General features: G+C 39.0%; 8 protein-coding genes across 15 annotated transcripts in view; 5 read left to right on the plus strand and 3 right to left on the minus strand.

Annotated features, from left to right (window-relative positions):
• Positions 1–39397: 39397 nt before the first annotated feature.
• FIG4 (FIG4 phosphoinositide 5-phosphatase) lies at positions 39398–183678 on the minus strand. 2 transcript variants are annotated; one of them, XM_036769036.1, is made up of 23 exons: positions 183470–183678; positions 161511–161609; positions 160998–161121; positions 155539–155695; positions 152756–152806; positions 149436–149584; positions 144828–144956; positions 140761–140861; positions 138961–139123; positions 136605–136702; positions 132426–132559; positions 131121–131237; positions 128317–128362; positions 126048–126196; positions 124648–124814; positions 116960–117098; positions 115055–115113; positions 114379–114526; positions 107878–107961; positions 100330–100525; positions 97152–97234; positions 94478–94564; positions 39398–39907 (listed from the first exon to the last, which is right to left on the minus strand). In XM_036769036.1, exons 1-23 carry the CDS (start codon positions 183530–183532, stop codon positions 39730–39732), a joined length of 2721 nt encoding a protein of 906 aa, XP_036624931.1. In that variant the 5' UTR covers positions 183533–183678; the 3' UTR covers positions 39398–39729. The 2 variants fall into 2 exon arrangements, with proteins under 2 accessions (XP_036624931.1, XP_036624932.1); XM_036769037.1 differs by lacking the exons at positions 160998–161121; positions 161511–161609 and having other exon boundaries at positions 183470–183547.
• Positions 183679–191939: 8261 nt separating this feature from the next.
• AK9 (adenylate kinase 9) lies at positions 191940–341024 on the plus strand. 6 transcript variants are annotated; one of them, XM_036769282.1, is made up of 40 exons: positions 191940–192048; positions 203311–203432; positions 204729–204792; positions 206633–206685; positions 206790–206886; positions 216004–216116; positions 218326–218517; positions 224120–224248; positions 229413–229487; positions 235657–235755; positions 241793–241932; positions 242011–242191; positions 244970–245114; positions 247233–247424; positions 251867–251968; positions 253991–254136; positions 256567–256723; positions 259942–260056; positions 263514–263581; positions 267912–268067; positions 280512–280589; positions 283345–283548; positions 284536–284663; positions 286386–286598; positions 290329–290586; positions 291481–291605; positions 292778–292997; positions 300863–300928; positions 302425–302631; positions 305662–305880; positions 310956–311169; positions 316817–317018; positions 318453–318599; positions 321608–321828; positions 328254–328450; positions 329657–329826; positions 331602–331700; positions 332523–332625; positions 336179–336293; positions 340288–341024. In XM_036769282.1, the coding sequence occupies exons 2-40, from the start codon at positions 203313–203315 to the stop codon at positions 340488–340490; spliced, it is 5733 nt and encodes a 1910-aa protein (XP_036625177.1). In that variant the 5' UTR covers positions 191940–192048; positions 203311–203312; the 3' UTR covers positions 340491–341024. The 6 variants fall into 6 exon arrangements, with proteins under 6 accessions (XP_036625177.1, XP_036625173.1, XP_036625172.1 ...); XM_036769278.1 differs by lacking the exons at positions 191940–192048; positions 203311–203432; positions 204729–204792; positions 218326–218517; positions 247233–247424 and adding an exon at positions 206378–206526; XM_036769277.1 differs by lacking the exons at positions 191940–192048; positions 203311–203432; positions 204729–204792; positions 218326–218517; positions 247233–247424 and having other exon boundaries at positions 206378–206685.
• A 9934-nt stretch (positions 341025–350958) lies between these two features.
• On the plus strand, positions 350959–367126 carry ZBTB24 (zinc finger and BTB domain containing 24). The gene is made up of 7 exons (XM_036769185.1): positions 350959–351235; positions 353416–354401; positions 355776–355943; positions 356327–356410; positions 357099–357182; positions 364152–364233; positions 364845–367126. The coding sequence occupies exons 2-7, from the start codon at positions 353444–353446 to the stop codon at positions 365428–365430; spliced, it is 1962 nt and encodes a 653-aa protein (XP_036625080.1). The 5' UTR covers positions 350959–351235; positions 353416–353443; the 3' UTR covers positions 365431–367126.
• Positions 367127–372619: 5493 nt separating this feature from the next.
• MICAL1 (microtubule associated monooxygenase, calponin and LIM domain containing 1) lies at positions 372620–388782 on the plus strand. Its single transcript, XM_036769173.1, has 25 exons — positions 372620–372963; positions 374916–375193; positions 375360–375567; positions 375781–375885; positions 376048–376152; positions 376463–376618; positions 377546–377646; positions 380097–380354; positions 380693–380808; positions 381054–381180; positions 381348–381432; positions 382629–382776; positions 383142–383332; positions 384258–384346; positions 384647–384688; positions 384822–384905; positions 385404–385566; positions 385850–385923; positions 386451–386745; positions 386854–386969; positions 387531–387644; positions 387792–387885; positions 388084–388180; positions 388282–388355; positions 388481–388782. The coding sequence occupies exons 2-25, from the start codon at positions 374936–374938 to the stop codon at positions 388627–388629; spliced, it is 3249 nt and encodes a 1082-aa protein (XP_036625068.1). The 5' UTR covers positions 372620–372963; positions 374916–374935; the 3' UTR covers positions 388630–388782.
• Positions 388783–388895: 113 nt separating this feature from the next.
• On the minus strand, positions 388896–395104 carry SMPD2 (sphingomyelin phosphodiesterase 2). Of its 2 annotated transcripts, none has more exons than XM_036769306.1 (11): positions 394815–395104; positions 394154–394308; positions 392463–392559; positions 392272–392348; positions 391872–391965; positions 390977–391066; positions 390621–390703; positions 390211–390343; positions 389769–389873; positions 389426–389591; positions 388896–389306 (listed from the first exon to the last, which is right to left on the minus strand). In XM_036769306.1, exons 2-11 carry the CDS (start codon positions 394207–394209, stop codon positions 388918–388920), a joined length of 1290 nt encoding a protein of 429 aa, XP_036625201.1. In that variant the 5' UTR covers positions 394210–394308; positions 394815–395104; the 3' UTR covers positions 388896–388917. The 2 variants fall into 2 exon arrangements, with proteins under 2 accessions (XP_036625201.1, XP_036625200.1); XM_036769305.1 differs by lacking the exon at positions 394815–395104 and adding an exon at positions 394453–394757.
• A 137-nt stretch (positions 395105–395241) lies between these two features.
• PPIL6 (peptidylprolyl isomerase like 6) lies at positions 395242–454973 on the plus strand. Its single transcript, XM_036769307.1, has 8 exons — positions 395242–395382; positions 412660–412755; positions 418230–418418; positions 429740–429802; positions 429893–430040; positions 435072–435128; positions 446865–447000; positions 454833–454973. The coding sequence occupies exons 1-8, from the start codon at positions 395242–395244 to the stop codon at positions 454939–454941; spliced, it is 939 nt and encodes a 312-aa protein (XP_036625202.1). The 3' UTR covers positions 454942–454973.
• Positions 454974–491630: 36657 nt separating this feature from the next.
• CD164 (CD164 molecule) lies at positions 491631–507839 on the plus strand. The gene is made up of 6 exons (XM_036765910.1): positions 491631–491998; positions 496063–496140; positions 497472–497543; positions 498566–498604; positions 503250–503306; positions 505155–507839. Exons 1-6 carry the CDS (start codon positions 491761–491763, stop codon positions 505316–505318), a joined length of 648 nt encoding a protein of 215 aa, XP_036621805.1. The 5' UTR covers positions 491631–491760; the 3' UTR covers positions 505319–507839.
• Positions 507840–509414: 1575 nt separating this feature from the next.
• Positions 509415–545000, minus strand: part of LOC118857688 — a 202180-nt gene continuing 166594 nt past the window's right edge. Inside the window, 12 exon segments of the mRNA XM_036768262.1 lie at positions 509415–509626; positions 512373–512497; positions 517144–517264; positions 520426–520635; positions 523555–523707; positions 524438–524569; positions 524825–524977; positions 525805–525972; positions 526546–526599; positions 528496–528645; positions 530601–530710; positions 544130–544250. Of these exon segments, the coding sequence (XP_036624157.1) occupies positions 509498–509626; positions 512373–512497; positions 517144–517264; positions 520426–520635; positions 523555–523707; positions 524438–524569; positions 524825–524977; positions 525805–525972; positions 526546–526599; positions 528496–528645; positions 530601–530710; positions 544130–544250 (1626 nt within the window). The 3' untranslated portion in view covers positions 509415–509497.

The following is a 545000-nucleotide window of genomic DNA, read 5'->3' on the forward strand; positions in this document are numbered from 1 at the left end:
CGCCTTGGCATGAATGAAAGTCCCTTGGAGTAAGATGGGAGCAGAGAAGAAGAGGCTAGAGAGGTCTATTCTGCCTCCCTACAACAGCCCCCTCTCCTTACACATGAACTCACTACACTTGTGAGGTGGTCCACTCTCACAATTCATCACTACACTTTCTTTTTATAACTCCATATGCATTGTATATCCCCAAGTAGAATGTAAACTCCTTGAAGGAGGGACTGTTTTGCTTTTCTTTTTGGTATCCTTTGTGCCTAGCATAGGGTTGTTGAATGAATGAATATAGACACTTAAACACCATGCCCTAAGTGCTGGAGATACAAATACAAATGTAAGATGGGACCCAATGAGCTCCAATTCTAATGGGGGAGCAACATATACAGAATGTTTCAACTGCAGTCAGATGGAAAAGCCCCATGGTCTTTAGTGTACAGTGGCAAAGCCTCTTTTTTATGTCATTATTTAATGTCCCTATTCCCAAGGCTCCTGGGCTATCACCATCAAAGTTTGAGGGGAGATGGTAGTCAAGGTGATGGTGGTGATTTGACTTGCCTGGCACATGCTTGTGATGGTAAGCAAGGTGGGACATTTTGCCTGTGTTTTCTCTTTAAGAGTGCTTCTCAGCACTAAGGCAGTCAAGTACCTTTGATGAGTCTTGCCTTTCGAATGTAATGGCAAGCAAAGTGGGACTTTTGTTGTCTTTTGTTTGAGTGCTTCTCAGCACTAAGGCAATCAAGTGCCTTTGATTGAGTCTTGCCTTTGTTTCAATCAAGAGTCTTTGAGTGATTTGGGAGTCTTTGATGACCTGCTTAATTCACAAGAAGCCTAGTCATATGGGTTTGAGTTGCATGGTTGTGTTGCCCTCGGACCTTGAAGAAGCGCATATACTCAAGAGGTTAGTTTTTGTTTTGGGGGCACAGTCATTGGAAGAGTGTTGGGGTGGAGACTCTGGGTAGCCTTCAAGGAGCCCCCCACCCCAGCTTTGAAAAACCCAGATGTTGCCTCCCTCTGGTAATTATGCATGTATTGCTATGGTCATACAAAAGCCTGTCTGTTGAACTGTTTATTTTCTCTGTTTGTAATTTCTGTTTGTATTTGCTCTGAACTTCAAGGTGCTGACTTTTCCCCCTGAACTAAGTGAATGATATATGTATGTTTAATTAAAGTGAGATTATAAACCCCTTAAAGTTGCTTTCCTTAGAAAAGCAGATCAAAGAACTTGTGCTCCTGGCCCTCCTGCATGCTGGTGTTATTGTCTTACACCCCCACAGCAGCTAGTAACATTGTTGTTACAATCCTGCAGCCCCATTTTCCCCTCAGGATGTCCTTCTGCCTCAGCAGGCTGGCTTGCCTGCCTTGAGCATGGCAGTTAGTTGACAATTAAATTTTTCTTAACCTTTTTTGTGTCATGGACCCCTTTGCTAGTCTGATAAAGCCTATGGATCCCTTCACAGAGTAAGGTTTTTAAGACTATAAAATAAAACACATATGCAAAGGAAACCAATTATATTGAAGTAAATATATAATTTTTTCCTCATCTAAGTTCATAGACCCCTCCCCAAAAAAATCTATCCATGTACCCTTGAGGTTCCGTAGATCCCAGCTCAAGAACTCCTGGTGTAGCAGGAAGCCTTACTTTTTCACGGTAAGTTCTTAATAAATGTTTATTGAGCCAAACATTTATTGGGTATCTCTCAGTGCCGGACATTGTACAAGAAGTTTTAAATTCTTTTTGATCTAGACTTCGTGAATGTTCACTCGAAGACAGTGAATTGGACTTAGGGTAGATTTGATATAAGTTACTTCTTTAAGAGCATCTGGAGAGAGAAAGGCTGTTGTGTAAGACTCTTTATGGCCCTAAACTGTTTCTCTCCTTTCACAAAGAGCCCATCATAATTATATGCTCCCTCTGGAATTGCTCTCCAAACTACTCATTTCAGACTAGACTGTGCGTGTGTCTGAATGTGTCGAGGGAAACTGGGATTAGCAGCAGGATGAAATTCTGTTATCGAACCATGTTTCTGTGTTGCACAAGTTTAGTTCAAAGGTATCCTCACCCAACAAGGTTTAACTAACTAAACAGTAGACTTTAGAAAGATAGAGATGCCAAGAAATTATCCCCATCTTTTAAAGACAACAATCATTTCTGCCAAGCCAAGATAGAGCAGTTCAGAAGGCAGCTTTGCTTTTAGTCTGGTTCATGAGAGAATCCTTGTAGAAGTTCACTCAGTAAATGCCTTATGGCTACATTGTAACCTGTTCTTCAGTCTCCTTAATTACAGTCGTTGTGCTATTTGCTTCAGATTGTCGAACTAATCTCAAACCATAATTCAGTTTCCAGTAAACTTTAAAGTGGTACTTATCTCACATTCAGCAGAGAGAGAGAGTAAGTCTCCGGGAAATTTTCTGCCCTATGAACTTTCATATGTTCTCACCAGAAAGAATTATTTTAGGTAACTACGGTGGCTTCTTGTTTGTGTGCTGGTCTGCTCCTGCCTTAAATTTTGTCCTTTAGAAGTTTACTAGACTAGCCAGTTAAAGTTGTTCTAGTTTCAGTAGATTATAAGTGCCTTTAGGGCAGAAACTGTATTTTTCTTTGTACCCTCAGTGCCCAGTACAAATTCGTTACAACTTTTATGTGGGTGGGGGGGCGGGGAGGGGGGGTCAGAAGAGAAGCACAGTGGTTGTCTGAATTTGTGATTTCATTGATATAGGGAACCACTGTGGAAAAATTCTCTCCATTAATTCAGCTATTGCTGTGGTCGCAAAAATGTAAGCATCTAGGAAATTCCTAGGAAAAAACATATTAAATGTGCAGAAATCTACACCAGTCCCTTGCTTTCCTTTCTATTCTCATTATTCAATAAATATTTACTAGGGCCTACTTTGTGCAAGGCACTGTGCTAAGCACTGGGGATACAAATACAAAAAAAGGTGACTGTCCTGCCCTCAAGGAGCTTATAATCTAATGAGGAAAAATAAAACAAAATGGAAAACTGAAATATGTGAGTTATCTGTTAGATAAACTACAGACAAGTCCCCTTTTGTATTACCTATACAACCCTTCAATATCCTTGAGAACTTATCCAAACTACACGAAATATAATCTTTGAAAATACAGAGACCTAGTAGAAGGAATCAAAACCACATGGAAAACAAGATGAAATGTCTATCATCCCCTTGTCTTGTCTGCCACTGGAGTTGTCCTGAAGATACTTTGGAATAGAACAGGTTGTATTCCAATACTACTATTCAGTTGCAAAAAAAGCAATAACTTTATTCAAATATTCAATAATTCACAATATAGCCCAATAGCTCACCAAACATTAAACAAAGGAATGAAATCAAGATAGAAATGATCCTAGAATTATTTCTATCTGAATTTCATCAAACAAAGTTGAGAAGAACAAAATGATAATAAAAACAATACCCCCCCACCCAAGACCAATCCTAATCCTTTCTGTGAAGAGGCGCAATGGCAAAGTGGAGTAATGCCAGTCAGAGTGATGTCCAGTGAGGACTTTGTATATCCTGAGATCATTATGGTATGGGCCCCTGAAGTGCTGGTGAATGGGGCTCTGGCAATAACATCGGTTGGTCACTGTGATACAACTTCTCCTGAGAGTCAAACAAGTAGACAGGGCAGGACAGAGTTGCAGGCTAACCTCTACTCAAAACCAATGTGATGATTAGTTTGACATGGTCTAATTGAGTGGTGTTTCTTCATGTTCTGGATTTGTGGTACCACAAGATGCACAAGATAGTTCTTGTACCACAAGATACATCAGAACAAACCAGAAACATTAATGCCAACTTTGCTGCTTCAGTGGAGGTGGTACTGACAATTAAAGTGGGGAAACTACACATACTCATGAAATGGACTGAAGACATTTAATATTTTCTTATGTGCCAATACTATATTGTAACAAAATCAGAAATTGATCTCATCAATTATATGCAAAGACTTCATAGTGTTTTTATTTTCAATGGTACCCTTGGTTTTCAAATTATGCTGTCACATATTAATAATGAGTCAAGGGGTTCATTTAAAAAAAACCTTCACCCTAATCCCAATTAGTCAAGTGAGATGAAAATAGTATCTATTAAAATCTGAAAAGGTAAAACATTTTAAAAACTTGAAGTCATTTAACATCTTTACTTAATGTAAATGTCAGAAATTCTACCTAATAATAAAAAAGATAGCAAAAACAACACCAATATCAATGATTTTGAAAAGGAGATAGTTTTTCTCAGATTGGAATTTTGAAAAATACTTTTAAATTTTAATGGCATTATTCCAACTATTAAACCAAAACAAGGCAGTTCACAAAAGCTGTTTTCTGCAATAATCACCATGTAAAAATTATATTCACTAATGATATCTGGCATTTTTAAAAACATTTTAAAACCATCTCACAACAGAATATGCAGCAGCCATCACCCTGGTAAGTAAGGACCACTGGAGAAAAAAAGTGGAGCTACTTAAAAATACCCTAAGGACAGGGGTAAAAATACCCTAAGGACCATTGCTATAACAGAATGACTTAAGAGAGCTATCAAAGATTGATGGAAAGATATTGGAATAGTACATCAATATGTAGCTGGTGTGCACAATAGAAAACATGAATGCCATGGTGCCCATTTAAAAGCAAACAAAAAGGAAAACGTAGAATGGAATCTGGAAAATAAACCATATAAAAAATTCTAGATTCCTTTAATCAGCTATAAAAAAAGTCAAAAGGTTAAAGTCATGTAAAGAACAAAATAAGCAATTTAATATCAACCAAAAGCTTTACTACAGAGACTTGAAAAGCAAAGAAATCAGGAAATAAAGAAAGATCCCAAAGAAGGATGTAGAAAATTTCAAGTTTTCTATGTGGTTGAAAAAAATATCCAACACAATAAAATCCAGATAAACATTAATATAAGCAATAATAAGAGAACAAGGGTGGCCACTGAAACTCTAGCTTTGGCCAACATGGTGGCTGGAAAGCAGGGACTTGCATGAGCTCTCCGCCAGGTCCCTCCAAAAACCTATAAAAATGACTCTGAACAAATTCTAGAACTGCAGAACCCACAAAATAGCAGAGCAAAACAGGGCTCCAGCCCAGGACAGCCTCCATGGTCACGTGTAAGGTCTATAGCACGGAACTGGGAGCCGAGTGGAGCACAGCCCAGCATGGGCTGCAGTCCAGACCAACCAGACCAGGAGCCAGGTGAAACAGGCCCTAGCACCCTGAATCAGTGAGTTGTGGCAGTTACCAGACTTCTCAACCCACAAACACCAAAGACAACAGAGGTTAGTGGGAAAAGCTGCGGGGACAGAGTAAAAGGAGTTCTGTGTTTGGCCACTGCCCTGGAGGCAGCAGGGGTGGTGCAGCTACAGAACTACAGCTGCAGTTACTTCTGACTGCAGGCCCACCTGGTGTGAGGAATTAAGTGTCGGATCAGAGCTGGAGTGCAGAGCCTGCTTAAGATCTGAGTCCAGTCAGGGTTGGCAGTTCTTGGGGGAGGAGGAGTGCTGGGTGTGGCAGAGTTGGTGTATAGGAAATAGCTCTGAAAACAACAGCCATCCCTTCAAGCTTGGAACAAAGTACTCTCTACTCTACAAGCAGTCATACCCCAACAAAAAACCCAAGGGTCATGTAGTTGGCTGGGAACATGGCCAGGCAGCGAAAATCATCTCATATTCAGACTGAGACTTTGGAATCTTTCTTTGGTGACAAAGAAGACCAAAACATACAGCCAGAAGAAGTCAACAAGTAAAAGAGCCTACATTAAAGCCTCGAGAAAAAACATGAACTGGTCTCAGGCCATGGAAGAGCTCAAAAAGGATTGGAAAAAGCAAGTTAGAGAAGGAGAGAAAAATTGGAAGAGAAAAGAGAATGATGTGAGAAAACCGTGAAAAACAAGTCAATGACTTGCCAAAGGAGACCCAAAAAATACTGAAGAAAACAAAACCTTAAAAATAGATTAATGGCAAAAGAGCTCCAAAAAGCCAATGAGGAGAAGAATGCCTTGAAAGACAGAATTAGCCAAATGGAAAAGGAGATCCAAAAGACCACTGAAGAAATACTACCTTAAAATTAGATTGGAGCAAGTGGAAGCTAGTTGAACTTCATGAGAAATCAAGATACTATAAAACAGAACCAAAGGAATGGAAAAAGTGGAAGACAATGTGAAGTATCTCCTTGGAAAAACCACTGACCTGGAAAATAGATCCAGGAGAGATAATTTAAAAATTATTGGACCACCTGAAAGCCATGATCAAAAAAAGAGCCTAGATATCATCTTTCAAGAAATTATCAAAGAATACTTCCCTGATATTCTAGAGCCAGAGGGTAAAATAGAAATTGAAAGAATCCAGTGATCGCTTCCTGAAAAAGATCCCCAAAAAGAAAACTCCTAGGAATATTGTCACCAAATTCCAGAGCTCCCAGATCAAGGAGGAAAATACTGCAAGCTGTCAGAAAAGAAACAATTTGAGTATGGTGGGAAACACAATCAGAATAACACCAAGATCTAGCAGCTTCTATATTCAGGGATCAAAGGGCTTGGAATACAATATTCCAGAGTCAATGGAGATTAAAACCAAGAATCACCTACCCAGCAAACTGAGCATCATGCTCCAAGGCAAAAATAGGGATTTCAATAAAATAGAGGACTTTCAAGCTTTCTCAGTGAAAGACTGGAGCTGAATAGAACATTTGCTTTCAACACAAGAATCAAGAGAAGCACGGAAAGGTAACAAGAAAGAAAAATCATAAGGACTTTACAAAAGTTGAGCTGTTTTCTTTACATCCTACCTGGAAGATGATGTGCATGATTCATGAGACCTCAGTATTAGGGTAGCTAAAGGGAATATACATAGGTGTGTGTATATATATATTTATATATATATATATATATATATGTATGTATGTATGTATGTATATGTATATATGTGTGTATGTGTATAATATATGTAAATATATATACATACACAGAGGGCACAGGGTGAGTTGAATATGAAGGGATGATATCTAAAAAAATAAAATCAAATTAAGGGATGGGAGAGGGATATATTGAGAGGGAGAAAGGGAGAGAGAGAATGGGGTAAATTATCTCATATAAAAGCAGTTCTGTAGGAAGGAAGAGGGGGTAGGTGAGGGGGAATGAGTGCATCTTGCTGTCATCAGATTTAACCTGAGGAGGGATAACATACACACTCCATTGGGTTCTCTACCCCACAGGAAAGAAGGAGGAAGGAAGATAAAAAAGGGGCGACGATAGAAGGGAGGACAGATGGGGGAGGAAGGGTAATCAAAAACAAACCCTTTTGAAAAGGGACAGGGTCAAGGGAGAAAACTGGATAAAGGGGATAGGTTAGGAAGGAGCAAATATAGTTAGTCTTTCACAAAATGAGTATTGTGGAAGGGTTTTACATAATGATAGCCTGTGGCCTATGTTGATTGCTTGCCTTCTTAGGGAGGGTGGGTGGGGAGGGAAGAGGGAGAGAATTTGGAACTCAAAGTTTTAAAAACAGATGTTCAAAAAAAAATTTTTTTGCATGCAACTAGGAAATAAGATACACAGGCAATGGGGCATAGAAATTTATCTTGCCCTACAAGAAAGTAAGGGAAAAGGGGATGGGAGGGGAATGGGGTGACAGAAGGGAGGGCTGACTGGGGAATGGGGCAACCAGAATATATGCCACCTTGGAGTGGGCGAGAGGGTAGAAATGGGGAGAAAATTTGTAATTCAAACTCTTGTGAAAATCAATGCTGAAAACTAAATATATTAAATAAATTAAATAAATAAATTTTAAAAAAAAAGAAACTCTAGATTCTCTACAACATCAAGAAAAGTTTAGGCTGGATAATATCCATAATGATTGGCTCAAATGCTTCACAAATAATAGCCCATGAATTACTAGCAAGGCACTTTTTGTCAGTTTTCTTTCAAACATTAACCTGATCCCATCTTTCTTAATGGAAGGCATCACAATCTATTGCCAAAAGATGAAAACACCAGTGACCCCTCCAAATATAAGTCAATCATTTGTTTATATATGTACCCTATACAAAGTGTTTGTATCACTAAAAACCATCTATAAACATAAGAAAACAAAATATTTTCTGAATTGCAAAAAAAAAAAAAATGGGCCAAAAAGTCCCAGGGCTTTAAAGGGCAACTTATTTGACAAATATTGCATAAGCTTCCTGAAAGCACCATAACATTTATATTCCCTTTGTTGGTTATTGTAAAACCTTTGACTCAGTTCCGCATTGATGGCTTATTGTTGTGCTACAAATATGTAAAACAGATCCAAAATTAAAAAGACTATCTAATGTCCACAAGTCAAACTATTCTCCACATAAAATATACCACCAATAAAATCATACCAGGAATAATTGATGGAAAATCTGGCATTTTTCAGTGACAGAGTTTAAGCCCATTATGGTTCTGCTTAACCTTAAATACATTATCATTTCAATTAAGTAGTACTAAATGTGGCTTCAAAATTAAAGAGGGAATCATACTAGAAGATTTATTAATCATTTAATACCCATTAGATTGTGAGTTCTCTGAGGGTAGGGACTGTCTTTTGCCTCTTTTTGTATACCCAATACTTACCACAGCACCTGGCACATAGTAGGTCCTTAATAAATTTTTATTGACTGATTTAATGTACATGGATAATAATAATGATAGAGAATATGATAATAGTAGCTAACATTTATGTAGTGCCTGCTATGTGCCAGGCACCGTACTAAGCACTTCATAATTATTATCTCATTTGATCCCTGGGAGGTGGTACAATTATCAACCTCATCTTGAGGAAACAGAGGTTAAGTAACTTGTCTAGGATCACACAGCTACAAAGTATCTGAGGCTGGATATGAACTCAGGTCTTCCTGATTCCAGCCCTGGCATTCTATCTGTTGTACCACCTAGCCTCTCTAGCTTGATGATATCAAGAGCTACTGATCCCCTGAAAAACCCATCAAACAGCTCCTTCATCTCATGGAATCTTTCTCAAATGACATCACAATGTAATTTGGACTCTATAACTATATAATTCTTAATATACACCAAAGAAAGATAGAGACTGGAGGCTTCGAGCTTGAATTTGGAAGTAGTTATTTGACACTGTGTATAGAATGCAGGACTTTGAATCAGGAAGACCTGAGATTGATTCCTGCACCAGACACTTACTGGTTATGTGACAATAGTCAAGCCACTTAACCTCCATGTGCCTCAATTTCCTCATCTGTAAAATGGACTTTTGTGAGGACATGAGATAGTGCACGTAGAGTTCTTGGCAAACACATATATGTATGTGTATTGTGTATATGTATGTGTAAATATGTGTGCATATGTATGTGTGTATGTAAGTGTATATATAATATATATTAGCTGTATGTGTATATATGTATGTATATGTGTGTATATTGATACATATGTACATATAGATAAATGCTAGCTCTTACTATTATTAATTTGGAGTTGACATCAAACCAATGAATGATGCCTATGAATTCCTTGGTCTCCCCCAGGCAAGACATATAAAGTGCAAAGATATCAAAGAGAAGGCTACAATAAAAATATCAAGAGACTTGTTGGCACCTGAAATCAAAGCTGAGTGAGAGTACGCCTTCAGGACTTTAAAATGGACTATAACAGATTTGGAAAGTATCCTCACAAAGCCTCTACAATACATCCAGCAGCTATAAGAAGATAAATAATTCTTCACTGAAAAGGAGGGAAAAGATTGATTGATAAGCATTTTTAGAATGCATAATAAACAGGTCAAAAAATCTATAGAAATTCTTCTGTAATAAGTAGTCATCACTTCATCAAGTGATGGTCAAGGCTGATAAAGGTATACATCATTGGACTGGTCAAATATAACCGAAAATGGCTTGCCTCTGGATAGATGGAGCCAATGTAATAACTAAAACCCAAGAATGGAATCCAAAGGTCCTCTATGGGCAATCTTCATGAAATAATTCAACAGTGTGTCAACAAAGAAGCATCTAACAAATACTTGAATCATAAGGATTTGTTTGTGGAAAAGCAGTGGCTTATTCTGCCAATTCGGGACTGCATCATTGCCACCAGAAACTACAGAAAGATTATCCTTAAGGAGCCCAGATTTACTGATTAATGTAGATTCTTCAAAGATAAGGTAGAAACTATGCAATATGTTATTGCAGACTGTAAAAATTTAGTACCTTCCAAATACCTAGTATGACATGACCTGGTAGCTAGAATTATACATCAATGGCTTGTTGTTTTTCACGGACTGACAAGCAACAAATTCTCATGCTACAAAAACCGATGCCAAAATACCCCTGGAAATTCAACCAATAAACTACATTGGAAATGGACTGTTATCACAGACCAAATTATTTCCGCAATTATCTGAACATACTTGGATTAAAATGTGAGAACAGTATTTTTAAAAATAATTTTACTTACATCTGTTTTATATCACCTAAATTTCCCCCTATATCCCTCTCCTTCTCTCCTTCCAGACAGTCAACCCATATAACAAAGAATCTTTCAAAAGAAGAAAGAATAAGATGGAAAAAAAGAAAAAAATCAGTAAAAACCATCAGTACATTGTAAAAAAAAAATCTGATAACATATGGAACATTACACACCCTTGGGACCCCACGCCCACCTCTGCAAAGAAGTTGGGAAAGGAATCATATCTTTTCCTTGGGGCTATACTTGAAGAACAAGATTTTTAATAGATGTTACCATACCAAATACTCATAATCTCCAAGCTCCACAGAAGGAAAAGCTTTCAGAACATAGAGACCCAAGAGAGTAGATCAAAATTATGTGAGATCAGAATAAGGCACATATCATTCCCATGTCCTATGTACTATTAGCATTGTACTGAGGATGTTTCCAATGAAATTACAGAATATGAACTTATATCCAAATGATTTTATTTAACTCCAAAAAGTATTTGTTTTACCTGCCTATGCAATAGTCTATAGAACATTAAATATAACAGAATAACAGGATAGCAACTTGTCCCTGGGTTGTTTCTATCTGAACCTTATGTTTTTTAATGAGAATAAGAAAACAGATAACACAACAATAATAATAGGTTCCATTTTACATAGCCCTTTAGGGTTTGTGAATAACTTTATATATTTTAACACATTTCAACCACATAAAAAGCCTGTGAGGTAGGGGCTATTAGTATTTCCATTTGACTGTTGAGGAAACTGAGGTTAAGTGACTTTTCAGTGGCCATACAGTAGCAAGCATCCCAGGTAAATTATGAACCCATGCCTCTCCCAACTTCAAGTACGGTCCATTTCCAATGTAGTTTACTGGTTGAATTTCCAGGGGTATTTTGAAGTTTGTTTTTGTAGTGTGAGAATTTGATGTTTGTCAGTCCATGAAAGATAGCAAGCCCTTGATACGTAATTCTAGCTACCATTACACCATACTGCCCAAGTTATTTTTTAATTGAATTGAAAAGACAAATGAACAAATTGTTTAACTGGCAAGGTGACATACACTGTTTGTGTTCCATGACTTTATTTCAATATATGCATCATGATGAATCTAATCTGCAGAAAATATACAACAATAAGTGAAGTCTGATGGGATCGTTCTCACTGTTTTGGCTTGTACTTCTGATATACCAAGATAGGCAGCTAGGCAAGAATGACCCTTAAATCGTATGCCCATTGCTTGGACCTATCTGAACCTCCAAAAGCTTCATAGAGAGGACACTTGGGAAAGAAAAATGTGAAAGAGACAGCCATAAACAAACAGGGGATGTCTGAGAGTATGGTGGGGTAGGTCGAAGTGGAACAAGATTTGTGGAATTGTCTTCTTTAGGTTTGAGAGGAATCCCAGGCAGCATTTCCTTTGGCAAGTATACAGGAGCAAAGGCACTGAGGGAATGGGTCAGATTTGTGGTTCAGCTCTCTAGCTGAGCAGACACACAAGAGTCCTGATGTTCACCCAATTTCTAGAGCAAATTACCTTTGAATGTGCCTTCCATCAATAAGATGTCAGGGCAAGGTCTTTTGGTTATTGCAGCTTTGACTCTCTAGTTGATTTAATCGTAGGATAGAAACAAGGCATAAATTTCACTCGGAAATTTGTACTCTGGTGAGTTTGGTGAGATGACTGAGCAGTCCTATTTCTCCTTCTAACACCAAACTTTTGAAGTGGACAAAATATTTCTGTATATTACCACCATTTTAACCTCAAAGAAAGAGTTTCAAAATGACATTACCTGGACAAATTCACTGAAAATAAAATACATCTTGACAAACAGGATTTCTAGGCAGAAAATTTTCCTCCCACTCAGAAAAAGGTATATGTGTTTCTTCAATGTATGGGCAAATTTCGAAACCCCACTCCTGTGTATCATGTGTCAAAAAAAATTTATTCAATTCAAGTCAACCAAAGTTCCTATGTGCCTTCACTAAGTCTGGAGAGAGACAAAGATACTAAAACCGCACTGTTTCTACCCTCAGTCTTTTTAAACATTTTGTAGACTTGAAATAGAAATAGTAATAGAAATAAAGCACACAACACAGTTGCTTTACATAGCTGAAAAGGATGTTAGAATTCCTTTAATCCAACCCCTTAATTTTACAGATGAGGAGACAAAGGCCTAGAAAAATAAAGTGGCTTACCCAGGGTGGCATTCTAACCAAGCTCTTGGGACTCAGTATCCTGTGCTCTTCCTATTCTAGCTATTGTACTAAAGGTAATTCGAGTTATTTTTATTTCATTTACCTTAAGTAAGATCATTTTAATTTACTACCCTCATAAGTGTTTTGTAAGGTATGTGTTCCTTTAAATGGTCTGGTCTAGTTTGGGTGTTTTATTGTCTGTTCAATGAAATTTTATAAAGGCATCCACTGTTCTGAGAAATGACTGCTCTGCTTTGGACTGTACAGATAACTTTTGTGCGTTATTGAACACAGAGTGACTACCTTATGAAAAGGGAAGTCCTTTAAAGCAGGTCTCCCTGAAAAACCTCAAGGCTGCCTTCTCTCAAATGAGCCAATCAACACAGACTTGGCTGACAAGACTCTGATACATAACCTACTCCATCTCCAATTCTGAGCCTTAGAGGTGGACCCACTAACAGAATGCCACTGCAGTGCTTCCTTAATTCAGATCAGTTGGAACATCTGCCAGCATCTGCTACCAGCTATATCATGACTCCTTCATATGGAGACAGTATTTTCAAATGGGAATGCAGTGAAGTATCTCTGATCATTGCTCCTCCATTGGAGTCCTACTCTGTGCCTCATGCAGACATAGGGATGACAACATAATCTTCCTGGGTCTGGCTGCAGAAAATAAGCACTGATAGGTGAAGTCTGATGTGATTGCCCTCGCTGCTTTGACTTGTTCCTTTAATAAACAACGAAGAAAAATTACTCTTAAATCATACTGCCCATTGCTTGGGAAAGATCCTTCTATTTGACCCTCCAAAAGCTTCATACAGAGGACACTTGGGGAAAACAAGGGTGAAAAGAGACAGATACAAACAAACAGGGATGTCGGAGAATATAGTGGGGTAGGTCAAAGTGTAATCTTCCTTAGGTCTGAGAGGAATCCCAGGCAGCATTTCCTTTAGCAAGTATACAGGAGCAAAGGCATCGGAGGGAATGGATCAAAGGGCTGTATCCTGGATGTCCCATAAGTGAATCAAACAAAATGAATCCAAACAGAACTCATTGTTTCCCTGACTGCAATGACCCCCCTTCCAACTTCCTTATTTCTGTTGAATACATCACAATTCTTCCGATTTCCAGGTTGAAACTTCAGTGTTATATCTGACTCCTCACCCTCCTTGAGCCCACATTAATAAACTATATTGTCAAATCCTTTTTTCCACCATTACAGTAACACCTGCAACTATTCTCATCTCTTTCCTCCTTCCTCACTCATCTTGACACAACCTTCTACAATGTGTGTCCCAACAACTAGTGCTCTCTTTCCCAAAAGTTATCTTGCATGTATTTTATGTATATTCTCTACACACTTATCTGTGTATATTTTGTTCTCCCTGAAAGACTGTAAGATACTTAAAGGCAGGGATTGTTTCACTTCTGCTTCTATAACTGTAGCTCCCAGGAGTGTGCTGGTAAAAGTTTAACAATCGGATCCTCCAAAAAGTCATCCATAACGTGCCCCAAACTGTGGGTATCCCTGAAGGCTGCATCCTGGGCTCCCTTCTCTCTCTCTAGTGATCAAGAGTTCTTAACTTTTTCATGTATGTCATGGACCTCTCTTTGGCAGCCTGATGAAACCTGTTAACCCCTTCTTAGAAGGTTGTTGCCTAAATTCTTCATTGAAGGAAATACTGAATGTTATTTAGAGGTTAGCTACCTTCTAGATGAGGCTTTTACTAACTCTCCCAAAAATGTATGCACAATATACTTTTAAGCCTAATCTCTGTTATTAACATTTCTCTATCACTTTCTTAAATCTGGACAATCAATAAAATAATAAATAAAGCCCTGATTTGTAGCATTTGCCATTTTCTGAGATGTAAATATTCACACTGAAAATTTAACAATTGGCTCTCAAGAGCCAGCATTCCAGTTGGCTCCAGCAAATCCCTACCAGCACATGTCTGGCACATCGTAGGTTACTAATCAATGTCTGCTGATTGAATGATTGATTTCCCCTAAAAGCCACCCTCTTTTGAACTTCTCTACTTCTGTGAAGGGTACCACCGTGCTTCTAATTATCAGTTTGCAACTTCAGAATCATCCCTGGCTCCTCATTCTCACTCACCCCACACATCCCATCAGTTGCTAAGGCTTGTTATTTCAAACATTCATAGTATCTCTTGAATCCCTCCACTTCTTCCCACTTACACAAAGCCACCAATCTAATCTAGTTCAGGTTTTCATTACCTCTCACCTGGAGTATTGCAATAACCTGTCAGTTGATCTCTCTGCCTCAAGTCTCTCCTCGCTCCAATCCATCCTCCACACGGCTGTCAAGGTAGTTTTCCTAAAACTAGTTTAATCATATCACTTCCCTACGCAGTAAACTCCAGTGCCTCTCCATTACCTCTAGGGTCAAGTGCAAACTCTTCTGTTTGACACTTCCCGACCCACTCCTAACCTACGTTTTCAGTCTTATTATACATTGCTCCCCCTCATGCACTTCCTGATCTAGACAAAATTTCTTTCTGTTCTTCACACACATGGCTTTGCACAGGTTGTCTCCATGCCTGGAACACACTTCTTCTTCACCTTTGCCATACAGAATCCCCTCTCCTTCAAGTCTCACCTGAAATGTTACCTTCTACACAAGATTTTTTACTCTAATCCACAAAATTACTTTGTATTTATGTTTTTATTTTATATTGATTCTGAATCTATTTGTATATACATGATTTGCATCTCCCAACAGAAAGTAAGCTCACTTCTTTGCAGAGATGCCCATTAATTGGGGAACTGCTGAACAAGTTGTAGTATACAATTGTGGTGGAATATTACTGTGCTACAAGAAATTATGAGCTCAATGATCTTAGAAAAATAAGGATTTACACAAAATAATGAAGAGGAAAATGAGCAGAGCCAAGAGAACATTGTATACAATAACAACAATATTGTTTTAAGAATGACTTTGAGTGAATAAATTATTTTAACTATAAATTGCCTATAAAGGACATATGAAGAAAGACGCTACTTCCATCCAGAGAAAAAACTGATAAATAGAAGTTTGTATAGAATAATTTTACATATATATATATATGAAACATGTACAGATGTATATATATATATTTGTGTCTAATGATGGCCATCTCTAAGGTGAGGTGGGGGGAGGGAAGAAAAAAGATTAAAAAAAAAAAGAAGAAAGCTCACTGAGGGCAGTAATTGTTTTTTTCTTTGTATCTCCAGCACCGGCATAGAACCTGGCATAGAGTAAATGCTTAAGAAATGCTGTTTGATTTAGTAGTTGGAATTATTATCCCCATTTCATAGGTGAAGAAATTGAAATGCAAAGAGGCTAAATGACTTGTGCCATGTAAAATAGTCATTAAATGGCACACCTGGGACTCAAATCCAAGTCTTGGGATTCCAAATCTATTGATTACTCTTTCCACAATAACATCTTGAATATTACAAGGATAAGCTTACCCAAATTTTAGTCAAGCTAAGTTTTTATTGCTTTCTTTTTAAAATTCTAGAATGAACAATTTTTTTTAAATTACATAGAGATTTCCAATGAAAGTACTTTTTCCAGCCTCATATTGGTCTGCCTGGAGCTTTCCTTTTTAAATTTCTTCCTCATGAAAATAAAATGGGTGATTTCACAGTAGTGAAACTGAAGCACACGCTGGCACTGTATTCCTTTATGATTCTGCTGGTACAGGTTGCTTTCCAAATGCCTTAACTCATCTCATCCCACTTGAAATGTGCTTTTCTCTGATCCTCAGATTACTGAGTACAACGCCTTCTCAGTGATGGGAAGAAAAAAACAGAACATGGCATGGATACATTAACATCTCAGAAAATCTAAAATGTCACCCAAAGTATTATTGGTTTTTCTCATCCACCATTTGCCAGTCACACAATGACTTATAATAAGTAGCCAAATGGGCAGATTTGGGCTTCCACCACCTTCCCCTAAAGCCAAAGGATAGGCTGTGAGATGAAAGAGAGAGAAGCAACAGGATGGGAGAAGCTGCAGATGACATCATTTGCAATTAACTACGGTGGCAGAGCCACTTTGCAGATCATTCATCTGCATGTTAAGCCTTTGTCCTCATAAATCAATTGTATAAAATCTGGATATATACCCTAGGCATGTATCGTGTTCTCAACCAATCTATATCTTTGAAATTGATCTATGATACTAGTGGAAGCTTTGATTGTTACCCTATAATGCTGATGGGAATCCGGGGTGAAAAAGGAGCCCAATTTATTTGCCACTTTTCCAAGGATTTCTTTCCTGGTCTCCCTTCATACACAACTTCCTTTCTCCTTCAGTGGATACTCCCACCCCCCAATCCAGTCTATCTCTCATAGCCATCCTATATGAGAGGAAGCTTTATGGAAATCCAACTTGGCAATTGTCCCTGCAGCCATAGCTACTGAAAATTCAGAAAAGAAAATTCTCACCACCAAATGTAAAATGGTCCAACAGCAGAAATAAATACTATTTTATCATTGACAATGACATTTTAAAAGATTCATCACCATCTGCTTCGTCAGTGCACCCTAAGAACTACTGGACTCTCCCCTCTGGTTTGTAGATGAAACCTCCTCTATACACTGTATTCTTCCCCCCAGCCCCACAGAAAGTAAGCTCCTTGAATGCAAGGACTGGCTTGCTTTTCTATTAGTATACTTATCCCTGGAACTTAGCAGAGTGCTTTGCATATAGTAAGTGCTTAATGAATGATTTTTCATTCATTTATACATTTATAAAGCTCCTTTTTTTACTTCTTTTGTGCACTTATATTTTAAAATGTTGATATGTGGGTCATAGGGGTAGGTAGAGCACGGGATAGAGTAATTGGCCTGGGGACAAGACCTGCTTGAATTCAAATCTGACCTCAGACACCACTAGCTTTGTGACCCTGGGCAAGTCACTTAACCCTGCTTGCCTTAGTTTCTTCTTCTGTAAAATGAACTGGAGAAAGAAATGGCAAATCACTCCAGTATCTTTGCTAAGAAAACCCCAAATGGGGTTACGAAGAGTCAGACATGATTGAAAAGACTGAACAAATATGGGTCATATTCAATTATTACACTGTAAACTGCATGAGGGCAGAAATCAGGATCTATGTAAATGTGTATCTCCCTGAGGGATTAGCACAATGCTATGAACATAGTAGGCACTCAATGGTTGCTTCATTTGAATTTATCCATGAATGTCACTATAATACCTGGACTCTCTGAAGTTTTTCTGAAAGCAGATAATAGCAACACTTGGGAAAAGCTTATTCCAATACCAAATCATCAAGTTTTAACTACAAGGCTATTTACATAAGGGAAATAACAGGTATGCTTTAATCTAAATACTTGTAATTAGCATGAATTAAATGATGGAAAAACAGGAGAGAAGAGGGAATAGCTTTCCCAGACCTCAAAGTATATTGTAAAGCAGTAATTATCCAAATTGTTTAGGACTGGTTTAAAAAATAGAGAAATAGATCAATGGAAGTGACTATAGAAGGAAGAATCACAAGTAATTGAACTCAACAATCCACTATTCAATAAGCCCCCAACCATAAATGACCTAGGAAATAATTCCGTGTTTGAAAAGAATTTCTGGCAAATTTTGAAAGGAATATGGCAAAAATTAGATTTACTCCAGCATCTTACAGCATCTACCATAATAAACCCCAAATGCATACATGATCATGATCCTATCTCAGATACTTAGTAGTTCAGTGACCCTGAGCAAGTCATCCAACCTTCCTCAGCCTCGTTTTCACATCTATAAAATGGGGATAATAATAGCACCTATTTCCCAGGACCAAATGGGATAACACATAAAGTACTTTACAAAACTTAAAGTGCTAGCATTATTATTATTATATTATTGATTATTAATTATTTATTAGATTATCATTTTATTATCAATATTAACTCCTCGCTCTCAACCTATAAATCCACTCAGTTGCCAAATCCCATCCTTCTGTCTCCAGAACATAAGCTGCCCTCCATCCACTTACACAGCCACTACTCTAGGTCAGGCCTTCTTGAACTTTTTCCATTAGCAACCCCTCAGTGCTTCTTAAACTGTGGGTCCCAGTCCCTTTGGTCAGGCTCCCACCTGGACTATTGCAAATTTCCATCTCACTGGTTTCCCTGCCTCCAATCTCTCCCCCACTCCAAACCAGCCTTCACACAGCCTCATTCAAGGTAATTTCCCCAAAGTGCAGATACAAACATGTCATTCCCTACTCGATAAATTCCAGTGCCTCCCTATTACCTTGATGTTCAAATATAAACTACATTTTTTGACGTCTAAAGCTCTTCACCACCTGGCCCTGTCCTACCTCCCCAGTCTTCTTATATATTACACTCCTCCATAAACTCTAGGGTTCAACCATGTTAGCCTACCTGCTGTCCTTCACACACGACGCCCCGTGTCTCCTCTCCATGCCTTTGCACTGGCTGCCCCCCATGTTTGGAATGCTCTACTTCCTCAATTCTGGCATCACTTCAAGTCCCACCTTCTATAGGAGTCTTTTGCTGGTTCCCTCTAGCCACTGGTGCCTCTTGTTGTTGTTCAGTTGTTTTACAGTAGTGTCTGACTCTTCATGGTCCCGTTAGGGGTTTTCTTGGCAAAGATACCAGAGTGGTTTGCCATTTATTTTACAGGTGAAGGAACTGAGGCAAATAGGCTTAAGTGACTTGCCCAGGGTCACACAGCTAGTAAGTATCTAGGCCTTCCACTCTATCCGTTGCATCACCTAGCTATCCAACTAGTGCCTCTACGTTATCTTTTTTCACTCTTCTATCTTGGATGTACCTGGTCATTTACAAGTTGTCTTCTCCTTATAAGCACAAGCTGTTGTTTTTTTTTCCTTTGTCCTTGAATTCCCAGCATTTTGCAGAGTGTCTGTTGTTGTTCAGTTGTTTCAGTTGTGTCTGACTCTTCACGACCCCATTTTGGGGTTTTCTTGGCAAATATACTTGAATGGTTTGCCATTTCCTTCTCCAGTTCATTTTACAGATGAGGAAACTAAGGCAAACAGAGTTAAGTGACTTGCCCAGGGTCACACAGCTGGTGTGCATCTGGGGCCCTATTTGAATTCGTGAAGAAGTCTTCCTGATTCCAAGACCAGCGTTCTGTCCACTATGCCATCTAGCTGCCCCAGCACATTGCCAAGGAAATAGTAATTACTTACAGAATGATAAAAATGGATTCAAATAGGGTAGGGAGAACAAGTGTGCCCCAAATCAAATATCTCTGATAAGTGTATGATATCCAAGATTCACAGACAACTAACAGAAATATATAAGAATATAAGCCTTATCCCAATAGATAAGTGGTCAAAGGATATGAACAGTTATAAAAAGAAGAATTACAGATTATTAATGACTGTAGGAAAGAATTCTCCAAATCACTAATAATAAGAGAAATTCAAAGCAAAATAATTCTGAGTTCATCTCATACTGGAGAAATTGGCGAAGGTGACAAAAGACAGTCAATGTAAATAAGAAATTGTGGAAAGAAGAGTACCTCGTTGGTGAAATTATGAACTGGTTCAAATATTCTTATAAGCAGTTTTGAATTATGCAAAGAAAGGGACAAAAATGTCCATATCCTTTCATTCAGAGATTTCACTACTAGGCCTTATACATCAAGGAGGTCAATGACAAAACAAGTTCTCAAAATATTGGCCAAATTATTGACAGCAATGCTTTTTATAGTAGTTAAGCAGCAGAAATAAAACTGATGCCCATTGATTAGGAAACGGCTAAACCAATTATGCTACCTGAATGTAATATCACAATGAATGTGATTAACATAGAGAAGGATGTAAAGACTTATATGAACTGATGCAAAATGAAGAAAATAGAACTAGGAAAAGACTAGACATGATGACTACAATGATGTAAAGGGAAAAAGTAATAACAACAAAACAAAACAATGCAGGGAAATTATAATGACCAAGCTTGGCCCCCCACAAGAAATAAGAGCAATTATCTTCTCCCAATATCTTCATAGAGATGAAGGACTATGGATATGGAACATTGCACATAACACTAGGCTTTTTAAAATGTTAGTTTTGTTGAATTATTTTTCTTTTTTTCTTCATTTTAAGAGATTGTCCTCTGGAAAATGTAGGAAAGAGATAACATTGGGAAATGCAGGTGATGTCAATCAGTCAATAAATATCTATTAAGCACCTACTATGTGTCAGGTACTGTACTAAGTGCTGGGAATAAAAATAAGCAAAAGAAAGACATTTTCTGACCTCACGGAACTTATAGTCTAATGGAAGATTATACACAAAATGAAACTGAAAAGGAGAGGGGAGGAAAACAACCATATACATATATATATATATATATATACACATATATACATATATATATGTAAGCAAATAGATCAATAAAATCTGCTTTTAAAAAGAAAGTGACATAAATTTTAAAATAGGAAAATTTTAAATAGGAAAAGATTATTTTTTATCCAACAAAAATGACTGCCTTGGATATATCAGAGCATCAACCTACTGCTGCTTTTTTTTGCTTTAGATAAGTTGAAAAATGTAGAAAAGAACAATGAAGTTAGAATAGAGGGAGCAATATTACAATTTTCACACAGAAGGACCCCAGGGGATTTTTATAAGCAAACAAGGATTCAAAGGGGCATCAGATCTCTTTGTTTTCCTTTAAGACTTTATGAGCAAAAGATAAAATGGATTTTTATGCAAGATTAATTGACCTGCAATTGTGAAGTGAAAGGTCACATACTTCCATTTACTAACCGCTTTCTGCGAACAAGATGACCCGTGTGTTTCTCTCCCTGGAGACAGAAGACAAAATTAAATGTTTTTATTGAATGGAATGAAGATGACTCCATAATCAGGAAGACAGATGCAGAAAAGCTCATATATGACAATGGATTTTGCCTCCATTTGTTATCTTTCCTGAAATTCATTTCTCAGGTACATTAGCTGGTCCTTGGAGACAGAACCACACTTTTCCTTTATCATGTTACTTCAGTATGCCTCTCTTGGGTAAAAACAAAGTCAGGCTTTTGTGAGGTGGCCTGAAAGAGGAAAGCTGCACAGCGAAACCTTTCAATTAAATGAGCAGGAAGTCATTGAATCCACAATTGGAAAAGCACATCACTACAATCTCTGGTCGGCTGCTCCCTGCCAAAACTTCCATTAAAGGATCCAACTTACATATATATGAAGAGCCTTAATTACATTCATAGTCATTCAACATTGTCAACGCAATTTCATATCAATTATGTCACATAATGACAAAACCCTCCTTTTGGACACGGAAAATAAAATGAAATTGTATACTCCCCAATGGGCATTTTCTCGAGAAGCTCAAAGCTTATAACCCTCCCTCAAAACAATTCTGAGAGACCACAGATACTTCAATGGATCAGGCTGGGGACAGAGACGTGGAAATACAATTTTCTCTGCAAGATTTTTCAAATAAAGAATGGATTCATGGGATCATAAGATTTTGAAAAGTTGGACAGGACATTTACAAATATTATCCCATTCCATCTTCAAAACAATCCTGGGAGTGGGTGCTATTATTATCCCCACTTTATAGATACGGAAACTGAGGGAGATAGAGGTTCAATGACTTGTCCAGGGTCACACAGCCAATAAGAGTCTGAATCCAGATTTGAACTTAGGTCTTCCTGACTCCAGGACCAGGGCTCTATCCACTGTCACTTCACTGCCTTAATAATAATAACAATGAAAATAATAATAATAGCTAACATTTATATAACACTTATTTCTGTGCTAAATGCTTTATAATTATTATCACAACAACCCTGGGAGGTAGGTGCTATCATGATACCCATTTTACAGGTGAGAAAACTTAAACAGAGATTAAGTAAGTTCCTCAGGGTCATGCACCTAGTTAGTGTCTGAGGCTGGATTGGACCTTAGGTCTTCTTGACTCTAGGTCTAGCACTCTATCTACCATGTCACCTAACTCCAATAATAATAATAACAATATTTCTATAGTGCTTACTACTGTACTAAGCACTTTACAATTACTGTTTCATTGGATCCTCACAACACCCCTGGAAAGTAGGTGCTATCATTATCCCCATTTTGCAGATAGGGAAACTGAGGCAAACAGAGGTCCTTAAAGTTGCTGAATTGAACTGAAATGAATATTTAAAATACCTGCACCTCTTGAGTAACTTAGAGCAAACCCATTCTGTCTGAATTACCTAGAATGAAAATTTTAAGAAAACTACTTAAAGAAGTATAGAATTTGAGAGGTGGAAAAGACTCCTCTGGCTATCTCATCCAACCCAGACACAAAAGGAATCCTTACCATGATATACCCAACAAGTGGTCATTCACTCTCTGTCTGAAGACCTCTAAGAAGGGAGAACTCATCCCCTTCTAAGGCAACACATTCCACTTTTGGAAGACTCTGTTAGGATATTTTGTCCTGACTACTACCCTAGATTCACTCCCTTCTTGAGTCCTACCCTCTGGACCCAGACAGAACTAGTCTAGTCTTTCTACCATATGACAGCCCTTTAAAAATTTTAACACAGTTCTCATGTCCCCTTCAAATATTGGAACACAGTTATCATGTTATTTCCTTCTTCCCCAGGCTAAACATGCTCATTACTCATTGTTCAAATTATTTTAATAATGGAAAAACACTATCTAACTTAGTTACTAGCCAGTTAGAGGGAGAATAAAAATCATAGAATCATAGATTCTGAGCTGAGAAGAGAACAGAGACTTTCTAGTTCCACTCTCTCTTCTTGCAGAGAAGGAAACTAAGGACCAAAGAGATTTTGTTGTTGTTGTTGTGTTTATCCTTTGTTTTTGAAGAAGACCATGACATCAGGGAAATGATGACATGACTTGCAATTGACTTTGATTTGAGTGAGGGAGGGTTGTGCAAGGTCACCAGCCTCACTTTCTCCTCCAGAGCTATCTGGGTCCAGTGGTCTGATATTCACCAGGACGATTGGAGATGGCCCAGGATGCAGTGGGAGACCCTGGCCCTTTTAGGCTGAGGTCTTTTCAGGTTCTCACTTTGAGGATGTCACATATGAGAAGTCACATGGAATTTGAATGCATGCCTTCTGACTTCAAACCCAAAGCCTATGCCACACTGATAGAGAACATTTTTGCTGCAAGTGGATGTTAAGAAAAAAATCAGGACAACACAAATACTGTACTCTGCAGAAAGCAATTTAAAGTTGGAATCATATTTGAAAGAGGTAACCAATTTTTTTTCATACATAAGTGAAGAACAGAGCCCCTTTGAACTCAGAAGAGTCACTTTCCTATGTTGCAATTCCTTTCACACAAAGTAATTTTGATTTAGACTCCCAAAATCTCAGATTAAAGTTAAATCGAAGGACAAACTATAGCCATTCGAATTTTGCCTCGTGATTTTTAAAAAGGGAGCTATTTTTTTTTTTTGGTTTCAGAACCATCTGTATAGTACACGTTTCAGTACTCTTTACTTTGGAGAAAGGAGGCACATCCCAAGGGATGCCTTGCTGGCAAGATGCATGCACATTGAGATACTCGTGGTAAGCTGACTTTAGAAAGGCATGTAGTAGATTGGACACTCTCTGCACTAGCTATTGGGAGACCTGGTTTTGGGTTCCGATTTTTCCTTTCTTCTTTGGGTGACCTTAGCAAGTTACATTCCCTCCTTGGGCTCCCAAGTCTCCATCTGTAAAAACAGGGTGCTGTGGAAATGTATGTTGCATGACTAAACATGTATAACCTCTGTCAAATTGCTTGCCTTCTCAATGGGAGGGGAGACAGAAGGAAGAGAGAGAGAGAGAGAGAGAGAGAGAGAGAGAGAGAGAGAGAGAGAATTTAGAACTCAGAATTTGAAAAAAAGAATTTTAAATTGTTTTTACATGCAATTGGGAAAAAATTAAAATGTTAAATGTTTTAAAATAGGGTGTTGGCTTAAGTGACTGCTAAATTCCCTTCCAACTCTACTAACATGCACACTTCTAGCTATGAAATTTATCTGAGCTGCAGTCCGTGAAGAGTAGCTTCCTCCATGATGCTACCTACAACAGTGTGATTTTACAGATTGTTCTCATATATGGTGACCTGATCCATCTAAAAACCCTACAAGGAAATGTGGCATTGTAGGAATGTCCTGGATATGAAGGTGGAAGACATGGGATTCAGTCATGGCTCTAGAACTTATCAGCTGTGTGACCATAAGCAAACTGTTGACCTCTCTGAGATCGTTTCCTCAGTAAATTTTGTTACCTCACAAAGCTGTCATGTGGATATTCCTTTAGAAACCTTAAAATACTACATATATTTAAGCTATTATTACTACTAATAACAACAGCAATTTTTGGCGTTAATTTTCACATAGAGCCCTTAATCACTGAAATTCCAATTGACAATTCTTTAAATATAGAGAGCTAAGTTTCCAATGGTTTCTTAGATTATTTTATCTAACTTCCTTCTAAATAAAACTATAATACTGCTCTGCCATGGTCCATTATACAACATAAGCCAAACAAGGAGGGGCAGCTCTCTTCTCAGTGAGTTGGAAGTGGATCAGGAGGCCTTGGTCTCTGAGTCAGAAATGAATCAGTGTTCGGGCACAAGCTAAGAGTAAATATTATCCTGGTAAAGTCACCATCAGGAGAGCTGGTATATGTTAAACTTGTTTCTTCTCCCATTTCCTCAGAATGCAATTTAACACATCCTTCTATATTCCCTATCACGCAATTACTTTATTTTTGGTTCTTTCTGATGTGCAACCACAAGATAAATTGTTTATATAAATTGTCAGGTCTTTAATATTATTCAGGATTAAGTAAATTAAGTGCCTATTCTGGCTTCAATCAGAAAGAAGAGCCTTCCATTAACATTTGAGGTTGAAATAATTTCAGTTCAGCTAACATATTTTGATATTTCTTAACTCTCAACATAAAAAAATGGTGGAATTAACAGTCCATTTGCCAAATTCTAATCTCAAATATACACATTTTCATTGTTACTGATGTTACTCTTGACAAGAACAGGAGTGGCTCCCTTCTGAAATAGTGACTTAACTTTCTTCTGTTCTAATCTCAGCCCTGAACAAGCCCCCACAAGCTGCTTTCTCTACTCTCCCTGCTTAGTGTCTACAAATTTATGCATCTGACCTCAACAGGGCCCACAATGCTGCAGGGCCCTCACAGAATCACTGAATCTAAGAATTGGAAGGAACCTCAGAAGCCGTCTTGACCAATCCACACCTGAACCACTTCCCCAAAGAAGGGCCATCCAATCTCTGTTTGAAGACCTTTTATGAAGTATCCTATTCTACTTTTGGATAACTCAAATTATTAGGAATGTTTTCCCAACCTAGTGCTAAATTAGACCCTCTGCAATTTCTATCTAGTCCTATTAGTTCCTTTTATTCACCTAGAATTAACCCCCTATCACATCCTCACAGTGATTATTCCAAACTTCCCTCTCTCTCCTCAAATCCCCAACTACATTCCTACTCCACAAAGCAGATGCGTTTGCTTCCTCCTTTAATGAAAAGATTTGAGCCATCTGTGATCTACCCCAGCTCCTGTACCTGATACCTCAAAAACCCTCCCTACCTATTTATCCTGTCCTTCTTCCTCTTATCTCAATCGATTGAGCATTTAAGCATTTACTCTGTACCAGGTGCCTAGTATCTATTAAATAAGTGCCAAGGATACAAAGAAGTAAAACATTCTCTGCCCCCAAAGAGCTTATGGTCTTAACACAGGGCTGTCCAAAATGCAGCTGCGAGCCATGCAGCCCGCAGTGTGATTTATGCACCCACCTACAAGCATAGAAATTTACATAAATGTTTTAGTAAAGGAAGCTGAGCTATGGCAGAGCTCTCACTAAAATGGCAAATCAAAATATATTGTCTATTGTTTCAATAAAAACCTAAGGTTGGACAGCCCTGGTCTAACATGTACATAGGCAGTTATATACAAAACACATAAATAGGTGTAAAGTAGTGCCCCTTTTTTATTTGAACATTATATTTGCTGAAAGGGGCATAAAAGGGACAATTTGTGTGAAACTCAAAGAAACGCAATGTTTTGAGGACCTGGGAAAAAAGCAGCCCCTCAAAATTGTCTGAGGAGAGATACATAAAGTTCTGAGAGTACCAGAGTGAAAAGTACATTCCTTATGGGAAAAGGTACTAACTAATGATGACTATGGTGGATTGCTTCCCAGTAGCTAATTTGAATATGACTGTTTTCAGGACTTTGAAATGTACTGCTGGGGAGTTTTAATCAAGATATATTTTATCTACTGGTTTTGTATCTGACAAAAATGTAGATTCGGAGATTTTGAACTTAAGATAGAGATGTGTCACCACACATGAGGAGACCCTAATCCCAGGCAGGAGAGCTATTGAGAAAACAGATTAACAAACTGGATGAAGACTCAGAGCTGACAGAAGACAAGACACAGAAGCATCTGGAACTGAGAAGCTAACAAGTGCTAAACACAGCTGAGACCAGCTGATTAAAGACATGAAGGCTCTGCAGTTGACACAGGGAGCTGATACGATTAGAGGAAAGCTTTGATGCTGAGAGCTGATTGGACAAAGTAGTGTCCTCTTCTATGTGAAGAACTAGATGAGAAAGTCTGCCTTGCTCTCTAGTGCCCCCTATAGTTTCAGGGAGAGAAACCTCTCAAAGACTTGGCAACATTGCTCTTTAGAGCCTAAGATTAAAGTTTTTCACTGAAAGAGCATCACATTGCTTCAGCACCTAACCAAGGGAGAATACATGTGAAGTTCTACAGATCCCAGGCTTAAGGCTGTTGGAATCTTTTTTAAAAAAAATAGCAGAGCTGCGCTTTATCCATCAGGGCTATGGAGAGGCTATGAGGAATTGGTGAACTATGGTCCAAACTACCGCTTAAAGAAATTGCAGACATCCAGGCTTGAAGCCCAGAGCCATGAGCTGCTCAAGACATTTCCCTACTCATGTGCCTTACTCCTAGGTTTTTGTAAGTTTGTATCCACTCCCAATCCTAAACCTTACCCCGAGACACTGTGCATTGGTGGGAAGATACAACTGAATGCTTTCTATCAAATAAATGTTATGTTGTGATTATTCTTGTTTTTACCTCTTAGTTAATGAATGTTTCATGATTTAGAGTTAATGGTGTCATTATGACTGATTTTTGGAAGTGGGAAGCATATTAGTGTGGGCTCAGGAGCTAGAGTTATGTAGCTACTAATCTGTAGCTTCATGCATGCACACACACACATCAATGTTACCCCTACTACCTTGAGGGTGACTTACAGAAACACTTTTGGCTAAGCACCTTGATCTGAGGCACAATAAGTGAGCCAGTCCCAGTCCAGGAAAATAGAGCCCGGCTAGAGCTTAATTAGAGGCCACACCAATTGTATAAAGTAGGTTTAGACAGTTCTTGTTTTAAGTACATTTACATCATGCAAATTCGACATGGAGGGGGAAGGTCTGCAGAAAGGTCCGCTTACATTAAGCAAGACCTGGCTATATATACAAAACACAAATAACACAAATTAACCTTGACAGAGAAGGCAATAGCAGCTAGAAGGACCAAGGAAAGCCAAAAGATGACTTTGAACTTAGTCATGAAGGAATTTTAAGTTCTAAGAGAGAGAGACGAGAAGGGAAAGCATTTCATACAAAAGACAATGCCAGGGCACTGAGAAAGGAAATGGATCCTCATGTTTGAGGACTTTTAAGTAGACCCATGTGGTAGACTGTGGAGCATGCAAAGGGGAGTAATGCAGAAAATAAGGTGGCCCTCTTCCTTGTCAAAATTGAACTGTGCCCGTCTGTCTCCTTTAAGATATTGCTTACTTTTTTTTAATGGATGCTTTTTTTTACATTGTCACTTTGCAATGATTCTGCCTCACTGCCATCACTCCTCCCAAGCAGAATAGTTCCTTGTAACAAAGTTAAGTTTACAATTTACAAAAGAAATATACTTAGATTTTCAATTTAAGTCAAAAATTTTACAAAATAAAAATACAGTTAAGTAAAATAAACACATTATCCATGTCTAATGATGTATTCCTTATTCTGCACCTAATTCACAATTTCTCTGCCAAGAAAGAGGGAGGCCTGCTTCGCCATCAGTCCTTCAAAGTCATAATTGCTCATTACAAGGATAAATAAATCAACAAGCAATTACTATGTGCCACACACTAAACTAAGTGATGGCGATAAAAAGACAAAAGTGAAAAATTCCCTGCCTTCAAGAAGCTTACATTCTATCAGATCAGAGTTCTGATGTTTTTCAGTGTCATTTTCATTTATATTATTATCATTGTTGTATAAATCGTTCTCCCTGTACTGTTTACTTTGCTTTTCATCAGTTGATATATCTCCCCATGTCTTTGTGAACTCTTCATATTTGTCATTACTTACGGTTCAAAAATATTCCATCACATTCAAATATTGCTTCTTCAGTCACTATCCTCCATGCTCCATTCTTCACCTACACCTTGTCTATTGGCCTTTCTCCCTCTAGGAATACAAACAAGCTTGCATGTCCCCTATGCTTAAAAAAACATTCAAATCAAATAAAAAATAAAAACAAAAACCTTCCTTTGGCTGTGCTATTCTTTCAACCTAGTATATTGTCTATCTCCTTCTCTCCATTGATAAACTTCTAGAAAGTTTAATCTATACTTGCTACATCCACTTCCCCACCACCCTCACATTCCTCGACCCCTTGCAATCAGGAGTCTTCTTTTGCTACTTTACTGAAACTGTTCTTTCTAAAGTAAATAATGGCCACTTTATCACTATTTCCAAGAGCCTCTTGCAGTCCTCAGCCTCCTTGATCTCAATGTAGTACTCAATAACATTGACCACATCTTCCTTTACAGAAAAGGAAAAAGGAAATTCAAGACATTTCATTAATATCTTTTGGTTTTGCAATAGATTTCCCAGTGTATCCCTTTTTTCTCCCCTTCCCAGAGCTGTCTTTTTGCAGTAACCTTGATATTCCCTTTGGATAATTTGACACTATACTAGTTCTCCTTCTACCTCCTGGAGAGGTCCTTTTCTGTCTTTACCATTTAAACAACATCTTCCTACTCTCTAAGTGTATATGTCCTTCAAAGCTTTTAACCTTCTTTTCATTTTTTGGGCATTTTTATCCACTCCTTGGCTTCAGTGCAGATAACTCTCAAATCCCTACATCCAAATGACCTCTCTCCTTTGAGTTCTAGTAGCATATTTCTCAATGCTTTCTGCATGCATGAGAATAACCTAAGTGATGAGAGCTAGAATGAATTTTAAAGATCACTGACTTTCTCATTTTATACTTCTAAGTTGCTATTTCCACACTCCACACTGAGCACTTGGGCTCTATCCTAGGGATGGTAGTGTCTGATGGGTGAGTTTTCACCTTATCTTGCCTAGAACCAAGCCTCGACTCCACTTCCCAACCACAGTTTCCAAACGATACCAACCCTCTGTTTTCCAGCTTTGTTTATCTGTTGTCTTCTTCCATTAGAATCTACATTCCTTAAGCACAATCTTGCTGGACTGCATTTATATCTCCAGTGTTAAGCACAATGCCTGGGACTAAGTAAAGGCGTAATAAGTGCTTTATCTATTTACCTGCCCAGGATCGTGGAAAGGAGGAAACACTAAGCTAGTCACATGACTAATAAAGAGAAAATTTAAGTCTTCTGACTTCCATTCCATTGTACTTTCAACTATACTAAATATCTCAGCCATGAATACAATTGAATTTTTCATCTTTCTCCTCAAACTGGCCACTCCCCTTAAATACCTTGTTTCTGTTGATGACTCCAACTTTCCCTTGGTCATCTTGTCTCACTCTCCCTCACTCTCCACATCCAATTCAATTGTCAAGACCTGTGGGTTCTGTCTCTGAAATATCACTCACATCCAACTCCTCCTAGCCATTTCCACTGTTCCCACTTTGATTCATGTTGTCCTTATGTCATCATAATTACTAAAGTAGCCTCCTAAGTGGCCTCTGCCTCCTCTCTCCTCCCTCCACACTGCTGCCAGAGTATCTTCCTAAACCATAGGTCTAGTCACTTCATTTCTTAGCTCAGAAACCTCCAGGGGTCCCCCACTGCTGCCTAAATAAAATATAAACTTCTTATCTTGTCATTCAAAGCCCTCTTTATCCCAACTCTGAACTACTTTTTTCCACTCTCATGCTAATCTCCTTAGTGGACTTTATAGACCATTCAAAATGAATTCATTTGCTTTTCCCTAATTTTATCCTGCCCTTTCATCCATCTTTTCACAGTCCCTGATATCCAGAATGGTTTCCCCTCTATTCCACCTCCAATCTTAACCAGTTGAAATCCTCCCTTTCTTTCAAGACCCTTGATTAAAGGCTTCCTCATCACCCCAGCTGTAAGCGATCTCTCTTTTCTTAAGTCTCTCAGACTTCTCTTTTCAGACTTACCCTAAGCAAGACATTACAATATGTGTCTTAGTTATGTGCATATTTGCTTTATCCTTTCTATTAGATTATAAGCCCTTGCAGAGTAGGGATCACATGGTATTGCACTTTTGTGTTCCCATTGCCTAGGACATTTTACCATATTTTTCTTTTCTTTTTTTAACCAACTATGTTATTTCAGGGTTATCGAGAGAACTCCCACTAAGGAAACTCCTTCTCACAATGCATAACCTCAACTGTTCTGCAACTTGAAGTCTTAGAAGAGAGTTGTCTGGGTGGATAGAGTACCAGCTGTGGAGTCAGAAGGATCTGAGTTCAAATCTGGCCTAAGACACTAGCTGTGTGACCCTGGGCAAGTCACCTAACCCTGAGAGAGAGAGAGAGAGAGAGAGAGAGTGTGAGAGAGAGAGAGAGAGAGAGAGAGAGAGAGAGAGAGAGAGAGAGAGAGAAAGAGAAAGAGAGAGAAGAGAGAGAGAATCTCAGGCACTAAGGTTAATGACTGACTTGGGGTCACTTAGCCAGTATGTATCACAAGTAGGACTTGAATCCAGATCTCTAGCAGCTAATCATATATCTTCTATTCATTACCCCATTTTAACACATAAAAAATTAATGAATACTTGATGAATTAAATTGATTTGAATGTGTCATTTAAAGCCCTGAAGCAGTAACTCATTACTTGGGATTGTACCAAATGAGCAGTATATTATTCCCTTCTTAGCAGAAGGAAGAGGCCTCTTCAGGAACAAAGTTAAAAATAAATTTGAAAAATGAAGACTGTTTCTGTCCTGTGTGAGTCAACATCCAAAGAGTTAGCAAGGAGGAAGTAGTTTTTTAATTTAGGGGAATTATATCAGTGAGAGCCCACACCTGGCAGCATGCTATTGTTCTGGATATCTAATATGCACCAACGCAGAATCCTCCTTTCCTGTCATCCTGTCAAATTCCCTCATCTTGATTTTTATGATGACATCAAATGCAGAAATCATTTCTGTCACTAACAAATTATTGGAGACAACTTTACACTGTGTTGCTATTGTTTCTAACACACCATTTGGTATGGAATGTCCATACCAAGCAAACATAGAAAGAGTCAGCTGTTTGTTGATCATTTTAGATACTAACTCTGTCATCTGGTGTGTAAGAGCACATTAGCATAATGTAATCCTTTATATCATACCACAGTGGGTTTCATTTAACCCCCTTTAAGTGTGGATTCCAGACTTAATTAATGGAACTCTGATCAGAGCATATAAAGAAAAGCACAGATTCAAAATCTCTGTTAGAAGGGTTCTCAGAGGCCAACTGGTCCAACTAATACCTGAACAAGAATCTTCCTTATAACATCTATGACAAGCAGTCATCCAATCTCTGTTGGAAGATTTTCTGTGAGGGCAACTTGCAACTGCTCAAGGTAGACCATTACATTTTGGAATAACTCTAATCATTAGGAATTTTTTTCCTTATGTCACACCTAAATTTGCCTATTTGAAATTTCTACTCCATGATCTGCCCTTTGGGACTGAGGAGAACAAGTTTAATATCATTTATGTTCCACAGAAAAAGCTTCTGAGAAGGCCTTAGATGGACAGATGTCGAGCTCACCTGGTCTCTAAATTCTGAAATTTGTCTTTTTCTCCAGTTAAAATGGGACATAAAATCACAAGATGAATGTAAAAAAATATGACTACAAATGCTTAGCAAGATAATGTTGCATAAGGTGGTGGATTTGGTGGGGTCGGTAGGTATCATGCAGGGGTTGCGATATTAAACATACTTTAATCAAAATGATTTATTTAAAAAAACTCTGAGGTACTAAATTGGCTAATACTACAGAAAAGGGAAATGATAAGTGTTGGGGAGGATGTGGGAAAACTGGGACACTAATGCACTGTTGGTGAAGTTGTGAACTGACCCAATCATTCTGGAGAGCAATTTGGGACTATGCCGAAAAGGCAACCAAACTGTGCATACTCTTTGATCCAGCAATACTACTATTAGGTCTGTATCCCAAAAAGATCACAAAAAGAGAAAAGGATCTACATATGCAAAAAATATTTATAGCAGCTCTTTTTGTGGTGGCAAAAAATTGGAAATTGAGGGCATGCCCATGGTGGGAAATGGGCTGAACAAACTGTGGTATATGAATGTAATGGAATACTACTGTGCTATAAGAAAAGATGAGCAGGCAAATCTCAGAAAAACCTGGAAAGACTTGTTTGAACTGATGCTAAATGAATTGAGCAGAACCAGTAGAGTATTGTACACAGGAACAGCAACATGTGCGATGATCAACTATGACTGAGTCAGCTCTTCTACAATGATCCAAGACAATTCCGAAGGATTCATGATAGAAAATGCTATCCACATCCAGAGAAAGAACTGATGGTATCTCACTTAATGTTTTTTTTTCCTTTTAGTCTGTTTCTTCTTTCACAACTATCACTAATATGAAAATGTTTTACATGATTATACATATATAACCTATATAAAGTGCTTACCACTTTAGGAAAAGGGGAGGAGATAAACATTTGTAACTCAAAATTTTATAAAGACAAAAGTTAAAATTGTCTTGACATATAATTGGAAAAATAAAATACTATTAAAATGATTATTTGGATTCATGAAGAAAATAGAATTATAAGCATGTAACAAAAGCCATTTCCATTATATTAGTATATAAAGTATGGCCACTGAATGCTCAACAAATGAAAGAAGATACTAAGTGTGGTCAGCATAGTATAATGGAAAAATAAATGGATAGGGAGTCAAGAAACTTGGGTTCTAGTTCTGGTTCTGTTCCGTGTCTTGTCTGGACAAGTCACTTCATCTTTCTGTCTCAGTTTCCTCATCTACAAAATGGAGTTGCTTTAGATGATAAAATTATGTTATTCTTCTATTAGTATCTTCTATCTAGTGAGAAGATTATTAAGTTAATGTTGTTAAGGGGTTTTAGGAACACATGCCTTCTTTTGGACTTATTAGTGCTACTCAGGTGACAAGTACAGTTGGGTAACTAAGAGTAAATTGGATCATCTAGAACAATATTCTCATAGTAAATACTGAATAAGCGTTTTTTGAATAAATTATTGAAATGAATGGGATAATAAAGCAGAGCTGTCTCATGCTATGCATCCCAGATAACCCTTGTGGGACCCTTCCTATCCTCTTCCTCACTTCTCAATCATTTGCAACCTGGAATCTGAACTCATTGCTCAAGTAAAACCACTGTCTTCAAAATTACCAATGATCTCTTAATTGCTGAATTTGATGTCCTTTCTTCAATCCTCATTCTTTGTGACTTCTCTGTACCACCTGATACTTCTCCCTCCTGGCTTTTCTCTCTTCTCTGGTTTTGTGACATGCTGTCCTTTGGCCTTTCTACTACCTCTATAGTTATTCTCAGCATCCTTTGCTAGATCACCATTCACACTGTTACTCCCATATTTGAGTATATCCCAAGGATCTAAGATCCTGGACCCTTTTCTCTCTATATGCTCTGTCACTTGCTGACATTATCATCTTCCACAGATTTAATTATAATCTCTCTGCAGATTACTCCCGTATCAATGTATCTAACCATAATCTATCTCACCAGTCATATCACCAACTGCCTATTGGACATTTCAAATTGTATATCCTGTAGGCATCTCAAACTCAGCATTTCCAAAACAGAGCTCATTATCCTTCCTCTCAAAGCCACCCCTCTTCTGAACTTCTTACTTCTGTCAAGAATATCACCATTCTTCTGGTCCACCAGGTATGAAACCTCACATCCACCCTCAGATCCTCACTTGGCTTCATCTTATACATCCAACCACTTGCCAAAGCTCGTCCATTCTACTTCTACAACATCTTGGGTACATGACCCATTCTCCCTTTTCACCACCCAAATTTGGGCCCTCAATTGTATGTTCAAATAATTTCCTAGTTGGTCTCTTTGCCTCAAGTTTCTCCCTTCTCCAAGTTATCCTCCACACAGAGGCCAAGTGCATCTTCCCACAGCACAGACCATGTCACTCCTCTAATTCAATAAACTCCTCTATTACTTCTAGCATCCCATACAATTGCCTCTGTTTGACATTTAAAACATAGCTGACATATGTTAATGGATTTGTTATATATTATTCCCATTAATGCACTCTATACTCCATCCAAAATAGCCTTCTCACACATGACATTTCATAACCCATCTCTATGTTTTGCTTTACCCCAATGCCTGGAATGTACTGCTTCATATTTGTTTTGTATACCTATTTCTTCTATGTGACTAGAAGAGTTTCTGGCACATAGTACTATGCTTAATATTTGTTGTTAATTCAGCACAAGTATGACCTACAACAAGGTCTTTCCTGATCCCCAAATTGTCAGCATAACACTTCCTCTGGGCTCACTCCCCCAACTCACACTTGCATTAGCAGGTTGGATCCCCAGAGGAGAGATCACTACAATTTTCAGCATTCTAGGGATAACTTTTGTGGGTCAATTCACTTCTAGGAAGTGCCTGAGGTAGGATTTTAAATGAGTCAACACAGTGGCATGTTAGAGCTCAAAACTCTAAGGTAATCTTATGTTTCATTAATAGTGCTGACAAGATAATGAAGGAGGTCAAAGTCTTGCTGTATTTCTGTCTTGGTCAGCCACATCTAAAATCTCGAGAGTTGAATTAGACATTCAGACTTGGGTTCAGAAAGCAGAACTAGAAACAAAGGATAGAAGGTGCACAGGGGCCAGACTTTAAATCAACTTGAGGGAAAACTTCCTGACAGAGCTGTGTCCAAAAATAAAAGGGGGAAGAATTAGGAAGTTGTGCATTCTCCATCACTGGAGGTTTTCAAGTGCAGACTGGCTGATTACTTGATCAGCATGTTGAAGGAAGGATTCGTGTTTAGCTATGGGTTGGGTCAAATGATCTCTAGGGTTCCTTCACACCCTGAGGTAGACAGTTCTGTGATAAAGATATAAATGTGGGCCTGTGTCGGTCAGTAAACATTTATTAAGTGTCTACTATGTGCCAGGAACTGTGACAAGTGTTGGTGATACAAAGAAAGGCAAGTTCTCATAGTCTTTTCTATTTCTATAACACCATGGTAGCATCAGTTGAAGAAGTAATCTAGGTGATGCCTAAGAGGACCCCATGCAACTCTAAATCTATGATCCTATGAGGATCCCATATGTCTCTAGTACAGTATTTTTCATGAAATAGGCACTCTTGGGATGGCTATCCAATAGTTAAATATATGTTAGAGAGATATTGCTTTTCGTCAATAATGAGAGAAGTTTGGAAAGCAACTCTCCCACCCACCACCCATGCTCCTGTCTGGGTTGGAGCTAGCTGTACTGGCTCTCTACAACCCGTTGCTAAATTTTCTGGGTGATCAACAAACACTGCAAATCAGGACTTAAGTTGTTATTTTGTAGCTCTTCTACTTAAGAAAGTGATGGAGAAAATGTGAATAATGCAGATTGAACTTAAAAGTGTGTCCAGCAAGTTGTTTTTTTCAGAGAACCATAGTTAAACACGGAGGCAGCCAGGTGGTACAGTGGATATACTATACCTGAAGCCAGGAGGACCTGAGTTCACATCTAGCCTCACTTACTAGCTGTATGACCCTGGGCATAGTAAATCAGTAAAATGAGATGGAGCAATTTTACCAAGAAAATCTCAAATAGGGTCATGAAGAGGCAGATGTGACTAAAAGTGACTGAACAACAACAGCAGTGAAGCATTTACCTCCCACCCCCAAACATACTTTAAGCAGACAAGCTGTCAGTCTAGGTGAATCTAAAACAATTTTTACCTACACCTTTCCATAACACCTTTATCTTTCCTAGCCCAGGAAATTCTTTACAATTCTAGTTCCTACCAGATGAGCAGCGAGGCACTATGATGCTGATACACACACATGCATACACACACATGCATAGATGTATACGTATAGATAGGTATGTGTGTGTGTGTGTGTGTGTGTGTGTGTGTGTGTGTGTGTGTATATATATATATAATGTGCATTTTTGAGTTGTAACAATTCTCATATCTATTCTCTAAGTTTAATTCTAAATGCTTAACTATAATATGCAAAACATTTTTGAAAATTGGTCAACACTTTTATTTCTATGTGAAATGATTTTACTGACTACCCTCCCCTCAAAAAAAAGGAGTACTATAGGAAAACTTCAGGGAACCAATGGAAGTTTCATTCTTTGAAGTATTTCTTTCAAATTTAAAGCAAAAATAAAACTTTCAGAAGTTATATAGCTATTTGGGTATTCAGAAAATTATGCCAAAGTATAATAAATATACAGTTACAATCAAGGAATGTTTGTCTTGGGATAAGATGAGTGTTCTCAGAACGTATTCATATAGAAAGGTTTCTCAGTTAGGAACAAAATATAGCACTGTTGGCTATGATGTACAATGAAAACTGATTTACTTAATTCATGCCACTTGGCAGTTGCTGACTGATGTTAGGTAAAAACAAATGATCTTAACTACAACAAGAGAGACAGATAAACCAGTCCGGGTAAAAGTAAGCAACAAAGCAGGCGTAGCAGTTACCACACAACCAAGCATAGTGACTAAATTTTTATCTGGTACTTGACAGACAAGGCTCGATATGAGATTTACTGCTAAAGTTTTTCTTAGGTTTTTCTTAAGGTTATTAAAATGATTGGAACAATGGGTTTTTTTTAATAGCTGCTATTCTATGGCTGAACCAGTTGTGGTGTATAATTGTAACGGAATATTACTGTGTTACACGAATTGATGAGCAGGTGGATTTCAGAAAAAAAAAACAAAACCTGGACTTATATGAACTGATTGATGCAAAGTGAAGTGAGCAAGACCCAGAGAATATTGTGTGCAGTACGGCAATTCTGCACAGTGATCAACTGGCTATTCTCAGCGATACAACAATCCAAGACAATTCTAAAGAATTATGAAAAATGCTAGCCACCTCCAGGGTTAGAACTGATGGCGTCTGAATGCAGATCGAGGCATACTATTTTTTTACTTTCTGTATTTTTTCATTTTTTTTCCTTTCAGTCTGTGTCTTCTTTCACAACATGACCAATACAGTAATATGTTTTGCATGACTGAATACATATAATCTATATCAAGTTGCTTACTGTGTTAGGGAGGGGGAAGGTGAGGGTAGGAGAGAGAAAATTTGGGAACTCAAAAATTTTTAAAAGAATATTTAAAATTGTCTTTACATGTAACTGGAGAAAAATAAAATGTTATTTTTAAAATAGTTGCTATTCTAGACCATGTTCTAAAACTTAGACAAAACTTCCTTACAATTAGAGCTATCCAAAAGTGAAATGGGCAAATTAGCTACCCCTTCCACCTCTGCAATTCCATAATATAACAAGTCCAATAACTTTTCTAGAAAAAAATAGTATATCCAAAACATGTCAAAAGTAAACTCAAAATTTCAATAAAAATGTACAGCTAAAAAAGAATCCAGCACAGAAGAACTATATTAATGATCTAATAAAGCTCTCATTGGGAATCCTGGAGGACAGACATATAAATGCACTGTTGGTAGAGCTGTGGATTGGTGTAGCTATTCTGAAAAGCAATTTAGAACTATATTTTAAAAGACACCAAACTATGCTTAATGTTTAACCCAGTGATGTAACTTCTAGACCTATACCCTCAAAAAGATCAAGGAAAGAGAGAATGAAAGTACACTTTTTGTTGTAGCAAAGAACCAGAAATTAATGGGGTTCCCATCAACTGGGAATAGGTAAAAAAAATTGATATTTAAATATGGCGGAATATTATTGTGCCATAAGAAATGTCAAAAGGGACAAATTCAGAAAGTCTTGTATGAACTGATGCAGAGTGAAATAAGTAGAACCAGAAGAACAATTTATATAGTGACTATAACATTGTAAAGAAAAATAACTTTAAATGCCTTAAGAGCTCTGGTCAATATAATTACCCACCATGAGACCAGAAGAACAATGATGAACCATGCTTCCCATCTCTTAACCAAGAAGTAATAGACTAGAAGGGCAAAACAAACCATACATTTTCAGACATGGCCAACGTGTGGATTTGTTTTGCTTAACTAGACTTATTTGTTGTTACAAGGGGATTTTTGGAGACATAAGTTAGTGATAGTGATTCTCTCCCTGAAAAAGAAGAAAACAGCCTCAATGAAACATTTTTAAAACATACAGAGCACAGGAGATTCAGAAGGAGACATGGATAAGTAGGACAATGGCTTTAGAACTAACATTGAATTTGTTATACAATTTTTAACAAGAAAAGTTTTATTCATGGTTTCATATACAATCTTTTTTCTGTTTCTTATATGTAAAAATGTTCATGCTGGTTAAGTTCATAACAAAAACAAAGAAAAAACAAATTCAAATGACACCTTAATATTATGTTGAGCTCACCTCTAAACTCACATTCTTGCATAAATCAGAGGAGATAACAGAATATACTTTTAGTTGCTTCTTTATTTTTTCTGCTTGACAACAGATAGCTAAGAAATTTTACCTTTGTGAGAGGAAACAAAACAAGGATCATCAAAGATAGATAATTACTTTTGGAGTCCAGTATGTCATTCTTAGCCTCTTTTTCACATGTATCGATTTCGGATATATTCTCTGTACACAGAGATATCCTCTTTTCCCAGAGCCTGCATGATGCCTCTACCGGCCTGGATGTGTGCCTGAAAGATTTCTGTAGATTTTCGGTCTACTCGTGGAGGCTGAACTTCATAAATGTTGTCTTGAGAGAAAGAGGAGATGTGTGTTCTGTAAAAGTGAAAACACAAATGGTAAGTGCATTCAATAAAATATCTGGATAACACTACACGGACATTTATAAGAGATCATGGCTGTGAAACAGTCTAAGAACCAAAGGTCTTCCCAGGTTTTTCCAAAATCGTCCTGTGCATCATTTCTTGTGCTCATTTCTTGTAGGACAATAGTAATCCATTATGATCACATACCAAAGCTTGTTCATCAGGCCCCAAACTCTACCAACTGGGCCACCCAGCTGCCTCAAGCACAGATTTTAGAGCTGGAAGGGATCCTAGTGATCACCTAGTACAATCCAATCCTTTTATGGTTGAGGAAATGAAAGCTCAGAGAAATCAAGTCATTAATCTAAGGATACACAGATAATATGTAGTAGGGCCAGGATTAAAGCCAGGTCCTCTGATGCCAAATCCCATGCTCTCTCTACCATACCATGTTGTCTCTCTCCCAGGAAATACTGAATCACTGTATTAAAGTACCTGCCCTTTCTCTAGGCAGTACCTTTCTTTCATTGATTATGAGAGCTCTTAGGATTCTAGGACCTCTACATTTAATCTAATTAGGAAAAAAATTCACATCTCTCACCTAAGAATACAAAATTTGGACTGAAATATTCATCACTTAGCAGAAATATGACACAAAGTATGTAGTGACACAATTTTCCAAGCAAAGCATTTCATATAATCTTCACATCATCATTTTCATTTTAAATGAAGAGAAATAAAAACTGTTAGGTATTTCATACAAAGTTAAAGAATGCATGAAATAAAAGAAATGCTAACAAAATCTTAAGGCATCAGATTCCTGTTCCATATCTTAACTCCCTCTTTTAATATATTATAATTATTATTCTAAAGTCTCTTGCTAACACATTAAAATATTTAACATGTATATAATCTAACAAGTGACTTTAAATCTTCTTGTTATGCATTGATCTGCATATGCCTACATTACAGTAATTTTCAAAATTCAAAGTGAAACTTGGTAGGTAGCGTACAGGATCTATTTCAAGCTTTATCCCTAAATTTGGTCCTACTCTGAATATTTTAGAAAGAATCAGTAATCTAAGCACCATCCGCTGCCCACTGATCCGAACTCTCCAGGTCACAGTATATTTTACAAGTTGCATTATCCAATCATTTACAATAATAATATCTTCTATTGGTATAGTACTTTACAGTTTTCAGAAAAAGCACTTCCTTGTACATTATCTTACCTAATCCTCACAACAGCCATGTGAGGGATGCATGGTAGGTATTATTATCCCCATTTCACAAATGAGAAAACTACTTTATTCTACTACAGATGAGGGAGCTCATCTATAAAATGGGAAATCTTTATGGCCCTGGCTGTGTGCTTTCTGCAAAAATAGGCTTATTGGGTACCCCGTGAATTGAGAAATACATTTTCTATGGTCCAAACTTTAACATTCAGTTGTTGAAGGGAATGGAGCAAACCATCAAGTAATCACTTCATTCCCTTCTGGCTCTTTTTCCAGACATTCCGGGTGACTGAGCACCAGGGCAGGCCTGGGAAGCAGCAGGATCTGTGGCCAAGTGACACATCAATAACTTACTCAGGGCTGAGGTGGCTGACCGAGCTTGGCTACAGGACCAGGCTCAGCATCTAAGGGTTTTCAGGACAGCCCTTAACCTACTTTTCAGTAACCTCTTTTAACTGCTGTGAAGAGTAATGGCCAAAAACGAATAGAAATCACTCTGCAAATAAGAAATGCTAGCCAAGTAATTTAAAATGGCATCACTCTGTAGCAGTGACCATGTTCCTTATCTGGACCCTGACCACACCCACGATGGCTACAAAGCCATGCTTGAATGGGTACTAAAAAATAAAAATGTAACTATCCCCCTATTTCTTCCTTCCAGTTTTCTAGAAGTGCTGTTTTTTATAATGAAGATATAATGACACATATTATTTTATATACTAGTAAATAATACAGTATGTATACTAGAATAGGGCATATATGTGTAGTGTATATAACAGTATGCATGTAGTATATATACTGTATATATATAGTATATACCAGTATAAATAGTAGTATTTAATATATACTATACACTAGCCTATATTGTATACATGTATGTATCCTATATATATACACTATACACGTATATATTTATAATACATGTATAGGATGTGTGTAGTATATATGTGGTATATATACATTATACATATATAAGATTGTGTAGTATATGCATAGTGTGTATATAGTACATACTATAGACAGTATAGTTTATGTGCTTTTTATACAAGTATATATAGTAGCATACACTGCTACATACTAGTATATACTATATCTATGTGTGCAGAATATGTGTAGTGTATACATTCTATACTAGCACACATGCTACTACTATACACTACATAGAGTATATGGTACACACTAGTATATGCCATATATGGTATATGTATATACTATATAGCATGTACTCTATAAGGTATATATACTAGTATATAATGTATGTGTGGTATATGTGCAGTGTATATGTACTATATGGAGTATATACTAGTATATACTGTATGCAGTATAAATATATATACTGTGTATATGTGTGTGTATACATGTGTGTATATGTGTGTGTGTGTGTATAGTGTATATATAATGTAGTGCAGGGCTTCTTAAACTTTTTCTATCCATGACCCTTTTTCACATTTTGGCAATGTTCCTTGGCGTTGTGTGGTATTCTGACATGCACGGAGCAAAGTGCACATGCTGTATGTTCAGAACCAAGGCTGCAGTGAAGTTGGATGATGCAACATGGCAAGTGCTGCCAGAAACACTGCAGATTCATTATGCATTTGATTTTTAATTAATTTTTGCTCCTTGTGCATGCAGAGACCTTTTACTGCTGCCAAATTTTTCTGGGGTCGTGACCCACAATTTAAGAAGGGCAGGTATAGTGTATATATACTATAAACTCTATATACTCTATGCTATACACTCCATATATTCTCTATAGTGTATACTCCATATAGTATATACACGCTGAACATATACTACACATATACTATATACCAGTACATAGAGAACATACTATATATACTACGTACATAGTATACATATAATGTATATATGCTAGTATACTGGTATATGCTATATATAGTCCTATATATACTCATATGCTAGTACATATAGTATGCATATATAGTATATAGCATATATATACTACACATATTCTATTATTGATAATCTTACTATCCCTTGTATCGTAATAATAACAATCCCTTTAGGGCTCCTTACAGTATTTTCACAGTGTTACCCACATCTGAACAGAGGTGGCAGACTCAGAGAACAGAAAGAATCACCAATTTTTGGACATGGCCAAGTTGGCAAATTGCTTTGCTTGATTGTGAATGCTTGTTACAATAGTTTTCTTTTTTCATTTTTTTTCGGAAAGGGCTGTGTTTCAACAATTCGGCTAGCAGCTGCGGTGTGGGTGAAAAACCAACACAAGTCCAACAACAGGAATGCTGCAAGCCCTGGTTCTTTGGATCTGCTTTACTAAGGAAAGCAACGTTAAGGGGTTAACAATCTCAATTTAATCCAGCATACAAATATCATTCACTTAGTTCAGGGGAAAAAGGCAGCACCCTGAACTTCAGAGCAAATACAAACAAATTACAAACATCAACAGACAGACCTTGTCTGATTCAAATCTCAATGCATAGTTACTAGGGTTTAACAAAGTCCGAACACCTGGGTTTACAAGCTGGAGGGCTCTTAACTATAGCTGCCCGGAGTCTCCACATCAGGGAACCACCCAGAGTGAGAGCCCTAAGCAAATAGCTCTGTCTTCTCTTTTTTATGCACTCTTTTTAGCCATCATCAAAGTCATCTGAGCAACCAGTTGAAAGTCCATATTTTGCCTTGGAACATGATACTTAGTTTTGCTGGGTAGGTGATTCTAGGTTTTAATCCTAGCTCCATTGACCTCCGGAATATCGCATTCCAAGCCCTTCGATCTCTTAATGTAGAAGCTGCCAGATCTTGGGTTATTCTGATTGGGTTTCCACAATATTCAAATTGTTTCTTTCTGGCTGCTTGCAGTATTTTCTCCTTGATCTGGGAGCTCTGGAATTTGGCAACAATATTCCTAGGAGATTTCTTTTTGGGATCTATTTGCGGAGGCGATCGATGGATTCTTTCAATTTCTATTTTGCCCTGTGGCTCTAGAATATCAGGGCAGTTCTCCTTGATAATTTCCTGAAAGATGGTATCTAGGCTCTTTTTTTGATCATGGCTTTCAGGTAGTCCAATAATTTTTAAATTATCTCTCCTGGATCTATTTTCCAGGTCAGTGGTTTTTCCAAGGAGATATTTCACATTGTCTTCCATTTTTTCATTCCTTTGGTTCTGTTTTAAAATATCCTGATTTCTCATAAAGTCACTAGCTTCCACTTGCTCCAATCTAATTTTTAAAGTAGTATTTTCTTCAGTGGTCTTTTGGACCTCCTTTTCCATTTGGCTAATTCTGCCTTTCAAGGAATTCTTCTCCTCATTGGCTTTTTGGAGCTCTTTTGCCATTTGAGTTAGTCTATTTTGTAAGGTGTTGTTTTCTTCAGTGTATTTTTCAGTATTTTTTTGGGTCTCCTTTAGCAAGTCATTGACTTGTTTTTCATGGTTTTCTCGCATCCTTCTTATTTCTCTTCCCAATTTTTCCTCTACTTCTCTAATTTGCTTTTCCAAATCCTTTTTGAGTTCTTCTATGGTCTGGGGCCAGTTCATGTTTTTCTTGGAGGCTTTGGTTGTAGGCTCTATGACTTTGCTGTCTTCTTTAGGCTGTATGTTTTGGTCTTCTTTGTCACCAAAGAAAGAATCCAAAGTCTGAGACTGAATCTGGGCGCGTTTTCGCGTCCTGGCCATATTCCCAACCAACTAACTGGACCCTTGAGTTTTTCAGTGGGGTATGACTGCTTGTAGATTACAGAGTTCTATGTTCTACGTTTGGGGGGGAGGTGCCAGCTCTGTCAGAGCCGCACTCCTCCTTCCCCAAGGACCCCCAGTCCAGACTGGGCTCAGATCTTCGGCAGGCTGTGCACCCCTGCTGTGATCCGCCACTTAATTCCCCCCACCAGGTGGGCCTGGAGCCGGAAGTAACAACAGCTGTAGCTGCCCCACCTCCGCTGCCCCCGGGGCTGGAAGCCGAACCGCGAACTCCTTCCACTCCCGCAGCTTTTCCCACTAACCTTCTCCGCAGTCTTTGGTGTTTGTGGGTCGAGGGGTCTGGTAACTGCTCACGTATTCAGGGCGCTAGGGCCCCCTCCGCCCGGCTTCTGGACTGGATCGTCCACGCCGCTCAGGCTGGGCTCTGCTCCACTCCGTTCCCAGCTCCCAGCTCCCAGCTCCCAGCTCCGTGTGGAATAGAGCTCACCCAGAGACTATCCGGGCTGTCCTGGGCTGGAGCCCTGCTTCCCTCTGCTGTTCTGTGGGTTCTGCCGTTCTAGAATTGGTTCAGAGCCATTTTTATAGGTTTTTGGAGGGACTCGGGTACGGAGCTCACTCTAGTCCGTGCTTACCAGCCGCCATCTTGGCTCCGCCCCCCCATCTGAGCAACCAGAACTTAAGCTCTTACTATTGGCTCTCGTCTTAGCACCTCCCCCTAGGACCCTGGGGGCTTCATGCCCACATGGCTTTAGCACCTAGAAGCTAGGGGTTTGGGTCTACTTGGGAGGGAAGATACAATCAGACCTCCCTTCATTGGCCCCACCTGGAGCCCCACCTTAGTTACCAACGCAGGGTGGAGGTGATGCTTGGCTCTGAGAGACTGAGGAACTTGTCCAAGATCTCGCAGCTAGTATAACTATCAGAGCCAAATGTTAAGTTCAGGTCTTGTGACTTTTAAGTTCAGTGCTCATTCCCCTATACTCTGGTTACTGGATGCCCAGTACATGAAATGGAGATAATGATACCTGCCCTGCCTCGCTCACATGGTTATCATGGGGATCTGGCAAGATAATATATAGGGGAGTTCTGAAAGCTGTCAAGTGCTCAATCACAAATTGGAAGCATTAGCATTTAAATAACCGGATCATGTCACTTGCACAATACGCTCTCTGGGGAGCTCAGATCAGTGGGCAGCAGCCGGTGCTTAGATTTCTGAGTCTTTGATGACCATTTTCTAAAACCTACAGAGAAAGCTTAATTTGAGGACTAAGCCTAAAATAGTTAGATTTTGTACACTACCTACTAGGTTTCACTTTGAATTTGGAGAGAGAGGGAGAAAAAAAAATAAGTGCTTGTTAATTGAAAAAAAAATTTTAAAGAAAAAGTGACTTCATATCCTTGATTTCACAGGGTACTCGCAACCACATGAGATACCTCACAAGGCAGGAAGATACTGTAATTCCCAATGTGTAAGATAGAAAAACTGAGGCTCACCAAGGCTTCAAGGAACATGATTCAAGTTCAGCGCTCTTTCTACTCCAATCCAGTAGCACACTACATTATCAGACACACGATGCATTACACTGTCAAATGACAAGCTTACAACATGTATATTCCTTGATGTTAGCTAGCATTAAGTATATTATGTTAACAACGATGCCACCATTATCATCCTCTCTGGGATCATCACATCAAGAAAATGATTTTATATAGAAGGAAGCAAGCCTGTATTTCACTTGGCTACTTTTACTACACTAAAGCAGCTAGAGTGAGACAGCTAGATTGTGTAGTAGATAGTGTTGGACTTCAAGTCAAGAAGGACTGAGTGCAAATCCTGCCTCTGATATTTACTTTGGGCAGGTAGTTGGCACAATGTTTCGTACACAGTAGGTACTTAATAAATGTTTGTTGAATGATCTATGTTGTAGTCCCAAATCTTTTGCTAATGAGCTACTTTTGATACTCCCAAGTTGTATAACTACATAGCTAGGGGTAAGAAAGGAGTAGCTGAGAGCACTAAAGGGGGCTATTGATCTTGCCCCGCTGAAAGCTTCAGAATGAAGGCTTAACAAGGCAATGACTTCTGCAACCATGTTCTTCTTTTTACATGCTTAGAAGATAAGAGTCAACAACGTATAGTAGAAAGAGCAGATGCCCATCAGTTAGGGAATGGCTGAACAAGTTATGGTATATGAATGCAATGGAATACTATTGTGCTATAAGAAATGATGAGCAGGCAGATTTCAGAAAAACCTGGAAAGACTTGAATGAACTGATGCTGAGTGAAGTGAGCAGAAGTAGAACATTGAACATAGTAACAGCCACAATGTATGATGACCAAGTTTGACAGATTTATCTCTTCTTAGCAATGCAAGGATCCAAGACAACTCCAAGACTCATGATGGAAAATGTTGTCCACATCCAGAAAAATAACTGTGGAGTCTGAATGCAGATTGCAGCATTATTTGCTCTCTCTTTTTTTCGGTTGTTTCTTCTTTCTTGTGGTTTCTCCCATTGGTTCTAATTCTTCTTTACAACAGGACTAATGCAAAAATAGGCTCAATATGAATGTATATGTAGAGCCTATATCAAATTACACACCATTTTGGAGCGGCGGGAGGGGAGAGATGGGGAGAAAATTTAGAACTCAAAATCTTATGGAAGTGAGTGTTGAAAACTAAAAATAAATTATTTTTTTAAAAAAGAAAGAGCAATGGATTTTGGAGTCAAATCCCACTTTTGCCACTTGTGTGACCTTGGGCAAATTAGTTCACCTCTCTAAGCCTCAGCTCCTCCATCTGTAAAATGAGGGATGTTGAAATAAATGACCTCTAAGGTCGCTATAACCCTATGAACTTCTGGGTTTTTTTATTCCCGCCAACAAAGATACAAAATCTCTAGAACAGCTCCTTCCTTTTACAGATGAGAAGATGGAGGCTGAGTGACTTTCCAAGGATCATGTGCCTAGTAGGTATCAGAGGAAGGATATGAACACAGATCTTCCTGACTTCAAGTCCAGTAATTCTATTCACTAGGCCATACTGCCTCTCTTCGTATCTGGCATGGCAATGCTTTCACTGCAGAGCAAAAAAAGTACTAGATTGTTCTTCTGAAGATAAAGGGAAGGTATATTTTCTCAGCTTCTTTTCACCCATCCATCAAAGGCATGCAATCTAAGAAAACCCACATGAAATCCTAGTAATACTAGCAGACATTTGAAAAAAAATTAGCCATAACATTTTAGGCTCATTTCTTTTTCTTTACATATAAACTCTAGTTCCAATGACAAGGAGATCTCTGTATTTCCTGCATGTCCCTTAATAACATTTTAAATTTTTTTTATTGCACAAGTAACATGCACTGTTCAGAGGAGCACTTATACTGAAAAATGAGTATACTTAGACCCACTTGCAGTTCTAGTTCACAGAAGAGAAACACGTCAAGCAAAACTTATTTAGACATATTTTTTAAAATTTAAAGCAAATCATTGATGATACCTCATTGTATTCTTTCTTAATACAATGTTCCTTGTCTGATTGGCTGATGAATAACAACTTTGTTTTTCACTGAGATATAGTACCATTTGATTTGATTTTCAGAATAAGATTCCTATGAAATCTTTTAAGTTTATTATTTTTGCCTTGCACATAGTAGCTCTAAATAGTTTTGCTTTAAGAAGCTTTTTTAAAAAATCACACAAGATGGATTACTTTGAAGGTTTAATATCACTGTTTCGTTGTTGGTGATAAATGTACAAGAATTTTTTTGCCATACATTTGAATAACTTAATGAGTATATGAAAAACTGAAAAATTTACACTTTTCTTAATATTCTAGTATGCTTCAAATCCAACCCAACAGTTTTCAGAAACAAAAATTATTTTACTCATAGTATCTAAATGAACTCACATATCTTCCTTAAAGAAATTATTAAAGATGCTTTAAAATATACATTTTAAACTCCCTCTACTAAAGTCCTACTTCAACATCTCATCATGATGTGGAGTTCTTAAAAGGATCTGCCTGGAGAATGCAAATTCTGGAAGGATATGACCAAGTTGGAAAGTCTTTGAATTACAGTCCTAGTTAAAGGTTCTATCTGTCATCTGAGGACCAGGGTGACTAAATTCAGAGAGGCTCCTCACTAGAGGGGTGGCCACCATATGAAGAATGTATTGGGTCCCAGAAAATCATATGTCCATTTACTAACATATAGACGGTCGATTGAGTGAGTACCCATACAAATGAAATTGTTAATTCCTGAAATACTGAAGGAAGGCATTTTAAACCAACAATACAATTGGACAGGTAAACAAGCAGGCAAGGGTGTTATGCTTCAGTGGGCAATATGGAGACACCAGGCACCCAGAAAGCAGGGCATGGAGTATATATAATCAGGGAACTGAGGTTATTCTAAAGACAAATTTTACCTACTTCATAATTTTGCCTAGGGCTGGCCTGGCCTTCTGATCTGGTTAAGGTGACAAGACAAATGAGTGTTCAGTCAACATAAACATATTTAGCAGCAGGACATCAAACTGAAAAAAATTCTTGCAGACAAAGAAAGAAATGAGATTGGAAGTGTCTCCACTAAGAAAAGAGGCTAGGTCATCATCTTGTACCAATTCATAAGTGAAAGAAGTTGTAGGCTTACACATTTTTCTTCCACTGAAAGATTAGAATTTATTTGACCCAGTTCTAATAGCTTGATTTATCAAAATGATAAATTACGTGAACCTACAGAGAGATAATATTAAAACTGCGAAGCATCATATGGAATGACACTATGGAAAGCTGAAAAGCACATAATGGCCTCATCAGGCTCTTATCGACAGCATTAATAAAACTGACACAAAATTTGGCTAGATTTGTTAAATTTCAGGCAAGCTTTCTATGGGTTTTTGTTGCTACTGTTCAGTCATTTCATTCTTTTGTACAAAATTCTCCCCTAATGTCAAGATAATGAGAAAAAAAAAGAATGGCTTTTTGAGGCAATGAGAATAAAATAGGGAAACTTGTGATAGCTAACACAAATTTCTAAATGAAGGCAAAATATTTGTCCCATGCCATGCTATTTAAATCACAGAATTACTGAACCATGAAATCTTGGAAGTTGGAAGGGCCTTTATATCTCATCTAGTCCAATCTCCAACCAGTGCAAGAATCCTTTTTACAACATACCTAACAGACCCATTCATCCTGCACCAGAACATTTACAATGACAGGGAGATCACTACTTCACAGGATAACCCATTACATTTTATGGAATAAAGTTCCATGGCAAAATAAACCTTAAAGTGTTATATATAAATGTCAGCTATTATTAGTATAAGAACAAATCTAATTAATATGAATCTAACTCTGTATAACTTCCAACCACACTGGTACAGGTTTTGCCCCCTGTTGACTAAAATTTTCACATTAGCCTCGCTATCTTGCCACTGCTTAGTCTTTCCTTTTCCAGATGAACAGCTCCAACTCATTTAAACATTCTTTACAGAATGTGATTTCCATATTCTCCATCATCCTCATCACTATTCTCTGAGTCCTTCTCATTTAATCAAAATTCCTGTTAAAGAGTGGCACCTAAAAAATGGTTATTATTCCAGATGTGGTCTGACCAGATCATCTATTACTACCCTTGATGAGGAGCCCATATTTCTATTAATAAAGCCCAAGACTAGTGACTTGTAGAAGTCACATCGCATTGATGATTCATATTGAACTTATAATTAACTAACCCCCCGCCCCGGTCTTGTTTTCACAAACAGTTGTCAAGCAAGATCTCCCACATCCTATCCTTACGCAACTGACTGTAAAATGAGGGGGCCGGACAAGGTGATCTCTAAGGTCCCTTCCAGCTCTAAACATATAATCCTATGATCAGTCACAAAGTCTACTCTGACTCCGAATAGAGGTCATAAGGGAACCAACAAGGGTTACAATAGATTCCACAGTAATGGATAGAGTGTCTTAATGCAATATCACTTAATACAACCCTTCTCATAGTACTGCTCACCCGGCCCAGCACTGCCTCCCTGAAATAGTTTTCCACCTCCATCCCTCATGGTACATATGCCTCTATTTCTGAGGCCTCTACCCATTGAGCTCCTCACAGAAGCCTTCACTTATGGAAGTACCCGTGCTAGCCATGCTCACCTCTAACATGACTCAGACCTGAACCCTCTGGATTATTTTTCCACTTTGCTCCTGTGCACAGGTATATTCTCTCCACACATAGCCCTCATGCAGTTCCCTTTCATGAGTTGCCCTCCCCCATTAGAAGGTAAGCTTCTTGAGGGCAAGGGCTGTCTTTCTTTTTGCTTGTACTAGTACTCTTATTACTTGGCACAGTATCCAGATAAATGCTTTATCTGATCTTTATATAATCTACCAAAACTATACATCCAATCTGGCCACCAGTAGTGGGCAGTGGATTAATTCTTTCATCCACTTCTTCCCGAGAAGCCAACCTAAAAGGGCACTGGGATGAACTCTCATGACCTCTTTTCAGCATCATGGAGGTACTTCACTCATCTGGTAAGAGAGGATAGCCTTGGTTTGCCCCAACCTTTTGATATGGTTGTAGATACCCTTAATGCAAAAACCATCTCTTTTCCCCCTTCACAGATTCCTCTAAATCCATAATCCAATACAGTGAATCCTCCAGGGTATTCCCAATTCCTGGAAAAAAATAATTATCCAGAGTAAAAAATGGGAGTGCAGAAATATTTATCATTTGTGACAAAATTGGTGCTTGCCTTAAACAGGCCAAAACTACATGGTCTGTAAGGCCCATCTCTGCATTTCTCAAACTATTTTTAGATAATGTCACCATATCTTGTGGCCCTCTTAAGTGTGAATGACTCTATAAGTTGCAGTATAGTTTCTTCCCATCAGAGTTACTTAGGGCAATTAGTAGGCAAGGAACCATTAGTTGTATGGTTTCTGCTCTTCTTCCTTCACAAGTTTTTGTGTAAGGGCTATTTCAAAGGCTACCTCTGACCCATATTAAGCTCATCTCCATGAAAAATGCTCACTAATTCTGAGATGCCATAATAATGGAGCTACAATAAAAGCCTTTCTCAAGGCCCAAAGGGCCTATTTTTTGTTCCAGTACACAATGTGATTTAGCCCCCTTAAGTGTTAAGTAAAGGGTTCAGTTGATCATAAGTATCATAAATCACTGGTAAAAAAATCATGGTTCTATGAAAGCATTATAAGATTTTTAATTAAAGGATGCCTCCCAGTTCCATGTGCTCTCTATATACTCTAGAACCATCAGGCCCTAAAATGAATCCCAAAAGGTTATTTGAAGCTGATAGAAGGTACATTTTTTCACATGCCATAGCGCCAAAACTATATTTGAAAACAGTGAAATATTCTCAAGGGTATGGCAACGATTGATCCAGAGGGTCAGCAAGGATGTAATTATTGAAACACTGAAACATTTTCAGGGTATCAGTCACCCTAGGCAACGTAGCCCAGTTTCAATAGTGTTCAAATCTATTACAGAAGGCTCTCTGTTATTTTTCTCCAGTCCTAATTCTTAAACGATTATGAATACTCTGTAAATCTAGTTTAGCATAAATGTGAACCCTTTATATTCTTCCCAAGCTGTCAGAAATGAATAGCAGTTATTTCATTAAAAGCCCTCTATAATCAATATATGGCCATGGCTTCCCCCTTTCTCAGGGGAAAAAGGGAGAAATGTCCTTGCTGACAATCAAGGTGACAAAATAAGCTCCTTTTTCACTGTTCTGACTCTAGGTCCACAAGGTTTACTTCTCTTCATCACTCCGTACCAGGCACAGATGGAATCTCTGATACTCATCTTTGAGGGGCAGCCTTAGCATCTCAGATACCTTCTCCCCAACACTGTGCTTGTCAGCCACATTTGTTCTATTCTGTCCAGTGTGAAGATTAGCCTCCTTATTTGAGGAGATGGAAGCAAAGTAGGAGTTGATTAGTTCTACATTTTGTTAAAAGTACACCAACCATCTAATCCAAGAAGAAGATCAATCCTTCACTTGTCCTTTTTGCTCCAAACATAGCTTTAAAAGACTTTTGTTTGGTGTCCTTGGCATGTTCATAAGACACATTTCATTTTGGGTTTTTGACACTATTTTTTGATTCTACATCATTTATTTGTATTCATCCTCACATAAAAAGACTTTTAAAGACTTGGATGGGGGGGCGGAGCCAAGATGGCGGCTGGAAAGCAGGGACCAGCCTGAGCTCCCTGCCGAGCCCCTCCAAAAACCTATAAAAAATGGCTCTGAACCAATTCTAGAACGGCAGAACCCACAGAACAGCAGAGGGAAGCAGGGCTCCAGCCCAGGACAGCCTGAATGGTCTCTGGGTGAGGTCTATCCTGCACGGAGCTGGGAGCTGGGAACGGAGTAGAGCAGAGCCCAACCTGAGCGGCGTGGACCAACAAGACCAGCAACCGGGCAGAGCACGCCCTAGCGCCCTGTTTCAGTGAGCTGTGGCAGTTACGAGACTTCTCAACCCACAAACACCAAAGACTGCGAAGAAGGTTAGTGGGAAAAGCTGCGGGAGTGGAAGGAGTTCGAGGTTCGGCTTCCAGCCCCGGGGGGCAGCGGAGGTGGGGCAGCTACAGTTGCTGCTGTTTCTGGCCCCAGGCCCACCTGGTGGGAGGAATTAAGTGGCGGATCAGAGCAGGAGTGCATAGCCTGCTGAAGATCTAAGCCCAGTTCGGGCTGGGGGTTCTTGGGGAAGGAGGAGTGTTGGGGCGACAGAGCTGGCACCTCCCCCCCAAACGTGGAACATAGAACTCGTTAGTCTACAAGCAGTCATACCCCACTGAAAAACTCAAGGGTCAAATTAGTTGGTTGGGAATATGGCCAGGCAGAGAAAGCACACCCAGATTCAGTCTCAGACTTTGCATTCTTTCTTTGGTGACAAAGAAGACCAAAACATACAGCCTAAAGAAGACAACAAAGTCATAGAGCCTACAACAAAAGCCTCCAAGAAAAACATGAACTGGTCCCAGGCCATGGAAGAGCTAAAAAAGGATTTGGAAAAGCAAGTTAGAGAAGTAGAGGAAAAATTGGGACAAGAAATGAGAATGATGCAAGAAAACCATGAAAAACAAGTCAATGACTTGCTAAAGGAGACCCAAAAAAATACTGAAAAATACACTGAAGAAAACAACACCTTAAAAAATAGATTAACTCAAATGGCAAAAGAGCTCCAAAAAGCCAATGAGGAGAAGAATGCCTTGAAAGGCAGAATTAGCCAAATGGAAAAGGAGGTCCAAAAGACCACTGAAGAAAATACTACTTTAAAAATTAGATTGGAGCAAGTGGAAGCTAGTGACTTTATGAGAAATCAGGACATTATAAAACAGAACCAAAGGAATGAAAAAATGGAAGACAATGTAAAATATCTCATTGGAAAAACCACTGACCTGGAAAATAGATCCAGGAGAGATAATTTTAAAATTATTGGACTACCTGAAAGCCATGATCAAAAAAAGAGCCTAGATATCATCTTTCAAGAAATTATCAAGGAGAACTGCCCTGATATTCTAGAGCCACAGGGCAAAATAGAAATTGAAAGAATCCATCGATCGCCTCCTCAAATAGATCCAAAAAAGAAATCTCCTAGGAATATTGTCGCCAAATTCCAGAGCTCCCAGATCAAGGAGAAAATACTGCAAGCAGCCAGAAAGAAACAATTTGAGTATTGTGGAAACCCAATCAGAATAACCCAGGATCTGGCAGCTTCTACATTAAGAGATCGAAGGGCTTGGAATGCGATATTCCGGAGGTCAATGGAGCTAGGATTAAAACCTAGAATCACCTACCCAGCAAAACTGAGTATCATGCTCCAAGGCAAAATATGGATTTTCAATAAAATAGAGGACTTTCAAGCTTTCTCAGTGAAAAGACCAGAACTGAATAGAAAATTTGACTTTCAAACATAAGAATCAAGAGAAGCATGAAAAGGTAATCACGAAACAGAAATTGCAAGGGACTTACTAAAGTTGAACTGTTTTGTTTACATTCCTACATGGAAAGAGGACATGTATGATTCATGAGACCTCAGTATTAGGGTAGCTGAAGGGCATATGCATATATATATATGTTTATGTATATATATATATATATAAGTGAATGTGTATGTATGTATGTATCTATGTGTATATATATGTGTGACACAGGGTGAGTTGAAGATGAAGGGAAGATATCTAAAAGAAATAAAATGAAATTAAGGGATGAGATAGCAACATACTGAGAGAGGGAGATAGGGAGAGATAGAATGGGGTGGATTATCTCGCATAAAGATGGCAAGAGGAAGCAGTTCTGTGGGAGGAGGGGAGAGGGCATGTGACGGGGGAATGAGTAAACCTTGCACTCATCAGATTTAGCCTGAGGAGGGAATACCATACATACTCAGTTGGGTATCTTACCCCACAGGAAAGAAGAGGGAGGAAGATAAAAAAAAATAAAAGGGGGGGGATGATGGAGGGGAGGGCAGATGGGGGTGGAGGTAATCAAAAACAAACACTTTGGAAAGGGGACAGGGTCAAGGGAGAAAATTCAATAAAGCGGGATGGGTTGGGAAGGAGCAAAAAGTAGTTAGTCTTTCACAACATGAGTATTGTGGAAGGGTTATACATAATGATACACATGTGGCCTAGGTTGAATTGCTCGACTTCTTAGAGAGGGTGGGTGGGAAGGGAAGAGGGGTGAGAATTTGGAACTCAAAGGTTTAAAATCAGATGTTCAAAAACAAAAAAAAAGTTTTTGCATGCAATTAAAAAATAAGATACACAGGCAATGGGGCGTAGAAATTTATCTTGCCCTACAAGAAAGGAAGGGAAAAGGGGATGAGAGGGGAGGGGGGTAATAGAGGGGAGGGATGACTGGGGAACAGGGTAACCAGAATATATGCCATCTTGGAGTGGGGGGGAGGGTAGAAATGGGGAGAAAATTTGTAACTCAAACTATTGTGAAAATCAATGCTGAAAACTAAGTATGTCAAATAAATAAATTTAAATTAAATGAAAAAAAAAAGACTTGGATGGCTTCCTCACACATAAACTGATATTGGCTTTTGCAAACCTACATATACTTTTTGTGAAACACACTGATGCTGGCCTAGAAGGGTTGGGAGCAATTTCTTAACAACAGGTCGATGTCTACCAGAGGTCTACTACATTTGCCAATAAAGGGTTCGCCAACTGTAAGATTCATTAATATACTCATAAATTGGAGTTCTTCGAAGTGGACTGTTACTGATAAGTTCTGAGACTGCATACAGAGCTCAAATCTAAATATGCAAGTACAATAGTCCACTGATATGTTCTGACAAGCACAAAGTTGGATGTTAACAGCCAGAGATGCTTAGGAGCATTAACCTATAACTAACAATAAGCATATACTACCAACAAGGGAAGATTAAAGCTCTATGCATCCTATCCTACGTGCCCCATCTATCAGAAATCGAGCTGCTCACCATAGAAGGATTAACAGTGGTCTATAGCATAAAGGGAGCAAGGATAATAACGTAAAAGATGCAACTGAGAGTGGGGGCCTTACAAGAGAGACTGTGCCATTGGGCTATAAATACAGTCCTAGACTAAATTTCCTTGGCTTAATTGACCATGGTGGATTGACAGTCAGCATAGATGAAGAATGAATACCTGAGAAAAGTAATACAGGTCAAGGAAAAGGGGAATGACTCCCAGGGGCACAACCCCCCAGAGGGAACTCCATTGTGGAGGGAGCAGCAGAAGTTGGAATGTTGTAATGGATTACTGTACCAGTACTGAGTACCGTACTGTACTAAGTACTGGAGCAACTAGATAACATAGTGGATAGAGCACTGGGCTTAGAATCAGGAAGACATGAGCTCAAACCTGATTCAGACACTCACTATCTGTGAGACCCTGGGCGAGTCACTTAACCGCTGTTTGCCTCAGTTTCCTCAAGTGTCAAACAGAGATAATAACAGTGCCTACCTTGAAGAGTTGTTGTGAGGAGCAAACAAGATAATATTTGTTTTAAAAAAAAGGCACTTGGTCTGGGACACTGTAGGCATAAATACTTCCCTTCCCTTCCCTCCCCTTCTTGCCTTGTACCAGACCATAATCATTATTATACAAGGCATAAGAAGGCAGTTCATACTAACTAAAGCTACCTTACAAATTGCCACAAAAGCATTCTGAGAAGATTTAGGCTATTTGTGCCAAAAGAAATCTCTGGAATTCATGTAAAATAGGTATTACTTGACTAAGGAGTATATGTATATCAGAAGTATTAGAGCTATGCTCAATGTGTTCAAAGTATTATCTATTCAAGCTGTTTATCTGAACAGCATAAACACCAGCAAGCCTCTGGAGCTGTGTGTTCTTATCTTTGGAAGAGACAGGTAAAACCTAAATAACATTTCAGTAGTGATGGACTATCTCACCCAGTACATATGGGCCTGGTCAAGCAGAAACCAATCAAGAGGCTTTTTTGTGGTAAAGTGTTACGGGAAAAAAATTTCTCTGTATATGGCATCCGTACTAGAAGCCATTCTGTTGAAGGTCAAGATTTTAAAAGCAAATTACTCGAGTAAGTATGTGACAGGAGCCAAGAACTCTATAACTACATCTTATCCTCACAATTCTCACCATGTTTAGTCATAGATAAGCAAAATGTTCTAGTTGCGGGTCTCTGGAATGTCCAAGATAGTTGTCAAGCAATCGTATGATGCTTGAGTTTGCAGTTAGAAACTCCAGCCAAGAAACAGAATCTTGCCATGAAATCTTGATGGTAAAGAAAAACAGAAGATAGTAAAACAAAGCTATTCTCCTATGAAGCAGTTGGGAGGTTGGATAGTCTTCCAGCCTTTAAAATATTCCTTGAGAAAGAATGACTAAGGCCCTGCAAAGGTGATACATCAAAATGCCCTGCTCTCCTGGGGAAAATAGTTGGGGTCCCCATGTAACTCTGAACATGTTATTTCACTCTGGCCTTCACCTTCCTTAAAGGCAAAGTGAATAGTTTCAATTAGATTAAATCTATGTTTCCTTTCATCTCTAAATTTTACGACATCTTTCATTTGGCCAGACATATTATAGTATACTTTCAAAGTGATGACACTTCTTTCTCTTTGTTTCATTTATTCTCACTTAATGATTTCACCCTTGGATTTGCATATAGCCATTTAGGTACATTATCCCCTCTTTTGTGCCTCCTTTTTCGTTGGATTTATTTCCCGTATAACAATGTCATTGTGGCTGTATTATAGACATGAGTCCAATCCTGCCAAGAATTGCTGATACCAAGGGGATCACACTTCCTTCCTTATGAAATTTCAATTCTATTTTATTTCATGTACTCTGTATTGTTAACTAGATAGCTGAGACCATAAGCATTGTACCTGACTCTCTTGTCGTTTTCTTTTTTGAATTACTAGGTACCTCCATGTACTGTTATTCTTATTTTTTTACTCTATACTTTTGGCCTCCGTAGTAACTGGCTTTACAGGCTTTTCTGGGCATTTCTCTCTCTTTTCCTTGAATTTCAGTTTAAAATCTTTTTGACAAGGTCAATATATTCCCTTTCCATAGAGTCTTCCCTGTATTCATGAGATATGCTAGAAAGGTTAACAGGAATACATTGTTCTGGTATTACAAACTAAGTCTCCCAAATCCTAAATCCTTCCTGGGCACTAAGATGTTTGATGACATGCCCAGGGTCACAAAAGCAGTGTGTGGAAGAGGCAGGATCTGAAATCAGCTGTTCTTGACCCCAGGGCTAGCTCTCTAATGACTCTGCCATGTTGCCTCACCTGGTCACTCACCATGTTGCCCCAAAAGGTCTGCCTCACAGACCTTATACTTCTACCTTATCTCTGATGATTCAAAGTTATCTTTTTCTGCTCTCTTATGTTCCTCCATTTTTCAAACTTTTAGCAGTAGGTGAATTTCACCACCAACTTGTTTCAGAATCTTTTCTCTCCTTTGCTTCCTTCCTGACTTCATTCTTCCATTCTGCCTATGAATCCTTCATTCTCTCCAATAAGGCAAATGCATTCCTGAAACCATTTCTTCTCTTCTGGCAGGGAGATTAGGTTTTTTTTTTATTTGTAGCTCATGTAATTTGGGGTCACTTCAGATAGAAAGATAAACATAATACAGACCCTAAAGATTACTGGATTCCAGGGTCTCAAGATGAACTGCAGTACTTTTATGGTTCTTCTAGAAGATTCCCCTGTAGACTAACCACCATGACAAACTACCTACTTCTGTACCTATTTACCACCAGACTCTTGAGAAGGCTGTGCATCAGAGGCTATATGGTAAAAGAACTGGACTGGAGTCAGAAAATCTGGGTTCTAGTTCTAGTTGTCATTTACCAACTCAATGACCCTGATAAATGAACTTTCCTGGGCTTTTTTTAGGTTCCCTCTCCTGAGAATGGAGATAATAATACCCTTAGCACAGACTACTTCATAGGACTACTGTGAAGATAAAATGAAATAATGTACATAAAAGTTTTTTGAGATTTGTAAAGCAGGTGTGAACACAAATCACTGTATCAATGTGACATATATTCAGCCTTCTGGTCCTTTCCTCTTACTTTTAACCTTTGATAATCTATAAGATAAATCTATAATTGGCATCTGCCAGATAGCAAGCCCAGATTCCCATATACCCTTGACAACAATATGCCAAAATACTCTATTTGTGTCTTATCACCTTTTTCCACCACCCTGTTTGCCACTCTTTGATTAAGGTAAAAATAAATGCAATACTCTTAGATTATTTAATTCCCAAACCACATAAAATAAATAGGAACTGGGGACTCTCTAACATAACTTCTTTTGAACAAATGGCCAATGGGTTTTTTAACTCTCCAACTAGAGATGCAAAGTGGTAAAGACTCTAGACTTGGGAGATCTGGGTCCAAGTCCTAGTTCTAGCATTTACCAGGAAATTGTGTGACCTGAGCTCTCTCAGCCTCAGTTCCTCCATCTAAGCGGAGCAGACTTGCTGATCTCTCAGGTAATCTTAAGACTAGATGACCTTGCAGGCTCCTTTAAGCTCTGACATTCAATTTGTCTATGATCCTAATATTCCTTCAGAATAATATTAACAACTTAACAGAAAAATTCTATTTTGGCACTTTCAGCTCCACTGGGACTGAAAGCAAATTACCCTGTACAGCACACATTACCCTAAGTTAATATATCTGATTGTCACAAATATGACTGATCTCACAGATGTCATAATACATCTCTCCACATAATACATTGAAGCTTCTTAGATTCTTTTTTCCAGAACAGTCAAATGACATATAGAGTATATAAAAATTAAACCAAAAGTTTGCTTTTAAGACAAATTAACGAACTAGAAGAACATGATAATCTTTCTCCCTTAGGTTCAGGCAACTAACAAAAGATACCCAACTCGCCCAGTTATCATTGTTTAAAAATGAAGACAGATAAGATTTCCTTGTGTGTATGCGTGTGTATATGTATGTATGTACACACACACACATTATATATATATACATATATATATATGTATACATAAATAATCATATACAGTGTACCTACTTCAAAACTTGCTATTATTTCATCCATTTGGGTACTGTCTCCAACCCATGCAAATCCTGACCATTCCCTGCCTTAGTAGATGGTTTCATAAGTTGCTGTATATTACCACCACTGTCTCCTCCTTCCTCCTACCAAAACAACAACAACAAAAACCTGCCAAAACTTTCTCACCTGATCACGAATCCTCTATTGAGAGCTTTGTCCAAATTTAGCCACTCTAATTCTTGGATAAAGGCACATAATCCCATTATTGGGCCCATACTCAAAGCCTTTTCCCAATTTAGTGGATCCAATCAAAGCTGCCATTCAGTTAATAGCTAACACTTATGTAGCACTTACTACATGCTAGGCACTATGCTAAGCATTTCACAAATATTGTCTCATTTGTTCCTCATAACAACCCTAGAAGGGAGGTAGTATTATTATCATCTCCATTTTTGCAGATGAGGAAACTGAGGCAGGCACGGATTAAGGAACTTGCCTGGGGTCACACAGATAGTAAGTGTCTGAGGCTTGGATTTGAATTCAGGTCACTTAACTGCTGTTTGACTCAGTTTCCTCAACAGTCAAATGGGTATAATAAAGCACCTGCCTCCCCAGGTTGCTATGAGTATCAAATGAGATAATATCTATAAAGTGCTTAGTGTATAAAGTGCTCTGACACATAGGAAATGCTTAATAAATGTTTGTTTCCTTCCTTCCTTCCTCTACCAATCTCCCAATTCTGTAAACCTCCATTAACCTTTTATCTAAGATACCTGTTTGGTTTGGTGTTGTTGTTTGTGTGTTTGTTTACTTCAAAGATTATAACAATGTTCCACTTAACGTAAATTGTTTAGGGAGAAATTTCTCCATGTCACTTGAACTCTATGTTAAATGTCCACCTTAATAGGCCTAAGAAATAAAGTTGGTGCTAAGATGGTGGAGAAGACAAAGAGCTCAGCTGAGCTCTCTCAACATTCCCCTCCAAACAACTTTAAAATAATGCCTCAAATCAAATTCTGGAGTGGCAGAGGCAACAAACGATCAGAGTGAGACATTCTTCTAGTCCAACACAATATAGGCCAAAAAATAGAGATCTGTGATATAGGTGAGGAATATGGCTTCACATGGATGAAACACCAATGGTGGGACTAGGTGGTGGAGACAAAAGCAGCAGCAGCTTCAGGAGTTCTCAAGCTAGCCACAATCATACCACCTTAGAAGCACCAAAAACTTCCAACCTCCTAGAACTAGCTCTGAAAACAGTAGTGCAAGAAGCCTACAGCTTGAGACGATGTTCCTTGCCACAATCCCATGCCAGGAACAGAGCCCAACGTTAACATAAAGTTCCAAATCAAGAAAGAGGGTGGAAAAATGGGCAAACAACGACAACCAAAAATCCTGAAACAAACAAACAACAAAAACCAAACCTGACCATAAAAAGCTACTATGGTCACAGGGAAGATGAAAACACAAACTCAGAAGACAATGAATCAAAATGTGACAAGCAAAGCCTCGAAGGAAAAAAAGTGAACTGGACACAAGCCCAACAAAAATTCTTGGAACACCTAAAAAGTGATTTCAAAAATCAAAAAAGAGTAATAGAGGAAAAATTAAGAAATTAAAACAAAGGAAGAAAATTATAAAAAGGCCATTAACAGCTTGGTAGAAGAGGCACAAAAAAAACCTGAAGAAAATAACATCTTAAAAAACAGAACTGACCAAATGGAAAAAGAAGTACAAAAATTCACTCATGAAAATAACTCCTTAAAAAGGAGACTTGGCCAAATGGAAAAAGAGGTACAAAAGCTCACTGAACAAAATAATTCCTTAAAAATGAGAATTGGGCAAGTAGAAGCAAATAACTCCATAAGACATCAAGAAACAATAAAACAAAGTCAAAAGAATGAAAAAATATAAGAAAATGTGAGATAACAACTGACCTGGAAAATAGATCAAGGGGAAATAATTTAAGAAATATTAGATTACCTGAAAGCCATGATCAAAGAAAGAGCCTAGACATCATATTTCAAGAAATTATCAAGGGAAACTGCCCCAATATCTTAGATTTATAGGGTAAAATAGAAATTGAAAGAATCTACTAACTACCACCTGAAAGAGGTTCCAAAATGAAAACTCTCAGGAATATTATAGCCAAATTCCAGAGCTCCTGGGCTAAGGAGAAAATGTTAAAGCAGCAAGAAAGAAGCAATTCAAATATTGGAGCCATAGTAAGGATCACACAAGGTTTCCATGTTAAAGGGCTGGAGGGCTTAGAATATGATATTCTGAAAGGCAAAAGAGCTAGACTTACAACCAAGAATAACCTACCCAGCAAAACTGAATATAATCCTTCCGGGGGAAAAATGTATGTTTAATGAAATAGAATACTTTTAAGCACTCCTCATGAAAAGACCAGAGCTGAATAGAAAATCTGACTTTTAAATATAAGACTCAAGAGAAGTATAAATGGTAAACATGAATGAGAAATCATAAGGGACTCAATAAGATTAAATTGTTTACATTCCCATATGATAAGATGATACATGTAACCCCTATTATTATTAGGACAATTAGAAGGATTCTCCTTAGACAGACAGCATAGGAGGGAGTCAACTATGCTGGGATGGTGTATACAAACAAACAAAAAGAAGTATAAGTGAGAGAGATGGATGTCCTGGGAAAAGGGGGAACTAAGAGAGAGAAGGGGGGAAATTACCTCATGTAAAAGAGGTGTGCAAGAAAGAGCTTTTACAGTGGAGGGGGAACTGGTATTGGGGAGATTAGGCAATGCTTGAACCTCACTCACATCTAAATTGGTTCAGAGGGAAAATATATATACATGCTCAATTGGTAACAGGAATCTATCTTACCCAAAAGGAAGAAGGGGGCAAGAGAATGAGGTGATAAAAGGGAGGGCAGATAAAAGAAGGCAGTAGACAGAAATAAAACAGACTTTAAGGGAGAAACAGGATAAAGAGAGAGAGTGAGAAAGATAAACAGAAGAAAACAGGATGGAGGAAAATGAACAGTTAGTAATCATAGATGGGAATGGGAATGGGATGAACTCACTCATAAAATGGAAGCATATAGCAGAACGGATTAGAAACCAGAATCCAACAATATGCTATTTATAAGAAACACACTTGAAACATAGAGACACCCATAAAGTTAAAATAAGAAGCTGGAGAAGAATCTATTCTTCATCAGCTGAAGTAAAAAAAGAAAAGGCAGGAGATCTCAGACAAAGCAAAAGCAAAATAGACCTAATTAGAAGGTATAAGCAGGGAAACTCTATCTTGCTAAAAGGAGCCACAGACAATGAAATAATGTCAATACTAAATATATATGTGCCAATGACATAACATCCGAATTCTTAAAGGAAAAGTTAAATGAATTACAGGAGGAAATATGCAGTAAAACTATATCAAAACTATATCAAAGCTAGAAAAATCTAACCATAAAAATAAATAAGAAAGAAATCAAGGAAATGAATATAATCTTAGAAAAGTTAGATATGACAGACTGGAGAAAACTGAATGGGAATAGAAAGGAATATAGCTTTTTCTCAGCTGTATATGACACCTTCACAAAAACTGACCATGTTTTAGGGCATTACAAACCTCACATAAAAACAGAAATATTAAATGTACCCTGTTCAGACCATGATGCAATAAAAATACATTTAATAAAGGGCTATAGAAGAATAGATTAAAAGTTAATTGGAAATTGGACAACCTAATCCTAAAGAATGAATGGGTCAAAGAACAAATCAAAGAATCAATCAATAATTTCATTAAAGAGAACGACAACAATGAGACAACATTCCAAAATATGTAGGATGCGAGCAAAGCAGTACTTAGAGGAAAATTTATATCACCAAATGCATTTATTAATAAAAGAGAGAAGAGCAGATCAATGAATTGGCCATGCAAGTATAAAAAAACTAGGAAAAGAACAAATTAAAAAATTTCCAATTAAACACCAAATTTGATATCCTGACAATCAAAGGAGAGGTTAATAAAACTGAAAGTAAGAAAACCACTGACCTAATTTTAAAAAAACTAGGAGCAAATTTTATGAAAAAATAGATAAACTATTAGTTAATTTGATTAAAAAGAAAGCCAAATTACCAGTATCAAAAATGAAAAGGACAAATGCACCACCAATTAAGATGAAATTAAAGCAATTATTAGGAGTTATTTTGCCCAATTATATGACACTAGAATTGACAATCTAAGTGAAATGGATGAATATTTATAAAAAAATAAACTGCTCAGATTAACCAAAGAAGAAACAGAATACTTAAATAACCATATCTTAGAAAAAGAAACTGAACAAGCCACCAATGAGCTGCCTAAGAAAAAATCCCTAAGACCTGATGAATTTAAAAGTGAATTCTACCAAAACAATTAAGGAACAATTGTGTGGAGCCCTTCCCTTTCAGCAAAGATTCATACAGTGACAGAAAATGAGACAAAGAGTGCTAAGAAGCACACAATTTTCAAATCACTTATAAATATTCATCTAACTTGGCACCATAAATCTGAGATCCTTGATCAATTAACAAGTCAACAAACTAGTAGAAGAATAGAAACATGTTACTATTGACCATCCTTGCTATCAATGAAATGAGAATAAGCAAGTTGCAGCTAAATAGAAGAATGACTCAGATTCTGGAGAATACTCCTTCAAGAGGCAAAGAAAAGTTGGTTTTACAGTGCTACCAAAGACCACAGGAAACATCACTTCATGGTGTATTTGGTTATCTAACCTTGGAAGTGATCATGATGAAAATAAAAAAGGGACTACAATGAAACTAGCTACAGACGAAAATCCAAATCTAAAATCTGTTTCAGAGAATAAGGAAACACTGAAATTCTACAAAGGTCTCAGTGAGATCCTCTAAACTAAGTCAACAGAAAGCTAAATACTTGGCGATTTCAATGAATAGATGATGCAAAGGGACAGATAGCTGATTCACACATCAGTATGATACATCCATTGGTAACTAGTGGTTTATTTTTTGTTAAGATATAATTTGTTTTATTTTTGTGACGTTATTTAGTCTTCTCCATGTACAATGCCTTCCAAATATCTTCTTGAAGAATATAGTGTCCCCTATAGGAAGGCATAACTTCTGCATAGTCTAAAAGCTTTTGGTCACTTTCATTTCGTAAACTAAGTTATATTTTCCAAAATATTTTTTGCAATGCTCCCAAGTCTCAGAAAAATCAAAATTTGGGGTGACACGAAAAGCAATGGAGAGGTGATGGAATTTAAATGGGTAGAAGAACCTGGGTACAAAATTTAAAGAACCTAAAGAAGATGGATTCAGATGGTTAATTTCAATCTATTGGCTCCTCCTCCCTTTCTTCCAACACACATGACCAGATCTCCTTCATCTTAAAAAAGAAAACTTCAAACTATCATCCTACATTTCTTCTCTCACTACCAAACTCTTAGAAAAAGCTCTCTACATTCATTGATTCCATTTCCTTCACTCTTACTCATCTACAAAAGATCTGACTTTTGATCCCACAACTCAAATTTAACTGCTTTTTCAAAGATCAACAACAACCTCCCTACTTAAATCCAATACTCATTTTAGTTCTCATTTTTCTTGACCTCTCTGAAACTGGACACTGCTGACTACCCCAAACCCACTGACACTTTCTCCTCCTTAAATCTTCCTGACATTACACTTTCCTGTTTCTCTCCCACGTGGCCTACTCTTGGCCCACTTCTCAGTTTTCTTTGCTAGATCAACATCATCCTTTGCCTGCTTTGCATGAGTATACCCCAGACTCTGTCCCAGCCTCTTTTCTCTCTCTACCTTCTATTTTTCAGTGATCTGATCAGTTCCCAAGGGTTCCAACTACCATCTCAATACAGATGATAGACTGCTTTGAATTATATCATCCCATTTCTGAACTCAAAGGCATCTGAGAAAGAAGCAAGAACTTTCTGCTTAGGAACATAGCCTTTTATAATGCAATGTGATGAAGTACAGAGGTTCTGAAACATGTGCTTTTATAATGTAATGTGGTGAAATATGGAAGTTTTGAAAATGTGTTCCATGAACCTCTGGAGGGGTCAACACCCTTTCAGGTGGTCCACAAGGTCAAAACTATTTTTACAATAGTAAGAAGCTATTTGCCTATTAAGATATTCCTCCCTTTTCCAACTACATTTCTACATGAATCTGAATTTTCTTCATATACTTTAACCAAAACAATAAATCACAAAGATTGAATGCAGAAACATATATGAGAATCTAGCCTTTTTCTCTTAAGCCAGACATTAAAGAGATTTACAAAACTATGTAAAATAATGCCCCTCTTTTCACCATTATTTTTGTTCTGGAAAATATAGTCATTTTTTCATAAAAATGTTATTTATACTAACATGTAATTGCTTTATCATTATTAATTAGTGAATAAATATTTTTAAGTTTGATGAATTTTAATTTCTAATATGAGAAATGTTGAAAGATATAACCCACATAAACAAAAGCTCTTTTGGGTCCTCAATAATTTTTTAAAGTACAAAGGAATCCTAAAAGTTTGAAAACTGCTGACATAGTAGAAAAATCACTGGATCAGAAGGGATCCAAATCTTGACATTACTACATACTGCTTGTGCAGCCTTGGGCAAATCATACTTAACTTCTCTGGGCATCATGTTCCCCATTAGTAAAATAAGGGACTAAAATAATGGCCAAGGTTCCATTAAGCTCTAAATCACATTATTCTATTATAAATCCTAAAGCTGGAGTTAAAATACTTTATCTTTTTTACTTACAAGCTAGGCCAAAAGGCAATTAACCAGAGATATTATCCAGAGCCCAACATTATAATAGTGCTTAAGAAGAGCTGAGGTGACCATGGTGGATAGAGGGTAGAATGGGGCCACATATCGCTAACATACAATAAGGACAGAAAAACCATTTGCTTTAGTCATTCATGTAATATATTTTCCTGATGAAATATAAGATTTAGCTTGGCCATTTAGCTTTAAAAGGGATAAATCAGAGAATTTTAAATCACCTTATTAATTATTTTATAAAAATATGATAATGCATCATTATATTTAGGTGCCATTTACTCTTGCAAATGAACTTTTAATTGTCCAGTTTGTTCCCTTCTTTTTAAATACTCTTTGTCTGAGCTTTACAATGAACCATCATTTTAAAATTATGGAATATTTAAAGTGAAAGATCCATTAAAATAAAAAGAATCTCAATTTGTTTAATTCAAAAACAGCTGAAAAATAAACCTTTATACATGACTAATACATTGCATATGGTTAATGTTCACTGAGGTCTACCATTACTAAAAATGGCGGGGGTGGGGGGCGGTGAAAGAGGCCTCTATCAATAAAATCATGCCAAAATCTCCCTAACTTCCCACTTCCTTCCAAGAAAAAATGAGAGAGATCAGGGTGTATAGCCAATTACACATTCATTTAGATGCCAATATTATTTTAGGATCCCATCCTTCGGTACGAAATTTTGGAGCATGTTATCAAAATTTAAAATATATAATATATTACTGATTTTAAAAACAGCAAAGAAAACTAAATTTTTGCCACAGACTCAATCAGACACTGGAATATTCTATATTTAGGAACTAAAAATGACTTGAGATGGGGCATTTACATCTAATATGCACATCCTGATCCTTGGAGATGGATTCTGTAAGTACATTTTGCAGATTATCAGTAACCTTCTCCTGTCCTAAAAGTGATCTGCTTCCTGCTTTGTATACTTTTTGAACCCATCAGAGCAACAAGCAAACTCTATGCTCTTTCCACCAGATAGGAAAAAAACAACTTGACAAGTATTTATATAAGGTTATTCCTCTACAACTGCAAAACAGAAGATGGCCTGGTCGTTTTCTGACCTAGGCTGGGTGCAAAGACAAGCAAACTAAAAGAGAGATTGGGTATGTGTGTGGGGTTAAGTATGTGCAACAACAGAAGAGGAACCAAGAGAGCCATTAAAAATAAATTTAGTGACTGGGTAAGGGATGAGGAGGAGGAGGGGCCAGGAATGTCTCGGGAGGAACAGCTAAGGTTGGTTGCTATGATTCTTTTGTGTGTTAAGTGGGGGAGGTAGGGATCAGAGGTCAAGGAATGGAAGGTACCAAGAAACTCAGGAATAATGAGTAATGCATTTCTTTTTTTCTTTTTCTTTTTTTTTCTTTTTGCTTTGTGTGCCCAATATGTTATTTCTTGCCTTTATCTTGGTTTAAAAAAAATAGGATCCAGTCCTATCCTACCGACAGAACTTGTCTTCCACTGTTACTTAACAAACCCTACATATCAGACTTACTTCCAACTCCCACCTCTCAATCTCACAAATGCTATATTCATTCTCCCAGTCAACTGAAATGTCTTCTTGGCGGAGGAAGGACAAACAACAACAACTGATATGCACTTATTAAGCAATTAACATGTGCCAGGCATAGTGCAAGGTGCTAAGATACAAAGATTAAAGTGAAGCAGTCCCTATCCTCAAGGAGCTCACACTCTACTGAAACAATACAATATGTAATATAATATAATCTATTGGTATATGCAAAGCTGATACAAAGTAACTAGCATTTTGGGAGAAATGCAGGAACCAGGAAAGGCCTCCACTCAAACAACCTCTTTAACTGGATTCCTGGCTTTCACTCCTTCTTTCTACTCCATCCTCTGCAGTTACCAAAATCATCTTCCTATAGAACAAGACAATTTTAATCTCTTGCTCAAGAATTTTAAATGGCTTCTTACTGACTCCTGTATGAAATAGAAATTTCTCGGCTTAGCATTGAAAGCCCTTCTTTAAATTCAAGCCTGTCTTTCTAGATTTTTGTTATTTTTTTTTCCTTTCACACACTAAGTTCCAGACAAATAGGCCTATTTGCTATTCTCCATACATGACTCCATATTCTGCCTTCATTCCTTTGCATAGACTGTTCCCATGCTTAAAATGCTCTCCATCCTCACTTGTGGTTCTTAGATTCGTTAGCTTCCTTTAAGCCTTGGCTCACAGGCTTTTTTTTTCCGAGAAGTTTTTCCTGATGTCTATGCCCATTAGTATTCTCTACTTCCCCAAGTAATCACGTATTTATGTATTCAAGCATTCATTTGTGTAGCTCCAGTGGAATGTAAACTCCTTGAGGAAAAGGGAATGTTTTTTCATTTGGTCTTGTGCTTAAGAAAGGACTTTGCACATAGTGGACACTTAATAGGTATCTGTTGGGTTGAATTAGCCAGCCCTACTCTTCGGCCTGGCTTACTTTTTACAGAGTCCTCCCCTGCTGCCACAGACACTCAAGCAGCTTCTCTTTTCCCTTCATGGGCAGAGGACAGGGGCCCAGAAAGAAAATGAAAGGGACCACAAGATACACCTGCATAAAAGGGAAAAGAAGTAACAATCCTAGCTCTTAGTCTTTTGGTTAAACAACCTGTGAAGTTGGCTAATGTTCAATGTTTTTGTATCTGTTAATAGACTACTATGAAGTACCTAGTCAATGCGTGAAGTGTCCTCAACTCAGTAACATGTCCTTGTGAAACCAGAGTTTTCATCTCAATCCTTCTCTCAGAATAGTTCTGGCAGAGGGGTCATTGTCTAAAGTAGAGCACACGCCTGTGTGCTCCCCATAGAAATGAAAAGGGAATTATCATAGACCCATAAGTGAGTACACAAGTGTATATTTTTTAAACTTGACTGCAGACACTTAATTTTAAAAAAAATTGGTCCAGATGTATTAGCATAATACCCCTTTCACATCACTTTGAGAAAACGATGAGATGAAAAATGTCATTCACAATGTTTCTAACATTCATCTTTGTGTTTTTTAATATTACTTCTGGGCTTGGGGACTTGAAGAATGAGGATTTATAGGATGATATGTAAAAGATGAAAGGTGAATTGCATATATAGTTATGAATTCATAACAGCATTACAAAATGGATACAATTTACATTGTTTAACAAGAAAATGTAGTTTCTGTTTACTTAGAGTTATGTTTATTATTACAAACATCTGGGCCAACACATTTGCTTTTCACTGTCCTGTTCAGGGGATACACTTCAAACATTTTAAATTGCATGCTGAAGGAACACTCTGATCTGAACCATAAACTTGGAAAACTTGTTATGCTACATAGCACAGCTATCTGTTCAGTGCAGGCTTTCCTATTAAAACAGAGCAAGTCATGTGTCAAGTACATCAAAGATATTTTCATCAGCAAAGAACACAACTGCTTCCCTCAAAGTAAAGACAACCTACTGGATTAATCTGTCCATTTTGTACTTTTCCTGAGATGTGGCAGGGGGATGCAAGGGATTTCTACTGTGGAAAACCAGGTTTCTGCTCCGGCCTCATAGGCATTTGTGTTTTCTCACTATCCTAGAATCATAAGATTTAGAGGTAATCTAGATCAATCCTCTCCTTTTCCAGATGAGGAAACAGGCCCAAAGAAATTGTAACTTGTCCTTACTCATACAACTAGTAAGACACAGAGTCAACACTCAAATCCAGGCCTCCTGACCCCCCCACCCGTGGCTCTTCCTTGTACTTCTGGAGGCTGGCGGCAATAGAGACACTAGTAATAGTGGGTGTAATGTGACCTGAATGTGCTCTTCCATTCAGTCAAGCATTCATTAAGTGTAGATTACCGTACCAGGAAGCAGGCATGATGCCTAAGACTATCTTTGCCTTCAAGGGGCCTTACAATTATCAACTCTGCAGATAACTCCCAGAATCTTCATATTCAGCCCTAGTCTCTCTCATGAGCTCAATTCCCTTATCACCAACCGCCTATTGGACATTTTGAAATGGTTGTGCTCTAAGCATCTCAAACTTAACATGTCCTAAATCTATTGCCAAGAGTCATCAATTCTACTTCCACACCTCTCTTATTGTTCTTCTTCCTTCCCTTTACATGGATGCCACCAGGCCTTCATCACCTCTCACCCATTAAAGTACTGGGAAAAGAGCTGGACATCCAACTTGAGATGCAGCTTGATCAGTTCAGAATTGTATGGTCTGGTGGTATCTGCCTTTACTGAGGCACTACCATTAATGCAGCTGAAGACCTGTTTAATATGAATGGCTGTCAAGTCCCCATTCTGTACTTTCAAACTTTAAATGCAGGATTTTATATAATGTGTCCTGTTTTTTTCAGTCCATCATTTGAATCTGCTGAATTATATCCAAATGACATCCAGTTTGGAGGTCATTTGCAAATTTGCTCGGTGTGTTTTCTGTGAATTTATTCAAATTGTTGATTAAAACATAGGCAAGATAGAGCCCTGTGATATATCACTACCAATTTCCCCTCAGGTTGACTTGAATTTGAAAGAGGTACAATTTCATAAGTGTGGTCACTTCCTCCACTGATGCACATTGCTACTCTTTGATTCCATGTGGTTCTTGTTAATATTTTTTCATAAATCCCCCCAAAGAAGATCTAACTAAAGGACTAGAGCACTTCCTCTGGTCATCTGAGTGTCTCAAGCCTACCAATGCACTACTCAGGCTATCCATCTGTTGCTTCTAATTCCCAGCACTTACAACTAACTACCTCCATTGGGGTCACAAATATCTGCAATGATGTCTCTTATTCCCACCTTTAACATTCAAGTTATCATGGTATACAGAACATATATGACCACCATGCATGCATGCTTTGTCTTTAAGGTTGTTTATGATTTTAATTCTTCTAAGATAATCAAGTTACTTGATTTATAGCCACACACAGCATCACTGGAAGAATGTTGGCATTCAGGAGGCGTTTTTTTCCATTGGTCTTTTTCACTAACTCCTCATGCCTGGAATGAACTCACTCCTATGCTATGCCTTCTGACTTCCTTCAAGATTTCAGTCAAATCTCACAATTAGGTGGCACAGTGGCCAGGAGTGAGGAGGACCTGAGTTCAAATCTGTCCTCAGACATTTATTAGTTATGTGAACAAGTCAACAACCTTTGTCTGTCTGAATTTTCCCAAATGTAAAATGGAAGATAATAACAGTGTCTATATCTCAGGGTTGTTGTAAGGGTAGAATGAGATAATATTTGTAAAGCATGCTTTGCTTGGCACATGGTAGGGGTTTAATAGATGCTTGCTACCTACCTAACTTCTGCAGGAGGCTTCTCCTGTCCCTCAAAGACCCTACTAGTGCTTTGTCTCTGATATTCCCTTCCATTTATCAAATATATGTGTGTGTGTATTCACATACAGACACATATATGCACATATACATGATGTGTATATGTGTGTACACACACACATATATCATATGCATGATTTTTTGCATATTGTCTCCACTATTAAAATGTGAGCTCTTTGAGGGCAGGGACTCTGTTTTTGCCTTTTTTGTATCCCCAAAACTTATCATAGTACTTGGCACATTATATACTGAAAGCAATGTGAAATTTACCAAAAGCAATCCACCATGATCTTCTGTTCCAACCCAAGTACAAGTCCACCTTACTCATATACAGTTCTTTATCATATACTTTCTGAAAGACTATTTTTGGTTGGCCTGTCCATTTAGGTGCATAGTATAATAGATCAATCTGTGTGCTTTTATCTATTTTTTTCTCCCAAATGAGAATCGTTAGTTCAATCTCTTACATTACCGTAGATTTCCTTGAGGACTGCCTTTGTAGTGTTCTAAGGCTTGATGAAATTTGTACTATAAAATGGGGGCTATCTGTGTAGTATTTGCCTCTCAGAGTTGGTGTGAGGATCACATGAGATAATGAATGTAAAGTACTTTGTAAATCTTAAAGCATTTCATAACCAGTAGGATTAGTATTGTGTCATCTGTAAATAGGAGCATTTGGAGAACTTTGCCATCATTTCTGCTTTCTGGCTATGCATTATACATAACATCTCCCATGACACTGCTGGACACTCTTGACAAACATCACCGTGCTTGATGTGAATACTGAATTCATCACTGAATGAACTAATCTATGTAACGGCTTTTTTTCAAGGAACTTTATCTGAGTTTGATGGGTGCATGATAGATATCCTCATCATCACAGTCAACTGGCTACCAGGTGATTATGTGTTTATATTTTTTGCAACAATAGAACAAAGAAAACTTTTATAATGGCCCTCAGTTCTGCCTAGCTTTGTGATTCTGTAGTGAAAATGGAGTGGCAAAAAAAGTAGGCAGAGAGCTCTAAGACTCACAGTGTGGATTTTCTACAAACATTCACTTAATTATGGTACTAAACATGTGAGACCCTTGTCCAGTCTCCAATGAGTCAGCGTACTACTGGAGGTACTAAATCACATCAATAATATCAACACTGAAATTCTTGCTCTCAGTGAAACCAGAAGATATGAAGAAGCTGAAGCTAAATGGAAGATTCTCCTTGAAGAGGCAAATAAAGGAGCTAGAGGAGCTGGTTATATCGTGTGTCCAATGGCAATAAGAAACATCATTTCAGAGTGTACAGCCTGCCTTTGAGTGCTCACACTGAGCATAGAGAAAAGAAAATCTCCACCGTGAAGAGTATAGCAGACTATGTGCTAATATCTGTTGTAGATGATGAGGATGTAGAGAAAATCTATAAAGAAAATAATACGACCCTCCAAATTAAGTTAAGATTTACTTTAATATTTGGTGACTTCAGAGCAAAAGTGAGCACAGTAAAGAATAGTGGAAAATATGTTGGAATATATTGGAATAGTAGGTAGTGTTTGACTTAAGTTCTGAAGAAAGCTAAGGGTTCAAAGAGGTGGAAGGGAAGAAAGATTATATTCCAGGCATAAAGAACAGCCTAGGTGAAATCCTGGAGATAGGAGATAGAATGGCATGAAGAGGAAGAAGAAATGGTATTAAAGTCCCTCATTCCTGGAATACTCTACCCTACCTCTGCCCCCTGGTATACATGGCTTCAAGGCTTGGGTCAAATCTTTGGTCCCCTGGGCCATGAAAGCCCTTCCCTCCAAGGTTACCTCATGTTTGATTCATATGTGTCTTGTATATACATACAAAGGTACAAATTCTCCCTTCTATTAAAATGTAAGCTCCTTGAGCAGGGACTGTTTTGCTTTTCTCCATATATACCCTTAGGACAACATTTGGCACATAGGAGGTACTTAATAAATGTTTGTGAATTCAATGATATGTGATGAAAAAGGAGGTGGGACATTCATCTAGTAAAAATGAGGGAAAATAGGTTGCCTTCATTCTCATGTAATATGAAACTACTGTAGAAAAAGACTTCTTCCAGTACACTGGGTCAGAAGCTCCTCACAATTTTGTGGATGATTTATGCAAAGACAAAAAGAGGAATCACACAGCATAAGAAGGCATAGATAAGTCGTGAGTCGCACTGTTAGAAAAACGGATTCATGGCAACAAAATCACAAATCTAGTGAATTATTTACAAGATTAAAAAGATGTCGTTCATTTAGAAAATTGCCTATGAAAAATGTTTGTTCCCTTCTTGATTTTTCCACTGAGGATATCTTCAACAGGTACATCCATTATTTCCACAGATATTTTTATAATGATAAGAAAATAGGCATATACAATGTTGATAATCACCAATGTCTCTTGGTAACGTTACATACTTTTTTTGGTAAACATATCACTTATTACCCTTTCCATTATTATGAAACCTTCCTCTCCTTGAGATAGCTTAAGAAATGATCCCTGATCACTTTAAATTTTTAGTTCAATTCTTATGAATCTCTGCTTCTGAAAGGAACAATTATTAGGTGGCTTATGGAGAGGATGTATGTACATAGATCATAGGATAATAGATTTAGAACTGGAAGACAGCTGTCTAGTTCAGATGATATAAACTGACTTGCTTATTAGGCGCACTATTTAGACATAGATCCTAAAAATTTAAACTCTAACATAATTCCAGATAATGAAGCATGTTACCCATTTCCTAACAGAGAAGTGATGGACTTGGTATAGAATGAAACATATTTTTTGGACAAAGCTAATACAGGAATTAGTTGTAAATGGCTATTCATATTTGTTCAAGGACTTTGTTTTTTTTTCCAATGGGGAGAGAGGCAAGGGGAAGGAGAGAAAAATATATTTTACTTAATTTTTAAAAATCAAATTTAATTTTAAAAAGACATGTATCCTAGTTTCTAGATTAATAAAGAAGCCAAAGGACCAAAGAGAAGAATAATGGCCAACAGTATAAATGAGATTGGAAAACACCTGTCAAAACAACCTTTGTCAATTCTAATTTTATAACTTATAATTTCTTATAAACAAATATTTATAAATATTTACATATAATTTTGTAAATAAAGTATCGAATCCAGTTTGTTTCAACTGGAGATGAGGCCTACATTAAATAACAACTACTTTGTTATAAGTAGTTTACTCATAATGAAGACAAGAAAAACCAACAGGTCACTGGAATAATGAGCAGGAGAAGTCAGTGTTGTGTGATATAACTATTATCGTGTGGGAGTATCTGAGAAACACCTATTTATAACAGTTGTTGAAGAGCCACCTTTCTGGCAATATTTCACTCTTTCTCCTTTTGTCAAGCATTTGATATGGTTTTAGAGATTATTATATTTCTTTTTCTAGCACTAATCTATCATGAAAAGCAAATGTATCTGAACATTTACTGTGAGAATATTCAATGAAGAGAACTCTTTAGTTTTCTAACTACAAAGGAAAAGAGCTGCTATCTCTCTTATATTTTAAATAAATGTTTATTGATATAATTTGTTTTTATTACCTTCAATTCTGAATACATCCTTTCCTTCTCCCCTACCAACAAAGGCAAACCTCAGAATAGAAAAACTTGAGGAAAAAACAGTTCAGCAAAACCAAACCACAGACCGACGGAGACTGACCAAACACATGACCATCCACACTAATAGACCCTATCTTTGCAAAGAACAAAGGATAATAACTTTTTTCAACTTTTCTACAAAGGTCCTCTTTGATCACTCTAATTACACAGCACTCTGGGTCTCTCCCCCCCCATTCTTTCTACTTATATTATTTAGTCATTGTGTACATTATTTTCTTGTTCTACTCATTACACTCTGCATCAGACCAGATGTCTCTCCACACTTCTCTGAATTCTTCACATGCATTGCTTCACTCATGTCTTTAATGAAAATTTCTACTGTTTCCCATTACAAATAATGCTAACTTTGCATTTTAAATGTATGCGTTTTACCATATTAAAAATCACTATTCAAAATAAGATAAATAAAAGTATCTCATCTATGTTTATGCTTCGCAGGGTTTTTGTCATAAATTAGTGTCAGACTTTGAAAAAGGATCTTCTAAATCTAATAATATAATCACATGGTTTGGGATATTTTTTTCAGATGATTATCTTAACTATTTTCCTAATATTAAATCATTTTTGGACACCTCCTAGGACAGACAATAGATAGAGAAAAATGCATTGGGCCCAGAATTGAACAAGAAGAGGTGAGTGGGCTGGATTGCCTTGGGGAAACTGAGAAACTACTTTAATGACCCTGAACATCTAAAGAAAACAAATTCATCTTTTCAATAGCTACATTCTACCAGTGTTGCTATATGGCTGTTGTTTGTCCTTCAATCTCAAAGAGGACCATGACATCAGGAAGATGTCATGACTTACAAGGGAAGCTGGATTTAAGCAAGGCATGGCTACGCAAAGTCATTAGCCCCACTCTTTCCTCTGGAGCCAACTGGGTCGAGTGGCAAGATATGGATCATAGAATACAACATATGGCTACTGAGAGCTGGTAACTTTGAGTGTGTTACCACATATAACCAATGAAGAATTTCAAAGAACAGAAGTAAAAGGTGTTATCAATAACATAAATGATAGGAAGATAGGATGGTCACATGATAAGGATGAAGGATGATAGGTGAATATATAGAGTGGTACCCTACCAATGCCAGGAGAAATTAAGAAAAACCTAAACTATGTTGGATGAAACCACTGTGGTAAACTTAGGAGAAAATATTTATAAGACTTGCAGAGAATGGGTCAGCATAGATAGGTCACAAATATGTTATCATTGGAAGGCGCTTCCAAATCAACAAGAATACAGAACCATTTGAGTAATACTGATGCACTTCTAACTCAGATTTTATTTAAAACTTTCATATAGATATTCATTAGTGATGCTGATTTATAGTTTTCTTTTTTGCTTTATCCTTCCCTAGTTTAGACTTTAGGAATACAGTTGATTCATAAAAAGGGATTAGTATAGAGCTTTTTTAAAATTAATTTTTATAGTATAAGTATTCATTGTTCTTTCTATATCTGAGAGAGTTCTCTGGCAAATGTACTTGAACTTTGGTTTTCTCTATCCCCAACTCCCCATTCCTACCTTTGGCAGTTCTATTATGGCTACTTCAATTACATTTTCTGAGATTCAGTTGTCTAAGATTTCTATTTCATATTATGTTAATTTGGGCATTTTACATTTGTGTAAGTAATTATTTCCTGTAAATTCTCAGTTTTGTTAGCAAATAATCTATACAGTAGATTATGATAATTATTTTCATTTCTTATGTTTTACCTTGTTCATTTTTTTATTTTGGTAATTTGGTGTTCCTGCCTTTTCTTTTGATTAGGTCTAGCAAAGGTTTATGAACTTTGATAGTCTATTTTTTTATTTTGTTTTAACAATTAGATAATCTTTTTTGTTTTCTATTTTACCTAATTCTCCTCTAATTTATAAAAATGTCCTTATTTGATATTTTTTAAATTTTCATTTATATATTCATCTTGTTAATTTTTTTCTATTTATATATGTTCAGAAATAACATTTTTCTTCTGAGTAATTCTTTTGCTGCAAACCAGACATTTTAGTATGTTGTCTCATTATTAGAATGCTCTTTCATATACTTATTAATTATTTCTATGATTTGTACTTTGACCCATTAATTATTCAGGATGCCATTACTAAGTCTCCATTTAGTAAAAGCTCCAGCTTAGTACAGAGCTTATTCTCTTAAGAGAGCTAGGTGGCAGAGTAGATAGAATGTAGGATTAGTAATTAGAGAAGCCTGAATACAAATCCTGCCTCACGGTACTTAAAAGCTCTGCCAGCCTGGGCAAATCACCCAAATTCTCTGTGCCTCTGTATCCTCATACATAAAATAAAGATAATAATGCCACTTACCCCTCAGGGTTCTTTTGATGATTAAATGAGAGAACATATGTAAAGCACTTTGCAAACATTAAAACACTATTTAAAGGCTATCTATTATTTCTTGTTACTATTATCATTGCTTTATTGTTGTTGTTGTACTCTACTTGTATAGTCTTTCCAGAACCCAGAGTCACTTCCAATCCGTATTAAAGCATCAGAATAGGACTTCAGTGGAGAATTCATTTTATATTATCAAATTTTAAAAACAGGTCTAAACAAACATCAAGAGTTCTATAAAAAAGTAGGCATTTACAAAATTAAATCAAATGATAATCTAATGATAATATGGCTTGAAATTCTAAATTTTTTTTATTTATCAGTAATAATACAGGATGTTCCTAAAGTCTGGACACATAGGCAAAAATGCATATTTTCAAGAAATGAAATGAATGAAATTTTCAATAACATTTTATTTAATTGAAATATTAACAAATAACATCTTCAATATGATTTCCATCATTTGTGATGCAAAGGTTGATGCGCTTTGCAAGATTCACATGAACTCGATTCAATAACTCCACATTGCCGTCAATTTTGGCACATTCACTCTTTATGGGTTCAATCAAGTGTTTCATCTGTGATTTTCATTGAGTACACCTTCTCCTTTAGCATACCCCAGAAAGAGAAGGGGCTGAACAACACAGAGTCTTCGGTGAAATGCTTAATGAGATGTTAATGAGATTTCCTATGTGTCCAGACTTTAGGGACACCCTGTACAGAGGCATAGAAAATTCTTCACAAGGGCTCATAAATGGATGCGTGATCTATTTGGGAGAAGTAGGGAATTACAATCAGGAAGCTACAGTTCTACCAACGTAGACTCTCTTAACCTACTGCAAAACTTCAAATAGCTAATAAGAACAGCAGTAGGTGATGTTACTCAAAAAATAAGGAGTTAAAGTGATACCTGCAAAGTACTTTGACTGCTATGGATAACATGGACACATGACATTATGGGGATCATTTCCATTAAACAGTCTGTAACCACTGCCTTGTTAGTGAAAAGATTAAAATCAGCATAAACTTGGATTACAAATAAGATACAACGTGCAATTAAAATAAGTCCAACCTTTTTTTTATTGAAAGAAGCTACTGTTTATTCTCCCCAAATGGGAAATGGATGGAAGAATAAGCATTAACAGAGACTGTCTCCATTTCCTAAAGATATTTAATCAATGCAAATTAATTTTCATGATGAAGAAACAAAAGGAATCCAGAAATGGCCATGCCTAATACACACCTGGTCTCCTTGCAAGGCAGAGAGATATGATAGCTAAGAACAATAGCAATTTAGCATATAAACTCATTTGTAAGATCTTACTAAAGGAAATGGTGGAAGATAATAGAAAATAGAAAAAGGAAATTGGTGTAAGATAATAGAAAATAGAAAAATAGTATTGTCTCATAAAGCAGCAAGAAGTAAGGGGAAAACAAGGTTAGAGAAAACTTGGTCAGAAACCCACTTAACTTCCAAAGCAATCATGACAAAAAAAAAATCCTTTCTACTTCCAGATAGAGAACGGATAGATGTGGAAAGCAGATTGAAGTATATTTTTCCTCTTTATTTTTCTTGCTTTTTTCCAGAACATGACTAATGTGGAAATATGTTTTGCAGGACTTAATAATTACAATGGATATCGTACTTCTTGCCTTCTCAATGGGTAGGGGAAGAGGTGAAGGGTGGGAGATAACTTGGAACTGACAATAAAAACAAATATTTTTAAATTAAGAGAAAAAAAGAAATTAAGCCAGATCATCCTTAGAGCATTTAGGAATTGAACTGGAAGGACAAGAGACAAAAAATTAGAACAATTCATTCATGATTCCTATAACAAACTCTATTCTTATCAGTGACATTGGGGGCTGTGATCCTAGAGTACAAATGTGGCAACTCTACTGCCAGCCCTCCTTCCAAAACTACCTTGTATTTAACTATTTTGTATACGCTTATATTTATTCACTGTATATTCATATTATATATATTTGCATATATACTTGCTGTCTCCTCCATTAAAATGTAAGGTGCTTGCAATTACAGATTGTCTAATTCTTTTCACAGTTTCTGGAACACAGTAGGAGCTTAATAAAACTTTGTTGATTGATACAGACTCTTTAAAAAGAGAACTTCATTCAATAACCCTCTGATTACACATAGCAAGAAAGGAGTGAAATAGGAAGATATATGCCCACCAAAGGTATTTGCCACTGTCAGAGATGATGTCTAGTGTGGGATTCAAATGGTAGAGGGAATTCTTGTAGATGGTAAGAGCTTCTAAATACTCCTGTTTGCAAATGACACTGTAACAAGCCACAGAATACTGAAAGCTTCCTAAAGGAGATTATTGTCCTTCAAAGGAGTTTGACCTATTTAGCCATACCAGCAAAACCAAGAGGATGAGAGGGGTAGAGCCAAGATGGCAAGTTGAAAACAGAGACTCACTTAAGCTCTCCCCCAAATCTCTCCAAACATCTGTAAAAAATGACTCTAAACAAATTCTAGAGCTACAGAACCCACAAAATAACAGAGGGAAACAAGTCTCCAGCCCAAGACAACCTGGATGATGGCTGGGAAGGGTCTATTGCAATGTTCTGGGCGCAGAGCACAGCCCAACATGGGCCATGCCAGGACCAAACAGACTCAGAGTAGACCAGGCACAGCAAGCCATAGGGCCCTGAATCACTGAACTGTGGCAGCTACCATACTTCTCAAACCACAAACACCAAAGACAATGGAGCAAGTCAGTGGGAAAACTATTGGATCTGGGTGAGGGAAGTGTGTGGTCTGGCCCAAGCACTGGGGTGGCAGAGGTGGCTGTCACTGCAGCTGCAGCAGCAGCAGCAGCGGCTGCTTCTGGAGCCCCTGGCCCACAAGGTGGGAGGAATCAAGAGGCTGATCAGAGTGTGAGTGCAGAGATAGCTTTGCTGGCACTGAGTTAAGGTTCTCTTGCTTTGCCTTTCTTGGATCCGGGTTGCGATCCTGGTTGGAGGTTCTTGAGGGAGGAGGAATGCTGATGTGGCAGAGCTTTTTGGTGGCTGTAGAGTGGGAGTCCTCCTGGTGGTTACATGGCAGAAAGGAGTGCCTACACTCACAGACGAGAACACAGACCGGGAGAGGAGCATTATACTGCCTCAGAATAGTAGTAGCTCTGAAAACAGCAATGCAAAACCCCTGAAACTTGGGACACTCTGAAAGCAGTAATACCCTGACAAAAAGTTCAAAAGTGAAGTAATTGGCTGGGAAAATGAGCAAGCACCATAAAAGGACTCATACTATAGAATCTTTCTTTGGGGACAAAGAAGATCAAAACATACAGCCAGAACAAGCCAACAAAGTCAAAGAGCCTACATCAAAAGCCTCCAAGAAAAATATGAATTGGTCTCAAGCCATGGAAGAGCTCAAAAAGGATTTGGAAAAACAAGTGAGAGAAGTAGAGGAAAAATTGGGAAGAGAAATTAGAGTGATGCAAGAAAATCATGAAAAATAAGTCAATGACTTGCTAAAGGAGACTCAAAAAAAAACACAGAAGAAAATGATATCTTTAAAAATAGACTAGCCCAAATGGCAAAAGAGCTCTGAAAAGTCAATGAGGAGAAGAATGCCTTAAAAGGAAGAATTAGCCAAATGGAAAAGGAGGTCCAAAAAACCACTGAAGAAAATACTGCCTTAAAAATTAGAATGGAGAAGTGGAAGCTAGTGACATTATGAGAAATCAAGAAATTATAAAACAGAACCAAAAGAAAGAAAAAGTGGAAGACAATGAGAAATATCTCACTAGAAAAACCACTGACCTGGAGAATAGATCCAGGAGAGATAATTTTAAAATTATTGGACTACCTGAAAGCCATGATCAAAAAAAGAGTGTAGACATCATCTTTCAAGAAATTATCAAGGAAAACTTCCCTGATATTCTAGAACCAGAAGGTAAAATAGAAATTGAAAGAATCCACTGATCACCTCCTGAAAAAGATTCCAAAAAGAAAACTCCTAGGAATATTGTAGCTAAATTCCAGAGTTCTCAGGTCAAGGAGAAAATATTACAAGCAGCCATAAATAAACAATTTAAATATTGTGGAAACACATTTAGGATAACACAAGATCTAGCAGCTTCTACATTAAGGGATCAAAGGCTTGGAATATAAGGAGCTAGGATCAAAACCAAGAACCCCCTACCCAGCAAAAGTGAGTATAATGCTCCAAGGCAAAATTTTAATAAAAGAGAGAACTTTGAAGCATTCTCAATGAAAAGACCAGAGCTGAATAGAAAATTTGACTTTCAAATACAAGAATCAAGAGAAGCATGAAAAAGTAAACAGGAAAGAGAAATCATAAAGGACTTACTAAAGTTGAACTGTTTTGTTTACATTCCTTCATGGAAAGATGATATTTGTAACTTATGTGACGTTTCTCAGCACTAGCATAATTGAAGGGAATATACATACATACATACATACATATATATATATATATATATATATATATATATATATATACACACACACACACACATATATATATATATATAGACAGAGGGCACAGGATGAGTTGAATATGAAAGGATGATATCTAAAAAATGAAATTAAGGGGTGAGAGAGGACTATTTTGGGAGAAGGAGAAAGGGAGAGATAGAATGGGGTAAATTAGTTCACATAAAAAGGCAAGAAAAAACTTATAATGGAAGGTAAGAGGGGAGAGGTGAAAGGGAATGAGTGAATCTTGCTCTCATCAGATTTGGCTTAAGGAGGAAATAACATACACACTCAATTGGGTATCTTATCCTACAGGAAAGTAGGGGGGAAGGGGATAAGGTGGGGGGATGATAGAAGGGAGGGCAGATTGGGGGAGGAGATAGTCAAAAGCAAACACTTTTGAAAAGGGACAGGGTCAAGAGAGAAAAGTCAATAAATGGGAACAGGATAGGATGGAGGGAAATATAGTTAGTTTTTCACAACATGACAATTATGGAAGTGTTTTGCGTAACAATACATGTGTGGCCTATATTGAATTGATTGCCTTCTTAAGGAGGGTGGGTGCGGAGGGAGGAAGGGAGAAAATTTGGAACTCAAAGTTCTAAAAACAAACTTTTTTTAAAAAAAGTTGTTTTTACATGCAACTGGGAAATAAGATATATAGGCAATGGGGTATAGAAATCTATCTTGCCCTAGAAGAAAGTAAGGTGGGTGGGGGAGTGGGGTTATAGAAGGAAAGGCAGACTGAGAAAAGGGGCAATCAGAATTTATGCCATCTTATGGTGGGAGGAGGATAGAAATGGGGAGAAAACTTGTAACCCAAAATCTTGTGGAAATCAATGTTGAAAAAAAATGTTAAATAAAGAAATAAACCAAGAGGATGCCTATTGTCTATGATATGCAGGTATATGGGCAGTCCAGAGAACTAGGCACTTCAGGTGGATAGGAAACCAGGCCCAGAATTGACAAGAAGGAAAGTAGGTTGAACTGCGTTTCAGAAACTTCACAATGTTTTTAGTGTTTCAGGGCTTCTCCCTGAAACAAAGATCCATAATTTTTTACATCAATATTCCTCTGATGATGCTATATGAAGTACACAATTCCTTTATCCAAAGAATTAAAATTGTAGATCACAAAAAGAGACAATGAGACCTACAAGCTGAACTTCACTAAATATAGCATTTTACAAATGAAGAACTACTTAGGGCAAGTGATGTTAAACATATTACTAAAGAAATGAGTGACTGAAGAATGGAGTGGGGCCAGTCATGTAGTAAGAGCCAGGGTAACTGTGCTCCAATGGGACCCACATAATATCAAGAGATATAAATAAAGGCCAAAATAATTGATGGACTTCCTGAGAAGGATTTATGGGAGGCCATGGACAAGACCCAGATAGAATAGAAGGGTCTGGAAAGCTATCTGTACTATTGGAGGGAGTATCTACATCAGTGAAAGCACACATTAATCAAGAAATCAAAGGAAACATATAAGAAAATGAAAACTTCCTGGTCTTTATCATGTACTCCCATTTACTTCATTTTAAGAACACAGAATCACTCAGCAGTGTTCCTGAAAGAATCAGAGCCAAAGAGTTTAAAAATATCACAGTCTATTTTCATTTTCTAGTAAACACGCCTCTTTCCATCAACATTAAAATATCAAATGGAATAGAATATAATTCAAGGGCTATTCTTCAAATTTAATCACTGTGACTAAAGGAGAAAATATAAAGATAATAACAATTATTATCATTATCATTTTTTAACCAAACAAGAGAAATCATTAATTTTGGGGAATTCCCAATGAGGAAATTCCTTCTACCAATTAAGATGGGCAGCTGCTCTGCAATTTATAGTCTCCTTTGCTAGTGTCCCTGAAAGGATAAGAGAATGGCACAGGGTCATACAGCCAGTTTGTGGCAGAATCAGGACCTGAACAAGGTCTTTATGATGCCAAGGCTATCTGTTTATCCCCTATGAAACACTGTTTCTCCTTATTAAAATATTATACATGAAAAATTATTTAGTAAACACTTTTAAAACTAGCAATTCCTACTGATCTATATTCACATGCAAAATTTTAAATTTCCTCCCAAGTTCATAAATGATTAAAATAGTTTTTACTTCTTTCTTCGCCTATGTTTGAAAAATGAAAAGAAATCATCACATGAGCACCAATTTTGTCTTTCTTCAGAAACCTTTTTTTTCCAAATTTAACTGTCATTTAAATACAAAAAGCTGTTATCTCATTGGAAAAATATCATTAGAGCAATTAAGAAGCAATTTACTGAATTTATAAACATTCAAAAACGTGGGGAGTTTTCTTATAATTCACTTAATTATCTTATCACTAACATTCAGTTCTGTTACAAGAGTACAAAGCTTTGCCACGTGCCTGTCCATTTGTAAGGGGAAAAAACATACGGATCAGTTTTAATAGAAGTTGTATTTTAAAAAGTACTTGCAAAGGCCCCAGAGATATCTGAGTCACCCATAGATAGGTATAGCTATCTTTAAATCCAAAAACAATCCAGAGATCTGGTTTGTTTGTTTTTTCAGTTGGGAAAATAAACTTTGCTCAAAATAATTCTGGTATGTACTACAAAAAAAAAAAGCAAGGCAGTATGCATACTTTCAAATTGAATATACTTTCAATGTGCCAGAGACTGAGCTGCATTATAGAGTAGAAAACTCAATAAACAATTTATCTGCCAGAAAATGTAATTATATTAATGACTACTGATAATTTGGTAAACCAAGCATACAGTCATGATTATAATAACAGCTGAAATTTATAGGATGCTTTAAAGTTCACAAAATAATTTGGTCTAGTCTCTGATGAAGAGGTAGCATTTCTTCACCATGGCCAGACCTTCTACATATATGCTCGAACCTATCCCCTCCCATCTTCTCTAGATGACTACTTCTTTGGTCAACCCTTCTCTCACCTTTAGCTTCTTCTCTGATAACTTTGTAAGGGCAGAATTATATCACATCCTCAATTAATTGATCAATCAAGTAAATATGCTGGGTATTAAGGAATTTTTCTATTACAATTTCACAGGTTTTGAACAAACCCTTATTCAATTTGAAAAAACTTTTTGCTTTTGGATGAAAGGCAGATGAACTCATGAGAAACTTCTTGTGAATACTTGACATCAATTCCACCTCTTGGACAATGTATAAAAAGAATCTTTAGTCCACTGATAGACTCCAGGATTGGCACCAGTGAAAGGATGATTATAGACACAATCGTTTACAGAAATATAGCCACCTACAGCTCCACAAGGCTTGCCTTGCCTGGGTCTCCCTCATGAAGCAGCCATTCCAATATATTCCCAGGACTATAGGCACCCTCTCTGGCCACATCCAATTCCACAAAGCTAGCTTTGCCCCAGCCTGGAAACCCTTCAATACTGCACTTCGCCCTCAACCTTCCTCATACCACTCCAGCCACACACAGCCCAGTCCCTTGGATAGCTCTACTGGAGACCACAATGGCAATTTACTTAAATTCATTCCTCAATGATTAACATATTTCTTCCCCAGCATACCCATCCCATTCTAGTAATTCTGAACCCCTGATTGCCACTGTTCAAACTCCATTGTCCATCACCCACTGAGAGTTCTCTTATTCCCATTCTCTTGATCCCATCAAAAAAATCTCCCAGTATAAACTAACCAACCCTTCCACTGTGCTTTTTGTAATGTCTGCTCCATAAATAACAAATTAGCTTTTATCTTCAATTGTTTTCTTTCCCACTTCTTCTCTCATAATAAATTTGACACTTCTGCTTTGGAGCATAAGGCAGCTGGAGCTCCTAAGTGTCAGAACGCTTACTTGAATTCACCTTTTAGCTTGACAGGCTACTGCTCTTTCTACACTATAATACATTCAAAGATTTGCTTATAAGAAAGAAATTTCTAGATTTAAGATATTTATGGGTTTGCCTATTTATTCAAAGTATTAAAGGAACTTTTCAAGTCCCCCTTTATTCTTGTGACCCTGAGCAAATCATTTAACATTTCAGTGACCCAGGCAACTTCCTAATATAATAAGTTGAAAATTAGTTGCTGATTTACATAGGTAGTGGGAGTTTCCTCACCAGGAAGAAGCCAACAGATAAAATCACACATCTGAACAAAAAAAGAAAAAACAAAAAAAGCCACAAATTTAAAGTGTTACTTTAGGTAGATGTTTGGTCCAAACCAGGAATGTAGAACCTTTTCCTATTGCTAAGATTCACAAAAGTAAAAAATGAGGGCCATTGAGAGAAAACAATTTAATTTGGATAGTGTTTTTCTTGGATAAACATAAAATGGTAATTCACTTTTTAAACTGAGAACACATAAAATTTAATAAATTATAATGAAGAAAAGGAAAAAGGATGGAGAAAAAAGAGGAAAGAGAAAAGAAAAGAAACAATGGAGATGGGAGAAATACATCAAGAAGAAACACAAAGGGACAAAGGGAAGAAAGACAAAGGGAAAGAGGAAGAGAGATACACAGAGAGATACAAGAGAGAAGCTGGTAGTATAAATTTTAAGTTATTAGACCATCACATTTTGTTTTTTTATTTGGGCTGTGGGGATTAGAATATTATTACTTATTATCTGCTGCCTTTGACCTGTAAAATAACTTATTAACTATATTTCCAGCTGTTTAACTGCTCTATTCTTTATAGTTTTAAGGAATTCTCTCTAAGTTCGATAACCAGGGAGGAAATGATCCCCTGGTTTGCCCAAGGGCTCCCAGTATCCAATGACTAGATAAAATCAAACTAAGGAAAAAATCTGGCCCCTGGGAAACAGATTTTGTCTAGTAACAAAATATTGAACATAAGGCTAGCTAACTAATATTAGAGTTAATTGAGCTTTATTGCTTATGCTAGTGCTCAGGGATGTTAAATGTGCTAGAATTTCCCTACTCAATTTACAAAAATACAAAGATTGGGATTAGTACTTTCTGGAGTACAAACTAGTTACTATTTGGAGGGATAGTAATTCAGATCAAAGATAACTATTTAGTGTGCTAGAATAATAGTTCTCAATAAATAAAACCCTGATGGTGTGAGAGAATCAATGTATTTATTCACCTGATAGTAACTGGTCCAATGTTTTAGACTGAATTCAATCTATGGTATAAATACTTATCCCTAAACTATATATTATATATGAAGAACCACCTTTCTGCAGGTAATTTTTAAAGTGACCTCTTGCTAGAACTAAGTTACTCAATAAAGACATTAATTGTATAATAGCGTGGTTACTTATATTCTTTTTTCCTAGCAACTATTGAGGTAGATGCTTAAAGACTCCCTAGCAAGTCAGGAGAAGTTGTAAACTGAAACTGAGGAGTGAATTGGTGCTTCCATGAATAAAAGCATATCAGCCATTTCATGAGTTCATAGCAACACACACACACACACACACACACACACAAATACCAAAAGCAAATTTACACTACCTTTTGTCCTTCCCAGAATACTGGGTTTGGTCATATATGGATAGGACAGCTCAGAGAGAATAATAAAAGACTGAGAAAGGGAAAGATGATGATAGAATCTTTTGCCTCATTACGTTCACCTTTTTAGGAGCTGATAATATGAAAAGAAAAACAGAAGTGGCAGAGGGTTCATGGGAAGAAAACTGAATTTATAGGAAAGGGTCAAACAACAGAAAGGAGAGGAAATTGATGGCAGGAGATGTCCAGTATAAGAATCAATGGCTGGAATGGTTTTCTTTCAGAGGTACTCTGTATGTGAGAAGATAGTGAGGTAAAGGCTTCTGAAGATTAGCTATGACTGAAGGTAGACAGCAGTGGAAAGAGAGGAAAAAGGTAAATTCTGAGCAGAAGAAATGTTTTTAATGTCAGCAAAGAAAAATTTGTTCATAGAAGGAAAATAGATAAAGCAAAGCCATAGTGGAAAGAGCTCTTGATTTTACAGTTCAAAGACTTTAAAGGCTTAAGCCCCTGAGTCTCCTTGGGCAAGACACTTCATCTTTCTAGCCTCAGTTTCTTCACTGGCAAAATGAAGAATTCAAACTAAATGATGTGAATGGTATTGAGTTCTAAAGTTTATAGATAAAATCCTGTGAGAAAAGAAGCACACCAAATACCTAAAACTCTAAGAATGATCAGGAAAGTTGGGAAGGGAGTGATGAAATACCAAATACAGAGGGGTTTTTTCAGCTTTTTAATTCCCTTTGAATTGTTTTCCAATTGTTTAAGCAAGTTTTCACTATAAATCTTCCCCTTTTCCCTGGTAAGACAAAATGAAACTCATAGGTAGATATATCTTCATTATGGAGTCAAGTCCATTTAATATTTCACCTTCAGGAATCTGATTTGTTTCAATTTTTACTGAGTAATACTGACTATTAGAGAACTACCAAATAACTTCTCTATTATATAGCCTAATCAAAAAATGCATTTTGGGGTAGTTGCTAACTGAAGGGAACACCATAATAGGTACTTGACTAAGAATAAATGTTATGCCCTATATTTTTCTCTTTGCTTGTTAAAATTTATGTTGATAGCATTTTTTCTATCACCTTCATTTCTGAATATATCCTTGCCCTACGTAAGTTATGCCTTATAACAAAGAATCCTTACCCCAAAAAAGGAATTCTTTATACTTATTAAAGATAGAGAGAGTAAAAACCAAACAAAGTATCTAAGGTAATATTGTAAACTGACATTTGCCCTGCATCTAAAAATTCAGTCTCAATGGGTGAGCATTTTAGGTTACAACAATCCAGAATATTTGCTGTTACAGTTCCCGGTATAAGGTGGTTTTTCCTTATTCAACTACTGTCAGTGGACTTACTGAAAGGTCAGCTGCAGTCCAGAAAATATGAACGAGAGGCAAGGGCCTCATCTAACTGGACTGTTGCTATGCCATTTGATCCTGTGTTGAGCCGGCAGTGTATATATCACTCACTTTGGATTCCATATCCATTCTTGGTGAGATTTTGTGACCTGCCAAGTATAATAGATAATTCTGGGAAGTTCCTGCAGCATCTATTGACCAGATCTCTGTATCATCCTTCAGACTGTGTTTCAGGGCAACCCTTCTATTAACTTGTTGCCAATCATGCTCCTGGTAGCTGCTAGACCTTTATGTGACTGCTGATGACTTCTTATCCAACAAAACTATTCTCAAGCAAACATACTAAGATTTTAGAGTTATTTGTATTATTTTCCCATTTATGCCACAGGCAAGTTAATCAAAGTATTCAAATTACTGCTCTTTGCATTATTTATCCCATGAACCAAAAAATGGAAGACAGTTTAATTATCCATCTTGAAAGACTACTACTATATTGATGTGGTTATGAAATTATAAGTAATATGAGCTGAGAGTTTAGGCCCTTTGTTTTAAAAGTGTCCAAAATTTGAATAAGAAGTAGATAGAAATTTTAGCCATTCCACTTATGTCATCTCCCTTGTTTCTTTAGACTGTATATATGACTTTAACACATTTTAAAATGAATAGCCAACCATTTAAGGTCCCATTTACACAGCTTCATTTTTAAAGCATCCAGAAAGGGGGTTGTTGTCATGACAACATAATACCAATGCCTTAGAGGCCTCCTTGTTATCTATATGAAGAAACTAATAAACATACATTCTAGATTTTTTTTTACTAATTAGATAGAAAAGATTAAAAATTAATGGTTCCTTATAGTTTTTATTTATACTGAGAAACTAAAAAGTAAATGTGACAAGTCTTTAAAAAATAATTCAGTAGTAGCAGCTGTAATCCCAGCTACAAAACTAATTAGGACCTGATTCAGAAGGACTAAAGCTCCACCATTTAATCACTGTATCATTTGCTTTATTCCTTGAAATCTGTGCCATTAGTTTAAAAAAAAAGCTTTTTGAAAATTGAGACAAGCTGCCTCAGTTTTCGCAAATTTCAACATACTCTTGGTTTAGTAACATTAATCTTAATTTATTCAATAATATAATCCATATGCCTCCCTACTCAAAAAATAATTCAATATGATCCATATGCCCCTATACTAAAAAAAAAAGAAGCAGCAGTCTCTGCATGTATGGAAAATTAGATGGCAGCAAAGAAGAAATAGTCTGGGGACAGGCTAGAAATAAGTGCATTAAACAAACATCTGAGCATCAAACATGTGCATAGCACTGTTTCAGGCTTAATAAGAGGATAATAGAAAAAAGTATAAGACATAGGCTTTGCCATCTAGGAACACACAACTAGTTGTGAAATTTTTTTTAAATGGAAAAAAAGAAAAAAATGACAAGATAATTATCTCCAGCATATTCTGGGAAGTTACCCTTTCAACTGCGGTTTGAAAACAGCCCTGAAACCATGATGAAGTAGGTCATATCTTTAAATCTCTTCTGGAGGATTTCAAGCTTTCATAAGGAGAAAACCAGAATTGAACAAAAAATTTGATCTCCAATATCAAGACCCAAGAAAAGTCTAAAAAGGGAAAAGAAAACATAAAGTATTCAATGGAGCTGAACTGTTTACATCCCTACATAGGAAGATGATACTTGTTACTCTTAAAAATTGTACCACTAATAGTACAGCTAGAAGGAATATACATAGACCGAGGGTTGGGTATAAAGTAAACTTGAGGGAATGACATTAAAAAAAGAACTAATAATGAGAAAGAGTAGTACACTGGGTACAGAAGGAGGGGACAAGTAAAATGGGGTAAGTTATTTCAGATGAAGAGGAGTGAAAACCTATTACAGTGGAGGGGAAAATGGGAGGGTGGGCAATGGGCATCACTTGAACTTTCCTCTCATCGATACTGGCTCAAAGAGGGAATAATATACAGAATCAGTTGAATATAGAAATCTGTCTTCCTGATAGGGAAGTAGGAAGGGAGATTAAGGAAAAGGCGGGGATGATGATTGACATTAGGGAGGGCAGACTAGGGAAGGTGGTAGACAGAAGTGAAACACTGCTGAGGAAGGAAAGAGTGAAAAGTGAGAGAGGACAAACAGGAGGAAAAATATGATGGAGGGAAACACACAGTTAGTAATCATAACTGTGAATGTAAGTGGGATGAACTGTCTCATAAGAGAGAAACAGATAGCAGAGTAGATCAAAACCCATAATCTTACAATATGCTGATTACAAGAAACACACTTGAAGCAGAGAGACACACACAGAGTGAAGTTAAGGGGCTGGAGCAGAATCTATCATGCTTCAGCTGAAGTAGAAAAAGCAGATGTAGTAATCCTGATTTCAGACAAAGCAAAAGCAAAAACAGACTTAAGTGAAAGAGATAAGGAGAAAACTACATCTTGCTAAAAGGTACCACAGACAATGAAGTAATATCATTACTAAACATAAATGCACCAAGTGGAAGAGCATCCAAATTCTTAAAGGAGAAGTTAGGTAAGTTACAAACTCCAAACAAGAAATAGAGCGCATTATGAAATGTAAAATAGATAATTTTGGTTATATTAAATTTAAAAACTTTTGCACAAACTAAACCAGTGCAAACTAGGTTGGAAGGAAAGTAGAGAGCTAGGAAACAATCTTTACAGCAAGCTTCTCTGATAAAGGTCTCACGTCTCAAATATATAGAGAACTGAATCTATAAGAATATAAGCCATTCCCCTAAGTGATAAATGGTCAAAGGACATGAACAGGCAGTTTTCAGATGAAGAAATCAAAACTATCTATAGGCATATAAAGAAGCACCCTAAATCACTTTTGATTAGAAAAATGCGAATTAAAACAACTCTGAAGTACCACCTCACACCTATCAGATTGGCTAACATGACAAAAAAGGAAAATGATAAATGTTGGAGAGGATGTGGGAAAATTGGGACACTTATGCACTATTGGTGGAGATGAGAACTAATTCAACAGTTCTGGAGAACAATTTTGGAAATATATCCAAAGGGCAACCAAAGTCTGCATACCCTTTGATACAGCAATACCACTACTAGGTCTGTATCCCAAAGAGATCATAACAAAGGGAATAGGACCTACATATGCAAAAATATTTCTAGCAGCCCTTTTCATGGTGGCAAAATGTTGGAAACTGAGGGGATACCCATCAATTGAGGAATGGCTGAACAAGCTGTGATATGTGAATATAATGGAATACTATTGTGCAATAAGAAATAATGAAAAGGCAGATTTCAGAAAAACCTCCAAAGACTTAGATGAACTGATGCAAAGTAAAATGAGCAGAACCAGAAAAACACTGTACACAGTATCAGCAACACTGTGTGATGCTCAACTATGAATGAATCAGCTCTTCTCAGCAACACAATGATCCAAGACAAGTACACAGGAGTCACAAGGGAAAATGCTATCCATATCCAGTTAAAGAACTGATGGATTCTAAATGAAGATTAAAGCATACTTTTTCACTTGTTATTTTTTTCTTGGGGGGGGGTGTCCTTTTGATCTGTTTCTTCTTTTGCAACTGTGACTAATATGGGAATATACTCTACATGATAGCACATGTATAACCTATGTCAAATTGCCTACCATTTTAAGAAGAGGGAAGGGAGAAAAATTTGGAACTCAAAATCTTGTAAAAATAAATGCTAAAAATTGTCTTGACATGTAATTGGGGAAAAAATACTATTAAAACAAAAAAGGAAAAAATAAATCTCTTCTAAGTCTTTCATTCTCCCAATTCTCCCAGTACAAGATGTTGAAAGCTTGGAAAAAATATCTAATATGGGCATATAAAAAGATTTGCCTATCTGGGGTCCTACAAAAATACCATGTTATTCCAATAATTATGGAAAGAAAAACAAGGCCTAGCTCAAAAAAAAGGCAGCCAAGCATATACAGACAGATGTACTCTCCTGCCCCCAACACTTTACTGGGCTCGTCAAAGGTACTATACTTGAGCAGTACGAGCTTATGACAATATTAAAGGTAATGCATCCCTGTTGGATGCATTCAGCACTTATTGAGTACCTACTTGAGATCATAATGTAAGATCACAGATTTAAAGACAAGGGTAAGCTTGTGAATCTTTTGTGCAACTCTGTATTTTTCAGATATGGAAACTGAGGCCCAGAAAAATGAATTAAGTTGCCCAGGGATGCACAGCTAATAAGTAGCAGAGCTCAAATCTGATCCAGATCTTTTATTCCAAATCCAGTGTTTATCTCACTGCTATACTAGTGCTGAGGTAAATACAAAATTAATAGAAAACACAGTCTCCAAGAACTCAAAGAGTCTATCATCTAGTTGAGGACTCTATTTTTAGGGCCAAACAAGTCACCTTAATTGCCTCCAATCAATGGGAGGCAATTTCCATCAACTTCTATCACCCCTGAAGTACTCACTTGAAACACAGCCCAAACTCTGCCTCTCCTTCTCCCTATCACCACATTATCGATCCTATTTGTTTCTGTCAAGGCAGTCTTATGGCCAGATCTTTTTTAAAAAAAGAGATGTGTGCATAATGTTCAAAATCACACAATACTTACAATTTTACAACTCCATCTAAGTGCTTAGAACAATGCTGCTGGTTAATCTTGTCTTGCTTCTGTTGATGCTGTCCCAGTTGAACAAATCTACAGATTGCAATGGATAGCACAAGTAAGAGAAATAATATCAGTAAGTCAAGAGAAACGAAGTTTTCTTTAGGATGATAGTAACATAGTTGTTTCAGGAAAGCACACCAAGTCTCAGCCATTTCATACAAAATAATCATAAGCTGTTCTCCCATTTTAGAGTGGGCTGTGGAGGTTCAGGGGTGAGGGTGGGGAAGAGTGAGAGACATAAGGAAAGAGATTGTTTAAAAATGTAAGCTTTATCCACAGATTACAGCTAAGGTGGGAAAAATGGAGTAAGGCTTTCTTCATTATGTAGCATGATTTGTGCGTTTTCACATCAAATGTAGGTCTCATTGCACAATTTTATGATTATGGATCTTAGAGACGAAGGGAATTGAGAAATAATTTAGTCTAACCCTTTCATTTAAGTGACTTGTCCAAGGTCAAGATAATAAAGAACAAAGATAGAATTCAAACTCAGGACCTCAGAATTCACATCCAGTTGTCTCTTCACTATTTTGTATTCAAATGGCTTAAAAAGCAGAAAAGGTAAAGTGAAAACTTGGCTGATTAGTTGTTTTGAACTTGAGTCATTATTATTTTGAATTTCCATTCTTTAGTTAAGTTTGTTTGGGTTTTTCCCACCAGTTCCCCCAACTCCATACACATAGTACACCAGGTAATAATAATATTTAATATTCATATAGCATTTTCAAAGTATTGTAATAATTATCACATTTTTACGTCAAAAAAAACCACTAAAGAATGAATATCTATTTTAAAGTCAAGGAAGGGACTGATTTGCCTCATTCACAAAATAAACAAGTGAATAAGTGACAGAACTCAGCCTTTTGTTCTTTGTGCTAAACCATCCTGTCTTTCTTATTTATTTTTATAAAATTTGGAGTAAGAGGACTGCCCAGGACTTTTAGCTCCCCTAAGGAAGTCTGCCACCTTTGTGGATTGAGATGGTCCTCCATGAAGATGGAGGATAGAGGAGGCAATTCTGTCACCATTCCTGGGCTATATGACTCTTAGCCGTGCATACTCCTCTCAACCTTTCAGTATTTGAGAGAGCCAAGGTAATGACTTCACCATAGCAAGCCAATGCTGAGGACGCCGGATCTTGCCCCAATACCTCTAATGCCCTGGCTCACTTTGAAGAATCTTTGTTTCCAGAGCCTTTGTTAACAGAGGTATCATTATATTTATACTTTAGTATAAAGTCCAGAGTTATATACTAGAAATGTAAGTACTTTATATTTTTCTATTATTGGGGTATACAGTTCTGTGCAAGAGATTGTTTTAATGCAGAGATCTGAGCAAATGTTTTGTGGTTGGCATTGTATTTCACAAATCAGAGGTTTTTTACATGCTTTCTCCTGTGTCTTTAACTTGAACCTAAATCTTTCTAACAGAGGGCTGATCATTAATATCCTGATAATTATTGTTAGGTTGAAGTCCCTTCCAGCTCTAAACCCAACAGTATGATCTTTATTAAGAAAATTATATCAGATTCAAAGTTATGGGTGAAATGAGTTGAACATGAAGCGAATAGCACCAGGAGAACAATTTATATAGTACTAACAACATTGTAAAGACACAAAATTTTGAAAGACTTAAGAACTCTGATCAACACAATGACCAACCATGATTCTACACAGAAAGGGGTAAATTAAAGTAAAACATATTTCTGGACACGGCCAAAATGAGAATTTATTTCACTTGCCTATACATGTTTGTTACAAGGGTTTTATTTTTCTCTCTTTTTCAATGTGTTGAAGTAGGAAGAATAAGAAGAGAAAAAATATTTTTTAATTGAAAAAAATTTTCAGTTGTTAAAAAAAATAGCTATCAGAATACTGGCTTTTCAGTCTCTACTTAAGTTGCCTTCTCTCCTGTCTGTAGCAATCAAGCTAATCACTTCTGATTTCTGGAATAACTTCCTCTACATTACTGCTTATTAATATATTTCATTTCTCTCAAGACTCAAGAGTTACCTCATCCATGGAGACTTTAATTTACTTGCAAACACTCTGGCTCCAAATTTCATAGCACTTCATGCCTATTCTTTTGAACTCATTTTGGGGAAATGGACCTGTAATCCAGGATAGGCAGTATAAAATAGTGAATAGGACACTGGAGTTGGAGGCAAGAAGACTTGGGTTCAAATGCCACCTAAGAAACTTACTAGTGTATGACCCTGAGCAAATCACATAACTTCCCTGGGCCTCAGTTTCCTAAGGAGGGTTGAATTCCATGGTCTCTAAGGGTTTTTTCACCTCTAAATCCTATGAAATATGACTTCATTTGAAAGGGAATGCCTTTAATGCAGATCAACACCCACTGGGTAACCTAGAGTGGTACACTAGGTGGTTAAATGACCTGCTCAGTGTCACACAGACAATATGTGTCCAAGGTGGGACTGGGGCCCAGGTCACCCTGCCCCAGAGCCTCTCAAGTCTGCCTTATAGAATCATGATTTGTGTTCACAGCTTCCCCATTCCTCTGATTTTAAGCTTCTGGGTGGCAAAGATTACACTCTCATAACTCTAGCACCTAACACAGTGTCTAACATAGTCACTGAATTGGTGAATTACTTTACCTTGTATAAACAGAGAGATCTTCTTCTGAAGGGACATCTGAAAGGTTAATCCCATAAACATCTTTCATAGGTTGCACTAAATTCTGGAGTTGTGGAGAAGAAAAAAAAAAGATATCAATGAGTCTTTCTTTTCAGAATTTCAGGACTCTAATAATTTCTAAAGTAAAGACTAGAGCTATACATGAATCCATGGGAGAAAGTGAAAATTTTCACAAAAGCATGCGTGTATTACTACTTTTATTTGTTCGCACAACTTATCAGCTGAAGACAACAGAATGAGATTTCCCTACATTTTTACCAAGAGAAAAAAAAAGGCACTCATTAAGATAAATTATTTCTGCTAGTTGACATAGGGAAAAGTCTGTGGATCAACTCTTTTTTTTATTATTATTATTTTCTTTTTGGAGGGGGGAAGGCAGGTCAATTGGGGTTAAGTGACTTGCCCAAGGTCACACAGCTAGTAAGTGTGTCAAGTGTCTGAGGCCGGATTTGAGGGATCAACTCTTCTCATTTCTTTTGGCCTAATTCTCCACAGTTCCACTCCTGTGCCTTGCTGTGGTGTACGAATGACCTATATCCTTAAAGGCTGCATAAACAGAACATAAGCACCTCCAGGTCCTGCTTCAAGTACAGGCTTCAAGCACAGTTCTAGCAAGAGGCTGTTTGTGGGAGCACCAGCCCAACTACAATCAGAGAGGCTCATCACCAGAAATCTGGATTCCAGGGGGCTGAATTCTTCTGACCGAAGATACTGTCTAGTAAGGACTGAGAATGGTTGTGATCTGTTGGTGGAGAGAATACCTACTACAATGATGAAATCACATATATTTTGAATACTAAAGTAAGCTGGTATAAGAATTTAATGTTTAATTCTTCAATTACAAAAAATGGTCAAAAAGTATCGTAGAGCCCATTAATTAATACTTTTCTGAACTCATGCTACAAAAATGAAAAGCTGTCTTAATTTAGCAAGCAACATTTGTTCTATATCTTTTCCCTTGTGCAATAAAAATCTTGGTTTTATAATCATAGAATTTTAATATTGTAATGCTTATTTGCAAAAAACAGAAAAATTCAAGTACTCAAGAGTTACCAACCAGGCTTTTTGTTTATTTTAAAATTAGAACCACATAATTTGCCTATAAACAACACTATGCTGTAGTAGAAAGAGAACTAGTCTTTCAGTCAAAGGCCATATATTTGAGTTCCGGTTTTGACCCTTAATAGCCATGGGCAAGTAAAATCAATTTGATGAACCTCGATTTCAAAATGTGAGTAATAATACTTGCACAGCCTACCTCGTGGGGTTGTAATTAAAGTGTTTGTAAACCTTAAAGTGCTGTGACAATGCAATCTATTATTGGTAATAATACCAGCAAACTTTTGTTTTGTCAAGAACATATTCTATTAAAATCTAGAATAAAAATCAATAAAATATTTATTCTAGACTGTTGCAAGCTTGAGCAGAGAGAAGCATCAATTGGCACATAAAAAAATTATGTCTCTGTAGGCCAATCAGATTTCTGAATATAATCCATTTCCCACAAGTACATATATCACACAGAAAACACTGGCCTTGAGAACAATTTGATATGGTTCAGGAGAAGGAAGAGGGACTTTCTAATCTGCTAGGCTTGTCGTTGACTTCTGAGACAGCTAGGTAGATGCAGTTTTGGTTGGTTTTTCAGAAGAACACAGGGAGTAAATGTGACTGTCCACTTAACAGTGCAATGGATAGTTATTCTAAAATGGAATTAGATCAAGAAGGGGAAAAATACAATGTGCCTTATCACCACACTATTCAAATATAAGATTCATATAGATTAGATTCATAATTGCAGTGAATTGGGGGGCAGGCCATAATTTAGTAGAGATGGGGGTGGTATAGTCAAAAGAACATTAGGTTTGGACCTGTAAGTAGGACCTGGCCTTTCTCTGACATTTCTGAGATGTGCTTTTCACTCTGGACACAACACAACCTTACTAATCACAAGCAACTTCCCAGAGCTCACCTAATAATTCATAAGCTGGTTAGAATTACATCGGTAGAGGAAGTTTTTATACAGACAAATAACACAAAAATACAAATTTAAAGGATTTAGCAAAGGAAAAATAATGGTGGTTTTTCTTACTACCACACCTGGACCAACAGCTAAAAGGAACAGTTAATACATTAATCTGAAGAGTTGTACTTTATCACTGATACATACATAAAGTTTAAAGTGATTTCAATCTATTCTGAGGCAAAGAATACCTAAGGTACCTAATAATCTCGTTCAATAAGAATCTAAAGTAGACTATGTGCAGATGACTTACAGTGAATATTTTAAAAATCAATTACCATAATTTCATATTTAACACTATTTCCATTAATGATTCTGATCATTTTCTATTGATTAACTTTCCCTTAGCTTTAAATAGCCCTTCATATGGGTTAACATACATAGTACGACCATAAAGAAACGTGCCTGGGGCAGCTAGGCCGCGCAGGAGTCAGGAGGACCTGAGTTGAAATCCAGCCTCAGACACTTGACACATTTACTAGCTGTGTGACCTTGGGCAAGTCACTTAACCGCAATTGCCCTGCCTTCCCACTCCAAAAAAAAAAAGAAAATAAAGAAATGTGACTGATTTTTTTTAACAAACAAGCCTATCCCCCCAAAAATAAAATTTGCTACCCTTTTTAAGTTATTTTTAGGAGAGTTCCAATTGAATATAATCTTCTTGAGGACAATGACTATCTTTTTTTTCTTTTTAAGCCCCAGTATCTAGTACAGAGCCTGACACATACTAAGTGTTTAATGTATGTTGGTTGAATTGGAGATTTTTTAACATGTTGGGAAAAAGGATAGGCACTGGAATAAGTGTAGCCTCTCAAGGTGACTACTTCAAAGGTAACCACACTCACCTGAAAGTATAAGTTTAGATATGTTAAAAAACTAGTTATATCATCTTATGAAAAAAAGGGAACAATCTATTTCAAATGCCACCTACTTTCAATCATCTCTATATTAACATTCAAACTACAAAATGTCTCATAAATTGCCAATTAAAGGGGTTTGAGTCACTCAGTTCAAAGTTTTCTTGCTCTTAGTGGTATGCCAAAAGAGAGAATTTTTATTGCCATCCTCCTCCAAATTGTCAGCCTTGGATTAAATATGCTGCTCTCCTTCCTTACCTCCGTCACTTTGGTACTGTCACCTGCATCTGTCATCTTGACTGGTGTAGAGCGCTGAGAAACAGAGCCCTCGTCCTCTCTGTCTGTTCCGGAATCATCCTCAGAACTACTTGAAACAGCTTCTTCATTTGGAGGTGGAGGGGCACTAGCTGCTGTTTTTCTTTGTAGTACAGTTTCTTCCCTATTGCTTTTATTTCTTTTTTTTTTAAATAGAGAAATGGGAGAGGAAGAAAATAGATCAGTTCTAATGAATATGAATGTATACAATACCTTCCAACTGAATCATCTACACAGACTAAGGCCTGACTCTGTCCAACATAGGACTCTGTCCTACATCCTCAGACATAGGGACAGAGAATAATGATGCCATGAGAAACAAGTCAGCAGCTTAGAGGGGCTTTACAATGAAAAATGCTGTATTTCACTATTTGCACTTGCCATTCTTATATGAACCTTAATCCTTTTGGTTAAGTTTTAAAATACTCAGAGGGTAATGAAAATATTTCCCCACTTAGCTATGTTCATTTCTCATAGCAACTTAGAATTATAGAGGAGCCTGCCTGGAGAGGCTGAGGCTGGTGTATCATTAGAGCTCAGAAAGAGATGCTGAGACGCAGCAAGCTAAGCTGATGGGGTGTCCACGCTAAATCCAACACCCATACAATGATCCCCCGGGAGCAGGAAGTCACAAAACTGCTTAAGGAGGGTTGAATTGGCCCAGGTTGGGAACAGAGCAAAATAAAAAACTCCCACGCCAATCAGTACCGGGACTAGATGAGGTAGGAAAACTCAGGTCCAAAAATTAAAAAAAAAATGGGGGGGAGGGGATGAGTAAGATCCATCTATAATTTTTCATTGCTTTTCATCACATAAGCCTCTAAAAATTATCCAACTATAAGATGGGATAATAATAGCACCCCCTCACAGGGTTGTCATGAGGTTCAAATGAGATAATACATGTATTGCACTTTACAAATTTTAAAGTGCTACATAAATTTTGGCTATTATTGTTGTTATTATCATTATTATTATGATAAAAAGATTCATTCTCCACCATATAGAGGTAGATATAAAAACACATCCAAGTAATTTGATTATTTGTAACAAAATGATGAAAATGATATAACAAAATGAGTGAAAAATCAAAACGTAGATCTGGCCCTGAATATAAAACACTGGCAACATCCTCAATTGTAACTGACCTCTCTTCTAAAAGCATAAAGACCATTCAATAATCCACGGGCAGATTAATGCAGGCAATCCCATCCCAAGGGAAGGGGTTGGTCCTATAGACAGGGTGGAGTTGTAAGGGGATTAGGGTTATGTACAGAACAAATGCGCCAGAATCAATTACGCTGTCTTCCAAAATCATATATACTTGACTTTTGAATAGTCCCTAATATATGTATGTATATACATGTATGTATACATACACATACATATGTGTTTGTGTATATGTGTATATACACACATATATACTTATGTTAAAGATCATTCAAAGTCATGTATATTTTATTTTGGAATATAGAGTAGTGCATTTTGACACATTTGTTCTATGTAAAACCCTAACCCTAATGTATGTATGTATGCATACACACATATATGCATATATACACAGATGTGTGTATATATATATATATATATATCCTGCGTATATACGTATATATGTTTATGAATATACACACCCAAGACATGCCAAAAAGAGTTTTAGCGCGTTTTAAAGTTTCAATAACTACTATTTAAACCAGGGGTGGAGAACCTGCAGCCTTGAGGCCACATGTGGCCTTCTAGGTCCTTGGGTGTGGCCTTTTGACTGCATTCAAGTTTTACAGAATAAATCCTTTTATTAAGGGGGTTTGTTCTGTGAAGTTTGGATTCAGTCAAAGGGCCATGCTTGAGGACCTAGAGGACCACATGTGGCTTTGAAGCGCAGAGTCCTCACTATTACTGACTAAAATTGTCATAAGACTTTCAGAACACCCCATACGTATGTGTGTGTACATATAATTATAGCCATTAGCCATGCCTCTTTATTATTCCCATTTGCTTGGATAGCTAACATTAGCCTAAAGTTTTTTTTTCCTCTTTTAAGTATCCTGGGATAAAAAACAAAAGAAGGAAAAACGGCAATGAGAAAGGGAAGGTGAAATCCTAACCACTGCTAAGTTATAGGAGAAGGAAGCACATCCAAAACTTTTGCAATTAAGTACAAAAAACTGACCCTTTCTAGCTGTGTGATCACAAGCAAGTTATTTAAACCTTCTCTGAGTCATCATGCCTTTATCTGCAAAATGTGCTATCCCACTCATCTGACTTTTTGTCAAAAATACTTGGTATACCTTAAAGTACTATGTAAATAAAAACTATTATAATCAAATTTAATTTTAAAATTTAATTTTCTTTTCAAATTTAATTTTAAATTTTAAAAATTGTCCAACTGGTTACTTACTCTATAGGTTAGAAGATAAATGGACATCTTTAAAGAGTGGAAAGATGAAATTGTTATTCCCCCTCTGAGGTGTCCATTTGCAACTTCCCTCAGAGTCCTGAAGGACACTGTGGGCCAACATAAATGTTTCCCTTTTGCTATAATATAAGGAAATTAGATTCCTTCTCTAAGGAAGTGAAGATAAAGTCAGGCATAGCACAGCAGACACAAATTAGTTGAACCATTTTGCATTCATAATGTTAATGCTATGTAAGCTATGAATGAAGCATAGATGGAACAGAGAAGAGGATGAGGAAAAAAATTATTCTTTTTATGTTTAGTCCTAGAGAAAAACTGAGAGAAAATTTTCTTTAAAATGTCCCTCAATTCTCCATTGATATATTTTGTGTGTGTGTGTGTGTGTGTGTGTGTGTATAATGTCTGGATGAAGACACAATGACTGAAGTTTTGCCCCAAGTTGGATGTATGGGAAGGGCATGAATTTCTAATACCAAAAAAATTTAGCCAATGGCTGTTTTTTACTCATTGATTATTTTCTTAAATGTTTCATTATAAATTCAACAAGGAATATTGATAAGAACTAATAAAACTTGCTTAGTAACAATATTTAATTTCTTCAATCAGCCCAAATGACTGTAAAAATTTATTTTGTCTATCACTTTTTTTTCCTTCACATTGTTTTACAAAGGTCTTTGCCAATTTCTCTATGTTCCTCCTACCTGAAAGTCTTAATTGCAGTATGCCTTTACAATAGTATACAATCATTTATTTAACCAGTACTGTAGTGTTGGAGATTTCAGGGTATACTCCAAATAATGGGATTATTGGGTCAAAAAATATAATAATTTTAGTGACTTTTACTGTATACTGCCAGATTAATCTCCCAAAAGATTCTACAAGTTTTTTTATTTCACACAAAACAATCAGTACCATGTTTCTACAAATCCCACTATCACTGAATTCACTTTCTTCTAAATCTTTTTGCTAATGTGATGGGTACAGTATGATAACAATGCTGTTTTAATTTGCACCTCTGATATTTAGTGAAATCTAAGTTTTTTGCTTTTTTCCAAGAGAGTACCAATTTGCCAAAATCCTTTAGTTCATGTTTTTAATCACTTATCACTTGAAACCTAGGAATTACCTTTGCAAATTTTAAACAATCCTTTACATATTTTAAATATTATATTTTAGCTGTCATATTTCCAAATGTATTATTTTTAATTATATTTGTTATTCATGGATGTTTAATTTGAATACAGCTAAATATCTGTCTTGTTCCTAATAATTTTCTATTTGTTTCATAAGAAAAAGAAGGCATCTTCTCTCCAAAATGGAAGAAATATATTTCATTTTCTTCCATCTTTTTAAATAGCTCCATTCTTAATGTTTAAGTTTATCATCCAGCTGAAAATGAAGAATATATGGTAAGCTTTCTCTCTAAATCAATCTCCTGTCAAATTGCCAACCAATTTTCCCAAGTACATTTGCTAAATGATGAGCCCTTTTGCCATTTCTTATTTTCCACAGATTTATTAAACATTAATTTTTATATACATTAGATGTGATGTCTGGTATATCTAGCTAATCCATGGATCTCCCCATTTAGACTATTAGCAGTTATTTTTTTTTACATTTTTATTTAAAGTTTTGAGTACCAAATTCTATCCCTTCCTCCCTTTTTTTGTCCCTCCTTGAGACAGTAAGAAATCAGATATAGGTTACACATGTGCAATTATGTAAAACATTTCCATATTAGTCATTTTGTACAAGAAAACTTTAATAAAAGAAAAAACAAAAGAAAGAAAGTGAAAAATAGTATGCTTCAGTCTGTATTCAAACAATATCAATTCTTTCTCTGGAGGCAGATAATATACTTCATCATTAGTCTTTTGGGATTGTCTTGGATCATTGTATTGCTGAGAATAGTTATTCACAATTTTTCATCGAACAAACAGTTAACATAATATTGGGATTGTTATTTAAATGTTTGGTAGAAATCACTTGTGAATCCATTTGATCCTGGAGATTTTTTCTTAGGAAGTTCATTGATGGCTTGTTCAATTTCTTTTTCTGAGATTGGGTTATTTAGGTATTTTATTTCTTCTTCTATTAATCTGGGTAATTTATATTTTTATAGGCATTCATCCCTTTTACTTGGATTGTCAAATTTATTGGTATATATTTGGACAAAATAGCTCTTAACAACTGTCTTCTTCATTGGTGGTGAATTCACCCCTTTCACTTTTAATACCAGTAATTTGGTTTTCTTCTTTCCTTTTTTTAAATCAAGTTAACTAATGATTTATCTATTTTACTGGTTTTTTCCATAAACCAGCTTCTAATTTTATTTATTTGTTCAATGGTTTTCTTACTTTCAATTTTATTCATCTCTCCTTTGGTTTTCAGGATTTCTAATTTTTAATTTGTTCTTTTTCTAGGTTTTTTAGTTGCATGCCCAACTCATTGATCTGCTTTTTCTCTATTTCACTGACAGAAGCAATTAGAGATATAAATTTTCTGCTTCGGCTGCATAACCCATAAATTTTGATATGTTGTTTATTGTCATTTTCTTTAATGAAATTATCGATTGTTTCTATAATTTGTTCTTTGACACATTTATCTTTAGGATTATTTAGTTTCAAACTAAATTTTAATCTCTCTTTCCACTGTCCATTATTGAATATAATTTTTATTGCATTATGATCTGAAAAGGAGGAATTGACTATTTCTACTTTTCTGCATTTGGTTGTGAGGATACCCATCAATTGGGGAATAGCTGAACAAGTTGTGGTATATGAATGTGATAGAATTCTATTATTCCATTAGAAATGATGATCAGGTGGACTTCAGAAAAACCTGGAAAGACTTACATGAACTGATGCTAAGTGAAGAGAGCAGAACCAGGAGAATGAACATTGTACACAATAACAGTAACATTGTATGATAACAAACTTTGATAGACCTAGCTCTTCTCAGCAATGCAAGGATCTAAGACAACTCCAAAATACTCATGATGGAAAATGCTATTCACATTCAGAGAAAGAACTAGGGAGTGCAAATGCAGATTGCAGCATACTATTTGCTTTCTTTTTTTTGCTGTTGTTTCTTCTTTCCCGTGGTTTCTCCCATTGGTTCTAATTTTTCTTCACAAAATGACTAATGTGAAAATATGTTTAACATGAAAAAAGATAAGTATAAAAAAAGAAGGGCTATTTTTCAACATAAGAAAAATCACACAACTGAAAATAAAAGCTAGCAATATTTGCAACAAAAAAAAAGCAAAGAGGTTGGTGTCACTGGATCAAATTATCATGAACATGGTTGGATTTTATAAAAGGCTTTTCCTATATCTATTGCTATAATCGTACTTCGAGGGATTTTTAATTTTATGTTTAATTCAATTAATAGTTTTTTCAGTGTTGAACCAGTACCTGACATTTCTTATACTTGTAATTTATATCTGGTATAAACCCTGGTCTTTTTAAATATTTTGCTTTATTCTATTTAGTATTTCATAGTTGACTTAGTATAGAATTTGTGGATGACAATGTAACATCCTGCTAAAAAACTAAAGGAAAGTACAAACTGTATTCTGTGCTGGCCAAACTACTAGAATACCCATGTTCAATTTTAGGGGCCACATAGAAAGCAGAGTGCATAGAGGGCAGTAGCCAGGGTTAAAAGATCTAGAAATGATGTTTTATATAGTAAAGCTATTGGAACTGAGTATGTTTATCCTGCTGAAGACCGGACCAAGGCCAGACACAAATGCAAAACCATTTAAAGACTATGTAGAAGAACAAATATTTGACCTTGCTCCATAGGGCAAAACTAGGACCAATGCAAGGAAGTTACATGGAGAACATTTGTGGCATAATACAAAGAGTTTTCCAGTAATTGAACATCCAACATTGAAACAGTACCTCTACAAAAGGAGCATGCCCCCATTACTACTAAAAGTGTTCTCACAGAGGATGCTGTGAAAATAATTACCACATTAGTTTGGAGGTTGAACCAAGTGACTTCAAATGAGCCTTGCTAATTCTACGAACTGTTACCTTCTTTCCTTCTCTCAAAACAACTATTTGGCATATTAACACATACCTAATTAATATTGGGAAGCTTTTCAAGTTTTTGTATTAGCAAAGAGTATAATCAATTTCAGTTTTTTTTCTTACAAGATAAGGTTGTATCACTTAGTAACAAGCACAATTACACAAAATGATTCAGGAAGGTCTGAGGCTTGAAGACACAAACACAGGTTCCCTGCCCTTCCCCCTCCTCAGAACACTGCCAGAAATAGAGAAATGTGACCATGACAAAAAGGAAAAAATCTATTAAATTCTTTAAATAAATTTGCCTTTGGGCTTCATCAGGATGTAAATAAAACTTACTAGACTACATGACTGTATTCTTTAAAACTAGGTCTATTCCTTAGGAAATAAAGATAGGTTTACTTATATAGAATGTCAAAATGTCAAGGACCTATGATTTCATGGGTATGATTTTATAAGATATTCCACATAAACACCCTCTACTTCTTCTGCTGCCAATTTCATTTCTTTTCCATTTAAAATAATTAAATGCCCTGTTATAGAAAGCCTCACAAAGCACAGTTTTCTGTTACTCACTTCAATCACCCGACTGCTAGTAACTACTCAGACAGACACAGGTAAATGTGCTATGGTCATAACACATAATTAAATGATCCGAGTTTCCTATTTTCTGTATTAAAATTACACTAAAGGCCACCTGCTCCATTCCTTTTATTTTTTTCAAAGAACTTCAATACTAAATCATTCCATTGTTTTCCACTGTCTACTCAGGTGTGGAGAAGCAGCATGGCACAGCAGATAGAGAACTGGCTTCCAAAACAGAAAGAGCTAGGTTCAGGTCTTACCTTGGACACATCCTGGCTCTGTGGGCTCAGGTAAGTAATTTAATATCTCAGTGATCCCTGCAACCATAGGACTACAGTTCTGGGAGAAGTTATAGAACTGCATTGGTAGAAAGAGTGTGCTCATTAGGACTTCCCTACACCAATGAAATCATAGGTTCTTTCTAGAAACAAACAAACACAGAAACACAGCTCTTACCCCAGCACTGATTTTCCAGTCTCATCAGGTTTACGCACAGTAAATGGACTTGGATCAATGCCAACGTTCTTTGGCATAAAGTCTCTGAAGGAAGGGAACAAGCAAAAATGGGCTATTTATCAATGTCTCCCAGGAGAATATTCTATTGCACTTGAATATATGCCTGCATAACATCCTCCCCCTCCCGTGGAGCTGCATAATTATTAAACCAAAGGCACAAAACAGCTTCAAGTGTTAGAGGCCAGGGAGCTGCCCAGAAAAATGGCACCAAGCACTTCTAGTTGCTGGTTATTAAAACCATTTATGTGTATGGAGCTGAATAGGATATTGTATTAGAATTTGAATTCAAAATGGAGCGTGCTAGCATGAAGTATTTCCGAGATTTATTGCCAGTTTGGTGTAGTTTAAAAAAAAAAAAAGCTCACAAGACCAGAAGTCACAAAATCACAATGTTAAATGGAACTTCAGAATTTACCCAGACTAGGGGTGGGGAACCTGCAGCCTCGAGGCCCCATGTGGACCTCTAGGTCCTCAAGTGCAGCCCTTTGACTGAATCCAAACTTCCTAGAACAAATCCCCATAATAAAAGGATTTGTTCTATAAAATTTGGACTCAGTCAAAAGGCCACACCCAAGGATGTAGAAGGCCTCAAGGCCATAGGTTTCCCACCCCCAACCTAGTCCAACCTGTACCTGAACTGGATTCTCTTTTTTTTTTAATTTATTTTATATTTAATTTATGGAATAAAACAAGCATTTCCATAACAGATAACTGCACACAAAACTGCAAATCTACTATGTATAACTTGCTATTCCTTTTAAAAATGCAACAAAGTTATCATCTAAATTCTCTGTTTTAAGACCTCCAAAGACACAATTCTACTACATGCTGAGACAGCGAGTTCAGTCAAGTCAGTTGATCAATTAGTCAGTTGATTGGTCCGTCAGTCAGTCACTTGATCAACCAGAAAATTGGAAAGCTGTAGTTATTAGGAAAATTTTCCCTCTTTTGGCAACTTTTACCCACACTGTATTTAGTTCTTCCCTATAACATCAAGTAGTACAAGGCAGATCCTCTTTCTGTGTGACAACCAAATAGTAGGTTAATTACCATGTCCCAAATCACAGAATTATAGAATGAATCTCAGAAGTGAAAGGGACCATCCTGTTTAACTGCTTTTCCTCTATAGTATCCATGACAAGTAGTCATCTAACTTTTGCATACAAACTTCCATCAAGGGAGAACTCAGCACCTTCCAAGGAGTCCATCCCATTTTTGAATGGTTCAAATTGTTAGTAAGTATGCCCTAATCTCAAACCTAAATTTCCACCCATTTCTATTGTTTCTCTCAGGTGCCAGGTGGAACAAGTCTATTCCAAGTGAGAGTCCTTTAAATGCCTGAAGACAGTTATCATGTCCTCTTATATCTTTTCTTCTCCAGACTAAGCAAGGCCCTTCATTATCCTGGTTGCCCTCTTCTGGACACTCTACAATTTATCAATGTTTTTCCTAAAAATATGACTCTCTAGAGAACAGAATTCAAGACTCTAGATGTGGCTCACCAGGGCAGAGTACAACAGCACAATCACCTCTTGAAGTTTAGACTCTCTGCCTCTCTGAAGCTTGAAAATACCAATGAATTTTAGCAACTAAGAGCTCAATTTGGGACTGAGGGTGTGCGGGACAGTGGAAAGGTCACTGAACTTGGACTCACATAAGGCCTAGGTTTAAAACCCATTTCTGTCATTTGCTACCAATATAACCTAAATGGACAAGTCACTTAGTCATTGTTGGCTTCTGTTTCTTTATCTGTGAAAAGAAAGGTTAGATCAGATGACCTCTGTGATCCCTTCCAATTCTGGAACTATGACCTTATGATCTTTAAGAAGGATTTGAGTGAGGAGTCTTTAAATCCATTTAGTGGAGCCCCACCCTCCAAGTAACCTGACAGGCCTGGTGGAAATCTTCATCTAATTAGACAATATGTGTACTGGAAGGAGGGGTGAGCATAGATTTCAAAGGACTCAGTGGGTGGGGGATGCAGCTGGAGGCCAGGAAACAATGCCAGGCTTCCTAGGGGTAGTAGTATGGGGTATACCAGAGCCTCCTAGTTTGGCAGTGCTGGAACTGTGATGGGAGGATGTGATGTGAGTAGGCCAGAAGGCTGGAGAGCCAGTTAGGCAGAGACTTCGATTGTCCAGGGCATGGCATGCTTCCAATGTAGAGGGCTAGGGCCTGATGATGAAAGCATTTATTAAGCACTTACTACATGCCAGGCAGTATGCTGTGTGCTAGGGATATAAAGAAAGGCAAAAATAGCCCTGTTCTCATGGAGTTCACAGTTTAATGGGAAAGACAAAATAACTATGTAGGTACAAACAATATTCAAAGTAGACTGAAGGTAATTTCATAGGGAAGGAAGTGGAGAAAGATGGACTGAGAAAGGCCTCTTGCCTTTGAGTGAGATTAGAACTGAGTCTTGGAGGAATCAGAAGTTGAGAAGCTAAGATGAGTTCGTAGAGCATTCCAAGCATGGGGGACCACCAGCGTAAAGGAACAGAGTTAGAAAAGTCTTATGCATGAGGAACAAGAAGTAGGCATCACAGAGTTCATGGAACAGAGGAATAAAGTGTAAGAAAAATGAAAAGATAAGAAGGGGTCAGGTTGTAAAGGCCTCTAAATAGCAAGCAAGGGACTTTATAATTGATTTTGGATGTAATAGGTAGCCAAAAGAGTACACTGAGCAGGAGAGTAACAAAGTCAGACCTACATATTAAGAAATTTACTTTGGCAGTTGAGTCAAGGAAGGATTGGAGTGGAGAGAAATTTAAGGCAAGGAGACCAATTAGAAAGTTATTGCAATAGTCTAGACGATGGGTGAAGAGAACCTGTATTAAGGTGGTGGCTGCTTGAGTGGAGTGAAGGGGATGTGTATAAGACATGGTATGAAAGCAGAAACAGTAAGATTTGACAACAGATTAAAAATAGGGATGAGAGTGAGTGAGGAATCAAAAGGATGACATGAACTTAAGTGACTTAGAGGATGATGGTACCGTTGACAAGTAATAGAGAAGAGAGATCATTTGGAGAGTAAAGATTATGATTGTTGTGGACACGCTGAGTCTGAGATACCTACAGGACAATCCAGTTTGAGATGTTCAGAAGACAAATGATAATACAGGAACTGGAGCTCAGGAGAAAGATTAGATTGGGGATGCACTGGCATGGGAATAATTTGCATAGATATAATAATTGAACCTATCCAAGCTTATAAGGTCAACAAGTATTATGGTATAGAAGAAAAAGAGGATGCAAGAGAATGCCTTGGGTAACTCACAGTGAGTGGGCATCGTGTGGAGAAGGATCTAGTAAAGGAGAATGAGGAGGAATCAGATAGGTAGGAGGAGAACCAAGAAAGAGCGAAAACCTAGCAAAGAAAAAATATTCAGGGGATAGTGACTGACAGTTTCAAAGGCTACTGCAGAGAGGCCAAGAAGGATAAGGATTAAGAAGATGATGATTTTAGAGAGAGCAGCTTTAGTTGAATGATCTAGTCAGAAGGTAAGAGAGTTTAAAAGTGAGTTAGAGGGGAGGAAGTGGAGATACCGGATAGGCAGCTTTCTCAAAGATTTTGGAAGAGAATGGAAGGAGAGATACTGGATAATAAGGATGATAAGATAAGATCAAGTAACTCAGCCTCTCTAACCCTAATTTTATCATTTGTAAAACAGGGATAATAGTCTTGTACTATCTACTGCACGGGATGATTGTGAAGAAAAGACCCCAATTTCCTAATAGTGTTATATACCTGTGTTATTTCAGTAAATACATACAGAGTTGTGTGTCAAGAGTAGTTGCCAGTTTAAAATACACACACTCACACACACACATCATAAAACCCAGTGACACAGTCCTAAGATGTTCAGTTTTATAATATACATTTTCTAAAGTCTTAGCCTGAGTCACTCAAAGAAGTTAACTTAATTACAAAAGGCACAGTTCACAGTGCAAACCGAAAAGTCACTACTGACCTCATTACACAGAAGTTAGTTCCCTGAGATACTGTAGGAACTCATACTGTTAAAAGAGGAAAATTTTATGATTTACTTTGATAAAGGCAACACTTTCCCCTCTTACCAAGAGTTAATTTTTTTTTTCTACTGAAATGAAACCTAAAGTTTCTAGATCAGGTGCAAGAAAGTATTTCCAAGAAAATAATTCCTTGGGCTAGGCATTTTAAAACATTTAAATCAAGATAACAGAAAACAAGAAGATAATAGCAAGAAGATAATGTTACATGGGTCCAAGTGAATACTATGTTTTCGATTTGCAAAAGATAGGAATTCTGGAATCAGTTTTTGCTCATTTAAATTTTAACTATTTTATTATTTATTATTTTTATAACGATCCGCTAGTACCCCCAAATTGTGTCACTTCCAGTACAGCCAGCCAGTGTTCATTCTTGCCCTACTTTAGCTGCCCTTCCTAAATTTGTTTTCCTTAGTACTATTTCTACTACCTCTTGAAGGAGGAACTGTGATATCAGAGTCCAAATGGGATTGCTCCACCATCACTAATGAAGAAGAAAATAGTTTTTTACAGAAACCTTGACAGGTGTTTTCCACTTTGTCTTTGTGGAGTCCTTCTTAAGGCTTTATTTTAAATGCCCTTATGCTGATTTAGATTAACTTTCTATTAATTTGTTTTCCCTCCACTGTTTCTCTATGGTTTCTTGAGGTCATACTGCTCACAATCTTCCATCACCTTCCTTCCTAAGATTTTTCAGATAATTTATGCTTGAAATTGGTGTTGCTTTTGGCTGCTGTATCTCTGTGTTTGGTAATGACTCCTCTATGAAATAAATGGTTTTTGTGTGTCAAAATCAGACAGCAGAAGTAATTATGTACAATGACTCTGATTTTCTGTTCACCAAAGAGGTTTGCCACTGAGGAATGTCCAAGACAGAATTCAAGTGGAAAAAGGATTCCTTGTATCGAGATGCTCCTGTTTGCAGATGACATCATACTAATTTCATCAAATCCTAGAATAGTGCGAAGCCTCCTAAAGGATATGCATAATCACTGAAGAGTTCAATCTAACTTTCCAGATAAGAAGTGCCAAGTGGTTGAAAAAATGGCTAATTGTCTAGCTACAATATGCAGGTAGATTGATATTCATCATGTATAACTTGGACATAAACACTGGAAGGGTAATAAACATGGTGAAGAACTGAACAGAAAGGGAATGGGTTGGACTGACTCTGCGAAATTATGTAATGCTTTTAATGAACCTGAGCTTCACCCTAAAATAAAGTCACCAATATATTTTCAATAATATTGTAAGGATATGAGTCATAGAATACCATAGTTTCCAAAGAATTAAAATTTCAGGTCATCTAAACAGTAATAGAGAGGCACGGGGGCATTTGTAGGCTAAAACATATTACTAACAATGACTCATAAGAAGGAGAGGCACAAATTCACTTCAAATCAACAAATATGCATATATTAAGAACCTACTGTGCCAGGCAGTATGCTAGATATACAAAGCCAAAATAAAGTAGTCCTTGTACTCAAAGAGCTTACATTGTATTGAAAGTAAACAACATATGTAGATATAAGTAAAAAGATATGTAAAATCATTTTGGGGTGGGAAGAAGGAAGGCTAAAGGCTTAATATGAGTAACAGAGCATATTCTGCACCGGTACTATGTCACATCTAGGGTAGTTTGGTGAATCACAAATTGTGGGTACGCCCTCCCTCAGAATAGGTCTCAACCACTCTATTCCTTCTTATACTTTATGATTCTTGTTCATACATGGTGCTGCATCCAATTGTAGATGCCACTTTTAATGGAGGCATCATTAAACAGGATAACTCTAGACTGAGGATGGCAAGCAGGTGGGTGAAAGATCTAGAAACGCAGCTCAACATTTATTGAGTACATATTATATAGAGGACACAGCAACATGATATTGTTGAAGGAATTGGGTGGGAAAAGTCATCCTGTAGAAAGGACAGAATAGAGACATGATAACTGCCTTCAAATATTGGAAGAGGTGACACAATTTGGGGGTACTAGCGGATCGTTATAAAAATAATAAATAATAAAATAGTTAAAATTTAAATGAGCAAAAACCGATTGGAAGAGGTTATAACTTTGTGTTATGGATAGGGTAGAACTATGAATAATCGTCATGAGGTTCTGATTTTGCTTATTATAAAGCAAAACATTCTAACAAACTAAGCTCCCAAATAATGGAAGAAATTGCCCTGTGAGATAATGAGCTCTCTTGATCATGGAAAATATTCAAACAGAGGCTGGAAATCAACCTGTGAGAGATATTGTAGAAAGAATTTCTGTAGGGATATATGGTTGGATTAGATGACCTCTCAGGATCCTCACAACTTTAAGATTCTACAATTTTGTGACTTACGTACAGCATAGCAAGAACCTGCAATGTACAAAGTGAAGCCATAAAACTCAACTATTTCACCTACCTTGCTGAACTTGTCATGGCCAAGCAAAAGGTGTCATCGAAACTACTTAATTCATAAGGTCGAAAGAACTCACTATGGATATCAATTTCTTCTTCATACTTGTGAAATTTCTTCACTATCAACTTCTTTCTGTTTTCCACGCAGGTTACTACAAAGGATATTTTCTATTATTCTTTTATAAGTAATAAACCTTTAGAAATAAAATTACATCATTTCCTTGCATTCCTTATACCTAAGAGGCTATCTAGTGGGGGGGTGGAGCTTGGATTTGGGGTCAAAGGATGTTAGCTTTAATCCCAATTCTGCTACTTCTGACCCTGGACAAAAATGTTTCTTCAAATGTCTCACAAGACAGGCAACATACTATAGTGGATAGAGGGCCAGCCTTGCAGTTAGGAAGACCTGGATTTAAGTCCTGTTTCTGACACATACTGGCTATGTGACCATGACCAAGTCATTTAACTCCTCAGTGCCCCCAGGAAACTCTCTAAAGACTGTTAGTTTTGGATGAGTTGCTTCTCTGCATCAGTAGAACAAGTTTCCACACTGATTTAAACCAATTAAATCACAGATGTTGGTCCAAAAAAAAATCACACACATTAAAAACATAGAATGCTTCAAATGTACTACCATATTTCTAATACCTTTTAAGGGAAAAGAAAAATAAAGCACCTACCTTCATCATAAGGCAGTGGCAAATGATTTATTACCCCTGGAGTTAACCAGTCCGTATAGCTATAAAAGTGAAAAAAGAAAATTTATAGCCCAATTGTAAACACTAGCTTTGCACAATTAGTGGGTAGAAGGGATTTCCTGTAATTGCCAAGTCCATTTACCTTGCTGGCTAATTTTTAGGTCCCTTATAAGATATTATTTTGTGCTCAAGCCAAAAAGGTCCAAACAAAGTTGCCTCCAACCTGTCCCTGGAGGATGTCTCATATAACTGTGAATTATAAAGTTGTGATTTTATTGTCCCTTTGTAGGTTTGGGCCAGGGAGTCAGGATATTTGTTCTTAGTTCTAGTTCTACCACAAATTCATTGTGTGACTTGAGGCCATCTATGTTCTCTCTCTGTACCAGTTTCCTCACAGCACTACTGTAACTAATAAGAGATGAAAATACTTTTCAAAGTGCCACACAAATGAAAGATACTTTTCCCAAAGAATTTAAGGTCATGTTAATTAATTATATGCCCTCCTTTTATCCCTTTAATTTTTGAGTACACTCTTATGCATGGGAAAATCAGCTACAGGCACATACAAATGAAATCGTAATTTTAGAGGAGAAAGGTAAAGTTGCTAGTCAAGTAGCTAAATCATTAGTCAAGTTCAAAGGCAGATTATCTTAACTATATCCCATTTTTAAGCATTATTAAATGCTTAAAGTAGATTATGAAATGCCATTCTGATACAATTAACTAATTTTTGTTTATTTTTTATTTCAACAAAAATTTTGCTTATTTTATTCCAACAAAAAGATTACTCTACACTTTAAAAGATGTGAACCACACAACTTAATTTAAGCTCATATTGGGTTCTATAAATGTTCTGAGGGGAACAGGGAGAGTTTTGAAAGCAATAAAGAATGAAGACTGTGCAACTTGTGACCTCTTGAGCTGGAACTTCACGGTGATTTCACTATTTTTTAACTGCCCACATCACAAGCCCTCACATTAAAACGCAACCTCCAAAACATGTCCCAAACCTAAACAGAAGCGATTATTTACTTATTTGACATTATCATTTCCCTGCTATTGAAAATGAGTTGTCTATCATAGAAACAATCATTAAATTTCTAAACTTACACACTTGTGGTTAAGACCTCAACTTCCCAATAATAAGAAAGTTATTTTGTGAAATATTTGTACTGAACAATTCCAACAAGAGTTTATTTATTTGTCTGCATGCTGCATTGAAAAACTTAAGGACTATATTAAATTATAAACTAATGGCTCTGTAACAAGTCTTTTCAGACTGACTCCTTTCCTAGATTGGACCTTGAGGATTTAGGTACTCCATAACAAAGCATCCAATATGGAGAACTTCCTTTAGAAAAACTAAAACTTACACTCAATTGGACTTTCCAAAATCACATTTGGGTTTTAGGTAGAATGAAATATTGTTCACTTAACAAAAAGGCGGTGTGGTACAGAGGAAGGAATGACAATCAAAGGACCTAGGCTCATTCCTGGTTCTGCCGTTTACCACATGGGTTCAATTCTGGGATCTGCCATTTATAATTATATGACTTTCTGCAAATCAGTTCATTTCTCTGGCCATCACTTTCTTCTTCTGTAAAATGAAGAGGCTGTTGGAGTAGATGACCTTTCAGGTTCCTTCTGGCCCTAAATCTAAGATCCTACAAATTTTGCATAGCCTCTATTAATGCTAGGCCCAAATCACCTTAAGTTCCATTTTCATATCAACATTAATCCTAGGACTTTCTTTCGCAAGTAACTGAGGTAGGATTAAGAAACTTACTTTATGTATTTTTTTTTCAAAGAGAAAGGCATCAAGTCAATTGTTTAAAATACAATATGCATTTTGAGTTTTTGCAGTTGACTAAGAGGGGGAAAAAATACCTTCTTCTTGTCTGTGAAAGTCTCATGGTGTTCTTATGATGTAAGTAAAAATCTGTTGGGAGCTCCCAGAGATGAGGTTTGCCTTCAGTGGGATGGAATACTCCCAGAAACAAATTAATGGAATCTTGCCTATCAGCATCTAAAAAGCAAAAATATGTATTTTAAGAAATAATCACTATTGACACAACAGGGAGACGTTTTTACAGATAAAATGAATATAGAGAGAGTATGTGTGGATACAACTGCGTGTCCATGCAACTTCCAGCCCAAAAGAATAAATTTCAAAAGCTGATAAACAAACATAATAAAAACCTTCACAAAAACAGCCAGCAGGTGTTTGATCAAAACAGAAATCCTACTCAGAAATATTGCTTCCCTCCTACCTCTCTACACCTATCTCTCAGAAGATCCTAAAGAAAAAATGGAGTTTCATTTCCAAACAGGCTTAATAAGGGAACGTATTTGAGACTGTTGAATCAGGTCAGAGTTTTCTGATTTATACCCATTAGAAGAAAACATGAAAAAATTATTGATTGTGTTTTTCATGGAATTGTAAAGAGCAATTTCCCAAAAATCTCTAACTCTAGAGACTAAGTACCTCAAGGGCAAGTGAGGAAAATGTCTTGAAAATCTTAAAACACTGCATCAATGTGCACTGGCAGCACAGCATCGTAAATAGAAAGACCACCTCGGAGTCAGAAATACCTGGGTTCAAGTCCTCACAGACACATACTGACTGTGCGAACCAACCCAGATCACTTAATTCCTGAGTGCCCTCACCAACTTTCTAAGTTTGTAAGTTGCAAAGAAGGTTAGTGGTGACCCAAATTGGAAGAGAGAGTTTTCTTCACTGAAAGTTTCCTAAATGAATGAAAGCATAGATCTGTTTGGGTTTTTTTTGCGGGGTGGGGGGGGGGAAGTGTTTGTTTATTTTTAATGAAAGGCAGTGTAATAGATGTAGTAATGGATGGAGAACTTGGCCTAAAGCCAGGAAGACCAGTGGTCAAGTCCTACCCAACCTAAACAGGAGGCTTAATCCCTCAGTGTTCCAGGCAGCTCTCTAAAGATAAGTTAGAGAAAGGTGTTAACCTGCATTGGAAAAGGGAATCTCATCACCTGGGAGTTACCTGCATTAATAAAACCACAGTTCTAAGTCTTGTCACCCTCACCAGAATCATTATTGTTATTATAGGACAAAATAAAAATTGTCATAAAAATGAATTTTTACCTTGCCTCAAGTAAGCCAAGGGAAGAGTTCACCGGACTGAAAAAAAAAAGCTAAATGATCTCTCTCCTAAATCTGTCAGTTACTTGCCCTGCAAATTTAAGCTTGTCAGATTTTTTTTCTGTTTCTGTCTCACAATTCTTGAAAGGATAACAATCACTTGTTTCACCAAGGAGGTATTTATACCATATTCTGTTCTTCCTACGGGGTGGGAGACATCTATCTCCCGATTTTTTGTCATATTAGAGACAGGGCAGGTGTACAGACATGCACACTTTTTTAGGGTATGCATTCAGGGAATCTGAAAACCCAATCACAAAGGATATTGTTTTTATTCTACAAACTAAAAAAATTAACTACACTTAATTTTCAAAAAAAAATACATGACTAACCATTTTTAATACAAATTTTGCAAAGGGGCTCCTTTTAATCAAACAAATTCACCTACCTTAAAATTACAGAACAATTTAAGTCCTATCTTCTTGGCTAAAAAAAAGGATCTTTCCAACTCCAAAGTTACAACTGACCTCTTAATTACCTAATCCAATGGCCTTTTCTCAATACCTATCCTTCTTGGCCTCTCTGCAGCCTTTGACATTGTCAATCACTCCCACTTTCTGGATGTTTTCTCTGGGTTTTTGTGACAGTGCTCTCTCCTGGTTCTCTTCCTACTGGTTTCACTACTCCTCCCCAGTCTCCTTTGTTGCATTTTCATCTAAGACTCCGTCCTGGTCCTTCTGCTCTTCTCCCTCTATGTACAATCTTGCTTTGTTCCGGATCTCATCACCTCCCATGGGCTCAGTTATCATCTCAGATGCAGATGATTCCCTGATCTATATACCCAGCCCTAATTTCCTGACCTCCAATTCCAAATCACCAACTTCATTTTGGATATCTCAAACTGGAGGTCCCACAGGCATCACAAACTCAACTTCAGAACTCATTTTCTTTCTCTCCAGATTCTCCTCTCTTCCAAAGTTCTCTATAACTGTTGAGAGCACCACTATCCTCCTTGTCAAGCACACTCCCCAACTTCAGTATCATCCTCAACTCCACTCTTATACCCACTCCACATATCCAATCTGTTGTCAAATCCTATTTTTTCCACCTTCACAGCATCTCTCATAGACATCCCCTTTCTCTCCAGTCAAACAGCCACCACCCTAGTATGGGTCCTCATCACTTCTCATCTAGACTAACTGCAATAGACCTCTAATTCGTCTCCTGACTCAAGCCTCTCTCTATCTGAACCCATCCTCTACTCATCAGCCAAATGAATTTTCTAAACTGTAGGTCTAATACCTGTCACTTCCCCTGCTCACTGGGCTATTCCTTCCAGGATAAAATAAAAAGTTCAGCATTTAATGCTCTTTATACCTTGACCCCTTGTTACCTTTGCAGTATTCCTACACTATCCTCCTCCTACTCAAGCTATAATCCAGCTACTCGCATACAACATTCTGTCTCCTTTCTCCTAATTTTTCACCTGAAATGCTCCACCTCCTCACCTCCATCTTTTGGTGCCCCTCAGTTCCTGCAGGACTGCTCAAATCTTACCTTTTGCAGAAGGTCTTTCTAATTCCCCCTCCCATCACCCTTAGTGGAATTCCTCTGAAATGACCTTCCATCTACTCTGCATATAGTTTGTTTATACATCCTAGTTATTTACATATTGTCTTTCTCGTTAGACTGTAAGCTCCTTGAGGAATGCCTTTCCATGTATCCCTAGCACTAGTACACTCTGGCACATATTAAGTGCTTAATAAATGTATGCTAAGTGATTGACTGAATAGTACTGCCTTCATCATTAGGCCAGTACCTATTCCCCCACATCAAGAAACATGCCCTGGTGTACACCTAGCATTAAAGCCACAGCATGAAGTACCTTTATTATCTAAAAAAATGAATAAAATTGCCACAAAGGTTGATAATCTCCTAATAATGGGCTTCGATTCTCCATCAAAACATTTTTCCACTCAAGGGCAGTCCCTCCCAAATTCCCAAGACAGCGTGAAGTTTCTTCCAGATTTCCCTAAAAAAAATGGGCAGGAATATGGCCACTATATCTACAGGGTGAAGGGAAAGAGCATCCTAGCAACCAAGTCAAGCCACAGACTCTGACCAAGACAAACACTCTTGCATTAACCACAGGGAGAAAAGAGATCCAAGACAATCTCCAACCTCTCCCTCATTGGTCTCACACTTAAACACACAACTCACCACAACCACTAACTATACTATCATGCTCTAGCACTCTCTGCACCCAGACTGGCTCCACAACCCTCAAATTTTGCCACATACAGCAGTAATCTGCCTGGTTCCTGATGTCCTTAATTACCCTCCAGGGGTATGTTGGAGCCATCCCTAATCAACTGTTATATTTTCAGCGTGAGAATTTATACCTTGGAAATTGGAGAACTCTACAAATGAGGGCTTCATTTATTGTTTCATTCATTGTTTGGACTTAAGAAAGTGATGGAGAAAATGTTAATAATGCAAAGAAAACTTATAAGTGTGTCTTTTTTTCCCCCAAGAGCTATTTGTTAAACATCTATGAGCACACCTCTGATAGCTCCTCTCCACTCCTCCTCCTGGATTGTCCCCAACCACCACCTAGGAGCAACCAGAGTTGTGTAGGAAATCTTCCTGTGGGAAAAGCAGCATCTCTGCTTCCCTTCCCCTCCCAGCTCTCCCACTCTCCCTATTCATTTTACAAAGCAGGAAGCTGAAGCCCAAGAGGGGAGTGACTTGTCCAGCATCACAGGATTAATTAATGATAGAACCAGAATTTGCAGTGTTCCTTTCTTTTCCTTTACTCTTTTCCTTTCACTACTCCTCTCAATTCTTTTAATTGAGGGGAAAGGGAGAGGAGAAGAAGAGAGGGTGAGTATGAAAAGACAGTTTAAGAAAATAAGTACAAAAAACAATGACAGTTGAAAGGAACAAAAAAAAAAAGGTTAAGGAAAAATAAAGAGAGAGAGAGAGAGTCAGTCTTGCTTATTATAAAAGCTGACATCTCTCTTCTTCGCTGTTAACTTGGGACCTTGAAACCTTGCACAGCAGGTAGAGACATGCCAAATAGATTTTTTCAAAGATATCATATGTACGTGTGCAGCAACACATTGTTTAAGCACTGGTTGGAACACATGAGGAAATTAGGCAGTATTTTTATTGAATTAAGCTTTAGCCTAGTGTGCTCAGGCTCAGCTTCCAAGTGGGCTCTTGTAAAAAACTTGTAAATCATGACATTTGGCCCAGGAGAAATGGTAAGACCCCTGGATCTCAGAAAGCTCCATAATTAGTTTACTTTCACTCTTATTAAAAGACAGTTGAATATATACAATCCTGTTTGGCAATAAACAGATTACTTCAGACTCCCGACGATTAAACACACACACACACACACACACACACACACACACACACACACACATTATAACATAAAGACCAAATCTGTAGCTTAGCATTAGGACTTATGTATATAAAAAAAAAATCAAGACACTTAGAGTACCTACCTTTTTTCTCTAACAATTAAGGAAGTGCTGTAAAACATAAACCCTTATTGTCAATTAGGGAGAGTGTACGCTTCCCTTTTCAAGTGAAATATCCCTGACCAGATAACTGCAAGAATAAGCAGTTAGCCTATTATAAGTACATCAACTAACCACAATATTTTCTTATCTTCAGGGTTTGACCAAGCATATATTCTAGGTTGAGTATTTTTTTGTTTCAATTTATAAATGTTTCCTTATAAAACATTGGTTTTTAATAAGACCACTTAAGAACACAAAGGGCTAGCCACCCAGCTTTTATTAACATGTCACTTTACTCAAATAGTCACCTTCCCAGTTTCTTAGGAGTTGGTAAAATAAACCCAATCAATGCTGGAACATTTAACGTTGTACTCAATGCTGTCGTGTTTGTCCTTTGTTTTCGAAGAGGACCATGACATCAGGGAAATGATAACATAACTTGCAGTTGACTTTGATTTGAGTGAGGGAGAGCTGTGCAAGGTCACCAGCCTCACTTTCTCCTCCAGAGCCATCTGGATCCAGCGGCCAAATATTCATCAGGAGGACTGGAGATGGCCTAGGATACAGTGCGAGACTCTGGCCCTTTTAGACTTATGCCTGTTCAGGTTCTCACTTTGAGCAAGGTAACGTCCATTCAGTGAATAGGCCTCTTTATGAAGTGAGTCAGATGGCCCCTTTAACTCAATGCTGACGATGTATGGGAAGGATTAAAACTGTGATAGGACAAAGAGAACGCTCTTGTAGGTATTTTCCATTTCTGGTTATTACAGACACAGGATTGAGAAGAAAGGCAAGTCATCCATTATCATAAGAAATATGATCTAATAGATGAATGACTTAAACCATTGATCTTCAAATTATAAGGTAACAGAGGGAAGGGAAATAAAATAATTTTTGTTACATCTCCTAGAAAAAGAAATCAGAGCAATTCCTTCCCATAGCTATTATGACTAAGAAAAAAAGAATTATATTCATACTCTAGACCTTTTTTTGCTTTTACAGCCCTTAATATTAACTGACCCCTTCTCATCTTTCCAGTCTTCTTATCCCTTAATGTCCCCCACATAATCTATCATCCAATGCTGTTCCTCTCATACAACACTCCATTTCCTGATTCCAGGGACTTTCATTGGCTGTGCTCTATGCCTGGAATCCTCTCCCTCCTCATCTTTATCTCCATCTCCTGGCTTCCTGTAATGGCAAGCAGGGTAGGACTTTTTGCTGTTTTTTTTTTTGTTTTGAAGTGCTTCTCAGCACTCAGACAATCAAGTGCCTTTGAGTCTTGCCTTTATTTCAATCAAGAGTCTTTGAGTGAATCAGGAATCTGTGATGACCTGCTTAGGTCGCAGGAAGGCCTAGGTCACATGGGTTTGAGTCACACGGTCATGACGCTTTCTGACCCTGAAGAAGTGTATACATATTCTGAGGTTAGCATTTTGCTTGAAGCGCACTCATTGGAAGAGTGTTGGTGTGGAGACTCTGGGTAGCCGTTAAGGAGCACCCCCCAGCTTTGAAAACCCAGATGTTGGTGCTTCTGTCTCTGGTAACTATGTATGTATTGCTATGGACAGATGGTTAGAGGCCCTGTCTGCTGATCTGTGTTATTTGCTACGTTTATACAATTTCTGCTTGTAATTTCTGTTTGTGTTTTCTCTAAAGTTCAGGTGCTGACTTTTTCCCCTGAACTAAGTGAATGATATATGTATGTTTAATTAAAGAGAGATTGTAAACCCCTTAAAGTTGCCTTCCTTAGAAAAGCAGATCAAAGAACCTGTGCTAGCAGTCCTCCTGTGTGCTGGCGTTATTAGCTTTACACAGCCGCAGCAGCGGCAAGCAGTGTTGTTGTTACACTTCTCTAGCTTCCTTCAACTCCCAAGTAAAATCTCTTTTTTCTCTTTTTTTAAATTTTTTAATTTTTGGAGGGGTAAAGGCAGGGCAATTGGGGTTAAGTGACTTGCCCACGGTCACACAGCTAATACATGTGTCAAGTGTCTGAGGCCGGATTTGAACTCAGGTTCTCCTGACTCCAGGGCCAGTGATCATACTCACTGCTCCACCTCTCTGCCCCAAAATCTCTTTTCTCTCAATCCCTTTTAATGCTAGTGCTTTCTCTTTGTGATCATCTGCAATTTATCCTGTATCTATCTTGTTTGTACATGGTTGTTTCCATGTAGTCTTCCCCACTAGACTGAAAGTAGGCATTGCTTGGGTGATTTTTTTAACTTTCTTTGTATTCTCAGCACTTAGCAAAGTCCCTGGTACATTGTAGGCACTTAATAAATGTTTGTTGACTTGATTTGACTTGGGAGGACTCTGGATAAAGTTTCTAATCATATGAAGAAGGAAAGATGCAAAGGATTTTAAACAAAAATAATCATTTTTCTTGGACCATCAGTGATTACTGCAAATCGCTTATCTAATTCACAAGAAAATAGATTTTACAAACTCAGGGAATTGTCAGAACTGTCAATACTTTTTTAAATTGTTCTTTCTCTGAAAAAAAACCACCTGTGCATTATAATCAGAATGGCAGGTAAAAAGAGAAGCTAAGCATGCATAGCAATTTTGTTCAATGTACAGAAAATGTAAGCAGCCACGTACAATCACCAAATAGCCAGCTTTAGGAACAGATTAAAAACTTCAAGTGTCTTTAGGATCATCTATCGATTTTTACAGACGGGCAACATGAGAGGGAAGTGGCTTATCTAAGGTAGGTGGTACATACATATAATAGTCTTTCATTAGAAACAACTATGTTTAACACTGAAGCAGTTAAAAAACAAACAACTTAGCCCTGACTTTGTCTAGCTAAATCAGATGACTTAAAAAAAAAGAATGTATATATGAAGTGTATAGGAGAAACAATAAAAACCCCAGAGAGGCCTTTGTATCTCTCTAAGCTTTGAAATTATCTATAACTCCCCATTTACCTGAAAAAGCATTACTGTAATATCTAGACAGAGTTTGCATGATGTCTTTGGAATGCTGGGTCCATGGAGCTATCTTCCTATAAGTTTTGACTCGATGAACAAGCTGAGAACCACCATATTGAAGAGACAGTGTATCACCATGATCTTCATATAGTTCCTCAAATAACCTGTGCAAAAGACAAGGCACATTTAAAAATTCTATTAGAACTCTCACAAAATCATTTATTTGGACCCTGGACTCAAAACAGTCTCTTATTTCTGGCTTTCTTATTTTTTTCTCCTTTTTTCTTCCAAGTCAAAGTTCATTCTTACTCATCTTGAAGATAGAATTCCTCTTCTTATTATGCTTTCAGTTTATATTAGTATTTTGGTGGCCCAAAAATGTAAAGAGTCATTTAAAGTAACGTGAGCAGAAACACAATGAGCTAAGATAAATTGTCTATGTCTACTTTTGACTTTTTGCATCTTGCATTTGACATCTATTTTTTATTTCCAATATGGCTTCTAAAAAGAGTAAGTTCTTGTCATACAGAGCTATAGCAAAATTGTTTTCTAAAAAGAATATATAATTGCAATTTGTGCATATTTAAGTATCTGTTAAGATTGCTAGTTATAACAATATCTGTGGAGGTGACTGCTTAGACCTTGCTTAAATTTTTTATCAGCCTTTGGACAGGCCACAACAGATATTATTGCGTTTTTAAAGTAGCCTCTTATTTGAGATCTGCTCTGTGACTAAATTCTTACTAAGAAATAAACTGTTAGTTGTTTTTTTTTCCTAAAATGTTTCATGGTTTATTAAGTTGTCTGTAGAATTCAATTTGCATATAAATGAAAAAAGCATTTATTAAGCATTTACTACATCATGTGCAAAGCACTATGCTATGTGATGGGGATACAAATAGAAAAATAGGATAGTTCCTGCTCTCAAGGTGCTAATCTTTTAATGAAATGTGAAAACAGTTCAGCCCCTCAGGTAAGGCCAATTTATTTAGACATCAACCAAATATAGAAAAAAAATGTGGCATGATATATCCATATTAAATACTAATGTTCAAAGAATTAATTTGATTAATGTTACATAGAAAATATAATTTGAGGAACTGAATAACATAACCACAAGATTAAACAGCACACCTTTAATTATTTCATAGAACAGTAAAATGTATATGTAAATAAGTTTAATGCAAAAGTATATGTAGAACCTTTATCGAATTACATGCCATCTTGGGGGCAGGGGAGAAGAGAGGAAGGGAGAGAAAATTTGGAACTGAGTGCTGTAAACTAAAAATAAAAAAAAAATTTAAAAGAACAGTAAAATGTAATGAACACTTAAAAATACCATGAACAATTGCTTTGTGCCATTATGTTGAAGTAATGGTGTATAAAATAAATCTTACCGAACGGCATCTGTATCAAACTGTAGGTTAGGTTTGTCAATCAACCCCAAGGAATACAGCTGGTAAGCTAGCGCACACTTTCCTACCATGAATTGGGCTGTATTAGTGCGATCTAAGCAATCCACGCAATTGGTTCGAAGGACTCCAGTCTAAGAAGTGAATGTAAGAAACGAAGGTAAGATTCTTCTATGATTATATGGTGGTCACGATTGTTTGAATGGACTTTTCATAATAGTATAGTTTTCTTTTTCTTTAAGAGTAATAGAAGGTATTCATATACGGAGTTTCAGAGCTGGAAGAGATCTTAGCGATCGTATATCCCAACTTGTACCCTTCAAAGAAGCTCAGAGCTTGACAAATGGTTGTCTAGCCTTTTGTTTTGAAAAACTCCAAAAAAGAAAAACCTAATACTTCCCAAGTCTTCCCATTGCTCTTCAGAACAGACTATTTGCTAGGAAATTTTTCCTAACACCAAACCTCTTAACTTGCCTCTTTGTGCCTTCTACCTATTTCTCCTAATTATTCCCCTGTGATGCCAAAGTGAAAAAAAAATTTCTTCAAAATGACAGCTTTTCATGTATTTGAGGAGCACCCTCCCCCCACAGTTTTAATGCTTTGTTCCTTCAACTGAACCACATTTAGAATGAACTCAAGGTCCTTCACCATTCTGCTTGCTCTTCTCTGGACGTTTTCCAACTTATCCAGATCCTTCCTAAAATGTGTGCCCAGAGCTGAGCACAATACTCCAAATATGTTCTGTTGCAGAGTACAATGAGACTATCATCTTCCTACTTCCTGAAGTTATACCTCTCTTAATGCAACCTAAAATTACATTAGCTTATTTGATCACCATATCACACTGCTCTTAGACATATGTCAAATATTTGTTGCTAAACATGTAATTTTAAGTAAAATGAAAGATTAAAATATCAAAATACATTATTTGAATTATAAGAGGCTAGATTTTTAGCTCACTTAGGATTGCTACGATTATCTTTAAATTGTTTAGATTATAAATTACTTTTCTTGTTCATTTTAGTGGAAATAAATCATTACCCACATCTTAGCATCAATTCTGTGCTTCCTTACTCACGTTATACTTTTAATACATTCTTTTCATCAAAATTCACCCTTAAGCATCTATGTACCAGACACTGTGCTAAGCACTGAAAGAACTCACATTCTACTATATAAACTAAATATTCACTTGACTTTTATAGGATGACAGAAACATGGAGCAATTGTCTCATATTCCCCTGTTATCACAACTCAAATGCCAGGAAGCTCTATAATTATCAGCACCCCAACTAGGAAGCTAAGAACTGGGAATCATGCTCCACATTATGACACAACAGCACTGAACTGCTCACAGCTGGGCCACATGGAGCCACCACTGTGAATAAGAAGGGCCTCTAGAAGTAGAGAATTTAAGGAAGAAAATAATTATAGACCATTTTTATAGGGTGTAGAGCTTTGTAACTCCATTTGCCTTTGGAAGACAATTCAGATCCAGGTGAGCCTCCAGGGCTCAATAAGTTCATGGCTGGGTTGCAGAAATCCCCCAAAAGACTTGACTGACAAGAATGTATCACTGTGTGTTCCCCCAGGATGCTAACTCTTGGAAAGGGAGTCAGCAGAGCTGCGTATGTATACATGCAAGCATACATGTCCCATCCCACATGGTATTTTGTACACTGTGGCTATGTTTAGTACTTTCCCCATGCCTATCACTGTATCAATGTTTTGGTATTAATCAAGGTTGTGATAAGGCTTTCCTGAGACAGCCCAAAGTTCTGACTCTGCTAAGGCTCTGACTGAACTCCATTAATCTCAGAGGGTGATTTGGGAGCCTCAGCTGTTAACAGGACCTCTCTGATACACTTAGGCTACTGTAGCAATTTATGGAGGTATCATATCCCTCTAATAGACTATAAATTGCATGAAAGTGGAGACTGTGTGTTATCTTAGTTTGGTATCAATCCCCAGCACAGAGCTGAGTCTTAACAAATATTTGCTCAATTAAATCCCAATTCTTTTTAGTTATGATAGCTGTTATTTCTAGGACAAAGATCCCATAAAATTCATTAAATGTTCAACATTTGGCATTGGAAATATCAAAGAAAATTTCAGGAAGCCATAGGACTTTAAAAAATCAGCTGCATCTTAAATTATGCCCTAAGCAAGAATTATACCTCTCCACATTTGTTTTCAGATTGCCATTTTAAATTCAGTAGATTTGCCTACCATTAACCATTACTATTTTCTGTACCTGCAAGCGACCAGTGGGAACCACACATCCTCCTAGTTCATTCCACCTGTTTTAAAAGAGAGATTTTTTTTTAATTTCAGAAGGTAAATTGCATAATGAATTTTGTTCTAATTTAAAATTACCATAACATCAAAGTAAGAGAGCCATGGAGTCATTCAGTTATGTTTCACCCTCTGTGACCCCATGGACTGTAACACACCAATACTGTCCATAGGGTTTTCTTGGCAAAGATACTGAAGCGATTTGCTATTTCCTTCTCCAGTGCAAACAGAGGTTGAGTGACTTGCCCAGGGTCACACAGCTAGTAAGTGTCTGAGGCTGGATTTGAGCTCAGGTCTTTCTGACTCCAGGCCCAACACTCTATCCACTAAGCCACCTAGCTGCCTCCAAGAGAGCCATAAAGAATATCAAGAATTGAACTGGTACACAGTCTTTCTTTCAGGCAGATAAATGTACAAACCATCCAAAATAGATGGCTGCCATTGCTGTGCTAAACATGTTCAAGAAAGGAACTTCTATAACCTACCTTAGGTAATAAATTTGTAACATTTTCTCTCCTACTAAAGAAATTCTTGTCAGATCCAACCAAAATTCCTCTTGCCCAATTTCTTGTTTCATCTTAGAAGCATAAAGAGTAACTATTAAAAATCTTTCATAGACTAAAAGACATAATTAAATCACTTGTTAACCTTCTCTTCTCAAAGTTAAACCACAATAATTCCTTCAACCTTTCTTCCTTCGATCAGTTTTCTATCACTTTAATTGTTTTAGTTCACTTATTTCTAGAGCCTCTCCAATTCCTCCACATCTTTTTAAAATGTGGTGTTCAAAGGAGATATGAGGCTAATTCTAGTAGGATCCCTTATTTACTTCCCCATACTTTTATCTGTTCTACTTTAAATATATTCAAATAAAATGTTGACTTTTTATTATTGTTGACTTAGATCACAGGCCAACAATTCAGGGCTGGAAGGGCCATTGTAGGTCTCCTAAACCAACCCCCTAAGCTGAAGAAACTGAGGCCCAGAAAACTTAAGTGATTTGCTTAAGTGGTAGAGCCAAGGTCTTCTGACTCAAAACCCAATGCTCTTCTCTACTGTACCACAGTGCCTTCCCAAACTTAGTTAAATGGGAGAGAAAATAAACATGTGTAGTATCTGATGTTAGTTACATTAAGGCAGAAGGGGATCATATGAGCCTTTTTATGCTTATTGTGGCTATATAATATATAAAGAACTACACTGCCTAAATTAAGTGTTTCATCTTTGCCATCATCAAATCTCCCTTCCAAAGACTCAGATAGGGACCAGACCTGGGACTTCACTGGTACGGGGAACACCATACTTTTTCTGTTCTACTTCAAATATATCTTAGTAAAATGCTGACTTTTTATTTGTTGACTTAGATTATAGACCAACAATTTAGGAGTAGAAGGAACCAGCCTCCGTAGCTCCACGGATGCAGGTTGGCACCTTCCCTGCAACTCATAGTCTTAGAGTTGCCTAGAACAGTGAGAAGTTAAGTGACTTGCTCAGGCTTACACAGTCAATATATTTTGGGGAGCTGGGGAGGGAAGGGGGATGGGACCTCTTCCAGGCTTCAAGGCTAGCTCTCTATCCAGGATATCACACTTGGCCATAGATCATGACACATAATTTACTATCTTCTGAAAATACTGATGATGCCAGCACACTAATGTATAAATCACTAACAGAGCATGACCATAATTTGGTCAGCACCCTCAGTATGACTGTCTTATACATAATATTTCTACTCACAGCGGAGGAGTAGTAATTGTAGTACAGGAGTGGGAGGGGGCTGGGGAATAAAAATGCACGTACACAGTAAATGGAATGAGCAGAAAACATTCTCATATTTGACTTTTGCTATTGTTTCTGCTTCTCCCTACCCCAACCCTACAATCTTAATCTCCAACCATTGTGAAACTGAAAAAACTTGCAATAGTGACAGCCCTGCCCCTATTCATCAGTAGTCAGACATTCAAAGTCACCTAATAAAGGTCTCTTTTTTTTTCTAATACCAAACAAGAATGTGACAAGGAAGGTGCAGCTGATGCCTTTGCCGAGAGTAGCCTCTGAGATGATGCAGGAGGCTGTAAGAAGGAAGTGATTAATGATACTTTTGTTACCATTCCTCTACTTTGTTTCTGCCAGCCGTACCCATATCCCTCCAGCTCTGCCTCACTCAAATCCAGTTCACTAGCAAGTCAAGACATCAGCCTTCTAATGTCATTGGTCTTCTTTCAGAGCAGAAGAACAACAAACATTTCTCCCATGATAATATAAAATCCACAAATCTGGAGGGTGAAAGGACTATAGCAACCTGTGTTTTCTTTTTTTGGAGGCAATCAGGATTAAGTTATCACCCAGGGGTCACATGACTAGCAAATGTCTGAGGCTAGATGTGAACTCGGGTCCTCCTGACGCCATTGCTGCTGCTCTACCCACTGCACCCCTAGCTGCCCTGAAACCCAGCTTTTCAAAAAGGGTTGTCAGTAATCGGTAATTGGTTTCTTTTTTGTCCAAAGTAAAAAGACACGTTGTAGATGTGCACTAGCATAAGGAAATAGTCACCACTATGGTGTCATTCATAACACACAGAATATTCCAGAACTTGCTGCTAGAGCTTTAGGCCACTCAATCACATCAGTTAACACAGTCAAAAAGCACGAAAGTTATTCCTCTTACAAGCAACAGGTATTGCCAGTATTTTATGTAATATTTCCATCCTTGTAACCATTAAAAAATACTTGCTATTATTTAAATTTTTTAAAATGTACTTACTTTTCATCTGGTCGCAAAATGCTACAGTAGGAATCTGGACGGTTTACAAAGAAACCTGTCTTCTTCACCAAACTTTCTGCAAGCACATTCAGTCGATCAAGAACATTACATAGCTTGCTGAGAGGGGAAAATTCAAATTTAAAATTATTTTTTACCTTCAAGGAATAGGACAATACATTCAGATGGCATACACTCATGGTTTTTATACAGATTTAGGCTAGTACTTAGTAATAAAATTATAATGATCCATTTCTATAGATGCTGACCAGCAACATTTAATGCAAAAACACATACAAAAGGACTATTTAAAACAAAAAAATATGAAAAAGAATTATAACAAATCAAGGACCCCTAATTTCATTATGGGGGCAGGTAGATGGTACAGTGGATAGAGTGATGAGTTCCACAAGCAATGTCACATTCATCAAGGAACTTTACATAGAAACTTTCCTGTATAAGGCGTTATGAGGGCAGGGAGAGTGGAGGAGATATATAAAAGAATTAAGAGATACAGTCCCTACCCTAAGGAAGTTCATAATCTATTTAGGAAAGAAAAAACATACAAATATAAACAGAAACAATCTGGTATCACTGAATGGAAATTATTTTAAAGTACAAACTAAATCCATGTGCGAATGGACTGAGTCATTCAGAAAAGGAACCACTGGAATAGGTGAGCTTTGAGTCAAGTTTTAAAAGAAATAACTAGCATACATGGGCAGAGAGAAGATACTCTAGTCATGCTAAAATATCATAAGCAAAAGCACAAGGATAGGTCATATCAAGTTGAATATGGGGCAAAAAGGCTTTATATCAAAATTAACAACACTTTTTAGATTTATTAGTCAGGCCAAGTGATGAAAGGTCTTGATATTAGGAGGAGGAATTCAGATTCAACATAAGTACTAGGGAGCCACTGTTGATTCTTGAACAAATGAATGACAGTTCAAAAGTGATGTTTGAGAAAGAGGATTTGTTCAGCTTAGCACAGAATGGATTGCAAAAAGGAAAGACTGATACCCTCAAGAAGTAGCAATATCCTCTTAACTAATTTAAGTAGAGATGTAGTAATGGCAATCTCAAATAAAGTCTGGGTTTTGTATATGTTGGAACAACTTGTCTAAGTTGCTTAGGTTTACTCTTACTTTATATACCAGCAGTATAGTTACCCCCTTGTAGACATCTGAAAGAAACTATAACATTAGCATTTATTTGCCACAGAGATCAGCTTACTGTAGAAACTGTTAGTTTCTATTACAAGAGCAAGAACATAGTACAATAGCACATAAATGTCTGTCCAGTCACCTTTTGGTATACTTGGCCATGTCCCAAGGGATATAAACAATAGAGTGTTCAGGAGGCAAAAATTGATTGAGGTAAGTAACAGCAGCAACAAGTTCTTCACTCAGAATTCTTTCATGCTTTCTTTTTTCACGTTCCTTTATTAAAATTTAAAAAAATAACATTCTTAACATTGTAATTATCTTATGTCAAAAGCAGAGATTTTAAAATATCTTTCAGCTTACATAATTTAAAAGTCATAAGGCTAAGCCTACCTACTAAAATCTTAAAATTGAGTGAATAAAGTCACAGGTGAATTAAATGGATAACATTAATTGGAAAACCCCAAGGAAAGTAATACAATAAACTGAAATGACCTAGGCTTAACTTGAAGTTATGAACAAATACACTATTAAATATACCACCTTTTGTTCTGGGACAAGAATAGAGCAGAGACAATCAGGCACTCCCCTGCTATTGAAAATAATGCAGCAATCATCTACTCTATGACCCTACTTGCAATCTTCAGCCCAATGCCTCCTCAGCCCAAATCTTCCTTCCTAGGCCACCACCACTCCTTAAGATATGTGTTTCCTTCTATTAGAATATAAGCTCCTTGAGGGCAGGAACTATCTCACCTTTGAATTTGTATCCCTAGCAACTAGCACAGAGTCTGATAGATAGTAGGCACTTAATAAACACTTTTTCATTTATTCATTTCCTAGTAAATTTGTTTTTTTCTTCCTTTCTTTCCTTCTTTTCCTTTTTGCCTTCTCTCTTTTCCTTTGTTCCTATGACTCCCTGGCCCATTTCTAACAGATCTTTCCCAAACAATTTAAAAGATGATTCAAATCAAAAGACTGCTTCCAAGAACAGAGACAAGTAAGCATTTAGCCCCACCAGGCCAAAGGCAAGTCCAGTGTTCATAACTGTTTCATTTTCAAGGTGAATGAATTAAATTACATAGGTACAATGTAAAGGAAAAAATTTATGGACTTGTTTATCCAAGTTGAACAAGTTGTCACCTAAATGGGTTTGACAAGAGATGTGAAAAGAATAGCACTAACAGATATACTAAATTACCAGGCAGGATGACGCTAAACTAAAAATTAGCTTGGTTTATTATGTATCTAAGGCATAGTAGGCAGAAGAAGCAGTGTGAGATAGCAGACAGAGAGCCAACCCTGAAGCCAGGGAGATCTGGGTTCATGTCCTTCTGCTTCCTGGCTATGTGACACAAGTCAAGTCAGCACTTTCAGATATAATATGTGTGTGTGTCCAATACCTATCCCAATATATTTAAAGCACAATAAAATTTCAAATACACATATGCATATATACATATATTATGTAGATAGCCTGATTTTTTCCCTATGAAGCCCTTTAAATCAAAAAGAAAAAGTTTTAAGAATTCAAAGGATGTGGCTTCATTCAATCCTGTCACTTACTAGATCTACGACCTTAGAAAAGTATCTTCATGTCTCCGGAGACTCAGCTTCCTCATCTATAAAATAAGGTTGGACTAGACAACCTCTAAAGCAGCACTTCTCACATGTTTTGTTCTCAAGACCCTTTATACTCTTAAAAATTATTGAGGACTCCAAAGAACTTTTATGTGTGAGTTATATCTATTGATATTTATCATACTGGAAATTAAAACTGATAAATTCTAAACTATTTGCTAATTCATTTGAAAATAATACTAAACCTATCACATTTAATATAACATGCTTTTATAAAAATAACTGTTTTCCAAAACAAAAAAAAATTTAGTGAGAAGAGTCGCATATTTCTACAATGTCTTTAATGTCTGGGTTGATAGATGACAGCTGGATTCTCCTATCTGCTTCTGTATTCAATCTGTTGCAATATGTTATTTTAGTTGAAATATATGAAGAAAATCTAGCCCCACACAAATAGATAGTTGGGAAATGAAGGAATATTACAATAGGCAAATAATATGTTACTGTTATTATAAAAATAGTTTTAATATCACAGACTCACTGAAAGGGTCTTGGAGGCTTAAAGGGACCACTTTGAGAACTGCTGCTCTAAGGTACCTTCTAGCCCTAAAACTATGATCCTGATGATCCTGTTTTTAACATAATTTTGAGAGAGTCTTCATACCTTTCTTATTAAACAGCTCCTAAAATCCACATTTCAAAAAAGAAACCAAGAACATTATTTATAAATTCCTAATTTTAAGAGGTGGTAGATTTTCTGATACCACTATAATGCATATGCACACAGATATTTTGACTCTTTAATCAAAGGATTAAAAGGCCTTTCTGAAGTGAACCAAATTTATAATATTCTGTTACCCTCTGATTTACAGGAACCAATGCCACTTTAAAAAAAAACACTGTCTATATTACCACTAAAGAGCAATTTAATCTCCAAGTGAATAATCACCTCATTACTAACTACTTCTGGGTTTTGAATATAGCAAAGGAACAATGAGTAAGTACAGTTTTTTAAATGTACTGACCTTTAAAATATTCAAATAAATGTACACACAAGAATTTTAGAGAAACCACTCTAATAATTACACATCGAACATTAATTTTTAATGTATTCCAATGACAGAGAATTAAATCTAACATCCTAAATACGAGTTTCTATATTGCTATAGATTTTCAGTGACACTTATAAGAACTCTGCAAAACATAAACAATGATTCACTTATCAAGTTCTGGTAAATTTAGATATGTGTCCTAATGATAACTTTTGAAATCTGACTCTATGAGATGAGCACATTTTTTTTTTACCAAATGTAGTTAAAATTCTTAAATGTTTTACTGCATTTCTCTATTATCAAACTAAAGCTATTAGGCTAATCTTCAATTTTATGTTGAAAAAGCCTGGTAAAAAAGGGAATTCTCCAGATACTCTAACCAAAGTGCTAGAAAACACCTACCTGATGTGTAAACCATTTATTTAACAGGTTCATTTTCAGACACAACAGAATCATAGAACCAAAGGGGCAAAAATAAACATTCTTGCTTTTTTCATCAGTGTCCCTAGTTATCAGAAATTCATTAATAGCTAGAAACCAACTAAAGCTCATGTCAGACTTTCACAATGTTAAGGAACCAAAGGAGATCATTTCCTTTAGTCACTTTGCCAGGCCAAAGGCTGATAAAGGTAGTACTATTCTATGTCCTGTTTTCTTGAGCTGGGGCCTAACACAAATGCTATAACAAATCTATAGATGATGTGTTTGGATTTGACACCACCAGATATCCATGAGATCTTTTGAATGGTCAGGGCAACTTTTAATAAAAAGGCAAAAGGGCCAGAGAGATTAATGATATGAACGTATTTGGTTCTGCTTGCTGTCCCTGAACTATGCCTCTATTTTCACTTCCTAAAATCTGCCTTATAATTCTACTCTGATAGAAGTCTTAGATTCCTAAGATTTAACTCTGTTCTGAGTTAGCAACTAAACCTACTTCACCTTTTATTTCCCCATAAGAAGATCCTGTAGGCCAGAAGTGTCAAACACAAGGCCCATGTCAGTCTGAGCCAGATTAAAATGTAATTAGAAAATAAAAACAAAATAACTGAAAATAGGATAAAACATAGATAATGTTAATTTGTGATTTTCTAAGTCAATATGTGACCTGCAGGAATCTTTATGTATGGTTTAAAGGTCCCATTTCTATTGGAAGTTGACACCAATTGTTGTAAGTTGTCAGTAACAAGTTCATATTTCAAGGTATATCTATGACAGCTTCTGTCTCCTTAACACAGTTGCCCTTGGCTCATGATCAGATGGGTAAAGGTAAAACAAATTGTAAGCTAAAGAATAACTTCCTGTAGTCTTTTGTTTTTCCAGGGAGCAGGCTATGGAGATCAAAATTTAACCTGTATGTGCACCAGACAAAGAGATTAATGGAAGGAACTTGGGTCAGGAAATCAGAAAAACCTGACCACTAGCTTTTCCATAAAGAGCCTCTTCTAATCTTCTTGAGTTACAAAAGGAAAGGGGTCATCAGGGAGTCTAGGTAGGAGAACAAGTCAGGAATTAAAGGTAAAGGAGAAAGGAAGATCAAGCTGTCCCCAGGCTGGCAGGCCTTGACAAGCTGAAACATTCCATTCTGGGGAATGGTAGAAAAATATGCAGCGAGTCCTCAGAACTGAAGGAAAGGTCACCAAATTTATTTGGATAACATAATAAGACAACACATTACTGTGCCATACCTTCACCAGATTTAAGATGATAATAGGGGAGCCAAACCTCTGGAGCATCTGGTCAAAGTGAAGAGCAGCTATATGGGCAAATGGATCCGCTTGATCCACTGAGAAAAATAAAATAATGCAAACAAAATCATTTGTAAAAGTCACATAGGAGTCATTTTTTCATTATCTGTTTCTAAAAAAAAAGTTTTCAAAGAAAGAGCATTCATTTTGAAAATATTTGAATGTGGCTCCTAAATATCTATAAGAAAACATTGAAGTTCTAAACCTAAACAACTTCCAAATCCCTAAAGCAGAAATATAATTCATGGGGCAACTAGGTGGCACAGTGAGTAGAGCACCTGCCCTGGAGTCAGGAGGACCTGAGTTCAAATCTGACCTCAGACACTTTGACACATGTACTAGCTGTGTGACCTTGGGCAAGTTACTTAACCCCAATTGCCCTGCAAAAAAAAAAAAAAAAACAAAAATAGAAATATAATTCATTTCTCAATAATACTTTTAAAAGGAAATACAAAAATTCACATATGTATAAGTATTTGTATTAATATAAAAAAGTCTATAAATATGAAAAATATATAAATAAATATATGGCAGAGTTCTCTGTTCTAATTAATGTACATTTCTTTTAGAAAAATGGGGCAGCTTTAACATAGTGAAAAGTGTCAGAGACAGAGTCAGAAGACCAGGGTTCTAGGCTGAGCTCTGCTATCAATTAACTGTGTGACCCTAAACAACTTAATTCACCATCCTGGGACTTGGTTTCTTCCTCTTTAAAATGACAGGTGGTGTGGGAAAACTAGATCATTGATTCTTAATCATTTTTATGTCATGGACCTCTTTGGCAGTCTGGTGAAGCCCACAGATCCCTTCTCACGGTAATGTTTTTAATTACATAATATAAAATATAACAAAGGAAATCAATTACATTGAAATACAGCTATCAGCATACCTCTAAAAAAAACAAATTCATGCACCCCATGTTAAGAACCTCTGGTTAGATGATACTTAAAGTCCTACCTTACAATACCTCTTCTTACAAAATGGATCCTAGTAAATTTACTTGATCTCCTAGCTATTAAGGCAACATAACTAGTTAACCATAAATGAACAGCTCTGAGAAATCAAGTTCAAATGGTCAACACTTAATGACTGTCAAACCACATTCTACAGTCTATGAATGCCCCCACCTTACTTCAAATGAATATATATACAAGAGGTAAGATAGCAGAAAAGAAATATTTGGGACCAGAAGATCCAAATCTAAGTTCCAGCTTCTGCACTTACTATCCTTGCCTACCATGGATCTTTATGATGCCCCAGAAATCTCTACCCTGGAATGCACAGACTGGAAATACCCTTTACTCATATAGTCTCTCCATCTGATTTCTCCCAAACCTCCATTTATGGAGGCTCAGAACAACCATGTCTTCAATTCTCCCCAGGCTGCACTCCCGACTCTCCCAACTTTCTCTCCGCCAGATACCTTCTCTCTCTTCCCATTCTCACTCTTTTAACCTGCCTTTTTTGTGTAGTTTTCATCTGTTAGAATGTAAACCCCTCGAGGGAAGGAGCATCTTCCTTTCTACTTGTATTTGTATTCTTAGAGCTTAGCAGTGTCTAGCACATAGTAAGTGCTTAATAAATGCTTGTTTAGACTTGACTGGTTGACATGGGCTACCCATGACCTGGACATGACCTGTCACTTAGTCTCTTTGACCTTTAGCTTCCTCATCCATAAAATGAGGATAATAAAATTTACACTACCTACTTCATATAGTTGATATGAGGAAAGCATTTCATAAAGTGTATGGCACTGTATAAATGTGCATATAAATTATCCTATATTCTATATTCCATTCAAGTATTCTACTATAATGCCTTAAAATCTTTAGATTTATACAGATAAAGAGATTCTATTATAATAAAAAACATTTACTAATTTGGTATTTTAAGTCAACATAATTTTATTATAAAGTAGGGTTCATGCCTCCATCATTTTAGAACCATAACAGCTTGTTTTTTAAGCTTTGTTTTTCAGTCATTTTTCAGTTGTGCCCAACTCTCTGTGACTCCGTTTGGGGTTTTCTTGGCAAAGTACTAAAGTGTTTTTCCACTTCCTTCTCCAGCTCATTTTACAGATGAGAAAAAAGGCAAACAAGGTTAAGTGACTTGCCCAAGGTCACACACCTAGTAAATGTCTGAGGCCAGATTTTAACTCAGGTCTTCCTGACTTCAGGCCTGGTACTCCATCCACTGTACCACCTAACTGCTTTTTTTAAACTAGGTCTTCACTAATATGCCACGTTAGGTAAGGAACAATCATTAAAATTATTGCTTGAAAGTATTTTCCACATACGTGTAATTGGAGGCTTAGGCATCATAGTTGAAATGTCTTGAGACCAAAATAAGGGAACAGATCCTCTAACTTGCACATAAGAGGAATAGCTTCCTGCTGTAAATGACATTACAGAAGCATCGCAGAGTATTTGTTCAGTCTCTACTTCATTAGCAACATCACCCTGAAAAAACACACGCACATACATTGAAAATATAAAAACACAAGTACGCAGCTAACTTATAAAGCCTGCCAACAGAAATGTCTTGAAAGTAACAAAGAACAATCGATATAAAATATGAATATATGTTGAATGATAAGCTTTGAAAGGAAGTTTTCACAGGGAAATAATTGGAAAAAATCAAAGAGGTTTAAGAAAGTAAAACAAAATTAAATTAAAACTAGTCTATAAAACAAGTACTAGATGAAAGACATCTAGACTCTAGAATTATTCTAGAGAAATACAAACTTGAGATTCAACTGATTGAAATTTTTTAAAAAGTATAATAAACCAAACCAAAAGGTAGAATATCAAAAACTTTAAATTTAAACCAAGGGGGAAAGGGCCAAGAACGATCAAAATACTGTCAATAGCTTCCTTCTGGCAGAGGAATGTGAAAGAATTGAATCAAATGTATCATTTCTCACTCTCAGAGGCATTAATATCATTTCTATCTGCTTATGTTATAAAATTTGATGATGTGAAACTTGTTTAGCCCATTTCAGAAGATGGAATTTTAAAAAACCCTGGCATTTCAAAAACTAAATTCTCAAAAATGTTTATTATTGGTTTAAACCAGATTTAAAAAAATCTTCTGTCCATATATACTTGCCTACTAGCCACTTACCTTGCCCCTACTCAACCAACTTAACACAAGTGGCAGCGCAGAGCCTGAAGGTAATAAGGCAGGCAAAGTGAGTTATAGAGGTGGTATTCCTCCCTCTTGTGGCTGACTCCTGAGACTACATAATTTAGAGAAGGAGAAAAACGGTAATCAAGTGTTTCCATCTGCCTCCAGCTACTTATTACCAAGTATGTTATGCCCAGAATGAGTATTTCCCCCTGCCTGCCCCACTTTTGTAAGCAGCTATTTCCATTTCTGTATTATCCCCGTCCTTTTTTTCCCATTATGATACTTCTGCTGATAATATCTTTTATCATCCAGGAAATGTATGATCATAAAAGGAAGAAGGCCAGTCATATAGCAAGAGAAACAACAGATGGGTGTTAAAAGCCCTACATGGAAAACATGGGGGCAGATCTTCCATGTAGGATTTAGGGGAAGACAAAGGATCACAGGGTCACAGATTCAGAGTTTGAGGGATCTTGGAGGCTATCTAGTTCAGCCCACTCATTTTATAGGTCAGGAACCAGGATGTAGAGAGGTTACCCAAGTTACATAGATAGTAAGCAATAGAGGTGGGATTTAAACCCAGATTCTTTTGATTCGAATCCAATAATCCTCCTTCTACTGTACCATGCTGACATGGACAGGAAGTGCCCAAAATGAAAAAGCACAGAGAAGATGCAATCTGCAAAACAAGGTTGAGTAACCATATCAATAAGATTAAGAAGTCATTCCAGTATTGATATGTAGCTTGAACATTAGTCAAGGCCCAAGTATCCCCAAGTAAAATAATGTGGATAATTTTTCAAAGTGTTTAAAAGTTAATAATTTTTCCTGCCAACTTTTAGATAATCTGGAAGATCTTACAGTATCTAATCAAGACACCCTCATATTAAATATTCAAAACCTCTATAAAGCTTTTACATATAGCAGCAAAACAGACATAAATAGCAAAAAGATTGCTTTTTCTTACCTCACAGTTTGCACCTCTCTTTAAAAAACGGGTTCCAGCAAATTTACTTGATCTTCTAGCTATCAGAGTAACATAGACTGGTCGACCATAAATTAACAGCTCTGAGAAATCAGGTTAAGGTTCTTTAACACATAAGATTGCCAAGCAATGTCATGTGAAATAAATTTCTTTCTGACAAGCACATTAAAATACACTCTGTTGGATTTGTTACAGAATACCAAGATAGCCTTCCCCAAAGCAAAACCCATTCTCCTTTCAGAGATTACAGCTTACTTTCTTTCTTTCTCCTTTCACCTCCCCCACTTTCTCCCCTTCAATATCTCTCTCTTTCTCTTCCCCCTCTCCCTTTTTCTTTCTGAAATTAAGCTTCCCTCTCTCACCTAGGCTGGAAAGAAATACATGGGCCCAATTTCACTACTGGTCAGCACCAGAGCTCTGACCTGCTCCATCGTGGGCTGTTGTCCTTCCTTAAGCAGCCTGGTGGTTACTACCAGAGACTCACTATATTGGATGATGAACTTCATTCAGAGACACCAAATTGACTTAGTGCAGTCCACCAGCCTCAACCTCACCAGTAGGAGAGATTACAGAAATTTGCCACCATGTTCAGTCACAAATTCTCTTAATTCTCATCTAAAAAATGGATTTGAACTTCCCAAACAGCCAAAAATTACTAAAAGAGAACTTCAATGCATAAGATAAATGGTGAGTAACAGTTTTTGGTCAAAAGTGAGGTGTAACAGTAATAAGACTGTTCTTATATATCTCATAAACTGGTTTGGAAACCAAGTTCAAAATTGGAGTTTTTAAAACATTTTGAGCAATAGAACATCACTGGAAAAAACAAAGAGTCTTCCAAAGTGGAATCTTTAAAAGACATTTATGCAGGATGTGTAAACACTGGTGTGTTTAAAAAATACTCCAAACAGCCCCTTAGAGTTTCCCTTTGCATAAAACCCACTTATAGGCATTTAGCTATTGAAAGATTGATTACTGAATTTTCTGGCAATATGAAAAACAAATTGAAGGCAAGAAGCATGTAAGAAAACATAACAATAGTTATCCACACCTACCTACACTGGGAAGGAAGCAGATGGCGTGGTGGAATAGGAGTGTACATTGTACAACAGTATTCCAGAAGTGTGGAGAGCTTGGTTCTAACCCTGGTTTTGTCATTAAATAGCTGTTTTACCTTGTAAATCATGTAACTTCTCTAGGCCTCACTTTCCTCCCCTATAAAAAGAGAAGGTTGGGATAGATGCCTTGTAAAGGGCCATTACGGCTCTAACATTCTAGAATTCTATCACATCAAAATGACCCTTTTCTTAAATTTGTCTGTAGAGTACTAAATATGTGGTAAAATGCAGTGAAAAAAAATGAAAATTACAACCATGGTGAAAAAGGAAGGCTTCACAAGGCCTCATAAAATTCTATTACAATTTCTACAAATTACACACTTAGAGTTCTTTTCAAAGTTTCTACCTAAACTGATTCCTTTAAGACTTAAGAATACAATACCACTTTCTCAAATTGTTTTCAGCATAACTCTAAAATAAAATCAATGGAAAATGGGTAAATCTAAACACTTAAGAGAGAAAAATGGTCCATAAAACTGAGCTTGACACTCTAACCAGAGCTCAACCTACCTCACAAAAAAGACTTTAAATTCTTTATAGAAACTTTTTGTTTTTCCCACTGTATGACCTGGGCCTAATCCCACAAGCAATGCCTTACAATTTCTCACATCAATCCCTTCCTTTCCACTCCCAGTGACTTCGCCCTAGTCTAGGCCCTCATCACTTCACAGTTGGGTTGCTACAAGTGGATTCTAGTATCTATGCTTTCTCTCTTTTCTGGCTCCAATCTATCCTACACACTTCTGAAGATTATTCTTCTTGAAACACTGCTTTGCATATGTCACTCCCTGCTTAAAAACACTTCATAGAACTTACTGACTATAGTTTTCTTAGTCCGACATTCAAATCCTTCCACAATCTGGTCCCTATATTTTCATTTCTCCAATATGATTTCCCATCATTCCCCCATATAAGATCCTCAAGGGTATGGTGTGTGGATCCCTGGGGGTCCCTGAGATACTTTTAGGGGGTCCATGAGGTCAGGAAGGAGTGCTTGGGTGCTTGTGCTTGAACCCTAAATCTAATTCTAACATTTCTCCTTAGTCTCTGCTTAGGTGCCTGTGCCTGGACCCCAATTCCAAAATCACATCCAGTTCTAAAATCACATCTCTCCCTAGCTTCAAAGCATTGGCCCTAGCATTTGCTCTCCAGTTCAAGGGCAATATGCCTTAGCAAAAACATTTCTCTCTCCTCCTGATACTGTGGCCAGCTGCACGTATAGAATTTATTAGTTTGGATTCCCTGTGTACATGCTAATTGTCTGTGCACTGGGACATAACAATATTTACTACTTACTGACCTTACCGATATGTATCCTAGTCAAATGTATACTCCCTTACATTCACCTTGTCTAACAAGACATTTGATGGAAGCCACCTGGATATTTCCAGTCAGCCCTGACTGTTAGTTGACTTAGTGACTTTTCACAGTGAAAACCATACCCCCAGGTTGCCCCGCCTTGGACTATTTCCCAGTGAATTCTGGGTAAGATACTTGAGCAGTAGATACAAAAAGTGCTTGTTCCTTTAAGAACTGACCATCCCTTAACCACTTCCTAATCCCACCCCAAAACATCTAATTGACATGTTTCACCCCCAAATCAAGTATATAAACTTTCCTGCGCCCCTGTAAGGTTGCAGGTTCCCTAAGAACTCTTGCCTGCTGTAAAGCGTAATAAATCTTTGCCACCTTGACTCAAAGAATGCTTAAGATCCCATTCATTCCAGACGGCCCCAACCCTCTCCAATACTCAGGTCCTTGAGGGGCACTTCCCCTCAATGACCTCGTCTGGAAACTCCAGTCTTGGGGTTCCTGGACCTTGGCTCCCTCAACCCTCAACATTTCGAGTTCTATTTTCATGAAAATACTAACACTAAGGTGATATTTGCCTATTAAAATACCCTTCTCTTTTCTAACTATGTATGTGCATAAGGCCAGATTTTCTTTACATACTTCTACCAAAACAACATAAATAAGAGACTCTAGCTTAGTTTTATTAATCCAGCTATTAAAGAGATCTGCAATAAATATGTAAGACAATGTCATTCTTTCTCAAATTTTTTTGTTTTGAAAAATACAGCAATTTTTCATGTAAAAATATTATTTGTGTTTAACATGTAGTGAGCTTACTATTGTTATTTTTAAATGAGTAAATAAATATTTTTAAATTTTACCAATTTCTAATACAGTAAATATCAACAAACAAATAAAAAAGAAATAAAAGTTCTTTGGGGTCCTCAGTAATTTTCGACAGTATAAAGGGGCTCTGAGACTAAAAAGTCTGAGAACTGTCTGCTCTCCAAGAATCTTCTACTCTAGTGAAAATGCTCTCCTTGTTCCTTAAGCACTAACATGCAGGTTCCCCCACTTCTATGTTTTTGTCATAGAGCATAAGTGGAATATACTTCCCATTGGTCTCGGTTTATCCAAATCTTAATCTCATCCATGAAGCTTTCTCTTTTTTCTCAGAGATGTGGTTAGAGTGATTGTTCTGTCCTTTTAATTCTTGTGATATTTAGCATTTATGCCATTCTTCTGGTATTTAGTATAAACAAGCTTATGGTGTTATTTATCTTCTTATATTTATATTCTGTTTCAACCAGACTATAAATCTCTTGAGGGCCTAGGCCATAGCCTGTAAAATGTAAACCTGAGGGCAGGAACTGTTTCTTTTTGTCTCCATATCCCCAGGAACTAAGAGTGCCTTGCACATAGAGGGCACTTATTAGAGGTTGAACTGAATTACAAAATCTCTTTGTATTCCCAGTGCCTAGCTTAGTGCCCTTGCATTCAACGCATACCTCAGTAAATTTGCTGATAACTAAAGTCTACTTACTGATAAATAATTATGTCTTTGGTTTACATATAGCCACCTTCTGCCTCTATAATTTCAATCCCAAAACAGCTTGGAATATGACCAATTAAGGATACTTGACTGTCCACAGAAGCCATGAATAATATATAATAGCCAGTCACGATGGACGGTGTTTTTTACTATATCTAAAAGTTCCCCATTCCACACATACTTCATATACGGTTCACTGCAAATCCCAAATACACCTGGAAAAATGAAAAGGGATATCAGAAAGGTAACAGAAGTAAGTGAAACTAAGCCCTTCAGCTTTTAGTTTAAACTTCAGAATAAACTCAGTGATTGAATAGTGTTACTATTGTCAGCATGTCTGTCAGCACCACTGAGAACAAGAGTTGCCCAGGCAGGCTACCTCCCTCGAGCTGAGAATTGGACAGTGGGTCTGACTGTGCATGGTTGGACATAAAAAAAGGCAAGCACCTTCAGTCATTTAGGAAGAAAACTAAAAGAGCTCTTTGCCAAGCTCCAAACTTTGTTGATAACTTTAATACCAAGAAGTGAAGCCGCAGCCTGGACCTCACTCCCTACTAGCCTCCTGGGATCTCCATGTCATTACTGGGCTTGTTCTTGCTTAAGTTTCCAATGTTGCTTACCCCCTATAGTCTTCCGCTCCACAGCTCTGTTTACTGGTTTTAGATAATTTGACTGACAAGTCTGTACCACACACTATCCCTGTCCCCCACCTCATCTAAAATTTTGCATCTTCAACCTCACCCTCCCAACCCCCTAAGCCTCATCCAAGAAGATTCCTATCACTGCCATGGACCTCACTCAGTCACAGCCAACCCATGACAGATTCTGGCCCCAGCTGGCTGGCTGAAAGCTGGGAGGAACAATATAATACCTTTTATATATTTGATTGTCATTTAAAGCCTGTGGAAAAACCACTGCTAGGTATGGTACAAATGGAATGAAGAGACATAAATCTGCTTTGCAGGCAATTTCAACTTACAGTAGCCAACAATGACAGAGATACATTAAGAACATGTTTTAAAATATATTGAATATACTAAAATCTCTTTATAAGAACAGGGTTGAAAGACAATAGTAATAACTACTTTATATAAGGCTTTTCCTAAGAAAAGCTTATCATTTCTGAGGACATGATTTATACTATGTGTCAGTCAATGTCACAGCTTAAATTTTAAGGTTCTGTGAGTTCATAGATGTATATATTAGCAACCTATAGTTTAGCAAATAGTCTTTGAGAAGCCCAACTGAGGCAAACTGGTGATGAACCCCTCAATCACCAGGCCTGAACTCAAAGACCTTCCAGTGTGCCAGAATCAGCAAGAGTTTGCCTTTCTCCAACAGGGTCTTTGAGAACCCAGGCTCACCTCCACACCATGACTGGGTACCAGAATTTTGCCACTAGCAAGTATTTATAAAGCACCTAATAAGTTTAGTTGGGTGGAAACTGAAGAGACTCATCAGAGTTGTGTATAGAAGATAATCAGCACCATTTTTTTAATTAATCAGGTCCTTGGAACAACAAATATCTATATAAATTTCTATATCTGGTATTATAAAATAGGATTTAATTCAAATTACACCATTCCTCTGTGGCAGTCTATGTCATCTCCCAAAGCTATCCCTTAAATTGACCTTTCCTCAGTATGGGAGCTTTACAAAAGCACTACTCGTGTTACTTTACTGCTGTCTAAATCTCTTTATTCCTATGAATTTAAAGGTTTTTGTCTTCATAATACCAAATTAATTTTCCAGAAAAAAATTATGATATAATCTGGAAGAATAAGCACATAAAGAAGAATCTCACCATAAAGAGAATTTATGGTGACATGGATATGCAAGACACAAGTCTAGAAGAAGAGAATGACTCCAAAACATCTATAAGCAAAACCTCAAAGAAAAACACAGCATGGACCAAAACTTCAACTAGAACTCCAGAATCAATAAAGCAAGATTTTTCATAAGAGTTTTTAAATGTTTTTAATCAATGAAATGAGAATGTTAAAGGGAAAAAATGAGAGCTATGGAACAAAGAATTAGAAAAGGAATTAGCAACTTGGCACAAGAAGGACAAAACTTTGCCAAAGCAAGGAACTCCCTAAAAATTGGACTGGCCCAAACAAAATCCAATGACACTATAAGGCAACAAGAAGTACTGAAACAAAGTCAAAAATGAAAAAAATGCAAGGAATTTCATGGCAAAAACAACTAACCTAGAAAACAGATCAAGAGGGGAAAATTAAGGACCATTGTACAACCCAGATTCTATGATCACCCCAACCACTACCACCACCATGTCAAAAAAAAAAGAAAAGCCTAAACATATTTCAAGAAAACTGTTCAGAACCATTAGAACAAGAAACCATAGTAGATACTGAAAGAATCTACCAGTTACCTCCAGAAAGAAACCCCAAAATGAAAACTCTCAGGAACATTATAACCAAAATCCAGGGTTTCCATATCACAGCAAAAATATTGCAACCAGCCAACAAGAAAGATTTCAAGCCACAGTCAGAATCACACAAGATTTAGTACCCACCACTATACAGAGAACTGGAATATCATATTCCAGAAGGCAAAAAAACTAGCAAATACTCCAGGGGGGAGGGGAGAAGGAAAGATGGGCCTTTAAGGAAATAGAGAACTTTTGAGCATTCCTAAGCAGAAGAAAAAATACAATACCAGACGTTCAATAGAAACTTTGAAGTTCAAACACAGGAGTTAAGAGACATATAAAAAATTAAACACAAACAACGATAAAGGACTGAACAAGGATAAACTGTTTACATTTCAACATGGGGGCATGATAAATGTGTACCCTCTGAACCCTATCATCATCAGAGTTCAGAGAGGGAATCTAATTAGACGGAAGACCTGGGAGTGGTTCTGTTATGTCTTGATGATCTTAAAAGAAGAATGGAAAAGACAGAAAAGAATACACTGGGGAGGGGAGGTGGGTAGAGGGAAAGGAAAGTCAGGAGAAATCATCTAATACATTCAAGGTCACAAGTAAAACAAGGAAGAAAGTGTGGGGGGAATGGCTGACAATTGAACCTCACTCTCATCTGAACTGGTCAAAGGAGGGAAGAATACACACACACACACACACACCTGGATACAGAACTACATTTCAATCAAACAGGGAAACAGGAGCAAGGAGGGAGAAGGGAAAAGGGGGAATTAGAGGTACGGTAGATTAAAGGAGAGATTAGTCCTAAGCAAAACAAACTAAACAATAATGTAGAAAAAATATTTACAGACATTATTGAGGTGGCAAAGAATGGGACTCTGAGGGAATCTCCATGAATTGGGAGATGGCTGCACAAAATAAGATATATAAATTCAATAGAATACTATTGTGCTGTAAGAAATAATGAAGGAGATGCTTTCAGAGGAAACCTGAAAAGATTTATATGAACTGATGCAGAGTAGAGTGAATAGAACTAGGAGAACAATTTATATGATGACAACAAAATTGTAAGGACAACTTTGAAAGGCAGGATCTCTGACCATAACAATGACCAACCACGATTTCAGAGGACATGAAATATACTAGCTATCTCCTGAGAAGTGAAAAACTAGGAGTGTAGGATAAGACATAAATATGTGTATATGTATATTTTCTTTGACACATGACCACTGCAGAAATTTGTTTTTCTGGATTATACATGTCTATAACAGGGGTTTTGGTTTTCTTTTGTTCTCATTTGGATGGGAGAGAAAAAGGGTGGAATTTTGCTCATTAAAAAAATTAATTTAAAAAAAGAAAAATATACCTTGATTTGCTCTATAAATTGGAAAGCTATAATTTCTTTTAAAATTAGAAAGTTATTAGTCCAAAATTGTGGCCTATAGTAATAGGCCTTTCACCCACTGTGACTTTCTTACATACATCAATCTACTAGGCCTAGGAATGGTGGCATGGTCTTAATTCAAATATCCAATTAACATTCAAGTCTGGAATAGTACCAAGACTTTGCACATGCTCAGTGAAGCTTCTAGCTTTAACAAAATTTCAAAGAATTTATACAGAACACTTCAGTTTGATCTCTGTTTCCCTCCAGTGCTGTGGCTGGCAGCTAAGATATCTGAATGAGGGTAGTCTTGAAAGTAGGAACTATCCATCAATCAATCAATGAACACTTATCAAATACTTACTATGTGCCATGCTGTCCATTCTATATAACCAACGGAAGAACAAACCTTGCCTGCCTAAGTCACGCCTTATCAAATACAAGGATACTATAGGCTGTACTCATTTTAACCCATAAGGTCTAGACAAAACAAGACTTGACTCTAACTTGCTATATTTGGCTTCTTGTGACATTTTCTGAAACTAAACCAAATTGAGCTGGCCTCTAGGAAGAGGGAGTTTGTTCTGAGGTGTGCACAAAGGTGAATTCTCCATTTGGAACTTGACCACAGTTCTAGATATGAATATCATAAAATACAATTTGAATAAAAGCAGATTATTAAATTCTGAGAAATGTCAGCATACAATTTTCTGGATGTCATATACATTAAGTTACAAAATGATTAATCAAGTCTGAAAATTATATTGGTCAAATTACAAAAATATAGTACTACTATGGGACAATAAAGATATAGTCTTTATGAAAATTACAGAAAATTTAATGAAGATTTTGTAGCAATCATATATATAAAACATATCCCCAAATATAGAAGAAGTCACCTACCACTGCCACCCTGTGTTATTAGTCCTTCATCTTCAAAGATGTCAAAACTCTCCTGTCGAGTCTGAGCTGTTTCAGTTTTTAACATTTCTAGTGGCATTCTCAAAACAGTCAAGTTATATTGAAGCGAATGGGACAAATCATAGCTGTAACTAAAATTAGAATTTAAATGTATTAAGAACCATAGAGAAAAGTACAGAATCTTTCTCACAGCCCTGACTTCCCATATGAATTATAACTGCATAAACTAAATTATTCTGCATTTATTATTTCACTTAGAAGAATTTCTGTCCAGAAATCACAACACAAACTTAACATAATTATTGCTAGGGAATAATTTCATAGTTCATTGCATGAATTACAAATTCATACAAACAAATCAATCAACAATCATTTATTAAGTACTATATGCAACATACTAAGCTAAATGCTGATGATACAAAGAAAAAGCAAAAACAATTCCTGCCCTGAAGAAACTTACATTTCTAATGGAGACATAATAAATTTACATCAAAATATACAAGATAAATACAAAGTAAATGGAAGATAATGTTAGAGTGGCATTAGCAGCTGAGAGGAACATGAAAGACTTCTCAGAAGAGATGGCACTTGAGTTGAATCTTAAAAGAAATCAGGGATTCTAAGAATCAGGTTGGGAGGGGGAACATTCCAGGCATGGGGAACATCCAGTACAAAGGCAAGAACACATGAGATGGCATCATGTTCAAAGAGTGACAAATAAGCCAGTATGTTTGGATCCTAGATTGTATGGAAGGCAGAAATATATAAGAAATTGGGAAAGCTAGAAAGGGTCTAGGTTGTTAAATGCCAAACAAAAGACTTAATATTTGATTCTGGAGGTAATGGCGAGCCACTAAGAGTTCACTGAACAGGGGGATGACATGGTCCAACCTACACTTTAGGAAAATCGCTTTGGCAGCTACGTGGAGGATGGACCAGAGTGAGGAGAGATTGGGGGCAGGGAGACCAATTAGAGAGCTACTGCAGTGAGAGGTCCTGAAGACCTGATCTAGCATAGTGGCTGTGCAAGTAGATAGAGGGATATATGAGTAAGATGTTGTTGTGAAAGAAATTACATGATATGAATCTGATTCGATACGTGGGATGAGCAAGAGAAAGAAGTTGAATACGAAACCAGGAACAAGAACCTGGATGACTGGGAGTGTGTCCTTGACAGTAATAGAGAAATTCAAGAGAAGGAGGGTTAAGGGAAGAACAGTAATGATTTCTATTTCGGATATGTTGAATTTGGACACAAAATACACAGTACAAGATGAAAAACTTAGATTCATGGATTTGTATGATTCAGTTAAGCGGCATTTCTTAGATAGTCACTTTTTGACTATAAGCTCTTGAGGACATGCTTTTAAAAAATTAAAATTGAAGTTCACTTTAGTGTACTGCCTTACATTTAGTCATCATTGAAATATAAGGGGAAGGGAAGGAGAAAGGAATATATAGCACCTACTATGTGCCAGTCACTGTTAAGTGCTTAAAAAATATTATCTCATTTGATCTTCACCATAACCTTTCAAGGTAGGTGCTGCTATTATCCCCATTTTGTAGCTTAGGAAACTGAGGCAGGCAGAGGTTAAATGATTTGCTAGTTATGCAGCTAATAACTGTCTGAGGCCTGATTTGAGCTCAGGTCTACCTGACTCCAGTGCCAGTGCTCTATCCATTTCACCATCTAGCTGCCTATATGTAGCCTAAATATAATTTGATAAGGACTTTTATTTTTCCCCAACCAGAAATTAATTCCCAGTATGATGCTCAGTATGGGCCCAGTCACAGCTCAGTGTCTGATATCCAAGGATCAACCTAATAAGTGTGCCAGAGGATGGGGCTGGGGTGGGGAGGGAGGGCTGGGACACCATCACCAGAAGTTTGGACCTCAGGTCATGAACTGTTTTAGCTGGCCAACCTTAAAACAGACCAAAAGGAACACGATAACACTGGCTAAACAATTTTATTGTTTTAACTTACCCATTTTTAAATTTTTAAAAGTTGTTACATTACTTAATAAATGAGTGTCATGAATAATGTCAATACAGCACAGATATATGCTAATGGTGTAAACTAAGGTATGCTTACAGAGACCATTTGGCCATCTAATAATGGTTTCTCTGATAGACGGGCTTTGAATTCAGACCTTAATCTAAAACCTGTACAAATAAAGTTTGGGTTTTGGGGGCCAAGAGATGCTTTTCACAACAGATTTCACCATAGCAACTTTCTTTTTTTGGTAGTTCCATTCTGTTTAACTGTTAGCAGAGAATTTCAAAGTGCAGCCAGAATATTTTCACTCTCTGTGTGAACTTGTTTTCAGAATACTTTTAATTACTATTCATTACATCTTACATTATTATGGTAAGTATAATAAGATACAATTAACCAAGTTTCTAACATTTCTGCAGAAGGAGCTGCACACACTATTGTTTGGCATAATTATAATTTTTTTTCTTTAATTCACGTGTAAGGCTTGATTGAGAGTGATTTTTCTGCTTTATCTTTCAAATATAATAGTATTACATTTATTGATTATTCCAATTATTTCAATAGTCACATTTGAAAAAAATAGCCACATTTGTTCAAATACTTTTGTTTCACAGTGACAAAAGTTGTTAAGTTCTTGATTTAACAGTAGCAATCTTATTTAAAGAGCATATTATTTAAAGTAATTTAAAACAGTTTTCAATAATTTTCATTGGCGGAATGATTTTCCATAGCTGGTCTTCCCTACATAAATCAAATCACAGGTTTAGACTAAAAGAAAAAACACCACCCCCAAAATATCTTACCTCACCTAACAAAATAGACACAATTTTTATGAAGTATAAAAATCAATGCATTGTGGGACAGCTAGGTGGTGCAGTGAATAGAGCACCAGCCCTGGAGTCAGGAGGACCTGAGTTCAAATCCGGCCTCAGACACTTGACACATGTACTAGCTGTGTGACCTCGGGCAAGTCACTTAACCCCAATTGCCCTGCCCCCCCCAAAAAAATCAATGCTTTGTAAACCATGTTTAAAGTGAACCTAAATAAGGAATCTTGAGATGAGCCCTTTTGTACAACAGAAAATGTTTTTGTAATATAAGTAATCATCACCTAGTTCATCTACCCAGATTTTTTAGTAACAGATTTTCTTTAAGTTAAAATTCTACATTAAAATTTTGGGTTTTTTTTTAAGAAGCAGAGTAAGAGTTAGTAAGTCCCTGATTTTTTCCTACTCTATGCTCCTTCTACAAAAGAAATTAAATTTTAATTGATCAATTAACCCCCAAGGTAAATCCAAACTTACCTAAAATAAAAATTGCTGGATAGGTCTACGTTCTGAAATATTCGCAGATATCTAAAGAAAAAAATACAAAACAAAGAATATCATAGTCATTGAATTCTTTGACATTTTCATCACCCAACCTTTATATATGCATGCATGCATTTTTGATAATGAAAATAATTCACATGTATGTAGCACTTTAAGGTTATAACAGGCTTTCCTCACAACCTGTAAACTAGACGGTACAAATATCCTATGACCTTAACCAGACGAAATTGGATTGAGTTGGTTTTCCACATTTTAATTTTCTATCAGTTGAGTGTTGGGTTTCATGACATACACACATATTTTATTGCTGTCTTTTGATATACCTTTTGATGTACTCTTCACTACACTTTCGATGTGCCCTTTGGTTTTGATGTATACTTCAAAGACTGCTAGAAACATTGCGTTGGCTGTTGGTGTGAGGAAGTTAAGTGATTCAAGGATCATTGAACATTATCAGTTGCTCTGATGGGCAAAGGAAAGTGCAATCAAAAATAAAAAACACCAGAGACTGACAAAGTTACTGCTATGCAACAGCCTAATTAATCTTTTTTAAAATTTTTAAAAATATTTTTATTTAAAGTTTTGAGTTCCAAATTCTATTGCTCCTTCCTTCCCTTCCCTCTCCCTCCCTGAGATGGTAAGCAATCAGATCTAGGCTATACACAGGCAATTACGTAAAACATTTCCCTATTAGTCATTCTGTACAAGAAGACTTGAATAAAAGAAAAAATGAAAGAAAGTGAAAAATAGCATGCTTCAGTCTGTATTCAATTAATATCAGTTCTTTCTCCGGAGGCAGATAGTATGCTTCATCAAGAGTTCTTTGGGATTGTCTTGGATCATTGTATTGCTGAGAATAGCTAAGTCATTCACAGTTCTTCATCAAACAATACTGAATAGCCTAATTAATCTTAAGAAAATAAGCAAAGACCTTCAGAGGGACTTGACAACTAGAGGAGTATACTTCTACAGTATACTATAGACTTCTAGGAGTTGGAAAAACAGCAAGAAGGATGAACACGAAGGAAAAATGTTCATCATGGGAAAGAGAATACAAAGACAAGTACTGAAGTTTGGAAAAAGGTAGTTTTTATTGATGAAATTTGCTTTTTTCATTCATTTCATTCATATATCAAAATTGTTGTCAAAAGAAGTCCAAGTGAGCATGTAACATCTGGGCACCTTCATCAAGTAAAATAGCAACCCCCCCAAAAAATTTGTTTTAGTGACACTGCTACTTCCACTGGTCCTAGAAATTTCATCTTCATTAAGAGAATGAAGAACTCTGATAGATTTACTGAAATATTGAGAAGCAGAATTGCTCTAGAATTATAGCTACTGCCAAATGGAAATGGACTATGGCAACACAACCTTGCACCATGTCACACATCACGAAAAGTTAAGAAATTTAGCCAAGAGTAAGAACTTCCCTGATTTAAATCCCCTTGAAAATTCTAAGTGATACAGGCATGCGTTGTTTTTGAAAACCTAAGTGATACACGCATACACTGTTTTATTGTGCTTCACAAATATTGTGGGTTTTTTTTTTACAAATTGAAGGTTTGTGGGAACATTGTGTCAATCAAGTCTATTAGTGCCATTTTTCCAACAGCATGTGCTCACATTGTGTCTCTGTATCACATTTTGGTCATTCTCCCAATACTGCAAACGTTTTCATTATTATTATACCTGTTATGGTGATCTGTGATCAGTGATCTTTGATCTTACTACTGTAATTGTTTTGGGGGTGCCACAACCTGCATCCATATAAAACAATGAACTTAATAAATAAATGTTGTATGCAGCAAATTTCATTGTTGTCTTATTTTAAGAAATTGCCACAGCCACCCTAACCTTGAGTAACCACCACCCTGATCAGTCAGCAGCCATCAACATCAAGGCAAGACCCTCCACTAGCAAAAAGATTATAACTCACTAAAGGCTCAGATCATTAGCATCTTTTAGCAACACAGTATTTTTAACTAAGGTATGTACACGGATTTTTTAGACATAATACTATTGCACACTTAATAGAATACAGTATAGTGTAAACATAAATTTTATATGCACTGGGAAACCAAAAAATTCATGTGACTAACTATTGTGGTAGTCTGGAATTGAACCCATAGTATCTCTAAGGTTTGCCTACATACTCAAAGCTAGACTTGGAAAAATGGACTGTTTAAAAGATTAAAGAATGTATGTCAAAATCTTGCAACTTCAATTCCAAACTGTATAAAACAAGTAATTGTAGTAAAAAAAAACCCTATATTTAGCATATTAAAGGGGATTTTAATGTAAGAAATTATAACATAAAGCTTATGTCAATAATAACTAATTCTGGCCCAGTGAATTTGCATGTCACTTTAGGTTACCAACTGTTTTGGACACAAAGGCAACTACTAAAGTTTCCCCGTCTGCCTGGTCACTTAAAATACTAGAACTAAAATGATTTTATGTGTTTGGATTAAAATGACAGAATGAATATTATTCTAAGAATTCTTTTTAATGAGACCAAGTTTTACCTGCCTATTCTTAAACACAGAAATGCATTCCTTGATTAGTTTCAATCTTTACAATGTGATCTTTGCTATAAGGCACATCTATTATTTGCTCTGTAAGTCTCAAAATGGTATTTAGCCAAATACAACAAAATAAAACACCACTTTTAAAATAATATATGCAACCTTCAAAATATACTTTATTTCCTTAATCTGTAACATCACAAGTAAAGATAGTTAATCACTAGTAGTTACCTAGCTTCATCAGGATGAGTAACTCGTACAGAATCATTTGGTATATAGATCATATTTGTATCTTCTATCTTGTATACTGCATGTCCTCCAATATCTGCCATCTTCCTCCTTTTTGTTATTAATATGATGTAATAACCTTCTAAAAATCTGACAAAACCTATTTCAAAACAGAAGAAAATGCAATGTTTACCTTTTCATGGCTTAAGAATTGGAGGATGGGGAGAGATTACAACTCAGGAAAGCTATTTACTACATCAAGGAGGAACTGTAATCTGGGTCAGTGAAAGAAGTATCCACCCCCAAAGAAAGTGCGGATTTTTAAAGTATCAAAGTTGAAATTAAAAGAGTATTTTTAAAAATTTTTTTCAAATAAATATGTTTAGAGAGTCACAGACCCATGATATGACTCTGACTTAGGAGTATTATTTCTTCATGATTCAAACACTACTAAAATGAGAAACTTCTTTAAGATCCATTCTATAGAGTGATATTTGCCATCGCTTAAATAAACTGAATCTTCTCAGGGATGGAAATCAGGAGCTATAGAGATTTTGCTTTATGTTCTATTTGTAACTGATGATATAACTTTAAGCAAGTCACTTAGTCAATCAAGTCTTATTCTCCTCCTACAGACTAGGAAGCTACCATATGTACCAATTTATATCCCCCATACAAAAGTGATAATATAAAAATTCTCTTAGAATTCCATGATGCACATGGACAAAATATACATAAATACATATTTTGTTTTTAAACTTGCAAAAAATATAAAGTAGTATATGTATTTTTCTGAAATTATTCATCATTTTATATTCCATATCGGCTCTCATCACCACCCCGTGTTTAAATACATCTGACAACAAGAAGATAGAAAAACCAGAAATAAAAAGATTGTTATAAACTCATTAATAGCTTGTTTAAAAAGTAAAAGTTTTATTTTAGTTGAACAAAAGCTGAATAAAACATGGAGTAGAAACATTTAATTGGGTTTACATAATAAAAATTTCACAAGGAAAGTCTCCCTTCTCTATGTTTCCTTTTAAATTTCTTTCTTTCTAATTAGAAAAGGAACTTTCCCCAATCACATCCTATCTACCTGAATCTTAGGTTAAATTCCATTTTATATTTTAGCTCCAATCTAAAGTATATCATTTGGATTTTTCCTCTATATTCCTGGAATGATGAAAGGGGAGTTAGGTGGCATAGTGGACAGAGTGCTCCGACCTGGAATCAGGAAGAACTGAGTCCAAATCTGGCTCCAGACACTTACTAGGTATATGACCCTGGGCAAGTCACTTAATCCTGTTTGTCTGTTTCCTCATCTGCAAAATGAGCTAGAGAAGGAAATGTCAAAACCACTCCAGTTATCTTTGCCAAGAAAATCCCAGATGGGGTTAAATACAACCAAAACTACTGAACAACAACGATGAAAAATAAAAATGTTTGGAAAAACAGTCATCTTTAGATCACTGTAAGAATGTACATTATGACAAGATTTGCAATTATTTTTTTTCTTCTCTTTTGATCCCAATCAACTGAAATGTCATTTAGTCCAAAGTTAATTTTACAGATTAGGAAATTGAGGCCCAAAAAGGAAAGATGACTTGTCCAAGGTCATACAGGGAGTAAGTAAAGAGCTAAGATTTAAAAACAGAACCTCTGACTCTAAATCTGGCATTCTTTCCACTATACCAAAATGCCAACTGTAACTACCAATAAAGGGCTTTAAGGGAATAAGACATCCAATTAGCTTTTTAAAAAATATTTTATATTTTCCCTAATTACATATAAAAACAATTTTAACATTTGCGGGTTTTTTTTAAGTTCTGAGTTCCAACCCTGGATTACCCCAGCAAATGCTTCCTTTGCTCTTCCTCAGGTACTGCAAAAGTCATGGAGTCATGCTGATTGCACTACAGATTTATGTTATCTAATCTCAAACATGCCATCATGGCAGCAAATATATCATTTTTCTCTTCCCTAATTGCCTGTCTAATTTCCCCACAGAGACAGTTCCAAACTTTTTCTGCTCTCCTCAAGACTCCCATACTAACCACCCCCTCCCATACTCTCAATGAAAGACCTTGCCTCATATTTTACTGAGAAAATAGAGCCATTCACTATTAGTTCCCTCTATTTTTCTTCTCAAAATCTAAAGACCTCTTAGAATTAACCCCGCCCCATTCTTTGCTGCCTCACTCTGATGAAGAGGTAGCCCTTCTCTTCGCTAAGTTAAACCCTTCTACTTATACCCCTGATCCCATCCCCTCCCACCTCCTCCAGCAGACTGCCCTCATCATCAATCATACCTTTTCTCTTTCTTATGTTCAATACAAAAGAATTATAATAAGCAGACTGGAGGGGGGGAAAGCACAGCAGTTGGGAACTATTTAGTACAAGGACAAACAGGCTTACACATCTCAACAGTCCTTGGAGGCACTACTATTATGCCAGAGAACAATAACTGATGTTCTTCAATTCGTGGTATTCCAAAAGCACTAATCCAGCCACAGGAACAAGCATACTAATTGCTCCTTCCCACTTCCAGCCTCTCCCTTTGCCATCCTTACTCAACAACCTCTCCTGTCTTGAGGTTCATTCCAACCATCTTTGCTCTAAGATCCATATCCTAATTATGATAGTTGTCTACAGGCCTCCAAATCATTCTTCCTCCATTCTTAAGAAGGTGAGTACCTATCTTGGAGTCTTTCTCTCCATTCTGAGAAGATCAAATTGATTCTGGATCATTTTTTAATAATTCTATTTACAATTAATTGATTTGGTCCTATAACTGCCTAAAGTCACGGTTCTTTGTCTCTGAATTTAGTTCAGAAATTCAAATGGCTTGTAATGAGATAAGTTTAGAAGTCTAATTTATTGTTCTATTCTTGCCTCAAGGAAATCTATCACCCTTTGGAAGTGCAAGTAGATACCAGAGTCTAGTCTAGTATCTTTACATCACCAAGCCGTCCTTCAAGGATGTTTCTAGTTTGTTATCCACAGAAGTCTGGTCCATTATCTCTAACGTTGCAAGTGAACTTCTCCTAGTCACAGGAGGGAAGGAGGGGGTTGTTGCTAGCCCCTCATTCCCAGTTTCCAACCAATCACATTGTCCTCACCCCTAATATACTGCCAACCCTGTAACCAGTTGTATGATTTCTACCCTGCTCTGTTTTTTATTCTAAGCTTATAAAAAGGAGCTGTGTCTTGGTCTAGGGGTCCTTGGCTTCAATGAGGCATCCACTGACCAACTTTATTAACAGGTTCACACACTGCTAACAAACTATTATTATTATATTATGTTGCTCAGAGAAAACGTGCCTCGGTCTGCTTTTCTTGGAATTGCTCCTGTGACAATCCCTAACCCTGCCTGCATGGTTGGGGACTTCAATATGCATTAAATATATTGAGATGCCCTCACACGCTCTGGCTTCCAAGTTCATCATCTTCCTAAGCTTCCATGACCGCCACACAGCCCCACCCAGAGAGAGCCATACCCTTAATCTGACAACTAATTATAACTCCATGATCCAGAATGCTGAAACTCCACTCTGAAAAGAGACTTCTAACTTTTAACCTTGGAGGCCATCTGGTACAAGCTCCTTATTTTATAGATTAAAAAACAGAGACCCAAAGAGGTTAAATGACTTGGCCGGGCTGGAATTTTAGCTGAAATTAAAGACACTGAGAAAAGAAAAGACAGGAAAAAGAGAGACAGAGAAAGAATAATCAAAGTAGTCATTAATCAAAGATTATAAATTTAGAGGAGAGAAAGAACCCTACTAGATTACGGATTCAGAGCTAGAAGGGACCTTAGAGGTCCTCTAGACCAACAAACCCTGCCTCATCTAGCTCTAGGAAGGAAAAGAGATCAACAAAGGAGTAGTCTGCCCCTTTTGTTTATCTTCTGAGTTCCAGCTCAGTAGCCAATTAGGGAATTATTAATCATGACACAGCACAAACCCCTAGTCATACATGCAACCAAGCAGGGAATATCTATGCATGTTCCAAGGAATGGGCCTTAGAGGCCAGTTCCCATGTTACATATTTTTTTTTCTTTTTTTATGGCTTTTCTCAGAAGTATTTTTTTTAATTTGATTTTTTTTCTATTTTTAGGTTACGACACTTGGCTCTACATAATTTTGAGTTCCAGATTTTCTTCCCTCCCTCCCCAACACAGCATGGAATCCCATATAACTTCCACATATAACTTCGCATTGAATTAATTTACACACTAGTCAACTTATGGAGAAGAATTATGACCAAGGGAATGAATCATGAGAAAGAAGAAACAGGACCAAAAAAAAAAAATAACCCAAAAACAAAAACAAAAGAGAAAAAAAGAAAAAAAAGCGGGGGGTGGGGGGGAAGGTTAGCATGAAGTGTGCCTCAATCTGCATTCACACTTCGTAGTTCTTTCTCTGGATGTAGATAGCATTCTCCATCGTTGAGTCCTTTGGAGTTGTCTTTGTACCTTGTGTTGCTGAGACAAGCAAAGTCTGTCAGTGTTAGTCCTCACAGAATCCATATATCTGTGGTTGTGTATAATGTTCTTCTGGCTCTGCTCCGCTCACTCAGCGTTATGTCGTGTAGGTTTTTCCAGGTTGTTATGAAGTCTGCATCATCCCCATTTCTTATAGCACATAGTATTCCATTACCTTCATATACCACAGCTTGTTCAACCATTACCCAATTGATGGGCATCCCTTTGATTTCCAATTCTTAGCTACCACAAAAAGAGCTGCTATAAATATTTTTGTACATATGGGTCCTTTTCCCACTTGTGTGATCTCTTTGGGATACAACCCTAGAAGTGGTATTGCTGGGTCAAAGGGTATGAACATTTTTATAGCCCTTTGGGCATAGTTCCAAATTGCTCTCCAAAATGGCTGGATCAGTTCACAACTCCACCAGCAAGTTACATATTATTATTAAAGTTAATAATAATAAATGCTAACATTTATATAGCACTTTCATTTTCAAAGTACCTTTTGATCCTTACCACAGCCCCATAAGGTAGGTGCTTGCAAGTATTATTTCCATTTTCCAGAAGGGGAAACTGAAACTCAGGGAGGTTAAATGACTGGACCATAGGTAGGATTCAAACCCAGGTCCTTCTGAATCCTAGATCCAATAAACTTTCCACTACACTGCCCCCAACTATAATTCTTTGTAGGTTAATTATGTCTTTCCAACTAAATTGTAAGTTTAAGGGAAGAGAATATATATTTTACTACTTTGCATCCCTCACAGCCCTTAGCCCATTGCTGAGCATAAAAATGGCTTAAAAAATATTTGATAATTGACTGATTAGCAGATAACAGTGTTTGATTAACTATTCAAGCCACAGGTAATGGTTTACCATACCAAAGCTGCAGGCTCACCAGATGGATATTACTACAGAAACATCAATATGCTTCTATTTAAAGAGAAAGGCACTTTAAGGAAGAGGTCCTTACCTACAACACCAAAAGCTGACACAGCTCGAAATAACCCAGAGGAGCCTTTCTGTCCCATCTTTGTCCTGTTTCCTAGATCCAAGCGGCCAAGAAGCTCCCTTACTTCTTGTTGAGTGTATACATGCTAAAAATAAGCAATATTTTGGTTGGTGAGTTTTTCAGTTGGTTGTTTGATTACACATGCAGAAAAAGTAGAAATTTAAGCAACAAAGTTTCTCTATAAAATAGCTAAAATACAAAGCATCACTACACTCAGCTGAGATTTTTTTAATTACCAAATTCTTATTAAACATTTACATGGTTTGTTACTAAACTAATACATACTCCTAAGGTGAAAAAGTGTCAAAATCTGGCATCTGTTTTCCTATAATCTCTATATTTCTGTCCCAAGACAAGAGCACTTGAATATAAGGAACATATTTCATTTCTGCATTTACATGGCAAACATCATAATTGAGTTGAGTATAATCATGATAAATTCTGATATTAATCTCACATTTGTAAGAGACATACCTTATCATCAATGATAACCAAATCTTTTGGTTCAGTTCGATCAATTTTCAAGACTCGGTACTTGGTCTCTGCATGATTACTCCCAACAAGGAAGTATCTCTGTTAAAAATGTCAATATTTCAAAAAAAATTTAATTGTTAGGTTTTTATCACATGGTCTTTTATATACATCTTTAAATTTACAAAAAATTAGATTTTAAAAATAAATACATCAACATGGTTTGCTGAAGGCTGATCCTATTTAAAAATTGGAAGGCATACAAAGTGAGCCAAAATGGTTAGTTTTGAAAATGAGATATTCTCTGTGAGTTTCTAACAAGCAATTTTTCTAAAATGCTAAATTTTTACAATGCTGAAATCATTTCAAGTCATGTGTTCAATTGTGTAAGTCAATGAACTGACTCAACAGATGACCCTCCAATGAAGGAAAGATCTTTTTTCTTCATTGGTGAAATACCACTAAAAATTATAGTAGTTTTCTTATGTAAACATTGCATATGAGAATGAATTAATGGTCTTAATAAAAACCAACAGGAAGAAAGAGAAAATTTTTTTGTTTCTATGGAAATGTTTCATAGAGATTTAAGCAAATAAAATGATACTCCAAAGCTATTTTTTTTAAAACTCTAAGAAATGAAGAGTATCATTAGCAAGAAAGTAAGGTATTGTTATATGCTAAGTCAGAAGCTGAGATGAAACTAGAAGCCCATCTCTTCTCATTGCTAAGTCCAGTACTTTTTCTACTATACCATACACAGACAGATTCAGGCCAAGAGAAGTTCAGAAGGAACCTCCAATCTCCTAGGAAGACAAAAGGCAAGATGCACTTCAATTTTCTTGTGCCTCCCAGTGTGTGAGACAGCAGAAAAGCCTGTTTGGAATAACCACTAGAAATTGCAAGTTTCTCAAGGCACTAAATCCTGAATAAAATTCTTCATTTTATATGCATTTCAAGTTCCCATCTTTCAATGATTCCCCAACAAGCTGGGATTTAACCAATCAGCCCAACAGCACTGGAATAAAACCTAATGTGCTACTTTATTTAGCAACTGCCCTACTCTTTCCAGTCACTTTGCCAGCTAATCTATAGACTCTCACACTGCTAACTAGGAAGAAGTCTCAAAAACATCTGCACCTCAAAGACTTCAGGGCTTCTTTGTAAAGGAGTAGCAAAGGAAAGTTCCCTGTAAAGGTCTTATAGCCAAAAGGAGGTTTAAAGAGATAAGAATATAAGAGACTCAATAAATCAAGCAACAATCATTTTTTAAGTATTTACTGTATGCCAGGGACTGTGCTAGGCCCTGAAGAAACAGACAAAAATGGAACAGCTTTGCCCTCAAGGAGCTTATTATCTATTGGGTAAGGGGTGAGGGGTAACATACACATATAAGTAAATAGAAAATATAGGGATGGGGAGGGAGAAAGGAGTAAACATTTATCAAGCATCTACTATATATAGCCATTGTGCTAAGTGCTTTTCAAATAGTATTGGATCCTAATAACAACCCTATGCAATAGGTGCTATTTTGATCCCTATTTTACAGCTGAGGAAACTGAGAAAGAGAGAAGTTAAGCAACTTGCTCAGGTGACAGGCCAGAGGGTCTGAGGCCAGATTTTAAATCTGGAAGCTGAGTCTTCCCAACTTCAGGCCAGTGCTCTATCCACTGCATCATCTAGCTGCCCAAGGGAGGGAGCAGTCAGAAGCATAACAAACTTTGAGGAGGGGACAATATTTAAAAAAAAAAGAGAAGACTATGTAGAAGATAATAGGAAGGTGAGAAATACACAGTTAGCAATCACAATTTGTGAATGTAAATAGGATTAATTCACCCATAAAATGGAAGCATATAGCAGAATGGATTGGAAACCATAATTCAACAACATGTTGTATACAAGAGAGACGCTTGAAAACAGAGTTAGAGTTAAAATAAGGAGGTTGAGCAGAATCTATTATGCTGCAGCTGAACTAAGAAAGGTAGGGGGTAGCAATTTCAGACAAAGTAAAAGCAAAAATAGACCTAATTAAGAGAGATAATCAGGGAAATCACATTTTGCTAAAATGTACCATAGACAATATAAGTAATATCAATACTAAACATAAATGTACCAAATGGCAGAACATCTAAATTCCTGAAAGAAAAGATAAATTAATTACTAGAGGAAAGAGACAGTGAAATTGTACTGGGGGAGGGGAACCTCTATTTACCCCCTCTCATGCCTAGATGAAATCTAGATAAAACTATTAAAAAATAAGAAAGAAATTAAGGAGATGAATAGTTTTAGAAAATTTAGATATGATAGACCTCTGGAGAATAATGAATAGGAATAGAAAAGAGTATACATTTTTTCAGCTGTACATGGTACCTTAACAAAAACTGACCATGTATTTGGGCATAAAAACCTCACAAATGCAGAAAAGTAGAAATATTAAAAGCACACTTTTTGGACCATAATACAATACAAATTATATTTAGTATCGGGCCTTTGAAAGTCCAAGACAGGGTCATGAATTATACCCTCAGAGAGCAGTACATGGATAATGATCCAGAAAAGAAGACTGAGAGGCAATGGTCTGAAGTGTAGGAGGGGAAATGAACAAGAAAGAAAGGTATCAGGGAAACCTAAAGAGTTCAGTGTACTCAGGAAGACAAGTGGGGGTCAACAACATCAAATGCTGCAGAAAAAGATGAAGAAGGATGAAAATTAAGAAAAGGCCATTGGATTTGGCAATTAAGAGATCATTTGGTGACTTTGGAGAAAGCAATTTCAGTTATATGATGAGGTTGGAAGTCAGATTTAAGGAAGTTGAGAAATGAAAAGAATGGAAGTAATATATACAGACAACTTTTTCTGGGATCTTAGATGTGAAATGAGAGTTATGAGATGATAAGTGCCTTCAGGAAGCAGTAAGGCCAAGTAAGGATACTCTAAGGATCAAAGAGACCTAAGCGAATTTGAAGGTATCAGGTAAGGAACTATAAGAAAGGTAGAGATTGGGGCAGCTAGGTGGCACAGTGAGTAGAGCACTGGCCCTGGAGTCAGGAGGACTTGAGTTCAAATCCAGCCTCAGACACTTGACACACTTACTGGCTGTATGACCATGGGCAAGTCCCTTAACCCCAATTGCCTTGCCTTTCCCCCTCCAAGAAAGACAGAAATTAAATATTATAGGTAGGGATTGACTGAGAGGAGAGTCTGCCAGAGATAACAGGAAGGAATGGAATCAAAAGTCAAGGAGAGTGGTTGGCCTTTATGAGGAGAAAGTACATCTCTTCATAAGTGACTATAATAAAGGAGAAGAGGTTGGGGGATGACGACAAAAGGATCTGAGATGTACAATAGAGGGAAAGAGAGAGTTCAAGGCAAATGGCCTGTATTTTCTCCATAAAGTATGAAGCAAGATCTTCTCCTGAGAAGGGAGGGAAAGGAAAGGTATGAAAGATTTAAGAAGAAAAGAGAAGATATATAATAATTTCTATGGGAAGCAAAAGAAGAAATTAATTAGGTAGAAATAAAAGGACTGCTTTGCTGCAGGACAGCCCAGGTGAAGTTAGACAGCATAAATTTGTAGTGTACCCAATCAGCATGGTTGCATGACTTCCTCCAGCATCATTCAGCAGTAAGTGGGGGGAGTGAAGGGAAATGCTGCTAGTGACACAACGTAGGACAGGACAAGGAGCAAAGAGGAGAGAAGAGGGATGTTGAACTGAAAAATTTTAACTGTTCAAATTGGGAAAAGGAAAGAAAAGTCAGAGCAATGATAGTGGTCTAGGGAAATACTGAGGGATGAGGGATTGTAGAACATGGTGAAGACAAAGAATAGATTAAGAGGAATTAGGTGTCAGGATAAATAGAATGATAGGTAGGTATGATCAGATAAAGAAACTTCAGAATTCTTGATCACTAAAAAAGACCCTTGTGGGTGATGATAAGATCAAAGGTGTGGAAAATGAGAAACTGGTACAGACTTTCAACACGTATCTTGAAGCACTCCCCAATATAAGGGCTAAGAAGGAAGAGGAAGACTATGAGCCAGGCACTGAACTCCTTGAGAGTTCCCAGCTGTCCTATGGAGAATGACCAAGAGACTGGTAAATAACTGCCACCAGAATGTGGATTGAGTGATGTCCCATGTGGTTATAAAGTCTTTCCTTTTATATTACAAACAGTACAATTTAATTTTTGAATCATGGACTTGGAGTCAGGAGACAATGGAGCTCAAATCCCACCCCTACCATTGCTACCTACATGATCATGGGCAAATTCCTTAACCTCTGAGCTTCATTTTATCCACAGAATGAACAAAGGAATAAGTTAGCTAGTTAATTAGTGAAAAGACATTTATTAAACACTGAGTATGTGTCAAGCAAAATGGAATAGCAATATCTTTAGCATCTGACCCTTAGCGTTCTTGTGAGAATCCAACTGGATGAGTCACGTAAAACAATATATAAATGCCATCTATTAACATCAGTTGTCAGCATATTAGTAAAAACGAGAGAAGCAAAATATCTCAGGTTAAATAATAGACTAAAACTTCTCATTTTAATTCTGTTATGCTAAGCCTTAAGATGCCCAAGTCTTAGCTTATATATTTATTCAATGGAAATCTCAATTCCTGACTTCAAAGGATTGTTATAATTACCTGTAAAGAAAAATTATGAATCCCTAAGTAAAATTCCTAATAAAACACAATCCAAATTAGATAGAAATATATAATGTAATAGGAATAAGAGAGAATGGCCACGGCTATAGTATGTTCTGGATGGGGTCTGGTTTCCATGGTTACAACACAAAAAAATCTGAGAGCAAGAAGTCTAGGTTAAAGGGAAGGTCCTTAACAATAGAAGGGGAGGACAGAGCAAAATGGAAACTGAAGACAGGGCTGCAGAGATGAATGGCAAATAGAAAGTGGGAAATGTAGTAGGGGGAATGAGGATTTTGTCTAAATAGATGGCATCTCTGGACCGCAGGGAATAGGGGGAAGGAAAGGAGGAGGAAATGGGAGTTTGCTAGACATAGTCATAGGTAAGCACAAGTTGACCAGGGCTCCCACCTTTAATGCTCCTGTTATTGCTGTGAATAATATAGATCTATTCTCCCACAAACAACACAGTAGAAGGGGTTGAACCAATAGAGAAACTGCTTCAGTAAATTCCTGATAACCAGATCTCCTAGAGGTCTGACTGAACTCAGATCACTGCTGCTTTCTGTGGTTCATCTTAAATAGTTAGAAAATAGACTACACAAAGCACATGTATTTGATTTCTGGTTGGGCAAGGTATCTAAAATCTTGGTCCTGACCTCGTATTTTAGAACATTCTATTAAATTATTGGAAGGATAATCCGTAACTTGCAAAGACTTTCCTCCCAACAAAACCATGAAAGTTCATGTATTTGTATTTAAATGTCTCTTAAATTTAGGCTTAAATGAAAATAAAGAAATGAAAAGGGGGTCAAATCAGTTAACTCATCTCATTCTGTGACAAAAGGACTAACAAGTAACAATAATTAAATTTCTTTCAACATTGAAATCAATTAACATTAAATTCAAAATTTGGGGCAGCCTTGATACAAGTCATTCTCATTTTGCTAATTCTTGTCATTAGTATTGTCCTATGCACAACAGAAGAGTAGCCCATTAATGATATTCAAGCTAACAGAAAAATATGAGAAAATCATGGCTGTACTCTGCCTCCTCCAAAAATGAATAGCCAAGTGGGCTGAAGAGAAAAGAAGAATGGAGTCACTTAATAATGAAAATGTGAGCCAAATCCACATGGTCATTATCTTTCAATAAAATGACTAATATAATTGCAGAGTTTACAAAAATCACAGATCTTCATTATCAAGCATTTTTTAATCATCAACTCTGGACAAGGACAGACATATTCTATGTGCATATAGTGGTATGGCACCATGATTAAAGATATAGTTCTAAGCCATTCCCAACCTTTTTTTTCTGTTGTTTACACTGCAAAATGCAGGAACAGAGGTGGAGTGAAATCATTTGAGCATCTCACTCACTCAACACTACATAAAAATCAGTGACAAAGTTAACTGGAATTTGGATCTAATCCTTTTCTTTAGCAAGACCTTAAGTTCATAAAAACAACTCAGAGCAAATATATATAATATGTATAAATATACACACATATGTATATGTGTATACGTACATATTACATAAAGTATATTACACATGCAATATAATGTGTCTTACTAGAAATTACTACGGAGACTGTGTGTATGTGTAAGAGGAGATATTTGTAAAGAGGGAAAAGAAAATAGGAAGCAACAAAAACTGTTACACTGTGATTAAATTTGCTCTTCAATATTTACTTGCCCTTCAAGTTTCTATGGAGGTTAATAACAATACACGTGTGTGTGTGTATAAAGCACTTAAAATTTATTTTTAAATACACTTTTAAAATGCTTCCTCACACCAACCTTATGAAGTAAATAGTAGAAGTAATATTCTCTCCATTTATACAATGAAGAAACTGAGGCACAGAGCAATTACCCAAGGTCACAAAGCTATTGCCAGAGCCAAGAGTCAAATTCAGACTTTGTCACTCCAAGAACAATATATGATCCCTCCACTGGTAGATAGTAAGAAGGACATGGCAGCTTTGGCACTCCCAGCCCACTAATCCATCATCCCCCATGGAGCTGAGGTAGATTAGTTCTTGATGGGCCCAAAGAAATGATCATGTCTTATCCCTGACTCTAATGGTTCACTGACAGTTACAATATATTGTCAGCCGATATTCCCTCTAATCTTTTGTAAACTGAGAACAAAAAAAATCCATCTCTTTAGAACCACAGAACCTCAGTAAAAAAAAAGACCTCAGGTGTTATCTACTCTGCCTCTTAGAACCTGAACAAGATTCCCCTCTACAAAATACTCCCAAAGTGATCATCCAGCCTTGGGTAGGAAGCCTCCAATGAGGGGGACCCCTTGACACCTCTGATCAGACTGTATTACCCATGGACAGCTGGAATTGTTAACAACTGTTTCCTTCCATTCAGACTGTATTTGCTTCTTTGAAATTTCCATCATTGCTCAGTTCTTCAACCTGGGGTCAAGCAGAACAAGTGTAATCCCTCTTCCACATGATAACCCTTTAAACACTTAAAGTCTGAAACGTCTCCCCTAAAGATTCTCTTTTCCAGGCTAAACATTCTCAATTACTTCAACCAATCTTCCTATGGTAGAAACTTATTGATATGAATTATAACAATAACTAACATTTATATAGTACTTTGAGGTTTTTCAAAGCACTTTACATCTTCTCATTTGAACCTCTGTGGGAACTGACTGAATCACGTTGACTCCAGTATCTTGTGACTCAATTCTGGATCTAGTTCAGCTTCCTTTCTATTCAATTATGGGTCTAGTCCAATTTTGTCTTATGAGGAAACTTTATTCAGTTATGGGAATTCTGAGAAAACTCTTTTGCATTCCCTTATGTGGCTGGGAAGCTGGACCACCTTTACCTGTAGCTTAGAGGCCCTTAATTAAGAGCCTAGGTCAAGGGTGGGGAACCTGAGGCCTTGAGGCCACATGTGGCCTTCTAGGTCCTTGGATACGGCCTTTTGACTGAGTCCAAGTTTTACAGAACAAATCCTTTTACTAGGGAGAGTTGTTCTGTGAAGTTTGGATTCAGTCAAAGGACCACACTTGAGGACCTAGAGGGCCACATGTGACCTTGAGGCCACAAGTTCTCCACCCCTGACCCAGGTTATGCTGACCAGAAACCCAATCAGATCCAAAGATTGATACAAGGAGTTTTCTCACAATTATATATTTCAAACACCCCATGTGTCTTATTTGAAAACTGGCCCCAAACTGGTCAGTTACTGTTAATTTGTTCCTTTGACTGAATATAGACAGTTGGGGGGATTGAGATACCTCTTTTTCTGATTTCAGGGATTTGTATCTGTTCGCTCTCTACCTCTTAACTCAGAAAGCCCCTATCTTTGCTCCACTAGAAATCAGATTACCCAATCTTGCATCCTGGCTTTATCCTGTTAATTGTTTTCTTTTAATGCATAAAAATCTGTCTCCCCCTGAGTTTGGGATCCAATGCCAAGCTGAGGAGGCCTAGAACCAATTTATTATGCAACTGGCATGTGTTGCTTAATAAACTGATATGCTTGGAAGCTCAAACCTTGGTTTCCTCAGTTATTTACAGAGCTCACCCACCACACCTCATAACAATCTTGGGAGATAGGTCATTTTACAGATGAAGAAACTGAGGCTGAGAGATTAACTGACTTGCCTTCAACCCCACAACTAGTGAGTGTCTGAGGCAAAAGTCAAACCTAGATCTTACTCACTCTAAGTCCAGGGTGTCATGCTGCTTCCTCATGGCACTTGATTAGCCTCAACTTTCTCTGATCACTCTCCAGGTTATCAATGTCCTTCTAAGACTGAATATAGTACTCCAAATGTGGTCTGACCAGAGAGAATCCAGAAAGATCCTACCACTCTAGTTCTCACTTGAGAAAGGTAATGTCCATTCAGTGAACAGTCAAAGGAAGGCCCCTTTAAATAGATAAAAAGAAAAAAAGAAAAAAAAAAGACCATAGCCTAAGAGGGCCAGGGTCTCCCATTGCATCCTGGGCCATCTCCAGTCGTCCTGATGAATATCTCACCACTGGACCCAGATGGCTCTGGAGGAGAAAGTGAGGCTGATGACCTTGCACGGCCCTCCCTCACTAATTAAAGTCAACTGTAAATCATATCATCATTTCCCTGATGTCATGTTCCTCTTTGAGAACAAAGGACAAACACAACTACTCTAGTCCAGAGCACTCTACCTTTCTTAATGTAGTCTAAGACCACATTAACTTTCTTGGGTTTGATATTACACTGTTGACTCATACGCAGTCCACTGAGATCACTTTCAGACAAATTGCTGTCTGGCTATGCCTCTCCCATTTTATACGTTTGGAGTTGTTGTTTTATCCCAAGTGTATGGCATTATATTTATCCTTATTTGGTTTTATTATGTTCTAGGCTTTTAAGATCCTGATTGCAATCCAGTATGTCAGTTTGAAATTTGATAGGCATGCCATTTAGCCTTTACTCAAATAGTGCTTAAAAATACTGAACAGCACAGGGCCAAATACAGATCCCCATAGCATTCCACTAGAGACTTCCAAGCTGATATCAAACCACTAATTGTTATTAAGCTCTCGACATTTAGCAAGTTCTGAATATATGTCATTGTGTATAATTTAGTGCAGAGGTATCAATACAACACTTCTGATTGAGGCCTGAGTCAGATTAAAATATAATTGGAAAATACTTAACAAAATAAATAAAAATATAATAAAACAAATAATATTAATATGTGGTTTTCTAATATGTGGCCCACAGAGAGCATTATGTTACAGTTTAGTGACCTGTTTCTATTCGAGTTTGACCCCACTAATTTACTTCATCTCTCTCCATCTTTTCTATTTCCACAAAAACTCTATGAAAGATATTGTCAAATTTTAAAATCTAGAACAAGGGTCAGCAAACTATGACCAATCCACCTGACTGCTTACCTTTGTACAGCCTACAAGCTAAGAAAGGTTTTTTACATTGTTAAAATTCTATTAGAACAAAGCCATGTTCATTTGTTTACATACTTTCTATGGCTGCTTTCACACTAAACCAGGAGAGCTGGGTGGTTGTGATAGAGAGCTTATGTGGAGCTCCCAAAACTTCATACTGCTGCTCAGTGCACAGTACAAATCTCGGTGACACAGTTACAACTAAAGAGCATTTCAAGCACCACATGTAGCGCTGTACTGGAACATTTTACTTTTTATCACCAGTTTATATCAGTCATGTCAAAACAAGAAGAGGAGAAAACAGTTTAATTGTAATTTTTTTAACTTAGTGCAGAGACTGACATTTTTTCTGAACAAGAAGAACCATCCTCAGCCACTATTATCAAACACTGAATGGCTTTGGAAATTAGCTTCTGCTGCAGATTTGATAATCTTTTTTAGTGAATTCAACCTAAAATTACACGGCAAAAAAGTGCTTATATGTGAAAGTTATACTGTGATAAAGTCAAATCAATGACAACTAATGTTGTCTGCATCATAAGTAATGTCAAACTGTTTTATACACTTCCCATGCCCTCAAAAGTTAAAATAAAACAAAAAAAATGAGATTCCCATTCCCACAGAAATATACAGCAGCGCAGCAGCATTTTTCAGACCTCAATATAGACTTATAGTACAAAAGAAATTTCCATATTTCAAAATCCATTTAACTGCACAATTAAGGAGCTTCCACCTAAACTTCTATTAGAAGTGATTAATATGCAATGTGATGGCCTGCTAAAAGGCAAATATCAAGAAGAGATATTTCAAATTATCTAAATGTCTTCCAAGTGATGAATATGTTCACTTAAAATCATATGCTCATGGACTGATATCATTATTTGGTAGTATCTATCTGTGTGAAAAGGCATTTTCTAAGATAAAGCATAAAAGCTCATTACAGAGTAGCATTAACAGATGAACATTTTACAAATAATTTTGAACTAACTTTGAACCCCAATTAAGTGAAATGTTAGTTTAAAAAAAATAATTCTTCTCATTAGTAGATCTGTATTATAAAAAATTCTATTACTATTATCATTAATATATTTTAATTTTGTCAATAAAAAATGTGGAAATTTGTTTTTCTCTTGTTATGTATGTAACTATATAATATCCTCAATTTTGCCTCTTGACCCACAAAGCCTATAACATTGACTATCTGGCTCTTTACAGAAAAAAATAAATGATAACTAGAGTTTATCTCTGATCTACCAGGCTAGTAATCCCATTAATAAATAAAATGAGGTTACCCTGGCATAACTTGTTCTTGAGATACGGGATTTTTGTGATTGCTAATCCTTTTACCAGATGTTTACTAACCATCTCTTCAATAGTACACTTTAGAGTTTTGCCAAGAATCAGTCAAGCTGATTGACTAGATTAGGGTTTGTAGGTTCCATTCTCTTCCCTTTTTAGAAAACTGAGAGATTTGCTTCTTTCCAATCCCACTGTGCTTCTCCTATTCTCCATGATCTTCCAAAGGTCACTGCCAGGGGCCCAGAAACACATCTACCAGAACTTTTAGTCCTTAGGATGTAGTTCATCTGGGGCAGGTGACTTGAACTCATCCAGGATTCATCCAACACAGCTGGATGCTGCCATCTCCTAATTTAACCTGGAAATCTCCTTGGTAATCTCCTTCATTATGGTAGCGACCCCTACAATTCATATGCTAGGCTAGCTTGTTCACCCAGAACTATCCCAATACTAACAGAGAAACATCACCACCCCCACCACCCCACAGCTATACTCCAATTCTCGCCGCGATGTGGCAGAAGAATTCACTCCCCCTACTCACCACTATAGTTCAAGGACATCTAGACCATGCAAAGGCCCTTCTCTGCTAACCATTGCCTTTTTAGTCCTCACCACTCTACTGCTCTAACTGTTGAAGCAAGGTCAAGCTCATTTAACTCACAATCACCCTTAAAAAACTGCTGAGAAAGAGTTATGATATTGACTAGTCATTCCTTTCAGCCAGAGAACTGCAGAGCTCATCAAGACTTCACTCACCAGGATGCTACATCATCCAGTCAGCTGTCAACCAGCTGATCCACTAGCAAATCACCTCCAGAGCCTGTATTTTACCTTTCTTTTTCCTTTTTAGACCAGACAAGGAAGTGAAAAGCAAAAGGCACTTCTGAAAGGCTCACTTCTCTCCACCTGTAAATGGTTTTTTGTTGTTGTTGTTGTTGTTGTTGTTCAGTCATGTCCGACACCTTGTGACCCCATCTGGAGTTTTCAATGCAAAGATACTGGAGTGATATGCCTTTTCCTTCTCCAGCTCATTTTACAGATGAAGAAACTCAGGCAAACAGGGTTAAGTGACTTGCATAGAGTGCCTCAGCTAGTAAGTGTCCGAGGCTGAATTTGAACTCTGGTCTTCCTGACTCCAGCTCAGATCAGCACCAAGAAGAAGTCAGTTGTCTTCCCATCTTCCAATAAGCATCATTCTTTATCCAATCAATCAGGAATTAGATGCAGAAATCTTATCAGCTCACTCAACTTTAACTGACTTCTTCACAGAGCTTTGCCGGAGATGTATTTTCCCCATCTACTGTGTTCTTCACTGTCACAGCTCAAAGCATGCCCTCCTGGTACAAATGAATCAAGTTTCCCTTAAGAGGTTAAAACTCATAAACTTCCCTTTCTGTTACTTATAAAATCAATGGTATTTATTCAACCATCCCATGGTCTCCAAACAGATATTTATCATTTTGTGGGTTTTACACTCTAAGCCTTAGAAACAGTTGCATGCAAATGAGCTAAGAGACCACAATGCCCTACAGCCTCAGCCATTTCTCAGTCCTCTAACTGGTCCTCTTAACATCCTATATTTGTGAAAATTATTTCTTCACACTTGCATTTTATAAGTTTTTAGTATATACAAGTTCTTTTCCTGCCTCTTTCAGTCACTAAACTGTTCATGCATAAAAGGGGCATGACCTTACTTCTTTTAACTAATTTAATTTAATCACAAGGTGATTTAATCCATTTTATTTTCATTTTCTGCCTCTTTTGGCAACCAAGTTGCTTACATCTTATCAGAAAACTTATTTCCTTCACACATGGGTTTTATCAGGTTTTATTCAATGTTATTTTTCTGACCCTCTCAGCCACCAAACTGTTTACCTATGAAACAAGAGCATCCAACTTATCACAAAGTGATAATATGGATAGAGCAGTGAATTTTATGTCAGGAAGACCTGAGTTAAAATTCTGCCTCAGACATTTACTGTGTGGCCTCCAGGCAAGTCACTTAAAATGAGAAGATGACCTCTGAGGACCTTTTCAGCCCTAAATCTATGATCCTATACTTGATTTTAATGGAAACTATATTATCACGTTATGATAAGATGGATGCTCCTAAGTACATGGGAATTGATGTTTTGTGAAGCAAATGCAACACTTGATTTCCATGTGTATGATAATGTCACTAGTTTGAATTCCCATCAGCATTTTCATACTTGAGGGAAATGTTTACATAAGGTGCTGTCCCTTTAACATGGGAGCACTTTGGTTGCTGAAATGGCCATAAAGACAAAATAAATTAGCATCTAAGAATGTAAGGTAATGTTTCATAGGCAAACAGTTTGGTGGCTGAGAGGGTTTGAAAAATAACTCCAAATTCCTGCTCTTGCTAAACAAGAAATTCTCTGTTGATTAGAGTAAATACACCTATTTTGCAATAGTGAAGTTACTAAAAAGCCTTAGTCCCTAAGTCTCTAATAGAGAAAGGCAAGAAGAACAAAAGTGAGCTGTGGCTCTAACAGTGACTGAACTAGGGAAGAACATATTTTCTAAATGGCATAGAATAGTGGAGTTTTATCCCAGAAGGGGAATTATGTCCAGTATTAACCTACTTTCTTCCATTTGGAGAGTAAAAGCACTGGCAAGAATATCAGGGTTTAGGATAGATGAGGGAAGCTCATGAGTAAAATTTGGTGTTACAACTACTTTAAAAATAACATCAACACAAACTAGCATTAGGCATCCTTTCCCTTACAATCTCAAATGGAAATAGGTTAACTGAAATCTGCTATTGGCCTTTAGAAGACAGTACGGGGAATCACATCTGCTCCTCCCATGTCTAGATACTTTACAAATTCTAGGGGTGAGAGATCCCACCTAGTCTCAGAAGCAAATCGGAGGAAGGAAGCTTTGAGAAATGGATAAGAATTTGCATATTTGTAAATTTTATTCCACAAAGCCTTTTTTTTTCATGTTCTTGCAATACTAAACATTTAGCATGGATGACAGCGACCTCATGTGGACTTAGCCAATTCATGCTGCAGGAGAAGAAAATATGTTTGAACACAGAAGACAAAATATCTCTACTGCCCTCTGGTGTCCAAGAAACTTCATACTTGGCACTTTTTCATAAAAGCACAATATCCTCTGAATTGTTTAATCCATTCTTCTGCAAGGACTCTGTGACTAATTTTTCACATCTAGTCAATTCAGATTTAATATTATACACCAAAATGGATCTCAGAATCTCTGGGCTTAAAATTGTCCTGAATTGACTTTTCCTAGAATTTTCTCCCTCTCTCACCCAGCCCCAAGTTTCTAATGATTTCTCTGCAGGACTTGTCATTGATGTCTAATAAGTAACATACAGCTTATATTTTTAGATATTTCATATTAGAAAGTGAAAAGTCAAACTAAATCGTTTAGGGCTGAGAGAATACAATCACCTCAATTAATGTACCAAGACAACAAATACTTAGGGATGGGTATCAAGAGCAGACCCCTGACAGGCAGCAAGGGGAAAAAGCAGGGTTACCGGAGGGCTTTTCATTCTAGACCAATAATTGATATCAAGTCAATGTGAAGTTCTCATTCAAGGTACAAACCCCGTATTCAAGACCTCATCTTTATTTACACCTTCACTTTACCATTTTCAGCTTTGGTGACTTAAGTATTGTGAAAAATGATTTTTCTTAGTAATCAGTATCTTGGAGACTCAAAGCTCCCCCCCCCCCAACCCCCCAAAGAAAAATCCCTTCTCTAAAGTTCTTCAGAAGGACATTACTGATAATGAGATTGCATTGAGTCTTATCCTGGTCAAACCCCAACCCAAGTCTGAATTGATTTAATCATAGTTATGGAAGCTCCATTGTGTTTTGCTCAGGCTTGGATGAAGACAGATTTTTCTGCCTGGATAGCCCAAGGCTGGGAGTGGTCTAGTATGGTTGGGGGGGAGGCGGTGGTCTAATAGGAAGTTATTTCTCTGTCCAGAGGTAAAATGATGGTGGAGTGATATCAGACCCTGTTGAAAAGGTATATAAACTGGGCATCCCAACCCCCAAATCAAGCCAGTTCTAGACTGGCCCCCTTAGGTGGGCCGTATATGTCGCCAGCTTGAGAGAAATTAAAATGTGGACACAACCTAATTTCATTTGTCTCTTAGAACAAACTCTGTGAAAGGTTAGCAGTATCTTTTCCTCCTTTTTATGTGTCCTACTTTTGAAATTCTCTTTTCTTTTATCTGTTCAACTCTTTGATGCATATAGAAATCACTGCAGATATGATACTTTTATATGAATAATTGTGACATACCACAACTTGCATATTCAGATAAATGATGCCACCTTGGGAGACTACACACTTATTCCAATGATGTCGCCTTTGCTCAAAATAAGTTTTAGAAATCCTCTAGGAGAATTGCCTTCAAAGCTTGAAGAACGTTGCTTTGAATGTGGTGCCATTCAGTAGTAGCAAATCTTTATCATTTGAAAATGGATTACATCAAATCAAATTTACACAACTCACTATAAAGGGTCAACTGTCTAATGAATAAAAAAAAGCTAAGTCTAGTGAATAAGGTAAATATTCAACTAAGGTGATTTTTTAATTAGAAAAAAATTCGTGTTTACAATAAAGCAGTAAGGGCTTTTTTTTCATAGTTCTTAATTGGCTCAGAAAGCAATTCCAAAAGAGTTCAAAAAATGTTTTCAGCAATGTATATTATTCGTATTCATAAATATGTAGCCTTCCAGAGTGAGGAACTTAAAGGGTAACATTTTTTGGACTTATCTACATGTATAAGTTCTGGTATATGTGGTATGTTTTTTAAAATCAGTCCCCTTAATTTATAATTGAATCTTACACAATTTACAATCAGCATGCATCCTTCCAAAAGTTCTAAGTTCCTTATAAGTCAAGGTTCATTCTAAAGTCAACTCCCCCATAAAGCCTGAGCCCACTATCCCAGCCCTGAGTTGGAAGTAATCTCTCTACCACCTGAACTCCCTCAAGCACTTTGTACTCCTATGTATATTTGCATACATACATATACACACACATATATTAGAACACATACTAGATTGTAAATATCTTGATAGCAAAGATGGCATCTCACTTGTCATCCTCCTAGTGCCTTGCACAGCACTTGACGCAAAGTACATGTTTGCTAAAGTCTAAATTGGTGGATGAAGGATATAGTCAGGGTCCTATTCCATTCACTAACAGATGGCAATGTGGTATATAGAGTAGAAAGAGCATTGGATTTGGAGTCAGAAAATGCGGGTTTGCTTCTTGATTTGGCTCCTTAACAATCTTGCTACTTAACTATTAGTGCTACTAAACTTTCTGGGCTTCAGTGTCTTGATCTATAAAATACATGAAATTGGACTAGATGATAGCTAAGGTCTCTTTCAGTTCAAAATCGCATGATTATATGATCAATTAGAACTACTGTTAGAAACATGGTGATTGGGTCCCCAACAGTTTGTTGGAAAACTGACCCATAATACGGCCGAACTGTAGGACCAAAACATCATATATCATAAAACAGTGTTTCTGTTTAAAAACAAAAATTATGTTCAGAATGGCAACTTGAGATTTCAAGGATTCCTCCATCCTTCCCTCCTCCCTCCACCCAAAGCATAAGAAACAAAAACATGAATTCTCTCCTCCTTCCACTCTAACCAATGCAAATGTAGATTTCTCCTTTCGAAAGTCACTGGTTCTGGTCCTGTGTCCTAGAGAACATGTTTGTACTCCAGCCCTCTGGATGTCTGGGAGGAGGTCAGAGGGAACCAAAGCAAAGTATGAATGATTTAGAATATACAAGGAGACAGAAGCTCTAGGGTAAGAAGCAGAACAGGTACTGGAAGAGGGAAGTCATGAAGAGTAAAAAGAGTTTTACTTTCCATTCCATTAGCAGGGAAGAGAGGAAGGTTCCCATGGAGGCTTCCCTTCCTCTAAAGTCAACAACTAACTAACTGGTCCTGGAGTATAACTTGAAACATCTGGTCCATAAATTTCAACAAATTTCCAATATTTCATCAAAGAATTGTGCAAAGTTTAAGGAAAGAAGGCACAGCACCAGGAATGCTTCCAGAATTGAATTCACAAGGCTATTGTGACAAACAATAAATTTTGGGTTATTTGTTGAATTGTGAAGGGTTTTGCGATCTTTAAGGTGTTTTACGTATATATGAGTCATTACTTTTCACCATAAACACTTGTTCAACATTATATCACATGACTTCCAAGTAACATGGCAGCTTAGACACTTTCTCCAAACTCCTTTAGCTCTCTAACCCTCCAGAAAGGGAAATCATCAGACATAAGCAATTATAGCTAAATCGACACAACAAAGAAGAGAAAACAGGGTAAAACCCTTATGAACCACATTAGGTAATTCTAATCCTTCAGGCACTCACTCAGTATCATTTCCGCATGATCCTACTCTCTTCCAGGAGGAACACAAGGTGACCTGAGGTTTGTGCATGAGGTCTGTATTGGGATCTCTCCCCGCACTGTCCTGTAGAGACTTTTGAAGAATTCCCAACCCCAGGCCATTTCGTGTAGCTGAGAAATAAGCAGACTCACCTGGACCCCTGATATGTCTCTGGAAGTCCCTAGATTACCTAATTAACATCTTTGGCATTCCTTTCACTTGTCCGTTTTCTATATGAGCCCCAGCACCATACTCACTAACCTGCAGGTTCCCTTGGAACTTCACCTGCTTTTGCTAAAGCGTTACAATAAACTTTTGCCACTCGACTAAGAGAAGACATGAGTGTGCGAATTTGCTCCAGACAAGACAGCCTTGGCATGCAGCTGAGAAATAAGCAGCAAAAAAAAAACAACAAAAAAAAACTTGCCGCCTTCTGATGGGGGCCCAAACCTAGGTTAGGGAACTACTGAGGTTACAAAGACTGACCAGAATGCCTTTTCTCCTCCCTTCAAAAAGCTGATTTAGTCCAGCTGGAAAAGAAAATGAGGAACCACAAAGAAAGAATTTGGGTGGGAGTTGGGGGGGGGGGGGTGGAATGTGCATATCTGCAGTGGGCCTAAAGGAAAGGAGGATGAAACTTAACTAGGGCTGGCCCTGCCCCTCCAAGGGTACTCAGGACAGAGACACAAGCCAGTGGATACTATCTCCCAAGGCATGGGGACTAAGGCAGCCTGGCAGTGAAGCTTTTTATATGTACCCACCTCAAATGAGGAGAAGCTAGAATAAGAGTCATGGGGGAACACAATAAAAAAAACTGGTGAGGTACTTGTGCTCAGGCTCCAGCCCTAAAATCATGTCTCTGAAAGCCTCCAATCTCTCAATCAGCCCCTAACCTGTGAGAAAAATTTCCCTTGTTGCAGAGCACATGCAGGCCTGACTCTGTAATTCCTTTTATCAGAACAGACAAAGGGGTGCCTGGCCCAAGGATTTTTGTCCCTGGCTGGCCCAAGGACTCTCCCTCACACCAGATCCCCAAGGTCCATGCCTCTGGCAGCTAAGCAAAAACTGTCTTTTCTCCCACAATGTCTGATATCAACAAAGCTATCTCTGCAGACTCTCTGTACTTTGCTATCCATAGATTACAGGCACCTGCTCCCAAAGACACCTGGACCCTTGATATATCCCTGGAAGTCTTTGGATTACCTCGGCATCCTTTCCCTTCTCCCTTTTCCATATAAGTCCCAGCACCATACTCACTAGCTCCCAGGTTCCCTTGGAACTTCACCTGCTTTTGCTAAAGTGTTACAATAAATTTTCACCATTTGACTAAAAGAAGGCTTGAGTGTGTGAATTCGTTCAAGGCATTCTCAGAGTGTCAGCACCCCTAACCTCTTCAAAACCAAAACATCAAAGATTTTAAGAAAAAAAAAAAACAAGTCCAGAGAACAAGCAGCTAAATCAATAGCAAAGAAACTAAAACCAGAAATATGAGCAGTGGATTCTCAAATTGAACACAAAGCTCTCTTTACAAATATTATAAGACAAAGGAATGTGAACTAATAAAATATAGAATCTTGTATGCTTCCAAGGGAGGGTGAAACAATAAAAAGAAAAACTGGCCCAAAATTGGTCATAGGAGAAATTAAATATGTAAAAAATATTAGAAATGAATAGAGGTGAAAAGTTAGACTTTTCAATGCAGAATTTTAAAATTCAATAAACGAGTTAGAAACAAATTAAATCTACAATGGAAGGAATCTCTAAGGAAGTCAAAAATTAACTTAATAGATTTGGAACACAAAAATAGGGAAGTGGATGTGGCAGTATGAGAAGCAAAATGTAACAACACTAAAAGAATACATTAATGCTGTACAAGCCCAAGCAAATGAAAAAAAGTACATAGGAAAATAGCACGTTGTTTAAATATTCTTCATGATTATGGCCTTACAATAAAATTACTTTCTCGAAAACATCTTTTAACACATCAGAAATTGGCAGATGTAACAAAAGACAAAAAACATAGTATATGTTACAGGGAATGGGGGAAGAGAAGTATACTAATGCACTGATGGAGTTAGCTGTGAATTGATCCAACTGCTCTGAAAAACAATTTCCAGCTACACTGGAAAAGTTACTGAACCCTCTGACTCACTAATACCACTGTAAGGCGCTATAAGGCCCCAGGGAGGCCAAAGACAGCAGGAAAAGTCTCACATACACAGCAATCTTTATAGCAACATTGTTGGTGTTGTCAAAAAACTGGAAACAAAGTGGGTATTCTTTAACTGGGGAGTAATTGAACAATTTGTGGTACCAAAACGTAATAGGATACAGTTGCATTTTAAGATATGACGGAGGTGAATTCAGAGAAACTTGGAAAGACCAATATGAACTGATGCAAAGTAAAACTATTTTTTCAATGATTACAATACCACAATATAGAAAACACTAAAAGGCATTAGTGCTCCAATCAAGGCAATAATTAAGCCTGATATCAGAAGAGTGGAGGTAAAACACACCTTCCTCCTCCTCCTGACAAAGAGCTTATAGACCACAGATATAGGAAGAGACACAGGTGAATTCCTACACAGGAAAGCATTCTGCCAACAGTCCACAGCGTATGAACACCAAAAGAGCCCAGCAATCTGTGGCTCAGGATAAGGGAAAGATTACAACCAGAAGAGACTTTCCAGTTTATTTATAGTTGTATAGATGAAGCCTGCCCTCTATAGTTATGAAATCTAAGACAACACAACAGTAGCATTTTGGCACTATAGTAATGTTTCTAAATCAGGAAGCAACTACCAGTGAATTTTACAGAAAGGACAATAAGGTTGGTCTGGTGTCAAAATGATACTCTTGTTGTTTTGTTTTGATTCCATAAACATCAATAACCCTTTTACCATGAGGTACTATCTGAAGTTTTTTTATTAATAAAGTATATTTTACTATTGCATCTTTTGCCCAGGATTTAGTCAAGTTTTTGGTGAAATCTGTTTAGAGTTATCAAAGCTTTTAAACATACTGGGAAACTCACTGTGACGCTCTCCTGGGATTCATGTCACAAAATTCTATTATGAGTGTATGATCAGCTCCTTCTGCTGTGCCCTAAAACAGATTCCCTTGGAAAAAGCACAACCTTTACTATATGCCCAATTCCATGGTATATAAAAGTGTTATAGCATGATTTCCATATACAATTTTGTTATAGTAGTGTGCAATCTGCAATGCACTTTAATATTTTACATTGAACAATAATCATTACAACCAACATGCTTCAATTCATAAAGAGAAATAGTGAGTTGACTTTATTTTCAAAAGATTCAAACAAAATTTAAATATTTCCAAGTCAACACGAATAGGTCCCTGCAAAACATATTCTACTAGTGAAATTTTTCACATCCATATAAAGGAATTAGAATATTTTGTATGACATGTTTTGTCCCAAAGATGGTGCAAGAAAAATATTTAAATATTACAAGTAAAATAGAACTATTTTATTCACATGAAAAATGCTTACTGGGAAATTATATAAAAACCGAACAAACAAAGGAGATACAAACAATCAAAGGGGGATAGAAAATAGTCATCTGCTGCTACTAGCAGAATCCAACTAAACACCAATTGTAATATTTTCAAACAAACAAAACAGGAAAGAAAAAAGCCAGCTACTGTTGCTAACACAGTCCAATTAAATGCCAATCATAATATTTTAACATGAAGCCCAAATATATAAAGTTTCAAGTTCATAAGTCATAATGGGAACATTTTCATTGTTAACATGGATTTCATGTGCTGTGTTCATGTTCCATAGGAACATAGATTTCACATCTGTTTTCCGTGTATTCCTTCCGATATTAGATGAATTGTAAATGAAAAATTGCACTTAAAAGATCACATGAGCAAGTTCTCTGGGTGCCCTAAGCAGCTTTTGAAAGCGTATGTCGATTGTTGCCAGTATACTCCTGATTTAACAGATACTTGAAAAAGAACAAGGACTAAACAAATGCAATATTCCTCTTACGGTTTAGGGCCAGAGACCCTCAATCATGATGATATTTTAAAACCCAAATACATAGTTTCAAGTTCAGAAGAAAGTCCTAAGTCAACGTTTTCACTCTGAACATGGATTTCACATGACACAGAACAGAGGACGGCTGACTTTCCCAGAACTGTGACTTATCTGTGACTTAAGGAAGTAGAGGAGAGGAAACTTAGGGAGTCATAGGATTTTGAACTAGAAGGGACTGTAAAATCATAAAGCATGACCCTCTTATTTGACAGGAGGTAAAAATGGAACTGCCTCTGGAGTCCGAGGACCCGAGTTCGAATCCTGCTTTTGTCACTGACTACCTGCGGAAGTCTTGAGCAAGTCATTGGCCTCTCTGGGTCTCAGTTTCCTCATCTGTAAAGTGAGAGGATTGGTCGAGATGGACTCTGGGCTCCCTCCCAGCTCTAAATCTACGTCCCTATGAATGGGAAGCTCCGAGAAGGAGTCACTTGCTCAAAGTCACAGAAGTAAGTGAGTAAGCGGCAGACAGACGGGATTCGAACGCCGGGTCGTTTTGCCTGGTTCCATCCCACCCGGTCAGTGTGGAATCCCACCGCGCCCCGCCCCCACCCCACGCCCCGGGTGGGCCAACGCGTGGTCACTACTCACAGCTCTGGTCTCATAGAGCACCAGCTTTTGGACCGAGCTGATGATGGGGGCCGCGGTGGGCATATTGGCGGGGCCGGCAGGGGGACGGGGAGAGAAGGACAAAAGCAGGCACGTCGAGCCTTCAGTCCAGCGCAAAAGACCTGGAAGTGGGTGTAGCGGGCATCCCGCCCTGGGTCTGTGGGTGCTAGTAGTGACAGCAGCGCTACTTCCGGATCACTCAGGACGGTCAGGCCCCGCCCCAATCCGGGCAAGGGCTGCGCCACCGACCGCTCTCTGAGGCGGGAGGCGCCATCTTTCTTAAGGGAAACGGGAGGGTGGGAGGGACATAGTGACCGACGATTGGCTACTGGTCTGTCGTGCTTGTCGATTGGTTGGATTTCTTTGACAAGCTCCTCCAGGAAAGAAATTTCATTTGTTTAGCAGAAGGGAGTTTGCTGTTCTCCACCGAGTCATGCTTATTATTGATCATTCTCATCCTCATCCTATGAGTTCTCATTGAAGAATGAACTCTTAAGATTTGGCTTGAACTTGGCTAATAGTAAAATGTGTTTTGAATGACTTCACAAGTGGAGGTGGTGGTTGTTAATGTTCAGTCGTTTCAGTTGTGTCCGACCCTTCGTGACCCTCTTTGGAGTTCTCTTGGCAAAGATACTGGAGTGGGTAGTATTTTTCAGCATGAGTCCTCTGGAATTGTGGTGGGTTATTGTGTTCATAATAGTTACTAAGTCTCTCACAGTAGATTATCTTTATAACGTTGCAGTTACTGTTTAAATTGTCTTTCCTGCTCACTTCGCTTTGCATCATTTCATAAAAGTCTTCCCAGGTTTTTCTGAAACCATCCCCTTCATCATTTCTTACAGCACAATGGTGTTCCATCACATTCGTATACAATAACTTGTTTAGCCATTCACCAATTGATGGGCATCCCCTCAGCTTCCAATTCTTACCATCACCCAAAAAAAAAAAAAGCTGCTATAAATATTTTGGTATATTGGGTTCCTTTTCCTCTTTCTTTGGTCTCTTTGGGACATGGACCTAGAAGCAGTACTGCTGGGCTAAAGGGTATGTACAGTTTAATAGCTTTGGGGGAATACTTCCAAATTGCTTTCCAGAATGATTGAACTAATTCACAGCTCCACCAAGGCTGCATTAGTGAACTTATTTTCCCATATCTTCTCCAACATTTGTCATTTTCCTTTTCTGTCATCTTAGCCAATATGATAGGTGTGAGGTAGTTGGTTTAATTTGCATTTCTTTAATTGATAAGACCACTTACAGCATTTTCTTATGACTTGATAGCTTTGATTTCTTCTTCTGAAAACTGTCTATTCATATCCTTTGACCATTTATCAATTGGAAAATAGCTCTTAATATTAATTTGTCAAGCCTCCAAGAAAAATATGAATTGGTCTCAGACCATGGAAGAGCTCAAAAAGGATTTGGAAAAGCAAGTTAGAGAAGTAGAGGAAAAATTGGGAAGAGAAATGAGAGTGATGCAAGAAAACCACGGAAACACAAGTCAATGACTTGCTAAAGGAGACCCAAAAAAATACTGAAGAAAATAACGCCTTAAAGAATAGACTAACCCAAATGTCAAAAGAACTCCAAAAAGCCAATGAGGAGAAGAATGCCTTGAAAGGCAGAATTACCCAAATGGAAAAGGAGGTCCAAAAGACCACTGAAGAAAATACTACCTTAAAAATTAGATTGGAGAAAATGGAAGCTAGTGACTTTATGAGAAATCAGGAAATTATAAAACAGAACCAAAGGAATGAAAAAATGGAAGACAATGTCAAATATCTCATTGGAAAAACCAGTGATCTGGAAAATAGAGCCAGGAGAGATAATTTAAAAATTATTGGACTACCTGAAAGCCATGATCAAAAAAAGAGCCTAGATATCATCTTTCAAGAAATTATCATGGAAAACTGCCCTGATATTCTAGAAGCAGAGGGTAAAATAGAAATTGATAGAATCCACAGATTGCCTCCTCAAAAAGATCCCAAAAAGAAAACTCCTAGGAATATTGTCGCCAAATTCCAGAGTTTCCAGGTCAAGGAGAAAATACTGCAAGCAGTCATTAAGAAACAATTTGAATATTGTGGAAACACAGTCAGGATAACACTATATCTAGCAGCTTCTCCATTAAGGGATAGAAGGGCTTGGAATATGATATTCTGGAGATCAATGGAGCTAGGATTAAAACCAAGAATCACCTACCCAGCAAAACTGAGTATCATGCTCCAAGGCAAAATACAGATTTTCAATGAAATAGAGGACTTTCAAGCTTTCTCAATGAAAAGACCAGAGCTGAATAGAAAATTTGACTTTCAAATACAAGAATCAAGAGAAGAATGAAAATGTAAACAAGAAAGAGAATTCATAAGGGACTTACTAAAGCTGAACTGTTTTGTTTACATTCCTACATGGAAAGATGATGTGTGTAATTCATGAGACCTTTCTCAGTATTAGGGTAGTTGAAGGTAATATATATATATATACATATATATAGACAGAGGGCACAGGGTGAGTTGAATATGAAGGAAAGGTATCTAAAAAAATAAAATCAAATTAAGGGATGAGAGGAATATATTGAGAGAGAAAGGGAGAGATAGAATGAGGTAAATTATCTCACATGAAAGTGGCAAGAAAAAGCAGTTCTGTTGGAAGGGAAGAGGGGGCAAGTGAGGGGGAATGAGTGAATCTTGCTCTCATCGGATTTGACTTGAGGAGGGAATAATATACACTCAATGGGGTATCTTACTCCACAGGCAACTAAGGGAAAAGGAATAAAAAGGGTGGTGGGTGATAAAAGGGAGGGCAGATAGGAGGAGGAGGTAATCAAAAGCAAACACTTGAAAAAGGACAGGGTCAAGGGAGAAAATTGAATAAAGGGAGACAGGACAGGATGGAAGAAAAGTTAGCCTTTCACAACATGAGTATTGGGGAAGTGTTTTACATAATGATACATGTGTGACCTATGTTGAATTGCTTGCCTTCCTAGGGAGGGTGGATGGGAAGGGAAGAGGGAGAGAATTTGGAACTTTTAAAAGCAGATGCTGAAAAAAAAAGTTGGTTTTGCATGCATCTGGGAAACAAGATATATAGGGAATGGGGCATGGAAATCCATCCTGCCCTACAACAAAGTGAGGGGAAAGGGGATGGCAGGGAGTGGGGTGACAGAAGGGAGGGCTGACTGGGCAATGGGGCAATCTGAATATATGCCATCTTGGAATGGGGGGAGGGTAGAAATGGGGAGAAAATTTGTAACTCAAAATCTTGTGGAAATCAATGTTGAAAACTAAAATATTAAATAAAAATGATAAAAGTCAAATTTATCTCAGTTTCCTATACATTTTAGAAATGTAATCTTTTTCAGAGAAATTTACTGCAAGGATTTTTTACCTTTTCCTGCTTTTCTTCTAATTTTAGCTGCATTGGTTTTGTTTGTACAGAAACTTTTAAATTTTATGTAATTAAAATTATCCATTTTACCTCCTGTGACCCTCTCTATCTCTTATTTGGTTATGAAATCTTCCCCTATGCACAGAACTGACAAGTAATTTCTTCCACACACCACTAATTTGCTTATTGTATATTCTTTTATGTCTAAAGCATGTACTCATTTTAAGGTGTTTTAACAACCCAGCTAGCACCTTCAATGGGGGCATAAGATCCCTCCCCGATGCCGGGACCCAGGGGGCTGCCGGAAAAGCACAGGTTCTTTTTATCTGCTTAAACAAGGAAAGCATGGTGAAGGGGTTGACCAGCTTACTTTAATCCAGCATTCAGTTAGCATACAGACAACATTCATTTAGTTCAGGGGAAAACGCCAGCATTCAGTTAGCATTCAGTTAGTTCAGGGGAGCATACGGACAAGCATCAACAGACCAAATACAGATTCATTGACTTACTTCAGGGGAAGAAACCAGCACCCTGAGGTTCAAAACATTCATTTAGTTCGGGGAAAAACCAGTACCTCAAAACCAAAATACAAACAAATTACAAATAACAGACAGACCCAATACAATTCGTAGTTACCAACATCTGGGCTCAGCCCAAGAGCAAGGGCTGGCCCAGAGTCACGCTTCCCTGCCGCTGCTCCCATACCAACCGGAAAAGGAAAAAGAGAACTCTTCAAGCTGTCCTCTCCCCTCTTATAGGGTTTTTGACATCATCAAGAACCGCCTGAATGACCAGGGCTGATTGGTTCTTGAGTTGGCCCCTCCCCCTAGCGTAGACATTAACACCTCCCCTCAGCCAGCCCCATGACTCATCACACAGGAAGTTGTCTGCTTCCTGGCATGCTCTCTGGGCTTCCTGCCCCGGAAGAGCAAGCCACAGTGTCCAGAGGCTCAATGAGGTAAGCTGAGTCATTCAAAGAAAACAAAGGCCATTCTGGTTACACTCCACCCCTCACAATGTTCTAGGATGCACAATCCAATCATAATTTAAATTAAATTATATATCCTAGAACATTGTGATCCAATTACACAGGAAACAAACACATCATTCACAATAAAGCAAAACATATCATTCAGTGACATTCCCAAACATTGGTTAACGATTCAAATGCGATCCACCCCTAGATCCCAGCAAAATAATCTCTTCAATCATCCCCAAAATAATTAATAATTCAAATGTCCACCCCTAGATCTTTGTATCCATTACATAGGATCAATAACATAACAATAAAATATAGCAAGAATAACACAAAATAAGTACTCAAAACACTATCATCATTCCCCCCGCCTCAAACAATTGGGGCTCAAAATCTTGGGGTAAGGGGTGAAGGTCTCATTTTCCATAGCTTCTTCATGCTGAAATTGGACGTAGAGCTGTGCCTGCCCCAAAGAGTCCCATTCCAGAGGTCAGTTCTTTCAGCCAGCTGGCAGGAATTCCAGGAAGGCAGTCAGCTACTTAGGCAGTCACCGGAAAGTGCAGGGTACTTAAGCCTAAAGGAGACAGAACTAGCAACAAAGTTAACCAAAACAAAGAACAAAAAGAGTAGGCAAGTATGGGCTATTATCCTTTAAATAAAATCATCTCAAAGAACAAAAAAAGTAGGCAAGTATGGGCTATTATCCTTTAAATAAAATCATCTCAAAGACCAAAAAAAAAAGTAGGCAAGTATGGGCTATTATCCTTCAAACAAAATCATCTCCAGTTTGGTTGAGATTTCAGTTATGCAAAGATCCAATATCAGAAGCCAAACTCAGGTGGGAAATGTTTCTTTTCAAAAGGAACACGCTGAGGAAGCCAAGAGGATCCCACCCTAGATGGAGACTAGGATTGTCCTCCCAGCCTTTCCCCAGATGTACAAGCTTTCCTCTGTTAATCACATGAGGCCACCTTCCGTCCGAGTATGACTTCATCTGGCTTCCGTTTTACCCATACCTTAGCTCCCAACTTTATTCTATCAATGGAGCAAGACCCTTTTGCTCCTGTTTCAAAACTCCATGTACAATATAATCTCAGGACATTGGCCCTTTCAGCACAGTCCTCCGGGGCCAGGCTTATCAGCTTAAGCCCTGGGAGGAAGGGATTATCTCCTGCTCTGTGCCCCTGGGAAACCTCACCCAGCACTTCCCGACTGGCCTGTTTTCCTTCAGGCCTTCCTTGCTCCTAAGGCTCCAAAGTACCCGCCTGTTTTCCTTGCTCCTGAGCCTCCACAGAACCATAGCCGCCTCAAGTACAAAGAGCAGTCCAAAAACAGGGAAACATTCAACCAACCCAGCACCCCAAAACGCCATGCTCTCTTGTTAAAGCCAAATCCTGACCAAGACTACGCCATATGTTTTAACAACCCAGCTAGCACCTTCAATGGGGGCATGAGATCCCTCCCCGATGCCGGGACCCAGGGGGCTGCCGGAAAAGCACAGGTTCTTTTTATCTGCTTAAACAAGGAAAGCATGGTGAAGGGGTTGACCAGCTTACTTTAATCCAGCATTCAGTTAGCATACAGACAACATTCATTTAGTTCAGGGGAAAACGCCAGCATTCAGTTAGCATTCAGTTAGTTCAGGGGAGCATACGGACAAGCATCAACAGACCAAATACAGATTCATTGACTTACTTCAGGGGAAGAAACCAGCACCCTGAGGTTCAAAACATTCATTTAGTTCGGGGAAAAACCAGTACCTCAAAACCAAAATACAAACAAATTACAAATAACAGACAGACCCAATACAATTCGTAGTTACCAACATCTGGGCTCAGCCCAAGAGCAAGGGCTGGCCCAGAGTCACGCTTCCCTGCCGCTGCTCCCATACCAACCGGAAAAGGAAAAAGAGAACTCTTCAAGCTGTCCTCTCCCCTCTTATAGGGTTTTTGACATCATCAAGAACCGCCTGAATGACCAGGGCTGATTGGTTCTTGAGTTGGCCCCTCCCCCTAGCATAGACATTAACACCTCCCCTCAAGCAGCCCCATGACTCATCACACAGGAAGTTGTCTGCTTCCTGGCATGCTCTCTGGGCTTCCTGCCCCGGAAGAGCAAGCCACAGTGTCCAGAGGCTCAATGAGGTAAGCTGAGTCATTCAAAGAAAACAAAGGCCATTCTGGTTACATAAGGTTGTGTTGGTATATAGTTGTCAGCATCCCCATGCCAAGGTGACCTCTCTCTTTTTATTCCTCTCTTTTTACTCTTGGGAGACACCCTGTTTTCAAGAACTAAGCCCAGCAAGTAAACTGTGCCCTGAGCTTGGCATAACGACAATCCTTTGCACTCACCTTCTGAATTAATTCAGTCACAGCAAAATCCCAGAATTTTTTCACACTGACAGCAGGTAGTCCCTGGGCTTGGATAAATCCTTGAAGAAAACATGTTCTGGAGGTGAAACCAGGCTATGAATCAAACTGGTGTCATTGTTGCAGTTACCCCTCATTGTCAGGGCTACAGCTCACTAAATAGCCGTTGGTATACGTATTGAGATTTGCCCACGCTAAAGCAGATCTACTAGAGGAGGGCCTGGCACATGTTTAGTTTAATTCTTCCAATGGAATAAAGAAAGCTTTTTGTTTGTAACCATTTGTTAGCTCTTTGTTTTTATTTTATTTCTTAGAGTTAACTGTGGTTGTGACAACCTGTGTGAGCTCTTTGGTATTTTTAGAGTTAACAGCAGTTCCATATCCTCCGTGACTTTCTGGTCACTTGTTTTCAGAGTTGACATAGTGTGAAATGTTGGTATATTCCTAGTTTCTGCCAGACTGCTTTCCACTTCTCTATTAGTGATTTAGAGGATTTTTTGAAACATGGTTGCTGATAGCCTGGATTTCTTCCTTTGAAAACTGCTTATGTGCTTTGACTATCTGTTGGAAATTATTGTGGTCGTTAAGTTGTTTCAGTTGTGTCTGACTCTCTGTGATCCCATTTGGGGTTTTCTTGGCAAAGATACTGGAGTGGTTTGTCATTTCCTTCTCCAGCGCCAGATGAGGAACTGAGGCAAACAGGATTAAGTGACTTTCCCAGGGTCACGAAGCTAGTAAGCATCTGAGGCCAAATTTGAACTCAGAAAGATAAATCTTCTTGACTCCATGCCCAGCACTCTATCCTCTGTGCCACCTAGCTGCCCATATTGGAAAATAGCTCTTATAAATTTTTATTTGTTCCTTACAGAACATGGATAAGATTTAAACAGTTTGGATACTGAGAGAGAGAGAGAGAGCTAAGGAGGACTTTTTAGGCTTAAGGTTCAGCATGAAGAAAAGCATGGAGATGGAAAAGCATGAAAGTTTTCAGGGGAGAATTGCAAATAGTCTGATTGGAGACAAAATGAGCAGTGGGAAATAGTGTGAGATAAGGCTAGAAAGGTAAGTGATTTCAGATCCTGGAAGTCTTTGGATTTCATTCATTAAGTAATTGAAAGATTCTTAGCAGATCAGTGATGTTTGTGATCTGGGCATAAGCAGATTAATTCGGCCACAGATGAACAGAGAGTCTTGAGTTTTAAAATGACAATTGGTACGTTAAATAAACATTGTAGCCTAATTATTCACTGGGCAGTGGAAGCAAAAGAGTAGAAATCTTTCTCTTGCTAAAGCAAGTGATATACACCGTATGGATACCCAAAGAAAATGAGGTAAAATTTTAGCTTTACCTCCTCCTTGGACCTCAACACCTAACATTTACTTCTACAGCAATAACCACAAAAACTAGCATTTGCAAAGCGCTTTATAGATATCTCATTTTACGAAGTGCAAGGTGTGTGTGTGTGTGTGTGTGTGTGTGTGTGTGTGTGTCTGGGACCCACGAATCCAACTTCCTTATGCACTCTGCATTCATCAAAATTGTGCGATCCCTTCCCACGCTAAACCAGTCCCCTGACCCCCTAGAAATTAGATCCAACCCGTAGTCCCAGTTCCTTCTCTGATCGCCAATCGGGACAAAGCTCGCGTGGAGTCTGAGCCCCGCCCAGCCCCAGGCTCGAGGCTGCGCGAGCCTCTGCTTTCCCCAGAGCGTGCGGGGCGGGCCAGCTGGTTTCTAAGGCAACGACTAAAAACATATCTTGCAGGTGGCTGCGGCCGGAGGTGGTGCAACCGGCCTTGACTACGGAAGCCGTGGGAGCTTCAATGAAGTAGTAAGTACCTTACTTTTTGGAAGAACAGAGACCTTTTACACCCACCCTGGCTTATACCCTCTGACGCCTTTTCCTTTTCCTATCGTCTTCCACACTCGTCTCCTTTGTGAAGCTGGCTAGGACTCTTGTGTGGTAAATAGAGCTCTGGTCTTGCAGTCAGGAGCAGGGTTCGAATGTGGACTTTAAAATGCTTACTTACTAAGTGTGACTTTGCACAACTCATTCTTCATCTCTGGGCCTCAGTTTCCTTATCTGTGTAATGAAGGAATTGGCCTGGGTGACTTTTAAGAGCCCTTTCAGTTGCAAACACAATGATTCCAGCAGCCTCAGTACCTTCTTTCCTCTCTTTGCAGGAGGGTCCCTGGTTTGGGGCACCCCTCAGGACTCTCTGAGCTTCCCCTTTTGTGGACAAAGTTGTGTTTCTCCACATTATAGGAATTTAAAAGTACAATTCCATTCAACAAACTTTTGGAATAAATCATCCCGTCAATTCTACATTTTGTAAAATAATGAAGTGCCCAGGGTCACAAAGCAAGCCAGACCTTGAGCTCTAGGCTTCAGCCTCCCAATCCAGTGTTGTTTCGCTACTCCAACATTGCTTCCTTTTCAATGCACCAGGCTGCATTTCGAGGCTTCATTTGATGCAGATTTTGAAAATCTACTATCCTTTAAGCCACCCCCATGGTATTGAAAATCTAGCTGTGATATTCTGCCTTTATCTACTTTTTTTTAAAAAATGGTTCTGTAATTTTCTGCAGATTCAGTAAGATTAAGCACTTTCCTCATCATTTCTATAAGCGAGTGCCATGATAACAAAAGTTTTCAGTAGATGGTATTGTTTTTTATTTGGAAAACTACCCTGGCACCAAATGGTCTGCTATTGCTTTCAAGTTTCTCGTGGATATTTATAGCCATGATTTAAACAATTCTTGCAGTCATTGCCAGGTCATAAGGTTTTGATAAGGATGCATGTGGAATGTCATTCTAGAAGCCCCAGGTTTAAACGGGTAGGGGCTTTGTCTAAAATTTTGCTCCTACAGCTCAGAATCCGAATCCACATTATTATTCACATCATTTTTCATGAATGATTCGTCTTCGTAGAACTCTGTAGCTAGAATCTGATCTCTATGGCATCAGACGTTGGACCCTTTTAGAACGATCCCAGATCTAGAGCTGGAAGGACTTCAGAGGCCATCTTAGTCCAATCCTCTCATTTTAGAGATGAAAAAACTGAGACCCAGGAATGTGAAATGACTTGCCAGTGTTACACAGGTAGAAGGTTGGTAAAGGTGGTATTTGAACCAGGGTCCTTTGCTCCAGAACCAGTACTTTTCCTTCTGCAACATATTATGAAGTAAAGATCAATGAAGGCATATGCCAATTTAAATTTCTCAGACCAAGAAATAATAATATTATTAATACAGTATAACCAAGCTTCATTCCAAAGTCAAGTTTCCTTGGCTAACACCATCCGGGCCCTGCTTCTTCCTATCACCTTGGATGTTAAAATCACAGAAATATGGGAAGTAGATTATAACTCCTTGAGGGCAGAAATTGTTTCATTTTTGACTTTTTGCATTCATCATTTAGCTCAGCAACTTATACATAATCAACAAGCCTAAACAATGTTTTTTTTTTAAATTGAATTGAAATGATACAAGCAGGTCATTTATGTAAGGTCCCCATTAGTAGCTACCGTATTCATAACAAATAGGCATCAAGTTATTTTCTGAATGTAGCTGTTTCTGAAACATAAAAAAGAACACAAGAGGGGAAGACTTATCGAAGAGCTGTATTTCAGCTTCTATACATTCAAAGTTATTGTACCTTTGGTTACCCTTTCAGTTTCTTGAAAACTGGGGCAGAGGGATTGGGCTCCTGAACTCTCAGGCTCCACCTTTAATCAGTTCTTTCTCCCTCTCTACACTAGGGTTCAGTAGTTTTCCATGGTTGTATTCATCTAGGGAGATGTGTTGTGCCTTCGCCAACTATGAATGAAATAATTTTTTAAAAATATTTTTGAGAAACTGCAACAAAACTCATCTGCAAAGGTGTTATCATTGGCTTAATGTTTAAATAGAAATTAGTGACTTCCTTGGAGGAAAGATGTAACCCCTCTTCCCATCCCCCCAAATATCTTCAGATTCTTCTTATCTTGAAGCCAGTTACAAGCACACTATTCACGCTATTCACCCATTCTGTTGCCAGCCCTTCTCATCACTTTGTATGTCAGGTCAGCTCAACAACTTTTATATGTCAAATCTGTTAGTGTATCTAGGCTATTTACACCTCCATACCCACCCCAACTCCATCCTATTATGGTCTCAGGTCTCTGTAAAGATTGTTTTTAAGGATTTTTATAGACCAAATGTTGGTTAAGAAATATATCTTCATTTATACCATTGTTGCAAAGTATTATTTGCTCTACAACACTGCTTCAACGACAAGTTTCTGGAGGCCAGGGGTTGTGTTTTTGTAGAACTAGTCAGGAATAGTGTTTGGTGGGGCATGATTACACTGAATTACGAAGGGCCTTACTTTCCTATGTAAATATAAATTGTAAACCTTGTATCATTGTAATAAAAAGAACTGTGCCTAGTTTTCCTGGATCTGTTTGGACAAGATACACTAGCACACAAAATAGAAAATAAACTGTGTGGGTCAGAGACCACTACTCACATTAAAAATATAGAGAGACCGTTCTTGAGAAGAGATAAAAAGGAATTTATTGCTTTCTCATGAGAAAGGACATACTCCAGCAGGCCCAAGATGATGCCAGCACATATGCGTGTGGGGCATACAGCTCAAAGCAAGTTATGTAGACCCTAATGCAGAGTTCCCCCACCCCCTACTGGCTCCTCTTCCCACTGCCTGGATTTGGAGCTCACATCCTAAACACGGAATCTTTTCCGAGCAACAGAGAACAAAGAACAAAAAAAAAACAGGCACGAGACCAGGGAAAAGGGAGTAAAAGCTAGATAAAACAGGATCTTGCAGGTGTCTGTCTACTGATGTGATTTCTTATCTCTACTTTCTCAGCAGAGCAGTTTCTAAAAATATAGAAGGGGTGCAGGGTTGGGGGGGGGTGGATGGTAGGAGAGTCAAGGTTTTTCCCATCCTGAGGGTGGGGGTGGGGCTTTACTATTTCAGTGTTAACATCCAATACCATACTGAAAGGGCTTTACTATTTCAGTATTCCACTCACAAATATTAAAGTTTTCCAGAAGTATAACATCACAAAGTATAGTAGGCTGCATCAGTACAATTTCGCTTCATTGTCTATAAAAAATGGAGGATGCTGGAATTATAGCAATAATTTCTGTGACCAGCTCTGTGATGTAACACGTGCTACAGCATGCACTACTGTAAGGCTAAATTACATAAATTTAAAGCTTGTTTGAGGAAGTTTGATTACAGCTTTTTGCAATTATGGGATTCTCTAGTAAAGATATGCTCTAAGGGTACTTATTATGAGTTTAGCGATTGGAAGAACACTAAATGAAGCATTCAGTGACCAAGAAGAAATGGCAGTAGCAGAGTTAAAGTTTTCCTCTTCTGTTGCTCTCATATTTTAAGATCCTTAAGAGAGGTCCCTTGAAGGTAAGGGGTTAAATTACATCACCTCTGAGGTCCGTTCTGAAATCCTGTGATCTCTTGGTCATATCTAGTTCACATAAGCTGAAAAATTCATAAACTTCCAATGACTGATTCAGCTAGATCACTATTTGTCAGGTTTCATGGAATGGCTCTCTTGACAATAGTCTTGGGCAGACAAAGATGTCTCAGCATTATAAGTGATGACATAAATCTAGGACCAGCCAACAAGACCCATTGCTCCCTGCCATTTCATAGGAGAATTTGTTTCCCATTAACCTAGACAACTCTGAATACTTGTTTCCCCATCACATAAAGGAAACTTACTGCAGTGATTAAAAGGGCAGTAGACACAGGCTGTTTGGGGAAGTGAAAGACTTAGGAAAGTTTTCCACTGTAAAAGGTACAGTTCACATGGGAATCATGAGGTGGTTCTAAGACACTAGTTTTTAAAACTTGCTTTCTATGCCCTTAAGAATTTTCTCCTTTTTAACGCATTGTTGGTGGAGTTGTGAACTCATCCAACCATTCTGGAGAGCAATTTGGAACTATGCCCAAAGGGCTATAAAACTGTGCATACCCTTTGACCCAGCAATACTACTTCTAGGTCTGTATCCTAAAGATATCATAAAAATGAGGAAAGGATCCACATGTACAAAAATATTTATAGCAGCTCTTTCTGTGGTAGCCAAGAATTGGAAATTGAGGGGATGTCCAACAATTGGGGAATGACTGAACAAGTTGTGCTATATGAATGTAATGGAATACTATTGTTCCATAAGAAATGATGAGCAAGTAGACTTCAGAAAAACCTGGAAAGACATATATGAACTGATGCTGAGTGAAGTGAGCAGAACCAGGAGAACATTGTACAGAGTAACAGCAACATTGTATGATGACCATGATCGACTTAACTCTTCTCAGCAATGCAAGGATCAAAGACAATTCCAAAAGACTCATGATGGAAAATGCTACCTACATCCAGAGAAAGAACTATGGAGTCTGAATGCAGATCAATACATACTATTTTCTCTTTTTTGTTTGTTTCTTTTCTCATAGTTTCTCCCTTTGGTTCTAATTCTTCTTTACAACATGACTAATCTGGAAGTATGTTTAATATGATTGTACATGTATAGCCTATATCAGATTGCATACCATCTTGGGGAAAGAAGATTGGAGGGAGAGAGAGAAAATTTAGAACTCAAAATCTTATAGAAGTGAATATTGAAAACTAAAAACAAATACATTTTTTAAAAAAAGATTTTCTCCTTTTGACTCCTTTGGTCCTTCCTCTTCCCTCAAAGTTTGGACCAATCCTTTCTTCCTTTGTTAGCTTCCAGAAGTAGAGAGGAATGTTCATATTCCTCTCTGACCAAATTCCTTTCCCTTCATTCAAAAGAATTGGGCTATACTCAAATTTTCTGGCAAACTGTGGGGGTTTGGTTGGAGGTCTGGAAGTAATAATGCAATGCCTTGGATAGTGTGGCAAAAGTGGAAGAGCAGGTGGGATGGGACACTAAGTAATGACTCTGACATTTCTGTCCTGCATTAGGCAGGGTATTTAAGGGGAAGAAGAAATATTAACGATACTAATAGATTTTGAGAACTTGGCTGACACGATTGTGCAGCTGTAAAGAGATTACATGTGAGACTAGGAAGAAGAATAGGAACTTGGTAGGTCTGAGGACATGGTTAAAACAATGTTGCTTTGGTGTTCGGGGTTCTTTGGGGTATTGTTTCTCCCTGTTGCATATTTACACTTGAAGGAATACTCTGTGATGATTCTGTGTCTCAAACTCTTTAAATGGGGTGATTCTGATCCTACTAAGACAAGATCATTCCTCAGTGGCCTTACTGAAGGAACTAAGGCACATGACAGGAAGACTAGTGGAAGCCATAGAAGGTTGTGAGCTTAAAAAAAAAATCTACTGGCTAAGCAGGGAAATTTCACTACAATTGGGATAGAAAGGATAAATAAATGGAGGATTATGCCCCTTTTTTGCATATTTTTCTTTGAAATATTACCATGAGGATCTGAGAAGCTAAAGTCATAGTAGATATCAGTTAATTAAAAACATTTATAGAGCATCAACTCATCTCCTTAAGTAGGTGAACCTTTCATGATAACAGCCTTCACACAGCAAACTGCTCCTTGCTTGGTAGAGTCTGAGCCTGCCCAGCTCTCCAGCATGAAGGCTCCTTTGACTAGTATTCTTTCCACAAGAAGCAAGAATTCTGACAACTTCCCTCCCTCTGTTCAACAAGTATTGAGAAGTTGTGCATAGGCTTACTATATGTTGCCAGAATTGTCTTTATAAGCATTCTCATGCTACAGTCTCAGAACACAGTGGCCTCAGGCCACAAATAAGATCAAATGTAGGTCTCTTGAGGCTTTCCATGTAAGTATCCTATCACTGCTATAATATTTCAGTGACCCGTCAGATCCAGGATTCAGCTGGCTCCCCAGAAGGATATAGATACACCTCCCAGCTTCTCAATTTGATGTGGTGAGTTCCTTGAATCTGCAATAGCAGTTTCACCAACTGTTAATCGTCACCAACTTCCCCAGCTAGTGAAGAGCTAATTTATTTCCTCCTTAGGAAGGTCCTTCCCTGTCTTAAGAGCAGTTTTCCCTCTACAAGAGAGTCTTGAACCTTCTTGCTACCACTCTATCCTCAAGAGGTAGTGTACTGTTTACCCCACACCCACCCTGTGCTTCAGAAAGTATCTCACATCTACCCAAATTGTCCACAGTCATCAAGGGGGTTTTGAATATTCCTGTTCTCCTGGGTATTAGACACACCCAACATCAGGAATCTGTTAGGGGGAATCTAAACCCATCATCTCACTCCAATGTTCCAAAACCTGGATAGACCCAGGGCTCATTTTAATGTACCATATTTCCCCATGTATAAGACACACCCTTTTTCGAAAAATTTTGGGTCTAAAAACTGGGTGCGTCTTATACAGTGGTTGTAGATTTCTTTTACTTGCATTTCCCACTTTTTTGCCCTTGTTTTTGCACTCGTTGTTGCAGATTTTTTTACTTGCGTTTCCTGCTTTTTTGTGCTTGTTGTCTTTGCGCTCACTGTTTTGCATTTGTTACCAGTATATTAGGTTATGTTTTGCCACGTTCTGCCCAGAAATGGCTCAGAGAAGATTTTCGTATAGTGCTGAATTCTAGTTAAAAGTGATCTAGTTTGCAAAAGTGAATGGAAATCGTGCTGCTGAACATAAGTTTGGACCTCCTCCAACTGAGAAAACAATCTGAGACTGGCTCCGGGAAGAAGAAACCCTACTGAAAACTCCAGGGCAGAAGAAGGCCATGAGAGGCAAGTCAGCAAAATGGCCTGATTTAGGGAAGAAACTGAAGATATGTATTGAAGAGCAAAGGGCAATTGGAATTCCTGAGTCCACAAAGATGGTTCAGCATGAGGCAAGAAGAATTGCTGCTGAAAAAGAAGTTACTGATTTCCAAGGAGGACACAACTGGTGCTTCAGGTTCATGAAACGGAATGAATTAGGCATGCGTACACGCACCAGACCTGCCCAAAAGATGCCTGAAAGCTATGAGCAGATGAATAGAACTTGAGTTCGATAACTTTATGTAATAACATTTTTTTCAAATTTTGGGCCCCAAAATTAAGGTGTGTCTTATAAATGGGGAAATATGGTGGCTTATAATCAATCACAGGTCATAGAGCAGTACAGCAGATATTAGTACATAAGTACACAACCATGCAAGAATAATAAGTAGTATGTGCCATATTCACATAGAGTTAGAGGATTAGCATAGAATTAGAAGAACAATGACTCCCTGCAATTCTGGAGCTCTATCCACTGCACCAAGCACTGATCATGCTTCTTCCTTTTTTTCTCCTGCTTCATTAAACCTAGGAACTCTGTTCCTATTCTTTAGTTTTACCTGCTCCCCCAGACTCTGATCTCATGTATGCCTTCCAAACTCAGAGTGACTGCACAGTGTTTGGCTTTCTGAGCATCCTCCCTAGCTGTGATCTCTGTCCCATGTACCACTTACTGCCCTGGCCAGATTACCAGTCCTGGCTTTCCTTGTCTTCCGCATCCCATGGTCACCCATGCCCTGGTGACTGGATGTCAAAGAATTTTAATGTTATCTTCATTTGTAATTTGGATTCACACATTTTCCAAGGTCTCCAAGATAATGAGATTTTCTACATGCTTTGATTTAAGGTCATACTGGAAGTATTCACTTTGATTTTCCTCAGAAGGATTTTATATTCTCAACCTTCCCTAGGATGATCAGAGAAAATAACAGGTCTTTGATGTTTCTGTTTATCACTCAGAATATGTAGGAGAACAGGATGAGTATTTATTCAATGCTAACTTTGCCACCACTCTTACCAGTCAATTCTAACAATAAACAATTTTTTAAAAATAACTGCTTTGTGCCAGGCATTGGTCTAGGAACTGAAAATACAGACAAAAATGAAACAATCCATGCCCTAAGAGCCGAAATCCTATTGTCTTATGTATTTGAAGTCAAATCACTGACTTCCTATCAGTCCTGTGTGTAATAGGAGTGATAGTCCACCTCACAGTCCTCCTGCTATGCTTGCAGCACATGTAAGCTATAGCATCAATGGTATAGCTTATACTCTAGGATGTAGGTACTCGTGATGATCCTCCTTTGACAGTTGAGGAAACCGAGGATAACCACATCGTAGACATCTGTGTAAGATCCTGAATTGTGTATCCGGGATCAGCTAGGAAGCTCTTCTTTGAGCTATAAGAGTCATTCAGGTCAATGTTAATTGCCATTGCTCATGATTTATTAATCTTCCTGAGTCCCAATCTGGCCTCAGACACTATCTTTATAACCCTGGGCAAGTCACTTAACCATGTTTGTGTCCATTTCATCATCTGCAAAATGAGCTAGAGACGGAAATGGCAAACCACTCTAGTATCTTCCCAAGAAAACTCCAAATGGGGTCATGAAGAGTCAGACGTGACTGATACAACTCAACAACAGAAACGGTTGTTAATGGAGCAGCCAGGTGATGCAGCGGCTAGAGTGCTAGACCTGAAGTCAAAAACACTTATCTTCCTGAGTCCAAATTGGACTTCAGACACGTGCTCGCTATGTGACCCTGGGCAAGTCACTTAACCCTGTTGGCCTCGGTTTCCTCCTCTGTAAAATGAGCTAGAAAAAGAAGTGGCAAACCTCTCTAGTGTCTTTGCGAAGAAAACCCCAAAAGGGGTCACAGAGAGTCAGACATGACCAAAAAACAGAAATTATTAATAGTAGTAGTAATAACACTTATTATGTGCCAGGCACTGTGCTAAGTACTTTGTCCGTTTTGATCCTCACAACCACCCTGGGAAGTAGGTGCTACTAATGATCTCTATTTTACAATTGAGAAAACTGAGGCAGACAGAGATTAAGTGACTTACCTAGGATCACACAACTGGTATATGTCTGAATTCACATTTGAATTTACATTTGAACTCGGGTCTTCCCGACTTGAAGCTCAGAACGCTACCCACTGCACCACCTAGTGTTCTCTATTTATCCTCCACCCCTTCTATCTACCTGACCTGTGACTTTTGACTCTAGACTTGCCTTGTCAGCTCAGAATTTTGCATTCCTTTGCTGCTAGACTTCCCAGAGTATCTTTCAACCCACTCTTCAGTATCTCGCTGAGTCATTTAACTGTCTGAGCCCTTTGATTTCCAGCGCAGACCCATCAAAAGGAATGCGGCATAGCGCAGGTGTTTTCAGAGATGTAACTATCCTTGCCACACCTTCATCAGCACCAATTCCTTTGTCACTCCTTAGTTCAGAGTTTCAATGGTTCCTTCTGCACCTCTAGGATAAAAGATAAACTCCTGTGTTTGAGATTTAAAGCCCTTTATAGTCTGGCCCCTGCCTGTCTTTGTAGACAGATTTTACATTACCTCCTTCATACACTCTGCATTCTAGCCAGACTGGCCTATTTGCATTCCACAGACATGACATCCATCTTCTTCTTCCACGTTATCCTCTATGTTCCCCATGTCTTCTACCTCTTGGAAGTCCCCGGTTCACTTCAAGGCTCATGTCAAGTGCTACCTTCTCTGAGAAGCTATTCCTGATCCTCTCCACTGTTATTCTTTCCCTGCCCCAAGAATATGTTCTGTGTAGGTACTGTGTATTTCCTTATGTGTATTTCCTTATGTTGCCCCCACCCAACTCCTTATTCAAAGGAAGTATTTCCTTTTTATATCCTTAATACCTTGCAGAGTGCCCAGTATGTGGTAGGTACCCAACAAATGTCTGTTGAGTTAAAGGTAAAAATGCTAAATAACTACATTTGAGTACCCAGGCAATGAACAAAATTACTTTTTATTTCAAAAAGCATTGGTGAACTCAAGAATAATTTCATCCCTGAACACTTAGTGCTCACTTTTCCTAGGGATCCTTGCTATTAAATTAACAATCCACCCTCTTCTCACTGCCCCCTCCTTTCCCCTTTTCCTGGGCTTTTGATGTGCAAATTCAGGCCATAGGAACAACTCTTCTCCCCTCCCCACCTTGTGCTAAAGTGCATTTTGTTCTCTATCTAGTGTTATTTTATAATGTCTCATCCATTGCAGACCTAGAAGAAGGTCCCTGGTGCACCCTGCCCCTTTTTAGCACTCCTTGAGGGGAGGGGCGAGTGGGGCGGGGCAGCTAGGTGGTTCAGTGGATAGACTGCTGGGCCTGGAGTCAGGAAGACCTGAGTTCAAATGTGACCTCACACGATAGATTTGTAACCTTAGGTAAGTCGCTTAACCTCTGTCTGTCTTAATCCACTGAAGAAGGAAATGGAAAACAACTCCAGCATCTTTACCTAGAAAACCTCATGGAAACTATGGTCCACAGGCTCACTGAAGAATCGAACTCGACTGAACAACAAATCCACACCTTGGTTTTCACCAATTCTTTCATGCTGAGATTCTTGATCAATGGTTTTTCAGTCACGTCTGACTCTTCGAGACCCCACTTGGAGTTTTCTTGGCAAAGATACTGGAGTGCCAAGCTCCAGCTCTCCAGTTCATTTTTACAGGTGAGGAAACTGAGACAAACAGGTTTAAGTGACTTGTCCAGGGTCACACTCCTAGCAAGCATCTGAGGCCATATTTGAGCTCAGAAAGATAAGTCTTCCTGACTCTAGACCTGGCTACCCAGCTGGTACAAAGTAGATGCTTAATAAATGTTTATTGATTGATTGGTAGTGCCTTGTCTCTTTTATTTCTTATTTTTCTCATGTGTAACTTGTTTGTGTTTATTTGTTTGCTTTTTGTTTCTCTCATTAGCTTATAGGCTCTTTGAAGACTTTTTTTGGCCTCTTTTTTGTGTCCCTGGCACTTAGCTCAGTGCCTGGAACATAGCAGGTCTTAATAAATGTCAATGGATAACTAACTGTCTGACTTTAGAGCAAATGAAAGAAAAGGCCTACTGCCCTGCCTCTTAGTTATATATTCCTTTGAATTATTGGATGTTACTCAATTATCTGCTGTGGTATTGTGATCCTGATTCAGAGAGCCTCTGATTGGTTGTTTTGTCTTGGTGTACTTTCATCATCTCTTCAATCCTCTTCCGCCCCCCCGCCCCCCCCCCCCCCCCCCCCCACCCCACTAATTGCCCTTTGTTGTTTCTTACCCTAGAAATGGATTCTTTAAAACCAGAGGAGAATAAATGTCCTTTTGTGGATATATTCGATGAGGATGAAACTGAGAAAAACTTTATGTTGTCCAAACCTCTCTGCATCATTATATTTGGGAAACCAGTAAGCTATCATTTCTTTCTCAAATAAATGTGTCATATCTCAAATATACAAACAACTGTCAAATTAATAAGAATATTAGTCATTCCCCAAATAGCAAATGGTCAAATGATATGAACAAGCAATTTTTCAATGAAGAAATCAAAATAATTTGTACTGAAATATTCTAAATGCTCTAAATCACTAGAGATTAGAGAAATGCAAAAAAAGCTATCATTTTAAAATTTCCATCTGCACATTTTATTTATTTTGTAGTATGATAATCTGTGGAAGTTGTCTGATAAGCATGAAAACAACATGCAGGTTTTGCTGGGTTGATTGGACTGCTTATAGTTTTGTTTATATGAAATAACCCTAGCTGTTAAAGTGGGCCACTTTTTTATATTTGTCTTAATACTTGGAAAGTTTTGTTTTGCCCACAAACTAGAGTATGATTCATTTTATGAAAAATAAATTGGTATATCTGAATTTCAGCAAGACATTTGACAGACTCTCTCATGATATCCAAGTGGGCAGCATGGCAAAATTTAGAATGAATGAATAGTATACTTGGGTGGATTTAGAGCTGATTGTTCAATCATACCTAAAAAGATTTAACTAGTAGATTAAACAGCTACCTGAAGAGAGGTCTCTACTGGCATATGAACCCAGAGTCATCTACATACACCTTGAGGAAACAGAGAGCCCTGAAGTGTAGCTGAATGATAGTTAGAAATTGTACTTCCCTTTCCTGCACTCCTTTTTTTCCCACCAAGGTTGAGAGGGGTTCTTTTCAAATGAAAACAGGTAAGAGAAGATATGCTAATGAACACAGAAGAAAAGCAAGGAATATGGATGAACCAATAATATACCATAGATCAGGAGATACCATCGATCTTAATGTTTTCTGTATCATGACCCCTTTGACAGTATCAGGTGAAGCCTATGGATCCCTACTCAGAAGAATCCTTTTTAATTAAATGAATAAAAAAAATCTATAGGATTGCAAAGGGAACCAATTATTTTGAAACACAGTTATCTAACTTTTTAAGAATGTTCATGGACCTGAGGCTAAGAAACCTGCCTTTAGCTTTCTGTAGTAGATGTAATCCAAAATACACTGATATATACACATATATATATATTGCATATATTACATATATTGTATGTATTATGTAAAAAAGGTTGGAAATAATTTTAATACTGACAATAATTTTCAAAACAAGCTTTGAAACTAGAATATTCACAGGCTTGCATTTTATTTTTATATTTGTTACATTACTGTTATACTGATTTTAAACTAACATATGTTTTTTAAAGGGGGTTGGAAAGACCACATTAGCTCAAAAAATATCACAGACATGGAAATGTACTCTTGTTGAAGGTAAATATTATCTACACTGCTATCATAATACAATCATATTGATATATTTTACATTTTTGTTTTGCTCAGTCTCTTCTTTGTAGAATTTTAGCATTGGAAAAGATCTTAACAGACCATTTCATTCATTCCTATGTGTCTTGGAAGGACTGTATCTTAATGTATTGGGAAGAAGTTGGTATTTTCATGCAGTGACTCACCAAAGGAATTAATGAAACTTCCCTGAAGGTTTTTATAAAAACTAGGGCCAAAACTATGTAATACTTATCTTTGAATCTTCCTATGCCCTCAGTACAATTTTTGTATAGAGAGTGGGTGCTTAATAAATGTTGCATAGATTGATTGTCATCTATAATGACTGCTCTGGGGTCAATGTGGTCTGCAAGTAAAGAGATGAAAGATGTATTCTTTCCAGGTCTCCTTCAGCTCTATGAATCTATAATTCAAAACTATCTCAGATAGAAGTAAAATATACAAATATTCATAAGTTTTCTTTTTAAAGAAGAGTATTCTACAGCTTTCCTTGCAATATATTTTAGAATGTAGTCGTCCTCACTATCAAGTAGAATTCTTTATACCGAAATCATAATTCTACCATGTAAGTAAATCCTGCATCTTAATCCCATTTCCTGTTCTTCTATCCTCAGGCAACATGGGAATAGCTCGTCCTCGGTGTCCTCCACATAATAGTCTTTCATTGATTTGAAGAATAAGATTACCATTCAGTCTCCTCTTCTCCTGGCTAAATAATACCAATATCTCTAACTTCTTATGTTTTCCATTTCTTAGCTTTTTAAACTGCCTTTTTATGACACTGCTTGCATGCATTCTATTTATTCATTAAGTTGGTATCTTGACTGAATGTAATCACCACCTTTTAGAAAGAGATGAGAAAGTCACATCCCCTCTTATTTTTTTCAAGGTGGGAGTGGGCAGGGTCTTCTTCTTTAAGTGAAAACATGAATCATTGACTTTCCAGTCTTGGCCCAAAATGTCTAAATTTGTGTAGCGGTTTTATCAGCTGCCTCAACCTATCGCTAAAACAGGTATATCAAAGCCATTGTCATCAGTGGCTATGCCTCTACTGTGGTAAGGGCTAAAAAAGAGGAGGAAGAAGAGGAAGAGGAAGAAAAACTATATAAGGATCTAAACATATCAATTGTTTAACTAAATATTTTATGGTGGCTGAATTCTGTCACCTATAAAAGTCTTATCCACCCTGAGTTCACTAAGATTATAGAGCTATCCTATGATGGCTTATCAGCTCATATCTGTCCTCTTAATCACTTTATACCTTCCATGGAAATTCTCCTCCTGGACTTTTGACCATGTTGTATCTCCTCTAGGTTAGTTTATTGAGTTAGTTTATCGATAGTACTATGTGAATGATTTACAAGTACATATGGAATATATGGATACATTGAAGTATTGTTGTTGTTTATATGGAATATATGGATATATTTAAATATTGCTGTTGTTCAGTCATTTCAGTAGTGTCTAACTCTTCATGAGCCAATTTGGGATTTTCTTGGCAAAGATACTGGACTCATTTGCCATTTCCTTCTCCAGCATATTTTATAGAGGAGAAGCTGAGGCCAACAGGTTAAGTGATTTGCCCAGGGTCACACAGCTAATAGCTATGTTCGAGGCCAGCTTTTAACCCAGGAAGATGAGTCTGCTTGACTTCAGGCCCAGCACTCTGTCCACTGCACCACCTAGCTGCCTCCACATGTTTAAGTATACTGAATTCATTCACAAAATAATGCAAAGCCTATTTTACCTACATGTATGAAGTGGTTTTGTGACCATTCTAATGTTTGTTAATTCATACATTTTTTTTTAGCACTCCCACTTTTAGAAGAACATATTGCTAGTGGAACTCAACTTGGAATTATGGTAAATAAATGTAAATTACTAAATTTCCTTGAAAATGAAGAAGCAATACATATATACATGCAGATGTATTATAAAGTAACGTGTCACATCTCTAATATTTTTAGTTGAACGATTTACTCATTAAAGGACAAAGCATTCCAGATGAACTGGTTTTGAGGATGTTGTTGGAGAAGCTCCATTCTCTGGAAGTTATTCACTTTGGTATGTTTATTTTTATACGTGTCTCAAGTTATATCAACACTGCCTTATCTTTAGTCTAATCACTTAGATATAATGTTGTAGTAGTCCTACGTGATAATCTTGAATCAAGGTTGTACTTTAAAAGTCCCCCGCCCGCTTGAAAATTTTGCCTACAAGATGGTGACAATCCTTTTCTTTTAATAATATTTTACTATTTTTTCCTGGTTACATGTAAAAACAATTTTTAACATTCATTTTTAAAATTTTGAGTTCCAAATTATCTCCCTCTTTGCCTTCCCTCCTCCCTGAGATGGTAAGCAATTTGATAAAAGGTTATACATGTGCGGTCATGCAAAACATATTTACGTTAGTTATGTTGTGAAAGAAAACACAAATTAAAAAAAAGATGGTGGTAATTTTTAAAATATACCCTGACAACTGTCTACTACTACCACTATCATCATCAATAACAACTGAAAGCATTTATTGAGCATCTGCTATATACCAGGCACTGTGGTAATAATGATAGCTAGCATTTGTATAGGTTTTTTTAAGGTTTACATAGCACTTACAAATAATTATCTCATTTTATCCACAAAACAACCCTAAGAGGTGACTACTGTTATTATCCCCATTTTACAGATGAGAAGGCTGAGACAGTCAGAGGTTAAGTAACTTGTCCATGGTTACATAGCCAGTAAGTGTCTTAGGCCACATTTTAACTCAGGACTTCTTAACTCCATATCCAGTGCTTTATCCAGTGTCCCAGCTAATTGCCTACAAGCTGTTCTAAGTGCTACGGATACAAAGAAGGTTAACAATCTGGTCTTTGCTCTCAAAAAGCTCACATTTTAATGGGGGAGACAACACACAATTAACCACGAACAAACAAGCTAACGTGTAAATGGGTGATAATCTCAGAGGGAAGGCCCTAGAAGTTGAGGAGATCAGGAAAGGCCTCTTGAAGTAAGTGGGATTTGAGTTGAGTCGTAAAGGAAGCCAGGGAATCCAGATGTGGCATAAAGCCGATGAAAAGGCAAGGGGTTCAGAGCTAGAATGTCACGTGGGAGGAACTTTCATCTTCTCTTGGTCATTGCTGAGTATTCTGAATGTGGGAGCTTTTCACTTGAATTATTTGTTTTGGAAGGCACAGCTGCCCATAGAAAACCTCTCTCCCTACCACCTTACAAGGACATATCCCAGCCCTCCAGTTTCTTACTCTTTTTTTAAAAATTTTATTTTTTCCCCATTACACATAAAGATAATTTTTAATGTTCATCTTTTACAATTTTACGTTCCAAGTTATGTCCCTCCCTCTCTTCTCCCCCCTCCCAGAGATGGTAAGCGGTTTGATATAGGTTATACATGTGCAATCATGCAAAACATATTTCCGTATTAGTCATTTTGTAAAAGAAGACAGACCCTCTCCACCCCTAAAAAAGAACAACCATGAAAAAAAGTGAAAAATGGTATGCTTCAATCTGCATTCACACTCCATCAGTTCTTTGGCAATGGATAGCATTTTTCATCATACATCCTTTGGAACTGTCTTGGATCATTGAATTGCTGAGAATAACTAAGTCATTCATAGTTGATCATGGTACAATATTGCTGGTAATGTGTGTAATGTTCTCCTGGTTCTGCTCACTTCACTTTACATCAGTTCATGTGTAATACAAGGAAAATTAGGAACCCTTGAGTAACCCCTAGCTACTGACAAGCACCCCCAGAAAGAATGAACTCAGATATCTTTGGCATTTAGCAAATTCCCTGGGACTCCATGACTCCACCAAGGAATGTCAATAGATAGGACCATCCCACTGAAGGATAACCTGGCAGACCCTTTCTAGCAGATATCCCTGGGACTCCGTGACTCCACCAAGGAATGTAAATGAGATTATCCCACTAGTACGATAACCTGACTGAATCTTTTGATCAGCCAGGACCTTTGTTCCTGTTCCCCCCACCCTGTACCCCCACATATCCTATATAAGCCAAGCTGTCACCCCAACACATGGCCATTGATTTGTGGTGCAGCACCCCAATGGCCGCCGGCTAATAAATTCTCCACTTAAAACTTATACTCTGTGGTGTGTCTCGCTCGCTTCTGGTACAACACATGTAAGCCTTTCCAAGTTTCTTTGAAATCCATCAGCTCATCATTTCTTATAGCATAATAGTATTCCATTATAATAATACATCACAACTTGTTCTGCCATCCGCAATTGAGGGGCATCCCCTCAGTTTCCAATTCTTTACTCTCACATAAAGAACTGCTCTAAATATATTTGTACAAGTAAGTCCTTTTCCCTTTTTATAAATGATCTCTTTGGGTTACAGACCTAGCAGTGGTATTGCTGGATCAAAGGGTGTGCACAGTTTCATAGCCCTTTGGGCATAATTTCAGATTGTTCTCCAGAATACTTGGATCAGTTCGCAATTCCACTAATAGTGCATTAGTGTCCCAGTTCTCCCACATCCTCTCTAATTTTCTTTATTGTCATCTTAGCCAATCTGATAGGTTTGAGGTGGTACCTTTAATTTGAATTTCTCTAGTAGTGATTTAGAGCATTTTTCATATGATTATAGGTGGCTTTGATTTCTTCATCTGAAAATTGCCTGTTCATATTCTTTGACCATTTATCAATTAGGGAATGACTTGTATTCTTGTAAATGAGATTCAGTTCTCTGTATATTTGAGAAATGAGGCCTTTGTATCAGAGACACTGTAAAAATCATTTCCCTGCTTTCTACTTTCCTTCTAATCTGGGTTGTATTAGTTCCATTTATACAACAACTATTTAATTTAGTGTAATCAAAATTATTCCTTTTACCTCTAGTAATTCTCTCCGTGTCTTGTTTGGTCATAAATTCTTCCCTTATCCGTGAATCTGACAAGTAAACTATTCCTTTCTCTCCTAATTTGCTTATGCTATCACCTTTTATGTCTAAATCATGTGCCCATTTAAACCTTATCTTGGTATACGGAATAAGATGTTGGTCTATCCCCTGGTTTTTGCCATACTGTTTTCCAGTTTTCCCAGCAGTTTTTGTCAAATAGCGAGTTCTTGTTCCAAAACCTGGGGTCTTTGGGTTTATCAAACAGTAGATTACTATAGTCACTTACTACTGTGTCTTGTGTACTTAATCTCTTTCATTGATCCACTACTTTATTTCTTAGACAATACGAGATAGTTTTGATGATTACTGCTTTATAATACAGTGGGAGATCTGGTACAGCTAGGCCACCTTCTTTCATATTTTTTTCATTAATTCCCTTGATATCCTTGACCTTTTGTTCTTCAAGGAGATTATAGCAATTTATCACAAGGATTATATACTGACCAGGTGGGACTTAACTAGAAAAGCAGGGCTGTTTCCTTCAATTTCTTTTTCTTCTCTTATTGCTATAGCTAACATTTCTAGTACAACATTGAATAATAGCAGTGAGAATGGGCATCCTTGATTCATCCCTGATCTCACTGGGAAAGCTTTTAGCTTATCCTCCTTACTGATAATGCTTGCTGATGGTTTTGCATAGCTAAAACTTATTATTTTAAGGAAAACTCCATTTATTCCTATGTGCTGTAGTGTTTTTAATAGGAATGAGTATCGTATTTTGTCAAAAGCTTTTTCTGCATCTATTGAGATAATAATATGATTTCTCTTGGCTTCATCATTTATGCTGACAAATTTTTTTCCTAATATTGAACCAGCTCTAAATTCCTGGTTAAGTCCCATCTGGTCATAGTATGTGATCCTTGTGATATATTGCTATAATCTCCTTGGTATTTTTTTATTTCAAATTTTTACATTCATGTTCATTAGAGAAATTGGTCTGTAGTTTTCTTTCTCTGTTTTCACTCTTCCTGGTTTAAGTAACAGCACCATATTTGTGTTGTAAAAGGAATTTGATAAGACCTTTCTTTGTCTGTTTTTCCACATAGTTTATATAGTATTGGAATTGTTTTTTAAAAGTTTGGTAGAACTCACTTGTGAATCTGTCTGTCCCTGGGGTTTTTTTTCTTAGGGAGTTCATTGATAGTTTGTTAAATTTATTTTTCTAAGATGGGGTTGTTTAAGTATTCTATTTCTTCTTCTGTTAAACTAGGTAATTTATATTTTTGTAAATATTTATCCATTTCACGTAGATTGTCAAATTTATTGGCATATAATTGGGAAAAATAACTCCTAATGATTACTTTTCTCTTCATAGATGAGATAGAATTCACCCTTTTCATTTTTGATATTGCTCATTTGGTTTTCTTTCTTTTTTATAAAATCGAATTAACCAATTTTATAGTTTTATCATAAAACTAGCTCCTACTTTTATTAGATCAATAGTTTCCTTACTTTCAGTTTTATTACTCTCTCCTTTGAGTTTCAGGATTTCCAATTTGGTGTTCAATTGAGAATTTTTAATTTTTTTCTAGCTTTTTTAGTTGCACACTTAATTCATTGATCTGCTCATTTTCTATTTAATTGATGTAAACTTTTAGAGACATACATTTTGACTGCTTTTAAACACTTCAGCTGCATCCCATAAATTTTGGTATATTGTCTCATTGTTGTCATTCTCTTTAATGAAATTATTGATTGTTTCTATGATTTCTTCTTTGACCCATTCATTCTTTAGATAGATTATTTCATTTTCAATTAATTTTGAATCTGTCTTTCTGTGGGTTTTTATTGAATCTAATTTTAATTGCATTATGATCTGAAAAGGATGCATTTAATATTTCTGCCTTTCTACATTTGATTGTGAGGGCTTTGTGCCCTGATACATGGGCAGTGTTTGTGTAGGTTCCATGTACTGCTGAGAAAAAGGTATATTCCTTTCTATCCCCATCCAGTTTTCTCTAGAGGGCTAACATATTTAAATTTTATAAAATTCTATTCACTTCCTTCTTTCTTGTTAATTTTTTGGTTAGATTTATCTAGTTCTAAGAGGGGCCAGTTGAGGTCTCCCACTAGTATAGTTTCGCTGTCTATTTCTTCCTGCAACTCACTTCTCTCTTAAGAATTTGGATGCTATACCACTTGCATATCTTTTTAGTATTGATACTGCTTTATTGTCTATGATACCTTTTAGCAACATGCAGTTTCCTTCCTTATCTCTTTTAATTGGATTTATTTTTGCTTTATCTGAGATCATGATTACTATCCCTGCTCTTTTTACTTCAACTGAAACATAATAGATTCTGCTCCAGCCCCTTACCTTTACTCTGTGTTCCTCTCTGCTTCGAATGTGTTTCTTGTAAACAACATATGGTAGAATTCTGGTTTTTAATCCACTCTGCTATCTGCTTTTATTTTATAGCTGAGTTCATCCCATTCACACTCACAGTTATGATTACTGTGTATTTCCCTCCATCCTATTCTTCCCCTGTTTGTCCTCTCTCTCTCTCTCTCCTTTCACACTGTCCCTCCTCACCATGTTTTGCTTGTTATCACTGCCTCCCCTAGTATGGCCTTCCTTCTTTCAGTCCCACCCTTTTTTATCTCCCTCCCTTCCTATTTCCCTATGGGGTAAGATAGATTTCTATGCACAGCTGAATATATGTGTCCCCTCTCTGAGTCAGGTCCAATGAGAGAAAGGTTCAAGTGATGCCCACCCCACACCCATCTTTCCCTCTACTGTAATAGGTCTTTCATGCCTTTTCATGTGAGATAATTTAACCCATTCTACCTCTCCCTTCCCTCTTCTCCCAGTGCAATCCTCTTTCTTGCCCCTTAATTTTGTGGAAGGTTTTGGATATCATCCCATCAAAATCAACTTATATCTGCACCCCCTTTCTAAGTATATTCCTTCTAACTGCCCTAAGAGTGATATAGTTCTTAAGAGTTCCAAGTATCATTTCCCATGTAGGGGTATAAACAGTTTAACCTTATTGAATCCCTGATGTTTTCTCTTTCATGTTTACCTTTTTATGCTTCTCTTGGGTCTTGTATTTGAAAATTAAATTTTCTGTTCAGCTCTAGTCCTCTGAAAGTCCTCTGTTTCATTGAATATCCATTTTTCTCCTTAAGGATTATGCTCAATTTTGCTGGATAGGTGGTTCTTGTTTGTAATCCTAGCTCCTTTGCCTTCAGGAATATCATATTTCAAGCCCTCTGAATCCTTTAATGTAGAAGCTGCTAAATTCTGTGTAATCCTGACTGTGGCTCCATGATATTTGATTTTTTTTTCTTTCTGGCTGCTTGCAATATTTTCTCCTTGACCTGGAAGTTCTAGAATTTGGCTATAATATTTCTAGGAATTTTTATTTTAGGATCTCTTTTAGGTTGTGATTGGTGGATTCTTTCAGTTTTTGTTTCACCCTCTGATTTGAGGATATTAGAGTAGTTTTCCTTGATGATTTCTTGAAATATTATGTTCAGGCTCTTTTTTTGATCATGGCTTTCACATACCCTAATAATTCTTAAGTAATGTCTCCTGCATCTATTTTTCATGTCAGTCATTTTTTCCAGTGAGATATTTCACATTTTCATCTTCTTTTCTATTCGTTTGGTTTTGTTTTATTGTTTCTTTGTGTCTCAGATTAGCTCAAATTAACTTCCACCTGCCTAATTCTAATTTTTAAGGAATTATTTTCTTCACCAAATGTTTGTACCTCCTTTTCCTTTTTGCCAATTCTACTATTTAAGGAGTTGGTTTTTGTATCCGAGCTGTTGACTCTTTTTTCATAATTCTCTTGCATCACTCTCTTTTCTTTTCCTAATTTTTCTTTTACTTCTCTTATTTGATTTTTTAAAATCTTTTTTGAGTCCTTCCAGGAGTTCTCTTTAGGTCTGAAACCAATACAAATGTTTCTTTCAGGCTTCACATGTAAATGTTTGACATTATTGTCCTCTTTTGAGTTTGTGTTTTGTTCTTCCTTGTCACCATAGTAACTTTCAATGGTCAGTCTTTTTTGACGGTTTTTTTTTGCTTTTTTGCTCATTTTTCCAGCCTATATCATGAGTTTAAAGTTGAGCTCTGTTCCTGGGTGGTGGGGGTACCGTCCGAAGTCTCTTGTGCTGGGGGTCAGGGGCCTGGCCTGCTGGTTTTATGGGGTATGGCTTGCTGTTGGCTTACCTGGGCACCACCTGCACTGAAATGTGCTTGGCCTTTACCCTAGTGAGGTAGACCTTTCCTGAGAACCTTCTAAGCTTTCTTCAACTGAAAAATTGTTTTGCCTATCTTTTTATTGGTTCTACCACTCCAGAATTCATTTTGAGGTGTTATTTTATCATTGTTGGGAGGTGAATTTGGGAAAGTTCAGGCGAGTTCCTGCCCCATTCTGCCATCTTGGCTATGTCCACTCCTCTGGTTCTAAGGGAAAAAAGAGTGAAAGCTATGACTTTTAAACAACACTCAAATAAAAATGTCACTCACACCCAGTTAATTTTGACTTACCTCTGGAAGCAACATTTGTATGCCAAGTTAAAAAAAATGCTATGATATATCTCCCCCCACTCCTAGGACATTCAGATGGACCCACTAAAGGTCTGCGCTAGCAACTTAGCTATACTGCCTAGCAACTCCCTCCCACTAATGACCAAGTACTTTCAATGATTCCTGTAATTTGAAGTTTACTATCTGTGCTTTATTCATTCCCCCTTATTCCATATTGACTAGTAATATGACCAATTTGGGGTGGGGGGAGAGGGAATACTTTCCAGTAGTTGCCAAAAGTGCAAGAGGTCCTATAGCCACTTTGACATGAAACACATACAGTAACCCTGATTCTGGGATACCCAGAAACTCAGGTAGCCCTGTAATTGAAACTATAGCTCTGAACAGGGCTATTAGAGCCATGTCATAACCCCAGAGAAAGTCAAGCACTTAAGGCCTTTGGCTATAAATTTATATGAAAAGTAGTGCACAAGCTTCAGAACATTAAGGTGGTCATTTATCAAAATTCACTCTTCGTATTGAACAAACAAAACAATGCTTGAAATGTAAAGACATTATCTGGCAGTGACAAAGCATAGGGTCATATTACCAATTATGATAACCTGAACTTTGCCGCTACTCAAACAAAGCCAATAGTATGTACATTACTATTTTTCACCCGATTTGAGCATCCACATATACCTCTGGTTCTCAGAACAAGTAAGCCAATGCCCTCCCAAGGACTAGTAATGAGGAAATAAGTACTCCCTATCCTCTTTACTTGTGTTTTGAAAAGTCAGCCCCAACTAAATCTGATCTTGATGATGAGAGAATGACAGTCAAAGGAGCTATTCTTCAGGAACAGATAAGATTGGAAAGGTAAATTACAAATAGATTGTGCAGGATCAGGTTAAACACTTGGGATTTTATTCTGTACATAACAGGGATTCATTGTAGATTTGTGTTCCTTTTTTTTTCATTTGTGCAAGATTGGACCCAGATGAAAACAAGGGTCAGGAAGATTGTTGGGATAGCAGTATATAGTATAGATCAGAAGAGAGAGAAATTTCCCAGGTTTCCAGGATGGGAAGGGTGAGACTCAAGCAAATACAAGGGTTAGAGTCTTTAAAAAATAACCTGGGCCCTTAGTAAATCTTCTCTTACACAAGATTTACTAGGAGAGAATGTAGAACAGGAATTCTTAACCTTTTTTGTCCTAGAGCCCTTTGTGAAGCAGTCTTTCGAAGCCTATAAAACCATTCTTAAAATAATGTTTTTAAACATATGAGGTTAAATAGATAGAATCACAAAGAAAACTTCATCAAATTAAAGATGTAATTATTTTTCAAGTGAAAGTTCACCAGTCTCCTGAAATCTTTTCATGGACCCCAAGTTAAGAACCCCTCATTTAAAATCTCCTTTTTAAAATGACTTTAAGAAAGGACACATTCTCGTATATCTAAGGTAGTTTAATTTAAAACTTTTTAAGATTCCTCTTAGCCTAATGAACCTAATTACTAGCATAAATATACTTTCAGTCTAAGTTCAGAAGATATATGACAATAACATAAAGTGCTTTTCTTTATTAAATTTGAAATAAGATTCATGTGTTCATATAAAAGAATAATGGGAAAGATTTATGACTTTCTTTAATTTGGTTTACATTATTATCTAGACAATATTTTACAAACTACTACTAATACATGTTTTGGAATATTCATAATACTACAAAAGTTTTAAAGAGATGATTTGTGTTACAGGTTATGTTCTCAGTGGGCTGCCATCTCTCACAGAGGATGCAATGACTATTTTAGAACAGATAGAATTAATTAAAAACCTGAGCTTAAAACCAGATATCATCATTAATATTAAGGTAAGAATCTTTATAATCATTTGTTCATTTAACATTCTGAAATAGTCAAAGGAACTAGTCAAATTTTGAGTCAGTTAAGCATAACACTTTCATTAAGTCAGGAAGAAATGGTATTGTCTCAAAAGAACACAATTCCAAAATAAAGCTATCATTGGAAGGATATTTTTCACACCTTCCACTCCAATATCAACCATTTCCTTTTTATGTTTACCACACAGCATGAGACTATAGGCCTAGAGAGACTTTATAATTAATTCTAAATCATCTTGTTCTAAAGCTCTCCTCTTTAATGCCCTCTTCTCTCTAGATTTTCATAACACTCCGTTCTCCTGTTTCTCCTCCTACCTGTCTGACCACCCTTTCTCAGTCTTCTTTTCAGGATCTTCATCCAGGTCCTGCCCCCCAACCATGGGTGTCCTCCAAATCTCTATCCTAGGCCCTCTTCACTGCTCCCTCTATGCCATTTTTCTTGGTGATCTCGGTTTCGATGGTCTCAATTATCATCTTTATGCTGATGATGCCTAGATCTATTTATCCAGCCCTTACCTCTTTTCTAACCTCTAGTCTTACGTCTCCAACAACTTACTAGACATCTTGAACTGGATGTCCTATAGATATCTTGACCTCAACATGTCCAAAACGAAACTCATTATCTTCCACCCACTCAAGATCTCCCTTCTTTCTAATTGTCTTATTACTTTCAAAGATACCACTGTCATCCTAGTCACCCAGGCTCACAACCTCAGTATCATTCTTGACTTCTCATCACCATTCATCACACATGTACAATCTATTGCCAAATCCTATTAATTCTACCTTAGCAATATCTCTCATATATGTGCCTTTCTCTCCTTTGACACTTTCTCCATCCTACTTTGGGCCCTCATCACCTTGGAAGGTGATAAACTTTACAATAGACTTCTGGTTGGTCTGTCTCCAGTATCTCCCTGCTCCAGTCCATCCTCCACCAAACTATTAAAATTGATCTTCCTCATTCACAGATCTGACCACTCAACCCCAGGGGCGCCCTGTCACCTCCAGAATCAAATATAAAATCATCTGTTTGGCATTCAAAGCCCTTCATAACTCGGCCCCCTCCTTCTTTTCCATTCTTCTTACATCTTAATGCCCACATACTCTGTGATGTAGTGACACTGTCTTCATTCCTGTTCATCTCACAAGACATTCAATCTTCCAAGTCCATTTTCACTGACTTTCTATCGTTCCTGGAATTCTCTCCCTCCTCACCTCTGTATCCTGGTTTCCCTGGCTTCCTTTAATTCCCAACTAGAATCCTACCTTCTAAAAGAACCTTTTCCATCTCTTTCTAGTACCTTTATTCTATTGCCTTTATCTCTAGCATATCCTGTTTATAGATTGTATAATATTAACTTGTATGTGTTTCCCACATGAGACAATAAGCTTCTTGAGAGCAGAAACTGTCTTTTGCCCTTTTTTGTTATCTCCAGAGCTTAGCACGGTGCCTGACACATAGTAGGTTTTTGTTGTCTGACTGATTGACTAAATCCAAAGACTGAGTCTTTCTTCTTAGAGGAGAAAATAAGAAAAGATTAAAAACACAAGATAACTTTTGGTAAGGTTTACATTGATCATCCATTAAATGTGAGGAACCAGTGGCTTTCACAATTTTATTTTGTCCATGTAAAAAAGACAAACTGAATATTTTAAAAATTTGAAAATGAGATAGTCAACTTGAGATTTGAATGCCAAACTAATAATTTAATGCTTAAATTGTAGTGGACTAGCTAGCTAAGTGAAAGTAATATTAATAACACACTTTTAAAAGCCTATAGTGAATACTTTTTTTACAATCTCACTTTGGAGAAATAAGATTTGCATTGAAACAACAAAATTTTGGAGCTGCAACATTATTTTACATTGTCCTGAATTATATTTTACTCAGAAAGTTAATGAAAAGATGCATATTTACACACATGATATAAAGCAAGGGTTCTTAACTTTTTTCGTGTCATGGACCCCTTTGACAGTCTGGTGAAATCTGTGGACTCTTCAGAATAATATTTTTAAGTGCATGAAATAAAATGCATAGGATTACAAATAGAACCAATTATACTGAAATACAATTTTCAAAATATTTTTAAATGAGTTTAAGGTTAAGAACCCCTGATAAATAACTATGCAACTAGATTTTTAGACAATGCAATTGGCATGTTTGTTTCTTAAACAGTGTCCTGATTATGACTTATGCCAAAGACTTTCTGGACAAAGACAACATAGTCTTACAGGATTCACATATATGCGAGAACAGTGGGATCCTGAAGTTATTGAGAGTCGTAGAAAGAAGAGGAAAGATTCGCACAAAGAAAAAGAAGGAAAAGGAGAAGAGGAGGAAGAGGAAGTAGAAGAGGAAGAAGAAGAGGTAATAGCCCAATTGGCCAGCACCATGTATTTTCTAATTTATGTTATACTAAACATAGTATAGTTTGGATAATAGGAAACAGCAGGTAACATACAGACACATGTATATATTTATTTTGAGAAAATCATTCTTTTCTCTAGAGTTTCTTGATGTCTAATGGAAATAATAATATAATTAGCCAAGGAAAGTATAGAATCACGGAATCTCAGACCTCATAGGCAGCTAAATGACTCAGTAAAGAGAGTGTTAGACCTGGAATCAGAAATATGAGTTTTCATGTCTGGCCTCAGACATTTACTAGCCGTGGGCAAGTCACTTAATCTTTGCCTCAGTTTCCTCATCTGTAAAATGGAGTTATAATAGCACCTATCTCCCAAGCTTGTTGTGAGGATCAAATGAGATAATATTTGCAAAGTGCATTACAAACCTTAAAGCACTATATAGATGCTAGCTATTATTATTAACAATCTAGTTAAACTTTTCACCAAATGCTAGACTTCCCTTCACAATATCTTTGCCTGGGGGTTATCTAGCCACAGCCTGAGTGCTTCAAGCAAGAAGGATCCATCACATTACTTCACAATGTACAACATTCTGGTTTTTTTTAAACAGATCTAATTATTGAGAAATTCTTTCTTATATTGAGCAGAGAGGTCTTTCCCTATAATTCGCAACTATTGGCTCAGTTCTGCCCTCCAGAGAGCCACAGAATAAACCCAATACCTCTTCTTTATGATAAGCCTTCAAGTTTTTGAAGAGAACCACTGTATTTCCTCTTAAGCCAGGTTAAGCATCCCGGGCTCCTTTCATCGTTCCTCATGTGACATGGCCTTCATCCCTGCTTCCTTCTCTTGCTGTTTTAGTTTATCAGTGCTCCTCTTTAAGATGTGATATACCAATACTCCAGAGGCTCTGCAGTCTCACCCATGTGGGTATCTTCCCAAATAAGGCCGATCACAGCTCATTACTTCCTGCCCCTCCTGTGTAACTCTTGTCCCTGCCTTTCCATAAATTCACCATGAGTTCCAAGTCTGTCCAATGGTATGGGGGCCTTCTTTAAGTTATCTTGACATAGTAAGAGTACCAGTTACCCCTCACTCTCAAGACATGACCATTTCATCTTCTTTTTAAATCATTCTTTCTTTGATTATATATACTACCTCTGCAAAATTCCTTGTTTATACTTTGTTGTGGCCTATTCAGGCCCACCATGCACCTCTCCATTAACCTTTACGTGATCTCCATCACTCTTTAGTCACTTAAGTACTTTGGTAACTATAGCATTCCATGACTCAGGGCCACAAAATATCATTAGAAAAAAAAATATACATTAAAAAGATGAATCTGAACAAGTTTGATTCTGGAGGAATGATCACAGAATTACAGAATTTGAGTTAGAAGGGGCTTCTGTGGCCATCTGGTCCGACTCATACATGACAAGAATCCCCCCATGACATGCCCAATAAGTGGTTGTCTATTCTCTGTATGAAGACCTATAAGGAGAAGAACACATCACCTTTCATGGTACCTCTCCTCTTTCTTTGCAGAAGTGAGGGGAAATCTTTGAAAAATTGTAAGAAAATGGGAATTCTAGGGCAAGTAAAATAATGTTGAGCTGATTTTAAAAAAAGGAAGAAGGGAATGGAGTCTACAACCTTACTGTAGGGCAGTGAGGTTGACTTTATAATTCCTGGAAAAAATTCTATTGACAGTTATTAAAGATTTGGTTAGTGAACAGGTAGAAAAAAACCCCGGAGTACAAAGAGCTTCGTTAAGACCAGCCTTTTTTGATGGTGTCAACCTGAAAGTTTGGTTAAAGGAGGCAAAAAGGGTAGGTGATATATATTTATATTATTATTTACTCCCTTAAAGCTAGCAGAATACATACATGTATGGAGCCAGATTAAATCTGACTGTCTGAACAAAAGAATGAGGAAGCTTAAATGCATTTCAGAACAGTCCCAACTCAGCATGTCTGTGTCACTCAAAATTTATGATCTCCATATATGTTTAATCACAGTATAAGAAAGGAATTTCTTAACTGGATAGGTTGCAAATACAGTAAGATAAGAGTTGACAAAATGTCGATTGAAATTATGATCCAGAACATCTGTATTTTCTTTATCATTAACATACTATAACATAGTATATTAAGATAAGAAAACATCCCATTATTCAAGATAGTGTCTTGGGTTAAGGGTTTCATCCTTAATGGCCATGGACAGAGGAAAGAATGCTCTTAAGTCAGCCCCATCTGGGCTTGTTGACATATGAAGAGATATTCAATGAGTTTACTCACAGAACAAAGAAGCTGTTAGGTCCAGGCTTTTCTTCTGGCTGATTAGTTCAGGCTCTGACCCTTATTAAAGTTATCAAATTGATATCAAATGATTATCAATAGTTAGACTGGTAGATCAGGAGATACTATAGATGTTGCTTACTTAGATTTTAACAAAGCATTTGCCAAAAAAAAATAAATGAAACCTGAAGCCTGAAAATGTTAAGTGACTTGTCCAAGACAGCACAGAGGTACAATTTGAACTCAGATCCTGACTCCAAACCAAGCACTCTTTCAACTACATAACCCTACTTCCCAGCCCATAGTTGGCTGCTAATCTCTCTACAATTATAGTGGACCAAGGGGCAGCATCCTAAAGGCTTTTCGTTCCTCATTCCTGTTCTCCTGCTAATTTTAAATGTTCATTTTCTCCTCCACTACTTTTCAATGTGTGAGTTAATACAGTTTATCATCTTCCTGGCCTTTAGAGTCCAGAAGATCAGGGTTCTGTTCCAGCTTCTGTATGGGCTATCCAGGGAAACTAGCACCTGTGGTGTGAGGGCTTGCCAAGCCTTTTTTTGCAGGGGAGTAGGTAGGGCAATTGGGGTTAAGTGACTTGCCCAAAGTCACACAGCTAGTAAGTGTGTCAAGTGTCTGAGGCCGAATTTGAACTCAGGTCCTCCTGGTTCCAGGGCCGGTGCTCTACTCACTGCAACACCTAGCTGCCCCATTGCCAAGCCCTTTTGTAGGGTTGCTTATCTACCTTTGGTGTCTACCTTCACCCAATTCTCACCTGTGCCCCCAGAAACTGTAGCATGGATAGTGACCACAGCCCTGTAAAACCATCTCAGCAGACAGGCTAACTTAGGCTGAGGGTAACAGATGGAATGCAGTTAGGGGGATATCTACAGCAAGCAGGTGAAGACATCCCCCAACAAAATGGATGGATGAGAACAGCTCCTTCCAACAGCCATGAAGACAGCTGAAGCAGGTGCTGTGGAGCACTTGGAGCTTCATCAGACATCAAACATACCACTGAATTCCTGGGCTATCACCAGTCATCTTGACATTTTTCTTGCCACTGGACTTTGATGATTCTGGAAGAGAGAGTGAGGCTGATGACTTTGTGCAACTCTGCCTCACTTAAATCCAGTTCACACACCAGTCAAGAGATCACCCCATGATGTCATTGGTCTTCTTCTAAAATGAAGGTTGAACAGCAACAATGTGACCCTGGGCATGTCACTTAACCTCGCAATTCCCCAGGTACCCTCTAATATTATAAATTATAAAATACCTATCTGCCTTCAATTCCTTATCAGGGAGCTCCCTCTAACAGTGAATCACGGGTCTGATCCAAAAAACAAACAAAAAAGGAAGCCGATGGAGAAGGAACGAGCCAGTGGTCAATGGTGGCAAATGCTACAGAAAGGTCAAAGGGATGAGGTCATTGAAGAATTTGAAGAGAACAGTTTGACCGAAATGGTTAGAATAAAGCCAGATCGTAGGGTGTTGAGAAATGGGTAGATAGCCAGGAAATGGAGCAAACAAATTAGGCTTTTCTTTATAAAACTTAAGCAGCGAAGGGAAGGAAAGAGGTTCAAGAGGATAAGGGTTAATGGAAGAGGTCCACATCCCGCGCCCCAATATAGGAGAGACACATAGAAAAATCATTATAATAGGAAATAAGCTAACTAGGGTTGAAGTTCTGGAGTCTAGATTAAGTACAGGCACCTTCATCTGTTTCTGGAAGGTGGAAAAGTCCCGCCCACCCCCCATCTCCCTAATCTTTCTACCATTTACATAGAGCTGAGAGAGGCTTTGATCTTGAAGTCATTGGAGAATGGAAGCATTGTAGAATGGCTGGGAAAGTGTGGAACCGTATGGGTCTTGACCCAGACTCTAGTAGACTTTTCTAAAGCAATTCAGGTGGGGGCAATAGGTCAACAAAATACAGACTGACCCTTTGTGGTCAATCACTCAGGAATGGGCCTAGTCTGTGTGGGTCTTAAGTCTTAAGGGACCCTGCTACATACATACATACATATGTATATTCATATCTATATATACATACAGCATTTTATATTTGTGTTTGTGCCAAGTCTTCCTGATGGATTATAATAGCCTGCATTTCTAGAGGGCTATATCCCATATACACAGCCTTTTTCTCATGTCTCTGTGACATAGACAGTATAAGTATTATCTCCAGTTTAAAGATAAAGCAAATGGCCTGTAAAATAATTTGCATAAAATCACACAATAATTGTTTTTGTTTTTTAAATAATATTTTATTTTTCCCCAATTACATGTAAAAACAATTTTAACATTCTTTTTTTAAAGTTTTGAGTTCCAAATTCTATTTTTCCCTCCCTGAGATAGTAAGCAATCTGATAGGTTATACATGTGCAGTCATGTAAAGCATTTCCACATTAGTCATTTTGTGACATAATTCGTATAAAATCACACAGTAATTATTAAGTATAACATAGGGCCTTTACAAAGGAATATATTTACTTCAAAGGTGTAATTGAAAGTATACAAACTTATTCCTCTCCACAAGAAGGAAGCATAATCTTCTTTCCCCACTGTACCGCTACAGTCTCTGGGAATGGGAAGAGGATTAGGTTCGTAGCGTAGCTCAGTTTCTATAGAACAGTCTCAGTTCCAAGTCCAAAGCAAGCTCGGGCTCAAATCCCAGGCCTGCCAGCTTCTCAGGGCTTCCACATGGAGAAGACTTGGCTGGCTGCATCATCCCACCTGCAGTCCTTGGCTTCAGGATCACCACGGCCCAAACTCCCGGGTCCTGTAGGGATAAACTCTGGCACCTGAAACTGAGGAACAGAAACAAACACTCCCAGAGCCATTTCTTGGAGATGGGGTAAATGAGTGGCAAGAAGGGAAGGCAAGTCCTTCCCCTCTCCGCAGTTCAGTTCACAGGGTCTATGTTGGGCCCAGCAGATAGGAACGAGGCAATGTGTTACAGCTGAAAGAGGACTAGTCAGAGATGACCATGAGCAAGTTCTAAAGCCTATGAATCAATAAGTAGTTGAGGGAAAGAATCTTTATAAGAAGGTCTTTAGAATCCTTACCTCTAGAGTCACTGCGTTTGCCAAATATATGTGTGTGTATGTATATGTATATATATTTATGTATGTATGTACATATATATGTAAATTCTATTGCAAAAGAGGTATTGTAGATTTCTGGGGCACTGTTTTTAAATAGTGTGTTTAAACATTAAGGAATCTCAAGGAAATGTCATATTGTAGTTTTACAAATCACTTGAAGACTTAAAGAAACTACTGAGACTTTTTTCCCTTTAAGATGTTCATTGCAGAGATGCAAATGGTGGCAGAAATTTTTCGTCATTTGGTGCAGAGGCCTGAAGATTTTACAGAAAATATTGAAGAAAGTATCCACCATTATAGAAATGAAATGCTACGCCTTCTAGAGGTAAGACATAACATTATGTAATGAAATTATCTTACTGAGTTAGAAAAAAATAATAACAAAGTTCATTCAGAAGAATGAAAGGTCAGGAGCTTCAAAGAATCCAAGGGGAGAAAAAGGAAAGGAAGCAGATTCAGTAGTATCAGACCTTAAACTATATTATAAAGTGAGAGCATTGTTGATGTGTAAAATGGATAATTTTGGTTATTTTAAATTAAAATTTTCTCATATAACTAAAACCTATACAGCCAAGAATAGAAGGAATGCAGAAAATTGCGGAAAAAAACTTTCATACACAATGGCTTCTCAGATAGGATGTGATTGGCTTGGAATATTACTATGGTGTAGGAAATGATGGGCTGGTTGGTTTAGAAAATACAGGGAATGATTTCAGTTTATGAAGGAAGATGCTATCCACCTTCAGAGAAACAGCTGATAAATGGAAATAAGCACAGTACAGTCTTACATAGATGTGTATGAGTGTATATGTGTGTATATTTACAGGTATATTTGTATATGTATATATGTATAGTTATCTATGTATATGTGTAGATATCAACACATATGTATATAAGGCTTAATTATAGCCTTCTTTGGTGGGGAGAAAATAAAGTAAAATTGCCCAGCAGAGATACAAAAGAAAATGTACAAGGAAGCAAAGAAAAGCTGGGCAGCTTAGAAAACAATGTGTGGTATTTATTATATAGGTTTTCTTGACATGGAAATTTATTATTTTTATATTGAATCTTCTATTATAGTTTGCTGCATACATGGCAGTGTTTTTTTTTTTTTAGTTTCTTTTCTTGTTTTGTATTTAAGTTTAAGATGAACTTAAAAATTTACCAAAAAACAGTTTGTGGAAAGTTGAGGATAGCACAGAAAATTAGGAATATTATCGTCTGTGTGTTTAATCACTGTGCATAATAACTTCCAAAATTAAATCAGGCTTTTTAGTGCCTGTTTTATTTGTTTGTTTATTACTATGCTGATAGAAAATAAATTGCTCTATACTTTCCCACAGCTCCAAATCGGACTTTCACAATATTTTTATCTTCAATTGGTACTCATTATCCTACTATTAATTATCAAAATCTCCTGAGTTAAAAAGTTATATTTTGGTACAGATTTGTGATTTCTTTTTTTTAATTTAATTTATCTGTTACATTTTAAGTTCTGAAATGTCTTCCTGTCTCCCTTCGCATCCCACATGAGAGAAGACCACCAATTGACACAGATTTTAAAATATGTATAAAACCACGCTATGCGTACTTCTATTAATCAGTTCTTTCTCTGGAGGGTGGATAGTGTCTTCCTTAATAAGTCCTTTGTAGTTGATTTGAGTTTAATAATATTCAAAGTAACTTGATTCACAATTATTCTTTGAATAATATTGCTGTGATTTCTTAATTTTAGGGATCTCTTATGCCAAAACAACTGTAGTTCTTTGAAATGGTCTGGGAAAGTTGACAGGTTAAATAAGTTAGGATCATATAACTAGTATATGTCAGATGTAAGGCTTGAACCCACATTATCCTGATTCTGAGACTGAATGACTATCTACTACTTCATGATTCTTCAATACAGATTTTCATAGGGAAACAAAAGTCATTATCACCCAAAAGTGTTCACTAATTAACTGATAATTTCTAAAATTACTCTTCAATCAAACCTCACCCTCTGCTTAACATTAATACTTGTATCTATCTCTAGTCATATTTTCTCTTGGGGTCAATTTCTTTGTCGTTCAATCTCTAATTGTTCATGGGCCGCTTCAAAAGAAAATTATTTCAAATGGTTAACAATGGACCTTGGGGAAACTGATGAAACCCTTGAATATTTTTGCAAAAATGACTACTTTTATGAATATGCTATAAAAGTCAAGAGTGAGGTAAATGCAAATTTTTGTTGGAAATATTAAGTCAAAAGCCTCCATTAACTTCTCAGTCTTGGTTTCTTCTCAGAATCTGTTTATAGTTGTAAATAAAACATAAATTTATTTAATTCAAGAGCAACTTGTTTTCATAATTTTAGTTATTTATTCCTTTCAAGGTAAAAGTGCAATCAAATCTTTTTCCCTTCATTGTTTACCATTGGTTCACATTAAATGCATTTACTTTAAGTACTCCTTTCCATTGCCAATTAAATTGTGTAAAATTGTCAAAGAGACCTCATTTATTTGGTGATTACTCTATAATAGACTTATACAGTACTTATTAATTCTAATTCTCCTTTAGGAATGTTACAGGATAAGTCAGAATTATGATATATCCTAATAGTTTTCTGATAGAAGAAAAAACATCTTGGCTCTGCACAAGCTAGCCAAGACTGCTTTGCAGAACTCAGGCATTCTTAATTTTATGGTCCTGAAAAATCATGTAAAAATTTATTTTTATAAAGCAAGTCATATGTTCAGTTCGGTAGGGGAAGGTCATTCTATGGTGACCGTCTCATTTATAGAATTACCAAACCAGATAAAATAATGTAAGTTTTTTTAAACCTAAATAATTTCTTCAAACATGTAGGCTAATATTTCAATTTCTTCAAACCGATATACTCTGTGAGTGGCAATTCTAATTAGTATTCACACCCTTCTAATCTAACTAAAACCAGTTGTCCAGTTCCTTCCTGCTCCTTAAGACGTAAACCAACAGGGTCTTGATCTAGGCTTCCCACCTTCCTGGGAGACACAGTGGTGAGATACTGATGACTGTTGAACGTGTATGAGCTGATGAAATCACCAAGTAAATAGTATAGAGGGAGAAAAGAAGAGGACCCAGGACAGAGCCTTGGGGGACTCCCAATTAAGCATGACCTGAATGAAGATCCAGCAAAGAAGACAGAAAAGGAGAGGTCAGACAGGTAGGAAGAGAACCAGAAGAGAGCAGGCAGTGTCATGAAAACCTAGAGAGAAGAGAGTATTAAGGAAAGGAGGGTGATCAACAGTGTCAAAGGTCAAGAAGGATAAGGATTGAGAAAAGGCTATTAAATTTGAAAAGTTAAGAGACCATTGGTAACTTTGCAAAAGCAGTTTCAGGTTTTTTTTTACATGAAGATTTTTTTGCTATGACAAAGACATCATACAATTTTTATGATCTTGGTCTTTCCTTCTTGCCTTTGTACAAGGCCGGAAGAGAAACATTTGCAACTTTTACAACCTTGAATTGGACTCCAGGAATATCACCAACAGCATGATCTTTTTGACCAAATCCAGCAACCAAAACTTCATCATTTTCCTCAATAAAGTTTAAGCAGCCATCACTGGGAGCAAAGGCAGTGATTTTTTTTTTTTTTTGTCGTTCTTGATCAGCTGGACTCTCACACGCTTCCTGATGGCAGAATTGGGCTGCTTGGCTTCCACACCAACTTTTTCCAAGACAATCCCTTTGGCATGAGATGCTCCTCCAAATGGGTTGGCCTTCAAGGCAGTGCCCAAATGATCTTTCTTGTATTGTTTGTCGTGCCACTTTTGGTCTCTCCTGTGGCTTCGGAGTTTTCTAGCAGTACGAAGACCACAGCACTTACCCATGCTGCCACCACCCGGGCCAAGAGAAAAGCGCAGTTTCAGTTTAATGATGAGACTGGAAGCCAGATCGCAAAGAATTTGGAAGTGGGAGGAAGGAAAGTAAAGATGACCTTCCAAAGGAATTATTCAAGAAGAGTGGAGAGATATAGAATGGTAGCTAAAGGAGATGGTTGGATCAAGTCAGGGTTTGTTTGTTTTTTGGGGTTTTTTTAAGAGGGAGAAAAACATGTCAATAAGGAGAGATTGAAGATTAGAGAGAGTGAGTATTGGTAGAGGAGGCAATCTGCTGGAGAAGACACAAGGTGGATGTTGAGGAGGTGTAACAACAATGCTGCTTGTAGCTACTGTGTCTGCATAAAGCCAACAACAAGACCAACAATATTAGCACACAGGAGGGCTGCTAGCACAGGTTCTTTGATTTGCTTTTCTAAGGAAAGCAACTTTAAGGGGTTAACAGTCTCACTTTAATTAAACATACATATATCATTCACTTAGTTCAGGGGAAAAAGCCAGCACCCTGAACTTCAGAGAGAATAGAAACAGAAATTACAAGCAGAAATTATATAAACAGAACCAATAAACACAAGTCAGCAGATAGAGCTTCTGTCTGTCCATAGCTATACATACATACATAGTTACCAGAGAGAGAGAGAAGCACCAATATCTGGGTTTTCAAAGCTGGGGGGGCTCCAATGGCTACTACCCACAGTCTCATCTGGCCACGTCATATGGACTCTCTTCCCATGAGTAAGCCCCCAAAACAAAATCCTAACCTCAGAGTATATACATACATACATATATATATATATATATATATATATATATATACACACACACACACACACACACACACACACACATATATATAGATACACATATATATAGATACACATATATATGTGTGTATATATATAATATATACACACATACATACACACACACACATATATATGTTATATATATGTGTATGTGTGTGTGTGTGTGTGTGTGTGTGTGTGTGTATACTTCTTCAGGGTCAGAGGGTGTCACAAACATGTGACTCAAACCCATGTGACCTAAGTCTTCTTGTGACTTAAGCAAGTCCTCAAAGATTCCCAATTCAGTCAAAGACTCTTGATTGAAACAAAGGCAAGACTCAAAGGCACTTGATAGCCTTCGTGCTGCAAAGCACTCCAAAACAAAAGACAGCAAAAGTCCCACTTTACTTACCATCACAGGGGGTTGCCTGGAGAAGGAGAAAATCCACTTCTTCATGTGGGAGAGGGGGGAAGGAGGAGATGGTGGAGGAAGATATTTGAATAGTGTTAGATGAAGAGGGAAGAAATAAGTATTCATGAATGGCCTCTGCTTTGTGTGAAGTACAAAGGAAACTGGAGTATGGGATATGGGGAGGAATACTGTGGGGGGCTGAAGGAGAAATGAAAATGAAAATGAAAATCTTACCATTGTAGTAATATTGATTACAGAGATGTAAAAAGATTGGTCCTTTGCAAAAAATCTTTATACTTAGGAATATGATTTAGATATATTTCATAATTTTGCTTATGTCATGATATTATAATATTTAATCCACCTTGAGAACATTTAGGTTAAAGTTCCAATTTATGCTATTTTGATCATCCTTGATCTTTTTTTCACATGTAGGAAATGATGGCTGACCATGATTCTCAGTTTCTTATTGAACTAGATGGAAATAAGACTGCAGAAGAGCTCCACAGGGTAACTAGAGTGTTCGTAATGAATAAATATTTTGCACTTGAAAAAATAAATGAAAAGTTATTGAATGGATTATAGTTATTTCCCCTAAGTGTTGGAAAAATAATTGAAACTAATAGTTTTAGGAAGAGAGGATTCATTTTGATTTTTAAGATTAATTGAATACTACTATTGTCCATAATTTTTAAAAGCTTGAAATTCTTGAAAATAAGTGAGTTTTAGAGAGTCAAAAAGATCCATATTTCATGTTTATATTGTCAGCATCATTTCACATGATAACTTTCCAATCCATTGCTAAGGGAAATTGTTTCCAAAGTACTGTGTGGAATTCTCTATAGTTAATTATGGGAATTGATATTACTAACAAGATGCTCCCTAGAGAAAAAAATAGAACAGTAAGCAGTTATATCCAAGTGCTGGTAAGAGGGGATGCTGAACCTCCTCTGAGTCGATGATCTTTTGCTAGACTTTCTTGCTATTGTAATACCTCCTCTTCCCTCCTCCCAATTCATATTCATACTAGCAAGTTGGGTTCCAAGAGGGATGACTGCTCTCCTGTATTTCCATTCACTATTCAGTCATTTATTTGCTTGTTTGTATGTTTATGTATAGCATTCTTTTTTTAAATTATGAGTTCCTAATTCTCTTACTCTCTCCTATCCCTCCCCCACCCATTGTGAAGGCAAGAAATGTGATATCAATTATACATGTGAAATCATGCAAAACATTTTCATATTAGCCATGTTGCAAAAAAGCAAGAAAAATAAAGAAAATGTGTCTCAGAAGTCAGCAACAATATTCTTCCCATTAACAATTATCCAGTCTTCTCAGTTAGCTCTTCAAAAAAGTCACCTACTAAAATAGCACAGCAAGAATAGGAGTTATAGATTATTTCCCAAAAACATGTGGTGCTGATGGGGTGCTTGGGTGCCTGTGTTTGGACTCCAGTTTCAAAATCACATCCAGTTCCAAAATCACATCTCTCCCTAGCCTCAAAACACTGTCCCTAGCAGTTTCTCTCTAGCAAAACAGGACAGCATGCCCTAGCAAAACATTTATCTCTCTTCCTTATACAGTGGCCAGCTGTACCTATAGAATTTATTAGTTTAAACCAGCTGTGTACTGGCTGAACTGGCTATGTACTGGGTCATAGAGACATTTGCTACTTACTGGCTTATCATATGCACACTAGACCTAGACATATGTATACTCCCTTACATTTATCTTGTCTAACAAGACATTGATGGAAGCAGCCTGGATATTTCCCAGTCAGCCCTGACCGTTAGTTGATTTAGTGATGTTTCAGGCCTAAAACCACAACTCCATGTAGCCCCTCTTTGGGCTATTTCCCAGTGAACTCTGGGTAAGATATCTGCGCAGTAGATACAAAAAGTGCATGTTCCTTTAAGAACTGACCACTCCTTAACCACTCTCTAATCCTGCCCTGAATCACCTAATTAACATATTTGGCACATATTTTATTAAAGTTTAACCTGTACCCCTATAATATTGCAGGTTCCCTAAGAACTCTTGCCTGCCGAAAAGCATAATAAATCTTTGCCACCTTGACTTAAAGAATGCTGGAGAACATGAATTCATCCCTCTCCAGTACTCTGGTCCTTGAGGGGTACCCCCCGCCTCAACAACCCTTTCTGGGAACTCCAGTCTTAGGATTCCTGGACTTTGTCTCACCCTTAGCAGTACCTTCTCTCATGCATGCACACAGAGTCTGTAAAAGAAGGAGTGGGTATAAATTTATAGTACAGTTGTAGTGTGGCACATGTGTAAGAAACACATAAAGCCAAGGCATGATTCCATAACTTCAAGGGCTGCATGTCCTTTCTTTCTTTGAAGGCTCACAATGGTCATGACAGGGGATAACTGAGGATAGACAACTTGTTCCAGTATCCAGATAAACTGGCTCCTGAAGGTGCAGAGTGTCCCCAAGATACAGAATCTCTGCTGAACAAGTCAGTCCAGCATGGAGCTCGGCCAAGCACAGTTCCTGCTAGGCTTGTCTAGGCAAGTCTGTTGGCTCTTTGTACAACATGGCATCTCTGATGTTTGTGTCAATCCACTGGACTTTCTAGGCTTAGGTTTCATTGTTGTTGTTAAGTTGTTTTTCAGTTGTATGATCCCATTTGGGGTTTTTTGGCAGGAATACTAGAGTGCTTGCCATTTCCTTCTCCATCTCATTTTACACATGAGGAACTGAGGCAAAATTAGGTTAAGTGACTTGCCCAGGGTCACACAGCTGGTAATTGTCTGAGGCCAGATTTTAATTTAGGAAGATGAATCTTCCTGATGCCAAGTCCAGTGCTCCATCAGCTTTACCACCTAGCTGCACTAACAACAACATGCTCTTCTGCTATGGTGCTCCAGCATTCTTTTCATATAGAATGCTATTTTACTCTTTTAAATAAGACAGAAACCCTCATCCTGGGATTGGCAAAAGCCTCTGAGGTTTGTCACCTCCCAGACTTGCGATGGGAAGGGTATACTTCCCAGTTCAACACTTTTCTCTGGCCCAGAGCTGGGGGGTTATCTCAGAGAAAGACCCTACCCTAACTTATGGTGATTGAGCAGTTACATTTCCCAGATTTCTTTGAGGGCTTATGGAAATGAAAGGCAGGTGATCCAGGCAGGTATGCTAGTACAAGTTGTCTTTTCTACCTTTTCATTTGCAGTTGAGCTATTCAAAGCCTCAGAACGCTGAGGTGTATAATGCTTGATTTACACATGAAAGCATCTAACCTTTATTTATCATTGGCTATATCCTGGCCCCTCAAGCGTCTCCAACTTGGCTAAATTTTAAAGGAGGCACATCCTTACACAATAATATGCAAGTAAATAATTGCTAGCTGGTGAAAAAGAAGTAAGGCAAAATATAGACAAAAAAATGAAATATGGCATCCATAAATTTGGTCATGGTTTAGTCTCAAAACAGCTGGTAGGAACACGTTGTTCTAAACCAAAGGTGTCAAACTCACCACCCACCCCAAGTGCAATAAAAGGACATTAAACTGTAATTGGGAGATATTTAACAAAATAAACAAAAATACAGTTCAACATAGGTAGTGTTAATTTGTGGTTTTCTAGGTGGAGCAGTAGATAGAGAGTTGTGCCTAGAGTCAAGAAGATTCATCTTCCTGAGTTCAAATCTGGTTTCAGATACTTACTAGCCATGTGATCCTGGGCAAGTCACTTCACCTTGTTTGCCTTAGTTTCTTCATCTGTAAAATGAGCTGGAGAAGGAAATGGCAAAACACTCCAGTATCTTTGCCAAGAAAACCCCAAATGAGGTCACAAAGAGTCTTATGACTGAAGCACATGAAAAACAACGAAGTTGTTATTATGCAGCCCACAGGAAGTTAGTATGCAGCCCGCAGATCTTTTCAATTTTAGTTTCAATAAATCAGTAAACATTTATTAAGCACCTGCTTTGTGCCAGACACTGTGCTGAGCTTTGGGGATAGAAAAAGAGACAAAAGACAGTCCTTGTCCTCGAATAGTCCCAGGGAGACATAAACATTGTCCTTCTACTTGTTTCCTCAGTGCTATAAAGGAAAGTTTTAATTAAGAGTCAGCATGCCACTGATCTCATAGAGTCCTACAAGTATGGGTGCAAAATCACAGTTTCCCCTAAATATCAAATTATGTAAATTGAACAAAAAATTATACAAAGTTTATCACTGCTTGACACAGTTTAGGGGTGATGGGACCCCCAAAATGTCAGGGTACAGGGCGGCACACCTTGAATGAATTCACAAACTCAAACCATCTTCCAGTCAATTGGCAAAGTTTATTATCGTGGTCGGGAACTTGCACTTAATGGGGGTGTGAGAAACACAATTTTGGGGATCACTGGACTGCCTGGGCAGGACCAAAGCCCTATGGGAATCACAGGATCTCCTGAGGCAGGGTCAGGCCCTGAGGAAGAACCACATGATAACCCCTAAGGAAGGCTGTGCAGACCACAGGACTCCCAGAGGAAGACCAAGTGGTAGCCCCACTTCTAACTGGGGGGATCACATGGCTTCCTAGGGTTTAGACCCTGAGAAAGACCCAAGTGATGGCCCCTTAGAACATTTGTAGGGATCACAGGACTTCCTTGGGTTAGACCCTGAGAAAGACCCGAGTGATAACCCCTAAGGAAGGCTGTGCAGACCACAGGACTCCCAGAGGAAGACCAAGTGGTAGCCCTCCTTTACCTGTGGGGATCACAGGGCTTCCTAGGGGTTAGACCATAAGGAAGACCCAAGTGATGGCCCCTTAGAATGGTTGTGGGGATCACAGGACTTCCTAGGGTTGAACCCTGAGAAAGACCCGAGTGATAACCCCTAAGGAGGGCTGTGCAGACCACAGGACTCCCAGAGGAAGATCAAGTGGTAGCCCTTCTTTATCTGTGGGGATCACAGGGCTTCCTAGGGGTTAGAACCTAAGGAAGACCCAAGTGATGGCCCCTTAAGAAGGCTGTGCAGATCACAAGGTTCCCCAGGGAAATCCCAAGTGGTAGCCCCCTTAACACCGTGATGGGGATCACAGGACTCCCCAAGGCAGGGTCAGGAAGTTAGCCCAAGACATGCTTCCACAGCTCATTGCTTTCCTGGTAGCATAATCTTAGGAAGATCCATATGATTTTACCATTCTCACCCAAAGAACTCAGAACCAGAGTGGGCAGAGGAAGGCATTTATTACACTCCTTGAGAGAGCGAGTGCAGTGCTCACTAGGAACACTCACCCTGATACAGAAGCAGGAGTGAGGGTTACCAGCTCCTCTACTCCTGTTTGAGTTATGGTTAGTTTACACTCTTTACTTTTTTACGTAGTTTTCTTAAGTTATACAGTTTATATAGGTAGGATAATAAGGATATAGAAGCAACAGTGAAGTTAAATAGTTCTATCTTCCTTGTCTGAGTTAGGATTGGTCTACATTCTTTACTACCCTACTTTCCCTCTTTAATATATGTAAATTATGCAGATTAGTAGACCTGGACACTTGACCAGGACCTAACCCTTGAACTGACATGATAAGCTTGGACTGATTCAACTAGTTTAGCTTTTCTAGCTTCCCTGATCCCTGGATGGCCATTGTCTTGGTAGGTAAACTTCAACTCAGCTATATGGATAGCTTCTGTAGGAGCAAAACCAGATAACGTACTGTCTTTTCTTACAGGGGTGATATGCAAGCTTAAATGTAAAAGGGACAGTGAAAAGAATGCCAAGTATACTAATTAGGTGATATGGGCAGGATTAAGTAGTGGTCAGTATATGCAAGTAGTCTGGTTGCTGAACTTCTGGGATGGACGGGAAAACTCAGGGAGTCTACAGAGATAGCTTTGTTGAAGGGACAAGATAGAAGGGTTGTCAGAGCATGGTGCTTGGGAATCTGGTGCCTGGGAAAGAGTCCTTGGGCCAGCACCCTGCATTGACAGCTTCTATCTGAGGAATTACAAAGTCAACTCTGTGCCTGTAACACGGAGAGAATTTTCTCACAGGGGCTTACTGAGATTAGGGGTGCTGCCAGAGACATAGTCTTTGCCTTTTGGGATCCAGTTCCCACCACCCCAATATGCTTACTTACCATCTTAGTGCTCAAAATGGATTTAGAACCTTGGGTTGACTGAAAGTCCCCTTCCTCCTTCCCTTCCAGTGACACATTAAACCGATTTGATTGGCACTTGTTTAAGATACTCAGCTCCACACCAAAATTCTGTGAAAAGAAAGGACACTATAACACCCAGCAAGCCTAAGGCAGGAGGTGGTAGAAATGCAGGTGGTACATTGTAGAGTGGGCCCAGCAGACCAACTCATCCAGCAGAGATGTCCCACAAAGGGAGGACCCAGTCCAGCAGCCTAGTGACTTGCCAACCTGTTCCCACCGAAGAAAAAGCACAGTTGAGCAGAGTTGCCAACTCCTTGCCCTGAAGAAAAGTCTCTGAAAAAAAGAATATGATTTAATATTTTTCTTTGTTATTTTTCAGATCTTCCATTAATTTTTCTTTTTTATAAACTATTTCATGAGGAAAAAACTCATAGGTGTTACTATTCACAGCTGTTCTATGATACTCCATAAATTTTAAATTTACAAGATTAAAGTTAATAAGGAGATATACTTCTTCATTTATGAGATATTTCAAATAACATGTAGTCCTTTGTTGTTTAACCTTAGTCAGTAATAGACAGATTTGATTGCCTTGGACTGAAAAGGGCAGCGGTTATAACCAGACTTCAGAGTTCTGAAGAAGAACTATCAGAGGCCATGGATAATGTAAGTTGTATTCAACTAATTTAACATATATATGTATATTTTTTTCATTTCTATTATATTTTGTGTCTTTACATAATTTTCTATTTAAAGAGATATTTCAGATCATCTTTTAAAAAGAAGACTCACAAAATGTGTTATTTTATAAAACTTCTTTCTCTAAAATATGGCATTTTACCATGCCCCTTATAAATAAATAATATACAATATCATTTTTATCAAGTCAATGAGCATTTATTAAACACTTGTTCTTGTTCAGTCATTTCAGTCCTGTCAAGCTCTTTATGACTCAATTTGGGGTTTTCTTAGCAGAGATACTGGAATGGTTTGCTGTTTGCTTCTCCAGCTCATTTTACAGATGAGGAAACTGAGGCAAACAAGATTAAATGACTTGCCCAGGATCACACACCTAGTAAGTTCCTGAGGCCAGATTTGAACTCAGGAAGATGAGTCTTCAATGACTTGGGGTCTGGCACTCTATCCATTGCTCCCCCTACCTAGATTCTATGCTAATTGCTGGGACTACAAAGGCAAAAATAGTTCCTGCTCTCAAGGAGCTTATATTCTAGTAGGGGAAACAACATACACATAATCATGAACATACAAGAAAGACACATGAAAAACTGGAGGGAAAAACTTCAGAGGGAAAACATAAGCACTGGGAAAGCCTTATTGAAGAAGGTAGGATTTTAGCTGATTCTTGAAGGAGGCCAAGATAGCCAGGAGGTAGAGATGAAGAGGGAGAGAATTCCAGGAATGGGAGGCAGTCAGTGAAAATGCACTGAATTCAGAGCTGGAGTATCTTGTGTGAGGGACATAGAGAAGACCAGAATCACTGGATCTTTTGTGGAGGGGAATAATGTATAAGAAGACTGGAAAGATAGTAAGGGGCCAAGTCACAAAAGGCTTTAAAAGCCAAACAGAGGGTTTAATATTTGATTCTGGAGATAAAAGGGAACCCCTAAAGTTTATTGAACAGAGGAGGTGACATGTTCAGACCTGACCTTTAAGAAGCTCACTTTGGCAGCTACATGAAGGTTGGACTGGAGGGAGGAAAGATTTGGGAGATGAACCAGAAGGCTATTGCAGTACTCCAAGCATGAGGTAAGGAGGGTCTGTACCAGGGAGGCAGTAATGTCAGAGGAGCAAAGCGGGTGAATTCGAGAGATGTTGTAAAGGTCGAATTGATAGAACTTGGCAAGAGATTTGATGTGAGTGGAGGGATGGGAGATGTGAGAGTGAAATATTGAGGATGACATCTAGGTTTCTAGTCTGGGTGACTGATGATGGTGGCCTCAAAGAGTAACAGGAAAGTTAGGGAAAGGAGAGTGTTTGGGGGGGAAGACAATGAGTTCCACTTTGGTCACATTGATTTTGGGGTATCTATTAGACATCCAGTTTGTTATGTCCAATAACTGGAAGTTAGGAGAGCTGGAAAGCTAAATGAATAGATCTGAGAATCATCTACTTCTTCTGTGACCTCAACAAGCAAAATAGTATTGAGGGACAAGAGAATGGAGGGAGAAGAGACAGAGGCCTAGGGGATACCCACCATCAACAAGCATGACCCAGAGGAAGATATTCAAAATGCACTTTGATGCCATTGAATAAAAAAGTTGGTGTGAAATTAAAATTTTATGAATACATAGTAAATTATAAAAATTTATTCGTTGTTAATGTATTCATTGAGAGGCCACCAGATGGCATAGTGGATGAACTGCTGTACTTGGATTTAGGAAGATCCAAGTTCAAATCTTGTCTCAAACACTTCTTCAGCTTTTTGATTTAAACCCATCAGCTTCTTTTGAAAAGACAGAACAGCCTGTTCATGGCCACAGGAGACAAACTGTACACTCAAAAGGCATCACTGAAAAAGTTTGTAAAGTGAGAACAATTATAGCACCTCCCCCACAAGGTTGTTGTGAGGAACAAACGAGGTGATGATGATAATGATGATAGCCAGCATTTATGTAGTGCTTTAAGATTTACAAAGTGCTTTAAAAGATAATGCTGAGTATTACTAGCACTTATTAAAATAAAGATATTAGCAGGTTTTTTTTAAGATAGCTGTCCCTGCTTCTATCTTCTGTACATGTCTTTATTTATTCGAATAATATTTTATTTTTTCCCAATTACATGTAAAAAACACAATTTTTAATATTCATTTTTTAAAATTTTGAGTGCCAAATTCTCTTCCTTCCTCCCCTCCCCCTTCATTGAGAAGGTAAGCAATTTTTATACATTGTACATGTCTTTTTAAAATCCAAGTTGATCAGTAAGTCACATCAGATTCTTTAAATACTCCCTCATCCTTTTCCACTCACTGTAGTTGTTTCTTCAAAGTATCATTTTTGAGATCTTCCCACCCTTGCCAACCTGACTTGTAGAATTTTAGAGTTTAGGAATCCTAAACTTATTCTCTCACCGAACTTCCAGATAAAGCTATTCTGCTCCTATTTGTCAATTCTGTCCTTTTTGAATATGGAATGCTTTTCCAGAACCACGTTATAATCATGGGTCCCATCCCATCTCAAGTCCCAATGGGGCCATCTGTGCCACCTTAGACAAGTTGGGATCTTTAAGTCACTTTGCTTATCGTTCATACATTGTGAATTTTTATATAGACTTCTGAGGTCATGAGTTTTATTAATCTCCATTCTCAGATTTTATTTCTTGTGAAAAACTACTACTGTTTTTCTTGATTGTAGCTACTCTCTATGGTATCCACTTTGTTAAATATGCATAGTCAGTTTTCTCTATGCCCCCTCCTTTTTCAGTTCAAAGCATTTTTTTTAATTAGAGTAAAACTCTAGGCAGTTATACTTTTACCAACCCTTGTTAAATGTTCTCCATTTCTGGCCCCATTCCTATATTTTAAATTGTGATTCAGATATTCTAACTCTATTCTCTGATACCAGCTGACCACTTCCCAAATTTGCCTTTTCTTCCTAAGTTCCTGCTTTTAATCAGCAAAAGGGTTGAAAACACCATCTTTACCCATATTGGGTCATCAATTTCTTATTCAAGATTTCATAATCTTTAGCAATGCTTTCTCATTTCCTTCCAGCAACATTTTATATCCCACAATAGTCACCCAAAGTGGGTTAGTGGCTGTGAAACTTCAAAAGTCTTCATAGATTCTGTCACATCCCATATAAATTACTTGGAAAGAAAACAGATTTCTGTATTGGATTTCTTGTTGAAAGTACCCTTCACCACCAACCATTATACTTACCAGATGATTTCTTTGCTGACAGCACTTATGAGTGATTCTACATCACTATCTCTTGATGGGCAAACAGTTGATTTCTGTCATAGAGTCCAGCTTCTTTTCTTCCCTTCCTCATCTTTGTCATGTTCATCTACCTCCATCCTTCTGAAATAGGTCATTTCCTTTTGCCTGCCTCATTAGATCTTTTCCTATCCCTTTTCACACAACATTGAATTTTTCTTGAAAATCTGTATAATGGAGAGGTAACTGGTTGGTACAGTGGATAGAATGCGAGCCCTAGAGTCAGGAAGACCTGAGCTCAGATATGACCCAAGACACTTACTAGTGGTGTGACCCTGGGCAAGACACATAGCCTGGGCGTCTTCGCCTATAAAATGGGGATAATAAAAGCACCTACATTCCAGGATTATTGTGAGGATCAAATGTGTTAATATTTATAAAGTGCCTAGCAGAGTGCCTGTCACATAGTAGGCACTCAATAAGTTGTGTATTCCCTTCTCCTCCTTCCTAGAGCATATCACTGAAAAAGTTGCCTTGCCCTCCATACTTGCTGGAAATGAGATCCTCAGTTTTTAGTCATTCTTGTTGGAATCTTTCATGACCAATTCCCATGGCAAGCTTTGATAGCCAACCAATTATTGGCCATGACTGATTACTTCGCTGGGGACTGAGTTTCTGGGGGAGGAAAAGAAGGACTCTTTCTTTTTCTTTATAAAAGTCTTTCTGCCTGTTCTCATAAGATGTTAGCTTCCTCAGTTGATTGGCCCAACATGAACAGCAGCCCAGTACAACTTACATATGTGGTGGTTTGGTTCTTTGAGGACGTAGAAAGAGCTCTAGCTCTGAAGTATCTGGATTCAAATCCTACCTCTAATGTCTACCACCTGCGTGACTTTGGGCAAGTCTATAGAATTGGGGGCTGAACTAGATAGCCTCTGAGGTCTCTTTCAGCCATAGCTCTGTGATCCTATGAGAAGGTATCTAGTTGAAAGCAACCATCTGCTTTTTTGTACCTCAACCTATTCTGTTGATGGCCTTAAAATATTTTATGCCATTTTTTAAGCACAAAAGTCATCACTCATACAGTCCATTTATACCAACAATGCATCCCCTTCATCAGTGGTATCAAACTGAACAGCATATTGACTTGGAAAACCACAAATTAATATGATCTCTATTGTATTTTTATTTCATTTCTTAAATGTTTCACAGTATATTTTAATCTACTTTGGACAGACTGCCTGTGAGTTTACACCTCTGCTCTATATATTTACCTTTTGGATCGCTTGAAATTTTCTTTCACTGCCATATAACATCCCTGAGAAAATAATGAGAAGTTGTGATTTTGTGACAGGAAGCATCTTGAGATCATAGCAAATGTTATGCAGTTTCCCCAGTGTAATCTATCCCAATCTTCTCCTTCTATTCAATTCTGAACCAAGATCACTGATCATCTGCCATGCCTATCTTATCCAAGAGAGACCTGTGGGTTCAGCTGCATGCCTTTGCAGAGAAAAGTCCTACTCTAATGCCTCATCATAGCACTATTCCTTCCCAACAGTTACTGGTCAGGGACTATCTGCCCTGCTGGTTATTAGGGCCTTACACCTGACCTGTTGCTTTGCCTAGTGGACCCTAAGTACCATGTACCACGAAGCTGAAGCCTCTTCTGTGTCTCCCCTAGTCAGAATGTCAACTGCATGAGAGCTGGTAATGTTTCTACTTGTATTCCCAGTGTATGGAACATAATACACATTTAATAAATGTTTTCTTAATTCCTAACCCCCTTCTACTGCTCTAGTCTTCTTATACCTTACTCCCCACCACATACTCTTCGAACCAGTGACACTGGCTTTCTGGCTGTTTCATGAATAAGAGATTCCATTTCTCATGGGGCAGCTAGGTGGCACAGCGGATAGGGTGCTGTGCTGGGAACCAGGATGACTCCTCTTCCCAAGTTCAAATCTAGCTTCAGACACTTACTAGCTGTGTTAACCCTGTTGGCCTCCATTTCCTCCTCTGTCAAATGAGCTGGAGAAGGAAATGGCAAAACACTCCAGTACTTTTGCCAAGAAAACCCCAAATAGGGTGGCAAAGAGTCAGACATGACTGAAATGACTGAACAACATTGCATCTCTCAGCTCTGAGCATTTTCTCTGGCTGTCCCCCATGCCTAGAACACCCTACCTCCTCTGCTCTGACTTACCCATCTCTCTTTAAGTCCCAACTAAAATATCATCTTTTACAGGAAGCCTTTCCCAGCCCCTCTTAACTCTTGTGCCTTCCCGCTGTGAATTGTTTCCTATTTATCCTGTATATAACTTGCTTTGCATGTTGTCTGCCTCATCAGACTGTAATCTCCCTAAGGGCAGAAACACTCTTTTGCCACTTTTTATATCCCCAGCACTTAGCACAATGCCTTGGCACTTAGTAGGTATTTATTAAATGTTGATTGGTTGATTGAATCCTGTTCCATTCCATTCAGATGGCATAAGTCTGAGGTCTTTCAACATCCTAGTTATCTTCCAACCAGGATATTATGATTATTGTGAAAATCAAATACATATAGGTATAGAAAAATCTGTGCTATGTTGATATTCAGGATGTTATCAGAAAGATCTTAGAAAAATGTATAATTTAGAAAAATATAAATGAAATGTAAACTATTTTTAAAACTTATAAATAAAAACAGTAATGATAGTTTTTAAAAACCCATCAAATGAAAAGCTGAGGTAGAGAAGAATATTACTATTTAAAGTTTAGTAAAGATGTATGTACACAAGTTAAATTTCATTTTATGACCAACAGGATGAATTATTCCGGACTCTTTCATCTTATAAATTAATCGCACCTAGATATAGATGGCACAGAAGCAGATGGGGGAGAGCTTGTCCTGTTGCTTTAAAAGAAGGGAACATTTTAATGGGATTGCCAGATTTGAGTGTCAGGTAAGCAACATTAGCAACATTTTTTGAATGACATTTTCAACCTTGTTTTTACTTTGTTGAAATGTCTTTTTTTTTAAGTTTCCTAGGTAAAATGTACTGTCTTTCATCTGAAGAGGCACTCAGTACATTTATGAGGAATCCACGTCCCTACCTTCTTCCACCAATGCCACTTCCACCATGTAAAGTTTTTGTATATGGACCAAAATCCTCAGGAAAAACAACTCTTTGTCATTTAATTGCAGCTAAATACAGAGGACAAGTATGTATATATGCATATATACAAATGTATATATATGTACATAATTGGTCACAATTTATAGAGTTTTATTTAATATTTAGACTTTTAGATTCTACATTGCTAATTTGGATAGTGGAGTCTTACCCACTCCCCCCCTCAAAAAAAAAAAGTGGTGCGTAGGAGGCATTTGATAACTACTTGCTGATTGACTTATTTCTCCCAATTCACTTCTCTTTCGAATTTCCTTATTTCTGCTGAGAGTACCATCATCTTTCCAGTTTCCCAGGTTTAAAACCTTGGGTTAATTAACTGGGTGCTTAATTTCCCTTGACTCTTCACTCTGCCATAGCCCATATATCCAGTTAGGTGCCGAGTCTCATCATTCCTACCTCCATAACCTCTCTCCAATCTGTAACCTTCTCACTTCTCATATAGCCACCACCCTAGTTGAGGCCCCCAAGGCCTCTCAACTAAGATTATTGAAGTAGCCTGGTAATTGGTCTCCCTGCCTCAAGCGCTGCCTCTCACCAATCCATCCTATACCCAGCTGTGGAAATGATTTTTCTAAAGTACACATCTGACCATATTGTGACCCTACCCAAATACAAGCTTCTCAGTTTGGCTTTTAAAGCCCTTCACAACCTATCCTTATAATATGTTATTTTTCTCCCCTCACTCTGTGATCTATGACATTGACTTTCTTGCTCTTCCTCACACACAACACTCCATCTCTCCAATTTTGCATTGCCTGGCCTCAGTACCTGGAATGTACTCCCTCCTTACCGCCTCTTAAAAGCCGCCTCCTACATGAAGCCTTTTCTGAGCCCTTTTTCGAACAGATTTGCCTTGTCATTTACATATTAGTAGTAGCTAGATGATCCACTGAATAGAGAGCTGGGCCTGGAGTCAGGAAGACCCAAGTTCAAATCCAGCCTCAGACACTTACTGTGTGATTCTGGACAAGTCATTAAACCTCAGTTTCTTCAATCTCAGTGACCTCTGCCTCAGTTTCCTCAACTGCAAAATAGGGATAGTAATAGCACTCACCTCACGGGCTTATTGTAAAATATCAAATGAGATATTTGTAAAGCATTGAGCAGAGTGCCTGGCACATAGTAGGTGCTTAATATATGAATTTTGTGTTGCAAGCAAGGCTCAAACTTGTATAAATATACCCTATTAGATTTCTAACCCAGTGCCTTGACCATGTAGTATGGAATAAAATGGGGTACAGAATAGGCCTTGAATCTAAGAAGACTTGAATTCAAGTTCTGACCCATAAAAACTACTTGTGTGATCCTGGGCAAGCCACTTAACCTCTTATTGTTCTAGGCAACTCTCTAATTCAGTTAAATTACAGAAAAGGTGCTAACCTTCATTGGTAGAGGGAACTTCCTCACCTGGGAGTTCTCGGTGTCATTGAAATCCCAAGGCCATTCCCTATCCCTGAATTTCACATATACTTATTCATGTATATGTTGTGATCTCTTATAAAATGAAAACTCCTTAAGGACAGGGCCTGTTTCATTTTTGTCTTTGTATGCCAGTGACTAATACAGTACCTGACGTGCAGGAGGTGCTTAATAAATGCTTATTTATGGATTAATTGATTGATAGTTAAATGTTAAGTACCAAATGAGTTCTCTTCTACTTAAAATAAGTCACCAATTGACAGATTATATCTGAAGATCTTTGTCATTATGACAAATTTGGGCCATTGGTTTCCTCATTATTGTAGAGAAAGTACGCTTCAGTAGGTATAGCCTGGTCAGTGTCCACCAGTGTCCATAAATACCAAACCAGATGTGCTACAACTAAGAAAATATTTTCACGTAGACATTCATCAGTCTGCAGTTCATCTTTGACCTGCAACCTGATGTTGCATCTCTCCCTGGACTTCTGTCCCCTCACCATTTGGGCTTAATTCCTATTATTTTATTCTTTCCCTGATGTTGGGGCCCCATTTCATCATAGTTGAGCGTAACTGATGAAGCATCACTGGCTTTTCTCTGGTTCAGTTAAGCAATTCAGTTTTTAAAGTATTTATTAAGTGCCTACTGTATACTAAAAACTGTATTAAATACTAGGGATACAAAGACAAAAATTAGAAATAGTCCCCGTCCTCAAGAAACTTGCCATGTGCTGGAGTATACAACATATAAACAGTTAAATAAATACAAGATAATTTTAGGCAGGAGAGAAAACTAACAATAAGAGAAATCAGTCAGTATTACCCAGAGATGGTACCTGAATTGAGCCTTAAAGGAAGCTAAGGATTGAAAAAAGCAGGGAGAAGGGAATGTAATCCATGCCTTTGCAAATGTATGGAGTCTGGAAATACTATACCATACCTAGTTAGGGTAACAGCTGGTGGAACAATTTGGTCTTCTCTGGCTATGGAAATGTTTTCATGCTCATAGACCATCCTATGCCAGTTCCCTATCTTCTCTCCCTCTTGCAACCCTGGCAAACTCATCATATCAGTTGGTAATTTTTCTGTCAGGAAGGAAGGAAGAATGGAAAGAAGGAATGAGCGTTTATAAAGTCTCCGGCACTTTACCGGTATTATCTCATTTAGTCATAACTTGGTTCAGGACAGTTTTACAGTAATTATCTCCATAACTTTCATCAGGGAAAATGCTGTCCTGCAAAAGGACTTGCATAAGGAGACAAGATTTCTTACTCCAAAGAGAATCAGCATTGATACATTTTTGGAATTAAACTCACATATATTACATGATAACATAGATAATGCTAAATTTGTCTGATTGTTCTGCTTTTCTCAAATATTCTCTCCAGGTTCTTGACTTTAACCAACTTATGGAACCACATGTTGAAGAAGCCAAAAGATTATACCTAGAGACAGCTAAAGCTGAGGCAACAGAAGCAGCTATTAAATCTGTGATAGATAGGCTGCAAGTAGAAAAAATGATTAAAAAACATGGTAAATATATATATATATATATTTAATTCTAGAAAAATTTAGGCCTCTTCTTCTTTAAGCTAGACAAAGAAAATAACTGTGATCTCTGAACAGGGATAAGGTTAAAACCCTTTGGCCCTCTCAAAAAAACAGAAAATTCAGGAAGGGTCCCTTAACTTTTTGTTAACTGCAGTTTCATCAGATCTTTACATTAGGATTCCTCTCCTTTAGTGAGTCTTTATGCTTTGAAGAGAATAGTGAAGAAATATTTACGCTTATAACTATGTTGTAAGCTGGTTATAACACAACAAAAACAGAGGAAGAAGGCTCGTGGTTACTTCTAACAGTAAATGAACAAATAAATATTTTCTACTTCTTATATTTTACTTGCTCGAGTTATCTGTGAGCCATAGCTGGGTGAGCTCTTTGGTATTAGAATCATTAATTTCAGATTTATTTTTATTAAATGATAACATCAATACTAATTCATTTCAGCAAACATTACTAGGCCGTGTGCCAGGGGAGAATATAAAAACAATTCCTGACCAACTACCTAGAATCTAGAAGAATGATGACACAGCATGTTACCCATCTCTTCTGACAGAGAGGGGATGGGCAGGATGCAAAATGAGATATGCATTTTTTTTATATGGCCAATGTAGGAATTTGTTTTGCTTGACTATGCGTAGTTGTTACAAGGGTTTTGTTTTTCTTTTTTCCCGTTGGGAAGAGAGATAGATTTTTATTAATTGAAAAAATTAATTTAATTTAAGAAACAAACAAAACCAAAGAGCTAACAGTAGTTTATAAGCAAAAAACGTTCTTTATTCCATTGGAAGAGGGAAACTAGAGAGGGTGAGTGCAAAGGATTGTTGTTATACCAAGCTCAGGGCACAGCTTGCTTACTGGGCCTTAGTTCCAGAAAACAGGGTATCTCCTAATAGCAAAAGAGAGGAGTGAAAAGAGAGGGGGCGGTCTTGGCATGGGGCTCCTGACGGGGTATATGACACAATTATTTTTACAACAGACTTAATTTATACAAATATTTTTCTTAGGCCAATAAAATTTGTTATTTGTTTGTTGTTGTTGTAATGGGGAAATATCCTATAACACAGAGTGTTTGGGAAAAAGTGGCCTGGAATTTTAATAAGATGCTATGGACCAACCCTATTAATGCCCATATAGATAATAAAATGTAGGCTGTAATAACTTATTCTACCTTACTTCTTTTTTTTCAAACTAAGATTAGACGCGAATGCTTTACACAAACATTCATAAGGAATGGGGGACAGAAAGAGCTGGAGCAGGAAGCAGAGTTGGGGATTAAAAAGAGCAGATACTATCGGTCACATCATTTCATATTTAAAATTCTCTTCCCCACTTTTCACAAAATAGTTTTGATCTGGTTGCTTGATTGGATGGTTGTCTTATTCTCTGAGTATGATTGTCTGGGTTTATTCTCTCCCGTGGAATGAAGCTGGACCAATCTTTTCTCATTTCTGCTTAGAGAAAAAGCAAGTTCAGATCAATGTGGCCTAAGGTGGAGTGGGCCCGCAGTTTTATTTAACTTTACTGTCCTCCTATATTTGACAATTGGATCATTCTGTTTTAGAATGTCTAAAAGAATTTAGCTATTGGTTTTTCTCATGCTTTTTTTAAAAAATCTGTTTTTTCCCCTGTCTAGTCCAGGATGAAAGTCCAGGGCTATGAATGCCCATCTTGTGGGCTCAATCCCACCACTGATTGGCACAGGAGCTTTGGCCTACTCTGTTTCCAACATGGGCCAGTTCACTCCTCCATAGGAAACCTCTCTCCTTCATTCATAGAAACTAACCATATTGATTCTGGACTTAGTGCAGACACCCGATTGGTTTCATGTACTGAAGCTCAGATTCCTGAGTTCAAAAGCTCCACCAGCTTCAGCATCCTTGATAGCTGGAATTATAGACATGCATCACCATGACTGGTTTTTTGTTTTTGTTTTTGTTGTTTTGGTAGAAGGTGTGTGTACCAGTGTGACATGTTCAGGTTTTTTTGTTTGTCATTGTTATTTTGTGTGTGTGTGTATTGTTGGGAGGCCTTGTTTTCATTTTTAAAATGAAAGTACCCTTTGTAACAAAACCTATTACTGACTTTTAGAGTTTAAGGAATTAAAAGAAGATGATGAAAATAAGTCTGATGAATCAAAACTGGAAGAAAAAGCCTCATTGAAAAAAGTTGGGGAGGAAGAACCCACTGAAGGAAAAAGCTCAGAAGATAAAATCCCAGAAGAAAAAAGTGAAGAGCAAAACCCAGAAGAAAACCCAGAAGATGAGAGCAGTGAAAAAAAAAGTAAAGAAACACACTCTTAATTTTCCGAATGCCATCTTCTGTTCATTAGGCTATGTGTATATGGAGGCACTGCCTTTATTTTTTTACATTTTAACTGATTATTTTTAACATTGTTTTCTTTTTAAATTTTGAGTTCAAATTCCCCCCCCCAAACGCATTGAGAAGACAAGCAATATGATATCAATTATACATGTGAAATCATACAAAACATTTCCATATTGGCCGTATTTTTTAAAAAGCAAGAAAAATAAAGAAAGTGAGAAAGTTATGCTTCAATTTGTACTCAGAGTTCATCAGTTCTCTCTCTGGAGGCACAATGATATCTGGTTCTTCTCACTTTTCTTTGCATCAGTTCATATAGGTCTCACCATGTTTTTCTGAAACTACCCCACTTGTCATTTTTTATAGCATCATAATACTCCATCACAATCATATGCCACAATTTTTTCAGTCATTCCCCAATTGATGAGCATCCCCTCAATTTCCAATTCTTTGCCACCACAAAAAGAACTGTTCTAAATATTTTTGCACATATAGGTCCTTTTCCTTTTTATTTGATCTCTTTAGGGTACAGACATAATAGTGGTATTGCTTGGTCAAGGGGTTTGCACAGTTTTATAGTCCTTTGGGCTTAGTTCCAAATTGTTCTCCAGAATAGTTGGACCGGTCCACTATTCCACCAGCAATTCATTAATGTACCTGTTTTTCCCTCATCTTCTCCAGCATTTGTCATTTCTGAGGTATGAAGTTGTTTTAATGTGCTTTTCTCTAATCAGTAGTGATTTAGAGCATTTTCTTTTCATATGACTATAGAGAGCTTTGATTTCTTCTGAAAACTACCTATTAATATCCTTTGGCCATTTTTCAAATGGGGAATGGCTCTTGTTTTTATAACTTTGACCCAGTTCTATGTTCAGCACGTATTTTAGAAATAAGGGCTTTATCAGAGAAACTTGCTATAAAATTTTTATATTATTTCATTGTCTATGGTACCTTTTAGCATAATATGGTTTCCTTGATTACCTCTTGCCTTTTTTACTTCAGCTGAAGCAAAGATTCTGCTCCAGCCCTTTATTTTAATTCTGTGTGTGTCTTTCTGTTTCAAGTGTGTCTCTCATAAACAGCATAGAGTTGGATTTTGGCTTCCAATCCAGCCTGCTATCTGCTTCATTTTTATGATTGAGATCATCCCATTTACATTCACAGTTATGATTATTTCCCTCCATCCCATTTTCTTCTGTTTATTCATCTTTTTCTCTTTTTATGCTATCCTCAAAAGTTTGTTTTGCTTTTGACCACTGTTCCCTTAATCCACCCTCCCTTTTGTCATTTTCCCCCACTTCTATTATCCCCTTTCCTCTCCTATTTCCTTGTTGGGTAAGATAGATTTTTATATCCAGCTGAGTGTGTGTGTATATATGTACACACACACACACACACATATGGGCACTGCCTGCCACATCCCCCCATTTTCCCCTTCATTGTAAAAACTCTTCTTTGCATGGCTCTTTTATGCAAGAGAACTTTTCCCATTCTGACTCTTCCTTTTTCTTTTTCCTGGTATATCCCTCTTTCTCATCCCTTTGTTTTTTCATTTTTTGGAAATCATCCCAACATAATTGACTCACACTAGTCCTGGCTTTTATCTGACTTCTTCTCTCCTATAGATACCCTTACTCCAGTGCTATTAGATGTCAAAGAATTTTAATGTTATCTTCATTCATAATTTTGATTTGCACATTTTCTAAGGTCTCCAGGATATTGAAATTTTAGATGTGCTGTGATTTAAGGTCATACTGGAAGTATGAATTTTAATCTTCCTTGAAAGTGTGTTATGTTTTCAATCTTCTCTAGGATAATCAGAGAAAATAAGAAGTCTTTGATGTTTCTGTTTATCATTCAATATATGTGGCAGAATAGGATAAGTATTTAAATCTCGTGCTCATTTTGAGCTTATCTTGATATGTAGTGTGAGATGTTGCTCCATACCTAGTTTCTACCTGGTTACTTTCTAGTTTTCCAAACAGTTTTTGTCGAATAGTGAGTTCTTGCACCAATAGCCAGAATCTTGGGGTTTATCAAACATCAGGTTCTGTTAATTGCATCTATACATTGTTCCACTGATCAAACTCTCTATTTCTTCTGTTATCAATATTTTTATGATTATAGCTTTGTAGTATAGTTCGAGATCTGGTATTGCTAGTTCCCTTTCCTCCCCATTTTTCCATTAATTTTCTTGATATTTTTGACCTTTTGTTCCTCCAAATAAATATTGTTATTATTTTTTTCTAGTTCTATTAAGTAATTCCTTGGTAGTTTGATTGCTATGGCACTGAATAAATACATTAATTTAGGTAGTATTGTCATTTTTATTACATTGGCTCAGTCTATGCATGAGCAATTAATATTTCTCCAATTATTTAGATCTATATTTGTGTGAAGAGTATTTTGTAATTTTCTTCATATAGCTCCTGTATGCATCTCTGTGGATAGACTTCTAATTATTTCATACTGTCTGTGATTATTTTAAATGGAATTTCTCTTTGTAGCTCTTCCTGCTAGATTTTGTTTGTAGTATACAGAAATGCTGGTGTTTTGTGTGGGTAATATACAGAAATGCTGATGATATGTCATTGAGCTTTTTCAGTCGATTCCCTAGGGTTCCCTAAATAATTCATCATATTATCTGCAAAAAGTGATAGTTTTGTTTCCCCATTGCCTATGTGCATTCCTTCAATTTTCTTTTTCTTGTCTTACTGAAATAGCTGACATTTCTCGTACAAAATTGAATAGTAATGGTGATAATGGACATTCTTGCTTCATTCCTGATCTTACTGGAAAGGTTTCTAGCATATCCCCATCACAGATAATGCTTGCTCTAGGTTTTAGATAGGTACTACATATCATTTTAAGGAAAGCTCCATTTATTCCTGACATTCCTAGAGTTTTTCATACGAATGGGTGTTGTATTTTGTCAGAAGTTTTTCTGCATCTATTGAAATAATCATGTGATTTTTATTGTTTTTGTTGTTAATATGGTCAGTTGTGCTTATAATGCCTCTTCTTCTTGGAGACTGTCAGATAGAAATGACTGTTTTGCTTAGTGTCCTGAAAATCAGTTAAGGTGCAATCAGACCAGACCAGAGAGTTCTCAGGCACTTTCACCATTAAATTGGAGAAAGAAAGAAATCGGAGCAGTGTTTTTCAACTACTAAGCCAAAATCTCAAAGTAAAAGTAACAGTCTGTCAGTCAATAAACATTTACTAAGTACCTTCTATGTACTCTGGCCTATGGTAAACACTAAGGATTCAAAGAAAAGTAAAAGACTGGGGGAGACAACATTACAAACAACTAGGTATGAATGAACTATAGACAAGATAAATTATCAACGGAGGGAAGGTACGAGAATTAAGGAGGATTAGGGAAGGCTTTTGTTTTCTTCCCTGAAGTGGCAAAGGGGTCACTTGGCCAGGGAGAGCACAGAGTCAAAGATACACCTGCTCAAGATTCACATTAGGCCAGCCACCATAGATGATTCAGTGCACCACTTCCCTGAAACTCCAACAGTTTCACTACTGCCTGCCCAGACCCAGACTACTAAAAATCAGACCACTACTTCTAAGGACTTCAAACTTTTGCACAGGGTACGTGAATTCCTTGTCCTGACCACTCTATCTCTCAGGAACTTTAGTCTTGTATTTCATTGCTCCAAACTTGACCATCACACTCCTAAAAACTTCTGGAAACACATGGATCCAGATATCAAGAGTAGGGAAAATCATATAAGTAAGGAATTGTCCTCACCTACAACTATGGGTTAAATTTTTAATAAAGAAAGAAAGAAATGTGGTTTGGGTTTTGTTTTGTTTCGTTTTTTCCTGGAAGCATAGTGTAGCCACTAGAAAGATAATGTGATGCGAAAAGCACTGGATTTAGTATCAGAAGAATTCAACTATGAATCCTGATTTTATATTTACCACATATGTGACTTTGGGCCTTAGATTCCTCGTATGTAAAATGAAAGGCTCGGACTAGACCTCTACAGGTCCTTCTGGCTACAAATTCTCCCCCACCCCCACCCCCGCCATGCTCAGTTTATTTTTTATTTATTTTTAACATTAATTTTTTTAAATTTTGAGTTTTGAATTCTCTCTCTTACTCTCTCCCTCCTGCCCCACCCTATCCATGGAGAAGTCAAGAAATTTGATATCAACATGTAAAATCATGAAAGACACATTTCCATATTTTGGCTGCAAATTCTTATGACCCTATAAATATTTCAAGCTCATTCAGAAGCCCAGGATTTTTATTGGACTATTGAACAAACTACAGCATTTTAAGCAATTAGGTCCTCAGTCCACCTTTCATGAAAAGATAAAGTGAATTAGATGTTTCTATACTTTTTAAAATATAAATATTTTTATTACATTATATTATTTAGATAAAGAAGATACTTCATCTACTAGTGTCAAACAAGTCAGTGAATCTGTGGATGACAGTGACTCCAAAACAGACCAGGAAACAACTCATGAAATCAAAGATGGTAAATTGACGTTTTTGGTATTTTTATTTCTTTAGACTTAAGTAAACAAAACAATTCTTTCTAGAACTGGAAATAGGGGAGGGAAAAGGGAAAAGTGTTTTTAAAAAGCATCGTTCATACTTAATTTATGACTTTAGAACTTGAATTTTTAAAAATTAGACATGAAAAGTAGAGAAAATGGTGTGTGATATGTTTTTTTTCCAAAGATGGTAATATTTTGAGTGGTTTAGTGGAAAGGATAATTACTTGTGAATTAGATTATCTCTCTCCTTTTGGGGAGAATACCTCCTACTAGGGATTGTTTCACTCTTTGTATTTGTATCCCCAGTGCTTGGCAAACAGTAGGCATTTAATAAATGCCAATACAAGTCATGTAGCTAAAAATGTCCATTTTCCCTATCTGTAAAATAGGCATAATACCATTTTATATGATTTATTTTAGTAGCTAGTTTGCTAATAAAAATAGCAGCTTCTTTTGTGGTGAAACAGGGACCTTAAATCCTATAGCTAGCAATATAATTTCCCTTCTAGAGGAGCATCTTCAGTTGCTTTGATTAACACTTTTTTGTACTATTGACCTTCAAGACAGTCTGCCACTGATGAATTTAGGAGAAGAAACCTCATGGATGGAATGAGGAAAAAACATGCAAGTAAATTTGGTGATGCAGGCCTCCCTACTTTCTTTATGGGATGTGAGAGAGCAAATAGGAAAGACAGATTTTTTTGAGAGCCTTAAAAGATGCCATTCCCCTTCGAGTGTTGTTACTGTTATCAGTTTTATTTCTCTTCTGGAGAATGGGATAATCTGAGGACTTCAGTCAAATAATTGCTTGGTGTTATAAAGCAGTGCCTATTATGTTAAATGTCCTACAGCGATACTGACTATATGTAGAACAAAAATAATGATGATGATAAAACACCATATCCTGATCAAAGAGCTTTTAAAGTGATCTTGAAATTAAACCATGTTATTAAGTTGTGTTCTAGTCAACAAACATTTATTAAGCTTCTATTATATGTAGAGCATTGTGCTACCTGGAAGGAAGGAAGGAAGGAAGGAAGGAAGGAAGGAAGGAAGGAAGGGAAAAAGGGAGGGAGAAAGAAAAGAAAGGAGGGAGGAACAGAGGGAGGGAGAAAGAGGAGGGAGGAAGGGAGGGAGGGAGGGGAAGAAGGAGGTAATATATATTTATTAAGCACCTACTGTGTACCCAACACTATGCTAAATGCTTTACAAATCACTATCTCCTTTGATCTTCACAACAACCCCATGAGGTAGGTGCTATTATCATCCTCATTTTACAGTTGAGGAAACAGAGACAAACAGAGGTTAAGCGACTTGCCTACAGCTGGATGGTGTAGGGTAGGAAGTGGAGCCACAGCAGTGATGGTGGACCAGGAGAACAGGGAGGGCCGCAGTGGACACAAGGAGCTGATTTAGGGGTGAGGCAGAAGGTGAGAAAGAAGGATACAACCCTGCAATCAGACAGAAGAATTTCAGAGTTAGAGATCATGGAGGAAGAATAGTTATGGATAATGGTGAGATAAAGAATGTGACCCCTGTCACATCCCCACACGTGGGACTGGTGGAGTGAAAACGGAGGTCATGGGAATTTAGGAGGTCAGTGAACTTGGTAGGCCGATATTTGACAGGACATTGACCTGCAGTGATGAAGTATGAAGGCAGGACTGAGTTGGAAAAAAAAAACTATGAAAACCAGTACTCAACTTCTTGGGAAAGGAAGTAGAATGATCTAGAAGTTGTTAAATGATAACGACGAGGATAGTCGTCCTTCATCGGCAACTTGGTCTTTACAGAGACTTCCTTCCCACTTCTTCCCTTACCCTCTCTGGCTCCATGCGGTAGGTTTGTAAAGGCAGTCCAACAGTAATGATTCTTTTAGGGGTCAGATATTCGATGATCGGTTTTTATTGCCACATTGACCATCTGCCTAACTGAAATGCTCATTCAATGATAATAATATTTAATGAACTTTTTTTTAATCCCAACTTCATATTTAAAAGAATCAGAATCTTCAGATGTAGTGGTAACTGCTGATCATCCCGATGTCCAGGAATTAGTTGAAGAAGCCATGAAAGTTGCAAATGAGGTTCCGATTGAACTCCAATTTGAGCAACAAGCTGATATTTTGGAACAAGTCTATAACAATGTAAGCACTATAGACTATAAACTTTAACAGTGTATATTTTGAAGTAACGGTATAATATTTCTTATAATAAGGATGTGGTAACCATAAGAATGAGAGTTAACATTTGTAGAATGTTTACCATGAGCCGGGCACTGTGCTTAAGTGCTTTACAAATAATCTCTTTTGATCCTCACAACAACCAGCGCAGATAGATGCTCTTGTGATCTCCATTTTACAGCTGAAACTGAGGCTGGAAGAGGTTAAGTGACTTGCCTAGGGTCCTGTAGCTGGTAAGTGTCTGAGGCTGAATTTGAACTCAGGTCTTCCTGACTCCAGGCCTGACACTTTATTCACTGAGCCACTTAGCTGCTTCTGGAGTATATATTTAAATTTTTTTTTTATAAAATATGACTCTATCTTCAGTTTGACTCAGTTAAATGTTGATTGCCTTCTAATCTAGAAAGCCAAATCATCAGGAGTTAATCATTGCCATATTTTACAAAGAACAACCATAGATCAGCATGTCTTAGAAATCAAATTATTTAATACAAATTTAATAACTTTTAAAGTATTTGCCTTCTCGACCTATAATGTGATTGAGTCTAACTGGTACCATGAGGTCAAAGCTAAAGTTAACAGGGTGGCAGGAGGAGGGGGAGGGGGAGGGGAAGGGGGAAGAAGAGGAGGAGGAGGAGGAGGAGGAGGAGGAGGAGGAGGATGTGTCTGTATCTCCCTCCTCCTCCCCCTACCCCCCTCACTCCCAAGGCTTCCAACATGCCTTAGCTGTGCTTAGTATACTACCTGAACTAGAGAGTCAGTTTTCCAAAAGGGCAAATCTCTAATTGATATATGAATCCAGAAACAGCCCATGGGAGACAATGGGGTACATTGAACAAATCCTAGATTGGTTATCAGAAGATGAATGTTTGAATCTTTGTTCTACCACTTGTGTGACCTTGGGTAAGTTTCTTAACATTCCTGGGCCTCAGTTTCCTCGGCTGAACTAGTTACCCTGAGTTCCCTTCCACCTCTAAATCCATGATCCAACGATATATTGAACGTTCTGAGACTTTGCCCCGTTAACCTGGGTCAGGGGTGCAACACAATGCTGCTTGCAGCTGCTGTGGAGGTATAAGGCCAATAACACCAGCACAGAATGGCTGCTAGCACAGGTTCTTTGATCTGCTTTTCTAAGGAAAGCAACTTTAAGGGGTTTGCAATCTCACTTTAATTAAACATACATATATCATCTGCTTAGTTCAGGGGAGAAAATCAGGACCCTTCAGTTCAGAGAGAACACAAAGAGAAATTGCAAGCAGAAATTATGTAAACAGAGTAAATAATATAAATCAGCAGACAGGGCTTCTATCTGTCCATAGCAATACATACATAGTTACCAGAGAGAGAAGTACCAACATCTGGGTTTTCAAAGCTGGAGGGCTCCTTAACAGCCCCCAGAGTCTCCACACAAATACTCTTCCAATGAGTGAGCCCTTGAAGCAAAATGCTAACCTCCAAGTATATATACACTTCTTCAGGGTCAGAAGGCATCACAACCATGTGACTCAAACTCATGTGACTTAGGCTTTCTTGTGGCTTAAGCAGGTCATCAAAGACTCTTGATTCAAAGACTCTTGATTGAAACAAAGACAAGACTCAAAGGCGCTTGATTGCCTTAGTGCTGAGAAGCACTCCAAAAGAAAAAACAGCAAAAACTCCCACTTTGCTCGCCCTTACAAGGGGAGAGGCCAGAGTTGTTGTCCTTCATTCTTGAAGAGGACCAAAATGACATCATTATGTTAAGAGTCAAGTTGCAATGTATCCAACAGTGGCGGATCAGACCAATACAAGCTTGGAGGGCTCTACCACAGGTTGGGCACAAATAGTCTATGTGAACATTTGGGGTGGATTCTCTAAATTTGTGCATCTCACTTTTTTTGAGCTACTTCAATTATGCTTTGCTCATAGAGCACAGCAACTTCTCTGATGAGGACATGCCAGGCTGGGTGATCCTGTGCCAGCATCCCCCATGTCACATGACCAATTTCAAAGTTCTTAAGAGAGACCTTGAAAGTGTCCTTGGATCACTTTTTCTGACCATCGTATGAGCACTTCCCTTGTGTGAATTCTCCATACTAGTCTTTTAAGCAAGCGTATGTTCAGGGCAGGGACCCTATCTTTAAATAAGTATAAAGTCTAAGCTTTATATTTCCCACAGTGTTTACGCATGAATGAAAGAATGAAAAAAATGACTTCCTTTGTAACCCCTTGTGTTTTGTTTATGCATTTAAAAACATTATTTTGAGAAGGGTTTCACCAGACTGCCATGACATACAAAAAAAGTGAAAAAGCCCTGGGTTAGAGCCTTAAAGATAGTAGCATGGTGACATTCCATGTTATTCCTCCCATCTCAAGTCATGGTTGTAATATAGTTTTACAACTTTGTTGCAGCTTGCTGAGAAAAACAAGGAAAGGTTTCCTGGTGCACCAAAAAATGGAGGATGGGTGATGGATAATGCTCCTATGATTCGAGAGTTCTGGGCAGCCATAAGCCATAAAGAAATTCTTCCTGATATCATCGTCATATTAGAAGATTCAGAAGATCAAGGTTGGTAAATATTCATCATTTCAATGTGAAATGAAATTCCCCATTGTATATCACTGCTATGCGATAATGGTTTTTGACATTTTTTTAAATTTATTTTAATTTTTTTGGTTACATTTTAAGTTCTAAACTGTCTTCCTCTCTCCCTCCCCACCCCATGCTAGAGAAGGCCACCATTTGATATAGATATATAGGTATGTATGTGTGCATATACATATATACGTATACATACATACCTGTATATCTATATATACCATCCTATGTATAACTTCTATTACTTCTGTTTATCAGTTCTTTCTCCGTAAGTAGATAGCACTCTTGTTTGCTGTGGGTCCTTGGGAATTTTCAAATCATTGTCTTGATCAGAGTAGCTAAGTCTTTCACAGTTGATCATTTTTATAGTATTGTTCTTACTGTGTACAGTGTTTTCCTGGTTCCACTCACTTTACCTTTGTAGCATATAAGTTCATATAAGTCTGCCCAGGTTTTTCTAAAACCATCCTGCTCATAATTTCTTATAGCACAATAGTATACCGTCACAGTCATATACTACAACCTGGTTCAGCCATTCCCCAATTGATGGGTATCCCCTCAATTTCCAGTTCTTTGCTACCACAAAGAAAGCTGCTATAAATATTTTAGAATATATAAGTTGTTTTCCTTTTTCCCTGATCACCTTGGGAAACAGACCTTGGGTCAAAGAGTATACACAGTTTTATAACTCTTTGGGCATAATTCCAGATTGCTCTCCAAAGTAGATGGATCAGTTCACAGTTCCACCAACAGTATATTTGTTGTTGTTGTTGAGTAGTTTTTCAGTCCTGTCTGACTCTTCATGACCCCATTTGGGGTTTTCTGGGCAGAGATACTGGAGTGGTTTGCCATTTCCCTCTCCAGATCATTTTACAGATGAGGAGCTGAGGCCCACAGGGTTAAATGACTTCCCTGGGGTCACACAACTAGCAAATGTCTGAGGGCAGATTTGAACTCAGGTCTTCCTGACTCCAGGCCTGGCACATTATCTACTATACCACCTAGCTGCCCAAGAGTGTATTAGTGTCCCATTTTTTCCATATCTACTCTAACATTTCTCATTTTCCCTTTTATCATTTTAATCAATCTGATAGGTATAAGATGATATCTCAAAATTGTTTTAATTTGTATTTCTCTAATGAATAATGATTTAGAATATTTTTTCATATAACTTTAATTTCTTCTTCTGAAAACAGCTTGCTCATATCCTTTGACCATTTATCGATTGGGGAATGGCTCATATTCTTATAAATTTGACAAAGTTTTCTATATACTTGAAACCTTTATCTGAAAAACTATCCATAAAATTTTTTCCCAATTTTCTACTTTCTTTCTAATATTGGCTACATTGCACAAAGCGTTTTTAATTTAATGTAATCAAATTTATCCATTTTACATCTAAAAATACTCTCTTGTTTAGTCAAATTTTTCTCCTATCCATAAGTCTGATAAGAAATATGTTCCATGTTCTTCTAATTTACTTATGATATCACCCTTTATATCTAGGTCATGTATCCATTTTGACCTTATTTTGGTAAATGGTGTAAGATTTTGGTCAGTACCTAGTTACAGCCAGACTGTTTTTCAGTTTTCCCAACAGTTTTTACCAAAGAGTGAATTCTTATCCCCAAAGCTTACATCTTTACATTTGTCAAACACAAGGTTACTATAATCATTTACTACTGTGTATCATATGTCTACTCTGTTCCACTGATCCATCTTTCTATTTGTTAGCCAGTTCCAGTTTTGATAATTACCACATTATAATACAGTTTAAGATCTGGTACTACTAAACCTCTTTTCTTTAAATTTTTTTCATTAATTCCTTTGATATTCTTGACCTTTTGTTCTTCCACATGAATTTTGTCATTATCTTTTCTAGCTCAATAAAATATCTTGGTAATTTAATTGAGATGATATAGAATAAGTAGATTAGCTTAGGTACAATTGTCATTTTTATTATATTGGCTCGACATTCATTTTTTCAAAAGTTGGTCCCTCTCAGCCCTCCCTCACCCATTGAGAAGACAAGCAAAAATATGACATCAATTATACATGTGAAGTCATGCAAAACATATTTCCATATTAGCCACGTAGGTGGGGGAGAAGCAAGAAAAATAAAGAAAGTGAAAAGAGTATGCTTCAATCTGTTCTCAGAGTTTATCAATTCTCTTTCTGGAGGTGGATAGCATTTTTTATCATGGGTCTTTTGGAATTGTCTTAGATTATTGTCTTGATCAGAGTAGCTAAGTCTTTCACATTTGATCATCTTACAATATTGCTATCACTGTGTACAGTGTTATACTGGTTCTGCTCACTTTGCTTTGTATCAGTTCATATAAGTCTTCCCAGGTTTTTTCTGAAACCATCCTGCTCATCATTTCTTATAGGATGTTAGTATTCTGTCACAATTATATACCATAATTCATTCAGCCATCCCCCAATTGATGGGTGTCTCTCAATTTCCAATTCTTTGCTACCATAAAGAGATGGTATAACTGTTTTTGTACAAATGGGTCCTTTTCCCTCTTTTCTGATCTCTTGGATACAGACCTAGTAATGGTATTGCTGAATCAAAGGGTATGTATAGTTTTATCGCCCTTTGGGCATAATGTTTTTTGGTTTAAAAAAAAAAGTTGGAGGTGGGTTTAGTTACCTAAGTAGTCCCTGTAATTATGTCTGGGCCATCCATTAAATAATCTCTTCCTTTTAACCAGGAACCATGTAAAAGAGCATTTCTAAGTGGGTAAAAGATGACCTAATGCTAATGCCTTCTATAATGTCTGAATGAGCAATGTAAAACCCAAGCCAGAAGCTATATGGTATTGTCTCTTTTTTAGTCCAAAGAGGAATACCCTTTAAAATACAAGCAAAGCTAAATGTGTTCTCTTTGTAATGTAACAATCTGTTTTGAGTGCAACATATTTAAAGAAAATTTTCCAGAAGGAAAAAAAGATCTTTTAAAAATGCCTTCAATCTCTAAATCTAAAATCCTATGTTCTTGATCAAAATATAGTACTTCAGTTGAAGTAATAAAATATAGCTCCATCTCATAATAAGATTTTTAATTGTTATAATGAAGAGATTATAGGTTCCCAGGTATAGAACTTTTACTTTCAATTTTTAAACTATAAACCCCTATTTTAATAGTTATAAGAATGTAAAATTATTTTTTAATTGTATTGCAGGAAAATATTTGCTTCATAGGCTGTTTTTAGAGAACAAATCTGATATTGTTGCTAAACTAATGGCAAGAAAAGTGGAAGAAGAAGAAGAAATTAGGGCACTCGAACAATCTCAAAGGTAAACTCTGGTATTATACATTAATAAGTCTATTTTTAATATTAAGAAAGATATTGAATAAACATTTAATAATGTATTATAGTTGATGTTAATTCCTATTGGTGAGATTTTTATAATACAAAATAACTATGTACTAGTTAGCACAAATCCTAATTAATTTTTTTTTAAACTGTAACTTTTCTAAGTACTTTTCACATCTTTAAGGCAGAAGTTGTGGCTATACTATCAGTTAGCATTACAGTTATGTCTTTCACTCAAGAACCAGTCCTCAAGAGGCTCTTGGTAGGAGGAACAGTAAATTGGGTATTTTTTTTTTTACTAATTTAGCTATCCTTATAATAACATTGTAAAGTAAAATCTGCAGTCTGGAAAGACAGAAAGTAGAGAGGAAGTATCCACATACCTAAGTTTATGTGCATATACACATATGTCTTCTGATGGTTCAACTTAGCATGGAGGTGACACCCTATGTTCTCAAAAGCTATGCCAGCAGATTGAAAGCTATGAAATGGCCTATGAAACTTAACTATAGCCTCCAGTATTACTATGAGTTACTGAGACAGTGAAGGTCTGATGACCACTTATGGGCTATTTGTCTAAAAGCCCAAAGTATGTTTCTCTTTGGACTACAGTCCAAGTCCCAGCCATTGAGGTTATACCATGGGGTTGTATGCCTGAAAGAGTCTCTGAGGTGAGAAAGTAAATGATCACCCATATATGAGGAGGGGGAAGGGCTTCCTTCCCTTACAACCTCAACTTTTTTTTTCATTTGGGGAGAGATGTTATATAAACCATAGAATGGTGTTATATGAGCCTAGACAACTATAGAAGGAAGGTGAGACTGTTTAGAGAGGAAAGGGGAAATTAACAATCACAAAAATAAAAACAATTTACATTGTGGGATTATGTATATGTCTATCTATCTATCTATCAGTCTATCTATATATGTGTGTGTATGTGTCTATAGATATATAGATACATATATATCTGTATATATTATACATATGTGTATACACACACACACACACACACACACACATATATATATATATATATATATACAATCCGTTGGTTCAACAGACAGTATTTCTATTTCTAGGAGACTTCAGAAAAATTAATATTTTAGCCCATGATATAATCAGTCATTTTCTGGCTTCTAATATGAGTGGATGTCAAGAACAGAGAGTTCCTTCTATGAAGCCCCATGAGAAATATTCAACATGTTGGCAAGCTAGAATAGGTCATTCTGGATACTCTCTACCTCTCATTCCTCTGCATGAGCCTTCCACCCTTATCATGCTAGAAAGAAAGGTACCTAGGCCCTGAAAACAGGTACAAAGATGTTTAGGAGTATGCTGGTAAATGCTGAACAACCGCCTCCAAAAAAAAGTATACCTAACACTTTTAAGTTTAATTTGCATTATTAACATTTTCTCCATCACCTTCTTAAGTCTAGACCAGGGCTGTCCAACCTTAGGTTTTTATTGAAACAATAGACAATATATTTCGATTTGCCTTTTTAGTGAGAGCTCTGCGGAAGCTCAGCTTCATTTACTAAAGAATTTATGTAAATTTCTATGCTTGTAGGCAGGCCACATAAATCACACTGCAGGCTGCATTTTGGACAGCCCTGGTCTAAGACAATCAACAAAATAATAAATGAAGCCTTAATTTGTAACATATGCTAATTTCCAAGGTGTAATACTCATACCGAAAACTCAACAATCATCTCTCAAGAGTCAGTTTGAATTGGCTCTTCCCCCCTCCACCCCTCCCCACCCCCGCCACTGTGATACACAAATGAAGAGCCTTTCCCAGGTCTCTATGGTACATTTACAACACTGTTTAATATAGAAGGGAAGAAAACATTTCAAGTAAAACCATAGCAAAACACTATCATCAAGACTGTTACATATCATACAAAATTCATAACTACATACATCCCAGGCCATCGTCTCAGTGTTGGGCTTCAGAAGAAGAAGGTTAAATTAACACCGATAATGGGGGTAAAGGCGCATCCACATCCACAAATTTGGAAGATGGCTTGATAGTTCATATTTTTGTGATGGCGACATACAATAAGATGCTGTTGCCAACACAGTAATAAAGTGTTCATTTCCCCAGAACCCAAGCCACCCTTATCTTGGGGCAGGGATGAGGTGAGAAGGAGAAGATGGAGCTAGGATATGGCTACTTTCCATTGGGAGATGTAACTTGAGCTTGCCCACCATCATCCATCTTCCAACAAGATCTTAATTTCTTCCATCCATCAGTTCTTAGGGTATTATAATATTCCATCACATTCATGTAGCATAATTTATTCAGCCATTCCCCAACTGATTAACACCACCTTAATTTCTTCTTTGCCACTCCAGAGAAGAGCTGCTATTAATATTTTTGTCCTTTTCTTCTTTCTTTAACTTCTTGGGTGTATATACATTGTAGAGGTAATCATAAGTCGATGAATATGCACATTTTAGTAACTTTGGGGATACAATTCTGAATTTTTTCCAGAATGAGCAGACCATGAAGATAAATATTCAGCCAAAAGTCAAGGAAGGGAAGAGAATTCCCTTTCTTGACTTTAGCTTGTCTTTTCACTCCCATAAGCAAGTTTTGACAGAATTATTCTTCATCCTGGTACCAGTTGAATGTACCAACCCAGGTTATTGAAACTAGGTCTTCTGACGCACGGCCAAGGCTCACACAGGGGCACTGGGCCTTCCACAGCATCAGCCTCATACAGAGGAAGAGTGGGTAGAGCCAAACTAGATAATACCCTAGAGAAAAGTGGACACAGAGGCCTAGTCTCCATGGTATAGGCTTCAGATGGTTTGTATGCCCACTGACCCCACATAAGCTCCTCTTCGTTTCTATGGGGAGTCCAGGATCTTGACTTTCACCACTTAGAAGACCAACTTCCAAAACAAGGTTGGGGGAAAAGAAGAGAGGGAGGGAGGAACTGTCAATTATATCTCCCAACCTCTAGGCCAGGCTTAGAGCTCAAGGCCCGCTTTAGATTTTCCTCTCTCTCTTTCCTCCCCAAGGAATCCAGCTGAGTCTCTTCCTCATTCTGTAAGCAGAATCTGCCCAGTCTTAGCTGTAACCTCTACTGCACGAATGCTGTCGTATCTCTCTACATTTGATCACATTATAGAATCATCGATTTGGGGCAAATTCACCCGCTCGGTGCGCATTGTTCAAACTCCAATTCAGAAACTTCTTTAGAGCTTAAAGTTATGATACTCCTTCCAACAGAACAGAAAACCATTATAGGACATCATGAAACATTGAAGTTTAAATAATCTTGGGTACAGGCTACATAAAGGAGGAAAAAGTAAAGGAAAAGATAGTAAGCATTATTTTTTAAAAAAAAAAAAAGGTCTCTAATTCTGCCTGCATACGTTTGAAGTCATGAAATTGTAAAGATAGTCGTTTTGGAAAATTCTCATTTCAGAAAAACAGATGAACCAACAGTTAAATTTGAAGATGATAGTAAGAAAAAAGAGGCTGAGAAAACTGAAGGCAAGTATATATGTGTGTGTGTGTGTGTGTGTGTGTGTGTGTGTATAAAAGTATATATAATATATAACATATAAGTATGTATGTATAATATAGTATGATTTTGTATTATGTCATTTCACATAATTCAAAAGAATTAAAGGAACCTGTGGTTAGTGTCAACCTTTGTGGTTCACATTGCATACACCTGGTACCTAAGGACACTTCACAGACTATGTCCAGGTAGGTTTGAATCCTGGCTCTTCCACTTAGCAGCTGTGTGATTCTAGAAAAACCTCTTCAACCTCTCTGATCCTGGACTTCTTTATTAATAAAATAGGGGTGATAATATTTGCACTACCTATCTCAGAAAGCTGCTTGTAGGTAAGAAGATAATGTATATAAGGCATCTTGTAGACCATAAAGTTCTACACAAATGTCAGCTGTGATTCTTTTCTCAATATTGATAGTAGAATTTTGGGGGTAAGATAGAATAAGCAAGTATGATTAGATCACAAACTAAAGTGAGAGTGAGAGCAAGCTGTGCTCTGTTAGAAATATCCAAAGATTTAAAAAGCCTCTTTTGCTATCACTGGTTATGATACCCATAGACCATGTGTCTTAAATAACAATAATAATATTAAACTAGAATTTTTCTAGCACCCACCATGTTCTAGGAACTATACTAAGTACTTTATAAATATTATCTCAGTTGATCCTCACAAACCCTAGGAGGAAGTTCCTAGTATGATCCCCGTTTTACAGTTGAAGAAACTGAGGTAGACAGAAAAGAGTTGCACTGTATGACCCGTAAGGTTCTTTCTAGCTCTAGATCTAGGATCTTGCAGATTTTTTGTTTTGTCTTTTTTTGAGACTGGATCTTCCTGTCTTGCCTAGGCTGGAAATGAAGTGGCTACTCACAGGCCCAGCCTCACTACTAATTGGCAGAGAAGCTTTGACCTGCTCCATTCACCTCTCCTTAGGCAGCCTAGATACCAGACTTCTTGTAGACACTGGCAACTCAGAATTCCTAAGCTCAAGCTCAGCCTCCCCAGTAGCAAGGATAACAAGCATGGGCCACCATCCCAGCCAGATCTTACGAACATAGATGTTAGAGCCAATTTTCAATCATCTGACAGCAGATTAGCTAGCAAATTTCATGGGAAATCATTTCCTCCATTTCCTTTTATTCAAAGGGAGCCTAACACCCAAGCTGGGAAGTAAATTTAAGATCCCCTTCCAATGCTGAGCCACTAGGGAAGTCAAGTCCTTTTAGAAAGAAATGCTTTATTACCTTCTTTCCACAAGGAGAGTGTGAGCCAGGTAGGTGGCAAGCTCAGGTGGACCGAGTAATAGCATGCAGATAAGCTTGGATCGGTGTTTTGCATTAGTCTGAAATGAAATACTTCCCATCTTTAGACTGGAGTTAGGAGAAAGGAGCTGTTGAATAGGCCAGAGGATAAGGAAACTAGCTACCTCCCAAAAGAAGACACTTTAGTACTCTCCAGTACCAACTCACAATGTTACACACTTATGGAGTGAAAAGGAGACTTGAGTACTTTTCATTCATTCTTGCTCAGCTACCTATTAGACCAGTAACCTTAGACAAGTCACTGAAATTCTCTGGGCATCTGTTTCCGTATTTTTAAAATAAAGGGTCAGATTAAATGATATCTGTGGATCCTTCTAGCTCTAAAATCTATGAACTCATGAACAGTGTCTATATATGCATCACATGATGACCTCTGCCCCGTCATGTCTTTGATCATGAAAAACTGCCACAAAGGAGACAATGTCTGACTAATGCTTTATAACATAACATTTAGCAAAACATTAAATGAAAACAAGTATCTAAAATTTTTATTGTATTTGTTTATAGATAATGAAATGAAATGAAGACAAGTATCTAAAATTTTTATTGTATTTATTTATAGATAATTGGGTTTTTTGCTACCAGTCATAACAGCGATTTCTTAACAATGCGAATGCTTGCCATGTACTTTGTTCTTTGGAATTGTACACAGTAATGTTTCTTTATGTGTGTGTGTGTGTGTGTGTGTGTGTGTGTGTATTTAGTTCTCTGAAACTTACTGAAATTTATCAAAAGTCTAGGAAGGAAAGCAACAGGGGAAAATCCATCAGGTGGTGTCTTCTGAAGAGTTTCATGTTTGAGGACAGGTAGAGATTGCACTAGATGGCCATTAGTGGCAGCTGGTGGTACAGTGGATAGAGCACTGGGCCTGGAGTCAGAAAGACCTGAGTTCAAATTTGGCCTCAGACACTTACTGGCTGTGTGACCCTAGGCAAGTCACTTAACCTTTGTCTGTCTCAAGTTTCCTCATCTGTAAAATGAGGGTAAATATTAACACTTTCCTCATGGGGTTGTTGTGAGGATCAAATAAGGTAATATTTATAAAGTACCTGGCATATAGTAGGTGATTAATAATTGCTTGTTCCCCTAGCCTTTCCTTCCCTGCTTCCTTCTCTTCTGCCTCCTAGCTTCTGTGACTCTGTGATTTAAAGGGAATACCTCAGACCTAATATCTCCATACCTTACTGCAGCTTCTCATGTTTTTATTTTGCAAAAGAAGCATATCCAAAATAAGTTTTATTTAATTATTTTTTACTTATTTTTCATCCAGCAGCACCTGCTATTTTCTAGTCACTGTCATCATTGCCAGGGATACAAAGACAAAGCTAAAATATTTCCCACCCTCAAGTTCATATCAAGTTCTAAAAGAAGGGGGGAACAATATGTAGATATATAACATATATATACATATGTATAGGTGTATGCACCTATATTCACACACACAGTAGACAAAAGGTAACATTAGAAGAAAAGGCACACCAGCATCTAGAATGAGCAGGAAAAGCCTCTTGTTGAAAACAGTTTTTGACCCGAGTCTTGAAGGAAAACAGGTATTCCAATAGGTAGATGTTAAGACGGAAAGAATTCCAGGCATGGGGGTCAGCCAGTACAAAATCAGAGAGACAGAAATGAAGCAATATCTATGAGACAAGCAGGTAGGTCCATGTGGCTAGACTGTAGAGAACAGGGAAGAGAGTAATGTTTAAGGAACCCGGACATGTGGGAAGGGGCCAAATTGTGAAGTGCTTTAAATGCCAAACAGAGGAATTTCTATTTGATCCTAGAGCTAAATGGGAGCCCCTAATTTATATGGTCAGATCTGTGCTCTAGGAAAATCACTTTGGGTGGCTATATAGAGGATGTCTTGGAGTGAGGAAAACCCCAACTCGGGAGTCTTTTGCAGTAATCCCTTCAAGCAAGGGGTGATGATTCCCCACAAATTCCAAAGTGGATTAATTTGAACCCATTCTCTTAAACCAGATTTACTGTTGGATCTGAGGAACACAGGGCCCATGATACCCAGTGATAGCAACACACAACCAAACTGTCTTTCCTCAGAGTCCTCATGAAGAGGATTTTTCCTGGGTTGACTTGGATACCCAAAAGGTGACAAGGTCCTGCCACTAGAAACAGATCTCCCCTAAGAAAGTCCCAGGCTAGAAGGGGGAGAGGGATGGGGGAACACAGCCAAAAAAGAATAAATTTTTAAGAAATCAGCAAGATAGAATCCTATTCGGTTTGCTTCATTTGATTGGTTCCCTTTTGGCAACCACGACAAGTTTAGAGAAAAGGGATCCTAGAGGTGAGTGGTCAGTATGTCTGTATGCAGGTGCCTTGGAGTGAGGAAAGCCGCAAGTCAGGAGTCTGTTGCAATAATCCATTCAAGCAAGAGGTGATGAGAACCTGAACTAGGGTGGTGGATATGAATGGGAGAAGGGGATGGTTTGGGGAGCATTGTGGAATATACTCTGTGTGTGTGTGTGTGCGCGCGCGCACGTGTGCGCATGCACACGCACATACTGATATGTATATTTGACCTGAACCTGTGGTTTCTCCGGGTGCAGAGACCTCCTGATAAGGAAACTTAAGATTCTGTGACTTGGCCCAAGGTTTCTTCGTTTTAAAACACAAAATCCCAGAGCTGGTTCCCCCTAACGCACACCAGCACCTGCTCTGGGACTTATAGCAGTTTGTGGCACTAAGTGAAATGATTTGCCCAGAGACCCAAACAGAGCTAGTGTGTATTAAAGGAAGAACTTGAATGAGGTCATATTGATTCTAAGGGTGCCTCCCTCTCCCTTCTGTTATGCTTTCTAGAAATCTACATACAAATAAAATGAAAATGAAAATGCTAAGAAAAATGACCAACTCCAGAACCCTTTCCCCACAGATTCTGAAGTAGATTAGTTTAAACAAGGCACAGAAGATACTCAAGTATAACCCTCTCCTCCTTCCTTTTTTTTCTAAATAATCTTGAACCAGGACCTGCACCAGAAACTGAAGCTACCACGGAGGAGCCCGAGGCCGAAGTGGAAGCTGAGGTGACCGAGGCAACCATAGAATCTGAGGCCCCAGTACTGGAAGGAGAGGAGTCTGAAGTTACAGCAGAACCTGAGGCTGAGGTTGAGGCTGAGTTAGGTTAGATTGTATTTAATATGGTTTCATTACCTTTACCTACCTTTTTAGCCCCTTTCCAATCCGATTCTCTTAAACCAGATTTACCATTGGATCTGAAGAGCATTGGGCCCATAATAAATACCCAGTGATAGCAACACACAACCAAACTGTCTTTCCTCAAAGTCCTCATGAAGAAGATTTTTCCAGGGTTGACATGGATACCCAAAGGGTGCCAAGGTCCTGCCACTAGAAACAGATCTCCTCCCCCAAGAAAGGCCTAGGCCAGAAGGGAGAGAAGGATGGGGGAACACAGCCAAAAGAGAATGAATTTTTAAGAAATCAGTAAGATGGGGGCGGAGGCAAGATGGCAGCTGGAAAGCAGTGACTTGTGTAAGTTCCCTGCCAGGTCCCTCCAAAAACATGTAAAAAATGGCTCTGAACCAATTCTAGAAATGCAGAACCCACAAAATAGCAGAGGGAAGCAGGGATCCAGCCCAGGACAGCCTGGATGGTTGCTGGATGAGGTCTGTCGCGCAGGGAGTAGAGGGGAGCAGAGCTCAGCGTGGGAGGCAGCAGGACCAGCCAGACCAGGAGCCAGGCAGAACAGGCCCTAGCACCCTGAATCGGTGAGCTGTGGCAGTTACTAGACTTCTCAACCCACAAACACCAAAGACAACAGAGAAGGTTAGTGGGAAAAGCTGCAGGGGACAGAGTTCGAGATTCAGCCACCGCCCGAGGAGCAGTGGGGGAGGTGCAGCTACAGAACTACAGCTGCAGTTACTTCCGGCCCCAGGCCCAACTGGTGGGAGGAATTAAGTGGCAGATCAGAGCAGGAGTGCAGAGCCTGCTTAAGATTTTCGTCAGGTCCGGGTTGACGGTTTTTGGGGAAGGAGGAGTGCTGGTGTGGCAGAGCTGGCTGTATAGAAATAGCTCTGAAATCGACGGCGCATCCCCTCAAGCTTGGAACAAAGTACTCTTTACAAGCAGTCATACCCCACTGAAAAACTCAAGGGTCAAGTAAGTTGGCTGGGAACATGGCCAGGCAGCAAAAACGCACTCACATTCATTCTCAGACTTTGGAATCTTTCTTTGGTGACAAAGAAGACCAAAACGTGCACCCTGAAGAAGTCAACAAAGTCAAAGAGCCTACATCAAAAGCCTCCAATAAAAACATGAACTGGTCTCAGGCCATGGAAGAGCCCAAAAAGGAGTTGGAAAAGCAAGTTAGAGAAGTAGAGGAAAAACTGGGACAAGAAATAAGAATGATGCAAGAGAACCATGAAAAACAAGTCAATGACTTGCTAAAGGGGACCCAAAAAAATACTGAAAAAAAATATTGAAGAAAACAACACCTTTAAAAATGGACTAACTCAAATGGCAAAAGAGCTCCAAAAAGCCAATGAGGAGAAGAACGTCTTGAAATGCAGAATTAGCCAAATGGAAAAGGAGGTCCAAAAGACCACTGAAGAAAATACTACCTTAAAAATTAGACTGAAGCAAGTGGAAGCTAGTGACTTTATGAGAAATCAAGATATTATAAAACAGATCCAAAGGAATGAAAAAGTGGAAGACAATGTGAAATATCTCATTGGAAAAACCACTGACCTGGAAAATAGATCCAGGAGAGATAATTTAAAAATTATTGGACTACCTGAAAGCCATGATCAGAAAAAGAGCCTAGGTACCATCTTTCAAGAAATTATCAAGGAGAACTGCCCTGATATTCTAGAGCCAGAGGGTGAAATAGAAATTGAAAGAATCCACAGATCTCCTCCTCAAATAGATCCCCAAACGAAAACTCCTAGGAACATTGTCGCCAAATTCCAGAGCTCCCAGGTCAAGGAGAAAATACTGCAAGCAGCCAGAAAGAAACAATTTGAATATTGTGGAAAAATAATCAGGATAACACAGGATCTAGTGGCTTCCACATTAAGGGACTGAAAGGCTTGGAATACAATATTCCAGAGGTCAGTGGAGCTAGGATTAAAACCAAGAATCACCTACCCAGCAAAACTGAGTATCATGCTCCAAGGCAAAATATGGATTTTCAATAAAATAGAGGACTTTCAAGCTTTCTCAGTGAAAAGACCAGAGCTGAATAGAAAATTTGACTTTCAAACACAAGAATCAAGAAAAGCATGAAAAGGTAAACAAGAAAGAAAAATCATAAGGGACTTACTAAAGTTGAATTGTTTTGTTTACATTCCTACATGGAAAGATGATGTGTATGATTCATGAGACCTCAGTATTAGGGTAGCTGAAGGGAATATACATATATATATATATATATATATATATATATATATATATATATACACACATATATGTGTGTCTATGTATGTATATATGTAGATACACACACACACACACACACACACACAAAGGGCACAGGGTGAGTTGAATATGAAGGGATGATATATAAAAAAAAATCAATTTAAGGGATAAGAGAGGAATATATTGAGAGAGGGAGAAAGGGAAAGATAGAATGGGGTAAATTATCTCTCATAAAAGTGGCAAGAAAAAGTGGTTCTCTAGGAAGGGAAGAGGGAGCAGGTAAGGGGGAATGAGTAAATCTTGCTTTCATCAGATTTGACTTGAGGAGGGAATATCATACACACTCAATTGAGTATCTTACCCCACAGGAAAGAAGGAGGAAGAAGATTAAAAAAAGGGGGGGGGGATGATAGAAGGGAGGGCAGATGGGGGAGGAGGTAATCAAAAACAAACACTTTCGAAAAGGGACAGGGTCAAGGGAGAAAATTCAATAAAGGAGGATAGGTTAGGAAGGAGCAAAACATAGTTAATCTTTCACAACATGAGTATTGTGGAAGGGTTTTACATAATGATACCCATGTGGCCTATGTTGAATTGCTTGCCTTCTTAGGGAGGGTGGGCCTGGAGGGAAGAGGGGAGAGAATTTGGAACTCAAAGTTTTGAAAACAGACGTTCAAAAACAACAACAAAAAAAAAGTTTTTGCATGCAACTAGGAAATAAGATACATAGGCAATGGGGCGTAGAAATTTATCTTGCCCTACAAGATAAGAAGGGAAAGGGGGATGGGAGGGGAGTGGGGTGACAGATGGGAGGGCTGACTGGGGAACGGGGCAACCAGAATATACGCCATCTTGGAGTGGGCAGGAGGGTAGAATTGGGGAGAAAATTTGTAATTCAAACTCTTGTGAAAATCAATGCTTAAAACTAAATATATTAAATAAATTAAATATTACAAAAAAATAAATCAGTAAGATAAAATCCTATTTGGTTTGCTTCATTTGATTGGTTCCCTTTTGGAGACCATGACAAGTTTAGAGAAAAAGGATCCTAGAAGTGAGTGGTCAGTGTGCCTGCATGCATCTCTAGCAGAGATCTAGCCATTATAATACCTTGCTTGCTTTTATTTCTTTTCAATGGCTGAGCAGGTTACAATAGTGGGACTGTCTGGCAGTTGTAATTCAGGCATCACTAAGAAATACCTGGCTTTACATTTCTGGATCATGAAAGTGTGTAGCCCATACTGGCATGACCTCAATGAATAAGCGCTAGGGAGGCTTCATGGACATCATCATTATGATGAAAGCTAGGATTGATATAGTGCTTTAAGGTTTGCAAAGTCATCTCAGCTTATCCTCACAACACCCCTAGGAAGCAGTTCTTTTACTATGCCTATTTTGCCTGGAATCAGGAAATTGCTGTTATTTTTTTTTTTAGTCTTTTTAGTTGTGGTCAACTCTTTGTGACCCTATTTGGGGTTTTCTTGGCAAAGATACTAGAGTGATTTGATTTCCTTCTCTGGCTCTTTTTACAGATGAGGAATTGAGACTAACAGAGTTAAGTGACTTACCCAGGGTCACACAACTAGTAAGTGCCTGAGGCCAGATTTGAACTCAGGAATATGAATCTTCCTGATTCCAAGCCCAGTGCTCTATCTACCACAGAACCTAGTGGTCTCATTGGAGCATAGCTGTATGTAACCTCCTAAGTTTGCATGCTAAAAGCTCAACAGGTTTCTTTTTTTCTTGTAACCCCTGAAGAAGTCTCTGTTCTTCCACTCTAGCACAGCAGTAGCTTCTGTCTGCTCATTCTCAGGAAATTTATTAGAATCCAAGCTGTGCAGACTGAGATAACTATCACCTCCTAATATCACTGACCATCTATCATCCTGGGCTCACAATGAGAATTAGCCCATGACTGGTTTCTCCCAGACATCAAAGGAAGGCCACTGAAGTTCTTGAAATGTGCCAAGGTCAAATTGCCTCAAAAACCAATCATGAGGGGGCAGCTAGGTGGTACTGGAATCCTGGAATCAAGAGGACCTGAGTTCAAATGTGGCCTCAGACACTTGCTAGCTGTTGGCGAGGCACTTAATCCTGATTGCCTCAAAAAAAAATCATGAGTGCCACAAAGACTATTCATGATTTCACGTGTATGTGTGTGTCCTGAACAATTAACAATCTTAAATTTTTAAGAACATCTCAAGAGCAGTATTGAGAACAAATTGTGAGGTCAGAGCTTTTTATCAATGTCAGCAAGAACATTCCAGTCTCAACTTGTATCACTGCTAAAGACCCATCCTGTGATCTTCCCAGGGATATTGGTGCTTTTATTGACATGAAGAAGGCTGGTTTAGAAACATGCGTATCTCCTGGAAGCAACTTCCCTTTGTAGGATTTGCACTTCCTGTACTTATTACTCATCTAGGATCAGACTGACTGTAACTCATCCCCTGCAATTACTCACATCCTTCCATAAATACCCCAGAAATATACATGAGTTGTGCACTGGGTTTGGCTTTTACCTTTGACTGGCATGGAGCGAACACTTGCCACATTTATTCACTTGGAAAGCATTTGCCACTAAATATCTAGAATAAGCAAAAGTGTCTGATCACCCCTCCAACCCTTACAATTAGCCCCAGAGACCTAGACCAAGACATGACATTGGCCATTATGTACAATATGATGATGTTAACAGACTCAGTGAGGTCTTGGCTGCAATCTCTGCCAATCCTCTCCATCCTTGGGTTGTAATAACAGTGCTTTTCACAGTGCCTGGCACATAGTAGGTGCTAAATAAATGCTTATTAAATGACTGATTTGCCGTATCACATTGATAACTCGTATTGACCTTGAATTGTACTTTTAAAAAAAAAAAAGTCCTGCTCTTTCACCACATCTCCCTCATCCTGTATTTGTGAAGCTGATTTTTGAGCCCCACATTTGGAACTTTACATATATCTTTTTTTTAATTATTATTTATTTAAATATTTTTAGTTTTCAGCATTGATTTTCACAAGAGTTTGAATTACAAATTTTCTCCCCATTTCTACCCTCCCCCCCACTCCAAGCTGGCATATATTCTGGTTGCCCTGTTCCCCAGTAAGCCCTCCCTTCTGTCACCCCACTCCCCCCATCCCCTTTTCCCTTACTTTCTTGTAGGGCAAGATAGATTTCTATGCCCCATTGCCTGTATATCTTATTTCCTAGTTACATGTAAAAACTTTTTTTTTGAACATCTGCTTTTAAAACTTCGAGTTCCAAATTCTCTCCCCTCTTCCCTACCCACCCACCTGTTTCAACAATCCAGGTAGCAGCTTCTTTGGGGGTGTAAGATCCCCCGGCAACCAGCACCCAGAAAGCTTCTCACATGCTGCAAAAGCACAGGTTTTTTTGGTCGGCTTAACTAAGGAAAGCTACGTTAAAGGGTTGACAAGCTTACTTTAATTCAGCATACAAATATCATTCACTTAGTTCAGGGGGAAAAGCCAGCACCCTGAACTTCAGAACAAATACAAACAAATTACAAACATCAACAGACAGACCTTGTCTGATTCAAATCCCAATACATAGTTACCAGAATTTAACAAAGTCTCAGCATCCAGGTTACAAGCCAGCACCCTGAACTTTGGAACAAATACAAACAAATTACAAACATCAACAGACAGACCCAATACAATTCATAGTTACCAATATCTAGGTTCAGCCTGAGAGTTCATAACGTGGGCTGGCCCAGAGTCACTCATGCCACCACTGCTGTGGGAAAGAGCTCCAAAAAATAGAAAGCCAACACCTGGTTTTATATCTTTTTCAGCCTCAGGGGTGAGTCACACATGCGACTCACCCACATGACCTAGAATTGTCACAAGGAGGCGACTTTAAACCCACGTGGTCTAAGAGCCTCTGATGTCCCAAACCTATCACTCAAACTCATGTGTAAAACTAGGCGCTCCCCTTAGGACCCTGGGAGGTTCACAGTCACACAGGTCAGGTTAACACCTAATGGGGGTTAGAGCCTGGGGCTTAGCACTTAGTAAGACTCAAGTCAGGCATGGCTGTGGAGTTGGCACCTTCCCTTAGCCAGCCCCACCTTGGGCCTCACCCCAGTCACCAATCTACATAGGTTCCACACCTAATAGGTGTTTGGACCTGGGGCTTAGCACCTAGTAAGGCTCAATGAAGTACACTGAATTACTCAAAAGAAACAAAGCCAAACTCTTCAAGCCCACTTGTTGAACTAAGTGCTAAGAGCCCATTTTGCTTACCAACACACTGCCCTCCCTAAGAAGGCAAGCAATTCAACATAAGCCACATGTGTATCATTATGCAAAACCTTCCACAATAATCATGTTGTGAAAGACTAACTATATTTTGCTCCTTCCTATCCTATCCTCCTTTATTCAGTTTTCTCCCTTGACCCTGTCCCTTTTCGAAAATGTTTGCTTTTGATTACTTCCTCCCCCATCTGCCCTCCCTTCTATTGTTCCTCCTTTTTTATCTCCTTCTTCCTTCTTTCCTGTGGGGTAAGATACCCAATTGAGTGTGTATGTTATTCCCTCCTCAAGTCAAATCCAAAGAGAACAAGATTCACTCATTCCCCCTCACCTGCCCCCTCTTCCCTTCCTAGAGAACCGCTTTTTCTTGCCACTTTTATGTGAGATAATTTACCCCATTCTATCTCTCCATTTCTCCCTCTCTCAATATATTCCTCTATCATCCCTTAATTTGATTTTATTTTTTTAGATATCATCCCTTCATCTTCAACTCACCCTGTGCCCTCTGTCTATACATATATATATATATATATATATATATATATATACACACATATATATATATGTATGTATGTATTTGTGTATGTATGTATGTATATTCCCTTCAGCTACCCTAATACTGAGGTCTCATGAACTATACAAATCATCTTTCCATGTAGGAATGTAAACAAAACAGTTCAACTTTAGTAAGTCCCTTATGATTTCTCTTTCTTGTTTACCTTTTCATGCTTTTCTTGATTCTTGTGTTTGAAAGTCAAATTTTCTATTCAGCTCTGGTCTTTTCACTGAGAAAGCTTGAAAGTCCTCTTTTATCGAAAATCCATATTTTGCCTTGGAGCATGATACTGAGTTTTGCTGGGTAGGAGATTCTTGGTTTTAATTCTACCTCCATTGACCTCTGGAATATCATATTCCAAGCCCTTTGATCCCTTAATATAGAAGCTGCTAGATCCTGTGTTATCCCGATTGTGTTTCCACAACACTCAAATTGTTTCTTTCTGGCTGCTTGAGGTATTTTATCCTTGATCTGGGAGCTCTGGAATTTGGTGACAATATTCCTAAGAGTTTTCTTTTTGGGATCTTTTTCAGGAGGTGATTGGTGGATTCTTTCAATTTCTATTTTACCCTCTGGCTCTAGAATATCAGGGCAGTTCTCCTTGATAATTTTTTGAAAGATGGTACCTAGGCTCTTTTTTTTATCATGGCTTTCAGGTAGTCCAATAATTTTAAAATTATCTCTCCTGCATCTATTTTCCAGGTCAGTGGTTTTTCCAACGAGATATTTCACATTGTCTTCCATTTTTTCATTCCTTTGGTTCTGTTTTATAATATTTTTATTTCTCATAAAGTCATGAGCTTCTCCAATCTAATTTTTAAGGTAGTATTTTCTTCAGTGGTCTTTTGGACCTCCTTTTCCATTTGGCTAATTCTGCCTTTCAAAGCATTCTTCTCCTCATTGGCTTTTTGGAGCTCTTTTGCCATTTGAGTTAGTCTATTTTTTAAGGTGTTATTTTCTTCAGTATTTTTTGGGTCTCCTTTAGCAAGTCCTTGACTTGTTTTTCATGGTTTTCTCGCATCACTCTCATTTCTCTTACCAATTTTTCCTCTACTTCTCTAACTTGCTTTTCCAAATCCTTTTTGAGCTCTTCCATGGCCTGAGACCAGTTCATGTTTTTGTTGGAGGCTTTTGATGTAGGCTCTTTGACTTTTTTGACTTCTTCAGGCTGTATGTTTTGGTCTTCTTTGTCACCAAAGAAAGATTCCAAAGTCTGAGTCTGAATCTGAGTCTGTTTTTGCTGCCTGGCCATGATCCCAGCCAACTTACTTGACCCTTGAATTTTTCGTCGGAATATGACTGCTTGTAGAGTGTAGAGTACTTTGTCCCAAGCTTTAGGGGCTGCACTGTTGTTTTCAGAGCTATTTCTACACAGCAAGCTCTGCCACACCAGTGCTACTCCTCCCCCCAAGAACTGCCAACCTGACCAGACTCAGATCTAAGCTGGCTCTGCACTCCTGCTCAGATCTGACACTTAATACCTCCCACCAAGTGGACCTGGGGCTAGAAGCAACTGCAGCTATAGTTCTGTATCTGCACCACCTCCACTGCCCCTGGGGCAGTGGCCAACAGAGAACTCCTTTCACTCTGTCCCAGCAGCTTTTCCCACTAACCTTCTCTGTTGTCTTTGGTGTTTGTGGTTTGAGAAGTCTGGTAACTGCCACAGCTCACTGATTCAGGGCACTAGGGCCTGTTCCACCCGGCTCCCAGGTGGTTGGTCTAGGCATGGCCTACGCTGGGCTCTGCTTCACTCCGCTCCCAGCTCCATGCAATAGAACTTACCCCGTGACCATCCAGGCTGTCCTGGGCTGGAGCCCTGCTTCCCTCTGCTATTCATGGGTTATGCAGTTCTAGAATTTGTTCAGAGCCATTTTTATAGATGTCTGTGGGGTCCTGGGGGAGAACTTTAGGCAAGTCCCTGCTTTCCAGGCTCCATCTTTGCTCTGTCCCCTACATATATCTTTATTATATTTCATCTCATTAGATTCAGCCCATAATTCTCTGTTAAGTATATGTTTTGGTTCCAGACTGTCATCCAATATGTTGGGGATATCTCTCATTTTGCCTCAGTTTCCCCATCTGTAAAATTATCTGGAGAAGGAAATGACAAACCACTCCACAACCTTTGCCGAGAAAATCCCAAATGGGATCATGAAGAATCAGATGTGACTGAAAAACAGCTGAACAAAATAAATTTGACAAACATCATCAAAGCCACTGATAAAAATCTATTGAACAAAACAGGCCAAGGAGAGACCTTGAGGACTCTTAATTTACAGATCTCTATTGAAGTTGACAGGGCCTGTTGATGATTACTTTTTGGGGTGGTTATTCAACCCATTACAATCCATGTAACCATGTAATCATCCAACCAATATCTCTTCTTGTCTCCTTGTCAGTAAGAATAGTATGGGAGACTTTGACTAACATTTAGTTGAAATGTAAATCTATGACATCTACAGAATCCCCTGGTTTAACTAATCTGGTTACCCTGTCAAAAAAGAAAATATGGTTAACCTCGCATGACTTGTACGTGAAGAAGTCATGTTGGCTTTTTGTGATTCCTGCTTTCTTTGTCTAAATCTTCACAAACAATTCCTGTAATGATATGTTTTAGTATTCTGCCGAAAATCAAAGGCAACATCACTGACCTACAGTTTGTAGGCTCTATTGTCGTTCCTAAGAGCGCTCAGCGGTGATCACTGCCAGTTTTTATGGTGCCCTCAGATGGAGTTTGTCCATGTGCAGTGATTCGAACTCATCAAGGGTATGACTTGCCTTTCCTTGTACATCCCTAGCACTTAGCTCAGTGCCTGGCACATAGTAAGCAATTAATAAATGCCTGTTGTTATCACTGCCTGGACACTTTGTGTTCAGTCTAGGAGAGCATTACTTGATTGAGCCAAGAAGCTGTGAAGTTTCTCTACCTTCCCAGAAAACTTAACCAGAGAGTCTTAGGGACTAGGAAGATATCAGACCAGGGACAGTGTGGCTTAGGCAACCTCCCTGCCCTGGAATTAGAGGGGATGAATCACCTAAACCAAGAATACGGGCCAAACCCTGAAGACAAGATTTGCCATAAACAGTTATCTGATCATCCCCGTCAGAATGATATTTTCTCCATGCAGAGCCATGTTTTGGGCCTCCAGGACATGAGGACCACAATTATCAATTCCATTCTGCAGTGGAGGTTGGAAGTCTGAAGGAAGGAAGGGTGAAAGAAGAGAAGGTAGGGTGGAAGGTGTTGGTTTGCACTTGACCCAGGGCATAGCTCCAGTGCACAAACTTTATTGGTTCAGCTCTCAAAGATTTCGCCGTGGCCAGCAGAGGTCAGCAGAGGCCTCAATCTGGGCAGCAGACAGACCCACAGCTGATAGCTAGATACAAGAAATATCAGCAAGTTCTAGAGAGCCCATAGTCCACAAGCAACTTGCAGACTGATGGGTTCCACCAAATAGGACAGTGAAGGGAATAAAACATCAGGTCATCATGTTGGCCAAGAGAGCATAGCCAGGACACAAGCCAGAATTTAAGGGTGGAGGAACTAAGTACAGAGTCAACAAAGCTGCATAAGAATGATGAGATTAGAGAGCACAAGACCAAGTAAGGTCAGAGAAAAGCAGCCTGCTACAAAGATGGAGAACTTGTATCTAGATAATAGTCACATGTTTTCCTAAGCACATGCAGCCAGCCAAATCTTTCAGGATCTTGAACTTACCCCTTCATGTACATTTTATTTAGGTCTGATTTTTCTTTTATTAGTTATACATAAAGCATCTGTGCAGACTGATCATGGGAATTTTAAGAAAGTGGATTTTAACTGATATCATCAATTTTTCAACTCAGTTTGAATAAACAAATGAAGAAAAAAGAGGCCATTACCATAAGACTAACTGTAGAACTAAATTTAATAAAAATTGGTTCTTTCTTGGTTCCTAGACGAGGAAATTTATTACTAGGAATATCAGAGGGGCAAAATCATAGCATTCTCATTTCACAGGCTTCTTGGGAGGATCAGTTGAGAAAATATAAAGTAATTTGCAAACCATAAAACATGATATAATTATTGGCTATTATTATTATCATTACACCACAACATTTGTACAAAAGTCATTATCATAGCAATCATAATAGCATCTGTTTCCCTAAACCAAAATTAACTCAGATGCCCAGAATGAAATTAGGTGGGGAACTAAATATTCTCTGAGAACCTACAGATACATTCAGTTGTTTAGAATATTGTTTCTTCTCATCCTCACAAATGCATCAACACTTTTCCCATCAACCTTTCACTGATTATTCTAGTCAAAAGTATTCCACTCAAAAGTCCTTTCTCACCTTGAATTCATACAGCATTTTTTTTCAATTCGATAGACTTTTGTTAAGTATCTATTATGTGTGAAACGCTATACTAGATGGGGGGGTTTATTAAAAAATTTATGACACAGCCCTTACCCCAAAGAAATTACGTACTAGTCAGCAAGCATTTATTAAGCACCTACTATGTGCTATGTGGGCAGCTAGGTGGTACAGTATATACAGTGCCAGGCCTGGAGTCAGGAAGATGTTGAGTTCAAATCTGGCTTCAGATACTTATTGCTGTGTGACCCTGGGCAAGTCACTTAACCCTGTTTGCCTCAGTTTCCTCATCCATAAAATGAGCTGGAGAAGGAAATGGCAAACCACTCCAGTATCTTTGCCACAAAAACCCCAAATGGGATCGTGAAATGACCGAACAACAACAACAAAAAAAAACAACACCATGCTGGGCCCTGTTCTCTTTTTGTATTTAGGTAGTGGGCTTCATTTGCTGCTCTGTAAAATTCCTGAGTCCTTTTTTAAGCAGGCTAAGAAATTGTCATCAAGTTGGCCCTATTCATTGAAGCAATTTGAATGTAGGCTCTTTCTAGGAGTTTTAAAATGAGAAAAAGATTCAAACGGTTCCTTCCATCCATTACACTTCCTATACTTGGCAGCAAAGAAAATCCTCCTCAAATGAGCGATTATGTGGTAAGCCAGCATCTGTTGGAGAGAGGGGAAGAAGTGAAAACCCAGGCACGAGACTATAATCAATAAGATTTATTATAAAAGCCATCCCACAATTGATCAATGGTCTAAGGACGTGAACAAGCAGCTTTCAGAGGAAGAAATCCAAACTGCACCAGGAGGCAATTGCCCAGAACTAGAACAGACGCTAACACAGTCATTCTTCCCGAACTGGGGTAGGGAGAGGGGAGCAGTCAGGTAGTCATGGTGCACCTTTGGGTAATAAACGGTTATGAAACAATTCGTTCAGGTTACTATTATTATTGAAGTACAGATATAATACAAAGCATTAACAAAGAACTTTTTTTTTAACAGCCACTTCTTCTGTTTTAAAAGAACCATCATCCTTGACCGTACAGGAAGAGGTTCCAAAAGAGACTGATCCATTAAAAGGTTAGATCAAAGATCACACTGTAGTTGCTTCTCCTTTTTTCTTCCAAAGAAGCATAGTACATCCTAGATTGTTATCTATCTTTTAGTTTATTTCTCTAATATCCCATGATGCATCATTTTTATAACTACCTCCTCTACACAGACGCACACACACAGAAGTGTTTTGAAATGAATTGCATATTTCAGTTCCATCAAAGTATTTTATTTATTTTGTCCCTCCCCACCCCATTTTGTTAACTGGAAAAATAATGATATTTCAATTTTTAAAAAACTATATTCGTATAGAGAAGAGTAAGTTATTAATATGGGCATGAGTCTTCCCAAGGAGTTGTGCCACTGTGGTGTGACACCAAACCTATTGTACCATAATGCGTGGCATTCCATGGCTCTTATTTTTCCCTACTAGCAAACCCTAAGACTTGGCTTTACCGGTACCTCCATTAGAAGTTTCTTGCTCCATCCTTCCTTGTTGAAGCCAGAATTTCTGCCTCACAGCTTTGTCTACAGGAGAGAACACAGGCTTTCCCAACCTTTTCACTTTTGCCCTGCTCCCTGCAAACAACCCACACAACCTGATGTCATCATCATCATCATCTTTGTCTTCTGTGGCTGTGCTGGTGGTGGTTGGGAGAAGGGCATGAGGCTGAAAACAACAGACGAAAGAGAAACTCCTAAATCTTAGTAGTTAATCAGGGTTCTATATGAAAACATTCCAGAAACTGGGCATTGCTCATTCATGTTTTCTTTTGTCTGGGTTGACCCTTATTTCCTGATCCCAGCCTTAGAGTCAAAATTCCATCCTCTGTGACCTGGGTGCAATCAAATTCTGGATTTCTAGCTGGTGTAGATTTGATTTGCAAAGGCTGCTAGGTATCTCCGCCCTTTAAGAATAGCAGTTGTTTCTGTTCTGGCTAGAAACCGTGAGGGTTTCTCCCAGATTGATTCTTTTGAGAACACAAACTAGGGTATTTTTTTTTTTGCCATAATTCTTACCTATCTTTTAATTACCGAATAGATGGGTGTTGCCTCAGACAAACTGAGACCTTAGCTTAAAAATGCCTAGGTCTCCCATTGCATCCAGGGCCAGTCTTCCTGACTTGTGTCTTGCCATTGGACTCTGAATGACTCTGGAGGAGAGAGCGAAGGTGATGACTTTACACAGCTCTGCCTCACTGCAATCCAATTCACTTGCAAGTCGACATCTTCCTGCTGATGTCATTGGTCTTCTTTGAGAATGAAGGACGAACAACAGCAATCATTAGGAGCCTTAGCCAGATCTGTTCCAAACAAAGCCTTTCCTACTTTTCCAGTCTTCTCTCACTTTATTCTCCTCCACATACTTTATGATCTAGCTATATTGGCCTACTCACTGTTCCTAATTGACACCACTCCATCTCTTATCTCCCTGGTAGTGCACAGAAAAATACAACAGCCCCGTGCCTGGAATGTTCTCCATCCTTACATGTGCTTCTTAACTTCCCTAGTTTCTTTCAAGACTCAGCTCAACCTATACCTCCTGGAAGACTACCCCTGCTGTTAATACCTTCACTCTGAAATTACCTTCCATAAACTCTATTTATTTCTTATCTGTAAATTGTTATTTACATGTTGTCTTCCCCTTTCAGAATGTTTTCTCCTTAAACAGGGACAGTTGTGGGCTTTTTTGTGTTGTTTTTTTTTTTTCTCTTTGCACACTCATTGCTTAGCACAATGCCTGATACATTGTAGGCTATTGATAAATGCTTATTGGCTGACTCGGTGCCCAACTTTCTCTAGCTTTTCAAATGAATCCTTCCCTTGGACAACACCAGGCTTGCAACAGTTCTACTCTCGCCTCCCTCACAATAGGCCTATTGACAATGGGTCTGAGGAAATATTTTCCTTGCCCCCAATAAAGATCCATCATTATCTGGCTTCCAAAGATTTCTCTTCAGAGTTTTATCCTGGAAGAATCTGTTGTCCTCTCCAGCTTCCTGAAGTTATAGGTGCTGTCACCTTGAGAGTCCCAGATCTTAACTAAAGGGAAACTCTCCAAAGTGTCTACTATAGCAAGCTGGGGATAGGGACATGATAAAGACCGCCAGTTCTTCTCATGAATTCCCAGCAACCTGAAGTGAGGTTGGCTTCTTCCATCTTCTTTCTCAAAGTTGGAAGCCAGAAGTGCCCAAAATGACTTGAAACTTGAAGAAAGTGTCAAAGAAAACTGAAGAAGGCTGGGGTTCTCTTGCCACCCCCATCCTACCCCTCATGCAGGGGCAAGGAATCTGGGTTTTGGGACTGGGGTTACAACAATTACACTGTCCAGTTAATCAGCAAGCATTTGTCTCTTACTCTGTGCCAGACATGGTACTAAGCCCTGGGGATACAAAGAAAGACGAAAACAGTGCCTACCCTAAAGGAGTTCACTTTCTAATTGGGAGAAAGTTAGCATGTAAATAAGTAGGTCCATGAAAAGATATACACAGATTAAATGAAGGAGAATCTAGTGGGGGAGGCACTAGCAGTAGAATGGATTGGGAAAGAAGGTGGGATTTGGGCTGAGTCTTGAAGAAAGTCTGGGAACTTCAGTGGTGAAGGTGAGGAGGTAGAGCATTCAATGCCTGGGGGCCAGGCAGGAGATGGAGGAATTGAAAGCCGACCAACATTGCTGGATCATAGTGTGTGTGTAGACTTGAGTTGTCATCATTTAAGGAAATAAAAAGTATTCTATTAAAGTGGCTAAAAAATTTTAATTTCATCTTTTTTTTCCACTCAGGAATATTACCTGAATATCCAGAAGACGGTTACCCTGATATCCCAGAAATGGAGCCAATAAAAGAACTTCCTAGAATTTTCATAAATAATTGGAAAGGCTTAGAGACGTTGATTGCTGAATTGCCTTTGGTTCAGACATTAACCTTGGAGATTGCTGAGAAAACTCCAGAGCAGCTACTTCAGCAAGTAGTTGAGGCTATGGACAGTAAGTATTGTAACTTTGCTTAAAGTTCTGTATTTATATTGCAGAAGAAACAGTATGTGTCTCATGAAATTTTAAGAATTTTTTTTAAAAGATTCACATTTTCCACAAACATTTGTCATTAGCCCTTTCATCTACAAGGCACTCTGTTAGGTATTGGGAGTGGACAAACTTTCAATCAGATGAATCTTCTCCTCTCATGGACCCTACAATCTATTAAGGGAATAGTTCAGTTCAATTCGGTAAACATTTATTAAGGGCTTAATATATTCCAGGCCCTGTGCTAAGTGCTGGGGATACAAAAAGAGGCAAAAGACAGTCCCTGTCCTCAAAGAGTTTATAATCTAATGGGGGAGGCAGATAGCATGCACGCAAATATATACAAAACAAGCAATATACAGGATAAATAGGAAATAATTAACAGAGGGAGGATACTGGAATTAAGAGGGGTTGGGGAAGGCTTCCTGTAGGCGGTGGGATTTTGGTTGGGACTTAAAGGAAGCCAGGGAGGTCTATAATTGGAGTGGAAGAGGGAAAGCGTTCCAAGCATGGGAGACAGCCAGAGAGAATGCCAGAGTCAAGAGATGGAGTGCCTTGTTCGTGAAACAACCAGGAGACCAGTGTCCCTGGATTGAAGAATACATGGTGAGGAGTAAGATATGAGAAGACTAGAGAGGCAGGAGAGCTCTAGGTTATGAAGGGCTTCAAGACGGAAATAGAGATACCTAGGTGACACAATGGATAGAGAGATTGCCTACAATCAGGAAGACTTGCCACTGTCTCTTATTGCTTCTCTCTCTCTCTCTCTCTCTGTCTCTCTACCTGGTTGTGTCCCCCTGAACAAGTCCTTTAACCTGTGCCTGACTCAGTTTCCTCATCTGTAAAGTGGGGATAATAATAGAACCTACCTCCCTGAGTTGTTGTGTGTGTTAAAGGAAAAGCTCTTATTTTTGAGAAAATTAAATGGTGACTGTTTCTTCCTATTTCTAGGACCTTTCAAATATATTGGATGGGAAATGAGTTTGGAAGATTATGATGAAGAAGCAGATGACTTTCAAGCTGATGCAGAAGCTGAGGAAGAGTTAGATGAAGATGAACAAGAAGAAAATGAAGAAGATGTAGGAATATTTTTTTAATTGCTGATTTTCTTTTGAGATTATTCCAGATTCACGTGGCTAATGGTGGATTTTTAAATCTGAGAACTGCCCAGTATCACTCATATGGAAGATTTCATCCCTTGAGACAAAATGTCAGAATGGCTAATTCATTATATAGATGCAGGTCCCTTTGGCAACCATGTGGAAGGATGAGAGTAGGGAGAGACTTGAGGCCGTTGCAGTTCACTAGGCCAGAGGCGATGAAGGTCTGAGCTAAGTCAGTTATGTGAGTCGAAAGATGGAGCTGGAGGTGAGATTGTAAAGGTGGAAGTGGCAAGACTCGACAACTGTTTAGATATATAAGGTGAGAGCAAGGGAGTCATTGGGTATACTGCTGAGGCAACAAACTAGCCTGGGACAATAGAAGGATGGAGGTACCTTCAGAAATAGAAAAGTTTAGAAAAGGAGAGGGCTCGTGGAGAAAGATAATGAGTTTTGTATTGCTTGGCTCCGTACAATCTGCAGAGTGTGCAGATAGACAGATTTAGATGGATTGTAAGGGAAAACTTCCTAACGATCACAGCCACTCCCAAAGTGGAATGGACTCCTTGAGGAGAGAAGGAAAGCTTTCTCTTTACTGGAGGTTTTCAAGTAGATGATCACTTGCTGGCATGGGGCCTGGTACAGAGTAGGCTTCTTCTTGTTGTCTAGTGGATGAGTCATATCTGACTCTTAGTCACCCCCTTTGGCATTTTCTTGGTAAAGCTACTGGAGTGGTTTGCCATTTCCCTCTCCAGCTCATTTTACAGGTGAGGAAACTGAGGCAATCAGAAGTTAAGTGACTTGCCCAGGATCACACAACTAATAAGTGTCTGAGGTCAGATTGGAACTCAGGTCCTCTTGATTGCAGGACCAGCATTCTAGCCACTGTTCCACCTAGCTGCCCTGAGAGTTGGCATTTAATGCTTGTTAATTGGTTAAATGGTGACTGTTTTCTTCATATTTCTTGGACCTTTCAGATATATTGGGTGGGAAATGGATTTGGAAGATTATAACGAAGAAGCAGATGACAGAGAGAGAAAGAGACACACATGCACAGAGACAGATAGAAATGGAGAGACAATTGATTACTATTGTTAATAGTTTTAATTGATTGCTTTGTACTGCTTGGATTGCACTCCTTCTTCCCCTCCCCTTGTAGAATCCCCCCTCTTCCTTCAAGACTCAGCTCAAAAACCACCTTAATGAATCCTTTCCTAATCCATTTGATTAATGGTGCCCTCTGTCCCTAAATACCTTCTACTGGTTTGTATTTATTCTCTAGATATTTATTCTGTGTATAGATCCTGTTTTCTCCCTCATTAGAACTGAAGCCCCTTGACAATGGGGGTTGTTTTATTCTTCAAATTTATATCCCCAGCAGTACCTAGTATGTTGAATGATTGATTGAAGCAGAACAAGGTCTAATCCTTCTTGGACGTGATGGCCCTTCAGATACTTGAAGGTGGCCATCGTGTTCCCAACCTCGATGAGTCTTTTCTCCTCCATGCTAAATCTCAGTCCCTTCTATCAATCCCTGAATGGCGTGTTCTCCAGTCACCTCACAATTCTAGTTGAGTCTTTTATTGGTCTCTTTGTGTGGGGTGGGTGTCAGGAGGTGGGGGGTACGAAAGGGGCTCCGGGCATGTTCTCTGGCTACTTCGAGTGACACTCGGGCTCTCCCGTTTTTGTTTTTCTTTCTAGGATGAAGAAAGACTTAAAGAGAAAAAGAGACATTTGGGAGACACAAAGAACTTTTGTCCCTTGGCTCTCAAAGAAAAGTTTATGCTATTCCCAGGTTCCACAGAGGATGGAGCTAAGTATCGAGAAAGGGTTTACTATTTTTCAAGTATTGAAGCAAGAGAGAAGTTTTTGGAGAACTCTGAAGACTATGTGGCTCATGAAGAACCATTAAAGGTAAAAAATGATAATAGCAATAATAGACAGCATTTATCTGGTGCTTGAAGGTTTGAAAAGCACTTTACGTACATTAGCTCATTTGAGCCTCAAAACAACCCAATGAGGTAGTTATTATTATTCCATTTTTTACCAAGAGGAAATTTAGACAAAGAGAGGTTAAGTGACTTGACCAGGGTCACACAAAGAATAAGTGCCTGAGATAGGGTTCAAACTCAGGTCTTCCTGACTCCTAGTTCCACATTCTATCCACTGCATCACCTTAAAGTTTGCAAAGCACTTTACAAATAATTGTCTTCTTTTGTCCACACAACAACCCTGGCAGGTAGGTGCTGTTTTTATCCGCCCTTTATAGATAAGGAAACCAAGGCAGGAACGGGTTAAATAACTTGCTCAGGGTCTACAGCTAGTGTCAGAGGCAGGGAGTTGTCTTCTGACTCCAATCCCATCCGTTCTATCCACTGTCTCTTATTGCTTCTCTCTCTCTCTCTCTCTCTGTCTCTCTCTCTCTCTCTCCCCCTCTCTCTCTCCCCCTCCCTCCATATATATATATATATATATGTGTGTGTGTGTGTGTGTGTGTGTGTGTGTATATGTATATATATGTATGTATATATGTATATATATATTTATATGTGTATGTATATATATATGTATATACATATATATGTATATATATGCCTGTGTGTGTCTATCTCTGTTTTTGTCTCTCTTTCTCTGTGCCCCTCTGCCTCTCTGTGTCCCTCTCTCTCCTTCTCTCTCTCTCCCTGTGTATCTCTCTCTCCTGTCTGTGTCTCTTTTCTCTGCCTCTGTCTCTCTTCCTCTGTCTTTGTCTATCTGTGTGTATCTCTCTGTCTCTGTCTCCCTCCCTCCCTCCTCTCTCTCTCTCTCTCTCTCTCTCTCTCTCTCTCTCTCTCTCTCTCTCTTTCCCCTAAAGATCATCACCGGTCTTGTAATTTTACCGATATAAGGAACTCTTAAGTGATTAAACTGCCTATACCAATGCAGGTTTGTCACCTTTTCTACAACTTCTAGTCTGAGATTTGCCTCTAGAGCACATGAGAAATTAAGGGACTAGACCTGGCTCACACAATCTGTACGTGTCGGACACTGGGGTTCTCAATGGATTAGAGTGGCAGTAACCATCCTTTCAAACAAAACTTCAGTGGCCCCTTGCAGTGGAGTATTTTTAAATTATTTAATGCCTCTGACAAATGGTGTCAAATAATATAAACCTGATTTTTAAAATAATTTTACTTTAGGTTCATTTCATAGTAAAACTAACGATATTGTAAAAAAAAAATCTACTTATTAAGCAGGACCATATTTTGTTTGCTATCAATGTGTTTTATAGCTGGGAACAGTATTGACTGGGACAGCTCTCCTTGTAAGATGCTTCACAACAATTTTCGTCTCCCCTTTTGTAATCCAAGGAGGGATTGATTCAATTCATCACATCTGGGCTTAAAAATTTCAAGAATTTTGTTTTGTGTTTGGTTTACAAATCTCCATGTAATGCTTCCAAAATCATGGAACTGATTTTTTAAAATTTCTTTATTAGGAGGACTTCTTCCATTACAACTTTTTTTCTTTGAAGAACTCTTTGGACTGCTTCCTGGGGGCTCAGGTTTCTACAGAACAGTTTGGTAAATGTCGTCATAGATTGTTACATCTGTAATGAATTGGCCATTTTAGTATCTTATCTTAAGGAATAAGATCTTCCATCATGTGATGTTGGCAGATAACCGAAATTTACCATCCTGTTTTGTTTTGTTGTTTTGGGTTTTTTTTACATTTTAAAGAAAAATTCTTATGAAATATCAAACATCTCTGTCTTCTTAAACAGCATACTAACCACAAGTTAATATTTTTCTTATGACTTGAGATGACTATTATGAGCATTAATCATTCCATTGTGTCATTCTCTGGTGGTGCTTTTTACCTTACACTTAACTGGACCCTTAGTCCTCCTGTTTTATAATTTTTCAGTCCACAGCCTCCGATAGGAGCTGCTCATTCTTCTTCATGTACCCGAAGGTTTCTAAACTACTGTCTTATTTTACTGACTTCATATGGGTGAGGACCTCAGGGCTTAGTAGTGATTCTAAAACTCTCTTAAAGAGGTACATGAATTTCTGTCAGCTAATTTTCCCCAGTTAAGAGTCATTGGGTCTCCCCCTCTTCTGGGTTCAAGGCTATATTTCAAGTGTTTTAAGTTTCTGGAAATGATGGGGCGCTCAGGCCCCAGCCCTAAGATCATGTCTCTGGAAGCCTTCCAATTTCTTAGTAGGCTCCTGTCCTGTGAGAAAATTTTCTCTTGTTGCAGAACACATTCTCTTAACAGAACAGAGACAAGGGTGCCAGGCCCAAGAATTTTTATCCCTGGCTGGTCCAAGGACTCTTCCTCCCACCAGATGCCCAAGGTCTATGCCTCTGACAACTCCCTCAATGTCTGGTACACTCTCTACACTTTCCCATCCATAGCTCCCAAAGATACCTGGACCCTTAAATTACCTAATTAGCATCCCTGGCATTCCTTTCCCATGCCCCTTTTCTATATAAACCCCAGCACCATCCTCAGTCTCTTGCAGGTTCCCAAAAGGACCCTGCCCCACTTTTGCTAAAGCATTACAATGCTCCTTCATTATGAGAAGGCTTGAATGTGTGAATTCATTCCAGGCAGCTCTACCTTGGCATTCTCAGCCCCAGCGCCCTAAAACCTCATCAGAAATATATTTTCCTGGAAAGTATGCCTGATTTCTGAAGCATTTAAAATGTGATCCTATAGTTAATCCAAATAAAGTTTGGTGATGAAAAGCCAAACCCTAGAAAAATTCTTGGCATGTCCAGTTTTTAAGGAATTCAAGCTTTTTCCTTATATCTACCAACTGATCACATAATAGTTTCATCCTATTTCATTTTGTTGGGTTTTTTTTCCTTTAGTGGAGATTGAAACAGCTGGTCATCATTTTCTATGTAATAACTCTTCATGCACTTGAAAATCATTACTGAATTGCTACTCATTTTTCCTAGCCTTCCCTCCCTCTATTCCTTCCTTCCTTTCTTTTTTCCTTCATCCTTTCCACAGAAATTTATTGAGTGCTTTTTATAGGCAAAACCCTTGGCTAGACATGATGAGGCTTACAAAGGTGAATAAAACATTTCCTGTCTTTAAAAATAATACAGTCCAGTAGGAAAGGTGAGGCAATACACAGCTAATTATAAGACCAGACACAATGTGTCATGTGACATTAGAGAAGTGCAAATGCTATGAAAGTTCAGAGGGAAAAGAAATCCCAGAGGTGACGTTTGATATTTGGCTTTGAAGGCTGGATAAGGATTAGACAGGTGGAGCTCAAGTAAAAAGGCATTCTTTGAGAAGGGGAAAGTATGAGAAAAGATGCAGAAGTAGGAAATCACATATTGTCCGGGGAATGGCAAAAGGTTCAATGGGTTCTTCAATCAAGCTGAACTCAGTTCCAGTCATCTTTTCTTAGATATTTTAATTTTTAACATTTCAGTTATCTTTGTAGTGTTTCTATATGCCCATTCTATGTCCTTAACTTATATTCCTCTTAAAACACATAATCCCAGAGCATTCATTATCAGCACTCAATAAATATAAAACAAGAGAACAATTTGTGAAGAAATGTTGATAGAAGCATATTCTATTTCAAAATTATTTTAATGTTCTTTTTTCCCCCATCCTTTCCTATTCATCCTTTGCCAGGCTCCTCCACTGAGAATATGCCTTTTAGGTCCTCATGGATCTGGCAAGACTGTCTGTGGTCGATGGTTAGCCGAAAAATTTGGCATATTTCACATTCAGTTTGAAGAATTTCTGCAGGAAAAAATCATGCTCAAGACGGAGAGGAGAGTTGGGCCTGAATACGATGAAGAAGTTGAGGAAGAAGCAGCTGAAAAACAAGAACTAGAAGAAATTGCTGCTCAGGCTAATATTATACTTGAGAAGGAAAAAAGCAAACCGGTATTATAATACCTAAATTGTAGAGATAACCTACAAATCTATGATTTGCAAATAACTGTATTTCTTTGATTTACATATAGTAAAAAATGTGCATTGGATGTTTCGTAATAACTTTTCATACAACCAAAAATTATCATGCCACAGAAAAATGTTCACCAGCACGTTGTCCCCACACTCTGAGGTAGATACGCTGTCCCAACCAGATTGGATGCTAAATACTGATGTGAATATAACTACAGTTTAAGTTAACATAACTTATCCTAACCAGTATGGGATCATTTCCTTGCTTTTGTCAGGGTGTGGGAAGAAGGCAATATTATTTCAGTCTTTTTGTTCATAGACTGTAAGATCTCTGAGTAATGATATTCTATTGTCTGTAGTTTACAGACTGTAGTTTAAAGCCCCCCATAACCTAGTTCTGCATGTGGTCAATTGCCATTACAAATCCTTCTTTCAAAACTATAAGCAATATTACTTTAAATTGTCTGTTTTCCATTGGTCCCTGGCAAATTACTATCTGTGAGATTTACGGTTTCAGTTGGAAAGACAAATTTACATAGACCTAAAAATGACTCATTTAGAAGGTAGTTAAATCTCACAGATAGGATTTCAGTGGGCACATAGATTTATAAGGTGATTGAATCATGAGGTGAATTCTACCAGACATTTGTGAATAGAATATAGTCACAGCTTTGTAACTGTTAGCTGTAGTATGTTGTAGATTTTGACCATATTGAATAGTGGCACAAAGTGAGCCGAAATTTTCAACATCTTCGTAAGCCCCAGTATGACAGTAGTTTGAGAAAAATAGGAACCTTCTTAATTATTTGTGTACTCTTCAGTTAATGTGAGTTTATTGATTTTTTTTCCCTGTTTCTCTGAGTTGGGTTTCAGAATAAAGAAATATTGTTCACTGATGAGGAAGAAGCTATTAAAGCAAACCTTGTAGAAAATGAAGCTTTACCACCTGAAATTTTGGATCTCTATCTTTCCGAATGGTGGCTTAAAGAACCAATACGGTAATTTTGACTTTTATTAGTATCTTTTTGTGTGTTTTCATTTTATTACTGGGACAGCTAGGTACTACAGTGGATACAGTGCTGGACCTGGAGTCAGGAAGACTCATCTTCATGAATTCAAATCCAGCCTCAGACACTTATTAGCTGTGCGACCCTGGGCAAGTTGCTTAACCTCGTTGGCCTCAGTTTCCTCATCTGTAAAATGAGCTGGAGAAGGAAATGGCAAACCACTCTAGTATCTTTGCCAAGAAAACTGTAAATGGGGTCATAAAGAGTCAGACAAAACTGAAAAATCAAACAATACTAATTTTAAAAATGGGAAACACACAACCTTGCTTCACTCCATTGGTAACTGGGAAAGCTCAAGAGCATCATTCATTATCCAGGACCCAGGCAACCAGGCCATCATGAAATTGACGTACAACACTGATGAACTTCTCTGAGCAACCAAATTTTGCCGTGATCTTCCATAAGCCCTCGCAGTTAACAGTATCAAAGGCCTTGATCAGATTTGAACCCCAGGGGATGAGTCTTTCTGACTCCAGGACCAGCAATCTATCCACTATGCCACCTAGCTGCCTCATTAACATTGTTAATTCTTGCTTAATTTATTCTGATGGGTATTTTTATCCACCTGTAGGCTTCTCTCCAGATTTCTTTCATGGTTTCTTTATCCTTCTCCAAAGTGGTCAGCATTTTAGCTGATTTAATTGCTTCATAACTTTTTCTTGTACTAATGATCTGCTTTGCATTGCTTATGTTTTTTTTATTTTAATTGATTTTTATCTTCTTGTGTGGCTTTTTTAAGCTATTTTTCTCGTCTTTAGTATTTTTACTGGTTGTTTTTATGAGGATCCTAGCTCTTTTCAATATTCTCCCTCCAACATCTTAGATCAGTCTATAATTTGGGCTTCCACAATTTTACCCTTTCAAAAGAAATATAAATAAAATAATAAACTATAAAAATAAAACTAGATGAAACAAAAGCAGAAATATGCTTTAAAAGGTTAAATAAAAGAACCCTGAAAAGCTTTTAAAATATTTTTGTGTATATGCTTATATAAAATTGGCATCTTAGTTGTCTATATTTTTTACTTATAAGAGTGATTTCATTTAAAAAGCTGAAAATATTTTAAAAATAAATAAAGCAAATTATGAATTTTCTCATTCAGTTCCACAGGCTTTATCCTAGATGGATACCCACGAAATATAGATGAGGTACAATTTCTAGGTGAGCACGGATTTTGCCCGGATGTTGTTATTGGTCTTTTAGTTGAAGAACAAGAAATTATAGATCGCCTACTTGCTGAAGCTGTTGCAAAGTGGAAAAATAAACAAGAAAAAAAGGCCGCGAGAACTAAAATGATTAAAGCAATGCGGGTGAAAATTAGGGTATGTATATCTTCGGAGATAAATTCAGTAAAATTTTCAAGGGAATAAATTGAGAAAGTAAGCTCCCTGAGGGCAGGGAATATTTTTTTTTACCTACTTTATATCCTCATTACTTAGCACAGTGCCTGACCCACAATTAAGTGCTTCGTGAATGCTTTTCTAATTAATTGATTGTTTTCATCATACTTTTTTTTAATGTAACCTCTTTATAATGTAATGTAATAATGTATTTTTGTATAATGTATTTATAATGTAATGTAATCATGTAACTTCAAATAATGTAATGTAACTGCATAGTAAGGAGATGGATTCTTTTATTTGAGAAACAGCAAGGAGATCAGTATCACCGGATTGAAGAATAGTTAGAGGGGGTTGTTGTTTTTTCTGTTGTTTCAAGTCATTTCAGTTGTGTCTGACTCGTCATGATCCCTTTTGGAGTTTTCTTGGCAAAGATCCTGAAGAGGTTTGCCATTTCCTTCTCCGGCTCTTTTGACAGATGACAGGGTGAAGTGACTTGCCCAGGGTCACACAGCTAGTAAGTGTCTGAGATTGGATTTGAACTCACAAGGAGGAGCCTTCCTGACTCCAGGTCCAGCCCTCTATCCACTGTACCACCTATAAAGGGGGTATAAAAAGACTGGAAAGACAGGAAGAGATCAGATTTTGAAGAGCTTTAAAGGCCAAATAGAGGATTTTCTCTTTGACTCTGGAGTTTAAAGGGAGTCTCTTGAGTTTCTTGAATAGGAGAGGGGATGTGGTCAAACCTGCACCTTAGGAAAATCGCTTTGACATCTGAGTGGAGGATGACCTGCAGCAGAAAGAGACTTGAGAAGGGAAGATGAATGAGAAGACTTTGAAGCAGTCCAGGGGAGAGATGAGGGCTCATACTCGAGTGGTGGCAGCGTCAAAGGAGGCATAAGTGAGAAATGTCTCAAAGGCTGAATCAACACGACTTGACAACAGATTGTATAAGGGGGCGATGGGAGAGTAAGGAGTCCAGGATGACCCCTAGGTTGTGACCCTAATTGGGCTGGAAGATGGTGATATCCTAGAGAGTAATAGAGAAGTAAGGAAGAGGGGAGGTATGAGTTGGAGGGGGAGGGGAAGGGGGAGGACAAGGGGGAGGGGAAGGGGAAGAGAAAGAATAATGAGTTTAGTTTTAGGTGTATTGAGTTTAAGTTGTCCATAGGACATCCAGGTCAAGATGAATACTGAATACCAATTCCAGATCCATTCTTTTCCTTCGCGCTTCTAGAGACTGTAGTGAATCTGGAAAGGGAAGAGGGCAGGGAAGCAAAATCTTCCAGAAGCTGGTTCATGATGCTTTTTAAATCCTCTCTTTTCCATTCTCGTTGCCAACACACTAATTCAGGTCCTAAGTGCCTTATTCTCAAGTTACTATAATAGGTTACTAATCACTCTCCTGATTTTCAGGTCCCTCCCTACTCCAATCTATGTTGTTCTTTCTAAACCAGCACTTTTGATCATTTTACTCTCCTGCTCAGAAATCTTCAGTGGTGCTCTACTGACTGTAAGTCAAGTTGTCTCAGTTTGGCTTTCAAGGCCCTGTACTGCTGGCCCCCACATGCCTTATCTCCTGTTTCTCCCTTAAATGAATTCTCTACTCCAAAATGTTCTTCTCTTACATAAGGACTTTCTCACCTCTATGCATTTAACCATACCATTTCCTCACCACCATTTCCACACTGTGGAATGTCTTCCCTATTCCTTTCTTCCTTTATAAATTCTACTTAACTTTCAAAACCAACTCACATTCCGCCTCCATAAATACCCTAGCCAGGGGTGAGGAACCTGCAGCCTCAAGGCCACATGTGGCCCTCTAAGTCTTCAAGTCTAGTCCTTTGACTGAATCCAAACTTCACAGAATAAACCTCCTTAATAAAAGGATTTGTTCTGTAAAACTTGGACTCAGTCAAAAGGCCACACCCAAGGACCACATATGGCCTCGAGGCCACAGGTTCCCCACCTCTGATATAATTCAAAGAGGACCTTGAAGGCCACATGTGGCCTTGAGGCTGCAGGTTCCTCACCCCTGTGCCCAAACTGATCCCTTCATGCTCCTGAACTTCCTGCCTATACTGTTCATTTGATTATTAACCAAGTGCTGAGGAGCTGTCTCTATTACTGTCTTGTTAGTTAAATCTTCTAATATTAATGTTTCATGTATTTATATTTTCTCTGTAATTATACTGTAAGAACCTTAAAAACAGAGAACAGATAATATAACTCTTACTCCACAGTGCCTTGAACTTAACATATACAAGGTCTGATTACGACTTACTGAGAGTGATTTTTAATAATCACATCAGAATTTAGCAAAGAACTTTAAACAAAGTAGGGGTCCATTGTTGGCAGAATGACTGAACAAACTGTGGTATAGGAATGTAATTAAACATTATTATGTGGTAAGAATTTATGAATATGAAGAATTCATGGAACTGTTGGAAGATTTGTGGGTTTTGATGCAGGGTAAAATAGAACCAGAAAAACAGTGTATGTATGTTGTGTACATGTATATACATATATGCGTGTATGGATACATATGTATATATAACATAGAGTATCATAAAAGAGAAGAATACCAAAGGAAGCAAAACTCTTGAATTATTGTTATGGCCAGTCTTGGTCCTGGAGCACAGATGAAATAAACTTTCCTACTCTGAGCGGAAGGGTAGGGAAATATGGGAACAGAATGATATATACACTCTCAGACATGGTCACAGTATCTCTTGCTTTTGCTTAGCTGTTTTTTTAATAAGGCAAGGATCAGTTCTCTGAGCAAGGACAAGATACCTGAAAATTACTGTGATGTAAAAATAAAAGGTATCAGTAAAATATTTTTTAAAAACATGCAAAAACTTTTACTCCTGAGTGAATTATGTCCCATGGCAAATCATCATTTGAGAGTAGATTTTTAGAAACAACAAATAGTCATTCAAAGATAAGTATGATGAATAATTTGATGTTCAAGGTGAATAATTGTGTTCATGATTTAGGTAACTACAAATTAGGTTTACCTATAAAGAAATGTGACTGATTTTCTTATAAACTGGCTCCAAGGGCTATTCTTAAAGAGGAATCCGAAAGTGTTCTAAGCAAACATTCCAGTAATGCTCTAAGCATTCCTGGAACAAGTCCACAACTTCCCAAGCTGCCTAATTTTGAAGGACAACACCCATTTGAATGTGGGAGTTCTCCCATGTTTATTTTTTTAATGTCTCATTCTAGAGTCATATTGTGTATTTCACAAAATCACAGCATTTCAGAGTTAGAAAAGACTTCAATGACCAGCCCATACTTCAACAAGAATTTCTCTACATCTCCAATAAGTGTCATTCAGCCTTTGCTTGAAGACCACCAATGTGGAGGGAACCCACTACCTACCAAAAAAAGTCTATTCAACTTTGAGATAATTCTGATTATTTGAAAGTTTCTCCTTGTGTCAAGCCTAAATCTCCTTTTTTTTTTTGGAGGGGGGGGGAATCTTTGTAATTATATTTTTTTATTGTGATTTTTTTAAAATTTAATTTATTTAATATATTTAGTTTTCAGCATTGATTTTCACAAGAGTTTGAATTACAAATTTTCTCCCCATTTGTACCCCCCCCCACTCCAAGATGGCATATATTCTGGTTGCCCTGTTCCCAGTCAGCCCTCCCTTCTGTCACCCTACTCCCCTCCCATCCCCTTTTCCCTTCCTTTCTTGTAGGGCAAGATAAATTTCTACGCCCCATTGCCTGTGTATCTTATTTTCTAGTTGCATGCAAAAACTTTTTTTTTTGTTTTTGAACATCTGTTTTTAAAACTTTGAGTTCCATATTCTCTCCCCTCTTCCCTTCTGACCCACCCTCCCTAAGAAGTCAAGCAATTCAACATAGGCCACATGTGTATCATTATGTAAAACCGTTCCACAATACTCATGTTGTGAAAGACTCACTATGTTTTGCTCCTTCCTAACCTATCCCCCTTTATCCAATTTTCTGCCTTGACCCTGTCCCTTTTCAAGTGTTTGTTTTTGATTACCTCCTCCCCCATCTGCCCTCCCTTCTGTCATCCCCCCTTTTTTATCTTCTTCCTCCTTCTTTCCTGTGGGGTAAGATACCTAATTGAGTGTGTATGGTATTCCCTCCTCAGGTCAAATCTGATGAGAGCAAGATTCACTCATTCCCTCTCACCTGCCTTCTCTTTTCTTCCTACAGAACTGCTTTTTCTTGCCACTTTTATGTGAGATAATTTAGCCCATTCTATCTCTCCCTTTCTCTCTGTCTCAATATTTTCCTCTCTTATCCCTTAATTTGATTTTATTTCTTTTAGATATCATCCCTTCATCTTCAACTCACCCTGTGCCCGCTCTCTCTCTCTCTCTCTCTCTCTCTCTCTCTATATATATATATATATATATATATATATATATGTATGTATGTATATGTATATATATATGTATATGTATATATATGTGTGTGTATATATATGTATATATATAGACACACATACATATATACATACACACACACACACACACACACACACACACACACACACACATATATATGCATATTCCTTCAGCTACCCTAATACTGGTCTCATGAATCATACACATCATCTTTCCATGTAGAAATGTAAACAAAACAGTTCAACTTTAGTAAGTCCCTTGCGATTTCTTTTTCTTGTTCTTTTTCTTGATTACCTTTTCATGTTTCTCTTGATTTTTGTGTTTGAAAGTCAAATTTTCTATTCAGCTCTGGTCTTTTCACGGAGAAAGCTTGAAAGTCCTCTATTTTATTGAAAGTCCATATTTTGCCTTGGAGCATGATACTCAGTTTTGCTAGGTAGGTGATTCTTGGTTTTAATCCTAGCTCCATTGACCTCCGGAATATCGTATTCCAAGCCCTTTCGATCTCTTAATGTGGAAGCTGCTAGATCTTGGATTATTCTGATTGTATTTCCACAATACTCAAATTGTTTCTTTCTGGCTGCTTGCAGTATTTTCTCCTTGATCTGGGAGCTCTGGAATTTGGCGACAATATTCCTAGGAGATTTCTTTTTGGGATCTATTTGAGGAGGCTGATAGGTGAATTCTTTCAATTTATATTTTGCCCTGTGGCTCTAGAAATATCAGGGCAGTTCTCCTTAATAATTTCCTGAAAGATGATATCTAGGCTCTTTTTTTGATCATGGCTTTCAGGTAGTCCAATAATTTTTAAATTAATCTCTCCTGGATCTATTTTCCAGGTCAGTGGTTTTCCAATGATATATTTCACATTGTCTTCCACTTTTTCATTCCTTTGGATCTGTTTTATAATATCTTGATTTCTCATCAAGTCACTAGCTTCCACTTGCTCCAATTTTTAAGGTAGTATTTCTTCAGTGGACTTTTGGACCTCCTTCTCCATTTGGCTAATTCTGCCTTTCAAGGCATTCTTCTCCTCATTGGCTTTTTGGAGCTCTTTTGCCATTTGAGTTAGTCTATTTTTAAGGTGTTGTTTTCTTCAGTATATTTTTCAGTATTTTTTTGGTTCTCCTTTAGCAAGTCATTGACTTGTTTTTCATGGTTTTCTCGCATCCTTCTCATTTCTCTTCCCAATTTTTCCTCTACTTCTCTGACTTGCTTTTCCAAATCTTTTTTGAGCTCTTCCATGGCCTGAGAACAGTTCATGTTTTTCTTGGAAGCTTTTGTTGTAGGTTCTTCGACTTTGTTGACTTCTTCTGGCTGTATGTTTTGGTCTTCTTTGTCACAAAGAAAGATTCCAAAGTCTGAGACTGAATCTGGGTGCATCTTCGCTGCCTGGCCATATTCCCAGCCAACTTACTTGACCCTTAAGTTTTTCATTGGGGTATGACTGCTTGTAGAGTAAAGAGTACTATGTTCCAAGCTTGGGGGGACACGCTGTTGATTTCAGAGCTATTATAGCCAGCTCTGCCACACCAACACTCCTCCTTCCCCAAGAACCCCCAACCCAGACTGGACTTAGATCTTCAGCAGGCTCTGCACTCCTGCTCTGATCCACCACTTAATTCCTCCCACCAGGTGGGCCTGGGGCCAGAAGCAACTGCAGCTGTAGCTCTGTAGCTGCCCCACCTCTGCTGCCCCTGGGGCAGTGGCTGAACCGGGAACTCTATCACCCTATCCCCAGCAGCTTTTCCCACTAACCTTCTCTGTTGTCTTTGGTGTTTGTGGGTTGAGAAGTCTGGTAACTGCTGCAGCTCACTGATTCTGGGCGCTAGGGCCCGCTCTACCCGGCTCCTGTTCTGGTTGGTCCACACGGCCCACGCTGGGCTCTGCTCTGCTCCCAGCTCCATGCGGGATAGACCTTACCCAGAGACCATCCAGGCTGTCCTGGGCTAGAGCCCTGCTTCCCCCCACTATTTTGTGGGTTCTGCAGTTCTTCTCTGTTGTCTTTGGTGTTTGTGGTTTGAGAAGTCTGGCAACTGCCACAGCTCACTGATTCAGGGCACTAGGGTCCACTCTGCCCGGCTCCTGGTCTGGTTGGTCCATGTGGGGCCCACACTGGACTCTGCTCTGCTCCCAGCTCCGTGCGCGAAAGACCTCACCCAGCAACCATCCAGGCCGTCCTGGGCTGGAGCCCTGCTTCCCTCTGCTATTTTGTGGGTTCTGCAGTTCTAGAATTGGTTCAGAGCCATTTTTTATAGGTTTTTGGAGGGACTTGGCGGGGAGCTCAGGCTAGTCCCTGCTTTCCAGCTGCCATCTTGGCTCCGCCCCTAAAGCTCCTTTCTGTAACTTCCAATTCATTTGGTTGACTGATAGATTTTCTCAAATAAGGAGAGAAAAAACAGGAGAATAGACTCAGCTGAATAAAATAAATGTACAATATTATGCATAAATATTTTGTAAGTATATTTAGTATGTATATGTGGCAGTGGCAGTTATCCAACTATGAAAATACAAGAGGATCCTCAACAATAAACCTATCTTAAACACTAAGTTTTAAAAGATGCATGCACATTTAGAAACTCCACAGAGGGTCCCAGTGTCTCTCAAATTGACTGGACATACTTGGTTAATTTGAGTTGATAAGAACCCCAGTTCAGAGGGTTCAGAAGCCATATGTTTCCTTGGACTTGATCTAGACTTGAGTAGATCTGAGTCCCTCCTCTAATGCTCATCTGATATCCTAGGTGAGAAGCACTACTCTAATGTCCAAGGAGGTGAGATAATGGTGTCCACAACCCTAGAGATGCTGATTGGTATTCATGTCAGATTTCAGGATATAACACATGATCCATTGCTTTTCATTTTGTCCGTGTTATTATGATAAATGAAGACTTATCTAAGCATCCAATGAGATACCATTTTATCACACCATGGCTGGCAATGGAATACCCCTACAAAACACATCTACTTTTTCACATATAACTGGTGCATTTTTAGACTTTCAGAGTGCTTGCCTATTGTAGCTAGCACTATAACACTGTTGTTCAAAACTTTCCATCCAATACCTTTTGAGGACACCCCCATTCCTCTCTCTTCTATATCACCATTCTCTCTCAAAAAAAAAATTCCAAAGTGGCTTGTCTGTGAAAGAAAAGAAAAGGAACAGATGGGCCATGTTTCTGGGCAGAAAAAGTAGCCAAAGGTTCAGTCACCAGGAAAGGAAGAGGACAGAAACAGAGCTACCCCACTGCTTTGAGATTTCCCCAACATATTTGTAAGTCTTCCAAGATTTCAAGTGGGTTGCAATTCCCAGTTTTAAAAATATCAAACTGTATTCATAGCTAGGAACTAATTTTTAATCAATCTTTTTTCTTTACAAAATTAAACCTATTCCTTATTTTACATGATTCCTTTTTCCCTTAGAGAGTTAAAGCTATTCTTTCTTTTACAGGAAGATCAGATTGCTAAAAGAAGGGCTGAGCTTATAGCAGAGAGAGAGAAAAGAAAAAGACCAGAGGTAAGAAAATAACTGGAAACTTCAGATGGAATATAATCTGCAATGCTTACCAGAAGCCAATTTTTAAATATTTCTCTGTTGGCTTTTAGTTTTGCTTTCAGCTGATATTTCCAGTCAAAGTCCCAGAGAGATCTGTACAAAGTTGATTTTTCTCTACTTATCCAAATGCTTGTCACATCAACCATGTCACATTAGCTAAATGCACATCACATAAAAAATTAAGTGCTTGTAAAATGTCCCTCCAAAAAACATAACCGTCTTAAAATGGTAAATGGTATTACTAAACCAGTATACTAAACCATTGGAAGCCAATGATACCTGAAAACTTGCCTCTCTTGATAAGATTCTGTCCTTTAGTCTCATCTCCAGCGCTTCGCACCATACTTTATGGTTGTTGACTGACTGTATCCCATAGAATGTATAGCATGTAAATCTGATGTTTTAATGCTCAAATTTACCCATATTCAAGCAGAGTAAGAATGAGCCCTCAGAGTGATATGTACTTTACTCAAATGTTCAAACCTCAAAATACGTAAGCAACATATTTTTTGTCAAGTCATTACGGTCCTGTCTGACTTTTTGTGACCCCATTTGGGGTTTTCTTGGCAAAGATACTGGAGTGGTTTGCCATTTCCTTCTCTGGCTCATCTGACAGATGAGGAAACTGAGGCAAACTGGGTTAGGTCACAGAGCTAGTAAGTGTCTGAGGCCAGGTTTGAACTCAGGAAGATAAGTCTTCCTAATTCCAGGCACAGCCACTCTATCAACTATGCCACCTAGCTGCCAGGCAACAGCCTTGAAAGACCCATCAAAGAGTATCTCCTCCATGAAGCATTTTCACAAGGAATACTCTTTTCTTCAACCTTCCTATAGCATTTACTGTCTATATGAGTCAACTCAAGCACAGTTCTATTCATTCGCTCATTCAGTCAGCAAACATTTACTTCTTTTCTTGTTCTATTCTCTAGTTGTTTCTTGTGCTTTAAAATTATCTACCTAAATAAGCTAGGGCACAGTGGATAGAGCACTAGGACTGGAGTCAGAAAGACCTGAGTTCAAATTCAGCCCCAGATACTGATTAGCTTTGTGACCTTGGGCAAGTCACTTAATCCTGTTTACCTCAGTTTCCTCATCTGTAAAATGAACTGGAGAAGGAAATGGCAAACCACTCCAGTATCTTTGCCAAGAAACCCCAAATGGGATCAGGAAGAGTCAGTCAGTACTGCAAGGAGTGATCAACAACAAATAAACTTAGATACTCCTTGAAGGGACAGCTACCTCTTCTGTTTGTTTTGTACCTCCCCCAGTGCCTAGCCTGTATTTTTTTTGTAGTCAGAGTTGATAAACTTGTGTGAGTCAGATTAAGCAAGGTCTGACTGTATCATAAATCATGCATGTACAACAAAAATTGAGTGTTTGTAAAATAAGAAAAATGACTTAAATGGTAAATGATGACAAAACAATATACTAAACCAAATTTAAATTCCATTCTTCAGTCAAGCAGGGATGAAGAGGACATAAGTGAAGAAGAGGCTGAAGAAGAGGAAGAAGATAATATTGAGGCTATTCTGGAAGAAGAGTTCCCAAAAGATGAGGAAGAGATGAGTGAGGAAGAAGAACAGGAAGAAGAGGCTATTGACAGAATAAAAACTGAAATGGGAGAGAAGTTTGAAACAGATATGAATAACCTGCAAATCATACAGGTTATTATTACTTTTCCTTAATGGTTTTCCTTAATTTTTGCAATACTGTAGTGTTTAAGAATGAATCAAAATGGTAAATAATTTTAGATCAGCTGCATTTTTATCCTTCAAAGATTTATGTTTTAGGCTGTCATTACTGTTTACTGATTGCAACATTTCAAATGCTCCAAGGGATTCATGATTTCATCAGTGTGGACACACTCTCCCTGATGCAAACTGCAACCCATGTATGGTTTAGGATATCTAAGTTGTAGATGAAAAAAATAATCATCTGTTGGGCAAAACCTCTGGTGAGGTGTCTCTCCAAACTTAGCTAGGCTGGTCTTCATGCAACAGACACACAAAGGAAATAAAGTGAAATAAATCTGGAAAGATAGGCTGGAGCCAGATTGTAAAGGGCTTTAAATGGCAAGCAGAGAAATTTATATTTTATGCTAGAAGTAACAGGGACCCGCTAAATGTTCTTTAGAAGAGGAGTGATGTGATCAGTCTTGTGCTTTAGGAAAATTATTTTGGCAACTATGGGGGAATGGATTGGACAGGAGAAAGGCTGAAAGAGACACCAACTAATTACGAGGCTATTGCAATAGTATGAGTGATGAGAAGGGCCTAAACTAGGGTGAGTCATGCCTTGTAAGTGGAAAAAAGGGGAAAGCCCTCCATAATCTTACTCCCACATACTCTCCTAGACTTATTTTGCTTGGCCACCCATCATGCGTTCTGTGTTCCAGCCAAACTGATATACTAGTTGTTTTCTAAACACCTACCTAGTGACATCCCTCACTCTCTTCAAAGACTAGCCCGGGTGCCATATCCTATCTTTGCTTCCCAGTCCCTCGAACCTAGTAGGCATTTTACAAGTAATTGTTGAACTGATTTGAAGGAAGTCATATGCTTACCAAAGAAGTTTGCCAGTGTCATAGATTCCACATGGAAGACAAATTCTCTAGAGATGGGAAGGGCTTCTAATTGTTCCTGTTTGTGAAGAACACTATATTGATTGCATCAATCTTAGAATACCCAAGGACTTCTTTAATGAAATCCATATTCACTTAAAAGATATTACCCTCACAATCAAACGGAAAAAAATGAAGTGGACAAAAAGTATATGTTACCCAGATTATGAAATACATGGTGCATATATGGATGGATGTGTTTTCATATATGTATATGTGGTTATATACATGAGTATGTCTGTGGATATATATATATACATGGGTATATGTGTGTATATATGTATGAATGTGTGGCTCTATATGGGGATATATGTGTATATGGATGTATGGGTGTATATGGATGTATATATATATATATATGTATGTATATGTGTGGGGTGGGTATGTGTATGTGTGTATACACATATATAAATGTATGTATGTGTGTATGTATGCATGGGTAACCCATTGGTTTATTCCATACATATTTCTTGGACAGGTACCAGAAATAGACAATGTGCCGGGCCCAGGATTTAATTGGATGAACCACAGGCTAAATGACAGAATCATAAGATCTCAGAATTGGAAGGATCCTCATAGACACCCAGTCTAATTCAAACACGAATAAGTCTTTTCTACAGTATATCTGATAAATGTTAACCCAGGCTTTGTTTTAATTCCTCCAATGAAGGGAAAGTTACACTGAAAAGACAATCCATTCAACTTTTGAATAGCTCTGATTCTTCATTTTTTCCTTTGTTAATGATCTTTTGTACTATGAACCTAGCAATTATTGACAAATATTAATTATAAACATGAAAAAAAAGAAAAGAACATCAATGAAACATTTGAAAATACAGTGCTGAGCACAGTAGCTGGCATATCATAGGCACTTAACAAATGTTTATTGACTATATTTCATTTTATGCATTTAAAAACATTTTTATGAGCTATCCATAGGTTTCACAAGTCTGCCAAAGAGGTCTATGACCAAAAAAAAATTAATTAACCTCTGACCTTAAAGGATATGGTTCAATTATCTAGAAAATTCATATGCACACTTATTTCCTCCAAATCCTGTGTGAGACACCATTCTACTTCTATTTAGTGGAAAGAAAAGGGTCTCTATGCTGTTTTTAAATCCAAACTTTGATACTGGCAATAGACAAAACACTTAACACGTCTGAAACTCAGTGTCCTCATCTGTAAAAGGAGGTTTTTGGACTTTGTGGTCCCTGAAGCCCTTTCCATATGTAGATCACTTTGAAAACTTTAAAAGTATTATATAAATGTCAGTATAATCTCTAAAGGATAAATATTTATTAAAATCAGCTGAGAATATTGACTACCTCTCTGAAATTATTAAGTGCATATGTAAAGAAGACTAATCAGAAAGGGAATTTTCTCATCACACAGGTAACAGGTTTGCTGTGATAAATGGAAGAATGTGTGTGTGTGTTCCTGAAGAGGTGTTTTAAAGTAAATGCTTATCTTACAGATTTGATTTTTCCCTTGACGGTGCCTCCTCTCTCACCACCCCCCAGGGAAAAAGAGTAGGTGTGAGAAAACAATTTAGAAGCATGGAGATTAGAATTATAATAGTAGCTAACATTTATATGTATTTTCAGGATTGTAAGTTGTTCTTTTCATTATACTGTACTGTCTCAGATAAAGAGAAGAAAGGGAATGGCATCAAAGACTGATTCCACTGTCTTCTTCAAAACCCTGTACCTCATTAAAAACATGATCATTCTAATGAAGGGTTATCCTTTCTCTTATTGGAGAATCACAAGCGGTACACTCTCTACTAACTGTGATGTTGGCTGTAGTTGCTATATGATGGAAGAAATTTGTGTTGAGAAAGGGAAATTATATTTGGCCTTCTTCAGTAGGCAATCCTTTTTTATGGCATATCTTCAAAGTGAATGACCATGGTGCACAATTGTATAATGTTTCATTTTTTTTAAAATAACAACATTATTGCTGAAAAAAATGTACAAAATTAGAGCTCTTCAGAAGACAGTAATAAGTTGGTCCCTCACTTTAGAACACTGAAGTCTGGTTTTTTGTTTTTTTTTTCATGATTTCATTTTAGGAGGAATTTGAAAAATTATTGATTCCATTTATTTCCATTCCGGGAGGACGGAAGCTTCATATTATACGTTATCTGTTGCATAAGAAACTGAAGCCTCTGGTGGAAAATCGTGAAAGTATCTTTGAGAAATGTTATTCAATATCATTAACACTTGCTCAGAAAATGCTTAGTCTCACCTACAAATATCCAAGCTCATTTGGTCAGTGGGACCCTGTAAAGGTAATTTCACCAAATACATTTGAGAGCCATGTGTTGTCTTGTTGAATATATAAAAAATAAATATGTTCATAAATAGTGGAAAGGTAGCATTATTTAGTGGCAATAAGTCATAATTATATTTGAAGCTGATTTTTGCATGTGTTGGGCTTATAAATTGGTTTAAGACATTCCACAGAGTACAAACATGTTTTGAACAACTGTAACATCTTCAGAATAAATATCTTCCTTCCCAAGGTGACCATTTTGACAAACAACATTTATGTAGGGGTCTAAATCTTCATCTGCAGGGAGCTGGTCTTAGAGTCAAAAAGATGGGTTCAGGTTCTGATTCTCGCACATACCGCCTGTGGTACGAGGGGCCAGTCATTCTCTAAGAAAAAAGGTTGCAGAGCAGGAACCAACTGCATTTTTAAAGAGTGTACCCTTATTGGGAGCTTCCTATACCAATGAAATCCTAAGTTTGGTTTGTTTTTAAAGATCTATGTTGTATCCTGGAGAGAAAGAAAATGAATAATTTCAGTGATCATAAAATTCTTCACCATTTCTAGGAAGGTTATCGTTTCACTTGTTTTAAAGCATATTCCCAAGTCCTCCCAAGAGCATCCAGGGAAGTAAAACCGACAAACAGCTTGGCATGATAATACAAAATTGTGGCTTCATTGAACCAAGTTTAATTGCCATCTAAAGGATAAAGCTCTGGGTGTGGGCAGAATTGAAAGCTGTCATGTGCCAGAGAAGATCACAAGACTTGGAAGAAGCCTGGTCAGGGCTCAAGGCAGCATGTTATGAAAAGAGAACCCAAACCTGGGAGAGTGGAAGGTCCCTGGGGGTCCAGACACTGCCATCTACAGGCACAATTCACTTTGTTCTCAGCCTTGCGCAAGACAGCCTCTTTACTGCTATCTAGAGTGCTCACCTTTTTGATTAACCTGACATGGCTTTGGCAAAGACTCGTATGTCTCAGTGATGTTTAGAGTTAAACAGATTTAAAACAAATAAGGCGATGCCTCCCCTACTTAGAACAGATGTAATACAAAAAGCAAGTGTTTTAGCCCAATTTGGAAAGCCTTACAAGCAACAAAAGTTTTGACTAGCCTTTCCCATCTTTATCAGTGTCTATAATGATCATATGCTGATAGTAAGATGAAATGTGACTAGATAATAATGAGCCTTATTTAAAAATATATATATATATTTTAGGAATATATATATATTTAGGAATCCATATGAACGTCATTCTTCAAAATGATCACCTGGGGAAGGGAGATATTTGTTCCAAAGATGTTGCCATTGTTTGTATTCTTCTTTGGGAACTGTCTTAAGCCAATTTGTAAGTCAAACACATACAAAAATCAACTCATTCTTTTTACCGAAAAATCTATTCTGCAAACTGATAACAATAATTATAGCTAGCATTTAGATCAAGATTTAAGATTTGCTAAATGCCATACATATGTCATCTGAGACTCATAACAAGCCTATGAAGTAGGGCTTATTATTATCCTTATTTTATACATGAGGAAACTGAGACTGGGAGAGGCTAAGTGACTTGTGGCTATTGGGACCACAGAGTCACACAACTAGTATCTAAGGTGGGATTTGAACTCAGATCCTCCTGATTCCAAGTCCACTACCACCTATAGGTACATCACCCATAAAACTTACCAGACTTTTCTCTGAATGATTGGGTAATTTCTCATTATCAGCATCATCTTCAAAGAATAAAAATCTGCCGCCATCAAAAATATTCAAAAGAACGCACTCCCTCTTCACTACCACCTCAGAGAATCCTTCTCTTCCTTGAAGATGCTACTCAAATATTACCTTTTTTCCCAAACCTTTACCCTCCCTAATTATCATGTATTTAACTACCCTGTATTTATTTTGTATTCTGATCATATTAGAGGTCCCTAACCTGCCCACCACCACCCCCTTGGCAGAGAGCTTATTATATAGGCTCATGATTTTTCCTGTTAAAGTCCAGGGCATTTGGTCTCATCAGTTCACCTTCTGTCCTTTGTGTATTTCTCTTTCTTCTCCATTCTTGCATAGTAAGCATTCATAAAAATAATAAATAATAAAATAATAGTAATAATAATAAAAGTCAGCTTGTCTTTATCTATTTACCCATCGTAAAAATACAGACTTCAAATAAACGAGGTTTAGAGAAAACGGGAAACTCTATGGGTAACACCATTTACCAGACAGTGATGCGGAGGGAGGAAAAGGAGAGAAAGTGGAGAATGGATATATTCAATAAGTGCCAGTAGCCACAAAACCAGCCCATTCAGGCAAACCTCCAGTTCTGCCCAGGGATGTGACTCCTTAAGTGGATTAGAAAGCCAGGCAAGATTCTAACTGTTCGCAGTTATATTCAGGGTAGCAGCACCCTTCACTTGAAATCAACTCATCACATTGAGCTGAGGGTCCAATACAACCCTTCTCCTCTCCTCTCAGTTACGAACTTCAAGCATTGCTTCTTATGATCATTCTAACCAGTAAACACTATACTTTGTAGCAGCCCATGCTGCTAGTCCAGGTTTCCATAGTCTGCATGTATTTATAAATGCACATGTTGTCTCCCCCAATTAAATGTTCCATTCTTTGCATTTGCATCCCTAGCACCTACAACAGGCCCTGCCACATAGTAGACATTTAATAAATAACTTATCTATCAATTTAATATATCCCTAACTTTGAAGATAATCCCAAGAGATGTATTCCAAAAGGTTTTAAGCACTGACAATATCACTGGAACACATTTTATAGCTTCCCTTACTTTGCAGAGGACAATATTTATTTGGATATTTATTCCTATCTGGATAATACTTAAACTGGAAAAGCTAGAAAATGTTAAGACAGAGGGAATCGAAGCCCAAGGAAATAGGTAACGTAGCTCACGTTGGATCATATATAATTAGAGCGAGAAGGGGCCGTGCAGACCATGTACTCCAACCCATTCTTTTTACAGATAAGACCCTAGACGTTAACTTACTTGCCCAAGGTCAATCACTAGTAACTAAGATCAAAAGTCATGTCTTCCTGACTCCATATTCAGGACTCTTTCCAAACAAGTATTCTTAGCTGAATTTTATAGTTATGGAAACTGAGACACCCAGAGTGGTGAAGTGAATTTCTCAAAGCTGCTTAGATAATAGGTGACAAAGATGGATACTTAGATAATAGATGACCAAGAAGAGATACAAATCCAAGTTTCCTGACTCTGAATCAAGGCCCTTTCCATTGTAGCATGGTGGTGATAAGTCTTATTCATGCTAACTGGGGCCAATATTTTCATTGCCAAAGCCAACCTTCTAAGTCAATCCTTCCCTGACCAACTCTGGGCCTCATTCATCAGCATCAATGATGTCTTCTAGATGCAGTGGATAGAGTGCTGGACATGGAGTTAGGAAGATATGAGTTCCAATCCAACCTCAAACATTTACTAGCTGTGTTTCTCTGGAAAATTCACCTAACCTCCTCCTAGGAATGATAATAATACCTAACTCACAGGGTTGTTATGAGGATCGAATGAGATAATATGGGTAAAGTGCTTAGCACAGTGCCTGGCCCTTAGATAGCAGTTAATAAATGCTTGTTTCCTTCCTTCCTGACTGTGGTCTGTTTGTCTGTATATCCTTCCTTGCCTTGGACTAGAACTTGGGAGATATAAGGATATAGTAGGAGATTAACCAGCTGCTTTTGATGAGTTCAAGTCTCCAGGCAGAGTCAAATTATATCCCCAGGTACTGAATATATTTGAAGTGGTCATTATAGAACCACCATCAGTGATCTTTGAGAGTCATGGAAACAGGAAAGGTGCTAGATGACCGAGATGGATAAATGACTCTATTTTCAAAATGGAGAAAATAATGGACTTGGAAAACTGAATATAAATAGCATGCCATTAATATATTCTCAGCCAAATTCTAGAATGGATTACTAAACACAGTCCGGGAGCATTTAGAAAATAAAGGTATCGTCATTAAGAGTCACCGGGTGACTCTTACCTTAAACTAGATCATTATTCCTGCCGAGTCAGAGTAAACAAGTATGAAGTGAGCTAAGTAATCTGTTTCTTGAAGACAGTGCAGCCTCTATGGTCCAGCATCCATGGGTTGCTTGCCATGTTTTTGTGTTTTATTGGTAAACTTCCCATCTGAAAAGGACAGCTCATTGTGCCCCCCAGATGTGCATTAAAGGTCATAGGATTTGGGATTGGAAGGATATCATCTCATTCCACCTTTTCATTTTGCAGATGAGGAAATAAATAAAAATGAATGAAAAAACGTTATGTAATTTTAAGGTTACAAATAGCAGATTGAAATTCAGGTCTTCTGACTCCAAATCCAGGAATGTTCTTTCCGTTATATCATAATGATATGTACTATATAGTCATGTCCATGTTGACAAGAAGCTTAGAGCTTCTGGCATATGAAACATCAAAAAATAAAGAGTCTTAACAATCCATGCACCTTAGGCTTGTTGTTTTTTTTTTAATATAACCTTCTGAGACTCTTCCCTTTCAATCAAGGGGAAGAACTGCTTGTTGGGGAAGAGGTCATCTGAACTATAAGCAATATGAAGAGAATTGAAGTTGTTGATATTAAATTTCATGAAAATTGATAATTAAATGACAAAGAAAAGAAGGTACATGTTGACTACATACATGTGCAAAGTCATCTAAAGTTGTTATAAAGCTGTCTGAAAAGAAGCATTTTAAAAATAACAAATTCTCAGACAGCAAAGTGTCATGGAACTCCAAGCTTGGAGTCAGGAAGACTTTAGTTCACATCTGACCTCTGACATTTACTAGCTGTGCAACCCTGGGCAGGTCACTTAACTGTGATTTGCCTCAGTTTCCCCATCTGTAAAATGGGGATAATAATAGCACCTACTTCCCAGGGTTGTTCTGAGGATCAAATGAGATAGTATTGTAAAACACTTAGCACAGTGCCTAGCACATAGTTAGCACTATATCAATGTTAATTCATATTAAGTTACAGATTCCCAATTAATGAGAATAAATGTGTATGTTAGAAATAACTGAAGAAATAATTTTGTTTATATTACAGCTATATGAAGGAGATGCTATCAAACCTTTAGTGAATGAAAATAATCCAACCTATCCTGTGATCCATCGACAATATATTTATTTTTTATCCGACAAAGTAAATAGGGATAAATTTATGAAGAACCCAATCAAATATATCCGTCAGCCCAAACCAAAACCTGCTGTGCCCATCAGGATTGCAGTTGTTGGTCCTCCAAAATCTGGGAAAACTACAAGTAAGTCTGCTTATTTCTTCATTTTCTTAAGCAAAGAACTGTCTAAAAACTATGATCATGTATTTATTTTGCAAATTTAATGGGAATAATCATGAACTAATAACTTTTGATTAACCCAAGAGCATAAATCCTTGGAGAAGAACTACATACTTTGCTGTTGGGAAATGTAGAAAAACTCATTTGGTAGAAAGAGGCTTTCTTCCCCGTCATCATGCACTCTTAACTAGAACATGCCACACGACACATGATTATATTGATAGATGCAGAATAGCCTGTGACAAAATAACAGCAATCATCAGTGCTAAAAACCATAACAAAGCATTGTCATAGAAGGGCTACATTTTATTTTAATAAAAATTGCATATCTAAAATCACATGCTAGCATTCATTATTTGCAATGAGGAAACACTAGAAGCTCTCCTAATAGATGTAGAAATAAATCAAAGATCTTCATGTTTCTCTCTTTGTATGTGTGTATGCATGTATATATGCACATGTATGTACATATACATATGCATGTACATAGAAGCTAAAGATATAACCATTTACAAAGAGACAAAACTATCCCTATTTGAGAATTACATGATAGTTTACTTATAAAACCCTAGATAATCAGCAAAGAAACTAATTGAAATAGTAGCTTCAGTAAAAGAGTGAAATACAAAATAAAACCACAAAAACCATCACCATTTCCATCTAGCAATAACAGAATATAGGAGGGGAAAAAATAAAGGAAAATCTCAATCAAAATGGCTTTAAAATGACTAAAATACCTGAGAGTCAATCTACAAAAAAAGAAACACTCAAGACACACTCAAGTATAATTTTAAAAAATATATTCTTTCAAGAAAAAAGAATACCTTAAATACTTGGAGTGATGTTCATTGCTCATAGTTGGAGATTATACTACAATAAATAGTATGAGATGTAGTTCTATACTAATCAATCTATAACAGAAGCACTTTCTGGGTAATTTTGAGGGGAAGGACCTGAGAGGGGCCAGGTGGGGTGGGGGGAGGGAGAGAGAGGGAGGGAAGGAGAGAGAGACAGAGAGAGAGAGAGAGAGAGAGAGAGAGAGAGAGAGAGAGAGAGAGAGAGAGAGAGAGAGAGAGAGAGAGAGAAAGAGAGAGAATGAATATGAGGCAGTATGGTACAAAGGAAGAGGACTGGTCTTGGGATCAAGAAGACTTGGATTCAAATCCTGTCTCACACATATTAGCTATTTGACCAAGTCACTTAACTTTTCAGTACCCTAGGCAACTATCTAAGACTAAAAGGGATAGACCAGTTACTACACTTTATTGATGGAGAGAGGAAGCCTTCCCTAACCCCTCTTAATTCCAATGCTTTCCTTCTGTTAATCATTTCCAATTTTCCTCTCTATAGCTTGCTTTGTATATATTTGTTTGCATGTCGTCTCCCCATTGGGTTGTAACTTCTTTGAGATCAGGGACTGTCTTTTGTCTCTTTTCGTATCCCCAGCGCTTAGTATAGTGCCTGGCACATAGTAGGCACATAATAAATTGTCATTGAATAAATGAGTTATATTAATATATGTTATTGAATGAATGAATATATACATATTATTGAATGAATTAATATATATTAATGAATATCCAGTCTACTCACATCCCAAAAAATCCAAAAGTTAAATAAATATAACAGACTAGAAAGTACTTCCTATGTAGCTATAATTAACATTTATAAAACTTTCAACTTTGGGATTTTGGTGATTGGAAAACAAGATCATGGGGCTGAGACTCAAGAACTGGGGCTATCACTTCCTTACTGAAAAATGTGGGCAAGTAATTTAAACTTTCCAAGCCTCATTTTAACTCATTTTTAAAATGATAGTATGGGATTAGATGATTTCTAAGTCCCCTTTGGGACCCTTCTGGCAGTGGTCATTAGTCCACTTTCCTTTGGCACTACTACGCCTTCTTTAAAAATTTCATTTAGTATTTTATTTTTCCATAACTGTATGTAAAAACAATTTTTATCATTCATTTTTAAAGTTTTAAGTTCCAGATTCTCTCCCTCCCTCTCTCCTCCTTGAGAAGACAAGCAATTGGTATAGATTATACATATATAGTCATGCAAAACATATTTCCATATTCATTATGTTGTAAAAGAAAAAATAGACCAAAAAAATACACCAGGGAAAAAAAGTAAAACAAGTATGCCTTGATCTGCATTCAGATTCCAGTTCTTTCTCTGGAGGTGGAAAGCATTTTTCATCATAAGTCCTTTGGAATTGTCTTGGACCATTGTATTGCTGAGAATAACTAAGTCATTCACAGTGGATCATCATACAATATTGCTGGTACTGTGTACAATGTTCTCCTCGTTCTACTCATTTCACTTTGCATCAGTTTATAAAAGTCTTCCTAGGTTTTTCTGGAACCGTCCTACTCATCATTTCTTACAGCACAATAGTATTCCATCACAATTATATACCACAGCTTGTTCAGCCATTCCCAATTAATGGGAATCCCCTTGATTTCCAATTAGGTGCCACCAGAAAAGAGCAGCTATAAATATTTTTTGTACATATAGGTCCTTTTCCTTTTTGTTTTTTATCCCTTTGGGCATACATACCTACTACTAAGCCTTCTTCACTTATTGCTTTCATTCTCCCTAGTCACAGACTCAGAAAGCAGCACAGGTCTAGCCTGAAGAGACCTCAGAGATCATTGGGTCTAAATCTCTCATTTTGTGGGTGAGGAAACTGAGACTCAAAAGATTAAGTGACTCGCTCGGTGGTCATGCAAGTAGTGTCAAAGGTGTATTTGGACCCGAGTCCTTTAACTCCAAATCCATCATTCTTTCCACCTTGTCACATTGAGAGTCCTAAAGCAGGACTTGTATATTATGACTAAAGTCTTGAGAATTGAGAATTAGCTACTTTAGGGGCTTTGCCAGGAGTCAAGGCGGACGGTTTTCTCAGGATCTAGGTGTCATCTGGGTGAATTCTGTGGTAAGGCAAAAACTACTTTCATTATGAAAGACCTTGGCTCCCAGAGTATCCATTAACCAAAATATTGTTGAGAATTATTGTCGTTCAGTCATTTCTCAGTCCTATCCAACTCTTTGTGACCCCATTTGGGGTTTTCTGGGCAGAGATACTGGAGTGGTTTGCCATTTCCTTCTCCAGCTCATTTTATAGATGAGGAAACAGAGGCAAGGAAGGTTAAGTGACTTGCCCCGAATCCCCCCATTAACCAAAAGATGCTACCTAGGATATGTTACTCCAGTGGCACTGTTGGGCATAGAAGAACTGACCAAAAGATTGTGAAAGTCTTAACCCAAAAATATTTACAGTGAAAAATAACAGCGAAAGTTACAAAACTAATTCTAATATTGAGATCATTAGGAATATTTGCCTTCAAAATACTTTATATATGCATTATAATTGCTTCACATGTATAATTATAAGCATAAACCATGTAAGAATAATATTGTAAAATATATATATATATCATTGCCACATAGAAAGTATTTGAAAGGAAAATGTGTACTTGGTTTTTGCCATTTCTGTTCATTGTGTAGAGTAACAGAAAGACAGTTGGATTTAGAGTCAAAGGTTGTTCAGTAGTTCCAGCCATGTCCAATTCTTTGTGATCTCATTTGGGGTTTTCTTGGCAAAGATAGTGGAGTGGTTTGCCATTTCCTTCTCCAGCTTATTTTACAGATGAGGAAACTGAGGCAAACAGGGTTAAGAGACTTGGCCAGGGTCACATAGCTAGTATAAGTCTGGGGCCAGATTTAAACTCAGTACTTCCTGACTCTAGGCTTGGTGCTCTATCCACGGTACCACCTGGCTGCTCCTTAGAGTCAGAGGACCTGAATTCAAATCCAGGCTTTGCAACTTAGAATTTGTGTGACTCTGGACAAATCACTTAGCCCTTAAACTAGGCCTCAGTTTCCTCATCTATAAAATTAGATGATTAAACTAGACAATCTTTAATATCCCTTCCAACCCTAAATTAGTAACATATGATCCTATGAACCAAAGGGCAGCAAAATAACTCAGTATAGCTAGAATGCTGAGCCTGGAGTCAGGAAGACCTGAGTTCAAATCTGGTCTCAGACACTTACTAGCTGTGTGACCTTGGGCAAGTCACTTAACTCTGCCTCAGCTCCTCATCTGTAAAATAAGCTGGAGAAGGACATGGTAAACCATTCCAGTATCTTTGCCAGGAAAACCCCAAATGGGGTCATGAGAAGTCAGACATGACTGAAATAACTGAACAGCAACTATGAACCAAAGTTATTAACCAAATACATTAAGTCATAATTACCTGTGATCTTTAATGATGATAATTTAGTGATAAATGTTATAAAATCGTTTTTTCTTGTGTCTGACTAAATTTCACTGGCTACTAACATTAACAAGAGTTTGAAGCTAAAGACTACATGATGAGCTTTTGAAGGGCATTTCAGAAGCAAACGGCTAAGAAAATGTTCAACGCATTAAAAAGTTTTTGCACAAACAAAACCAATGAAGTTAAGATTAAAAGGAAAGTGGAAAGCTGGGAAAAAATTTTACAGCAAGTGTCTCTGATAAGGACCTCATTACTCAAATATATAGAGAACTGAGTCAAATTTATAAGAATATAACTGATAAATGGTCAAAGGATATGAACAGGAAGTTTTCAGATGAAGAAATCAAGGCTATATCTAGTTATATGAAAAAAAATGCTCTAAATCACTACTGATTAGAGAAATGCACATTAAAATAGCTCTAAGGTACCACCTCACACCTATCAGATTGGCTAATATAACAGAAAAGGAAAATGATAAATGCTGGAGGGGATGTGGAAAAATTGGGACACAAATGCATTGTTGGTGAAGTTGCAAATTGATCTAGCCATTTCTGGAGAGCAATTTGGAACTATGCCCAAAGGGCTATAAAACTGTGCATACCCTTTGATAAAAAAAAAATACCACTACTATCTATACCCCAAAGAGATAAAAGGGAGGAGAAGGACTTACTTGTACAAAAATATTTACAGCAGTTCTTTTTGTGATGGCAAAGAATTGGAAATTGAGGGAATGTCTATCAATTGGGGAATGGCTGAATGAGTTGTAGTATCTGATTGTGAAAGAATACTCTTGTGCTATGACAAGCAGGATGATTTCAGAAAAACCTGGAAGGACTTAAATGAACTGATGAAGAATGAAGTGAGTAGAACCAGAAGAACTTTGTACTCAGTAATAGCAATATTGTGTGATGATCAACCGTGAATGACTTAGCTATTATCACGAATACAATGATCCAAGACAGTTCGAAAGGACTCATAATGAAAAATGCATTGCACCCCTAAAGAAAGAACTGATGGAGTCTAAATGCATATCAAAGCATACATTTTCACTCTTTTCTCTGGGTTTTTTTTGTTTGTGTTTTATTTCATGACATGACTAATATGTAAAAATGTTTTGCATTATTGCACTTGTATAACCTATATCAAATTGCTTACTACCTCAGGGAGGAAAGAGGAGAGGGAGAGAAGGAGAGAATTTGGAACTCAAAATTTTTAAATAACATATGTTAATTTATTACATGCAATTGGGAAAAAATAAAATATTATTTTAAAAATGAATAAAGAGAAAAAACAAAATGTTTAATGCTATTTATGCTTTGCAGTTGCCAAAAAATTTGCACAGGAATATGGCTTACAGCGTTTGTCAGTAGGAGATGCCATGCGTACAATACTGAACCAGCATCCAGAAACAGAGTTGGCACTTATGTTAAACTGGCATCTTCATAAAGGATTAACAACACCTGATGAGCTGGCTATCCAGGCTTTAGAAATTGCTCTGATGGATACTGTGTGCAATACTGCAGGGTAGGCTTCCTGATATTAAATGTTGAAAATATGTCATGAGAATTTTTACTTTTACAAGATGTATTGTGTTATATAGTTTTTCAAAAGTTTTTAAACATCAATTAATTCAATCAATTTAAACATCAATTATATTCTGAAAAACTATGAAAACCAAAAATATGCATTAAATTTAGTGCGAGAAAACTTTAATCTGCATTCTTACAGCAATTGTGATAGAGTTTGTACTTTCATCAGGCATGGAAAGATGTGTTTGAAATACTATTTGAAAATGCCATAGGGGGAAAGGTAAGTTCATTTACCCAAATTAGTGAGACCCAATTAAATCACTGCAAGAGTATGTACATATTCAGCCTATTCTGTGAAGGGTCTTTCTCAGGAGAAAAGGAAAAGGGAAGGAAGGAAAAGAAGGAAGGGAGGGAGAGCTGAAACTGGTCTAGAGCCCAGTTCATTCATCTCAGCTAGATTGAAATGTGTGAGTGCCATAGACAGACCCAGAACCAGATTTTTCAGCTCTATTCTTTAGAATAACATAGTTTAAAAAGGTGACATAGCTAAGGTTCAGTATTTCTTGGGTACTGTATTATCTCACCAATTCCTACAAAAGCCTAACTATCCAAATATAAACTGAATCCATATATATACCAAATCTCTCATTACCCATCTTTTAACAGCCTCCAAAAATTAATAATAAATATGCAGCCCCATAGTATGGGTTTTGTTGAACATGTAGGCAATATGGACTCTTTATTGCAAAGTTCTCTTATTTCTGTTTAAAGTTTCTCTTTTTATAGAGAAGAATTTGAATTAAGGGAAATTTTGCCATTTAAGCAAGAACAAAGGCTAAGAAAATCTCAAAATAGATCAATGTTTAGATTGTAGAAGGTCTGTGAACTTGATTTTTAAAAACAATTTAACTATTTCATTAAAATTGGTTTCCTTTATAATCCTATATATTTTATTCTGTGCATTTTAAACCGTTATTATTATGGTCCTTAGGCTTCACCAGAATGCCAAAGGGATTTATGATACATTTAAGGGGAAAAAAAGAGCTTACGAAGCCCTGGACTGAATCTACATAAAGTACAGTAAAGCCTACTGTTATTTGCCCCAAGACATATTCCTTTTCTAACAGATATCTGTGGGGTAATGAGACACATAAGAGAAATCCATGAACAGCAATAGTTCAGCAGCATACCCTAGGTGGAGCAATACAGTCTAAAGAAAAGGAAAAAAACTACATAGTTGGGAGAGGGAATATATGGCTTGTATTTGATCTATTTTAGGACATGTTCACAATTAAGCTTATTTATTTTATTTGCTTAAATGAAGTTGTATTAGGACTTGGTGTCTCTTTTCCTGACATAAAAAAATATATTAATGATAAAGAAGAATAAATTATGGGAAGATTTACGTAACTAAGTTCTTCTTTAATAGGGTCGTAATTGATGGATTCCCTGTCACAAGACATCAGGTGGACCTCTTGGAATCGAGGAGTATCATTCCTGTGATAATTTTTGAATTACAAGTCCCTACAAAGGAGATTTTTAAGCGAGCACTACTAGATAATCAAGCTAGTGAAAAGTAAGACGGTCGATATTTTTTTTAAAGACTACGTCTCCCTATCTTGTCCTATCTGCACTTGTAATTGAAGGGGCTAATCATGTGCCTGATCCCACTTTGATAGGCATTACTCCTGGGGGCTCAGCATATTAATATTAATGCCCAACAATGCAGATACCTGATGGGTCTAATGCCCCGCAGTTCAGAATTCCGGAGCTCAGGAGATCTACCAGCCTGCGAACAGAAATTACAGACACTCACTACCATGTGCAGCTGCTCAGTGAAATTTAATGACAAACTGAAAAAAGGTGGATCAGGAATTACATACATGTACTACCATGTGTGGCTGCTCAATGAAATTTAATGAAAACTGAAAATAGTACTCATAAAGTTCTAGTTTTAGCTCTACAAATATATCAATCGATGATTTTGTGCAAGTTCATATGATAATAACAATAATAGCATTTATATAGTGTTTTAAAGTTTGCAAAGCACTTTACAAATATTATCTCATTTGATCCTTTCAATAACCCTGAGAGGTAGGTGCTGCTATTATCCCCATTTTACAGGTGAGGAAACTGAGGCACGTAGAGGTTAAGTGACATGCCTGGAGTCACACAACTAGTAAGTATCAGAGGCTGTATTTGAACTCAGGTTTTCCTGACTCCAAGTCCAGCACTCTATTCTCTATGTCACCTAGCTGCCTCCTAGCAATATAATTGCAATAAATATGAAATTTGTCACCTCTCTCCATGAAAGGAGAAGTCAATGACAGTAGAGCTTTGAGTATGATAATGGGATAATATAAATACATATTCATAACTAGTATTTACATTGTACTTAAAGGTTTGTAAAACACTTTACACATATTATCTTACTTAATCCTCACAAGAACTCTAGGAGGTTGGTGCTATTATTATCTTTGTAGATAAAGAAAACTGAGCCCAAGAAATGGCTTTAAACTGAGAAGTAATGGCATGATCCCAACTACTTGTATTCACCCTAATTAAAATGCAAAAGAATTAAAGATAAGATTGAAGTAGAAGAAAAATGGTTGCCTCTAAGAGTTGAGATAGGGGATTAAAAACATATTCTTTGCACTTGCCCTGAATTATTTATTAAGTAATATTGCATAATCCCATGAAGATATTCCATCTAAAATTGCCCCCAAAACATGTGATTTTAGCTATCTAAAAATGTTCATCTTCTTTACACATCAAATAAAACCAAACAAATACATGCTTTGGATGATGATAATACTTAATAGGAATATTCTATGCTGGGGGTGACTAGAATTGGCCAGTGAGATGCTCCTGGTCTTTATGAGCCTGACCCAGTCTTAACAAGGACTTGAATATATACAGACATCTGGTTCTGGTTGGCTTCCCGTCTCCGGGGATAAAAGATCTCCTGAGTTTGATAAGTTTACCCGTGGGGTCTTGTCCAGAATCATCTTTCTAACTCACATTCATAACTGAAGAATCAGGCGCCCTAGAGCAAATATATCAATACATGAGTTAAAAGTTAAAGCTGTTCTGGGTTTTAAGAGCACCTCTGAGGGGTTTGGGAAGTCTTTTTCTAATATGGGCTCAAGTACCTGTTCCAGGGTGTTCTCAATATCAATCACCAGGTACAGTACACCCTTAAATCATCAATACCTTGAGTGCCTAGCACTCCAGTATCACTTAATCAATTAAGTTAATTAGCTCTTACAAGGGATATTTACTGAGGTTTGGCAAGGACATAAGCATTCCCTAGCCCCCGATACCTGGAGAGACATTCTTTATGACATCGGAGTCCTGGGTTTATATCTGGCCTCAGACACTTACTAGCTGAGTGACCCTGGACAAGTCACTTAACCCTGTTTGCCTCAGTTTCTTTGTCTGTTAAATGAGCTGGAGAGGGAAATGGCCAACCACTCCAGTATCCTTGCCAAAAAAAAACCCTAACTAGGATCATGAAGAGTCAGATGTGACTGAAAAAACTGAACAACAGACATTAAGAAAGCCATGTTTTGTGGAAGACGGCAAAGTGTCATTGGTTGGGTGGTTAGTGGTTGTCCTTCATTCTTGTAAAGGACCTAAATGACATCACTGTGTTAGAGTCAAGTTACAATATGTCCCACTGTGCCTTATCGGACCAATACAAGCTCGGAATGCTCTGCCACAGGTCAGTCACAAACAGTCCATGTGAACCTTTGGGGTGGATTCTCTAAATTTGCCCCGTCTTGAGTTTCTTCTGAGCTACCTCATAGAGCACAGAACTTCCTCTGATGAGTCCCATGTCATGCAATTCCAAAGTTCTTAAGAGAAACCTTAAAAGTGGCCTTGTATCTCTTTTTCTGACTGCCATGTGAGCACTTACCCTACGTGAGCTCTCCATAAAATAGTCTTTCAAGAAAAGCTTACGTTTTGCATTCAAACAACATGGTCAGCCCATCAGAGTTGCTCTCTCTGCAGTAGAGTTTGAATGCTCGGCAGTTTAGTTGGAGAAAGGACCTCATTGTCTGGTATCTTAATCTGCCAGGTGATTTTCAGAATCTTCCTAAGACGATGCAAATGGCACAGTGTCCTAGAGATATGATACATGGCAACTACAAGGCTCAATCAGTGCTAAATTTACTTGGCTGTTAAATTAAATTTACAAGGCTCTGAAATAGAGACAAGCATAGATTATGTTTTCTTATCTTCAGAATAAGTGGTCTATGAAATGAAATGAAAGATAGAGTAAAATGACCAAATCTAAAGTACAAGTTGCTTTTATTTGATCACTGTTAAAATGTATGCTTTTTGGAATTTATTTTTATGATAAAAATAGAAGAAAAGTCTAAGAGGTGACAAACACTCCTGATAACAGAAATCATATTTCTAAATTATTTGAAAACATACTGTAGAATAAGGAATTTATAATATAGAATAGTATATTAATATTGAAATAAAACTCATTTACACAGTTGTCATCCTCATACTTGTTTTCAGGAAAATACATGCAACAACATTTTTTTCTCTTTCTTTCTTATCTTTCTTTAGTTTACCTTATCCACTACATAACAGCTCACAGATTTTGTCTATCAAGATCTCATGTCTAAACAAGCACAGAGCTGTTATTAAGGAATTCTATGAAGAAGAACATCAGAACTGGTATGTAATCGATGGATTTCACAGCAAATGGTGGGTGTGGAATGAAATCCTTGAGAACGTTCAGACGATGAATAAACGCATCCAGCTGTATTTGGAAAGAATACAAGCAGGTAAGAAAACTGTTGCTGTTAAAATAAATTTCTGCTTCATATTTACACATTTATTTCGAGAACGTTGATAACTTTTTGGGAGGCAGGGCAATTGGGGTTAAATGACTTGCCCAAGGTGTCACAGCTAGCAAGTGTGTCAAGTGTCTGAGGCCGGATTTGAACTCAGGTCCTCCTGACTCCAGGGCCGGTGCTCTACTCGCTGCCACCTAGCTGCCCCTAATAACTTTTAAATACAAAGCATTTTTAAGTCATTTTGAATACGTTGTATTCATAGGGTGTGTCTATAATCAATCAATCATTCATACAAGAAGGACTTAGTAAGTCTTAACTGTGCGCTTAGCAGTTGGTAAAATCTAAAGTACTATATTTGATAGTGACAAGATGATTATCATTATCGAGGTCAAGAATTTAAATATTTGTATTATTTAACCCAGGGGTGGGGAACCTGCGGCCTCGAGGCCACGTGTGACCCTCCGGGTCCTTGGGTACAGCCTTTTGACTGAGTCCAAGTTTTACAAAATAAGTCCTTTTATTAAAGGGATTTGTTCTGTGAAGTTTGGATTCAGTCAAAGGGCCACATGTGGCCTCAAGACCACAGGTTCCCCACCCCTGATTAACCTTTGCTGGATTGTCACTGCAACAAAAGAATGATTTTATTCCTCTCTAACTGATTGTCCATCTCATTCCCCACACAGAGGCTGTTTCAAGCCTTCTCTTCTCTCCTCAATGCCCCCACATACCCCCCGCTCCTCCCGCACCTCTTCCCTAAACCCTCTAAGCTAGGAACCTTGTATCATACTACACTGAGAAAATAAAGGCCATTTGTCACAAGCTCCATCCTTCCTCTTCTTTTTTATTTCAGAATCCCTTGATATCATTCTCCACTCCCTTTTCCATTTTGTTGTTTGGTTATTTCAGTCATATCCACCTCTCTGTGACCCCATTTTGGGGTTTTCCTGGCAAAGATACTAGAGTGGTTTGCCATTTCCCTCTCCGGCTCATTCTACAGATGAGGAAACTGAGGCAAACAAGATTAAGTGACTTGCCTAGGAGCATACAGGCCAGATTTGAACACATGAAGATGTCTTCCTGATTCCAAGCCCAGTGCTCTATCCACTTCACCACCTGGCTTCCCCTCTTTTCCATTAGTCTAGTGTTTGATGAAAAGACAACCCTTCTCTAACCCAAGTCCACATCTTCACCCTCTCCCTTCTTGTGTTATTGTTTTTTTTTTCCCAGAAGACTTCACTGTCATCTTCTTCTCCCTCTCTTTCTATATCTGTCTTCTCTGGCTCCAGCTCTGGCTCTGTCTGTTACATGCAAGGATACACAGACTGACAGACAGACAGACACAGACACATACAAACACACAAACACACACACCTTTACTTTCCCCCATCTACTTGCTCCTCTGCTGCCTACAGATATTCAATTCTTAAAAATTTTCACTAGACCCTACCAGACCTCAAATGTCATTTCATATCACCTTATGTTCCTCCTTCGTTTTTCAGTCAAACTCCTAGGATAAGCTTCTACACTTATTGTCTTCACTTCCTCTCCCCTCACTCATTTCTCAACCCTTTGCAATCTGACTTTGGACCTCATCACCCAACTGAAAGTGCTTTCTTTAAAGTTAACATTGTTGATATACAGGCGATGGGGCATAGAAATCTATCTTGCCCTACAAGAAAGTAAGGGGATGGGGGGAGTGGGGTGGCAGAAGGGAGGGCTGCCTGGGGAATGGGGCAATCAGAATATATGCCATCTTGGAGTGGGGGAAGGGTAGAAATGGGGAGAAAATATGTAATTCAAACTCTTGTGAAAATCAATGCTGAAAACTAAAAATACTAAATAAATAAATAAAATAAAGTTAACATTGTTCTCCTAATTGCCAAATCTGGATGAACTTTTCTTTATCTTCATCCTTCTTCATCCTTTGCAGCCTTTGACTGTTGAGCACTTTCTCCTGCAGGATGTTCTTCCTGATCTGATTGACACTAGTCTCTTCTGAGTCTCCTACCTATCTGAGCACTTCTTTTTTAATCTCCTTTGCTGGATCATCATCCATATCTCATCTCCTGACTACGGGTGTTCCCCAAGGCTCTATCCTCTCAAGCCTCTTTTCTCTCTCTATACTCTCTTACTTGCTTTATCTCTCTACCATCTCTCTAGGTTTAATTATAATAGGTAGGCTAATGATTCATAGATCTATACATTTAGCCCTACTTGTTCTGAGTTCCAATCCTATATCACCAACTGTCAGTTGGACATTTCCAACTATCTCAAATTCAACATGTCCAAACTAGAACTCATTATGTTTCCTCAAAAAACCAAATCTCTTCTGAATTTCACCATTTCTGTCAAGGCATCACCATCTTTCTAACATCCTGGGTTAACTTCCTGTAACAACAATGCTGCTTGCAGCTGCTGTGGAGGTGTAAGGCCAGTAACACCAGCACACAGGAAGGCTGCTAGCACAGGTTCTTTGATCTGCTTTTCTAAGGAAAGCAACTTTAAGGGGTTTACAGTCTCACTTTAATTAAACATACACATATCATTCACTTAGTTCAGGGGGAAAAGTCAGCTCCCTGAACTTCAGAGAAAACACAAACAGAAATTACAAGCAGAAATTATATAAACAGAGCAAATAACACAAATCAGCAGACAGGGCTTCTAACTGTCTGTCCTAGCAATACATACATAGTTACGAGAGAGAGAGAGAGAGAGAGAGAGAGAGAGAGAGAGAGAGAGAGAGAGAAGCACCAAGAAGCACCAGCATCTGGGTTTTCAAAGCCAGGGAGCTCCTTAACAGCTACCCAGAGTCTCATCTGGCCAAACCACATGAAAACTCTTCCAATGAGTGAGCCCATCAAAGCAAAGTGCTAACCTCAGAGAATATATACACTTCTTCAGGGTTATCCCACAGAGGGTATCACAACCATGTGACTCAAACTCATGTGACTTAGGCTTTCTTGTGACTTAAGCAGGTCATCAAAGACTCTTGACTCAGTTGAAAGTATTTAATTGCCTTACTGCTGAGAAGCACTCCAAAAGAAAAAAACAGCAAAAAGTCCCACTTTGCTTGCCATTACACTTCCTTAGCATTATTATTGATTCCTAAATCTGCCTCAACCCACATACCCAGATCATCTGCCAAATTTTATCATTTCAACCTTCACTGTATCTCATATCCATCCACTTCTCTCCATTCATGTAAGTCACCAGCCTAGTCCAGGCTCTCATCACATCTTGTCCAGACCACTGTAGTAGCTAGCTTTTTCATTGTTCTCCCTCCCTCCGGTCCTTACCCTCTCCATTCTTTCTTTCACACAGCTGCCAAAGTAATTTTCCTTAATTGTCTAACTATGTCCCTTCCCCACTAAATAAATCTCCAGCTGCTTATTACCACTTCTAGGAGTAATTAAAATTTCTTTGTTTAGCTTTTAAAAGAGGGTGATTTTGAATAAGGGAAAATCCCAGGCAAGGAGACCAAATAAGAGGCCATTTGCGATAGTCCAGGTGAGAGAGAGGTGATAGTGGCTTGAACTAGAGAGTGACTGTGTGAATGGTGAGGGGAAAGGACAGATGCAAGAGATGTTATGGAAATAGGGGCAACAAAATTTGGAAACTGAGCAGATGTGTGAGATAAAGGAGAATGAGGAATCAAAGATAATACTAAGGTTGCAAGCCCTGATGATTGAAAGGATGGCGGCATCCATAAGGAAGTTCAACAGATTGAGTTTGAGATGTCTGTTTCTACATGCAGTTGGAAACGTCCAGCAGGCAGTTGGTGATTCAGGAAAGATTAGGAGTGGATACACAACTCTGGGAATCATCTGCACAGAGATAATTGAACTCATAGGAACTGCTGAGATCACTTATCACAGTAATATAGAGGGAGACCCTTGGGGGATACCTATGGTTAATGGGAGTGAACTGGTTGATGACCAACAAAGGTGACTGAGGAACAATCAGACAAGTAAGTGTATTGGTAATTAAGGAGGGACTATTTTTTTTTTTACTGTTTTAGAATGCTAAATTAATTAAGTGTCTTTGATTGAGTCTTACCAGGTGCAAAGCCCCAAGCTGGTTAGCAAACTAGTTCCTAGTTTGAGAGAAGGGGGAAGCCCCCAGGGCCCCAAGGGGAGTTGCTAAGACCAGAGCCAAAAGCATGCACCTAAGTTCTTGTGGTTCAGGTGATGTTTGATGACGCCTAAAGACTGTATAAAAAGAGAGAACAGAGTTGTTTGCTTGGGGTTCTGAGCCACAGGAGGAGTGGCTGTGACTCTGGGTCAGCCGTTGTTAAGAGCTCCCCAGCTTGTCAACCCAGATGTTAATGGTTTCTTAGTAACTATGACTGGTCTGGTCTGTTTATATTGTATACGTTTGTAACTTATTTATATTTGCTCTGAAGTTCAGGTTGCTAGCTTTTCCTCCTGAACTAAGTGAGTTTATATGTATATGTTGGATTAAAGTAAGATTGTTAATCCCTTAATGTTGCTTTCCTTAGTAAAGCAGATCAAAAGGACCTGTGCTGGCAGCATTCTTGTTGTTGGGCTGGTATTGATCTTTCACTCCCACAACATCTGCTAGCCAAATTGTTCCATCAGTAAGAGAAAAACCAGTATAGAGTAGTGTCACAAAAACCTAGAGAGGAGTAAGTATCCAGAAGAGAGTGATCAACAGCGTGAAAGGCTGAAGAGAAGTCAAGAAGGACGAGGACTGAAAAAGGATTTGGAATTGACAGATCATTGGTAACTGTGCAAAGAGCAGTCTAAGTTGAGTGATGAAGTCAGAAGTCAGAGCTCAAAGGGTTGTGAAGTGAGAGGGAAGGAAAGTAGTGGCAGTAAGTGTAAACAGCTTTTTCTAGGACTTTGACTAAGAAATGTAGGAGAGAGATAGGAAAATATTTTGAAGCTTTGGCTGGATCTAGCTAGGTCTTCTTAAGAGTAGGTGAGGCTTGGGCAGATTTAGGCAACAAAGAAGGAACAAGGAGCTAGGGAGAGATTAGGGAGGGGAGGAAGTAGGAAAAATACATCAATTCTGGAGTCAGAGGATCTGAGTTAAAATCCTGCCTCTGATGGCTACTATCTGTGTGATCTTGAGCAATTCACTCCCCATCCTTGAGCCTCAGTTTTATCACCTTTAAAGTGAAGGAATTGGACTAGATGACCTCTGAAAGACCTAAATCTATGCTCCTGAATGAATGCTGATATTCTGGGTCACTCTGAGTTTCTCTGGAAATTTAGGAGGGCTAAGCCAAGGATTGAGGACTCAGTTAGGAAGTCCTTTAGCTTAGAACAGAAGTTGGAACCCCAGCCAAGAGGGGTTTATGTTTTATAGCTAGAGTGTAAGGAAAGAAAATCTGGAGGGTTGGGAAACAATTTACAATCAGGGCAGAGGTCCAACTCGATATAGAAACCATCTAATACATACTGAAAGCACATAGTAAACATCCCCGCATGTACAAACACACACACACACACACACACACACACACACACACACCCCTTTGGGAAGAGGAGATGCGTCCTTCAAGACAGAAATCTAGTTGCACCTCATGTAAAACCCAAGCTCGCAGCTTTAGGTATGATAGTAACTAGAAGGTTCAATGTAGATTCCATGCAGGTAGAAGAAAGCTTTGCACTTTGAGGACCTATGTGTACTAAAGAAATTCTCCAGCTGTGTTCCAAGCCTAGTTTTAACTTCCTAAACAATAGCACAAAACTTTACTAATGAACAAGCTTGAATATTGCTTTGATGGCCCTTGCTCAAGCAGTGTGAACTAGTCATTGTCATATATTTGCCACAGATTGTTTTTGTTGTATTTAGTTGTGAAAATAGTGCTCAACTTTTTCAAAGCAAATGGGCATTTCAGAGGTGCCTCCCATATGTCAAATGCACAAAACAGATTTTTCCTCCAAAGTATTACATACAACATTGTCATGAAACTACATAGAAAATATCAAAAACAGAAACTTGTATAAAACTTGCAGATAATTAAAAATTTTCCAGAGAAAATCTGGAAATATTAATAATAGGATGAACCTAAGCATTCCTATCCATGAAATGGCAGTGTCAAAAATTAGTAAGATAGTTTAGGAATAGGGTTTTGATAAATTTTTGCTGATTTATACTTTTCACAATGAATAATTATGCAATAGAGTAATATACTTCTGCATATTTCCATCATTAGCAGCAATATCATCAACATAAAGAAACAGACATGTTTTTAAGTATAACTATTTCAACATGGCTCCCTCAAACACAAATATAACAGAGCCTATTGAGTAGATTTTAGCCCTAAGCCCCAAAACAAATATTATAAAGTGCTTCTGCTCTAATTCTAAATATGCTAATGTTTTTTACATGTGGAAAAAAAATATACAATGTAAAAAAAATTTTAATTAATTCATTAACAACAGGGAAAGCTGCAAGCATTAACAAGCTATGCATCACTCCTCGAGAGCTGATTTCTCGACTGGGAGAATTTGGACAATATTGCCCTGTCAGTTTGGCAGAAAAGGGTGAACTGGTTGACTGCTCTGTAACCAGCTCCCTCGAATTTTCAGCTGAATTCAGAGGACACTATTATAAAATGGCTTCTAAAGTAGAACTGGATGTAAGTATACACCAAACTTAAGATTATGACTTGTGTTTTTCTGTTGTGTACATGTCTGGTTTGTTTTGGGTTTTTGATTTGGTTTTGTTTTTGGTCTTGGGGTATTTAGTGTTTTTTTAAATGCCTGCCTCATTTCTGGTTTATGGTTTATGTGAGTATTTGCTACCTGGTAGGGCTAAGTTCATCATGCCTAGTCCACCATTTGATACCAGATGGCATAGTGAAAAAAAAAACTACTAAACATTCTGCCCTTAATTACTAGCTATATGACCTTGGGCAAGTAACTTAACTCCCCGAGCATCAGTTTCCTCATTTGTAAAATGAGAATAATAATGCTTACATTAGGGGCAGCTAGGTGGCACAGTGAGTAGAGCACTGGCCGTGGAATCAGGAGGACCTGAGTTCAAATCCAACCTCAGACACTTGACATACTTACTAGCTGTGTGACCTTGGGCAAGTCACTTAACCCCAATTGCCCTGCCCCCCAAAAAAGAATAATGCTTACATTATTTACCTAAAAGGACTATTGTAAACAAAATACTTTGCAAATATAGAAACATGAAATACCACTTATTATTTTTTTAATTGACAGAACAAAAGATATGCATTGATAGTCTGAAAGGTATGCCTGAGCTTATTTTTTTACATATAAAGTGAATATATAGATATATCAGTATTCTCGTTATAAGCTTTATCTCTATCTTGTTAGTCATTAGTCATTTAAGTGCTTATTATAGTCATTAAGCATTTATTAAGCTCCTACTGTGTGCTAAGTGCTGAATCTTGCCTATTTAAGTGGCAATCACAGAATGGGAAAGCTGGAAAAATAATCCCCATGACCCCCACCCCGCACCCCCATTTTAAAGATGAGGGAACAATAACCCTGAGAAATTAAAATTACTGGCAAAATAAGTTAATCATAGCAGAGCCATAATCCAGGACTAGGTTCTAGGCTCTAAGTCCACTGTTGTTTCTGCTATTCCATGCTGCCGCCCCATTTAATAGGGGAAGTAGGCAAAGAAGGCTTAAGCAGGGATTAATTGAAGTAGATGCTTCTCAAAGGAAGACTCACTGAGGTACAATGAATGGCTTGTAGCTTTGGGAAAATTAACCCTTTTGGAAACTAAGAGCAGTAACAAAAGAACCTCAGAGAGATGTTTAATTTATTTGGTATTTGTTCTATTTGGTATTTGTCTTTCACTTCAGAAATTCCTGGAAAACCCAGAAATATATGTGGCTCCATTGGCACCTAATCCTCTGCCACCTCCAGAGCTATTACCCAAAAGGCTGACAGCCGCAGAAGTAAAGAACCGATTCCCTAAAAGCGCAGAACTTCAGGGATATTGTCCAATCACTTACCTGGACGGGAAACAGAGGTAAAAATATGAATTGCCCTGGCTACTAAATGATATGTTCACTCGGCACAAAAGGATTCTATATAATAATAAAAACTTTAAACTATTGATCAAAAATTATTTCATTTTTTTAATTAAATTTTTATTTTTTTCTATCCCCCAAAATCAAGCTTTTCTTCTTACTATCTCCTCCCTTTATGCCGATTGAGAAAAAAAGTAAAACAAACCCATTACAAACATGTGTAGTCATGTCCATAAAAATATGTGTGTATGTTTATATATGTGTGTGTGTATGTATATGTGTGTGTGTGCATCTATATCGTCACTTTAAGTCTATCATGTTTCTGTCAGAAGGTGGGAAGCATTTTTCTTCACGAGTCCTCTAGAGTTGTGGTATTGGTCAGAGATATAAAGTATTTCAAAGTTGCTTGTCTTTTCAGTGGTGTTGTTATGGCATAAATTGTTCTCCTGGTTCTGCTTACTTCACTCTGTATCAGTTCATATACATCTCTTCAGGTTTCTCTGAAACTATCCCTTTCATCATATCTTATAGCACAACAGTATTCTATCATATTCATATAACCATCACTTTTTCCATCTATTCCCCAACAAAAAATTTCTAATTGACTATTTGGAGAGAAAAATGTTTGTTTCCAACCTATAAAGTTACATGGGTAGTAAAATAAGATTGACTATACCCTAAAGAAATCAAAGAAAGGAATCTACCCATGTAGATAAAAATACTTAGAGCAACTGTTTTTGTCATGACAATGTACTGGAAACTAAGAAGGTTGGCATCAATTGTACAGTTATGCTGTATGAATGTAATTAAACATCACTGCTTCACAAGAAATAATAAAAAGGATGGTTTCAGAGTAACCTGGGAAAACTTGAAAGAACTGATGGAGAGTGAAGTAAACAGAAATAGAACAATTTATGCAATAAAAACATTGTAAAGACAAACAAGTTTGAAAAATTACATAATGAATAAATTGATAAACTCTGATTAATTCAATGACCAACCACGATTTTGAAGAACTCGTAGTAAAGAATGCTACATACCACCTGACAGAGAGGTGATGGATTCAAAATGCAGAATGAGACCAATGTAGGGATTTGTTTTGGTTGATCATAAGGTTCTTATAATGTTTTGGTTCTTATAACGGTTTTTTTTTTTTTCCCATCAAGGGAATGGGAAGATGAGGAGAGAAAATAAAGGCTTGTTCATTGAGAGATGACTATGTATATGTTATATGTATATTCATTCAGATTAATGAATATATATTATATATACTCATTCAGATTACTTGATGGATCATTGAACACCTATAAATATATGTGTGTGACACATGCATATCTTAAAGTAAACTAAGTCCTGTCAATGCTCCCATGCCCAGCCTTAAAGGGATTGGGCCCATGAATAACCTTTGTACTTCCAGCCTAGGAGAGATAGGGAGACCTAGTCTTTTTAAAATATTATTTTCTAATTAAAATTTTAAAATAAAATAATAGACCCACATCAGTATAGTCAATGAATTAGGCAACAAAGTGGCACAGTGGATAGAGCACTGGCCCTGCATGAGTTTAAATCTGGCCTCAAACACTTATTGTATGACCCAGGGCAAGTCACTTCACCCCATTTGCCTCGGTTCCTCATCTGTAAAATGAGCTAGAGAAGGACATGGCAAATCACTCCAGTATCTCTGCTGAGAAAACCCCAAAGGGGGTCATAAAGAGTTGGACACAACATAACAACCCAACATTATACTCAGAGTCATTCTTTTTCTGCCTGTCAGATATGAAGCCCTAATTCCTGGAAATATTGAATATGCTTTGGAGTATCGTGAGTGTATATACTTTTGTGAGAGTGAAGACAAACTGCAGAAATTCTTGAGGTAAGTTGGTGTGTCAGTAAGGCAAGATTCATGACCTCGAGGATGACCGTGAACATGCCTGTATGGTTCAGAATCGCAAAGTATGAAAAACTCTCTAGGTAGAAGGCAGAAGTATAACATTTATTTAGGCACCAAAGAATCCAATCCCAGAACCAGTAACTCCAGTTCAACATAGCAGTAATCATATTCCAAAACCAATAAGCCCACCTCAAGGTAGCAACAAGGAGATTAAAACACAGTATCACAGCAAAAAGCCAAGTCATCCTGTAACCTTGCCCCACAGTTAGGGCCTTCCCAAACAAACACTCACTAATCCTAACTATTTGCTTGCCTGTGTCCTCTCTCCGCGCAGTCCTCTGGTCTTCAGCTCTCAGGTCTCCACACCCCTCAGCATTCTCTTCAGCAGCAGTGTGGACTCAGAGTTCTTACTCCTCCTGGGGCTGAATTCTGAATTCTTTCTTCTGACTTCTAAACTCTCAGTTCCCAGTTCCCAGTGGCTACCTTCTAGGGCCCGAGGGCTTCACGCCCAGTCAGCAAACGAGCATGGGAAAGATCTTTAATCACTGATTGGTATCACAAAGGTATGGGTAGATCTCTCTTAACTGGCCCCACCTGAGGCCTATTGAATGGGTGGGGAAGATCTTCAATCATATTATCACCATAGTTGATGAATTCTTCACTTTCGTATGTTGCTTTTTCAATCTGTGTGTTTATATGTGCCGGTAAAGGTATAGATAGACTTATGTATGCAGAATATGAGTATGTAGACAAGAGAGGGGGAGAGAAGCTATGCAATTGGCCTTGGACATTTTATATTTGCAGGTTACCAGAGAAATACTGGAATCAGAAACTTCCAAACAAACTTCCTCCTATTAGGGAGCCAATATCACTTACCAGCCTTCCTTTGCCTGGATACCTGGAGCAGGTATATTGTAATTTCTTGCTTTGTTCTGTTTATGTAGATAAAAATCAAGGCAATAGAAACCTGCTGAGTTCCGTTTACTTTTCTTTAACCATCTTTTTCATTTCAGTGAGTCATTCAGATTATTTAATGGATCAATGAATTCATTTGGGTCCTCCTCCCGCTATTATTTGGTGATGTTAATAGAATGAGCATTGGAATTGGACAGCTTAAGTTTGAATCTCAGTTTTTTAACTCCCTGTGTGACTTTAGAAAAATCCCTTCACCTCTCTGGACCAGAGTTTACTGCTATATAAAAAATGGGGGTTCAGTAGGTTAGCAGTTTACCTTTTTTTTTTCTGTATCATGCATCCCTTTGCCTGTTTAGTGAAACCTCTAGACCCTTTCTCAGAGTAATATTTTTAAATGCATTAAATAAAATACATAGTATTACAAAGGAAACCAACTATATTAAAGTACAGTTGTAAAAATATTTTTAAATACCCACTTCACAGACTCCAAGTTAAGAATCTATAGACTAGACTGTGTCTAAGGTCCTTCCAGTTCCTTGATCCTTGAGCTTACATTCCTTTCATATCACAAATAAATTAAGATTTAAATCTTAACTCTGAAATATCTTTAATTTTGTCTCTGAAATCTCAATCCTTGGAAAGCATTAAGTCCAATGGCAAAAGAAATTAAAGACTCACTCCTCAGTATAAAGACTGAAGTTAATCCTTTTTTTTTTTTGTAAGGCAATTGAGGTTAAGTGATTTGCACAGGGTCACATAGCTAATAAGTGTCCAGTGTCTGAGGCTGGATTTGAACTCTGGTCCTCCTGACTCCAGGGCTGATGCTTTGTCCATATCCTTTGTTTCATTAAAGTATTGCCAATTGTGGCAAACTAATGAGACTTTGGTAAGAATAGGATTCAAATGCCCTCCTCAAAGATACCCAAAGGAGGAGAAGTCTAGATAGTGGAATGAGAAGAATCCGTACAGTCTAGATCCCCACTGACCCTTCTCCACAACAATCTAGAAAATGCACCAGATGGAATTCTGACTTGGAAAGCCAAAAAGAAAAAAAAAGTCACAGTGAGTCATTTTTCCAGCCACCCAAGTCTTAAGGAGACAGAAAGTCCTGTTAACACGAGAGACAGGGTCTGGCCAGGAGCAGCCCAGAGCATTCCAGCAACCAAGGACTGATATGGGGCCCAGATAGGGGGCACCAAGGCAAGATGCACCAGGGCAGAAAGGGATGCCAGGGTATCCCTGAACTAGCACTGGGTATAGGAAAGGATATATCTACTTTCTGGGCCATAGTTTCAGGTCACAAATCTAAGGCAGAGAAGAACAGTTTCAAGCATAGGCCCCAGCTGTGTACTGAGGCAGGAACAAGTTCCAGAGACAGAGGCTATGTGTCTCTCATTCCAGGACCACATCAGAGACTCAATCTAGCATTGAACCCCGCCTGTAAGCTTAGAGGAGTCCCAGACCAAAGATGAGCTGGGAGTTCAGTCTTTCTGAACCTGAAAGCCTCCCAGCAGACCAACAGTGACTGAGTCCAGCAACGATGTACTAAAACTCCCAACCAAGCTGACAGACCCAAAATGAGGTCGGGAACTGGATGAGCTCAGACCAGGAAGACAATGAAAAAATCTCACCCGGGATCACACCACTTTTAGGAGCACCGAAAGCTTTCAGACCACCCAGCCTGAGTTGTGAAAGCAGCAGAAGTCCATAAAAAGACAGAAGCTCAGCTCAGACATTCCCCCAAAAGGGTGTAGAGTTCAGCACTAATATAAAGTCAGAAGGCAAGAAGTAGGTTGGAAGAATGAGCAAACAAGCAAACAAAAAAAAATAATACCACCATAAAATTCAATTTTCTTCTATTTTCAGTTCCCAATTCTCTGCTTTTCCCATCACCCATCTATTTAGAAGACAAGAAAAACGAAATCCATTACAAATATGCATAGTCATGCAAAATAAATTTCCCCCTTACCAATGGTCATAAAAAAGGAGGAAGAGAAAGAGGAAGGAAGGAAGAGGAGAGGAAGGAAGGAGAGGAGGAAGGTGAGGGAAAGGAAGGAAAGAAAGAAGAAGGAAGGAAGAAAGAAGGAAAAATGTTTCAACCTGTACTTGAATCCATCAGCTCTCTATCTGGATGTAGATAACATGTTTCATTATGAGTTCTTAGGAATTGTGGTTAGTTATTGGGTTGATCTGAGTTACTTAGTCTTTCTAAGTTGATTATCTTTACAATATGTCTATTAATATATAAGTTGTTCTCCCGGTATTGCTTGTTTCACTTTGCAATTCTTCCCAGGTTCTTTTGAAACCATCCCCTTCATCATTTCTTACACTACAATAGTATTCTATCACATTCATATACCATAATTTGTTCAAACATTCCCCAATTAATGCACATCCCCTCAGTTTCCAAATTTTTGCTGCCACAAAAAGAGTTGCTATGTATATTTTTGTGCATATGAGTCCTTTCCCTCTTTGTTTGATCTCTTTGTGGGGATAGACCTAGCAGGCATTATCTCTGGGTCAAAGGGAATGTTACAGTTTAATAGCTTTTGGGGCATGGTTCCAAATTGCTTTCTTTCTAGAATGGTTGGACCAATTCATAGTTTCACCAACAATTCATTAAAGTACCTATTCTCCCTCCAGCATTTGGCATTTGGCATTTTTTTCATCTTAACCAAATCAATATACTAACCAAACACAGTTCCTAAGGACTCTCTTTTTTCTTTCTTAGTTTCTTCTTTGGAACATGGGTAATAGGGAATTTTTTTTTTGCATGACTATACATCTTTGTAATGAGTCTTGTTTTTCTTGATTTCTCAATAGACAGGAAAACAGGAAGAGAATAGAAGAGAATTCAGAATTGAAAATAAAATAAAATTGAGTTTTAAAAATAAGTAAAAATAAAAGTTGCAAAAAGCAGCTGCCTTTCATCAAACTTAGAAGGTCCTCAAGGGCAGCTCCCTCCACCAATGAAAATGCAGATTAAAAATAAAAATGCTCAAGTAGGGATAATGACTGGACCTGTGATTTCATTGATATGGGGAACTCCCAGATGAGGAAGCCTCCTCTACCAATATAAGGAGGCACATGCTCTGCAATTTGCAGTGTTAGGGAGTTGCCTAGAGCACTCAGAGGTTGTGACTTGCCCAGGGTCACACAACCAGTATATACTAGAGGGGAGACTTGAACTCAGATTTTCCTGCTCTACAGCTAACTCTCCATCACCTATACCAGGCCAATGCTTAATTAAAAATGTTTTATGTCTCTGTCATGATAGCTTATTGGTCTTCCTAATAAGGCTGGTGACCTTGCACAGCCCTCCCTCCCTCAAATCCAAGTCACCTGTGAGTCATGATATCATTCCGATGTCATGGTCCTCTTCAAGAATGAAGGACAAACACAACAACAACCATGACTCCTACACTCTGCAAATGCTATTGGATGTAGTAGAGAATAGGTGTTTTTCTATCCTTTAACCATAAAGATAATAAATAAACTATCTTCAGCTACTGAACGATGTAGCCATCTCTGCTTCCTCTCTACAGGGTGCAGCAACTTCTCTAATTAAAGCCATGAATGAAGTAGGCTGCTTAAAGCCCAAATTTCCCTTCCAAAGTGCAAAAAGATCTGCCTTAGTCTACATAGCATTTCATCTAAAAGGTAAGTATTTGTGTTGGAACCCTCAAAATAAAATAAATTACCTAATGTCAGTGTGTAGTAGAGTATATAAGATTCCCAGAAACATAAAATTTCTAGTCCAACTTCTCCTGGAAAAAGCATTTCCTCCTCCACTCCCACCCCATAACATACCCAATAAGCCGTAGTCTGGGCTCAGCTTGCAGATACCCCAAGAAAAGGAACTCTCTGCCTCCTGCAGCAGCCCAGGCCTCTTGTGGATTATTAGGAAGTTTCTCAAGCCTAAATTTGCCTTTTTGCCATTTCCACCCATTGCTCCTAGTTCTGGTCCCTCTGGGGCGAAACAGATTAAAACTCGTCTCTTCCACATAATTGACCTTCATATTTATTAAGGCAGCTTTCATGGCTGTAAAACTAGTAAGGTGGCAATCTGGAACAGGAACTTGGATCTTCTGGTTTGAGGTCCATGGATTTTTCCATTCCACCAATAATGTTTTGCTGTATCTGAGGCAGCTGCAGATATAGATACAGATGCAGTGGATAGAACACTGGGCCTGGAGTCAGGAAGACCTGAGTTCAAATGAGACCCTGGATACTTACTAGCTGTATGACCCTGACAACTCATTTAATCTCTGTTTGCCTTAGTTTCCTCAGCCTTAAAAGAAGGATAATAATAGCGCCTCCCTCATGGGGTTGTTATGAGGATCAAATGAGATAATACTTAGAAAAAGTGCTTAGCATGACACCAGGCACATAGTAGGTAGTATAGAAATGCTTATTCCCTCCCCTTTCCCTTATCTCTTACTCAATGTTTATATTAAATCCATAACCAAATCTTATTAATTATACTTCTGAGGTGGTAGTCCACTAAAATCCCCAGACCTTTTTTAGGCAAACTGCTGTCTTCCCCCATCTTATACTTATATAATTAGTTTCTCAAACCCAAACATAAGGCATTATGTTTATCCCCATTAAATATCATCTTAGGTGATTCAGGCTGATGGTCTATGTAGCTTGTCAATAGCATTTTGGATTCCGAGCCTATCATTAAATTAGAGCCACTTACTCCAGCAATTGGAATAAGGACTGAGTTTAAGGTAGTATTGATCATTTTCTCCCATTTCAATTCCTTCATTTATAAATTCCTTCAAATGAGTAATTACGTGGCAACCCTATGTCCACATAGGGAGTGGGAAAGGAAATCTACACACAAAACTTGCGTGTCCAAAAGAGATTTATTAAAGGGTATTCTTTATAACCAGCTGGAGATGGAAGTGGAATGTTATAAGCCTCCAAATCTACATCTGGATTGAGGCAATGATATGACAGTTCCCCAGATTGGGGTGGTATGGCAGCTTCAAAAATGGCTTCCCAACTCACCCCTCCCCACTTTTTTTTAAATAAGAAAAATCCCATCTCTCGTGTGTTGTAGATGAGCCCTCCTTTTCAGGGCTTCCAGCATCATGATTGGTAGGGAATAAATTGTTTTCTTCTACCTCCAGCTCTATGCTTTGTGGTCTTCGAGCATAGTCCCTGGTGGAGGAAGAGGAAAATATAAGATTGGAATGTTTCTTGATTTACCCAAGGTTAGCTAACAATGAGAACTTAGAGGACCTTATCTATGATATATGGTGCTATTGGCCATCAGGGCTCAAAGGGAGCCTTTGTGAAATTATAATTGGGAAGAGAGAGGGAGATCTCTGCTGTTTTTAGAGGTAAAAGCAACAAACAAGAAGAAATCAACACAGGATGCAAGCCAATTAATAGGGGTATCAGTCTTCCCAGTGAGTTCAGCCTGTGGCTGTACTTGAATCGTTCTTGTAGATTAGTATTTTTCTTATGAATGTGAATTCATGTTCCATAGGAGACAAGGAATAAATTGTCAATACTCAAAGATACTAACAAGGAAGAAGGGCTCATTTATCAATATAGTTATATCTGAATGTATGTATGCATTTATATAATTCTCTAGCAAGCAATAGTGATTCATTTACATTTCTGAGAGTGAGACGAATGGCACTTAGAGCTACAAAATTCTGAGAAGCAAAGCCATGTAGGCAATGAGAAGGGGGTATGGTACTACAGAGTCCAAACATCATGGAAAGCATTGCAGCAGCTAAAGTTTTGTTCATTCTACCATAGTCATTCACCGCATTACCTTTCCCTCTTCCCTCAGTGCCATCAGCAAATATGATAAGGATGTGATCTCTATCTGCTCTTGTAGGTGACTTATTACAAAGAATTTTAGTTCTGCCTATACTTCCTCTGTACCTTTCTAAGTCAGCTCTCCTAAAACCTAGATTGCATGTTAGACTGTGCCCAGTGTCCTTATCCTTCTCCATCACAAATTGTAAGAAGGGGAAGGAATCACTTCCCCTCAAGGTTTATATCATTTCCATCCCAGCGACCGCATCTTCCCTATTTGGTGAGAATCGGATCCCAGAATAGAATTTCCCCTTGTCAGTTCCTCCAACGTTTGAAGGATGAAATTATCATGAAGGCAAGTTAAAAAGTGGCAAGCTGTTCCTCTTTGGGGACTTTCTGGAAGTCTCAACATCAATTCTTCCTAAATTATAATATCCCCCTATATGGTATCTAACTTAGTGTATCCACCAAGATATACACTTAGGCAGTTTTCTCCTTGCCCTGTCCCTTTTAATCTTAAGCAATTTTGGTTTGATTTGCAAAACACCAAATAAATATATTCTTAATGGCATTTGGTAGGTCTACTCTATTCCCAGCTACCACTTAGCCTATGTTTTAAGCTATCCTATTTTTAAATACCATATCATCAACCAGGTGTTCACCCACCAAGTTGGCTTTTCCCTTCTCCCTCCTTGTCTTCCATGGGCAAGTATGGAAGATAATGCCAACCCCTCCCCCACCCTGTCTTCAATTTCTTACATTGCATCAATTCCTTGGTGCTTTCTAGGTTCTCTCTGCCAGTATCAATTGTTGCCATTTGAATCAACAAAAGTAGTCATCCTTTTTGACAGATCTTGGAAGGTTATTTATCACGCCTCGAATACATGCCCTGGAAAGACAAACTTCTTTGCCATTAATATCAGGTTGACGGATAGCTCTCTCAGCTCCTCATAACAGGGAGAATTGTCTAATAGGTTTTTTTTTTTGGTTGTTGTTGTTTTGGGGAAGAGTCATTATAGAGGCATCATGATTGGGGTGGAGGGAGTAATAAGCATGTATATAGCACCTACTATGTGCCATGCTGAGCACTTTTTACAGATATCTCATTTGATCCTTACCTGTGAGATAGGTGCCATAGTTATTCCCATCTTACAGTTGAGGAAGCTGAGGCAAACAGAAGTTAAGGGACTTGCCTAAGGTTACATACTGATAAATATCTGAAGTCATAACTGAACTCAGATCTTCCTGACTTGAGATCCAGAGCTTTGTCCACTGTGCCAATAGCTGCCTGTATGGAGCAGATCAACCTCCTCTGATGAACCAGAAAGAAAAAAAGTATAAGAGTGAGAACCATTGGTTTGAAGTCAGGAGAGATCTGGATTTGAATTCTACCCTGATACCTATATTTGTGCTTGTGGAACCATTGGCAAGTCACTTTAACTCTCTGCATCTCTATTTCCCCATCTAAAACATAGAGATGATAGGATCTGATTCGCAAGGCATTGTGAATCAAACAAATGAGATAATGCGCATAGTGTTTCTGCAAACCTTAAAGCACTACATAAATAATGCCAACTATTATTATTATTATTAGAAGGCAGATTTAATTAAGATCACTATCGCTGGTATTGTTGATTTTTTCAATCTAATCATAAAAACTATATACTGTCAACTCTCAATTTTTCATGCGAATGGGGACAGAGGAAAGGGTCACCAGTACTTCGATAATCTAAAATAGTGAATAATCTAAGAATTGTTTATATTTGAAATGAATTATATACCTACACATCTCTAACATGAAGCTCTCTTTTCAGTATCTTGCAGCATCAGCTTCACAGCAGATATTGATGGTTTTCGTTTTTCTTCCCTACAGCATTTAATCCTAAAGGTTCTGAATATTCACGGAAAAAATATAAGAAGAAGCTGGAGCAGTTTATAGAAAGATGTGAACTCATCCCTTATTTAGGTTCCAAGATGACCAGAAAATACAAGGAACCTCAATTTAGAGCTATTGACTTTGACCATAAATTACAGACCTTTCTCTCTCTTAAAAATGTGAACCCAGTCACTGGTTAATTTTGTTTGACTATGCACAATGATGTATGATTAGATAAAACTCCTATGGGAAAATCCCCATAATTGAGGATAAGAAAAGAAGATCAAATGCTACCATAATCTCTATTCTCTATTTTTCAAGTTACCTTCTGGGTGCTTCCATCCATCAGAAAGGAATATCTTTCTAAGCATAGGATTTCAGATCAAAGGAAGTATCTCTTTTTGGCTGAGTTTTAGTGTTTTAACAAAAGAATAGTCATATAATAATATTACTTGCCAAAACATGCTTTAGAATGCTATTAAAAGTAACCATGTTTCTTTGCTTTATTAGTTTTTCTTTAAAATAGGTTAACAGAGGAATTGAATAGTCTTTTTGATCATTAGAGAAAGATGCTCATTAAATATAGTATAGATAAATATAGTATAAATAAATAAAAATAGCATAGATGTAAGTAAAATAAGAATGTTAGGGGTATTCTCAATATATGGGATTGTTTTGTAAGCAGAATGGACATAATGCTACCTTAAAACCTTCCCTATCTACATGTAAATAAATATGGGGTCTGTTTTTTTTACAATATAACTGCTTATTTTCTGATTTCTGATGTATATTTTTAAAGTATATTTTATGTAATGTAATTGACACAAAGATTGCAACCTGTTTTAAAAACTGATGAAATTTGAAGAGGAAAGCACTTTATTTGTATGACTAAAGCAGGAAAAAAATCTGAAACCTGAAGAAATTAGGTTGGGGTTAAAAAATGTCAGACTACAGATACTGGCTGTAAGACCCAAGACAAAGCATTTAATGTCTAGGCCTCAGTTCCTTCATTTGTAAGGTGAGGGAAATGGACAAAATTATCTCTTCCATCTCCATGATTTTACTAATTTTAATAGCAATTAGAGACCTGTTGCCAAAGTTAGACAAGGGACCCACAAGTTGGCCAACACTTTTTCAAGGGAGTGATAATAGAACTGGCTGACTGCTAAATTCTGCCTGCATCCCAAACTTAACTCTTTTCCCTAATATCCAAAAGGTACCATAGATTCCTAATACTTGCCATTTGCCTTCTGCATATCACAAAGTCCAAATTGCAACCTCTAATATTCCTCAGGTGGTTGGAAATATCAAATTTGACAAGGACAGTCTTATACATGGGATGATTAGGACAATTATCAACTTATCTTCTATAATCAGTAACTATACTACCTAGAGCAAAGCAATCGATTAAACAATAAGCATTTATTAAAGACCTATCATGTGCCCACTGGCTGACATGAACCATGATCTCAGCACAGCAGCTGGGACTAACTACAAAATATCCGCTCTTATCATTTCCCACCCTTCTGAGTAGGAACTGGCCCCATGTACAACAATCCAAAGCTCCTCCCATCGCACAGAGACTTAGCACCATGCCCCTCCTCAGCAACACAGAGAGTCCTGCCCACCCATAAGAATACCAGCAATTTACCAGTTTAGCCACCCAAGCATGAGTTGGGTATCCAACGACCCTATTTCCCCCTCCCCAGACAAACAGTGACCACTTGGGAAAACCAACAACCTCTTGACAATTAACTTTGAATACACACGCATTCCTACAGCAGCTTGGACTGGGAACCCTGATCAACCTGAAAGGACATTTGTCTCCCCCTCTGGTCACTCAGTACTGGGCAGGCACAGAGATCACCAGTAACTACGCTTTTTGAATTGACACTGACCTTACTCTGATGCCCAGTCTGGCAGCCCTGGGAATTTAGGCTTGGACCCCCAGAGCTCTGGGATGGGACCTGTGCCTAGAGATTGGCATTCCGGGGTGATTATGGTTGCATGCCCCAGGCTGTGTACTAAGTAAGAAGCAAGTTGAGAAGCATGCAGCAGCTATGTGATTCAATCCCCAGGAGTAGAATAGTGTCGCAGTTCCAGCATCCAGCCCAGTCTAAGTCTAAAGCAGAATAACCAAATCAGGAATGCCAGACGAAAGGGGAGTCTGTATTTATGTCACTCTCAACCAAGATGTCTTTCCAGCTGGATGATAGTGACCAAATCCAGAGGCAGTCTACATAACACCAACTGGAGAAACCCACAGACTTGTTGCTCAGACCCAAACCCAGAGTAGAAATTTGTAGGGTAGACCAGGAAAGGTGACATCAGACTTGGCCCAGGATCAGAAGACTTTGGAAACACTGTAAGCTTGCAAGTCCCCAAGAATTAGCTGTCCCTGAGATCCTGGAAAAACTCCATACTTGATACCTTTAGAAATCATTAGTAATCCAAGCCCAGACCCTCCCAACAGATGTGCTCAGAGCCGAGCCCTAAAATAAAGTCCAAAGTCAGGAAGTAGGCTGGAAGAATGAGTAAATAAAAATGATTTCCACCATAAAAAGCTATTATGGTAACAGTGATGCTCAAGACACAAACTCAGGAGAGAATGATCCTAAAATATTTACAAGTGAAGCCTTAAAAAAAAGTACAACTTGGGCACAAGTTCAAATAGGATTCCAGGATGAAATAAAGCAAGAGTTTAAAAGAAGGTTTAATTTTTTTTTAAATAAATGAAATGAAAGCACTGGAGGAAAAATTGGAAAAGAAATTATAGCTGTGCAAGAGAATTGGAAAGAGAATTAGTAGCATAGCACAAGAGGTACAAAAGCTTTCCCAAACAACAAACTCCCCAAAAATTAGAATGGAACAAAAAAAGCTAATGATTCCCTAAGGTAACAAGAAATTTAAAAAAAAAACAAAAACAAAAGATTGCAAAAAATCAAGGAAAATGTAAAGTAGTAAAAACAACTTACTTGGAAAATGGATTGAAGAGAAAATACCCAACAGGAAAACAAGAAGGAAAGAAAAAAGGGAAAAGGACTAATAAGAAAGAAGGAGGTTAAAGGAAGGCTTAGTTCTAAGCAAAACAAAATCTAAGGATGTATAAAAATGTTTATAGCAATTCTTTCACTGTAAGTGGCAAAGAACTTGAAATTGAAGGGTTGCCCATCAATTGGGGAATAGCTGAACAAGTTATGGCATATAAATATGATGGAATGCTATCATGCTGGAAGAAGTGATGGGGGTGGCTGGGGTGCAGAGCCAAGGTGGAAGAGAAAAGGCAGGGACTTGCCTGGGTTCTCCCAAATTTACCTCCAAATACCTTTAAATAATGCTTCAATACAAATTCTGGAGTGGCAGAACCCACAAAAGGCTGGGATGAAACAATTTTACAGCCCAAGACAACTTAGAATGCTGTCAGGAAAGGTTTATCTCACCAGGATGAGGGTAGAGTGCAGTCTAGTACAGGCCCTACCAAGGCAGACTCAGCTCCAGCAAACCAGGAACAGGTCTTGGGGGTGACTGAATCAGCAGCAGCAGTGGCTGGTTCCAGGGCTCTCAGCCCACAGATGGTAAGGAGGCTGGACAACTGGTCAGAAGGAGATTACAGGGGACCCTTTTCTGGCACTAGGGGCAGGACTCTGTTGCATTGCCCATACTTGGGTCTGGGCCTTAGTCCCAGGTATCAGTCCCAGGGCAAGGAGAAGTACTAGCACACCAGAGCTGTGGCTGCAGGAGCCTAGTCACAGTTCTAGGGCAGAAAAAAATGCTTGTGATCACTCACAGACCAAAGCAGAAGCCAGGAGAGAAGTAAACACACCCTTCCTTAGATCATGCCACCTTGGAAGAACTGAAAACTAACAGATCCCTAGAACTATTTCTGAAAACAGCTACACAAAAACCTAAAATTTGGGAAAGTGCATCACTCACCCCAGAAGCAGAGTCCCACTTTAGCATAGAGTTCAATGTCAAGAAATAGGCTGGAAAATGAGTAAACAAGAGAAAAAAATTCCGACCATAGAAAGTTACTATGGTGATAAGAAAAATTAAAACGCACACTCAGAAAAAGACAATGAAGTCAAAACTACTATATATAAACCTGCAATTAATTGGCCCCTCAAACCATGGAAGAGCTCAAAGAGAATTTTAAAAATCAAGTAAGAGAGGCAGAGGAAAAATTGGGAAGAGAAATGAGAGTGATACAAAAATATCACAAAAAAAGAATCAACAGCTTGGTAAAGGACACACACACACACAATTACTGAAGAAAATAACACCTTGAAATGCAAACTAGGGCAAATGGTAAAAGAGGTACAAAAAGCCAATGAGGAGAAGAATGCCTTGGAAAGCAAAATTGGCCAAGTGGAAAAAGATATACAAAAATTCACTAAAGAGAAGAACTCCTTAAAAAGTAGAATTGGCCAAATGGAAAAGGAGGTACAAAAGCTCACTGAAGAAAATAATTCCTTAAAAGTTAGAATTAGGCAAGTGGAAGCTAATGATTTTATGAGACATCAAGAAACAATCAAACAAAATCAAGAGGATGACAGAAGAAAATGTGAAATATCTCATTGGAAAAACAACTGACTTGGAAAAGAGATCCAGGAGAGATAATTTAAGAATTATTGGGCTACCTGAAAGTCATGATCAAAAAAAGAGCCTAGACATCACCTTGCAAGAAATTATCAAAGAAAACTGCCCTGATATCCTAGAACAAAGGGTAAAAAACCAAAATTGAAATAATTCACAGATCACCTCCTGAAAGAGATCCCAAAATGAAAACTCCCAGGAATATTATATCCAAATTCCAGAGCTCCCAGGTCAAGGAGAAAATATTGTAAGGTACCAGAAAGAAACAGTTCAAATATCATGGAGCCACAATCAGAATGGCACAAGATTTAGCAGTTTCTACCTTAAATAATCTGAGGGATTAGAATATGATAGTCTAGAAGGCAAAAGAGCTAGGATCACAACCAAGAATCACCTATGCAGCAAAACTGAGTATAATCCTTGGAGGGTGGGGGGTGGACATTTAATGAAACAGAGGATTTTAAGCATTCTTGATGAAAATATCATAGCTGAATAGAAAATCTTACTTTCAAATACAAAACTCAAGAGAAGCATAAAAAGGTAAATAGGAAAGAGAAATCATAAGGGTTTAATAAAATTAAACTGTTTACATTCCTTCCTACATTCATTACGTTACATACATAATACTTGTAATTCCTAAAAACCTTCTCATTATTAGGGCAGTTATAAGGAGTATACATAGACAGGGTATAAGTTGACTATGATGGGATGATTTTAAAAAATAAAATTAAGGAGTGAGAAAGAGGAATGCCTCTGGGAGAACGGGAAAGGGTGAAGTAGAATGGGGTAAATTATCTCACATAAAAGAGGAGTGGGAGAGCTTTTACAGTGGAGAGGAAGATGGGGTAGGTGGAGGGGAGTGAGTCAACCTCACTCTCATCAGAACTGGCTCAAAGAGAGAATAACATACATACTCAGTTGGGTATAGAAATCTCTACCCAGAGGATAAGAGAAGGGTGGAGGAGGGGGAGGGGGTGATAGAAGGGAGGGCAGATTCAGTAAGTAAAAGACAAAACAGTTTTCAGAATGGGCAGGGTGAAAGGAGAAAGAGAGGGAAGGATAAATGGGAGGGGCAATAGGATGGAGTAAAATACACAATTAGGAATCATAGCCGAAAAAAATTTTACAGCAAGTTTCTCTGATAGCAAGTTTTTATAGCAAGTTTCTCATTTCTCAGATATATAGAGAACTGAGTCAAATTTATAAAAAATAAGAGGCATTCCTCAACTGACATGTGGTCAAAGAATATAAACAGGCAGTTTTCAAAGTAATCAAAACTAACCATAATCATATAAAATAGGCTGTAAATCACTATTGCTTAAAGAAATGCAAGTTGAAACAACTCTAAGCTACCACCCCACATCTATCAGATTGACTAATATGACAGAAAAGGAAAATGACAAATGTTGGAGGGGATGTGGGAAAATTGAGACACTAATGCACTGTTGGTAAAGTTGTATATCGATTCAACAATTCTGAAGAGCAATTTGGAACTATGCTCAAAGGGCTATAAAACCATGCATACTCTTTGACCAAGCAATACCATCAAGACAATTCCAAAGGACTTATGATGAAAAATGCTGTCCATCTCCAGAGAAAGAATTGATGGAGTCTGAATGCAGATTGAAGCATACTTTTCCTTTACTTTATTTTTTCTTGTTTTTTTTCTGTTTTCTTTCACAACGAGACTAATACGGAAATATGTTTTGCATGACTACACAGTATGATCTATATCAAATTGCTTGCCTTCACAATGGGGGGAGGGACAGGAAGGGAGAGAATTGGGGACTCAAAATTTTTAAAAATGAATGTTAAAAATTATTTTTACATGTAATTGGGGAAAATAAAATATTAAATCATTTTCTAAAGTGATAAAGGATAATTTTAGAGAAACCTAGGAAGACATATATAACTGATACAGAATTGAAACAAGCAGAACCAAGAGAACAACTTGTACAGTGACAAAAAATATTGTAAAGAAAAACTTGGAAAGATTTAGGAACTCTGATCAGCACAATGATTCCAGAAGACTCATGATTATGCTACCTACCTCATGATAGGGAGCTGAAGGAGTGCAGATTGTAGCAGTTGTTTGTTTTGTTTTGTTTTTTAACACGGTCAGTGACGGAATTTGTTTTGCTTGACTGTACATACTTGTAATGGTTTTATTTTCCTTTCTTTCTCAATTGGAGAGAGGGGAAAGTAGGAGGGAAAAAAGACTGATTTTTGCTGATTAAAAAAATGATTTGAAAATAGAAGCATGGTATCAATAACTAGTAAATTTATAATTTTTTTACTCTACAATGGGCAGATATCATCTAAAATATTATATTCCTTCTGAGCTCAAGGAAAAAGGTTGCCTACTTTAGTAGAGTTTGACCCTCAGTTACAGGAATTAGGGTAGTAGAGGGTAGAAATTTATATGGGGGAAGTAAAAGTTGATTAGAGTATTAGGTTGATCAGAGTAGGAAATGGGGTCAAAGTAAATAGTTGAGGGGCTATAAGAGGTCACTAATCCTGAGCCATTAATGGTAGAGGCAGCCACTAGTACCCAAGCAACGTTGAAATACTCAAGGTAGGCATCCAGAAAAGGAGGACAAGAGGATAAGATGAGAAGGCAGGGACTTAATATTAATTGCTAGGCTGAAAGCAGGGACCACACTGCTGAAGTCTCTATCCAAGTCTATCTTGTGACTTTCCAGCCTTGCTGAAGTCATCCTTCCGGGAATGATGGGTGCCCTCTAGAGGCAAGATCCCCTAACTTAATAGATGAGCAAAATTATGGGCAAGGAGTTAAGTGGGGGGATAAAAGGGGGAAACTGGGAAAACAGTTGTTTTTTCTGTCCCTTTACCTTCGTTTATTTTGATCTGTGATGTGATCAAAGTGTTTTGAATATAATGTGTCATCCGCGTTACAAAATATGTTTCGGCTAGAACGAGGTTTCCAAAAATTACTCTAATTGGTTCATTTTATATAATTTTATATTTATATTTTATCTGGATCGAGTAATAAGTAAATTCCTCTAAGTAGATCCATCCACAGTATGGTTCTAAGTGTTACTACATTTTGTGAAGCAAAAGAGGTGGCTTTTTCCTTCAGTCTCCCAAGGCCACAGAAGCTAATTAGCCTAATATCATGAGGGTTAGTACTTTGAGCTCTTTGGTAGAAAGGTTCTCTACAAACAAAAAGTTGTTAATGTCATCTTTTCTCCTTAAATCCATCAAAAGAAGCCTGGCAGCACTCCACTGTGGAAATGAAGAGGTTATGAAAAAATGATGATAGGTAAGGGAACCACAGGTTTCTAGGGGTGCTCGAGACCCCAAAATACCAACACGCTGGGTCCTGCCGAAAGAATTCGACTCAAGCCTTCTCAGCCAAGGGAAAAGAGAAAGTTTATTAGGGATTCGCTATAATGGGCTGTCTTAAGAAATCCCACCCTTTGTAACGCCTGTGTTTCCATAAACGGGCCAGATTCAACCTAAGCTGAGCTAGATTGAATCTGAGTTGATGGAGGCAAGATGGAGATTATATACACAAAGATTGTAGGAGGGATTGAGGGGTGGTCTGGGGTGACTAGAGGAGGGGTTTAGGGAGGGTCTTGAGGGGAAGTCCAAGAAGATAAAGTGGGGTCAGAGTCTAGGAATCAAGAGAATGGGATTAAGGGCAGGAAGTTCCTGAAGGAATATCAAGGTTGGGAAGTAACTGAAGGCATGCATATCCAAAGTAACAATAGAGGGCAAGGTTTAGGTAGAGATTTGGGCCTAATGACAAGGTGAGGCTTGTGGCCTTAGGGGAAGGCCAGATCTAGTTGGAAGATTCAAGGACAGTTCAAGGGGGCTCCCAGAGACTGTATTCCAGATTCAAGGGGTTTCTAAGAGACTGTGCCCTCATCAGAAAGAACACTGGTCTTGAGAAGAGAAAGAGCTGGGCTCCCAGCCTCAGCTCCCTGACTTACTGTGCCCGCTTGAACAAATCCTTTACCTTCCCAGTACTTCCATTTTCTCAACTCTAGAATGATCTGAGTGGCAATTGCAAAGTACCAGAGGGGAAGGAAGAGGTGGGGGTGAAGAGGGTTTGGGGTGAGGGGTGCTCGACACCCCAAAGTACTGACACACCGGGTCCTGCCGAAAGAATTCGACTCAAGCTTTCTCAGCCAAGGGAAAAGATAAAGTTTATTAAGAGTTAGCCAAATAGGCCTGCCCCAAGACATCCCACCCCTTGCCACGCCTGTAAGGAAAGAGGGCCAGATCAATCCGCGCTAGATTGGATCTGACCAACTTCATGGAGGCAAAATGGAGATTATATGCACAAAGATTGTGGAAGGGATTGAGGGGTGGTCTGGGGTGATGGAAATGACAGACAATAAAGGGCTAGGGTAACAGAGCTAGGGTATAGATATTTTGATCAGGATTAAGGATGGGAAACAGGATTAAGGGTGGGAAACAGCTGGACAATAGAGGACTGGGCAAGGCAGGCATTTGGGCTTAATGGTTATAGCCTCAGGCCAAGGCCAGATCAAGTGGGAAGATTCAAGGAGAGTTCAAGGGTTCAAGGGGTTCCCAGAAACTGTGCCCTCATCAGGGGAGGGGGAGGGAGAGGAGGGGACCAGCATTTTATCGTACTTACTATGTGCCAAGCACTGTGCTAAGCATTAGAGGGTCCGTTAGAATAGTAAAATAGTCCAAGCTCTCAAGAAATTCCCATTCTAAATGGGGGAGACTATAGATATCAAAAGTACCCTTGCAAGTCAGATGGAAAGGCCCCCACAGTCCCTAGGATGCAGAGGCAAAGCGGGTATTAATGCTTCTTCTTTAATGACATTCCAAGGGATTAAATCCCTTCAGTTTCTGATGCTGAACCATTTGACAGTGCCAAGCCTTTCTGGCTTTTCAGTAACTGTGTCTGTACCACCTAGGGGAGCAGTAGCCAGGCTACTCCGTAAATTGGGCTGAAGCAAGGCTATTCCCACAGCTTTGGTGTACAGAGTCCTGGGTACAGAGTCCATCAGGGTCTAAGGGGAGACAAGGTCAAAGTGGTTTTGTTGTACCAGAAGCCAGCGAGACACACCACAGAGTATCAGTTTTAAGTGGAGAATTTATTAGCCGGCAGCCATTGGGGTACTGCACCACAAATCAATGGCCACGTGTTGGGGGCTTATATAGGATATGTGGGGGTACAGGGCAGGGGAACAGGAACAAAGGTCCTGGCTGATCAAAAGATTCAGTCAGGTTATTGCACTAGTGGGATAATCTCATTTACATTCCTTGGTGGAGTCACGGAGCCCCAGGGATATCTGCTAGAAAGGGTCGGTCAGGTTATCCTTGAGTGGGATGGTCCTATCTACTGACATTCCTTGGTGGAGTCATGGAGTCCCAGGGGGTTTGCTAAATGCCAAAGATATCGGAGTCCATTCTTTCTGCGGGTGCTTATCAGTAGGTAGGGATTTCTCAGGGGTTCCTAATTTTCCCTGCATTACAGTTTGACTAGGGGCCGGAGGCACGCAGCCCACCCCTGTCCATCCTTCAGGGTAACTTGCTGATTCAGCTAACCTGGCTTGCCTGCCAGCCACTTAGCCTGGCACATAGTAGGCGCTTAATACATGTATGCTGAATTAAACTGAAATTAAATTGACTGTGTGTTAGTCTTACGTGTGTTTAACTCCAGTCTGGGCGACCTTGGCCTAAACTCTCCATGCTTAGGACTGTAACAGAGATGTCCACCTGTCTGCATGGGTAGAGGGAGTTTGGTCACCTGGAAGTATCTTATAGTAATGAAATCACAGGTCTAGTCCCACCCTATCCCCAAGTCTATGATGATCACTCCACTGTGACCACAAGACATTCAATTAGCTCCCTGTCCGAAGCTTCTGTAAACTTTGCAAACATGCCCGACAGACGTTCGCTGGGCTCTGCGCCCATGCGCCCTGCGCACATGCGCCCTGGAAGCCCAGAGCGCGCTCCCGACGCCGGCCCCACCCCTCTCCGAGCTGGAGCCAGGCCCGAGAGACTCGGGCCTTTTTCGGGGGCGGCACGTGCTCGCGCCGGAGACGTCATGACGCACGCACGCACGCTCGAGGGAGGGGGCGCGCCGCTACTTCCGGGGTTGTGAAGCCGGGACGCTGGTTCTCCGGCCGGCTGAGCGGGTGGCTGCTGTGGAGGTGTGAGGAGTGAGACTCGGGGTGCCCCGGGGTCGGGGTCTGCCCTGGCTGCCCTTTTGCCGGCGTCCCCGCTGCGGGGAGGGGCGGGCCCCGGCTGAACTAGCCTTCCCCTCATTCTCGGGAAGGCAACGGCCCCCACCCCGGCCTCTGGCCTCGTCCGGGTGATCCGCGGCAGCCCCGCTGCCCCAGCCAAGGTAACCTGCTCACCCCGGCCGCCTCCGCCTCCGTCTCCTCCGTCCCCTCCGGGCCCCTGGGTCCCTGCCGCGCCTCCTGGCGACCGACACCTGCACCTGGGGTTCGGAAGCTGTCAGTGAGCGGGGCCCAGCGCGGGTGACGTCAGCCTGCTCCCCCCCCCCGCCATTTTTCTGAGTCTCGTAATTGATGGGAATCATTACTTATTTCTATAAAGTACGAGGCACGACCAGCAGGTACTCAGATACGGCCTGGGGTCATAAAGCCGGAGCTACAAGGGACATAGGGCCGTCTCGTTTTACTAAGGAAGGTAATCTGAGGCCGAGAGAGACTAAGCGAGATCACGCAGGCACTAAAGTAGCATTCGAACCCAAGACCTCTGACTACCGGGCCAGGCTCTTTCTGGTGTACTAACCACCTTGTCATTTTCAACTGTGAAATTATGGAGTTGTGCTGCTTTCCAGCCTGAGGTCCCTGAACTTTAAAACAGAATTAATAACTGTATTCCTCTCTCATTGGCTTTCTTTGTAATCCGGTGTGTTTTATTTTACGCATTTAAGAAATATTCTGAGATATCGAGGTAACATTTTAAGAAGGGAATCCTATGGCATACCAGATCGCCAAAGGAGTCCATGATACCAAAAAAGAACCCTTGGACTAGATGTTCTTTAGGGTCATCTCCGACTCTTTATATTACATTATACTCCACAATTTAGCTGTGTAAAAAGAGAGACCTGAATTCCAATTCTGCCTCTGAAGGCTTGTTAACCTTTTGCAAATTGCTTAATGCTCCAGGCAACTCAAGATGCAGAGGGAATGCCCTTTCAAGAGGTCCCTGTGTTGATGAGATCATAGGTCAAGTCAAACCAAAAATCCAGTGTTTTTTTAATACGCATTTGTTTCTAAAGTGAAATTGTGTACCTTTTGAGCTCCTTATCCATGCCCTACCAGACTGTTATCTTACAAACTGCATGATTGTCATGCTTATAACAGAGAACTGAAAAACCAGAGTTATATAACCCTTATTACAATGATTGATGGAACTAGAAGAGATCTTGGAGGCATCTTATTCACCCCTGTGATTTTACTAAGGAAACTGAAGTACAAGGATTAAAATAATGATTTACCCAAAGTCACCCAGCTAAGTTAATGGCAGAGCCAGGACTAGAATGGAACACTACACTCTGACTTTCGGTGTTCTTTTACAAATAGACATTTTAAAATGAAATGTTAATGCTTTTTAAAATGTTTGGTCTTGCATAAAATGTTTAGTTTGCAAAGCACTTTCTTCACAACGACCCTATGAGGTAGGTAATTTAGATGTTACCCCATTTTACACAGGAAGAAACTTAGATTAAGAGGTTGTGGTTTGTCAATAACTGTGTTGCTAGATAAGAATCTGCAAAAACATTTTAATTCTAGTCTTCTGAGTTCAAATCCAGTTTTCCATTCACTCTGCTATAAACTACCTCTCGTGAGTTTAAAAAGTATTGAATTTAGAGCCAGGATCACCTGGGATCAGATACCACTTCTAACTTTTACTACGTGTATAACCCAGAGTTAATCACTTCTGTGTGCCTCAGGCAATTTCCTAGGATTTACCTACTGTGGTATAATTCACTATGACATTTAGCCTCTTTAGAAACATCAAGTTCATTTCCCTTTTACAGGAATCCAAATCGTTAGGGTAGTAATATAAGGCTGGAGACTTGATGTCTGTCACCAGAATGTCAAAGTTTGTTTGAGAAAAAATTGTATTGGTTATTCATGAGCACCTTTGAATTTTTGCATTCTTTCTGTGGGGTTAAATAGTCTGTCCTGTTTTCATTTTGCTTTGTTGAACTGAACTGTTGTACAGGAACAGGAGTCCCTTTTACCTGCATCAGTAAAGACTTACATTAAGCTATATTCTGAGGTTTCCAAAAGAAACAGCAGATTGGGGCCAACTGAGCCAGAGAGATTATTGAGAGGGCCCCAGGACTAAAGTCTGGATAAGCCCTGTTGTAATATGCATTATAGGAGGAAATTTTCACCCTTGGAATCAGGATGACAAACTCACAAATTTACATAGTTTTGCTTCCTGCTGTTGTATAGAGAAAATGTGACCATTTCATTTTTGCCTTCTGGTAAATTTACCAAAGCCTGCGTTTTATTTTTAAAGCATCTTTTTTTCCTTGCATAGGTTTAGACCCTTTTGGCTTGAAACAAAAATGGCAGAAGAAACTCCAGTGTCTTCTGAGAAGCTCATTGTCCATTCAGAGGCTCACAGTGGTACCATTTTGGCTAATTTTGAGGAACAAAGGAAAAGAGGCTTTCTCTGTGATATCACTCTAATAGTGGAAAACGTACATTTCCGGGCCCACAAAGCTTTACTTGCTGCCAGTAGTGAGTATTTCTCAATGATGTTTGCAGAAGAAGGGGAGATAGGCCAGTCAATATATATGCTGGAAGGTATGTTAGCAGACACATTTGGTATACTGCTGGAATTTATCTATACAGGTTATCTTCATGCCAGTGAAAAAAGCACAGAACAAATATTGGCTACTGCTCAGTTTTTAAAAGTATATGACTTAGTAAATGCTTACACTGACTATCAAAGCAATCATAGCTCAGCAAATCCAACCTCTTTGGCTACTGGTGGAGCTCCAGTAGTTGTTATTTCTAATAAGAAAAATGATGATCCTCCCAAGCGAAAACGAGGAAGACCAAGAAAAGTAAAAAATTTGCAAGCAGTAAAACCAGAAATGGCTTCCCTTGAAGACATCCAGCTTAGAGAGAATAATTCTGTTCAAAATAAACAAAACTCTATGGCAAAAACAGTAGAAGGAAGCAATAGTATAATAGATGAACAGATCCCAGTAAGAGAAGTGGAAGAATCTGAGCGTGCCTGTGGGTCTGGCGCTGTGGAAATGCCAACAGAAGAAGATGAGAACTGTGATCCTAAGTCCCAGGATGTTCAAGGCAGTCAGAGTCGCTACAGCAAGCGTAGAATTCAGAGGTCTGTTAAACTTAAAGATTATAAACTTGTTGGGGATGAAGATGATCAATATTCAGCAAAGAGAGTATCTGGAAGAAGAAAACACACTGGTTCTGAGGCTCGCTGTAAAGAGTGTGGCAAGGTGTTTAAGTACAATCACTTTTTAGCAATCCATCAGAGAAGTCATACAGGTATAATGCTTTTTTGGTGTGTTGAAATTTTGTGTTTGTTTAATTCCTTATACCCTGCATTTGACTGATTAGTTGAGAATGTTAGAAACTTTGTTTTTGCCAAAGCTAACCCCTTTGTGTCAAAGGCTACTTCTGGGGCCCTACTGTATCAGTCATCCTGTCTGACAGCTTTAGTATCTCTGATACCTTCCCTCGCATAGGCATGTGTCTCTGTATCCTAAAAGATTCATCCTTTGATCTTCAGTAGGATAGAAGCTTCTTGAGGGAATAATAACTTACGTGTGCTAGGCACTTAATACATTGTTGGTTGAATTTTATTGTTTGACCCTGACAACCATTTACCTCTTCCCCTTCACTGCTAAGCTCTAGAAAAGTTTTCGTTGACTGTTTCTACCGCATCACCGCCCACCCATTCCTCAGTCCCTCTTATTCTGTGTAAAGTGTTCTGACAAGGATAGCCAGTGAGCCCCAGCAAACACTTCTTAGTCCCCGTCCTCCTCAACCTTTCTACACAATTTGAATCCTATTGATCACCCTACCTCTGATGGTTTTTTCACTTATTTTATCATGGGGGTAGTTCCTTCTTGGTCCCTATTACTGATCCCTTGGCTTCTTTCTGCTTCCAAGTGTGGGCTTCTCTCAAGGCTGTGTACTAAGTCCTCATGTCCATGTGTTCTCTCCTTCGACCATTTCATCAATTTCCATAGCTTCAATTATCACTTAGGATCAAAGTAGAATAGGACCTTTGAGATCCAGGGACTTAGAACTGCATCTCTTAATGAACCATCTTCTCTTTTGACAGTATAATTGGTCCCTGCGTTGATCAGAGTTTTGAAGTCTTTCAAAATTTTTTTCTTTTCCATTATTGCCATCATTAGGAAAAGTGGTTTCTGTTTCTACTCCACTCTGCATTTGTTCTTGCACATTCATATGTGGAAGCCTACTGTATTACTAGCTGTTTATTCATCTTACTTTTTCCCTCTCACTGTTCTTCATTTCATAACGTAACAGCTCCGAATTGAGCAATCTTTCCACTACAATGCTACTTCCCCCATCCCCATTGCCTGAAACCAAATGGCCCCCACCCCTCCTTTGACAATTGCTTTTCTTGTCCTTCAAGGCCCCTCTTAGGTGCTAGAGCCCTCAGCTACAAGTGGTCTCTCCTTCCTTCTGTTTCTCACAACTCTGTTTTATCAGCCTACTAGACCAACCTCCTTGAAGCTTGGTCTGGGTTTTTTTTTCCTTTTGTTTTGCTTTACTTTTTCCCCATTTTTGTATTCCCAGTGCTTAACAGAGTATCTTGTGCCTGGTGGATACTTAAATACATGTTTGGATTTAATGTTTTATGTTCTCTTATTTTTGGACTTGCTCTAGGAGAACGACCTTTCAAATGTAATGAGTGTGGAAAAGGTTTTGCCCAGAAGCACTCATTGCAAGTTCACACAAGGATGCACACAGGGGAACGGCCATATACCTGTACTGTTTGCAGTAAGGCTTTAACTACAAAGCATTCTCTACTGGAGCACATGAGCCTACACACAGGTAACTAACCATACTCGGGGTAAATCAGATTGATACCAAAAAGCCATCTATTTCTTTAGTTAGGATTAAAACTACCTGGATTCTCTGACCCCAAGCTTTACCATAATGTCTTTCTGTCTTCTGAAAATGTAATAATGTCTTTCATATTGTCCCCAAGCCCCCCAAAAAATTTCTGTTTTAAGCCTCCATAAATTCTGCCTGACATTATTGAGCATGATGGTGTAATTGAGAATCACTTTCCCTGTTAGATGAAATGGGCTTTCCCCAGTAGTGAGTGTATGTTTTCCTTTTCCTTCCTGAATTTTATTGCTTACACAAAGTTAATTTTCTTTTTTCTACCTCCTTCCCTCTTCCCCCACTTTTCCCCTCATACCCCCACCCAGGACAGAAGTCTTTTACCTGTGATCAGTGTGGAAAGTATTTCAGCCAGAAAAGACAGCTGAAGAGTCATTACCGAGTCCATACAGGTACAAGGGTTTGGGGGGAAGTCTGGATTGGTGAAGTGAGGGAAAAATAACACAGCTCTAGTAACTAAAACAGAATTAAGTAAATAATAAAGTAGAATTTGTATTTGTGTCCAAAGAAATCTGAGTTAGCTCCCGCAATATTAGGATTCTGTACTGTAGTATGCTCTACTGTTCCTCTTCTGTGTTTTTAGCCCCTTCCAGCTTTAAAGGGTACCGTAAATTTGTTCACTTCTTAGGCCTTAGTTGACTTCGTATGGCTTATCTCTTTTATTAGTTCACCAAAACATATTATCTAGATCATAGGGCAGGGGCAGACAAATAGTAACTTCCCAAAGAGTCCCCTGTAGCTCTTAGCCCCTGTTGTTTCTGTCCTTGATTTATTTGTTTGAGAATGGTGAGGCCATTGGCCTTGGCCCCTCCCAGGTTTCAGAGAGGAAAGGTGGAAGAAGTTAGGCAGAGTAAAGGGCAGCTCAGCTTGGAACATTAGTGGACTCAGCATGCTATTTAACTGAAATAAAGCGTGAAGAAGAATAAATAGAATTATTGCAGAAATAATCAATGAAAACCATTGTTTGTTAAAGTATTATATTAAAGTGGTTATTTTGCAGGAAAGTGCTTTAACACAGATCACTGAAGAAATACAGGGGAAACATACATGCACTGACACTTTTTTTATTATTGCGACAAGGCCATTCATTACCGGAATGTAACCACTGTCATCGCAAATTCATGGATGTATCTCAGTTAAAGAAACATCTAAGAACACACACAGGTAATGTGAATACATGACATGTTTTGTTGGAATAGATAATCAGCCTTATTTAGTGGGTAGGGTGCTGGACTTGGAGTTAAGAAGACTTAGGTTCAAATCTTTCCTCTGATGTAGTCTGATCAGGGGCAAACCACTTAATCTTGTTAATCCCTAGTTTCCCCATCCCTAAAATAGGCATAATACCTGTACTACCTAACTTTCAGGTTTCAAACATCCAACCTTGACAAACTGCCAAAATTCTGGTCACCTCTGTCTATAGAAAAGGGTGGGATTTTTGTTTGTGTGTTTTAATGTAAGTCTTTCTGTAAACTCAGTAGTCCTCTAAGAATATATTTACTTTAATCATCATTTTATTGAATAGTTTGTTTTAAAGTACATATTGAGTTTAGTCTACTTCCTTTATGGATTTGTGATTTCATCTGTTTGGGTACTCTACTTCTGACAGATTGTAACTACCTTCATCCAGAAATGTGACTCTTAGTAGATGATCTTTGTTATTTCCTATAGTCAAAGAAATTCATCACCTCATGGCCAGCCTTCTGGTAGATGAGCATCTTTAAATCTAGTTAAGCTGGTTCTTAGGCAGCATGTAGGCATGTTCAAAGTTCTAGTTCAAAGGCTCATGTTCAGCGTCTTTTCAGCCCCATAAGACCTGCCGGAACTTGTTCTCTGCTCTATAGCCCTTCAGAGGCCCATCGTCAGATCACCTCAACACCTGGATGAGGTGTTAAAAATAGGACTTTCATGGAGGCCTGAAAGCCACAAGATAATACAAATGATAGCCAAGTCATTGTCCCGCCTAGAGCACTTTCCACATTTGACATGGTTACCAAGATGTTTGGGAAAGAAGAGGGAAAAAACAGCTGACTATCAAAGTTAGTTTAGGCAGTAAGAATCGCTCAAATAATTTTTCCCCCTAGAAACAACACTTCTTGTTACTCAGTAGTTGAGCTCATAGTGAATTTTTGTAGTCAATTTAAATCTGATATGTTTTTATTATTGACACTGACCTTTAAAAAAACCAACCAACAGATTTTGGATACTAATTTGATCCCAAGTCCTGTTGAACCTTTGAAAATGCCTCATATCTCCATCCTTTCTCTACTCCTGCTGCTGCAACTCTAGTACAAACCTACCTCATCTCAAACTTGTACTACCACAGTAGCCCCCTAACTTGAAGTCTGCTTACAGCCTTTTACTCTCTGGTCCATACCACATACTGACATCATATTTATCTTCCTAAGACACTGGGTTTTTGGTTTGATTTGGGGGGTGAGGGGGGCTTGTGGGGGGCAGGGTATGGTATGGTATAGTATAGTATATAAGGGGTGGAGGGAGCACTGGTCTTTCCTAGGTCTTAATCCTAGCCCAAGCACTTGTGTGACTTTGCACAAGTCAGCTCTCTGGATCCCCTTTAGCTTCATTATCTTTAAAATGATAAGTTTGGACCACATGATCTCAAAGCTCCCTTCTAACGTTTTATAAACTGCCAGCCTAGGCACAACCAATCTATCCTCCCTGAGCCTGCTTTTATTAATCTATAAAATAGGGAGGGAGAGATAATCCCCAAGTTGTGAATTAAGTGAACATTTAGTGATATATAAATGTCATTTGTTATGTCACTCCTTTCCTTAAAAAATAAAATAAACTGCCATTGGCTCCCCATTCCTTACAGGATAAAGTCCAGATTTAGCATAGAATTCTCAGAATCTGAGTTGGAAGTGACCTTGAGAGGTGTCTACTATAACTAAGACCTGAACAGGACTTCCCTATACAACCTACTTAGTGAGTGACTGTTTATATAAAACCTAAACCTGTCTCTGCAGCTTTGACCCATGGCTCCTAGTTCTCCCTTCTAAGGCCACGAAGAATAAGTATATCCTTTTTCCATGTGACAGACCTTCATATATTATATGGGATGATAGACCATAGGATCACAGATCTGAGAAAACTGGCCCAAAGAAGTTCATGCTTATATACTGTTTGCATCTTTATAATCAGACTTAAGCCTCTCCATCTACCTTTATTTCACTATATTTATTATCTGAAAATTAACTCATCTTTCTACCTAAATTCTCCTGTCTCCCAAACTTCGTTATTTCTGTCACAGGCACCACTCTCACTCCTGTATCTCAGGTTCATAATCTTGGCATTGTCTTGGACACCTCACTCTCCTTCCCCCCACATATCCATTCAGTTGCTAAATGTTGCCATTTCTACCTTCACAACATCTCTCAAATACAACTCTTTCTGTCTCCTCCTGCATCTACTACCTTACTTCAAGCCCTCATCTGTTCTCACCTCAATCATTGCAGCTGTCTCCTAATTGATCCTCCCACATCAAGCCCCTCCCTACTCTGGTTTGTTCTATATACATCTACCAAAATAATTTTTCTTAAGAATAGATCTGTTCATGTGATGTCCCCTATTCACCAAGTTCCAGTGACTTCCTTTTAACTCAGATAAAATATAAATTCCTGTTTAGCTTTTAAAGCCTGACACAACCTGGCCCTAATCTATCTTTCCAGCCTTATTACACATTCACCATCCTCCCACACTGCAATCCAGCCCAACTGACTTTCTCTCTCCTCATAACACTCATCTCCCATCTCCATGCGTTTGTGCTGGCTGCCCTCCATGTTTAAAATGCACTCTCTCCTTACCTCCACCTCATAGAGTCTTTTTCTTCCTTTAAGACAGAGCTCAGGCAGCATCATCTGCATGAAACCTTTCCTGATTTCTACCTCCTACCCCCAACTACCACCCTCCCTCCCGAGCTGCCTTTTATTTAATTATTTAATTTATATTCTTATTTAGTAACTTTATGCTATACATATTTTTTACATTTACTTATCTCTTCCATTGAAATATATGCTTATTTTGAGTAACGATTGTGTTTCATGCTTGGTACTAGTATCCCCAGTGACTGGTACATAATAGGCTCTTTTTTTTTTTGAGCAGGGGAGGCAGGGCAGTTGGGGTTAAATGACTTGTCCAAGGTCACACAGCCAGTAAGGGTATCAAGAGTCTGAGGCCAGATTTGAATTCAGGTCCTCCTGACTCCAGGGCTGGTGCTCTATTCACTGCACCACCTAGCTGCCCCCATAATAGGCTCTTAAACACATGTTGATTGGTTGTGTCACATACACTCCCCATGATTCCTCCTGTTCTCTTTCACTATCCTCCAGACCTCATGCTTATTCTCAATGTCAAGTTTTTCTTCTTATTCAAATCATATTTTCAGCTCACTTTGATCTTTCTTCCCTAAATTCCTGTAGTACCTGTTGTCTGCACCACACATTTTCATTTTGTCATACACTCTCTTGTGTTATTACCTAGCTGTTTCATGTGTGTGTCTTCTCTCCAGCAGAAATGTAAACTGAAGACCAAGAATCTGGGTTCCTTCACAATCCCTCAGCACCCAGTCCACATGCACGAAGTAGCTGCCCAGAAATTGCTTGTTACGTTAATTCACATGTCAATAAATTCAGGGCAATATCAGTATTTAGCCCTGTTCTCCAGAGCAAACTTATTCAGTGCATTCTGTATGTTATTGTGTAGGGAAATCCTTCATGATTTTACATGAGAGTAGAAGAATTTGGTTTTCATATTTTGCTTTTCTCTCTCCTCTTCCTAATAAGAAAGCACCAACCACATTCCTCACTACATGACTGAAGTGAGTGCAGTTAGCTCTCAGCTGCTGAAGAAAAAAGAAATCAGCTAGTTTTCTTATACTGTGAACATTTTTCCTCTTCTAGTTCCATTGTGTAATAGAAGATTTTCTTCTCACATATTTGCATCCAGATTGACTTGACTAGATAAAACACACGTAGGAAAGAAGACTATATCTCAAAAACTGAATAGAATTTGTAAATACTTAAAACCATGACCTGTGAACCATATGAATGGACTACGGGAAGGGGATGATTGCTTTCTTCTCAATTTCTTAAATAAAGAAAGCAATCTCAGGATCTGCATGAGGGCCTAAGGGGGGAAGGAGACTAGAAATCATCAGTAGCCCCAACTGACATTCAGTTCTGGCCCTGTAAAACCAAACAGCAAAAAGGGCAGGACCCTAGGATGAATCAAGGGAGTAATGAATGGATAATGCAGATTTAATTAGGAAGAGCTTCCTCTGCGCAGACTACATGGGAAAATGTTTAGCCTGAACTGTCACAGAAATGTATTTTTTAATGTAATACTTATTTTTAGCCTTTTTTGGTTTTTTTTTTAATTGAGTTCCAAATTCTTTTCCCCACCCACTGAGAAGACAAGCCATATGATATCAATTATACATGTGAAACCATGCAAAACCACAGAACTGTATTGAAAAGAAAGATTAGCCAGCTGTCCCTGCTCTTCACCTTGAATGAAATTATGTTTAATGTGTGTTAAATGTTAACTATTTTATCTGAAATATTTTGTTCACAACTACTTAAGTTTTGTAATTCTATGGATAATTAAGGAAATATCAAAATTGTTTCCTTAAGATCAAAATTCTTCAAGGGCAGAGAAAGTCATTGTTTAGTGCAGTTTATGAACTGGTACTAAAAATGCCTGCTAGAGCATAAACTCTGTGAGAGTGTATACGGTACGTGCTATTTATTATCCCCTTTCCCCATGGTGCAGTGTTCTGTACACTGTAGACACTTGATAGATAATTGAATGATTTTCCCCACCCTGGTGATGCCATTCTCGTCTATAAAAATTTAGGTTTGGGTTTTGGTCAATAATAACAGTCAACGATCTCTTGATCTCTTTTGCCACCAGCAAGATTAAGTAATATTCTAAATGACACTGATAGTTGTTTTTTCCCCCATTTTTGTTGCTGTCAGTTGTTTGTTTTTTAAATAGATTGGGGAGGGGGGAAGGAGGGAGAGAATTTGGAATTCAATTTTTAAAAAATCAGTGTTATTCAAATAGCTTGGTGAAACTGATCCATTTTTCTTTCTTTTAAAATTAATTTGCTTGCTACATTTTGTTTTATACACCCTAATTTTCCTGTTTCTGTCCCCCTTTCTCCCAGTCTTCTCTTATAACATAAAACTTTTTTAAAAGAAAGAGGAAAAAGAATATTCTGCAAAAGTGATCAATACATTGAAAAATTATATTACTTACAGTGTTCCACACTTCTGTGCCCCCCACTCCCATTGTACTATTCAAAGGAGTTAGGGGAAGTATCTTATCATAGATCTTCTTCAAAGCCAGACTTGTTCTTTGACATTCTGCAGCATTAATTTTTATTGTTTTATGGTAGTGGTTCTTTCATTTACATTGCTGTAGTCATCATGTATATTGCTTTCCTGGTTCCGCTTACTTCACTTTGTATCAATTAATATAAGTCTTTGCTGCTTTGTAGTAATCAGATTCATAATTTTTTACATGGTAATATTCCATTACATTCTTTTATCAAAATGTGTTTAGCCATTTCCCAGTTGATGGGCATCTACTTTGTTTCCAGTTCTTGCTAGCACAAAACATGCTAATTTTGGTCTATATATGGAGCCTTTCTTTTTGATAATCAGGGTTTTTTTTCCCCTAAGTAGTTTATGTTTTCAGGTTTATTGATCATTGGATTACTGAGTTCCATTATTTCTGATGCTCCCTTATCTAGTCTGTTCCAGATTATCAAAGACGACAAAAGATGGTGATAGCCCACATTGGAGGGGATATGGAAGGACAAAAACACTAGTTCAGTGTTGGTAGAACTGCAAACTGTTCCAGACATTCTGGAAAGCAGTTTGGAATTATGCAAATTGAGTGACTAAAATGTCAATACCCTGTGACTCAGAGCTACTTTTTGGCCTAAAGGAGGTCAGTGAATCAAAGAAAGAGTTCATCATCAAAAGAATATTTACAGCAGCACTTTTTGTAATAGCAAAGAATTGAAAACAGAGTAGATGCACATGAGTTTGGCAATAGCTAAACAAGTTATGATACGTGAATGTTGTAGAATATTACTACATGGTCAAAATATAGAGAAACATGGGAAGACATATGAATGGATGCAAAATAAAAGTAAGCAGAACCAGGAAAACATTATGAACAGTGATGACAGTAACAAAATGCAACAACTGAAACTGAACATGATGAAACTTTAATGACTAAGTTTGATCCCAGAGAAGAGAAATAAGTTACTTTCTTTCCCTACCTTTTTTTTTGTGCGGGTGGAGGACTGAATAAAGGGTACATATAATGTCAGACTCTTTCAACCTGATAGCTTTGCTGAGCTGCTTTTTTTTCTTTTCTTTTTTCTTTATTATAAGGGATGACTCTCTGGGAGAGGGGAGGAGAAGGATATACGTTGGGAAATACAGGTGATACAAAAACAAAACATATCAATGAAAGTATATTTAAAAAATAAAACATTATGGGGGAAAAAACGTTGCCAATATTAACAAAGCCCACATGAAATAAGATTAAGTTTTTGTCTTCCGAAACAGAAGAAATGACAAATGACCCTTTTGATAACACAAGTGAATAAATATTTCCAGAATTTGTTCAAGTGTTAGACATGAGACTGTGGATTTGAGATTATCCCTGCTTAGATTTTTACTGCCTTCAAATCTTCAGTGCTGTGGCCATTAACAAAAGCACCCTGACAAGGAGGGGAAAAGTGTTTTTCCTACCTGTAATTAAGTGTGAAGAGAGAGATCTGAAAATAGAGGAATCAGATATACTATACAGCTTTAAGCTATTAACTACAGTAAGATTTGGGACACTCTGTATATTGTCATGAGTTGTCATGTCTCTTTATTAGTCTCTTCAACTAATAGTTTCATGGGCAGGAATCATATCTCTATGTTCTAATTGTCTTGTATCCTCCACAGTACCTACAACACTTAAGGAATGATTTTAATGAATGCTTGTTGAAGCTTGTTTGCCTTTTGCAAAATCTTTTTATTCTTGGTGATAGAGTTGCTTGGGCTATAAATATATTTCACAATATTTCTCTCTTTTTTCTTAAAGGTGAAAAGCCATTTACTTGTGAAATCTGTGGCAAATCTTTTACAGCAAAAAGTTCTCTTCAGACACACATCAGAATACATCGGTATGATTTTTTCTGATATTTATCATATATAGAAGCCTTCTCCTGAAAATATTACTCTAATAGGATTTTTCATCAAGTATTTTAATATCATATTCTGTCTTTTCAACAATGAAATCCTAAATTTTGTTTGCAGAAATACTGCCAATTAGTTCAAAACTTAAACCTGCAATAAAAAATTTAAGGGTGCATAGAATATTTTTATTCAATCAAATTAAACTGGATTACTGTCATTTTTTGAATATACACATTTGGGGATTGCTATATTATAGTAACATTAATCATATTCGTGCAGCTCTATAAACACATGGATTTTCTCTATGAGTTAAAGATATGATGTTGCATTTCCTGTAACCTTGACATTTTAACAGTAAGGAGATAATCTCATCCAACATACTTATTTTTTAGAAATGAGGAGCCTGAGAGAAGTTAAGAGAGTTGTCCAAGGTCACACAGTGGCAGAGGCAAGATTAGAACCTGTGCCTCCTGCCTCTTAGTCAAGTACTGTTGGGGCTACAGCGTGTTGCCACCCTAAAAATTCAAACTCAATTATGAGAAACATTTTTTAAAATGTAAATTTTTTATATGTGTGCGTTTTGGTTTTTTTTTGACAGAGGAGAAAAGCCATATTCTTGTGGCATATGTGGGAAATCCTTCTCTGATTCCAGTGCTAAGAGGAGACACTGTATATTGCACACAGGCAAAAAGCCTTTTTCCTGCCCCGAGTGTAATTTGCAGTTTGCACGCTTAGACAACTTGAAGGCTCACTTAAAAATCCATAGCAAAGAAAAACCCTTTCCAGAAGCTCCTAATGCTCCCAGCAGCAGCAACACAGAGGAAGTGAGGAATATTCTCCATCTCCAGCAGTATCAACTTTCCACCTCTGGAGAGCAAGAAATTCAACTCCTCGTAACAGACTCAGTCCATAACATCAATTTCATGCCTAGTCACAGTCAAGGAATCAGCATTGTCACAGCGGAAGGCACCCAGAACATGGCAGCTGACCAAGCTGCTGACCTTACAGTGCTTACCCAGCAGCCAGAACACCTGCAGGGTTTGATTCTTTCAGCTCAGCATGACCAAACGGAGCACATCCAGAGTCTCAATATGATGGACAGCCAGATAGAAACCTCACCGACTGAGCAGGTGCATATAATCACCCTGTCCAAGGAAACCCTGGAGCATCTTCATGCTCACTGAGAACCAGCTGAGGAACTTAGAAGTGGCCCCTTCATGTTCAGCTCAGCACATGCAGCAGACCCAGGGATCAAGCTGACAGGCCAGGAGATGCTGTGTGGCCCAGCCCTCACAGCTTAATGAACAGTTCAACAGAAGTATAATTCTATGAGAGTTACGTTAATCTGATGTTTGTCCATAAGCTGACAATGCTGTGATAATGACATTTGAAGTCAGGCTTTCTGATATTGACTGGTTGGTTCTGATATGCAAAGTTGTTTTCATCCTTTCAGATACTAGTAAAGTAATATTTATAATGCTTTACATTCAGAGCTGTAAAGTGGCTTGAACTTACTTGCTTTGAACTTATTATGTGACTTGAACTGACCTGTTTGGTGATATTGGTGAAAAACTTTCGCCTTTATTCCATCTCTTAGGTCTTGGATTTTCACTCAGGTGCTCTATTATAATGAAGGCAATTGTGACTTGTATGTGGGAGTTGAAATTCACACCCTTGTGCTATATTTCCAATCTTCAGGATGACGGTTCTGCTAAATGTATTTTGGGTCTTTGATGAACTGCAAAAGTCAGTCACATGTTAGTTTAAATTGGACATATTTGTTGGTTTTGCTTCCTTGTTACTGATGAATACAGAATTGCCACTAAAAGCTAAAAAGTGCTATGTATGTCAAGCCTTCATAATACGTTAAGGAGTACATTCTTTGACCCTCTGACACCAAAGAATTAGTAACAGTCTTGTACTTGAATTATTTCATGATTCTGTAAGTCTACTACATTCAGCATCCAAACAGTCAGAAAACTAAAAGAACATATGTGTAAGTTTTCAGAGGGAACATATTCTGAACAAATGGATGTATTTCTTAAAAGTAATATTCAGAGAATGCTGTGGGATGAGTACAGATTTCAGCCTACTGTTTTTCATCTTCATTACTCTACAATGATACTTGATATTCTTGAAGGGTCTTCCAAATCATTAGAAAGGTGATATGAAATCTAATGTATGTTACCACATTCTCATTGTCTGAAATCCAATTTAGACTAAAGGAAAATTCACACAAAAGTTAGACATAATTTTTTTAAATGTCTTTTAATGATTCAAAGAGCAGTTTTCCTTTCTTTGGACCCCTGCTAAGCCTTACACAATTAGTAACCACTTTGTACTTTTAATGATTTTCCAATTGAGTCATCATAGAAATATTAAATTGTGTTGGGTATAATCTTTAGTGCTGTATATTTTGGTTATACTTTTCTGTTGGATTAATTAAGGGTTCTTGAGAAAATCCAAGGATATAATTTGGTTATTTACAATTTAATTGTGGGACAGAATAGGAAAATCAGACACTCAAATACTGGGCATAGTTCATTCAAGGTGGCTTTTGCATTAGTTCCTAGTTTTTAAGTATCCCTGATTTCTAGCCTTCAAATATGTGTTTTGGAAGTCGAAGTAATGGTGTTCTTCAGGTTTGTTGAAGAATCACAGCTCATTTTTACATATTTGATGTGCTGTATTTTTATTATATGGAATTCAGTTTCCAAAGTAATCTATTTTATGTATAATGAGAAGAGCAATGTTACGTGAATTCTAACTAGGCCAAAGGTAGAAGCTAAAGTTTTATAAAGAGTTGTTGACAAAATAGTATTTTGTGTTCTTCCCTGTATAACTTAACCTTGTAAATAAATGAGAACTACTTAACTCATAAACATTTTCAAGCCTTCATTTCTCCAGAAGTTCTATAAGTTGTAAAATCCGAATTTTGTTTATAACTTCATCTAGCATAGTTACTTCTTGGGGGAAAATGAGAAAGTGGTGGTAATTTATAAATCTAGTTTCACAAACTTTATGAAAATGTAAGCAGTTTGAGAGCCTTCTTTGTCCTATATGTACAAAAGGTATCTTCTCATTTTTTGGCCTGGAAAAGAGCAGGAGACATTCCAGCCGTCTTCACATCTTTAAAGCCAGGACCAGGGGTGGAAGTGAAACAAGTAGAACAATTCTAGCTGTTAAAAATTCTCTGGAAGGGGAATGAACTGAGGTAGTGAGTTCCCCACCTGGGAGAGTCTTTTAACTTGAGGCCAAATACTGTATTGGCGCCCAAAATTTGGAAAAAAGAATTACATAAAGTTATTGTACTCAAGTTTTATTCATCATAAAATTCATACAATAATACACTGAAATTCAAGGACCTTCTGCTTATAGCTTTCAGGTATCTTTTGGGCAAGTCTGGTCCCTGTACAAATGCTTAGTCCATTCTGTTTCATGAACCTGAAGCACCAATTATGTCCTCCTTTGAAATCAGTAGCTTCTTTTTTTTCATCAGCAATTCTTGCCTCATGCTGAACCATCTTTGTGGACACAGGAATTCCAATTGCCCTTTGCTCTTCAATCCATATCTTCAGTTCCCTCTCTAAATCAGGCCATTTTGCTGACTTGCCTCTCATGGCCTTCTTCTGCCATGGCGTTTTCAGTACGGTTTCTTCTTCCTACAGCCAGTCTCGGATTGTTTTCTCAGTTGGAGGAGGACCAAACTTACGTTCAGCAGCACGATTTCTATTCACTTTTGCAAACTGGATCACTTTTAACTTGAATTCAGCGCTGTATGAAAATCTTTTTCTGAGCCGTTTCTGGGCGGAAGGTGGCAAAATGTAACTTAATATACCGGTAACAAATGTGAAACAATGAGCGCAATGACAACAAGTGTGAAAAAGTGGGAAATGCCATTAAAAAAAATCTACAACCACTGTGTAAGACGCATCCAGTTTTTAGACCCCAAATTTTTTGGGAAAGGGTGCATCTTATACATGGGGAAATACGGTAACTCTTTGTCAGTTTGAGCTTTCTGAATGTTTTCATCCGAAATGCCTTCTGAGGTTAAGGATCATTTGTAATTATGAGACCAGTTACTAAAGGGGAAGAAAGAACCTGCTCTTTCTAACTCTAGCTTTCCCTTTGCCAGTACACATGTTCTGTTGCTTTTAAATGAAAACCCTTAATGAAGGCAAACCTCACACCCAAAAAAAAAGTGAAATCACGCATCCAGAAGAAGGAAGATATAACAATATAACTGATGCAAAATTTCCAATTATCGGCATGGTAAAATTAGGTGAAATTTTAGAGGGAACTGTATACTTCATGGTATAGATTGCACAGTGTTTCACAGAGACAATTTCAGCCCAAAATTCATTTTGAAATAAGTCTTGAATCTGTGATGAAATATATGGTAACAACTTTCTTAAATATTCTTGAATGTAAGAGGTACAAAGGAGCCTTCTTGGCAGGAGAAGGTCTTCATTTTTTACTTAAGGTTCATGGTTGAGTCACTGTGATGGTACCTTTTCAGAGGAAGTCTGCTGGTTTTTATCATTTATAAAATTAGACTAAAAGATTATCTTGAAGTAAAGGGCTAATCATTGGAAAGACAAGCTTCTTTAAAGATGACTTAATTATATTATAAAGGTTTTTGCCTGTAAAATGCCTAAAAGTTCTTCCATTTCTGCTTCCACAGTTTTGTTTTTCCAAATGAGTCTAGTACAAAATAATAGAATTTCAAAGCTAGGAAGAGGACCTTAGGGGTCATCCAGTCCAGGGGTGGGGAACCTGCAGCCTCAAGGCCACATGTGGCCTTCTAGGTCCTTGGGTGTGGCCTTTTGACTGAGTGTTTTACAGAATGAATCCTTTTGTTAAGAGGATTTGTTCTGTGAAGTTTGGATTCAGTCAAAGGGCCATATTTGAGGACCTAGAGGGCTAATTGCGGCCCTGAGGCCACAGTTTCCCCAGCCCCAATCTAATCCAGCACCTTTGTTTGACAGATGTAGAAACTGAAGCCCAAAGGGTTCAAGTGACCTGCCTGAAGTCACTTAGCTAGTTCATGGCAGAGCTGGACCTGGAATCCAGGTCTCTACTCTCCACTAAGCACCATCCGTTGCTTTTGCAAAAGTAAATTAGAAGTATCTCAAGCCAAGTTATGTAAAACTTTATGCTGTTTTTGGTTTTATAGCTTATCTTCTTTCATTGCATTTTTCTGTGAAGTAAAAAGTTCGTTCCCTTTTTATAAGGTATAGCTAATAACAGAAGAAATTTCATTTTCTATAGGCATCATTTGCCTAGAATGTAAGCATTACAACACAGCCATGTCTGAAAATAAGTACTAGTGGTTGGTCAAAGTATGAATTTGGCAATATTTTTGTCCGTGCTTCTGAATATGGCAGTAGGTTTTGCCATGAGTCCCATTTGCCTCAGTTTTCTCATCTGTCAAATGAGCTGGAGAAGGAAAGGCAAACCACTCCAGTATCTTTGCCAAGAAAACCCCAAATAGGGGCAGCTAAGTGGCACAGTGAGTAGAGCACTGGCCCTGGAGTCAGGAGGACCTGAGTTCAAATTTGGCCTTATATATTCACTAGCTGCGTGACCCTGGGCAAGTCACAACCTCTGCCTGCATGCTTCTTCATCTGTAAAATGGAGATAATAATAGCACCTATCATTGCAAGCTTGCTGTGAGGATCAGATGAGATAATATTTGCAAAGCACTTAGCAACAATGCCCAGCATGTAGTAGATGCTATAAAAATATTTATTCCCTCCCCTCCCTCACACCTGGCTGCCTCAATTTACTCTATCACTCAATCAACAAGCATTTATTAAATCATCTACTATGTGCCAAGCACTAGAGAGAGAAAGACAAAAGTGAGACAAGCCCCTGGACCTCCAGAAGCTCCTAGGAAGCTTCCAACATGTTCATAAATTAATGTAGTATATATAAAAATAAATATCAGGTGATCTGTGGAGTCATTCACCACTGTGGGGAAGTAGTTCTGGAGTGGAACCTCGAAGGGAGCTTAAGGCCCTGGCTGCAAGAGGGAGAGCCTTCCAGGCCTGAGGGGATGGCCTGTGCAAACGCAGCCAAGTAGGAACAGGGAGATGGGATGTCATGGACAGGAAACAGCCAGTGAGCCAGTTTAGCTTGAGAAGCATTGAGGGTGTGAGGGGAAGTAGCATGCAATCAACCTAGAAAGATGGGTTGGAGTCAGACCCTCAAAGGTTTTAAATGTCAAATAGAAGACAATTTGGTTTGGTTTGGTTTGGTTTGAATTTTGTTTCACCGGTCCACAAGACACACTGGGCAGCAAACATGGAAACAACTTGCACATGGTCAAACTGAGTCATGAGCCCAAAACTCTTGTGTTACTTACCTGCTACCACTGAATAATCAGTTCTGAGAGGGAGATGAGATGGGTAAGACTAAATGGCTAATTAGCCATTATTAAGATGAGACTTTGGACTTTGTTTTTAAACTGCATTTATATGGGTGTGCCTGATGCTCTGGGAATTAATTTCAAAACTAAGTCATGAAGCTATGAAGGACTAACTTAGCCTTTATGGAGGAGCCAGTAAAGCTGTCTAGTTGTTCCCCACTTGGGCCCCTGCTTAACTCCTCCTTTAACACCCTCCAAACTGGTAATGGGGCTTTTCCACTCCCTCCTCTCCCACCCTCCTTCTCCCCATCCCCTGCTGCCTTCCCTTCAAGACTAAATTAAGCAAAGCTGCCCTCACTTGGCAGAGCAAAGAGTGTGTGCTTTGTGTGAGCCACAAAGCAAGTAACTCCCACGAAGCCCTGGCTCTGAAAGTGTGAGTCATGGCCCACTGGCCTTGTGATATTCATATTTATCATATGACAGTGTCCACACTTTGAGATAAAGATGTGAGAGATTTTATGGTCCCTGTTGTCACAATGGAAAGAGCATTGGACTGTGTAGTCAGGAAACCTAAATTTCAGTTCTAGCCCTGCCTTATACTTTAAACAATATATTGAACCTTTCTGGGCCTCAGTTTTCCCATCTATAAAATAAGGAGAAAGGACTAGACCATTTTTTTTTCTCAGCAGTTACATTCCAAGACTAAAACCAAACTCCACCTGACATTCAAAGCTGTTTTCTCTGTGACATCCACCCTACTTGTAAAGCTAGGTGTCACTGGTAGATCGCTTTAAGGTTTACAAAGCACTTCACATTCCTTATCTTATTTGATTTTCATGATAGTACACACACAGTAGCGTTCTAATTTTACTAACAAGGAGACAAGCTCAGGTTGTTAACTTGCCCAAGGTCTCATGGCAAAGCCGGGACTCCATCTTCAAACTCGGAATTGGGAGTCTTTGTTCTGTCATCCCCCGGAGGTGGGTGTTTTCTTAAAGCCCACCTTCCATGAAGCAGTGAAGAGATGCTCACTCACTCATTAGCTCCCTGACAGCAGACCCTGCTAGGGAACAACTGTGCCCAAGGCTTCTTGGCTCGGCCTACCTACAGGGATAGAAGGGACCACGAGGAGGCCACACACAGCCTGGGCTAGGGGATGTAAAGCTGCCCAAATATCCTGGTAGGAAAGACCCTGTAATGGTTCAGAGAGAGGAGTTGTGATAACTCGCATTTTGCCTTTGTATGCTTTTTCCTATGGGGCAGATGGTGCAAATATACTGGGATTCGGCTTGATACTTGCTCAGTTCATAATAAGATTAAGATTAAGAGCTAGGGTTAAGATTAAGTTTACTAAAGCTTAAAACTGCATTAAGACTTTTGGGACACCTAGAGGGTTTTTGTTTGTTTTTGTCTTGTTTGGGTGGGGGGGTGGGGGTCTTTTTCGGTATCCTAGTGCGGAAAAGCCTAGGTTCAAATAACATTTCAGATGCTTCTTAGCTGTGTGACCATGGACAAGTAAGTCACTGAAAATTGATTTCCTCATCTTCAAAATTGGGTGTAATGCTTGCACCTACCTCAACATGGTCGTTTTTGAGCAAAGAAAAATGAGTTAGTAACAACCTCTATCCAGCTGAATGGAACCTTTGAGGGTGGGGTGGGGTGGAGGGGGAAGGAGGCAAAGCTGGGCCGTCGGGGTCCTCTCCGCTCCTTTTCCTCCCAATGTCCTTCAATCATCAGAAGCCACGGACTAATATTTGCCCTTCCTACATCATGGGATTTGTTACTGGAAAAGTTTCTAAAGCTAGAAGTAAGTGTGAGCTATTTCCTCTCTGAGACCAAATACCAATTCCCACCCCACCCTCCGGGGATCCTGAGCTCAAAGGCAGCCCCTGCCTTCCCTCCCTTCTGAGTGACTCCTTGTCCACCGTGCCCACGTCCACTCCACCCAGCCGGGGCAGTCAGCTCGCGTGGGGTGGGGGCGGACCTTGAGACAGGCCTGCCCCGGCCCATTAGCACGAGATGCTAATGGTGATAATGAAGACCATTGCTTCTGGGGGCAGCCACTCCCTGGGCTAGGATCCAGACAAGAGTCCCTAGTCCCACACCCCACTCTGCCTGGTGGAAGGGTGGCAAGGAGGAGCCCTCGGCACCGATCAGGGCTCGCTGGGCTTCCCGGAGCTGCTTCCTCCTAGCTTCCTCCGCCTTTCCCTTCCCTCTGAGCCCCACCTCCCCCCAACCCCGCCCCGACTCTGCAGGCCGGGGCCCCAGCAGGAAGCGGTTCCTTCGTCTGGTCCCTCCCCAGCCTGCCTGCGCCCCTCCACCCCGGCTCCAGCGCGCCTCTGCTCCGGTAAGTCCACCAGCGGTGCCAGATGTGCGCCTCCCCGCCCCGCCGCCCCCTGTCCCTCGGCATCTCATCTATGAGACAGACCAAGGGCCCCCAGGTGAGGGAGGAGGGCTAGGCGGCTCCCGGTACGTGCCCTGCACCGGAGCCGCAACCATTAGGCAACTCGACCTCTAGAGATGTTCTTGAGTCACCGAACCCCCCAGGCCAGGGCTGCATGGATCTGCATGAACGTACTATCTCCCTCTGAACGCTGTGACCCCAGTGGAAAAGGGTGTTCTTTGGGCTCTGAGAGGACACAGCCAGGGGCCCTTTCTCCAAGAGGGTCGAAGGGGGTCGCCTCTACCGCGTCCCCATGTCTGTTAGGGCTTTGTTTGACTGATTCTTTCCGAGTTTAGCCTCTCCCTCCCCCCAAGTCCGTCCATGGATGGCTATTTCTTGGTATTTTATGTTCCTCTGTGCCTACCGTGTCTCTCCTTCACCCTCCTTTTTCTCCACCCTGACAGCGACCTTTGGCCCTCCTAGTGACAGCTGTGTGCTCAAGTGTGTGGAGGCTGGAGTACTTACCTCCATCTGCTTGCTACTGCCCACCCACCCAATGTGAACGCAGTTCCCAAGATTGGGAGGGGTAGATCCCAGAGAGTTCTTTCACTTGGACTTCCTTCTCCAAGCCAATCCCCTCAGCTACTAGAAGGGGCTTGATGACCCCCTAGTGTGAGCTAGTGATCAGGGACTGTCAGAGCTTGAAGGGAACCTAAGAGATCATTTAGTTCAAACTCCTTACAGATAAGGAAATTTATGCCCAGAGTCTGATGGTGGTGCAGCCAGGGGAGAATTGAGAATTGAGGTCTCAGCCCAGTTCTGTTTCCATCCTCTTGGCCCAACTAATCTCGAAGCTTTCTCCTTCCCAAGCTACCACCTAGTGGAGAAATTAAGGGAGGTCTTATCCTGGTGAGATTCCAGAGGTAGGGGTTCAGTGGAGTGCCAGAGCAGAGGAGAGGGAGATTGGTTAGAAAGGGCAAAAGACATATATCCCTGCCTTCCTCCAGGAGCCCTCAGAAAAGCCTCAGGCTGACAGGAGGGAAGTATCATGACCGCAGTGTCTGTCAGAAGACAGACCCAGGCAGTGGATAGATACTCCGTCACGAACTCTGTCTCTCTCTACTTCCTCTGGGCTGCTAGATTCTTGAGGTGGTTTTGGGGGTTGTAGGCGGAACCTGATGCAGGAAAGTACCTACTACAGAGGCAGTTTGGAACCAACTTCTTCCCCTAAGTTGTTAGCACGGGGCTGGGATATCTGTGATGCTGTGTTGTCTGAGTGCTCTGGAGGTGGGATAAATACGCATACTTGTAAAGTTGTAATGCCTGGGAATTTTGTGTCCCACTCCTTGACTTTATCCGTCTTACCCCTATTTCCTCTCTTCTAAATCCTGTTACTATCCTTGGAAATATAAATGTATTTTCCCGAGGTCCATTATAGAGCTCTTACCCCTTAGAATCTACACACATAATTAGAATTGATTGTATTCGTCAGGTCCTTGGGAATCCTTGAGAGGGAGTCCTGATCTTGAGGCCTTAATTGGGGAGTGGGTGTGAAACACAAGCAGTCTCTTTTGAGCCTACGGATAAGTAGTACCCACTGTGCCCGGGACTGCTGATTTTTCATTTCCAAATTTGGCATCTCACTTAGAATCACAGGAAGCTGAGCTCTGTTTCTAGAGATCTGGAAAGTTGTGAGAGGAGGGGAAAAGCAACTGATGATAGTGACTGGCTCCATGGGGCCAATCAGGGCTGGGATCATGCCTCTGTCCCCTCTCCTCCCATTTGGTTTCTCCCCTCCTCCAGAAGCTCTTTTGTGTGTGTGTGTGTGTGTGTGTGTGTGTGTGTGTGTCTCTCTCTCTCTCTCCCTCTCTCCCCTCCTCCCTCCCCCCCTCACCAGTTGTTCCGCCTTCCCCTAGGGCCCCTGTTGGCTGCCCCCATGGCAGCCGCTGCTTCCCAGAATCCTGCCCATGGACTCTTTGAGAACTTTCTGCAGGCGCAGCTGTGCAAGGATGTGCTCAGCAGTTTCCAAGACCTCTGCATGTGTCTGGGCCTGGAGCCTGGTGGGAAGCTGTCCTTGTATCACAAGCTCAAGGCTGAGCTCAACTACTGGAATGCCAAGAGCCTGTGGGCCAAGCTGGATAAGCGGGCCTCCCATCCCGTTTATGAGCAGGGGAAGGCCTGTGCCAACACCCAGGTGGGCAGGTGGGGATAGGGTGTGTGTGTGTGTGGGGGTGGTCTGGATCAGGACACAGAAGCTGGGAGAGCCACAGAAGCTGGGAGGAAAGATACAGGGTCAGGGAGCAGAAAGTCAGGGTGAGCTCCTGTCCTCACACTGCTCCCCTTCCCCCCCTTCCCGGCAGTGCCTGGTGGTAGGAGCAGGGCCCTGTGGACTTCGAACAGCTGTGGAACTGGCCCTGCTGGGTGCCCGAGTGGTGCTTGTGGAGAAGCGCACCAAATTCTCCCGTCACAACGTACTCCATCTCTGGCCCTTTACTATCCACGACCTTCGAGGGCTTGGTGCCAAGAAGTTCTACGGGCGCTTCTGCACAGGCACCCTGGACCACATCAGTGAGTTAGGAGGGCAGAGGACAACACGGGTCCCTAGTGATTGGGTTGAGGTTTGGAGGTAGCCATGGCTCCTCCCTGGTTGGTACTACAGGGGCTATGCAGAAGGGAGGGCCTCTACCTACCCTGTCCCCCACCCCCAGCCCTCTCAATTCAATTTATTTCTATTTTAAAAGCACTTATTGCATATTCCAACCCCTTCCTCTTGTTTTCCAGGTATTCGGCAGCTTCAGCTGCTCCTCCTGAAGGTGGCATTACTGCTAGGGGTGGAGATTCATTGGGGGGTCACCTTCACAGGCCTCCTGCCCCCGTCTCACAAGGGTAAGTACCTCTCTGATCTATCCTCTTCCCCCCCAGTCAGTGGGTACCTTGGCGGTGGCCTCAGAGTGGGGAGGGCTCTATCCTATCTTCTCCCTTCCTGGTTCTCAGCTCTAGATCCCATCCCTTATTTTCTGTCACCTCTCCTCCTCCTGTGCCCCTCAGGGTCTGGCTGGAGAGCACAGCTGCAGCCCAGCCCCCCTGACCAACTGGCCCAGTACAAATTTGATGTTCTCATCTCTGCTGCTGGCAGTAAATTCGTCCCTGAAGGTGAGTAACTCCCTTACCCTAAGTATCTCTTGGCCAGCCCCTCCCAAGCTCCCACACACCTGATTCTGAGCTTCATACACATACCACTCCACTGACCTTACAGGTCACTCCATAGGGCAGTTAGGTGGTGCAGTAGATGCCAGCCTTGGAGTCAGGAGTACTTGAGTTCAAATCTGGCCTCAGATACTTACTAGCTGTGAGACCGTGGGCAAGTCACTTAGCTCTGTTTGCCTCTATTTCTAAACAACAGCATCATGCCTATTCATTTTCCTTTGACCTCATCTCTTCCCATATCTCTACCAATCCCCAGGTTTCACAGTCCGAGAAATGAGAGGCAAACTGGCCATTGGCATCACAGCCAACTTTGTGAATGGACGCACAGTGGCTGAAACTCAGGTGCCGGAGATCAGTGGTGTGGCTAGAATCTACAATCAGAGCTTCTTCCAGAACCTGTTCAAGGCCACAGGTCAGGGCCCCTTCTATCCACCAGAGCGCTGCCTGGGCACTCCTTCCATCCCTCTACCTGTGCTGGCCCAGCCCTTCCCTAGCCCTCCTACTCCCAAGGTCTGTCCCATAGCACATGGCCATAAGTGTGGAATGTGTGTGTGTCTGTGTCTGTTGTCTGTGTGTGTATAAAACAATTGAGGGAGCAGACCCTTTCTCAGTTTTTCTCTGCCTACGTGGGGTCTAGCAATGCTTATTAATTCAGGTAACACAACAGGTAGAGACCTAGGCCTGGAATCAGGAAGTCCTGAGTTCTAACCCTGTCTCAGACACATACTAGCTGTGTGACCCTGGGCAGAAGTCTCTCAGACTCAGTTTCCCCATCTGCAAAATAGCACCTTCTTCATAGGGGTGTTATGAGAATCAAAGGACATAAAGCACGTAAAACACCCTGCAAACTTTAGTGCTATAAAAGCCCGACCTATTCTGGGGGCCCAGCATAACATCCCTGTTTTTATGGGACTTGTAGCCTAGTTGTTGTGGCTGATCTCTCCCCCTCGAATACCTAGTCCCTCCCCCCTACTGATTTCTCCCTGTCTAGCCACTGAGATAAAACCGATACACATATACCAGCTTAATTTTTTTTAAACAATAGTATGCAAACTTTTCCAAAATCTGTTCTCTTTTAATTCTGGTAATTAAATAAATAATTAATAGATAATTTTTGTATATATGATAAAAATACATACTATGTATGTATAACACACACACACACACACACACACGCGCGCACACACACACACACACGCGCGCACACACACAGATAAAATAAATAAATAATTAAATGGAACTGGTAATGGGTTGAGGAGAGATCTGAAGAGAGGAAGCCTCAATCCTGAGACTCCCACCACTCAGAAATTGTACTCTTCTTCCTCCTCATCCACCACAGGCATCGACCTGGAAAACATTGTTTACTACAAGGATGACACCCACTACTTTGTGATGACTGCCAAGAAGCAGAGTCTCCTTCGGCTGGGAGTTCTTCGTCAGGTAGGAGCATGGATGGGAAGTGGGCCTGGATGTGGCAGGGAATTACCGAACTGTGGGAGGCAGCTGTGCTCCAGGGGCAGAGGTGGGGAGTGGTTAAGGGATGGGGCCAAGTGCAGGGTCATGGATGCTGGGGTGTTGGCACACAAGGACTCTTAGAGCTTTTCTTGTCTCTCCCCACCAACCCCACCAGTTCCCCAGGCTTCAAACATTTCTTTTAAACAATTTTCTTTCCTGCTGATAATAGCTAGCACTTATATGGTGCTTTAAGGTTTGCAAAGCGCTTTACAAATATCTTATTTGCCCCTCACAAGAACCTTTTACAATCAATCTGTATGTATTAAGCACCTGCAATATACATAGCACTTGCTAAGTGAAAAAAGAAAAGAAAGACAGTGCCTGCCCTCAAGGAGCTTAAAATCTACTGGGAAAGACAAAGGAAGCTGCAAAGCTGTTTTGGGGGGCGGGCACAGGGAGGAGAGGGAATGATAGAGAAATCCATGAGAGAAGGCCCACAGCAGTGTAGCCAGATGAGAAGTGGGGAGCCACCTGAGCTGGGGGTCTTTCCTTAAATGAAGGTTTGGAGCTCATGGCCTGACTTTCCAAGCAGAAGGGCTAGAGGGATGGGGTGGAGCACCAAGGCTGATGAGATCTTTCAGGATGACGTGGTCATCTCAATAATGAGCTTGCAGGTAGGGCCAGTAGAGAAGTGGGTGAAAAAAGTCCCAAAAAGCAGCCAGGTGAGAAATGAGGATAACTGAGGCAGACCTGAGTATCCAGGTGGCCCAATGGATACTGAGCATACCAGTCCTGGAGTCAGGAAGGCCTGAGTTCAAATCCAGTCTCAGACATTTATTAGCTGTGTAACCCTGGGCAAGTCACTTAACCCTATTTGCCTCCGTTTCCTCATCTGTCTGGAGAAGGAAATGGAAAACCACTCCAGTATCTTTGCCAAGAAAACTTCAAAATGGGGTTGTGAAGAGTCAGACATGACTGAAACAACTGAAAACAACGACAGAGGCAGACGGAGGTTAAGTGACTTGTCCAGGGTGTACTCGGGTCTTCCTGACTTCAGTTCCAGCGCTGTAAACAGCGTGCTACGCACCTGTCTCTATTTGTTTAAATTAGGAACTTGATCATCAATAAAAACAACATTCCCTTATTCCAGAAAGCACAAAAATGGCCTGTGTACAAAATCATGAACTTTTTAACGTACATTTCTAAAGAAGCGTTTATTAAACTGAAGGCATTCCCAAAGTCGTCTTCTGTGATTAGGTCCCCCTGTGAGATTCTAATGTATTTCTGTTTCATGAAGTTTATTGGTGAGCTTTTCTTTCTTTTTTTGTCACCTAATCTTTCTTCATGAATAGAAGCCCACCACAACAAGTAAATAGAAGCAGGCAAAAATGAATCGCCGATTGCCCAGCTCTAAAAATGGGTGTGCCGTATCTCTCTGGTAGGCCGCTAAGGGGCACAGCGGATAGAGTGGTGGGCCTGGACTCAGGAAGCCCTGCCTCAGACACTTATAGCCGTGTGACCCTGGGCAAGTCTTCTACCCTCCATCTCAGCATCCTCGTCTTTAAAACGGGGATGACCATAGCATCTCTCTCCCAGGGCTGCTGTGAGGCTCAGATGGGATGATATTTGTAAAGAGCTTAGCACGCTGCCTGGCACATAGTAAGTGCTACATCCGTCTTAGCTGTTACTCGTGAAGCACTTAGCATGACGTCTGCCGTGGAGTTTTTTGGCTTTAAAAATTTCTTGTTCCATTTTCTTCCCCCGCCCTTCCCACCCTTGTTTCTTTCCCCCAAACTGGAGACGTGCTTCATCGTAATAACATCGAGCATTTATATAGCACTTGAATGTTTGCAAAGTGCTTTGCATTGCATGAGATAGAGCATCTCATTTAATCCTCGCAACAACACTGGAAGGTGCCCGTTTTACGGATAAGGAAACTGAGGCTGCAAAAGGTTAAAGTGTTTAGCCCACATAACCAATAAGTATCTGAGGCAGGTTTAGAACTCAGGTGTTCTTAACTCTTAGCCTGCCTAGCTGCCTCTGACTGGACAGCGTTCAACAACCTTTCACAGTGGCTTCCCACCCCACTTCCACGACAAATGCCCACGCGTGATTTTTAGCAGTGGTGACAATAGGACCTTTGGGGTCCTGAGGTTGGATGGCAAATGTGCAAGAGGCAGGGGTCCCCCTGCCCAGCACAGCAGCTGATGTCATGGAAAGATCCTGAGACTGGGAGACAGACCAGTGGGTTCAGATCCCAGCTGTGCTTCTCCAGGGGTGTGCCCTCAGACAGCTCCCTTCAAGCCTCTGGACCCTAGTTCCTTTCCATCTGGGCTGAATGAGTAGGCTGGCCAAGGTGACTTCTCAGATTCCTCCCCACTCTAACTTTCTTGCTGATTTTCTGGATCTTTGATTCCGTCCTTGGCGGCCTCCAGGACTTTGCCAATACAGAGCAGCTCCTTGGCCGTGACAACATAGTACCAGAGGCCCTGCACCGCTTTGCCCGCGCTGCTGCTGACTTTGCCACCCATGGCAAGCTCGGCAACCTAGAGTTTGCCTGTGATGCCCGCGGCCGGCCTGACGTTGCTGCCTTCGACTTCACAAGCATGACTAGGGCAGAGAGCGCTGCACGGGTACAAGAGAAACACGGGGCCCGAGTGTTGCTGCAGCTGGTGGGCGACTGCCTGGTAGAGGTGAGGTGGCAATGAGAGGGCTGCCTGGTGGAGGTGAGGAGCAAGTGGGAGGGCTGCCTGGTGGAGGTGAGGGGGAAGTGGGAGGGCTGCCTGGTGGAGGTGAGGGGGAAGTGGGAGGGCTGCCTGGTGGAGGTGAGGGGAAAGTGGGAGGGGTGCCTGATGATTACAGGGTAGGGAAGAAGGAGGGGAGAAAGGAGAAGATTCTGCCTCTGCTCTGGTTCTTGGGATTTTTAACTCTTTAACGTGGACCTGAGCAGATGAAGGGGAAGTGGAGGGAATGAATGCCCCCTCATCCACTCTGTGCTTTGTTATTTCTTGTTACTTCAATATTCCTCCAGCCCTTTTGGCCCTTGGGCACTGGTGTGGCCCGTGGCTTCTTAGCAGCCTTTGACGCAGCCTGGACGGTGAAGCTGTGGGCAGGGGGTGCTCAGCCCCTTGATGTTCTGGCAGAGAGGTGAGCACAGGGCCACGGACTACAGTGGGGGAGGAGGAGATGGAGAGGATATGGGACACTGATGAAGGGGCAGAGATTGTAGAGTAGGAGCCATGGGGATGGAGTTTTCAGTGAATGGAGACTGGTAGGGAGGGAACAATGGTGATGGGCTCTCCATGATGATGGAAACTCACCACCCTCCTTCATGTTCATCATTCTACTGCTTACCACCCCTAACCATTCCCTCCCTCTTTTCTTATCCCCAGGGAGAGCTTGTACCAGCTCTTATCACAGACCTCCCCTGAAAACATGCATCGAAATATAGCCCAGTATACCCTAGATCCGGCTTCTCGATATCCCAACTTGAACCTTCGCTCTGTGACTCCCCAACAGGTCAGTCATCCTCCTCCCCTTCCTGTTTATCACCTGTCCCTTTGGTCCCTCAGTACAGATGAGCTTGAGTTCATGATGGGCTGAGCTGTGGACAGAAAGAGATCTTGGTTGACCTAGGTTGCTGGGGGGGAAGGAAGATCATTTAAATAGTCTAATTTCAATTCTAGGTACGAGATCTTTATGACATAGGGGGCAAGGAACTGGAGCGGAAGAAGAATGACAAGACTGATTCTCTAACACCCCCTGCCCCTGGTGAGTGGGTTCTGCCCTCTCTTGTCTATCTCTAATGCCAAGTATTTTGCCCCCTCCTCAACCCCTGTGTGATCCACCCCTATCCTGAAGAATAGTGAGTGGCCTTACAAAACACTGTGGCCCAGATACCATTCCTTGCCCTGCCCCTCTTAAGAAACTACCCCTCCCCACTCTCAAATGGGGGTGTGTGTGTGTGTGTGTGTGTGTGTGTGTGTGTGTGTATGCATATATACATATATATAATTTTAAAAATTTAAAAAACACAATGAAAAAAAATTCCTTTCCTTCATCAGGCCACCTTCCCTCATTCCTTTTCTTTCTGCATCCTGATACCCTGTGTGCCCAGCCAAGTCAGCAGTTGTCCCTGATAGGACCCTGAGTTAAGTCTTCTCTGCCCCTCGGGTCTTAAAGAGTCCAGATGCCAAAGGCAGTTCAGAGGGATGGAGATTCTTGCCCTCCTGATACCCTGGTTCTTCTTGTGATGTCAGGAAAGTGGTTCGCAGCTAACCCTAAATGCCTCAGGGAAAAGCTCACACTGACCCCTTAGCAGTACTTGTCATTGCTAATAATGCTATTGAGAAGAGACTGTGTGACAGAATAAAAATACCAGTGAATGTGGAGTCAGAGGGCCTGATTTTAAGTCTAATCTGGGCTACTTTATTAAATGTGCGAAAAATAATGCTGATAATAAAATAACCATAGCTAGCACTTCTGTGGCACGTTAGAGTTTGCAAATCAATGTACATTATCTTGTGTTGATCCTCATGGCAACCCAGTGAAATAGGTACTGTTATTATCCCCACCTTACAGATGAGAAACTCAGGCTTGGAGACATTAAGGGTCTTAATCCAGGGTCACCCAGCTAGTAAGTGTCTGAGGACTCAGGTCCTCCCATCTCCAAGTTCAGCGATCTCTCCACCATAGCAGCTGGCTGCCTAGGTATGACTATGAGCATCACTTACCTGCTTTGTACCTCAGTTTTGTCATCTGTAAACTGGGAAACACTGCCTCATGTGAGAGAGCATTTGTAAAACAAAGTGCTGCACAAACATGAGTGTTGATGGTGGTGATGTTAGGTGTCCTTTGCCCATCTATGCTCAGAGCAGTGCCAACGGTCCCTGGTGCCTAGGACCCTGTAGAGCCTCGTCGGGTATGATTTCCATGAGCACAGATGACCTTCCTCCCCTTCCTTCCAGGACCGGTGGGCACCCAAGAGGAGCTGCTCCTCTGGTGCCAGAAGCAGACGGCTGGATACCCAGGTGTTCAGGTCACAGACTTTTCATCCTCTTGGACTGACGGTCGAGCACTTTGTGCTTTGGTGCACCGGCTCCGACCCAATCTGCTGTGAGTGACAGGGTGAGGGCTGGTCATGGGGGAATAGGATGTGGAGAGGCATTGGTGGGAGTTGCTATGAACTCCTAGGGAAGGTGGTTAGCAATCTTGTTTCATAATTGAGATCCCTCCCACGTAAGTCCCTTTGTGCCCCCTGCCCTATTCTGTTTAATTCTTCTTGGAGCTGACATCCATAACTCATTTGAGGGCTACTAACTGGGGGACAAGACTTCCTCTGCTAACCCCCCATCCCGTTCCCTTCCTACCCATCAATTGCCTTCCCATTACTCCTTTCTTCTTCCTTCCCTTGTCCCCTGTGCACCTTGATGACTCCATTCCCTCACTATTTCTGCCTTCTCTTTTACCCTTGTCCCCAGTGACTTCTCAACCCTGAAAGGGGCTGGAGCTCTGGAGACCACAGCCTTGGCAGTAAAGCTGGCTGAGCAAGAGTTGGGCATCGCACCGGTGATCCCTCCACAGGTGCTGGTGGCTGGAACTGATCCACTGGGCCTTGCTGCCTACCTCACCCACTTCTACAGTGCCTTCGGAAAGACTCCTCATAGCCCAGGTACTTCTGCAGGGTCCGTGGTCGTGGGAATGAACAATCAGGCCGTTTTATCCCTGCCGAGCCTCAATTTCTTCAAATGTAAAATGAGGGTAATTTTTCTTGCATAGCACTTTGTAAACCTTAAGCTGTCATTCAGATATAAGCCAGTACCACCAACCTCTAAGATGCCAGCTAGTGCTTTCACACATACCTGGTAGAACTCATGATGATGACGATGATGATGGCAGTTAGCATTTATATAATGCTTTAAGGTTTGCAAAATAAGCCTTACTTCTGTTATCTCATTGGATCCTCAATCACCCTGGAGTTAGCGGTGCTATTACCTCTAATTTATTATCTACTATTATCTGCTTTTCTAAACTGAGGCAGACAGAGGTGAAACAGGGTCACACAGCTAGAACCTGTCTGAGGTTGCATTTGAATCAGGTCTTCCTGAGGCCCGGTGCTCTATCCTCTCCACCACCCAGCTGCCCTTGAAAAGAAACTGTTTAAAAAAAAATTGTTGTCTTTGTTCAGTTATGTCCAATTCTTTCTGACCCCATTTTGGGGTGTTTTCTTGGCAAGAATATTGGAGTGGTTTGCCATTTCCATCTCCAGCTCATTTGACAGATGAAGAAACTGAGGCAGGCAAGGTTAAGTGACTTGCCCAGGGTCACACAGATAATAAGGGTCTGAGGCTAGATTTGAACTTAGGAAGATGAGTCTTCATGACTTCAGGCCAGGCACTCTCTATCCTCCGTGCCACCTGGCTGCCCTTGTAAAGAAATATTTTATTTTAAATGTTTCTAAAGAAATGCTTCCTAGGGACCCTAGAGAGGAGAGTTGCAGCATGACTCATTTCAGGGACCAAGGTGGAAGGTCCAGGCTGGGATGTAGCGTGTAGGGTCTCTATGCGAATGGCCAAAGCATCTGTCTTTCTCCTCAGGTCCTGTTGGCCCCCTGTCTACTGGGACTGCCAACGCCATCCTGTTCCTGAGCAAACTGCAGAGGACGCTGCAGAGGAACCGTTCCCAGGTTGGGATTATGGTCTCCGCGTTGACGGGGTAGGGCAGAGTTGAAAGGATTTGGAGCCCCATACAGTTGCCCTCTGCCCATAGCTCCTATCAAGGGTTCCCTGTGATAGGGAACATCAACGGTGATAGCTGAAGTGGTTAAAACCTTCCAGATCATGCAGGCCAAACCCCTCAGTTCATAAATGGGAAAGCAAGGTAGAGAAGACAGATGACTTGCCCCAGATCATATGTTTGGGTAGGGTTGTTTAGGACAGTGGGGGAAGTAAAGGAACAAAAGGCAGCCTGTTGTGGATTTTTCCAGGAGAATGGAGAAGACAGTGGTGGCAAGAAGCCTCGGCTAGAGGTAAGTGCTGGCCTTGGGCAATGACCAGCCGTCTCCCCGTTCGCCTCTTTCTTTTTTTAACCTTACCCTTTCTGTTCACCCTCATGCCCAGTCCATTCTCCCTTTCACCCCTAATGTCTGAATGGTCTTTTAGTCCGAGGACAAGATGCTAAGCCCCACTGAACCCGCCCTCCTGCAGCCAGTGACTCCACTGAATCCTCTGCCGGCAGACCAAGAGGTGAGCACTGAGGCTCCTGGGCAGGGCTGGAAAGATAAGGAACATCTGTGGTGGCCCCAAAGTGAACTACGTATGATGTACAGACCTAATGGGCTGGCTAGGTGGCACAGTGGATAGAGTGCTGGACCTGGGTCAGGAAGACTCATCTTCCCGAGTTCAAATCTGGCCTCAGACACTTACTAGCTGTGTGACCCTAGGCAAGTCACTTAACCCTGTTTTGTCTCAGTTTCATCACCTATAAAATGAGCTGAAGAAGTAAATGACAGACTACTCCAGTATCTTAGCCAAGAAAACCCCAAATGGGTTTTCAAGGAGTCAGATGTGACTGAACAACAATAGAACCCACAGCATCTGTAACTGGACCCAGAAAACAGCCTGAAGCAGGTTGTGGGGTGGGAGAAGGTATGGGAAGAATCCACCTCCAGTTGCTATGAGAGTCTCAGGGCCAGGTCTGAATCCATCCTTCTTTGGCTTCTCTTTGTTCGCATTGCTTCCTAGGCGGAGACTGGTGACTCGTGCTGGTGCTCATTGTGTGGGGAACGTCTCTACATCCTGGAGCGAATCTGTGCTGATGGCCGCTTCTTCCACCGAAGCTGCTTCCGTTGCCACAGCTGTGAGGCCCCACTGTGGCCAGAGGGCTACCGGCAGCACCCTGGAGATGGTGAGGGGATTGCTGGGGAGATGGCGGGATTGGGGCAGTAGGCCAGGATTCTCTGTTTCTTATTTGGAGAAACTGAGGTTCAGAAAGTGGGAGCTTTCTAATTATGAGCTAAGTCAGCACTGTTTCCATCTCATTTTTTTTCTCAATATCTTTGGTCCACTCCCTATTAAGACTCCCCAGTTTGGGGGTCTGTGGGTCCCTGACCCCATGGAAATGGTGGGGAACTGGACTGATAGATTCAGACTTCTGTCAGGTCACACCCTATACCCTTTCTCATCCTCAGGCCACTTCTACTGCCTCTTACATTTCCCTCAGTCTGCCAACATCAGTGTCTGTGATGGAGCCCCCAAAGACCAGGTAAGAGTGGCAGGTGCCTCAGGGCAGGGGGTGGTTTTGAATGAGTAGACGAATGTTTATTTCTTTTCCCAATATATTTTTATTTCATTAAACATTTTCCAGTTACATGTAATACAAATTTTAATATTCATTTTTAAAAATTTTGACTTCCAAATTCTTTCCCTCCCCCCACCTCTGCCCCCTCCTTCAGAATGCAATTTTATATCAATTATACACGTGAAGTCATACAAAACATTTCCATATTAACCATGTTGCAAAAGAAAACAAACTAAAAAAACCCTAGAAAAATAAAGTTAAAAAGTATGCTTCAACCTTCATTCAGAGTTTATCAGTTATCTCATTGGATCCTCAACCACCCTGGGAGGTGGATAGCATTTTGATGAACTTTATTAAGCGGTGAATATATGAAATTTCCAGTAGATTGTCTATCCTAGAGTCTCTGGGGTCAATGCTGAGCATCAGGTTAATGCTTATAAAGAATGAGAGGCCAGTCTTAAGTCAACAGCTATGCATCTTGGCTCTCCCAGGAAGTCCCCGGCAAGAACGAAGAAAAAGAGGCCACAGCAGTGTCCCCTAGGACACCTACCGCTCCTCAGGAGATGGAAGGCCCTCCCAAGCTGCCATCAAGAAAATTGATCAGACTCTCTAGCCCCGAACGCCGTTCGCTATCATCACTTAACTTCCACCCAGATGAGATGGAGGGACCCCCCAAACCTCCCCGAAGTTGTTCTGTCTTGGCCCGCCAGGCCCTAGAGGAGAGCTTTACAGGCTGGGGAGTGCCTGACCAGAGGTTACCACAAATCTTGCTGTCTCCCCCGCCAGGTACCTGGCTAACCACAGTGGAGAAGGGCTGGAATTCCTAAAAGGGAATGCTCTAGGGTGGAGTTAAAAGTGAAGCTCTCAGGCCTCATCTGCTCTTCCCCTGTACAGAGCTCCTGAGCTTAGTTGCTTCAAATGCAGAGGAGGAAGATAAGGGCCTCTCTTCTAGTGAGGAAGACCAAGAAGGAGAGGAAGAAGACCTGGTTTTAACCAGTGATGTAGAACAGGTGAGTGGGGAATAGTGCTAGGAGTAAGAAGTGCCTACCCTTGTGACATAGGGATGAGACTGACTTCATCAATGTAGGGACTCCCACTACATATTGGCATTTTCTTTGCAGTTTTGAGTCCTAGAAAGTTAGTAGGGAATGAAGAAGTTAGGGAACCTGTCCAGGGTCACACAGCCAGTGTATGTCAGAAGCAGGATTTGAACATAAGTCATCTTGATTTCAAGGCTGACTTTCTATCCCCTAGACCCAGAGCCTCTGTGACATATTGTGGGTCTATAAGAAAAGAATGAGGCATGGTTTCATTCAAGGAACTGACAGTCTCAGTGGAGATAGAGTGTCTTCTTATTCCTTTTCACCCTCAGACTTCTCTACCAAGCCCTAATGCAGAAGTTCTCCCTCTCCCCCTTCCCAAGGTCCAGTCCAGATCTTATACCCTCACCATCCCAAATGCCATCCTCCTCTTCCCTTAGCCCCTTCTAAGAACCCATTCACCAGGGACATCTGGCATAGATCCCAGGCCTGCCCCTGGCCCCATTCCTGACCTGCTTGGCCCTGTCACAGACCCTCCTGAACTTTGCCAAGAATTCGGGCACCATGAAGGAGTACCCAACATGGCGGCGGACGTTGCTGCGCAGAGCCAAAGAGGAAGAGATGAAAAGATTCTGCAAGGCCCAGGTGAGACCTACATGGGACAAAGGAGAGGAATGGGGATGCAGGGTCAGAGCCCTGAAAGAAATGGGGGAGGAGAAGGAACAAGAGTAGAACCAATTCCTGCCCCCTTCCTTGTGGCTTAGCTTGGCCTTCCTGTGTCTTTCACATTAGGCTATTCAGAGGCGTCTTGATGAGATTGAAGCTTCACTTCGAGAATTGGAGGAAGAGGGCAAGAAGCTGGAGTTAGCTTTGAGGAACCAGAGCAGTGAGTGGAGGCCAGGGGAGGGGAGAGGGCCCAAGCAGTGTTTACTGCATCCTCTGGCTGCCTCTTCCAGGCAAGCCCTGCCTCCAGATGAGCTCTGCTCCTCACAGCCCAATTTACGTCTCCTGAGATGATCTTGTTTCTTGTCATTTCCTGCTGCTCTCCATGTCTTCTAACCCTATCCCCCAATCCATAAAATAGGCTCCCAGGAACAGGAGAAACTACAGATGGGAAAACTACTTAACCTCATTCAAAAGAAAAACAGTTTGGTGGCAGAGGAAGCTGATCTCATGATCACGTAAGCACAGAGACACTGGTGGGCTCTGGGACTGTGGCTCTGTCCTAAACAATCTATATATCTGTAGTTCTTTCCCTCCTTCTCTCTCAATCTCCATATAGAGTCCGGGAGCTGGGCCTGGAAGAGCAGCAGTGGCAACTGGACCAGGAGCTGAGAAGCTACATGGACAGGGAAGGTGAGGAAGTGGGGAGGGAGGCATCCCAAGTCAGGGGCTCCTTTCTGGTGGATGAAGGAGCCCTAATCATGAGGGGATCAATGATTCACGTCAGCCTTCTGTAATACCTCCTTTGCTTCCTTCAGAAACCCTGAAGACAGCCAAGGACAAGCAGGCTGAAGAGCAACTCTTGAAGCAGCTGCTGGAAGTGGTGAAACAGAGAGACAACCTGATCCGCTTCCGTGAAGAGTGTCGGCTCAGTGAGCTGGTGCAGGGGCCTGGGGACCAAGGCTGAGGCGGGTCCTTGCTGTGCCTTCACTGCCAGATTTCTCCAAGGTGCCACTTGGGCTCCCGCATGTAGCTTAGCGGTGCCGAAGCTCTGCTCAAGCGGGCCCCCGCAGGCTACCCACCCAATGTTAACAATAAAAAAGGTCAATTGGTCCCAGGATTCAGGATTCAGACTGGCTGCAGTGCTCTGCTTGGGGTAGGACATGGGCTTATAGAAAGAGCCTCCCACTTTACCTTCCTCCCACCTCTAGTAAAAAGAGAGAGCCAGAAGTGCAGATAATAGCTCTTTATTGTTTTATTTTGATTCTGATTGTATGGAGGTACGTAGAAGGGAAGAGGTGGAGCTGACCTCCACGACTTCAGGCTGAACCTCTTTAGCCATTTCCATGGCCAGCTCTATCTCAGCCTGGGCCTCATACAAGGCCTTACTTTCATGAAGTGATGTAAGATACAACCCACCTGACCCGAGAAGCACTATTGCTCCAAGAATCATGAAGAGGGCCTCAGCCACCCAGGGTATTTCTTCAAACAACATAGACCCCACTCCCAGAAACAACAGCAGCAGTCCCAGGCTAAACAGGTGACCAGTAGAGTAAACCCATTGGCGGGCTCCAGCCAGGCCCAGCCCCATCTCTGTCCATGCCTCGTGCAGCACGCCCATCAATGATGCCTGTGTTTCTGCATCTGAAATAAGGTGGACATGGGTCAGAAGTACAAGGAGGGAGAGGGAGAGAGGTAAATCTTTGGTCTAGAGAAGTGTCACAGTGGGAATGGACAACCCAAAAGGGACAGGAGTGACTCACCACGTATTGAGTCATGATTCTGCTCAGCGGGAGCAGGCCTTATAGACAGCGTGGCCATTAGTGCCTCGTGATCAGAGAGGGGAATGCTGCAGCCAGTTGCATCATCAGAGGCATTGCCTGTGGTGGTTGTGAAGGTTTCACAAGTGACTCGGAACCCAGAAATAGCCTAGAAAATCAAGAGCCAGAGATAAACCACTCAAAGTCCCCCAACAAATCCATTCACTTGTGGGTCGGTGCCCCTTTAGACTCAAGATAACAGACAGTAAGAGGACAAAGGGGCAATCTGAAGGGTGGTGAGAAATCTAGGGATGATGGGGCCTTGGTGGCAGAAGGGAGGCCTGACCTTGAAGAGGATGTAGTCAATGCGGACTCCTCTGGGAAAATGCTCCATCTCACGAGGGTTGACGAAGCAGTTCTTGGGCACCATGGTGCTGCCATCCTCACAGCCCTAGAGAAATAATGTGTTCGATGCTCATGAACTAGAGCAGGGCTGTCCAAAGTGCGGCCCACGGGCTGCATACCGCCCGCCTGTGGTTGCTACCGGCGTGGAAAGTGACATAAATGCTTTAACTAAAGCATCTGTGTCGATTTCTGTGCTTGTGGTAGACACAGGTGGGCCGCATGGGGGCGCATGGCCCATGTTTTGGACAGCCCCGAACTAGAGGATGCAGCTGGCTCAGTATGGGGAGGAATGAGGAATAAGTACAACACATAGGACAGCAAGGTGTGGCCAGAAAAAGGATTTGAAATTAAGAGGAGAATGAAAATCAAGACAAAATACTTACCTGGAAGTCTTGAGTCTCAAGATAGGAATCTTCCAGGCCTATCCACTCCCTTATGAGACGATAGCTTATGTCTCCCGGGTGTGAGTTGAGGTCCCCACACAACAGAACCACATCGGCTCTTCTGGAAGTATGGCTAGGAGAACCCGAGTATGGTGAGAAGTAGGAACTTCTCTCCATTTCTCTCCCCTATAGCTCAGAGCCCCCCAGACATGCTTCAGCCTTCTCAGGCTCTAGACTCAGACAACCTTGCAGCGTGTGTTTGGGAGCTTAATAGGGTCCGATAATTCGCACTCCCTGGGACTCCCCATCCCCCCACCTCAGGGTGCAAGCAAGCCCTTTACCCCAACCCCCTCTATGCTCCACCCTTGCTTCCCCTATCCTGCTCAGTCCAAGTACCACAGCTCACACACTGGATGAACTGAGCCAGTTCCCAGGCCTGGGCCACACGATGGGCAAGGTAGTAGTCATGTTCTCGATTGTACTCAGCGTGGAGCTGAGGGCCAGAGAGAGAGAGAGAGAGAAAAGGACAGACCATGTCTAGCTATTTTATATCCTCTTGGGAGGGAGAAAAATACAGGAAAATATGTGGCTAGAACCCTTCTCCCCACAAGCTTTCCAAGAAACCTGTGGGACCCTTTCCTCCCCAGGAGGTTCTGTCACTGAACCTACCACACAGAGCTGGAAACAGCATCTGGGTAACGGGCATTTCATTTCATTTTTGGCCTTGCCCTGCCCTGCCCTGCCCTGCTCTGGGGTTGTTACTCACATGAGTCACATAGACATTGACCAGTATCCCACAGATCTCCAGCACCAGCATGCCAACAGCCTTCCCACAGAACCAGTCTCCATGATGTATCTGGAGGGAGGAGGAGCATAAAAGGGTAATTTGAAATGCAGTGTTGCTCCTTACCCAATCCTCAGCTTCATCTCAGAACTAGTCCCTTTTTCCCCCAAAATGACACGAGTAGGGTATTAGGATTAGATCTCAAACCTGGAGTTCAGAGAGAGATTTCACAGGGCCCGGGGGGGGGGGGGGCGTTTCTTTACCATAGGGATAATTTAGTCTCAAAAGCAGAGAACTCTGAGTGAAAGACGGATCACACAGGGTATAAGGGAAGAGCCCACATCTGAACCAAGGCCTTGTAACTGAGTCACCAACCAGCACCCCCCACCTTATAACAGGCTCCTTTTACTCCTTACTAAACTTTCCCGTGAGGTCTCCTGGATCCCTGAATAAACTGCCTCTTCCTTCTACTGACACTGCCCATAATTACTTATTCCTAGTGGAATTTTCAAATGATACACCTGTGCTCTCTGGACCAAGGACGTTGGTCCATTCTTCCCATCCCAAGTTCACTCTCAGACAACCAGAAGTGGTAGCTGTGGTACTTACTCTCTCCACCAAGAGACAAGAAAATACAAAAATGTAACAACAGTTCTCATCATTAAAAAATTAGGATAATTAAATTCAGGACATAGACACACCTTCCCCTCTCTCCCTCCCCTCACCAAGTTAAGACAGCCTACTCTTTATATCCCATTATCCCCTGCAGGGGGGAGCAAAATATGGGGTTGTCCAGGCCCACAAAAGCTATCTTAAACTGCCCTCCAAGCACCAAACTTGGGAAGAGTGGGAGGGAAGGGAGAGGGGCAGTGCTTACCTTGTAGGGATAGCCATTGAGGCTGTAGGTATGCTGGAAGATTTCCTGGATTGGATGTTTGGAGAAGACACAGAGGCCACTACCGATGAATCCACTGAAAGCCAGATCCTGCTCAGTGGCCAAGGAAAGGGGACTCCCCTCCCATTCCCACCCCTTTCTCCCTCTAGTGCTCCCCTTAGTGCCCATCACACTCCCTGGACAAAGCTCAAGGCCACGATCTGTGCTTGGGGGTGGAGGGAAAACAGAGGTGGTGATAAGACAGCAAAGATGAGCCAGAGCAGAGAACACTTCTTTTGTTCCTTTCCCTCTACTTCCTCCCACACCAAGTTGTGAGGATGGGAGAAAAGGAGGCAGGCAGGAAGAAGACTGTGAACTGGGGAGATCCCTGGCAGCTTCTCACCTTCGGAAATAGTGGGCCCAAGTATAGTTGGGCAGCAGTTTCTGTCTCAGTGATTCAAAGTCCCGTTCACTCCACACCTGAGGATGACAGGATGATGGCTGCAGCTGCACAGATGGCCCCTAGCGTAGGGCAGTTTTCCCCAGACCCTCAGGTTCCCTGACCCCTTCCCTTCAACCACATCACACTCATACCTCCTGCAGCAGGGCGAGGTCAAAGTTTTTCTGGTTCAGCCAGTCTCCCAGATGCTGCATCCTGACCTGCCGATGCTTGCTTATGTAGGGAATAGCCCTGGAAAAGATAAGAATGCCGTTGTGGGGCTGGGGATGGTGGCTTTTAGTCTTTTTCTGCTGTGTCTGCCCATTTTCCCCAAAATGACACAAGCCGAGAGAGGGGGATTAGGGTTAGATCTCAGACCTGGAGTCTGTGAATAGATTTCAGAGGGTCTCTGAACTTGGATGCGAGAAAAAAAAAATGACATCTTTATTTTCACTAGCCAATCACTGAAATTTAGCTATTTCCTTCAATTATTTAACACCACAGATGGGCCAGAACTTAGATTACCTCCACAGGATCGAGCTGTTTTGACTGCCCTAGTACAATTTTTTATTCACAAGGCAAAGAAAATAGAGACGGTAGGGTGAAAATGTTTTTATTTCAAAGTAAAATGATAATTTATTGCATTAACCAACTGATGTGCCTGGTCCTTCTAGTGTTTAACAACATGATTTCCGAGAAGGGACCCCTAGGATTCACTTGGCTGTCAAAGAGGTCCGGTACGTAAAGATCAAAAGAATCAAGCCTTTAAAGCACTACATTAGCCGCTGTTATTACCAAAGCTAAGTGAGATCCTCTCCCAGGTATTGGGGGGGCGGGAGGAGGGAGGGCGTGTGGAGACAGGACGTCATCCTTGAAAGACAGCGCCCCACCTCCAACCACCCGTCCAGGTTTTTGCACTGCGCAGAGACAAAGGATATTCATCAGTCAGGTGCCACCCCCATTTTGCCCCCTCCTTCCATCTAGGCTTTTGCATTGTACCCCCTATCTCACCAACACCCCCCATCCAGGTTTTTGCACCACAAAGACACAATGGATACCTAGTCAAGATGTTCCTATGCCCTCACACCCATCTAACTCCCCCCCACCCCAATTTAGGCTTTGATACCACTCAGAGACAATACATATCTGTTAAGTATACATCTATGCCCCCCTAGCTCACCCTCCCCATTCAGGATTTTGCACCCAGCAGAGACAAAGGACATACATCTCATCAGGTCTTCTATGTACCCCACCCCACCAGGCTTTTGCACCTCAGAGACAAAGGATTTACATCTGTCAGGTCCTCCTTCCCCCCTCTCCTCCCAGTCCAGGCTTTTGCACTGAGCAGTGACAAAGGATTTACATTCGTCAAATCCTCCTATTCCACCCCCCACCTCACCCCTAACCCATACACACACACATGCCCTCCTCATCCAGGCTTTTCACGGAGACAAAGAATATACATTTGTCAGGTCTTTCTACGCACCCCCCATTCCATCCAGGCTTTTGCACCTCGAAGTGACAAAGGATTTACAACTGTCAGGTCTTCCTATGCACCCCACCCCCATCCAGGCTTTTGCACCCCGCAGAGTCACAGGACATACATCTGTCAGGTCTTCCTATGCCACCCCCATACAGGTTTTTAAGGATATACATCTGACAGGGCTTCCTATGCCCGTCCCACCCTACCCTCCTTCCCAAGCTTTTGCAACCCACCGAGACAAAGGATTTACATGTGTCGGGTCTTCCTAAGCGGTGCTTCCCCCCTTCACCCCCTCCCCCCCATCCAGGCTTTTCCACCCCGTAGAGACAAAGGACATCTATCATCCCATCCCCGGTCCCTCACCAGCAGTTGAGGTTGAAGACCTTCAAGCGCACGGAGGAGCCAGATCCAAGCTCCATGGTTGGCAGGAGAGGGTGGTCAGGACCCAGGACCTGCGCTGCCTCGATCTCCCTGGACCTCCCTTGGGACTGACACTTCGTGCAAGGATCCTGCCAAGCCTGCGGAGGAGGGAGAGGAGGAGGGCGGGAGTAGCACACAGGTGGCCCCCTCCACCGCTCCAGCAGGACCCTGCGCGCCCTCCCCCACCCCCCTTAAATGACTGAAATGCTCCCCCCCCAGCCCGATCTCCTCCGAGCAGTGACCTCCGGCAGCTTCTAGACGCGGCACGGCGCGCTGCCGGGCGGGATGGGACAGGGGGGCCGGGGCGAACCCCTTTCCGCCGGAGCCCTCGGAGTCTCTTCCTTCCGCGCTGCACCGCACCCGGTGGTGCCGTGTCGGGGCCGCGCCGAGTTGCCGCAGACTTGGGGGGGGGGCGTGGAGGAGACGTCGGTGCGCGCGCAGGGGGCGCCCCCAGCCCAGCCGCGGAGAGGGAGGAACCGAGAGCGCGCGCCCCGGGCTCCCCCCGCCCCCACTCCGCGCTCGCGCTCCCCGAATTTTCCCTCCCCCCGACCTGGGGCCCGCGCGCGCTGCCGCCTCGGCCCCGCCCCCTCGCTCCCCTCGTTACCTAGGCAACCATCTAGGGAACCTTCGCTCCCTGGCACTCTCAGAGGAAAGGAGTGCGGGTCGTCGCCTGGTGAGGAAGCCGATCGGCGGTCAGGCCGGAAGGGAGACCGGCTGAGCAAACTAGGAAGCTGGCGGTGTGAATAAACGCCCCTTGGGGACCTTCCAAATGTCATGTGAGGGTGCGTGGGCGGGGCGCCTCGGACCACTGAGGGGTGGGATGGAAGCGTCTGAAAAGAGCTCACAATCTGCCTCCCTCTGGGGCTGCCCCCTCCCTCCCCTCCGGGCGCTGCCGTTGCCATGGGGACGGCCCTCTGTTTGGTGTCTCGGCCGGGAGAGCGAGCAACGAGCTCCCAGCGAGGCGGGATCCCGGGCCCTCGGGAGGCAGGCGCGAAGGCACGAGAGCGCGCTCGCCGGGGAGGGAGGGGGTCATGGAGAGCCGGCCCCCCTGCCAGCCCTCGGCACGCTACCCCTGCCCCAGTCTGAAGAAGCCGCCGGAGGTGGTCCTCCAGCTGAAGGTGGTGGGGCTGTTCAAGGGTGTCCCGTTTCAGATCGCGAAGTGCACGGCGGAGGTAAAAGAGTCGAGGCTTAGAGGGGCACATGCGCCTGGGGGGGGGGGGTTGCTGCAAGGGGCGGAGCACCCGCGAGCCGAACCCCACCTTCTGGATCTACAGAAGTAGGGAGCCCGGGGCTGGGAGCGACCCCAGGAGAACATCCTGTCCATACCCTTTTTACATGTGCCAGAAACTACCACCTGGAGAGAGATAATAGCCACTGGGGACTTGGATCCAGAATTTTCTTTTAGGATCAAAATTAGTGCTTGAAATAAAAGTATTCTTAGAGAGTCACCTGGGTAGGCAGCCTTCCTCCTCCAGAATGATTTAGTAACAACAACCATAAAAGCCTAATATCATATTAGCGTTTATACAGCGCCTACAAATGTGCCGGGCGCCTGCTAAGCGCCGTATAAATTATCTCATTTGATCCCTCAACGACCCTGAGAAGCAGGGGCTGTCATTAACAATTGTGAAGTCGGGAAATATTCGCTTTGGAGACATCCACAGCAAAAAAAGGCTTCTGAATCAGACATTGTCGTTTTGTAGAGGACAGAAACAGGCTCATCACCTCCCTGGTCCCAGTTTCCGCATGTGTAAAATGGATTTGGGCCTGAGGGTCATTATCCTCTATGTATTTTGAAGTTGAAGCTTAAATACTTTGGCCAAGTAATGAGCAGGCCGGACCGGCTGGAAAAGAGCCTGATGTTAGGAAGGATTGAAGGCAAAAGGAAAGAGGGCGGGCAGAAGATGAGGCGGATAGCTAGTGTCGTGGAAACAAGGAACACGAACTTGGACAGGCTTTGAGGGATAGTGCAGGATAGAAGGGCCTGCCTACCATGGTCCGCTGGGATGGAGAGGAATCTGACACAGATGAGCAGTGCATATTGTTCACACATAGGTGCTTGTGTTTAGATGGTAAGCTGCTTGAGGGCAGAAACTGGTTTTGCCTTTCTATGCATCACCAGGTCTTAGCTTAGCTCCTGGTACACACAGGTGCTTACTAAAATGGTTGTTGACCTGCCTAAATCCCCTTCCAGCTCCCATACTATAGTGCTATTAGGGACCTCTCACTGAACACTAATAGCAAATGCCAACTTCCAGATATTTTCTTCCCTCACTTCCCTACTGGAGGAGGGTTTGGTGAAAGGGTAGCACCTAGGATTCGGAATTCAAAAGACAACAGATTTCCTGGGCATGTGGGACCATTTTCTGGCTCCTTACCTTCTTCCCAGGTTCAGAGTGTCCTTGGTAAAGAACAGAAAGTAGCCACTGTGCCAAGCAAACAGCCTCTGGCCTTGGTCAGCTTTGGAAGCCGTGACCTGGTAGCTCCTGTCTCGTTAAGAATCATAAACTTAGTAGCTCAGGAGTGTGCTGGCAAATGTTTAACAGCTCTCCAAAAAAAAAAAATGTTATAAGCACAACACACTTCAAAGTTTAACCTGAATTATTAACATTTTCTCCATCATTTTTTTAAGTCTAGACAATTAACAACAATAAATCAAGCCCCGATTTGTAGCTTTTGAGGTGTAAGAATGTCCACACTGCAAGTTTTATAATCAGCTCTCTAGCTAGTCAGAGCAGGCTCATCCAGGAGGCAATAGGCCAATCAATAAACATTTATTAAGTACTTTCTACATGCCAGGCACTGCGCTAATGGAGGGATACAAAAAGAGGCAAAAGACAGTCCCTACCCTCCACAAGCTTACAGTCTATTGGGAGAGACAACATACCAACAAATATATACGAAACAAACTATAGACAGGATAAATGGGAGATAATTAACACAGGGTAGGCATTGGAATTAAGAGGGATTGGGGAAGGCTTCCTGAAGAACTTGGGATTTTATTTGAAACTTAAACGGAAGCCAGGGAAGTCAGAACTTGGAAGTGGAGGAGGCATGTTCTAGGCAGGGGAGAGAGAGAATGCCAGGAATAGAAAAATGAAGAATCTTGTTCATGAATAGTAAGCATTGGGCAGTGTGATATTCTGGAGAATCTTTCACTTGGAGTCAAAAGATCCAAGTTCTAATGTTACAACTGCTACTGCTACTTTGTGTGACCTTGGGCAAGTCACTTAACTTCTGTGATAGTGGGAGAGTTGAACTAAAAGCTCTCCTTTCCAGGCAAATCTAGCTGTAGTGATCGCTAAGATCCTTACCAGCCCTAAATAATCATTCATTTTACAGATGAAGAAGCAGAACTGGGATTACAAACCCCTTCTCTCTCACTCCCCCCCACCATTGGCAGTCCTTTCCTTTTTCCTCTAATTAAAAGGAGTTGAAGTAGGCTTATTAAGGATCAAAAAAGATGGAGGTTAGGAGTGGGAATGGTAGAGGGTTTTGTTTTATTTTAAACCAGGCCCATTTTCCCCAAAAATGAAAAAGAGCTTTAAGATAAAATATTCATATAAAATATAAATATGATGTGATTTTAGGGAAGAATTTTATATGAAGTCTATAGCAATCACTGCATCTGAATCAGACATTATTAATTTTAGCAAACACTCTTACAAAAAAAAATCAGTTAAAATAAGCTGCTTTTGAGATAAGCACATTTTCATTCATGAGGACTGAAGAAAATAAAGTGAAAAACAATTAAGAAACAGACCTGTCTTGGATCCAGGATTCAAAGGCAAAATGTAAGTAAGGATAGCACTGCTCTAAATTTGAATAGATCACAACACACTTAGGATTTGGTATTAGAAAGGTGTTTGATGTAGGGCAGAATACAAAGCAGGCTGGGGATCCTATTGTGTGGGATGAAAGACCCTCACCAATTAAATTTATAATAAGGAGCCATCTCAGGATGGGAACAGAAATAAATTTTGTTCAATTCTCCTGAATTGGGCATCCCCTGCTAGAACAAATCCAGCAAGGGAGGAGCTTTACAAGGGGCAAAGCACCCATAATTATACCTAACACAAGGGAATTCGCGCCCACCTCTGACCCTTCTCACCATTGGCTGGGAGGTGGGCTTACAATCTGAGCACAAAAGCTAGACAAAGAACCGGGAAATTGAGGCACAGAAACTCCAATTCCCATTCCCTTAGTTAATGATTACAACTGAGGTGACATCTATAAATCTAAAGAAGGAGAATTGGATAAAGGGAGGGGGAGACCCTCTCCATTCTTTACAGTAGAGAAAAACAGGTCATTATGACCCCGTTCTTACTGAGCAAATCTTTAAATCAGAACCAGAAGAAAAAGAACAAAAAGTTTCAGGGTAAACTTTCCCAGAGGCTGAGCCATCAGACTCTCATGGCCTCAGAATTTTTTTTTCACTTCCCTATTTCTTGATTTTTAAACATTTCTTAGTATAGATATAGATATATATTTATACATATCGTCCCTGTGAAGTCTTCACAGTTTATTTACCTCACACACTATCAGATCTTTAAATGCTGATCATCCTGTATCATAAAGGTAACAGATTTTAATTAACCTGTGGCACCTCAGAGGGTTGCTATGGGGACCCAACTGGTATTGACCTTCAAGTGTTTTGGAATGCTGTGCATTATAAATTGTGTTATATAATCTCAGGCTCCTCCTACTTCTTAACTGTTTCAAATTCCTCTGTCTAGTGTGGTGCAGAGAAGGGAGTGGGTAGTACATGTCTGGAAACAGACCAAATCAAGAAGCGGATACATGAAAGGTGGTTTCCAGTCTGGCAAAGGTGCTGTCTCAGACGTTTGTGAAAATAATAAAAAACAAGACATCAAAAGGAGCAGTAAACTGTATCAAGTTGCATTAAATAGACGTTCAGTTCAAATATTTATTAAGCACCTGTGTGCAGAGCATTGTTCTAGGTAGGAGACAGATATGCAGTCAATAAGCATCTATCAAGCACTTCCTACTTGCAAAGCTATGGTGGGCTGTGCCCTAAAGACACATGAAGAAAGGCAAAAACAGGTCCTGCCTTCATAGAGATCCTAATTTAATGGGGAAGACAAGATGGAAATAAGTATGAAGCAAATACTCATAGATTGAAGGTAATGCCAGAGAGGTCACTAGCAGCATGGGGAAAGGGAAATCACAAAGGGTGGGGTTTGAGATGAGTCTTAAAGGCTGACAAAATGCTCCAAATCGCGAATAATTAGAGAGACACAAATTAAAGCAACTCTGGACTTAGGATGTTAAGGCAATCCGAGTTTTCCCTTTTCTTCCCCTTTGGGATGCTAAGACTATTAAGTCTCCCCTTTGTTTAAATTGGCGGGAAACCTTTCGCTATCTTTGTTCTGGAATATTTCTCAGCCATTTCTCTGCACTGAGGCAATCAGGAGTCACTGACTTGTATATGATGTGATACTGACCATGGGGAACTTTCACACACCCAGCCTGGGTGAGATCAGAGCCCTCAGGGCTCCGAGCAGGATGTAATTGAGGGGAGCTTGGTGTTTGACTGTTGGGGCTCAGTCATAGAAGGAGTGTTGAGACTCTGGGCAAGCCGTCATAGCTGCCCCCTGGCTTTGATAACCCAGACAGATATTGGTGTTTCTCTGGTAACTATAAATTGTGATTTGAATCAGACAAGGTCTGTCTGTTGATGTGTGTAATTTCTGTTTGTATTTGCCTTGAAGCTCAGGGGGCCGATCTTTTCCCCCTGAACTAAGTGAATGATATATGTATGTTTGATTAAAGTGAAATTGTTAACACCTTAAAGTTGCTTTCCTTAGAAAAGCAGATCAAAGAACCTATGTTGATAGACCTCTGTGTGCTGGTTGTTGTTGGTTTTACACAGCCACAGTAGCTGCTAGCAGATTGTTGCTACAGATGACCAAAAAAAGAGAATGACAGATAATAGAAGAACTTCAGGAAAACAGGACTGTTGATATTGGTGGGGCTGTGAATTGGTCCAGATGTTCTGGAAAGCACTTTGCAACGATGGCCGCCTTAAACATTACAAAACTGCTTACCCAGGTACTCCTAACTATGCCTACCCATACCTCAAAGAGAGGGAGAGGACCCATATGATAGTTAGCATTTTCATAAGGTTTTAAGTTTGCAAACTGCTTCATATTTACTATGTTCTTTGGTCCTTATAACAATCCTATAAGGCATTATCCCCATTTTACAGATGAGGAAACTGAGGCTCACAGAGGTTAAGTGACTTGTCTGTGATTGGAAAGCTAGCATCAAAAAAATAGGTTTTTCTAACTTCAAGTCCATCACTCGATCCCCTATGCCATCTTAACTGCCTTTGTACAAAATTTATAGTAGTACTTTTTATGTAGTGGAAGGTACGGGATACCCATCAGTTATGTAGCAAATTTATGGTTTATGAATGTTATAGAATACTACTATGTAAGTAAAAAATGTCAAAAGGGACCGTTTCAGAGTAACTTGAGAACCTTTTACAAAGTGACACAGAATGACAGAGCACAGAGGCAAGAGAACAATTTGTACAGTGATATTGAAAAGATAAGATACTTTGAAAGACTTTATATCTGATTAGTGCAGTGGGGCAAAGCCTGTGACCCACCTACTGGTAAGTGAGGGACTCAACACGTGGAATGAGACAAACATTTTTTAACATGGCCATGTTTTGAGTGAGATGGAATGTCACTCCAAGAGATAGAATTTATAGACCAGAGTAGATAAAACATTTCCTATATTATTGTGTATCACAGTTATATAGAGAGGTGCAAAACAAAGTGATATGTGAAGCCTAAGGCACAATTATTATGAAGGGAGTATCCTTGGATATGTGAGTGGAGAGGGTCAGGGAAAGTATCACAGAGGAGAAGCCATCTGAAATGGACTTTTTTTTTGATTATTTATATATTTAATATTTTTGGTTTTCAGCATTGATTTTCTCAAGAGTTTGAATTACAAATTTTCTCCCCATTTCTACCTTCCCCCCCTCCAAGATGGCATATATTCTGGTTGCCCCATTCCCCTGTCAGCCCTGCCTTCTGTCACCCCACTCCCCCCCATCCCCTTTTCCCTTACTTTCTTGTAGGGCAAGATAGATTTCTATGCCCCATTGCCTGTATATCTTATTTCCTAGTTGCATGCAAAAACTTTTTTTTGAACATCTGTTTTTAAAACTTTGAGTTCCAAATTCTCTCCCCTCTTCCCTCCCAACCCACCCTCCAGCTAAGAAGGCAAGCAATTCCACATAGGCCACATGTGTATCATTATGTAAAACCCTTCCACTACTCATGTTGTAAAAGACTAACTATATTTTGCTCCTTCCTGTCCTATCCCCCTTTATTCAGTTTTCTCACTTGACCCTGTCCCTTTTCAGAAGTGTTTGCTTTTGATTACCTCCTCCCCCTATCTGCCCTCCCTTCTACCATCCCCCCTTTTTTATCTCCTTCCTCCTTCTTTCCTGTTGGGTAAGATACCCAACTGAGTGTGTATGGTATTCCCTCCTCAAGTCAAATCTGATGAGAGCAAGATTCACTCATTCCCCCTCACCTGCCACCTCTTCCCTTCCTGCAGAACTGCTTTTTCTTGCCACTTTTATGCAAGATAATTTACTCCATTCTATCTCTCCCTTTCTCCCTCTCTCAGTATATTCCTCTCTCATCTCTTAATTTGATTTTATTTTTTAGATATCATCCCTTCATATTCAACTCACCCTGTGCCCTCTGTCTATATATGTGTGTGTGTATATATATATATGTGTGTGTGTGTGTGTGTGTGTGTGTGTGTATGTATATTCCCTTCAGCTACCCTAATACTGAGGTCTCATGAATTATACACATCATCTTTCCATGTAAGAATGTAAACAAAACAGTTCAACTTTAGTAAGTCGCTTATGATTTTTCTTTCTTGTTTACCTTTTTGTGCTTCTTTTGATTCTTGTGTTTGAAAGTCAAATTTTCTATTCAGCTCTGGTCTTTTCACTGAGAGAGCTTGAAAGACCTCTATTTTATTGAAAGTCTATATTTTGCCTTGGAGCATGAGTGTTGCTGGGTAGTTGATTCTTGGTTTTAATCCTAGCTCCACTGATCTCCAGAATATCATATTCCAAGCCCTTTGATCCCTTAATGTAGAAGCTGCTGGATCTTGTGTTATACTGATTGTGTTTTCACAATACTCAAATTGTTTCTTTCTGGCTGCTTGCAATATTTTCTCCTTGATCTGGGAGCTCTGGAATTTGGTGACAATATTCCTAGGAGTTTTCTTTTTGGGATCTTTGTCAGGAAGTGATGGGTGGATTCTTTCAATTTCTATTTTACCCTCTGGCTCCAGAATATCAGGGCAGTTCTCCTTGACAATTTCTTGAAAGATGATATCTAGGCTCTTTTTTTGATCATGGCTTTCAGGTGGTCCAGTAACTTTTAAATTATCTCTCCTGGATCTATTTTCCAGGTCAGTGGTTTTTCCAATGAGATATTTCACATCGTTTTCCATTTTTTCATTCCTTTGGTTCTGTTTTATAATATCTTGATTTCTCATAAAGTCACTAGCTTCCACTTGCTCCAATCTAATTTTTAGGGTAGTACTTTCTTCAGTGGTCTTTTGGACCTCCTTTTGCATTTGGCTAATTCTGCCTTTCAAGGCATTCTTCTCCTCATTGGCTTTTTGGAGCTCTTTTGCCATTTGAGTTAGTCTATTTTTTAAGGTGTTGTTTTCTTCAGTATTTTTTGGGTTTCCTTTAGCCAGTCATTGACTTGTTTTTCATGGTTTCTAGCATCACTCTCATTTCTCTTCCCAATTTTTCCTCTACTTCTCTAACTTGCTTTTCCAAATCCTTTTTGAGCTCTTCCATGGCCTGAGACCAGTTCATGTTTTTCTTGGAGGCTTTTGATGTAGGCTCTTTGACTTTGTTGACTTCTTCTGGCTGTATGTTTTGATCTTCTTTGTTACCAAAGAAAGATTCCAGAGTCTGAGTCTGAATCTGAGTCTGTTTTCACTGCCTGGCCATGATCCCAGCCTAATGGACATTGATATAAAAATTTTAAATAAAATATTATCCAAGAGGCCACAGTGATATACCACAAAGATTATATACTGTGGTTAAATTTGTACTAAGAATTCAGGGTTGGTCCAGTTTGAGACAACTATAAACATGATTGGGCAGCAAGGTGGTGCGGTGGATATAGTACCAAGCCTGGAGTCAGGAAGACCTGAGTTCAAATCTGGCCTTAGACACTTAGTGGCTGTGTGACCCAGGCAAGTCACTTCACCCTGTTTCCCCATTTGTCAAATGATCTGGAGAAGGAAGTGGCAAACCACTCCAATATCTTTGCCAAGAAAAAAACCTCAAAAGGGATCCCAAAGAGTCAGATAGAACTGAAAACAACAACAATAAACATAACTCACCATGTTGATAACCACAGCAAATATGTGATTATATCAGCAGATATAAAAAAGGCTTTGATCAAATATGACACCCATTTTTGTTAAAAACACGAGAAAATAATAGAAATAAATGGTCCTTCCTTAACATGATAAGTTGTTTAAAATGTCTAAAACCAAGAGCTAGCACATGTAATGGGGATAAACTAGAGTCCTTTCCAATAAGATTAGGGATAAAGGGAAGATGTCATTGTCACCATCACCATATCATATAGTGCTAGAAAGTCTAGTGATAGCAATAAGACAAGAAAAAGAAATTGAAGAAATAAGCACAGGCAAAAAAGAAATAAAAATCACTTTTTGCAGATTCTATGACTGTATACTTAGACAACCTGAGAGATTCAACCTTGTTATCATCCTTCATTTTCGAAGAGGACCAAAATGACATTACTATGTTAGGGTCAAGGATCAATGTGCCCAGCTGTGGCTGATCAGGCCAATACAAGTTCAGAATGCTCTACCACAGGTCAGGCACGAATAGTCCTGTGAATATCTGGGCTGGATTCTCTAAATTTGTGCATATCGTGTTTCAGTTGAGCTACTTCAATTCTGCTTTGCTCACAGAGCACAGTACCTTCCCTGATGAGGGCACGCCGTGCTGGACAGTGCTGTGCCAATGTTTCCCATGTCACACAGTCAATTCCAAAGTTCTTAAGAGAGACCTTGAGAGTGTCCTTGTATCACTTTTTCTGACCACCATGTGAACACTTGCCCTGTTTGAACGATCGAAACTATTACTTCAACAAAGTTGCAGGATATAAAATAAATCCATATTAAGTCATCATCATTTCTGTACATCACCAACAAAACCCAGGGGGAAAAGATAGAAAGAGAAATTCCATTATCCTATTAACATAACTATAAAAAGTATAAAATAAATTTGTCCTGGAGATCAAAAGGTCATTATATTGTAAGCCCCTTGAGGACAAGGACTGTCTTTTGCCTCCTTTTTTATCTCAAGTGCCTGGCACCTAATAGGAGCATAATACATGTTGATTGATTGGTTGATTGATTTAAGGGAAAAGATAAAAAAAAGTGAAAGAAAGGGGCCTAGCAGTACCATAATTCAGACTGTATAGTAGTAGTAACCATCAGAATGCTTTGGTACAAATTTTAAAAACAGGGAAGTTGACCAGTGGAATAGATTATGTACATAATGTGCAGAAGCAAATAAACTTAGTAGCCTAGTGTTCAGTAAACCCAAGGGTCACAGCTAACAGGTTGAGAGATCACTGTTTTATAAAAACTGTTAAGAAAAAACAGACAGCAGATTGGCAGAAATTAAATTGATATAAATACCTTCCACCATATACCAAGATAAGCTCCAATTAGATACATGCCCTATTGAAAGTTAAGTTCATTCAGTAACCAATTGTTCCCAGCCCTGCTTGTCAATCAGTGTTGGGGGAGACTGTGTTGGGGAAGTCAACATCAAGTCTGCAGCTTTTTGCATTACCTACTCTTTCCCACCCTGGGGGGGATCTGAGATGTCAGGGCCCAACCTCTTTTACTGAGGGAACTGTGTTTATCTCATTATGAAAGTTACCGATAAAAGCTGACCCCCACCTTGAAGCCATCTCTGATCTCCAGCTCATCAAGGGGTTGCTACTTTGATGTATTTATAATAAACTATTTTTAATTCACTTCGTCCTGAGTTTCGCCTCCTTAATCAGGATAAAAGCCCAAATAATTGCCTACGTACAGAAGTTTGCATCATAAACAAATGAGAGAAACAAGGAAGAAATTATCTTTCATATTTATGTATGGAGGAGGAGTTCATAACCAAACAAAAGATAAAAAGGATTACAGTTTTGAATATATACAACATAAAATTTTTTGCACAAACAAATCCAATGCAACTAATGTCGGAAGGGAAATAGTAAACTGGGGACGATATCTTGCTGTAAGTTTCTCTGATAAAGATTTCATTTCCAAGATATCTAAGGAATGGATTCAAATTTATAAGAATAAGAGCCATTCCCCAATTTATGATATCAAAGGCTTCTCTCAGAGGAAGAAATCAAGTTGTTTGTAGCTATATGAAAAAATAGTCTAAATGACTAACTAGAGAAATGCAAATTAAAGCAGTTCTGAGGTTCTATCTTACCCCCAAAGAGCTGGCAGAGCTGACAAAAAAGAAGAAAAATTACAAGTGTCATGGAGAAACTATGTGAAAAAGGCACATTGATGTACTGTTAATGGAGCTTAAGTTGGTACAACGATTTTAGAAAGCAACTTGGAATTATACCTCAAAAGTTACCAACTATGCATATCCTTTTATACAGCAATGCCACTATAAGTCCCAAGAAGTGATCAAAGAAAAAGTAAAAAAAATCCTATAGATAAAACATTTTATTGCAACTCTTTTTGTAGTGGCAAAGAACTTAAAACTATCAATCAATTGGGCAATAGCTAAACAAAATGGTATACGAATGTAATAGATACTATTGTGCTATAAATGGTGAAGAAAGAGCAGTTAGGGAAAACTTGGAAGACTACTATGATCCCCAGTGAAATGAGCAGAGAACAATTAATACCATAATGTCAACAGTATAAAAACAAAACACTTTGAAAGGCTGAAGGCTTTTAACATAATGACCAACAATAATTCCAGAGGACTGATAAAGAATGCTACCTATCTCCAGATAGAGGTAGATGAATTTGCAAAATGAGTCACACATTTTTGCCATGACCAGTATGGGTATTTGTTTTACTTAACTATGCCTATTTGTTACAACAGTTTTTGTTTTGTTTTGCTTTTCCTGTGGTGGGGAGGTGAGGTAGGAGAGAAGAAAAAAATAAATGCTTGATAATTAGGGGCAAGGGGGAGTCAGAAGGAGCTCAGAAGTACACAATTCAATTAAATGATCCAAGACTAAATGTGAAAAACAGCCTCTTACTCCTCTTTCCAGCTAGTTTATTTCATTAAATAGGGGGTACACTAAGACTGAGACTCCCATATTCAAACACTTTCAGATCAGGGTCAAGGCTCACCAGCTTGGCCACATGCCATCCCACTTATCTCACTTTTTCTCTCTTCTGTATATAACAAATCTTTTCTTCATTCATTCCAAGCTCCCACAAGACACACCAACTCACAAACTACCAAGCATTCAGTGCAAAAGCTAGCTTTCTGCCCAAATGCCTTCCTTCATTAGGCACTTTCTAATATCCCAAAGCAATCAATACCAGCCTCATTGCTACTTCCTAACACTCTTGCATGACCCCAAGAGATAGAAAGCTTTGTGCTCATAAGCCTCAGGCACACAGCAACTCCTTTGCTTTTTGGCCCCAAATCATTCGCAGTATCTGATCTCTGCCAGTGAGCTATGCTTCAGACTGAATTCTGAGTTTGAGAAGGGAGTCGATGTTGGCAGCTTCTCAATTGTTTCTTGCTGACCCTGGCTCATTGTCCCTCTGGGAACATCAGAGTCTAGGTCTCCAAGTAAAAGAAAAAGGGTCAAGGGGTCAGGTTATGATATAAAATATAAGACAGATTTTATTTAACCTGAAAAAGCACATGTTACCACAGAAAGAACTCATATCTAAAGCACATAAAAGATTAATCTTCTCTTACTTTTCATGTGGGCTTCTGTCATCCCTAGGAGAATTCCCTTCTGATGCTACCAACTCTCTACATCTTCATATCTGCTAGAGAACCAAGCAACCCACCCCCCCTCCAAGTCTCCCTAAGTCCTTCCGTAGCTCCTTTTAAAGGCCAACCCCAAGGGTTTATTTTAACTCAAATGGATGAACTAGCCCAAGAGCCATCGATCATCATAAGCTGTATGCTGTAATTTGAGGCAAATTGTATACAGGAAAAGGCAAGGAATTTGTACCTTATCTAGGAGATATCCACAGTGTTAGAATAAGGCTTATCTATGGGGCAATAAAGTCTTTCCACTTTGTTAAACAATTGACTCAAAACTAAATGAGTAACTGAGACCCGGGACAACACCTTAATCCACTGTCCCTTAACTTCCCAAAATCCTCTTTCCTTTATCAATAAAGTGGCAATAATATCTATGATACCTGATGGTTATTGTGATGATCAAATGGAATGGTGTGTATAAAGGGCTCTGTAAGTTTTAAGGTAAATTGTTATTCTTCAATATTTAAAGGGCCTGTAATTTCATTAGTGTAGGTACTCCCTGCTTTATAACTTAGCTGGCCATCTTATAGAATTGCTGTGTCCAAAAATAATTTATTACCCTTACCACTAACCTAGTGATGAGCCTCTGTGAACTTAATCTACATTCATTCTCAAACAATAGACATTAAGCCTATGCTTTCAAGACTTTCTAGCCAGACTTTGTACTTTGCCACCATAGCCTCTGAAAATCAAGGGCTAAGATGGCGGCTGGAAAGCAGGGACTTGCCTAGGGCTCTCCCCCAGGACCCTCCAAACACCGATAAAAAATGACTGAACAAATTCTAGAGCTACGGAACCCATGAAATAGCAGAGGGGAGCCGGTCTCCAGCCTAGGACAGCCTGGATGGTAGCTGGGAAGGGTCTATCGCACAGTGCTGGGAGCAGAGTGCAGCCCAATGTGGGCCGTGCCAGGACATACCAGACCGAGAGTTGGCCACCTGGAGCAGGCCTCACAGCCATGAACTACTGAGCTGTAGCAGTTACCAGACTTCTCAAACAAAAAATGCCAAAGACCATGGACCAGGTTAGTGGGAAAACTGCTAGATCAGGTTAGAAAGCGGTCTGGCCCCAGCTCTGGGGGTGGCAGAAGTGGTGTGGCAGGTGGTGACAGCAGCAGCAGGAAGCTCCTGCAACTGCTTCCAGAGCTCCAGCTTCAGCTGCTTCTGGAGTCCCTGGCCTACTCAGTGGGAGGAATTGAGTGGCAGATCAGAGCAGGAGAGCAGGGAGCGCTTTGCCCTGCTTGGATCTGGGTCGCAATCCTGGCTGGCGGCTCTTGGGGAAGTAGAGTGCTGCTGTGGCAGAGCTTGTGGCAACAGAAATAGCTCTGAAAACAGCAACACAGCCCCTAAAGCTTGGGACAAAGTACTCTCTATTCTACAGGCAGTCATACCCTGACAAAAAGCTCAGTGGTCAAGTAGTTGGCTGGGAACATGGCCAGGCAGCGAAAACCGACTCAGACTCAGACTTTAGAATCTTTTTTTGGTGACAAAGAAGATCAAAATATACAACCAGAAGAAGTCAACAAAGTCATAGAGTCTACATCAAAAGCCTCCAAGAAAAACATGAACTGGTCTCAGGCCATGGAAGAGCTCAAAAAGGATTTGTAAAAGCCAGTAAGAGAAGTAGAGGAAACATTGGGAAGAGAAATGAGAGTGATGCAAGAAAATCATGAAAAACAAGTCAACCACTTGCTAAAAGAGACCCCAAATAATACTGAAGAAAATAACGCCTTAAAAAATAGACTAACCCAAATGGCAAAAGAGCTCCAAAAAGCCAATGAGGAGAAGAATGCCTTAAAAGGCAGAATTAGCCAAATGGAAAAGGTGGTCCAAAAGGCCACTGAAGAAAATACCACCTTAAAAATTAGATTGGAGCAAGTTGAGGCTAGTGACTTTATGAGAAATCAAGATATTAAAAAACAGAACCAAAGGAATGAAAAAATGGAAAACAATGTGAAATATCTCATTGGAAAAACCACTGACCTGGAAAACAGATCCAGGAGAATTTTAAAATTATTGGACTGCCTGAAAACCATGATCAAAAAAAGAGCCTAGACAAAATCTTTCAAAAAATTATGAAGGAAAACTTCCCTGATATTCTAGAACCAGAGGATAAAATAGAAATTGAAAGAATCCACCAATTGCTTCTTGAAAAAGATCCCAAAAAGAAAACTCCTAGGAATATTGTCCCCAAATTCCAGAGCTCCAAGGTCAAGGAGAAAATACTTCAAGCAGCCAGAAAGAAACAATTTGAGTATTGTGGAAACACAATCGGGATAACACAGGATCTAGCAGCTTCTACATTAAGGGATCAAAGGGCTTGGAATATGATACTCTGGAGGTCAAAGGAGTTAGGATTAAAACCAAGAATCACCTACCCAGCAAACTGAGTATAATGTTCCAAGGTAAAATATGGATTTTCAATAAAATAAAGGACTTTCAAGCTTTCTCAGTGAAAAGACCAGAGCTGAATAGAAAATTTGATTTTCAAATACAAGAATCAAGAAAAGCATGGAAAGGTAAACAAGAAAGAGAAATCATAAGGGACTTACTAAAGTTGAACTGTTTTGTTTATATACCTACAAGGAAAGATGATGTTTTTAATTCAGGAGACCTTTCTCAGTCTTAGGGTAGTTGAAGGTAATATACATATATATAGACAGAGGGTACAGGGTGAGTTGAATATGAAGGGATGATATCTAAAAAATAAAATCAAATTAAGGGGTGAGAGAGGAATATATTGAGAAAGGGAGAAAGAGAGAGATAGAATGGAGTAAATTATCTCACATAAAAGTGGCAAGAAAAAGCAGTTCATTGGAAGAGAAGAGGGGGCAGATGAGGAGGAATGAGTAAATCTTGCTCTCATCAGATTTGACCTGAGGAGGGAATAACATACACACTGAATTGGTATCTTACCCCACAGGGAAGTGGGGGAAGGGATAAGAAAGGGGGGATGATAGAAGAGAGGGCAGATAAGGGGAGGAGGTAATCAAAAGCAAACGCTTCTGAAAAGGGACAGGGTCAAGGGAGAAAATTGAATAAAGTGAGACAGGATAGGATGGAGGGAAATATAGTTAGTCTTTTACAACATGACTATTGTGGAAGTGTTTTGTGTATTGATACATTTGTGGCCTATGTCGAATTGCTTGCCTTCTTAAGGAGAGTGGGTGGAAAGTGAAGAGGGGAGAGAATTTGAAACTCAAAGTTCTAAAAGCAGATGCTCAAGAACAAAAAAGTTATTTTTGCATGCAACTGGGAAATAAGATATACAGGCAATGGGGTATAGAAATCTATCTTGCTTTGCAAGAAAATAAGGGGAAAAGGGACATTGGATGGGGGGGAGGGGGAGTGGAGTGATAGAAGGGAGGGTTGACTGGGGAACAGGGCAATCAGAATATATGCTATCTTGGAATGGGGGGAGGGTAGAAATGGGGAGAAAATTTGTAACTCAAAATCTTGTGGAACTCAATTTTGAAAACTAAAAATATTAAATGAATAAATTATTAATTAAAAAAAAAAGAAAATCAAGGGTCCATCCGCACTATGATGAGTCATGGGAGTAGGCCTTTAGTGGAGTACTATAGAGGGATATCATTTTAGTATGCATTTGATAACTATTTGAATAGAGGTGCTTGTTGAAGTCATGGGAATGAATAAGTTTATTAGGGATACAAAGGTAGCGTAGGAAGAGGGGAGGATCTAGGACGGAACATTGGGGAATAGTCACATAAAGAGTTCGTGAAGATGAGGGGAAGACAGAGGAGAGTGTGGAGGAATGAGGAGAACCAGCAGAGTATAGCCATTCTGAAATAAAAAGTCAGTATCTATCTGAACAACTCTTAGAACTTCCCAGTCCCTGAGTTGAGACTGAGAAACCAACCCACAGAAGACCAACTCACTCACTCCTATGACATCAGGCTAGTGTAATGGTCCAGGCCTGCAATAGGATCCTGACATTGTCAGAGGAGAGAAGGGGGCACATACAGAAATGTTAGGAAAGTAAAATCTGCAGGACTTGGCAGTAGATTGGATATGGGAGGTGAGAACGAGGAGTCAGGATGGTACCTAGGTTGTGGGCCTGCGTGACCTGGAGGACACTTGATGGTAATAGGGGAATTTGGAAGAGAGAAGGGTTTGGGGGGACAGATAACGGTTTCAGTTTGGGATACGTTGGATGAACACACAGACACACACTATGGTTCTTATAAGCAATTAAAGGGAGAAGGTGGAATTTTTTAAATTAGAGGGACCTAAGTGTGCTTGTAAGCAGATGGGGAGAAGCCAGTGGAGAGGGATCATGGTTCTACAGGTAGTAAAAGGTTGTATTCATTCAATACGGGGTCTCCCACACACGGTTTTTTTTTTCTTTTCTCAAAATAAGGCTTTTCTATGATTGTTGGACATTGAAGAGGGCACTAATTCAAAGAAATAATAACTTTATTTGTTTCACTATAGTGTTGATTTTTCACGTTTTTAAATTTTCCCCGGTGTATGAAAAGCTATTTCCTTGAGTTTCATTAGCTTGTACCTCCATTTGTAACAGAAATTAAGATCTGTAAAAAATAAATTCATTTAACAAATGTGTCGTCTTTGTATAAATGAACTAATTTTAATGTCATTCTTTCCTTCTCTTAAATCGTAAGCTCCTTGAAATCAGGCACTGTGATTTATTTTAACTTTGTATTCCTAGAGGCTCACACAAGTGCCTTCCACGTGCTTCATAAATGTTTTTTGAATTGATCTGTGTATGTTTATAAGAAGAACAAGCTGCAGATAATAAATTTGTGTTCTTCAACTGACAAAGCTTATGATCTATAGACAGAACTTTCAAAGAACAGCTAAATTAATATATTTCAGTTTCCATCCCCTACCTTCCAACTTCCAAATTTTGCTGAGAGGAGAAAAATGGGTGTGGGGGTTTTTTGTTTGTTTGCTTGGGTTTTTTGCACCCCCTGACTTTAAAATATCTAGACATTTTATATCTCTGGGCAGAAATCATCAATTTAGACATATAGAATTCCAGAAAACCCACTAAAAATAAAGTTTGATCTGCATCATTTGATGACTTACCAGGTTTACCAGTAAGTTTTCAAAAATTTTCTTTTGTATTGTCTTGTTACAAGTGCCTATAAGTTCAATGGGAATTAAGGGGAAATTTACACTAAAAGAACATGAAAAGATCATAAAACTACTAACATGAACCTGTAATGCATATGCTTAGGCAGACTATAAATTATGCAAGACCTACTTGAAATAGTATAAAATAAAGGTGAATAATTTTATCTTAAGAACAAAGTCACTGAAAAAAATATTTCTTTCATTTTAAAATCTAGTGTCTGAAGAGGGCTCATCCAGACAAATTTAAAGATCCTATAATTGTTCCTCTTCATGAATTTGCATGGAATGAATTTCTACAAGAGAAAAAAAGGGTACTTTTTAAACTTTTTTTCCAAACAATGAAGTTTTATCTTAATTATTTCTATTTAGAGTTGACTGATGTCTGAATACTTGCATGTTATTTGTTAATTCATATGCTTTTCAAGTTATTTCCATCAGGCTTGTGTGAAGAAGTAAAATATTTGTAGGCCTTTTTTCTGGGGAGAGCCTAATAAAGGTAAGACTTGACGGTTTTGTGTTCTGTATAGTACTCCTCAGCACAGTGATGTCAGTGAATGTTGATTGATGATAATGATTATAATTGTTTACAGTAATAAGCACACTGCTTTGATAGGAATTATAGTTAACTTGTTCATTTGTTATTGTCCTTCATACTCAAAGAGGACCAATATGACATCGCTATGTTCGGGGTCAAGGTATGGTGTGTCCTGCTGTGGCCAATCAGACCAATACAAGCTTGGAAGGCTTTATAACATAAGTCAGGCACAAATAGTCCATACCATCATCTGGGATGGAGATGTCTCTAAATTTTTCACATCTTACATTTCTTTTGAGCTACTGCAATTCTGCTTTGCTCATAGAGAACTTTGGTATAATCAGGGGTGGGGACCCTGTGGCCTCAAGGCCACATGTGGCCCTCTAGGTCCCCAAGTATGGCCCTTTAAATCTAAACTTCACAGAACAGATCTCTTTAATAAAAGGATTTGTTCTGTAAAACTTGGACTCAGTCAAAAGGCCACAACCAAGGACCTAGAAAGACACATGTGGACTCGAAGCCTATACATATACATGGGAGACCTTGGCACAGGACTGTCCAACATGGTGTGCCTACATCAAAGAAGGCAGTGTAGTTACTAGCTCCTTTTTGAACCTTGTCTGGATGTATGTGGGCTGAGAAGGCCTGGGTCTGGTCTATAACTTCTATGCAGTCTTAATGCATTCATAAGGATCTCTATAGCCCTTAATTCCATAGTATTTTAGGGTATTAGCTGTGCTAGACCTTTGAAACGTTTAATAAACATAGTAACAAGAGAAAGGGACTTGGCTGGTACACCACCACTCACCAGATGAGCTTTCATTTACAGAGGCCTTACTGACCCCCTAGGTGTGAGATTTGTCCATTTTATCAATCAGTCAAGCATTATTAAGTGCCCACTATGTACAAAGCACTGTGCCAAATACTAGGGACATGATGACAAAAATTAGACAGTCTCTCCTCTCACAGAATGTCCATTCCCCTATCAGAGGAGACAGTTTGCATGACACATAGAAGCATTTACAAAAAACCTGCAAGGTGACCGATTTAGAGGCAGGAGGTTGCAGGGAGGGAAGAAGGAAGTCAGAGCAACTGGAGGGAACTGGGAAAGATCTGTAGAAGAAGGTGGTGCTTGAGGAGAGCCTCCGAGAAAACAAGATACTCCAAAAGGTGGAAGAGAAGAAAGAGCACTTTCCTGGTACAGAGTTGCCTAGGGAAAAGCATGGAGGAGAAATGGACTTTTCAAGACTCTCTGACTGGCAAGCACTCTGTACTGGTTACATTTGGGGAGTCACTAGTTTGGATCGTGGCTTACATCATGCCCTTTGTTTTCCATGCTCATGTTCCCTTGTCCTGGTAGGAGGGAAACAAACCACGCTTAGGGCACACAGTCAGCCTACACATTGCACCTCTCTTGCAGGAGCATAGTGAGGACCAAATTAAACAATATTTATTAAAGAGCTTAGCATAGTGCCTGGCACTTAGTAGGCACTCTATAAATGCTTATTCCCTTCCCTTCTCTCACTGTTTTTTGTTCCTGGAAGAGCGGAGCCTCAGTAGAGCCTAAGAGCACACAGAGAAAACCACTCCTCCATCCCTGGTACCTACCCCTTTGCAGCAAGAGTCTTACTGAGTCTTTTGCTCTCTTTCTCTTCAGTCAGTAAGCATTTATTAGGTGCTTAACTATGTGCCAACGGCAGCTAGGTGGCTACGTGGATGGAGTGCTAAGCTTGGAGTTCAAATGTGGCTTCCGATACTCACTAGTTCAGTGACCCTGAGCAAGTCATTTAACCTTGTTTGCCTCAGTTTCCTCATCTGTAAAATGAGCTGGAGAAGGAAATGGCAAACCACTCCAGTATCTCTGCCAAGAAAACCCCAAATAGGGTCAAATGAGTCGGGCAAGACTGAAACAACAAAAGGTCTGACCACGTCACCCCACTTTAGAAAACTGTAGCAGTTCCCTATTACCTCTGAGATCAAATAGAAAATCCTCTGTTTGGATTTTAAAACCCTGCATAACATGGCCCCTTCCTACCTTTTCAGTCTTCTTACATCTTACACCGCTCTACGTCATACCCAGGGATCCAGGGACACCAGCCTCTTTGCTGGTCCACAAACAAGGCTCTCTGTTTTCCCTGGCTGTTCCCAGTGCCTGGAACACTCTCCCGCATCTCTACCTTCAGATTTCCTTCAAGTCCGGTTAAAGTCCCATCTTGTACACGAAGCCTTTTTTGTCTTCCTCAACCTTAATCCTTCCCGTCAACAGGCAACTCCAACGTCACAACTTATATAAAAACCAGGTTTATTACAAGAGAAATGAACATGTATGTGGAACCCAATGAGTTCCCAGTCCTTATAGAAATTTGTGTATTTATGACAGTCCAACAAAGAGGAGGAGGAGAAAACAGGAAGGGGCATGGCATGACAGGGGAAAGGTGCGGTAACCCCTCCAGAGGGGAGGAGCAAATGATGGCAAAAGCTGCATTCTTTTCCCTTGACTTCAGGACTATGAATATAGGAGGATCTGCTTCTCTGCAAAGGACCCCAGCTGCACAAGCATCTTTCCCAGCCTGGCACAGGCTGGCAGGCACCTGTCTTGCCTCTCAAGGACACACAGGGAATCCAGATTGATGTGCAAACAACAAATAATAACCAGGTGGGGATGAAGGCTTCATCCTTGACATATCCAGGGCTTGCTCTGGGCCCAGTGTTTCTGGAAAACATGGCAACTTCAAAAGATAAATTTAGGGGACCCCTTTAACAGCCATTAACATCCCTGAAAGACTACCCCCAATTTATCCTGTATACCTCTTACAGACTGAGCTCCTAGAGAAGAGAGAGAAGATTTTTTGCTTTTGTTTTGTGTTGTTTTTGTCTTTCTTTGTGTTCTCAGTGCTTAGTCTGTCAGTCAACAAACATTGATTTAGCACTTGCTATGTGTCAGGGACTGTGCTAAGTGCTGGGGCTGTTGCTTGTTGTTCAGTTGTGCCCGATTCTTCATCACCCCATTTGGGGTTTTCTTGGCAAAGATTGATGGAATCCTAATAAAGCTGCCCCAGCCCCAGTATTCTAACTTCCTTATGGGCCCCACTGAACAGCAGGCATGTCCTGATTTAACCACACAATCTGGCTTTAACCATACCACAGGCCCCCAGACTCAATATATAGCCACTTCTACCTAGCCACTCCCTTCCCCACCCCACCCCCCATGCAATATCCTAACTTCTTCATATAAGCCTCACTGCTCACTGGAACACCAGATGTGTCCATGAACTCATATTTCTCACAGAAACAGCAGCTGTGTCCATGAACTTAACCACAACCACATTCATCTAATCTCAGACAGGACCACAGTACTCAGCCAATCAGAAAACAGCAACCCCAGGATGCCCAAGCAGGATATGGACCTCAATACAATAGAAGGGACTTTCCCTAAGTAGGCATCTGTGCAGTAATAATAAAAACTGCCCTTTAGGTGAACTTATGACATAGAGAGATTTATTATAATATCATTATCATACATACCTGCGCCCCAAAGGGTTTTTCTGTATGCATTATAGGTAATCACACATGCAATTCCACTGAAGCTGAGACTCCTCCCCCATTACCTAATCCTTTGACAAACCCCTCCTGCCTTTTTAATATGCATAATTTCTGTTGTGTAATTAGCATCATTACAACTATAAAATTGCCTGTCTTGTCTTACTAAGTTGCTGGTTCCTCTTGGAACTTAGCCCGCGTCATGAGATGTGTCAATCTCGGTAAATGCCTACACTTGGATTAGAGGTAGTCTAACTGAATTCTTTGAGATGGTTTCACCATGACACACCAGAAGACAACAACAAGATACTGGAGTGTTTTGCCGTTTCCTTCTCCGGCTGAAGCAGACTGGGTAAAGTGACTTGCCCAGGGTCACACAGCTAGTAAGTGTCTGAGGCTGGATCTGACCATAGGAAGAGGAGTCTTCCTGAGTCCAGGCTCCATACTCTATCCATGAGCCACTTAGCTGCCTCTAATTAATCACAGGAGACTGTCTTTGGTATTTCTAAGAGTATCATTCACTGACATTTTGGGTTGCATAGTATTGTCCTCAAGAAATGTTTTAGTCTCTAGTGTTCTTTTCCTTAACACAATGACAGCAGAGCCTGTAATAAGTTTCCATCTAAAATGAGACCTCCTTTCCCTCAGTCTGCTTCCTGCCTTTACCAAAGGGACTACCCTTTAACCCCTTCCAAAGTGTGAAGTAGTTAAAATTTCTGACTTCAGAAATTGTTGGTGACTTCATACTGTTCTCAAAATAATAAGGTGAATAAAATGTAAATAGTTAATATAACAAAAATGTTATGTGTGGACTAGATATACCATTCAAACTGAAATCTTATGCAGCATTACAGAAAGTGATTAAAATGTCTAACTGTGCTTTTAAATTTTCAGTCCTATTAGGCAAAAATTTCTAACTGTGCTTTTAAATTTTCAGTCCTATTAGGCAAAACTCTTGACAGTGCTTTTTAAAACTACTGCTGCAAAATCTTTGGAAGCATATTAAAAACCTCCTCTGTATTTTACCTGGAAATATTAATGATATTTCTCTGTTCTGAAAACCCTTTTCAGAAGTGGCTCTCTTTTTCCTCTCCTTAGAAAGATGACTAATAAGTCCAGGACAAAAAGAAGAAAGACTTTACTTACAGAAATAGGTGTTAAGGGTAGAAACTAAACTTTGAAAAAAGAATACCTCTAGTCTGATTAAGACCCTAGCCTTCCACCATCCCCCAAAAGGCACTGGGCTATGACTCACCATTCTCTATTAAGAAAAGTCTTTCTGAAGGGGCCCTGCAATCCTTGAGGGGAGTGGACAAAAAAGGAACAGAGTAGTTACTATTCTAGAATGTTAACCCCAAACTGCATTGTAACATATGACCTTTTCTTTATTCAAGATTCCTATAAATTTACCTCAAATCTTGAAGCAGAGAGAGATGTACAAGGGCATGGGTGGGCTATGCCACTTTAGACATTTCTCTAAACTAGAAATGGTTCCGATTTAGAATTATACAAAAATAAAATTGTTTCTGGTAAATGTACCTAAAATGGCCCTGCATGTTAATTTTTTTCTTCAACAGAGCAAAATTTCAAAACATGAAAAAAACAAAAGATTTTGTAGATAGGAACTAAATTAAACCATCCTTCAGCTAATCATAGATTCTAGTTAATTTTTCAAACCTGAATATTTTTTATTTTTCTTTTCCATTATAGGAACTCAAGGGTGAAACATGGCGATACCCTTCCACTGTGATGTGTTTTATTAATGATCAGCTTTTGGGCAATGAAGGCTGTCTGCAGAAATGGGCTTATAAGAAATGGGGTCTTAAGGATTTTAAGCCCATACCACTTTATGAAGCTCTTACTTCAGATTATGTGGCTGATTACGTGAAAAATTCTAAGGCAGGTTATGCTTACTTTTTTTAAGGGAATAATGAACCCTGGATCGCTGATATTAATTCATTATTAATGCAAATATATTTATCAAATGCCTGCTATATGTATATTAACTGTACTAGGTGCACAGTGCTTCTTAAATTGTGGGTCGAGAGTGAAAAAAGTTTAAGAAACCCTGCAGTGCAGAATAGAAAAGGGCAGATTGATGACAGCCCCTGCCCTTGAAAAGCTTAAAACTGAGTTGTAAAATAGCTAGGTCATAGATTTAGAAGGAACTTTCAAGATGGTCTAATTCAGCTCCCCTCCCCTTATATTGTAGATGAAGAAACTGAGGCAGAAAGAGGTCACTAACTTTTCCACCAGGCCTGGAGTCAGAAAGATCTGAATTCAAATTTGACCTCAGATGCTTACTTGCTATGAGACCCTGGGCAAATCGTTTACCTCTGTCTGCCTCACCTGCCTTCCAGGATTATTTCGAGCATCAAATAAGGCAATAATCCTAAAGCACTTGGCACAGTGCCTGGCATATGTTAAGCACTACATAAACGTTAGCTATTATTATTATCATTATTATTATTTTTCCCAAGGTCACATTGGCTATAGGTCATAGAGCTGGCACCACACTGCCTCATCCAGCCTTTCAGAATTGGAATATCAAGCTCCTGGCTCCTGTTTTTCTGCCTTGTTAGAGGGAAAGTCAGATATCCCAAGGGGCCAGATTAGGCCAATTGGCCATTCTAGTATGAGTTACTTTAAGTAAATTGCTTTCCTCCTAACATCTATCTGAGGTCAAAAGCACTGAGAGAATGGATGAGTTATAAAGACACTTAATAAATATTTATTAAATAAGTGACTAAATGATTGGGGGTAGGAAAAAGGAGGGACACTTTGAGAGCATTAGGGACTGCACAGATGGCTGCTGCTGTGAGGGTCTTTGATCACCAGAGACAAGAAAAAATTGGGTTTTAGAAAGTGGGAGAAATGCAGAAAGTGGGGTGTGGGAGGACACCAAAGTCAAGCCATCTACTTAATAGCTTTGTTTAGAGCCTTCTAAAAGCCTCTTTAATGTTTGCAGTATGCTTCAGCAGTTTACAGTAAAACTCCATTTTTACTGGATAGGATGCGAGTCAAATAAAATCCCATAGAAGGTGGATTTGGAGAGTTGAGAGGAGGAAAACTGGTTCTCTTTACCTTAAAAATCATAATGTATAGAGGGCAGCTAGGTGGCACAGTGAGTAGAGCACTGGCCCTGGAGTCAGGAGGACCTGAGTTCAAATACAACCTCAGACACTTGACACACCTTGGGCAAGTCACCTAACCCCAATTTGCCCAGCCTTCCTTCCTCAAAAAAAAAATCATAGTATACAGTGTTCTGTTTTTATAGAATTCTCATATTCTATTTACTCTTCCTGTACAGTGATGGAATATTAAACATGCTAGTGTTTTTCCTCCTGCTTTTCATTTATTAATTTAAACTTACACATTTAAACTAATATAAAAGCTTAGATTCATCTTTGGCTGATATTTTTTTTGAGATTGTCTCCTTATTTTACCCAGGCTGGAAACACACAAAGCCCAATCTCACTGCTTTGACTACCTTCATTTCCAGCTTAGGATATTTTGCTCCTTCTTAGGCAGCCTGGCGATCCCTACTCCTGGGGACTCACCATATTGTACTTAGTGTGGACAGCTGGACATCCATTTAGCCAACTGCAACTCAGAACTCCAGAAGCAATCCATCAGCCTCAGTCTATCTTCTTGCCTTCACCCCAATTCTCCTTGTCCCTTAACAAGTAATTCCTGTCAAGTCCTCTACCACTGCAACTTCCTTTTAATGTAATCTAGAATTTCTCTTAACTAAGTTACCAATTTGGTGGTATACTCTTGGAATGCCTGAGGCTGGTGGTTATTGCACTTCCTGGCTGGGGAAAATAGAGAGATTCTATCTTAAATGAGCAAACATTGTTAAATATATAAAGAATGTTATCTAAAATGTGGGTCTTACTAAGATGATATTCAACTCAAACTACCAAAGAATAAGAAAAGTTTAAATTATTTCCTGCTATCTTAATGGATTTACCCAGGGAAGTGCCAGGCTTTGCTAAATTTTCTGTGTCAGCATATATGCACCTTGGAAATTTTGAAACACACTACAAATCAGGGCTTGAATTGTTTCTTTCTGGCTGCTTGCAATATTTTCTCCTTGACTTGGGAGCTCTGGAATTTGACTACAGTATTCCTGGGAGTTTTGATTTTGAGATGTCTTTCAGGAAGTGATTGATGGATTCTTTTAATTCTATTTTACCCTCTGCTTCTAGCATATCATCTCTCCTCAATCTATTTTCTAGGTCAATTGTTTTCTCAATGAGATATTTCACATTTTCTTCTATTTTTTCATTCTTTTGATTTTTTTTTTTTTTGCTTCTTGATGTCTCATGGAGTCATTAGTTTCCACTTGTCCAGTTCTAATTTTTAAAGAATTATTTTCGTCATTGAGCTTTTGTACCACCTTTTCCATTTGGCCAATTCTACTTTTTAAGGAGTTCTTTCTTCAGTGAATTTTGGTATATGTTTTTCTGTTTGGCCAATTCTGTCTTTCAAGGTGTTACTGTCTTCAGTATTTTTGGTGCCTCCTTTACCAAGCTGTTGACTCTTTTTTCATGATTTTCTTGAATCATTGTCATTTCTTTTCCCAAATTTTCCTCCACTTTTAAAATTTGACTTATAAAACCTTTTTTGAGCTCTTCCAGGAATTCTTTTTGTGCCTGAGACCAATTCATATTCTTCTTTGAGACTTTGGATATAGCAGTTTTGACTTTGTTGTCTTCTTCCGAGTTTGTGTTTTGATTTTTACCAGTTATCATAGCAACTTTCTATGGTCAGGGTCTTTTTTTGTTGTTGTTTGCTCATTTTTCCAGCCTTTTTCTTGACTTTTAGCTTTATGTCAAAGTTGGGCTTTGTTCCTGGGGTGGAGGGGACACTATCCCAAGCTTTGGTTTTTTGTGAAGCTGTTTTCAGAGCTAGTTCTGGAGATCTGTAAGCTTTTAGTTCTTCCAAGGTGGCATGATCTAAGGAGAGGTGTGTTTACTACTCTGCTGGCCCGTGCTCTAGTCTGTGAGTGATCACAAGTACTCTCTTCTGCCCTAGAACTGTGACTAGGGTCCCCATTCCCCTGCAGCCATAAGCTCTGGTATGCTAGCACTCCTCTTCACTCTGGGACTGTGACTCATATCCAAGTATGAGCAATGCAACAGAGTCCTGCCCTCGGTGCCAACAAAGGGACCCCTGTTATCTCCTTCTGACCACTTGTCTGACCCTGTTACTTTCTGTGGGCTGAGAGTTCCAGAAGCCCCTACAGCCACTGATTTAGCCCCCCCCCCCCCAAGGCCTGCTACTGGCTTCCTGTGATGTGGCCAGTACTGGCACAGCCTGCACTGAAATGCACTCTCACCCTGGCGTGACAGACCTTTCCTTCTAAGTTGTCATGGACTGGAACACTGTTTCATCCTGTCTTTTTGTGGGTTCTGCCACTTCAGAATTTATTTTGAAGCATTATTTCAAGTTGTTTGGAGGGGAATTTGAGAGAGTTCAGGTGAGTCCCTGCCTTGTCTTTGCCATCTTGGCTCTACTCCTCCAAGGGAAGTTTTAGGGGATGGGGGGAGCCTTTCATTGTCTTTTTGGAAATCAAGGATGGAGGCAGCTAGGTGGCACACTGAATAGAGCACCAAACCTGGAGTCAGGAGGACCTGAGTTCAAATCTGACCTCAGACACTTGACACTGTGTGACCTTGGGCAAGTCACTTAACCCCAGTTGCCTTGCCTTACCCCCTCCAAAAAAAAAGGAAGAAATAAAGGATGAACTCCAAGAACAGGGTGGAGCCAGCAGCTTTGCCTCCTAGCAACAGAACAAGTCCTCTAGATTTCTTTTCCTGGCGGCATGGATAACCTCCCAGCGTTTGTGTCCCAATGCACAATCTTCATATATTCCCTCTGAGACTCTCCACAGTACAGACCAAGATGGCCCTTGTCCTATCCCACCTGACAAAACAGGCTGCTTAGTGGGCCACCTCCACATCATGGGAAATGGACCCTTTTTTGATAATGTGGAAGAGTTTCTGCCAGAGCTTTATGCATCTCACTCTCTTTGATCTGAAATTGTCACCAGCTAGATTCACTCAGGCAGGAGCAAAAGATTGCCATGGACTTTGGCGGCTACTTTAAAACCTGCAAATAGGATTTGTTCTAGAATATCGCAGCTCCAATTAGTAACTTCTTAGATGGTTTAGCTGCCCCTTTTCGGGATGAGTAAGGCAGGCGTAGATAGCTTACGCATATTGATCTGGCAGGCGATGTGCTCAAATCAAGTCTTGCTTTCAATCATGTGCAAAGCTGTAGCGGTTTCTCTAACATTTTGTAGGTCTGCCTGCTCTAGCACATTTCTTTATGGACTTTATGGACTAATAACCCCTGCCACCCTGGCTCTGAACACTCCCCTGGGTAGAGCCCAGCCATGAACCAGCCTACCCACCACTCTGGGTGAGGGAACTCTATGGAATCTCCGAATTTTACTAAGTAGGGACCCCAGTGGCTGCCTAATTCAACCCATACCCAAGAAGGAATTCCCCACTATACCATATCCAACAATTGGACATCCAGCTTCTACAAAGAGACCTTCCGTGGTATAGTCAGTGCTGCTTTTGGATAACTGTAATCTCTAAGATGTTTTTCCTTCTATTGAGCTTAAATTTACCATCTTACAACTTCTACCCATTGATCCTGGTTCTGTTCTCCGGGGACAAATGGAAACAAATCTCATTAATCCTTTTCCCACATGACAGCCCTTTAAAGTACTCCCTCCCCACAGTTTTTATTGGTCAGATCTACTTGATGAAGATCATAGAAACTGTTTCTATAGGAGTTTCTGAAACAGAACCAGCAGAAAAAAGGTTCACCCAGCTCTCTACGTCCCCTACCAGGGCACTTATTCTGTTTAAGAAGAGTGGAAAGGGATAGCTATGTCATCATGATAGAAATCTGAATGTCATTACCATCTGGGACTGGTATTGTGTATCTTCAATAACCAACTTGCTGCACCAACTAGCATGGATGGTAGGAGTCACTTGGGATAGCACCCCTCAATGTCCTCCGGGATACTGGACCTAGAAGACACAATTTGCAATCTTTTTTTTTTTTTTTACTTTTTTTTTTTCACAATTTGCAGTCTTGATATCTGGTTTATTTTAGTATTCATCTTAATCTTTCTGAACCCATGGAAATCAATGCATCCAATATGCCATGGGAGCTATCTTCTCACAGTTTATACTGCCCCATGCCGTATGGGAGTATGTAGAGTCAATCCTCAACTCTCCCAGGGGAGCAACATTCCTAGAAAATTTTCGAAAGGAGAATGTTGATATATTGAGCCTAGGGGCTTGCCCCGCAAGCACCAAAAACTGCAGTCTTTCTTTAGGAAATGCTGAAAATACACTTTTCTACATACAGTTCTTCAGAGCAAAACATTAATGCTGAAAATATGCACTTTTCCTAACACAGTAACGATGAAGTAACCCATAAAATGCAGGAGAGAAAAAAGGCAAGATGGGATGGGGAGGGGTAGGGGCAGTGGTGTCAGAAGAACCCCAAGGTATGAAAGGGAAAAGGGCAACCTGCCATCTCTAATCTCCCTTTTGGCTCCTATGGTTGAATTGTTGTGGGGTTAGGCTACGCTGCTCCATGCCATGCCAGCTGGGACACTCAACCCAGTGCATGGGCAGTAAGTAGGACTCTCTTGAGAGAGTGAGGGGGACAAACACCTCATTTACCCACAAACTTAGCTGCTTTTCATTTTTTCAGTTCCCTCATGGGCACTTGAGAGGTTACTTTAGCACTTTCTGGAGCAGATTCACAAACACTTTTGCAAATACTTTCCTCCATTTTTGCACATATAAACTGTCCCGCTTCTCATTTTTTCCTCTACTACTCATATTTTTTCCTCTGCTACTCATAGCCACAAATGTACTTGGGTGCCAACATGAAAGTGAAAATGAAGTTACTAAGAAAATCACATAAATGTTAAACCCACAAATGTTGAGGATTGATTGTGTTTCTCTTAATTCAGTTGAATAAACAAAGTTTCTTCTACCAGGGACTCCTAGGGATCCAAAGATAAAAATTCAAACACTCCCTGCCCTCAGGGAGCTTACGCTCTTCCCAAAGTACTAGCATTGGGACAGCCACGGGGCCTGGAGTGAGCAAGACCCAAATTCAAACTGGACCTACACCACCTACTGGCTCTGTGACCACTCTGGGCAAGTTGTTTAGCCTTTGTTTGCCTCAGTTTCCACATCTGTAAAATGAGAATAATAAAAACACCTACCTCCCATGGTTATTGTGGGTATCAAATGAGATAATCATTGTACAGTGCTTAGCACAGTGCCTGGCACATAGTAAGCACTATATATTATTATATTATATTATTATATTATGCTATTATTAATATATTATAAATTAATATATTATCATACTATTATTAATATACTATTATACTAATACTATTAAAACAAAATAGCCCCTGTCTTCAAGGAGCTTATTCTCATGAAGGCGCATCAAGTCTGAGGTGATATTAAGACATCTAATTGAAAATTATCAAAGTGGCACTGGCTGGCAGATGAAAGGACAGGATCAAAGAAGTGTTTTGAAGATGCCAATGTAGAGGTAATAGGCAAAGCTATGAATATAGAAAAGTTCATCTAGACCCAAAGGGTCAGTGGTTAGGCCTTGAAAAATGCCCCCATTTTATGGTAGGAGTAGAAAGCAGATTGGGGAAGAAAGAGGCTTCTTCTCTAGCCTCACTCTGAGTGAGTACATGAAAAGGCCTTAGCCTAAAAGGGCAAAGGTCTCCCATTGTATCCTGGGTCATCTGCAGTCATTCTGATGAATATCTGGGCACTGGATCCAGACGGCTCTGGAGGAGAAAGTGAGGCTGGTGACCCTGCACAGCTCTCCCTCACTCAAATCAAAGTTAACTGCAAGTCATGTCATCATTTCCCTGATGCCATGGTCCTCTTCGAAAATAAAGGACAAAAAAAACCACACAACAAACAATGGTGAAAGAGTTGACCAAAAAGCACAATAGTGTCTTGCCATGAAGGCCACTGGGAGATTAATTAACGGAGTTCAAGGCAGTATATGGTCAAGGAGAATGAATACAGAGCTAAACTTGGGAGATTACCAAGCTGTGACCACAGGGGCTGGAAGTACTACAACCTCTCCCCATTCTGTACCCATGCAAATGGTTTGGGCTGTGCTCAGACCTGGGGGGAGGGGGGGACCCTGCCTCTAATGAGCAAACTTCCATGTGGTCCAGTAGAACTGGGAATAGTGATTCTGAGCATGGGCCATGGAATGCCTCTCAGAACACAGAGAAAATGGCTATAACATTTTCAGAGATAGATCTGTTCCTCTGAAGGTGTAGGGATAAAGGAAAAAATAAGATAAAGACAGGTCAGGGGTTGGGATGGGGCAAAAGGGGTTGAGATTCCTCACAAACAGCAGGTAGGAGAGAGTTCCTATGCAGGAATCAAGGTGGAGAACAGGCTAATGAACTGGGTTAGAATTGGAAAAATCAAGAGAGCGCTAAGGCATGGGCTGGGCTAACATAAACAACAGAATCTCCAGTGTCAGGCAAGGAGGGGGGAAGGCAGGGCAATTGGAGTTAAGTGACTTGCCCAAGGTCACACAGCTAGTAAGTGTGTCAAGTGTCTGAGGCCGGATTTGAACTCAGGTCCTCTTGACTCCAGGGCCTTTTGCTCTATTCACGAGGAGGTCTTTTTTCAAAGGAGTTTCTGTGGCAAATGCTTCCTCGTACTGGGAAGGGCAGAGCTTTTCAGGTAGCCCTGCCCTTTAGCAGAGAGCACTTCATGCCAGCTAATCTCCTTTGGACTAGACTCTAAGAAACCTCATCATGAGGAAATTTATCATCCTTTGAATTTTCATCAACCTTGGTACTTAACACTTCATTAGAACCCTCAGTAGCCCCTACCCTCTGATTGGAGGTCCAAGCTCCTTCCAGAGCCTCCACTGCCAACCATATAGAGCTCCCAGGCCAACCATCTCTTCATTCTCCAGCATTTCCTTTGAACTGAACTTTATAATGCCTAAACTTCTTTTTGTGTGTTTTCTTCTCCTGTTAGATTATAAGCTCCTTGAGGGCAGGAGCTCTTTCCCACCCCCCCCACCCCCACACCCCCATATTCATACCCCCAGCATCTGACAAGGCATCGATCACATAGTAGGCATTTAATAAATGTTTATTAACTGACAGCCTGAGACCTATCATTCCATACCTGAAAGACTCTTGTTCTCCTCCATTCTTCCTTCCCTCTATTCACAGAAGACTTTTCCCTATTCTTCACTAAACCTAATCTCTACTTATGCTTTTGATTACATACCCCTGATACAAGATCAGAACCTTGCTTCCAGCATCCCCCCTCAGTGTTTTTGTGCTCTTTGTGTATTTTAATCACTTCTTAATAACTTCTTCCCATCTCCCTATCAAGTGAGAGAATGTATGTAAAGCATTTCATAAATCTTAAGCACTATATATAAATGAGCCATTATTACCTGCTTACACACACAGACTTCTTCAAAGCCTTCCACTGACCCCTCTTTCTTATGTAGTTACCACCCCATAACTCCTCTCCTTCACTGCCAAATTAATTTTAAATATTGTCTCCATCACCTCCACTTCCTCATTATTCACATTTTCATCAGCCCTTAATTTTTGGCTTCCACCTATCTCCTTCCCCAACCCCCATCTCTGAATCTACTCTCTTAAAGGTCAGCAGCAGTTGTTTGACTCATTCTTCTCTGGCATCTCTTACCCACTGCATCCTGGGCCATTGCCAGTCATCTTGACTTATGCCTTATCACTGTGTGTAATTAAATGACTGTGGAGAAGAGAGTGAGGCTGACATCTTTGCTCAGCTCTGCCTCACTTAAATCTAATTCATGAGCAAGTCAAGACATCACCCTCCTGATGTCATTGATCCTCTTCAAAAAGAAGGATGAACAACATTCAGTCAAGTCCTGTTGACACAACTTCAGCTTATGCCTTCCTGGCCAAGATCCTAGTACATAGGTCCTCATTACCATGAGCAGCATACAAGCCTCCACCCATCCTCCTCTACCACTGCCAGACTCATCTTCTTTATCAACTTCCTCTGCTCAAAAATCCCCATACCAGTCAAACTAGACTACTTTTAGTCTCCAACATACTGCAATTTCCTGGATCTAAGCCCTTGGCTCAGGCTTATTCCTTGTGCCTGAAATGTCCTTTTCCCCATTTTGTTTATTGAATTCTTATTCTGTGAAGCCCAACTCAAAAGTCACCATCTCCCTGAAACTCTTCCCGAGTCTCCATCAGATTACAACCTCTCCCACCTCACCATCTTTTAATGTCATGTTATAGTTTTCTGTGTTATAGTCCCTTGCCATTTTATTTGCTCCGTCAAGTTAGGGACTGCATTTTGTCAAAATTTTCTATATCATTCCGACACAGTGCTCTGCATATAGTAGCTGCTTAATGTTTGTTGAAATGTCTTGAGGATTAAGCACTTTTAGATGGTGTATTTTTGCTGTCCTACTCAAGAACCTTCCCGGTGATTAGTGGAGATGTGGAAGGCAACAATGTTATATGCTCTGAGCAGTTAGAAGGCTCATTTTGTGGTAGGATTTGAGCATCTATAATAGGGTGTTGTATATGCACAGGGCTTTGACCTCCATAAAAACTAATGACCCTAGACAAGTCTCTGCTTTCTAGTTTTTCTGGTCTTTATTGCTCACTTCTCAGTAAGGCTTTATAATAGTCCTACCCCCCTTGTTCCGAACTACTGTCCACTGTAAATTAGGAGAAACAAAATGTCCCAGGGAAAATAGATAGATGAAGATTGTTAAATCATCAACCTGAAGTAGGCGTTCTTAACCTTTTGTGTGTCATGAATTCCCTTAGCAGTCTAATGAAGCTTCCTCTCTGGATCCTTTATCAGAATAATGTTTTTAAAAGCATAAAATAAAATACACAGGATTACCAAGAAAACTATTGAAATGCAGGTATCTATATTTTACAAAACGAGTTCACAGACTCCTGGTTATGAACCCTCATCTAAAAGTTTTAAGAAGCCAACCCATTCATGTTTCTTCCAATTCAGTTTTTTAAAAATTTATTAAGCATTTATTATTTGGAAAGCACCCTGCTCAAAGCTAGGAATTTAAAGACAAAAGTTAAACGATCCATGCCCTAAAGAGTTATATTTTAGTAGGTATTTTTCTAATCACTTTGTCCCAAGTTGGTTTCTTTTTCTGAGGAAATTCAGTTATCCTTCAAAATATGTAGGTAACACATATGAAGATGGATAAAATTTTTAAATATAGCTGTATATATACATATATATGCACATATATAGAGATATAGTCTGTGATGCACAGGGAGATTAAGTGATTTGTTTCAGGTCATTTATTTAATTAATAAATTGACTATATAAAGAAAACCCATTTCTCTTTCCTATTCTGTTTACTACATAATGTTTTCTCTTGTGTGATATCATTACTCTTAAGTTTTATAATTAAGGATTTATATAAATTCAGAGGCATACTGAATCATAATTTGTATTCATATAATAACTTTTATTCAAGGCTATGGGATAATAACAATTAGTATTTGATTTCTAAAAATAAAATGCATGCAATAAAAATGGACATTTTCAAACAAATAATTTATGTTTTACTTCATTTTGTGCTAATCAGGGCACTTAAAGTTATTTTTTAAAATAATAATAATAGCTGATTTGAAATTAATTTGAAAATTGAATTTGAAATTCAGTAGAATGTAAACACCTTGAAGACAGGGTCTGTGCTTTATTTTTGGTTTTTATATGCTGTATGTAGTCCTTGGTTCATAGTAAGTCCTTTAAAAATGTTTGTTGATTGAAATGTTCTTTCTTAGGTTCTTTCCTTAATAAAAAAACCAACACTGTAGTATTCTGGTTTTGGATGCCCTTCCAAGGGCTCAGACAATTTCCCTCAAATATGTGTTGTAAGCATAAGGGAAAGAAAGGTGTCAAATCTAGGTCAAGATGGAAGTAACAATATTTGAAGCAATGCTACTTCAAGAAGTGTTTTTGGTAGAGTATAACCAAGTCTTTAGCATCAGGATAAATTTCCCTTCCAGATTAGTTCAAAATTTATGCCATTTTGTTTGGTCATTGCTGTGACTGCCTTATTTGACTTTTATCTTTTTTTATTTCTTTGTTTATTTCCTAAATTATTAGCGTCCCATGGTCTTCTTGGAAATTACAGTAAGCAAAAGGCCCATTGGAAGATTAATATTTGAGGTAAGAGATAATTTTTTTAATTACCCCTTCCCCCCCCAAAATGTGAAATTTGAGAATTTAATTTTGAAAATTATCTTTTCTGTTTTTTAGCTCTATGCTGATCTTTGCCCCAAAACTTGTCACAATTTTCAGACCTTATGCACGGGGAAAGCAGGGTTTTCTCGAAGTGGTTTAAAATTGCATTACAAAAATACCATTTTCCATAGATTAGTGAAAAATGGTTGGTTACAAGGAGGAGGTAAGTTGTCCTTAAATAAATTTAAGTTGAATCAATAAATCAGCATATCCAAAATGTTGTTTTACTGAACTATATGAAATTAATATTTGAATTGTGTGGTAAAGCTTTTTAAAATTAGTAATGAAAAAGATTTTCCTTTTTTGAATTCTTTAATTATCGGTGGGAAACATGTCAAGAGTATACCACCAGGTCTCTGGGGGAGTGCCTCAGGGGCCCGTCCTTGGCCCTATGCTGTTCAATATCTTTATTAACGACAAGGGTGAAAGCATAAACGGCATGCTTATCAAATTTGCGGATGACACAAATCGAATAGTGATAGACATGTTAGATGACAGTCAGGATCCCAAAAAAGTCTTGATAGGCTAAATCAGTGGACCAAACCTAGTAAAATAAAATCTGGAAGAGAAAAATGTGAAATCCTACACATGGGCTTAAAAAAATCAGCTTCCCAAGTACAAGCCACCACGAACGACTAGTGGGTGACAGAGATGTGCTGGTTTTAGCCGAATAGAAAGCAAGCTAATACATCAGCTGGGGCATCATGTCCCCCAGGACAAGGGCAGTGACTTTCTTGCTGTGCTCTGCCCTCTTCAGACTACACCTGAAAAATTGTGTTTCTTTGTGGAGAGTGCATTTTAGGAAGGACATCCACAACTGGAGAAAACCCAGAGGAGGGGGACCAGCATGACGGAGGGCCTTGAGAACATGCCTTACAAGAACTGGGAGTGTTTAAAGACTTGGGTGGGGCACATGACAGCATTCTTTGAGTACCTGATGGATGGTCATATGGAAAAGGAATGAGACGTTTTACTTGGCTAAAGAAAGAGGGCAGAATTAGGAACAGTGGGTAAAAGTGGCAGACAGATTGATGCAAGTCCAAACTCCTGACTCTAAAAATGGAATGGGCTGCCTCAGGAGATAGTGGGTTCTCCCTCATTAGATGTCTTGAATTGAAGGCAGGATGACCGCTTAGAGATATTTATAAAAAGAGTCCTTGTTCGAGCATGGGTTGAACTTGATTGCACCTGAGGTTCCTTCCTTTTCCCTTCAAGACTCTGCCATTCTCTAATCGTTTTATTTAATGTCTCTAGTGATGTAGGAAGTTTGGTTGAAAATGTATATTAAGGGGCAGCTAGGTGGCACAGTGAGTAGAACACTGGCCCTGGAGTCAGGAGGACCTGAGTTCATATTTGGTCTCAGACACTTGACATACTTATTAGCTATGTGACCTTGGGCAAGTCACTTAACCCCAATTGCCCTGCCTTCCCCCCTCCAAAACAAAAACAAAAAATTTTTAAAAATTTTTTTAAAAAAAAGGAAATGTGTATTAAACTAAAACTAGGCCATTGACTTTAAGGGAAATGCTGGGTGCTAATAAGTGCAAATTTTGGAAGAGAAAAGCAATGGAAAATATCCTCCTTTTCCCAATCCATCCTCTTTTTTAAATCAAGATGTTTATTTGGACAAATGAAAGCTAGAGCAAATGGTGCTAACTTAAAGAATTTCCTTCTTGGTATTAAGGGTCTCCATTTTCTATTTTTCCTAGGCCTTTATTTTGTCACTCCACAAACCAAGTAACAATAATAATAATAAAATGAAAATTTGAAAACATCTAGATAGATGACTTCCCATCAATAGCACACATTAGATACTACTGTCTATAGCTAATGAGTAATTTAAACATAATTGGCTTGTTGTGGAGAAATGCTTGCTTCCATTTGGTGATGTTGGCATTGTGGAAAATATTATACTATTTTCTATCATTTTTAATTTCAGCTAGACCCAGAGCCTGAATTAATGAGTAGCTGGATGAAGATCCAGGACCTGGGCTTCTTTGTTCTCTCTAAAAGTTTGCTCAGGAAATGCCCTTACCACTGTCAACGAGGCCAGATTAGACTGACCTAAGGACATTCTTACCCCTGTTAGCCATTAAAGGAGGAGACCCTAACCCCAAGAGAGAATATTAACTGACCTTTGTCAACATTCTTTACAACCCTATTCCATTAAGGAAAATCCTCTTCTTGTATCATGGTTAAACATACATGGGGGTCATAAATGTGAGGTAATACAGGCTTGCTGGGTCTGCTAAAATAACATGTATGTTTTCTCATTCCTTTGTTCAGACAGCCAGAGCTTATGCTCTGACTCCTTGTATGTACAAGTAAGCTAGCTTAGCTATGCTTTAAGGGAAAATAATAAACAACATGGATTTTTCTATCACCTAGCTTGTTTGCCTCCTTCAACCAAACTTTCAGGTTTAACAGCATGTTCTTAAATAAACTAGTTATATTTAAATTCCCTTCCTTCTTATGTTCCCCCTTCCCACGTAACTTAGAGCTTCTTAGAGCTTTTTTTTTTTTAAAAGGCTGAGGGCAATAAATGCAGAGCAAGCAGCCATCCTAGGCTTGTTTCTCATTCATCTTCCTGATCATCCAGGAATTAGCTGCATGGTCCTCTTAAACATTTACACCCTCATATGGCCACCAGTCAGGAGACTTCGAAGTAAGAATATGTTTGAGAAATTAGGGAAATAAATGAGTGCCCTCTCGATCTATTAATTAAGTCAACAGCATGATTTTTGTATTTCTCACATCAAATTAGGTCACATGATATTCTTTTCTTCCAATAAAGAGAATGCCCAAACTTCTTCCTGTGCAGAGTTCCCAGACTGCCTTTAATATCTGCCCCTGCTTTTTAAACATGACTAGCGTATGCATTTTAAATAAAACTTTGCCTTTGCTAGACAGTAGTGAGAGTATAAGATATAATGAAAATAAGAATATCAGTAGTTTCCATTTATTTACATGAAAAACAAGAGTAGACAAAATTGAGTAGACAGTTTATCTATGTGTAATCCTACTCAAACTTTAACACAATTATTTATTGCTTTAGAGTTCTAAAGAATTTATATTCTAATTCTGCCCATTTTACGACATTATGGGGAGAAGGAAATGAGGCAGCATGGTATTGTAGAGGGAGCCCTGGACTTGGATTCAATAGACCCCAGTTTATATACTGGCACTGCCATTTATTAATGGACAGGGGTAAAGACATTAAAATTCTCTGAGCCTCAGTTTCCTTGCCTGTTAAATGAGAGGCTTGTACCAAATAACATTCCATTCTATAACATGATAGACTATGATTCTGTAAAAATTGTTTTTTTTGGCAGTTGGGGTTAAGTAACTTGCCCAGGGTCATACGGCTAGTAAATATCTGAAGTCAAATTTGAACCCAGGTCCTTTTGACTCTAGAGCCAGTGCTCTATCCTATACTTGTGCAGGCAATTCTCTAAAACTTATAGCTACTAACACTACAGACTGCAGAGCAGGTACCGTTCTGCATTTGTAAAAGGGCGTTACCTCACTGGGCATTTCCTGCATTAATGAAATCACAAACCTGGTTCAGGAAAGAAATGATTGTGCAATTGATTACTTCAACCTAAGTGTGGTAATTTACCTAGAACTCTATTCAATTTCTTCTTGTTAGATTCAGTCCTTCATTTAAATCATTCAAGAGGTTTTCTTTTTCTCTCTCACTTCTGTTACTCTACATATTTAGCTATTTCTCCCAACTTTGTTTCAGTCTGGAATTTGATAAGCCTACCAGCCACCTCTTACTTTGTAACTGACTCAGTGTTACATAGATACTTGCTAATCATGTGACCCTGGGAAAATCACCTACTCTAGGTCTTAGTTTCTTCATCCGTAAAATGGGGATAATAATAGAATCTACCTTCTAGGGTCGTTGTGAGTATCAAATGAGATAATATTTGTATTTGTAAGTAGTATTTGTAAAATACAAAAAAGTATTTGTAAATTTCTGAATAATCTGTAAAATATTTGCACAGTGCCCGGCACATAATAGGTATTATATAAACGTTAGTAACGATGATGGTGATGTTACTGTCATGGCTAGAATCACATTTACAACAAACTTCCCATCTGTCATTATTATATTTTGACCTGTGTAGTAGTGTACATTCATTTTCTATATCCTAATCTTTTATTTCTGTTTTTTATTCTGTATCCTACTCTATTGTTTGAAAAGAGGCACAATGATAAAGAAGACATAGTGACTCAAGTTCTGGGCTTGGAGTCAAGAAAACCCAGGTCCAATGCCAGGTCTGAGAGTTATTAGTTGTGGATCCTCGGCAGCTTCTCCGTGACCCAGCCAGATCCCTAGGACTTAGCTGCTAAGTCACAGATTCCCTTGGTGGAGGGAGCTGCCTCGAGCTGACATCCCTGTCTGTCAAGCCACACATCCAAGTTGATTGCAGGCTCATGTCATTTACACCTCCATGGGACCTCGTGCATCTACCTCCTTCCCACACCACCCAGTGACAGGGCCTCATCACCTCTCCCCTAAACTATTGCAACTATTTCCTAATTGGTCTCCCTTCTCCATCTCCCCTCTGTCCAATTTATCTTCCATACAGCCACCAAAGTGACAGTATTAAAGCATGCTATTCCCATGCTCAGTAAATTACATGGTGCTGTGCTACTTCTAGGACCAAATACAAACTCCTCTGTCACTGAAAGCCCTTTGCAACCTGGCTTCAACCTGCCTTTGTTTGTTACACACTCATCCCCTTCAGCCCTCTGACAGTCCAGCCAAATTGGCCTTTTCAATGCTCCTCAGACACAATCTTCCACCTCCTATCTCAGTGTCCTGGCAAAAGCCAGTCCCCATGCTTACAATGTATCCTCTCCTCTCCTCCAGGTCTTTGGATCCATGGTTTCCTTCAAAATAAATGCCACCTCCTACATGAGGCCTTTCCTGATTCTCCCCCAGCTGTCAGCACCTCCCCTCCTCCCCACCAAAAAAAAAGTCACCTTGGATTTACTTTGTAAATATTTTTTGTTCTCTTATAAGAGTACATATTGTTTCCACTGATAAAATGTAAGCACAAGATCTGTTTCATTTTTGTCTTTGCATTCTCAGTATTTAGCCAAATGCCTGCTAGAGACTAGGCGTTTAAGAACTGTGATTGACCAGTACTCACATAATCTTTTATTTATCTCCATTATTCAGATATCGACCTGGGAAAAGGAGATGGTGGTGAGTCAATTTATGGACCAGTATTCGAAGGTACATAATGTATCTTTAAAACATTACCCGTCTACTTATCACCAATATCAGCCTATATCACCTATTATATTGAGATTCTGATATTAGCAAAATTCACTATCAGACACAATTAGGCCTAAGCCAAATTCCTTAGCAATAAATGGATGCTGATTTTCTAAAGTGTCTTTATTTTGCATTTAAAAATAGTCTGTCATTAGTTGTGTCCAACTCTTGGTGGTCTTATTTGGGCTTTTCTTGGTAAAGATACTGGAGTGGTTTACCATTTCCTTCTTCAGTTCATTTTATAGATGAGGAAACTGAGGCAAACAGAGTTAAGTGACTTGCCCGGGTTACACAGCTAGTAAGTGTCTGAGGCTGGATTTCAGCTCTGGAAGATGAGCCTTCTGACTCCAGGCCCAGCACTCTATCCACACTGCACCACCTAGCTGCCCAGAAATAGTATGCCAACCCACAATTAGGAAATGCCAGTTAGCTTTAGTGTTTTACATTCTATCAGCAGTCTATAATTGACCACAGTGGGGTACTTGAGGCCTATATGCTTATATTGTAGACCGTATACAGAAACTGGCCTATTTTAAATAAATTAATTTGGGACACTTATTAAGTTGAAATGAGAGGAAGTATGTTGTAGTGGATAGAAAGCAGGCCTCAAACCAGAAGGACCTGGGTTCAAGTCCTGCCTCTGACATAATAGTTATGTGACCCTGTACAAGTTTCATTTAAAACTTTATGTGCTTTTGGCAACTCTCCAGGAAGATTAGTTGCAAAGGAAGTGGCAACTTTCATTAGCAGAGGGGGTTTCTTCACCTTGTAGTTCTCCATACTTATGAAATTACAGATATAGTCCCCATCCCTATTGAACTGAAAATTGATGTTCAAAATAATTGTTGAAGAACCTCAATTTTAATATAACTAAAAGTGAGGAAAATTTAAAAGTCTCTAATGATTTTTAACTCAATTTTTTAAAACAACAAACTCAATAATTTAAAAAATCCTGAATCAAGCTTCTCTTTTTGCCTGGATAGGGTCCCCATGTCAATCTGCAAGTAGACTGACCCGTTCTCAATAGGCCAGTTGCAGTGTGTGGGATTTAAGATTAATTCATTAATATTTCAGGTATTTAACCTTCATATCTCTAATTGTTGGCTCTCCCTTAAACATAAACATAGCTTTTGTTTAGTAGTCATCAAACTATTAAGCATCTTCATTTCTTTTTTAATAGTATTTTATTTTTTCCAATTACATGTAAAAACAACTTTTAACATTCATTTAAAAAAATTTTTGAGTTTCAATTTTTTTTCCCTTCCTCCCTTACCCCTCGCAAAAAACAGTAAGCAATTCTATATAGATTACATATGTGTGATCACGTAAAACATTTCCATATTAGTCATGCTGTAAAAAAGAAACAGACCAAAAGAAAAAAACCATGAAAAAAACAAAGTGAAAATAGTCTGTTTTGATCTGCATTCTGACTCTTTCAGTTCTGTCTCCAGATGTGGATAGCATTTGCCATCATAAGTCTTTTGGAATTGTCTTGGATCATTGTATTTCTGAGAAGAGCTAAGTCATGCATAATTCATCATTGCACCATGTTGCTATTACTGTACACAATATTCTCCTGATTGTGCTCATTTCACTTTGCATCAGTTCATGTATCTTTCCAGGTTTTTCAGAAATCATCCTGCTCTTCATTTCTTACAACACTAGAGTATTCCATTACATTCATATACTTACTGCAGCTTGTTCAGCCATTCCCCAATTGATGGACATCCCCTCATTTTCTAATATTTTGCTGCCACAAAAAAGAGCTGTTATAAATATTTTGTACATGTAGGTCCTTTCCCCTTTTTAGCATCTTAATTTCTAATATTTATTTTATTAAGACAGCAAATCTAAAATAGTTTTTGTGATATCTGCATAGCTGCTGATTTTTTCTTAATTAGTATAAACAATGTTACTTTTCAATATGGGACCAAAGCCTTAAAAAGACACATCGATATTTCAGATTTAGATTAGATTATTGATCAGTTTACCCTTATTGATTTGCTAAATATAAATTCATATTATCACTACTTTAAAAATAAAGATTGATATATTTAATCTTTATTGTGGGGCAACTAGGTGGTCCAGGGGCTAGAGTTTGAGGCCTGAAATGAGGAAGACTCATCTTTCCAAGTTCAAATTGAGGCTCAGACCCTTACTCTCTGTGTGACCCTAGGCAAGTCACTTAACTCTGTTTGCCTCGGTTTCCTCATCTGTCCAATGAGCTGAAGAAGGAAATGGTAAACCACTCCAGTATCTTTGCCAAGAAAACCCCAAATGGGGTCACAAAAAGTCAGACACGACTGAACTGGTCTTTATCATAATGTTTTCTGAACTGGAAACTCAGAGAGATCTGCTGATTTTAGACCCAAAGAATAAAAATAGAGACATTTTAAAAATATTGAAAAGAAAGTTCAAAGAATTAGAAAATTGCAAAGTAACTTATAGTAGGTCCAGGCCTGGAGAGTCCAATCCTAATCTGTGAATTATTAGATCACATAAAAATATCAGATAACTAATAGCAGAAAACAGCATCTGGGAATTGATTTAATCATATTCTTTTGAGGAGTAGTAGGTTAAGGAAATAAAGGTTATACTTTGCATATAGTTATTGCTCAATAAATGTTTTTTCATTCATGTATTATTAATTTTATGTAACTACATGGAGAAAATTATATAGAAATATCTAGATTGTCTAATTACAATTTTTGCCACTGGATATTTATGCCATTTTGGTTCAGTCAATCCACACATGTATCAAATAAGCCAGCAAAGCTCATCAAAATATAGGAATGAAGGATGGTCCTTGCGAAAATGAAAACATGATTTTTCATCACGTAAATGACTGTTTCTGAAAAGGTTCCATTTTTTACATAGAGTTGTATGTTAGAAATACCAGCAGTTTTAACCAGAGAGTAATAACTACCACATTAACATCCAGTTGTCAAGTAGCAAATGCTGACAGGAACTTAGGAATCATGGAAAATGTAATAATAGGGCTTTAAATTTCTCTCATAGCCTATAAATGTCCTTGAAGCTTCTTTCACTTTTCACTTTCATCACTTATCCTGATTATACGATGGAATTACCATTGTGCTTATTTACCCCAGTATCTGAATAGTCATTTTCTAAATCTTTACCACAGATTATTTAGCAGATTAAATAATCCAAAAACAATTTGTCAACACTAAAAAAAGTTACAAGATAGAATTCAGGGAGTAATTACCAGAGAAAATAGGGAATTAACTGTATATTTATAGAAAGGGCTATCCCTTGGAGCATGCGTGGGGATGGGCTCCTTTAAAAAGGAATCATATCTCATGTAGTGTCATTACTAATCCCCCTCCCTGGCATAGTCTGATCACCATGTATGCTCCCTGAAATGGCCCTATAGCATATTATATTGTTATGTAACTTGGGGTTCCTTAGGTTATCTGATCATAGACCCATCAAGATACATATGGAAGCAGAAAATTCCTTATTAGGCCTTCTAGGTCATTAAGGAATGAAGCATTCCTAGAACGCTCTCACTCTTCATCTCCTCTGGCCTCTTCCAAGTCCCAACTAAAAGTCCATCTTCAAATCCCAACAGGAAGCCTCCAACCCCTCTTAATGCTACTGCCTTCCCTCTCTTGATTATTTCCTATTTATCCTGTATATAGCTTGTTTGTATATATGTGTTTGCTTGTTGTCTCCTCAGTTAGACTGTAAGCTCCCTGAGGGCTTTTTAGCCCAGAACTCTACTATTGGCATTTATTTATTGAATGAATGGAAGAAGGCAGGAAGAACTTCCCATTTCTTGGCAAGTGTAGCTTCCTAGTGTAGGCATTTTTTTGAGGGGGGAAGGCAGAGCAACTGGGGTTAAGTGACTTGCCCAAGGTCACACAGCTAGTGTGTTAAGTGTCTGAGGTCACATTTGAACTCATGTCCTCCTGACTCCAGGGCTGGTGCTGTATTCACTGCGCCACCTAGCTGCCCCTAGTGTAGGCATTTTTGAGGCTGGCTTGCTAGGTGGCATAGTGGATAAAGCACCAGGCCTGAAGTCAGGAAGACTCATCTTCCCGCATTCAAGTCTGGCCTCAGACACTTACCAGCTGTGTGACCCTGGGCAAGTCACTTAATCCTATTTGCCTCAGTTTCCTCTTCTGTAAAATGAGCTGGAGAAGGAAATGGCAAACCACTTCACTGTCTTTGCCAAGAAAACCCCACATGGGGTCAGAGTCAGACAGGACTGGAAATGACTGAACAGCTGTGGTCAGGCTAACTACCCTTGCAAAGTGAGGTGTTGCTGAAGGCCAGGTACTTGCTGCCAGGTTATGCCAGTTGAACCCTGCCTGTCTTATTCCCAGCAGAAGAGGAGCAGCTGGCACTGAGCCACAGAGGGAGGCTGGACTTTCTAGTCCCTTGAATACACCTCCCATCCTACAACAAGTCATTCATAGAATTTGGAGCCGGGAGAGCCCCGGAGGTTTTCTAGATCTATAGTACATTCAGTAATTTTTCCACAGGTCACAGACAACAAGATAGGGTTGAATAGAGGTGCTTGATAGGTGCTTATTGATTGACTTAACATAGCAACTTATTGAGAAGAGTTCTTTAATTCTGCATAATAAAGGACACATCTTTAAACTTCAAATGATCATAAATTTGAATTAGTGGTAGGGACAGCCTAGACCTGTGATTTCATTAGTATAGGAAACTTCCCAATGAGGAAACTCCTTCTACCAATGCAGGTTGGCACCTTCTCTACAAATTTATAGTCTTAGAAGGTTGCTCAGGTTAAGTAGGTGACTTGCCCAGGGTCACACAGCCATTGTGTGTCAAGAGGCATGTCTTCCTGGCTTCAGGGCCAGCTCTCTATCCAGTATACTACTTTCATGTGGCATGGAGGCTTTATGGGAAAACTGGCAGGTTGCTACACTTGGTGAAGCTGTACATTGGTCTGATCGTTCTGGAAAACAAGTAAGAATCATTCCTAAAAGCCGCTAGGCTGTGTTGCTCTCTCTCATACGTGCTTATCATATTACTCTGCATATTAACTTGAAAGATATTGAGCAGGGAAGTAGAATACGTAGGGGATTGAAAAACATAATATATCCTTCTCTGCTCTCAAGAAGCATATGCTTTATCTGAGAGACAGTATGTTCATATATATATATACATATATATGACATGTAAAATGTACAGAATAATACAAAATCAATGCAAGACAGTTTAGAGAGCAAGGACACCAGCAATTGGGGAGATCAGAAGAGCATCCCATAGAAGACGATTGTGCTTAAAGGAAGGGGTTCTTAGAGGCAGAGGGAAGGCTGCTCCAAGCTCAGAGAACTGCTAGTCCAAAGCTAAACAGATGGAACGCCCTTTAGAAAGAAAAGCGAGAAAGCCAGTTTGGCCAGAACGTAGAGCCAAGAAGGGAGTTACTCTATAATGAGGCAGGAAAAGATAGGTTGGCGCCATTGTGTGAAGGGTTATAAAAGCCAAGCAAGAGTTTGCATTTTCTTCCAGAGGCAGTGGGGACTTCATTGTGTGGGGAAGTGACACGCTCAGATCAGCACTTAAGGGAAATCACTTTGGCAGCTCAGTAAAGAATGGATTGGAGTGGGGGGAGACTTGGGCCAGGAAGACCAAAAGGGAAGCTGTTGAAATAGTCCAGGTGAGAGGCGATGAAGTCCCGAGTCAAGACGATGACTATAGGAATAGTAAGAAAGATGCAAGAGATTTCATGAAAGTAGGAGGCAGATTTATCAATTGATTGGTTATATGAGGTGAAGGATAGCAAGGGGTCAGAGATGTGATCTGAGGTTGTGAAACCAAGAAACAGGAAGCCTGGTGGTATCCTCAGTAGAAATTGTGACGTATCAAAGAAAAGTGGGTTTTAGGAGCAAGATAATGAGTTCTGTTTTAGAAATGTTGAGTTGAGGGCAGCTAGGTGCCACAGTGTAGAGCATCAGCCCTGGAGTCAGGAGGACCTGAGTTCAAATCTGGCCTCAGACACTTGATACATGTACTAGCTGTGTGACCTTGGGCAAGTCACTTAACCCCAATTCCCCTGCCTTCCCTTCTCAAAAAAAAAAGAAATGTTGAGTTGGAGATGCGTATGAGACATCCAGTTTTAAATATCCAGTAGGTAGTTGATGTAACAGGCCTAGAGCTCGGATTAGAATCCAGAGCTGGTTATATAGGTATGAGAGCTTCTACATAGAGACCATAATTAAATCCATGGTAGCTGATGAAGTCCCCAAATAAGAGAGTGTGTAAGAGAGAAGGGATTAGGACTCAGGACAGATCCTTAGGGCATACCCACAGTTAAGGGTTGGGATGGGGATGAGTCAACAGAATAGATTGAAAAGGAGCGGTCAGGTAGGAAAAGAATGAAAAGACACTGTCAAAGAGGCTGAGGGTGGTCAACAACATCCAGAAAAGTCAAGAAGTATGAGGACTGAGAAAAGGCCATCAGAAATGGCAATTACAAAATCACTGGTAAGGGAGAGAAATAGATTTTTGTTCATTGAAAAAAAATTTAAAGAGAGGGATCATCAATAACTTTGGAGAGAGCAGTTTTAGATGGTGATGCTGGAATCCAGATTACAAAGGGCTAAGAAGTGAATGAGCAGAGGAAATGGAACCAATGATTATATATGACTTTTTCTAAGACTTTGAGAAAGGGGACAGTAACTTGAGGGGATGGTAGGATCCAACGGGGTATTTTTAAGGATATGAACAATTTGGGTGCATGTTTTAAGCATGTGGGAAGGAACCAGTAGATAGGGAGAGACTGGAAATTAAAGAGAAAAAGGATGATTGCTCTGTTGTTTGGGTTTTTTTTTTGGAGGGGGGAAGGCAAGGCAATTGGGGTTAAGTGATGTGCCCAAGGTCACACAGCTAGCAAGTGTCAAGTGTCTGAGGCCAGATTTGAACTCAGGTCCTCCTGACTCCAGGGCCAGTGCTCTATTACTGCACCACCTAGCTGCCCCAATTGCTCCGTTTCAAGTGGATCCTCTTGCCCTGCAGAGCACTGGGCTGTGCTAATATTGAGGAGTTGGAGGAGGAAAGATTGCTCAGTTCTCTCACCTGAAAGACTTCCCTTTGAAAGGCTCTCAGCACCATCTGAGGAATCATAGCGGTGGCTATTATCCCAGAGTACTCAGAGCAGAGCTCACTGTGCATCCTCAAACTTCTGTCTAGGATCCATCACCTTCTGTGCTGAGTCAATAAGAAAAAGAAATAGCTACAGCCAGTCTTGCTGCCCACCTTGTTCTCTTATCCTCTGGCGCAAGAGGACACAGTCATCAGTCTGCCTGGGGTCAGCCAGTATTGCATAAAGATTAATTGCAATCCATTTGCTGATCTAATACTGTATGACCACTCAGTCAATTACTAATGTGGGTGGAAAGAAAGCAGAAATGATTCCTCCTTGAGCAATTTTTTTGTGCCCCATGACTATTTCCAGTACAAAGTTCTAGCCAACAACCCAACCTATTTATACCTTTTAGAAATTAATTGATTTTCCTTTTAACACAATTAAGGAATTGAAAGAAAAAAATCACAGGCAGCAAAATTATGAGAAAAGTTTAGCTGTAACAATGATTTTTCTTAAACAGAATTGAAAAAAATAATAATCTTACTGCCTGAGAGCAGTGACAGGATACCACTTTTCGATGTTAATATTTACTTTTGGCAGATCTCCATTCGCTGCTATTCTGTGAAGTGAATGGAGTGTTTTTATATTCTACTGAAATGTCTAGGAATTAACACAGTTACAGAAAGCCATTTAAACTAAAGTGTCATTTTGCAACTCAGACAAAAAACTTCCAGTAAGAACCTAATGGTCTTTAGTTCTCAAGTCAACATTTAAAAAGTAACCACTTTAGTTCTGTTAGAGGCAGCTAGCGGCACAGTGAATTGAGGAACACCTGAATTCAAATCCAGCCTCAGGTACATACTGACTTTTAACTTCTGTTTGCTTCAGTTTCCTCAAGTGCAGATAATAATAGCACCTACCTCCCAGAGGTGTTATGAGGATCGAATGAGATAATAATTGTAACATGCCTGCTATGTGTTAGGTGCTATATAAATGTTTATTCTGTTCCCCCTCCCATCCTTTAAAAAGTTTATTTACTTCATTTTTTAGCATAAACTTTAAATAACACACTTAATTAAAACCCTACTGACAATATCCACAAAGAATTGTAGAGAGCCCAACGTTATATTTGGATTTAACACCAGCTCATTTAATTTGTGGCCTAGTAAATGTGGGATGATAAATACATAAAGTATACAGTGATAACTAAATAAGAAAGACTATGCCTTTTATTTATTTTGCATGAGATGTAGCATCTAACAGCGGGATAGGGAGCCAGCCTCAAAGTCAGAAAGACTGACCCATCCATATGACTCCTGGGTAAGTCACTTAACATCTCATCACTTTAGACAACTTTTCCAAAACTATAACTTACAGAGAATGTGCTAACCTGCGTTGATAGAGGATGTTTCCTCCCCGGAGAGTTCCCTATACCAATGAAATCATAAGTCAGGTCCCAGTTCCTCTCCCCATATTTTGTATATGCTTAATGTACATTTTATCTCCCCCAAAACAGCCTTCTAACTGTAGATCATATACTGGACATAAAGCATTTTTTCATCCATTTAGCTTGTCCTGTGTGGATTATAAGGTGATTTCTTGTGATATCTTTTAAGTAAATATAGAACTAATTGAAGAGGCTTAGGGTGTCCCTTACCTAGGCATGCCATGTACTGTATGGAACTGAAAGCCCCTCTTTGTGTCTCCAGAGACAGATTTCAATATATACTCAAGGTTATAGAAACCACTGACTCATAACGAAATAAAAGTCAGCTCATCTTCATCTGGAGTCTAGAGACAAACCCATTATAAAAGTACATACAGCAAGTAAACAAAGTTTAAAAAACAGCAACAACAAGAAATTCCCAAGGAGGTCATATGCCAGTGAAGGAGAAGAAGCAGAGAGGGGATAAAGTCACTGGGCTCTAGTAGCAGCAACAATCAGGGAAACCACAACATTTTATCTAGGAAGACCACGTCTTAAGCAGGTCAGTGAGCTAGGCAAGGCTTCATCTGCTCATAATCATATTCAGTTCAAGGTAGCAGTATCCTTCACTTGAAATCAGTTGGTACATTCACAGAGCCCCCTCATCCCTCCCCTCTTTCCACACTTCCCATGATCCTTCTGACCCCTCTTCTAGCTAAGGAAACCACTTCCCATTATCCCCTTTGCTAATAAGAGGCTATAGAACTTACACTTGCATTTGTATTAATGAGTATCTTAAGTACATCTCCTGTGATGTGTTCATGGCAAAAAAATAATCCTACCATGAGCAAAAAAAGTTTGAAATCCATGGCTCTATAATGTCCTGGAGTTTGGTATAATCAGTATGATATCTATCATTGTTACCATCTATAAGAAATATCTTCTCTATTTGGACCTTGTACAATATATCCTCCATTACAGAGGCAAACACCATTGTTGAGCATAAACCTCTTTGCTTTTCTGCCTGGCTTAATAATTTTTGGAGACTCAGAGTTCTCTCTGTAGTTGTATTTATCAAGGAATTTTATAGAGCTTAAGGAAGGCATTAGAGATTCTGTGTTAGAGGAAGGCCCTTAGGTCTTTGCTTGGGGAGATTGAGTCAAATGTCCTTTTGTAATGAACAAGACGAGTTTTTTGTAACAAATGAAATTTTTGTAAATCAACAAAATAATTGGGGTGGGATCTTCACTATCGACATTTTTCTGTTAATTTTGTGATTATAAAGATGAGGTCTGTTGAGGATAACTACTTTTAAAAGCCTTCTTGTTCCCTTCTTATATTTTCATTGGATATTCTTACTTGACAAACAGGCAATCATACTCCAAATCATCCCTGATTGAATACAGTATAAAAAGTAAAGTTTATTACAATTACAAACTAGTTGGACAGGGGAAAAATACATGTTTACTTACACTTAAAATTTCTCTATGATTACAGAGAATATAATGGTGATTTTTAAAAATCCAGTAAAAAACCCTCCTTAAATACTTCTTCTGAGTTACTTTTCATTGACATGATACTTTGCTGCCACCAAGAAACCTGATATCTTTAGAATGTTGTTTCTTTCATTTTTGTGATTTTTTTTCAAAAGTGAGTTTCATCTCCTTTACATTTATCATGTTAGGATTATCTTTTGAAATCTTCATTTTACATTTAAAAATTAATGCATTATTCTTGACCCAAATATTTTAGTTTTTACCCATTTTTATTTAAAGTAAGCACTTTTATTTCTAATTGCAGTTTTAATTGCACTTTTTAATCTTCCTCTTTTCTTCTAACAGTCTGACTGGCATTAATTCTGTGTATTATTTCTGTCTAGGTCATATCTTCACTTCCCATCTACCCATTTATGACCTTTAGCCTCCTCTCTTACGTCTACATTCTCTGCCAGCCTCAGTCTTCTGCCAGGCCCCTGTTTTGGTTAATCTGGAGCCACCCCATTTCAGACTGCCTGACTTATTTTCACAGAAGCAATTACTTACTGGCAAGAACATGTATTACGCACAGAAGTAATGATGGACACAAGACATTACTCTCCACTTCTTTTAACCCACACACCGGAAGCATGAGATCTTAGCCTGATCATGAGGTTATGATCTTAAAAAAAAAAAAAGGCAGCCTTTAAAAAAAAAAAAACCCTACTAAAATAAAGCCTCCTCAGCTAAAGTCCTACTCTACTGCCTCACTGTGGTTTGGAGTTCTTAAAGGTAAACCAATGGACTGCCAAGGTCTGTCAGGCCTCCTAAAGTTTGAAAAGGCTTCTGAGTATGGGTCCAGGAACAGATAGACTCACTTAGAAGACTAGCTTAGCTAAGTCCCAAGACGCTCAGCCCGAGGACTAGCCAGCAAGTTACGGTTAATATTATTATTATTTTACCATCATTACTTTCTGAAGATTATTGTAATCAATGAAGGGAGTGCCCCAACCAAAGAAATTCGCTGATTTATTACCATAAATGCTTAGGATCAAACCACATACTTAGAAGAATAGCTTGTTGGACAGTCCCTAAAAGTTTTTTTTTGCTTTGTTTTGTTTTTCTAACTGTATGGAAGGATAGTTTGATTTGTAAAAAACATTTGAATTACAAAACATTCTCCAAGAAAATGAAGTTGTATTTCTTTAAACTACATATAAAAACACTGCAGACAGGAATAAAGGAAGAGAGGAACCAACTGTAAATCTTAGCTTAGCTTGTAAATGCTTTTATAGATAAGAATCATGTTTAATCAGCAGGCTGACTATTTGAATTTAAACACTGCCACTAAAGTGATACTGGGCAAATAAAAAGTTTGTTGACCTTCATTCTTAAATAGCTTAAGTTTTTCTCTTTTCACTATTAATTTTATGAGCAAACATCTTATTTACCACTAATACTTAGGTTAACTTCACCTTATATCAGAAATAGTAGAGTTCATATTAATGAGATTTTACATCTATTTTTTCTTTGAGGCTATTTGGAAAAAAATGGTAAGTAATATGGAAATGAATCAAACGTTAAAAATTTGGCTTACAAATGAGAATATTTAAGGTGTTCTTTTTGTTTATTACATGTTATCTCCAACTCAGACAATGGAGTGAATTAATTAAAAAGCAGCATTTACATGACCTACTGATCTTTCCTAGATGAAAACTTTTCAATACCACATGATAAAAGAGGAGTTCTTGGTATGGTCAACAAGGGGCGGCACACCAATGGGTCACAATTCTATATCACGCTACAGAAGGCTCCTTATCTGGATCGAAAATATGTGGCTTTTGGGTATGTATAACAGATTTGTCTATTTACAGTTTTAAAATGTAAAACAAACAGTTGAAAAGTCAGTGATAACCTATAAGATAGAGAAAATTGACATTTGGAAAAAAGACATAAAAAACAAATTTCTAAAGGTATGAAGTTCCTTGTATAAATGTATTTTTTAAACTATTGATACCATTTGAACACTGCTTTTGTTATGTACCTAAGGCACATTTTAATCTGCAACTGTGAATAATTAACCCTAAATTACTGTGAAATGCCCTCTAATAGCTATTATTTAGATTAGAATCACTAAATCCAGAATTTTGTGAAGGTAAAGTCCTTAAAGTGAAGCCATTCTTTTTTTTTCTTTTAAATAGTATTTTATTTTTCCCAGTTACATATAAAGACAATTTTTAATGTTCATTTTTTAAAATAAAATTTTGAGTTCCAAATTTTTGCCCTCTCTCCTCCCTAAGATGGCAAGCAATTTGATATAAGTTATATATGTGCAATCATGTAAAACATATTTCCATATTAGTCATGTTGTAAAAGAAGAAACAGACCAAAAGGGGAAAAGTTCGAAAAAAATAAAGTGAAAATAATGTGCTTTGATCTGCATTCAGACGCCATCAGTCTTTTCCATCATGAGTATTTTAGAATTGCCTTGGATCATTGTATTGCCGGGAAAAGCTAAGTCTGTCATAACTGATCATTGCACAGTGTTGCTGTTACTGGTTCTGCTCACTAAGTGAAGTCATTCATATCACAATTCATCAACTTAGATCACACTTATCCAGGTTGCCGGTAACATTCCAAAGGGTGATGGTAAAATCTGAAATATCTCAAATAACAATTATAAGGAGTTCTATAGCAACATACTTATAGGCACTTAGACCTAAAATAGATTTTTAATATATTTTACAGCATTCTGCAGGGTTTTATAAATATATGTACACAGCATAGGTATACCTTGTATATAGCAAAATTTAACTTATCCTACCCTTTCCCACTTCCATGCTTTTGCTTTTCTCAGGTGTTACTGCTTCCATAAACCTTCCCCTGATTGCCTCACCCCATAGTGATGTCTTTCTCCTCTGAATTTTCATGGCACTTTCCCCCTTCCCTGTGTAACTTTCAGATTCTAAATTCATGTCATACTTATGTATGTGTATCTTATTTTCTTCCCTGGTTAAATTATCAATTATCTGAGAAGGAAGTAGGATCTTTTTTTTTTTTTGCCTACTACCTACAATATCTTGAACATAGTAGGTACTCGATAAATGTTTGGTGAGATGCAAAATGGTAAGATTTTGCTAAATAAATAGTGGAAGCTTGGAGCCCATTATGAAAATATTATGACATAGTTCTTCTGAATGTGAAGGTATTTCTGTTTCACTCATGAGCTTGGTCACAGATCTTCCTGCAGAATTCCAAGGCTGCTGTGATACTTCAGGGATGAAACAAGTTGAGAAGGCCTTTTCTAGCCCCAGAGCGCCTTTATCTTTTTTCTAAAATCATAGGCATTTTTTATTAACAGAACATTAGACAAAAATAATCATGGTAGACACTTTTAGTTTATCGTTCTGATATCATTGTTTTGTACGTATATATAATTGTTATATATCATATCTGGTTATATGTTATTTGCTAAACATGTTAAATATGTTTATTGCTCTAATAAGCCTGTTGATCTGGTCTTTCTTGTTGCCATCATCTCCACCTTCCATGAAACATAGAATCTTTTTTTTTTTTAATTCATTCCACCCCACAGAAAAGATAGTTGAAGGAAGGGAACAGAAAGGCTACAGGAAGTTGTCGTTAACTTTGAAGCATGTGCCAACAGTCTTTACTTCTCCTGGATCAAGTGCTCCATGCAGATAATTCCATGTTTGCCAAGACATTCTGCAGTAAGGGCATCATCATGCAGGGCAACCCTCTTTTTCTTGAGCTGTAGCCACTTCAGTTCAAGTCAGACAGCTAATGTGATAGTGAACAGAGCCTTGGTCCTGGAATCAGGTAGACGTGAGTTCAAATCCAGCCTCAAACACTTCATAGCAGACCATGCCTCAGTTTCCTCAACTGTAAAATGGAGATGATAATAGCACCTATATCCAAGGTTGTTCTGAGGATCATACAAAATAATATTTGCAAAAAGCACTTACCACAGTACCTGGCACATAGTAGGTGTACACAAATTCTTCTTTCTCCTCAGATTTGGTTAACCCCAGGCAATGTATTGCTTAAGGTTACCCAAAGTTAAGGTTCCAAAATCCTTAGCATGTTGGTTAAACTGTGTTGAGTTTAACAAAAGTACTACTGAAGATTTGAAAGACCCTGTAATACTTTATGGACCTCTGGGCTGACAGCATTGATATCTCTAATTCTAATCACAAAAGCTGATTTGGGTTCAACAAGTACATGGTAGTTGCCATGTTTTCACACCAGTCTCCTCAGTCAAACTTCACTAATGTACATCTACCTGTATCCCTTATGGTAGGTGGGCTTTAGCTTCTTCATGGATAACCTTCCTCCATGTCTTCTAAAGATTTTTTTGGTAGTCACTTTCTTCACGTTTGGCCTTCAGTTCTGCAAAGGCCTTTCATCTTTTCAGAAGGGATTCTGGAACAGCTAGCAGCATCTTCTTCCACATCTGCTATGATTGCAGCCTGAAAAGAACCTTTTATCTTAATGCATTACTGGGTATTTGTTATATCTCTGACCTTACCTGCTCTTAAGATATTCCAGATCTTTGAAAGTGCATGTCCAAATTGTCTTGGGTGCCTAAGCAGCTAACATTAAACACTAATAAGCTTCCTAACCTTTTTATGCAAAACTAGCCCTTACTGGCCAAGTACCATGTCTCTGTGGAACACAGAAGTTTCTGCTGTGGTTGGCAGAGCTGAAATCCAGAAGTTGGCAAAATGTTCTGTTTCTATTTTGTTTTAGTAGGTGCGATCTATGTAAGCAGCATGCCATGATATAAGTCAGGCAAGGGAAGGAAGGAAATATATATGTATGTGTATATGTATATTATATATATATGTATGTATATATAAACTTTTCTGTAGTGCCTACTATGTGCCAGGCACTACCTTAAGAGCTTTTAAGAAACATTTAATCCTCACAACAACCCTGGGAGGTAGGTGTGATTATTAGCCTCATTTTACAATTGAAACTGAGGCAAACAGGTGAAGTCACTTGCCCAATGTCCCATGGCTAATAAGTGTGTGAGCCTGTATGTGAACCCAGGTCTTCTTAACTCTAGGCCCGGTGCTCTATCCACTGAACTAGTAGCTACCTCTTAGGAAAGATCAACATCTGAGAGATGATGGAGGTATAAATGCTCTCTCATCTCCTTAACAAAGTAGTATAGCCATGGGGTGGTGGTCTGTCTTCTCCCCCTGCCCCATTCTTAGTCATTGATATAACTTAGTCTCTAACAGGATCCTCAGAGGGAAGGGGATAAGAGAAGATGAGCAGCCAGTCAGTATTTCCAAAGGACAACAGATTACCTAGCACCAGCCTCATTTTTAGGCTTTGTCTTTATAGCCTAAGCTATTCTGAAAATTTGGCCCTGTTAATCCAGACAACCTTCATAAATGATGGTCTTTGGCACATTAAGGATTAGTGTGAAATCTTTGCAATGGAGAAACTTTAAGTCACTCCCCAAAGACCCTCAACTCTTTTGAGGTTGGAAAGCCAGGCAAATGAGCATCACTTTGATTTTGGGGCTTTGTGACTAATGTTCACTAGGTTTGGTTTGAGAAATAGGTCTCAGATATATTGAGCTTCAGACCCATATCATCGATTGCATGCCTGACACCTCCATTTGGATGTCTCACAGACATCTCAAATTCAACAAGTCCAAAACAGAATTCATTATCCTTTCCTTCAAGTCAATCCTTCTTTCTAAATTTCATATTAGTACTGAGGATACCACCATCCTCTTCTATTTTCTCTTTATATTTTCTTGATCATTTCATCAGCTCCCGTGGGTTTAATTATCATCTCTATGCGGGTAATTCCCAAATCAATATAGCTAATTGCACTCTCTCCCTTGAGCTTCAATGCCAATTCACCAACTGCCTACTGATGTCCCAGAGGCACCTCAAACTCAACATGTCAAAAGCAGAATTTATTATCTTTTCTCCAACATCCACCCATTTGTCAAATTTCCCTTTCCACCTCTCATCCTTCCAGTATTCTAGATTCATAACCCTGGTGTTATTTTCTACTTCTCATTCTCCATCTCATATGGCCTTTCATTTTTTTAATTCAACACTAAATAAAATAAGAATTCCCATATGTAAAGCAGATCAGATAATGTGGATTGCATACATATTGTGAATCTCTATTACATACAGCTTGCTTTCTTTTAAGTGTATGATAAATTCAGTGCATTAAACTCAAAACCATGCTGTTAATCTATATCCTTCTAAACTTCCTTCTCCCAACTATGCATTCTAAATACCTCAATGACCCTGTTCATATATATGTATATATATAGTTGGTTGCCCCCAATTTTTTTAAAGTAAAGACAAAACTTTTTAAAAAAAAAACCAAATACATGTAATTAAACAAAACAAACCCACATGTTGGCCATTTCAAAAAAGGTTTTTCTCATTCTACAAATTGAGAGCATTCCTTGGGTTAAGAGATTACTCCACATATCAGATCAGCTGCCGTATCTTTCCATTTCTACATCTAACCCTTTCTCTTTATCCACATAAACCACCACTTAACACAGTCCCTAAACTCCTCTTGCCAAGACCATTTTAATGACTTCTAGCTAGTCTTCATTTGTATGCTACTCTTCATGACCCCATTTGGGGGTTTCTTGGCAAAGATACTGGAATGGTTTGCCATTTCTTTCCCCAGCTTATTTTACAGATGAAGAAATTGAGGTAAATAGGGGTAACTGACTTGCCTGGGGTCTCACAACTAGTAAGTGTCTGAGGCCCGATTTGAATTTAGGAAGATGAGTTTTCCTGAGTGCAGGCCTGGCCCTCTATATACTGTACAACCAAGCTGAGTTCAAATCAGGCCTCACACACTTACTATGTGTGTGACCCTGGCCAAGTCACTTAACCCTGTTTGCCTCAGTTTTCTCATCTGTAAAATGAGCTGGAGAAGAAATGACAGATCACTCCAGTATCTTTGCCATGAAAACCCCAAATGGAGTCACAAAGAGAGGAACACAACTGAAAAATGACTCAACAACAACTAGCCTTCATAACTCACATTTCCCCCCACTCCAATCCATCCTTCACACAGCTGCCAAAGTGATTTCCCCCAAACAGTGATCTGACTACATCATTCCTCTAGTCATTAAACTCCAGTGGCTCCCTTCTATCTCCAGAATAAAATATAAAGGCCTCGTTATGTAAAGCACTTTACAACCTGGCCCCAGCTCATCTTTCCAGCTTTCACGATTGCTTCCCACTCTGCACATTATCATCTGGATGAACCGGCCTTGGCCTTTTCTCTGTTCTTCACCCACCACATTCCATCTCTCCCTCGTGCTTGGAATGTACTCTCTCCCTCCACATCCTTGCTTCACATACTCCCTCTTTTCCTTCAAAATGAAGCAAAGCACCAACTTAATCCTTCCAGTTGCCTATGATATATTTATTCATTATTTGCCCACATAGGAATGTGTTGTATCTCAAGAAAGATGTCGGCTCCCTGACAGTAGAGATTGTTTCATATTTTTTTTGTATTTGTATCCACAGTGCCTAACACAGGGCCTGGCACACAGAAGGTCCTTGAATATATACGTTCATTGATTGATGGATCTATCCTTCTCATTACCCAGGATATGGAGACACCTTTACCAAGTTTTGTTAGTCTCTACAACATCTGCAACATCCAGGCCTTCTCTTCACTTACATAGTCACTACCCTGGTTTGGGGCTTCATTAACTCTCACTGGACTATTGCAATAACCTCCTAATAAATAGTTCTTCTTGCTTTCCATTTTCTCCTCTCTCCAATGCATTCTGCACAGTTGCATACTTGATAAAGAATTGCAGATTTAGAGCTGGGAGAGGCCTGAATGGTCATCAAATCCCCCTGATTTTACAGATGAGGAAACTTTGACTCAGCAATGCCACTACTAGGTGCATTTCCAAAGATGATTAGGGTAAAAGGAAAAGAACCTACAATGTTCTAAAATGTTTATAGCAGTTTTCTTTGTAGCGGCAAAGAACTGGAAATTGCAGGGATGCCCATCAACTGGGGAATGGCTGAACAAGCTGTGGTATATGATTGTGATGGAATACTATTGTGCTGTAAGAAATGATAAGCTCAATGATCTTAGAAAAACATAGAAAGACTTCCATGAAATAATGAAGAGCAAAATTAGCAGAACCAAGAGAACACTGTATACAGTAACAGCAACATTGTTTTAAGAATGACTTTGAGCATATAAGTCATTTTGACTATTATAAATACCCAAATTAACTATAAAGGATATATAAAGATGCTATCTTCCATCAGAGAAAGAACTGATAAATGGAAGTATACATAGAATAATTTTACATATACACATACACACACACCTATTTGGGTCTAATGGTAACCATCTCTAGGGTGGAGAGGAAGAAAAAAAGGAAAAAATGTACTTGATAACTTTATTATATATTTAAAAGGAATAGCAATTCATACACAATAGATTTGCAGTTTGATGTGCAATCATCTTTTTTATTATACTATGTTATGAAAATGTTTGTTTTATTCCATAAATTAAAAATAAGATAAACAAAAACAAAACACACACAAAAAAACCCTTAGGTGGGTTAAGTGACTTGCCTATGGTCACACAGGTATGTATGCGAGGTGTGATTTGGACCCAGGTTTTCCTGACTCCCAAGTTCAGTAAGGTATTGCTACCCCCACTCTGTGTCTCATAGAGTACTTAAGCACAGGTCAGATCATGTCCCTCCTCTATCAATAACTTTGCAGGACTCCTTCTTGCCTCTAAGATGAAATAAAAGCTCCTCATTTTAAAAACCCTTCATAGTTTCTTTTCCCAACTAATTTCATATTATCCCCCCTCAGACAAGGGGTGACCCATAGAAAGATCATAATGAAAATCCCAGGTCTGTATTGACAAGGCACTGCACATTGTCTCACGAATCTCTGCAGTCTGAGTGTAGTAATAAACATCTGGGAGCCCATTCTCATGTGTATCCTTGGAAAGGTGACCCTTGTTCATTCCATTCCTCTCTTCTGCTTTCTTCCCACTTTTTTCCATCCCCTCCAACTAGATCTAGTGTCCATTTTTAAAACTATCTTCTGCTTAAAGAAAAATCTTCATTTATTGGTAAAGGCACAGGCAAAAAAAATTAAACTTGTGTATTTGGCTGATTAAAATATAACTTATCTCAAAAACAAACCAAAAAAAGCCCACTGGCTAAATTCCCATGCACAACAGCCTATGTCCCCCCTCCTTGCTTTTGTACCAGCTCTCTCCTGTCCCTAGAATTCTCTTTTCCTCCCTTCCACCTTTTGGGCTCTCAAGCTTCCTTTAAGGCTTGGCTGAAGTGCCAACTCTTATACCAGATCTCTCCCTTCCCTTCTAATGCACTGCTCTGCACTGGAGAAATTGCTTTGTATTAATTTTGTATACATTTTAAATTTACTTATCTCTGTGCATATTATATCCACTCAAGAGAACATGAGCTCCCTGAGAATCAGCCTGTGTCTCTAGCATAGTACCTGGTACATGGTGCAAGTACAATGTTAATTGAATTGAACCGAGTTATGTTGAATGGCACAAATAAAGGACCCTAAGAGGAAATGAATGGTGAAACTTTGTGGTTTAACTGATTTTTACCATTTTTATCTCTATAGGCAACTGATCGAAGGAACAAGAGTTCTTCAAATACTAGAAGTAGCAGACACAGTGAATGAAAGACCAGTGTATTCTTGTAGAATTACTGACTGTGGTAATTATCGCTGATAACATAAAGACCAACATTTCTTTGTCTAGTTTACTGTTACTTTTCTCATTATCCTTTGCTAGATTTCAGTAAATGGTTTTAGAAAAAAAATAAAACTGGAAGCCGAATTTATTTTGGAATCTCAAAATGTTCACCCTAAGTAAATAAGGCATTGCGTCATTGGTGTTCATGTTGAGCTTACCTTTGTTAAACCTACATGAAATAGAAACATGGCAGTATACAACCATATGGCAGAAAAGCATTTGGTTAATTGCTTGTTTAGTTCCAGGGGAGAGTCTTTGAGTGTTTGCTTATATTTAGAATTAGCTCAATTAAGAGGCAGTCTCTAAGCTATCTCTAAAAAGTGTGTTATTTATAAAAACTAATATTTTGTAGTGCTCTATATAAAAAAAAGGTACTACTGGTATGATTGGCAGAAAATGGCAGAAAAACTTGTCACTAGAGAACGTATCTAACATTAAACATATTTTTTGTTGTTGTTATTATGAATGGACTAATGAATTTGCCCAGGTAAAAGGACATTTGAAGCTAATTATTTGGCAGTTTTAATACAAAGCCAGTTATCCCCAGTATGCCTCATATTCCTTTAGTACCAGCCCCAATTTTGTCTTTTCTTTCTGTATAGAACCTTTAGCTATTTGTTATTATGAGTGAAAAACAGTTCACATGACCATTTATAAACACCCAGAATAAAATTTCTGTGTAGTAATAATTTTTCTATATAATTTGTAGAAATTAGTTTTTAAAACACAGAATCTTGAATCTCAAGGGTACCTGCTAAAGAATGTTTTACTGATAGGAAAATATTCTTATGAACCCAGACTTGTAGCAGCTTAACTGTCAATGATTTTTAAGGGTTTAAGATAACTCTCAACTAAATGTTTAAAATTCCAGCTCAATTCCCCCTCCCTCCCTCCATTCTTCAGGTTTTGCTGCCACCAAGTACAAACTATTTTGTCGCAATGACTCAGCAATCAAGCAAACGAATGGAAGATGCATCCCTTTAGATTCAAAGATTTCTTAACTGAGGTTTTGTAGTCTTTTAACTTTTAAACAACATGTTATCCATTAACACGCAATGGAATTAAATCACATTTTAACCACCAGGGGGCAATGATGCCCCAATCTGATAGTATTCAATCCAAGAACCAGGCATCAGGAAGTCCCATGTGAAATAGCAGTTATGTGCTCCCCCAGAGGGAGCTCTCAGAAAGTGCCAATGTTTATGATGCCTATATTTACCATAGGGTACTGATAACCTTTTTCTCCAAACTCTGCCTCTTTCTGATGGGCACCATATTTTAAGAAATCTTTGAATCTAAAGGGATGCGACTTGCATTCGTTTGCTCCACTTAGTCCAAGGTAATAATTCCCAATGTTTTCTTTGTTCTATGGACCCCTTTCAGCAATGATAAAAATTTGTTGTGAACCCCAGAGTAATTTAATATACTATTCATAATATTCTTTTGGATGTATTTATTAATTTCTTACAATAATTACAAGGATAATTTTTGCACACCCAATCACTCCAAATTGCTGCAGGAGCATCCTGTGATGCTTCAAATATGTATCTACTGTTTGTCACAGAGGAAAAATATATTTGCAATGTAATTAGGCAATTATCTACTTCTTAAGGTGCCATTAAAGCATTTTTAGCTTGACTCTTAGACCATCATTGTGAACCTCCTTCAAAGGAGTCAAGAACACTAAATGGGAAACACTGCTCTAAGGAATATAATCATTGCAGTTTTATCCAATCAGAATAATTCTCAATCCCAACAAGATTTCTCCCTTCTCCCTAAATCTGCTGAATTTCACTGAACCTTAGTCATTTGAACAGGATATAATGAACCCAGCCACACAAGAAGCAGAATTACATGTTGTTGTAAATAGTTTTCATTCATAGCCAAAAAAAAATCAACAAAAGAAATAAAATCTATTTAATATCTCCTCTGGGATACTCTGTCCAACTTAGGACTCATGGGTTTGCGAATTGGTTCCCCAGTAGGGTGACTATCTCAAAAGTTCTAGGTATAATCCCATGGGTTTATGCTTCTAAAACTATGTGGTTCATAAAGCTCAACTGGTCTCTTTCCCATTAATAATTAGCCAGTGGACACAATTAGCTCTTTTTTTTTTTTTAAGCAAAGGCATTTACCAAATGTTATAGTAGTGAGGCACAAGTATAGTATATGTGTATGACAAAGGCAACCCACAGCTCCTACTGCAGAGCCTAGAAGTCCTTTCTTTGTAGGGTCTTCCCACAGCTTTTCTTAGGTACAGTTTCTTGACTGTGCAGATTGCTCCGCTGGGTTCCAGGGTCTGCTCCTTTCCACAGCTCAACTCTTGACCCGCAGAGCTAGAGACAATTGGCTCTCTTCTCTGCTTCCAAGTTCCCAGTGTCAGCTTCCTCAAAGCTGCTTCCTTCCTCAACTGACTAACTTTTCTGGACTGTGTATCTGCTCCCTCAATTATTCCTTGAACTCTCTCAAACGGACAAATTCTCTAACATCTGGATGATGTGTCTCCCTCTTGACAAGTAGCTGTTAGATACCATAACTGATGAGGAAGAAGGAGAAGAAAATTCCTTCCTCAACCCCCCAGCAAGAACCTCACTCCACAACCACTCCCAGACTTTACCTCCATGGATTCCCTAGAGCTTAGCTATTTAAAGCTTCCAGGGGTGTTGTTAATTTTTGTTCAACCTATCAGTTCCCTTCTCACTCAATCAGAAAAGTGCTTACACCTTGTAAAGGGATAATTAGGAAAGAGAGCAATTTTACAGTTAGTTGAATGCCTTTTGTTAAAACCTCATCAGCTGTTTCTAAATCCTGTGACTACATTAATGGAGGAGAGGAGGGAGGATTATACTCTATCTATCATCTATCTATCTATCTATCTATCTATCTTTTTTAAAATAAGCCTTTATTAAGCAATTAATACATGTCAGACATTGTGCTAAGCACTTTACAAATATCTCGTTTGATCCTCACAAAAACCCTAGGAGGTAAGTGCTATTAGCATCATCATCATCCCTAGTTAATAGGCTACTTACCTAGGGTTACACAGTAATTGTCAGAGGCCACATTTTGCCCTAGGTCTTCCTCACTGTGGATCTGGCATTCTGTCCACTGCATCACCCAGATGCTCTCTTCCTGTATCCTGAGAGGAAATAAAGGTGTTGTGTAGAATAGTTCCTCTCCCAGCCTCCTTAGGCCCTGTGTCCTTGAAAACTCACGGGACCAGCCAGCCTCACCGATGCACCTCTGTCATTTCTGAGGCTTGGGCTGCCCTCTGGCTCCTTCCTCAGCATCATCTTTTTGTGTGCACCCCCAGCCTCAGAGATTTTATGGGCCAGCATAAGCCAAGATGTGGAGCCTACCTGTCAAATTATTAATGCTTGCCTATTAGAGCAAATTGAGAATATTAATGCGAATAAATGATCTCTCCACTTCTGAGACATCATGCCTCAGGAACCAGCCTAGAATGACTACAGTCCCAGGGGTCACCAACCTACCAGAAAAGTGTCATGTATAGACATTAACCGAGACCTCCCTTCCCCGCCCCCCACCACGGTGCTCAGTATGCATATCCGTGTAGAGCGGAAAGATTCCAGAAGGTAGAGCCAAAGCATCTGGGCTCAAATCCCAGCTTTGCCCCCATGTGAACTATGAGACCTTGGATGGAGTCTCAGTTCCTTATCTGTAAAAGGCTGCTAACCACTTTCCAAAATTCAAGGCTCAAATGGACTAACCTAAGTGAAGTTCTTGGTAAAGCACTTTGTAAGTTGTAAAGGGCTATAGGAATGGGAGCTATGCTGGAAATGTGGCCCTCGGGGTAGTTGTTTTGACATTCCTTTCTGTTCCTTTCTCTCAGGTAATTGCTCCCTACTTCAGTATTTCGAGGATCTGTGATTTCAAATAGTGGCTAAGTCCCACCCCCATTCACATTGCAATCCCTAGTCTTGGAGAGTCACTGTGGTTGAGTCAAATAAACAAGTGTTTATTAAGCACCTACTACTCAAGAACCTTGGGGATAAAAAGAAAGGCAAAAGACAGTCCCCTGCTTCTCAATGTAGCTTCTGTCTATCTTTCCTACTGCTGCCTCTCAACAAATAACAGTAGCATTCTATAATGAGAAATCCTTTTATAGGATTGGCCTGTATTTCTCTTACACATTGTATGCCTAGCATAATAGTAGTAAACAAAAAGCTTAAAACTTTTATAAATTATAGCTTTTTTTTTTTAAATTGGAAGATCATGATTTGGGGATTTCTGTCATTTTGAGATGAGTTGACTATGGATAGCCAAGAAACTCAACCATGGATGAAAATGTCAGGGCAGAGGGAATCAGGAAACCCAGAAGCATGAGTAAAAAGAAAATTTTAAAGGGTTTGGCATTTTTTGTCTTGATTTTCAAACCGAGAAACTTAGAATTCAGTCGAGGCAGGAGATTATTTCGTAATACTGAAAGTTGGGTCCTTCAGGAAGATTTCTGGGCGTGGAGGTAGAAGAAATAGAAACTAATTTGTAGCATCAGAAACTGAGAAAGAGAAACTGAACTGTTTGATCAAACCAAGTCCCCAGAGGGTACATCCCCCAGAGGAAGGAGAGAGCACAGACACAGAAACATCTAGATTAACTGATGAATCCATTGGCATAACAACTGAGCACCAAAAGATTCTTACCAACCCACTTGTGCATCTTTGTCTAATTTACTAATGATTTGTTTATCTCGTTTGATAAATTTGTAAAGGACCCCAATTCCCTTTCTTTACTATTACATATAAAGCAGAGAGATAGCATAGCATATAGAGAGCTGAATCAGAGATCAGGAAGATTCATGCTCAAGACCCATTTCTGATACATACCACATATGGGTTAACATCACTTTAGCAGTGCCCCCAAGCAGTTTTTTAAGATTAGAAGTTATTATGTGTTAACTATATCTATTTTGTTTTTACCTAGTTGTTTTCACACTGTCTCCCCTGGCTACAAGCTCCTTGAGAACAGGAAGTGGTTTTTGCCTTTCTTTGTATCCCCATCCCTTAGCATAGTGCCTGGTACAAAGTAAGTGCTTAATAAATGTTAGCTGACTGGCTGAAAATGTACATGGGCAAATACCCTAACAGTTTATATAATATATAGCATATATCATGATAATATGTAATACATAATATATAAATAAAATATATAATGGTAATCTATTACATGTTGTATAGATGAGAGACAGACAGACATAGACACAAGAGAGAATAGTCTCAGAGGGAAGGCACTAAGATAAAGAAGGTGAGAGAGACTTTGGTTAAGACTTGAAGGAAGTCAGGGAAACTAGGAGGTAGAAATGAAGAGGAAGAGGAGATGAGGGAGAAAAATGTTCTTGAAATGGGGGAGAGCCAATGAAAATGCTTAGTTGGGAGATGATGGAGTGTTATGTGAGAGGAATAGCAAGGAGGCTGGTGACACTAAGCACTGGAGGGGAGTAAGTATGTGGCAGAGAGTAATGTACAAGATTAGAAAGTTAAGAAGGGGCCAGTTATAAAGGGTAGATTATCAACACAAGGATGCCAGTGGGTATAGAGTCAGAGTGGAATGCAGTCTACCAGGAGGCAAGTAAGCAGTGTGGCTAAGACGTCTGATGATGTGGTGGATCTGGGCAAAGCAATGGGTACGGAGTTAGAACAGAAAGAAGGAAGAAAGGAAGGAGGGAAGGAAGGAAGAAAGGAAGGAGGCAGGGAGGGAGAAGGGGGAGGGAAGTAGGAAGAGAGGCAGTTGTGACTTACTCATAATCACACAGTTAGGGAGTATCTGAGGTTGAATTCTAATCCATGTCTCCCTTTTCTCCCAACATCCCTGGAAGATAGATTGGGTATTATCTCCGCTGAAGAAACAGGCTCAGAGAAGTTGTGAGTTACCTGTGGTCACATGCCTACTAATAGAATGTAAGCTCCTTGAGGGCAAAGGCTGTTTTATTTTTGTCTTTGTTTCTTGCTGCCTGGCACAGTGGCTGGAACATAGTAAGAACTTAATAAATATTTTTTGATCGATTGCTGATTACTAGTAAATAGCTGAGCCAAATCTGAAATCCACTTGTTCTGACTCCAAGTCTGGTGTTCTCTCCATTATGCCAAGCTGCCTTCCCACTAAGGAGAACCACCTTATTTAAGACTAATTAATAAACATGATAGGCAAGAACTGGATGCTTATAAAGAGGAAGAAAGATTTCTTCTTCAAGAGGTGAAAATGATACCCTCTGTATGTGGAAAAAGACTGCCACCAAGGTTCATGCAAAGACATCTGCCATGAGTATAAGCAAGGTCTCTCTGTTCCACAGCTTGCTGAAAAGCAAGAGGAGAGAGCATAGACACCAGAAGGGAGAATTTTCACAACCTTAATGAGCTGTAACAAAGCAGTATCCGTTAGGCCCTAACTAGCGGTGTGTTAGAGACAGCTCAAACCAGTTCCTAAGAACTGATTATTAAAATTTTAGAGTGAGCATTTATACCACAGAAATCATCAAATGCTGATTGTCTAGGCTTAAGAAAGTGATGGAGACACACACAAAAAAATGATGCAAGTCACTACTGATTAGAGAAATGCAAATGAAAAGAACTCTGAGATACCACCTCACACCTCTCAGATTGCCTAACATGATAGAAAAAGAGATGCTCCAACTCCATACCCACTGGCATCCTTAGGTTAGCAATTTGCCCCTCCTAACCTGGCCCCTTCTTAACTTTCAAGAGATGCTAGAGGAGATGTGGAAAAATAGATACATTAATGCACTGTTCAGGGCAGTTAAATGGCTCAGTGGATAGAGTGCCAGGCCTGAAGTCAGGAAGACTCATCTTCCTGAGTTCAGATCTGGCCTTGGATACTTACTAGCTGTGTGACCCTGGGCAAGTCACTTAACCCTGTTTGTCCCTGTTTCCTCATCTGCAAAATAAGGTGGAGAAGGAAATGGCAAACCACTCCAGTATATTTGCCAAGAAAACCCCAAATGGGATCATAAAGAGTCAGGTGTGACTGAAAATGACTCAACAATAATGCACTGTTGGTGCAATTGTGAACTGGTCCAACCATTCTGGAGAACAATTTGGAACTATGCCCAAAGGGCTGTAAAAGTCCACATATCTTTGACCTAGCAATACCACTACTGAGTCTGTATTCCAGAGAGATCATAGAAAAGGGAAAAGAACCTACAGAAACAAAAATATTTATAGCAGATATTTTTGTGTTGGCAAAGAAATGAAAATTTAGGGGATGCCCATCAAGTGGAGAATGGTTAAATGAGTTGTGGTATATGATTGTGATGGAATACAATTGAGCTATAAGAAATGATGAACAAGTTGGTTTTAGAAAAACCTGGAAAGACTTACACGAACTGATGCAAAATGAAGTGAGAAGAACCAGGAGAACATTGTACACAGTGATAGCAATATTGTAACAATGATCAACTTTGAAAGATTTAGCTACTCTGATCAAAACAATGATTTAAGATAATTCCAGAGGACACACGATGAAAAATGCTGTCTACCTCCAGAAAGAGAACTGATACCTCTGAGTACAGCCTGAAGCATACTTTTTTCACTTCATTTTTCTTGGGGTGTGTGTGTGTGTGTGTGTGTGTGTGTGTGTGTGTGTATGTATGTGTGTGTGTGTGCGTGCGCGCATGTGTGTTTTCTTTTGCAACATGGCTAATATGTTTTGCATGACTACATATATAATCGCTATATTGCTTGCCTTCTCAAGGGATGGGGGAGGGGAGGGTGAAAGAGAATTTGGAAATTAAAATTTTTAAAAAAGAATGTTAAAAGTGTTTTAAATTTAATTGGGAAATATTTGATGAAATAAGTAAAATACATTTAAGAAAAAAGAATGATGAAGAAAATGTTAATAATACAGATTAAATCTACAAGTGTGCTCTACTGTGTTTTTCCTCCTGGAGAGTTAGTTGTTAAACATTTACCAGCAACCCCTGGTCCTAACCATAGCTTCCCTGGAAACTGTGTACTCTAATTAGAAGCAAAGAAACTAAGGAAAAAGTCTTGAGTGGCAAGTTGGTACAACCAACTGCTTTAGTCACTGAAAATAAACGTATTTCTTTAGAACATCAAAAATCACTTTGGATGAATTTCTTTTGAAGTACAGTCCTCAGTCTAGTTTCAAAAACATATAATTTTGTTATTGAAGATGTTAAATGACCCGACATTGTCTACTCAAGTCAATTTAAGTGAAACTGAAGCATGCCAGTGCTAAGGACAATCTGAAGACCAAAGGGAAATATGTAGTATATGGACATTAGAAAAAAAAGAATAAATACGAATCTTTTGCTACTCCTCTAGCATGAATTCCAGTATACATCTTTCACTCTGCACTAATAGCTGTGTTATCAAACTGTAAACTACTAGCACTTTCTTCCACTTTTTAGGTGGCATGTAATTTTTTAGACTTTCTATGAGAGGGAGGGAAGGAGTGACCTCCATCCAGGCAACATGCTGCCTACTCCCATATGACAGCTCGAACAGAGAGGGCATTAGCTAATTACTGAACCTGCATCTTGGGGCTCCTAAATGCCTTTTTTTCTTAGTTTTCTGTCCCGAGCTTATGTGATCAAACAACAATCTTGAGTGGGAAGCATCCACCCTTGGAAACAATGTTTTGAGTTTGAGAGGTCAGAGCTCTTGGGTTCCTCAGTTGATGATGGCTGCACTATGAGAGGTGTCTCCTATATCTATTACAATCTTTCTTGGATGAAAAAAAAATGACCACAGACAGGAGGATGAGCTGAAGCTCTAGCTTGTCTTGTCAGGATGCATGGACCTGGAAGAAATAATTTGGACAGGGCAATGCCGAGGTGAAATGTAGAATGGCTTTTCTGTGGTCCTGGAAACCACATCCTCCTGGGAGAGTATAACATTACTCTGGGAGAGTAGTTACATTACTTTGCTTTTGCTTGGTTAAGTTTTTTGATCAGTGCATATTTGTGGGTTTTGAATGTGTTGAGAAAATTAATATCTACCTTATCCCTGAAAAAAATAAGAGAGAGATTACCACCTCCTCGAAATAACTGCCTCTTATTGGCAGTCATGATCATCAATCTAAAAGGGACCACAGAAATAATCTAATCCAAGTCCTTTCATGTTACAGATGAAGAAACTGAGATGCAGTGTGGCTAAATGAATTGTCCAAGGTCATATAGGCAATAAGCATAAAAAAGTAGGATTTGAGCTGAGGCCCTTTGACTCTACCAGCCAGTGTTCTCTGAGATAGATTAGAAAATTGGAATTAGTGGGGCTAAGAAGAATGGGGCTAGTGGATAAACTAATCCAAATGGTAAGTCCAGGAAGACATGAAAGCAAGGCTTTCTTGCTCCTGTGAATGAAAGGTAAGAATGAGGCTAACATTTCACTTAAAATGGCAGACCTAATTGTGCAAAATGGTTCCGAATGGATATATACAAGCTCCAGATTTTAAAGGTTCTCATCTAGAAACTGAGAATAAACCGGTGCTTTAAGATGTGAGATACTTTACTTGTTATTTAAGAGACTTGTTATATTATAACTTGTTTCCAGCAGATATCAGCTAGATATTTAAGGGATAGCCTCTTACATCAGCAGTCAGATTTTCAATGTCTGTTTTTATTAGCATGTACACTCCTATTAAGGATGATCACCCATGGAGTGTTTCCCGAAACACTACTGCTGGCATTACATCTTCTTTTTTCTAAGAAAAGTTTAGTAGGACTCTCTTGCTAAGTAGTACAAAATATTTCTGAAATTGATTTTTAAGTCATTTTGTATACATTTCAATTTTCATTTATCTAATGGAGCCAAGGCTATTGCTCGGCATTACCAAGATTCCGTTTTGTTCCAGTAAATTCTGAAATGATTAATTTCTGCCATGCTCAGCCAATAAACCTTGCATATGGTTTCCCTATTCTCCAAATGATACATAGCATTGTCCCCAGTGAGGAAATAAATTTTGATGCATGCAAATAAATTCCAATTAGTGAAATTAAATTGAAATGTGTTTACTATAATGGCAAAAACCTGAGCAAATAAATAATTGATTTATTCAAAATGCAGAAAACTCAAAGAAATTGTGATTCTCTAGTCTAATACCTGCCTATTATTCTTTAGTATACTCAAAGTAAAACTATTTAACTGGCAATCTAATTTCTTCCTGATCCTTTTAACTAAAAATTAATGAGTCATGTATGTATATATCTTTCTATGTGGCTGAAAATTTGCAAAAAAAAAAATTTTTTTTTTCATTTTCTGCTTAAGTTCTACAAATCATAGTATGGCAGTTACCCAGGGTTTTGGAAAGCTTTTCTGCCTCAGTACAAACTCAGGCAGATTCCTGTGAGTCTGAGTTGTTGGCTAACTCAGTGAAACCTCCCTCAAAATAGTCACTCCCAGCTCTCTCCTGCCTATTTTTGTCAGCCCCACTCCATCTTATTGTTCCTCACCCCTTCAGAGCGCCTTCTGGAGCCTGTGTTATAATGGTAAACAAATTGTCCTTTATATTTGTAAGGATTTCATCAGGCTCCCAGCTCTACTAAATGAAAGAAACACCAGGTCTGGGCTCCAGGTTCCCTCCTCCAATGGGTGATCCTGCTCAACTCAGATAAGAACCCTACACAAAACCACTGGGCTTTTTCGGTTGATGGTACCAATGTTTGAGGACCTGACCTGTTTCCATCCTTCCTGACAGTCCTTCTTATTGTATTTCTCCTAAATAAAGATGGCTTGCTTTAACTTTCTCTCCGCTGAATCCCATCATAGCCGTGTTCTATCTGAAGGTGCTCCACCTTTCCTTGTATTGTACCTTGAAATATGAAACCACAAACTTCATTAAGACAATAAATAAACCTGTGTCTTCCCTCACCCCCAATAGACTGTAAGCTCATTGAGGCCAGGGATTCTTTCATTTTTGTCTTCACAAATTCTAGCTCACAATAGGTACTTTAAACATATTTGCTGAATTGAATTAAGCTGAATATGACCAAGGCTTATTTCCAGTTGAATATTGAATGGGCTTGAGTATGAATGGACCTGATCTTAGACTACATATGGATATATCCTAGGACCAGTGAAGGGTTGGAGATGAAAATTTTGGTCCCCCAGATCTTTTACAAAGGCCTGGAAGAGCTATAAACTACATGGTGGCAAAAAAAGAATCCACAACTATACTACCTGCATGCACTTGGGCAAGTCATTTAAATTCTCTGGGCCTCAGTTTCCTCATATGAAAAACGAGACATAGACTAGAAAAGTTTAAATACAAAGAGGGTAGACTAGAAAAGTTCTCAAACTTATTTGGTCTCAGAACCCCTTTATACTTTTAAAAATTATTTAGAACCACATCCCTCCAAGATATTTTGTTTATTTGGGTTACATCTAATGATACTTACTATATTAAAGATTAAAATGTCTGGGCATTATATTGAAAATAGTTTTAATCTCACAGATCCTCTGAAAGGGTCTTAGGACACTCAGAGGGCTCTGAACTACTTTCAGAACCACTGGACTTGAATGATCACTGAAGTACTCTCCAGCTTTAATCCTATAACTCTTGTAGCAGTAGTAGTGGTGGTGGTAGTAGTAGTAGCATTTATATAGTGTTTAAGGTTTACAAAGAATTTTATAAACATATCATTTTGTACTCATGACAATCTTATGAGGTAGGTGATATTACTGAAGTGGTTAGGGGGTGCTGACATGGTTTAGGGATGCTGGGACCCTGAGAATGCCAAGGCAGAGTTGCCCGGAATGAATTCAGACACTCAAGCCTTCTCTTAGTCAAGTGGCAAGGTTTATTGTAATGCCAATAGAAGCGGGCGAGGGTTCTTAGGGAACCTGCAGGTTAGTGAGGATGGGGCTGGGACTTATATGGAAAAGGGACCAGGGAAAGGAATGCCAGGGATGCTAATTAGGTAATCTAGGGGTCCAGATGTCTTTGGAAGCTATGGATGGGAAAATGAAGGGCATCTGCAGAGAACACTTTGTTGATACCAGACATTGAGGGAGTTGTTGGAGGCATGGATCTTGGGGATCTGGCATGAAGGAGAGTCCTTGGGCCAGCCAGGGACAAAAATTCTTGGCCCAGGCACCCCTCTGTCTGTTCTGTTGAGAGAATGTCTTCTGCAACAAGAGAAAATTTTCTCACAGTGCCTGGGCTTATTGAGAAATTGGGAGGCTTCCGGAGACATGATTTTAGGGCTGGGGCCCAAGCACCCCATCATTATGATCCCCATTTTGCCAATGAGGAAACTAAGGTAGACAAAGGTGAGGTGGCTTGCCCTGGTCTCTCTGACTCTAGGTCCAGGTCTCCATCCACTGCACCACCCAGCAGCCTATGAGCTTCCACGGCTCTGGATCATCCCCTTTCCATATCACTCAAATCCAGGCTCAGAAATTAACTAGCTCTGTGACCTTGGGCAAGTCACTTAATCGGTGTCTGCTTCACTTTCCTCATCTATAAAATGAGGATCCTAATAGCATCCACCTCCCAGGGTTATTATGAGGCTCAAATAAAAGAGGTAATGTTTGGACGGCACTTCCTAAAAAAAATTAAATTATTCTGTAAATGCTAGCTATTATTACTGTCATTATTATTATCATTTAATACTTATTTTAAGCTCCGCCACAAACAGACAAGGGACCGGATTTCTCACCACCATGCCAAACAACAGTTGTCCACGGTTAGAGAAGTCTTGACGTTCTTGTACTAATTGCCAGGAGGATAATCATTGATTGCTGAGTGCTGCACGAAGGCCAACTTCCCCTTCCAGCTGTCTGCCTTAGCGTATAGAAATGATAGGTAACAGATCTGACATTCAGTCTTATTGACTGTAGTTGCTTTGCACAGAAAAGCAAGCCTTTACCTCTTTTTATGGTGCGTAAATCTAATACACTACACTTTATTGTCAGGGTTGGCATGGGTTTGAGGAAGGAGGAGTCTGGGGAGAAATGTAAGAATGGAGGGGAGTAGCAGAAACAAAAGATTCATTTAAAAAATTATTATAAACTTTAAGATAGACAAGCATGAACATTTTAACATATAAAAAAGGGGAAAGGGGGATTATATATGAAACTGTGAACCCTAAGAGTTTTGTAAATAGTAATAGTGAGTATTTATATAACACTTTAAGGTTTATAAAGAATTTTACATACATTGTCTCATTTGATCCTCAAAACAACATGCTGGGATATGAAAGCAGGTCTTCCTGACTCCAAGGCCACTAACTACTCTGTCCACTAAAATACATGTTAAATTTAAAACAATAATAACAAAACTGTCCTACTTGTCTATGTTCTCTTCTGAGCTTCCTCCTGCTCCCTTCTGTGTTTTAAAAATATTTTAACGATATTCTTTCCTTTTTTGATATCACTATCACTACTCACCCATTTCTCCCCAAAACCCTAGCTTGTAACAAATACACTTAGCTATGGAAAACAAAGGCTCCATTAGCTAATTCTGAAAAAGCAACTTGCTGCATCTGCAGTCCATGACTTCTCTCTCAAGGGGTGGGAAGCATGCTTCAGCCTTCTGAGGTCAAGACTGGTCATTTCATGGATCAGAGTTCCAAAGTCTTTCACAGTTATTTTCCTTTACATTTTCTCCAAAGTTCTCTGAATCTGTTCCTTTGTTCCCTTCTTGTGGCACAATAATATTTCAATAGATTCATAATCTATAATTCATTCATTCTCCAAATTCCCACCTACTTTTGTTTCCTGTTCTTTGTTACAATAGAAAGCAACACTGTAAATATTTTTTTTGTACGCAGGGATCCTTTCCCTTTCTAAAAGGGAAAGGTTTTTCTGAGCAGAATATTCCAGAAGTTTTCAGGGATAAGTTTCTGAGCATCACTTTCATTGAGCTGAGATCTAGTGAGGGAATGTTATAGGAGAAAGAAAAAAATCTAACCTTGTTCAAGAATACTTTGGTCAAGTCAGCCTCTCTGTGAGTAAGTAAAGTCTGAATGCAAAATACAAGGAGGAAAAAAAAAAGGCAAGACCTTCCCTTCATGGAGAGGTTGAAGACTCTGGCCTTAACATATTATTTATACTGCCAAGTTAATGTGGTTAGTTTTATTGAACTGCTGGGTTTCTCACTTCTTTCTTTTCTGGCAGCACAAGGGTCAGGGCACATTCAGAAATTAAGGGAAAAGGAAGGAAACGAGCATTTATATGGGACCTACATGCCAGGCACTTTACTATATACAAATGTTACCTCATTTGATAAGAAATGAATGTGAGGCAGCTAGCTGGCATAGTGTGGAAAGATGCTAGATTTATAGTAAGAGTAACTGAGTTCACCTCCTCCCTCAGACATTTACTAGAGTGTTTGTTCCTGGGAAGGCCATTTAGCCTCTCTCAGCCTCCTTATCCTCATCTGTAAGATGGGATAAAAATAGCACCTTCCTCAAGGTTTATGAGCTTTGCAAATTTTAAAGACATATATATGTGCTATTGTAATAATAGTAAAAACAACAAATGGTGTCAGTAAAAAGAAAACAAATTTTTAAAACAACAAAATGCAAGCCTGATTACCTGAATGAAATGTGCAAGTACAATACACATTTCTCTGATCTGTGAAGAATCTATATTCTTTTTTTTTGTTTGTTTGTTTTTAAAGAATCTATATTCTTAATAAGAATATGCTCTTTATCAGAAACATTTCTTTTTCAAAAAAAAAAATGAAAAAGGGCAGGTAGGTGGCGCAGTGAGTAGAGGACCGGCCCTGGAGTCAGGAGGATCTGAGTTCAAATACAGCCTCAGACACTTGACACATGTACTAGCTGTGTGACCCTGGGCAAGTCACTTAACCCCAATTGCCCTGCCAAAAAAACAAAAAAAAAAAAAAGGAAAAGCTGAAAGGTAAAAACAAAGGTGAAGAATACTTTGAAGAAGCAGAAGAAATATAGATATATGACAGGAAGCTGAAAGGCAGAAGAATGGGACACAAGAGAGAGAAGAATGGACACTGAATACTAGAATCTAAGCCACAAATATGAACCCCTTCCCTAAGAGGAATGAACCAGAGCACGGCATCTTTACCTGGGGGTCCATGATCTTTAAAAAAAATACTTCAATAACTATTTCAATATAATTTTATTTCCTTTGTAATCTTCCGTATTTTATTCTAGGCATAAAAACATGATTCTCAAAGGGGATCCATAGGCTTCACCAGACTTGTCAAAGCAGTCTATGATGTTAAAAAAAAGTCCAGAACTCTTGACTCTCTGAAGAAGAGTCAGCTGCTTGTCCTTCAGGGAATTACATCATAATCCACAGGTGCTTTTGGGTGACTAGGGGTCAGAGGAAGAAGAGCAGAATAATAGTGGGTGGTTGGTGATGCCCTGTAATGGGCACTGAGGCAGTGACTCATTGATTTAGAAGTTTGATGTCTTCCCAGGGCATTTATGAAGGCTGTAACAAAGAATCTCACAATTGCTTTATACTTAGAAAGGGGAGGGTGGGCAACACACACACATACACATATATGTATATATATACATACACACATATATACACACACGAGCATATGTTATATATATATATATGTTATATATATATATATATGTTAGAGAACCATTATATATATATTAAGAAGCTAGTCTTGTAAGGAATTCTAGCATGGGGAAGTGTCGAGGAGAGTATTGGGGTGAAGATTTTACAGAGACAGAAACGGAAGTGATAATATTACCAAATTATACTATAGGCCCAATGGGCAGGAAGAGGAAATTAGAGAAGCTGGGAAACAGATGACCAGCCTGGCATGGCTGGATAGAGCAACAAAAGGGATTTCAATTCGTTTGAATTCTGACATCTAACAAAAGCAAAGCAGATAATAATGATTAATTTCATCCTTTAAAATTGTAGAGGGAAAAGACCCTTTGTTATTATAATGTGCCATTTGATTAAATTAACTCCCCATTTTGCTGTGGACTAAATAGAAAAACCAAAATGAGTTGTTTCCCCCTCCCATTCTGCCGTAGACTAGATAACAAAACCTGGGTTAACTACCTATAGATAAATAAAGCATTTATTAAATGTTTTCTATGTATCAGGCACCGTACTAGGCAATAAGAATCTGGAGATAGAAATAAAAGCAAGACCAGGCCTGCCTTCAAGGAGCTTATATTCTTTTTTTTTTTTTTTGCAGGGCAATTGGGGTTAAGTGACTTGCCCAAGGTCACACAGCTAGTACACGTGTCAAGTGTCTGAGGCTGTATTTGAACTCAGGTCCTCCTGACTCCAGGGCCGGTCCTCTACTCACTGTGCCACCTAGCTGCCCCAAGGAGCTTATATTCTAAGGGGGGAAGAAACAAATGAAGGGAAGATGGGAGGGGGCAGGGAGCTGTACACCACACGGCTTGGAGATAGTTGGGAAAATGTTATGAAGCCCCAAATTTGGTCTGAATAAGTTCAAAATTGGCCAGGGTGATTCCCGGGCAGGTCAAGAAAGCCAAAGTAGAGAATGAGCTGAGGCAGACTAGGAATGCTAAGGAAAAAAAAGGCTTTGTTATTACTGCTGGTGTTGTTGATTTTACCTGTATTAGTGAAAGAGAAGGATTAAAAAATCACTAGGGTTACTGTTCAGGGTGAATAGGATGAGGATAACTAAAGAAGAAGAGTTAGTCAGTCAATGGTCAGCAACCATTTATTAAGTGCCTACTATGTGCCTAGCACTGTGCTAAGTGCTGGGGAGACAAAGATAGGCCAAAAATGAGTCCCTGCTTTCAGGGAGCTCACAATCTACTGAGGAGACAGCATGCAAACAACTATGTACAAATAAGATATATATACAGTTAAATTGGAGATAATCCCAAAAGGAAGCATTAGCAGCAAGAGGGATTTGGGAAAGTCTTCCTGAAGAAGGTGAGACTTTAGCTGGAACCAGAAGGAAGCTAGGAAAGTCAAGAGTTAGAGATGAAGAGGGAGAGTTGCAGGCATGGGGGACAGCTGGTGCAAATGACCAGTCAGGAGATGGAGTGCCAACATCAGCAGACTGCAAAGTACATGGAGGTGTAAGAAGACCAGAAAGATAGGAAGGGGTAAAGTAATGAAGGGCTTTAAAAACCAAAGAGAGGGCAGCTAGGTGGTGCAGTGGATAGAGCACCAGCCCTGGAATCTGGAGGACCTCAGTTCAAATCGGGCCTCAGACGCTTCCTAGCTGTGTGACCCCGATTTGCCTCACACACCCCCTCAAAAAAAAGCCAAATAGAGGATTTTATACTTGATCCTGGTGGAATTTATTGAGTAGGGGGGTGATCTGTACTTTAGGAAGACCAATTTGACAGTTGAGTGGTGGTTGGACTGGGATGGAGAGAAACTTGAGGTCGGTAGACCTGATGGGGTGGTGTGACCCGGGCCCTAAGTTTGAGTGCATGAATTCATTCCAGGCAATGCTGCCCTGTACCCTGATATTGTGGGGGTCTCAGCACCCCTAAACCACATCAGACTCACCAGCAGGCTACGGCAGTAGCCCCAGTGTGAGGTGAGCACCTGCATCAGGACGATGGCACTGTCGGAATGGGGTGTCTATAAGTAATGTTTCTAAGGTAGAATGAACAGTTCTTGGCAAAATTATTTAACTCTCATTTTGTCTGTGCTTTTTCTTCCTAGGAGAATAATCTCTGGACAGAATACAGCAGAACAAAAATGGCTGATTTGGTGTTGAAATGCCTGGATCTTGAGGTTTTAGTGGACCGTGAGTCAGCAGTGGGATGTGGTAGACAGAAAAGTGAATGTGGTCTTGGGCTGAATTAAGAAGGGCATATTCCAGGAATAGGGAGAGGACAGTCCCACCATGTTCTGGCTTTGATAGACCTCATCAGCGGTATTGTATTCATTCTGGCCATCATGGCTTAAGGACATTGATAAACTGGAGGATATCCAGAGTGGTGAAAGGGCTGAGACTTCATGACAAAACAGGATCGTCTGAAAAAATTGTGCATGTTTAGCCTGGAGAAAAGAAGACTCTAGCAGGAAATGAGAACTATCTTCAAGTATTTGAAGGGGCTCTCACACAGAGATTTATTATGTTTGGTCCCAGAGTGCAGAACCAGGAACAATAGTTGGGAGATATAAAGAGGCAACCGTTATTTTTCCCCCTTCTGAGGCAATCAGGGTTAAGTGACTTGCCCAGGGTCACACAGCTAGTAAATGTCAAGTGTCTGAGGCTGGATTTGAACTCAGGTCCTCCTGACTCCAGGGCCAGGGCTCTATTGACTGCGCCACCCAACTGCCCCTAAAGAGCCAACTTAGTCTTGATGTCAGCACAACTTCCCAACAACTAAAGCTGTCTAGAAGTTCTCTCCAGAGATGGTGTGTCTCCCTTCCTTTGAGGTTGTTAAGCAGAGACTGGACCGCTGCTTGTTGGATATAACCTTTGGCGTATGACTTGGAATAGATGGCTGCTAAAGGTCCTTCTAACTCACAAATTCTTTGATTCTGTGATTGCATTAAGAAAATTAGGAAGAGAGCAGTAATGATGACCGATGTTTATCCAGGGCTTTAAGGGTTACAAAGCACTAACCACACACATATACCTGCAGTAGACTCTTTAAAAACAACCTTAAGAAGCTATAGTTATTATTGTCCTATTTTTACAGAGAAGGAAACTGAGGCTGAGAGGTTAAATGACTTGCCCAGGGTTGTACATCTAATAAATATCTAAGGCAGAATTCAAAGCCAGGACTTCTTGACTTCAAATCCCAAACTGTATCCACAGTGTGTCACTCTAACAGTACAATAAGAAAGACCAAGCTGTCCTCCCCAGGATCAGACAAATATCATGGTCAGATGCCATGGCTGAATCACTATCAGTGACCTCTGACAGGGTATCAGAAGTTAAGAGTGTTGCACTACTAGAGCAAATGTTGAAAGTCTGGAACAAAAGTTTTCTTTGTCAAAAAAAAAAAAAAAGGAGCAGAGTAGCTTCTGCAATTAATAGGCTGGGGCACAGCCTGATTTCAGCATCCCATTAGGACCTCGACAGGAACAGGTTGGACCAGACATTCTTCTATAATATTGGCATTATTGTGAATTGGTCCAATCATTCTGGAAAGCGATTTGGAGTTATGATTTTTAAAAAGTTAAAAAAAATGTCCATACTATGTGACTCAGACGTCCCAGTGGTACTTATATACTCCAAGAAGATCAAAGACTGAAAGGAAGGTCCCATATACATAAAAAAATGATAGCAGTACTTTTTGTAGTAACAAAGAACTGGGGGAAAAAGTGGGCACAAAACAAATAGTGATACATGAGTGGAACGGAGTATTGCTACAATAAATCAGTAAGCATTTAATACATGCCTACGATGTGCCAGGCATTGCGTTGGGTGCTGGAAAGGATACGAAGAATTCAGAGAAGCATGGGAAGACTTACGTGCTTGATTTATGATAGCAGAACTAGGAAAACAATTCATACAATGACTACAACAACGTAAATGGAAAGGACGACGCCAACAGCAACAACCCCCAAAACCAGCTGAACAAGGTGTAATTATAATGACCGAGGCTGACCTTGGAAAGGAAAAGAGGAAATTCACTGCTTAACTTCTTTGAAGAAGTAGGGGACTGTGAGCATGGGCTATTGCGTACTGCCAGACATGGTAAGGGCTTTACATTTTTCTAATAGGCAATAGAAAGCTAATGAAGATCTTTGGACAGAAGCATGGCATGTTCAGATCTGCACCTTAGGAAGACGTGAAGGCATGTACTTAGGGAGTACTCAGGCAGTACATGAAGGATGGAATAGAGGGAGTAAAATTGGAGGCAGGGAAATGGGTTAAGAAGCTACAACAGTAACCTGGGCAAGAGCTAAGGGTGCTGGCTATAGGGTGGAAAGAATGGGATGAACATGGCGTGCTGTGATGCAAGAATCAATGGCAGTTACTTAAATTGTAAATAAGGGAGGAGTAAGATGAGTTCTAGGGAGGGGACGGCTTTGGGGAATGATCCATTGCACAAGTTCCTATAGGAAATGAGAGGGGATAGGGTCAAGGAGGAATGAGCCTTGTCTAGGAAAAGGGTTACTTTATCCTCTGAGACTGAAGGGAGAGAATGAGTGAATATGTGAAGAGGTTTTGCAATGTACCAGGGAATTGAGGAAGCTTGTATTGGGTGGCTTCTCAGAAAAGTAGGAGGTGAGGGCATCTGCTCATGACATGAGGAGGCAGAATTAAGGAAAGAAAAGATGGGGGAGGGATGTAATATTAAGTGTGATAAGGAGTCAAATAAGTGAATTACTGTGCAACAGTCAAAGCCCTGTTGAAATCAGATCATAGGTCATATGTCCAATCTGTTTGGCTTCAGAACTTCCTCTACCAGGATTAAGCATTTCAGAAGTAGGAGTGAAGAAGGTAAGAGGCAGAGATTGGTGGAAGGGAAATGACTTAAAGTGGAGGATTAGCAGGGTTTAAAGAGGACATTGCCACAAAGTGTTCAAACATGGAAAGCAATGCTTTGTTATTCGTGCTACAACTGCATAGGGAGGGGATGAAACCAGAATGGGGATGATTCAGTGAGAGAACAGGGAGGGACAAAGGAGGAAAAACCAAAATGAAAGCAAAGAACAGGCTCTCACTCCAACTGGGGCAGATGGAAGGACAGGACATTTTGATAAGAGGTGGGAATTTCAGAGTTCAGAATCTTGGAAATGCACTAGTCTGGGGAATGGTGAGGTCTTGTGTAGTGGTTGAGATGAAGAGGAGGTTCTGGGAGCTGAAGGGATTAATGACTTAAGTAGAAAGTAACAAATTAGTCTATAGGTTCCCATAAATACAAGTGGAGACAATCAAAGATCAGTGGCTTAAGGATAGAATGGGAGTCAGGAAGAGCTGAGTTTGAATCCTGCCTGCCTCAGAGTGCTCTCCAGTTTTGTGGCACATGGCAAGTCCCTTAAACTTTCTGTGCCTCAGTTTCTTCATCTGTAAAATGGGGGATTGGGGTTGTTGTGAAGATCAGAGTAGAGTTAACATATGCAAGCTTTAAAATTAGCTATGATTGCTATTGGTTTCTGTAGTAAGACAGAATTGGCCAGATGATTGCTTAATGTAGGCCAGAGACTCTTCATGTAAAACCAGGGGATCAGATTATTAAGCTGTTGATTCATAGAAGAATTTGGTGTGTTTACACTCAATAAATTTGATTTGACTATAGCAATACCATTATAGTAACAATAGCATTTAGTAGACCTATTCAAAGCACCACCCTAGCCACTGGGGATACAGAGACAAAGATGAACCTGTTTGTGGCTTCAAGGAACTCAGGTTCTACAGACAGAGGGGAAGAGAAACAATATTTATACCAATAAAGAATAAGATAATTTGAGGAAGGAGCACTGACAACTGAGGGATCAAGAAAGAATTCCTGAATTGGAAATTGAAGGGATGTCCATCAATTGAGGAATGGCTAAACAAGCTGTGGTATATAAGTGTAATGGAATACTATTGTGCTATAAGAATGATGATCAGGATGATTTCAGAAAAACCTGGAAAGACTTACATGATGCTGAGTGAAGTGAGCAGAACCAAGAGAACACTGTATACAGTAATAGCAATATTGCACAATGAACAACTGTGAATGACTTAGTTATTCTAAAGAATACAATGATTCAAGACAATCCCCAAGAACTAGTGATGAAGTATGCTATCTGCCTCCAGAGAAAGAACTGATATTGTCTGAATACAGACTGAAACATGCTATTTTTTCACTTTCTTTCTTTCATTCTTTTTCTTTTATCTGAGTCTTCTTGTACAAAATGACCAATAGGGAAATGTTTTACGTGATTGAACATGTATAACCTATATCTGATTGCTTACTGTCTCAGGGAGGGAAGGACAGAGGGATAGAATTTGGAACTCAAAACCTAAAAAAATGTTTAAAAATTGTTTTAGTAATTGGAGGGAAAATATATATAGCTATATATATTATATATATAATATATGTGTGTATATATATAGACAGACAGATAGATAGACAGATAGATAGATATAGATAGATATAAAATAGAAAGAAAGAATTCTTCTAGAAGGTGGCAACTAAGTAAAACCTTGAAGCAAGTTTAGGATTTTAACAGGAAGAAATGACAAAGGGATGTATTTGAGGCATGGATGACAACTTGTTCAAAGACACAGGGATGGGAGGAGGAATGCCAAGTTTACAAAACAGCAAATAAACCAATTCATCTGAAATTTAAGAGTGTGAGAAAGGGAGTGACATGAAATCTTTGGAAAGGCAGAGTAGTACCAAATTGTGAATGGCTTTAAAAAGCAAGCGGAAGAGTTTGTATATTAGGCAACATGTAGTCCCTCAAGATTCTCAGGCAGAGGAATGATATGCTTTAGGAAATATGTGATTTGAGAAAATGATTTTGATAATGATGGGTTGGAGAGGAGAGAAACTGGAAGTAGGGAGACCATCAGAGAGAGAACTGTATGAATTTTCCTGATAGAGATTATAGTCTTTTCCAACAGGGATAACACAGTTGGCTGCAATTCCAGGGGCAAATTAGATTCTTTGAAATTACCTCTAGATTTACAGAAGTTGGTCTAAAACATACACAAGCAACAAAATCAAAAGCCTTTCCCTATGGCAGTCCTTTTCTTCATATTCCACAGAGAAACTGAGTGTAAAAAAAATCTACTTTAATGTTACTGGGTGAGACAGATGGATTAATTAGTAAAGGCTCATAGAAGGAAAAGCTACTAGGGTTATAGTTATTATCGTCACTGAACAATCTGTACATAATCACTGTCCAAACCACTGGCATGACTGTGGCTTCAACCACTGCTAAAATAGAAACTGCTACCACTGAAGGGGTTGGAGTGAAGAGAAGAAAGGTAGGAACCCAAATGACTTGGCAATGTGTAGGAGTCCCAACTCTAGCAACAACAAATATGATTTACCCTATACTGGAAGGTTAGGAGATTACAGTAAATTAGCTCCTGAGCCTAAATTTGGGCCCCTTTAAGATCACTAGTTGCCTCTTTTCTGGGCATAGTAATCCATGTTCTCTTCCTTCCTAGAATTAAGGCCATATTGGAGGCTGTAGTGATTTAAATTTAATGAGAAGGTAAATGGAGGCAATTCTCTGACCAAGAAAATATTTATTAACAGGGGCATGCTGCCTGAGAATAAATGGGTCAATGGATTCCTGCATTTATGACAAACACTTCGAGCAAAAAGACAGTTCCCCGTATATAGGTTTTGGAGAGGACACAACAAAGAACAGAACCTGTTAGGTGGCATCATGGGATTGAGGGCAATATGACTAGTTACAGAGCTGAGGCACAGGGAACAATATGATTGATTGGAAGTTTGGTAATGGGGGCTAGCAGGAACCCCCTTTCTTTTCTCATGAAACTAAGAAGTGCTCTGTATTCAAGTGCAGATGCAAGGTCTAGAGATAACAGACCAGACCTTTTTGTACAGCAAACCAGACATCCTTGAAGGATAGCTTGGTGGTGTAAAGATACTAGGCTTGACTCCCTTGTGTTCACACATATCCCCCAAAGTCAGTTAAATTCCTTGAGACAAGAATAGATCAGGGATTAGCAGGAGAGCTGGATTTTTAAGCCTAAACCATTACAGACCAACTACATTCTGAACCAAGTTCAGAGGCAAAGAACCTTTGTAGTTAGCAGTTACAGGACATAAGCAATTAATTGTAAATAGGATCAATAAGGAAATGACAGAGGATCAATTCACTCTTCTCAAGGCTTAGAAAACAAATGAATATAGTAGTTGGGTGGCAAAATATCCTTTAACAGTAGTGGCACCAAGTCTTGTGGAAACGAAAGGAACCAAAATGGAAATGGGGTCTTTTTTTTTCTTTTATTTAGTATTTCATTTTCCCTCATTTACATGTAAAAACAATTTTTAACATTTGTGTCTTAAAATTTTGAGTTCCAAATTCTCTCCCTTCCTCCTCCCCATTACCTCCCTCCCCATTGAAAAGGCAGGCAATTCGATACAGGTTATACATGTGTAGTCATGCAAAACATATCCATAATAGTCATGTTGTGAAAGAAAACACAGACCAAAAAAAACTCAAGAAAAATAAATAAAAAGTATGTTTCCATCTGTATTCAGACTCCCTCAGTTCTTTATCTGGGGATAGATAGCATTTTTTTTATCATAACTCCTTCAGGGTTGTCCTGGATTATTGTATTACTGAGAATAGCTAAATCATTCACAGCTGATCATCTTACAATATTGCTGTTACTCTGTAGATAGTACATTTCACCTTGCAACAGCTCATATAAGTCTTTCCAGGTCTTTCTGAGATCATCCTTCTCATCATTTCTTATAGGACATTAGTATTCCATCATAATCACATGTTATAATTTGTTCAGCCATTCCACAATTGATGGGTATCCCCTCAGTTCCAACTCTTTGCCACCAGAAAAGAGCAGCTATACATTTTTTGTACAGATGGTTCCTTTTCCTTTTTGTTTTTTATCTCTTTTGGGATACAGACCTAATAGTGGTATTGCTAGGTCAAAGGGTATGCATGTTCTTATAGCCCTTTGGGCATGGTTCCAAATTGTTCTACAGAATGGTGAATCATTTCACAACTTCACCAACAGTGCACTAATATCCTACTTCTCTCACATTGCCTCCAATATTTGTCATTTTTCCTTCTCTGTCCTATTAGCCAATCTAATAGGTATAAGGCAGTACCTCAGAATTGTTTTAATTTGCATTTCTCCAATCAATAGTGAGTTAGAGCATTTTTTTCACATGGCCGTAGATAGCTTTGATTACTTCATCTGAAAACTGTTCATATCTCTTATCATGTATGAGTTGGGAAATGGTTTCATTTTTATAAATTTCACTCAGTTCTCTATATGGTTGAGAAATGAGGCCTTTATCAGAGAAACTTGCTTCAAAATTTTTTTCACACTTACTATTGCTAACTGCATTTCCCTCCATCCTATTCCCCCCTCATATATTCTGTTCACCCTCTCCTTTCACCCTGTCCTGCCGCAAAAGTGTTTTGCTTTTGACTACTCCCTCCCCCAATCTGCCCTCCCTTCTATCATCCCCCTACTTGTCTTATCCCCTTCCCCTTCTACTTTGCTGTAGGGTAAGACAGATTTCTAAAGCTAATTCAGTGTGTATGTTATTCTCTCTTTGAGCCAATTCTGATGAGTAAGGTTCACTAACTATTCGCTCCTCCCCCATCTTCCCCTCTACTATAAAAACTTTTTCTTGCTTCTTTTATGTGAAATAATTTACCCTATTCTACCTCTCCCTTTCTCTTTTTCCTAGTACATTCTTCTATCACCCCTTAATTTTATTTTTTTAGATATCATCCTTCATATTCAAATCGCACCTGTGCCTTTTCTATATATATATATATATATATATATATATATATATATATATATATATATATACTCCTAACTGCGCTAATAATGAGAAAATCCTTATGAGTTACAAGTGCCATCTTCCCAAGTAGGAATATAAATGGTTTAACTTTATTAAATCCCTTATGATTTCCCTTTCCTGTTTACATTTTTATGCTTCTCTTGAGTCTTACATTTGAAAGTCAAATTTTCTACTCAGCTCTGGTCTTTTCATCAAGAATGCTTGAAAGTCCTCCATTTCACTGAATATCCATTTTTTCCCCTGAAGCATTATACTCAGTTTTGCTGGCTAGGTAATTCTTGGTTGTAATCCTAGCCCTTTGCCCCATGGAATATCATATTCTAAGCTCTCAGATCCTTCAATGTAGAAGCTGCTAAATCTTGTGTTATCCTGACTATGGCTCCATGATACTTGAATTGTTTCTTTCTGGCTGCTTGCAATATTTTCTCCTTGACCTGGGAGCTCTGGAATTTGGCCGTAATATTCCTGGGAGTTTTCATTTTGGGATCCCTTTTGAGAGGTGAACAGTGGATTTTTTTCAATTTCTATTTTATCCTTTTGTTCTAGAATATCAGGTCAGTTTTCCTTAACAATTTCTTGAAAGATGATATCTAGGTTCTTTTTTTTTATCATGGCTTTCAAGTAATGCAATAATTCTTAAATCTTCTCTTCTCAATCCATTTTCCAGGTCAGTTGTTTTTCTTGAATATTCCTAGGAGTTTTCTTTTTGGGATCTTTTTCAAGAGGTGATCAGTGGATTCTTTCAATTTCTATTTTACCCTCTGGCTCTAGAATATCAGGGCAGTTCTCCTTGATAATTTCTTCAAAGATGATATCTAGGCTCTTTTTTTGATCATGGCTTTCAGGTAGTCCAATAATTTTTAAATTATCTCTCCTGGATCTATTTTCCAGGTCAGTGGATTTTCTAATGAGATATTTGACATTGTCTTCCACTTTTTCATTCCTTTGGTTCTGTTTTATAATATCTTGATTTCTCATAAAGTCACTAGCTTCCACTTGCTCCAATCTAATTTTTAAGGTAGTATTTTCTTCAATGGTCTTTTGGACCTCCTTTTCCATTTGGGTAATTCTGCCTTTCAAGGCATTCTTCTCCTCATTGGCTTTTTGGAGCTCTTTTGCCATTTGAGTTAGTCTATTTTTTAAGGTGTTGTTTTCTTCAGTATATTTTTCAATATTTTTTTGGGTCTCCTTTAGCAAGTCATTGACTTGTTTTTCATGGTTTTCTCGCATCCTTCTCATTTCTCTTCCCAATTTTTCCTCTATTTCTCTAACTTGCTTTTCCCAATCCCTTTTGAGCTCTTCCATGGCCTGAGACCAGTCCATGTTTTTCTTGGAGGCTTTTGTTGTAGGCTCTTTGACTTTGTTGACTTCTTCTGGTTGTATGTTTTGGTCTTCTTTGTCACCAAGGAAAGATTCCAAAGTCTGAGACTGAATCTGGGTGCGTTTTCGCTGCCTGGCCATGTTCCCAGCCAACTTACTTGACCCTTGAGTTTTTCATCAGGGTATGACTGCTTGTAGAGTAAAGAGTACTTTGTCCCAAGCTTAAGGGGCTGTGCTGCTGTTTTCAGAGCTACACAGCAAACTCTCCCATAGCAGCGCTACTCCTCCCCCAAGAACTGCCAACCTGGACTGCGACCCAGACCCAAGCAGGCTCTGCACTCCTGTTCCACTGCTTAATTCCTCCCACAGGGTGGGCCTGGGGCCAGAAGCAACCACAGCTGGAGCTCTGGAAGCAGCCCCAGAGCTGCACCACTTTTGCGCCCCTAGGGCCGACTGTGCAGTCCTTTCACTCTAGCAGTTTTTCCACCAACCTTCTCTGTTGTTTTTGGTGTTTGTGGGTTGAGAAGTTTGGTAACTGCCACAGCTCAATGATTCAGGGTGCTGAGGCCTGTTCCACCCGGCTCCCAGTCTGGTTGGTCCTGGCATGGCCCACGCTGGGCTTTGCTCTGCTCCGCTCCCAGCTCCTTTCGATAGATCCTTCCCAGCGACCATCCAGGCTTTCCTGGGCCAGAGCCCTGCTTCCCTCAGTTATTTTGTGGGTTCTGCAGCCCTAGAATTTGTTCAGAGCCATTTTTTACAGGTGTTTGGAGGGACCTGGGAGAGAGCTTGACCAAGTCCGTGCTTTCCAGCTACCATCTTGGCTCTGCCTCCCCCCACCCCCAATTCTACTTCTTAAGGAGTTTTTTTCTTTAGTGAATTTTTGTGCTTCTTTTTCCATTTGGCCAATTATGCTTTTAAAGGCATTTTTCTCCTCATTGGCTTTTGTTCCTCTTTTACCATTTGGCATAGTCTGTTTTTTAAGGCGTTATTTTCTTCAGTATTTTTTTTGTGTCACTTTTACCAAGCTATTGAATCATTTTTCATGATTTTCTTGCATCACTCTCATTTCTCTTCCCAATTTTTTCCTCTATCTCTCTTACCTAATTTTTAAAATCCTTTCTCAGCTCTTCCATGGCCTTTGACCAATTCATTTTTCTCTTGGAGGCTTTGGATGTAGGATCTTTAATTTTGTTATCTTCTTCTGAGTGTGTGTTTTGATCTTCCTTTTCACCATCGTAATTTTCTATGGTCAGAATTTTTTTCTGTTGTTTGCTCATTTTCCTAGCCTATTAGGTGACTTTTAACTCTTTTTCAAAGTAGGGCTCTGATTCCAGGGTAGAGGGTGCACTTCCCAAGCTTTAGGGGTTTTGTGCAGCCATTTTCAGAGACACTTCTAGGGACCTGTAAATTTTCAGTTCTTTCAAGGTGTTATGATCTAAAGTAGATTTCCACAACTTATAAACTTCTTCAGACCACAGAAAGGTTAGACTAGAGATAGACTGACAATGGTTGGTTGCCACAGGTCACATGACAGCTGCACGAAATCCTTTGGTGGGCTGCAAGCAGCCCGCAGGCCATACATTGTGCAAGCCTGATCTAAGGAGAAGTGTTTACCATTTTCTTTGCCTATGCTCTGGTCTGTGAGTGACCACAAGAACTCTTTTTTGCCCTGGAACTGTGAGGAGCATTCCTGTTCCACTGTGGCCACAAGCTCTGATGTGCTCCTCCTCACCCTGGGACTGTCACCCAAATCTGAGTATGGGCAAAGCAAGAGTACTGCCTTGGTACTAGCAAAGAAACCCCTGTAGTCTCCATCTGGCCAGTTGTTTTACCCCCTTACCATCTGTGGGCCAAAAGCTCTAGAAGCAGATGTTGCTGCTGTTGATTCAGTAGCTCCCAAGGCCTGCTCCTGGTTTGCTGGAACCCAGGCCGTGTTGGCATGGTCTCTGCTGGACTGTGCTCCACTCTCACACATGTGCAAGAGACCTTTCCTGCTGACCTTCTAAGGTGTCTTTGGAGTGTGTGGACTGAGAGGTCTGGAAACCACCACTGCTTCCAGTGATTCAGCTACCCTGAGGCCTGCTCCTGGTTTGCTAGAGCCTGGTCTACATAGCCTGTGCTGAACTGTGCTCCTCTCTCATCTGGAAGCAACAGAACCTTCCTGCTGACCTTCCAAGTTGTTTTGGGCTGGAAAATTGTTTCACCCCATCTTTTTGTGGATTCTGTTGCTCTAGAATTTATTTAGAGTCATTATTTAAAGGTATTTGGAGGAGTTTGGGGGAGAGCTCAGGGGAGTCCCTGCCTTTACTCTGCTATCTTGGCCCTACCTAGAAATGGGGTTCTTAAGTGACTTTCGGATTTGGTGGCTATACAACCCCAAAGTTGAATCCCAAATTAGAAAGCTTAGTTGTCTTTAAAAAAGCCAATGGAACTAATACATCCTTTGTTAGGTAGGTTTACGATTTAACCACATCAATGAGTAAGCTTGTATTAAGTGCTTTCTATGTGTCAAGCACTATGCTAAGACATGAGAATACAAATAGAAAATGGGGACAATACCTGGTCTCAAGGAGTTCATACTCTAATTGAGGGAGACAACACACAAAAGAAAATTCAGATGCAGGGACCCTTGATCTCACCTTCAAGGAGTCTAGAAAAAGGAAATTGTTCTAAAACTGAGTATGATGATGATATACTCATCAGCATGGTCCGTTGTCTCCTCTAAGATCAGAATTGTTCTGATCTCTGGTTGTCTCTGATCATTTCTGTCTAAATTGTAGTAGCCTTCCCTCAAGAAATGGGCTGTCTAAATTCCAAAGGACTCATGATGAAAAATGCTATCCAGAGAAAGAACTAATGGAGTCTGAATGCAGATTGAAGCATATTATTTTTCACTTTCTTTTTTTCATGCTTTTTTTTCCCTTTAGGTCTGTTTCTTCTTTTACATGACTAATATGGAAATGTTTTACCTGATTGCACACATATAACTTATATAAAATTGTCTTAGGGACGGGGGGGGGGTAAGAAAGGGAGAACATTTGGAACTCAAAATTTTTAAAAATGAATGCTAAAAACTGTCTTTACATGTAATTGGGAGAAAATAAATTATTTAAAACAAAAGAAATGGGCTGTTTGGCAATATGTGACATAGTTTAGGGACCACAAAGGTTTTATAGAAGTGGGGCAAAGGACACCAGCTTCACTAGGCCTACCTGGCCCCGTTTTTATTTCTTCCATTTTTTTCTTACTGATTTTCATTTTCATGGTAACCAGGAATATTCTATGGAGTTGGAAAGCATCTATCTCCTCAGTGAAGCTCTATCTAGTTTCTTTGCAGATCTGCTAAGCGGAGTATTTGTTATTTATTAAGCAAACATTTAGTAAGCACCTACTCTGTGCTAGGTAGTATGATCTGAAAGGAGCCCAGGCTTTTGATCCAGCAATATGAAATGGGAACAAGTAGTTAATTTGGAATGAGCAACTTCATCTTATTTTAAGCCTCCATTTTGTGATTAAGTAGTTATTGTGTAGACTTTTTTTCTGTAATAAGATAAGCACATGATTGATAACCTCTGGCAACGATTTGTGTGTCCCCCAAAACTGTTAAACAATTAGTAATGATATTTTCTCATACAAATACCAAAAAATATGGTAAACAACTGATAAAAACTTATTGATAGAATTAAAGCTTTGATAGTTTTCTTTATTAGCTTAGGCAATTGACCACCAATTAGAAGTTAGATATAACTTGTAAACACCCTTAGTCAGAACCACAAAAACCTACCAGTGGTCCCCGTCATCAGTCTGCTGCTCCTGGGTTGGGACTAAGACAGACTCCAGCAATCCTCAAACCGGGAAATTTGAGCATCCCATGTTCTCTCAAGAGCATACTGATTGACAGAGACATAATGTCATCTTAGACAGAGATATATGATCACTAGCTGGGCAAAAATGGAACCTTAATGCGAGCACTGGTATGAAACACATTAACCAGGAACTTTAAGAAAAAAGGTAAGTGGTTTGTTCCTAAAGGGGTTGATGTTTATACTGTTGAAGGGTCAATAAAATTTGATTGCATGGATTGATGACTGTAAGTCTTAGAGTACTATTAGCCCTGATAAGCGTATGTAATAGTAAATTAGTTTTACACATGCATTGTTCTTTGAAGGATAGAATAGCAGTTAAAAGGAATTCCATCCAGATGATAACTCAGTTAAGACTTTAGAATAAAAGAAAAGAAATCCAAAGGAGAATTTAAAATGACTAAGAGTCATACGAGAATGTGGCTGGCTGGGCCTTCATCACCAAAGAGCTCAAGACAGCTCTAAGGTAAACCGAAAAGGTAGTAGACCACTTGTCTTATGGGAAAGAAACTATTCAGCTGTAAGGATGCCAAACAAAGAAAGCAGTGTTATAAAGAGAACAGCAAGAACCTTCTGCTCAGCAGAGAAAACAGCCACCTAATGACATTAGCAAAAGATATTGGTGCTTCTTCAGCGTTAGGGGTGTGAGTTGCCTCGACTATGTGTGTGACCTGGATGCATGTGCCTTTATGCTTTTAAAGTTTAGTTAAGACAGGGTTCCTGTTTTCAAGGGGTTTACGGTCTGGGAGAGACATGACACTCCAGCACAGACAGCTATTATACCACCCAGTATTACATGATAAATACATTAGAGACTGACAAAACAAAGTGCTGTGGACGTTCTAAAAAGTAAGGTCTGAGAAGGCACTGACTCTTTCATTATCCTGATTAGAGAAAGTAATAGTGTTGAGGTAACAGCAACTACAGAACAAATTTGGGTGCTATTTTATTTCCTTTTCTTATTGGTCAGTGACAGTATGATCCATTTGGCAACAAGTCATCGATTCAACAAAAACAAAAGAGGAAAACAGCAAGAAGGTCTTTTTTCCTGGTTATATGTTGATCAGCAGCAATAGAAAACAGACAAATGAAGACAGCAATTTTAAAGGTTTAAAAAATTTCTGTCTTTCGTTTTTGTCATCTTCATTTCTGACCCTCTTCCTTCCCCTCCCCTCCCCATCAAGTCATCCCTCATAACAAAGACTTTTTTTTAAGGGGAAAAAAAGTAGTTCAGCAAAACTAAGCATCTTGTCAATATTCCACATTCCACACACCTAAACCCCTACCTCTGCAAAGGGAGAGAAGTGCATTTTCTCTTTTCTTCTCCAAGGTAAAGTTTGATCATGCTAATCACATACCACTTAGTTTCACATTTTAATTGTTTGCATTTATTCTGTAGTCATGTATATTGCTTTCTTGATTCTGCTTCCTTCACTCTTATAAGTTCACATATCCTCCTGAATTTTTCTGAATTCATTCCTGTACCTAGCAGTGTCTAGCACAAGACTTCAGACTTGATTAGATGTTGGTTCATATGAGGGACAAGGGGTGGGAGGTCAAATCTATGAATGATCCTGCTCAGTCAAATTTGGAGGAATATAGTTGATGAACACCTAGGTATGTTTTTCTATTGAGATGGGGGTTGGGGGCGGTGCATATACTTGCTGATGATAGGATACTCATCCTTTCCATGCTCTGGTTCAGTAAACCTTTCTTAAATGTCAGACAGTTTATGAGGATCTCATTTTGTACCAATTCTGTACCTGAACCAACCTGCGTCAACCTTGACCCACAACATAGGCCATTGTGCAAGTGATATGACATTCAGCAGCAATAACTATGACTATCAATACCACCAACAAAAGTGTTTCCAGTTTTTCTCATGGGAGTGGATAAAAATTCAGCCCAGAGAATCTATGATGTAAGTTATACTGAATGATGCAATCTGGAAAACTGAGTGAAAAGGGTTAAAATCCATAGAATGAGAGAAGAGTACATTTAGACAATATGTTACAAATAGAGCTTATCAGGTAGGATCCAGAAATAATATCATGTTATTGTAAAATAGGAAAACAAATTACTGAATATCTGAGTTATGATAATATTTTTGGATAATCAATTTTAGAAACAAAACATATCTGATGGACATTGGGACTTCAAGTACATATATGTTGAAAAGGAAAGATTATAGTGTATTTCATGCAGTAAGTCAGTCAACAAACATTGTCAGCCACTGTGCTAAGTGCTGGTGATTCAAAGAAAGGGGGAAAAAAAGGTACCTGCCCTAGAGCAGCTCACAATCTAATGAGGGAAGACAACATATTGAAAAGAAGCTGAAAAGTTGGGAATGGGAGGAATGAGGGTACCCAGCATCATGAAGTCCTGCAGCTGATTGGGAAATTATGAAATGGCTGCCCTGAGCACCCCGCTTAAATAGAGGATCTGGGAGGAGCTTTCCAGATGTCTACCCTACACCTTCTCCCTTCAGAGAGAGGGGGGGGGGGTGGAGAGAGAGAGAGAGAGAGAGAGAGAGAGAGAGAGAGAGAGAGAGAGAGAGAGAGAGAGAGGAGGCCCCTCGGGCAGGAGGTACTGAAGAGCTATAAGATTCTGATTTGATAGACTCTTTTAGGAAGATGAGTTTCTGGAGATAATGATGAAGTCAAGGACAGCAGACAAGGGTGAAATGTTAGGTGATTAAAATGAAGGGGGGATTAAAAGGAAAAAGAAAAGTGAAAAACAAAGAACAAGAAGACAATGAATTGCTTTTGACATGCTGAATTTGAGATGACTAGAGGACATCCAGTTGGAAATGTCTAATATGTATTCAGTGATATGAGACTAGGGCTCAAGAGACTGAGGTTGAAAACACAGATCTAGGAACAGTCTAAAAAAGATGGTAACTAAACCTACGGGAGCTGGTGAGGTATCTTAATAATTAAAGAGAAAAGTGAAGAGGGCCCAGGAGAGAGAATTGGGGTACAGCACAATTAGTGAACCCGACATGAATGATGAATGAGCAAAGGAGACTGAAAAGTAGTCAGACAAGTAGGAAGGGCACCAGGAGAGAGCAGTGTCACAAAAACACAGAAAAGAAAGTATTCAAGAGGAGAAAGTGATGAACAGCATCAAATTCTATATAAAGGTAAAGGAGGATAAGGAGAGGCCATTGGAGATCACAGGTAACTTTGGAAAAAACAATTTAAGTTAAGTGATGAGTTCAGAAGGCAAATTGCATAATGTTACAAGGGGAATGAGAAGAAAGTAGCAGCCTTAAATTTAGAGGGCTTTGTCAAGGAGTTTGACTAAAAAAAAAAAAAGATTTAGAGTGATAGCAGAGAAGGCAGGACCTGGAGGAGGTTTTATTTTTTTCTTTTTAAGGATAAGAAGACTGTAGGCAATAAGGAAGGAATCAGGAGATAGGGAGAGACCGAAAACATCTCTAGCAAGTGGCCAAATAGCCTCCATTGGCAGACTACTGATAGGAAATCTATTAACTGCAACCAAACATAAAGACGTTGGAAGAAATTGTCTAGACTTTGGGGATAAATGGTTGATTCTAACTTCTCACTGGGGGTAGAAGCAACAATCCTTAGAAAGCATGATGGAGTCACTACTAGTGTAACTACAGTGCTTTTGTGTCTAAACATTAGCCTACAATTTAAAAATTATAGCATCATTAACTGAACAAGTACAACTGGTCTGGTCCAGTTGTTGGACGATAACATCCATACCAGTGAGCTCCAGTAAAAGGTTGTTTTGGGAAATAGTTGTTTTGTAAGGTTCATTATTTAGTCACAGAATCTCAGAGTTCCGACCCTTAGACGCATGCAATCGTTTCCAACTCTGAGATTCTGTGATGTAGTCTAATTTGTATTTAAGGAGGACTCCTTTCTACATATTATATTGGACAGGTGGAAATCATGCCTTTGCTTAAAGATCCATACCTCTCTTCTAGTCAGTGTTTCTATCAGACTTGGATGAAGACACAAATGTCAGGATTATCAAATTTCTGAAATACCTGAAGCTGGGATAGCAATACACCGGATGACAGAATGGGCATCCAAGAAGATTGAGAGAAGCTGGTGGGTTAAATCTAACATGATGAAATGTATGAGAGGCAGGCAGTAGGTACACTGGAAAGAGAATATGATTTAGAGCCAAAGGAACTGGGTTCAAATCCCCTAGCCAAGTCACTTCAGTTCCCTTGGTTTCATTTTCCTCATTTGTAATTGGAGACGGTTGGACTGGATTACCTCTCAGGTTCCTCCCAGCTCTAAATCTATGATCCTAACAGCAATAAAGTTTTACCTTTGAATCTTAAAAAAATCAACTGCAAAAGTTAGGAGGGAGACATAAACAAGAATTCATGTGAAAACAACATGGGTATTTTGGTGGACCTTAGGCTTCATGGGGATGAATTACCAGCGGTATAGAGAAGCCAAAAAATTGAATAGTCTTTGGTTGTGTTTATGGAGAACATAGGAATGAGGGATCCAGAAGAAGGGAAGTGACTTCCTTCTGCCATGGTCAAATCAAATGTGCTTTGTTATATTCAAATATAAGAAGGAAATATGAGGATTCATTAAAATTGTACGAATATTCATTTAAGTTGTATGTTAACCTGGTTATGGTTTCTTTAAAAGCACTGGCAGCAAAATTAAGAAGCTAGACTATATTTTTAAAAAGTAGATAAATGAAAGCAAATAACAAAAATTCCAAACTTAAATATAAGACTTCTGAAATGGTAGGAGCTATAAATCTAACAAGGAATACTGGAAGTGAATCGGGTGGCAGCCCAAACTGTCAACAACAAGGAAATGGTGAATTTAAAACAAACAAGGCGATACCTTGGCTATACTGGCTCTTAAAACCCTGGCTCTGCCACTTTCTCAGGGTGCACGTCAAGCAGACCAGTTCCTTTAAGTTTACAGGGGCAGAATAAGGAGGAGCTGGGAGGTCCTATGGTCCAAACCATCTCACATTTCACACTTGAAATGGAAGCTCAGAGAGGGTAGGGTGACTTGCCAAGGTCACACTGGTAGGGCTCAACAGCTCCTCTTATTTTTCCTCTTAGAGTCTCCCCTTCCAGATCTAACACACCACGACTCAAGGTGGGGGGCGGGTCTGCTTCGGTGGAGGGAGGTGTGATTTGGCTCTGGGCAAGTCTAGAAGCATTCATTAAGAAAGGCTGCTAGACGGCATAGTGGATAGAGACAGGAGAGGCCTAAGTGCAAATCTAGCCTCAAATGCCCACCTCAAGTCACTTAATGTCAGTCCAAACAAAACCAAAAATAGTATTTTTTTAAATTAAGCGCTTATTTTGTGCCAGGAACTGGGCTAAGAGTTGGGGATGCACAAAGTCCCCTCCTCTAAGAAGCTCGTCACCCAGGGCGTTTCGAGATTCCGGGCGCATTTAAGCTTCTGGGGCACTCTGCATGATGGTGGGTGGGGTGGGCGGAGGGCGTGCATCGCCAGTCAAGCCTGAAAGCCCGAGCTGTAGCTGCTTCGCCCTGTGGGGCGCGGCGTGAAGGAGGCCGGCGGGCGGGGACGCACAGCACCCGCTTTCTATTTTGGGCTCAGCCTGACTCACACGGTCGGACCAGCTGGCCGGGCAGCGAGCCCTTCCCCCCAGCTGCGTGACTCAGTTTTCCCGCCCGAGGCAGGGCACTCAGAAGGGAGGCGAGGGCCCGGGAGAAGATGCTCGGTCGGTTCCGCTCTCTCCGGACCGCGGGCGGCTGGGGGCTGGCGGAGAGTTGGTTACAAACTCCACGACCGCCCCGTGCGAGACAAAGTTGCTTCAACTTCGGAGGGGGCGGGTCCAGACTCCGAAGGCAGGAGCCCTAGAGGTCACGTGGGCTGCTGGCACAAGGGCTCAGGTGGGCAGCAGAGTGCCGGACGGGCTCCTCCATTCCGGGAGGAGGCGTAGCCGCCACGGGGCGGACACTGAGGGCGAGGGGATCCCGAAGCACGGACTCCCGGGGCCCCTCGCTCGCCAGCCAGCTACCTCCACCGCGCGCCCAGCCCCGGCTTCCTCTCCCTGGCCCCGCCCCTCCCTGTCCTGGTTGGTCGCCTCGCGCCCCGCCCACCTCGCTCCGAGGCCCCCCACGGTTCCTCACGTGACCCCGGGGTGAGCCAGCGGGAAGTGGAGTCTCCGAGGCGGCGCCGCAGGGGGACGGAGCTTCTTCCGCAGCGGCAGTCCGTCGCCCGAGCACCAGCGCCATGAACGGGATGCGGGGACCCTCACGGCCCCTCTTCTGGGCCGTCGTCGCCTGCTTGGCCGCGCTATGCGTGCTGAGCGCGGCTCAAAGCCCAGCGCCTACGGCCAACTCCACCGAATCCTCGTCGGTGCAGCCCACGACGACTCCCTCTGTCAAGCCCACGTCGGAGCCCTCTCCCAAGCCCACAGCGGAGCCCTCTCCCAAGCCTACGACGAAGCCCACCCCGACTCAGGCACCAGGTGGGGGCGGGGCGGCGGCGGTTTCTCCTCGCGCGCTGGGTCGCGTGCGCGTGTGTGGCCGCGGGGTGGGGGGGGGGGAGGTGGTGGTGATGGTTAACTCTTCCGGCAACATGGCGGATCGTCCCGGGGAGGGAAAGTCTTGCCAGCTCCGTTTCGGGGACCGGGACGTTAGGGGGAGGGGGAGATGAGCCTGTGAAATGTGTGTGTGTGTGTGTGCGCGCGCGCGCGTGCGTGCGTGTTCGGGGCCTTTGGAAGATTGGGCGCCGTGACCCGTTCCTCCTTTCACCGCTCCAAAAAAAAAAATCTAACTTTATCCAGATGGAAATAGAAGCCCTGCCTCTGCGGAGGCCCCGAGAGAGCCGACGTGGCTCCCCCTAGCCGGTGGGGCAGCGCGTGTGTGTCCTCGCTTGGGTGCCCGACACCCCCACCCCCACCCCAGACCCCGGAATCACAGGTGAAGTGCGACTCCTCTCTGCCAGTGCATGTGGATGACTTGGGAGGCTCGGCCCCCGGGAAGCGCGATCGAATCCAATAACCCGGACCCCGAACGCCTCCCCGGCCCGGAGAGGCTTTGGCCGCGAGGCTTGCCGAGTTTCGCAAACACGAAAAGCTGATTCCTCCTGCATTTGTTCTGGTTCTTGGGGCAGGTGAGGACACCGCCCGGCAGGAGACTTTCGGAGCTGTCTGAGGGATGGCATGGGGGGAAAGAGTCGTTTTTAAGGTTCCGGTCTAAGTCATCTTTGTATTCCGGCGCTTAGCACAGCGCCTGGCGAACAGTAGGCGCTGAATAGATGTGGTTGACCGATCATGAGAAAGGGGCATAGAGATGTTGGCTAAAGGTTGACGTAGGGTGTGGACCCAGGCCCTTGCCCCAGAATACTAACTGCACCTCATGGTGTCCGGGTGTGTGCGCGTAGCCTCCGCACTGCCCGGAGTAAGCGTGTTCTCCAGTTTTGCATATGTAGGAAAGGGATGTGCTAAAACGCTTAAAATCAGAAACGAGGAAGAAAAATGCCAGTGTCAGCGTGCATTGTGGCATTTAATTGTTAAATTATTAATGCTAAACCGTTAAAAGCACTTCTTCTGAAAACTTCGGAAGCACCAAGTTCTTTAAAGACGTGACGTAATGCGTGTAACTTGAATATGCAGAGATTGAGTTCAGTTTCCATTTCTAGAAGCCACTACATGTACATGTAAGTTTCGGTTGGGGAAGCTAAGGCCTGCTTACTCTGAATAAATGATGTGCCCAAGACCACAACTTCTTATTTCACCTGTCTTTTTTTACTTCTTAACATAGAAACATAATGTGGTAAGGCATGAAGCTACATAAAAGTAGTGAATCCCAGAATATCAGAATCAGAAAGACCCTTAGAGATAAATCCAGGTCAGCTCCCTCATTTTAGAGGGGAGGCAGCTGAGACTGAGATGAAATCATTTGCCTAAAGTCACAGAACTATTAAGTAGCAGTTTTGGAATGTGAAGTCTTGTGACTCCAAATCTAGTGCTTTTCACCCCAGTACTGTGCTGTGGCAGAATGTTAACTGGATAAGTAATATGTAGTGGAAGAGTTCTTAATTTGCTGTCAGGTGAATTAATTCCCAGGCTCACTTAAGAACCTCGATTTTATTATACTCAAAATTCTTTAGTATGTTTGCGTTGTTAATGATTTTCCTTAAGTTTAAAGTCTGAATGACTTCCAGAATAAAATAAACTAACAAAAAATGTAGCCAGAGATGTTCATGAAAGCCTCCCTGGGTATTGAAATATTAATTTTCATTTGTTTGAAAACTTTAAAGAATACTGCTGGGGAAGTGGTACATTACAATTGAAAGTACACTGGATTTAACATCAGGTGACATGTTTCGGAAAATTGTATTACAGACATCAGAATTATAGCACACAGCACACATGTCTACATTTATTATACAATAAATAATTCAAAATTAATTGCCCTATTGTGATAGAAGTTGCAACAACTGGACCTAGGCAAGATGGTGAAGTAGCTTAAATTTTTCTTGGCTCCTGTCTTCGATTAAATGCCCAGCGCTGTTGACATTTCTGTTCAAAGTAAATTGGTGAAGTGGATAGAGCACCAGGCCTGAAGACCTGAGTTCTAATGCAGCCTCAGATACTTACTGTGTGACCTTGTGCAAGTCACTTAATCCTGTTTGCCTCAGTTTCCTTATCTCTGAAATGAGCTGGAGAAGGAAGTGGCAAACCACTCCACTATCTTTGCCAAGAAAGTCCCAAATGGGGTCAGGAAGAGTGGGACTGGGACATGATTGAAAAAGGACTCAACGAGAACCTGAGTTGAATGCCCCTTCCTACCTGGGACCTTAGGCAAGCTACCTCACGTTTCTGGGCCTCAGTTTCTTCATCTATAAAATAACAGAATAAGACTAAGTGATTTCTAAGGTATGTATTTGCTCTAAATCTATGATCTTATTAACCTCTTGGAAGGGAGAAACTTAAATAAATCCCTTTGTGCCTTATAGCCTGGCATTCACTAAACATCAATGATTCCAACATTTGAGCTACGTTTTATCTTTGTGACTCTTCCTTTGAGATGTTACAGGATAGGTGGTAATGTTTACTTTTTTCTTTTTTTTTTTTTAAAGGCGCAGTTGCATAATAGGTAGACAGCTGACCTTGGAGTCAAGGAATTCTAGGGTTCTAATCTTGCTTCTGACAAATACTGTTAATTTTTAGTTTTCTAAGTCAATATGCCACCCATAGGGATCCATTTTTATTTGAGTTTGACAGCACTGTTTTAAGTTACATATGAATTGCTTCTCTGCTCTGGTGGAAGGAATTCCCATACTGGGAGTTCCATACACAGCTGAAGTCACCTGTCTTGATCAAGTTAAAATTATGGTAATAGAATCACATATTTAGGGCTGGAGTGGGGCTGAGAGACTATTCAGGCCAATTATCTCATTTCATGCAACAGGAATGGAGGCCCAGAGAGAAAGAACTTGCCCAGGGTCATAGAATTAATAAATGTCTAAGGGAAATTTGAACCCAGGCATTCCTGACTCCTAAGTCTAGTACCAGTTATGCTGCCATGATACCATTATTTGCCCAAGACTGTGTTTTTTGGGAATATCTAGATTCCAGTTGTGGCTTTAAAAATTTAGCTCTAATCAGTTTTTTACATTTGCTTAGGCAGTATGATTAAACCATACATTTGACTTTGACAGACTAGTTATTGATCAAAGGGCCGGTATAGGCTTATCTGCTTTCTAATCTTTAAGACCTCTGAAACAGGTGAGTCGTTAATAAGGAATGAGTCCAAAGTCTTACACTTAGCCGAAGTCATTTTCAGGATAGTTATTTGGCTCGCTCCGTAGAAACCTAAATTACCATTAAAAATTATTGCTCTAACCTTAGTTGTCTTCCATGACAGTAGTTTCCAAACTTTTGAAGTTTTAAAATAATGTATTCATGCCCTAACTGTAGCAGAGGTGTCAAATACCAAAGTGCTGTTGAGCCAAATTAAAATGTAATTTAGAAATATTTAACAAAATAAAACATAAATAATGTTAATATATGGTTTTCTAAGTATGTGCAGGGAGAGGTACTTATATGTTTGATTTAGTGGGCCTGGTTTCTATTTGACTTCTTCAGTCTATAGGATAAAACAAAGCAAATACCATGAGCATGGTTTTCTGTCATGAAATGCCTAGAGATAGATGCCTCACGATAACCCTGGGATTTTATGAATCTATTTGAAAATGGTTCCTTTTGGAAAAAAAGATGACTTTATATTGAGAGTATTCTAAAATAATGTAAATAAAACTTCCACTACTCTGCTTTTTTATAAAAGGATCTCATATTTTTAAAGATGATGACCAAATCGGTTTGACTTAAGTTAGAATAAACTATCTAACCTCATATTACTTATCTTTTTGATTCCCTTTCCAGTAGATTTCTTGCTATTGCAGTTTTTAGCACCAAGTAAAATGACATCTTTTGCCTGTCAAATGTTGTTTTGGAAAGATAAGCAGAACTGAATGTACAGTAAGAATACAAATTGAGTTGTTGATTTAAACGTTTTATTTCAGAAAGCTGTGAAGTACACACTAACTGCACTTCCTGTGTTGAGAGCAAAAATGCCACATGCTTTTGGACAGTTTGTGATGGTAAGAATCTCAGCTTATGTCAAATAAACAATATTGTCTAACAAATATACTGAATACACATCCCACTGAAAGAATATTACTCATAATCAAAAATGAAGCCAATGTAAAGAGATCACTCTAGAGAATGTTCTTAAATTTTTTTTTTGTGTTGTGGACTCTCAACTAGTAAAGCCTCTGGACCTCTTAAAATGTGTAAGATTACAAAGGAAACCAATTATATTGAAATTCAGTTGTCAAAATTTTTAAAAAGCAAGTTCATGGGATTAAGATCCTCTTGCTCTAGTGTGTTGTATTTCTTTGGAGACCTTTATAGTACCATGTTTGAGGTCTGAAGGATTAACTTCAACTTTCCTTGTTTGTTTCATGATTATTCCATTTAGATAGTCTATAGGCTTATTAAGCAAGAGAAATTTTGGTAGAATTAAGGAAATGCTTCTTGACCTTTAGGATTTTAAAAATACTAAATGAGTCCCAGAGGGAACTGAAAGAGGCATTAAAGATAAGGAACATTTAGTTATTGAGGGAGGAAGCTGAGGTCCAGAGAGGTGTGAAGTACTTCCACATAGGTATCTTTATAGATAAACAGCTAGACTATCCTAGGAAGATTAGCATATCTGTAGATTGAGAGCTGGTAGTATCATTTCTAAAGGGCCATTTAGCTTCAATGATTCTTTAGGGATAAGATAAGGAAAGTAGGGACAATCAACTTTTTTCTTCCATGCTTTGGATTATGGAGTTTTAAACCAATCGACATGTGAGGGGAAAAGCAGCAATTAAGTGAAGATTCTGTTAAGTTTTGGTTAGCTTCTAAAAGTTAAAAGAAAACCACCATCAGTACTATGTGTTAGCCAACTAAATGAAATGTAATATTTTCTAATTACTCCACTTAGTATATACAGTATTATGTTAGTTTTAAGATAGAGGTGCAACACATTTTTTTTTTTTTTTGCAACACATTTTTTAAGATGATCTGATGTGGCATAAAATAGGGATGGGGGTAGTGATTTTTGATGACTCAATGATACATAGTCTCTTTGAAGATAGGGTTGGGGATGATATGGCTGCTTCTTTGGCTAGAAATTTATCTGCTGTTCCTCCAGGACAACACGAAAGGATTATAGTGGTAGGGGCTACCGTGCTGATATATAGGTCTTCGTATTTCTGATGCTCAATTCTTAGGAGATACTGGGTCCCATTTTCTCTTTGTCCTGGCCATTATTGATATCCCTTCACCAGGCATCTGTTCTGTGCAATCATTCTAGTGGATGTAACAACATAGAAGCTATCTCTTGGTTTCAGAGTATTTATTTCAGCTTCTGTTTCTTCACTAGGTAGTGCCTACTGTTCAGAACATGCAGCAACTCCAAATTGTACTGTTGTTAACAGCTCAAGCAACTGTGTAGGTAAGTAACTGATAGTAACTAAAACTGGTTTTAGTTAGTTCATCGTTGTAGAGAAATAGCAACTGAGATCATATGGGTGGGGTTAAGGCCATTACCTCAATTGAAGACAAGGTTTTTCAAAACCAAACTGATTATTCTCATATCATCTAAATTGGGACTAACTCCTTTGTCTAGATTATGACCATAACTTTTGAGTTAAGGCAAGTCATTTGACTTCAGAATTTCTGTTCACTCATCTGTAAGATGTGGAGAATTATCCTACCTGAGGGACATTGTGGAGTAATGGATAGAGTTAGCTTTGGAGTCAAGAAGACTTGGGTTCACATCCCACTTCTGATACATACTAGCTGTGTGATCAGGAGCAATTAACTTAAAATTTTCAGTGTTTTATACACCTCTAAAATTAGAGTGTAAGTTGCATATTAATTGCTAATCTTCATTGATGGAGGGAATTTCGGAATCAAGAGTACCTTTACTTTAGTGAATTCCTAAGTCTGGACCAAGAAAAAAAAATCTGGTCTACATATCCCACAAGGTGGTTGTGAGGATCAAGTGATTTCATGTACTATATAAATCACTTTGTAGCTGTAAAGCACTCTGGAAATGAGTTGTACCCTTGTTTTATTGTGAAGTGGCATAGCTAGGTTTCAGTAGGTTTTTACTACCACTTAAATTTCTTAGTAGCACCTCCTATATTCTCATTTTGAAACTAGTGCAGTCTGTGATCAAATTTTTGTATATTAGGCTTATAGAATTGCTATAAAAGGGAAAAACTTCCCCTACAGAGCCAAACAAGGCAGATAAACATAATCTTCCTTTCTCACTGAAGTAGTTTGCTAAGCTTTGCAAGTAGACCAAAGGGCTAGGTGCTTATGGAATGAGCAGCCTGGATGACTATTTTCACTTATTCTGTTATGGTAGTTTTGATTTAGCCCTTAAAACTAAAGGAGCTACTAATTTAGATATTAATATTTTAAATAACAAACAATTTTGTTGATGTATGTTTCTGCTTTTGTTTTCAGTGGGACCTACTGCCAGTCCATCTCCAACTAATTCTACAGGTAATTTAAGATAAGTAACTATTTGGTAGTATGGCGTTTTAAGGTTTTGTCATAACTTTCTAGCATTTAAGTATGTGAAAAATTCTAGATTTAGTTAAAGTAATGTAAAGAAAAGATTGATCAGTCTTACCTCAATACTTGCAAATGTCTGTGATTTCATTGGTATGGATTATCCTTTCTCCAGTGCACATTGCAACCCCTTAGATATTATACATGAATTACTATGGCTGACAACATTTTGTTAACTGGTGATGAGCTGCAGTGAATTTACCTAGTCTCCTCTAATCTTTTCAATAGGTGTAGGAATTGTTACACATTGTGCTCTGCAAGCACAGCCTTTAAGAAATTCATTAGTATCTGCCCACAGTAGTGAGGCATCATAGATGTGACTGGAAGTAATAATGTGTGTTGGGCACAAAATAATAGACTCCTTAGGGGATAGGGACTGTCACCTTTTAATCTTTGTATTTCATCTATAGCACAGTGTCATATAGTAGGCATTTGATAAGTGGGTTTTTTAAAAACTATCAGTGAATATCATAGATGCTCTTTGCAACATAATGTATAATATTCTAGCTAAGTTTGGAATGGCTCATCTTACGGGGTTGTAAATTGTTTGGTCACAGAATCTCTTGAAGACATTTTGTGAAACTGTAGAGGGTCTTTACATCATTGGAGAGAGGAACCACACAGTAAAATCTTGGGTCTTTGAAGTATCTGTGTAGACACATTTTTTGGAAAAAATTTAGTCATTTTATTTTAATATTTCAGTCTTCCAGCTTCTTAATGACTAGAAAGTCAGAATAAAATGACTTCATTATTACAGTTTAATAACAAGAAGATAGAGACTAGGTTTCAATTTTACCACATGGCTGAGAGAGGAACCCTTCTCCCAAGCAGCAGCTGACTTATGACTGTGCTGTCTATTACTTTTCCCTACCTTAGACTCTTCAGGAAACATTTGAGCCCATTATACTAAGAAGGAATTTATTGTGTTAAATGGAAGGGTATTAGTTAATTTTGGGGAAAGTATAGTTAGGAAACATTTGCTATTCAGTATATGATAAAAATATTGACGTGGTCCCCGGTGGCTCTGAGCCTTGCCACTGATGTTAGTCAAATTTCTCTTAACCTTTAATAGTAAAAATGTGAGAAACTAAGGGAGAGGAATAAGGAAGCAATATAAAAAGGAGGATGGAGAGAGACAGGTCATGTTTCTGAATGATGCTTTGTTTGAATGATTAAGAAATTCATTATTTTAATGAAAATGAATCAAAATGAAATTCGTTTGCAGGCATCATCCCTGCCGTGCAATATTTGAGTTCTGGAAACAAATGGAGTCATTAGTAGTTAGTGATATTTTTCTTCCAAGTATTAGCAACTAGTGGATTTAGTTATTTGATAGTACTATAGTGATTTTTTATTTTTGAAAGTCATTATGGATGTGTTACAAGTTTTAAGTTGTACCATCTATAAATATTAAGAAAATACATCTTAACAAGCAACAAAAAAAATACATGAAAGCTTAGCTCCAAATATTCTTTCAGTGGGGGAACTTTAGAGCAGATCTAGCAAAAAGCACGTGTTAAATAATAAATGGTTATTGAATTGAATGAAACTGTTGTTTGTGGTCTTGTCCAAATCAAATGATCAGGGCTTGCTAAAATCCTAGGCAACGTGAGATGGAGAGACTACATACTGTAGTTTCAAGTTTGCACGTAACTGGGTCTATCACTGAAATTCTTTTCATAAAAATATCAAGTTCCACTGTTAGAATTCTATACTTGTAGAGGAAGGAGGAGAGATGAGGCAAAACAAATAACCAGGGAGGAAGGTAAGTTCTTAGCAGAACACAGAATTTACTTAGCCTTTTCAAATATCCAAGATAATTTAACAGAGTTGTAGTGGCACTACTCATCAGTATTACCTTGTATCGTTTCTTGGGTTACTACATCTCCAATTGGATTGTTGGGTCCTGGAGTCCAGAGGCTGTCTCTCTTTATCCTTTTTGTATATAGTAGGTACCCAACAAATATTTCTTAACAATGATGTGGATTGCCAGTTATATTTAATAATCCTTCTGCCTAGCATCCTAGAACCTTGTTCTTTGTCCTTGTTGTAACCTCCAGTCCTTCAACCCCTCATTTCTTTCCAAAGCCATCACTCCTCCACTGGCTACAGCTCTCCTATATTGACCTCTTGATTTTAATGCTACACTGTCCTCATCTCTCAAGTTCTTGCCTCTTCGTGTTATTGCTAGTTCTTGCCCTGCCAAACTTCAGTCTTGAATTACTCTGGTCATCTGCCTTCACTCCTGTTCTCCTGCTGCTGAAGAAAAATCATAAAACCATGCTGACTGGGTCCTGTACAAGTTTACATTACTCAGTCTTAACTGGGCCCTCACTGTGGTAAGACAATCTTTTTACATCTCCCTAATTGATTGACTATCCCATATACCCCATGTCCTTTTCATACTTTTTATGCTTCACACTTCTCATGGCTCTCCCTTATCCTCTCAGTGAAGAACCTTGCTTCATATATTGCTAAAAAAAAAAATGGAGGCCACTTAAAGCCTTCTCTTCTCCCTTCTTCAACTCATTCAGAAGTCTTCCTCTCCTATTTGCTACTTCACCTCTGTCTCACGTGAAGAGTTAGCCATTCTTCTTGCCAAGGTGAATCCCTTTTTATAGGCATAAGTGATCCCAGCCCATGGCATCTTCTCCCACATTGTTTTCTCTGTTACCTACATTTTCACAAAATTCAGTTTGTCCCTGGCTGTTAGCTGCGTCCCTAATGCCTACAAACATGTCCATGTGTTCCTGATCCTCAGAAACCCCTCACTTGATCTGTCCATCCCTGCTAGCTATTCTCCTGTGTCTCTAACCTCTTGTAATTAAACTTCTCAAGAAGGCTGTCTGGACTAGCTGCCTTCACTTCCTTTTCTCCCAGTCTCTTCTTAACTCTCTGTAGTCTGTCTTCTGACCTTGTTCAACTGAAACTGCTCTCTCTCAAAAGTTATCAGTGATGTCTTAATTGCCAGATCTAATGGCCTTTTCTACATTCTCTTGCTTGACATTGCTGTAGCTTTTGACAGTCTTGGTCACTCTGTCCTCCTTGATAAGCATTTCTTGAATTTCTCTCTGGATTTTCATGATAGCATTCTCTCCCTATTCTCTTCCCTGTCTGGTCCTTCTCAGACTCTTGGTGAATCTTCATCTGTATCACGCCTGGTAACCGTGGCAGTCCTTCAAGGCTCTGTCTTGGGACCCTCTTCTCCCTCTAATACTATTTTACTTGGTGATCTCATCACCTCCCATGGAGTCAGCTATCATTTCTGTTTAGATGATTCTCAGGCCTAATCTGTCTAGTCCTAACTTCTCTCCTGACCGCCATTCTTACATCACCAGCTTCCTTTTGGCCATTTCTTAAACTGGATGTCCCACAGACATCTTAAACTCAGTTGTCCAAAACTGAACTCGTTATTTTTCTTCCCAGACCCTCCCCTCTTCTTTAGTTCCCTCTTATAGGTAAGGGCACCACTGTCCTAGTCACCCATGCTTGCAAACTCAGTGTCATCCTCAACTCACTCCCCATATCCAACTGGGTACCAAGGCTTATTGATTCTACTTTCACACCATCTCTTGTAAATGCTTCCTTTCCTCTAATAGGCCTTCATCTCCTCATGTGTAGACTGTTGCAATAACTCCGGTTGGTCACCCTGTCTCAAATCTCTCCCTACTCCCATCCATCCTTAATTCAGCTGTTATGTTGATCCTTATTAAAAAAAGTCAGTTTTGACACTTTCCCTCTCCCCATTCAACAAACTCCATTAGCACCTTATCCTTTCCAGAATCAAATAGAAAATCCTTTTTGTGTAATAAATCCCTTAGCAACCTGATCTTATCCTACCATTCTAGTCTTCTCACACCTTATTTTCCTGTTCATATATTCTGCAATCCGGTGACACTGGCTTTGCTTTTCTGGCGCATGAAATTCCGTTTCCTGGTTGTGTTTTCACTAGCTGTCTCCCCCTCCCCCCATGCCTTGAATTCTTTCCCTTCTCATCTCTGTTTTCTGGCTTCCTTCAAGTCTAATCTGAAGTCTTACCATCTGCAAGAAGCTTATTTCCAATGTTTCCCTAATGTTCCTTCCCGTATTTTGTCCTAGATAGATCTTGTTTGTACATAGTCGTTTGCATATTGTCTCCTCCTTTAGGCTGTGAACTCCTCGAGAGCAGCGGCTGTCTTTGGCCTTTCTTTGTATCCCATAGCACAGTGCCTGGCACGGAGTAACCACATGCTAAATGGTAGTTGAACACCTGCTACTAAACTGAAAAGACGTATCCTCCTACCCTGGAACCTTAATAATGTAAAATTTTAGATGTTACATACAGTGAATATACAAAAAAAACCCAAATATTGATATATCATAATGGAAGTAGATTTGATAGAGGAGACTGGAATGCTAGTGCTATCTGTAGCTCTTTACAAAGAGGAAATTTAAATACTGATCATTGCTGTCTGGCCAGAATTTAACAACTGAATACAAGACACCTTTTTCAATTACTAGCATTTGAGCCAAAGTTGGGTGGTTTTGTGACATTTTGGGGCAATTAATTTTGTCTTTTACCTTTTCTTTGATCCAGCTAAACCTTCCCCTGCAGTCCCAACCATCCCAGCTGTTACCACAGTTGTTACACCAGGTAAATTAACTCAGTGTTTAAATTGCAAGAATGAGATAGGATGAATGACTTTCCGAATGTATCCTAGTATGATTGTGAATTGAGAGTCATCTTCCATCCTTTAGGACCAGAGTGAGAGCACTGTTAAAGTTTTGCTGTAATAGGTTTTGCTACAGAGTTTTGTCTTGTTTTCTAATATTTAGTCAGAATTGTCAGGCTAGACAGTTCAAGTAATATTAAATTGAGTATTCCCCAGAATCATAGGATCATGATAGTCCCTTGAATAGAATTTTGTAGTTAATGTGTAATTGTAATAACTTAAAAGTTTCATTAGTATTTTTTATTTCTGCTGTTATTCTGACCATTAAAAACTCAATCAGGAATACATTCTTTTCTTTCTTACTGAGGTGATTGAGATTAAAAGGAAAAATGATTATTTTCCTTTTTCCTCTCTGAGTCAAACTGTGCAACACATTAAGGCTGCTACAAAGCCTCTATCACTATAGAATTACAAATAAGAGCTCAGCTCTACATTTGGAAACATGTTAGTGAAGTGAAAGAGTGGTAAAGCATTAGGTTCTTCAGCTGGTCCACTTAAATGTTGTTTTGAAGTTGAGAACTCTCTTAATCAAATTCTTTGTGACCCCATAGTTTCTTTACTAGCCATTACTTCTGTCTTCACCAAAATTGAATTAAAAGTTACTTTCCATCTTTACCAGAAGGACCTCAAGTATCATGCCACCAATTTAAAATCTAGTTGCCACAATAGAGCAATTACTATTTTTTGCCATAGTTTAAAAATTGAGAAAATTGTTTTTAAAATAAAGTTTAAACAAAGCAGTCTTTAGTATAAGAGCAGCAGTCATTATAGTGGTTGGGGATGGGATCTCTTTTATATGTGTCCTTGTTTTCCAAGTAAAAATTCTGAGTCTCTAAAAAGGACCTCAAATTACAAATTTAAAAACGTCTATGTTTTTTCATTACTGCTCTCTATATGTCACCAAATTTTTTGGCAGACCAAGGGTGACAGGTTTTTGGGTAATGAGAGGGAGTAAACTATGAGCACCTGAATTTTATTATCGTGTAATATTACATGTAAATAGAATTTTAAGAGTACTTAAGTTAACATTAGCTGCAGACTCTCCCCAAAATACTAACTCATGAAACAATTGAAAATGCATTTTTAATTCATTTATCTGATAAACCAGTAAAATTTAGTATCATTGAGCCAAATCAATGCAGACATGATTATTTTCTCCTTAGTAACTTAGCTAGTATTTCTTGTCCCTGAATTTTTCCAAGCCCTTAGAGTAGCATTTGGTACCTAGTACATGACATATAAGTGTTTGTTTAATAAATGCTTTTTGAATGAGTAAGAAGCAATTAATTAAGGTCTAACTGCATAAAAAATATCATGAAGCTGCCTCATTTATATAGCCAAGGTGTAATTTTAATAGCCTGAAAAGTCATATTATTTTCTTATATAAAATATGATGACACTTGAAAAATCTCCCTGGGTAGAATCTTTAAAGAAGGCTGAATGATAGAACTTATTTTCTCACCTCAGTGTACATTTTGTTTTACTTCACCTACCAGAAAGTTGACCTGAGGTAAAATGCTTGCAAAGAATTTGATAGAAAAAAGAATTTTCAGATGAATTTTAATTTTAGTATCATGCTAATATGTAAGACAGGTTTCCTGCATTAGGAGATTGCTTTTGGGAGGGAGGTATCTGTCAGTGCCAAAGTACTGTAATTGTATTTGGTTAAAAACACATTATACTATGTCACATAGAAGTTGTGTGAAAGACTCAAAATCTCTATCACCTGCCATTAAAGCTATTTATTTCTTTTCTATCTTACCTAACAGGTGCACAGAACGTTACTGTGATTCCCACCCCTTCTACGAGAAAATCTACTTTTGATGCAGCGAGTTTCATTGGAGGAATTGTTCTCGTGCTGAGTGTGCAGGCTGTAGTTTTCTTTCTCTTTAAATTTTGCAAGTCCAAAGAACGAAACTACCATACTCTTTAAGACACAACATTATGACATGGACTAGTAGTTTATTTGTGTAGTTTATTGAAACCAAAATATTACCTTTTGAGATGTCCTACATGGAAGACAGTGTTTAAAAACCTCTAAATCTCCAAAGGATGCATATAGGATATTTTGGAGCATCATCTTTGAAGAAAAAGCAGTTCAATCACTTGTACTCAACAGGAATACTTAAAATATTCTGCATGAATCCTTGTGGCTAGCTGTCTTTTATTTTAAGTGGCTGCTGCTGTGGGATTTTTTTTCCATGACATGCCTAAAAATAGTTGGGTTTTTTTTTTTAAATTTGGTGGACTCACTGTCTTGAGCTGACAGTTCCATAACTGCCAGTCGTTTAAATTTAGTCATTTTAAAGCCTAAAAGCTGCATTATCCCCATTTTCACTCAGGATGTAAGTTCATAGATTAAATTGTGAGAAGAATGTGCCAAATGATCAGTTGGTGGATTTTTGACTGTTGGTCCAAAAGTGGAGTTAATTTGTGAGGAAACAATACTCTTACTGTAAATCCTTGAAGTGGAATTTAGTGCTTGACAAACCTGTATTTTTTTTTTCTACATTAGAAATAAGATGCCATACAGGAAGTTACATTCCAGATTTAATGCAAAGGGTACAAACTATAAACACGTAGCAGGTTGTTGTCCATTCTTTAAAAGCACCTTATCATTGGGAAAACTAAGAACAGTGCCTTAAATTAAAGACAAGACAAAAACAAGGTAGACTGTAACTTTAAATGTTTATGATTTGTCATTTTTCATTAAGAAAGGTAACATGGGCTTAACTTTCTGATCAGCAGTAACATGCACTCAAATTTGGTAGAAAACTCAGCAACATACTATTATGTAATTTAAAAGATTCAGCTACTTAATTTTGAAACTAAAGAATGTTATAGGAAGTTGAAAGCATTCATAAGTTAAATTCTTCAATATTTTTATGTGTATCTGCTAAAATATTTTTATGAGATTTTATTTTTAAAGGTACAGGATAATTTTAGGGAAAATATTTGGCATATCTTGCTTTACATTTATTTTCTAAAAGTTCTTTGTATGTAGCTGCTGTACCTTTTAAGCATTCCGATTAAGCTTTCATAGAAATTTTTAATTTGCTTTATAAGGCAAGGAGGAAACAAGTACTAGTTGGAGAATCATTCACAAGTTCATTCCTTATTAAAAAGAGACAATCAGAGTTTTCAGACAGTAAATAGGACCGGTGAAGTTTCAGGAAATGACAGGTTTTTTGTTTTGTTTTGTTTTTGTTTTGTTTTTGTTTTTTTTTTTTTTGGTTAGAGCAGATTCTTATAGGTCTTAGAATTGTTTCATGGTGATTCCCCTTAAGATAAATTTTTTTAAATCCCTGTACCTATAAGGGAACACATAGACTTTGGAATACATCTTTCATCAAATACTAATTTTTCCAATCTGAGAACAAATTAGTGTTTTTAATAAAGGTTTTCATTACAGTCTTTTTTCTCCATCTATACTTAATTGGATTTAGCCAATAAGAGGCTTAAAATAGGTTTTATTATTTTTTTTCTAGTTCATTCTTATACTTGTCATTTGGTCTTTGGTGGCTTGTTTCTAGCACTACCTGCAGCAGCAGATGGCATTGCATTGATTTATTTTTTGGTGGGGGTGGTAGAAGAACTGAAAACCCTTGCTCCAATTAATTGAATTACATTAAAGGTTTCTAAAATGAAGTTTTACTGTTTTCTGTGTTACTTGTTGGTACAGATAAGTTTGTTTTACTTGCACATTTGTATGCCTAACTTTTATCAAGTGCCTTAATTGTTTGAAATCTCTGGCTTCAAAGTTTTTTTTAAAGGAAAAGGTTAGGATGGTTTACCTGACTATTGTGGTTTTATTGTCATGAGTGAAAACAAATATTTTGGGAAAATCTGGGTTTAATGGTCCATGAGTGTCAGGATTTTATGTGTAAGACTTGATAAGAAAATGTGATTCAGTTCCATGTTTACACTGGAGAAGGGAGTGAAAACTAGCAGGAACCATGAGTACTTGTTATTTCTAAAACCTCTTAATACTTTTGCCTAAAAATTTTGGCTTTGCCATGTAAATTATCAGTGCTAAATGTAGCAGCTTAATAAAACTAGCTTGGTTTGAAGGACTTGAACTCTTATTCTGGGTACTGCTTTGATTAGTAAGAAGCCATGCAAAAATTAGTTTACAAAATAGCTCAGTATAAGAGCTTTGCCTTTCTAAACCCATTTTCCTCTCCATTTAACGTTTCGATATTCTCTTGAGTCATCAAGACTTTGTCATTTTTTTAATTTATAAGCTATGCAGTGACCTTTTCAGACTTTGGTTTTGTTCCTAAAGCCAATTCAAATGTTTTCTTTCCCATTAGACCTTGTACTTAACATTTGTTTGTTGCATAGGCAGATTGCTGTATTTTGAATTTCAATTTCATGTTTTTGGTGAAGACAATGCTAAATCAATCTGTAATCACGACCAGACTGACTTATAATAAATTCACATGTTGAATTAATTGGATTTTATGATTTGATTGTGGAATTAAAGACAGGCAGAATGGAATGACAAAGAAGAATGCTAGATGTGGAATCAGAAAGACCTGGGTTCAGATCTGGTTGACTATATTTAACCTGTCTGAGGCTCAGGTAGCTTTTCAGTTATAGACAAAACACTGAGAGTTCAAGTGCCAGTGAAGTCACAGGTCCTTCACATGGTATTTGGTGCTTATGTGATTTTCATTTTTGGCTTTTAGATTAGTTGTACATCTCAACTAAAACTTTTTCACTAATACTAAAACCCTCATATTGATTTTCTAAACAAAGCTGGTGAAACATTCTCTGGGAAACTATAGCTCTATAATTACAGGGTCACAAAATAAAGATTTCCAAGAATAATTTTGCTTTTTGGGCATACAAACATTAAATTTCAGATTGAATACAACAACAACTTTTACCAGACCCATTTCAGTGAGGGTAAGATTTAAAAGTGAAATTGGGCTTCCATTTTGGAGAATTGTTGCTTTGGCATAAAATCACCAGGACATATTAGTCCTTGCTGTAGACTTGACATCTGAAATTTAATGGTTTTTCTCCCCTTTTTGGAGGAAACTAAAGTATTAATTTTATGTAAGCCAATTTTCTCTTTAAAAAAAAATTCTGGAAATAGTTTAACTTTAGTAAAAGAACTCTGAGAAAAAAGAAACTAACTTTGATTAAGGATCCCCTATTTAAGAAAAGAGACTACATGCCTGACATTTTTGGACAAGGATTCACTTAACGTTGAAATACTGAATTTGAGTTCCTACTGAGCTTGGTTATAGGAAGTTTTCCTAATATTCTACAGATCCGCTCTTATATCCCTAAAGAATGGAAGTTCTCTAACAGCATATTCAGAAAATGATTTTGTAGATGAGATGGCTTCAGTACAGGTTTTTGGGGGGGAGGAAGATGTTTTTGAAATGCTGTACCTACTAGAGTCACCGGTGCCATTGGTAGGCTTGTACTGTACCAGTCTTTGAAAGTGACAGAGATGAGCCAAAGAGGTGGCACTTAATGAAGCAAATGTAGTAAATGCTTTGTATCAAATGCTTGTGATAGTAGATCGAGAGCTATACACTTAACAAGTTGGTATTTTCACTTTTCATTTAGGCTCTGCTGCAAGTCTTTCATTTCTAGAAATTTGCAAACTTCTAAATCATTGTTAACGCCCTAATTAAAGTTCCCCAAACCCCAGGGACAAGTAAAGTTCTGCAAAGTTCAAGGGAACTATCCCATTAGTCTCTGCACTGTGGCCATATTGCTTATGTGTTTATAAATATTGTTCCTATAGAACTCATTGCTGCTTATAGTGCATCTCGTGATTGATAGCTGTTTTTAGCAGCTCTGTTAATGGCAGTTGATAGATTGATATGCCCCTCTATAGTTCTGGCAGGTTACTGCTAGGGAAGAACTAACTCTACCTTATCTTAAATCCTGGTGCCAAATACATTTTTGTTGTCTGGTTGTAGGCTGCAGTAATTTAAATAATTTGCTGTTTTATAGCAGTGGTTCCAACAATACCAAACTCAGTTGAAGAGTTTAATATAGTAATGTTTTATAGCCATTTTTATTCAATAACTTAGAAGCAGGGGAGTAGTTAGTTCCTTTTAGAAAAACTTGAAAAGAGCAGCTGTGACTACCAATGTGTAGGCCTGAGCAGGAGTGTGGTTTGCTCAGCAGTAGGAATGCGAAAAGCTGCCGGCTGAACATTATCGATCACATTGGGTAAGCAAGATTCTCCTCCTCTTCTGCATTTAGTGGGTACCTATAAATGTTAACTAGGTATTAGTATTTTTCTTGAGGAAGTCTTTAAACCATTTTTAAGCCAGCATTATCACAAGCTTTGCTAAGAAAAAGTCCAGGGTTCAGTTCCTCTGTGGGCCATTTAACTTGGCTTTGGTTTTTAGAACTTCAGTTGTCTCTAGCCACAGCTAGTATTATTATAAACGCATTTACACTGGTCACAACATTTACGCAAAGTATATAGATGAACTAATAAAATCACAACTTCTGGAGAAACTAGTGCCATTTTTGTACATTTTGAAGACCATTGCAAGAGAACTAGCCTATTGTGTTTTAGATTATCCACAACAAATTTTTACTCCAGCTACTCAGTGTGCTTCTGAGACATTAGTTGTGTGATGAAATCTATTGCCTCAAAAAACCCCATCCATATTGTATTCCAAAATTGAATAAGTTGTTAGCTCTATTAGCAGAGTTAACAAAAGGTGATTTGTTCCTTAAAACGTTTTAAAAAATCATTTGTACATCATCATAACCAGAAACTCACCAACCCAGACATCATTTGGTTATTTCCTTGCTTTGTACACAAAAGTAAAGAAATGGGGTTGGATAGGATTTTTAAAAGAGGGGCAAAACAATTTAATTCAGCAAAACTTAGGTGCCTACTATTTGCATAGATGCTAGGAATAAAGACTAACAATAAAGTTGCTGTCAGGTATCTATTAAACGTCAGGCACTGCTAAGCACCGAGGACCCAAAGAAAGGCAAAAGATGGCCTCTCCTCTAAAGGAATTCAGTCTCACAGGGGGGATGCAAACAGTTCACGTATAAGCAAGATTTACCTAAGACAATTTGGAGATAATCTCTGGGAAGGAAGTAGCATTAAGGGGAATTCAGAAAAGATGAGAAATTTTGATGGGACCCCATGGAAGTCAGGAGGCAGAGATGAGGTTGAACATCCTAGGCATGGGCAGGACAGGGAAGGGGAGGGTGGAGATAGCCAAAGAAAATGCTCTTGAGTTGAGAGGTGGAGTGTTGGGTGCCAGGAACAAGGCCAGTGTCAATGGATTGCAGAGTTTCTGGAGAGGAGTAAGGTATAAGAAGACTGGAAAGGTGGGGCAGGGGCAGGTTATGAAGAGCTTTAAAAGACAAACTATTTTCTTAAGGGGATGTAGGGAGACAAGGTCAGACCTGCACTTTAGGAAGATAAAATTTGGTGGCTGAGTGGAGATTAGACTGGAGTGGGGAAGAGACTTGAGGCAGAGAAACCAACCAGAAGACTACTGAAATGGTCCAGGCATGAGGTGGTGAGGGACTACATTACGATGGTGGCAGTGTCAAAGGAGAGAAAGGGTGGTGTGGCAGTAGAATTGGCAGGCCTTAGCAACTGATTTGCTATGGGAAATGAGTGAGTTGAGGATGTCACCCAACCTGGATGACTAGGAGGAGAGCAGTGCTTTTGACAGTAAATGAAAAATAGGAGGATTTGGGGACAAAGATAATGAGTTTGAAGTAGCTCTTGGACATCTAGTTCAAGATCTCCAGTAAGTGGTCAGAAATGTGAGACTGGACATTGGTAAAGAGGTTAGGACTGGATTACTAGATCTGAGAATTATTTGGATGGGGATGATTATTGAATCCATGAGAGCTGATGGGATCACCAAAGGATGTAGTGTGGAGGTCCTTATAGAGCTGGGAGAATATACAACGTGCTTACAAATAAGTAGGGCATATGGAGAAGTAAGGAGGGAGAGGATAGTAACAGGATGGATTAGAGGAGGTAAGACCTGAGCAGACACCAAATTGGAGATGAGGCTTAATTCCAGGCATTAGGGACACTGTATGTGAATGCACATAACTGTCAAGGCTGATTAAAAGTTAGTAGTTCAGTTTGGCTGCAATCTAGAATTCCTCAAGCAGAGTACTGTGAAATAAGGCTGGGAATGTAGAGTTTTGAGCGAAGGAATGACTTTGTTAGACCTGTGCCTTAGGAAGATTGTTTTGTTAGAAGCAGTTGTAGGATGACCTGGAGTGGGAAGCAGGAATATCAAGAGTGATAGTCCGAGATGAGTGATGAAGGCCTGAACTAGCAAGGCGGCAAGGGCTACTCTTGAAAAGGTTCAAGTGTGTGCACAGGAACAGCAACATGGTACAATGATCAGCTATGACAGACTTAGCTCTTCTGAGCAACACAATGATCCAAGACAACTCCAAAAGGCTTGTAGTGGATGTGATATCCACACCCAGAGAAAGAACTATGGGGTCTGGATGCAGACGGAAGCATACCATATTCTTTTTGTTGTGTTTTTTTTTTCTTTCTCATGGCTCTTCCCTTTTGCTCTGATTCTTCTTTCACAACATGATTAATGTGGAAATATGTTTAACATGATTGTACCGGTATAAACCTGTATCATATTGCTTGCTGTCTTAGGGAGGGAGGGAGGGAGAAAAATTTGGAACTCAAAATCTTAAAAAAAAATGAATCTGAAAACTTTCTTTACATGTAATTGGGAAAAAATACTATTAAGTGCAAAAAAAAAGTTTCAAACAGAGATTGTGGGCAGCAGCCCCTTAGGTCTCTAGTTAGATCCACCAATACTTACGACTGTTGCCCAGTTTGTTTAGCTTGGCCCTAAGCATATGGACATACAGGTAATTTCATTATTGTGTATTATTGACATTAAGTTAAAGAGTGAGTTGAAAAACAATTCATCCTGCTAAGTTATTTGTTTTTACTATTTCTATACATTTCCAGGTTCATTACTTACAGTCCTTGGCCTTCGAATCCTTTTTATTTCACTGCTTTTAGGATCAGACTTTAAAAGGTATTGTTGAGAATATCTGCATGGACTAGAGACAGAACTTCGAGTATAGTTAGCCCATGATGTAAGACCTGCAATGTTTAATATGACACTGATTATGAATTGACCTCAGGCTCATATGCATTTACCAGTTTCATACAGAGCACACTAATTCAACTGGGGTGGGGGCGGGGAACCTTTCCCTTTCCTCCTCCTCATTTTATAAATTAACTAGAGGTTTTGACTTGCCTTGGGGTTATTGGTCAGTCATGAGGATTTACTGATTTGCTGGGGATACAAAGTAAAAATGAAACCATCTCTGATCTCAAGGAGCGAAGGTCAGTGTGTGTACGCTTATATGCAGAATATATATACAAGGTAGTTTTGAGAGGAAGGGACTTAGCAGCGGTGGGAATCAGGAAAAGCTTTCATGTGGAAGGTGCTTGTGCTAATTCTTGAAGGAGGTAAGAGGTGGAGGGCAGGGATGGGGTGCATTCCATTCATGGAAAATGGGATGTTATAGGAGATGAACAGCAAGGAGACCCATTTGTCTCAATAGTAGAGTGTTGGAGAGCAATATGCAGCAGACGTGTCAGATGTATGCGGCCCACAGACAACATTCCCCAGTGTGGCCTCAACCAGATTAAAATGCAGTTAGTAAGTATTTAACAAAATAATAAAAAATATAAAACACAGATGTTAATTGCAGTTTCCTAAGTCAATAGACAGCTCACAGGAATCCTTAGGTATGGTATTAGTGGCTCCTATTTCTTTTTTTAAATTTTGACAGCACAGATGTAGAGGATGTCCCCAAAAGCTTTAATAGTTTTTAATGGCATTGTCTGTGTTTAAGCTTTGATGGCTTAAAAGTGCACTAAGACTTTTGGCACATCTTGAGTAATGAAGCTGCAAAGGTGTGTTGAGGCCAGATTACAAAGAGCTTTAAACAAAAGTTTAAATTTAATCCTAGATGCAACAGGAAGGAGTATATTGGGGGAGGGAGGGAGGTGACATGGCCAGACCTGTATATAGGAAAAATCATTTTTGGAAACTGGAAGTGGGGAGAATTATGAGGCAAGGAGACCAAATGGGGGGGCTATTGCAGTAGCCCAGGTGAGTGATGAGGGTCTGAACTAAGGTGGTGGCTGTGTGCTAGAGAAATGGGGACCAGGTGTGAGACAGAGGGAAAAATCTGGTGGCTAATTGGATATGTAGGGTAAGGGAGAGTGATATCCTGAGGACTATGAACTGTGGTTGTGAACCTGGACAACTACAGCGACAGCAGTGCTCAAAAGTCATGAAGTATGGAAGAGGGGTGGGTTTAGGGGGAAAGAGAATGAGTTTTGTTTTGGAAAAGTTGAATTTAAGTAGATATCAAACTGGTTCATCCGGTTCGAAATGTCCAATAGACAGTTGGTGATGCAGGAGTGGAGGTCAAGAGAGACAGATTAGAAATATGGATCTGGGAGTTATCTGCATAGAGTTGATAATGAAACTCAGCTTAGTTACAAAACTGGGCACCTTTTACCAATGTTTTGAAGCTGTGGATGCAAATAAAATCAGAATAATAGCCCTTCATTTTCTTTCTTCCTTTGTAACCGTCAAGAACTCAGTAAGATACCAGTACATCCTGTGTCAACTCTTCCCTCCTATCCCCCCACCCCAACCCCCTGAAATCTTCAATGGCTCCCACTGCCTATTGGATAAAATACAAAATCCTATCCTGACATTTAAAGCCCCACAAAGTTTGGCTTCCACTTGACTTTCCAGGCTTATTTCATATTAATACCCTCCTTATCTTCCCCTGATAGAATCCTTAGTTTTCTTTAATGTACAGCTCTGGTACTATCTCTCACAAGAGGCCTTTCTCAATTCCTGCCCCACAATTAGCAGTCTCTCCCTCTTGAAATTACTTTGTTTTTACTTATTCACATCTTATATACCCTCTGTACAATGTACACCTCTTGAGAGCCACGGTTATTTTGTTTATGTCTTTGCATCTCCAATACCTAGTGTATGGTCGATTCTTAATAATAATTCCTGAATTGAATCCATGTTTTGTGTATTGGACCCTCAGAGTATAGACCAGCTAGGAACCCTCTGTCAATCATACCTGTGACTAGTTCCGGAACAGATGCCTGCAATGCTTGCTTTTCTTTTTGATCCCATGGCTCTTTGGAATACGGAATGCCAAGAATGGAATCACCCAAAGTGGTGACTTACAGAAGGTAGCACCTTTGGCTACTTATCACTTAGCTGGGGGAAAGAGGAAAAAAAGCGAGGCCTTCCCTAAAGTACTGATTACATTCTATGGTGGTAAGGGAGTGATTTCCAATTTTGGAAAAAAAGTCCTCACTTCTATCATAGTTTATATATGTAAACCCTCAAGACCAGGGATTTTTAAGTGTTTTTGTGTGTGTCATTAACTCCTGTGGAGTCTGGTAAAACCTATGGACCTCATGTCAATAATTTTATGGTGCTTAAAATAAAATACATAGGAATACAAAAGAAATGAATTACATTGAAATATAGTTATCAAAATATATTTTTTGAAGTTCAAGGATCCCAGGTTAAGAATCCCTGCTTTAGACTACAAACTCATTCTATCTTCCTCTACTGTGACCTACTTTTTTTGTTATAAAAGATATTTACACTGTGTTCCTATTTATAATTCTTTTCTAACTACTTAAACAATTTCACAAAGTTCATAATCCACTTTTCTCACAATAAGGCATTAATTAGCTTTTGCTCCATTAAAAAGTCTAGGTCATGTGAATTGACAGAAAACAGCCCTAAGAGCAGTGGTTGGTATGGAAGTAAGAAAAAAGATGACAAAGGGGCAGGTGTTAGGGAAAGGAACGTCTGAGAAGGCAGTAGTGCTCCGCCAGCCAGTAACAGTCCTTTTCTGTCTCGACTGTTAGCAGTGATGCTAACTCCTGGAGGGGGAGGGTAGGTACAGAGGCACTGGGGGCCTGGTAGAGAATTTGGCCTGAATGCTCCATGGAAAAGGTACTGAAGACAAATTAGGAAGGAATAAACAGTTTGTTACTACTTGTAGGAAGAAGTAAAAGCGAAGGTTGTATAGAGTAGGTATTTAACAAATGTTTGGATTCAATTGAAAACAACCAGGTACTATTTCTATCTCATTTTTATCCCTGTGTTTGTTTTAGAGACAGTTTTATTCTGATTCCTCAGCTATATTCTCTCGAAGGGTAAGATGATGGTTTTGCTTTCTGCTCCCTCCCAACCTTTGTGGACCAATGGTACATTCTCCTAAAGAGATATAAATGTTTCAGCATTTTTCAAAGGACACCCAGCAGATCAAAAAGCTACTCCTACCTCAGACATTCAGACAGACACTTCAACACAGGTCAAATCTATGGTCTCCAACCAGCTCTTTTCTCAGACACCCTCAGAACCTCAAAGCCAAGTTACTACATGGTTGAATTCCTTTCAATCCCCAAGTTCTACTGGAAATGATCACAGGAGGAGAGAATATAATTTCTTATTTTTTTTCTGCCTCCTCATGTCTTCACTGAGTAATCCCAGGGGATGTGAACTTGTCCATGCATCTTAAAATCACATTTGTTAGGCATGCATATGTTTTAAAAAGTAGTGAAAATGTACAGAGATAAAGCATTAAATACATATTTATGTAAAACACAGAAGTAAAACCAAACCTGAGCTTTCTCTTTTGAGGAGGGCATAGTGGTCTGTGTCTCATTTCATACATGTAAGGGGACTACTGGTGAGGCGATTCCTTCTACCAATACAGATTGTCAGTGGTTCTACAATTTATCGTTTTGTGAGTTACCTCTGGTACTAAGAAGGTAAAGCCCATATGTCAAAGGTTGGACTTGGACTCAGGTTTTCCTAGTACCATGGCCAGCTCTCCAGCCACTTAGACCATAATACTTCACCAATGTTCCATATTTATCTTTAAAATAGGCATATGTTTAGTACATTTATCTAGCATGTTTATAGTCACAAAATGTTGGTGCTTAGAATAATAATAGAAGACTTCATAATTAATATTAATTAATAATAGAATAATAATCCTTTTATTTTATAGAGGAGGTAATTGAGGGCCAGAGAGGTCATAAGGTCATAGATTAGGAAGAGACTTTTATGGATTCTCTAGTATACCCATTCTATTCCATTTTATGAATGAAGTAACAGGACCTGAATGACCAAATTCCTGGACTGCCAGACAGTGTTCTTTCCAATGTGCATTCCCTAGCAGTATTACTAACATACATTGGCCTACTTTTTGGATAGTCCCTAAAAGTGCCATAACAGCCATTTTGGTTAGTGTTTTGACATGGCTGGCATATCACCTCCCCGAGCTTCATTTTCTTCATCTGTAAAATTAGAGGATTTTTTTTCAGATATTCTCTGATGTACCTTACAGTTCTAGATCTATAATTCTGTGGTCTCAAATTCAAGAACCTTAATGGATTTGGAAAGCAACCTACCATTAATCAGAGCTAGACATTCATTTCATTTCCAGCTTTCCAAGGATAGAAATTTGATTTTATAGAACCAAATCTTCTTTAAATACTACTTCATATAATAAAATGTAAACTGTTATATAATAAAATTCACCATAAGGGAACCTTAACCAAAAAAAAAGTGTGACTGTATAAAAGAAAAGCCTTGTATTTGACTTTCCTGCTCAGGTGCTTGATTTACTTTAAAATCAGGTTTTTCTGGTAGCAAAAAAAATGCTATTTCTTACCTCCCGGTGAATTTATTTGGATTGATGCACTTTCGATATGATAAAGCTGACTCTGCAGTTCATCCACTCGCTGGAATGCATCCAACTTTAAACTTCGTTCTTGGGCAAGTTGGCTTCTTATCTGATAAAATGAGATAAATCACATAAATGTGTGTTTTATGGGAAATATTGTTCACAGGAATACATTTTTTCACTTGCAGTTCTCATTTAGTTAGTAAGCAAGTATTCATAAAAATTCCTTTGGGCTGGGATCCACACACATGCCTTTCAGTGGGTAAGTTCCCTAGGACATTTAGAAGCAGAAGAACAATGCAATGTCCTTACAATGCAGTGGTTGGGATGGGTATGCCATAATTGGAGTGGATACAATGGAATGGATAAAACCACTAGTGTCTGCTGATTTCTGTGGTTGCCTTTGGCTTTCTATTTGACTGCAGAGATGATGGGTTTGGGATTTTTTTTAGTAGTACCTCAAAAATGCTTGAATTAGTAGAGACAGTGTTTAAACATCACAATGTTTAGTGATTTCTGGTATGTGCTTGGCACTGTAGTAGGTACCCAGTAGCTGGGTACCCAGCTTGCCCAATCACAGTCATAGGATTGAAAAGCTCATGACAGGTTAGTGGCTCTTTCTCTGGAATAAGCAGAGAACTAGGTCACCTAAAGGATGCATATCTACCAGTGTTTGCTGCTGGCTTCTGCATTTACTCCAAGGATTCTGATACAAGGTTCTCACATTATTCCCTTTCCAGCTTAGCTACACTAAATAAACAATTCTGATGCCAACGGATGTAGTAATGAAAGTGAGAAACAAGTGAAAAGTTAATGAAAATAAGTAATATTTGTCCTTGCAAAGAATAGTTGACTGTTTCCCTATACCAGATTCTAAGGTCTAAGTATAATTTTACACTCATCATAATGAACTTGACACATCTCTTGAAGAGACTTGTCCGGAGAAACAAGGAGGTATTTTTGTTCAACAATGTAACATCCTGCAAGTTTTCATTTAATATATAAAGTCAAAGGAAATTATGGTCAAAGATTCCTCATGCTGCTGCTGCTCTGAACTGATTAGAAACAGCATCCTTCCCTGTCCTTTTAACTTCGTCTATCTTTTACCTGGTGTAAATCATAGCATCGCCTTTAAATCCCCAAAGTCTCTCTTCCTTCTATGGAGCTGCTGTTAAGGGTGAGACCCCCTGACGTAGTAGGGTTTAAGGACTGGAAAGAGATCATCACCTCACTGCCTACCAGACTGACCAAGCAAGCTACCTACTCTTTCCTGTAACCCACTTTCAAAGCCCTTTTGATACCTTGGTGGTATCAACAGTTCCTATGACTGCTCCCATTTTTGTGAGGCATTATTTGAAAGGGCTTGTTGATATTTTCAATTTCTGGTTCAACTCCACCTTTTGTCATTTCTGGCCAATGAGAGGCTGAGTAGCATGAACTAAATATAGCTGTGGATATAGGCCAGAGTGTGTGTGTGTGTGTGTGTGTGTGTGTGTGTGCGTGCGTGCGTGCGTGCGTGCGTGTGTGTGTGTGTGTTAATCACATGACTCAGTGGATTTTGTTGCCCGAATTTCTAGATTAGGGTTTACAACAAGGTCTGGGGGCCAATTAATTCATTTCCTAAAAAGCTGTTGCCATCTTTATACAACCCATTCACAGGCTGAATGAACCACAGGTTCGTGTTGCCTTTTTCCACCTGGATTCTTGCTCAGACTCTTTCACAAAGGCAGAATAATTTGTCCTATCTTTGTTTCTATGCTCTTTAAGACTCCACTGAGAATCCACCTGCCTATATAGAAATAAAGACACTCCTAATACTTCCAGCATGATTTCATTTAGGTACATGCAGTACGGTGAACTGTGTATTTGTAGATATGCTAAATGTTCTTCCATCATCACAAGGGCAAGGTTTGAAGCTAACCCCAGGGGTAATTCCGTTCAACAAACATTAAGTCACTGAGAGATTAGGGGAACTGCCCAGGGTCATACTGCTAGTATTCATTAGAGGCAGGACTTTGAATTTTTGTCCATTTTGCCATGGTTGTACATTTAATAAATGGTCATTGAGTGAATTAATGTAACATTCATATATATTGTAATTTATGCCTATATTAGGAAAGGTGGAAATTCTTATTAAAAATTCCTTTTTTGACTGTACCTATTGAGAAAAGTTTATCTATTTCGCTATCTAAATTATTTATGTCAACATAAACTAGAGAAAGCTTTGACGTCATCACTGGTTTGCTCTCCCTCCTAGGATTCTGCATTTCAACTCATAACAAAGATTTTGAAGATCTAGTTCTCAAGCTTTCATGTTAATATTTACTCTTATAATATCTTAGTTTTCATAAAGCAAATAAGAAAATTCTGTTTTTCTTCCTAATATGATTTTTATCAATGATATATTGTCACCTATTTGGGGAATATCTTTTTTAAAAGCCTTTTTCTTCCTAACTGTTCATTAGCTTTATTCCTAAAATTCACTATCTTTAATTTTATTTCTATGTCTTGGTATAGAAATATCTTAATTATTTCTTATCTTTAGCAATATTTTCCTTATGATCATCTTCATGGGTGGGATAAAATCACAGGTACTAATTTAATTTTATTGTTCTGTTCCTTTTATGATCTCTCACTTTTTATTTCCTTGTCAGCTTAAACTCTTTGGTCTCCCTATAGGTTCTCCATAAATTGATACCCATGGTCTTCTATCATATCCTACTGGTCCTAATTTTGCCACCAATTAACAGTATGATCTTGGGCAAATTGCTTAAACTCCCCATGCTTGTTTAATTATCTAGTCTAATCCCTTCATTTCTCATGATCAGTGATCCTTCCAGACCCCAAATTGTAAGATCTGTGAGCTTTTTGTGGTGCTATGTATTTTGTATAAGTATATACAACTCTCTTACCCCCACCCCTGCTGCCTTTTCTTTCATTTTTGCCTCTGTATTTCCTATATTTCTGTGGGATCTCCCAAACTACTTACTCTGATTCAGGAGTCATAGGATCTGGGTTTATTAGATTGACTCTGATGCTATTTGACCTCAATTTCTTCAATTGTAGAACCAAATATGTTGAAAATAGGTCTTTAAGCCCTTTTAGCTCTAGACCCACGATCAAAAGCTCCTGTGAAATATTTTTTTAATCATTAAATGTGTCCAGGGGCATAAGAGGGTTATGCGAAAAGTCCAAAGTACAAAGAAAAACATTCTTGATAATACACCTTAAGGCCTTTTTTAGTGGCCCTCTCCTCTGATTTGACGTTACCTGTTGGATTTCTTTCTTAATTTTCTTTTGTTGGAGTTGGCTCATCTTAGAAGATCTTTCTGCTTCCTCAGTGAGAAGATAGAGCCTTTGTTCTTTCTTCTCTATGTCCTCCAAGAGTTTCTCCATGCTGGATGTTTTTATTACATCCAATTGTTGCCTACTTAGAGTTTCATGGGTCATTTTGTATTCAAATTCTTTCAACAACTGTTTCTAAATCAGGGAAATACAAAGCATGATTGAAAATGGCTGTAAAAAGAGTAACCTTTGCCAACTCTACAGAAAACCTAGAGCTGGTGCATGCCTGCATTTGCTAGTTGGCAGCTGAACAAGAATATACCGTTGGACTCAAAATTCAAGGTGTACATTGAAGGAATTTTCTCTCTCCAGTTCACAGGATCATAGTTCTCCAGTTTACAAGTTGTACCTTTCTGTGGTCTTGTCATTTCATTCAGTTATTATCAGGAGGGCAACACAAGTATTAATTTTGTCACTCAATAACATAGGATCTGAATAAGCATTTGATGAAAAATAAAAGGAAAATTATGTCGTGGCAATCAAACACTCACTCACTTGTGTGAGTTGTGTCTGACTCTCCATGACCCCATTTGGCATTTTCTTAGTAAAGATACTAGACTAGAGTGGTTTGCCATTTCCTTCTCCAGCTCATTTTACAGATGAGACAACTGAAGCAAACAGAGTTAAGTGATTGTTGCAACAATTTGGATAGCAGCTGCTGTGGGGGTGAAAGACCAACAAGCCTAGCAACAAGAATGCTGCCAGCACAGGTTCTTTTGATCTGCTTTACTAAGGAAAGCAACGTTAAGGGGTTAACAATCTTATTTTAATCCAACATACAAATATCATTCACTTAGTTCAGGGGGAGAAGCCAGCACTCTGAACTTCAGAGCAAATACAAACAAATTACAAAGATACATTATAAACAGACCAAATACAATTCATAGTTACCAAGAAAGCATCAGCATCTGGGTTTACAAGCTGGAGGCCTCTTAACTACAGCTGCCCAGAGTCTCCACATCAACACACCTCTAAGAGTGAGAGCCCCCAGCAAATAGCTCTGTTCTCTCTTTTTATACAGTCTTTGGATGTCATCAAACGTCATCCGAGTGACCAGAATTTAGGCACCTACTATTGGCTCTGGTCTTAGCAACTCCCCTTAGGATCCTGAGGGTTTTATGCCCGCATAGGCTTAGCACCTAGTAATTAGGGGTTTGGGCCTGGGGCTTTGCACCTAGTAAGACTCAATCAAAGAGACTTAATTTATCATTCTAAAACATAAAGTCCCACCTTAGTTAACAATGCAGTGACTCACCCAGGGTCACACATCTAGGAAATATCTGAGGGCAGATTTAAACTCAAATGGATGAATCTTCCTGATTTCAAGCCCAGTGCTTTCTCCACTACGCCAGCTAGCTGCCCGCCAATCAAACAGTATAATAGCAAATCTGTGGTATTTAATAGAGTCTAGTCTACCTTTAAAATTCCAGAAGCTGACAGCTATATGTTGGTGAAATTAGAGTTTAAACTCTGTAATGAATATTATATGCTTCCATTTTCAGTAATCAACAAGCATTTATTAAGCATCGTGATAGGTATGGGGGATAAAAGGACAAATGAAACAGTCCTTACCCTCAGGAAAGTTGCATTCTATAGAAGACAACATGTATACATATAAGTGCAAAACAAATATGTACGAAGTAAATACAAGGTAATTTTCAGTGGGGAGCAGCTGGGTATATAAGGAATGATCTCATGTCATCTTTGAGCTGAACTCAGGAGGGAACTTGAGATTCTAAGAGACAGAGGAGAACAGGGTGTCCAGATCATGTGTGGGGTTTTAAGAAGTATGCAGATATGGGGTATGTGCAAATATACAGAAATGGGAAGTGGAATGTCGTGTGAAGAATAGAAGGAAGGCTGCTTTAGCTGACCTGAAGAGTGCATAAAATGGATAACCTCAATCATAGATAATGAGAAATGGATGGAAATTATGGAAACCAGGATGATGCACTCACTGTCCTTAGCAGCAGGAGAGCATGAAGGACTGGGAGTGTTAATCTTGGCTCTGCTTCTAAGTCTCTGAATAACTCTGTGTAAGTCAGGTTCTTGTTGTTACAATAAGAAAAAGAGTGAAAATCTACCTCTGCAAAATTTCGTGACTGGCAATGCTAAGTACTATGTAGTCAACCCAATTTCCATAGTTAAAGGGATAGCCAAAATGTCAGATATAAAAATGGCTACTTCTCTTTGGCTGTGTTTTTCTACTGACATTTTAAATATAGGTGTGCCTAGAGGTGTTTTTTTTAACACTTATTAGTGCCTATTTATATATAGCCTTTTGAGGTTTACAAAGTGTTTTCCTCACAATAACACTTTGAGGTAAGTCTGGTAAGTTATAGTACCATCATTTGGCAGAGAAAGAGACTGTGACTCAAAGGTCAAGTGACTTGCCCAAAGTCACACAGCTAGTACGTGTCAGAGCAAGGATTTGAGCCTAGATCTCTTGACTTCAAGAAAATCATTCTTTCCACTATTCTACTGTCACTTGAAACAAAATACTGAAACAGCCCTATAAGGACCGGACTCAGAGGGCTATAAAGTTGCTCAACTCCTTATCTTGTCCCACTCATTGCTTCATGCCCAGGATGGACAGAATCACTTCTCAGATGGAATGTCTAAAGTTCAGCTGTTTTCTCTAAGCTTGCCTCACATCTTGCTTCTTATTCCTTCCCTGGGCTTTTTTGGCAGAGGATAGAAGGGAAGGGTAATCCCTGTACATTGATTCTTTTTGGCCAAATAGCTGGAATAAGGGACAAGTGCCTTGCGTCCATAATTCCTATCTGGGTCAGAATTAGAAAAGGAAAGAGATGAAGGAATGAGAGGATCTGGGTATTCCCTCCTTCAGGCTATTTCTCTAATGCTAGATACTGTCATTGACTATGCTGTTATAGAACCTTCTAGTGTGCTGTGTATTTCCAATTGATTTGGTATGATGCTTCTGCATAAGTCATAAGTATCCTAAAATGTCAGACCGGAAGATACCTTAAGAAGTCATTGAATCCAGCCCCAGGCAGAGGCCCAGGGAGGGGGCTGTGACAGAGTCCCAGGTACCTGCTTGTCAAGCTGCTTCTCCATCTTCAAATTCTCCGCTTGAGATTTGGCCAGAGCCTTCCTTAAAGCCAGTAATTGTTGTTGCAGTAAAACACTCTTGCGTTCAGCCATTACCTTGATTCTCAAACATTTTTTTTTACTTTGTGTCGCGTCCTATGAATCACCAAACAGATGGTAAGGAAATTTCATTTTAGTATTTTTTATTTTTCCCAAGTTACGTAATCTTTGTCTCTTTGTGCGTCTGTAGAAATGACTCACGTTTCCAGTGCTCAGTATTTACTCTCAGAACCTGTTTCCAGAGTGTGTAAATAATAGGCAGATAAGGATCAATGAAAAATGTGTCCAAATAGTAAATGGAAGTATCCCCAAGTGACTATCAATTGTTGTTTTAAATTTGATGTCCTTTAAAAGATCTTTGTTGTTGTTGTAATTTTACTTTCTTCAAAAAGGACACAGATGAAGCCACTTGAGAAGATACGCATGTGTTGACAACCTCTTGGACAAATAACCTGCTAAACGCTGCTAAAATCTCCCCGTGAATTTCTTCTTTTCTGATCATCTCCAGTCATCCTCTTCACACTCTGATATCAAGCTCTCCAATCTTCTCTCCCTATTATTTGCTGCCTACTGTTTCTTTCCCATTTCTCCTGAGACAATGGTATTTGCTAAGTTTTACATGTTCCTTCCCTTCATGAGTTGAGGACAGGAGATCACTCATGCACTTATCAGACCTCCTTCAGTAAGACTACTGATTTCTACAGAAAAAAGCATTGCCTGCATTTGGTTGATAGCATGATACCTATGGCAGTTGTGAACCAAAAAAAGCAATTCATGCCTCCTCTGCTGTAATGCTTTTAAAGCTTTTTTGCTCAGGCTTGCTCACCTCTTCTGCATTTCTTAGCTGTCTTTGGAGCTGCTCCTGCTGTACGGTTAGTCTCCAGTGGCTCATGGTCTTCATCTTGCACACCAGCTCCTCCAGTCGACCGTTTTCCTCCTGTAGGGCCTGAAGCTGCTCCTGCAAATGAAGGGACAGGATCCCTATTTACTTTCAGGAAAGGTCAAGACTTTTAACTTTCAGTAGCAGACATGGACCTTCCCCAAGAGGACTGTCACAGTCATACATTCAAGACAGAGGGATGAGTAAATAGTGAATGCCATGCTTTTGGAGGAAACACAGGGAAAAGGAACCAAAGTGAGACAAGTGGAGTGAGCTGCAGAGACAAATGCCGGATGAAATATTCAGATCCTTGCACTAAATGAAATCACTTACTTTGGCTAAGTTTTCTTTCAATCCATTAGCAGCTTTGTTGAAGCCAATTTTTTTCTTCAAATCAATCATACTGTCAACCCCTTCTTTTCTCACTTCGCTGATGAGATCACACACTTTCTGGCTCATTTTAAGCTGATGCTCATCCAATTTCTCCTGCCCAAGCAAAGAGTGGTTAATAATGTGTTGCAATTGGGGATTGGGGGGATGGGATGGGTATCTGGCCTTCTCTAGACTGAGCTTTAAATAATGATTTCAGCCAAAAGGCATAATTCATAAGGCATTTTGTATTGTTGTGCATGGGCTAGAGAGCTTGGAGCTTTGAAATTTTTCAGATTTAGACTGAGAATTGGCAAAGACCTTAAAGACCATCTCATCCAACCCCTTCATTTTGCAGAAGAGAGAACCCAGAATCAAAAGTGCCTAAAGTCACATGGAGATTAAGTGACAGAGCCAGGATTCAAGTCCCCTAATACTGGATCCAGGGCTCTTTGCACTGAACCGTTGCAATTTCCTTTTGGCAAAATGTGCCTTCCTGGTTCAGAGGAATCGGTTGAGGAGGCTGCTTATGACTACTGAAGGCTGCCTGGTATTTTGAGTCTGCAAGACTGGCAATTTGGCTTTGCACATAGGCTATGTTCACATACTGGAGTCTGACCCATTCAAAAGCACCTCTATGGACCGATTGTGCCAGACTGGACCAAGAGGCAACAGATTGAATTTTTACAGTGGCCCCTTGGCAATCAGATAGCAGAGAAAGAAAGGGATACCTATGTTTTAAAACAAAAATGGCTCATTATAGGAAATAATATTGTTGATTTCTCTCTGGCAAATAGATTTAGGGGATAGTGTGTTATTAGGCCTAAAATTCTATTAATTTAGCACCTTTTGCTGTAGATAATTCACCTGGGCACTACACTACACCTGGATTGACACAAGGAAACCACTCAAAAATTGTTATTTAGGATCTAAGATATACCTACTTTGATGTGTAAACAGGTTGCAAATAAGGCTCGAACTAAGGCTTCATATTCCTCTTGGACTTCTTTCCTTATCTTTTCCTTGAGGTTGAGACTCTCATCTTCTAGATCTGTGAGTCTGGCTCTGAGAGCAGTGATTTCCAAGATCATATCCTGCACCAGCCCTGCTACCTAGCACAGGACATTTCAAGAAAGGATGATGGCTTAGAAATGCCCAACAGCAGTAACCAAATAGTTTACATAGAGCTGTTTTGTGAACTACAGAAACCAGAGACCTGAGACTAAATGGCCTAATGAAAACCATCTTTTGAACCTTGAATGAACAGGGAGAATTTCCAGTTGTGTAAGATGCCAGACAGAGCTAAGATTACATCTACAGGAGACCAAAATAACCAATCAGTTCAGTGATTTTTTTTTTTTACTGTTGTAAAAACAGTAGCTGTGACTTTGTCTTTCTTTTTTAGTATGTGCATCTCTAAATTGTTTTTCAATTCCTCGGGTCAAATATACACCAGCCTACGTGGTTAGGAAGCCTACTTTCAATGGCCTCCAATGAATGTCACTTGCAGAAGCAAAAGACGACCTGCTATGAGCATTTCTCCACATTTTCTGAGTTACCAAATGCTATTGCATTGTTCTGGTGGTCACCACAGTCCAAGGTGGCACAACTCTACTCAAAAATACCTATTACAGGCCAACCCAGAGAGAAGAGAAATGGAGTTAAGTGAGTGGCATCTAACCAACCTGATGAATATTTTCTTCAGGTGGACTTTGAGCTGTTCTTACTGCATTTAATTCCTGAAACCAAACGATAACAAACAAGTAAAACATCAGGGCAAGAATGGAAGGGTTGGAAGGGGACTCAAAGGTCGCTGAGTTCAACATCCGTAAGATGAAAAAGCTGTAAAATATTGGGGTTGGTCTTTTAAAAAAAGGTACCACTTCTACAATGCTTTAAGGTTTGAAACACACTGTACAAATGTTATCTCATTTTATTTTTTGCAATAGCCTGGGAGGTAGGCACTATTCTGTGGATGAAGAAACTGAGGCAGGCCAAGGTTGAATGACTTGCCCAGGGTCACATAAACAGTGCCCAAGGCTGGATTTGAAGAAAGGTCTCCTTGACTCCAAGTCTAGGGTTCTGTCCACTGTGCCATCTTGCTGCCTATCTGCTACCTTGTTGTTTAAAGACTTCAAAGGCCTCTTCCACCTTCAGATCTATGAGCCTGGGAACCTAACCTGAGACCCAGAGAAAGAAAATCAAATTACCAGGACCACACAGCTAGTTAGCAGCAGAGCTAGGACTAGAATTCGTGTCTCCTAACTCCCAAGTTCATTCTTTTTTCATCATCCCAAACAGCTTCCCAACAGGATGTGCCAACTACAATGGACATCAGAAGAATGTGAGCTTCTTGAGGGCAGGAACTGTTTCCATTTTGTCTTTGTATACCCAGCCCCTGAATATAGTGCTTAACATATAGTGAGTACTCAATAAATGCTTGTTGAGTTGAATTGAAACAAGCAAAGCAGGTAACTTTTTCATTCATTATGGCTGGTTCAAAAAGCCACCAATTCATGCTGCTGACTCCAAGACTTTGCAGAGCACAATGGCCTTGAAGACTTCAGTCTGTGCTTATTGCCTATTTGGTGTCTAGCATTGCCCAGCAACATCATTTTCAATTGTCCTCTCTAGTTGAGGGGAATTATCATGATAATCCAATACAGAAGACAATCCAAAGGTCATTCATATTTGGCTTTTGTATGAATCATTTGAACTTATTTTTTCTGTCATAGATTCATTTTCCTAATTATTTCTTTTTCTTGAAGGAATATTAAAATTTTACCGGCATCTTGTTGTGATGCTATTTGGAACAGATTTGTGTTTAAGATAAAGTGAACTTTCCTGGAACCCTACCATCATATGGCAGTCTCATTTATAAGAGGGCAACTAGGTTGCTCAGTGGATTGTGCTTGGAATTAGGAAGACTCATCTTTCTTGAGTTCAAATCCAGCCTCAGATACTTACTAGTTGTATAGCCCTGGGTAAATCATTTATTCCTCTTTGCCTCAGTTTCCTCATCTGTAAAATGAGCTAGAGAAGGAAATGGCAAACCATTCCAGCATCTTTGCCAAGAAAAGCCCAAAGTAGGGTTACAGAGAGTTAAACATGACTGAAAAACAACTGAAAAAAATAAGAGGTTTTCAGAGCATGAACCCAGAGAGTAGAGTAATACCAAAGTTCATAGGATCTTAGATCTGGATCTGGGAGGGACCCAAGAGGTGATCACAGTAGCTTGACTGGGACTCCAACTCAGGACTTCTGACCCCAAATCCAAAACATGGGCATTTATTTGAAATGCTCAGTACTTCCTGAGGTGTGGCAGAGATAGCAGTTCCACTCCTCACTTCTGCTATTGTTACAACCCAATACTTTCTTCTCACACTCTGTACATTTTTCCATGAGCCCACTCCAAGTGATCCAATATTAATGGTATGAAGTATTGACTCTGCAGCTTAGAGCCCCAGGATTTAAAGAAAACAGATCTACTAAAAAGCAGTATGGAAATGGGATTCAGCACCAGTCATTTCACTGCAGAAAAGCTACTCAGCTATGTTGGCTTTTGCAAGCTAATATATGGTTCCCTTCTTCAAGCCTCTTTCCAAGACAGGGCCCTTCCACTCCCAAGAATATACTTGTTCCTTCTGGTAGAGCATCTGATTGGCTTGCTGCAACAAATTTTCATAAAACATGGAATAGGTCTCAAAGTTGCTGCGTTCTCTGGCCATCACATCACAACCCAGAGAAAGGAGACATGTCTCTAAGTGGTCTTTCTTAAAAGTGATCTGTAAAAGAAAGAGATGATAATTAGCATTTATGAACCTAAGTGTCAAAAGTCTCATCACTGTGGAACATGGTGATGGTACTTACTCTTGGTACTCCTTCTCATGTTTCTCCTCTAGAAGCTTCTAGACTCAGGTCTGGCCCATCAAGCTTCCCTCCTGCCCCCAATGCCTACTTTCCCTTTCACCCTCTTTCTCTGTGAGATCTATACTGCCTTTGAAAAAGACATTAACCCACAGAGGGAAAGCCAATACCTCAAAAGCAGCCTTAGCTCCTGCCCTGGAGAAAAATGGGAACCACAGTTGGAATATGTGTCTGAGCTGCCCTAAGCTAGGCCTATTAATAAGTCTTTTGAATAAACATTTATTAAGTCTTACTATGTGTCACACATTGTGTTAAGCTCTTGGAGATCCAAAAGGAAGCAAAAGAGAGTCTCTGCCTTCAAGGAGCTCACAGCCTAATAGGCATGTTTATAATAAGCCCCACCTCTAACTTTTAAAATGTGGGGTTTTAACTCTGTATTTCAAATCAGAACAATGTCCTGGTATGGCTGGCAATTGATTTGGGCAGGCTTATCTAAGCCAAATGCTATGTTAATGTCAGCAGCGGCAGCTGCTGCTGCTGCTGCTACTGTGGAATGTGGTATGATTCAGGCCTCTTTATATTACCCCCAGCAATACAGTCACATGGAATCTTGAGTGCGAAGATGCATTTCACTTTTCCTTAAAAAAGTCTTTCATCTACATCTATGAATGGAGCGTTAATGAGGGCTGTGTAAGAGTCAAACATATCACAGATACTCTGTGCATGTGTACAAAGACTTCTGAGACTACAGCTTTATTGTTAACTCATTTCTTGAATATATTCTTCTGGGAATTACCTTTCCATTCTTCAACTTGTCTTCCTTTTCATGTTGGACCTGCTGTTGTCTTTTATACCACACTGGTCAAATCTAAGAGGGCAGTTTTCTCTCTCACCGTTACTTCCTCTTAATTGGATTTACCAACTTCCAGGCAAATATATTTCTACTAATCTCTCCAAGGTATACTTCTGCTAAGTACCAAGATCCTTATATAGGGTGTGCCCCTGCACCGAATCTTAGAGCAGTTTTGGAGTTTCTTAAAACAGCTCTAAGACTTTTGGGGATACGCTATATTTTAAACTCTAGCCTAGAAATTAAAATTCCATCCTAACACGATCTTCTCAGCCAGAAGTTATTCCCCAAATCTGCCTGAATCCCTCTCCTTCATTTGGCAGTGGTGATGAAAACACTACCTGTGGCCACAAGGTCTTCTGTTCTGCCTGGGACTTAATACATACAGGTATTATCATTCCCATTTTACAGATGAGAAACTGAGGCTGGGAGAATAAGTAACTTGCACATGGTCATATATATTAAGTGTCAGAGGCAAAATTTGGACCCACGTTCTCCCTTGACACCAACCCTAACCTTACCCACAATTTCTACATTTTCCCTGGTGGTTACCATTTGACCTGATGTGAATCTTCAAAAGGAGATATGGGTTGTCAAGTCTGACATCTCTTGGGAAGTGCCTGAGAAGACAGCAGACCTCTACATTTGACCAGTTATTCGTATGTATAGTGGCTCAATATGCAAATAATCTCTTTCACCCTACTGTTCTCCACCAATTCTCCTGAACCAGGACAGCACATTTCACCAAAAAGAAGCCCGTTCAAACCTCTGAGATCTGTGGTTAGTTACAAAAACTTGATCAAATCTGAAGCTGGTCAACATATATCATCAATTTTCACCCATTTTTTGGGTTAGAAATGGAATATTTAAAATAGAAAAAAAAAACCCAGAATGAGGGCCATTTGATTGTTTTGATACAGCTCTACCTCATTATTAATATCGCCATTCTAAGACAAAACATAACACTGGGGAGGTCACTGTATTTAAAGAGGTTGAATAGAATCTGGTTAAGTGAATACATACCTCCAGCTCACCATCTTGGTAACTTTCCATTAACCGCTGCATAAAAATTTCAACTATTTGTGGCCTTACAATGGACACATTTTCTTTCATAACTTGGTGTTTCCAGAGCTCTAAGGAGGAAAAATATAACACCCCCGCGGAAAAATCCATCATTGTCAATACAAATCAAACAAAGCATTTTTTCCGTTAAATAGTAATAATACTGGCATTATCTTCTCAAAGGTAGTGAATCCAGAACACAATGACACAGTGATTTAGCCTTCTAATCCCAGCATAGTATCTTGAATGTTATAGGCACTTAAATGTTTGGTGAAATGAAGTGGAATTTTTTAGGGGAGGCAGGGGGAAGGGGAAAGGGTTGGCCTTTAGGAAAAAGGTCTTTTATTCCAGTGAAAAATTAATGTTCCCATGGTTCAAGATATGGATATTGTGAATCATGCATATACTTTTGACTACTTCAGAAGTAAAAAGAGATTATCTGTCCTCACCATGGCATAGTGGATAGAGTGTTGGACTTGGAAGCTCTGGGTTCAGATCCTGTTTCTGAGACTTAATGTGTGACCAACAATCATTTAACCTCTTTAAGTCTTAGGAGACTTCCTAAAGACTTCTCTACCAAGTTATAGATAGGTTTCAATGTGAGATGTGCAAGTAGAGAAAGTTTCCACACTGAAGAAACTGCAGATCCTTGATGCACTTACATATTTGTCCATACACACCTATGTTTCTTTTAAAAATTATTTTGAACCACATAGTTTAGACTCTCATTCTTACCTATGGAATCATCTTGGAGACCAAGAGTAAAGAGGTCAAGTAATTGCATTTATACAAGAAGGAGGGTAAAGAGAATAGAAAGATAAAGTAGGTCATGACCAGTGTCCTGGAGTTAGTGACTTTTATCAGCGCAGGTCCTTTCTATGCTGACATAAATGGCAACCCTTTTTCATCTAAGTAGAGAGTCTTCATGAGTTTCTGTGGTTAAAACATCTTCACCTGATTCTGGAGAGCAATTTGGAACTATGCCCAAAGGGCTATAAAATATGCATACTCTTTGACCCAGCAATACCACTTCTAGGGCTATATCCCAAGGAGATCATACAAGTGGGAAAGGAACCCATATGTACAAAAATATTTATAGCAGCTCTTTTTGTGGTGGCAAAGAATTGGAAATAAAGGGGATGTCCATCAATTGGGGAATGGCTAAACAAATTGTGATACATGAAGGTAATGGAATACTATTGTGCTATAAGAAATGAGGAGCAGAAGGACTTCATTATAACCTGGAAAGACTTACATGATCTGATGCTGAGTGAAGGGAGCAGAACTAGGAGATCATTATACACGATTACAGACACACAATATCTCTAAGGACTAACTTTAGTAGAGTTGGATTTTCTCATCTATGCGAGGTTCAAAGACAGCTCCCAAAGACTCATGATGGAAAAAGCTGTGCACATCCAGAGAAAGAATTATGGAGTCTGAATTCAGATTGAGGCAAACTTTTTCTCTTTTTTTTCCCCTTTTTTAAAAATTTGGTTTCGTTTCTCCTTTCTCATGATTCATTCCATTGGTTATAATTCTTCATTATAACTGTACTATTATGTAGAAAAAAAAAAACCTCTTCACCTGTAGGCCAGCCCTTTGCTGATGGAGCTTTTAGAACTTGTCAAGGCTGGTCCTTAGCCAAGACATTTCACCCTTAAGGACTTTCCAATTTGATAAGCCAACTCCCCCAAGCTTAAATTCTACCAACAAAGCCTTCAAGAATTCATGGTCACCTCCATTGAAGATAGGGCGGAACAGATGATTTTTCACTTAAAAAGTATGGGTTTTGTGCTAAGTATGAGAAATTCACAGAAACATGGGAACATTTGTATGAAATAATGCAGAGTAAAATTAGAAGACCCATGGGAAAAAATATACACAATGAATATCATAAAGTAAGTGGAAAGAATATTAAAACAAATAACTGAATAATCATTTTTAAGTAAATTTTCATCTATCTCTTTTATTTTTATATTGTTAAATTTTCTCCCAGTATCCCTTTTCCTGCCCCTCCCAGAAAAGCCATCTCATATAACAAAAGAATTATTTTGAAAGAAAAGCAAAAACAGAAAAAAAATCAGCAAAGCACATCAATTAGCATTTAGCACAGTGTCTGACACAAAACAGGCACTTAACAAATGCTCGTGGATTGCCTGACACTGAAAAAGTCTGAAAATACATGCAATGTTCCACTTACCCATGATTTTCCACCTTTATAAAGGAGTTGGGGGAGGTGCCTTCTCTATTTTCTCTTTGGGGCCTAGCTTGTTTTTTTAACTCTGAGTGATTGTAATGTCTAATCTTGGCCCCAGAGAACATGAGGCAGCGCCTCCTTCCTCTTGGGTGAGAAGTATAAATGAAGAATGAGTGAAGAATGCGGCACACAAGATCAGATGTGATTATTCTGTTGATTGGATTGGCCTAACTGTGCTCTTCGTTACAAACTAGGGAGTGGGGGGATCATTTGAATGCAAACGGATGTCCAGAAAGGACTGTGATATAGAAGCAAAGGCATCAGTAAAACTTATTTTAAAAGAATTATGGGTTTTTAGCCTTTAGGCCACTGTCATATCATACCAATTTACTGGGGCTGACCTTTTCCCTCTACATGTCCCCCTGCAGGCCCTGTGAAGAGTCAATCAATGAACAGGGTTTTATTAAGGGCCTACTATCCCAGGCACTGTTACAGGGGCTGGCAGGGGATGAAAAGGCAAAAGCAAAACTGTCCTATTCTCAAGGACATTATATTCCAGTGGGGAGACACAGAACGTATGCACGGCAGTATATAAAGAACATGTACAAAGTAGATACACAGTGACCTGGGTGTGGGGAAGGCACCAGCAGGCGAGGTGGGAGAGGGTTGGGGATAGTAGGAAAGACTCCATGCAGAGAGTGGCACTTGGGCTGAGTCTTAAAGTAAACTAGAGATCCCAAGAAGTAAGGAGTGCGTGCTAGGTAAGGGGTTCAGCCAGTGCAAAGACAAGGAGGTGGGAGATGGACTATTGTATCTACTGAGATACTGTTGTGAAGTGCTTAGCACAGTGCCTGGCACTGAGGAAGGGCTTAATAAATGTTTATTCCCTTCTCCTTGTATGTAAGAAATAGCAAATAAAACAGTTTGGCTGGATTGTAGAATTCATGGAGAGGAATAATGAAAAATAAAGCTGGAAAAGCAGGAAGGAGCCAGGTTTTAAAAATCTTTTAATAATAATAATTATATAGCACCTACTATGTGCCGGACATTGTGCTAAGTGCTTTACAAATATCTCATTTGATCCTCGCAATAACCTTGAGAGGTGGGTGTTGTTATTATCCCCAATAAGCATTTATAATGCGCCTACTACATGCCAGGCAGTGTGCTAAAGGCTTTACAAATATCACATCTGATCCTCACAACAACCCCTCAAGATACTATAGTCATTTTACGGTTGAGGAAACTGAGGCAAATGGAGGTTGTGACTTACCCAGGGTTACACAGCTAACGCGGGACTTACTGGATGCCAGGGGAACACTCGAGTTTACTGAGGAGGGCACTGACACATTCAGAGCTGAGCTTTGTGAAAATCCCTTTGGCAGTTTTGTGAAGGATGGGTTGGAGTTTGGGGAGACCAATGACAAGGCTATTGTGACAGTCCAGGTTAAAGGGGATGAGGACCTCCACCAGGGTGATGGTCCTGAGCAGAGTGAAGGAGATGGATGCAAGAAGTGTTGTGGAGGTAAAAACCATGAGAACTGGCAACTGATTAGATAATAATAGTACCAAAAGCTAGGATGGACAGTGCTTTAAGGCTTACACAGCACTTTACAAATACCTTCTCATTGGATCCTCACAACCCTACAAGGGAGGTGCCATTATCATCCCCGTTTTACAGATGAGGAAACTGAGGTAACTGGTAGTTAAGTAACTTGTCCTAGGTCACACGGCTAGTAAGTGTCTGAGGATGGATCTGACTCCAGCTCCGGCACTGTATCCACTATGCCAGTTCGCTTCCTAATACAGTGGAATTTTCTGGGCGAGGGAGAGGGAGGAGTTGAGGGTGACACCTGGTTGACTGGAAGGATGGTGGTGTCCTCAACAGAAATAAGAGGTCTGGATGAGGTATGGCTTTTAGGGGTGAGCAGAAGATAACGAGGTTGAGGTGTCTACGGGACATCCAGTTGGAAATGTCTAAGGGGCAGTTGGTAACGTGAAGCTGAAGCTCAGGAGAGAGAGAAGGAAGGGAATTATTCACATAGAAATGATAATGGAACACACAGGAGATGACGTGGTCACCGAAAGGATGTAGAGAGAAGAGGATCCAGGGATTAATCCGGTGAGGAGGTGTGACATGGGTGATGATGACCCAGGAAAGGAGACTGAGGAATCTTAAACACAGGTAATCGGAGAGCAGTGTCAAAGAACCCAGAAAGGAAAGAGTGTCTAGGTGGAGAAGGTGGTCAACATGATCAAACATCGTATGCAGCGAGGATCTAGAAGAACAAAGACTGAGAAAAGGCGAGAGATCGTTGGTCAACAGTTCCAGTTGAATTAGGAGGTCGCAACCAGAGGGTTTAGAAGAGAATAAACAGAGAGAAGAGCCACGGGCAGCTAGGTGGTACAATGGATAGAGCACTGGGCTTGGAAGCAGGAAGACTCATGGAAGACTCATCTTCATGAGTTCAAATCCAGCCTTGGACACTCACTAGCTGTGTGACCCTGGGGAAGTCACTTAACCCTGTTTGCCTTAACTTCCTCATCTGGACAGTGAAATGGCAAACCACTCCAGTATCTTTGCCAAGAAAACCCATGAAGAGTTGGACGTGACTGAACAACAGCAACAAAAGGAGAGAAGTGGAAGCATCAAGTGTAGACAGCTTTTTCAGGGGGATTATCTAAGAAAGGGAGGAGAGATACAGGATGATCACTAGAGGGAATAGTCAGATTAAGTAAGGTGTTTCTTTTTTAAGCATGGGGAGACATGCACATATTTGTAGGCAGCACCATCTCCCTGGCTTCTTTTCAGTCCCAACTAAAATCCAACCTTTTACAACCCACCCCCTCTTAATTCTAGTGTGTTCTGTTAATTATTTCCCATTCATCCTGTATATAGATTGCTTTGTATATATTTGTTTTCATGTTGTCTCCCCCTTTAGACTGTAAGCTCCTTGAAGGTAGTGACTGTCTTTTGCCTCTTTTTTATATTCCCAGTACTTAGCACAGTGCCTGGCACATAGTTGGCATTTAATAAATGTTTATTGACTGAGTGACTAATTGACTGACTAAAGTAGAAAGGGACTGAAGATTATGAAGTGAGAAGAGAGAGTGATAGAGAAATTCTCCAAGGGTCACAGTCATCAGCAGAAGTTAATTCTCCTTCCTTACCCGTACTAGCCTCCTTCTTTTCCTGACTGGGAAAAGGAAGAAATCAGGGGAACTTCTATACAGGAGAAGCAGGCCATAGGTATCAGTGTTTCTGATTTGGAATGACATTTTGCAAGATTTCATATTCATGTATTTTCCAGCATATATATATATATATATATATATATATATATATATATTTTTTTGCAGTGGAGAACGTAAAGCTACTACTTCAGCATAATCCCTTGCCCAACATGGGAAAAACAAGGTATAGTATTCATTAGGTGAATGTGCTCTCTGTTCACATAGTGTCAAATAACAAAGCAAAACAAATACTCAGTGTTTGCGCGTCATGGTACTTCCCAGCAAAATCCCCTGTTTTGGTAAACACTTGTCGGCAGCCCTTCAATCCAACCCCATTCAATAAATCACCTCAACAAAGGATTACTGAACACGTGCTACATAAAGACACTGGGTTTCTAAACCAATGGCTAATCTTTTCTCTATGTGTATGTGTAGTTTCCTGATTTTTGGATGATTTTTGCTCTTAGACAATACATCTTTTGAAAGAGGCCAAACTTCTCTGTTATGGAGTTGAACGCCTTTAACAGGATACGCTTTCAGACAGGCTGAAGGGTACGTAAAGAAGCCTGGTAAGTGACTAGATCTGCCTACCTACCACATCTGTTGTCGGTAAGTTGCGCTGAATATAGTCTGGCTGGGGTCCAGCAGAGGTCGGCTGTTTAGGGTTTGGCTCTGGGCGACGTTGGAGGGGATGCAATTGAATGTAGCCCCAGGACTATTTCCCAACATGATGCTCCCTCATCATGATGTAAAATTCAAAAATCTATCAGCAGCTGGAGTTAGGGGCCAAGGAAGGCCAAGAAAAGTGGGGCATCGATCCAACGAAAGCAATTCTTGGCAAAATAGGACTAGTTGTCTGCGTTTCATTATCAGTGTGTGTGGTCATTATTCTTTTGAGATGAAGTATCCATTTTTGGCAGAAGGGGTGACAGACACTCTGGTGGGTTGTAGTTGGACTGAGTTTCCCTTCTCTTTCTCTTCTGTCTCAGTGTCTTTTTGTTTTCCATGTCCACTGTATACTTGGAACAGCTTTTTAACTTCCTGCATACAAAACCACCTCCTATCTCTTCTGAAAATTACCCAGGCCCTACCCTCCTCCGGAAGTTTGCTTCGGTTGTTAGCTGACACTTTCCTCTTCTCTCTGCTGTAGCAGTGACTGTGGCCCAAGTTAAGCCAGAATTGAAAACTAAAGAACAAATAAAACCAAACTAAAGTTAATTCTCCAGCTGCTAATCAATGATGACAGTGATGATCATTTTGGACTGCAGGCTGAAGACATTTAATTCCTTCTTAATATTTAGTAAGACATGGCCTGGTGCCTAGAATTAGTTTTTTTTTGGGGGGGCAGGGCAACTGGGGTTAAGTGACTTGCCCAAGGTCACACAGCTAGCACATGCGTCAAGCATCTGAGGCCACATTTAAACTCAGGTCCTCCTGACTCCAGGGCTGCGCCACCTAGCTGCCCACACGCCTACCATTATTGATCAGAAGTTAACTCCACAGAATGATAGAAGACAAATTCCCATACTACAAATACAGAATTCAAAAACATTCTCGAGAACTCAGAACTGTACTGAAACCAGCGCATTTTCATGGACTGAACGGCTGCCCACAATCACGCAGGTATAACAAGGAGGACATGATTGCTAGATGTTACTCCGCTAAAGCACCTGCTTCAACCGCCTTCATGGACGTTGGGACAAATTGTTCTCATCCGCCCATTCCCTGGGGAGAAGTCTTCGCATGCTTAGGGTGGAGACCCCAAGTTAAGGTTTGTGGCCCATTGATTACCCTCAACCTGGTTTGGCCTGTCTGCTGAGTTGGTTTACTGAGGTGTGGCCACTCGGCGTGCTACGGCTTCTCTGAGCCACAGAGAGTTGAGTGCCGGGTGGACACCAGAGGTGGATAGGTAGCCCTGAAAAGGACTTGGCAAACCCTCACACAAGAGCTGCTCGTCCTCCCTGAACACCCGTACATCCCTCAGCATCACACAGACCTGAGTTCAAGGCTTGTTTCTGACATATATTGGTTGTGTGACCAAAGCCTTCTACTTCTCAGTGCCTTAGGCTACTTTCTGAGACTAAACGAAGAGCAGGGGGTGCCTGTCTGCATTGGTATTTTAGGGCGAGTTTCCTCACAGGGAATTCTCCATTCCAATGAAAATCACAGGTTTGGTCTCTCTACTCCCATTCCATTTTTTTGTATTTACATATATATATATATATATAGATAGATAGATAGATAGATAGATAGATAGATAGATAGATAGATATAGATATATATAGATATAGATATATAGATATATGTTATCTCCACTGTTAGAATGTTAGCTCCATGAGGAAAAGGATGATGTCATCTTTTGTCTTGGTTTCCCCAGTGCCTACCACGGTGCCTGGTGCGTAAGAAGATACTTGACTACAAAATGCTTATTGACTGAGGCAACAGATCCATGAGATGTTGAGGGGGTAAGAGCAACAAGATTCGGTGATGGATGGAAAATGAATAATGAGGGAGAGGAAGGAGTGAAATGAGAGAGACTTTGTGAATGGTGGGATGTGGGAAGGCTCAGGGAATGGTGATTCTTACAGGCAGAAAGACTTATGTCAGACAGAGGAACATATTGAGCTCAGTTTTGGACATGCTGAGTTTGAGGGGCTGGTGGGACACCAGTGTAGATGTCTACATGGAACTTGGGGACTGGAAATAATGGAGTTGGGAGTTATTTGCATAGAGTTGGCAACTGAAACCATTGAAACAAATGAGGGAGGGAAGAAAATTAATTAAGGGAGAAGATTAATAATAATGACAACTCCTACTTACAGGTTAGGTATGAGAATATGACCTATTGTTTTCACTGGCAGAGGGAGCTTCCTTAATCAATGTAGATCGGCACCTTCTCTGTCACACATGCAGAAATGATGTATATAAAATATAATGTGAGCCAATAATGTATGTAAAGTACTTTGTAATCTTTGTAGTCTCCGAGTGCTGCCTAGAGCACGAAAGGGGTGAGCGACTTTGCCTAGTACCACACAGCCAGTATATGTCAGAGGTTTCCCTGGCTTCAAGGCCTCTAACCTCCTATTTATAGAGTGCTTTAATGTGCATCATTGCCTTTAATCCTGACAACGACCCTGCGAGGTAGGTGCTATTATTTCCGTTTTACAGATGAGAAAGCTGAGGCTGACCAAGGCGACTGGCTTAGGGCCCCACGGCTAGTCAGTATCTGAGGCAGGATTTGAACTCAGGTTCCAACTTCAGGGCTCTATATACTCTGCCCCCAAGGAACATTCACATCAAAGAGTTAGGAAGAGAAGCTGTCAGAGGAAACAGAGAAGGGGTGATTAGAGAAATAGGAGAACCCAGGAGAGTGTAATGTCTTTGAAGCTACGGTAGGAAAGGAGATTCAGAGGGATGTGTCATTCGTATTCATTAGTGTCAAAACTTCAGAGAGGTCACAGGGGATCGGGACCAAACAAAAGGCTTAGTCATCAGAACCTCTGAGGAAGAAGTTTCAGTAAAACGTTGAGTCCAGAAGCTAGACTTTGCAAGGACAAACGTTTGGAGAGAAATGTAGCAAAGGATCTAGAGTCAGAGGGACCCCAGCATTTCAGCGGGAAAGGCCCTTGGAGGCTGTCTAGGCCACCTATACCTGAACAAGAATCACCTCTGTGCTCTCCCAGCCTTGGTATGAAGACCTCTAGCGGGGATCGGCAGGGTGGAGGGGGGTGATGCGAGGGTTTGGGGGGCCCTCAGCTCATGATTGAATCAGTAATGTGCCGTGGAAGCCCAGCACACCAACGCTGTCCTAGCACGCACAGAGAGAGGCGATTGTTCCCTTATGCTCTGCCCAGAGCATGCCACCTCTAGAGCAATGTGTCTAGTTCTAGGCACATCTCAGCACAGACATTGACAAGGGTCCAAAGGGAGGGAGGACCAAAGAAAGAGCAGGACCAGGAGAACAATGTACACAATGACCACTGTCACAATGCAGATGAAAACAACACTGAACTGAGCGGCTGAACCAAGATTTAAAAAGGATAAGGAAAGACGCCGTCCTTTTGTTGGCACAGGGAACTCCTGGGTGAAGAAACTCCCGCTACATATGCAGGCTGGCACGTACCCCGACAGTTAGGGTCTTAGAGAGCTGCCTTGAGCACTCAGAGCTAGAGTGACTTGCCCATGATCTCATATCCAGGGTGTCAGTGGAGGGATCTGAGCAAAGTCTTCTTAGCTTTGAGGCAGGATCTCTATCTATCCACGATGTGATGCCGCCCCTAGAGATTAATACAAGTTTGTTCACTTGGAAAACAACAACCATCAATCTCTGATGAAGGGGAACCGACCACCTCCCAAGCAGTAACTCATTTTGCTTTTGGTAATCTTTGAGAATGAAGGACAAACAAGCCCATTTTGCTCTTATGTAGCTCTAAGTTTTTTTATTTTTATTATTTCAACATTAACCCTGAATACTTCTCTGCACCTTAAAACTATCACTTCTGCTCCTGCCTTCTGACCAGAGCAAACAAAAAAAAGTCATAATGTGTCTGTTAATCAGGAGAGACGAGATTCAGTATTGACACATATTTTGAGTGTCCACAGAATTATAGAAAATCTATAACTGATTCAACCTTCCTTCTCTGTGAAAGAGAAGCCAGGCAATATAATCACCCTTGCTATCACGTGATCATCACGGATAATGATTCTACTTTCATTTTCATCCCTGGTTCTGTTTAATTTGCTGGAACCAGAAGCTGTACCAATCACAGATGAACATCTTGAGGAAAATGGTCCCAGTCTCTAGTGGCATAGTGAAGAGACTACAGGATGGAGAAGGGAAGGGAATAAGCATTTATAAAGTGCCTACTATGTGCCAGATGCTGTGCCAAGTGCTTTACAAATTTTATCTCATTTGATCTTGGAATAAAGAAGGCCTGGGTTCAAATACTGTCTCAGATATTCACTAGCTGTGTGGCTCTGGGCAAATCACTTAACCTCTCTGGCCTTAGTTACCTCCTCCGTAAAATGGGGACAATAATACTTATTAGCTCACAGAATTGTTGTGAGGATCACATGATATAATGTAGGTAAAGTATTTTCAAATTTTGAAGTGCTTCGTAAGTGTGTAATACAATTACTGCTGCTTTTATCACTTCCTTTAAAAATTCATGAAAAGATAAGCATTCTCATAAAAGGTACAATCCATGGTATTTAGAAAGGTTCATCTATTGAGTGCTTGGGCTATCCTCCAAGGCTTCCTCTGGGAGGAGGCGAATCCAACAGCAGCAGCAGCAGCAGCAGTTAATTGCTTTGTCACTTCTTTAATATCCTGTAATGTGAACTCACCCTTACACAGCTCTCCAGAGACACTGGGAGCTCAGCCTCTCACTTCAGGGCTTAGAAGAAAGCCCTGTTTACTGAGCTCAGATTCTATGAAAGCTGCTCAAACAATGCAGGAAGGGCAAGACCTGTGGTTATTAATTAATCCTGTATGGACCATATTCATCTTTTTAAAAGTGGAGCTGTAATATTTTTTACCCTTCAAAGAGTCCAATTAACCTGAAAAGTGGTGGATTATTTTTCTCCCATGAATTATTACGGATTGTGGATTCAGGGGAGTCCCCTAGAGAGTACGTGGTCCAGCTTCCTCATTGAAGCCCAGAGAGGTGGGTCTATGAAATGACAGGATGAGCCTTCAAATTTAGGTCTCTGTCACCCCATCTAGTGCTCATTCTATTATAACAGGCTGCCTCTGAACAATGTCATAGTTCAGGTCTACTCATTAAAAGAAAATAAGAGTTTTTGTACACAATATGTATTATGTATGAATACACACATGTGTACGTATGAATATAGAGATGTCTATATGTATAAACATACCTGCATGTATACATATGTAAACATATGTGTATAGTTTAAAGCTCGAAAAGTATTTATATACATTATTTTTACATATATTTTTACATATATTTGCATATATTATTTCACATGATTCTCATAACTCTGAGCTAAGTGTTACAGATATTATTATCCCTACTTTATAAATGAGGAAACTGAAGCTCATAGATATATACATAGACAGTATCTATAGCTAGCTAGCTATCTAGTTGTTGTCTGTTGCTCAGTAATTCAGTCATGTTTGATTCTTCATGATACCCTAGACCATATCATGCCAAACCCTTCTGTCCTCCACTATCTCCCAAAGTCTGTCCAAGCTCATGTTCATTGCTTCCATGATACCATCTATCCATCTCATCTCCTGCCATCGCCTTTTCCTTTCACTTTCAATCTTTCCCAACATTAGGATCTTTTTCAATGAGTTCATCTTCTCATTATGTGACCAAAGTACTTAAGCTTCAGCTTCAGTATTTGACCTTCTAATGAAAAGGATGAATTAAACACACACACAAACATATGAATATATGTATATATCTGTGTATATATGCATATATATATACATATATGCACAAAAAAATTTGATGTGAATAGAAAGATAGCCCTTCTCCACATTAGTCAATAAATAACCAGCATTAGAAAATCAGTTGCTTTAATTGCATTTCAGGAGCATCAGCCCCATGTCAGTGGGAAGACTTCTGTCCCATGAAAGGGAAGGACAAATGGTAGAGGTTACTCCACATGGAGTATGTATGCATTTACACACACACACACACACACACACACACACATATATGTACATGCACACATGTGCTCCTGTACACATGTGTATATGTGTTTAAGTCCTACTCCAGATACTTACTATATATACCTATCATATATGACATGTGCATATTACATATATATTATATAAATGTGTTATAGATAATATACACACATATATACACACATCTGGTTCTTATCTGCCTTTAATTTGTTTATAGATATAGAGATACACACATGTAAATTTCCCATACATCTTGAATAAGGCTAAGAGTTACCGCCCAACAGTTATGCTTAGTCACAGGGTATGAACAGTTTTAAAAGGAAAATGAATTACAGACTTTCAGCAACCGTATGGAAGATTTCTCCAAATCATTAATGTATTACAGTGGAAAAGGTTCTGGCCCTGAAGCCCTAGCATCTGGATTCTAATATTGGTTCTGTTGCCTACTAGCTATGTGGCCTTGGGGTCATTTAAGGTCTGTGGGCCTCAGCTTGCCCATATATAAAATGAGAGGATGATATCAGATGGCCTTTATGATCCCTTACAGCTGTAAAACTATGATCCTAAAAAAAGGAACACAAATTAAAAGAACAAATCAACAGCTCACACCCCTCAAACTAACAAATATGGCAGAGATAGGGAACATGTAGATGAAGAAACTCCCTCCACCAGTGAAGGATAGTGCCTCCTCTGCAACTTAGAGTCTTGGAGAGCTGTCTAGAGTATGAGAGGTTAAAATCATATGCACAGAGTCACATAGCCAGTACATGTCACAGACAGGATTTGATACCTGGACTATCTGGCTTTAGGGACAGCTTTCTATTCATTATGCCAACTTGGTCTTTCTCATGCAAAGATAAGTAATGAAAATAATCAATGTTGGAGGCATTATGGAAAGACAGACACACTAATACATTATCGGTTGATCTGTAAATTGGCTTATCTCTTCTGATAATAATTTGGAATTATTAGTCAAAAATAAATTAAAAAATTAAATCCTGGGGCAGCTAGGTGGCACAGAGAGTAGAGCACCAGGCCTGGAGTCAGGAGGACCTGAGTTCAAATCTGACCTCAGATACTTGATACATTTACTAGCTGTGTGACCTTGGGCAAGTCACTTAACCCCAATTGCCCTACCAAAAAAAAAACTAAAAAAAAAAATTAAATCCTTTGATCTAGCATTTCTTCTTAGGGCAGATACTCCAAGGCAGTCAAAGACATAAAGCAAGGCTTCATATGCACCAAAATATTCATGTGGTAAAAACAAAACAAAGCAGAAAACAAAAAGAATGGCTGAACAAATTGTGGTATGTGAATGGAATGGAATATTACTGCTTTTTAAAAAGTGAAAAATATGAGGAAATTTACAGAAATACTGCAAATTCAAATGTACCTTACCTGTAGGGAGGACACAGTCTTCTTTAGCCTTTTCTGACATAACTAAAGCTATTTCCTTGTTAACTTTTCTTAGCACCTCATGGATCATATGACTTTCAAAATTTTCCAGAAGTTTTTGAAGCTAAAGTAAACAGAATTTGAGAGTCAATCTACATTTTGGGGCACATATTTTAGGCCCTCAAGGTACTTCCCCTCCCCCCTCCCTATATTTTCTCCTTATCCCCTTATAAAAGGAGGGGAAAATGCTTTCTATAGGAGACTCCAATACACTACAAGGGATTCTTGGGCAGTAAACACTGAAGTCTAAAGTAAGTATTGGTTTACTGAAAAAAAAGAGAGGTGAATTCAGTATTGAATATTTATAACTTGAGGCTATTATCTTTGGGACCTTAATATAGAAATGTCTGAGCCATTGTCCTACAACAGATCCTGAAGATTTATGAAGGTCCTATCCTACAACATAGATCCAGAAGAAGGATGAGAAATGGACTCAACATTTTCATATGATAATTTAAAATTCAATACGTGGCAATTATAAACTGAGCCAACTGTCTCCCCCACAGGGTCAGAGTGAGCAAGGGGAAGGTGTCAGCCTGTGCAGGAAGAGACATGGGCTTGGGTTTAATGAACTCCCAGCTTTCCATGCAGACTTCTTTTCTGGGTTTTAATTTCCCCAGTTTGGTCTCAATTCCTGGAGCAGCACTCCTAAGAAACCCTGGTTTCTGATCTCCATTTTTCCAGCCTCCATTTTACCCTCACTTTAGCTCTTGATTCAAACCCTGCCTATCTTTCCCTGAGGGAGAGGGAGATTTTTCCCTCAAGTTGGAGGGGACTGTCCCATTCATTAGCACTTATCAGTCCCTTGCCAGGA

The sequence above is a fragment of the Trichosurus vulpecula genome, chromosome 7 (genome assembly GCF_011100635.1).
Source record: "Trichosurus vulpecula isolate mTriVul1 chromosome 7, mTriVul1.pri, whole genome shotgun sequence".
In the NCBI taxonomy this organism is placed as follows: Eukaryota; Metazoa; Chordata; class Mammalia; order Diprotodontia; family Phalangeridae; genus Trichosurus; species Trichosurus vulpecula.

Coding starts and splice junctions, on each gene's coding strand:
- FIG4 (XM_036769036.1), bottom strand. CDS start 183,532: ATGCCCACCGCGGCCCCCATCATCAGCTCGGTCCAAAAGCTGGTGCTC. Junction 136,703..138,960: donor GCCTAAGCCTCCAATTACAC/GTATGTGGAAAA, acceptor TATTTTTCTCAG/TGGATCAAGCGGATCCATTT. Junction 94,565..97,151: donor GATCTCTCTGTTTATACAAG/GTAAAGTAATTC, acceptor TGCAATCTGTAG/ATTTGTTCAACTGGGACAGC.
- AK9 (XM_036769282.1), top strand. CDS start 203,313: ATGGATTCTTTAAAACCAGAGGAGAATAAATGTCCTTTTGTGGATATA. Junction 241,933..242,010: donor TTGCCAGATTTGAGTGTCAG/GTAAGCAACATT, acceptor TTTTTTTTTAAG/TTTCCTAGGTAAAATGTACT. Junction 292,998..300,862: donor CAATGCGGGTGAAAATTAGG/GTATGTATATCT, acceptor TTTCTTTTACAG/GAAGATCAGATTGCTAAAAG.
- ZBTB24 (XM_036769185.1), top strand. CDS start 353,444: ATGGCAGAAGAAACTCCAGTGTCTTCTGAGAAGCTCATTGTCCATTCA. Junction 355,944..356,326: donor GCACATGAGCCTACACACAG/GTAACTAACCAT, acceptor ACCCCCACCCAG/GACAGAAGTCTTTTACCTGT. Junction 356,411..357,098: donor TCATTACCGAGTCCATACAG/GTACAAGGGTTT, acceptor TATTGCGACAAG/GCCATTCATTACCGGAATGT.
- MICAL1 (XM_036769173.1), top strand. CDS start 374,936: ATGGCAGCCGCTGCTTCCCAGAATCCTGCCCATGGACTCTTTGAGAAC. Junction 382,777..383,141: donor CGGCTCCGACCCAATCTGCT/GTGAGTGACAGG, acceptor CCTTGTCCCCAG/TGACTTCTCAACCCTGAAAG. Junction 388,181..388,281: donor GAAGCTGATCTCATGATCAC/GTAAGCACAGAG, acceptor ATCTCCATATAG/AGTCCGGGAGCTGGGCCTGG.
- SMPD2 (XM_036769306.1), bottom strand. CDS start 394,209: ATGGAGCTTGGATCTGGCTCCTCCGTGCGCTTGAAGGTCTTCAACCTC. Junction 392,349..392,462: donor ACCTCGCCCTGCTGCAGGAG/GTATGAGTGTGA, acceptor TGTCATCCTCAG/GTGTGGAGTGAACGGGACTT. Junction 389,592..389,768: donor TTGACTACATCCTCTTCAAG/GTCAGGCCTCCC, acceptor TTGATTTTCTAG/GCTATTTCTGGGTTCCGAGT.
- PPIL6 (XM_036769307.1), top strand. CDS start 395,242: ATGGAGAGCCGGCCCCCCTGCCAGCCCTCGGCACGCTACCCCTGCCCC. Junction 395,383..412,659: donor TCGCGAAGTGCACGGCGGAG/GTAAAAGAGTCG, acceptor TTTAAAATCTAG/TGTCTGAAGAGGGCTCATCC. Junction 412,756..418,229: donor TTCTACAAGAGAAAAAAAGG/GTACTTTTTAAA, acceptor TTTCCATTATAG/GAACTCAAGGGTGAAACATG.
- CD164 (XM_036765910.1), top strand. CDS start 491,761: ATGAACGGGATGCGGGGACCCTCACGGCCCCTCTTCTGGGCCGTCGTC. Junction 496,141..497,471: donor CTTTTGGACAGTTTGTGATG/GTAAGAATCTCA, acceptor TTTCTTCACTAG/GTAGTGCCTACTGTTCAGAA. Junction 497,544..498,565: donor CAGCTCAAGCAACTGTGTAG/GTAAGTAACTGA, acceptor TTTTGTTTTCAG/TGGGACCTACTGCCAGTCCA.